General features: G+C 40.9%; 2 protein-coding genes across 8 annotated transcripts; both read right to left on the minus strand.

The window, feature by feature from the left end:
* Positions 1-8918: 8918 nt before the first annotated feature.
* Positions 8919-305241, minus strand: PHACTR1 (phosphatase and actin regulator 1). Of its 7 annotated transcripts, none has more exons than XM_071451966.1 (16): positions 304908-305241; positions 302707-302818; positions 291413-291559; positions 289656-289802; positions 124291-124455; positions 80084-80164; positions 73233-73412; positions 71996-72202; positions 61532-61862; positions 53796-54004; positions 51955-52111; positions 26087-26142; positions 21218-21279; positions 14600-14740; positions 11255-11331; positions 8919-9134 (listed from the first exon to the last, which is right to left on the minus strand). In XM_071451966.1, exons 2-16 carry the CDS (start codon positions 302765-302767, stop codon positions 9119-9121), a joined length of 2037 nt encoding a protein of 678 aa, XP_071308067.1. In that variant the 5' UTR covers positions 302768-302818; positions 304908-305241; the 3' UTR covers positions 8919-9118. The 7 variants fall into 7 exon arrangements, with proteins under 7 accessions (XP_071308067.1, XP_071308047.1, XP_071308038.1 ...); XM_071451946.1 differs by having other exon boundaries at positions 304895-305241; XM_071451937.1 differs by lacking the exon at positions 304908-305241 and adding an exon at positions 304018-304170.
* Positions 305242-437764: 132523 nt separating this feature from the next.
* On the minus strand, positions 437765-442024 carry EDN1 (endothelin 1). The gene is made up of 5 exons (XM_071452021.1): positions 441634-442024; positions 441322-441463; positions 440179-440337; positions 439802-439909; positions 437765-439047 (listed from the first exon to the last, which is right to left on the minus strand). The coding sequence occupies exons 1-5, from the start codon at positions 441695-441697 to the stop codon at positions 438909-438911; spliced, it is 612 nt and encodes a 203-aa protein (XP_071308122.1). The 5' UTR covers positions 441698-442024; the 3' UTR covers positions 437765-438908.
* Between the last annotated feature and the right edge of the window lie 28046 nt (positions 442025-470070).

Consider the following 470070-nt stretch of genomic DNA (forward strand, 5'->3'; position numbering starts at 1 on the left):
AATTGGTGCTTAGTTTGCTGAGTGCCAGGGATGCTCGCTGCACTTGAGAGAGTGTGTTTAGCTTGCACTCAGTGTTGTGCAGACTTGAAATGCTTTAGAAGCTTTTGTTTTAAACTGGGACAGGTTTACCTTGCAGCATATTAAGTGGGGAAGCCTGGGACTCGGCTGGGGTTACCCTAAAATCCTGGGGAGTTGATCTCTGCTGGATGCTGAGACCTTGCTGTTGGTGCTGCTGGAATGCCCCAGTTCAGGAAAAGCATGTTTGTGTCTGCTTTGGAATCCATTGCTGTGCCTGCACTGTAGTGTAATCCATGGAGTTCACTTTGGATGGGTGCTTGTTTTCTTAGTGCAGGCATGGGACCTGGGCAAGGTGCACAGGAAAGACACAAGTTGTGTTAACAGCCCTGCATCCTGTAACATGCAGTGCACAAGTGTTTCAAATAATGGCCACGGGTGCAGTCTGAGGGGTTGCTGGTGTGAAGGATCCCCCTGGCACACAGCCAGTTCACACCTCCCCAGAGGTGTGGGTGCATCACTGGGGCCTTCACACAGAGATTACTTGGTCATTTAAAAACAAGCAGCGATGACACTGAAGGTGTTCAGCTGTTTCAGTCCTGAAAGGGAATCAATAACTCATGTTCTGTGAAAAGAGGCACGCTGCATCAGGATTAGAAATGCCAGTCAGTGTAACTGCTTCCAAGCTTGCCACTGAGTGTTCCTCCAATTACTGTTTGGCTGAGGGCTCCAGAAGTCTTCTTTTTTTCATTTAAAGAAGCCTTTTCTCTATCAGTAGGCCGGCCTAGAGCTGCACAGAAGAGAGAGATCACAGAGCCTTAGAAAGGTTGAAGTTGGCAGGGACCTCCAGAGTCCACATGGTCTGACCCCCCTGCCCAAGCAGGGCCACCTAGAGCTGGTTGCCCAGGACCAAGTATGTCTGTGTGGCTTCTGACTGTCACCAAGGAGAGGGAGTCTAACACTTCTTTGGCAACCTGTACTTGGTCATCCTCACAGTAAAACACTTTGTGTTTCCACACAAACAATAGCAATTTTACTTAAGCATCCCATTTTATGTGGGATGGATCCCCAAATGCTGCTCCACTGTAATGTCCGGCTGAAGTTTGTATTTAGCTTTTTCAGTTGCGTGTACCAAGAAGGATCAGGAGTGTTTCTTTATTGCAGAGGTCATTATTTATTGTGGGCTATGCTGAAGAAGGTGCTATGCTCAAGAGAGTGCATGGTGGTTTAATGCCATGCTTCCTTCACCGCTGGTGAGAGGCATTTGTGTGTCTCATAATAGGTCCACTCACAAACTTAAGCTGTGGATTTAGAAGGAATCAGTTAATGCAGAAGATGCCCTGAATTCCTAATAGACTGGAAGTATGAGTCTGGCTCACTTAGGCTCAGTCAATTTTCAGTGATTGCTCAGTTGCTCGTACACTCAGTGGAACATAAACCTTTAGCTGACTGCTCTGCTTCCCAAGGGAGCAGAAGAGCACAACAGGAACTTCCACTGTCCCCAGCATGTGACAGTCAGGGGAAAGTTGAGGCAAGGTACCTCTAACATCCCAGCCTGGAGCAGAGTCCATTGTTAGGGAAGCCTGGGTCTGTCCCTCCAGACATTGTCACCAGCCTGGGGTTCGTGGTGACCATTCTTGGACCTCTTGAACTAAACCAGTGCAGTAGTTGTGGTGTCCAACTTGGCACTTCTAATGAGAAGTCCAAGTTTGGTCATTTATCTGCTATGGACTCATGGTGGCTAACACAGATGTTTTGATGTTGCACATAGTTGAATGTGCACTGAAATCTTTGGCTAAGTAAGGTGAGGAAGGGGTTATCTTTGTTATTTGTTTTCAGTTAACCTCTATGTCATCCAGCGGGAACATAAGAAGTTACCTGATGTTCATTTTTCCTGAGAAGCTTGAAAATGAGGTATTTTTTCTATTTTTACATGATTTCTCCTTGACTGGCTGAGTATGTAACTGCTTGCTGCATACTTGCTTGTTCATTTAGAACCCAAAAAGTGTTAGGTTGTTGTTTTTGTTTTTCCTTTATGCTTTTTCCCCCCCAGAGACAGCAGTGAAGCATTGATTTTGGAGAGTGAAAGCTGTCCTCCCCAAGCTTCACCCTGCCAAATATCTTCATGGGCTTTGCAGACAAGAAAATTAAGCTTAATTTGATCCATTTGTCCCCTCAAGCCATGCTTTCTCTCCAGAGAGGTTTAGCGTGGTGCCACATGTCAGTGCTGTCCCGTGCTGCACGCACCAATTCTTTTCCAGCTGATGTCCAAATGTTATGGAAACTCCAGATAAGCAAAGTAAAGGCAGATGTCAGAGGATGATGCTTTAAAAGTGATGAGGGGTTTGGATTTTATTAAGGGGCCTGACTGCATGGAAAGGAAAGCAGGAGAGCATGGAGACAAAAGTAACTGAAATACAGTCATTCAAAGGCTCCAAAAGTAACAGTGATCCAGAGCAGTGTTCTGTGGACAGGAGATCAGCTGTCATCTCCAAATGGGACAGCTTCAGCCAAAGATCTCCTTCTGAACACCACAGCTCCAGTGGCACAAATTTACCTAAAAGCCAAGCTTTTGTTCATTCTGCCACTCAGGGAAGAATTCTGAAGGCAGCTTTGTACCATTTGAAGGCACTGCTGGTCCGTGTGGCCTGAGGGTGCTGTTGCACCTCCTGCACCTTGCGCTGACAGCTGCACCAGAAGCTCCCACTGCTCAGGAGCAGGGCAGCTGCTTTGTCCCACACACACCAGCTCGACTGTGTGACCAGGGCATGGCCACGCCGCTGTTTTTGGGCTTGGTTGTCTGGGAAGCTTGATTTGAGGAGCAGAGGGGAGAAATGGAGGTGAGGGAGATGATGGCAAAGCAATCCAGCCCTACACCTGTGCTAAGGGCACTGAGCTCTTAGCCAGGCACTGCCAAGCAGCAGAGTGTGTTTGTGCAGGTGTGTATGTTAAATGGAGAATTGTTTTCCAGCCTCCTCTGTCTCCTGCCTACAGATGGCATTGGATTGCAATTTGATTGTCAGTAATTACATGGACTTCACTGAAGACACACACATCCCTTCACTCAGACTGCTTTTATGAAATTGAAACAAAACCCATCCCTTTTGTAGAGGTCTCAGTGTAAGAGATTGGACTGTGTTCTTACATTCCCTGTACAATGTATTCTCAGCAATAATTTTCTTGTTAAAGCACAGGAATTACTGTATGTAACCCAACAACTATATACTGCTGCTATGGAAACCATAGCTTGATGTGAAGGAAGGGGATCTTTAGTCACAACCTACAATTTTGTTTATTTATCCACATCTCACAGGATAGCCACAAAACTCGTTGGCTGTCAGAATGGAAATACATACAAACACACAAAAACAAGGTTTGTGAGGTAGGTGAAAAGTTGCCCAGATGGAAGCAAACCAAAAAAAGCCCAATACCAGAGCTTTGATCAATGTTTTTTTTCCTACAAGGGAAAGGAATAGAATTTGTTCAGTTAAAGTAGATGGCTCTTTAATTTTTGTGTAATTAGAAGCATCTAATTGCTTCTAATTAGGGGGAGGGGAGGGGAGGGGAGCTGCTTCTAGCTGCCACTTACAGTGAGGATGCTGAGTGTCACTCATCTCCTCAGGGTCAGAATGTTTGCACCATCAGTTCCAAACACTGAAGAGCCTCAGCAGAGCTGTCACCCTTGCAGGGGGCCAGTGAGCCTGTTTGAAGGTATGTACTTACTCTTGTGAAAGCTTTTCACTACACAGGGGCTTTGACTTGTCACCCACTGAAGCTACTCAGGGAAGAAGGGTAACAAAAAATAGGAATACATGATATGGATGTGCAGGAATCTGCTGAACAGCAGCAGCACTTACTGGTGCTGCACATTGACTCTGGCAGCTGGCCCGGCAGGGCACAGCCTGCACCAGCAGCATTGTGGTGACAGATGGGGTTTGGTTGTGGGGTTTTTGGATGCCTGTGCGTGTCTAGTGCAGACTGTTGGAGTTGTTCTTCACTGGGGGGGTGCCAGGTACCCCTTCAGCAGCTGAGGTACCACTTGTCCTTCTTTGCTGAGCTGCACCAGCCCAGCCATGGTGCTTGGGGCTCATCTGATCTGTCCCATCCATCCACTCTGGGAAGTCTCCCTTTCCTGTTTTGCTCCCATGGAGGTGTGGGAGAGCCTGGCTGGTATCCTTGAGTGCCGCTGTGTGTTACATTGTCAGTCACTGGGACAGAGGGTGATAAAATACACAGGCACCAGAAAGCTTTTTTTAAATGAATTTTTTTAAGAAACTGCATACATCAGAGACAAACAATAATTTAAATACCATGCAGTTTCAGTATGTACAAAAACTAGGACATAGAGATCCAGTTTAATTTTTTCTAGTTATTTACATCATTTTCATACAGCCATAATCTGTTAAATTACAATACTGGAAGATCACGATTGACAGCCACCACACTCACTCCTATACAAAGACAATCTATATACATACACTTGGATATCAACTGGAAAATGCAACTGGTGCAGGAGTAACTGGGACACACAGGAACACAGGGTATGTGCCCGTCACCTCCTCTTTGTTTACAGAAGTTGTTCCAAGCTCAAGCAGACTGAACACCTGGGAAAAATAATTTGTCCTCCCTTCTTTCCTGATTTTTTTATTAGCCTAGTCATCTCCCATGGCTATTTATACAAAGTTATTTTATTTGCAGGCACGTTAGGGAGCCCCCAGTCGTGTATAACTATGGGTTTCCACCTTGCCTATCTATTTTTATGAGTGCAAGCTTCACTAGGCATGTTGGAAGTGCTCCCCCCTCTCTTGGTTTATAGTGTTTGCATTGCACAGGTGGTGCTGTAGAAATAAGGAAGGGTGAATTTGGTGAGTACTTGCAGTGATGACAGAATTCAGTGGTTACACATGGATTAGGATGAGATTTGTGTAATGGCCTCACTAAATGGTTTCAGTTAACATAAAATAGCTAAAAGTCTATTATGTTCTTTTCCCTGCCTCTTCCTTCTCTTCTGATAATGCCCAGTGTGTTCACTAGGAATTGCCTAGACCCAAAAGTTGGCCTGAGCTCCTTCGCAGCAAACTGCAGCCTGAAACTTCTTCAGACTGCAAGTACCCACCCAGTGGGATGTAGGGTGGGCAAAAGCCACAAAGCCCACATTCCCTCTGAGTCAGAATGGTGTCACCAGGTCCCTGCAACCCTCTGCTGGTGAAGGTGTGCCACTGTTGGGCTTCCTCACCATCACTTTTCCCAAACAACCAAATTTTTTTGTCTAGATCTTTTGGAACTGCTTTTTCAATCCCCACCACCTCCCCAGCCACCCCTTAGTCCCCATTTCTACTTCATTATTATGCAGGCTGCCAAATACAGCAGATGTCAAAATACTTGCACACTTTAAGTATTCAGAATTTGGTAGATATAATCAAAATGCTTCTATTCCTTGATTATTACCTCTGGAGATGGATTACCTCTGGAATAGTAATTTTTATTCTGTGTTGACTTTCCCATTCTCTAAACCTGGTGTAATTTCTTTATTACCACTAATAATCTCCTTCCAATCAGAATGGGGATGACTGTGCTAATACAGTCTTGGCAGGAATGCCATCATTATGTCCTACACATAATCCAGGTCAAAAGAGAAATCATTGACTGTTGTTTGGTTTTTTCCCTTTACTGCCAACAGAATCACAGCTCCTTTGCCATGATGGAGATGGCTTTCACAGATCAGAAAACAATTCTTAAGAAACCAGATTTATAAAAAAAGGGACCAGCAGTTTCCCAGTCTGTGTGCAACTTCCCAGGGATGCCAGCGGTGGGTGTGCACACCAAGAATACAGTGCTGTGTTCAGGCCCTGAAAGGAACATTCCTGCTGTGGAATGCTTTGGCAAGGGTTAACTTTGCAAACTACCCAGACCCACTGAAGCTGAAAGCAGATGAAGTGTCAATTTGGTGATACTGCAGTGCCAAACACCTTGTATGGCTTCTTTTTCTTCACCTTCACCCTTTTCAGGAATAAGCTCTATTTCCATCTGGGGAGAAATATGGAAATTCTTCCACTTCTGTATGGTGTCTGCTCAGCTAGGAGTTAAGTAAAAAAAAAAAACCAAAAGAAATAAGGAAAAAAAATAAAAAAGCATTGCTGCATGGAGCTGCCCTGGGGACAGCACAAAATCATGGGCAAGGCTGAGTGTGGCAACTTGCTGAGTGGTCAGAAGGGACCTGCCATGGGCTCACTGGGATGAAGGTGCTGGGGAATGTTTGGCCATCACCCAGAATTGGCTGTTATGTATCTCAGACGGTGCACAAGGGTTTATTTTGGGTGTCAGACTGGCAGTGTGGGCACTGCTTGGGGCTGTGTGCCTGTGGGGGACAGTGGCAGTGCCCAGAGTGATCATTGCCCTGGGGACTCCAGCACTAACAATGGACAGACAGCAGCAGCCTGTGACTTCCACCTCCTTCCTCTTAATTTTGTTAATAAAAATGAAACAAACCCTTGCCTTTCCCTCCCACTAGCCTACCAAGTCCTGTGCTTCCTGTCACCACTGCTCCTTAAACAGTGTCCCTTCCATTTCACAGTGATCCTCTACACTAGAGATGCCAGGGCAGGTGTGAGATCCATGCTGGGAACACAAGGATTTGTTGTTCTTCAGAACAGCTCTGTTCCGGAGCTCTTTGCTAATGCAGTGCAGTCTGTGCAGTTAAAAGCATAAAGACTTCCTTTCCTTGTTTTAAAGCTCTGATGCAGTTATTTAACTTGTGTGCATATGTATGTGAATAAATTTATAAACAAGAACTGAGGTTTTCATGACAATAACCCCAAAGCAGTGTATTCCTGGCTGGTAGAGGCTCTGCTTCTGCTGCACTGAGCTGATAACACTGCACACTGAAGGTTTTCACTACTGATGAATTTCTATCTAAAGCAAGTGTGAGCTGGTGATACAGGGATCACGGTGCATTTCCTCAGGAATCATCACCCAGGGAAGCACCAGAAACCACCTGTTTTTTACTTTCATTTGATGTTCCATCCTACAACAGCCAATCTTCATTTAATAACTAATAATCCACAGTATTGCAAGGATGGCCATGGATGAGAATGAAAAGTTTTTGCTTCTCTCTGCTGGAGGGCCAATCTGCAAGGTGCTGAGTGCCACCACCAATAGCAGATGGAGGGCTGCCCCCTCACTGCCAGGGTTGTTGGGGCAGGCTGGGTGCTAGAGCCACTCCATGGGCTCTGTGCAGATCCTTTGGCCATACTCCTGCATCCAGAGGAGTGAGGTGAGGCCTGAGAAGAGGCAGGAGTTTTGGCACTACACTGCACTGCACTTGAGCATTAAATGCTCAAGGGTGAGAGATGTCTTGGCCTGCAATCAGTGAAGGGCAATGTTAGCATGGAACAGGGGGACCTGGAAAGGGAGTACAGAAGAGAGGATAGATACATGGAAGACAGTGAGAAAGGAAAAATTAGTAAAAGAATAACAGAAATAACTATTCTGTAGTAAAAAACTTTGGCCTCTCTGTTCAAACTGTCAAAGGAAAATAGCTATTGTGGAAGAAAAGATGTCCTGGAATAATAATCTGGAACTTCTTACAGTCATGTTGCTACAGTGCTTTCAGCCACTGTCCCAAAACATGGCATAGTAGTATCCTGTAAGAGCTTGAAAGGAGTCCTGACAATGTCTGCCCCAGTTTGCTGGCATTATACTAGTTAAGGACTTAATTCTGGAAGGTGATGGCCTAAGTTCAGAAAAGCACTTAATTGTGTCCAGGTTCAATTAAGCCTCTTAGACATATTCTTGAAAGCAGTGAGGCTGTGTGTGCTTCCTCACTGTAGAGCACACACTTAAGTTGGCAAGTAAGCCAGACCCAGAGTGACCAGCTCTCCGAGCTCTGCTTGGTCAGTTTGTGTGTTAAACCACTATAATAAAAATAAATTAAAACCAAAGTTAGAACCAATAAATTCAGAACACCTCTGAATTGCTGTCCTTATGCCTCAGCTGTGGGTACCAGTGACAAGTCCCACCATCCATAAGAATGCCCCAGACTCCATTTGTTAGGCCAGGTAACACACCTTGTCATGCTTTGCTCAGTGTGAGTTTGGGATCAGTTCTTGAGACACCTGATAGAGAGACAATAGATATCCTCCGTCCATGGAACCTCCCACCCCTCCTATTGCATGTCCCTCTGCAGAGCCGGAGGGCAGTCCCAGCCTTTCCTGCTGCCAGGGGCACGCTGGCTCTCACACAGTCACAAGGTTTGGGTGTAAGACAAACTACAAGCAGAGCAGATGCCATGCAGTGACCATGAAGAGATGGGCTTTTGCTTGCTGGTTCTCAGTGTTCTTGTCACTTACTGCTAATGGGCTCACAACCGGGTTTAGAAAATTATACTTCAAAGAGATGGAAAACAAACAGTTGCTAGAAGTGAAGCAGCCTTCAGTAGGGAGTCCTGTTCTTCAGAGGATTTTTCTGCTTGGAAGCTGAATAATGTCTACTGACTGGCTGAAAACTTCTCCAGGGAAAGAAATACCTTTCTATCTCAGATGATATTCACAGATGGGCTGGCCCATGGAGAGTTTCGCTCCTTCACTGTCCTCATAAGGTGCTCTCAGCTTGAAAGGAGTGTTTGGTGTAAGTGCTTTAGTGCCATAGGGGCTCGTCTTTTGGAGACTTCACCCAGGCCAAGTGATTCCCTGAACACGTCTCAGGGCTCTCTAGGCTTGATGACAGAGGCTTGTCAGGATGAGGGGCGCCTGAAGACAACAATGGTTGCACCACCAGCTGGGTTTGAACACATATGGCAAATCCACATGCCGGGAAAGTCCTATACATAGAGGCCAACTCTTGGCACAATTTCCCACCAGGGGTATTTTCTGTTACTGAAGCTTGAACCAGCAGGTCTGATGATGCTGCAGTACTCATCACATGTAAATACAATTCTCCTTTTTTTTAATATTTATTTTTCTACCTTTTTTTTTTTTTTTTTTTTTTAAAAAGGCAGTTCGGAAGATTTACATTGTACGTAACAGGGAAGTGAATAATACCAGCACTTATGGTTCCTTTTAGTTATGTTTTGAAGATGGCATAGTAGTCAGGTAGAATTGATCTGCTACGGTCTATGAAACCTAAAACCCAAGGGGGAAAAAAAAGAGAAACAGTAAGATAATATCTTCACATGTATATTGCACATAAAAAAGTAGGAGAACTAATTGCTACAGTGACACCATTAGGCAGTTCAATTCCTGCAGCATTGACATCAGCCATGCTAGCAAGAGGACCCAAAACAGACAGACACTCACACTTTCTTGGCCCTTGCCAGACTCACAGTTCATAGGTGTAAGCTGTTTGCACCAAAATCTACCAGAGACATTCATACACTTGGGTCCATCCTATCCTTGGATCCCTCAGTGGGCAATAGCAGATCAGCTCGCCCTCTTCCAGGCCATACAACGCCTGACTCCACAAAAATTGTCTGGTTTAGACAAACCTTATGCTATTTTGCCAGAAAGATTTACATACAATTTAACCATGATTATTCTTTAATGTTGGAGGCTAAAGAGATAAATGGAGCTAAAACGGCGGCCACCCTTCCTGCAAGGCACCTTGTGTCAGAAGGCCTTGGTTTGTCAGATCTGCAAATACACATTTTTTAAGCTTTGAGTTTTCACTCTATTATGAATTAATTAATGTCCCACTAGTAAAGTGATGCTCACATTCTTTGCTCTTGCCACTGCTTAATGACATGAAGAGCTCATTACCTTGCTAATGACTTTATAATGGTGATTTATCTAAGTTTATTTAAGGGAAATACTCTCTTTTGTTTAAGCATGCTTCCTTCAAGTGCGTTTTCCCAAAGCCACTTGTTGAACCAGTAAGTCCTGCTATTCTTCAGGCAAAGCCTTATTCCAGGGTCTGTTATGTGAGCTGTGGCTCTCTGCCTGGCCCAGAATTACTGAGTCCAAGCTGCTCAGCGGTTTTCAGATACAAACTTTAAAGGGTCACTGCTTACTCCAACACTAGAAGAGAAGGAAATACTGTGCAGAAACCTGTGAAAGCCAAGCAGCCAGAGAGATTTCTGGAAAACTAAACCAGTCTGTATGTTGTGGGATGCTAAAGGCTTCATGGAATTCAAAGGAGCTCTCAGTGGAGCTTGACTACTTGTAGCAACACCCCCTTTAAAACAGCCTCATCCTTTCTACATTTGTCACCTTGCCCTGGAGGAGCCAAATGTCCCTCAAAGGTTCAGTCACTGGGGTCGACAGATCTAGGTCAACTGTACATCCTAAGGCTTCTCCCAGACCTTGTGGCTCAGAGACAGCTGTCTTGTCTCTAGCAGCACTCCATCACTACAAACCCCAGTGCAACCAGCCTAGCACATGCTAGGATGGAAAAGGGAGATCATTTCTGCAAGGTAATATATGCATAATACATGTGGTGAATTTTAATATAATTATTAATTTATACACATAAAAATCTTCTAATACAAAATTAATTTTGCCTTAAGCTTTTCTGTATTTTTCCTAAAAGTACCACCTGCATTTTTCATGAGCACAGAACTGATGAACACATTAATACAAGGGCAGCTCCCGTTTCACACCAGATCTCACTGTCACTTGTCTTCAGTACCCAACACTTGTCTTTAAAGTCTAAAGTGTTGATTTGTAAAGACCTGACTTCAGCCCTAGCCCATCAGAGAGGAAAGTGGCTGGTTTGGGCTCATGGATAATTTGTTCAGTCTCTACTTTTAAAACTAAAAAGAAGCCCAAGGTGTAAATAACAGTGCTTCTCTTACAGTGTGGATCTTGCCATGCCCCACTGCATCAATGGCCAGGTGTGGAGGACGAGACTGAGAGATCTGTGGGTGGGATCTGTGTGGTGTGGAACAGCTGCACACACAGCAGGGCTCAGTGTGCACTCACCCAGACTTTGCTATGTGCTCTACAAGGGTTCCTTGTCCTCCTTCTGACACCAGCTCTTTTTTTAAATTTTTCAACTCAGAAGAACAGATATGCAGCATGATGATTTAAAAAAACCCCAGGTTATACTTCATTAAATGGCACGTGCCTGCATAACTCCACATAATGGGGCAGCACGTGTGAGTTGCTTTTACAGCCTGTAATTCTAAATGTTGTCTAGACCTCATGGTGTGTTCAGTGCATGTTGGAGAAACAGCTGCTGGCTTTGATTTTCTTTTGAAAACAACAGTATTCATTTATAGTCTTAAAAAATTAATCTCTCAGCTTACCTTGTTAGATGCCTACTTAATTCATGAACTTCCATTTCAGAGCTTTTAAATTCATTAAGCTCTTTTCGAATGGCTGCCTGCAAAGGACAAAGAAACTCATAAATGTATAAATGAGAGAAATCAAAATAAGGTCACTTTGTTCTCAAAACAGTATATTAAAAGTAAAGCAGAGAGATAACATTATCAGAGAGACAAAGACAAACATAAAGACTTTAAAATGTGAAAAGGAACAGAGATAAGCATGTTCTAAATCACATAAAGGGAAGAGAGAAATGCTTTGGTGGAATGGCTCAATTTGAAAACATATCACAGACAGTGCAGGTACAGAACCCAATTCTGGCTTATTATGTGAACATTAACATGTACAAAATCCAAATTAGCACAAGCATGAGAAAAAAAATGTGACTGCAGTTTGTGAAACACTGTGATCTGTTCCAGACTGGACTGTGACTAGACCAGGCCCAGATCCTGACAGACTTGTGTTTGAGATGTCTTCTGCCTTTATTGGTCCTGGATTTCCTCAGGTGATGTTACATAAAGCGACTGATCTTATTTGGGAAGGAGAGAGGCTCCCTGCCCTCTACTCTGCCTTGGGCTGTGCCCCTCTGCCCTGCTTCTCTCTTCTGACCCAGCTGTGCTATTTATTGAAGTGATTTGACAAATTAATCCAGCAGAAAACCTGCCAAGGAGTGGTGGTATTCAGCCTCTGTGCCTTGTTTGTGAGGGCAAATAAAACCAGGGGGCACTGGCAGGAAAAGAAATACTGAAGAATAAAAAACCAGAGGGGGTGACTTGGAGGGACTCAGCTGCATGGTAGAGATGGTGCTCAGCAGAAATGGCTCAAGTCCCAAGCTCAGAGTCAAAACCTCTGACAGCTCTGTGCTATTTGTTGCTCACGAGTGGTTTCACTGTGAGCATTTGGAGGCGATGGACAAGGTGTGGCCAAACGCTCCCATGGGTCTGAGGTGTGTGCACTGCCTTTCTGTGTGATGCTGAAAACATTAGGATCAGAGGTGGAAAGGGGGTGCTCCAGTAAGTGGTACTCGTGTCTGTCAGGAATTTTTCTCAGTGAAGGAAATCTAAACCAGGATGAGTAGCACAAGCCCAAAACAGGACTTTTGCAACAGTTGCTGCTGCATTCAGCAACTACCTTTGCTTTGACAAACCCTAAGTGATGGATTTTGCAAGTGTTTTTGTACAGAAAAGGCCCTTCCTGCTCCTTCTCCACAGCTTTTGTTTCTTATTTCCCTTAGAAGTGCCTGTCAGGTGCTGCCTCATCCATCAGGACAGAGTGATGGCTATGCAGCAGCTCCTGGGCTGCCTTCAGCAGAGCAATCTGCTACTGAAGGGACTGTGAAGGAGGCCACAGGGGTGGTTGACTCCCACAGTCACAGGGGAGATCTATTCCCCCCTCCATCCCTCATCTGTTGGAGAGATGCAAAAATGCCCTTTTCCTTGTCCTAAGGGTCAGACCTGCTAAAGACAAACTCTGACTGAAGGCAGTTCCCTCCACACAGCACTCAGAGCAAGATTTACTGGCAAACAGAAAAACCCATTCCTAAAATCTGTTTTTGCAGTAAATCTAGTTTGTGTTGACCAATGAAGACAGCTACTGAATCTCAGCATCCTATCTAAGATGATGCAGCTTTGTTACAATTTGTCTGGCTATTTTTTCCAATAGTGGACATAGTGTTGAGGAAAAGTAGGTCACCTGTATGACAGAAATCAAAATACTGCCCACAAAACCCAAAAAACCCCAATCTATTTGCTTCCTCATGCTATAAGAGGCATTAATATTAGAATGACAAACATCTCTTCTTCTGATGGTGCTTTGCTGAGAAAAGGTTAATTTGAAGGGCTTAACCCTTTTCTCTGACTACTGAACTTGCACATGCATTATAAAAAAAGAAGTGACAAATACTCTGCCTTAATACTAATTTCCTTATTAGGTTACATTTAATAATGGTATTTAATGCTTGTTGTTTTCAGAGACATAGGATGAGAGATCAAATCTCCATGCCCAGCTGAGGTTTCTCCATGCCTTTCCAACCAGACAGGGATCTCTTAAAGGCTGTAGAACCAGTTGGGAGATTTATTCCCTCCCTCATCTAATAATTAAAAGAATAAAGCTAAGTCAGTTGACTAATATCTTGTCAAACATGGTGAGGTTAAAAAAAATAAAAAGCTAATTTAACCCAGTATATTATGGTCTATGGACAGTCCTGAGGAAGTTTTTATTTTTTTTTCAGATCAGTTTATGCTACATTAACTTAACCAAAGCCAAACTGAAAAAATCCCTCTATCAAGGGGGAGAACAATGTCAAAAAACTGTACAAATCCTTTGGTTGAATTATACTAGTAAAACAGGCTGTCCTTTGTGAATAAAACCAAGAGCACCACAGATGAGTGGTGTAGCTGGAAACTCTGCTAAAGCTCTAAACATTGGACATCATGCTCTCCATTGCTAAATGACTGAGTTCCATGGCAAAGTAGTAGTCAAGGCCTGAATTCAGGTATCTGAAAGTCTTTGAAATTAAAAGGGCATCACAGAGTGACTATAAGATTCATGAGTGAATCACTGAGCCTCATAGTCCTCGCTTCTTGCAATGTCCATAAAATCTTTTACATATTTTTCCTGAGGTCCCATTAAGATCCTCAGAATGTGACTGATATAATTTGCCAGCAGCTTCATAGGTATTAATGCCATTAATGTCAACACCAGAGACACTATATAGGGAAGTTCCACCAGTGCTCAGAGGGCAGTTCCATCAATACCAAAGTATTCCTTTTTTTTCATCTGCAGGTCTTCTGTGATTTCAGTTCAGTGCTTAAAATACTCTGTGGCAGAAGTCCTGAGCAAATATCCCTGTTGTAACACTCTAGAGAGAAGTGATTCTGGCTTTGGAGGGATGGAGGTACCTTTGCCAAATTGACCTGCTGGCATTTTCACACCCAAGTCTGTCCTGTCATGGCAGAGCCATTCTGGCACACATTCCTGTCTCACTGCTCTGCTAAGTCTTTCCAGAGCTCTCAGCTGGCAGCATAATGTGATAAGACCAAAATCAACAAACAACAGGGCTGTCATCAAGACCTCTCCTCAAGGGGCTTGGGATTCCTTCCCTCCTGGTTTCTATGCATATAGAAACCTTCTTGCCAAAGATTTATGTTTCAAACAAACAAACAAACCGCGTGAATGGGAAAAAACCACAGGTGTGTTGGAAAGGGATGTCAGGTAGATGTTTATTCCTTGACAGCCATGGGACCTGTGGGACCCAAGGGATGCTGTTTGCCATGACATGCTCTGGCTGTTTAGGCCATGGCTCTCCCAGAGTTGCCCCCCCTTACTTTGTCGGCAGCTGTGAGTCGTGTCCAGGGTTTGTCTGCCCTCCTGTCATAGTCCTGTGCGTCTGCCACCTCCACGTAGTCACTGAAGCGGATGAGGATCTTCCTCTCACGTAGCTCTTCTACTGTGGGCCTTTGACTCAGCTGCAGGTTTGAGGAAGGAGTGGAAAAAGACATCAGGACTTTGCTTTTTCCCTGCAGAATGCTGCTTGGGGATTTATTTTACTGCAACCGCTGTTATGGTAATAAGAGGGTTTGGAGTGCTTTCTTTTTATCTGCCTTTCACAAAATTTCTACCTGGGAAATGTCCTTTGTTATAACACCTTGAATATGATCCCACCTTCTGCCAGAGCAGCCCACTGTTCTTTGGGAAGCTGCTGTGGCTGGAGACCACAATTCCCAGCTGAGGTTGATCACCCTTAGCAGAAATGAGATGTAAGGCAAGAAAGACTCCTAGTGCACTGCTGTCCCAGGAAGAGACAAAGATCACAACACTACTCTAAAATGACCTGCACAGGCTGTGCACTTTCAGCCTTCTGCTGCTGTTGTCTGTACTTTTGTACTGCCTAGGAAGAGTCAGGCCAAGGCACAGAGTGGTTCCTGCCCTGAATTACATGCAAAAGGTGAAAACCAACTTTCTTTAGCATTCTGATGTTCTGCAGTCCTTACCTCCAGAAAAGGCAGGCAGGATGATTAGTGCTCATTGAACTTTTAACTGTATCTATTGACAGTTGTGGTTTGTATCACACCATATTTGAGTATTAAAATTTTATGTTGCATACTACAAGCCAAAAGAAATGGCAGTGGTGGATTGTATCATGTCAGGAAAGCATCTTCATTGTTTCAAGTATTTCTTTCAAATTCCACAGTAGAATAGGCAGCCACAGTGAAAAACTCCTCTTAAATTAGTGTCCTGATAGCACACGTGTCACACAGCCAGTTACATGGGCAGGGACAGCAGTTGGCTTTCAGGGATCAATTCTCCTTGGATGCACAGCATGCTGGTGAATGTCAAAAGCAATTACACAATCGTTTCTGAAGGTGCTACATAAATGTGTGCATGGGGCTGTAGATGAGCTGAAAAGTTTCACTGTTAGAGTAGAATATTTGTAACCAGGATACTTCAGGAAAAAAACCATCCTGATAACAATTTCCTACAGTGCATCATGCTCTTCCCACTCACTAAAAATAGATGTGTTTGAAATACTTTACCCTTGTGAAGGGTGAAGGGTCTAAATATTTAATAAAATGCTTGAGATTCTATTCTGCAACATTATTTATGCCCCTGAATCCACCTTTTTTCCAAATTAAGTTTCTCAGTTTCCTGCATTTCATCTTCCAAGGAGAATTAAGATTTAAAACAGCCAGGTTACTAAGTGAAGGGTTAAAAATCCCTCCTTTCTTCAGCACTTGGGTGGAGCTCCACTACCCTATTCAGCATCTGGCTGTAAGCCTGTGTGCTTGTTCTTGGCACAGTTGGTTTTCTTCCTCTTCTCAGTTTAGAAAAGATGATTGTGATGGGAGGCAGCAGTGGGGCTGCTCTCCTTACACCAGCATCCCTGAGCATGCACACACAAACTGGGCTCAAACACCTCATGTGGAGAGTCTGCAGAGCTGCACTAATGTCCTGCCTGTGAGATGCTCAGGAGAAAGGGAATGAGGATGGAAAAAAGATGCACTGGCTCTTGTGCCAGTGCTCCTGCTGTGCAAGTGTCCTGAAATCCATGGCTGGTATCACATACTTCATGTGTAGCCATAAATCTACATATATTTCCATATATAAATACATGCACACAAAATATATTCAGTACATTAAACCAAAGTGCCAATCTGATCATGCTAAGTGTAACGAGAGAGACAACCATGCTAAGTAATTTTCTAAAAGCCATTAATTAAGGGCTACATTATTGGAATGGTTAACAACTTTCTCTGCCTTCTTCTCATAGCATTGCAGAGATTTCTTGTAACCTTCTAGGTGTGAGAGTCTTGCAGTATGTTTGGGCTGCCCAGAGCTCCCTTAACTCTTGAATAGCTGGGGAACCAGCTTTTCAGGACTGACTGTAAGCAGCCCCACTGCAGGCGTCAGTTCAATATGTGTCCACGCTGAGGGCACAGCTCATCTGAGATCTCACCTTGCAGTTTATTTTTATGACCTGTGAGCTTTGGTCTCTTGGGTCTAAACTGCTTAATGCTGCAGAGTCCTTATCAAGGAGCACCTGAGAACAAGCTCTTCTAACAGGCAGAAAGAATAGGGCACATTCAAAAATTACAGGACAAGGACATGGCCAAGGGCACCATGCAATTGTCTGCACAAGGTGTGGTGCTCCAAGCAGGGAGAGGGGTTCTTACTGACCCTTTTTAATTTGCTTCAGTTAATGTCAAAGGGATGCACGTGCATGACTGTGTCTGGACTTTTTCTGTGTGCAATACCTCGGCATTTACATTTCTATTTACCTATTTGCAAAGATCTGGGAGCTGAGGGAGCAGGGTAATTCTATGGTGAGTGACTAATTATAGGAGTGTGAACCAGGGTAAAATTCCCTTTCAAAATAAATGGATTTGTATTAATGCAAGAGCAGTAAATGAGGACAGGACCTCTCATGCCTGGTCAAATTTTCTTCTGTATATTTTGGAGCACTAGTACATACAAACGGGCATGTTACAGACTTTGATACTAAGGCAATTTGAAAGGGAAGGTTTAACATTCCCCCTTTGTCCGTGGCATGTGAAATGAAGCAAACCCAAGCACTCCCACCAGGTAAGGTGGAGGGGGACTTACTGTTGCCAGTCTGGTCTTGGGATTTGGTCAAATGCAAAAAGCTGAGTTTGCCCCCACTTCAGTCACATGCTTATCTTAGCATGTCATCATTGCCTGCTCTGTTTCCTCACTAAAATGTTACAGTTGGTATTTAAAGAAGAAAACAAACTGAAAAATTACAAACCCTAACCAGCAGCACCCCTCCCCCTCCTTTGCTCCCCACCTTCTGCAGTAAAAACTTAGGAGCAGGATGTGATGAAAATGCCCTGAAGACCTTTCCTTCTGACTATAAATGCAGTTTATCCAAATTAGCCACTAACCTTTTCCTCCTCTCTGACCTTTCTGCTCCCTGCCGCCTTTCTCTCACCTCTCTCTGATGAGTCCCACCTCTCTCAAGAGTTCATTATTTTCAAGAGCCTTTGCTGATGCAAGCCAGTGAAGGTCAGTTAAAGAAAAGCTTGAACATCTTCAAGCAGGGGAGACATTTCCCAGAGAGGCACCAGTGAACAGAGCATTTAAACTAAACTGGGGCAAAAATTTAACAGAAGCAAAGATTTCAGATTATGGCACAGATTTTAAGAAACAGCCACACCTCTTCAATTTGATAGTCAGTATTACAGCTCTGAGGGATTTCCTTTTGGAGCTAGACCTCTGAGAAAAATAAGCTATTGGCAGTGGGGGAATAGGAAGCAGTAACCAGCTCTGGGGATTGGGAAGTATGGTGCCATTTAAGAGAAGAGAAGGTAGGAAAAAAAAGAGTTCTATTCCACCTTGCAAGTGATTTGTAACATGTTCTGTTAATCCAGGCTACGATTCTCTCTCTGTAATGGAAGTCCTCAGGGGACATTCAGGCTTGTGTTAATTGCCTTGGTCCTTGGCCAAGTTTGTCATGGTTCAGAGAAGATACGCTCTTGGTAGTAATTCACGGGGGCCCACATCTCCCTGTGGACGTGACCCATCTGCAACACTTCCAGAGGGCTTCTGCACATTAATATTCTTTGAATGGGCTGGAAGTCAAGACCAGTGCTCTGAGAAAAAAAACCTTCCTAATCCATGTGTCCCTCCATTCAAATGACGCAAGTCTGTGTGCCCAAAGGCGCTTGGTGGGCCTGAGGGGCAGGGAGAGAGAGGACAGGGGGGCTGGGCATCCCAGGTGACAGGCAAACATGCTTCCACTCTCCTTCCTCGGGCAGGAGGACATGAACTGCTGAGAAACTTAGCCAACAGCATGTCCTTCACTTTGTTATTTGAATGGTAGCTGTTCCTCACCCCAGTTAATGTGGAACTAGATGAGTCGGAGAGGATGGAAAATGCTAAAAGGGGCAGCTCGCTATAGGTCACCTGATTTCTTTATAATGTTGGGTTTTTTTTAAGAAATTGCCTGTCCAGATGATGAATTCAACTGGATATTTATTGCTGACTTTAATAAGGCATCTAGACCTAGCAAGGTAATCTTACTTATTACAGCATGTCATGTTACAACTTATCATCATAACACTGTAACAAAATGTCAGTGCTGACGGAATTTTAAGAATAGCTTTTTTATGGATGGAGTGGGTTCTTCCCTTGGAATTGGAATGTTGCCACCAAAAAAAACTGGGGACAGTAGCAGTTTCTGTAGTGCAAGGTCAAAAGTCTCATCAGTGGCTTCTACAGAACCCGCTTCCCTTCTTATATCCCAACTACGCACCTTTCCAAAAGAGGCAACATGGCAGTTTCCTCAAGCTGAATTTACCCTGCAGGCACATGTGTGCTTGACAATTCCATGCAAACAGAAAGGGCTGCTGGGCAACACACTTGCTGTGCTCAATTAAACTTCTGCTTGATCTGGGGTTCAAAATCCTTTGGTAGTAAGACTTCAGTACAAACTGACAGAAGGAGCTTGCCACTCTGCTGTAAAAACAACGACACATCTGGGACAGGCTCATGAAAGAAATAGCTGGGGAATAACAACTATTTTTGCAGGATTCACTCAGTGGTTGGCATTTCTAGTTGTTACCTAAAACACTTGCACACTTTATTCACTTCTTTTCTCTAGTGATTTCTGAGCTTTTATGATGATATGTTTGGTAGGTGAGAACAAAATCTGTTGTTAGATCAGCCCTGCAGTTCTTTCATTAAAGTTACATGTGTCACTAGAACAATTTACAACAGTTTAAAAAGGTGATCCAAAGCAAACAATGTTAAGTTGTGTTGCTATCAACCTCAGAAATGTGGGGGAGAAAAATCTTTACTAGAGAGGAAGACCAAAAAAAAGGCTAAAAGGTACATGACCAGGAACAGGGGGATTATAGAGTCAAATGCCAGGGCCTTGGACTGATACTGCTTTCCCTGTTGTGCCTACATAAAAGGGCAAAGAAGACAAAGCAAGAAATCTCCCAGATAACTGCTGAGGTTTTAGGGAGCAGACACTGCTGTGAAGCAGTGGGAGCCTGGATGCTTCAGTTGAGCTGTGGCCTCTACCTGTGACAGATGATTCCTTTGCAGAGGTGCTCTGCACCTTTCCTACAGGATAGTGAAGGATGGGAAGGATGGGAACTATGTGGTGATGGTGCCAGCTCAGTCAGCAAGCCCTCACTTCTTAGGCAGCACATTGGGTGTGGGGAGCTTTGCTCTGTATCTATTACAGCTGCTCCTCAAATGGCATCGAGCTCTGCACTGGATTCCTGCACGTGTTTACCCTTCAATGTACAGGGAAATTGAAAGCCTGGCAAAATGGCATTTCCAGCCTTTGCGCAGAGCCTCAATCCCATGAAACATCTGCAATGCAGTTAGGATCTTTTCTTTCAGGCAGTGCTAAGAGGGAATGCAAAATTATCCCTGTCATCGTGGTGAGGAATAGAAGTGTTTTACAAACAATATTATGGCTCTCTAGCTCCTGCAGACAACAGCAGCATCCTTCCACTGGTCACCAAGAATGCTACTTATTTACATGAACTGAGAGTTAAGGCATGAGATTTTTAACCGTGGTAGAAAGCAATTCAGTTCTCAGAATGTAACCTTTCCGCATATATTTAGAGACCTTTCCTTGTTAATATTTATACCATGAAAGCTGTGATCACATAGGTCAAAAAAATGAAGCCATCTAAAATTGCACAGAAAGGGAATGGTGCTGCTTCACAAGTATGTGAGTTTTTAGAGGGCTTTCTTTACCCTTGGAGATAGGAAATATGTCAGTGCTGAAAGAAAGTTAATCTGCAATAGCAGGATGGATTGTTCACTGTGTATGTTTGGGCATCCGTAGACATTTATGCCAGCTGCAAAACTGAATGGGTACATCTGAAATGACTGTTCTTCAGTTTTAAGAGTAAATTACTTTTGAATCAAGCGATGCTGTTTTGTTTGTCCTTCCTTGCCAATACAAGATTGTTTTCTGCACTATATACTTTTTCATAAATGCTTGTCTCTATTTAGTTTAAATGCCTCAGTTGACAACTTCCCTTTCAAGAAAATGTTTAGCTTCCAGTTTTATGAGGGTTTTTTTTTTGTGGAATTTTCAAATCAGCATTGCTTTAACTTTGCTCTCTGTAATGGCTACAGAAGCCATTGCACTTACAAGAACCACTGGTGCTTGTAAATGCTGATCTTTATCCTTCACTGTTCAAAACTCCTTCAGTTATGAAGACTAGATCTTCTTTTTTCCTGTTTGAAATGTTACCAGCAGTAGCCTGCAAAGCGGTTTCCTTTGCTCTCCATGGACTTACACCCTGCAACATTGCTGATTTCTTTTAAAGATTTTTTTGTTAGACTTGTTTCACACTCTACTTTTGAAAATGGTGCTGAAGAAAAGGAAAAAGGAAAACAACTGTGCAGTAGGGAGAAAGTTAGAGTAGTGTCATAATAGGATCAAAGTTGTTTCTCACCTTACGTGTTAATCTTCTCTTAATCTCTCGTTTTTCCTCCTGCTCCTCTTGCTCATTCCGGGCTGTAAAAGATTTACAAGGATCTCAGACTGTGGACTCATCAGGCATGCACCGTTTGCAACAAAATAAGCCTTTCCATCAGTAAGTGTATTAATGTTTCAGGACCTCTCTGATGCACAGTATGTCCCTCTGGGGCTGGTGAACGTCCTCGATCTGTAGCTACTGCGCTTCTTCATACGCCTCATAAAACATCTACAGCTTCCTTCCTTTCCCTGTGTTGGCACCTCTTCATGTGTGTCACTTTCTAGAAGGGCTGGGCAGCAAGCCAGCTCTTCAAAAAAATGTTATCTCCCTGCTCACAGGCCTGGTGGCCTCAGGGGGCTCAGCTACGATGGGGTTGGATTCTGCGAGGTCAATGGTTGGAAAAGAATGCATTTTTTTTCCATCTGCAGAATAATTTATTGCAGCTAACAGAAAAAAAACCCTTTGGAATAGAGGTGCCAAGCAAATTGTGCAACTTCCCATGGCATGAGCAGAGTTAAGGAGTGTGTCCTTCCATCACGAGCCTTCAAAGTATCACACTGGAGCATAAAAGTTCATCCTAGGTCATTTAACTTTCAACATTAAGCCAAAAGATCATGTGCTACAAGTTCTTAGCAGGGCACGCCTCAACTCTTCTCCCTCAGGAGCTCAATCACATTTGAGTACACTAACTCTTCAACTTAGGAGCAGGCTGACATGCATTGTCTTTGCATTGACCTTTACCAAAAGTCACTAAAATCCCAGGCTTCCAGGTACTCAGCTTCTCGATCAGTTAGGATCTGTCTCCACTGCTTCACTGATGGCTGAAATGCTTTTTTACTCCAATCATGCCAGCACAAAACAGGTGAGAGCAAACATAACTCATCAGCTTTTCCAGTAGGTACTTTGTGCCCCTGCTGGGATCCAGTTTTTGCTCAGCTAGGACTAGCTCAGGCAGGAATAACTCTCTGCAGGGGACATTATGGACCTCAAAGGCCAGCTGAGGAGAGGTGCTTTGATTTAAATTGTTTAACTTTGGACTGCACTAAACTCAAGGGGGCATCCCACGATCCTCTCTGCTGATCCAGCAGACGGAGCAGGCACCTCCTGCAGAGCAGCAGGAACAACCCACCAGCTGTAGCTTCTTCAGCTGTGAGAGCGCAAGCCAGCACTCTCACTGGAAAACTGGGGCTTTCCCCACACAGAAATGAGACCTAAGGTTTAGAGCCCACAGAAGCCTCTGAGCAGGTGAGGAGGGCTAGGCTGCAAACCAGGTTTCTTGCTGCCCACGACATACAGTGCTATCACAACTGCTCACTGACTTCAGTAGGACTGAGAAATCTCCACCATAGTGGACAAAGAACCTGCTGATGTTATGATGTTTCACACTACACTTCTGATCTTTAAGTGCCATTTTACCAAAAATACCGCTTATATTTTCAGAAGGAAGGAAACCAGTAGGGACTAAAAAGAACACAAGACAGCAGGGAGTTACAACTATCTTTTTAAGCAATCACCGGAGTACCTACACTGATAAATATGATTTTCCTCTTTCAGTGGTTTCTGTCCCTACTGGACTGGATACTCCTCCAGCAATTGATCCTCTAGCCATTTTTTTCTTCCCTTTGTGTCTCAAATTTGGAGGAGCTGGTCCTGCAAATGCTTGCTTTCAGACACAGCACTAACTAAAGAGAATCCACAGAGAGTCAGGGTAAAACTGCAAGCAGCCAAGGAGTTTTATATAAAACTTAGTAATGGCTATTCATTTTTGTCCTTGGCATCTATGTTTTTCTCTTCTCCTCACTCTCAGCCCAGCCACCCACTTTCAGAGACAGCCAGGCTTAAGACTTCAGGCAGGTAAAAGCTGGAAAATAGGAATACATTCTCCTTCAAAACTAGAAAGTGACTTTGTTTTAGCCTATTTCTTTGAAGTTAAGTCATGCCAATCTTGTGAAGCTACAGAACTGATGCTTTATTTCATCTTAGGTGTTCAGGAGATTCTCTGTTTCTCTAAACCTGTGTGTCAGGGTGATGTTGGTGCAATTTTCACTCCTGATCTCATGCCAGTGTGAAATGTCCCCCAGTACTGTTTGAGGCATTCAGAACCCACCTAACCATAATTTTTGTGAGGAATTTATGCAACCCTGAATGTGCCAGGTTGACAACTGGATTACTTTCATCCACCTGTGAAGTGGCACAGGGGTGGTGCATGACAGGGGATTGAGGCATCTTTCCCTATACCCTTTGACAGCAAGTACAGCTGCAAAGTGTTCTTTAGTCTTCAAAATAACCCTGCAGGCCTGGACTCCTCCCACTCCATGCCCTTGACCTAAATATGAGTCAGCGAATGGGGTATACTTCAGTGAAGGAGACCCTACAAGGACCAGTTGTCTGTCTCTGCTGTTTCCTTGCTGCGGCTGCTGTGATTTCACTGTTGCCATCAGCAAGTAGCAGAACTTGGGAAATGGATGCTTTGCCCTTGCAAAGATAACTCATAATTATTGCAGTAGCACAGACCTAGAAAGCATTCAATTCATGTATAAAGATTGGCTATCCAACCACACTTTGCCTCATTTTTCCCCATCAGCATGGGCAGTAATGCAGTTACACGTGTAGTAGGAACATCGTGGTGCCAGACATGACATTTTCATCAGGGAGATTTCAGCTTTAACTGCAGAGAAAGTCCTGTTTAGTCTACTTGAGAGCTTGGTAGGTTTTCTTTTGTGTTTGTGCATGCTCTGGGCTGGGCTTTTGCAAATTACTTGACCTGCTTATGCAGAGAATTTACACTCTTTTTATTAGCACTTCCTGATTTTCTCTTTCCCTAAACTCCATTATATTTATTATAATGCTCCTTCTTGGAAGTCTAGAGAAATGACACGAAATAACACAAAATGACATACAAATCAGAAAATATTTATATTTACTTGTTTAAGTGCAGACTATGTTTATGCTTTCTTTTTAAAATTATGTAACAAATTTATTTTTTTCTTTCCTGCTGTGGTTCATCAAAAGTTGAAATGCCTTGGAAATACCACATTACACTTTCTTGTAATTATGAAGCTGTTAGTTTACCAAGACACACATGTTTGGGGCTGATCTGTGCTAAAGCAAATTATAAAAAAATCCATTTAGGAAATACATTGTGGTTCTGGAATCAGGGTAATATTTCAAACATCCATGTCATTTAAAAGCCTTTATTCAATTAAAAAAGAAACTGGTCCTACTCAAGGGGTAACTCCTCTGAAATGTAAGACACCTTTAGGGTGCTCTGTGACTGCTGTGCTCAGCAACGTGACCTTTAGGAATGTCTGCAGTGCACCCAGCATTGGAGATGCTGCTCTCTGCTGATGCTGGTTCAAAGTAGGTGCCCAAAATGCCACCTCCACCAGTACCAGGGCAGTGTTTGCTGGTCATGCACCAGTGCCAGGTGGTGCCTGACATGTTTTTCAGGGGTTCCAGGATGACAAAATGAGCTGCCAGAAAATTGGCCTCTGTCTCTCTGTGCATGAGTCTGACATCAGTCACGTCGCAGGTCCCCCCTTCTCCAGATGTTCTGCTACACCCCTGGGAGACAATCACAGCTGGATGTGCCAAATATTTCCCTAGGTTCGTCTTCCAGCAGCCAGTCACCAGAGTTAAGAGCAGACAGGAGGAGGACAGTTACTAAGAGAGGGCTGGTCCCAAACAAATGGCTTTTCCAGGCTTGCCCATGCTGCTCTGCTGTCTGGTCTTTTCTCCTCTTTGCATTCACAGTGGTGCCTCTCTCTCTCTCTGACTGCCATGTGTAATAACATCAACAGATGAAAAGACCCTGCTGGGCACTAACACTATCATTAATCTGCTAAGATTTTGAAGTATTTGAAAAATGAATTCTGCTGATTTTCAGAGAATTAATCTTCTGCTACCACATTTTTATGATTCTATACAATGCAGCTATTTGACCAAGAGAAAGTGAATTATGGACCTACCTAAGGAGACATTATGTATAAGGTACCATTTTGGAATACTTTTTTCTGTAGTTATTTTTAAAAATTTTCCTGAAAATATGCATTTACTAACTTAAAAGGGGAACTTGTTTACGTTTAAAACTTGTTTACGTTTGTTGTTGTTTTTCTGCTTCCAAAGTAACAACAATAATTAGATAAACAGCTTTTTTTGTTTTTAATATTCAAAACACTTTCATGCAAGTAAAGAAACTGTAATTTTCTTCCTGTTCATTCTTGAGGTTATGAAAGTTGGACTTGGTCCAGCTTCCCTTCAAGTCAGTGGCAATGTATCTACTAACTTGGTTCAGGATTTCTGAGTGGTATTTTGTCCCTTTAAAATAACATGGGCTGAGGATCTACCAGCAAATTTTTGGCTGATTTAAAGGGAGAGTTTCATGGGAATAACCCTGAGTTACACTGGATTATTTTTTAAATTGAATAAAGGCTCCAGCTAGCATAGATTGCTGTGAACATTTTTAGGAAAGCTAATCGAGCTATGCCCTAATGTCCTTACTAACTTAAAATGGGATGTTCATCTATATAAGTGCTGCACAAAGGAGGCTTTTCAGGATGTCTGACCCCCTGTCTGGAATGTCATTCAAAACCTAGGATTTTTTCCCCTTAGGTTGTTTATTCTTGTAAATTTACTGACTCTGATTTGAAAGAACTGTTTCTGCAGATTCAGATGTTATTACAGACTTTCATGCTTATTTGCACTTACGATGCCCTTTATTATTTTTAATTATTATCAGTGATGCTTACAGAGAAAATCTGATGTTTATAAAAAACACCAAATGTATATGAAACCTAACCCAAATTATCTGGCTTCAGGTTAAATGTCAGCAGCATCAGGACTTACGTTTCAGTATGTTCCTCTGCTCCAATTCTTCAGCAGTCGGCCTCTGGCTCAGTCGTCTGCGAAAAAAGTCCAAGATCAGTTTTTGGACCATATCATATTCTCCTCAGTTCTCTGCCTTGAAGAGTCACTTTGGGGTGTGAAAGGCAGAACAGAAAGCACTGACACTGCTCCATTATGTACTTGGTATGCCTGGACCATGCGTGACACACACCATGCTTCGCTTTCGCAGTTTCCTCTGTTTCCAACCCACGAAAGACAAAATATGTTATGTCATCTTAGGCATGACTCTCCCACCCCTACCCCAGGCAGAGCTGCTGAAAGCTAAGCCACACAGATGTCTCCACTTAATTTCCTTCCCTCCATGCCTTCTTCCTGACTTGCACAAGTATTTCTAGCTAGGATCCAGCTGACCCTCTCGCTGCCCCCTCGCCAGCCTCCTGACTGCGCCCCGTTGGTTCACACAGCGTTTGAACACACAGACACAGAAAAACAAGGGACTGTTTGGCAGCACTGAGGGCAGAACAATAGCAACCCTCCTCCTCCTCTTGTGGCTTTTATTAAATCCTATATTGAAGGATCAGTGTGACTTGCTAGTCAATCTGTCTGTAATAGGGTCAACAAACCCCACAATCTAATTACAAATGGGGGCTCTGTATGTAGGAATGACCTGAATATTCAGAATACAGAGCAAGCACAAAAGGGTCTTTGCAAAACAAAGTAAACCAGAGAGATGACATCAGAAGTCAGCACTGTTGGGCATCCTCATACTTTTATCCAAGTCAATGGGTGTTTTGTCAATGATACCAGTGACATGACAGAGCCTTCTCTTCCTTCAGACTTGGTCACTAAGAGACATTTCCAACTTGAGGACCCCAGTCTCTGTCAACTGGACCAGCTTCCCTGTGAGTTACTGGTTACTGGGCACTGATAGGAAATGATAAGAATGCTGCATGGCTTCATCTTCTGCAAGGAATGTTCCCCTGACCCTGGGCACAGCAGCTCCCTGAAATGGAGCCAGCCCTGCAAGGCTGGATAAGAGATGTCTGAAAATGGCTCCTCACCACACAGGGACTAAGCTGCTGGTGCACGTGCATCCCCAGCCTTCTCCAGGGCCAGGAGCTCATGTGTGTGCCAGTTCAAGACCCCTGCCCCTCACACTGTTTGCAGAGCACAGGGCTGAACAAGCACTGGGTAGGAGCCCACCTCCCACACCAGCTGTTTGAAGGCCGAAGCTTTACAGGCACCTGATTTTACAGTCTGAAGATCTCCAGCAGCAGAGGTGATGCCAGCTGCATGTCCTTTGGGAGCACTTTACGCCATGAAAACAAACCAGCACAACACAGCCCTATTTCAGTGTAGAATTTGGAGTCAGGAGCTTTATCCCTTTCTCAAAGCAGATTGAACATTTATCTCATTAGAAAAGTGTTAAAAGGGACAGAAACTGACCCTTAATTCAGAAGTAAAGAATGTCTGCAAAGTACTTTGAAGACAGAAAGTGCTATTCAAGTGCTTGCCATTACATCTTTAATATACAGTAGCTGTTGCTAATGGGAGACTTTGCCTTAGGACTGTGAAGCAATTAGAACTACTTCATTTCTAGCATCACATGAGAACCAAAAAAGAAGAAGTTGCCTCTTTTAGCCCCACCACACATGTCTGCAGGAACTGTATTATAAATGTTTTCAATCCCTCATGCCATGATGCTTTTCAAAAGGATGCATCAGAGGGGTGTCCAGGATGAACTCCAGCCATCCAGCATGTGGATGGCTTCTACAGAAACAGACATCATAGTAAAAAGAGAAAGGAAAAAACCCTCCCCAAAAGTCCTCCAGATTCCAAGAAAACAGGGATTGAAGGACTCAGATAACTGTTCTGTCAGAAACAGTTCCCACTAGGACATTTCTAACAGAAGGCAGAAGTTTTATCTACCTACAGAAGAGATTTACAACAGGGACCACATCTTCCATGTGTTCAGTGAGGTACCTGCCATGAAGTAGATGCATTTAAACTAAGCTTTCACTGCATGTTTCTGTGGCATTTCTTCCACACAAGAGGACACACATTTCCTCCAAGAATACCCTTGTTGTTATCTGCACCCTCTACTCCTGTGCTGCTCAGGACCTAGAGACCATGGGATTCTTCCCCACACTGTCTGGTAGAGCCCCAAGTGAAAGCCAGCCAATGATACCCATGTTCCTCATCAAGAGTCAAATTACTTTGTGGATCCCATTATCCACCCTTTTCAGTCTGCAGAGTGCTCCTGCCTAAATGGTGACTGCCACTTTTAAGTAATGCACAGCAGAAAAAGCCATGCCACTTTGGATAGATTCATTTGTGGATTAGCAAACACTTCTAGAGTTTTATAATCCCAAGTTTCTAATAATGTGAGTTAGGCAGTAGGAAAAGCTAAGGTATTATTGTAGTGGAACAAAATCTTAATTAGTCCTTACAGTGCAAGTAGTAAAGCATCACTGAAGGATGAAGAAGGTCATGAATAGAAGCCATAGAGGTTTCTGGCCTCCAGTACCAGTGTCTGCTTTCATCTCCATGAACTGCTGTTAAATGCCCATTTCCATCATCCCTTGGGACTGACTGAGTCTGCTCCTGCTCCTTCATTGTAAATCCCTCCTTGATGAGCTCTTCAAATAAACCCAGCCCCTTCCACAGCCCTTCCCTTCCAAGCTCTCCCAATTATCTCTTTTCATGGTCTCTTGCTCATTTAATTTAATTCCTTCTATGCTGATACAGTGACTTCTGCCCCCAAACTATTGGGGCACACAAACACCTCCACCAGCTCCTCAGAACAGCACCATTTAAGCTCTTGTTTCTTGCCACCTAATTTCTAGGCTTTCCAGATGCTGAACAGCTGTTAACATCTCTGTTAATCTTTGAAAATCTTGATACTAGTTACAGATAATGTAAATCAAGAAACACAAGCAGATCTTGCTTTATTACTATGGCTGCAAAGACATTTTTCCACACTCACTTTCAGTACACCATCTCTAGCATAGAGCTCTGACCTTGGCAAACATCAGTGGTGATAGCTCCCCTCTTCTGCCTTCCTTCCTGTCCTGCCCAGAATGAAAAGTTGTTAATGAAGCCCACCTAGCTTGCACAGGTTGATTTCAGTAGTTTGATTGCTGGCTTGCTGCTATGCCTTATTTAATTTAACATCACAGGGGCTGCATGAGGCAGTCAGGAGGCCATGGGTCAGGAAAAAGGTGTCTCATTAGCAGCACAATCAGAATAAATGGGAGAAAATGGAGGTGAGGAAGGAACCTGGTGCCACAGCAAAGAACAGATCTGCTTGTGCAAACTGTAAGGATGGAGGGAGATGTGTGGTGCTGCTGTTGATCAGAAAGGTAACTCTGGCTGTTTCATCAAACAAAGTAAGTGCAGGTGTCTGGCCAAGGAACAGGGGAGACAGACCTCAACAAGTAACCACCTCTAACAGCACTTTCTATATTTAAAATGTTCATGTGTCAACATGCCTGACCTTCACTGTGCCATCCATACAGTTTTGCAATGTGCTTCAGGCATTCAAGAGGATAGGAAAGTGTTTTGTAATTGGTGCTTTACAATGTATTGCTTGGTTTATACTTCATATATTTCTGCAATATCGATTACAACAGTTTTGCAAATATACTGTGACAAAGGTTTTACTACAAAGGAAAGCTTCCTAAGATTTATGGTGACATAAGGAAAGCCTTGCTGGGATTTCACTGAAAAAATAATATCCAAATGAGTTTGTCAGTAAAAATTGCTCACATTTACAAAGATAAACTTGACAGCAAACCAATTTTCTGAATTAATTCTCTGCATGTTCAAATGCATCACACTCCATGTACTAGACAATAAGAGCAGTTCTTCATAAGGACAGTGTAGTGAGGATTATTTTGTTGGGTGGTTTTTTTTTTTTTGCTTATTTGCTTGCTTTGAATTTGCTCTGGGCTGGTCACATTATGGCAGGTAAGTAGGAGTTTGGGGCCAGAAGGGACAATCATGCAAAATCAGTTGCTGTAGATCTAAAATATTGGCTGGTGCAGGGACCAACAGGAAAGAAAAGCAGCATTTTCACTGATGGATGCTACTGTTTGGACCCTCCCCAGCAAACTGGGAACTCAGAATGAAAAGCTTCTGCTCTATGTGTCAGTGTTCTGCAGGAGCAATAAAAGGAAAAACATGTCCTTGGGTATGACAAAACACTTAAATGAAGTACACAGTGCTGCTTACCCTGCTCTGCAGTGTGACCACTCCCCGAGGGCTCTCAGGCCAGCAGCCAACCCCTTGTGGGGCCTTGGCTCAGATTTTTGCAGCCCTTTTGTCTGGCAGCACCTTTGAGGTGAGATGCTCCTGGCTGTCTTGGCCGTCTCCTACCAGGAGTCATGGGTTTTCTCTCCTTGATCTCTTGTTTTGCTGTGGATGGGCTCCAAGAAAAAGCTGGTTTATGCCATCCAGTTTGTTGTTGTGTGAACAGGATGATGTGGGATATGTGTTTTCTGTGTGTCAGGAATTCATCTTTGCCTCAGTCCAGAGGACAAGAGAATTTAAGAGCCTAGTGTAGGGTCACATGCAAGTATAATAGCTGGATACAATACAGAGCTTGCTGGAAATTGCTTCCCCACCCACTTGCCAGGCTTATTAACTGTGAGTGTTTGCAGACACAAAAGGCAGAACTCAGCAGCTCTCCAGTGCTTGAATGGTAACATTTGGTGTGTGGGACCCATGAACAGGACTAGTGGACATGACAGGGACACAGCAGGACGGTGAGACGTCCAGAATATTCCAAAGGCATCTTTGAGCCAAGTTGTGCTCACACAGTTGCTCCTCATGACTTAAGTCACCCTGATGTAAAATAACTTCTGAGCACAATGGGGCATAACCTCTGGAGCAACTCCTGAATTTATTCTGTACGTGCAAATATCCTTAATCAGCAGCAACTGGGCTCATACTACCCTAGACACTGCTCTAACAGAGCAGCAAATCTGAGCTGGGCACATGAGAAGCCAGCTGCTACAAAGAACTACTTGTCACATTGCTCTTTCATTGACATAAATAAGCATGACTGAAGCCAGTAGAACTACACTGATTTACATCAGCAAAATAATTCCACATGAGGAAAATTCAATGGGAGTAAAGAGTGTTAATTTACCTTGCCTTTCCCAATAATAATAATGCTGATAACAAAGCAGAATTTACCAAGTAAAGGCTGTCAGAGGCTCTTCGCACTCCCATGCCATGTACAGAAAATTCAGAGAAAAACAGAAAAGAAGAAAATCTTGTATTTGTTTCTAGCAGTTAACTGTTAGCAGAGGGCAAGAATGAACTACCTCCTTTCCTTACATCACTGCACAATGAGCAAAAAATCATTGTAAGCCTGGAGGTTCACTTTCTTTGCAGTGACAGCCCAGATTTTGCCAGCCAGACTGTAGAGTCTACAGAGGACTATCATTCTCCTAAACAGGATTTATAAAATGGGATTAAATGTAGTTTTATCAATGAATGAATAAACGGAGGGCATATTAAATAGAAAATCCCTACCCAAAGAAGCAAGTGTAACAGTTATATACCAATAAAATTCTTGTACTAGACTCCATTAGATGTTTGCTAATCTGTAGGATTATTACTTTCTTTAAGCTCACTCACAGGTCAGTGTGACAAGTCTCCTGGTATCAGTCATGATAATACACTTTATAAGTCCTTTTCCTGAGAAATTAGGGCAATAAAATCATAAGGAGTGTTTGCCATGACTCAGTTATCATGTAATGACTGCTCTCCACTTCCCTGTTGATTTAAAATATTCAGCCTCTGGGAGATGGTGATACTTCTGCAGCTATAAAGAAGCCTGTGGCAATGACTAAAGCAGACCAACGTGGGCAGAGATGCCTGTTCATCCCTAGGAAAATGGGTGAAGCACCACTGGGATGGTTTAGCAGAGAACCAGTTAGACAATTTTGGTAGGAAGTATTTGCTTTTTGTGAAAGTCTAAAAAACTGCTAAGTATCAGTTGCAGATAAAAGTATTTTCTGACAGTCCCTTACTGGCAAGGTACTACTTCTGCCTTAGTATCCCAGAGTGCTTCCTAGACTTTTGATTGTGTTCCCTTGACATTTGATCCAGGATAGCTACAACAGTCCCATAACCCTGAGGAGGGAGGCAATGCTTTTGCTCAGCATTAGTGCACTGCAAGAAGTACAGAACAATCTGGAATGTGAGCCAAAGTAATTTTATTTCCCGTAACACATCTGCAGTTGTGTTTCCAGCTGGGCTCTACAGGAAAATCAGATTTACAACTGAAATTATTCAGACTTTAATTCAGGCTCTAAGCAGTCATTTACTACCCCCCAAAATTATCCTTATCCCAGACTTGATTTTGTGTTGAGAAACAGCTTCAATATAGACTTTAAAGCTCCGATTAGTCTAGATTGCAGTGAGGATTTTTGGGAAAACTAATCAGCAAATTTTCTGCTTGCTCAAGCATCTGTGTATAGTGAGAAATATAACCAAGCTGGCTCTTTGTTTAAAACTCTTACAACTGACCAATTTGTTTTCCCATTCTTTAGATCATGTGAATCTATTCTTGAGTCATGGCTCAAATGATGCCATTTTTTCTGGTTCAGCTCACTGAGGGATTGAATTATTATGATTTTGATTTATTCTTTGGAAAGTTACAAGCTTCCTGAGAAAGAACTGCCAGCCCAGAGCAAGTCTCCCGGGAAAAGAATATCATCTTCAAAATGTAGATTTTAAAAATTCATTATGTTTGCATAAGGTTACATCTTTCATCATATATGGAACAAATTTCTTTAAAATACCCAAATAAAGCAGAAATATTTTGGACCATGAACTCTGTATTTATTAAAAGAAATGAAACAATGACTAGATAGCCCTATAACTCTGACTAGAAACACTGTAGATAATGACATACATAGGTCATCACTCTTCCATTAGACGACTATAATAATGCAGACAATTGCATTTTCCCAAGGAATGACTTCATTTCTTTTCTAAAGATAATGCCAACCAGTGATAGACACACAAATCTAGATTTTGTCCCCATGTTCAATAATACTAACTGGGAGATGCCTACTGGTTTGTGGAACATTGCAAGACCATGCCTCACACCTCAACCTCTAAAATGGAGCCTCCTCCATTTAATTACTGTGCTGTTCCATTAACATCAAAGCTGTCAGCCAAATGCTGGCTCTTCACATAAAATAAGATCATGTAAGTTTAAATGATTAAAAAAAAAGAGGCACAGCTTAATTAAGATAGTTATACCACACAAGTTTTGCGGCATTACTTCTCAAATCTCTTATCCCTAGTCCCAAGAACAAAATATCCAACAACTGCAGTAGGAAACAAAGAACAATCTTTTTTAGAAGAGGGAATTTATTATGTATCTAATTCAAGAATGTATTTTCGGAACAATAAAAATGGGATATTTTTGAGTACTAGAAATCCAGAGTGTAAAATGTACTAAATGCTGGTTGAAAATCCAAAGCATGCCAGAAAAAACAGATGGATGTTAGGACCCATTGTAATAGAGAAAAAAATGTTCTAAAATGTTAGCAATTGTCCTTCTGTTGTCTATACAGCATTGTGAGAAGACACTTTCTTCACCAAATGTGATAATATTGAATTAAAAGCCGAATTTATAAATCTACAGATGTCATAATTCACAGTTCAAGGTCAATCTGTAAATGACTTGAATAAAATGGCACAAAAAAATAATCAATCTGACCTGAACAGATATGCTTGCTGTCTATAGGCATTACTGAATGGCTTGTTTTAAAATCTCTGTACAGTAATATTGCTTTGTCTCAGTGAACAAATATACTTAAAGCAGTAAATAAAAGTTAGTTACACTCTTAAAAGCAAAGCCATCTCCAAGTATGAGCCAGAAGAGCAGAATCTCCTTCTCTATTGGAATTTTCCCCACCCTGGCTTCTGATGCTCAGGGAAGCTTGGATGTTGGAACATATTTGATATAGGAATAAAGCAGTTACCTCTGTGTTTCTGGCATGACCTTGGGATGGAGACAAAAAGCAATGCTTTAGGTGGGAAAATGTTCTGTGGGACCAGGGAAGAAAACACGGAGGGAGGCTGGGGGTGACAATGTAAGTACAGCCCCATTCCCCCAAGCTCTTCACCTTTTAAAGCCCCAGTGAACTTTCCCAGCAACACAATCTTCTAAGGATCCTCTTCTGAGAAATCTGCTGCCAGAAACTTAAATGCAACCTACCCTGAGAAGCAGCTGCTGGCTCTGAGGAAGGGCTGAGGGCTGAAACACCTCATGGAGGAAACATCTTCCCTATGTTTAGTTTAGCTTGGAGATCAGACCTCCTGATAGGCCTCTGTGACATCACCTGTGCATTAGCAGGTATGTTGCACTTCTAGCACTGCCAATATGGAATTTGTTTAATGAAAAAAGCAGCAGCACCTTATCTTCTTATTCACATATGCACTAACACAACTGTAACCCTAAAATATCAAGCCAGGGACATTTTAAACATGTAAACAAATAAACCAACTTTGCTTGGCAGTCCAAGTAGTCTGTGACCATCATGGAAAATCTCTATCCAAAATGTAAAAAAAGCAGTTCATTTTAAGGAAGGAAATCTGGATGGGGAGCTTCACCAGCAAGCTGATGTCAATCTCAACATATACACAGCCAACTTAATAAAGTCTCCTCTGTTACTACAGCAGCTGCAGACCACTCAAAGTACAGAGAGAGAAATTACCATAGAATGGTTTGGGTTGGAAAGGACCTCAATGATTACCTAGTTCCAACCCCCCTGCCATAGGCAGGAACACCTTCCACTAGACTAGGTTGCTCAAAGCCCCATCCAACCTGGCCTTGAACACTTCCTAGGATGAGGGTACCCTAGGTTCTCTGGACAACCTGTTCCAGTGTCTCACTAGCCTCACAGAAAAGAATTTCTTACTAATATTTAATCCAAACCCACTATCTTTCAGTGTAAAGCCATTCCTCCTTGTCCCCCCTTTTTACGTGCCCTTGTAGAAAGTCCCTGTCCATCTTTCTTGAGAAGCCCATTTAGGCAATGGAAGGCTGCTCTAAGGTCTTCCTGGGGCCTTCTCTTCTCCAGGCTGAACAACCCCAGCTCTCTCAGCCTGTATCACATATACCCCCTCACCATATTAGTTTGTTGTAGACCATTTTACCAGTGCCAGCATGAAGAAAGGCAAATGAACAATAGTGCAAGAACAAAATTCATCTCCAAAAAGGCACTTTACACTGGTAAATGTCAAAAAAAAACCCCAACTCACACCCTTTCTGCTAAATGAATCAAAAGTTAAAATACTCAGTAACTTGGAACAACCGCAATATAGGAACTCTAAATATAGGCTTTTATAACAGAAGTTGGGAGTGTTAGCAATTCAAAACCACAACAATTCAGTTTTTAGTAGAAAAGATGCATAGGAAATAGCATGGTGCCCATACTTTGTCTTGTTACTGAAGTGGAAAATTCCTGGAAGTAAACAAATTTGAGAGCTCTAACAGCAATTAACTATTTTGTGACAGAGGGATTTCAGTTCCCCAGATTGTGGGATTTCAGATCCCCAGACTTCATGAAAGGCAGATGATAAATAGTAGTAACTTTTTGCAAAGGGCTGTGCCTAAAATTTTCACTTGATGATTAAGAACTGGGACTGGCTGAAATGTTTGTGACAAACTAAAATTGCAAGAAAATTGAGTTCTAGAAGGTCAGAAACTATCTGCAAGGTGAGGTCAAACTTAGTGAGTAGTTTCAGCTGAAAAAAACCAACTCACTAGACACACTTTTCTCAAAAACAATAAAATTTAAAAAGCATTAAAAACGCACTAGACAATATTTAATTCTGACCTGAAATGCTAGTTTTCAGTGTGTAATAAAAAAATTAATGATGCCTGTACTTGCTATTTTTAGTCAGTTTTCCCTATTCCACTTGTTAATTATTTTGTTCCATTTGAATACCAAATGCAAAAAAATCCATTATTCAGCCAAGTCCAGTAGGCACAATTCTCCTTCCAATAACTGCTACAGTGATTCCAAGCACAAATCTACTGAGGTGGATTACAAGGAGAACTCTCCCCAGCATCTGCATTGCAAACTGCAAAGTGCAGGTGCCTTGGTCATTCCTCAGCATTTAAGGGGATATCTGCTGGTCAGACTGGGTCTTTGCATGTATGTATCTGCATCAACAACTGCATAATAATTTCTTCTCTTTCTAGAGAATGTCATGTTTCACCACCCTATCCAGAGATTTGCCCATTGTACAAATTCCCAGCTGGTGTGTATTTAACACCTTCACTGCCAGAGCCTACTTCTGCCTCTGTGCATTAGCAAAGGTCAGAAAGATTTTTTAAGAAATCCTAGCATCTCATGGAATGTCAATGAAAACATGCAGCACCAGAGACAGAAAATAGCAAAAATGTCTAGCTCTAAAAAGAAACACCGATGAAATTATTTTACCTGGTTAAAATAAAAAACCCCATGCCTTAGGAAACTGCATATTTGCATTTTGAAAAGATATTAGATACAATTATTCCACAGTTATATTATCACCTTTAGGTTCAAATCTAGTGGCCTAAAAGCATGACAAAATATTTTTTACCCAGGAGAATTCTTGTCCCATCTGCCTTTTCTTCTCTTGAATTTACTGAGATACACATAATTACCTAGAGGCTAAATTTGGACTACAAAGTGATAAGCTTTTTTTCTGTTGTTGCTTTGTACATATTTCCACAGCAAAACAAATGGAATGCTATAAAGAGGCTTATCACATCAACTAGGGAATTAGCAGCGGGAATCAATAATCTCCAAAGTAACAAAGATCCTATTTCCAGGCAAATACACTTAACTTCAAAATAAACAACCCCCCCTTGTGAAACAAAAGACCTCCAGAGGGACATTCAAACCCTCTGGGCTATGTTGAGCAGGCTGCAGCCTTTCTCTTTGTCCCCTGCATAGTGTGGCATCAGCTTTTTACATTTTCTCCCTCAAGTTTTGAGAGCTCAATTCAGCCCCTACTGAAGTTTCTCCACACTCAGATTTCCGACTGCTATCAGGTGCCTGTACATCCCCCTGTTCCACCTGGCACTTCATTAATGTGAAAACCTGCTTCATTACACATTCTAGCTGCTGGCATGAGTATTGGTACCAGTATTCTTTACATTGTTTTTTTTTCACTAAGTAGAGTTGATGTTGTACTATGGAGGGGGAGGGAATGCCCAATGATATCTTCCTTATGCAAAATGGGAGAGAAAACTACTCCTGGCTCTGTTGATCTAAAGAATAATTTTTCCTTTACACTTCAGACACTTCAATTCTTAAATCTCATTTAGGGAAGGTGTTGTAGATATCTTTCCTGTGATATTTCAAATGAGGGTGCTATCAAAGTCCACATTTTTTCCAATTGTTTGCCCTCTAAAGAAAGACTGCCTTACATTATTGACTGGTTTTTGAGCTCCTTACTGAATAGCTTTGCAGCTGGCATTCAGGCAGAAAGGCTGAAGAGAATTAATATTTAAAATACTTTGTACTCAAGCTGAGCACAGTATGTTTGTTTGTGGCTGCTGACATGCCATAGAAGAGGCCTGGATTTCCCTGCAGGGCACACTCAAATGCCAAGACTGAAATACTTCTGTCCTGGGCGTTCAGTGCCCTGGTTTTGTGGCATACACTTGTTTTCTGCATATCTGGCTGCAGTGATGGCAAGGACAGGGGGCTTGGAAGAAGGCAGCAAAGGAAATCATCGCTGTCACCCTGACAAAAATCCCTTCTGAGTATTTACTGATGATGCACAAAGTGTTTGTAAACCTGGAAACTGCATCTACTGCTATGAGAGGCTGCAGACTGGACTAAAATATGCTGGCTAGCATGGCCTGGGCAAACAGTCACAGTGCCTCCTTCCCAGTTCTGCTCACCTTCTTTATTAATTTAAAACATGCAATTTCTCATTCATCCACATTGAGCAGAAATAAAAGGATACACCCTCTCAGGCCCTCCTTCCAGCCCCAATGGCCACAGCCATGTGGACTTGTGTTTTGCTTTACAGGCAGATTGAATTTACATCTGTAGCCTATAGTTTATTGGGTGGTAAGCCTACTCTTATGACTAGAGATTATTTAATGCTAATAACAACTTTGCTCTGCTGAGCCCAGCTAATGAACACCAGCTGCTAAGGAGAAAGAGTGGGGGGGAATATCTCACAACTACTACACTCTGTCAGCTTTTCAAACTCCTCTGAGCAGTGTTTTTAGCAAAATGTACATTAAATACATGCTTCCACTCTGTTTTCTTCTTTAGAGACATCAGAGCACTCCTGTACAATGCATTACTGGAGATCCCTGCTGCTGTCTAGATACCAGGCAGCACCACTGCAGGCCCTCTGGAATGTTTGTGAGAGACCAAGCTCCCAATTCTCCAAAGTGAGCAAGAACAATAATTTGGTGATTACTGTCTCTGGATTCACCCACAGACAGAAAATGTAGAAGGCCAATCTTAAGGTTTTGCTTCTGCTTAGAAAAGCAGAAAAGAGCTATACAAGGGTCGAGGGACACTGAAAACTCTTGGAAGGGAAACTGGGACTCTGGGGTTTTTGTGGTGTGTTTTTGTTTTGGTGGTTTTGTTTTTTTTTTTCTTTTTTTTTTTTTGCTATAGGAGAGATGGACTGAGGGGAGGAGGAAGTTCAAGGCTGAGAGAAATGCTTGTTGAAGGAAGTTGGGTGTCTGGAGTTGATTTCCTTGCGAATGCAGCATGTCTGTGAGATGTTCTTGTTTAAAAACTGAGTCCTGGTAACTTTTTCCGTAGAGCATAACACAAGGAGTTTGGTTACAAGAGCTAATCCCACGCTCTCTTGGGACTGGAGTAAGCTAGAGACTTCTACAGTCTACATGCCATAGACAGGCATTTGTCAAAGCTTGTGACCTGGCTAAATTGTCTGTGCTGGCACAGCCATTGTGCAATAACCCAAATCAGAAGACATTAGTCAAGCATTGCAGAGGAATAGCTTTATGAAACATATTCATTGAAACCTTAGGCTGCAGAGAGTGAAGGGAAGCAGAATTTGGGGAAGTCTGAGACAGAATTTGGCCAAAGGCACACAAAAAATCAGCCAACAATGCCACACATTTCAAAACCTAAAGATGTTGCTAATAAACATTGACATTGTCTGTTCTTTTCATACCTGTGTTATTGCAGAATGGCGGGTCTGGCAGGGATCTCTGAAGCTCATCTGATCCAACCCCTCTGCCTAGAGCTGGGACTGTGTCCAAATGACTTTTGAATATCTCCACAGAGAGAAATTTCACAATCCCCCTGGCCAACCTGTGGCAGTGTTTGGTCACTCTCAGAGTAGAAATAATGTTACTGATGTTTAGAGAGAACCTCGTTGTTTTGTTTGTGCCTGTTGCCTCTGGTCCTGTCACTGGGCCCCACTGAGGAGTGCCTGGCTCTGTCCCCACTGGACCCTTCCTTTAGGTATTTATACACATTGATAAGATCTCCTGAGCCTTTTATCAAGGCTCAACAGTCCCAGCTCTCTCAGGTGCTCTCCACAGGGAGGATGCTCCAGTTCATCATCTCCATCATCATTGTGGCCCTTCGTTGGACTGTCTCTCATATGCCCATATCTCTTTTCTACAGAGGAGTCTTGATGATCCTTGCAGATCCCTTCCAACTCAATATTCTGTGATTCTGAGCCAGAAGTTGACACAGCACTCCAGATATGGCCTCACCAGTGCTCAGTAGAGGGGAAAGATCACATCCCTTGGTCTGCTGGCAATACTTTTTCTGATGCAGCCCAGAACACGATTAGCCATTTCCCCCCCTCCACCCACCAAGTTGCTGGCTGATGTCCAACTTCATGTCCATCAGGATCCCCAGATCCTTTTCTGCCAAGCTGCTCTCCAGCTGGGTGGCTCCCAACATATACTGGTCCATGGGGTCATTCCTTCCTAGGTGCAGCAATTAGCACTTGCCTTTGATGAACTTCATGAGATTTTTGCCAGCTCATTTCTCCAGCTTGTCAAGGTCCCTCTGGATGGCAGCACTATCCTGCAGTGCATCACCCACTACTCCCAGCTGGGTGTCACCAGCAAGTTTGCTGAGGATCCTCTCTGCCCGTCATCCAGATCATTAATGAAGGTTGTTAAAGAGGACTGGACTCAGCACTGACCCCTTGGGGTATGCTGCGGGGTACTGGAGTCCAGCTGGACTCTGTGCCACTAAACAGCAGCCTCTGGACTGGATGGGCAAATGGATTGAAAAGTCTGAGTGCCTGGGGCCATTCTTGGACACCTGAGGAATTTTACACTTACTGAAAATCTACACTTACTGAAATCTACACAGACATATCTACTGCTCCCTGGTTGTCCACCAGGTCAGTAATTTCACAAGTTCATCACATTAATCAAGCATGACTTGCCCTTGTGAATCCACGTTGACTGTTGCTGACTTTTTTTTTTCCTTTACATGCCTGAATATGGTTTCCAGGATTAGCTTCTCCATCACCTTCCTAGTGATGAATGTGAGGTCAACGGGCCTATAATTCCCTGACTCCTCTTTGAATATAGGAGTGACATTTGCTTTCCTTCTTGTCTTTGAGCACTTCTCCCAGCTGACAAGATCAGTCAAAGAAATATTAAAGAAAATAAGGATGGCACTGAATCTTCAGTAATGCTGGGTCAACTTCATCCTTCCATGTATACTTTTATGCTGAATAGTGAGGCAGCACTGCTCTCTGGAAGATTTTAACACATGCCCTAATTGTTAAAACATGACATGACTAGTGACAAGTGCACAGAACTGAGGGAAAGACAAGGTACAGTGATGGGCAAGTGGGAAAATCAAATCTGAGGCAGCCAAGTGTGCAACCATCAGGAAGGATGCTGAGACAAGTGAATTGTCATGCCTGGTATTCCTCTACTGATGCTTTGCATTTCCCCATCACTGTTTTGATATCTGCTCCAAAATCCTTCAGACTCAGGCCAAGTGCTGCACGGAATCTTGAACCAAGGTGGGGTGGCAGGGGCTACAAGCATTACTGAAATTACAAGCATTACTGAAATACAGTGAGAAATAAGACAGAATAAAGACTCTGAAGAGAAGAATTAGGGACAAAGCAAAGGGAAATAAAGACAAAGGGAAATAAAAAGCCCTCCCAAAAAAGTGTCCTATATGATGGCTTTCAGAGGCAAAAATCATCTTTCCACCACTGAGCCTTTTTTAATCTGTCATGTCACATTAGAAAACATGATGGAGCCCTTTTTTGGCATTAAACAGCGCAAAATATTGGCAGCTCTTTTAACTGCAGTAGAGTATTAGATTTTCTTTGCTAGTCTAGTCCGAAGGGGAAGATGAAATGGATGGTGGAATATCACATGGTTCTATAATGCTTGGAATTGCCCAGGTCTGCCTATCTTATCTTTTATGTCTGCTCAAACAAGGGAAGGGTGAATGGTTCTGGCACAACCTGAAGGTGAAGGACACCAGGCATTTACACTCAGTTGTTAACCAGAAAAAGGTAGAGTCTCAGGGGATCTTCTGGCTTTGGAACATCAGCCACTCCTTTTCCTGAAACTAGCAGAGCGGGGTTTTGGGATCAGCTGGGGAATCCCATGATGGGGAGATGTAAAGGCACCAAACTCTTGTCAGAGAAGTTGCTCCCTGCTTGGAGACTGATGCAGCTCCAAACAAGCCACTTCCTGTCAGAGGGGCTGCCTGCTCTCTTTCTTTTATAGCTGAATCTTGGATATTAAAGCTTCCCCAGGCCAGGGAAGTCCTCATATATGGGCACAAGGTGCTCTGGGAAAGCCAGAATTGGAGCATGGTTTGGGTAATCCAACTTCCCAGTGCAGCCAGAGGCTGAAGAAGCTTGTTTCCCACGCTGCCTGCAGGTTTAAGTGGAGGTGGGCCAGCTGATGGGGCTATGAAAACACCTTCATGGAAGATGAGCAGAGATCTTTCTCTGTACCTTCTGTGAGGGGCTCCCAAGGAGGGAGTTTACACACACTTTACACAGAGCAGCCTTCCAGTACCTTAAGGGGGCCCACAAGAGAGATGGAGAGGGACTTTTCACAAGGGCATTGTCACATGGACAATGGGGAATGGCTTTAAACTGACAGAGGGAAGGTTTAGATAAGGTATTAGGAAAAAATTATTTGCTGTGGGGATCGTGAGGCACTGAGACAAATTCTCCAGAAAAGTGGTGAATGCCCCATGCCTGGAAGTGTTCAAGGTCAGGTTGGATGGGGCTTTGAGCTCCCTGGTCTGGTGGGAGGCGTCTCTGCCTATGGCAGGAAAGTTAAAATCAGGTAGTCTTCAAGGTTCCTTCCAACCCAAACCATTCCATGGTGACGTGAATCTGTGACCTCCCTGCATGCTCCCCTAAGGGGTCTGGGTGCACCCAAGGTGCCATCTGCCAGCCCACCAGGTAAATGATGTCCCTGAGCTTGTAGAGAGACAGGGCCCTGGTCCAGGAGCCATGCCTGCTCCCAGTGAAGAAGCAGGCTGGCTCCTCTGCAGCCCCTGATGTTTGAGATCAGGGTCCCTGCTTGCAAGGCTTTTAAATCAAAGCCAGCTGATTGCAGGGAGGCAGGAAGAGCATTTCTGTCTTGATTACTGCAATAAAGGAAATCTTGAAGACTTTTCCAGCATGCTGAAAAACTCCAATATTCTGCAGGATAAATAGTCTAGCCTGACATTATAGATGCTTGCTCATTGAGCAAGTACAATATATTGAACGCTTATTTTATTAATTATTCATTAACCAGTAATGTTGCTACCTCCTGAATTCAGGGATGTCAGTGAAGAACCAGGTTACTGAATTAATCTGGGTGCTAATGTGCTTTCCCTGTAGTTTGCTGGTTTGTTATTTATTATTAGAAAGGCAAGTAATGAATATTACTGGCTGCACACTTAGAGACACATTGATGTGATCTACCACACATTTCTCACACTCACACTTCCTCTTTCTCACACACTTCTCATAGCTCACACTTCCTCTTCACTAAAGTTGTTAACACAAATGGTAATTTCACATGGTCAGGTCTGAGGCTAAGGACTTAGTTTAATTCCAACATATGGTCTGTGCAGTGCTTGTGAATCCAAATGCATTGAAACAGGAACATAATTCTTATCCAAACCTGCCTCTAAAAGACTAGTTGTAGTTTTTTCTGCGCATATGCAAAAAAGGACCCCATTCGTCTCTAAGCAATCCTTTTGTTAACACTATGTCTTAGAGACAACATTAACATTACTTAATTATACCAGGTGTAATGGTAAGGATATTGCTTTTTTGATACATTTGTCCAAAAGACACTTAGTCCTACACAAAACACACACAAACATTAAATCTTACTGACTCCTCTTCAGAAAGTCACCTCTGTTTACTCACATACAATAGCCTGCATGTGAAACTCCAGAGTTTCTGGATATAGATGGATGACCACGCACACAACTCAGACTTCCTTCTCTAGCAGTTCTCCTTGTACTCACCGTAATAGCCATAGGGAACGTATATGAGCATTTATATAAACACAATTTTTAAAACCTGACTTGGATCAGCTTTTAAATACGTGTTTGACTGTTTTACAAGGATTGCCTCCATTAAATCTCCTGCTTATGTGTTGCTAAATAGGCCATAATACACTGAAGTGGAGGGGAAATGCAAACTGTAACTTCTGAGAGAGGTTAAATATTTTGCTCAGAGCAATTTCTCCATTTTACAATCAGCCAACTATAAAGAGAAATTTATTCCCGCCAGTCTGCTTTTATCTTGTACTCCCACCTGATTTGTTTCCTTTACAGAAATTACAAGGTCATCCAAGCTAAGCAACTGTTGTGCTTGTGATTAACTACCTACAATCAGGAGGTACAAAATATAAAGATTTATGGTTGGATTTTTTAGAGGTGGAAATCTATGAGCTAGTTCTTAGTGGAGCTGCCCTAAATTTGTCAGTATTAACCAGCAAAAAACAAACCAGGCAAATAAACCACCTTTGTTTTTAAAGCCAGAATATAACATTTTGAAGCAGCTACTTCCCTGCTTGAGTTTGTTTCACCTGTTTTTATTAATGCCATTCTTTTACCCCAAAGAGAGTGCTGCACAGACTCCATGTGGTCTCTTGTTTACTGGAGAAATAAGACTATTTCTATTACCAAAATATGTTATTCTCTTACTGCCACAAGCTTCATTTATATCACCATGAATTATTTTGCCCAGCAGAGAAATGTGGCTTCCTCTTATATAAAAGCTGCCAGTAGTTTGACAACTAAAAGCAAAACTGCAATCATCTCAGGGCAGAAAATGAATGATATCACACCCCACTGAAACTGCAAAGGAAATTAAGGTAGATTTAATATATTTGTCTCAGCTGTGTTGACAACCTGAATTAGACCTCAAATACAGACTTTGTCAGGGGGCTGAAGGGTATGGGATGCATGAAGGGGAAATTGTAACCCCTTTAATGCATTTTGCCTCAACTTCCTTAGAGAAAGGATGGGAGAAACAGATGTTGCAATGACAGGGAAGTGTGACTTGCCCTGCTTCCACGAGAGCAGAAACAGGAACCGTAACAGACCCCAGCAATAAGAAATTCCATTCTGGGGTGGTGACAATTCTGATTGAAATGAACTTCGGACATGATGAAAACACTTTTCATTTCATCAGTGGTCACACAGGTGCCTCTGGAGAGACCTTGCCCTCAAATGCCACTCCCTGCTGCCTACCATTAAAATCATCCCTCTCCTCAGAACAATGTTTCTCCTCCTTTATAGTAGCATAAATAAAATGTCTCTGTACATTTGGAGCTCCATTGTCTAACATGGAGAGACACATCTGCCCAAGGACAGACTATATCTACTCTGCAAGACTTTGCTTCCATAAATAACAAAACATCTGCTGGCCCTAGCTGAGCAAAATTGATGGGGGCAGGGTTTCCTCCCATCCCAAGGTGGAGCTGGAAAGGTTAAGGACACTGTTCATTCTCTAAACCAAGGAGTGTGTAGAGGTGATGTGTTTTGTGGTGACACTGCCATCCCTTGATTGCTCCACTGACCTTTTGTCATAGCAAATTACTCAGACAAAGGAAACTCATGCTGCTACCTATGAAATACAAAACAACCATCAACTATCAAAACAATAGCAATACCATCATGATGTTAGACATGCCTTTTGCTGTGATGAATGATGATGTTAGCCATGGAAATTCCTCATACAAAGAGGTAAATGCAAACCATGCTCTGAAATGAGGATCCCTGTCCTACTGAAAGACAGAGTTGGATGTCGAAAGAGATCTTGGCATTCGCGTGGCTTTTTGAAAGCACACAAATGTTGCTGTCAATGAGAGTTTGTCAACTAATGCAATGTTCCAAAGTTCATAGGCATGGATGTACTTTTTGAGACCCCAACACACCTTAATTAAATAGACAAACAAGCAAACAAATAAATAATTATGTGTGTGGATCTCTTTCAGTGGCTTGTCTGAGGCTGGAAAGCTGGTGGAAGATGCAGCCTTCTCGGAATATTGTAACTACAAAGCCACCTTTCCTTTCAGCAGACCAGAGCCCACCAGGACATTGATCACAGAAGAGAGGACTGACAAGGGCCATGATCACCCATCTCCCTTCTGCACCCATGCACAGAATCCAAACCAGTTCTGCTCAGAATATTTATTCCCAGCAGTTGAGCCCAGATGTGTATTGGTAGCTCAGTTTCAGCTCATCACCCATAAATAATCACCTGCTTCTCCTGCCTTCCTCCTGATGCTAAGGACAATTTCCATAGCTCCCTTGGGGTTTCAGCAAATGAATAGCTAAACTAAAAGGGGAAAACTGCCAATCTCCCTAGGTACCATTGCAGCTAAAACTGAGCCTCAGCCCTTTGCAGATTTTCTCTGTCACCCCCATTCATGTATCTAGTGCTGTCGCATCATCCCTAATCCAGGATTTCGATGAGCTTGTTTAGCACAATCCCATTTTCCGTGTGATTTATCCCCAGCATCCTGCATGCAGAGAGGCGAGCTCCACGCACACCCGCGCATGCGTGCTGCCCTCAGGGATGAGCTCTTGCTTTAGGCACTTGCTTTGCTCTCATTAGTGGAAGCTAACAATAAGTGTGAGAATTGCAGACGTCAAACGTAATTAGGAAGAAATTATTTCACGTTACCCAACAAAATGCGGTCTTTGAATAAAGCCTAATCCTGCTGTCTGCCCATTCTTTTTATCCCTAAATGACTTGGAGATAGGGAGGGTGCAAAATGCCCTCCACATGATGGGGAGCAGCCATGAGGAGATTCAGCCATACTCAACAGGATCCATCATGCTGCCATCCTCTGGCTGAATAAACCCTTCCCTAGTGGGACTGCAGCACTGCTTAAAGAATTAACCATTTCAAAAAGCTGAATCTCTTCACAGCCTTAATTGTAGTAAATAAAAGTGATTGCTTCAAACTATTCAGTCCCCTCAGACCTCTGAAGGAACTGCTGTGTGTTTCAATGACTGTGCAAGCCTTGCAGACTGACCCTTCCTCAGTTCTGGTAGCATTTGTCACCTTCATGGTGATGCTGACAGTCCAAAATCCTCTTCCCAAACTGTCCAATTTTTCTGCTCTTCTTTCTAGCATCTGATATGAATGAGTCCAAAAACCTCACAGCAGCCTCATGACATTTTAAAAATCAATGACAATTTTTTATACTTGTGGGAATTCACCAACTTCATTCAATCACAGGATTTCTGTTGTAAGCAGCATTTTTCAGAACAGCTGAGGAATATGTGGTATTGACCAGGGAATGTGTAGATTACCTTTCTCAACAAGATAGTAGGTGACCAGCATCTGTCAAACCTGCCATTCCATAAAGTTTAATGACTTCTCATGCTGCGTTTCTCAGTCACAGACATCCCAGTACTATTTCCAAAACATCAATGGGACTATAAAAACACATCTAGCAGGTGTGCACATCCAAATCTCAAGTGTACTTATTTACAGCCATATGCACAGAGTCTCTGTGATCTACTGTCTCATGATCCTTGCAATATGCTATTTATATTGCTTCAGATCACGATTTTCCACTTGCTGGTGTAAGGACAGTACCCCTTAAGGTATTGTAGTGAATAAATCTAGGGCTACACAAAAAACAATGCAGAGCACTACTGTATATCTGGCAGAGGAACTTTAAAGCTTTAAAGCCAGCAGAACATATATATAGTGACACACCCAGGATTTAGTCAAGCAAATGGTAGAGCATCTCTCAAAGTCAGGAAAGAGGCAATAGGTAGTTTGTTACTTTCTTCTTCATTTGTTTCTCATTTTACTAATTAGCTAATGTGCAGAAAGCTGCTCCCCCACCTCATCTCTCTGCTTTCACACGGGGCATTATAAATATGACCCCTACAACTAACAGCTTTTGGCAGCAGCACAGCTGCTTATTGGATTGCAAAATCTTACTGGTGTGCCTGTGGCACCTTCCAGTGAAGGGCAGCAGTCCCCTGACAAGCACCACTGCCAGTGAACAGCCTTTGTGTGTCTCCTCTGCCTCCAGATCTTAGACAGTGGGTAGGAGTGTGCTGATCAGACTGACATTATGCTGACCAGTAATAATACTGTGAATACCCAGAAGTTCCCTTGACACTGATTATTAACAACATGATGATAGCACATTGGATTACCAGACATTTTGTGCTATTAGATCATCCAATTCCAGCAGGTGGGAGAAGCCAGGATGGAAACAATCAGGGGAAACAAATAAATACACCATGTTCTTGAAAAGCAGTGGACTAAAATCTCAGCTTTAATACTCCTGTATCTAATTGCTAGTGAGCACCTTCTCCAGAGTTGGTGGGTTATGAGACTAAAAAATACTTGAATGCTTTAGAAAGCCTCCCTTGTAGGATGTGTGGCAGATCAGTCAGTCTGAAGACACACATTTTCTCAGAGTATGGGGGAAGATTTTGTGAAAGAAACACAAAGAAACCAGGTCTTCCCATTCCAAGAAAGTGCAAAGTCTGGTGTTGGTAACAGATTACAGAGATGCTGTGACAGGAGCCCTGTAAAGGGCTCTTGTGCTTACAAAATGTGTTGATTGAGAAAGTCTGTGGGGTCTCTTATGACCACCATTATGATTCTGTGGTCAAAGAGAAGTGCAAGGACTAGCACTGAAGCACCTGCCTCAGAATAATGGGATATTCCTGCAGTCTCTGGGAGATGTGCAGTTCTACTGTCCATCACCCAACAGTGCTGGCCCTCCTTTTCACCTGAAAAGGCTTTCTGACAGGCCTTTACCATTGCCCCAGGAAAACCTCCAAGCTCACTGTCACAGCCTGGATATATCCCATTCCTCTCACCCTGACAGCCACTGAAAGCTAAATCCAAATCTTCCTGGCTGCTTCTTTAACTGGAATAACAGGGAACCTGTGCTTCCCAGCAGGTCCAACACAGCCAGTGAGACAGGCAGAACAGAGATGTCTGTCTTTTCCTTCCCTCTCCCTGTAAACTTTCAGAGTGCTGTTTTTCCTCCTGTGTTCTCCTTTCTGTCTTACAGTCACACATGCACACTTGAGCAGCTGTGAAGCTGCACAGGCACCAGAGGGATAAAATAGAGGAGAAGTTGAAAAAAAAAAAAAAAGGAACAGCATACTCACTTAAAGATTTACTCAGCACAGAAGGTTTGCATTTCAGAGTAGAATATAATGGAGGTGTAAGGGTTTTTAGCAGCCAAGAACATGGTCCCAGCATCCATTTCCTACCCTCATGCCACATGTGGTTTTGAGCTGAGAGTTTTGCATCTTAATTCACTATTTTTGCTCCTTGTTTCATAGGAGATGTCACATTTTGGAGCAATCCATTCTGGTTTGGTTAGAGGAAGAGGGCTTCTAATTAATTGCTGTAATCAATTGCCATAATTGCTATGTCAGGACTCCTCAGAAATGATTTACGGTGCACTGGCCTGTTCATGTGGCTGGAATTCATATGATGTAGAATCTCCTGCCTTTGCTATGACATATTTTGCCACCTTGGGCAAGAAGCTCTATTTTTGCTGGGGTCTGCATGTGCTGAGCCACGATACAGGGTAAAGACCAGGGAAGCACAACATTTATGTGAAGTGTTTTATGACAAGCACAAAGAATTTCTCTCATGGCTTAGAGAACACCGAGGTGTGTAGTGGGCAAGTCCTGCTATAAGATACAGTCCCTGCAGCCTCACCCTTACAGCTGGCCTGGTGTAAGTCAAGGCACTATTCTCCCAGCATGGGAAACAGTGAATTCTGCTCTGGAGTCTCTCTTCCAGTTGGCTGATGTAACACTGAAGTCATAACAATTTTCTGGGAATAACAGGAGGTTCAGAGGTTCCAAGCTAGACTTAAACAGGATCTGAGCAGACCTTTCTGAGCCAAACTGATTCCCAGTGCAACTCTAATAAGGCTGGAGGAACTGCACCTGGGATGATTTTGGTCCCACACAATATGTCAGTGGCCAATCTCAATATGCCTGGATAGAGGCATCTTTGAAAAAGACATTCTCTTTATAGTACTAAATTCTTATCTGCCAAATGTGGCAGCCAATGAGCTCTTCCAAACTAAATACTGTGAGGATTATGCATAAATACTGAAGTATCCTAATCAGCCTCTTGGTGAAAATTAATTGATCCATTACAGACAATAACTATATGCTGAAGTTTTTATTCTGCATTTTTTACTTCTGTAAGTAGCATATGTGATTTGATTGGCTGGATATTTTAAACCCTAGGGGACCATTGGTGGAGCAGTACAAATCCCTCTGAAATCCAAAATTGCCAGCTGCAATTATAGTCTGCATCTAGCATCTTCTCTAAGGACTATAAATGCTTCACTACTTTAATTTTGCTTGACATTTGCATCACTGTGTGACAATTTCCAAGCAACAGCAAAGGATGGATTCAGTAATAAAGTCTGGACAGTAAGGAAATACTGTCCAAATTGAAATATTCTCTCTATTTTAATCTCATATTCATTAGTTTATGCACATGGATATATCACTTTTATATACAGAGCACTGGTAAGACAAGCACTTTTTGCTGCTGAAATGCCTGTGGCTTCTTACATATTAGATATGAGCAAAATAGTTTTCTCCTCATATCTCTTTATTGTTTTCAACTACTCAAAAGGATGAGATACTAAGTTGTAAATAGTAGTAATTAAAAGGTCAGACTGGCAACTATATCACTCTAGTTAAGGCTTGTAAAATTCTACCATTTTCAATGATGTTCCACTGATATAAAGCAGGAATGAAACAGCAATTTCATTCAGCTCAGCTATTTTTAAACTCATATATTATACAGTTTTAGTTATTTGAACTATTTGTGATTGCCCCTAACTCCTAGCTATATTAGAAGACAAGATCAGGCATTTGCTGAAAAAATACTGTTTAGTGAGGAAAAAAGCAGGTTTTGGATAGGTGAAAAATAAAATACTTATAAAGAAAAAGATCTGGTGCACAGTGAGCTGTGCAGAATCAGTGTTTATAAATGACACTACTTTCCTTCATCAGCCATAGCTGGAAAACTTCAGAAAGACCTAAGTAATTTAGGCAAAACGGCAAGATAGTGGAAACGCTGTTCAATGTCATTGCAAGGTCAAGCAGTGAGAGACAAACATTTAAATTCTTCAGATGCTTCAAAAGGGTTCAAATTTAACCATATAAGCACTGGGACCTTGCTATCCTGTGCTGTTCTTTGGGACCCAGAGCTCAGTGCAGCTGCAGTCTAACAAGGTTGGAATAAAGCTGAATAAAGACTGAACTGAAAAATCACAGTACCAGCAACAGTGCAGCATCATCTTACATATTTTGGGCAAGTTTGCAGAAGCCCCTTAACAAGATACTGAAAAATTAAACAGGTTTTGGAGTAGGCTGAACATGATCCAGCACAAAAACTTTCAAAGACAGTTTGGAAAGGTGTGGTTACTTTATTCCAAGAAGGTGATAAACAAGGCCATGAAAGAAAAGTAAATAAAATGCTGAAAGTGGTATTTACCTGGAGCTCCTATTCTTCCTGTCTCTACAACATGGTAGCAGTGTTTTCACCTTATCCACCCACCCCCAAAATAAAAAAATTAAAACATGCAAGAAAATTCCTAATAACTGGTTGGTCATTTCCTTGTGGTTTCCTCACTGGAGAGCAACTAACAGCATTCACCAGCTCTGCATACTACCAAGCTGACAATGTAAGAGGATTCAACTGACTACAGAAATCATGGCATGCACATAGAAGGTTCTCAGACAGTTCTGTCTGACCTCAGTTTAGTAATTCTTGTCGGAAATCCTCCACATTTAATGGCCACCCCTTTACATCCTATTCAATACAGAAAACCAGAGCAGCTGGTGAGTAACCCTGTTATGAAGAAGAAAGTGTCTAGACAGGGTAAATCTGTCCAACCTGACCCAATGAAGGCAAGTACTGAAGGACTTAAACTATTTTGCACCAGGAAAGGTCTCAGCTACTCACAGGTGATGCTGTCAAAAGAGAAAGTTATACCTGTGACCTTTGGCCAAACTAATAGCATATAAAAAGGCACCTACAGCTACAGTCTGAAATGTTACCAAAGCTGAACATTTTCCAGTGATGTGCCAACAAGAACCAAATTCACGTAGCTCATGCTGATACTTAACCAAAGTTCCCATAGCATATGCCAGGAAAATGAAATAGGGAGTTATATGGGAAGCTTTATTGGACCAGAAATAACGTATAGAACCATATCTTTTCTCTCGATGGCTTTTCCTCTTGAACATTGTAACCAAACAGATCTCAAATGTTTAAAGACTAAGGAAAAAAACTACATGCCACCATATATTTCCAAAAGCAACAGTTAAAAAATGTTTGTCTCTTACCTTGTTAGCTTTGTCCCAATCTGCTGCCTAAGTTCAAGCCTCTCTTCATCAGTCTGCATGGGGAGAATGTTCTTTTCCTCTAGCTCTCGCTTGGAAGGCCTGTTGCTTAGTTTGATTGCTAAAGAGTCCTTCCTGCAGAGTTTCCTTGCCAGGGGGCCTGTGGGAGAGAGGAGAGGTTCTGCCAAAAGAGGTGTCATCATTTCATTACAGCATGCACCTGGCAAAGAAGTACTAGCCAAGGGAGGATATGAGGCTCTCCTTTATACTGGTTGGACTACGGGAAAAGGGGTGTCATTAACTTCATGTGCTCAATTAACCTCAATTCCTATCATAATAAGGAAAAGCTGAAATTGGTAGGTATAGAGGAAATAGAAATTAATATATTGCTCCATAGAGGGGAATGGAGAAGAAGGGCTTGTTTCAGAATTGCTAGTAGCATCTGCAGCTTTCCCTAGCACAGTATTTCCAAATAATGGAATGAAAAATTCAACCTCAGAATCTGGGCAGGCAACAGAGCTATAGCATGTGAAAAGAGAGGGTTATCTGAATGTCTCTTGCAATGTAATATCAAGACATCCAAGCCAGCATTAGAAGGAATCAGAAGTCAATCAGAAGCAGCACAAATCTCTATGCACATGAACTAACTGCTTCCAGGGCAGTGGCAAAGACATTAAAAACCAATAGCTCAAATTTGCTTTCTTAGGCTTGTGTCCAAAGCCGTTTGAGCAAGAAAGACAGACACAGAGAGACACAAACACATGAGAGTTTGTCAGGAGAGTGTGAGATAGTGCAGTTCTGTTCTGCTTTTGGTATAAGAGCAAACACTGCTTAATTTCACCTACAGGGTAAGGTGGGGTGATGAGGAGATGAAATATGCCTGTTTTAGAATCTTATTTCTGTGTGTTTTAAAAGGGATGTTGTTTGACTGTACTGCTTCCAGTTTTCAGAAGAAAAGAAAGGCAAGGGCCTGGAACTTCAATGTCTAATATGACAAGCAGTTGTCACACATGAAGCACTGTATCTTTTCTTCATGGGACAGTCCTACGATGGCACACTGAGGCAGGAATTGAATTTCCTTACAGAGGTCAGGAAGGCCACAAGGTCCTTTCGCAGTCTGTAATTGTGTCCTGGTGTCCTGGGTTGGCTATGTGATGCTTGTATTCCCAATCATCTGTTCTGTTTAACTGGATAATAAGTTTTGCACCTTTAAGACTTGTTCTGAGAGCAAGGGGGGGAGAGAAGAGGCGTGGAGTTTGCTGGGGGAGGGGCCACTTGAATTTTCTAGAGGAAACTCCTTCAGAGGTTTTTCTCCCAAAATTGCCCTAAACCAGGACATATGGTTATCAATTAACCTCTTCTTATCTGAGCCCAATCCTCTGATTGTGACCCCTTTCAAAACATGTGCACATATATGATTCCAAAATGATTTACTATTGACTGTATATAAAAGCTCTGATTCTCTATGTGTGGCACTTATTTCATCCTCCTGAAGCAACTATTGAGATGATCTTGACTTAAGCCAAAAGCAGGGCTTCTCTTCACAAAGGGCATTTGGGAAAGTGAATCCAAAAGCCAATTTGTAACTGAACCAAATAAGCCCAAACCTGTCATTTGAGTTTAATCTGAGCACTAACGAGACAGGGATTCATGAATATTAGTGAAATCACTATAAATTCATACTGTTTGTTATTTTGGATTAGCATCTCCATGTAGTCAAACCCTGAGAGATTAAAAAGCCACACCCAAGAAAGAAAATACACAGGCCTTGTGTTTCCTCTGTGTATTGTGAGCTCAAGATACAAATTAAATAAGTGAGAAAGGAAAAATGGAATGAGTCTTACTTGTAAATAATGAGTTATCCTCCTCTTCATCTTCCTCTTCTTCCTCTTCCTGCCTTGGATAAAGGCAGGAAGAATCTTCATAGTCAGTTTCATGAGGCACATTTTCTTTATTGTCATCGCATTCGATCACAACAGTTGGCACTTGTCTCATGTCTGGAAGGCCTGAAGGTCCTGCTTTTGTAACACTGTCACTTGTGTGTAAACCAGAGCTGTTGGGAAAGAAAAGCAAATAAATAAACTAAAGGAAACAGCTCAATGAAGGGCAGAGTTGCTTCTCTCACTGTATATAGCAAAGTCGTGGTGTTTCATCCCTTTCTGAGAAGAAATGAGAACAGAAAGATTTTCAAGATCAGCAAGACATCTAAAGGGTTTAAACTGAGTACTTATTAGATTTAGGGTATAATACTTAAAAGGGAGAGTTAGGATAGCATGCAAGCAGAAATACTGTCATCCAGGACGAAGCACTAAAGATCTGAGACAAATTCTTAGGGACCAGCTACTCAGAGTGGTAAGCAGCAGCTACTCAGTGGTAAGCACGCCTTCAGCCTGGTGTCTGTGTGACCTTTCCACTGGTGTGCAGGCAGCAAGGAGAAAAATGTCTCACCTGAGTGCAACAGGTGGAGTAAGAGTGGGAGGAGGGAAGGATGGACTGTAGGGGAAAATTGTAGAAAGGCAGAGGGAAAACTAGTGGCTTGCACTAGTGATGAGTAACTTGAGGGGATGGCAAGTGCACAACTCTCTGATGTGCAGGGGAGCAAGCCTGTGAAACTGGGCTTGGAGAAAAGAGACTTTGGGAGCAGGTGAGAGTAACCAGGGAAGAAGCTAAAACCTGGGGAGTTTGTTTGCTAATGGCGCAGTTATATACTGGGGGGTGGACATGATGATATCTCTTTTCCTGCCTCAGCTTTTTATCCAGCCAGGTGCTGAAGATCAGTCAGAATTGGTGCTAACATCATATTTCATTTGTCACAGGAGGGATTGATTATTTTCAGTATCTTATGAGATGAAGACCCGTGGTGAGGACTGCTACTATCTAGCCCTGTTTATGTGTTGAATTCAAAGCCCTTTACCAAATAACATATCAAGTAGGGAAACAGGAACATGAGGAGGTGAAGATCAAAGTCAAACAAAAAGTGAAAAGAAAAGTCAGGAACAGAAGTTGGGAAACCCAATCAGTTTTTATTGAAATAGCTCATGCTGCTTTTCCAGTATGAAATCGGAATGAAAGACGGGCAGGCAAAAATGGTGGCAGCTCAGGATTAATTGTGAGGCAGCAGAAACTGCCCTCTCTCTGAAGTCCTGGCTGATGCAACAGCTCTATGAAAAATGGGCAACATTTGCCTGTGGGACACCCTCTCTATGTCAAACTCCCATTTTACTTTTACTGTTCTTCTTACTTTTCAGAAGAACATAGGTGTGAAAGCAGATGTTCTGGCCAAGTTGACCTTGAGGCACACCAACTTGGATCTGACAAGTATTGAGTGCCATCAATTCCCTTGAATATTTTAGCCTGAATACCACAGGTGTTCTGCATCTTGAATAAAATGTATTCTTCTCTTTAAAAGACTTTCTACAGAAATCTAGTGAATCTACTATCTTCAACTTGAAACATTTTGCTTTCTTCTAACCCAAAAGTTAGAATGGACTCTTTAATGGCTTCCAGATAACATTTCAGAGAGTCTTTTAAAAATGTAGTTCTAGGGATATAATGCTACTCCAAATATGCTTAGGGATTAAAGAAGAAAAGGCTTCAGATCCTGCGAACAAACCATACCAACAAGCTGTTATCATCATCTTCAGCTTCAAAGAAATAATTTTTTTTAAATTCCAACGTATATTATTGCAGACTAACCAATAATGAGATACAAAGCTTTACTAGATTCCTTGAAGAGAGAAACTCAATTTTCTTCGTGATAGCCCATGTTTTGTATCACAAAGAGAGATTCATGAAGAACTGGCTTGCAAATTTTTGTATCGGACTTCAATGATTTTGACACAAAAAAAACTTTATCCCAAATGCAGTTTTAGAATCCATCAACTGAATTCTCATAGTGACATATCAACACACTACAATCTTTAAAAAGTTTGAACTAACTTTTAATTTACTGAAATGCTTTTAGAAGTTTTATATTATGAACTTCATTAAATCTATTTTCTCAGTAAGCTAATTTTTGAGTAAGTCTTTTAAAGAGGAAAGGAAGGAAATTCAAAAGCCTGGAATCAAATTTCTGAGAAAAACCATAATATTGTGAAATTCTGTTAACATTGCTAAAAGAACACCCAAAACCTTCCAATTGCACCATGCAACCACTGGATCATTAATTTAATTTTAAAACAATAGATACACAGAGAGTAAGTACAAATGAAAGGAGCAAGAAGCAATTCAGCATCCAGGATTATTTGGTGCTTCCCTGTTCTGCGAAGGATGGATGTAGCTTACAGATGCATCCTTATGGGTGTGTCCCCTTATGGGTAGCAGATATCAAAGTGATCCATCAATTTAGGTTATTGAGCAGATATAGGATGGCAACAAGATTTACAAGTTACCACAGAGGATTTTTATTTGAACTAGTGATCTAGAAATAGGCAGCTTCTCATCTCATTGTAAGCTTTCTGAATCATCCACTTTCTTGATAATACTACTTTCTATTTTAAGCCCCTCATTTTTCCTAGTGTTTTGTGTTGTTCTTGATTAAAATCAGCCCTTTCCACAGCAATTTGCCTAAGTCAGCTGTCTAAGCAAAGTGCTTATGAAATACATGCAGTACTGCAGTATACTTAAAAAAGACAAATCAAGGTCACAGGATATGTCCATTGTGTATAAATGACTCTGGGTCATTAGCAAAACTCCCACATTGTCAGGTGACTAAACGACAAAGTTTTGTAGCTTTATTCACCAAAAAGCACACTATTGTTTCAAAAAGCCCATTTTAAACCAGTTTGTTGTTTTGCAACAAAACCAGAGAAAAAAGCTACAGTTAAGCAAGTACTTGTTTTAAGAAGATCTTAACGCATGGATGTGAACAATTCATAGCTCCCTAGTACAAGAACTTGCAATAACTGCTGCATCATCTGTACATGATCAAAACAGAAAAAAAAGTTACACCACTATAGATTACAATGGTTTTTGTGAGAAAATACTTCAATGAAGAATCACAATTTAAGCATATGAGTGACTCACGGTACAGAAAAAAATTTAAGAAAGAAAAAAGTTAAATACTTCCTGTAAAATCTAGTGGGAAAAACCTGCACACTTCTTGTCTGTCATGCCAGGCCCTTTGATTTTGGAAGAGAAGATTACATTTTTATCAGAATGTTTTCAGATCCACAGTACTTTTATGTACTTAGCAGTTAAAACAAAAGGTCTGAAAGAACTTCAAACCACTGTATATACATTTCCACTACAGGAATGTGTGTCAGAGAGAAGGCAGAGCTATAAATATTAAGTATTTCTATCCTTAGGCAATGCTAAAGTTTAGACAAGATGCAATTCTCTTGACAAGTTTTATGGAAGATAAATGTTTTCTGACTCAAATATGTTTCATAAGATTTACAAGACACTGGTGGTAATGTCTAATGCATTTCATTTCATAAATCTACAGTCTGAGGCTGAGCTGGGTGTCCCAGAGGAACTGGTGGCACACACAGTCTTTTTGGACACAGTGATTTTTCACTGCTCTGCCACAGAGGCAATTCTAGCCTGGAGTGAGATAATGCCACTTAACAGCTCTTTAGTACGAACATTGAACAAACTGAGCCCTGGATTCATCTGTGCCTGCTCCTGTACACGAGCCCACGAAGTAAATGAAATTAATTGTCACCTTTCCAGACAGGCTGAGAATTATACAGGCAAGGCAGAAAATCAGGCTGTTTCAGATGAAGAAACTGCCTCACTAAGTCAAAATTAAAGACACATTTCGGTGTCACAAGAGAGTCTCTAAGGCTTCCTCAGCCACTGTTCGTGATGCACAGCTTTGAGGCATGATCTTTCTTCTCAAATTCATTTTGGTTAGGAGGATGAAATCTGCGTATTTTGGTGGCAGGGCTTACCAGATTTTCATCAACTCCTACAATGCAATGGTAAAAAATTATGTCCAAATCTAGAGTTTTTACTTATGCTTGACAAACACCCTTTGGACGGAAGGGGAAAGTCATTTGCAGTAAGACACAAATTAGCAACAAAGGTTGCAGAAAAAAGGTTACATGGAAATTACACATATCTCTGTTTCAACTTTATCTACCATAAAACTGGTAATTTATCAGGGAAAATAGAGGCAAACTGGCAGCACAAATGACATGTCATAATAGTCATACTATGACAAGGGGCAGATTGCCCTTCTGAGAATAGGTTATGAATAGACATTATGAGTACCAGAAAATGTTTGCAATCAAAAGTGTTAAGTGCACAAATGAACTTAATGTTCTATAATGTCTGTAATAAAATTTAATAAAAAAATCCAGGAATTAGCTCCCATTTAAAGTCATAGGAACAACTGGGACTTGAATAGCTATTGCATGCCTTTTAATGTACTTTAAGACATTAACTTATTAATATGCACTAGATCTAGGTGAGGTAGTTACATGCAATCACTCCTGCAGAGGGGAAAATAGAGACAGAGAGACTCAGTAACTTTCTCAAGGTCAAAGACAGAAAAATCTGGCTTCCAGGTCTGTACAGAGGGAAAGCTCATTTTTCTCTGGCAAGCCTGTGGCTCATTGGCAAAGCACTGATTTCAACTATCATTCTTCAGATGTTGTTAGACTACCTGAATTCCAGAGATCTTATCTGTGTAAGCAAAGAGTCCAGATTGCTAGAGGAAGGGAAGGTTTTAGCCTTTCATTTTTTGTTCATGTCCACACTCAGCCACCTGGTGAATAGGAGAGTTGTAAGGTATAAGAAAAATTTACTGGACAAGATGTGAATTTGATACAAACTGATTCACCAAATATCATTAGAGCTTCAATGACCTTGAGGAGCTTCCACTGCACCAGGACCAAAGAAACTAGATACAAGGAAGAAAAGGAAAAATTCCGGAAGGAAAAGAAAAAAATTAGAGCTGAAAGCTGATCTGTGCTTGTCTATATGATCATCTCTTATTAAAATCAAAACACTATTCTAAAAAATCCCCCAAATTACCAGACTTGGCAGCATTATTACTGCAGCACCATGGCAATTCTTCTGTAAAGCTGTAGGATGCTTTTGAGATAATGTCTGAGATCAGAAGGAAAAACCCCTTATTATTCACCAGAAGCTGCCTCAGAGACTTAGCAGGCTCTCTCATCTCCTCAGATTTATTGACCCAACAGTAGTGGCCCAGTACTTTGCTAACTTGCAAGGAACAGCAAAGTGCAGGATGTCACTCCATATCCTTTGCAGGCTACAGATGTGAGCACACTACCAAGCTCCAAACAGAGGAAAGAGATCTAGGATCTTCGGAGTTTTAACAAGCCCTCAAGAATTTTGGGCTGAAGTGTGCAATTACAAATACTGAGGTATTATTTCTCTGGAGTTTAATGCAGATTTTTACAATAAGGGAAAGTAAGTGGTATCAAAAATAGTAGAAAACAGGGGCATTCAGTGCAAATAATTGTCTCCCAAGTTAAATAAATATATTTAAAAAATCTGCACAAATCTTCAAGAAAACTCAGCAAGTTTATCTAGATCACAGTTTGGCTTGGAAAAAGCAAATAAAGAATTTAAGGGCAAGATCAGCTCCACAGAACTGTAAATGGTTTGAAATATTTTTACCTCTATATACTATAAAAATAACAATTGCTGTTGCAGAGGAAATGATCATGACCTATTTTCTCCCTTGTGAATGCAGAAGTTATTGATTTGCTTTGACAAGGAGCACAAACAAAGTACTCAATACATTAATCTATGGTTTAACTAACAGTTAATCAACATAAAAAGGCTATGAAAAATCTGCCTGCAATATCCTGAACAAGGATTTATATTCATTTTAAATGTGAAATATCAGTACCCAACCTTTTCTTGTTTTCTTCTTATTAATTGCAAAGGGAAACAATTGCTTCACACTGGGACATGATTGCTTGCTTATTCAGTTTTTAACAAGCAGCAGAGCTTCAGCTTCAAATTAATAGTTAAACCCAAACAGCATCACCATCTTTAAATCAGTTAAGCATATTTGTAGACATAAACATGATGGATGACTAGAAACTGGAGCATTCATTGCTGTGGGGCAACAGATGCCACAGTGAAGTCATACTCTGAGAGATGTCACTGGGCTCAGGATAACAAAGGGCCTTCTGCACACAGTGTGAGCCAGACATTAAGATGTCCAACCTAAGCTGGGGACAGCATGGGCAGTGCAGTCCCAAAGGAGCCTTTGGGAGACACCAGCTATGCACTGTGCTTGGTGCATTGAATTTTGGGATGGTGGAGAGGCACCAGACCAGCCATGCTGGCAATGTGAGAGGTAAACGGGTAATCACTGGGTATGGCAGTAGGAGACAATGTGGATACTTTTTCTATCCTACCTCTACAGCTGTTTCACAGACAGGAATAAGAATCTTCTTCATAGCCCTAGTAGTTTGTTCCCAGCTGAGAACTCCCCCATACTGTAGAAATATTAGCCCCATGATGTAATCACAGATGTGTCACTATTCTGCTACTAAAATAAGCTGGCAGTGTGAGACAGCCTCTGGTCTCCTGACTCTTTTTCAGGGAGTAAGGAGAAAGTGCCATCAATAATCCAGTTGTTTCCAACTATGGAATATAATGAAGGTAGTTATCAGTTATCAGACAGAAATACTGGGGTAAATCATTAAGCATTTTGTCTGTTAGATCAAATATTTTGCCTTCCTGTATAACAGGATGATCTGATGCTCCTAGAACAAGGTGGCTACAAAGCTGTCTTTGGTACTAAATAAAACATGTGATTTTTCATCCATCTTCCCTGTTCTGGGACTTTTTCAGTTTTGCTCTGCAAGGTGAAATACATTTTCCAAAGCTTGCTGATGTTGCAGTCTATGAGGGCAGCTTGCATTTATACAACATGCTTCACTTACTCAGACTACTTGGAGAAACATTCAGAGATACTCATAAGTGACAATAACAAAAAACAGCCCCAAGGTGGGTAAGGCATTTCTGATCAAATGTTCTACCTCTTGCCAGATGCAAATGGCCAAGAAGGTAGCTGCTGTGGAATGAGTTAAATACTTACTTTAAGATCAAACACATGATTTAATTTAAATTAATTTAAGTAATCTAAATACTGTATTAAAACCCCTCTAAGTAACTTGTAGGAAGTCCACATAGATTGTTTTGAGCTAATTGGTAATACTAATCAGACGCCCTGCTGGAAGTGGCACACTAGATTCTAATTGCTCTTTTATGAATCCTCCTCTCCTTGTATTTAGTAATCCTCCACACAACTGGAGCTCTCCAGTTATGCCTCAGCAGTACCTACTGCAAGCCAGGCATGTCCTATTAAAATCTCCATTGGCTGTAATATCTACTTCCTTGAATGGGACAATGGTGTTCAGGAAATTTGGTCTTTATTTCCTTTCAGCCACAAACTTGTCTAACAAGTCTGGAAAGGCTCTTCCTCTGCCTCTGTTTCTCCAGAAATGACTCTGCCCTGAAGCTGTTAGACCCCAGAGGAGACACCTCATTCAAGTCCTACAAATGTAACTCAAGCGATGCCTTCAATGTTGAGTTAGCAGGAATCAGTCCACAGCACTATGGAATGCTAAAAATGTTGGTCCATTACCTTTCTAGCCTGTGCATGGTCATGGCTAGTGTTTTGTTCAGTTCCTCGATCATCCGGCACCCTGAAGGGTGAATGGGCAACGTGCTGGACCCAGAAGGAAGGTGCTGGCTGTGGCTGCCGTACTGGAGCTGGTGCTGGTGAGCTGCTAACTGGGATGGCAGGACAGTGTGATGCTGCTGGGTCAAAGGCTGCTGGGAGCTCTTCTGCGTGGAATAGGATGAGAGAGAGAGGTCTGGCCCCCCTAAAGGCATGCAAATCATGACTTTCTTTGGAGGTAGTGGAGGTGACAGTTTAACTGGCATACAAGGCAGTTTCACAGGAGCGCCAGGATCTAAAAAAAAAGAAAGAAAGCACAGGTGTTAATTTTCATGTCAGTAAGAAGGAGATGAGAGTATCTGCCTGGGTGAGCAGGTACAGAGGTTGCCACTCAACATAGGAGAGTGCACACCTGTTGTGACAGACAACTCCTATTGTATGCTCAGCATGGTCCCAGAAAAAACACTGTTGTTTTGCAGCACTCCCGAGTCTCACAAAAAAACATCCCAGGGCTGTGCATGCCCCTAATAAACACATTAAGCAATACTTAACAAGGCTTATGGCACACTTTAAAGCCCTAATCCTCCAAAATAGCCCTGTGAGGTAGATGTCACTTCTTCCACTCAACAGGCACACAAATAGGGGGAGAGCAATTAGGATGAGAGCAATTCAGTGTCTGAAGTTACAGGATGACTCACCACCATCACTGGCAGAGCAAAAACTCAGGGATTTCTGATCCACCTCAGCCACCGCAGTACAATTACTACAAGTCACACTTCTTACAGCTTTGACATGTGCAAAACATCTGGTGTAAAAAATTACATTATAGGGCAAAAGAGAAAAGAAATAAGGTTTGAATACTAAACAGGATGGGTTTGGAAAAATGGAGGGTACACGAGGAGAAAAGTTAAAGGGCACTAGGTTGTTAGGACTAATACATTCTTTTACAGAAGCGGCAGACATTTTTCTCTGGACTCAAGCACTGAATTTTAGCTTTTAAACTCTATTTAAAATATTCACTGAAACCCATAGTTGATCAGACAGGAAAAGACTTCACTGACTTCAATGAGAAATCAGTGAGACTTCCACAAGCAAAGCTCTCTTCCAGAACTCAACTGCAGAATGGAGATTTTTGGAGTTGCATTGTGAAATATTTTCAGAAGGGAAAAGAAGTAACATGAGGGCTAGTAGTTGCCAAGATGGATGGAGGAAATGGTCACAAACCATGCTAAGAGTGAAAGAAAGAGAAAATATATACACTGTGAGCAACAACTCTAAGTTTGTATCTAGGAGGAAGGCCAGGCCCTTTACAGCCTTAAATACTGCACATATTTGTCTCCGCACTGTAGCTCTGTGGGTGAGGCTTGCATGACCTTTGGTCTCTTGCTGCTTCTGTCCACTCTTGCTACAACATGGTAAGAGAATTGCAGGGCCAGAATCTTTTGACCTGAAGAAGCTTGGGAGTTAGATGCTGCTCTCCAAAGTTCATCACTTTTCTGAACACTATCAGATTTCCATAGTCCTTTTCCAGACTATACAAACTGGTTCTTTTGGATTTAAACTATCCTTCCCCCCATTCCCTTCATTCTTTCCTTCTTCCTGGCTTGTTCTGGGTATTGCCTGGACTTCTATCCATATCTAATAGCCAGGGTACACAAGTTTGATATTAGGACTAGCAAGCAGTAACACTTTTTGAAAATTATTATGGATTGTAAGGTGAAAAAAGACCATGAGCTAAGTTCAGATATGTCTCTTGAGTTATTTTAGTGCTAGTCACATCTTCCACAGCATCCACTTGATATTAGTGGTTTTGCTATTCCAGGGACAACACATTGACAGTGTAAGCCTTCCCCCTTCTCCAGAGTGTTTATAGGCTGCTACACAGAGGGGTTCAAGGGAGTGCAAAGATGAAATGCTGCGTGCTGGTTTTGGAGGGGATAGAGTTAATTTTCTTCACAGTGTCTGGTATAGGGCTGTTTTGTATTTGTGCTGAACAAAGTTTGAGTTGATAATATAGAGATGTTTTTGTTATTGCTGAGCAGGGCTTGCACAGAGCCAAGGCCTTTTCTGCCTTTAGAACTGCAACACAGTGGAGGGAAACCTGGGATCCATGGCAAGCCAGGACAGGCAATCCCAAGTGACCAAAGGAATATTCCAGACCATATGATATCATGCTCAGCATGTATAGTGAAGGTAAGAAGGAGGAAGGGGGGGGATGTTTGGACGGGTGGTGTTTGTCTTCCCAAGTAGCCATTGCATGTGATGGGGCCCTGCCCTCCTGGAGACGGCTGAACACCTGGCTGCCCATAGGAAGCAGTGAACACATTCCTTGTTTCACTTTGCTTATGTGCATGGCTTTTGCTTTCCCTATTGAACTGTCTTTATCTCAACTCATTCATTTTCTCAGCTTGTCTGAATATGGTCCTAATACTTTTACCCTTCTGATTCTTTCCCTGACCCCACTGGTGGGGGAGTGAGTGAGGGGCTAAGTGGGGCTTGGCTGCTGGCTGGGGTTACACCATGATGTAGGGGTATGGAGAAAAAGTGGCCTTTCCACATTGCAGAGTGGAAGGGCTATAGAGAGTAGAATGCAAGTCTTTTGCCTTTCAATGTAATATTAAATCCACTTAACATGTTGTCTCTTCTGATGGCTCTACGAAGGCTGAAATTTAACTCATGGGTTTGCCAAAGCAGTAAAAGAAAAAAAAAACCAAACCACATTCAGGATTTTCTATTCAAGCACACAAAGGTCTTCAAGTCACCTTGTTTTTCTTACAAATATGTTATTTGCATACATTTCCTCTGTGTATCCTGCATAAAAGAACACACTCTTCAATTAAAGGTAAATAACAGAAAGAGTAAGGAGTAAATTGTATAGAGCCCTGAGAATAAAACTCCTATGGGATTTGTAGTAAAAAAAGTGGGTTTTTTCACAAATTTATGCTCCAGGCAATTTTACTTCTAGAGCTTGTCCTGAATTACAAAGACTACACTAAGATCTGCACTTCCATTTTGACAAATACAGGTTGGTTTAAGATGCTTTTCTGCAGTATGTCAATTAAAGTCTGCACCTGACAGTGCCTGTGCCCGGATGCCCCATTACTCTGTGGCAGCCCTCCTTAATGGTGAATTCAAAAAGATCCCAACTGCAAGCATCTCTGTCTTTTGACAAAAGAATAACTGGAAGTATCACTTGGGTTTTCTGCTTTTTGTGATCCTGAAGATCAGAGCAATATAGTTAAGGTATAAAGCAAACAGGAATCCTTCCTTCTTTCTTCTAAATACAGTGAAAATTTCTTTTCTCATGCAAGTATTCATGCAGTAGAGTTGTGGCACAGGCACTGCAGCTCTGGAATTGTACAGGAGCACAAGTCTAGCTTAATTATCCTGAGTAGCCACATATTCATTCTATCATGAATCAGATGCACACACTTTGGTTTGACTCTGCGCAAGAAAGGTATGGACCTTCAGTTTCCACTTAAATTTAAACAAATGCTTCACATCAACATGTTTTCAATGGTAACAATGCTGGGTGACTCCGCTGGACACCTGCCAAAAATTGTCCCCATTATTTTTAATGTCCTTATTCAGGCTGTGTTATACCCAGGTTCTTGAGCTTGTCTGAATATGGTCCTAATACCAAAACAGACTCTTAGAAATGACCAGAGGCATTAAATCTGCTTGTCTGTCCTCCACCTGCAGGAGAATTCTACTTTGTTTAAATAAAATGGTTAAAAGGAGAATGAGTACAATTTGCTGGGAAATGTAATGGTGTATCTTCACTGACACCAGTAATGGAGACCTCGGTATTGCAAGTTTTAATGTATGGTCTGATCAGTGACTATGCTGAAGAAGTGGGTCCTTGCCCAAATCCATGGGCTCTGGGCATGCTGTTGGGAACTGTGCTACCATCATCTACACTAAATGACAGAACAACTTCTCCCTGCATGTAAGAGTGAGGTGACTGAGTTTTACAGTTCTTTCCTCTGTTTAATTTCACAATGTACATGATTTATGAACCAGGGCTAGTAACAATTACTGTCTCCCCCATGGAATATACATCAGACATAGGCATCAGTAGATGAGTAAGAAGCTGGACAGGGGAAATAAGAACAAGGAATCTATGATGTGTCTTCTCAGTGAAACATTACTAGAGTATTAAATCATTGCACAAAGCACTCATAACTGAAAAGAAGCAAACTGTGTGAAGCCAGGTGTGCAAGGCTGATTAATCTCTTCTGGCTGAGGTTTTTCATGCTCAAGAGAATAATGAGCAATTTTGCAAGATGTTGGTTCCCAGTGGGGATGTGACCACTCAGCACTGTGTAATAACTTGCATGCTAGACTTGATGAAAAAGACATCAACCTCGCCACTCTTGATGATAATCAATTACTTAAAAGACAGTTGTGGATACCACAATATTTACTACACATCAGAATTTTGACAAGCAGGCCATCCTTACTCTTTCCATACAGATCATTTTGCTAACATCTGTAGTTACTGTATTTCTTTTGGGGTGTTCATGAGATAAATATATGTTTATTTGTTGCACAGGTTTGCTGCTATATGGTTCTTCTGAAGTGTTAGTAGTACACTGAACCATATACACCAAGTCCGATGCTTAGTCACTGAACATGGCTGGAGAATTGCTCAGCACACATTGAAGACACAACTGCTGCAGATGGGGTGCAAGGAACTTCTGGATGTATGGCAGCAAAGGTTGCTGCAGCAGGGGTTGTAGAAAGGCTCATTAAAATCTTCAAATTCTGCCCCAGCTCAACTACTTCATGGAGAAAGAGGACATGCCTGGGGATCCTGGGCTTGTGGCAGAGCTGGCTGTGTTGCTCTTTCTGGACTCCTTGCCAAGTGTAAGGCAGTGCTGTACCCTGACAGCAAGGGAAGGACAACAGACTCCTGGGTGGTACAAGAAGAAACAGAGCCAGGAGATTCTGCTACTGATAGAAGGATTCCCTTCTATTTACCAGTCCTCAGACTGTATCTAGACTACAGTGCAAGCTTAGTATCCACCAGGAAAGATATCAAAAAACCAGAATGAGTTGAGCACTGGGTCACTGCAGTGGCTGAGGGCTAGAGCACCGGAGGTACTGAGGTATGTTCAGCTTGGAGCAAAGACAGCTTGTGAGGGGAGCACTCAAGAGCAGCCTCCCAGTACCTACAAGTTATCAATAAGGTGATACTCTTCAGTAGTGTGTGGTGGGAGAAGGAAAGACAGTGGAGAAAAGTGAAAAGAAAGAGGTTCAAGACTGGATTATAAGGAAAGTCTCTTCCCTGCCATGAGAAGAGGCAGTTAGTGGAGCAGGTTTATCCAGACAGGTTGTACAGCTGGCATCCTCTGATGTTTTCAACACCCAGCTAGTCAAAAGCCTAAGCAATCTGGTCTGATCCCATACCTGGCTCTGCTTTGAGCAGGAGGTTGGATTTAAGACCTGCTGAGGTCTTTTTCCTCACCTGAATGACTTATACTGTGACTTTTGATGTACTGTATACAGCTAGTAAGTAATACAAGTAATACAGCTTGTCATAAAGTTAATGAGAAACTCTTTAAATTCCTTCTAAGTAATTAATTATGTAAAATAATGTGCAAAAAACTCCCTCAAACCAACAAACAGTGCAAAAAACAGTGGGGCCTGTTGAGGGAGCTCCATGGGGTGATGTGCCTGATATTTACTGGCACCATTTGGACAAGTAACTTTTCAGGTCTACTTTCCTGTAATCACTTCTGCCTAAATGGTGAGAATCTCTTTTCTTGTTTCAATGAGTTTTTGAGAAGTCAAAAACTGTTCTCAAAGGTTTGCCATGCATCTCCTGCTGACTATAGCAAGATCTGCAGTCAGGTCTTTTGGGAAAGATTTGAGATGGAATTCTTTGCTGTTCTTCTGTACCACATATGCATTCAAGATTCAGGTTGAATATGGAGAACAAAAGCAAGGCATGATTAGCCCTAAAGGTTGAAAAGTATAGCTCTGCATGAATTCCTGTGCAGGGCCCTGGAAAGGGTTTCAAAGATGAGAAAATCTCCTGATGCCTGTATGTGATAGGCACTCCCCTCCAGGAAGAAGCACAGAAAGGAATTATAGAGGGAGAAACTGCACCAGGGTCCAGTTTCCATGAGAACCTGGTGAAGGAGAACTGCTTTTGTTCTGCTGCTTCTCCCTTGACACGCAGTGAGAGAACTGTCCATTGTCTTCATGTGAACGTAACCTCCCTTCAGGAATGTAGTCTGCCAGAGCAGACAGCTGGAGGTAACATCACTGTGGAGGAAGCTTCTGGATTATGCCTTGGGCTCATCTACAGGGAGTCTTCTGATATATATGTGACTACTGCATTATAAAATATTCCAGAGTATTTATTGGACAAATTGTAGTTGCAAAAACTTTTACAAAGTTGTCACTCATAACCAACTGTGTGTTGGCAAGGCACCAGGACCCCAGGCATTCATGCTCTCAAACCTCATTCTTGTCTTGTCTGCATTGTAAGAAGCAAATTTCGAGGATTTTTAATATTTTGTACCCTATTAAATGTTTGCCTCTAATTATAAATTAGTTCTGAGTCTACACAGACATAACTAGAAAGCCCAATATCAGAACTAAAAACGTGCTATGTGTCTCTTCAAAATATTGAATGAAAAAAAGCAAAAGAATGCAAAAGCTTAAATGGAATAGATAATGGCCAGATATAACCAAAGCTACATCCTATTCAGCCTAATATTAGGCTGAATTTTGGCTGTAGACTCAAGTGCTCCTGAAATCCCATCTTAATGGCACATATTTTGTTCTCTGGTGTTTTAGGAGCTTTATGGGTTATTGGTGATTCAGTTGAAAAATATCTAATTAATTCCAGAAAGTATTATCTGCTCTGGTGAAAATTAACAGCTTAATGAATCAAGATCAAAGGGAACTTTACAACAGGGGGGTCTATCAATTCAGACATGCCTAGCAGTCCTCTCACTTGACCATTGAAGATTTTTTGATAAACTGGGGACTTGAACACCAGAACCCCAATTAAATTTGGTCTCAGGTAATTATTTCAACTCTTCCTAAATTTTCAGTGAAGGAAGCTAGAAGTGTCCTAAATGCCTGAGTTCTGCATGTGAATATCAGAGAAATAAAACAACAAAAGAAATTCTATCTTGTGAACATTGTATCATACTAATCAGTCTAATGCTAATCATGTTTGAAAACCAGTACAAGGCTCACCAGGAGGTGACTAGCCAACAGGACATGCAGAGCAGTGAAACAGTGGTAACAAAATAGTTAAGGCTCATGTTTTTCTCCTGCAGTTTCCTGTCTTCTAGGGCTTATGTGAGCACTTCCACACCCAGTGCTGTGACAGGGATGTTCCCTCTGGAGGCAGCACCATCAAGACCACAGGACATGGCGTGAGGAAAAGCATGGAGCATCTTCTGCAGCAGTGTTGGTACCACTCCCAGTGGCTGCCCTGCAGTCTGCTCTTGGCTCTGGCACTGTTTCTATACTGTCCCATCCCTACAGAGCCTCAGCCTTGAGAAGAAGCATGCCAAGGCTGTGTGATTTATATTTGCTAGAGGCAATTTTTTCTTCCTTCCACCTTTAAATGGATTTTTTTTTTTATTTCCATTCACCACAAAATTAAATGTGCTCTTATGTGTTTATTTAGGTCTGCTCTTTTATGTGCATTTCTTATCAATCGAAAGGCCAATCTTTGTCTTGGCACAGGCAGATAGATATTTGAGATGGCTCAAAATGCTTTCAGAGGAAAGGAATGTTTCTTTTCCATTTCTAAAACCTGTAATAAATTCTTTGTCAAGCCCTGCAAGTCAGTCTGCATAACTTTTTGAAGAACTTTGGAATATTTTCACAGCAAGACGTGGTCTGACTTTTTTCCCTCAAGGTTTGTTTTTTAAATATTTTTCCTTTTTTTTTTCTCTGTAGTCTGTAGTCTGTAGTGATTTTTTAATATGTGTTTGTAGAAAACATCTTTCTATTAAATAGATACACATATACATGCATATATATATATATGTATATACATATATGTAGACAGAAGTTGAGTTGCTTCTGCCTTTTCACATGTATACCTGAACCCTTCACAGGATCACATCTCCTCTCATAGTCTTTTGAACAGAGCTACCAGACCATTAAACCTCTGTCACTCTCCACTAGCCATGCCTGATATGTTTTAATTTGTCCTTCAACCTTCTCAAAAATTCTTCAGTAGAAAAATGTGTATCCAGCAAGAAATGAAAAGTTTTCATTTTGAATGCCAGAGTTCAGATTTTGCTTGTTTTCTCACTCCCAAGCAGATGATGTCTCTGGAGTAATTAGAAAAAGAATAGCATTAATTCGGCTTCTCACTGAGGAGGATGCTTCATTAGGATTGATTGCTCATTTCCAAAGACTGTACATGGCTAATATAATTACCACTGGAGAACACAAGGCACTGAGCAACACTTATATCCTTTGGACCACCAAAGTAAATGGACCCTTTAGAACAAGCTGAATACTTTTATTTATAAGGAATGTATACTGAGGATTCCAGTACCAGCAGGAATACTGTCAATTAAATTATGGCTCTATGACTAAATTTGAGTCTCCTTTCCTTTACCCTGAAGGTTTTGTACACACATGTGCAAGAGTCTATCTATACATACAAGACTTTATATAGGACTAGATGAGACATCAGTGAAGGCCACCACAAGAGGCCACACCAGAGGAGTCACAGTTCTGTTTCGCTTTCATTGGAAAGTCATCACCATCAAGCAATTCACTTATGCTGATAACTTGAGTCTGATTCTACTTCACACAAAATTTCCAACTGCAGAAAAAACAAAACTACTCCAGAAGCCCTCATCCTTTGATTCTTCTGGTATCTCTTACAAAAGAATGGCTTATGAACCAAAGACCTGAGTTTTTTCCTATGCTATTCCTATATTTTTATTTCTTCCATGTTGGCCTCATTTCTGAACAACTTCTTGTAATTGGGACAGAGTTTTATGGGAGATCACAGGAAGCTGGTTTTGTCCTTAGGTGAAGCCATGAATACTGCTACCTGGCCTTGCAGGCTGCAGGACCACCCATTCAGTTTGTAGCAAAGGGCAAGATATTAACTATAATGTGCAGATTTTGGCAGGTAAGAAAGTAAAGAGGTTTCACATAAAATGTACAAAACTATACAGGACAAAAAAGTGTGGTCATCCAAACAGAAACATGAAGAGACTACGTAGAGATGAGAGAAAACCAGAACATGTTCTTTCCTAATGAGCACTTTCCTGATATAGATATTAAACCTGAATAAAATGGGTATTAACTGTCTGAAAAAAAAATCTACAATACATAAATGTGGGCAGAGCATTTCTCACATCAGTTCTGAAAATATCAGGGCAGGATTAAGACAAGATCAACCCAGGGGAAGACTGGTAGCTGTCCCACTACAAAGATGAACCACACCTCATATTCAACTCAGGATTTTGAGGTGCTGCCTGCTGTGCAGCAGCTGCAATTATGAGCACACTGTTCAAAAGGTGCAGGCAAACATTTAGGGAAGTTATTTTGGTCAGCATAAATATAGCCATCCTTTGCTTCAGCAGTTGAAATGAGAGACAGGGAGGAGGAGACACACCCACCCTCCTTCCACATCCACCTAGAACTTTGAATCCCAAAGAACCTGGACACTTGTGAAAACATGTGGAACACAAAACAGAGCCTGTGTTGTTTACTGTTGCTACCTTCCATGCAGTGAGAGATAAACTGCAGCATAAAGCACAGGACATCAAAATCCTGGTCATTGGGAATTGGAGCTGGACTCACCAGTGGGAGGGGACTAGTCAGAGCAGGGGTGGAAAGGGGGAGCAGTTTGGAAGATAATGTAAATACTGAGGCAAAATGGCAAGAAGTCGTGGGACAGAAGTACCTGTATAAGGATCAGGGGCAAGTCAAAGACAAACATATGGAAAGATACAGGGTGTGTGGAGGGGGACCTGCCCATATGGCAGTCGAGGGGACAAGCAACAAATGGCAAAAGGAGAAATCAAAACTCTTCCTTTCCCCTCAACTCTCACGCCTTTCCTCATCAAGGGCATTTAAAGATATCCTAGTATTTTTCTGATACTTCCTTTCCCATCAAAGCACATCCTGCAATTTCAGTGGTGAAGGTAATTCTTGATGAATAAGGGTGAGGAGGGTTAGGAAATGCCACAGCGGTCTTAAGCAATTAGAGCTGAGAGGGGAAGTGCCCCTGGAGCAACCTTGATGAAGGTGCAGTCTGAAGATTTCACGATCCCTGCCCTAGGTACAGCACGTACATCACCAGCACACACAAGCGTGCAAACAGAGTTACAGAAAGAGGAAGAACATTGAGAACCTTGCTACAAAGGCAGCTTTTCCTATAAGGGAAATGGTGGGGCTGGGAGTCCAGGAATGCCTACTTACCAGTTAAGTGGCTGGCAATCCTGGCAATAGGTTTAGGAGGCAGGGCAGGGGGCTGTTTGAGGAGGGACAACTGTTTCACTGGGGTGTCCTCATGGTCTCCAGGGAAAGCGGCAGATTTTTTGGGGGGAAGTAGCAGGACTGGCTTAGCTGTAGGATCTTGGGACAGGAGGACGCCGGATTCATTGGATGTGGGGCTCTCTTCAGACACTGGAGGACACAACCACATCATAGACGCAACAACGTTACGAGCAAAGCAGCAGCAGATACAGCCGAAGTCAGACAAGAAAAGCAGCACAGCAATGCAGATTAGGAATGACTCATAGATTTCACTCAAACATCGTATAACGTAGAAAGGAGGAAAGAAGGAAAGAAAGAAAGTAAAAGAGAAAGAGTAACACACATCTACACAACAGCCAAATTTCTCATTACTTCTGACAGAAGCCAGCTCCCATCCAGGCTGGGTTGTACTTCCACATCAGGAACACAAATCAGGTTTTATAATGTCACATCTCTGATGGTCTGTCACCACAGCTTGCCTAGGACCAGATATATTAGCAGGTGGTCTCTAAACTTGCCCTGTTAAATGTAAAAAGCACCTCACAGGGCCTACTCTCTTTTGAAAAGGCTGCATAGCTGCGCAAGATCACGGATGACAACTTCTACTGCTCACTTTTCCTCACTTGACCTTTGTCCACAACTCTCAGCAGCACAACCTGATGCAGAAAGAGGAGCTAACCTAGATGTAGAGCATTGCTGTCTCCCTGCACAGGCTGGGGAAGAAGAGCAGCCAGCCTCACCAAGGGCAGGGCAGCTGACTGTGTTAGTTACTGACAGATGTGTGGTGGGAACTACAGACAGCACCATGTGGCAGGTAGAGGGCACAATGTTGTACCCCAGGGCTCAAAAGTGTTGTAAGCTCTCTGCTCTAGAGCTCATTGGTACATCTGAGATGTAGACAGAGAGCTGGAAACCTGCTTTTACATGTTCACAAAGTGCAGGGGTTTTGCCTCACTCCGAGAGAGGTTACTTGCCTAGAGGTAGAGGTTAATTCTACATCCTGTCAGTCAAAATTTCTTGTGGAGCATTCAGTGACAATCTCTACACTGTCACCTCCTTCTACACCAGAAGACCTTCATTTTGACAAGGATTTCTCAGGGCTAAACACCAAATGTTAGAAGTCAAAAACTTGTTTCAAACAGCTTAGAGTATCTACACCATAACATAAATGAGACGTTACCTGTCCCATCCATGATCTCTGTGGTTGGGAGCACCTCATATGAGCAGGGTTCCACAGATGCTGGGACTGACTCCAGTTCTGCTAGGGCTGGCAGGGACACCTGGCTGGAGCTCAGCCCAGAGCCCAGCGGCTGTCCATTCTCCAAAGCTCCTTCTTCATTTGGTATGGAAAGTTCCCCATCTGTTAATAGTTGGAGGAAAGAAGAATGGCAAAAAAAGAGACATAAATAAAATGCAGACAGAATTTTAAATTAAATCTATTTCCATTTAGATTATTTTCAAATGAGGAACTTGGACTGAGATCTTCTATATACACATGCACTGGGTTTACATGGAAAAGTTTTGATAGCAGGGGGTCTACATGGGTGACTTCTGTGAGTAGCTGCCAGAAGTTTCTCCCATGTCTGATGGAACCAGTTCCAAGCTGGACCCACTGCTGGCCAAGGCTGAGCCTATCAGTGATGGTGGTAGCACTCTGGGGTAACATATAATTTAAGTCAAATATTCATCTTTTGCTCTACCCTGGAATGGTCATTATGAACCGTGGTCTAAGTTGGTTGATTCCTGACCATCCTTGACCCACATAGACATGCAGTCTCATCCAATGCCAAAAAAAATCTGTTTTCCCTCTCTTTGTTGAATCTGGGAAGTCAGGAAAGACAGTAGGCTGGAACGAAAGAATATTAATACATACTATATATAATATTTTAATATTAATAACAATAATTATTAGCTTTCCCCATGCCAACTTTTATGCTATAAGGACACAAAATCACAGGGATATGTCCCTATTTTACATACAAATAACCACATTTTATGTAAGGAAGAGAATATTTTTTATATTTGCCTGATGTAAAGCCTTGATACTGGGGTATATCAGATTCCATTTAGAAAGCCTGTTTTTATAGTTACTAATAATATCTCCTCTATCTGAGCAAAATTTCTGTGACAGCAGCTGGCATTTTCTTTCCTATCAAATATCACTTCACATTAGAAATAATAAAGAGCAGAAGAAAGGATTCAGATTATTCTCCATAGTGTCAACCTGTATGATTTTTATCTCTGAACTTGTTAAGCACAGCACTCTGGTACCTGGAGGCAGTGACTACATGGACATCACAATTAGAGTTTTATAAAGCAAAGTGTTCAGCCCCTATGGTTACAAATAGAAGCCTGAAAATATAACTGAAATGTGACCGTAAAATTAAAAACTAGCAGGCAAATATACAGAACTTGATTTTACTAACTATTTAAATTACTTCTAAAAATGAAACTCAGGATTTCAGAATATGCTTTTAGATTTTTGGGCACCACTGATTAGCTATATGTAGCTCAATGTATTGAGTGGAGATGTACATCAGTCAAATAAGTGCACATTTTCCCCTCATAGGGCTAACAAATCACTTTGGAAAACAATACTGAAAAGATAAAAAACTCTCATTTTGGTGCTAGTATACGGCAATTAACAAGTCTGAAAATACATTAGCTGATAACTATTCAGAATAATGTTTCTGCCATTTAAAGCTTCTCTACAGCAAGTGAAGATGGTCTCCTGTTTATTTTGGAATTATTATGAATACCGAGGTCTTGACTTTCTTGGTTTTGTTGGAGGCTTTTTGGAGACCCAGAGAGCTATTATGGTAGTGCAGTCACATCATACTAGACTGAAACCTGACCCATGACTTTGAGAGATCAACTGAGCTGGCTAAAAGGTGGCAATATGAATTAAAGCTATAGGCTTGGGCCAAGTGTTTGTAGCACAAGCTCCTTTCTAACTGCTGTGCCCATTCTATTCAAAGCTGTTTACTTTCCTAGGCAGCAAAAATTAAAAAAAATTCAGCCAGTATTTAAGCTGAACATTTTTTGACTTAGCTATTTGGGTAGAAATGCTATGTACTCTGTGCTGGATCTGTCTCCCTTTTATAAAGACACACATGTTTACATGTTTGGGATAAGGATTAATGTTCTCTCAGTCACCTGGTTTCATGAAAGAGTGTAACTGTTTCTTATGTAGAGCATCTGCTTCTTGAATGAAAGGCAGCGACTGTGTCCAGCAATATATTAATTAATTCAGTGCATTAATTCAAACTAAATTTGACTGTAACTATGAGAAAAATATGCATGACAAACCCAGTAATGTTTGCATTTTGGAGGGATGACTACACATTCTTCATGAAGTGAGATGCCTATTGTAATATGCTAAGCATCTTGAAATCCTACTGTCTTAAGTGTGCTATGTACTTCTCAAGGTATATTAGCATGATTTGGAAAAACATCATTTGAATGACCCATAAAGACTTACAACTGCAAAAAAAGTAAAATGTAAGATAAAATTTTGGTTTTTACCTTTTGTCATAATACTAAAGCATGGCATCTTTCTGTACTGACAGCATAACCTTTTTTAATCCTACATCTGAATAGCTTTAATCTTGATTTAGAGTCTAAAGCTTGTCCTTGGATTTGAATGAAATCATCAGACATGGCACAGAATCATGATTGAAATATACACCCTAAATCAGGTATTGCTTAAAGAAGAGCTACCTGGAGAGTTGCTCAAGTACAGCAAACAGATCAAAGATGCGGAAAAAAAAAATTGTAGAGGAAAGAGTATCTCAGTGTGAATTAATCCTGCATCAGAGATATGCTTGACAACCAGATACAAAAGGCAAATTACTTATTATTTTTAGAGTATTAAAGCTATTCAAGCTGGATATACATATGAAAAGAATCCTGGTAATGCAATTATTACATATACATGGATGAACTTATCTGTTTTCAGGACCTGGCTATGAGTTTAAAGTTAACATTGCACAGTGATAACATATGTAATCTTTTGTTCTCAGACTTGCTAAATCCTTTGCTGTTTTCACAGTGTCTGGTGCTACTTAGTGGAAAATGACTAAGTCCAGGAGCTTTAACAACATCGGCTGTGCATGAAACTGGACGGGTCCATGAGGGAGTAGCTTGACCTCTGCAGCAAGAGAGCACATGAAGGCTGCTCTTCTCTTACTCAGGAGACTCTGCACACCTGAAGTCACTGAAAAAACAGGACCTCAGAGGAAACTCTCTTATGCAAAGGACTCTGCCCAGACACTTTGATTCATCTCAGCATGTGAAAGCACAGCATGGGACGAAGGCCCAGAGATACACAGATGATGTCTTCAAAACCTGTGGCTTCTAAGCGTGGTTTGTACTCCTGAACACACTTGCATTTTCCACTCTCAGGTACTTCTAAAACATTGCCTGGTGTGAAGCAGCCCACAGTGCATCACACTGACTGGCACAAACCAGTCCTGTGGTGTTCCCCCTTTTGTAGCTCTGCCTACCCTCTCACTGTGTCTTTTAATCTGAACTACCTTGGACTACAGAACTTTTTGCAGATCTGAAAAGTGCCATGCTCATGCATTCCTTCTACAGAAGACTGGCTATGGAAGTCAAAATGGACAAGTTGAAGTCCTGGATTAATTTTTTGATTGGGTTATCTCCTTCAGTACTTGTCTGCTCTCCAGTAGACTGTCCAAGCAAGAAATTCTTGATGACAAAGACTAGGAAGGGCCGAGTAAAATTCATTGTCATTCTCTGCCATGACCCCAAGGGTGGGAAATGGAAAATTGGGTGTTCTTGCATGTCGTCAAGACCTGCCCTTGGAACTGTTTCCTAGCCTTGCTGGCTACCTTAGAACAGTAGCTGGGATCCTGCACAACTTCAGCGCCTAAGCAGACCCCTGATTTTGTGGGATCCCATGGAGTTTGAGACAGGCTACTTCTGGAGGAGTTCAAAACTTTTCAATTTCACTGCAGCACAACTGGCTCTCCAGTGGCTGCCATGCCTTCCTGCTGCTTTACCAAAGCCACTTCTTCAAGTTTGTTCTCACATATTGTCACAAAATCTGCTTTAGTGCATAAGTACAACATGTCCAAATCCTGTCAGGACTTAGGCTACCTGAAATTTAAGTCTAAATCCATAATTTCAATTAGATAGGGCATATTAAAATACAAGAATATAAAAGATGAAGACTGCCCATGTTTCCTTGGAAAACCATTGCACCATTGCCTTTGGTGTAAGTAATTGGTGCATATTCATATTCAGAAATTTCTCACTACAGGCAATCTCATCTACATTCAGAAAGAAGAAGAGGTATCAAAATACTAGAAGTAGATTTAGTTCTTTGACCAGCAGTATGAAACAGTGGGCAATTCTAATGACAGATGTTTTTGGGACAGTTACATCTTCATGTGGAAATCAAGGTCTGCTCCTATGTGTAGGAGCGATGGCAAAAATATGAGTTCTTCTAAATGTTGAGGTATGTTCTGTGATGCAGGTGGAAGAGGTGTTTTTAACCTCTCAGGACTATGTGCCCACAAATTATAAGAACAACAAGAGCTTAATCAGATACTTCTTCAACTTACTATTTTCCGAAAGTACAGAGTATTTGAAAAAATTATAGCCTTTGCCTACATTTTCAGAATACTCAAGTCACAGAGCCCTGTGGACATGGAAGATAACAGATACTGATTCTGTCATGGGTTTGGTCCTTAGCAAGGAAAGAGCTCTCTGCAGTTCAGTCAGGAGCAGCTTCAGGTGACTAATTTAAGCGTGGGGGGTCACTGAAATGATAACAGCATTTCTTGTTTTCCAAATGTAGCAGCTGAACTGCAGTGACTCTCCTATGTGTGACTACTGTGACTTACTGCACTCTGATAATTTTCACCTGCTGGGTGATATGAAGTCCTCTGAAAAGCTAGCAAATCCTGAAGCAAACAGGTCAGAGTGTCACTTTAAACAGCAGGCAAACAAACCAGCTAATTATGCTTTTCTTCAAGGTAGAAGATATGACAAAACCAACACTAAACACAAGGCAAAAATTCTTGGTTTTGGGTCAGTCTGCACTGTTTCCTTTCATCAGTATGGGTTTTTAAAGAAAGGAAAAGACAAAGTTACTGACAGACCTGCTTTGCCCACCTCTTAGGAAAGGGAGACAAAGAGATTTACACCCATTGTCTGTGCGAGATGCCTCTTGGCATGGAAGGTGCTACCACAATCAAATAAAGCATTCTGCTAGGAAATGCTAAAGGTCTGTTGTTTTCTTGAAGGATTAGAGGTTACCTAAAAAGAATTACAAAGAAAATGTAACTTTCACTTAAGGTTGTCAATGAAATAAATCCTTCATTAGAATTACTCTCAGATTATTACACCACCGAAGGAAATAATGCTTTTGCTCTACACATCTTGCCTTGTTCACATCCTTGTATCATCATAGCTGTTTGAGTACTACTGCTATTCTTGTGTATTACCACTTTCTTCTCTGCCCTACCTCTTTCTTTTCATATCAGCTTTGTAAAGGTGAAAAATTACTATAAAGAGGAAATAATTTCTTTCTCTCAAATACCTACAGACAACTTAGAATCTGCTTCACAAGATGACACAGAAGTTTACAACCTACATCATTATTTGATCAATAGGAAAAAAACCTGTAGTGCTTTGGTAGCAATAGAAGAGGAATCTCCCCAAGTTTCAACATGGAAGGTGGAGTCAGACTTCACAGAAAAGGTTTTCCCTGGGGAGGCCTTTCAGTTAATGTAGGGATGGTTCAGAGGGTGGCTACATGTGGGATGTGAGGCAGGGATGAAGGAGGTCACACCTGGGACAGAAGTGTGACTGAAGGCTGCCTTCTGAGCTGGCTAAAGCACTGATCCCTTGGTGTGACAGCCTGGACCATGCCTCACTGGCTGCGGTCTGATCTGAGTCACACTAAAAAACATGGACAGCACAAAGCAGTGAGAAGGGCAAATCTATTGACAGGACTTGTTTTTACTCTCAAGTTGCATCTAGGATGGTATATAAGCCAGCAGGTCATAGAGAGATACTACTACATATAACTGGTAGAAACTGTAAAATTTAATGATAAGCCCATTTTTGCTGCTGATTGTTTTTAACTTAAAAAAATTAGCAGCCTTGGTTACTAAATTTTTAAATTCCTAATAAGCTAGAGTAAAAGAAGGTAGCAGATTTAAATAGTCCTGAATTTATGGAGTAGGCTATACTTCTAATATCTATGAAAACTTCTAATTTCTATTGATTTCTACAAGATTTTGTACTGCTCTTGTCAAAAACCTTTAGACTTCGAATTAATGAGGCTTTAAAGCATAGGCATAAATTCTATTGTGATTAAGAAGTAACTTTATTATGTTTTTATATCATTTGTTGAATTAATTACCTTAGTAATTGACAAGGGAAGCAGCAAAACAAATAGAAGAGGCACTCAAATACTGACATGTATGTAACAGATGCCAACTATGTATTGTGTTACCAGTGTAAAACAATGATGTTTGTAAAACAATGGCATTTTGCAGAAACAAGGCACTCAACAAATTAATTATCCTGAGCAAGGAATTATTATCTCTTCTGAGCTGTTTCAAGGGAAAGTATATTGTTCTGTGCTCATCAGAATCCAAGACCTTTAAATGTTTCCCTTTTCCACAACAGTTAATCCCAAAGTGACTCAACCAGACATTGGCAACACACAGAGACATGAACCCACTACATCTCTCCACAGCCTGGATGCTTTGCTCTTTTGCAGTCAGTGACTACTGCCTATTGCTGTGATTTTTATTTCTATTGCTTTACATTTCTGATTAGTTTTAATTTTTATTTGCTAACTAACTACCACACGTATTCAACAGAGAGAGCCAGACCACGGCAAAGTCAAGAGAAGTGTTTAGAGATCTTATTTTGCACAGTCTTGCAATTCAGAACTCTCTATTCCCGGTTCCTAGTGTTACAATTATGCAATGTCTGGCCACAAAGCTATATGGGGTGTCAGTTTACTGTTGTGAAAAAAAGAACACTTACCTTTATCAAAAATTTCTTTCAGCACTCCTCGTTTTATAAGCTCCTCTCTGCTTTGCCTCATTGACATTTTTCTTTCCAAAGCTGTAACAAAGGATAAGGGTCAATATAAATAGAAAAGAAGGGAAATTATTGTTTTAAAAGGCTCTATGCTCTTTCTCCTCTTCAAGTCAGCGCAGTTTAACATCCCGAAATAAAGGCTACTGGTAGTCCAGAGAATCTGTCTGCTACTGCAGTGTGGCTGGTATTGAGAGAAATGGTGGTAGACTGACTGATTTGAGGGCAAGTCTGCACAGCCATTGCTTGGTTTTGACACATAAGCCAAACATTTCTGATTTCTGTGGAGAATTAGAGACAGCAAAGGGAGAAAAGGGAGATTATTGCAGGAGCTGGAGAGGGAAAGGTAAGAAAGAAGGTGTTATAAATGATCAAATCGGTAGCCAAATTCATAAAAAAATTTAACAAAGATTTATTAGATTGATAACAAAAAAATAGAATTTCGAAAGACCACCACAGCCAGGACAGCGTCAGCCCTGCGTGCAGGTGCTGGGTGAACCGAGATCTGACTGACACACACAGGCAAAGAGCTGAAAGCCAGCAAGCTGGGGGCTCAAGAAGTTATGTGAAGGAGTGGCTGCGACTGAACCCGCTCTGTGAGAAACAAGCCTGTGCCTGCCAAAAAAGAGGCACAGTCAAGGGCAAATGGCTTCTGCCATATGCTCCTCTAGCAGACCCAGCACTGATGCACACACACACAAATGAACTGGGACTTAGCATCCTCAGCCTGCCCAAGGCAGATTTAAAGCAAAAGAGGCTTGGAAACCCCCTCTTCTCCCCTGAAAACAGGAGGGTGCAACCTTTCTTGGTACTGCTGTGTGTTGACTCTTCCCACAGGGACCCATATATCTGGTGAATTAGCTATGCTTATACTGGCACACAGTGCTTATTGCAACTTATTTGCTGCCAGATACTTAGGGCTAATATGAACAAGGCCAGCTCTGCTTCACTTTTCTCCATAGGATAAATACAGGCTTCCCTGTTTTTTAAATCAGTTTTGAGCATGTATTCTTCAGGACAAAGATGACCAATATATACAGTCAGAAGCTAGTTAAAAACCCTGGTCTCCCCAGGGAGAGACACACTCTCTGAACTTCAGCATGGATGAGAATTAAAGGCAGGTCCTTTTGCTGAAGCACCAGACCCCATACCCATTACTCAGCCACATGGTGCAGTTTGATTTTGGAGGTTGTTAACCTAACAGCCACAGCATTTTCTAGAGTGCTTTACACCCATTTGAAGAAGTGCTTTAGGCACCTCAACTGACTTGCAATGAAACACTGGTTTCTAAGTTTTTAATATGCTTTTGAAAAGAAAGGCTCAACTATAAAACTCTGGAGTCATCCTGCAGACTGCTCTCCAAGCTGCCTTTTCCCTGTGCTGAAAGGGTCTTGTTCTGGTGCAGCATTTAAAGCTTTTTTCTCTTCCTCCTTAAGAATAGCTGCTCTCAGACCTTCCAAGAAGAGCCAGAACAAGCTGCAACTAACTCCTGAGCCTTCTCCCACCAAAGAAATTGTTAAAACTGACTGAGTTTAAAGAGCAATTTAGTGGCACCCAGCACCTTTTCCAATAGGTCTCAAAAAGTGTAATTTTCTGTTAGAATAAGCAGCAAACTGAACTTGCTCTTCAGTGGGAAGCCAAGCTGGGTGAATCAGCAGCAAAGCATCAGTTTCTGCATATAGACAGGAGTACCGCACACAGAACAAAGACACAGGCAAATGCTATTTCTGTACTCTATCTGACCACAGATAGCTAAGTAACAGATCCACATTTTTCACACAAATTCACTGGCATCCACCTGGGTGCCCTGTCTCACCCTCCTCCCCAGCCAAGAGCTGGTTATGCAAGGCAGCAGCATAGGACTTCATGGCTAGGAGGTCCCACCTCACTATCATAGTACTGGTAAGAAACACAGTCATTTTGCATTCAAAGACAGAATATATATATATTTTGAAGACTATATATATAAATTTCTGAATAATAATAAATATATAAATTTCTCAGATATTCCCTATTGTAATCTGCTTGTTTTCAAGAATGAAAAAACCTACAACCCTCAAGCTGAAGCTCAGACAAAACCAATTTTTTCAGTTTCTAAATCCTTTCTAAGTAGGTACAGGACTTATAGTATTAATTATTTTCCTACTAAGCCAGTTTAATTAATAAGATATTTAGAGAAAGGGCATGCTGGGCTAAGACCAGCACTGAATGATAACAGATGTTATACTAAAACTGTGGAACATGCTGCCTTTCTTCAATTCAAATCTTCCTCACAAACAAGTGTTGTACATTTAAGTGCATAACCTGCTATGCTATTGCTGATCAGATGGGAAAAAAATATAAGCATTTAGACGCAGAACTCATTAGGGTCTAACACCCTGAACAATGAAATGCTTTACTTGGTCTGGATTTCTCTGACTAAGATTGCCAGTTCTTTTATGAAGGATTTTCTTTTCAAGCAGAAAGTACAAAATAAATTCATTCACTCTCCACTGAGAAGGAATCCATTCACAGCAGAGGATAAATGTAAACCTTTCAATTAATCCTTGATTCATGAAAACCGTGTAAATTCTGTGATGGGAAAAAATGAATAATAATTAATATTTAAGAAAAGATGCATTACTTCATTAGTGTTTTTCCTTGGTGATTAACCTCATTTTTTTTCATTTGTACAACCTTCCAGGAGATTAGAAATAAGCATTAAGCCCTCTTTATGGGATCTACTTATTCCAGAAACTATTACTGTAACAAATTCGTCCACTCTACAAGAAACTCTCAGTTACTAGTTTAGAGAAACGAGCCTATGTGTACTTAATGGTAGAAGCGTACAGATTTTGCCAGTGTGCTCTGCAGTATGCTGTTTCTTTTATGCTTTGATGAAGAAACAGTGGGAAATGTTTTTATTAATGTTTCTGAGCTGGTATTTTTGAACTCGTCCCTCAGGAGCAGCACCCCTCTGCTGTTCAAGCAGAGTTTTTCTCTGTGGCAGACCCATTAAGATCAGTAAAGCCTTGACAGGGTCAGGAGAAGTTCCTGCCCCTCCATTTTGAAAATCAAACACAGTTTTGTCTTCATCCCTTTAACGGGATGCTGTGCTCTGTGGTGGCAGTGCTTGTGAGCTGCTCCTCCAGCTGAGCAGGCGAAGCTCCGCGCTGCCGCTGAGCCAGGCGCTCCTGCTGCTCCATTAACCAGCCAGAGCGGCATTTATGCTGCCAGGACACACAGACTTCCTGTCCTCCCAGCCTTCCCTCCAAGGCTAAAACATCTCAGATGAACTATTCCAACCTGCATCTATATGACACAATAATGAATTAATAATAAATATTATTATACAAGATAATGATAAAGTGTCCTCCTTTGCAGCAATTGTCATGTTGCTGCTTAAACAAAGGGTGGACTAAATAAACAAGGCCTGCCCATCTGACAACTGAAACAAAATCCCAGTCTGTGCTGGCCAGTTGGATCTTAACCTTGCTTTTTTCGGAGGTTGTCCTTGGCTTTTGTTTTAAAAAGCATTGGGGGATGCTTTGCATGAATTCTTCCTTTCAAAGGCCACTATAATTTTCATGATGATTTTAGAAAGCAAAGGTTGTTATAGTATGAAGCTGAGAGCAGAAGCTTTCTGGTGCATCAATTATACTTGCCTTCAATAGGAATCTGCTTTGCTAATAATTCAGATCTGAATAATTAGAAACAAGCAAACCAATTGCTTTGCACAATGTTTAGGTAAACAACCATCACTGTTTTCTTTAGATTTATAAGGAAGAAGAGATTTTCAAATGTGATGGATTATGTATTTAAAAATGTTATACCATCTTGAAATTTTCACAACTATGTAGACTTGGCAATCAAATGGAGCAGGATTCAGCTGATACAAATTTTTATAGGGTGGGCTTCTGCCTCTGACTTGGTCTCCTCATATATTAAGAGCAAGTCTTGGGCATGATTAACCTCAGACTAATGTAAGAATCTAAACAAGATTGAGCTGCACCTTGGAAGTGCCTGTTAGGCTTCACTGACTGTAAAGGAAGCTAAGGGTGAGTAACTGAGATAAAGATGCATAAAAATACGGCTGAATATACTCCTGAAATCAAAATTGACTGAAGAGAGTAGTTTTAAGAAAAGAAAAAAATAGCTTGGTTGAAACAAACTGTATTGCTCTGCTCATTGCTAAATATTAATTTTCCTTGGCTTCAAACATGCATAGGTCTCTTAAAGCCTGAGGAAAGTAAAACTATTCCAACAGATTTCTGAATCTTTGAGATTTAAAGTTCCTTACAGAAGTTTTGAGCATCTCTAATATCAGCCTAGGTTTTCCTGCAACAGCTACAAAACCTAATTCAGACAGATTACTACCAAGAAAAGATTGTGAGCTTCTTTTTGTTTGTGTGTCTGCCCATGACATTCCTTGTTGTGACTGTAGCCTAGCACTCCCATTCTATGAAATAAGTGAACATTTGAAGGAGAAAAATAGGCTGGTATAAAAGGTTAAGCTTGATTTTGAAAAGTGTATAGAAGTACCTTTCCAAATCAGCTGACCAACTAAACCCCCTTCAGGATGTGAATCACTTGGAAAACTTCTGTGGCATGTGCTACGAGACAAACTAATAACACAGAAAAACCCCACAGCATTGATGCCACACTAAAGAGTAACTCAAAACATTCTTCAAGCAAACCCGGATCATCATTACAGGAGTGGAAAAGTGAGGTACAGACAAGCTGCAGCAACTTGGCACACCACCTGCTATATCAGTAGCAAAGCATTAACAGCACCTGCTCTGTGACCATGGGCCAACACTCTAGGCTAGGAAATGACCCTTCTAGACTTAAAATTTGCTACTGTCATCAAGGCAAATAAAATAACAGAAAAAAGAGGAAAAAATAAAATTAACATCCCACCCACAATTAATTTTATTTTATTTCATTTCCAGTCTTGCAAATACAACTGGACTTATTTTAGATTGTGACTATGTAAAAGCATAGAGAAAATATCAGGGCATCTTGCTTCCACTCCAATTCAGACCAGCTCAAGACAATGGTCCATTTCCAGTTAGAAGCACTGGACTGAGAGCATGATAAATCTTCATTTGTGACAGGTAAGCCTTTGAAATTACACAGTAAAAATATACCCATTCCTTTGAGAGCGCAGGATTAAATCTAAAATTCCTGGTTACTCACTGGAAGACTTTAGGAGGTGAAACAGTTGGCACACCTGGTAACTACAGATAAAAATTCAATCTTTTCTTCCTTACTGATTGAGAAAGAAAGTAAAACTGGGGAAGAAATGAAAGCAACCTTAAGAAAATTCTAGACTTGCACTGACCATTACTCATGTAAACTGCCGGAGGACAGACTCGGGAGGAAAGTGGATGGAAAGTCAAATCTGCAAATACAGAACTGCAGAAGCTAATTAAAATACTACAAACCACACTAAGTGAGATCACAATACAGTAACACAATTCAGAAATAGAGCATACAACCAGAAATTCAGCAAACACAAGGAAAGGCAGAGAAATTATATCTGAACAACTCTACCACAATAGTTCTTAATTCTTTCTGAACCAAAGAAATCAGAAACCTAATCCAAGAACAGATGGACTGTATTTTTTTCATACAGAAGGACTTAAAAAAATCAATCAAAGAAGGTGTCTTCGTAGGGAAAGAACTACACTTCAAGTTAGATCCAAAGAAACTCAACATAATGGATTTCACAGGCCAAGCTGAGCAAGCCTGGCAGAAGATGAATGCATGAAAGCAGGAGATAAAACAAGAAATCCTGACAAACATAAAAAAAGCTGTGTGTTCGGGGAAAAAAAAAAAAAAAACAACCCTAAGAAAGCAGGTTTGAAAAGAAAACAAGATTGTAGGCACCTTAAGAAAAATGTTACCACCCTCAGCTGCCTAGCTAATAAAGAGCAAAACAGAACTCCACTGTGTCAGCAAACTGTGATAATCTATCAAAAGGATTTTTGAAAGACTTGCATTTTTATACCTTTTGTACATAATTGCTTTTCTAGTCACACTTGAGAAGTTAGGGAGAAATTCAGAAAGTAGATCAGAATATTGAAAAAATGAAGAAAATACATTTCTTCTGTTCTTCCCTCTGAATTGCTGTACAGTGTTTTCATGAGTTCCTAGGCAGTACTAGGTCAAGAACTGGAAAGCTGGGCCAGCAACACGTATTGCTTTCCACAGCTTAATGAAAAAGGAGATTCTGTATCTTAATTAAAGGAATTTGCAACAAGGTAACATAGCATATCTTAACATACACCTGCTCTGCAAATACAGTGTGAGTGCAGAGTGGAAAGCCATAACCTGGCACTCAGAGACTTCTTAATTTAGGCATCAAAAACATTAGTGAGGGGGTGGTACTGGCTGATTAGAAGGCTTTTGTCCAAGCAAGAAACCTGGCAGACTAGAACAGCCCCTGCTTATGTCCATGCTGCTACTAGCACCCTATGTAGCTATAGCTGTGCTAAAGCTAAATTGATTATAGTGATCACCACCACAGTTCTTACTGCACTGAGGTTATCTCCTAAGCACCAGCAAAAGGTAGGAGATCCATTTACATTTTCACAAATGATGGTTTCCCCTACAGGCTTCCGTGTAACAACATGCAGAGGTTGTAGTATCAAAGAAAAACAAAGAATATGGATTCTACATGTCAAACTTTTGCAACTGGACAAGATGAGTGATGCCATCTGAAAAAGATACATGGCAGCATCAGAAGCAGTTGTACATCCCAAGGAATGGCTGCTTTTTACAAGTGACTCAACTTGGTTTACGTACCTTGCAGTCTCAGATTTCTCTATGTACAACAGACAAAAACTATGCTAAAAGCAAGTGGGTGAAGAGCTGGGTGAGATATCTGCAAGGTGTTTCCTTTACCCTGAGAAGGTGGTTCTCAGAATGATGATACAGCAGAAGGGATCTGCAGTGCCATCTGTAACAGCAGAAATATCTATTTGCAATATTGCAATATTCTGCAGCATAATAGTTCAAGGGACCTTCCTCAAAGCAAAAACCACAGTGGACATTGCTTCAATAAGATAATGACTCCTGTGACTCTCTGGAGAGTTCTCTCCATGACAGAGTTTACACATGGCATGTAACTACCCGAGCAAGCTGCTGCTTTTGGATTTGCTTCTGATCAGACAACACTTCCAGATGGCAAAATACAGAGCACAGTTTACATAAAGAAGTCTAGCAGATGTCAGGAAACTGGATTTTCCAGAGTAACTTTTAAAGGTGAAGGAGTCAGCTTTTCTGGGATGGAAAAACAGGGAAAAATTTAGAGATAAAACCAAAACAATGGTAGACTGATGATAAGAAGGCAGAAAGAATGCTTGGACAGACCCTGGAGATGACAACCAAGCTACTGGCCTGTATTTGGTCCCCTCATTTGCCAGCTGGGAGGATCACCTTGCTAAAAAAAGAGAGAACTGTAGTCAGTAAGACAAGAAGCACAACTGTCTATAGCAACAGCCAACTGCTGTGTAGTTTTACAGCTTGAGTTCACCTTACAGCTGTAACTCTACAAACATATATTGCCTGGTACCCACTGCCAGACAGATGTGTAAATCCAGTGTTTTACTCCCTAACAACATTCTACTTTGGCTACAATGAAAAAGCCTGCTCTGCTGGATGCTCCTATTTCACCAGAAGGGGATTTGAGATAATTTAAAATATATTCACACATGACTCAAACACTGTTGAAGTAAATTACAGTTTTCCACTTAGACTAGAATAATTAGTACACCGTAGCCTCCCAAACTGACATGCAAAATAGATGGGGACTTGTTTATCTGTATCCACATGTACCCCTACTAAAAATAAATACAAAGCACAGCTTGTGACTAAGAAATACCTACTTAAATCTGAAGTTGGCTTAGCACCGTTTTGAGAGAAATGTTATGAATATTTCATATACTTCTCAGAATCCATCACTACTGTTGTACACCCAAAAAATCTTGACTAAGCACACACAAATTAAAAATGCATTTGTTATTGAAATGAACCGGCATCAACCCTTCAACACAGACCTCTGTTAGGAGCCAAAAAGGAAATCATTCATTTAATGCTTGATTATAGGAATGACTGAATCACAAAGCAACAAACACTTCCTCCAAAATAAGAAGATTCTTGAATTGCAGCTGTCACACCATCCAGCAATTATATTTGGATGATATTTCTAGCTTGTGCAATGGCGCTAGCTGGCTGGTACATAATGCTGAAAAAACCCCAAAGTGTCTTTAACGACAGCGTCTTATCTCCCAAAATAGTGCAGTCTGCTTTCTGGCTTGGTAGCTGATAGCAGTTCAAGGTACAATAAAGGCCCAGCATGCAATTTCAGAATGTTTTCCACATTCAGAGTCTTGGTCTGACTTTTTTTGCTTCTTTGGGGTGAAAAGATAACATTCCTAGATGGAGAGAAACTTTCCATTATACATGGCAGTCCTCTGGAATCAACAGACTGAAAAGCGACCAGACTGTGATTTCAGTTGCAGTAACATGAATGCAGAACAGATTCATGAGAATTTGGCATGCACCATCCTGCTTTTAATACTAATTATTCCATTATTTTAATAGGAGATTTTTTTTATAAGGCCACCAATGATGAAATTGTTTTATGCTCCTCTCCAGAAAATGTTGAAGTTATCTGAGAAAATAACATATTTTTTCCTCTTATTTTACCTTAATGCTTTTTGTGTGTGTGTGCAAAAACATAGTTCTGATGCTTGTCTGGGATGGGGAGACAGTGATGAAGATACGAAATATGTTTATGTTTATGTTTAGGTGGTAACAGTTTTGAACTGAAGTACTGATATGAGAACCAAATTTCAAAAATAATAGGCAAGAAGGACAGTGAACTGAAGGAGATGATATTAATACTCTAGACATTTCTTACAGTGTAATCACGTTATAAATGTAGATAATATTGTCAGTCTCATATCTTAGTACGCCTGTGAAAGTGTCCCTGCTTTCAATAACCTAATACAGTTTTTCTGTTCATTGTGTAGAAAACCAAACAGAAAATTGGTAGAATTATAGATGATCTAAGGTAAAAAGCAATGGTACTGAAGAGTAAAGGCCATGGTAAACAAGCCAAATATTTTTCACAGCAGTGCTAAGAAGAGCTTCAGAAGAATTGCACAGTGCAACTCTTCTTTACAAGCAGCTGTGGAAGTCTTTCTAAGTGAAGTGTCACTTGGAGAACTTTTGAAAGAAATCAATAAAATCAGAGCAGCAAACTGCCAAGACCAGACAGTTTTCTTCCTTGAGTTCATCAGGAAATCAAATATGAACAGAGTAAGTGTGATATGTAATCTAGATAAGATAGAAAAGTGGGAGATGGCAAATAGAAGGTTGCTATTCTCTAGAGTCTGAAAGTCATCTTGGAATTACAGACCAGTAAGCCTTGTTCCCATCCACCAGTCTAGGAACAGTTATATAGAATAAAGCTAGACATTGGAGACCTAGAACAGAAGGGATATGAGAGAAGAATTCTCCTGGGTTTGAAGTCAATGAATTAAGATGTTTGTTCCAAGTTGACCTCTTCAAAGTTCCAAACCTTCTATGCTAAGTTCATTGGAAGAATTAAAATTGCATTAGATAATTAGATGTGATTATCCTCTAATGGAATAGCAACATGTAGAAATCAAAAAGGAATGTCCCATACATAAACAGAGGGATGTCTTACAAAAACACAGTTAAGAAAGGTTGACCATAGGGAGATTACAAAATTTGTTGACTGCAGTCAAAACTAAGGCTGACTGCAAAGAGCTACAAGAATTCATATGATACTAAATGACATGTGACAAAATTCAACATTGATAAGAGCAAAAAATACATTTGAAAAAAGGCAGCCCTAACTGTACACACTTAACAGCTGTATTAGTCATTCCCACTCAGAAGATAGTGCTTGGACAACTCCACAGAGAATAATCTGAAAACATCATACCAGTGCTTGGGGCAGTAAAAAAAGGCAACAGAAATCTGAAATTACTAGGAAATATATACAGCCCCTTTGTGCTAGTGTAATAGTCTACAGCTAACACAGTTTGGGTATCCATCTTCAGAGAGATACATCAGGACTAAAAAAGTTATGAAAAAATGAAAAAAGAATGGGGTTTGCAGAGAAATAAAGAATAATAGCAAAACCACTTTTTCGTTGGTCATCTCTTCTTTTACAGCAAGGTCCTGGCTCCCCTGATATTCACAAAAATACACAGTAGGTGTCATCTAGGCTGAGCACTGTGTAAACCAGACTGTTCTCTTGGAGGAAAATCAAGCACAAAACAGGACAGACAACATTGGTACACATCCTCTGCTGGGAGCTACACCAGACAGGGGTTCCTTGGCCTGGCATAGCCCCTCAAAGCATCCCCACAGCCCTGGCATGCTTCCAGAGCCAGAGACGAGAGGAAACCCACAGCACAATGGCTTTTGCCCTCTGAATGCATGAGGTGGCCATTGGCAGCGCTGTGAGCTCCTGCTCTCCTGCAGTGTGGTCACGACCCTTTGCTCCAGGTGGGGGCCATTACCAGCACGGAGAGATGCTACAGCAAGGACAGACGTCAACAGGGAACACAAGAGGTCTGCAACACCATGAACAGTCATTGACTTGTTCATGAAATGCCAGAGATAAAGAGCACCCAACAAAATGGTCAGGGTGCAACTGAAAGAAAGGTGCTTTTGTGCACAATGCCTTTTTTCATTGTGGAATTGTCTGCATGAGATATCCATTAAAGCTAAATTTGGTTCCAACAACACAAAGGATAAATCCACATGGCTTGATTTGGATATTTCTGAGTGCTTCAATGTGATTTCTTAAGTCAGAAGTTAGATAAATAGTTGCTTACGCTGCTTCTTGCTTGTAACACAACTGTTGAGTACAAGAAAAGATACTGGACTACCATGGACTTTGGTTTTATCTACTATGTCTGCCCTGGAGTATATTTATTTTTAAAACATGTGTTTAATGAGTCAGCAGAAAACACCCTTGATCCCAACACACAAAACTATACCATCATCTAATTGTCAGGAAATGTGCAAAGACAGCTGATTTGCCTTTGAAAGAAACTTGAATTTTATCTCCTTATCATGCAAGTCAGGGGATTTTTCTTGCATGATTAAATCAGACCTCTTAAGTAATACAGAGTTCAACATACTGACATCTAAAATTACAAAAATTGATTCAGGTTTCATTGCTTGTGTAGTGCTGGTTGCAAAAGCAGCTTACTAGCTAGCATGGCATCCAGGCTTAGAATCCTTTGTCAACACAGGCTTCAGGAATTTTTACTCATTAATTTCAAAGAATACTAAGACTTCTTTTACTTTTTTTCTTTCAGTTCTAGGAAGTACAAGAGCGTGTGCTGTATTTCATATTGGACAAATCTTAATTATTATTAATTGCTTTTTGGCAATACAGTATGTGAAGTGACAGTGGAATGTAGACCTGAAATCTGAAATTCTGCCCAGTGTTGGGTTATGACCTGACTGTAGATGTTTTTTCTAACAGAGAATAAAGTCAACTTGTTCTTCAGATTTTGACAAATACTTCACAAAAGAACCAGAGATAATGCAAATCACTGCTCTCTGGCAATTACAAGTCTATTCAAAGATGACAGTACCTTGAAATATTTTTCTGAACATAATCAAAATGCTGCGATGTTGTTATAAATACATTAATTAAAATATTACTGCTGTAGCTTCAAATTTCAGATATAAGTCAGGGAAAAAAACCAACCCAATTTCGTGGATAACTCTACCTAAATATTCTTCTGTACTAACTTTATCCTGGCCTTTTTTTACATCAGTAAGATTTGTATGATTTTTTTGGTGAACTTTCACTTATTTCTGTTGCATAATAGCAATAGATGTCAGTCTATTTCTACCATCATAATTAGTTGCTGTGGAGATGACTGAAATATCATGAATTATTATAATTGCAAATCAGGAATAAGCAGTAGGAAAAGATGACATTGATAATGTGCAAATATTGCAAGGTTCCTTGAAACTAGTTGACTACAAGGTATTTGAATTTGCCATAACGAGGAGGCTTACAGAAGAAGGGGGTGGTGTACATTTCAGGAGAATACACTATGAAGAAACAGGACAGTTACGTATGATGGCATCTTAAATTTAGCTTAACATTAAAGCAAAATTATCATACAACCCACACATCTTCTGATTTTGTTACATATAATTTTGCTGAAGGCTTAAAGAAAAGCCATTTGTGGTATTCACCTTTATTACTATGAGGCAAAAACAACACAGCAGTAATCTATAAAATCAGTGGGTGTTATCCTGAACTAATCTTTGGCAGATAAATGAAGGAGAAACAGGTGTTCAAGTATCTGCATGAAAAGCAGCTAGAATGATTCCTTTGACATCGTTCTTTAAAAGGCAGGAATCATACTCTATCTTCCACTGGAGACTAATGAACCTCTCGGAGGGAGAAAGGACTAAGTAGACAAAAATAAAATTCCTGATGTAGTTTTTTATAGCAGAAGTCCTTTACATTGTGTTGTCTTTTGTTGCAGGGCTGTCTGGCTGTCCAATCTGACCTCAGAGCTGCATTAAGTGACTGCAAAGTGCAATGATGCTGCCTTCATACAGACACTGTGTGCACTCCCAAAATGACAGCATTATTAAATCTTCGCCTTTTCTGCCTCAGTAACATGAAGCAATTGTCCTAAATTGAAAAAAAATCCCAAAGTGATGCTTTTATGAAGAAACAAACTTTTAAAAGCTTGGCTGAGCTAAATACTGAGTTAAACACTCTCTTATGTGTTTCTGTTCAGAGCTAAGTTGTTGCATTCTGAAATATGAAGGGAAAGTGAGAAGCATTAAGGGAAATTGAGAAGCAGCTCTCTGTAAAACAAGATTTCTTACCCTTTCTGAGCACAGCAAAGTTTCTGATATCAGAACTGTATTCCCAAGATTTCCATGCCATTATTTGGATAGCTTTTTAAACACCAAATTAGTCTCCTGGCATCTTATGAAAATGATATGCATTGACCTATAGATAGTTGAGCTCCAGAATATCAATGTATTTTTACTGATTGAGCAACCAAACATCAAGTGGTTTTGGTATCAACAAAACTCCTCAGTTCAAAGACACTGGAACAGATTCTGTGAGGGTGAACAAGCATATTCCATTCTGACCCTCCCTGTGTTCAGAGAGGAGTTCTGATCAGCCTCTTAACAAGGCAAAATCTGAAACACACTCCACTGCTATCTTATCTATCTATTACACCTTTTCAAGACACTGTTGCTGATGCAATAGTCTGATAATTAGGCTAATTTGATGTGAAACCTCTTGCTTTTAAACTCAGCAGTTAATCAAACAAATTAATATAAAACTGAAAATGCATCTGGTTTGGAAATTTTCTTCTCTGTGTTGGTCAAAGTAAAGACTGCACATCTCCCATCCTCTCATAAAGGCTGGGTAGGATGTGCAGTGTCTATTTTTACTTCTACATGGCAAATAAAACCATAACACACAGCTGCACACTGCAGTATTACGCATTTATAGAGCTCTGAGGGATTATCTTAAATATTTTGGAGCTCAAATACCCCTTTTTATGTTGTTCGTTAGACCTCAAGGAGGAGTCAGGAAAGTGTGTCTGCTAATCACACAACTGTAGAATGGTTTGGGTTGGAAGGGATCTTAAAGATCATCTAGTTTCAGCTCCCTTGCCATGGGCAGGGACGCCTTCCACTACATCAGGTTACTTAGAGCCCCTTCAGGTACCACTGAAGGAAAATATTCAGTCAGCATTATATATGGAGTGGAATTGGACATATTTAGAACAGTCCCCTGCCTTGGCAAGGGACAGAAGAGAAATAAATAATTATGATTTTATATTTAATGACTCTGCATTTATTTAGTCAATTGATAGATAGGGATATGCCAGCTGGCTTCCCCCATCTCAACATATTATAGTGAGTTCTGACTTTGTTTCAAGAAAAAAAATAAAGGCCTGACTTAGGTAATTAATTACTACAATCACAGAACCAAATCCTGCTCTCATTACCTTTTTAAATCTTAGATGAAATTATTCACTAGAGTTCATGTGCTTACTGCAGATTTAAATTGATGCAGCAGGGTGCCCATATTTTTGCATTACTTAATTTACTCAAAACAATAGTGTAAGTTGACAGTTTAAAAATAATTTAAAGAACAAGAGGCTCTTCTTTTTCTTTTAAAAAACATCAATTTCAGTTGCTTATCCTATTTGAATTTTTTCTTAGTACGTAAAAAGGTCTGAGAAGAGATAGAGGCAATCAATAGTTTCATACTGTTGTTTTCATTCCATCTCAGAAATATCAGCTAAAAAGTGCTTGTTTACCTCTGGTTTTATTAATGAACTTTTTAAGAGATTGAAATTATATTTGTTGTGTAATGCAACTGGACTTTGTAAATTTGTTCTCTTCCCCCAAAGAGTCAATCATATGTGTTTATGTGATTGACGCTATGAAAACCAAACTTTTGCACAGATTGGGTAACATTTTTTGCCACTCTTTTCTGGAGAGGACATAAGTTGAGCTGCTCAGAATAATTGTCTTCCAGAGCAGATAAAAATTGGTAGTTTTTATATGCATGAGAAAATGCAAACATAAATACATAATAACATCCATCTTCCTTGTAAATGTAAGAAAAAGGAAACAGAAGTCCTCTTCCCATTGAAGGTCACTTTTACCAAAGATCAGACACCAGAGCTCAAAGAAAAATCTATGATACATTTGATTTCCCACAATTTATAAATAAGAGGCTTTTTTTTTTTTCAAGTGACTTTTTGATTGTGTTCTGCTCTATCCCCTTCTTTGGGCCTAACACATTGCAAGAAGAACAATCACAGTAACATAAGCAGTAGGTACAGTCTCTGACAACCAAATCAAACTTAAAAAAAAAAAAATCAATTGACACATTAAAATTGCTTTTGGTATTATCTTTCATCAGAAGGACAGTAATACGTCCTGAGCCTATATAAACAGATTACTCAACCACCCCTGAAGTGCAGCCAGTACTGCGGTGGGAAGCAATAATTGTGATGTGCTAGCAAACACAGCACTGCGATTCTTGAGGGAGGGAAAAAAACCATAATCAGTTGAAATTTCAGGAGCAAAGTACAAATGGGGAAGGCTGAAATAATTGCCCCAGGTGGAACTTGATTGAAAGGCTAAGTTAGTGTTCTTATTTTTGAGGAAATTTCAAAGTTATCTTCATTGACTCAAGTAGTTCTTGAAGCCTGCCTTCCTCTAAAACATAAACCTTAGGAGAATGATTTTCCTTACTTCATGGTTTAACTTAGATTGTACACTGGAACCTGTAGCTAGTCACTAACACTTTCCAGAGCTCTGATGGTTTCCCTAGAAAGAATGTAAATCCCAAGGGAGAAAGAAACATGAAGAACCTAGCCTTCACTATGCAGTAAGAGTAAAACCTTTTGGGGAAGCACAGACAGTGCATTATAGTATCCCTGTGCTGAAGTAGGAGACCATGCTCCTCCTCCCTATGGCTTGGATCTGAACAAAACCAGTCTAGGACTGGACATGTACACTGGTAGCAGCTGCAAAGGAAGTCTTTACTTTCATGATGTGCAAAGGTAAGTGCACAGAACAGGTACCCAAAGTTGGAAGAAAAAAAGGACCAGCTTAGTTCTACTTTTAAGAACTTCCTAAAAGAAAAGCTGTATATGAATTTTGATGGAGAAAGGAGATGAGGAAAGCCTGTCTGGTGAAATCTTGATTATTTATCAATTTGCCCTTGATAGAATTCATCAGCTTGCCATGCTTGGAAAACAAGCGTCTTGATAATGCAAGAAAGATTTTCGAGCTTTTCCCAAAGTGTGTGTGTAGAAAAATATCTTAAGAGTTCAGCTTTCTAGAAACTATGAATAAATAAATATATAAATATGGGAATTTTCCTTCTGGCCAATTTTGCTAATAGACTATTTTTGCTTTGCATACTGCTATAGTCCTTTAAACGTATCCTCATATTCACATGGAACCATGTACTGTAGCTTTACTCAAAGTGAGTAATGAAGAGCACCAGCATCAGTGGGAGTTCACTGACTGTGCACTAATTTTTTATAGGAGAAACATGAGTCTCCTTATATTGCAAGGTGCAAAATGAATATGAAAGAGCTGCTCATTAACTTAATGACAAAGGTATGGCATAGGGCCAGCCTTTCCTACACCACCACCACTGGCAGACTTTTAACCACACTTCCTAGAGTGATCACAGGTGATGTTTTTCACATTATCACAATGGTTATTATGGCCTTAAAAAAAACTAAATTATTTCAACATTTTGCTGAAGAATAGTTCCTCAAGCCAGTTTTTATGAATATAATACAATACAATACAATACATCCTTTAAACTGTAAAATCCTGAAGCTTTGGAACCTGAGAAGAGGATGAGTCTGTCTTAAAGGCTGATTGTATCCAAACAAAATTTTTGAATCCCAGGTGAGCTAGGATCTTTTTACCAGGAAGGCCACACCCAAGAGGAATCATTACTTCTTTTTTTGCTGATGTTTTTTCTTTTTTTTCAGAAAGGTGCTCCTTTCTCTTTCTTTGATTCTCTTCCTCTCCTTCAGTTCCTGAAAACATGCAGTAACTACATACAGGCTGACTGGAGGAAAGGGGAGGAAATTGCCTCACTAGGCTGATAAAAGTAGTTGCTTATTAGCTTTCTTAAATCTGGGTTTGAGTACTCTTTTTTTTTTTTCCCCAGACTCCCCAGTTTTTGTAAAGTTCCATGGGGTTGTTTTGCTGGACTCATAAATTACAGCACAACCCAATTCTCCTACTCTGTGAGGTGCTGCACTGTAATTAATAAATCATTTGAATTTCAACAGCAGCTTCTGTCAAGGAAGATCAAAGAGCCCAAATATTAGAGTAGTGTGTTAACATCCTCTCTCTCACATACAATTCCTATGGGAAATCTAAGGCAAACTCCACATCTGTGCTTGATCCACAGAGGAAGCTCCCTCACCACTCTTGAGCAGCTAATGCCATAGGATGGAGAAACCTGCCCTCCTGCCCCACAGGTCTTGTAGGATGGAGCATCATTGCACTGTGCCCCATAGATCTCGTAGCAATAAGCACCAGGATGACAACACAATAAGTCTGCCCCCCCACAAAGGCCTCTGTCCCTTACAAAGTGGGAATCAACTCATATTTTTACTACTTCTCCCAGTTGATAATCTGATTGTGACTCCCATAATTTCTTGTGGAGGAAGGAACTACTTGTACTGGTGGAGTGGTTACCATCATTATCTGATCATTGTGTTGGTTGGATCCATAAAGCCAATAACTAAAAAAAACAAAGGACCTACATCTCCAACTAAACTAGTTTCATACACACCCTGGAAACTATGGGTTTGCAAGAGTTACTCTTTTGCACTGAAAGCACTGTTTCATTTGAAATTAATTTAACTTGGGTAAGTAAAAATATCAGGCTCACTCTGAAAATATTACAAATGCCATCACCAAATATACAAGTAAACCACAAATCTTGCTGGGAAAACTGAAACACGATGTTTTTCACATGAGTACTCATTTAAGGGAGGAAAATAAGCCTTTAGCCTTAATAAGTTCTGTTGCAGCTAGTTGAAAACTATCATCTTCTCTACAGATTTTAACATTTGTGATGACTTTGCTTTCTCCAGTAGAATTTAAATGAGGAAGAAATGGCTTCAACATAAATAAATAAAAAGTTTAAAATGTCTAAGAAGCTCTTATCATCAAAGAGTTGATTTAAGAAATACCTTAGCAAGCCTCTTTTTAATTAGAAATATTAACCTTTCTTCTTGGAAATAAGCAAGCATATTACAGTGATACCCTCAGATAGGTTTGTGATGAGAAGTTCACTTAAGAGGAACCCAGTTTAAATGAGACAAGAGATAAGGTATTGTCATAATATGAATTGCTTTCCTTTTAGATTACATTGCCTTCATCTAACATTTTTATTTAAAAAGACCCTGTCACGTATCCCTGTCTGAGTATGAATGCTCAGGGCAAATGCTCCCACAGTGTAATTTACTATTGAATTTAAGGAACCGAATAATGGCAGATTTTATTAGTCCAGCTGAACAACCTTTAGACAGGTTTAGTTAGCTGAACTCTGTTCATCAAGGACATTTTGTAAAGTGGTAGAAGGTCAAACTCCTTAAAGGCAACCTCCTTTCACTGGGAAGAAAGCACTGATTATTCCTGTCTGTAGCACTATTATTGGGGTGGTTAACAGAAATACTCTGAAGCATTATAGCCATGTTCAAATGGACCAGGATCCAAGTCCACAAAGATAAAAATAATAAAGCCCAGCTGTCACCTGATGTCACCTATGATTTTTTTTCACTTAGAAACAGCAGATCTTGCTGATTATTAGCTACAGCCCCTTGCCTTGCTGTAGTACCTATTAGTAAAAATATCTTTAACTTATTATAAACTTAAACCCATGCTATTTTGAATAAATTTATTATTATTCTTCCTGATAGAATGAAGCCAAACAGTTCACATCAACACAATTGTTGCAATCCCTTTTTCTGTTGAAATAAAAGAGTTCAGGAAAACAGAATGTTTTGAAATCCAGAGAGAATGTTTCCCAAAATTCTTACCAAAACATCTCTGGGATAAAGGCATTTAACGGCTTGGGAACTTGTTTTCATATTTTAAATATAAATGGTATCTTTTAGTTAAACACCATAGCATTTATCTTCTGGACTGATGTGTGTATATCTGCACTAAACTTGGACAACAGGGAAAGAACACTGAAGAGAACAAAAAGAACCTGAAACTTCATCAGCCACATTGAGCCTAGCTGAAGTTTTTGACTACTTTTATACAAAGGTGCTCCTTTTGCTTTTTCAGTGCTGGCTGGTTGCCTGCTGTTGCCTGCATCCTCTTCTCTAGTCTTTTATGCTTTCTGGGTGAGGATGAAAAAAATAATGTGTGTTCATTGCCTGCAGGAGGTCACAGACCTGATTTGGCTCCAGGACATTGTTGGGGTACAGGCACAGAGACGACAGAAGTGACTAAATCTTACATGGTTGTGTTGGTGAAGCAAATAAACCCTAATAATCTGCTCCATGCCCCATATTGGGAATCTGCTGCTAAGAGAGTGGAGATAACCTCTTGAGGGTCTCAGAGAAGTAGCTGGAAGATGAACAGTGCTGATTACAACAAAGCTTGGTAAAATACTGTTGTCTCTGCAACTGGATCATGATGGCCTGTAAGTTTGAATCTCCAATCCTTGCACTGGGAATTTGCATTCTCTAGCCCTGAAAAAGCTAGTAAAATTATTTGTTAGCAAACTAACATCATATTCTGAGGAAAAACGTATTCCACCATAAAGCACAATGCACTGGTGATCCACCCATTGGGATGATAGATCATGGATTTGATGATTTACTAGAAATACTACTAGACTTACACTTTTTCAAATGTTTTCCATGGGTTTTGAGGAAAACAGGATTAAATAGGGATGAAAGGGGGTAGCTACTTACAAAGCTGCTTTAGAGGCAATCTGTACTCTTATGAGACTGTACAGACATGTGAGACCCTCCCCTTCCATCTTGGTACACCTTCCTGAAACAATCTGTCTTTAAAATGTGACAAACAGCAAAGCAAGCATTACATAAAAAGATGTTGGCAGGCTGCTTTTCTTTATGCCTGTAAACTTCTGCCACATAATATTAAATACAATTATAAAGCATTCTCCAGACTAAATGTTAAAGAGGTCTAATGCTCCATCTCTTACTTCTGGCAATGAAGAGTTTAATCTAATTAAAGCCTTGAGCTGAATGTGTCTGCTGGTTCTAATCCTCAGCAGTTTTATTGTTAGGTTATGCAATCCTAATTAAAGACAATTTTAGACAACAGGAAATTTTAATGAGAGAAAAATATACACAGTGTCCTTGTGGATCTGTTTAAGAATTATTTTTAAGGTTTATTTTTAGCCAATAGATTTCCATATATAAGATAGAACTACATTCCCTCAGAGAAATCTCATTTTAATGTTTGCTATTGTAGTGCTGTCACTGTGTGTTTGCAGTTTGAATGCTACTACCTAAAATCAAGACTTACTTCAGTGCTGTTCAGTACACTAAAATACAGTGATATGACACACAGCCTGTGCTTCTTGATTCTAGAGCTCAACTTAAAAGGTCTTAATTTTCAAAAGGTATTAAATATCTACAGTCTTATTCTCTGATAAGCCATCTTACAAAATATAAGTGTTGAAAAACACTGTTTCAGAAAACCTACACAACAACACTCCAGAGAAAATACATTTCAGTTTTATTTTTAGGAAGTGAAGAAAAATGTCATGGAATTTCATCCAAAGCTAGCTCTCAACACCCTGCTCTCCCCGTGGGATGCTGCAGAAACAGTAATTTTGGTAAGAGTGACAGAATTATTGTAACTGTCAGGGAAACACTTTAGTCCTCTACAGATGCCTTAGGGCACTCAGGAAGACCTAGCTCTTTGCCTGCAACAATCTAAGACCACAGCCAGAACAGAACCAGAGGAAATGAAGCAGTAGATGTATAATTTCTCTTCCAGTACGCCAGCTTTTTATTTATAAACTAAACAGGAGTTCAAAAAAAAGTATTGACAAAAGTTGAGCTTGATGTTATTATTCTGTGAATGACAATCACAGTTGGAGATATGGATCTTCCAAAAGAGATTCTAGGTGGCTGCAGCAGGGAGTAAGGGGCAAATATTTGCCTAGTTTTGTTGTCTATTGTGGTGAGTGCATTATTGCCCAGAAAAGTAGCTGCAGGGGCTGTGTCCAGCACTTTGAATTCAAAATATAAGCATTACTGGCCTTAAGGGGGTGAAAGTGCTGTAAAAGGACAAAACTGTCCTCTTGAATTCACTTTGTCCTTCTATGGATGCATGGCAAAAACTGTCTGCTAAGAGCATGCCCAGAGCAGTTAAGTTTGCTGCTCTCTAAACTTAGCTTGTGTGAAGAATATCATATTCCTATTAGCCTACACCTCTGAGTATGGGGGCTCAGCTGTGAGAGACACCAACTCAGGATGTGCCTCCAGGGCACAGGCACACAGGGATGACCCAGCTGCATGCCCTGGTCCAGTCTGGCACTCCCCTGCTGCTGCTGGTTTCATGCCATTGACAGCACAGGAGTGGTGAGGGTTGCAGGCATTTTTGTGGACAAAGGACGAAAGGGAGGGAGAAACTGCTTGAGGAAGCAAAAACAAGAAAGAGCAAGAGCCAAAGGGAAATTCATGGTGCAGTTTGAAATGATGAGGTAATATGCAGTTAACTCACTCACCCGCACAAGATCCTGTCCAAAACATTATTCTGCTCTAAGCTCACACAAAGGTTCCACAGGAAACCTCTAGCTTTGCACAGACTTTAAATGTAGTTTTTTAAGGACAGCTAGGTTTTATATGAAATGAAGGAAAAGCTTTCTCAGGTTAGATTTGGTAACATGAACATGAATTTTTGTGTACAAATTTCTAATCCTATGATGTCTGCATTTTACATTAAGGAAGAGCACACATCACTCCCATGCTGTGGATTCCCTGAAGAGATGATGAATAAAGCAACAGAAATTGGTGAGATGCCTACAGTAAATCAGTTGTGTGCCTTCCTGGTTCTCCAGTCAGGCAGATAAGAAATCTGAGCTACAGTGAAGAAGTAAGGCATTTCAAAATATTATTTTTTTCCCCATGTATTTCTAAAGTAACATCCTTGTAGGTGTTCTGTCACAGGCAATGCCAATATTATTAATGTTCTTTTTAGAGAAAGGAAAGCCTCAAGTCATAGTAAACACAACTTAGCTATTTAAGATTAATACTCTAAAAAAAGAAGTTCCAATTTATTTTTCTGCTTTTCATCTTTGACCTGGTCATCTTCTTTATAACCATGCCTTGCTGCCAACCTCAGGATGGGGGAGGCAATTGCCTGGCTTGAATTTGAAGTCAAAATAAAATTGTAGGCTAATTCTTGTCAGATGCTAGACAAGAGTTGAATCTAAAAATCTGAATTTGAAAGTCAAGTCTGTTTTACATGTTGAACACATTGAACAGTGGGCTTTATCACAGGTTTTAATTTATCTTTTGTGTCATCTTTTGTGACTAGCAGTTTATTATTCTCTTATGGGAACATAGCAAATGAAAGTTCTCTCTTGTAAGACTTAGCAGACATATGACAAGATAGAGGTGGGTTACAGATAATTGTCTGTCTGCATTTAATCACACTACAGCTACTTTAATGATAGAGAACAGACTCCTAAGATAAATAACATAGCTAGGCTGTTGTGAGAAATCTGCTTGACTTTCCATATGCCTTACTAATAAAACTAGGCTGGGGGAAGTTAACCAAGGTTTTTGCTGTCAGGGTTCCCAGAGCCTGCGTGCTTCTCTCTCTTTCTGTCTAGGGCTCAAGCACTGAACATCGTCATGTCAAATATTTTAGCCTTAACTCATTTTATACTCATATTTTGATATAAATTTTCAGTTCAAAAATCTCCATTTAAATTAGTTACTAATGGGACCAGGTAGAAATAGCTTTGGATTAAACAGGCATGTTCTTCATATTTCTTATAGCCAGCTGCTAGTTTTTTGCCAATAATAATTCCATCACAGAGAGGACCTTGGGCCTTCAAAGACTTGTTCAGTGACTGAGCAACTTAACCAGCTTCAACAGAGGCTGACCAGGTTTTGCCTTTTTGACAGAGGAGGTCACATGGCTATTTTCAGTTCTAGGCATGCTGAAATGGGTGAAGGCTTACATTAATGTTCGGGCAGCAAGGCTGAGGAGCAAGGTTTACTGAACAAGTCCTGAAAGGATGGAAAGGCTAAGGTGAATGCTGGGGTGAAGGTCTTGCTCTGCATGGTGCACACAAGCACACACAGAACATGTCACTGGCAGCAGCAAGTGAGCATTCCCAGGATAACAGCCCACTGAACACCACTATGGCAAAGGCCCTGCCTGCCTTGGCAGGCTGCACATGTGGAGGTCTGCAGAAATGAAGAGCTGCTCTGCACTGCATGGGAGGTTGGCAGCAGAGCTCACAGCATAACATGGTTTTCTGATTCCCAGCCCAGCTGCTTAGTCATCACTCTGACTTTAATCAACTTCAAAGTACAATGGTGAACAAAATTCAGAAATAAGTCCCACCCTTGCTGCAATTTCTGCCAAAAATGACCTTCTGCTACAAATTTAAGCAGTTGTGTAAGTGTGGTAAAAAGCCTTTGGAGTAGACAGTGCAAACTCTGCAGAAAGAGGAGGGAATGACTGGTGAAAGAACTCTCTTAATGATTTGTGTGGGTGTATGTAGCACCTACTGACCAGAGACCAGACTGGGAGCAAACAAATATGCTTTAGATCATCACCTTAAACTTAGGCATGAGAATAACCGAGCTCAGCTGAAGAGGAAGGAGACCTCAGACAATACAGGAGGAGTCTTGAATACTCTCCATTTGCCACTAGCAGGATTCCAACATTGGTTTTGACTGCTCTTCTTGTCTACTGCTCTCCTGGGCTCCTTTAGAACTAGCAGTATTAATGACTAGTGTAGCCACCTGAGGAAAATTTCCTTGCTGAATTTAATCTACATGAAATTTGTCTGGTTAAGATGAATGGTTTCTCAAGAGTTATATTCTGTATTGAGCACTTCTTAAATACAGAAAGCGGTACACTTATCATGCACTGCCTCGGTAAAACCTGCAAAAGAAAATGAATCTTGGAAATGGAAATAAAAATACCTCCAGTGATTTAGAAAGTCTTGCCTGTCACTATTATTTCTACAGCTTACATATATTTCCTATATATTCCAACAGAGCAAACAAAATAAGCACACAGATTTTTAAATACATTTATTGAAGCAGTCTAACATCCTTGAACTAGAGTGACTGAAGCTCTACAAATCATTCTCCTGTCCCCACTGTCTTCAATCTCCATTGGTGTAAATTATGGAGGAGTTCACCCAGAGCAGTGCACATGTGTATGTTGAAGAGTCTGTGCTGGGTAGTAGCCAGCTGTGATTGATCACATCACCCAAAAGCTGGTGAGTCACACAATCATTAGCAAAGGGGCTGTTACAAAAATGAGGCTGAGATACAAATTAGGTCAGTAACAGTTTTGACTTAATTTTGTTTCAAATGGCCTGCATTATATTAGGTGCAAATCAGACCCATGTGAAATGAGGCTAAGGCTCTGGTGTCAGGATTTGGTAAATCCTGTCCATTTATGTTATATCAAATATCCCTTCTCATATAAAGTATGGACACATTATCCAGCCAGCTAACTGCTTTTTTATAGATAATCATGTGAGTGAAACTTGACTGTCCAAATATTTATGTAAAGAAAATGCCAGTAGTCAGATATGCATGACTGAAATATAAGAAAATTCAAAGAAAGAGATGTTTTTCCAGACTAATAGTTATGAAAGCCAGGTATGCAAAGCTTTATTGCTAAAGTAACATATCTATGCTTCTGCTATGGGAAAATATGATAGTAGGAAAATATGCTGAAGCATGGGGATCTCAAGTCTATGACATGGGGTACTCTAATTTTCTGTTAATTATAAATTCCTTAAAGATACAGGGGAGTATTGCCATTTGTAACTCCAAAATAATGTCAAAGCTTCTTGATAAGTTTGGATCAAAAATTTTTCCCAGTGCAGAAATGCTTCTCCCCTCACCCTCCAACTTTACTCCACTTATGTCTCTGAAATCTCCCAAAAGCTTTGCTCTAAAGTATGTGGTTTGAGAAATGTCTAATACTTTGAAAATATTACATGAAAAAGATTAACCCATACCCAAACAGAGCACATTTTAACATCCCTCTTTATGGCTTCAGCCATAGCAGCTGTGTGTGGGACAAGCTGCTACAGAACATGGCTTGTCCAAGCTCCCACCAGGAGTCTCTGAAAAAAGCAGTGAGCCAAGCTGCCCATGTCATACCAACAACTTATATGGAGAAACGACATCTAAAGCATGAGACTTCAGTAATGAAAAGTCCTTGCAGAGGACTTACAGTTGAAAGTGAAAAGCAAGAGGGAGCAGTGTCCACTGATTGTAACCTTTTTTCTCCGTTTATTCTTTGAGAAAGGCAAGTTCTGCAGGGCAGGTTCTCCTGGCTCTGAATTTCATGCAGATTTCTCCATACAAGATTCAGAGCAGTTTTAATATGCAAATGCACATTAGCTTCCAGAAGCTTAGATGAAGATATTATAAAGTCCAATTATGGTATTGCTGCTAGGTTTTCAGTCCCCAGATTATAACACTTTTATCTGAGAATGTGCTTAAATGGATAATGCTCAGTATATGAATTTATGATTATTTGTTTTCCAGGTCTGTTCAATACCAATTCTGCACTGTCATGAGCTACACATCAAAGAAGAGCAATAGGTCTACAGTTTTCTTTGCAGTATCTGCATTATTCTGACTATATATCAAAATAAATGAGCGATGGGCATAGTTGTAACACAAACATGAGACTTTCCAGTAATATTCAATCAGGTATGAAAACTTAATGGTAGCATTTTTGTACATACCTAGTTAAAATGTTGTATGTATTTCATTGCTATGGACTTAGATGTGAACTGCACCAGAGTTCAAGGAATATTTGTACCCAAACACGTGACCTAGGCACATTTGCAGCTAACAACATTATTAAAAATTAATCTTTATAAATACATAATCATATTTGTGGCAGGGCAACTTAAGTGGTTTCTGATCTTCTGCTGTTCTTCATAAAATGCTGCAATATATTTTGTCCTTTTCTCAAATAACCTTATTGCTGGTGCTGTGGATAACTATTGACTAGTATTAAAATAATACAGTTAACAGGCAAGAGTTATGAAGTGTGTGCATACACAGATGGGTAGAGAGAAAGAGGTGGAGAGAAACATGTTTTGTAGGTGAGAAGTGCTGCATTTTTTTGCTTTTAAAGAATGGTGTTTTTTGTCTTTGCAGTGCCAGTCTATTTTGTTACTAAGTGGTTATTTGCCTGTCCTGATGCAAGCACTCTATGTATCGCCCAAGATGAAGAAGCACAGATTCTATTGAGTATTTTTCTAATTTAAGTAGAAAATTGCAATTATTTTGCCAAATCTTTTAATTAGCAGATGGTATTACAGCCATTGTCAGTCAGATACTGCTCTCAGTACACCAGAGCAATCCCTTGATTCCCAAGCGGGTCATGGAGATGTAATCAATGACAGTATTTCCTCTTTACTCTCCTTTAATTAAGTAGAACAGAGTGGGGAAACCACATGACAACTATAAGACCACTGTTAAAATGTTTGAAACCCTGAAACTATTTTGCTAGCATTGTAATAAAATCAACTCAGAAAGAGCATTATGGATTTTTTGATGGAGCACCCAATTTACCTATTCTCATCTCACATACATTTGCCTGAGGTTTGGGTACACCTGGAACGTGGCTTTGATGACAACTGTCATACATAAAGCTCTCCAAGAATCTCAAAAGTACTTCATTAACACCAAAGATCTAATTAACTATATCTACATTATATACCTCTAAAAACTGAAGCCACAAAACAACACCCATGGTATATTTTTAAAGACCTGCTATTCTCAAACAGGAAGGCAGTCCAAATATTAATATTGCCAAAGGGTTATTAGCCCCTTAAATCCTACTATTGCGCTCACTGAGGCAAAAGAATACTGTTATTTATTCCCCTTCTTTGGAATCACCAGGAACAATAGGTCCAGATAGCCATACCTTTACTACAAAAAGAATTTCTTCAAACTGGCCCATAGCTGTAAGCAGCACACAGCAGACAGCAGAAGTGGGATAGGCAAACACACACATCAACAAGACATCTGAGGTGCTCTAAAAGAGTTTTATCTGGATGTACATTTCCCAGGAATTCACTATTTAAGAGTTTCTTTACTGTGTCTTTTACTGTGTAAAATAGATTGGTGCCTGACTGTTTTTTTATATTGACTCTTCTCAAAGAATTTACTCCATTTCCACCATGCTGCTCCACATTTTGTAGCCTCCTTGAGCTTAATGCACTCTGTGCAAGGCTAACAAGCTATTCTGTCAGATCCAGTTTGTGCAGTTTCACCTGGCGGAATGTTCCCACCAAGGACTGGACTCGTTCACAACCCAATTCATTTGCATTGCCCTGGCACTTCACTCAGCAATGCTCAAGAATGCCCAAGAGTGTCCTGAGCCTCTCTGAACACTGTGGTGTGAAGCAACATCCAGGCATACAAAACGCTGGGAATTGGGGTGAAAATTTCCACTTCTCCTAAGCTTCCTGGCCACTAAGCTTTTCAGTTTTCAACTAAATCCAGAAGGAACTGTTCATCTGAAACTCCTGATGGGCTTTGACAATCCTAGAGTGGGGGAAAGAGCATATGCCTGTGCGTGTTAATGTACTGCTGAAGGAAACATGGTATCCCTCCTGAATCTCTCACACTGAAATGAGTGGAGATGGAAAAATTAGGCACCTTCTTATACAGGTCCAGACACTACACACTCACTTTGCATCTTACTGGTATTATCACAACTATATCACTGAGAGCCCTGCAAATCTAGTAAAATATTTTACTTTTAGAGACCTCTCAGTGTCTGTGTTTTTGAGAAGTATTAATCACATAAGAAAAAAGAGCCTAAATTACTCATATCTCATTTCAAAGCTAGAAGAAACTTAAAACAGAAACCTACTATTTAAATGTGTTCCACTGCTTTTCCTTCTGCTCAGGGTCATCCAATCCATAAATTCAATTCAAAAGTAAGATAAAATATGCATATGTTTACATAAAGGCTAAATATGTTATACAAATGGCAAGAATGGGAATGGCTTTAAATTATATAGCAAAAGTAACAAAATAAAACATGAATAATAAGAACTAGAATATACACCGCTTTATGCCTCTCCAACTCATTCCAGCTTACTGACTTATTCAATATCTTTTATTTATATATCTCCATATATCTATATATACTGCACTTGAATAAGCTGCTCTGGAAGGTTCAGTCCCTAAGTTGAGTTATTGCATGTTTCTTAATACACTTAATCTCACAGAATAGTTGCTCACATCAATCCACACCTAGCACATGCTGCGAAAACATAATTTATGAGCTACATCTCTTCAGTATCTGGATTTTGACTAGGTTTTTAAGACTAGCAGGAGGAAAGTAAGAAAGAATGCATGCAAGCATGTGTAAAGGTGCAATAATCACAGCAACTCATGCTTGTTTGTCTTCCCGCCACCTAGATTCATCCTCTACTTTGTACCTCAGCTGCCTCATACCTTTTATCTTCAAGCACTGAGCAGAAGTTAATTCCAAATTAGGAATCAGCTAAATAATTAAAAGACCTGTACCTACACAGAATAAAATGGACTGGTAGAACAATGCACTTTAGGGCAAAATTTATGCTTTTCTTTACAATGCCAGTGTTACCTAACCTGATGGATTTAATAGGAAATACCTAGATGTAACTGAAAGCAAAATTTGACCTGAAATATCTGAAACAGAGGTGTAAAGCAAAGTACAACTTGATCTTATGTAAGCAAAAGTCAATTGTTATTTGCTGCTTTGTGTTATCCAAGTGACATTGGTGGTAACTAATAAAAAAAATCGGGAAATATCACAGTCCAAATACAAAATAAAGTGAAATCTTAGCCTAGCACTGATCTGTGGCTAGCATGACTTTAAGGCAATCTGTGCTTTGTTTATCCTCTCCTTGCCTGCCCACTGGGCTGCAGGACAGAAGACAAGCGGAGAAAATACTGTGAGCCAAGGAGCTGGCCTAGATGGCTGCCTGAGATACCTGAAGGCAAGCTTAGCTTTGGCTGAGGTCCTGCTGGTTGTCTCTTGCAGTTTCTCTGTGTGAGTTGTTGTCTGGGCAGAGCCAGGGCTTCCGCAGGCATTTCACCTGATGGAAAAGGGCTGAAATGGGAGGGGTGAGTCACAGCACGTCTCTTGGGCATGCTCTGCTCCTACCATGGGTAAGGTCTGCTGCTGTCAATTCCTCCCAAATATCCTGTGAACGTGATACTGTCAACATCTGTTTGGGACACTTCTGGAAGAAAGAACTGGAGTCCAAACTTACATCGTATTGAGGAAGCTGCTATCTCATTTAAGGATTCTCCCATGATATGCAGCATGGAAAAATGAGACAAAATTCTCCAGAGGTGCATTCTGAGCAATCTCAAAGCAGACAGTATTAAAAGGGTAAAAAATAGCTCAGGTTTCAGTAAAATGCAGTGGCCCACTGGCTGCAGAAGATATCCTGTGGCACAAAAATGATTGCAGGCAGTTGGCAAGAAGAGACAGGTCAGTGTGCTCATGTTTGCTCAGGGCTGATTCAAGTTTTTTAAAATCTTATCAATTTCCTAGCCTAATACTGAGTGAAATTTAATTAAAGTGGTGTTTGAATTTAAGTATTTCACCATAACATCGGCTACCCACTCAGTACAACACTGCTCTCATCACAGACATACTGATTGTAGTTTACACAGCACTTGCTGCTTCTCCACAGAGGGCTGATTGGTCCCATGATGATCATGCTTCTCCTGATTTCCAGCTGGTACATTTCATTAAGAGACAGCTAAAACTGCCTCAGTGGTTTCCTCATATTACTTTTCCACATAAGCAGTTGGTTTGACTACCAAGGGGAAGCCAAGGAGTCAGGAACAGGATCAGATGGTGGCTTTTGAGAGTCTCTACCTAGACAGAGGTAGTGCCACTTCAAAAGGCTTTGGGAAACATTCTCATGAGCAACTGAAAATGCCTAAAGATCTCCTGGAGGCTAATGGGACAAATGCATTTACATTACTCAAACAAAATGAAACAGGAAAAATTAAGTAAACAATGAGCCAGAAATCAGCATTTTGTAAACAATCTCCTATTTGTTATTCATCAACATAATTTTGTTCCACAGTTATCTCCTCTAATAAATGTGTGTGCATTTTTTGTGCTATTCTTTCCTTGAGAGCATTACTTAAAATAGTGTTCTCACTATTTGGAGTGCCTTAGATGCACAGCAAAAAGCCTCCTGCAGAAAGCCTTCACTACATTTTTACAGAGGGTCAGGCCTGCTGTCACTGAAGGTGATGAGATTTTACAACCAAGTTTAACAGACAAATGGATGGCCTATATATTCTGCTGCAGGCAGGCAATGTAGTGAGCTCAAACATGTGTATAGATTCCAGGAGAAAAAAGTAGGACATAAGCATATATACATAAAGGTTTTACAGAAATAGCAGGTGTTAGATGAAGAGGGAGACTCTGCCCTACCAGCTGCAAACCATATATAATATGGATCTAGGGCTCCTGAATATTAGCTCTCTTTTTATCCAACTTCTCTGCAGCACAAGAGGCATCATTAGACCAGCAGCACAAATACTTGCTTAGCCCATACCGTGCCACATATGCTTCTAAAAGCTATTGCTTTACTCACCTTAACCTACAGGGAGTTTCAGACCAAGGACACACACCAATTTATTCACAATATGCATACTGGTACCATGTTTGCTCTGACAGTGGCTAAGAGAGCTCTGCTCTTCTGGAGATACTGCTGGGTTTATTAGATAATGCAATCCTCAAAGCTCCTCTTCTGTTTCTCTCATTTATCTGTGCAGTGAACTATGATTTGGCCTACTTTCAATTAGCACAGAAGAGGAGTGTCTCAGCTCTCTTCCCCTGTGGCTTTTCTATCCTGTGTATTTGCAATGTTCACTTTTATAAGCCTTTCCTTCTAGGGATGCAGGAAAGAAAATAGACTAATATAACTCATTTTGAAGCATGGGGCAACAAGGTTACTCCAATATACACGGTATTTCCTGGATGAAACAATGTTACCAAGACAACAGATATAACAGGTAAAAGCCACTCTTCCTCAGGGCACATAATTCCACAGATAAATTCTGAAGATCGTGGTCAAATACAAGTTCTTTCTCTCAGTGGTCATTTTGCTGATAAGAACAATAGGAGAAAGATGTCATGACTATGCTGAAGAGCTCACAGCCAGCTCAATTCAATAAATGAACCAGTGCCAGAAGACAACTAAATTGTGAAACAGTTATGTCTTCACTAGAAACAGGGGCTCCAGGCCTCTGGAAACCAATGTTCAGGTGTCAGCACATGGGCTCGCCAATGGCCTTCTACAAGAGCAGCTCAGGTAATGCCTTCTCAACAGATAAAAGAATACTACAAATAATGCTCTGACCAAAATGTGAATTAGCATTAATTTTGTTAACTCAGTTGCCCCAGTTCAAGCCTCAGCTGCCTGCATTCAGAAGGTGTAACAGTATGAATGACACAGCTGAGACTTGGCTTGATCTAAGTGCAGTCACTCAAATGAGGGCAGCTGAGTTAAGCCAGTCTCACAATCCTTGCAGTGAAATCAGAAAATGGACTAATCTGCTAGACTAACAAATGGGGGGATTTTGATTGGTTTTGTCAGCTTCTTGCGGTGCATTTTAGCCTGCAGGAATGTTGTCTGCACATTAATGCCAGAAATACCACAGCGTCACTGGCCTCTCGTTTCAGCACAATGCCTTTGCAGATTCAGATGCAAAAAACGAACATCAATATTTAGAGGTAGCCATTCCAAACTGGAAGTTTTCTGGGGCGTAAACATCACATCTAAATAAAAGATAGTGCATGGACTCTGTTACTAGCAGGGAGAAATACATGTGCCAGGGCTCCTGCATCGCTGCTGCCAGCATGAGAGTTCTGTGTTATGGAGATCAACAATGGATGCCTGGCTGACTGTGTGGTCAGTTTAGATCCATCACTAATTAAGAGCAGCTGTTGCTGATTTGATTATTTTAATTTATAAACCAATACACATGGATTTTCTGTAATAATCTTCCCACGACAGTTGTGCATTTGTCTGCCTGCAGAGTAACCTCCTGATCTCTCCCAGGGGTCTGATCAAAACCCTGCAAATACCTTCACACCCTGGCTCTTTCCAAAGCAAATAGAAGCATGAAGACACACAAGGATTCTTCACATAGCATAAAATCCAAAATAATTTCTATAAACAATTTCGCAGAAGATTCTTATTCTGATGCTTATCTTCCTTACAGAAGTACATTTGATGAAAGATATTGCAGATATTTTGAAGTTAATACTGAGGTTGTAAAAGGATGCCATATGTGCTGCCACTCTTCTAAACTCATTGGCCAGCCTAAAACAAGAAGAGCCAAAGCATACTTTTCTATAGCACTCAGCCAATGCCTTGTTTTCTCCCATCCCTTCCTGCATATTTTTAGCAGCAGCAGTGGCTTCCTTGTCTTTATATGCCTTCATTGGTAATTCCACTATCTCTTTCCAATTTTGGCATACTTTGGTCAGGACAAAAGATCATAAATCTGTAGTGTTTCTAAAGTTCTGAAAGGCTGGTTAGGGGAAACTTGACCCAAATTGCCATTCCTAGGCTTGTGATCAGACAGCAAAAGATTCAGAAAGGAGCAACCCATACAAAATTGTGTTTCAAAAGTTCTGTTTCTCATGGAATTACTGAGTTGGATTTTTTTCACAACTATAAATTAGAATGCTTCAGATTGAGGATTGGGATGGTGTACAGGAAGCTACTAGCTGGTGAGAAAAAACACTACCACTCAGGTATGCAAACTGTAGCTCAAATGTCATCTAATATTTCACTCACAGTCAACTACATAATTTTTTTAAACGGATGTTTTATCTATCTGTAGGCTATTTTCTTATTAGATGGGAAACTGGTAGGAATGCTACTATGACTACTTAATACAGACTTGATCCTATGCCCACAAAAACCAGAGAGAATCAAATGATCACTTTTATGGGGCTTTTGATGAAGTCCATAAAGCACACAGGCCATTAGATGTACATATACAGTTCTGAAAATGTAAGTGCCAGTACAGAAGTGTAAATGCAGTAAATGCAGAATCATCAAATGATTCTTGATGATAATGATAGAAATTCATGGGCTTCAAATGGTCTTGAGGCAGAACTTGAATATAAAAGGTTGCAAGGTTTCTAAATATATGTGCATACCCTGGAAACATTCTGCCCGCAGTTATTGTTTATTACTGCAAAGATCTGAGCACCCACCAAGTCCCACAGTCTTTGGGAACAGAGTACCTCAGAAAGGTGATTGTGCAGCTGGCAGAAGCCTTCCTGGCCAGTCCATATGAACAAAGGCTTTTGGTATTCAGCAACTGCCTGCCAGGCACCCTCTGCTCAGGGAGGACAGTGGCAGAATTCATCAGCTTCAGCAGGAAGAAAATCAGACTCATTGCCAACCATTTGCAGCACAAATATATGTCACTGCCTTCAGGTAGAAGCATGTCTGGACCTTTGGTCCTTCCTCAGACTACTGCTTATCTGTGCATGTTCAGCTGTCAGCCCCATGCTACTTTTAACTAAAGAATTAATGAAGAGCACATGGGGACCAAGAGCTTCCTGCAAGACACAGGGAAATGAGCAACTGATGTTTTCAGATTCAAGTGCTAGCTAGTAGCAATCAAACTCCCTGTAACTTTTCTTTTAGAATAGGCAAACAATGATGTTGGGTAAATTTAAAACATGTGGTTTACCACAGCAAAAGGATGATTTTTACTGCCTGTTTTGATAAAGAGAATTGTTTGGGATTGCCAGATTACCTTGAAGAGATGTAAATAGAACTCTGAGGATATAAAGGACCAATACTGTTAATTACCAAATTAAAACCTTTTAAAGAGGAACCTGTCCTTCCAAAATGCATACACATACTCATCTGCAAAATAAGAGACTGAGAAACTCCATTTTTCAACCTAGAAACATATACCTGCTACCCCAGTAAGAACAAAAGGAATAGTGAGTCATGTTCAGCATCATGGATCTATTCTACCACTACTTTTATCTAAAAGTGTGGAATATCCTGTAGATAATAAGCAATTCAGATGCAGTTAACAACAGATAGTATTATGTCTTCAGCCCACACAAACAAATAGTAACCAAATTAAATCTTATTTTTAACTACTTCTTTATACAGACATCATACTGTGGAACTGAAACATTCATCTGAAAGTGTATCAATAAAGCAAATTTTAGGATTCACAAAATCTGTATGTTTCTCCAAATAGGGAGTTTAACTTCTAAAAGGAATGAGTACTTTTTCCCCAAGCTCTTGGTTTCCAAGATTTTCTCCTACATTTTAGAAATCCTTTTTATTACTGTAATCCCAAAGTCTCTCTGAATTACGTGACTTTGAGAGCTGCAGGTCTGAAGAAACCCTACATATGGAGAGACTGACCCCCCAAAGAAAGAGACCTGGTCAAATTGCAGTCAAGTCCTGCAATGCTTAGCAGTCCAGTACCTACAGGTGTTGTTTGCAACAAGACTGGGATGGGTTAGCAGCAGAATTTGGAAGAGAACACAACAGCTTACTCTCTTCATTAAATGTTCTAATCACCACCTTGGACTTCCTTTGCCCAGTCCCTCAGGCAGTCCAGTAGCCAGGTGCAGCTTTCACCAAACAGAGCCTCTAAGACCCATCTCTTGTGACACCTCAGGTTGTCTGATCTACTCTTTCCTGCACATTAGTTCCTGTGATTGCTTATATGGGTGCTCAGGAAGAGCAATCTGAATTGGAGATTCAAGGAGGATCACCAGTGCCACATTAAACACTTACGTGGACACTTTAATTCAGAACTAAATTTGCCTTAATGAATTAAAATAAAATGAATGAGTTTATGAACTGCATAAACATTCACCCAAGGGTTTATGATATTGTAACTAATCTGTTTCATATTTATGGTTTAAATAATTCAAGTTACAATGTATAAACAAGCCCTAGAATAAAAAAGACTTAGACCAAGGTTTCTATGAAACTGTTCCTCATCAAGCTATCTTTGATTTCCAATTCATAATCTGTGTTTTTCTATTAAACCTCTGTATATAGGGCAATTCAGTTTCTCTTTCTAGCAACTATTTATTATTCCTCAACATACTAGCCCCAGCATCCCTGGAAAGGGCTCATGAAGTTAATGGTTTTGTCTGGGTGATTGCCATCCATATTTCAGATCCCCGTGGACCTGGAATTCTCATCTCTGCTGCCAATACCCTATACATCTAACTGTATGTGCCTTTTAATGCAGCTCATGGACATGGAAATAAAGGGCAACTACCGTGATTAAAAAGTCCCATCAGATTAGACCCACTGGGCTGCATGCTCACATGACCAAACCAACCCATTTCCCAATCACAACACGGGTCACATGGCACAGCAGGACTCGCTCGAGGTACTGCCATGCTGGCCTCGGGGATTGCTGCTTCATTTCCCCCCTGCGGGAAACACCGAGAGAGAGCAAAACAGTATTCTAGGAATAAAGCTTCCTCAACAGCACTTCTCAGTGAAAGCACCATTGTGAAGACACATTTCCTCATGGCTTCATGTCACTGTGAAATGTTGTGATTTTTTCCTGTGCCTTTATAAAGGCAGTGAAAACCAAAGAACAAAAGCAAGCAGTCTGAGAAATACTAATTAATATCCATGCTTCCACATACAATCTAAACATAAAACGCAGCTTCAACACATTTTGTTGTTAAATGAAATCATTCTAGAATAACCTGTAAGGACACAGTCTGATGAAGACCCTCCATTCATGAGTCATGGCAATAGAAGCTGAGGATGTACAACAACTTTTTACACAAGAATGAACTTATTCCAAACACATATTCTCTCTCCCCACAGCCAGATATTCCATATTGCTGATTTGTTGCTAAAACACTTAAAACATTTCCAATGGACGTTGTTCTCTAATCCATATGCCGTGAAGAAGCTTATGTTATGAACAGCATCTATTTTCAATCATCACAATTTGTACTTTTTCTAATGGATTAATTGCATTATATAATTTTAACATGAATGCACTGTTGTAGAATTATGTTGCAGCATTACACTTTGGGTGGCCTCATATAATCTTCACACAGCAGCTGGAATTGTAATTAGCATAAAAACCAAACAGCCTCATTAAACATCTCTTTCCTGTAAGACGGGACACATTTAGAGGCCTCGTTTCACACATTCCATTACAGCTGGCACGGGGGTAGAACAATCCCTAAACACATTTTTCAGCCCAGCTAAGCAAAGCCCACTTCTTAAACGCTGGAAATGTTCTGCAGCACATCTCAGGAAGACACAGTGATACTGCTCTGTAGTGGAATACATGCTCCCAGGGGAGTGATTGTTTCCTCCATTTTTGAACTAGGAGCATCCAGTTGGCAATTCAAGTATAAAAATAGCCAACTGCTTTCACTGCCTTCCTTGTACAAATCAGATCTGCAACTTTCGAATGCATTTCCATTCTTTTAATCTCCTTAAAATGACAAATCTGAAAATGCTGACAATTTAAAATATCAGCAATTGAGACAAACATCAACCATCACTTTCCCTTGCTATTAAGTTTCTTCTGCCACCCTAGCTTTGGGCTATTTATCTAATTGTGAGGCTGAAAATGACCACTGGCTTTAAAAATCTCCGTGAATCTTTGCTTCCACAGCAGTAAGCAGATACACAAGATAGTTTTGCTCCCTCTATAGAATGGCAAAAGATGAAATGTTTTAAAAGTTGTCTACAGTTTTGCATGAATTCTGGTATATTTTTCTGCCAGTTTCTCAAAAGGCATTAAGAAAATGTCAGTGCATACAAAAAGAGGTTAAATGCAATCCTCGTATTTTTTTTTCACTTTCAAAATTCAGAATACATCAAGAGTGTAGTTTTGGATCAATGCAAAAATTAGAACTGCGTATGGATTTCAATTTTTATTCAGTCCTTGAATGCAAGCAGTGTAATACTTCAACAGACCTAAGATACAAATTGTTTCCTGTCTACCAGGAAACCATTTTTTATTTGAAATTCATGTTTTTAACTATACTAAATAATAACTGGTTCCAATTTCAAACAGAAATGTAAATTTTCATAAAAACTCTTCTAAGATTAATCTAGAAAACACTGAAATATAATGATCTTATTGTTTTGATTTTTCTTCATGCAAAAATATTTACTTCATTCAATGTGGATTCAGGAACTGCCCAAGTTCCTGCAAAATGCTGCTTTTCTTCAGACAATGACAGCTTGTGCTTACCTCAAATAATCACAACAAAGTGAACATAGCAGCCCTTTCTAACTCTGAAAAGCAGTTGTACTGCTGCTTTTTAATAAAACCAGAGCTTTTTTTTTTTTTTTTGCAGATTTGGACTTAGTTTTATAAAAGTGCCATTTTCCTCTCTTCTCCCAAAATCTTGGAAACGATCAGTGATTTTTAGCAATGCCTTAATGCTGTATGAGCTGCTCCAGCACAGCAAAAATACCTGGCTTGGACCAGCATCTGTATCACCTGCTCACTGCCTTCAAAAGGGCCCCTAGGGGTTTTACACAGAAAAATTAACAGGCTTTGTCATGGAGGAGAACAGGAGGTCTGAGTTATTTCAGGCTTCAGGGTGGCTTCAGACCCAGCTAGCCTGGAGGGGACACTGTGCTCTCTCTCTGAGCACTGATTCAGAATTCAGAATTATATCTCCAAGTCATCAGAATATGAACATCAGGGAAGAAAAAAACATAATTACTTCTGTTCTCCATATCTAAACCTACAGACAGTCTGGCTTGAAAGTATAAGAGGAGTTTTAACTGAAATATTTATACTTTTCACATGGGATCACAGCAGATATTAAATAAAATTCAGAAGAACAGAATGAGACCATAAAGTGCTATAAAACAGTTATCCTTGTTAGAAAATAATCCAAACAAAACCACTCTTTTCAACAAAAATAGAACCTCTGCAGATAGATGTCAATAACCTGGCACTTGGGAAAACCACACTGAGTCTCTCACCCCACAGACCACCACCCTAGAAGTACAGGCAGGGCTGAGGCAGGCATGTCTGCAGCCTGTGCTTCTCCTTCCTTTCCCCAGGCAAAGGTCTTACCTAAATTGCATGACCAGTTTAATACCCTAAGGGTTTTATATGAAAAAACACAAAAAGCAATTATGGGCAAAGCAGAAGGTTTAAGAGAAGCACTGGCAACATATAATTGAATGTCTCCCATCCGGAATATTCTGGAAAGAAAAGTTTAAAATATTAACCTGTTGTAGTTAGAAATAATCAGCAGTAGGAATCAAATGATCTGGGCATGGTGTATGAATAACAGTTTCTTTAATTGAACAGCTTTATCACATTTTGGTTTTTTCTTGTTATTTATCAGAAACACTGAAAAATCCTTGCCCATAAGTGTTGCCAATTTAAGCAATCTCCCCTGCGAACTGGGAGACCTAACTTACATAAACACACTGACATACTATTTTTTAAATAGAGTATCTTTAAAAAAAAATCTGGTTGGAAAAACCAAAGCACCAAGGATTAACAAGTGGAAAAAAAAAAGATTCAGGCACAAAATTATTATCTGTTTTAAAGCAGATTTTGGGAGTGAGGCAGCTAAAGTTTGGATGAGTCAGCTTTGTTGAGGCTCACTTAGTATCTTTAGATGGCTTGAGTGAGAGTGAAAGCAAATGGAAGAGCACGTTACGCCGTCCCCAAAAAGTAAACTGAAAAAATCCACATGCTCCCTTTTGTTGCATTGTCTACACTATTTGGCTTAAATCTTTAGATCGAGAGTGCAGACCTCCTCTATTCCTACTTAAGAGAGTAACTGCTAGCAAGAGAAGATTGTCATTCTCTGTACAGATAACTATTAAAAGAGTCTTAAGGCCCTTAGGCAGTAGATCAATCCAGAGACCTGCCCTGAATGACCTTTTTCCCCAAGCCAACTGATGATGCTTGGCTCACAATGGTTTGCCTTTTGGCTCTTCTGATATTCTGGTCTACTTCAGTCCCGGTGTTCATCCTTTCCAACTCCCTAGTCCTACACCTCGAGACAGGCTCTTGAATACCAATCTCTACAATGTAACCTAAGCCAATGAAGCCTTAAATGAAACAGGAGCAGATCTTCCCTATTCTCAGGAAGGTACCCCAAGCATGAGGCTAGAAAGTCACAGTTGTGTCTTCCCCGGTCACAGACCAGGATGTGGCTCACTAGCTCACCCATGGGTTTTGGGATGGGAACTATGGCACCAGAGGACTGATATGTGATTACTGCCCTGTGGAGGACGATTGCAAGTATTTCTAGGAAGGGAAACTGGGACACAAATAAAAGGAGCTTTCAATGTACCTAAGAGGAAAGGCTGAGTTCAAAAGATTTCCTTTTCTGCTTTTCTCTTGTCATTTAACTAGTGTCCTTCAAGTACGAGTTACATGCTTCCTTCTCCATTTTGCCTGAGCACTGTGATTCAGGAAGCAAGGATGGTGGAAGACAGATGCACTAATTCTTTAAACTGAAGGTCACCAGAAATGGGAAATGACAAAACAAGACATTTTTCTCTACTCAAAATCCTCCAAGCAGCTGAAACACTTTTTTTCTGAAAGGTTGCAAACAGTTGGCTTTTGACGAAAGTAGCGATAAAAAACCTTCAATAATATTTCAAGTAAGTGCAGAATCTATTTCCCCTCAAGCTTCTTTCTGTCAGAAGCAGTTCCTTCTCCAAAACATCTCCAGGAAATGACATTTCAGCATGTGTACAGCACTGCAATAAAACAGCAACACACCCAGGAATATTTTTCAAGTTCACAGCAAGGCGAGCAGAAGATCAAGGTATTAAAAAAAATTACAAAGGTCTAGCAGAGGAGACAGTCAGCTTGCTCTCCTGCTATCTGCTTTGCTGATTCTCAGAGAGCCCCGTTTGGCTTTTAAAATCTTGACCAGTCTTCTAGAGCCATCCCACCTGCATGCAGCCAAGGAAATGTGCTTGAGTATAGAAAACTATGTTTCTTTCTGGCTTCTTCGGCCATGAGACTGTTCTTTGTCAGCTGTAAGAAATCATGCTCTTAACAGACACAATCTTGCCATTTAGAAGTTTGCCCGTTCTTACCAGCTTTATAATACCTCATATTTTTGTTGAGGGGGCCTTGGCCCTGCATGGAAATAAAGGTTTCCACACTTCATGTAAAAATCTTAGCTAACTTTAAAAACATACAGCATATCTTTGATTGTACCATGAATAACAGTGTGGCAGAATTTGGTTTCTTTGTTTAAGTCCCCGTATATAGAACTTCAGTGTCCAGAGAGTTTATGCTGTACTGTGGGGGTCTCATCACCCATCAAGGAACTTCCAATAGATGTTCTGTGATAAAATGATTTGCAGACCTGATGCTGAAAACCACATTCTGCTGGTGGGAACTTCACTTCTGTCCAGGAGGAGAATTTCTGTGATGTGGCATTCACATTCTCTGAAAAAATTCCTTCACCCAGGGGTTTTCTCCTGGGAAGCTGAGAAGCCTCAGAGAAAAGGAAAACAATTCTTATCTTATTTGCTTCTCCTGTGTTTTGCTCATGTAGAATGTGTCAAGAAATTGTTTACCCAAAGGTGATTGCCTGATTAGATTCTGGTGTGAATTGTTTTGACTCATTGGCCAACCAGGGCCAAGCTGTGTCAGAGCTCTGGAAAGAGTCACAAGTTTTCATTATTATCTTTTTAGCATTCAGTAAGTATCTTTTCTGTATTCTTCAGTTTAGTATAGTATAGTATTCTTTAATATAATGTAGTATTATAAAGTAATAAATTAGCCTTCTGAGAACATGGAGACAGATGCATCATTCCTACCTTTGTTGGGGCTTCCCTACGAATACAAGAGTGTGAGAATTAACTTGTTTCTGTTCTTGCTGTGGTACACTGGTGTCCCTCACAGACTCCCTGTTTTCTGAGATTATGCCTAGACAAAGCCCATCTTTCTTTCACAGTGCATATGCCTTACACCTCCTTAACACACCGCCTTCCAGCAGAAGAGGTCACTCGGATCAAACCCAATGGCTCATCTGGTGCTTCCCATCTGCACACAGATCACCCTACCCATGATTTTCTCTACCTGCTCTGGCTGCTTTACAAAATACCTAATGATGATCTCACAGAGACCAGCTGCAAGGCAAAGGCATGAGATGTCTGCATCAAACCCTTGACTCTTACCTTTGTTACCAAGTCAGCACCAAGGCAATGTCAGACTTTGGACCCTTCTGCAACATCACTACACGGACACCAAAAACAGCGTAACCCATAAACATATAAACTCTACAAAACATGAACATCCTTTTGACCCTCTGCTTGTCAGTGACAATACAATAACAAAGATGGAGAAAGGGGGACTTATGCTCAAACACCACAATTTGAGTATTGATGTGCTGAGAGGAGTCATATATAGTAAGCCTAACACTGAGGTCCTCCATCAATCACATTATGTACTGTCTCACCTCATGCAATTACCAGGTGTCAGAAAATAGCTTTTCCTATCACCTAAAAGGTTTTTTTGCTCATTGACTGCTGAATTGAATTTTAAAACATTCATCTCTGAATAACTAAGCAGAGCTTTCAGTCTGATAAAGATATGGATACAAAATGTTAGCACTTGGAAATACCAAGAAAAAGGCAACCTTTCAACCTTACATATCAGCTTGACTCTCTCTTTCTTTCTGTCCTCTCCCAGAGAAGAATCTCCCATTAATTTCAGTGGAAATTTCATCAGATTAGGCCATGTGTTTTGACCCTTACCACTTTTGACATTAAAAATAATTGAATCCATTGTTGCAGCAAATAAGGGCCTAATAAAATACTTGTATTAGTATCTATTTTTTGATAATTACTGATGTTCTGTGCAGGTGGGAAAGCTTGGGTGCGTGCCTGTAGGACACTAATGGGAATGCTTTTTTTCCAAGTGTCACATTTATCAGTGCACTAGAAGAAAATAAGCCTGTATTATGAAGTTTCATGCTGGCTCTCATTATGCCATCTCACAAGCTTGTCCTTTGATTCATTATAAAGATTAAATATATTTTCTCAGTGAGATCAGAGGTACTAGACAAGAGGTCATGCAAATGCTGGCAGAAAAATGCTAGTTTTCCATGTGTCAAATCTTTTGTACTACACATCCAAGGTTCAACCAATGCTTCTAATTGTTGGGGGGGGGTGGGTCTTGTAGGGTGCTGGTGGATTTCTGTTCCCCAGGGATGGGGATGATGGAAACTGTGAGGTCCCAGCTCTCGCACAGTCCAGAAGCAAGTCTCTATCCCTGCCTTCTACAGGGTGCTCAGCAAATTTGACATCCTTGTCAATTTTGCTGCAGTTAGTAGCAGAGGAGCTGACAGGAATACCAATTTTGCAGAGCAGCTGCAGGATACTGTTAACTTACTAGAAATAAAAATTTTTCTATAAAAAAAGGAGAAAGGTTTTGGATTCAACTGAGATCAAACCCAGTACTGTGACTGACAAATGCTCCTGGAGACCCAGCTCTTAAATTGTTTTTTCAGACACTGAACTCACTCTTACTAGGGGAGAAGATACGCTGGCATGTCTGGTAAAACTTCCTATTCCTCTGAGAAGAGAAAATACATGTGTTCAGTCTGGTTTTAATCACTGTGTACTTTCCAAATATTTTGGTAATGAGGCAAATCTTAGCAGTACTTCTTGTAATGCCCAGAGTGGACTATGGAGCCATATTCCATCCAGCTTCAAACCAGTCAGTCTAAACACAGCAGCATGCAGCTCAGCCTCATCAGCTGGAGCTACAGAAACCATAAAAATCAACAGTAGGCAAGCTTTGGCAACCCATGGTACTGCCTGAACAAATCAACAGTAGGCAAGCTTTGGCAACCCATGGTACCGCCTGAACAGCCATGCTTATTCTCCTAGTTGTAACCAACCAAGGCAGCATACTCAAACTAGATTCAAAGCAGTTGTTACCACAGTGTCCACATATCCCTAAGAGCTATATGGTTTTCATGGAAATCCTACTACAATACACTATGGTTATGACTGATGCAGAATACGAAAGACAAGTCCTTTTTTTTTTGCAGAAAGATGTCATTTTTGGTGACAATAGCTTCTAGCTGTCAAGTCAAAAAATATGATCATCACTCGGAGTAATATAGCCATCTATTCCAGCTCATTAGTTTTTGGCTGATAAATCAGAAAGCAGCCTAAACAGCACACAGTAAAGGTACACTCATTCAGGTACAAACCCTGAAAATACTTATTCTGCATTTAAACTCATTCAAGAATTCACACTTAGTTAAATGAGACGTCTCACCCCATTGTGGGCCACTTTCAGGAGTACAGGATTTGGGGTGCCACAGGTACACCCAAGTAGTGCCTAAAACATTCCACTGTGCAAAACACAGGGCAGAAAAGCAACTTATTGTAGCTCAAGCCTCTTCTGACACTTGAAGGAGCAAGATACTCACTGCTTTCTTTCTAGTTCTAGAGAAAACAATTAGAAATCTGGAGAAACTCCATGTTTTCTCACAGATAATCCAGGGTAAAGACTTGCAGAACCAAATGTAGTAATTATTGGCCATCATGAAAGAACAAAGAAAATAAACCTTCTAAATAAATTGCAGAGCTTTCATCACATGGATCAACGCCTGCATCTGGGATTCTTGCTCAGACCAATTTACATTATAAACCCACATTTTTTTCAGTTCCCTTTTTTTTTTAAATAAAAAAGGGTCTTGGACTAGAAGTGCAAGAAAGCAATGGCAAAAGGAGGGGCGTGGCAGGAACTGAGATTTGCTTTTCTCAAAAAAACAAGGGACACATCATTCCTGCCCAATGGAATGAATAATTTCTGGTTATGCAAGTTACTCAACACAATGTCAACTTCTTTATCCTGTCACTCCTTTTTTTCTCACTCCTTTATTAGCACTCACAGGAGCTTAAATGTGGCTAAATCGACCTCTAGTATTATCTTTTCATACTGCCTTTTCCTTTATTCATAATCTGTGGAATCAATATTCAAAGATTTCTTCTGAGTTAGGCTCTAGATCTAGTAGCAGAACCTGAAAATACAGCTTTGGTGAGCTGCTGATTTAATTGCAGTGCACCCAATCACCCAATGTGTCACTTTAGGGCTTTTAAAGAAAAAGTTTGTAACAAAGTTAGAGATCTTCTCAGAATCTGATGAATCTCTCCAAGCCAAGCTTCAAGAGTTGAAATCTCCCCAAGCCAAGCTTCAAGACTTGAAATACATGCAAACTGAGGCTGTATTACAAATTTTCAGCCTTGATGAGCAAAAAGTTCCAGATTAATAAACCGACCCCAACGTGACTGTTACCTGCTGAAGTGTGCTTAAATTTTTCACTCTTCTTCTTCCTCCATTTCCATGGCTTAAAAATTCTCCCGAGAGTGGCAAATTTGCTCCTTCTTCTGATTGGAGGCGTGTGAGTCCCAGGTACTAGAGAATCTGAACGCATTGCAGCCAGTCTTTCCACCTCTTCAGCTGTAATTTCAGCAAGAAAAAGAGAAAAACACAAGGAAGGTGGGAAGTGAAATAAATGCTTTAATAAGTTATCAGAAAACCACACAGATGGCAAAAATTTTTCATGGACACAAAGAAGAATAACAAAGGGAAAAAATATTTTAACGTTCTTTTCTTTTAGTGAAATTGTTAATCTACGGTAAAGAACAGTAGTAACAACAAGATTCAACAGAAAATTATTATGTTATAAAAGTTATGGCTTTTAACAAATTGTTCTACATTGCTCTAGACAGCTGGCAGTTCAGCCATCAGCCATTCCTGGGGAAGTGTGACAGAGAATGGGGAAGAGAAAGCCAAAAAAAAAAGGATTCAATATAATTTACAAGAAATATTACAAAGGTTTTTTTCTTTAATTGCAATGGAAAGAAACATTTCATTTTACTAATATTTATTAAGAGCAAGGACCCTCATAAATAATGACTTTTTGGTACCATTACTGTGTCCATTAAAATTGCTTGGCTTACAAAAAGGGGCTACATTAGAATTTCCTAGTGAGACAGAGGGTGCTAAAAAAATCATAGAATCATAAAATTGTTTGGGATGAAAAAGACCTCTAAGATGGGATCCAGCTGTTAACCCAGCACTGCCAAGTCCATCCCTAAACCACATCCCCAAGTGCCATTTACACATCTTTTAAATTCTTCCAAAGATGGTGACTGCATCATCATCACCATCTTCGAAAGATGGTGACTGCCACTTCCCTGGCAGCCTGTTCCAATGGTTTACAACTGTTTCCATAAAAAAATTTGTCCTAATATGCAATCTAAAAACTCCCTGGTGTCACTTGAGGCCATTTCCTCTAGTCATACCACTGGTTACCTGGGAGAAGAGGCTGACCCCCACCTGGCTGCACCCTCCTTTTAGGTAGTACTAGAGACCTATAAGGTCCCCCTGAGCCTCCTTTTCTCCTCAGAATCTCTCCTGCCTCAGATACTCATGATAAGACCTGTGCTCCAGAACCTTTACCAGCCTTTCTCTAGTACTCCAGAGTCTTTCTTGTAGTGCAGGGCCCAAGTCTAGTCCCATTTTTCTGCCCACTCACTGCCCTCCAATTCTTATGCTTAGCTTTTAACATTTAAACTTTTAATTTTAGATTTTAATACAGTTCCCACTTAGGTCTGAATTCCCTTGAAGAGGATAGAGGTTTTCACTGAGCATCTGTTCTTAAGAGCTCAGTTATCTGCTACCTTGCTACCTTTACTCTGTAATACATCATGATAGTTTCAATACTGAAAACAAAAAAACCTCTGAAGAACTTAAATTACCCTTCCTACTTGATGAGAACAAGAGAAGTCTGGGGATTGTCCCTTGATGTAGTTAAATTGCATGGTCCCCCTGTCTCACATTTGCAAGGCAAAATTAATGCTGATAGTTTTGGGAAATAATATCTCTGACATTAGAGGCACAGAGAATGGAAACCCAGGACCACAAAGAAAGCACCAACAGAGGGAAGGTATCAGCAGCACGAGAGGTTGTCTCTGTGCCACAGCTGCATAGTTCAGTCAGCATACAAGCAGGGGCTTTGCGTGGTTTGTTGTTGTTATTTTTGTTTGTTCATTTTTTAAGTTGTTGTTGGTTTTCTTTTTTTTTTTTTTTTTTTTTTTTAAGAGATACCATTTCCCAGACTTGTGTTGTAATGTGACACTGCCACTAACACTGATTTGAGTGGATTGCACACACAGTCCAGATGCATAAAGACAGGATGCAGATTGTCACCTCTCCTGCTCTGAAGACAACAGCCCAGTGTTTCTATTCACCTTTCATATTTTAAATATTAACCTCAGGCATGAGCTTGAGCTCAGGAACCTCAGCAAGAACATTGCTTTGAAGGGATGAGCACGCCCACTCCACACTGGCAGAATCACCAGAGATTTTGGCTGGCAAATTCTTATGTATCTCAATGGAAATTTTTTCAAGGCTTTAAGTGAGCCAAATTTAGTTTGGTTTTCATGGGAACAGCCAGAGACGCATTTCTAACACAAAGGAGGTTTCATTATCAGAACTCCAACTGAACTACTATTTGAGTCCCTCAGGTCTTTGCAAGAAGTCTGGTTATTTTGTTATTGCTCTTTTGTTTGTTTTTAATGTTAATATGCAACATAATCCTTTTTCCTGTAAAATATCAATGCCAGATACAGCTGCCTGTAATTTTCCAAGGAAGAAAAAGCTACCCTGCAAGATAGACAGATATATAGATAGACATATATCTGAGCCTAGATATTTCAGTGGAAATGGTTAAAAACTGCTATTCTTTGGGGTAACAAAGAGAAAGACAGACCTTTCTGAGAACATCTCTTTTCAATTTAAAACAGAGGGAATAAAAGATAATCCGGCCAAAGCATTTCATTCTGTTCCAGCTCTTTGTGCCTGACTGCCTGGAGAAATACCTTCTTATCCAAAGAACCCATTACAAGGCTCTGTCCTGTACAGGGGCTGGGACATGCTGTATCAAGGCTGGGAATTGCCTGGTTATGCTGAATAAACCACATGGATAAAAAGAAGAGGAAATCAGAAATTTCCTTATACTTTCTAATTTCACTGGAACCTGCTGGGCCTTGAAGACCAGCACAGGGTACAGAACACTGCCCTCTATATGCAGATCCAAAGGGACCACTCCTTTTCCCCTTCCTCCATTTTTGAGATGCCTCTAGTTCAAGCAAGTAGGATCCCACTGTGTTCCACTGCTGTGATTTTTTAGAGATGCTGCTAAAAGCAATGGGCTGGTATCGTCTTTGGTGTCTTATTTAGGGGACACAGGAAGTAGCCCACTAAGCAAACTGGAAATGACACACTACTGCTGCTGCTGCTGAATTAGGTTTCCTGCTAACAAACCTACAGCTGAAACACTGAAATTCCTCTTGCTGCTCACCCTCTCTCCTTTTCACCATCACTGAGCCAAGATCTCTGCTACACAAGTGCCTTTATTATGAAATCTCAGAGCTGCAACAACTTCTCTTTGCTAGCTGGTCCTAACTGGTATTGCTGAGGCCATTTCTTGGAGAACTAACACCCCTCAAAGACACTCTCCTTTCACAACACAACTCTGTCTCACACCAGCTGCGCTCTCACTGCCCCTAGGGAAGTTTTTCCCACTCAGGGTAAATGAGTATGGATTTACACTCAGGCAAAACTAACACTGGAGTAAAAAATAATTTACCCAGAGGGTGGGTTCACGGAAAGCCAAACACAGTGTCAAAACCATTTCCACATTTTGACTGCTCTTCCCTGAATTTCAGTACTGTCTTACACACAAATCTGTGGCCTCAGAGTCCTGCAGTGCCTGGCATCAGTCATGAAAGTGTTCCTTCTCCTGCATCCTCTCCAAACATACACACAGCTCCAAGCTAATGCAAGTAACCGCTCTTTTTCCTTCTCATTCACATTTCTCAGAAGGACATGATTTTTTTTTCATGAGAAATGCTCTCAAGAGCACTGCTAATTCAAAGCATAATAATCACTGGCTAGGAATAAACCACATTAGCATAAAGCCATGACAGTTTTAATACAGCAAGAATAAAAGCAGACCACGATGCAAGAAGCAAATGCCAGAATTCTGTGCTCTCCTCTGCTGCTGCATCTTTTGCTCAAGTTGGCTGGATTTCTCTGCCTTTTTGGCTCATAATAGCTATTGACTGGCTGTGGGCTGCAACACCCACTGCTGACAGCAGGCTCCGTAGGCTGATTTCACACCTTTGCTGTTCCCAAAAAAGCTGGTACTTGCAGGAATGGAAAGTAACCCAGACCTTGCACTCTTTTTCTATTTTTTTTTTTGTCTTCAAAGAGGAAAGCAGTCTCAGCCTGATCAATCTGCTGAACTGGGAGAGGGAACTGCTGTGTGCATTAGTACCTGTAGTCACATTGTGGAGATCTCATCTTGACACTGGTGCCACAAATGTGATCTTTACGGGTCACAGGCACTGCTGATACTCAGTGCTTTTGGGAACTTGTTCTGATTTTTTTCCAGGATATGAGAGATCTTTCTGAGACACAAAGAAATACTGGGACCTGCTCTTATGGCAAGAGGGTGATGCACTCCCCTCCCACTTTCTTATGTCCAAGCTGTCATTTCAGAGCTAGCAATGGGGAAACTAAACCTGAGAGTTTTTCATAGGCTGTTTGGCTGTGAGATAGCTCTCAATATTTTACTGTAGTTCTTAATAATTCTGAAGTTCATATAGACTTTATATAGAGCTTAAGCAAGACATGGGGTTTTAATGAAAAAACCCCACCACAAACTGAAGTACTTTGCATCCAAGTAATATAAAAAAAAGTACATAGTTGAAATAAATTACAAAGAAAAGAAGAGGCCAGGCCATCTTGAACCTGTTCTGTATGTTCTTATGATTTTCCCACATCTTTCAGTAGGGTGTTGATTTCCAGAAAGTCCAGTAAGAGACAACATAGCAGTTGCCTACTTTTTGGATTTGAGAAGGACAACATGCAGATCAAAAGACCTCCCACAGATGAGATAACTTATGAAGTTTTCCTAGAGAATGACAGCCAGTTTTGTCATTCCCACACACTGTCTGGGAATCACTTCATCTATTAATGTTGCTGATATGTAATACCATAATATCCAGCTTCCATTTTAGAGAAAAAAACACTATTACAGCATTTGGGTACAAAGACCAATTTCATTGCTGAAGGCTGAAGCCCACCTATCCCACCGGTGGTCTTTAATATTACCTTCCTCACTGGTAATCACACCAAGTTTTCTCTTAGACCTTTTCTTAACACTCATTTTTCCTAGTCAGACACATGATTATCTTAATCAAAAGGAAATTTACTTCACAAAGTTAGGTTTTAATTCTTCCTAGGAAGTTCCAGTGGCTGCTTTTTGCTTTCTGTTACATTTACACAAATCTGTAGTAACAGGCTGAAAATTATCTTGGCCCTAAAGATGCAATTAACTAAATGTGTCATACTATTCAATGACAAGAACTCTATATAAATAAAACCCCTAACATAATACTACTCATTTCCAATCCACATCCAACCAACCTTTATTCTGCAGATTAAGTTTCCAACAAGCTCCTGTTGCAAGGTTTCTTTTAAACTTGCACCTCAAATATCCTTCACTTCAGACTGCATGGACCTTATTCTAGCAGTTTTGCTCAACACAAGATGCAGATACACCATATGTCTTTTTGAAATGACAGGAAACCTGAAAAACTCCTCTAATTGCTGAGCACTTATGTCTACTCTTTACCCAAATGGGAACACTTTCAATTAAAAAAACACCTTGTTTTTGTTTCAGGAAAATAGTTTATTTTCTGCTCTTCCATTATCTTATGTTCAGTTGTTTCCCTTTAATTTCCTTTTGCACCTGGAATTAATTTCCATCAGCCTTGCCTTTACTATGTGAATTACCCATTTAAACTTTTCCTAACTCCACAAAGGTCTGTTTTCCAATGAAAGACAAGGCATGCCATGCTGCAGTCTAAGCACAGTCTTGCCAAATGAGGATGATTACCTGTCTGGTGGAGAACAGCTCCCACTGGACATATGCATTTGCAGTGGCAGTGAGCTGGCATAGTGATTTTATGAGCCATGAAGAGCCTGTCAGCAGCTTTCCTCTGCATGCTAAGCAGCACTCACATTCCAAACCCCTGCCAATTATTCCTGGTCCTCAGGTGCAGCACTTCACACTGTGTCCATGAATGGAGTCTCTCATCTCTTAACCTTGCCTGTTTCAGCACAGGTACCACGCCATGGTACAGCTCTACTCTCAGCTACAGTCTCTCTATCACAGTCTATTTATTTCTCTTGTTGGCACAGAAGTGCAGAGAATAGTTTTGGAAGTCTAATCCCTCTAGGACCCTGCTTTTGACTCATCCCCATTTTGACGTAAAATGTAAATTATTCATGCTGATTGCAATCTGAAAGCCACTTTTTTAACCTCTGCAAACTACACTGCACTGAATGCATCACTCTAAACATGTCTTTATAGATATGAATTCTCTCAAAACACCAGGTATTTTCTGTATCATAAGAGAGTACATAAGATTTTCACTTGCAACAAAAGCACTTTATCATGTTATGTCACCAATAGCTATATAATCTCTTCCTAAAAACCTGTAACTATAGAAAATAAGGATTTTTAGATTTCTTTGATATCAACTGTTTTCTGTATCCTTTATTTCTTTTACTACTCACTAGGTTTTCTGTCTTTTATGCATTTATTTCATATAGATTAAAGATTAAATAAAATAATCAGTACTGTAGCTCTTCACTGTCATGTTCCCAGACACTGGAGCTGACACCAAAGGTCTATCCTGGGCATCACACACAATGTCTGGAGGAGACTCAGCAGCTCCAAAATAAGACTCAGAGCAGTCACTATAAGTGGAACACATCCAAAAGCCAGCCAAGAGAAAAACAGGGCCAGCAAAAGCAGAAGAGACCTCACACTGTTCTTGGGGCTACAGTTCCACAGGTACCAGGAACTGCTCCAGTAAAAAACTTTAGCTTGAAAGGAAGGGATATTTTACCCTTCCTAATTGACAAGCAGGGAGGAGATGCACAGTTTGCACTTTTAAGAAAGCAGAGGAAGTAAGATGAGATGGAAGGACTTTTCTTTTAGAGCAGGCAGAGAACTTGGGAGAAAGGAGAATCATGGGGTCACTTTCATCTTCCCCTTGAAAAGGCTTAAGCCCACATCTCTGATTTTCCCAGGGAACATTACTACTACAGTCATACTACTACACTACTACAGTCATACCCAAACTTATCAATTAGAGTTAAGTCTCATCCATCACAGCTCAAGTTCTTCCTGAAAGCCAAAGCTAAGGGCAACAGAGAAGATGTCTTCCTTCCAGCAAATCTTTAACCCATTCAACAAGAAAAAAAGAAATAGAAGCCCAGGTACCTTCAACTCATAAATATATCCTGATGAAGAAACAGTGCACAAAATTTTTTCCTATGCTTGTTTCAGCTTGCTAGTGATTGAAACTCTCTTGAAGGAGCTGGTAATGATTACATTTTCATGGTTGGATTTCTCTCTTAAACCAGCCTGAATTACAAATTCTACTCAGCGGCAAAACACAAAGCAATCCAAGAAAAGGACTGAGTCCACAAAAGCCCATGGATTTGTTGCTCACATTTTGCTAGGTTTCTCTTAGTGGGTGATAATTTTCCTAATTGCCATGTGGACAGAGGAAGACACAGTTGCTTACATAGCAGAGCACCTTGGCTCTACCAGTCTTCACTAGGAATCAGGGAAGTTCTCCACCCTTTTAAAAATAAACCACTAGTGCTGAAGGTTAGCTGTTTATTTTGAGAAATCCCAGAAAAAATATTTGAATCCTTCTAAATTTCTTAGGGGATTTCTGATGGACTAAACAATTTCTGATCTTTTTCTTTTGACGTTACTGGAAGTAGCCATATCCAATATTTTATTTTACTAGAAATGTGTGCTATAGAAGGCATATATTTATATTTTTCAGAAACTTGAGAGAGGCATGTCCTCTTTTTAAAAGTAATCCTACTCAGAAAATGGCATTGCAAACATTAAACTTCCTAAATACAATGATACCATCTCACCACTATCACCATAAAGATAAAAATTTGAGTTTTTAATTACAGCAATGGCTGGGAGAAGAGAAAAAAAATGCCTTATTAAGAGCTAGAAAGTTCAAACCGTTCCCTGTAAACTCTGCATTCCTTCCCTTAGGAAAAAGAAACTCTGTTTCTGTTTAAAGAAGTTGATATGAAGTTGGCCAAGAGGAAAGGAGTAATTATACCAAATGGCACATTGATAATGAACCTAAATATGAGTTTTAAAACCTCCCTCAGTAACAGCCTAGCAAAAAAAAAAAAACGGTTTCATATGTTCTCTGAAAGGAGACAGTCTGTATCCATGTTCAGGAATTTACAATAAGTACTAAATACTTTTGCTTTGAGGGCAGCAGTACTGCTGAGTGCAGCAGTACCTATGGTTATAATGAGAACTTTTTGTTTATTCAAATGACAGTTTAGTTTAGGCCCTTACAGTAGAGGCTTGAGTTTCAAAGATGAATACTCAAAGGGGACAAAAACATCCACAATTCCTTTAAGGTCATGAATAAAGCATGGTAATTTGTTGGCTAAAACAGACTGACTTTTTCTGTGTGTTTTTCATAGCTATGATTTCACTTTTTTTCTACCATCTTTTTTAGCATAAAGTTCTAGGGTGTCTCATGGTTGCTGAGCTCTGCAGGATATTGCTCTTGCTCAATAGATTTATTGGAAAATCTCTGGTTCCTAAAAAGCTGCTGCTGCCTTGAAAAAAAAGGGTGGCGCCCATCAAGTAATCAAATTGGTATATCTGTCTAAGAAATGTTACAGTCAAAGGAAGGACCTATGTATATAGCTTCAAGTTCATGAATTATTCCAAATCTAGCACCCAGAAATAGCTCAAAAAATGAGAATGGGTTTAGATCAGAGCTAAGGAAAAAGATACTACAGGGAACCAAGAAAACACAACCACAGAAAAAGATCTGAAATAAACCTAGCAGAAAGAAATTAATGAAATCCTGATTGTAGCACAGTGAACGACAAAGGTCACAAGGAGTCAAATTACTTTACCCAAACCATCTAGTAACTGGTCAAAGCTGCTAAAGGGTCCTTTCCAGAATGCTAAAATTTACCTTAAAGAAATTGGCAGAGAAGACATTAGGGCATGGTGTGTGACTGAGTGCTTTCCACTGTATTGATGGGAATGATGCCTTTCTGTGGTGTTTGAGAGAGGAACCAGCGGCATGTTGTGAGCGCAAATGGAAGCAGAGCATTCAGCAGCACACTGGCCAAGAAATTGGCAGCAAAGTTCATTTTCAACATCCTGAAGGTAAGTGTGATAGGCATCTGCACAATGGTTCATTTCAGCCCAGAAGAAGGATGAAATTAAACCAAACCCTGACATTTCTTACAATTAAAACAAAGGGATCTCTTTTCACTCCTTCACTGATGGTACTGGACAAAGCAACAAACTGATGAAATCTCTTTTGCCTTCATGCTGAAAGTTTCTTTTCAAAATCATCAAGATTCTGCTACCAAGCAGATGATTTAAAAAAAAAAACCCAAAAACCACCAAACCAAAAAAACAAACCACAATAAGTACAACATAAGCCTTTCTGAGCATTTCTTGGCAATATAAACTGCCTTTTTCTATATAAGCTATGGGGAACAGGTTCTCAATTTTAAGTACTGATCTCTTTTAGGAGAAGTATCTATATGACATCCTACAAGTATCACAAATCCCTTTCTGTCAAGTCAAATGTTATATGCTCTTCCAACTGAATTGGAGTATTTGCCCCACAAACCTAATGTTCAAAAATCTCTTTAGCTAAACAGCATTTTGTTTGAATTCACAAGTTAGAGACTATCTTGAACCATGACATCTGGCTGAGCATACCAAGTTTTAGAAGGCTTATGGTGGTGTTCAGATTGAAAAATTTCTCAAGCATTTAGTTAAAGAGGGAGGAAACAAGAAACAAAACAGGTATGTGAATGCATAGGTACTAACACACAAACATATAAAAATGGAACCCGGTCTACATGCCATAATAATGCAAAAATCTGAACTAAATTAATCATAGCAAGTGAAGAACACCATTTGCTTGGTAAGCACAGAGAACAGGTGCACTAGCTCAGAGCTGCTGAACTCTACAAGTAATGCCCATCTTTATATAGGTCTGTATTTTTTAAAAAAATCATTTATCTCACTGGGCCCAATGGCCAGAGAAAGCTGACAAAATTAAAAACAAATGAAAACAACCCCAAAGAAAAATTCCATAAAAAGTTTCCTTCTTGAGCCTCTATGCAATGCTAGCAGATGTATTAATGAACTGATGCCTGTCTTGCTGTTTAGTGAACTGCCTGTTCTGCCAACTTGAGATGAATAAGAGAAAGAAGCATCAGTTCACTGGAACTACATGATCTCCCTATTTTCTTTTAGGTTCATGGATTTCTATGCTCAGCACGAGCACATTGAGTTCACAAGGAAAATGGCATTTGACTCAGATGACAAAAACGCATAGAAAAGCAAACGCACATCAGTAACTAGAGTCAAATAATGCAGGGAAAATGCTGTCCTTATTTAAATGAGACGCACAAGAAAGAAAGAAGGAAACACCTCCCGAGTTCTAGCTTGCTAATGCATATGACTTAGGGGGTGGACTTTGAAGGAGAGGAAGCTACACAGCTGAGCCTCATGAGTCCCTCCTTTCTTTACCATTTGGGTATCATGTCTAATTCTCTTCAAACACTACTAGAGGAGCTCAAATTTGCCAACTACAGAGAGCAGTCAGTCAGAAACTGCTCTTCTCTATTCAAAAGCTGGAGCAGGCAGCACATTCTGTCTTAAGTGCCACAGCAGATCACTGGAAGGCAACATCTCACTCTCATGACCATAAACCCACAGACAATTATTTTGGGGCTGTGAATATTAATGAAAGCTTTACTCATCTCACTCTTGTACTTTTCAACAGGGTGCAATTCAGATTCAAATAGTCAAAGTTCCACACAAGCCTTCACACCTGGCTTTCCCTTCAGGGCGAACCCAAATTTCAAAACTATTCATCCAATAAAACCCATGTGCTAGCATAAGGAAAGCATCCTGTTTTGCTGGTGTATGGGAGGAGAGGGACGAGATCTTTCAAATTCTGGTTTCACTTCTGGTTCAAATAGTTTCCACCGTCTGTCTGTCCGTCCGTCCATGCACCTACACCCACATGTCTGTGCACCTACACTGCTGTTCTGTTCAGTCTGTGCATCAGAATTTTTATCAGTCTTGACATTTTTAGCAGCTTGGAAAGTAAAATGGGAAAGATAAGATTCTATAAAGCACTACAGCAGCATGACACACATACCCTTTATATGAGTTCAATTTCAGATGATACAGAAGAAATAACATTTCTGTTTATTTTATTTATTTACTTATTTTACCAGAATTAAGGTTGATAGAATCACCATGTTAAAAATAACATTGGAGCTGCACACATACAGTTTCAGATGGCATCAGAAACACCAAAGTAACTGCAGCCAATGCATGGGGTAAAGAGAGATAAAGCTGGTGACATAATCCTTATGACATGGACTGCTGAGATTAGGAACCATGTCTACAGTCCGTATGGATGTGAATATATGGATCATCAATACTTTAGAGAAACTTGCTAATACATAGACTGTGGATGCAATAGACCACAGTGACATTTCCAAGCCTGGCTCATTTGTCAGAATGTAGTTAATGAGTATTCTAATTATTTATCCTAAGATCTCCAATGCATTCAAGTCTGCTTACCAACATTTCCATCTGTTTATTCTTGAATCTGTACTAAAAGGAACAACGAACACCAAGATAACACTAATTGTGTTGCAGCTGAACACCCCTTAGCCTACAATTGAAGATAAAAAATAGCTATCAAAATTTCTAACAAAACTTAGATGTGGCAGCAGCTCTCTGACCACAGAGAGAAACAGACAACTTTTCCAGGCATTGTTCTGGGAAAGGCTGTGAGAAGATCAGAGAAAAGAATGAGAAACAATTCTTATCTTAACTTGCTGCACCAGGAATTGTGAACATGTTGAATGTGTTATGGAGATTTGTTTACCAAAGGGTGGTTTCTTAATTAGCCAGTGGTGATGGTGTTTTGATTTGAGGACCAATTAGGTCCACCTGTAGTGAACTACGGTATAAAAGTATGGGTTTCTTAATAAAAATGATCAGCCTTCTGTAAATGTCGTGAGAGTTTATATAACTTATTACCTGGCTGGGGACCCATTGTGCTGACACTTAGATTCCTGTTTCTTGCCATGTATTTCCATGATTACACTTCTGTGCTTCCAGAAGATTTAAAATATCAGTAGTCTCTGTTTTTTTTGAACAGATGATCAACTTCTCTTAGGAGGTGAAATAAAAATCATTCTCTGCTACCTAAATCTCCCAAGATAAATTAAAAAATTGGATCCATTTTAATTTTATTCCCTGCAATTCTATAGCATGAAGCCATTAGACTAATGCCCTGAAAGATGTCATGCAAAAGATGACAGAGGGCAAGATCTCTCTCCTAAGTAGTGACAGGGGAGGGTGTCTACTGAACTGCAGCACTAAACCTGTCATCCTAGCCTTGGGCTGCACAGCTCAGGGCAGGAGGAAGGAAAAGGAAGATTTGAAGTACATCTTACATCCTTTTCAAAATGACCCAATCAATACATACGCTGGGCTCTCCCTGCACAAGAGGCTGTACATCCTAAATTGCAACCCTTGGGATTTGGAGATTCAGTAAGTCATGGACACTGAACATTTCTGGTTAGGGCAAAGAAATAGGCACAGTAATAACAAACAAAGTTACACAAACCAAGGGTTTGGAGCTTGCAGGTCTCACCCCAGTTTACGTCCTGACTAGCACACTCTAAATCATAAATATACAGAAACCTGCCCTCCTCTTCTCCTTGGACATTTTGGATACAAGTTTATTTTTGGGGAAGGGCGGGGAGTGTCGGGGAAAGCTGGGGACATGTTTGTCTTTTATTCCTGAGTCATATCTTCAGACCTTAAAAATTTCCACTGTCTATGCAGAGGAAATATACAGAGGCTGTCAGTCAGGTCTGGCCATCTCTCCTTTGTGGTTTCTCTCACTTGGGATGCAGAGCTTCCTTTCAGGGAGGAACACTGCTTGTCCATGACAGCTCTTTCAACAGCACAGCTTAATGTTGGCTACGGGCACTGTGATTTTGGGCATGTTTCAGGCAGGGTAGCCTGCACATTACCAAGCTAAAATGCTATGTCTAGTGGTTCCAAAGAAGCTGCAGCAGGTGATTTTATGGTGGCCGAATTTATCTTTGATTTATATGACACCAAGTGCTCATTGTTTCTCAGAGCAACAGAAATAACTCATCATTTGAATCTAAGAGTCTCATCCAAAGGCAAAGGCTCTGCTAGATTTGCCTCATATTCAGTAAGTTCGACCCAAAGCCAGAAAAGTCAGCAAGAGATGACAGTGACATGATCAAACATTATCTTATTCCTCTCCACCCAATCCTTTCTGAGACAAGGAGACTAGAAGCAACAGACCAGTGAAGATTCATGTCACTTCACAAAAGCAAAAAACCAGCAAGAGGACAGTTTTCCACCTCACAGGGATGGCAAGAACATCATTATTTTCTGAGAAGTGTGCAAATCAAAGTCACAAAGGAGAAACAGGGCCTCCAAGTGTGTCCCAACTTCACCCCTTTGCAGCTTTGCTGCATTCATTTAGATAATGGCAAACATCACAGTACCCTCCAGTTTTTAAGAAAGCCACTGAAACACGCAGACAAAGCTGGCTTAACCACTGCACACTCTGGTGCTGCCCTTCAGTTATATCAGTCCCCTGATGCTGGGGTTTGGCTAATGGATTTGGGATGGTGTGTGAGACCTGGTGTGATCCACTAAAGAGACTACAAATATATCCAATTAATCTTAGACATCCTGGCAGACTATTAGCAAGATGGTACTGCAGATACTTATACTGTGCTCTTGGAATTAGATTCTGGCTAATTGTGGGCTGAGTAAGGTGTCAACAACAGGAAGTCAAATTTGGTATTGTCTGATTACAAACAAGAAGATCTTAGAGGATACAAAGGAATAGCTATGCATTTACTACCAGTCACTGAAATAGATCAAGAAACAAAATCATACAATACAAAACTGATGTAGAAAGCCTACCTCCTCTGCTGAGGGAGCAGAAATGAATAAAATGTCATAAATACAACAGTATACTCAAAGGATAGATTTTGCTCATCAGTCAAGGAGCCCATAAATGAACTCTTCTGCTTTTAATGATATGATATATAAAGAAAAGCCAAAAAAAACCAAAAAAGAGAAGAAAGGAAGGGACATCACATGGCAGAATACTGAGTCTTCTGATCTCTTCTCCCCATACCCAGTATTTCTCTGCTGTTTAGCTTTGACAGGCAGTGACAATATTAATGAATAAAATTTCAATAATGGTTGGAAAGTGAAGTACTTCCATCTATCTCATTTTCTTCTAAAGAATTGCAAGTTTCAAAAAACTAAGAAGCCAAATGAGCAAATCACTCTGTAATAGAAACATCTTTAAGCAAGTAAGAGAATAAGAAAAGAAAAACACAGAAATGGAATCCATCTGCCCACCTGGGCAGGGACCAAAGAATAGAATAGGACATAGGGGTGGTGGAACTAAAAAAAAGGCACAGAAAGCCAAACTTATTCAGCCAGGTTGATACTAGGTTTGAAGTGCTCTGGTAATTACAGCATGCAACAAGAACATGCCCCTCCATGATTTATGCCACATCCACATCTTGCCCCTTTTTTACAAATTGCTCCATACTGTACACATGGAAAATCTGTGGCCTTTTATGGTTTATCAAATAGTTCTGTATTACATTTCTGATGTACGTAACCTGATACAGAAGAATCAAAACCAGGCATATTAATTAGGATGGCAACAAATACTCTGAGCATATCATTACTGGTAAATACAGGAAAACCACTGTATTGCTCTCATCATACTTGATGGCATTTTTAATTGCTTTTTTGAAATTCCCACAAGAAAATGATTTCTTTGTGTGTGTGTTTGGTGTTGCCCCAATATTTGCATTTAAGAAGCTTACATATACCAAGACTACAAACTTGGTTCTCAGACAGAAAGCAGGATGGTAAAATGCTATCAAAAGATGACAACTTACAGCATTGGAAAGGGGAGAAAACAACAAAAGGAGACAGAAGTGAAACAGACAAGCTATCTGCTCTCTGAAGACCCAAAGAATCGAGGTATCCTCTTATCCATGTCATTATGTCAGCAATGTGCAATAAAAATGAGGGGGTGCTGAGCCATCGTGACCAATTCCAGCATCTTTGTTGGTTTTGTTCCTAAAAGTCCTCAAATCAATGACAAAGACATACAGAGTTCTCAGAAAAGGTGGCAAACATTTCCCCCATAAGGACACAGGAGTTTTCACTGGAAAACAAAGAACTTAGTCATCTGGTTGCATAAGCTTGACCCAATCTTGTGTACACTTTTTCTCCTCATACTATCTAATTTACCAAAGTGAAGAACTTGCTTACTAACTATATTTTTCTTACAGTTTCTGTTAATAATGTAAATTATATTGCAATTTTGGACAAGACATCTTTCAGGGCACTTCAAAGTAAGCCTGGAGCTCTGCTGGGTGACAGCCCATGCAAACTTGGGCCGTGAATTTGCTATTGCCAGGACAGTGTCACCTGGAATGGTACACAGCTGGCTTGTTTTGTGGCCAGCAGCTTTTGCTACAGGCAGTTTAACAGGATGAAAGTTAGTCACTACAGAGATGCATGTGAGCAGTTAATGACCTGCTCCAGGCTTCATGATATTTCTTCAGGTTTATTTTGGGACATAAATGTCACTTCCTCTCTTCCCCCATCTCTTTTCTTCAGCTGCAGACTAGCCAACTGAAAGAACTGCCAGTGTTTAAGGAAAATCTCACATTTCACGGGTCAGCCACTCACATTTGCTAGTCTTGGCAAATGTGTAAGCCCAGGGTACAGCCTCTTACAGCCTAAATGGACCTTTTTGTTCCTCTTCTCTTCCTCCCACTGTTCTCCCTGCTTGCAGGCCATGCCTATCTGCAGCAGCACTAACTTAGCCTCCCTGTTAGCCTCTGATTTCAGGTCAAACCTACAGGTTACTGATGAGTTTTTGTTAGTCCCCAAAGTGAAAAACAAAGTGACGGAAGCAGAGCACTGGGACTTTGCCCCCTCCACTCCTTGGTAAAGGAAAGTTAAAGCATCATGTCCTGGCAGCCATGGGCTTTTGCTGTCTGGAAGTTACAATCAGTAGGCATCATACCTTCCTCCTAGAAGGCACATTTATTCCCATCCTGCCAAACACCCAGGGCTTGTATCTTCCAGAGCAGAAAGTAATGCTGGTGGAAACAAAGTGGGCCACCCAGCTTACCAGCAACCTGTTGGGATGTGGACCATCTCTGCTTGATCTCATCAACTTTCTCTAACATAGCACCATATTCGCCCAAATCAAATACTACAGAGTTCAACTGACAAAAATAAACTGATTTGGTTCTATGATCTGTTTGAAACATATTTCACTCAGCAATGAAGCCCATGCCTTTCCCTCTCTGCCTCTTTCTTTAGGGTAACTATCCCTCAGGGACTAAAGACACACATTGCATAATTGTATTAGCTGTCCAAACCTCAAACATGTTTTTCAGCTTCCCACGCTTCACAACAGGACCAGGTACACTGTTTTTTTACCTACTTTTCTATTCTATGAAGTCTAATTTTTTCAATCCAAAATATTTTATGATTTTTGACAGGTACCACTGTAAAAGACTGCGATGCCTCATAGCAACATACTTTGATCACTCTGCAGATGGTAATGGAAAATCAGTTACTGTCTGAAATTATGTGAGAATTAGTGAAGTAAAACTTATTTCTATACATAGCTCTTGCATGGCTTACAGTTTGTGTGGAAGCTAACTATTTAATTTAGTAATTACTTTTGTGGGAAGCAATACAATCACCTCAGAGACAATCTCTTAAGTGATGCTAAAGTAAATGTTCTAAAAGTTCCCTGTTAAAAGAAATAAGTCTTCAGTTCCAGGTGGGAATCACACATGCATACACACACACGCACATGCACAAGCCCCCATACAAAACCCTCCCCTTTCTATTTGGAAAAGATATTTATGTGGAAGCTCTAGAGGATGGGCAGTGTCAGAAAAACAAGTGTCAGAATTCCTATAGCAACAGTATCTCAGTCCACCCTGATTTTCATGCATATATAAGATTTTAGAATAATTTCTGCTTAAATAGCAAAACCATGAAGTATAGGAGCACATAATAAATAGACTGACCATCAGCTCTGAATGAAACCTTTTGGGTATGTTCATTCTTAGTATTATTTGTACTTCCACTACACTTGAACCCAAAGACCCTAAAAAGCTTGAACCCCACAGTTCTTGGAACTAGGAATGCAAATGGCAAGAGATGGTCCTTTCCTCCCTCTCCCCACTAAAGGACTCATAATCTATTTATAGACCAGCAGCAAGTGGAAGGAAATCCCACTATCTCCATTTTACAGACAAGGAGCTTGGGTACATAGTGATATATGATGGACATGCCTGAAGTTGCCCAGAGATACTCTACAAAGAACCCTTGAGCTGAGAACCCTAATTTGTCAGTGATAAAAAAACACTTTGCTCTGTGAATTCCTTCTCTTCCAATGTGCTCTTAAGTTAACTTCTTCCAACTTATGTTTTCATGTCAGATCCTCTGCATAAAAACTGAAAGTATCTCACTTCAATTGTTCCACTCACTCGGTTAGGTAATCTCTGGGTGTCATTGAAGTCTTTACAGTTCTTTCTAGCCATACTGAAGTAGAGATCTGTCTAAAGCATGTTCCAGAGCCAGGCTCAGAACTCAGTAGGACACTGAGATTTGCAGTCAGTTTTCAGTATAAAATAAATAAAAACCAGCCAAGCCTCTTCCTTTACTTGTTTCTCTGACTTCTGTTGTTCATCAATGTCATCTGCTATGACCCAGCACTATCACAGCCCTCACAGAGACCACCAAAATCAGCACACTGAGAAGTGCTCTGTACATATCAGATGCTTAACATTGTGGCACGCCTTGATCTCTTGTATTTCTAGCTCCTTCTACCCTACGAGATTATCAGTCACTTCTCCATATTTACATTCGGAAAACATTTTCATTCCTCTTCATGGTTCTGGAGCAACCTGTGTTGTCTCCTCAATTCTTGCTTGTTTTTTCTTGGGACTTTTGCACCTCTTCTCCATTCTGCTTCTCCCAACATCTCCCTCACAGCCCTTAGCATTCAGAGCTCAGCCCTGATTGCTCCTGTATTCCTGGAGGTGACTCATATCTCTCTTCACTTGACCTCTCCCTCTCTGTTCAGTCCACCATGTCTGATTGCCTCTCTGGCATACTGTCCTGAATATCTCATTCTTCACTCACGTACAGTTTCACCACTCCATTTTCAACACCCTTTCTGTTATTCTATCACCCAACCTTTCAGTATTGCTGCTTTTATAGACCTCTGTCATTGTTTTCTATTTTGCAACTAAATTAGCATTAAATATATCCATTCTTTTCGGTCCAATGGTTAAAACATCTCCCATGTTCATCTTATTACTGTAGCCTCCTGCTTCTCTTTGAGCTCCTCACTTCTTATTTTTTACCTCATCAAAATGCTGCATCCACACCAACTCCTTTTACCTCTATGTCAGTGTGCCCATCTGCATTGCCAAATTCCTTCACCAGCTTCTCTCCAAATTACATGACCTCCCTTCCAAGATATCATACGACTCAGTACCTGCTTCCATATTTTCCTTCACTTTCATTGCTATCTCTTTTAGTATTCTCCTGGTCATGACTTTTGCTAGATTAGCTGGTGGTATCTGAAGGATTTCCCTCAGTTTCAGCATAAATTTTCCTTCTAGAGTAGTAGAACAATGAAAATATAGAGTAAGACAATGACTAGAATCCAGGACTCATAACTGGATTTGGAGGATCTTTCAGCATTAAATCAGTGTGTCCAACAGTGTCTATGCCATAGGGACTGAATACTGGTCTTTGTACACGGTTCAAACAAATACAATAGCTGCTCAGATCACAGGATTCACACAGGACATTTGGGTACACTAGAGCAGCTACAGACCTGCAAGACATTGTATAAACTATACATAATTTGAATAGGAGGATGAGGGTGCTCACATTGCAAAGTGCTGTGCATTTCCCTTACAAAAGGTAGTAAGTGGTCCCCTTTCTAAGTGCTCTTTAGACTGTGCAACTGTGAGGATGCATGGACATCTTAAGATCCCGACAGGTTTCTCTGTATCTGAGCTAGTCACAGATTTTTACTTGATCTGTCTGAAATGATCATTGTGTAATTTCAATTCATTTAATCATCCTTTCCCTCCAAACACCAAAAGGTCCGGAGTCGGTATTCACCAGAAAAACAAAAAAACAACAAAACCCTGGTAGTTTTCAATGATAAAAAATGTGTCAGAGTCAAATCAGTGAGTGTCCCCAGGCAACATAGCTGGGACTACAGTTTCTTTACTTTCTGAAAGAAACTTATAGCTGTGCATGCTGTGGGAAAGAAAAGATTAAGGCTGTACTGGTATTAGTTACTTTTTAAACTATGATCTTAAAAGTAATTTACATGGTGCAGAATGAAATCCTACCCCACAGAAAGAGGGGGCAAAACCAGACTGATGACATGCTCTGGAAGCCTGCTGGCTGCGAGCCTCTCTGCTCTATTCTTTGCCTCTCTAGGGCTACTAGATTATCTCCTGCCAAGAGGCATAGCCTGCCCTCGGAGTATGTAATGGTTTGAAGCTAAATAACAAAACATAGAAAAGGAAGAAAACCCCTAAAATACAAACCTATTAGTCTGCTAAGAGGTACAAGTAACTGGAGTTATACATTCATAGGCATCCGTGTGTACATGTGTGCCTGAAAAGGGAGGAACGCATATTCTTTTCTTACTGTGCTAAGATTTCAAGAACAGGGTTTCAAAAAAACCTCAGCAAAAAATGTTGATGCAATTGAGTTTTAGGTCAATTCAATTAAACTAGGAAAGCATATTTTTATAAATGGCTTCATTTGCTTTTAAGGATAAATAAACTACACTAGTAGTGTAAAGTAAATACTACTGCTGGACAAAGCCCTTTCTTTAATATCTGTGGGACTTGCTGTCAGTAGCAGCACATAACAGGAAAGGAAACACTCAACAATTTACATAGCATTCATCAGATTCTTCCCTCAGCTGTAGTGGCATAAGCAGAAAGAGTGCTTAACCCACTGTGGGTTTCCAGGCTTCTCAGGCTATCTTCTCCCTATTCACCAAAAGCAATTCTGTTCAGCTTTAGCTGCTTTTTAATCAAAGAAATTATAATCACATTAGCAGGATGCTTATTCTGGAGAGACATTAGCAAATGCACGGTTACTTTGTTAAACTGCAGACCTGTGGTTGAAAAAGAACCACGAGTTCCCAAATAATATTTTGTTCTTTTGTACAGAGCAAATGAAAGCAGAGTTGGTTAATTAAAATATTATTAATAATAGTAATAATACTAACCTTAATGTCAAAAGCTGAAAAATGGAGTGCCAACGACTACTAAGAACCTCAGCTCAGAAAATGCTAACAATTTCAAATTCATATTTATCATCAAAAAAAGTCTTTCCCTGACCTTCAGAAAATGAGATCTGTATACCACATCAGTTAATAGGGTGCTTTCAGTTAAGTCGAGTGCCTTCAGTCCTAAGTAACACGCAAATCCACACAGCAAAGCAAAGTAATACAACACTGAACAAGAATGTGGGGTAACATCTGTGAGGCTATTTTTTGCCTGAATGCTTGTATGCTGCTCCTAGTTCTCAGCTTCTTCTAATAGCTTACTTCGGCAAAATCCAGAGAATTTGTCATTGTTGCCTTCAAATATTTGCATTCCTAGAAACATAAAAAGCATATACTTACCTGTAGCAACACCTGTGATTGATTACACCGTCACTCTCTGAATACCCTCTAGAGGTTTTGTTCAGTCCCAAAAGGAGAGGGGGAAGGGATAAGAACAGTTGTCTGAAGAGCACTGTATTAATTCCAATAAAAATACAATTTCCCCCATGCATTTGACAGCACGATGAAAATCACACTAGTGGTATTCCTGATAAACCAGATCTTCCAGATACTCAGTTGAGTCAAGCAAACTCTATTGCAGCACGACAAGGAAAAAGTTGATATATCAAGGCAAAAAACCCCCTGATCTAAAATTCATAGGAATGGGAACAAAACACAATCAATACAAACAGCAATTTCTATAGCAACTGGGGAGAAAAGGGAATGGGAAGAAAGGAGAAGAGTTGGTGCCTTAACTGTTAGCACAAAGCTTCTGTGGCAAATGAAGGGACCCGTCCCTTTTGGCATCTCCCTGATCGACAGGCTGAATCAATGCCCAGCGTATTCCTCCCGCGCCTCCTTTCCTCTTTCCCTGGGATCTGTGGAGGAGCAAGCCGAGCATCCCAGGCTCCGACGGGAGCGCACACATGTCCGCGCACCCCCAAGCAAGCACAGGCGCTCCCTGCCTCGCTCCTACACCCACAGGATCTCGGCACTCACCGTCACGGGCTTCCTCCCCGCGACTGCAGTTGCTGCAAATGTGTTTGATCTCCTTGCCTATGTGATACTGTATCACAAACGAGACGTTGTTAGTGGTGCTGGTGGGCTCCTTCAGGGGCTTCATCCTCACTAGATAGAAAGCTTTCTTTTTAGGTTTCTCTCCACTCATGTCCGAAACCGAGCCCTGCCTGCAGGCAGCAGAAGGAAAAGCCAGCATCCCAGGCTGCCTGGCGTGCGTGCAATCCGCCATCCGCTCCCGCTCGCCTCGGTGTTTAGCAGCCACACACAACAGGGATGACGGGGAGGGCTGGGGGAGAGGGGGAGGCGGGAGGCAGAGCAGGCAGAAGCGCTGCCTGAGCCTTGCTGCCTGCCCTCCGCGACCCCGCTCCTTAACCAATCCCCCGGGCAGGGCTGGAGGATGCTCAGCGCGTCCCCGCTCCGAGCCTTTCCCTAAGCCGCGGGAGCCGGACACATTTGGCGGCACGGCGGAGCCTGGCACACCTTTGGCTACCTTGCTGCCTGCGAACACCCAGGAGGCAGAGCCTCCCTTGGCTTTCCGCTCCTGCTGCATCCCCTTCGCCCACGCCTTCCCCCATCCCCGAGCGCCCCGGGCCGCGGCCCTGCGGGATGGCGGGCACAGCCCGGCTCTGCCAGCGCCGCCGTCCTCCGGCCTGGAGAACACGGCAAGAGGGCCGGCAGCGCAGCCCGTCCCACGGAATTAACGATGTACACACAAAGAACTGTCCGGCAGCGGACTGCAAACCTTCCTCCCCGGCTTTCCATCATCTCCGGCTGCAGCTCAAGGGGGCACAGGGGCACTCCGCTTCAGCTGCCCCAGCAAAACCAAACCACACCCGCTTTTCATTCCTGATTTTTTTCCCCCTTTGCTTCTTATAAAAGCCAGATAAGGTGCTTGGTCCGGCTCATGCAGGGCTTAAGAGGGCGGCCACAGACAATGGCTGGCACTGCCTGGTGACTTCGGCCCAAGAGCCCCTGCAGGGGCATTGCTCCTCAGCCACAAAGGCTGAGCCACACTTTGTGACTGCTTATCTAGGCGGTGAACTTCTTTGTCTCCCTTGCCTCCTGCCCATAGTTGCAGCTGCTCCAGAGAACAGCCTAATCATTCCAGGCTGCCTGCATTTCCAAAACTCCCCCTGCCTGAAAGGGATTATAATCCCTGGCGAGACACGTCAATCCCTTACTGTCCAGCTGCCCCCAAAATGCTGTGTGTTTTCATGGCCTGGTAAACAACCCAAGCTGCCCAACCTGCCAAAGCAGCAGCTCAGGACAGTGCCTGTGATATACAGAATTAGAGGAGTGGCGGTGAAGATGCTTGCTTCTTGCAGGTTCTGGGAAGGAAAGACTGAAGAAGAGATGATAACCTCAGCTATTCTGGCTGCTAGTACAGGAATATGAGTGCTGGTTCTTTAAATGTTCAGCAAGCTATCAGTTTGGCAGGCACTAAGCAGAGAGAGTGCAATTGGGGCAGATGAAATATGGCAAAGAATTCTCCTTATTTTTAGCCAAAGCCCTCGCTCACTGTTAGAAGAAATCCACTCATTCTGCAATTCTTTATCATTTCCACATATTGTTGCCCCATGTTTTACTGCAACATGAGGAAAAAACAACCTTGATACTCTTAAACTACATATGAAACAGTCAGTGAGACGTTTGCCTAAAGAAAACAGAGCAAAAACTCAATTCAGTGCCATGGTTTTCCATTTTCTCAAGTTCATGCACATGCACGCACACACACACACACAGAGGCACACAGAAGATGCATACAATGAAACTGCTGACCTACTTGCTCTGCATCATTCTGATGCAGGTCTGACTTCTCACCTGGCACTCCTGGGAGTTGAAACCAAATGCAAGGCTTTACTTTTCTCAGCAGAGTTTACAAATCAGCCTAGGTGCTATCAGATCTCCCAGAAATACAGACTGAAGCAGGCATTCAGCAGAATTATGCTGGTCATCAAGCCACATAAGGATCCTACACAGTGGGCTACGTATGTGGGTTTATGCTGAATAGAGTTGGCCACCTCAGGTGATGTATTGCCCCAAAGGACTTGATTTTGCATGTGTTGCTCATCTAAAATTCCTGCCCACTTCCTATAAGTGGTAGGAGAACAAGGAATGCACAATTATTCAGGAATAAGCAGGTGAATTCACCAAATGTGTGTAGTGTGTAGTTCTGAGTTAATGCACTGAAAAGCCATCCCTTTGAAGGCCTGATGCTGAGATGCTGTTTGCTATGATACACATTTGGAAAGTAAAGGCTGAGAAGAGTTTGATTCCCCCAGCAGTCAGACAGCAGTTCAGACACTCGCAGTGGAATTCCCTCTAACTTATTCACTGCCTTTGAGAACACCTTCAGTTTGGTTGTGATTCAGAAAATAATTAGGTGAGTGGAAGACATGATCATAATTCACCTTCTGAACTTGCTTAGAGTTCACACTGTCACTGGTACTCAGTACTGCTGCACTATGGAAATGGGTCAGGAGAGGATAGCACATTCAAATGCCAGCTTCCCTGAATCTGGAAGATATGAGTGTTAATGAAATGCAGGGTGGACTCAAAACTGGAATATCATATCTGTTGTCTCGGGGCAGTTTTGGGGTGTTGTGCCTCACCTCTCTTAAGAAAGAAAATTAAGAGTCATACATTCAGCAGAGCTGGTCTTGTAAGGCAAAAGGTCTTGTAGTTCAGGAATTGGGGAAGACTTAGAACATGAAAAACTGGGTCAAATCATCAGTCTTTTGCAACCTCCCACTATGACCTCAGACAATTTATTTACAACCTCTTGGTATCTCAGCTCCTTGCCTAAAGAATAGTGATGTTGATGTTTCTGTTTTTCAGACAAATTTTATGAAATTATAATCTAAAGTTCTCAGAAGGTGTTTGTATATCACAGAGGGAACATCAACAGACTTTTCAAATTTACTGAGAGAGAGAGGTTTACTGTTTATAGCAAAATGAGAGGGGGAACAGGAAAAACATGTTGCATCAGGCTTAGCCCAAACAATTCACTCACTCCAGACTTAATTTATTTTGTTTCACTTGATTTTATTTCGACAGTATTTATCCCTCCTCTTGCTACTCATTTGATTCTAAAGTTATGAAATTCACCTTGGATCTGAACATAGATTTCATATCTAAACACTGCCTTTTTACTGACTCTGATATTATCTTCCCAACACAAAAAACTTTTAGAGAGGGACAGAAGCAACTTCTTTCTCAGGCAGAGACTAAAAGATTGTCACCTACATTCTAGTCCAGCCTCACACGCACTCCATTCTGTGAAAGAACCAGCAAATACTACCAGAGCGGACTGAGTTTTACAAGCAGATCCCAGGAGACTGCAGAAGCCCAGCTGCTCTGACATGTTTGTGGACAACTGGGAATTAAATAACTGGTGAATAAGAGCCCCAAATTATCATGGAGAAAGCCTAGTAAATTTTTGCTTCCAGGTGCTATGTATTTTGAATGCAAACAAACCCTGAAGCTATCTGCTAGTATGTCTCCTGTAACATGCTCTTTGCTATAACATGCAAATTGCCTTCATTCCTAAGAGCTGTCTTACAGAGAATCTGAATTTGCCACAGCTCATAAAACAAAAATAAGTTTGATTATGATCTCTTTAATTATGGTGAAAGCTACCGCTGCTAATCAGTTCCAGGACAAATAATGTAAAATGAATGTACTACAGTAGTCCTGCAGAAAAGGACTTGCTTTGCCTTTGTAAAGATAAGTGAAAAAGGTCTAATAACTCTTTCACTGCCTCAGTACACAGCTACAAACCTTGGCATTATTTGATTGCACAGTGGACAACAAAAATCAATGAACAGGATGTCAGATAATTCGTTATTTGACAGTGAATCAACAAACTTGCATTCTATTCCCAGGCCACATTTGCTTCTTCTATAAGCTTGAGAAACCACTTGTACCTTCAGTTCTTTTTCCCCTTCAGCCTTTGCCATTAAGGAGGATGCCAGTTCCATTGTCCATAAAGAAGAAATGGAAGCAGCATCCCCTTTAAAGAGATGACTACTGAGATATTGGCTCTTACCTGCACCAAAATCTCTGAGGCTTGACACTGTCATGCCTTTATTTTTCCCCATTTCACCATGTCTTCCCATGTCAGAGATCACTTGGCTAAGAGTCTTTTTTGGGACACTGCCCTCAAAGAGCAGGCAAGTTCTCAGCTGCATTCTCCACTCTACAGAAAAGAATATTCCCTCTTACTTCTTTCTCTAAGCTGTGGCACTGTGCAAAATGCCAGTCAGGACACCCCTGAAATGTGCCTTACAGCCCTCAGCTGAACAACAGGGAGGTTTCTGCGTGGGCTGGACAGGCTCTCTCTTCCAGCACAAATAGGTGCACAAGAGAAACTGTGTGGAAGCCTCTGATCCTTGTTTCTTCAGTACAAATGTTGTCTTGGAGATCTGTTGTTCCCCTGAACAAGCTATGGCACTGTTCTTATAAAAATGCTAGACAAATGCAAGGCAGCACCACTTCTTCTCAGCAGTTTAGTCTTTCTAACCAAAACACCATGATTCATGTTTTACAGTCTATTTAGGCAGTGATGTTTTCACAGGGATGCCCCGGTACTAGGCAATTTTTTAAAATATTTTACTTTCCTTCTTATTTCCTCTGCTCATGGTAATAAACATCCCAGTGAGAATAAAAAAGAGATAAAAGATAAATAAATTAATTACCAGCTGCTCTGGTGATTAATGCATACATCAATGTTGTGCTACACATAGTGATACAAACTGATCAGCTTGGAGTAAAGAGGGAAATAAGTACAATTTGATCACTGACTACAACACAGGAATCAGCCCCTAGCACAATACTTCCTTTGGTAAAATCTTCAATTTACTATCAAAAAATGCCCTCAAAACCACCTCAGGATGGCTGACATTTTTCAAAGGAGTTTATCACCAGGTGGAGAATCTTTCTAGTTGCAGTGCACAATTCAAACCTGGCTATCCAAATATTTTTTGTTTGCCAGGCAGTTACTGCATCTGGAGGACTCTGGTCCATGGCAGGGGCTCCAGGGTGCTAGGCTGACAGTATTTCTGCTTACTACGTGGCACATCAGCAAAAATGGGAGGGCAAGGAGGAGGGAGAATCAGCCTGAGACTCCAGCAGGCCAAAATAGAATATGACCTTTTTAGTTTTGCAGCTGTAAACACATTCTTAAGCAACAATCCCAGCTAGTCCTGGCAGTCTTCGGCCCAAGAGAGACAAAGACTGCCATCACCCAGGTGATGAGTACTGCACAAACAAGTGCAAACTGAAGGAAGAAGAAAGAAAAGAAAATGCCCCTTCCTGATTTTCCTACATTCAGCAATACTGCCAAAGCATCACACATCTCATTCTTGTTCTACCTGCAGGGCTCTCCACATCCTGTGCATATGCTTTGCCATGATGGAGTCCTCTCCTTATTTAGGAGAAGCCCTGCTTTATTTCAACGTGATGCCATATGGTGTGATGAAAGTGAACAGAAAAGGTTACACATAAAAAACACATAAGCTTAGGAACACCTGTTTGCTGCAAAAGTGAAGAACTACTGATGGCAAAGGCCTCCTAAGGATAAAAAGGAAGATGTCATCCTACCTAGCAGGACAGATGGAAAGTTGCTGAGCTGCCATTTGAATGCCCAAACACCTATATGCAATTGATGTCCAAAGGCCTGATGAAGCTAAGGGTAAACATCAGCAATGAAAAAATGTGGGGTCTGGAGTTCTAAAACAGCTGAGCAAGCAACCATTAGCATTAGATGATGCTGAAAGGAAGACAATCTTTATGCTGAAATCACAGCTGAAGCTCTTGCTATAGCAGAGCTTACTGCAAGTCCTTGCACCAGAGCCATTAGTCACTACAGTCCTAACAAGGTCATTACCTCCCATCTTAGAAAATCCACTCTCAGTTTTCATATCTAATTTTGATGTGGCATGCCCTGAAGTTTTATGATCAGTTTGGAGCACTTTGCATATCCTACATAACTTTCAGAGGTGTGGAAACCTTTTTTGCCTTGACAACAGAAAAAGGATAGAGCAGAGGCATGATTTGGGACTTGGTAGTACCCCTGCATGATCTAAACTGTGCATTTAGCTGCCATCTTAAAGTTAACAAAACGTAGTTCCAAAAACCTCACTGCAATTACAAGATTGAAACCAAGGAGGAATCTGAATTAAGTCCTGTGTGGCCAATTTAATAATTCCATTTAGGAAGGATCATATTTAGCGTTGATGTGAGCATATAGACAGCAGTCTGACACTGGTAATTGCTTTGCCCCATGTGTTTGGAACTGTGGGAATAGATTCTACTAGTAAGACTCACTACAAAATATGGGCCTGACCCAGTGCTTATTCAAGTTAATTGGAATTTTTCCATGACATTAGCTGCACACTTTACCATATACCAAAATGCAACAGCACCAGTGACTTGAAGATCCATATCATTGCAGCAGCCTCCTAGCTAGTTACTCCCTGCTTGACACTGAGAGAATAAAGTATGATATACCATGGATTTTCACACACCACACCACCCCAAAATACCTTTTTCTTTCTGTGCATAAATTAAGAAATAGCTCTCCACCCTCTGCTTTCCTTCCATCAAACCCAGAGCTGTCTTACATATACATGCAGAAAAATATTTTTAAAAACCTCACAAAACTAAACCCACAGTCAGGTATCAGGCTGCATCTATAATTCCTCACAAGGTTCTGTTCCCCCACAGCCTGCTAAAAAAAAACGCAGTAGGGGGAGAAGTCAGTGTGCCTGTGTGTACCTGTGTGTCTAGCAAGCCCTTGGGGGAAAAAAATCTGAATATGGCTTATTCTTGTCACAATAGCTCCTAGAAAGCAAAAAGGGCGGGGGAAGGTCCAGAGGAGGAGTCCGAGCCTATAGAATAAATAAAGTCAAGCACTGGTCACCTCTGGCTGACAAACTGGCAGTACTGCTACCGACATCATGGGTTCGTTTTATACTGTGTCCTACAGAGATAGAAAACCAGGCACTTATGGTTTTGTTGGCTCCGAGTAAAACTACATGTTTGAAAAGTAAAGCAAAGAAGGCAATAGGAGGGTTTCAGAGCTGTGCATTACAATTGTTTCATAAAAAGAACCTTAATTTGGACAAAATCAAGTGTTTCATTTAAAGTAACAAAGAAAATACATCAGAAGCCCTGGATTTACAACATGCAATAGAGAAACTTGAAACTTGGTGGAACCTAGCAAGATTTACTGTGATAAACTTATGACTTTGAACAGCCTATTCTGGACACTCTTGAATGCAAAGAAAACTCAGTAAAGTAGGTCATAGTCATCATCTTTCAGGATGCCACAATGGTTTTCTCCATGTTTTCTCAAGAATTACATGCCTCAAGACAAGAATTAAAAAAAAAAAAAACAATGCTGAGAAAAAAAATCTATTTTTCATTGCTAGTGCCTGGAAGTCCTGGGTGATCAACTTCAGACACCTGAGAAAACATCAGTCTTTCTAGAACTGCCACTTGGGCTATCCTGAATCTCTATACCTTTGAGAGTGTGTGGGACAGACATGAATATCACAAAATCACAGAAGTCTAGGGCTTCCTGTCACAACCCCTCAAGGACTGAGCCATACACAGTGCTCTGTCTGCCCTGGCTGCAGAAAGGTCTGAGTCATCTGGCTTTAAGGAAAATATAAGAAAATAGGTCAAACTGAACTTCCCATCACAGGCAATTTCAGTGAAGTCAATCAGCTTGCAAAAGCATTGCTCTCAGCACAAATTGCCCTCATATTTCTGTCTACATAACTAATTAAATTAATTCCTAATCATATCAAATAGCATTACTTCCCCAAGAATGAACAGACTAACACTCCCTGCTGGTAATCCTTACTTATAAAAGTTGCTTCTCAGGTAAAGCTATGGAGAAGGATCCCACTGCACGAATCTTTGTTGAAGTAATACATCCAAAATATGAGCGTGGCTTGAAATTGGTAGACAGACCAAAAGATTTATTTCCAAGCAATAAAATAGATAGTTATTATCTCAGAAACTCTCTATTGGCTACTGAGATCACCAGCCTACAGCAGACAAAGTTACAATCAGCACATAATAGGGATGACTGGATTTTTTGCCTTTATAAATGACTCATATTAAGTCTGTTGCTTGCAGTTCAGAACAGTTTACTTGAAGGTCAGGGATATGACTGTGCATGAAGCACATTCATTTAGGGAACACTTTCACACACAAAAGGAAACAGCAAATGAAGAAGGATACGTTTGACAGACTTGGCCCCAAAGAGCTCATTTGCAGTAACACAGTTATAGACTCTTAACCAAAGTTTCCAGGTCAATGGCCTGGGACTTGCCATATCTCCTGTGTGCCACTGGGGCAGCCACACAAAACTAACAGGTTTTCATTTCAGTTTTTCATCTCACTGTAGTTTCTGTGATTTCCAATACCAGTGTGTTTAAAGCAATCTGAGAAAGTCACAAATAGCAAAAGCTTTGGAGGCCAGAGACATGGGAAAAGCCACACAGCAAGTCCAGTAAAGTCAAACTCTGACCAAGTTCAGACAGAGGATGAGAGGCTGAGCTGTGAGAACAAGCTAAAGGTTCATGAGGTCTACAGAAGTACAAATGAACAGGCAAGCAGGCAGAATCAAGTGGGAACATGAGATGAAGGGAAGCAACATTCAGCCATAACAGAAAGAAGATAAAGGGAAGGAAAAGAAAAAGAGAGAAGATCAGGAAACCTATGAACTCCTCCCTAAACTTCCTGGGTGCCTTTGAAACAACAGACCCTCCCAACCTTCAAAGGCTTCTCCCATCACTGAAAAACACTTTGCAATAACACATGAACAGTGCAGGAACCAAGAGTACTGAGGCAGCTGCAAAGGCAGATTTAGGTACAAACACTGGCAAAGCTGTAGGGGGAAGCTTTCATAAGCATCTGCCTCCACTGGGCCTGACAGCAGCACACACTGTCAATCACCTCACCTCAATAAGTGCTCACAGTTTTCTCAAATTAGAAATTTAGACAACACAAATCCCTAGGAATAGCATACAGTTTCTATACATATCACCCAGTGAGTTAGCAGCACTGAAGTGAAGCAAGAAGCTTCTGACATTATCACGTGCATCTTTTTCAGTCTTTCCTCCTTCAGCACAAACATGGGGTCCTCCAAATAGTACAGAAATCTGCATGAGGAACTTTTTATTTTCTCCAAAAAGAAGCAGAAAAAAAAAAGTTCTTACTCTCCTCTTTTTAGCCCCTGCTTACTACAGGCCAGTAATTTTTCATCATCAGGCCCCTATCCCTCAGTCACTGCTTGTACTTTCACTGTGGACTGGTGTGAAGCACAAGCACAGAGGGAGAAATTTGGCTTTGCATCAGTTCCATGTCATCATTCTCCTAGTGTCCCCAGAGTTTAACACAACCAGGCTTTACAACACCAACAGACAATATATGCACCATCAACAGGTCTTACTGACAAAAAGCCATATTAAGCATTTTTTACCTCTTTAAAACCTTGAATAGCAGTCAACACAAAGAAGCTGCAGTGTGCTGAAGGATCTTAAGAAATAGCTGTATAATCAGTTTTTGCTGAAATTCTGGAACATATTTTAATGTGAATCTTGCCAAGCTCTTTAATGTCTGCCCATTGGTTAAGCCTCAATATCCAGGCTAGATTTTAGTAATTTCTTAGGGCGTTTTATAAAAGTAGGAAATATTAACTGCTAAAATCTAATTCAGCTTTTTCAGTGATGCATTGCCATTACATATAACAACATACCTGTAATACTTTTCACAATCTTAGCCATCATGTACATAAATTATTCACTAGAAATAAAAACTTACTCCTAATATATGCTAATTTTTAGAGGTTTTATAGAGTCAGCTGCTTCACCTGTGTGATCCATGATGTGTATCTGTCAAAACCTTAGTCTCCAGAGAACATCAAAGCACAAAGGGCAGGATTTCACTTTCCCAGGGGTTTAAACCAGAGAAGAATGTGACTGAAGGCTGAACTAGAAGGACTGCAGTACAATACACATTTCATTCACAGTGGAGTGAATGCAGCAAAATAGTGGTAAAACCCACTGCAGATCTTTTTTATTACTTTGTATTACAAAAATTCCAAGGGGCCCCAGCAGAGCTTAGGACTGCAGTATACAATGTACTCTGACATTTTAACAGACTTTTTGTCCTAATGATCTTCAAGTTTCCTCTAGAGCAGTCATCCTCTGGGCTTAAAGCATCCCGGCTTCAAGACTTTGTTGGTTCAAGACTTTGGGAAAGCTCTAACTGCATCATGAGGCCAAAAGCAGATGGAAATTTTCAATCACTTTATGGGTTATTGCTGGAAATCACCAAAATGTATACTAAGAGGTCAAACACATCTATGTTCCTTACATCACCATGAACAACTAAGAACTTAGTGTTCATAGGCAGTACTTGAAGAGCATGCTGAGAAAAGATTCACGAGAGAACAGTTTGCATACTTGTGATGCAAGAATGCAAACTGAAGCACATGTTTCTGCAAAAAAAAAGTATTTTCCCCTTCCCACTACAGTTTAAAGTTTAAAGGTGAGACTACTAATTACTTACAGCCAAGCATAAGACCAAGTTGCCCAGGAAGGTTGTCTATCTCTGCTGGCTTTCAAGCCTGGAAGGGGTTAAGTCCCCAGGCAATCTGATCTAATTAGATCTGCTTTGAGCTCTGGATGTCCCATCCAACCGAAGTTATTTTATGATTCTAAAACATTCAATCAATAGTATCTTCCTCTGACTTGTACACCTTTGAGGTAACAACCAAAGGCAGTCTCAGTGGTGTGTGAGTGCACTTCTGCACACTGCAACTGCAACTGTGCACTGCAACTTACCCTGACAAGCTTTCTTGTCAGAGTAACAGTTTTCAGCCACTCAGACAAGATATTTGAGTGGGATGTGACCATGCCACAGCCCTTTGGTAAGAAGCTGGTAAATTGTGCTCATGGGAATATACACAGCTTTTCAGTTTTCTCCAGAAAAGCCATTTGGCCTTCTTCCTCAGGGAACCTGCATCTTTCTTGAGAGATCTAATGCACTATAAGCTGCAAATAAGCTTTTCATACCAAGGCACTATTCCCCTCCCGCCCCGCCCCCGGCCATACTTTGTCATTTTTCTAGATGTTTCGGGAAATCCAGAATTATGCATATTTTGTAATTTTGCCTTGTAATCTTTGTGATAAAGGTTCCTCCACAACTTCCTAGCCACCTCCATCTGAGGGAATGCCACCTCCACAAGCTGGTTGCCAGAAAACAGCTATCCTGGGAAATGCAATGTGTTAAATGACAAAGGACTGCTCTGCCTGCCCGAGGCATCACTCTTTTGATGTCTGCACAGAAACATGCTGAGGGGGAAATGAAAAGGCTACCAGCCCTGACAATGTAGGGCACTGGTTGCAGCGGCACATGGGAGAGGAATAGGAATTCTGTGAGGGCAATCTGGCCTTCAAGTGGAAATGCAGGGACTGTTAATAGGGAACAAGTGCATGCTTTGCTCTTTCTCTTGTTCTTCTGACCAAAGCAGAAGGGAGACAAGGTGAGAAAACAAAGAATATAGGATCTAGAATGAAGCAGCTTATTATAAAGCTATTATGAATAGTTGGCATGATGCTTAGCTAGGGGATAATAAAGTTAGCAATTAGACATGATGAATGGTTGAAGGGGCTTTATAATGATATGGAATGATTTTCATCTTTATATCAGACAGGTTGAATTCAGGTCAAGTCAGTACCAACACAACATGAATGCCATCTAATTTATTTCATCAGGTTTTGTGGAATGAGCTTGGTCCCTTGTAAGCTGTTTGGGACAAAGGCTTATTCATAAGTAATTATCTGCAATAAGCACCTCCACTTGCATGAGGCAGGGCTTTAAACAAGGTGCTGTTCAAACAGCCAGGCTTTGAAAAGGTTACAATTCAAGTAGATAAAACTGTAAAAGTATTACTTAAATATGACAAAGAGAGAGACGGCATTGTTTGTCCAATGCTTTACGGAAATGATGGGCTAAAGCTTTATTTGAATCTGTATTCAATTATGAGCCAGTTCTTCCTGCCTGGGCATTTAGAAATTGCACAGTGCCTGCTGGGCAAAACTGCCGTCTATATAAAGAAGCAAAGAACATAAGGTGTCCTTTACTAGCCACCATGTTCATCAGCATCTTTCAAAGTCTGCTTCTGCTCTCACAAATCTCACCGGTGAGAAAGAGAAGACATGTTAATTAGTACCAAGGAATGGTGTCAGCTTCTAGCTTGCTAGCAAGGGCTATAAACAACATTATATTTACAGAATGCACAAGTCCTCTTCTACTGGGTCACTGTCAGAGCAGCACTGGGGTTTGCAGGTCACAACTTGTAGCTCAGATGCTCTCCTGAAATTTTTGGCAGTTCAGAATTATGAATCCTCTATTTTTTTACATTTGGGAATAGTAAATAAATACATGAGATGAGATTAGAGGTATTGGCCAATGGAGACTTAGTTAAAGGACAGAAAGAAGTAAGAGAGCTGGAGAAGAGAAGGAATCCAGGAAATTTAGTTGATCCTGGAAGAAGAAAAAAATAAAACAAGTACAAAATAAAAAGAGCTAATACACAGAGACCCCAGAGAAACTGCAGTGACCTGACCCATCAATGGGGTTATTCTGATGTAGTCCATTGTCATTGTCACTGATTTAGCATGGATTTAAAATCCCATGCACTACAGGGCTTCATCTAGCACACTGCTAAGCAGTGCTACTCTGCTGCATGTTCTACTTTGAATCTGTGCAATGGGACCACATTTGGCATTTGCAGCAGTATAATCACATTGAATAATTGGACTGTGCAAACTTTTGAAACATCAGTTTCCTCAAGCCCACAGAAGGATAGTACAAAACTAATGGTGTGGAGGAGAGTGAACGGGAGGTTAACCAGTCATCAGCTTCCCACTCTAGGCTGCACTGTTCATACAATTAGATTTTGTATTTTGACAATTGTACCAGAGTTAAAGTAATTACAGTTATATGAAGTTTGAAGCGCAGAGTTTAGGACTAGGACTCCTGGAGCTGTGAATGCCTCCAAGGCAGGGATGTGATTATTGAGGTAAAATCAAGTAATATTAAATTGAGGCATCTTGAAGAGGAGGTGGAAGGCAGTGCCTTCATGACCAGGAAGAAAAAAGTACAGCTTTGTAAGGAGAGACAAAGGGGTTCTAGCTTTCGGTGGAACAGGAGGTAATCTCTTTCCTTCGTTTCTTTCTGTGCCTTCTCCCCATCCTCTGAGAACAGATAGAAGCAGGCATTTTGGACAATAAAGGAAGGAAGAAGGACTGCAGATTGATTCAGGAGAAAAAAATTAGGAGCTAGCTGAGGACCTAGATCAGTCAAGAAAATTCTTTACTCTCACTTAAACTACTGTGTACTATTACTTATTCTTCTGATGTTTTCTTTAATCTATTGTCCTTATATGCTGTCTCCTGGCACATTTGACTCTGAACATGTAACACAGCATTTTTGCCGCACAGTAATGGTAACATTGGGACGATTTTACAGACATTGAGATTTCCAGTGCATAGCCCCAGATATCCAAAGGCTTACAGCTGTCCAGTGTCAGAGCTGGTCATGCTAGGTTTGACAAAATGACATAATTCAGAGACACTTACCAAAGGAATGCTAGCTTTTAGGAAAGTACTATGGAATACTCATGGTCCTGAGGCATGGAGGACAACACCCATAACCTTTGGTTTTTGCTCACATGTTTTAAAATTGATGGTGGTTATTCAGATATAGAACACAGATGTCAACTGCATCACAGAAGCAATTTAGAAAATACACTTTGCCTCTGCATAATAGATACTTGTAAAGATTAGGGTGGTTCTTCCATGTCTCAGTAGACACAGAAGGTGCTGCAAGCTTGACTCATTCACCTCCATTGACATGAAGCATGGTGCTGTTTGAGATGAGAGACACTAATATCAGTGTCTTTTAGTTCTAAGGTCTAAAACTGTATGCTGACATTCTGTAAAGTAATACCTTCCAATGGTCTACTGCTTGGGAGGATGGTTAGTTGTCTAACTATAAATTCAATGAAGATTACAGACGTTTTTTGTAATTTTTCAGTTGTTTTGGCCATCACTTGCTGGTATCTTTGGCTATAAAAGGTGCCTGGAATGACAGGTCAGATAAGACACAGGCCTTTTAAAAATATGAAAACATATTTTAAACACAGTTGTGCTGATTAAGATTTTTGATAATGCAAGCCTTGCAAAAATAGCTTTCCAGTGAACAATGGATCTACACACTTGGGATAACTTAGTTAAAACCAAAATAGAATAGAGAGATGTCACAATGCAAAGCTTTGTGTTTGGATGGTTGGTATCCCTTTATAAATTTAATCTCTGTGGATTAATCATTCTCTGTAGTTCACTGTGCTCGCAAAATTAAATACACTGAAATTCAAACCAAGGATCCTGAAACAAACCCAGCCAGAGGCATTAACAATGCTTCAGTGAGTACGCTGGCACACTTTGATATTCCAGGTCAATGAAGCTTGTTCTAAGAAAGCATCTGGAGCACTCTAAATCCAGCACGCTTTAAAATCTAAATCTATGCTGAGCTTCTCTTCATTTCTTTAAGATGCCTTTTAATTACAGTCCTGATCAATGCCATTCTGCAAAAATCATTTCCTGTGCTACTTTCCCCATTAACAATTAAAATTACTATTTTCTCTCATTCTATTCTGGATAGCTTCTCAGAGCAGAGCATTAAAATCTTAATTTCTGTTCATTAGCACTAATTTTTCATCTAAATACAGAATTCTAATGTTGGTATATGGTCTGAAGGTTTTATAATTCAGTCATACCTTCCCCTGCCTTTTTTTTCTTAGAGCTGGATTGAAAGAAACACTTAGGTTATTTAAGGGTAGATACAGATCTAAGCTAAGAAAGTCAATCTTCATTGCTTCTTGAGACTTTTTAAAGGGAGTCATTGATATCACAATTGAAATGCAAGTACTTCCAACCCACCAAACTGATAAAGAGTTATTTAAATAAGCATTCAACAGATTTTGTCTTTTATATATATGTAATCAACCAAGTGAAATGGGGCATCTTTGAAGAAAGCGCTTTCCTGGTAAAAACCTTGTGCTACCTGATTCTGGCCACAGTAATTGTAAAAAGATTCCATACCCTCCCCCTTCGCCCCTTTTTTCTCATGGAAAAAATGCAACCAAATAATATTTCTCCTGGGACAAATAGGTCCCACCTGCAGCTGCATTCTCAGCCTAAAGGAACATCTATGTCTCTGAGGCTACACTGTGAGCCCATTCACTCTGAAAAGCAGACAAACAAGCTGAGCACCTTCATTTCTCAGAAATGTGATTTTAGGTTTTTTTTTATTAACCACAATACTTCAAGACCTTTCCTAAAACAGAAATTCCTGACCAATTTCTGTTTGATAACTCTCCTCCTGTATACACTGAAATTTCATTTTTGCCTTGTCTTATGGGAAGAACATCCCACTGAATCTGTGTCAACTCTTCAGCGGCTTTATCTTCCCCCATAAAGCTATGAAAAACTCCTATAAAATCAATGCACAGATTAATGTGGAATTAAACTCCCCCGCCATGCTAAACTGAATGCAAATTCATGCAAATATTGCTGTAAAATGTCTTTTGCATTGCTCAATATAAGGCAAGTGAACCCATGACTACAGATGTAATTTTCAAAGGAAAAAACACACTTAGAGCCTCTCTGGCCACACTATGGAAAGTTCTCTTCAAAGAGAATGATTTCCTTGCAGTCTATATTGCAAAAAGGCCTCTTATATGTCTTACTTTAGATATTAATGTTGTTTTATGGATGCAGAGTAAGGAAAATCTACTACTCAGTACTAGTAAATCTAGCAGAATTCAGTCCTTATGTAGCATGAGCCCATTGCAGTGGTGATTATTAGGGCATCACTGACGTAGAAAGATCTTCCCAGATATACCAATAACTAAAGCAGAGCTAAACTGCATAAACAAACACAGAGCACCAGAAGAAAATCCTAGTTTGTAATTGTACCACACTGAATTCTGGAAGCCTCTGTAAAGATATGAGGCTTAGTCACTAAAGAAAAGACTCGGAAGGAGCTCCTGTTTCATTACATGCAAATGTACTTATCCTGTAGATAAGTAACTGAGATACAGCAATGTCTTGCACAAATACACTGCATGTCTGAAGCAGGGCTGCAAGATACACATCAGAAGAGAGGAGCTTACTTTTAATAATGGCTCCAGTCAGTCCTTGTCGACACATTCGCTTAAAAATCTCCCAATATCTTGGAAAGAAGTGGCTGCAAGTTACTGCAACACCTAGGCCTGGGACTGGCATTTGCTTCAGAAGAGATATATCCACAGAGAGCAATGCATTGCTGCAAAAGGACACATGGAGCATGACATGTTATCTGCAAGAAGCACTGTGCCAACACATTGTGCCATATAAATACTCTGTTAACTGGCTGTGAGAAGAAGAACAGGGAAGAGCTGGCATTTTTCAGTTTCCCCAGGATTTGTGGTAAAAGCTAGCAACCACACTGCTCATTGAAAAGAAATATCGAATGTGTGTGGGCAGTGTACACGCTCTTATGCCAAGATGCAGAAGCAGCATCTCAGAGGTGGCTTTCCAAGCTATTTGCTTTCCTTTTTTGTTTCCTCTTCTAAAAGAAGAACTACTGAACTATATTCTGGCAGTTAGAAGCCTCCCAAAGGTAATGCTTCCAGTGGTATATAGACTTTTTTGCTATTGCACAGATCTTTGTTTTTACGTGCTTACAGTAGCATACATGCATTACATAAAAGAATGAATACTTTGTTTACCTAGAGTGTCCCTAAGGGGGCTGAATTATTGAGGTCTGAAATATCTCCATCCTTTTTCCTGCCCTGGGGCTGATTGATAGCCTGCATCTGTCAGTCATGGGAACTGAAAGTTAGGTGGCCAAAAATAAAAGCTACTGCAAAGAAAACATGTTTTACAGAAAAAAAAGTGAAAAGAAAAATCTATAATTATCCAGTCACATTAGTGACAGTGAGATCCTCCCAGCTTTCCAACCACGTACAATTAGCAATTGTTTTAAACAATCAATGAGTTAATTACAGCAGTAACTTCCCATTAGATTTCACAGGGAATGTATTATTTGGTGGGGTGCATAAGAAACTATAAAGCAGTACTTTCATTTAAAAGACAAGCAGAAAGAATACCAGGGTAAGCAGTGTATGCCTGAGTCCTACACGACTTCCCAGCAGCATTCCTCTCTGCAGTGCCAGTGGTTCTTTCCTTTTGGAGTACACTTTTTCTTCACCAAATGAGACCTGAAGCCCCAGTCAGGCTCAAAATGCATCTCTTCCTGCATGCAGAATCTCACCTATCCACCCAAAAAAGCATACTTAGTGGCACAGCACACACAATCTAGCAGTGAAACTGCCATCTACCACCCTCTTACTCTAGGTGACACATTCAGATGTGGCTTAAATAAGACAGGACTCCTGTCAGTAACCACTTTTCTCTTTGAACACTAAACTTTTGATATGTTCCTAAGCCTTTTTCTCTCTCTTTTAAAAAGCTTCTTACTAGCAAAGATTAATGACTTTACTGTCCCTGTGAAAAATGGTGAGGGAAGCACTGCTAAGCACAGCTACGATTTATCTATCTATATATAAATCCTACTGCTTAGCTTTGATTTGCTGCAGAAACACAATTTTAGCTTGGTATGAGATACTCATTTGCATCAAAGCAATTGATAAATTGATGCTTACCATAAGGGCTGGCATCATAATCTAGTACCTCGTGCTTCTGTGGTTCATTATCATCTCAAGAGTGCCCAGGTCTGCATTTCATGTTTCCAGAATGCAGTTTCAGTTTCATGTAGTGATTGTAGACTTCTAGATTCTGCCCAATAAAGCCAAAAAAAAATTCCTGTTGAGTTTCAACTGGTGCCCGGCTCCTTGTCCTGCTGGCAATTGGGCATTTCATTACAAGTGGCAGAAATCTGCATTGCTGGGACACATGTGGAAGGATCCACTTGCTGCTTTCAGAAAATCACTGCTGCTTTGATAAAAAAGCAACTGCTTACATGCATTCTGGACTCTTAGTTTCCAGGCTGGATGGAGCAAGGGCCTTCACCAAGGGAAGAGCCACCTCATTCAGATGCAGGGAATGCATTCTATTTTAGAACTCCAAATGGGAAACCTGTTGCTCAGAGAACATATATTCTCTAAGTCTCTCAAGAACAGTCAAGCCAGCACAGGAAACAGCTAGGGCATGCACTAGGAAAGTTATAACTGTAGTGTTTCTCTCTTCCTAGCCCTCAACAAGGCTGAGTAATGGCATGTCATTGCTCTGCTTTGGAGGTGGACTTAAGGTATGCTACTACTTGCTTGGAGGGAATGAGATGAAAACAAGCCAGCAGCAACCTGTCCCCTCCCTTCAAACTCACTGAGCATCAGCCACACTCACTCCATCTTTGCCAACCATCAGTGCTAAACTTGGTATCCCATTCCCCTGAGCTACTGCTTCAGTTTCCAAGATTAGTTGGAATGAGTTATCTTCCCCAGTGCTTTGCCAACCATAACCTACAGATGCTGGAAGGTAAGGAAGGCACTGAGACTATGATCTTGAGCAAACATGGACATTGACCTAATGCACAAAGTTGGCCTGAGAAACAAAGACACACACCTGACACAGTACTCCATTCTAGATCATTTGCCTCTCTTTTAAGGATGATAAAGTACATCACAAACTAGTTCACAGAACAAATCTAATATTTTGTTGCATTCTTGAAATGGGTATTGTTTTTCATTGTCTTATCACATTTAATCTCTGAGGTTATGGCACAATGAAAGTTTCCTTGTAATAATTGCACAGAGACTTCAAAAAGAATTTTGTTTTCATAATGGAGTGTCACTCCGATGGTGATTAATTTGTCTCTCCCTTGAGGTCTCAAAGAAAGAAGATTTAAAAATAACCCCAACCAAATAAAAAAGGCCAATCTGAAGGTTCATGTTTTCAAATATGACTGGTGACTACATGGGCCTAGCTTAATATGCACTGAAGACTTTCAAAAGCAAGGAGTGAGAATGTTCTAAAAGGCAGTCCCTTTTAAAATGTGTCCAGCCAGCCGCATTTGCAAACAAACAAAAGCACAATTGTTTGGGGAATGTAAGCCTAAACACCACCAATTTTAATACCATCTTTAAATACAATTTCTGAAATGACAGCATGGACTTTACAAGCAGAGAGCAGAGAAACAGCAGAGAACGACTCCTGCAGACACAGTCATACGTGTGACAAAAGCAGTGTTCCAAGTGCAGCAATTGTAACAGCACTTCTTCAGGGAAAACCAGCTTGTAAGCAAGAAAACTCAGGCACAAAACAGGTCAAAACCACTCCAAAATGACTCAGAGGTCTCAAAGGCTGAAAACAACAGGTCAATTTTTATGGCTGCAAAAAAATACAGTGCTGTTCTTCTGAGAAGTTATGCATCAGAAACAAGAGGATGAACACAAGCAGGGCTGATTTCCAATTAATCACTGCTACAAAAAAATCCCTGGGTAACCTACACTGTGGATGGACACAAGCCTGATCTAACAAGAAGAGAGTGTGGCATCCAGCACAGATTGTGTCCCATTTAAACCTGAATTTGCAGCTTCTGATTTGCAGTCCATCCCTTAGGACATTTTGGGTTGGTCTCTGGACTTGATAATTAGTGTTGGTGCCTACAGTGAAAGCCATCAGAGACTCAACCATGGTTTCTTCATTTTGGTTTAGTCCCTGCAAGAAATGTCTGTGTTCAGTCACTGCTGATTTGATTTTTTTATCAGATGGCTTCCCCTTACCCTCCTCAACCTGCCAGCCTTCCAAGACCAGATGTTTTAGTGGCCATTATAGATTGGTGGTGCTGGGTTCATTTTGTTAATGCCCTTTTTCTTTGACCAAAAATCCATCAAATCACAGTTCAATACCATGGCATCCAGACTAAAGCCTCTACTTGCTTCTGCTGTTTAAGGCATCTGTAAATAACTGATAAGGATTACTTATCTCTTCAGATGGCTTATGTTTTGGCAGAAGGAAGAAAACCCATCAACTCCAGCCTGAAGGAGGATTCTTAAGTGGAGGTTAGTCACTCCTGCTGCTCATGACTATGCTCAAGCCTTGGAGCTACTGCATTTCCATGGTTTGTGAATGAGCCAAAGCTTCTTTCTCACTGTGATAAATATGCAGAGCACTGCATTAATTAGCTCAGGACACTGCTAATGTCAGATAGCATAAGTCTATCAAGTTCAACATGGCTAAATCTTTTACTCTCATTTGTGATGTGACTTACAAATAGGAGTAATAAATAACAGTCACCTGAATACTAAATCTGTCTCTCCCCTCAAAGAACTACACTTGCTCCACATCCTGTGCAGATTAAACATCCCCGGATCATCTCCTCCATGTGAGGTAAACACTGAATCATAGAAGCATTAAGGTTTGAAAAGACCTCCAAGATCAAGTCTGACCTTTGACCAACACCACCACAGCAATTAATCCATACCACTCAGTGTCATGTCCAGTAATTTCTCAAACACTTCCACCACTTCCCTGGGCAGTGAAGTGATTCCACCACTTCCCTGGGCAGTCTGCTCCAATGCTTTACCACCATTTCAGTGAAGATACTCTTCTTGATGTCCAACCTAAACCTCCCCCAGCACAAGGCCGAATCTTCTTGTCCTGTTGCTGGCTGACTGGGAGAAGAGACTGACCCCCACCTGGCCACACCATCCTTTCAGGCAGTTGTAGAGAGTGATCAAGTCTTCTTCAAGAGTCTTCTTTTCTTGAAGCCAAACACCAGCTCCCTCAGCTGCTCCGCATATGACTCACTCGCCAGACCCTCCAACCAGCTTGCGCTGTTACACAGTATCAGCAGTTATGCCATGTCCATGAAGAACTAGAGCAAAACAGGTAAATTTAAAGTATGTGTGGTCACAGCTTGGGCACAGCAGCAGAGCAGACTGGCCTCTCAATGCTAACAATCCCACCAACTTTCTTTCAATGCTCATTTCAAGAACCAAAGTTTTCCCCAGGAGATATAATTCTCATCTGGGTCAGGTCTCCAATGAGTAGATTTGCTTTGCCTTTGGGAAACAGAAAAAGTACGTTTGGCTAGTTACATCATTTAGATCTTTTCACTCTACTCGGTAACTGCTTAGAGTTGCAGAAATGAAAGGAGAAAAGCCATTGCTTCTTTATTTAATTCCTTCCTCCCTCCACTTCCCATGCTTATTCTCTATTGGTAATTTTTTATTTTGGATATTTTACAAAGATACAGTACTATTTTCAGGTTCTGTTTGGTTTTTAAAAACTAAAATAAAGATGGCTCAGAAGCCTCATATGCTCAAGCACACACCTATTCACTTCTTTCAGATAGAGACAAAATACTTAGCAGAGAAGTAACCTACCATTCCCTCTGCACACACCCCCCAGCTGGGGAAAAAAAAGGCAAAAAAGCCAGTAAGGCATAGGTGAGCATAAAACAATACAAAATCCTTAGCTGTCTAGATCAGCAGCATGTAGGCAGTAAAACTAAAAGAAATCTCATTAGCATGACATAACAGTCAATTATAGTAAGCAAGATTTAATGTTAAGTACTGCAGCCTGATTAATCAGCAGACATTCCTATCAGTGAAAATGGTGCTCTACAAGTTTCAAGTTTTAGTTCACTGCACCACATTAAGCAAAAGGTGGGAAAGGTACAAAGGGAGACAGATTCATCTTTTGTGTAATTGCACTGACTCCAAAAGCAGACTCCTTTCATTCTTGAAAAGGCTCTGACTTGATATCAAATCCATGCACACTCAGAGGGATTCTCCTGATCATCACTTCCTGGTAGGAAATTGAAGCATTTTTGTTTTCCCAATCAATTTCTAAATGTATATAAATTGACAAAATGAAAAAGACAAATGCTTCAAAATATTTTGGTTAGGTTCACATCTGAAGAGTCATACCTGAGGGCAAAATATAGCACAGAAAGTATGTGGTGGGCTTGAAGCCCAGACCACCATCACATCTGGAAAAGGTGCAGTATTTGGGGGGTTGTTTTCAGGAATGCCTGGCTTTGCTGTTCTCAGCAAAACTGAATTTCCCGTTGCATAATTTTAAGAAAACTACCTCCAACCACAAACCCAAAGCTTTTACATAAAGTTCTTACTCGCACAGAATCTCCCAAATCTCTTCTACAGCTTAAAATACTCACAATATGAATCTTTCAAAGTTTTGCCTACTCTTATACTGAACTACTATAGAATGAAGGACCATTTTAACATTATACCACTGAATTGACTGCCCTGACATCCTGAAATCCCTTCTGATCTAAACTATCCTCTGATGCTAAGTAGCATCGGTATATTCAAAACTGAATTTAGGTAAACTGGAAAACAATTTGGGAAAAAGTTGTCTTGCTCAAATTCAGATCCCTAAAAAACTAAACTTTGAAAAAAATAGCATGAAAAGTTGAGAATATATTTTGGTAGTGATTAAATTCTGAGCAATCACATGTGACTTTTTTTTTTCCATTTCACTGCTCTGAAACAACTCAAACTGTGGCAAAAATTATTTTCAAGAAAGAATATTGTTTACTCCATGTGGGTGTCCTTTCTTGTTCTTTACATCTGTCACGAGGAAGAGGAAACAACTCTTAAACAACTCCTAAACTCCTTTAGAGAGTCTTTAGACTCTCTAAAAAACGCTCTCTCTTTCTGTAAACAGAACCGTTTTTTCACTACAGCTGCACTTCCAAAAGCTTCCAGCATTTTCTTAGTTTGCCTACACTGTGAATCTATGTGGATCTGACCACTGATTAAGAGAACTAGAAAACCAAGTACATTTTGCCATTTCTTACAGACATTTTCCATGGGTCTATTGTGTGAAACAAGAATTACTTAGAGGCAGAAATACTGCAATGGTGGTCTAAGTCACAGCTGCAGTTTCAGTTTGCTCTGCACTTCACTTGTAAGTGGATTCTGTGTTTCCCCTAGTCGTTGTATTTCAGAAATAAAACCTTGCACAGATTTTTCCAGGTTGGTTTTGGGGTCTTTTTGTTTGTTTGTGATTTGGGTTTGTTTGTGGTGGTTCTTTCTGGTTGTCTTTTGGGTTTGTTTGTGGATTTTTGTTGGGTTTTTTTTGTTTGTTTGTTTGGTTTTGTTTTCTTTGGGTTTTTGTTTGTTTGGGTTTTATTTGGTTTTTTGCTTGTTTTACCCTCTCAGGTTAATAAACCGCAGAATTTCCAACAGACACATTTGCTCCTTTATCAGCCTGATAGGCTGTTAAAAATGCCAGACACCTTCTGTTCTACTGTCTGAGAGTGGTAGGCTTAGAAAGTTTGAGGCATCTGGACTTTACTCACATACCTATTGCAGTCTATTGCTTGAAAATCAAGGCAAAAATAACAAAGTTTGAGACTGTTTCTCAGTTTGATAAATCAAATCCTAGCTTCCCCGTAAGCTAGAATTTTTCTTCTAAGCAACATATGAAAGATTGTATTAGGCCATTTTATTTCTTTGTCACCCATCACATAGAGTTTTCTCAGAGAAGTTCTCATTGGCAGATCCTTTATCCAATAAAGCATGATGACTCCTTCAGAGATTAAAAGTCTAATCTTCAGTAAGACTGACCACTCCTTACAAATTAATAGGTCTGTGCTTTCCTACCTATCTAATCCCCACTCTTACTGCCCTCATGAAGGTAATGCATAGAAATAAGTGACTATGCTGAAAGAAGTTTCAGTTCATTCAACCTCTGATCTCCTGAGATTGCGGAGCACAGAGAAAGATTTTGTAAGAAGACATCTGAATTATATTTTTTTTTCTTCAATATCTTTGAAGGATACAGTAGTGATATGCTGTGATAGAGGATTATCTAGTGAGCTTTCTTGATAGCTGTGAACATATTTGACTACACAGATGTCCCCTATAATATCATGGAGCAATGGCATTACAGAAATGATGACTATAACCTTTTAGTGCCACCTGGGGAGATTGCCCTGCAGAGAGATGACATTCAGTGGTCTAGGTCCCAGGAGAAGAGACATTCTCCTGTAGCTGCACCCCAAGACAAGATAAACTGCTTCTTAACTTCAACTGGCCATGGATCTGTATTTGGGAGCAGAACAAGCAGGACTGCAAGTCTCAATAACAGAAATGAGTTACAAGGACCCAGCTCTACTTCTTAGGAAGGCCAGTGCAGGAAGTGTAGCTCTGCTAACACAGAGGGCAGATTGCTGATAGTTAAAGTCACAATACGGTATCTGTTGTATGATTCCTGTGAAAACTACAGACATGACATTCCTTATACTTATCAATGTTTTACCTGAAGTCTTTTTACCGTTGTTGCTTCCACTGAGAAATAAATTCAGGAAAAAGATTAGACAAATGCTGTTAGCACTGACAAACCTCTGAAGGTGCAGCACAGTTAGCAATACTACTATTAGGGAGGACCAATAATCATGTACCATATTTTACAAACTTATAACAAAGATGAGATTACCCACCACTAAAATCTTCCCCTCTTAGATGTAAATTTCACACAAAAAACATCATAAAATAAACACTATAACCATTTTTAAATAGAAACTAGAACAGCAGAGGACAGTGCAACTATCTAGGCTAACCTAAGATCAAGGTCATGCCCTGCCAGGAAAAAAAAAGAAACAATAGAAAGAGAAAAGCTGTTATTTTGCTTTACTGGAATGTTTAGTGGATAAAATGCTGGGGGTTTGGTTTGCATTTCCAGTTCTTTCCCAAACATCCACAACATCAGCAGAGTAATTCAGCCTTTGTAGTCTCCACATGTTACTATTTTCCTACTTAGATGTCTTTAGATGTTTAGTTTCATCATGGATGGCTGATTTTCCACATCTGTTTGTGTCCCCTTTAAAAGACAGCAGAGAAGTATGCAGAGCAGAATACCCATTCTGCTCCATGCCATGAACATAGTAATTCACCTGACTGTGACACAGGTCTATAATCACAGCACCCCATGCCAGCAAACAGCTTCTTTCTCCCAGGCCGTGTTTTAGAACAGCTTAACCAGGAGCCCACAGGACACTTCCCATACTTCAATTTCTTTGTGCTAAGTAAGTCAGGCAGATATCCTTGCTAATCAATGGAAGACCAATTCCATACTTAAAATTCATGCTGAAAGGTACTAGAAAAATGCATTCTTCACCTATAGTAGAAGTGGTTTCTGTACATTTTCTTTCCACTCTCAGGCCTCAGTTTTTCCCTAGCTCCTCTTTGCAGCCTGACAGCTGCTGTAGCTCTGCATAACCACAGAGCGCAGAATAGTGCATCCTCTGGCACTTTTCTGAACGAGCCTTTTCTTTTGTCTCCACCTTTTTCTCCCCCTCTCCCACTTGCTTATAGGCTTATCCTGTTTTCATGCAGATGTACAGGCACTGATTTTGGTAGCCATCAGATATTGGTAAAATATAGCTGCATTTTCTAACATCTTGCAGTACCTTCAAAATCACAGTGTAAAAAATAAAAAAATAGCAGCAGAACATATTTTCCCCCCTACCTTAGCATCTTCTCACACTTTCCTGAGCTTCTTTGTGACCAAGGGCTGAGAAAAGTACCACTAGACCATTTCAGGTCTTCTAGATAACTTTCTATGCCACCTCCACTGCTTGTGCTGTTCTTCAGCAGTTACTGCAGATCTCCGTTTCAGGAGGATTTGCAAGTCAAACCTCTATCTGTAAATCCCAGATGGCTCAGTGATTTTTAGCACAGCTATTGATCTCTTCATTCACAGATACGGCTTCTGGGCAAACACACCCAGCTGCTCCCACCAGCCCCGCCTGACTGCCACCGGCAGAAAAGAGGACTTGGTGAACCCAGACACTACCCGCTAATAATACTGCCACTTTGAGCAATAAAATTAGGCAGGAATAAGCATATGGTTTGCACGTTTGCCTACCTGATTACAAGGCTGCTGCCAGGCTCCCTCACTTGCTCTGTAACAGCTGTGCTTTTGGCAGCTGAGCAGCAGCCTTCCTAAGTGTCATGCTCTGAAAACGCTCACGCTCTACACACACCCATCCAGCCTTGCCGTGCCAGACAGCCCCTTCTCCACCGTCAGCCAGCCAAAAAACAAGTTGCAATTCAGTGACCAGCTCCCATATGAAAGGAAGATACAGAGGTCAGAACAATCAATGCAATTAGCTGTTCTGAAAACAGCACAAGGCTTTTTGTAAAATGGGAACAATTGGGTTTTATCTGCCCTTTCCCCTCCACTCATATATTACCTATAAATCAAGAAGGTCTTCAGCAGATTGCTGCATGTTTGATGCCAACTGCTCTGTCTTTCTCATTTTATCTTATACCACTGCAGAACAGCCAGAATGCATTTGGGCTCCCTGGTGGTGCAGAAGGAAACTGCTCCTTACCTCCACGAGGTAGGGAATCCTGCCTCCTCAGAGATCTTTGAGGAAGGTGATAAGGAAACAAGCCAAAGGTCTAGCTAGCCTTCCCTCCCCAGTCATGCTCTTCCCTGCAGATCAGTAAGCTACCATACATCCAGTCTCCACACGGCTGTGGCACCAGTAGGAGATTTCAGGCAAAGTGGCATGGTATTTTATACTACTGTGACTCGTCCATATTTTGAATGCTGTTTGTTGAGCTTTGTTACATGCAGTTTTGTCTCCTTCTGCAGGGAATTACTCAGCCAGGCAGTCACATGGCTGCAGCAGCATAATTAGAGGATTCAAAGTGTGCTAAGCTCGTCTGGAAATCATATGAGGTGGGGAGATAAACAAACCCAAATGATGACAAGGAATTACTATCTCTGTGCAAAGAGCAGCTTGTGACTTCCCCAGTGTGCATTCTCCCAGGGCTTTCCATCACAGAAAAACTCTTATGAGTTACGGAGTAGTGTAAACCCCACCTAAATTTGAGAGGAAGCCATCAGTACATGGAGTTCAAAACAAGCAGGCAAACAGGCTACAACATGCCCTCAAGAAGGAAATGGGTAGAGGGAAGAGCAGGATATGTATGAATGTGACTGTATCAGATTTGGGGGTGCCAACAGTTTAAATAGTAACAAAATAGTGGAAAATATAAAATTCAAATTCAGGTCCAATACAAGTCTTCTCCTAGGGTCAAAGGAGAACATTTCAGAGTTTCATAAAGTTTAATGGAATCTGATACAAATATTTGTATATGAGATTTTGGGTTAGACCTGCTCCATCATAATGTTTGGGAAAGTATCATGCAGGACACAAGAAAATTAGAATGGTGTTATTTATAAATGCAAGTGAAGCACAGAGAGCTCTCAGATTTTGTCATGGTGGGATCAACAATGGAATTTAGACTTGATTTAAAACCTAGCCCAAGATGGTTCTTTGTCTGCCCTGACTAAGCTTAAGGAGCATTTCATTCTTTGCTGTGGTGCATATGAGTGGTGCATAATGAGAGACTCTGCAGATAATGGCTTGGATGTCCCACCTGCATGGCCAGATGTGGTGCTAGGATGTGAGGCCCAACAAAAAGATCCCCATTTTTGGTGGATGCTGCCCATGGGGTCAGGCATATTCCTTAGGGCCCCTTAAATCCTCAGGAACAGAACTATTCACTTGACTGCTTTCTTGCTTCAGTTGATAAACTGCTTCTAGACTACTTTCAACTTTCACAAATTGCTTGTCATATTTCTTTCCTGATCACACTTTTGCTTATTTTTTTCTTTCTATTTAAGTTGTGTAGTGAGGCAGCCAGTTTCATTTTTACCACTTCACTGATTTTACAGTGTAACGTAACTGATTTGTGTAATTGTTACTTCTTTTTTCCCAGCATTTCCCTTCCCTCATGCCCCCAACCAAGTATGTATAGCTACCAGCAGCCTTGTCTCTGCAGTCAAGTTCCTGCATTGCACAGCTCTTGTTTGTAATTCTCCTTATGGTCAGGGCTATCACTGATGCTTCCAAAATGCATGCAAAGAGCCAGCCAAAAACCAGAATCTTGATGGAAGAGGCACTGACAGAGGTGTGCAGACCCATAGTGGGAATGGGCAGCTCCTCAGATCTGTGGTATGTGTCCTTCTGAAACTTTCCTTCTGATCCAATCCAGCCTGAAGCACTTCCAAATATAAATATTTCAGCTTTCCACAGTGCTTCCCCAATCACTATGTACTGCCACCCTCACTGAGGAGCGGCTGACAGGTGTGAGAATCACAGAATATGCTGGGCAGGAAGGGATCCACAAGGATCATCAACTCCAATTCCTGGCTTTGCACAAGATACCCCAAGAATCACACCATGTGCCCGAGGGCACTGTCCAAAAGATTCTTGAACTCTGTCAGGCTTGGTGCTGGGGCCACTTTCCCTGGGGAGCCTGTTCCAGTGCTCAACCACCCTCTGTGTGAAGAACCTTTTCCTGATATTCAACCTAAACCTATGTGACATAACTTCAGGCCATTCCCTTGGGTCCTGTCACTGGGCACCACAGGGAAGAGCTCAGTGTCTGTCCCTCCTCTTCCCCTCACGAGATTTCCCCTTTTCCAGGCTGAACAGACCAAGTAGCCTCAGCTGCTCCTCATATGGCTTCTCCTCAAGGCCCTTCACCCTCCTTGTTGCCCTCCTTTGGATGCTCTCTGAGTTTCATATCATGCACTGGAAAATAAGCTCAGGAGAAAGAGCTACAAGAAGGATAGGTGCATACCTGGCCCTGTCATTTATGTGAGCTTTTTGCTCATTCTGAGCTGGTGATCTTTGTGGACACAGTGATACAAATGTAGGCTGATCTCCCAGCACACAGCAATTAAGCAGGGGCCTGGCTGTCTCTTGAGATTGCTGCATCTTTTTTTCCCTCTGAAAATCTTCCCACTTTGGCTATGACACCATGCTGTCACACTTGTCTCTCCAGCAAGTTGCCCTTTCCTTACCCATTCCACTTATTCCCTGCAAAGCACATTCAGGGGCCCCTACAGGAAATTAATATTCACAACAAAAACAGAGAAAAGAAAATGCTGTTGAAGTCCAATTGGGTTGCTGAATATTTTAATGTGTGAGTCCCAAAGCTCAGGAGATATTCAGTGATGGGATGGATTTGGTATTGGACTCTCATCTGAATGAAAACTGACATGTATGAAAAGACATAAAGCAGAAAGCTGACAGAATATACTGATTTCTGTGATTTTACTGTCCTAAAACTATTAGCCTCTGGAAGGGACATATAGTACTTGTTTAACTTTGTATCTCATTTTTCAACAGAAATCTTTACCATAAAGAGAAAAAGAGGAGCTTAAAACCACAGTCCATCCAGTAGAGACCTGGATCAAAATCTGTTACCTGTCCTGTGAAAAAGACAGCGGTGTGTGCTACAGTTACCCCTTATAAATCACTAGCTGAATGGGAAGCAGCAAGTCAAGCAGACTGCTAATACTGAGTGCTCTCTGAACAGTTTAGGAAAGCAACACCTCATGGTCATCTCATGAACATCCTTGGTAACCTGACACAAAGCATCTCACAGTTTCATCTTGAACTGTCCGCGCTTGTCTGCTCCAGTAATGAGTTCTCCCCTCAACTGAATTTTTCAGTCTCCGGCCTCATCTAGGTTGTGACCCAGGTTAGTTGCTTGTAACAACAGCTTAGAAATGCATGGTGGACTCTCATTAAGAGGATTGATACTTATTGAAGAATCAGGTGCTTTCTCTTGCTAGTTTCATCACATGCACTGTAAAAAAAAAACCTCGCAGATTTAGATTATAATATTTTAAACCCAGTAATAAATATGGAAGAACATTCTGTACAACTGTTCTTTGATTTGCTGTGTGTGGTTAGTCTATTTCTTTACTTTCTGTGCTTTAAAAGTAAACCTCACCAAACAGCTGTGATTCTAGCATGTTCACATGATGTGGGGAACTGGGATTCCATGAGAAACCATGAAGTTGTGGTTCTGTGCTCCACACCGAAAGTCTGAATATTTTGGGTAGCCATCAATCCTTGGTGCAGCTCCACCAGGTTCACTGAACTCAGTACAGTGTGTCCAAACCAACTGCCTTTTGTTTCTACATGGTAGAGATAATTATGAAAAAAAATCTCATTTCATCAAAAATGTAAAAAAGCTTTAAGACCTATCAAAGTGGGAAATGGGCAAAGCTATCCTGTGTCAAGCACAATCTAAATGTGAAACAGAGACAGCAATAGACTATTACAGTTTTGCTAGACAGACTTATTTTTAAATGGTGTATCTCTGTGAAAAATGCCTATTGAATTATTTTTTCTTTCCTCAGTATAACACATTAAAAATGCCAAAACACCAACAAATCCAAAATCTTGTCTACTTCAAAGTCCGTAGAAATAAAGTGAATGCCTAGCAGAATTTTAATGACAGAGAGAGAGTGTCTGCAGATTAGTTTAAGTATCACTAAATAATGAGGCATTTCAGGGGCTGTAAGATACTGAGGGTTTCTGAATTCAGTCTTTTGTCTGTAGTACTTTGAGCAATTTATTAATGCAGTTCATATTATGTAGGGTTTCACAGAGGCAAATTAAATGCATGTTGTTTTTAAAAAATATCCACATATATAGGAATATAAATATTCCTAGCATAAAAATAGGGTATTTTAGAGAAAATTCACAAAACAAAAATGCTTTTGAAGCATAAAAATAGGGTATTTTTGAGAAAATTCACAAAACAAAAATGCTTTTGAAACAATAATAATACTTTCTTAGCATCTATCTTTTTGCAAAACATTCAACAGGAAGCATAGCAAATTAATCCTTCCAACACTCCTTTGAAATTCAGAGATAACTAATTCTTCTTTTACAGATAAGGCCCACTGAGGTAGGATAGTAAAATTGTTTGGCTAAAGACATTTGGAAAGCTAAGGCTAACAGTTAAAGGAATATTGACAGATAACCTCATCTTATATTACATCTTACATAATCCAGACCCACATCTTACATTCTTCTTAATGAATACCCCATCATTTTAAAAAATAAGGAGGGTAGTATCTCTCCCTATATTGAAAGGCCGCATAATTCTGGGAGAAGCAAAACAACTCTGTGCCTATGTGAAGAATAAGTACATAGTTCAACCATAAATGTGCATAACATCCTTTTTAATACACAGACAGCTGTACTAGGGGAAAAATACAGTCAGAAAAGCTTGGCTTGACAATGTATCAGTCTCCCCCATCCAATCAATCTGGATGCTGTAGCCAGAGCTATAAAAAAAGCTGGAGAATGAAAATTGCTGTTCTTCAGTACCCTTTCAGACAAGGGCAACAAATGTAACCAACAGCTCTGTCTACCACTGTAAAAAGACAGGCTGTAGACTCACAAGGGCCAAGCAAGTGGCATTCATTAAAACCAGGAGGAAGAAGAAAACATGATGAGATTTGGCTTTAAAGTCAAATCTAAACGCAGCGGTAGAAAAGCAGTTCAAGCCACAGAGACAATTCATTACTCCATGGGTATCTCCATAACTTTGAAAGGAATTCTGGCCAGCATCTGAAGTCAAATTTAACCCTTTGTAGATCTACTGACTTCTGTGGAATCTTCACTGAACAAATTTCTTAAAAAGCTCTGGCTACCTAAAGCTCTTTGTAGTGAGAGGAATTTCAAGAAAATCCACATTACCCTAACAGTGAATCTAAATATAGACTAGGTTAATTTCTTATCTCATTGAAGGTCAGGAACTGCCTGTGCAAAAACCCTTATTAAACTTTCTTGCCTTAGCTGGCAAGTAGTTCCACAGGATTTTGGGCTGTCAAGGTAGTGAATGAGTGAGAGAATAGCTAAGCAGGATTACCATGACACAGTAACATGAAGGTTAATGTAGTGGTCATCTGAAGCACCTTAAATGACAGTACTGGTGGTTTTCATATCCTTATCTCCCACATCCTTTCAAAGTATACATATTTTTAAAACTTGCTGCATGTCACAGAGGGAAGGTTTTAAATGGGATCAAGGGTAAAACAAAGCAGCTGAAGAGAGGTGCTCATACTTTTGAATTGTGGCAGTCCAACCCCGTGAAAATGATCTACTTCAAAAGGCAGAGGTGAGAACGGGAAATGAAATGTCAATACAGCCTAGAGATCGTACCATGAAGGGCTCACATTTTGTCTAATACAGCTTCCCTGAAGTCAAACAGAATAGAATTTCATGCTATTCCTAGGAAAAGAATGGAACAGACTATTTTAGTTGGAAGGGACCTAAAATGATCATCTATAATCCAGCTGCCTGACCATTTGAGGGCTGACCAAAAATTAAAGTTGTTGTTAAGGGCACTGACCAAATACCTCTTAAACACTGACAGGCTGGGAGCATCGGCCACTTTAGGAAGCTTCTTCCAGGGTTTCACCACCCTCTCAGTAAGAAATTGCTTCCTAATACCTAGTCTAAATCTCTTGGTGCAGCTTAGAACATCCTATTGTTGCATCCCAGGGAGTAGAGCTCAGCACCTCCCTCCACCCTTCCCCTCCTCAGGAAGCTGTAAAGAACAATGAGGTCACCTCTCAGCCTCCTTCTCTCCAAGTCAGACAAGCCCAAAGTCCTCAGTTGCTCCTCACAGGACCTGCTTCCAGCCCTGTCACTACCTTTGTTACCCTCCTGGTACGTTCAAGGATCTCCACAACCTTCTTAAATGGTGCGTCCAGACGTGCACAGAGTGCTCAGGGTGAGGCTAATGCAGTGGGATAATCTCCTCTCCTGGCTGGCTGGCTGGCTATGCTGTGCTCAATGCACCCCAGGATGAGGTTTGCCCTTGGGGCTGCCAGGGCACACTACGGCTCACAGGGAGCTGCTGCCGACCTGCACTCCCAGATCCCCTTCCACAGGGCTGCTCTCCAGCCATTCCTCCCCCAGTTCATACTTGTGCCCATGATACTCCATCCCAGGACTGGGATCCAGCATTTGGATTTGTTAAATTTCATCCCACTGATGACTGCCCACTGCTCCACTCTACCTCTCTGCAAGGACTCTTATCCCTCAAGAGAGTCGGTAGCACCTCCCTGTTTCATGCCATCAGCAAACCTGCTATGGGGGCATTCAATTTGTGCCTCCAGATCACTGAGAGGTATTTGAACAGCACTGGCCCTAGAACTGATCCTGAGGAACACCCCTGGTGACTGCTCACCAGCCAGATGTAGCCTCATTTGCACCCTGCTGCTCAGCCCGTTCTTCAGTGTATACCCACATCCCAGAGATGGGCAACTTGTGCAAAAGGATGCTGTAAGGGATGGTATCAAAAGCCTTACAACAATCCAGAAAACTACATCTGACACCTTCCTTCCACACACCAGGCAGGTGACCTTATTGTAGAAGGATATCAAGCTAGTGAAATGGGACTTTCCTTTTGTGAACTCTTGGTGTGTCTGATTACTGCATTGGTCTTTAAATGTCCTTCAGTACAATCCAGTTTAATCTTCTCCATAGTTCTTCCAGAAACCGAGGTTAGACTAGCAGGTTTGTAGTTGCCTGGGTCTTCCCTCACACCCTCATTGCATATAGGGCAACTTCTATTCTAGGCAAGATCGAGAAGAGGAGCTGCATAATGCACATGTCTGCAAAGCACACAGCTTCATGTGTTAGGGAAAGCTCTGTCCTGAGGGCTTAGCAAGCCACAGAGACAAGTAAGACTCCAATACAGGTTTTAGGTTCTGTGCTCAGTGTGGCACCCAGGCAACCTTAATATTCAGTATCTGCATACATCTGATGCCCCTGGGGAGAACTGCTTGTGAACTGTGGCGTAAGCAACCTGACAAAGAGCTGCTGGCATTGAAAGGATCAGTGTTTCACAGAGCTGGAATCTCTGGTGAGGGCACAGCAAAATTACTGTTCTCTAAGGTTTTTTTAAAAGAACTGACAGAGACCAAAGGAATAATTTTTTTAGCCACACATTTAAGAAGATTGTCAGAAGACATATGCAGAAGATGCCTCACTTGAACCATTCTGAGCTTCTTAAACATATAAAGTACCTGGGGACATCTAGGTTGTTCATGAAAAATGTTTGTGCAAACAATTTTTTTATTCCTTCTAACAAATTCATGAACAGAAGCTACCAAAAGTAAAAACCCAATCATTAATTGGACAAAAATAGGTATCTGAGCATAGAATGGGAGATTTTGGAGAGCCAGTCTGTGTTCCTGCTTTTGGAACAGATAGAACCAATGGAAATGTATTTGAGCATTTGAGTGTTGTACTGGCTGAGTCTGTTGTCACAAACAAACCCAAAGAGCTGGATCTAAACTCCTGTTCCAGAAGGTGTGGATTTCACTAATACATGAGAGTATTATATCCAGAGCCTGCATCTTATCCTATAAATCTGTATGCAGAGGGGGAAGCATAAGCATGTAGGTGGGGTTTTGAATAAAGCCTGCAGGCTGCTCTACCATTTTGCTCAGTTGGAGTCAACTCCCTAGAGCTAAATCTATCTTCTAGTACACTTACTATTTCTATTGTATGTACAACTTAAACTGTGTTAAACTATCTTAAATGGTCATAAGTAATTTCCACTATAGTCAGGGTAACATGAAGCAGACACTTTTCATCATCCTACCAAAGAGCCATCTGAAAGACTCATCTCTGAAATGAATAACCACATTGCGACTTAAAATAATTTACCATATCAGCCAAGAAGTGTGAAGCTACCAAGATTAATAATCATTACAAAAATCCTGTCCAGCTATGTGCTGTGGATTGTGAAAAAGATCTAAAAATGTTAAAAAAAAGAGTAAACCTTGAGACACTAGGTGGAAGAAGCTGAACTACCAATTGGCATTACCAAGCAGAAAATGAAAATTTTGATCTTTTAGAACCAAGATCTAAACTGAATTCTTATTGCAGCATTTTTAATACATCTTTGCTTTCTAAGTTTTCAGAGAAATGCTTTTATTCTCTTATTCAACATGTGAGAGAGCACAGACTCAGTACTTGCAAAGGGTTAATGAAAAAACCCTCACCCTTTGTACATTTCAAAAATGATGCTTAAAAGAACCCAAACAGGTTTTTTCCACAGTAAATACAAAAACCTCTCACAATAGCAATAGCTCACCTAAGATAAATACAATATATAGGATCCAATTCATGTTGGAGGGATCAACTTTATAAGTATCTTCCTCTTAGGTGTTTATAGAGCACCTCAAGGAGACAAATACTGCTTTTAGGTCTGAACAGGGGGAGATGAGGTTCCTCTTTTGTCCTGCTCTACCATGTTCTTTGGTGCATACACCTTTGACATGCAGTCACAGGGTTTAAGTTGCATGAAGCCACACTATCAATACAGGCTAGGGGATAAATGGACTGAGAGCAGCTCTGCAGACTTAGAGATGCTGGTAACTAAAATACTGGATATGAACTGGCAATATGTGCTCGCAGCCCAGAAAGCATTAATGCTGTCATCCTGGGCTGCATCAAAAGCAGCGTGGCCAGAAGGTCAAAGGAGAGGATTCTGTCCCTCCACCCTGCTTTGGTGAGACTTGGAGTACTGCATTCAGCTCTGGTGCTGCCAACACAAGAAAATCCTGGATCTGCTGGAGCAAACCCAGAGACCACAAAGATGATCAGAGGGCTCAAGCACATCTCCTGTAAAGACAGGCTGAGAGAGCTGGGTTTGTTCAGCCTGGAGAAGAGAAGGCCTTGGGGAGACCTAAAAGGGGCTTATAAGAAAGATGGGGGCAGACATTTTGGTAGGGCCTGTAGTGATAGGACAATGGTTTTAAACTGAACAAGGGTAGATTCAGGCTACATAAAAGGAAGAAATTTTTATAACAATGGTGGTGAAGCACTCAGACAGGTTGTCTAGAGAGGTTGTAGATACCACATCCCTGAAAAGATTCAGGGTTTAATGGTAGACCTGTACTATCAGGTTGAATAGCTGGACTTGATGATCTTAGAGGCCTTTTCGCAACCTTAAATCCAATGTAATTCCCATCTTGAAAAAGGACAAGAAGGAAGACTTAGTCAGCCTCACCTCTATCCCTGAAAAGGTGATGGAACAGCTCATTCTGAAGGTCATCACCATGCATATAAAACAAAAGAAGGTCATTTGGAATAGTCAGCGTGGGTTCACGAAGGAGCTGGGGGCCTCGATGGGTGACAAGTTGACCATGAGCTGACAGTGTGCCACTGTGGCCAGGAGGGCCAATGGTATCCTGGGGTGCATCAGGAAAAGTGTGGACAGCAGGTTGAGGGAGCTGATCCTCCTCTGCTCAGCTAGTGAGGTCACATCTGGAGTGCTGTGTCTGCTTCTGGGGTCCTCCATGCAAGAGAGACAAAGAGCTACTGGAGACAGTCCAGTGGAGGGACACAAAGATGTTTTGGGGTCTGGAGCATCTCTCTTATAGGAGAGACTGAGGGAACTGGGGATTTTAGTTAGATCTTCTCTGGAGAAGAGAAGTCTGAGAGGGGATCTCATTAATGCATGCAAGTATCTTGAAGGCAGATGCCATGAGGATGGTGCCAGACTCTTTTTGGTGGTGCCTAGTGACAGGATGAGGTGCAATGGTCATAAACTGAAACACAGCAAGTTCCAGCTCAACATGAGGAAGAATTTTTTTACATTGAGAGTGGCAGAACACAGGAACAAGCTGCCCAGGGAAGTTGTGGAGTCCCCCTCTCTGTGATTCATGATTTTAAAGATTTTAGCTGAGGGTTAGAACCAATTTATATTGAAGTTAGATACACCAACAATAGGTTAATGATGCTTAAGCTAAAGCTATCTGTTATCTTATGAGCTCATTTGTAGAAAGAAGTGGAGCAAGTGAACCATTATAGGAACATATTGAAACCAGCAGAACAATGCCAAGCACCTGGACTCTGTGTTAATCCATCACAAAGCAGAAGGCCTTGGATCGTGACAGAGGGTCATAGAGATCTGATGAAGACCTTCCTGACTTCATCCCTGGGACCACTGATCCAATTTGAGACCACCAACCCAATGCAAGAGAAGAACTGCACATGTGTGAAGGACTAATAATCTCATTTTAATACAAAGGGGCATAGGAGGTGCTGGGCTTATGCATATGTATTATTTTGGGAAATAAACAGAAGGCAAAGATCCTTGTGTGGTGCTGCCTGCCGGTGTAATAACCACATTACTTTCTAACTTTGACTAGTTAGAGAGTCTTTGTCTGTGATTTTAGTTTTAATGATTCATCTGGAGATTCAAACCCCACCTTGATGTGTTCCTGTGTCATCCCAACCATTCTGTGATTCTATGAATCTATGGACAGGCTTGATGGCAATCTGAGTACCTAATCTAGTTGAAGATGTCCCTGCTTATTGCAGGGTGGTTGTACTAGATGAGCTTTAGAGGTTCCTTCCAACCCAAAGCATTCTATGACTCTATGGACCCTTGTTTAGGTGTTGAAAGCCATCCAGCCTTCCTTATCTGCTACGTACAATCAGACAGAGCACAATCCAGAAACTAGTACTGTAATTCTTTTGAAATACTGTGTCAAAAAGCATTTATTGCTCCAGTGTCAATGGGACTGTACTCATCACAGCAAGGATCCCTCTTAGGAATGGTACAGCACTTTGGAAAATGTCAAAGCTAACTAGCTTGACCTATACTCAGACATCATAAATTTGTCCATAAAGCTACCTTTGCAATGCAATGAGACTGTCTTGTCTTCTGCATCCTAGCAATTAGCAGCCTTTTTGCTTTTGGTTTCTTAAGCTTATTCAAAGAAATCAAATAAAAAAATCCAAAACTAAATTGAACTCACATAAAAAAGGCCAGTCAGCTAAATTCAGCTTCAGAGCTTATGAATAATATGTCACAATTCAATGACAATACATATGAACAATTCCCAAAGTGTCAATGAAAAGAAGTCACATCTCTACAGGAGGTGCAAGAAGGTGCTCTAGAAATCTCCCTGCAGAGATTTCCATAGGATTTTATTCTGCTTTGAAGGAGGATTTCACATGATGCAGAACTGTGTGATCCAACAGTAGCTGCTATGGACCAAACCAAAGCTCCTTGTGCACCAACCCTCCCAAGTTACATCCCAGTCTGGAACCAAAGAAAGAAGTCACAATTATTAAGGACAAGAGAGAATTCAAATGAAAACAACCAGCCAACCAGATAAATCAAACAAAATAAGAATTTAAGATGTACCTTACAAAATAAGAATTTGAAATTGTAAAAAAATTCTGTTTTTAAAAAAAACAGTAACAGTAAGGATTTTGGCCTTTGAAGCCTTGTCTTAAAGAAATTTCTTGCCTGGCAACCTTGCCATACATTTGCACATCCAGACATAGGAGGAATATGGACTCTCAAATCCTTTAGAGAAGTCCGTAGGAACACTTAAGTCAAGGGGGTCTTTTGGCAAAGCCTGAATCAGTTTATAACCTCAGCTCCCAGCCTCCATTCTCTTGTAAATATTCATGACTGAGAGCTCTGTACTCAATGAGATTGGTTCTATAGCCATGTCAACCCAAAGAATCCCCTTCCTTCCCTCTCAGCAAAACTTCAGCTTTAAGAATTCCTGTACTCATTGCCACAGGATCCCTTTGTTTCTCATAAAACAGAATTGGGTTTTTTTTTAGCAGCAGAAGTGACGCACAATCCAAGGTGGTTGCCAAAACTGGGTAATAGAAAATTATCACACCACAGTACCTGGAGGAAGAAAAAAACATCAAGAAAAGAAAAGCCTCTCCTTTCCCATTCAGGGAGAAATAAAATTAAGTGATTACAAAGGAAACCACATCAAAAAGCATCAAAAAGGTTTCAGGTTCTTCACTGTGCTATAAAGGGGCATAGAATGGATTGTGCAGTTAAGACAGGGAGAAGTTAAAGTACCTCCATAGCAGTGGGTGGAGAGCTCACAGCAACAAACACATGATTTTTTAAATCTTGAAATCTCTGTAGCACTGCAAGCTGTAGCCTTGGCCTCAGCAATCCTTTGTGCTCTTTTGGTCAGCACTTCAGACAGCCTCATGAGGACATAATTATCTACATCTGTGCTCCATAGTGCCTGCATTTCAGGAAAGCCTCTTTCTGCAGCTAGCATGAAACATCTACGCCCTGTCCTGAAGACTCTGGGTTTTTTGGAAGTCTGCATTGTTCTGTGGTTGACAGCAAGTCCCAGACCTTTCTGCTGTGGAGCATCTTTTACAGTGAAAGGCTTCCCCTAGCTAGCACTTAGCAGAACTGCATCTGAGTGAAGAATATTGGAGCAGCACTTCTTCTCCATTTCTCATGTGTAACTGTATCACTGAGCAGAGCCAGGGGATATGGAGAGAGAGCTAATTTCACCCTGTGGAGTTTTCTCATTAATGCTTTTGTTGTCCCACAGAAGACAAAAAACAGTATTCCATTTCCCAAACTGCAATTCTCTGTTAAAAAAGGTGTTTTGCATTAGTGAATGCAGGCAATTCAGGAAAAAAACCAAAAGAATTGTGGGCCAGAATTTTGCTGTGCACATCTGTATCTCCTTGTTTACAGACACATGTTTAAGGCAAGTGATGCCCTTCTTCCCCCAGTCAGGAGGGCCAGGGGGTCCATTCTTCTCCTGTGTGCTCTTCATCCTCACCCTCAGCTGAAAGGATAAATTGTTGCCCAAACAAGAGGTACTCACTGAGGATGTGCCTGCCTGAGAGCTGGGAAACCAGCACTGCCAGTGCTCCACACTCTCAGCTCCTTTAAAAGGCAGACCACAGGATGCTGATAAACCAGGCAAAGGGAGTTTGAGAGATTTCCAACAAAAGTTCACTTGCTTTCTGTTTTGAATTCTGTCCAAAGAACATTGTAATTTCTTGTATGCTTTGAATTCTTTCCAAAGAACATTGCAATCATTGTCATTCTGATGCATCAGCATTTGCAGGTAGGAAAAAAGAAACCATTTTGCTGGAGAGCTTCTCACTAGTCCATCATGAGGTCATGAACTTGGGATGCATCCAGTTGCTACTACTTTTAACAAAAGTCAGTAAAACATTTTGCCCTCGGGCTAAATTGTGTATTGGATATTTCACATATACAAAAAACCCAGAGTGGTGTAAGCTTTTTTGGGGGAATTACTCATCCTATTTTATGTACAAGGTAAAAGATTGACTGATGCAATTTTAGAGGCACGTAAAAGTGATCCGGTACAACTTTCCCATATATAAGACTCCTGCAGTTATCAAATCTGATACCCCACATTTTGCTATAAATTTTACTGTGGTGTTGTAAATCCTGGGACTAGATCAGAATGACTGTGAGACAGCAAACCTTAAATGTGTCACCAGCAAGAAAAACTGCCACCTAAGTTCTAAGGACACGGAGAAGTACATTTTTAGCTCTCTTATAAATTAATTGGGTGACTTTGTGCAAGTCACTTTACCCTTCTCTCAGCAAGAACATCTCTTCATCTCCTTGGCAATCTTGTCTATTTAGATTGCAAACTTTTTAGGGGATGGACTGTGCTTGCACTAGGGATACTTAAAGAGGCTCCAGTTTGCCAGAACCTCTATGTTTTATTGTAATATTACCAGTGCACTTAATGAAGACTGGAGTATCATAACTGTACGCTATTCTAAAGCGCTACGGCAGTGGTGCCATCTATCAGGTAAAGAAAAACACTTGTCTCTTGTTTTCTCTAAAAGACAGTGCAGACTCTTAGAACCTAATTCTCTCTTGACAATTGTAATAAACATCAGGGATAAAAAATTTTAGGACCATAAGAGTCCATGCTTCAAAATCTCATGGCAGTCATTGTTTAACAGGGAGAAATTTCCCTGAAAGACCTTTTCTGGAATCCACTATACAAACCTTTTGTGAAAAATGCAAATTAAGTTATTTTTAATATTACCTCTACACTGTTCAAAAAGTATGCAGTTTCATAGAAAAATATCAAAACCACCCTCAACTGCCCAACACATTTTTTCAAGCCTGTGAACAGCACAAAAGTGACACTAAGACATGTGACATGTCCAGATCATATCAATAAAAGAGATTATTTCCAGGACCCAGCTGGAAATCCCCCAATGGGGATGCTGCACAGAAGGGCTGAAGAACAGGCACACATCTAAGAAAGGAAGCTGGCAAGGCTGCAGGAGCAATGGGCTACCTTTCCTCACATAGCTGCAACCTAATCTTGGGCACAGAATCTGCTACTGATCCTCTCAACATCTAGTGGGGAGCTTCTAGCAGAGTCTGTGCCCAAGTAAGAATAGGACTTTGTCCCACTGGTTTTGTTGCATCAGCAAAGCTCAAACCTGCTTAAACACAGCAAAAAAAAAAAAAAAAAAAAAAAAAAAAAAAAAAAAAAAAAAAAAAAAAAAGAAACAAAACAAAAAAACCCACCAAAACCAAAAACCAAAAAACAACAAACCAACAAAAAAATAAAAAAAACAAAACAAAACAAAACCCAAAAAAACGTGGGTAATAGAAAATTATCATACTACAGTACCTGGAGGAAGAAAAACATATCAAGAAAAGAAAAGCCTCTCCTTTTCCATTCAGAAAAAAAACCCCAGCCCAAAACCAAAAAAAAACCCACTGTGCAATCCAGCTTCTTTCTTTGCAAGCATATTTCCACACATAGAGTTAATAAAGCTGTAATTTCCATACTTTCCTTTGAATCCAATCAAAAAATCACAAAAAGAGCCTTTATCCTCCTTTTTTCCTTCACTTAAATCAACTAAAGCTTATTTAGTACAGTGAGAGGTTAAGATATCATTATCTTGCTTTGATATTTATTTGATGAGTGAAGCTTATAAAAATGCAAACCAAACATTTCAGTTGTCCCACAGCAGCTCTGACTGAAAAATTTGTTCAGCAAAATGAAATTAATTGTTTTAGGTATATTCCCTTTTTTTTGGTCCACTGTCCTGTCATGTATGCCTTCTGGAGTGTCTTATCATGGAGATAAATAGAATGAACTCTGGCTACTTTGCTGATGAATGATATCCCAATTAAAATTTTAGCTTAGAAATGTCTAATGGCTCTTCCTTCTTGTAACCTGAGAGCAAGTTTAAGGTTTCACTTTGAGGATAATCATTCAGTTTTACAGCATAGTGATGTCAATTAAAGAGATTTGCTTCACACTGAATATAGAGCTCCAGAGTCCCATAAACAACAAATGATAAAAAGATCTCTAAGTCTTCCTAGAAGTGGAATGAATGTAGCCTTTTGAAAATGCACAGTGCTTGATTAAATATGATGGTTTAAAATTAATTAAACCACTCATCACACTCCCGAGGGCCTGTATGTCCTGTAAAGAATTCAACTGGACTACTTGGGTAAGAAAAAGAACTCACTTTGTTATGCCTCTGCCTGTTTTATATTTTACCAAATTCATGCTTTGCTAAATGCACTCACCCTTGTATATTAGTTTTAAAAGGATTCAGGGGTTTTTAATAAAAATCAACTGAATTATTCCTACCATTTCTCTCTTGAATTACTTCTCTCTTGAATTATTTCCATGATGAATTTCTTTCTTTCTTGCAAATCCAGTTTAGTGCTCATAAAATATATGTCCCCAGTGGGTATATTAACTGTCTGCCAGCATGTAGGCCTGTCCTTGAACAAATACATGACTATGTGCTCCTGAATTTCCCCAACAATCAAATAATATCGAAGCAGTGCTATCTGCCCATCTAACCACCCCAAAAAACCTTCCCATCTATGAGTTTTTCCTGAGTGATGTGCACCAGAGTTCAGCATGAGCAGGAATGTAATACAGTAACTGCTGCCATCACCCAAACATGAGGATAGGCTTGGCATTAGAAAATGGTCAAAGATGCTAATAAACATTGAAAAGATGTACACTACCTAACATGCATTGGTTGCATAAAGTTTATCAATTGAGAAGACTTGCAATCTTTTTTTTTTTTATCTTGAATTTGTGATCAGACCTATATTTGTGTTAAACTTGGGTACAAATCCTCTTTCTCTCTCTGTCTTGGTCAATTAACATGAAACACCTTTGTACCTGCAGTGTTTTCAGGTGTCAAACTGAAATCCTTAGAACCATTTAATATGAATTATTTTATGCTTTCAAATGAGTACAATACAGAGTGCAAAGAGACTAAATTTCTGCAAAAGCCTTGGCTAGTCCCCAGACTTCCCCGAGCAGTACGGCAGTGTTGACAGCAGTGCCTGTGGTGTGGGAACTACATTTGTGCAGAATGTGACTTACCTGCTTGGGCCATTCACAGCCTGTATGAGGAAGTTAAATACTTGTCTGTAATTGTACCTACCAGGGCAATACTTGTCTACATGAACCTGTAAGCTAGAGTCTTCTCATTTAAGTACAATCAGGATCTCTGGCCAATGCTGTTCTTTTGCTTTCTTTGCATCTCAGTATTATTTATTATTTAACACTTCCAAGCACAGAAATTCTGCATGTAATTATTATGTGTACCCTCTTCACTGTGATGCTGTTATAGATCTTTGCATTAATCACACAGAACAGGAAAACATTACTTAACAGATGTTGCCCCCTAGCAAATAACAAAGAATTACAAGTGCTGCCTGTCAGGAAACAGCTTTTGTCTTATAAAAATCCAGTGAGTTAACTGAGAATTTCAGCTATTGCTTATTGATACTACTAATAAAAAGCATTATCCTGAGAATGATTTCTCTACAGATCTGAATGCATATGCTCAATAAAAGAGAGATGCTATTAATGGTCACTGTTACCTTGGGCTACAAGGGATGTGACTCTCTCCTGGGGGAATCCAAGGTCTGGTTAAGTACAGAGATACAGACATGGGCAGGCTGTGTGCAGACTTACAGTTCCACAGATGCTTACTGCAGCCAAGCTGCAGCTCTCCTGTGACTCTCCCAGGAGCTGGGAGTTCTCCAGAGGTCCGAGCTCATGGAAACAGGACCAGATTTTATTGAGGGGAAAAAAAAATGTAGACAAGACAAAGCCTCAGTCCTAAGAATTGTAAGGATAGTCCAGAAAATGTGACCCCTTATATTTAAAGCTGCAGAACACAAGTACAAAGGACTGCAAATTTAATTTAAAAATACCTCATGAACTTCTATTGTCTTTTGGGGCATGTCTCATGACTTTGAGCTCCTGCTTCTGGCACTGCTATTGGAATCATCAGAGTGCTCTGATGACAGCCAGATGCAAGCCTGAGAGGCAATGCAGCAGAAAAGAGGAGGGGAAAAACATAGATGGAAAAGAAAAATGATGACCTCCTTAACACTTTTGAATCCCAACAAGAAAGAAAGAATTCTCCTTTGCAGCCTTCCCGAAATTTGTATCAGCGAGTATTTAATAACTTTATTAGGCCACACAAAACATTTTTTTTCTCGAAATGAAAGGAATACCTTGAATTTGCATCTTCATCTTTTTGTTTTTCCATCTCTTCAACTTTAATTGCCACATAACGGCTGCTAGTTGATTTTTGTTACCAAGTTTTCATTATTAGTTAATATTATACTGTAGCAGCATTAGTAATACCCAAATCTTCCATAATCATTTAGTTTAACCGAGTACAGCACTTACTGGAAAATACATGAAAACAATAGGGATGAAAAGAGTGTGTGGACTATTGGAGCACTGTTTGCCAGACTGTCACTTGGTGTTCACGTTGCCTCCTGCCACCAGGTGTCAGTGCTGTAAAATCTATGTATGTGTGGCACACGTGGTGGCACTTCCAAACCACGCAGAGCTGGGCATTGACATATCTAGGGTTGAAATCTCAGCATTGACAAAAATCAGCCATGGATTGCACTGCAAGCAAATTTCCTTTCATGTGCTGAGGTGGTGGTGCAATGCTTGCCCATGTTCTAGGGGTTTCGTTGGCTCATTTTGCTCCTTTCAACTTTCAGTTCAGAGTCAGTCAATAGAAAATGCTATTGATCCAAGAAATTTGCTTATTTTTAAAAACTTATTGCTTTTATGTTGAGATAAGAGAAATAAAACATAAGCAAAATAAAGCTGATGTAAGATTATAGAAGATGGTTTCTTTTGGGGGAAGAATGACAAGAAATTCTATGAAGTACTTTGTTCTGAGCTACTACCCCCTGGAAGTGGCAATTACAGAAACCACCATTTTTTCAAACAGTTTTGTAACCTGGTCCCAGATATCCATGTCCTGTTATCAGAGACATTTGTGAGATCCCCAGAATAAGCAGCTGACTTGAGTTTTAATGAGGGAGAGAGACAAAAGTGCTCCAAGCACTACCCTTAGGTGGGGAAACACTGTGAAGACCCAACTACCACATCTGTCAGCCACAGCCAAGATGATCTGTCCCTGAATGTTGAACTTATTTTCCCTTCAGGGCCCAGAGAATCTAGGCAGGTCTCTTTCCTCTGATCCCCATCAGGAGAAATGAGCTGATCACCCTCTACCATAAGGGAAAAAATACCTTTTGGAGAGATGCATGAAAACATCTGAACACACACACAACTCACTTGGGGTGGCACTGGCAGAGTTCCTACCTGCCTTTCACAGCTCAGCAGAGGACACCACCTCTCCCTTCATCCCTGCCCCCAGCATTGGGGAAGGTGAAGTCAGCCCTGGGTGAAATTCCTTTCTGCAGCCAAAATTAGCACCAGTGGCTGGCAGCTGTGGGACCCTGGAGCTTACACTGTGGAAGTCCTGTGGGGAGCAAGACCCTCCAGCACAGCTTTCTGACACACTCAGCTATACCACTGCCAACCCTTCTGGCCCTGCTCAAAGTTCAGAGCATTTGCCCTCTTGGGAGACAGAAAACCAATCCCAGCAGCCTCATCTGAGACCATTTAAGTGTCTGTACTCTCACACACCTGTATTTTTTGATACACCTGTGAAAAATGTTTGTTTCCCTTTGCACACAGCTTTTCAGCAATTTGCAATCTCTAAAAATCTCTATTCTATCCACAGTGAACACTGAGAAATGACATATGCTTACTTTATATTTAATAGGCCTCTCATTTGTTTAAAAATAAAATGTATTGTCACTAAATTTAATGATGCTATTTATAATGTCTGTATTCCCAACAATGAATACAGTCCATAAATATTAGTGGGCAAATTTACTGTGCTAATTTAGTAACACATTAGACCAACCCAAAATCATTCTGAATGTGCACATATCTGAGTAACTTTGAAAATCTGACTATCCCTGATTGTAAGCAAGGAAAGCTGCTGCTGAACTTGTGAAGTGGGGTTTTTTTATTTATATTCAAATTACTGTGAAATTATAAAGCTCTTTCTTAACTGATGATCATCCCTCTAATCTACTAATTATTCCAATTCCACAATAGACAGAGTACTTTATAGACATTTCTAAATTGCTTTCATGTTCAATTACTTATAATTATACAAACAAGTCTGAAATTCATGATCCGTGCATATAATTATAGATTCTGCAACTCAGCATAAGCAAATAAAGGAAACTACCCTTATTATGACAACACAGTTTCTAGTAGTCAGCCACTGCAAATTTAATTGCAGTAAAGGGTGGATAGTATTATTATGTAATTAGTAACAAAATTGTTATTTCAAGACAATTAAATGATAATGTGGGCACTGGAGCTCAGACTTAGAGGAATATTCTAAGTTTAAGGTGAAGGAGTCCTACCAGATTCAAAAGCTGAGTTAAGTTGAACAGTGTTTTCTTCTGTAAGTATTGTTAAAAATATCATGATGAAATGATGCACAAAACAGTACTGATAAAGTGATTACCTGTGGCCTCTGCACTACACATCATAAGTTTCAGAGACTCCTTTTGGTTTCATTGCTCTTAGTTTGTCCATTTTACCACACTAATAGAGAAAGGCAACAGAGTATGTGGTTAATTCTTCGATACATTAATACAAGCCTGGCCTTTCTCAGACACAGAAAGGCCACTTAGAAGGGAAACAATCACCTCAAATTTGTGAAAAACAAGAATAAAGCAACTTAAATCCTGACTAGTCAAAGCATAGAACAGGTACTGCAGAAGGCACATGCAGGTGATACAAGAAGGATAAGTCACTTGTAATGAGGACATAAATCTAAGTTCAATATAACCACCTATACACTGTTTCTCTTAACAGAGTTTATTTTCTAGGATATAAACTGAGCTATTAGGCCATGGCTTGCAATCCCCCATTTAAGAAAACAGTCAAAATAGAAAAGCTTAACAATGGTGACTTGACTTGGTGTGAGTTGTCCACAAATTTAATATCTGTTTATAAGGCATCCTTTCATATTTACATTTTAAGTTGCACATCTTTAAGTCAATAACAAGACTCACTTGCTTTAATGGTGCAGGATTAGGAGAAGATAAACTGATATGATTAAATTTTATATTCTGGATCATTAAAGCATCAGGAAATGAATTGATGTTTTCTTTTCCTACATTATCAAGCCTTCTGATGAGAAATAAAACTTTCTTAAACTTAAGTCACAAATTACTGATTACACCATCTTACTATAGGGAAAGGCACACTTTTATTTTAATTAAACAGAAAGGTAGCAGAAATTGGATTCTCATTGACACTAACTCATCTCTTAATGGAAAAAAGATGTCTCTTTGTAGATTTTCATGACTGCCATGCAGGTAGTTCTTCAGTATGAAGGCTCTCTAGTCACAAAAGTATTTAATTTTTTACTCCCTTTTTCCCCCCTGCATTATTTCTTAACCCATGAATGAATTATTGTAGAACAGGAGTAGATATTTTTAAGTCTGTTAAAGTGAGTTTCCCTCTGCCTTCAGAAACCCTTAGCAGGCTGATAGGCCTTAAGAAGAGGAGAGCTGTGCTGGAGAAAGCAAACACTGGACAGTGGCAACCTAAGGGGATATGGTTTGAAAAGGAGATCTCATTTAATAGTTGAATTAGTACAATGTCTTTCTACTACCTAAGAAGGCATCCATCTCTTCCCTCCTCCCTGTCTCTCGTGGCAGCTCACTTGTGCTGCTTCCCTTGCACGGGTCATTAATCTGGAAAAAAATTACTGCTACAGTCGCAAAAATTAATAACTTACAAAAATAGCCAAGGTATCACAAATGAAGAGGGCAGGGCTTTCTGTCATAAAGCTGGAAATAAGAAAGATTGCGAGTGCTGCTTAGGTGTGATAGAATCATTAGGTTAGCTGTGCTGCACCACAAGATCTCCCCCTGCCGTGTAATGGTTTGCTTCATTTTATCTGAAAAAAAAGCCAACAAAACAAATCCCCAAAAATAAGCAAACAAAAAAAACAACCCTCAAAATCCATAAAACAACCAACCAACAAACAAACAAACAACCCCCCCCACAATACAGAACAAAACAACAAAAAAACAGATATGCTGAAAGATGCTGTATCACCCTGGGACAATCTTAGTCTAAAATAGTCTCATACAGCCACCTCTAGGAAAAGAAGGAAAAACCCAAACCCAGTGATATGCATCTACAATAGATACAGTTACACAAGCTGCCTTATGAGAAGACCTGAAAAATTAGGGCTTAAAAAGTGCAGAGATAGCGAGCAATCCCTCTTGCATGCAATGCCTGACTTGACCACGAGGTGGAAGTGAAGTTTAAAAATTAAAACTAAAATCTGACCAGAGCAGAATTGTGCAGCTGTGCAGTCACCGCTAGTGCCATCGAATAGACAAGTGTGGGTTATTATCAGCATGGGGATTTCTTAGCTCCTTGCTCTCTGCTCGGCAGCCTGGGATGCAATCAGTACAAAGTAAATATTGTGCTGACTTGTCTCAGTGGGATTTCATTTGGGGTAGAATAAAACACAGCTTTTGATTCTTGCCTTGGATTCTTGACCGATACAGCACCTCAAGCTGTGATCAGTTGTTTTCCCCCTCCCAGCTCCAGGGGATGATTATGCCTGAAATAATTAATTGGTAGACAAGAAAAGCAAAGATCTCCTTATTCCTGAATGTTTTAAATTGTGCACTAGAAATGTCAAACTAGTTCAGGAGTAATTAGTCAACAAGTTGCTGTGCACAGAACTGGAGTTGAACACAATGAAGACTATGGCTGTGCAAAACCCCGCAGAGCTGCAGATGCTGATGCACCTTTATCAAACAGAAAGGAACTGCAAGGGAAATAGGTTTCCCCTATTTTGTATCCTTTCTGTGAAAGACAAAAGCGTAGTGTTAGAGCAGAAAGGGCCCACAGTGCTGTGGGTAGTTCTTTTAGAAACATTGCAAGATTTTCTTCTTAGATGGAGAACTAAGGACTCCACAATCTAAATAGTTTCCTCCACACACAGGAAAGATGCGGTAGGGCACATACTGAACAGGTAGGAAAACTGAGACATAGAAGGGTTAAGACTCAGGTCCTCCAATGCATTAAGGTGATTTTCCAAGATGTACAGGCTGTGTCTAAAATCCCACACCCTGAAAGTGGTTCCTTGGTGTCAGGTTTACACTTGCACATACCCTAGTTCCATGGTGGAATTTCATGCCTGCAGAAGAGATAATTGCAAGTACTGATACGGTATTTTGAATCTGAAAATAACCCCAAAACAACAACAGCAAGCCCTCTGTTTTTTTTCCTATAGTATCCTTTATATTCAGCTCAGAAGTGAGGCTGAATCATATTCATTACATGCAGTAAAGACTGAGGCTATGAGACCAGAAAACATAGGCATAAACAGGCAGAGGTATGAAAGGTATTAAACTGTCTTAGGCTGTTTACAGGGTATTCAAACAGAAGAAAAATGTAACTGCAAGTTTTTGCAGATGGAGGACCACATACTGATTCATCATGTGCCTGAGCTCAAACTACTTTTCAGAGGAATCCTTCTAGGTATTTCCATTGACGTGTTCTCATGTTTGCCTTCCTGCTAACCACCATTGAGATGTACAAGAACTAGGATGCATGAATGGAAATGTGGACTCAGTAATGGAGAAAGGTCTGAAATAGGGAATTTCTTGAGGATATGGCAAATCCTCTTCTAGTATAGGAAGGCAGGGAACAAACTGGAAACTCTCCCTGCACAATACATAAGGGCTGTCTTTCACAGGTACATGCTTAAAATCACCTTCTAAGACCAAGATTAATTTGGTTCACGATGTGTAAATAAACGAGGCTGGACAAAACCCAGAGCAGGGACTCATAAGAAGCCTGCTGCTCATACTTTAAAAACTTTGTACACAATAAACTGGTTACATTTATCAAAACTCTTACCAGAATTGCAATATGCTTTGGAAACCACGCAGAGAATTATTTTCCTCATTGTAGGTGAAACTGGGTGGAACAATGATCAGATAAAGTTGCTTTTGGACCCACATAATTTTCCCTCTCAGAACTGCTGAGTTGTTGTGCTCTAAACATTTCTCTAAGCTGGCAGGTGATAAAAATGCTAACAGAAAGTTGGTAAATAATTTCCTCATATAATTTCATTCCTGCTCTAGCTGGAAATAAACATAATGAGCAAATAGCTGGCAAGTCATAAAGGTGGACAATCCTTTTTTATATGAAACACTCAGTCTGCCTTTTTTTCCCCTAATAAATATGGGCTGAGATAGCTACTAGCACAATAAATAGAGCAAATCCAGAATGCTCCGGAATAGTTTTAGTTCCTGAAGGCAGAGAGGGAGTGCCATTTTATGCTATCACTGATCAAGTGTGCATGTCATGAGTAGTTCTAAGTAAGAAACAGAGGTCCCAACACTGGAAAACAGATATCAAACCCTCAGGTGGCTTAGACAAATACACTCAGAGAGCAAAGGGTGCTCATTTTTACTGGTGAGAGATGACTACAGCTCCCTGGTTACTTTCATAACAGATATGTCCTGGCTCAATGTTGAGGATCACTTTTGAACTCAGAACTGGTCCTGGATCCTCCCTAGTGCTTTCTGCTGCCCCACCTCCAGCCAGGGATGCTGATTCTTCTGCAAACTTTTGGCAAACACCAAAGTTTTTAAAGTTTTTAAAACCTACTGCTGCCCATGTGCAGAGCTACGCTCAACTTGTTTGCAAGCTTATTTGTCTTGTGTCCTTCCTTATGAGAAGAAGGACACCACAGCACTGCCACCAACTGAAGTTCTTGCTAAAGAAATCTCTTGGCTGCTATATGACATTAAAACACTAAATGCATGCTCCCTTTTCTGAGAGAAAAATTACTATGAAAGCTCATACAGCTGCATAATTTGATTAAAATCATGCTTCCTGTGAAAATGCAGGCTGTCCTTTGCTATTTAAAGCAAAACACATGTTTCCGCATATAGGTGCAGATAATCACAGCGACCGACACACATCAATCATACTTCACAATAACCACCTCACTTGACATGTCTGAATCAGCCACCACAGTGGGGGGAAAAAAGGTGCCATCTTTCCCTCCATCCCAGACCCTAACTGAATGCCTAATTAATGCATTTCAGTCACTTGAACACATAAGTATGCCTTGACAGAAGGCTTTAAATCTCAAGGTGTCTCAGGTAATAAAACACAAAGCTCTGAAATGTTCCATGGTGAGCAAGTACCTGAAAGCCTGGGCCTGAACCAGCTGAACCTCAAGTGTGCAAAAAATAGACCACAGGCTGTTTCCTTCTTCTTTTACTTTCTTTTTTTTTTTTTTCTTTTAACCAAAATCACAGTCTTCAAATCTTGGCTAAAGCTTTGAGTCTTCTGTAACTCATTTTCCTACTCATTATGCAGGAACTAAGACTTGATCATCATTATGGCTGTTCTAATTGTACCTTACAATCTTCAATCTCTGAGCCCTTCAAAAGATGTTTGATATAGTGCATTTAAGAGCCAGGTGCTGAAACAGACAACAGGCGAGGCGGAGGGGCAGGGGGAAATGGGGGCGGAGGAGAGAAGGGAAGAAGATAAATTTAACCTTTTTTAACCAAAAGATGAGTCTGAAAATCAGGACTATGAAAATCATGCTGGATTTGATCTACAAGTTTTATGTAGAATCAAAATCATCAGAATTCTCTTTGCATTCAGTTTATCTACCTGTCAGATCACAGTTCATATTTTGCACAGAAGTTGTGTTTCTCTATGAGAGATGAGGCCAGCTCACACTCACACAACAGGGATACTTTTATGGATGAAAAAGAGATGTTAAATGCAGCCATTACTGAATCAAAAATCTAGAGAAAAAAGCACATGAGGTTTGCACTAAGGCAAGCCAGGCATATGCGCAATTCATAAAATTGTTTGCATGAAGACTTTTGTGAATTTTTATAAGTAGTTAATGAGAAAAAGTTGAATTCCCTAAATACAGTAGTCCAGGTTTTGCAAACAACATGAAAGTACAGAAGCTTTTCAGAACTAAAAGGTGTTGTATATCTTCAAAGCTAACATGAGATCTAATTTGGTGGCAATGAGTCTGAGCTAGAAGGCTCCTATTCAGCTGTGAATGTCTTCAAATTTCAAGAATTTTCAAATGCAGTTTCTTATGCTGAATCTAGAAATACATCTTTAACTTCGCAGGAGAGATCATTGAAAAAAATCCCAACCAACAAACTCCCCAACCAACAAAACACTTCAAAGAAAAATACTTAATTCAAAGTGTTATAGTTTAGGAATAGTGTTCTCCAATTTAGTGTTCCCACTGGAGCCAGTTCAAATCATGCCCATCCCTCCCTCCTTCCCCTCCCACTTCCCTGTGGTGGGCTGGAGAAGAGAACTGGAGGTACAAAAGGTAGAGATAATAAGTTGAGATAAGAATGATTTACTGGAAACAGTGAAGGGATAAGCAAATGAACAGTAAGAGCCAAAATTTTAATAACAAAAGTGTATGAGGGGGGAATGATTCACCTGCAGAGAGCATTTACTGTGAGCCTGACAAGACCCAGCTACTCCCACTGCCACACCATCCCAGCATCCTGAAGAGAGGCCTTTCCCTATCCCTGGAAAATGAGCTGATAGAATAAATAGCCAAGCCCCCTCCTGGCTACTGCAAAATATAAGCCTGTCCTGGTCAGAACCAGGACACAAAGTTAATCTAATCAAGATGTACTGTATACTGTTAAATATGTAAATTTAAGTGCTATGTAGTGTAAGCTAAGACTCCTTTTATTTATCACAATCCCATAGAAATATTTATCATAACTCAGTAACAGGATGAACAGTGTGGCTTGATGTGACCTCTCACTGACTACATATGAGTACTTAAGAAATGCATATAAATCAAGTTTTGATAATTTAGACCTGACTTTCTTTCTATTTCTTTCAATGTATAACAAATATACAGCACTTACTAGATACAGATATGATAGTTCATTACAGACAGCTTAGTGCCCTGGGTCTGCTCCCTGTCCCTGGAGCTTCAATTTCAGTCCTTGTGTCAGAAAGGGCTCTTTTTTTTTTAAATTTTTGCTTTCCTTTGTTTTTGGTAAAGCTATCTGAAGCTAGAGACACAATTTGTACAGGGGAGATTCAATGCTGAATCTGTCCATTTTGATGGACTGTTCCACCTGGCTTTATATCCCGGTAAAAAAAACCCAACACAGAATTGCTGTACACTGCATTCAAAATAAAATAAAGCTGTCTTCAAATCCCATATTAAAGCAACCTAATCATCAAGAATAGATTCACTTGGTCACCTGAAATTTCTGGTTCATTTCGCATGGTTAAGAATACAAGCTAATTGATGCAGTTATTTATCCCCTTCACCCATAAAATGGGTCACATCCTGTGAAAGCAGCAGAATTATGGTGGTATGAAATTGCAGTGGGGGAAAATCTGGCTTTGTGTGGGAGTAATGAAGAATAGAGAACTCAGGCACATACAAGGCTTGCAGTACATACTGTCCACCTGTTTTGTGCACTTCCACTCTCGACTCACGGTTCAATGGGGATGAAATTAAAGGAGAGCCTGAACCAGGGGAATTCTGAGTAGTCTCTGATTTTCCTTTCTTCTTGCCATAAGCAGGGAGGGCTTGTTTACTTAATTTTTGCAAGATGTGAGTGACATCTGCTAACCAGTGAGGAAAGATTTATAGAAACAACTTTTGAATGGCAAGATTTCATATATTGCAGGTTCTTTTATCATGGAGAGATACATGGACTAATGCTGAGGAATGCACCTAGTTAAAATCAAAGCAGAATGGACTGATGGCCTAAGCAAATAACATTAATTAGCAATTAAGGAATTTGAAAGAGATTTTCATAGAGAGGAAAAAATTCACAGGGGAATTCTCATATAAAGCCCTTAAAACCCAACACATACATCTGAAAGGCTTCACTAGTGTGGGGTGAGCAGATTATTCAGTTATCTTCCTCCTCTGGATGTGAGAGATGCTATGGAAGGTACTCCCTGTTTAATGAGTGCAGGCTGAAGACAGCACTACACCCAACACTGTAGCATCAGTTATACAGAGGGACCACCAAGATGGGCCTCAATGTGATGATGGAGCACTGTGACACTGCAGGCAGGGGGGCTGGTGTGAATAGAAGAGTTAAAATGAAGACAAACACGACAGATTTATCACAGAAGAGCCCTAAAAAAAATCTCTTGCGAAACCCAGAAGGTTGCAGTGATGGAAAAGAGGATAAAGACATGAAATGGGAGAAGTATTAGAGACAAAAAGGAGAAGGAAAGACAGAAAAAGCTGTGTAGTAAAATCAGGAAAGTGAGGGATTACTTGGTCACCTGTTTTATTGTATTCTGCATAGAATAAAAAAGGAGCTCAATCCACATCATGCAGGGATTAGCTGCCCTGTGTAATACATTAGAACTATAAAAGCATTGGAGATCTTTCTTAGTTACTTTACTGGAGACAAAACCCATTGTAATTATTAGCCTTTAAAGGTACAGCAGGATGTTGGTGCCTAGAGAGACATATTGAAAAGTGCTGCAGAGGAGCTTTATAGCACTGTCCATGCACACAGGTGTTCACAGTGCAACTGCAAAGCTCAGACAACACACAGATACACAAAGCAATTGCAAATAATGTGCCTAAAATAAACACCATAAATTTCATGCCAAGAAGAGACCCTGTTACTTCAATGCACACACGTGGGCACACACATGCCACCCCCAAAGGCCTGATGATCAGCAAGAATTTTGTAGGCCCCAAGCAAAAACTAAGTTTGAGAGAGAAATCTGAAAGAGAGCACTAATAGTTTTGCAAAGCTGTGTGGAAAGTATTCCTTAGCACAAAGAAGAGAGGAGAGAGGAGAAAGAAAGGAAGAGGAGGAAAGATAGGAGAGAGAAGAGATGAGAGAGGAAGTCTGGCTGCAGATGACAGCTAAGGGGAGCACAGTTGCAAAAGCAGCCAGGAAGGGAGGGTGAAAATTCCAAGTGCTCCATTAGTGCCATCACATTGTTCACTACACTTACCCACTCCTCCTCTCAGCATCCATATTACCATTCACCTCAGATGCTCCTTGGGTTATTCTGTGTTGCAAGTCCTGACCATACTTAAGACTACATGTCCATGGCTTTTGGACTAATGTAATAAGCATGGCTAATCCCACATATTCTGAGAGGTCTGTTACGTTCTTAATAAAACATAAAAAGTAGCTCCAAAAATAATATTAAACTTGCTGAGCAGAAAGGATCCAAAGAGTGCAGTGGCAGCACTGAAAACCTCATCTAGAAAAAAAGCTTTGTTTCTTTGTTATAAGAAAGAAGTGTGGATGGTCAAGACAGTATTTTAAAGGATAAAGGTGGAGTAGCAAAGATGGGAGAGAACACAAAATAGAATTTTATGCAAAAATTAAAAGCCCCATAGAAGAAGTATTCTTAGGTAATTTTCATCATGATATAGACAAAGAAATTAATAATTAAATTTTTCTGTGCATGTCTGTAAAAAAAGATTTTCTGGGATGAATTTACTAGCTGATTTTTCCTATTTTCTCTTTCAAGAAGAGACAATTTTCTGTATACTACATCATATGAAAATTTGCAGGTTTGTTCCCTATCTCCAGACTGGGGAGAAAATAACAGACGAGAAGGAATTAATCAGAGACTTGAGCAGAGACAGACAAGTTTAAGTCATTTTAAACTTGTGACATAAAACCACAGTGACCTGTCAGGGTATTTGTTATGATGAGTGCTTGGCAGGCTTCCCAGGCTCACAAGGAGCCATCACATCTGTCACAAGGCAACTTAATCCTTTAAATACTTTTTTAAAGATTTTTTTTTGCCAACACTGCAGAATTTATGTATGATTATTGCAATTTTGTCTGAACTGAACTCTATTACTAAACACGCTCTGTCAGGTCTAAAGAATTAAACATACATAAAAACAAAATAACCACAACAAAACACCAAGTAGAGGAAACATCTGATTAAATTAACCAGAAAAAGCAGTGGATACTCTGTCTTCTGAGTCACTTTGATGATTATTGTGTTATGGAAGGACAGCAGGGTGGACAAGTGAGTGCTGTCATTGAAGAAAAAGAATTGATCAGACAGAGTTCTGCAATTATTCCTGCTTTAAACCAGACACTGTGCTTCAGCATCTTCTGTAAACTGGAATTTCTAAAAACATGTTATGTTTAGAGAGGAAAAAACTCAATTTTAATGACTGTGCATAAGCCCAAAATGTTTATGCCTGTACCCAGAGTGTCCCAGCCTTCCTGTATGGCTGATCTCCATGCAGGGCATGGCAGGGGAGAAAACTAAACAGGCTTTGAATGCCATGCATGGGAGGTAAAAATAGCAGCCTTTCACACTTTAAGATATGACTGATTTTTACACACTTCCAGCTCTCATCAATAGCTACTCTGCCATATAGGCTTCCTAAGAAAACAAATAAGATCCAATCATTAAATTTTTCAGCTTTGGAATTTCATTTTTTGCACACACAATACACTTGATAGTCTTGTTAGTCATGTTAGACATTAAACTGAGAAATTCCATGGTTGGAAAGGCATTATTTTAACAGGAAAATTTATAAGATGCTATCATTTGCTAGGTGATGGTGTGCTCTGAACCATAGAAGCATGGTTAATGTGTAGTTATGGGGTTTTTTATTAGTTTTAACTATGCCTTTGTATTTCTTTCCTTGCCTGTAATTTTCAACTCTCTATTTACTCTCTGTTACTATTTCATTTCTGATTTTCACATCATCCTTATTTATAAATACAAATTACAAATATGCACTTATCTAAATCACTCATGTACTCAATAGCTGTAGAAATGCCAGACCTCTCATACCCCTCTTTCCTCTTCTTATGGATGAAAAGCCCCAAACCACCATGAAAATGGGCTGTTTATCATGATTTAGTAGCAGTTTCAGTACAAGCTAAAACTCAGAACCAGGAAGAATTAACTTTTAACTTCAGGAAATCCTTCATTTGAGCACCTCAGAAAACAGCCAAAGTCTCTGTTCCTGTTTCCCAGAGAGGCTTTTAATTTCCAGAGCTGGGACACCATTAACTTTTCCACAGGCTACATTCACTCAAAATTATTAACGATTTTGATAAAAACATTTTCCATTGTTAACACAATGGAAAGTTGAAAGGAGAAAGTTCCACAGCTTTCAACACATTTTGAAGATTCTGTACAGGCTATATGCATTTTCTTTTTAGAAATAAACACATCTATATTGTTTGTCAAGGCTCAGTGCAAGCCCTACTTTTATTTAACCAGGTATCCTCAAATTTGCACTGTATTTGCAGTAAGTTACAGAACAGAATGGTTGAGGCCCCCATGACTGATGAAGAGTGGGCGTAATAAGGAAGATGAAGTGAAACCTCAGATGTTACAGGTATCATACGAATTAGACTTCAGACTGAAAAATAGCAGCAAGTAGGAGGAAACCTCAGAAACACTACCAGTGTTTTTCAGAGCTAGGAGGCCACAGAAGTCTAACAATTATGCTTTCTGTGAAAATATTGCCTTCTAGGCTGTTTATGTACGTACAGACTGCTCATTCATGCTTTCCTTTGGTTGGCACAAGACTTGACAGCCAAATATATGTTGAGTTGATTTAACTCTCTAGTAAAGGGATACCTACATTTACAGAAGTTGCCTAAGATTGCCAGGCAAACATGCTGAGGGTAAGCAGCAAGTTCTGGTTAAGACAAGCAGTATGTCAGGTACTTGCACACAGTGGAAGAATGAGCAGCTTCTCTGTTAGGAGGCTACAGCAAGGTGGTCTATTCTTCTCATAGTCTTCTTTCAAAGACTATGAGAAGAATAAATTTCTGATTACACATCCTGAAGTGCTCTGGGCATTTCCTTACACCTGTCAATGTTGGCCACAGCCCTGCACTGGATTAGATAGAGAGCAAGGGACTGCTGGAGATGTAATAAGATATTTAGGACATGTATCTGGTAATCCATCCCTGAGAAGGAAATTCTCAAAATTCTGCAAAAGCAACTGTCATGCAGAATGCTAGTTTTGATGCCCCACATCATCCAGTTGCTGTGTTCCTTGTGATGGCATCAGAGACAACAGTGCTAGTGAAGAATTAAGCCCTCTGCTGATGGTCTTAAATAGGCCCATATTACTAAGTGCTGAAAAGTTCTGATAAGGTAAGAGAGAACTCTCACCTTGCTGTATTTCAAACTTTAAGATAACTGCTAAGCCTGCATTACCTGAGAGAAAACATACTAAGCAGAGCGAGAAAATCTTCATACCTCAGCAGTTTTGAGAGGAATTTGAAAGGCTCCATAATACAAAGAAAACAGATCAGTGTTATTTCAGAAGGATTATTGCATTCCTTTACCAGATAAGGCTTGATTATTTGATGAATCCATTCAGAAAAGGACAGTTTGAAAAAAACAGATGTGTACACGATCACATGCTGTACAGACAATGGTGAAGTGATTAAGCAGTGGGGAAGCAAACTCTTGAAAGATTCAGCTCTTTAGGCCAGATGAGCATCAAGCAGTTCATTTCAGCCCACCCACTCTTCTTGGTGCAAGAGCATTATGCAAGAATGAAGGAGGAGTGTGCGCACAAGGCATGAGAGGGAAAGCATGGATGTGGGTGTGTGCATGCGAGAGATTTGCTAGTTCTTCCTAGTTTTACTTAGGTGTGAAGTTACACAAAAATAGTTTTTTTCTCTTGACATGTTCACACATTTGCACTCTAGCTCTAAACTTGAAAGCAAAGAGAAGAAATTAAGTACTTGGAGAACTTCAGCAAACAGTGGCTGGTTGAGAGCCTGGACTTCTCATCATATGGTGAACAGGAAAGGAACTTTGCACTACCAGCCATGGCACAGAGACCATGCAGAATGCAGGTATGGAAAGTGAAATGTAACTAATGCAACATCTGGTGCAGTTCACAACTACCTAAGGAGTCATGAGAAAACATCCAATTATGCAGAAGTACGGTGTGCGCTATATGCACCAAATCCTTCACAAGGAAACATCTGTCCAGCTTGTGACCACATCTTAACACAAAATTTAAAGCTCTCTTATGACCAAAATATGAGTAAATGTTCCCAGAAGAAAAGGAGAGTGAAGAGTTGTTGTCCATGTTCACTCAGTTTGGCTTCTCTGGTAAAACTACCAGCAAGAGTGACAATTAAAATATAAAATTGTAAGGAGCTAACATAGGTGTGTTGAAAGGGACCATAAATTAACTTTTGAGTGTAGCCTTGTGCCACACTGACAAATGACAACTACCCTTCTCAGTAACCACTAGAGCTACTGAGGCAGGGAGAAAGACCCTTAAACTACAGCAACATCAGCTGCTGGTGAGGGGTTTTTTCAGGTGAATTCTTTATCCCTGCAATCTGCTTGGCTTCTCTCTGGTTCTGCTATATCCACAGTTGCTTGAGTTTTACAGTGGTCTAATTTCCCTCCTTAGCTGTATGAGAAATGCACACCTTGGGGGGAAAAATAATACACAAGCCTATGGAAGTACTTTTTTAGGATGGGAAATTGTACTTATCTTCTGACTTGACTTTACAAGTTTATTGCCTCTCTGTCGTATTGCTCTTTTAAGACTATGCACAAGATTCAGGAAGACTGCAGTTTGAACTGAACCTGAAATATAACCTTGTAACTATTTCACTAAATCTCCCTCTTGTAGCCAAGAAGCTGCTAGCTGGTAACCGGTATCCTTAGGCCTCCAGCGGCTCCTTTTCTTCACACACTCTCACAAACAGGATATGAAAAACTTCACATTTTAATCTCCCTTTTGCAGTGGGCCCCTGCAACCTGGTGTTACTGCCTGTGTCACAGGTTAATACTGCTCAGCTGGACAAAAAAAAAAAAAAAAAAGAAAGAGAGGCAAAATTTAGATTCATGTAGAAATGTAGAATACCTTGTGGAACAGGAAACACAGATTTTCTATCCTGAATTTAATATAACTGCACTGAGATGAGCAGATTGACAGTTTTCCTGTCCAACTGATATGAACTGTGTGAAGTCACCTGGAACATGATATCATACTCATTATGGTCTGAAAACCAGAGTAAAAGCACCTATTAGTTAAATAGTATAAAGTACTAAATTATTTTTTTTTTTAATAGGAAGAATGATAAAGCAACATTTCAAATGAACATTTAGCAGATAGAAACAGTAGGAAATAATAGCACATGATCTGTCTTGGACAAAGAGCACACTATATTCTGCAATAGCACTACTGAACTGCAATTCATACTGTTTTACTTCAATGGCATCATTAGATATCTATTGAGGAAATAGAAGAATTAGCAGATTACCTCACTGCCACAGCACTCACTTAGCTAAGCTTTAAGCATATTATGTGAAATATATAATAAAACAAGAACTTTGGTGCATCTCATTTGCAGGTGCCAAGAAGCTCCTGGTAACAGAGCAGATGGAAAAGAGACACCTAAGCTGGGGCTGTGATTTCTGCCTGGCAGCATAACACATGCACGATGCAGTAGCAAGTCCAGACTCCTATTACATATTTTCCCTAAAAAACTTGACTGAGAGTGAACTCCATCTTCAAAGACCCGCATTCACACTGAGATCTGTTATTACAACACAACTTTTATATTTTGTACATACAAACTCAACACAATTCCTTTACATACCTTAAATTGTACCCTGTGACAGTCCCTCTCATTTAGCACCATCACTTTGTTTTGAAAGCCTTGAAGGTGCTAGCCAAAACGATAAATCCTCAGTACTCAACTTTCTGACAACAGTGATTGTTCAGGTACTTAATTAATGTGGTACTTCCCTCTTATTTTTCTTTTCACTTTAAAGGCACAAGGTTGTTAATTACTGGCATCCTTTGTATGGGCAAGAGGACCAGGCTGTCTCTCAGTATGTACTAATGAATCTTTGACTGATGTAAGGGGAAGAAAATACCACTGAAATGGCTAGGAGTAGTTTGCAGCCCCTGAGCAACAGCTGATGACTTTAAATGCAAGCAAAGGGCTGAATTCATTCCCCCTGAGCCCAGAGGAACAGCTGGGATCAATCTGACCCACTGAGCAGCTTAAAACATGTCACCACTCACTTATTTCCCATATTGTGCGACACATGAATTAACCTCTCTGGCTAAAACAACAGAGGTTGTTGACAGGATCCCAAAGTGGCCAGAGGTGCCCCTTCTTGGGAAACAGTGTTCAAAGTGTGAGTGGGAAGGTGCAGGTATGACGATGGAAAACAGTCTCACTGATCTTAAATACTCATCCATTCTCTCCATCCTGCTGACTATGCTCCCTAGGCTATGAAGAAGAATGGTAAAAATCTAAGGAGGAAGAACAGCCAAAAGGGAGAATTATATTTCAGGCAGTTTTAGACAATACCATAAGACCTATTTGTACCACTAAGATTCATGTAACTCTCTCTAATGATCAGACCCTTATTTCAACAGAGTAGTCTTGAAATGTGGTTCATTACAGCAAGTTTGACAAATCTGAGATGTTTCTGCAAGATTCTTCAAAGCAGATGTCTACAGATCTCAGAATAGAGTGGTTATAGCTTTTTTTACTTAGCTTTGCCTGCCATTCTTGACAATTTTAAGCAGTCATACTGTTCTACCTCTATATTATTATTAATATCCATCTCTCATGCCATACCAAGTTTCACTGTTATGCTTAAAAAGATGCATCAGCTTGTCCTGAAAATGGGCAGATTCTCTACACAAAGCCCAGGGCTGTAATCACAAAGTCCAGAACAAGAAAGGACTGAAACAAAATCAGGTATTTCTTCCATTATTGCATCAGCAGTCTTTGTCTTTAAAACCTTTTCATCGGGATATAGAACACTTCATGTTCTTACAACAACATTTCTTAAGAAAACAACTGCAAACATTTGATATTTATTTGCCATCTGATTCAATAGGTTAGTGAAGCTGCTTTCCATTGTTCACCTTGTCTATTCACCCTCCAGCTAAATGCCCTCATTACACAGGGCGACCTAGAGTTGATGAAATGTAGATCCAGCTCACTCCACAGTTACAATCAAAGCTCAAATCCCCAGCTGAGGCTAACATCCACAACACAGCCTAAATAGGAAGAAAGGCCAGCATTCAAAGAGAAACTATTAGTTAAATACAGCACAGTGAAGGTCTGCCACAGGGATGAAAATTCATCAGACTTTACAAAGTTTTTGCCTTGGAAAGGAAATGCATCACTAAAATTTTCTTTCAGAAAACATGAAATATTGTTTGTTTTTCATTTTAACATGCTGAACAGCTTGTAATATGTCTTTCTTGATGAAGCTTTTGGAGCAATAGGTCCCTATATTGAAAAAGGAGATGAGAAGACTGTGGGCCTGAGAGATTTCCTGTTTCTTCCAGCTATTTCTATTCAACTAATAAAACCATTTTCCCTCTATGAAGATATTACCTTGCATATAGTCAAAATTGAGTGTTGATTTTATGCTTTCTACCATCTGACTGTAGCAAGTTCATATTTGAATTGTTGAATTGTTGTTTTTAAAGGAATGGATATACTCCTAAAAAACAGGTATCTGGGCTGTTAACTGTGCATGATGGAACACTGCACAATGCAGAAGTCCAGAAACTATGTAAATTACACAGTTTCACAGAAATAAACTATTATAGCTTTAACTTAGGTGTCAGTTAAGCCTTAGGCTGCTATCAGCACTGCAAACCCTTAATTGGAATGTTATGGCACAAAAAAATTTGTATCCTTATCCTAGCTTTATCATGGCTATCATTACTAAACCACAGCAATAACTTGAAAAACAATACATCTGGCACTCATTTCCCTAGATGAAGAGACTGTCACACCATCCCCGATTACACCACTTTGAGCCATGGCTGCCTTAAGGAAACAAAGCAGAAAGTGTCAGATCCATAAGTACTGCACCATTCAGCATGCAAGAGATCGGTTCCTCTTAGTGACAGATCATACACAGGCCTTAGCTCTGTCAGTCCAAAGTCCTGCCAAAACTAATGTCACTGCTAAGCCAAAAACATTAAGAAAACAAGATGACTGAACCTCTTGTGAGCCCCTGCAAAATATTTTATGGCAGTACAGATGAATCACACTTCTTTGCCAAGGGGAAACATTGTTATGCCACTTCCCCCCCTCCCACTTTAGTAAGACTGACTATTAAAGCAAAAAATTATTTCATGTATCTACTGTTCTATTTAAACAGTGTCCAGGCAATGGTGACTTCTGTAATGAAAAAAGTAAAAAGTAATGATGTGGGACATTATGACATGTGTATCAAACTTTAATGGTTTGAAGAAGCTAAATTATAAGAAAATATGTTAAGAATGTTCTGTTAAGAAAGTCTATAGAGACTTATCAGGGTTAAGCTAGAGTAAATTGTCACACTATTAACCTTTATGAAAAATGTATCCAAATAGGCCTGTAAGAAAAGTGCCATTTTATTTTATAGTAAGATTCTTACTACCCCAGCATCTTCTCTCCAATGGTACTTGCCATCATTTGTTTCCCAGAAAGATCAAGGAGGAAAACAGTTCATTCTGACAAATCCAACACAAATCTTGACACAAATAAAATCATATGTACCTTTACTGGTGTCAAGCTAAGTCATTCTGCCTTGAACAAAATCAACCAGGATTTGAGGAAATTAAAACCCCCTAACCATATAAAAACAACATAGCAGAAATTTAATTTCTAGAACTTTTAGTTTTAAAAATATGAACAGTGCATGGCCTAAACCTGTTCACTAACTACAAGAACTCACTGAGTTCTTCAATGGATCAGTTAGTTTTGAACATAAAATGTGCTTTGGCAAACTTATTTTTCTCCTCTGTCTGTAAAGCACTGCAATAATTCTAGCACTCTAATATTAAACAAAGCTATCTTTAGCAAGGAAGAGACAACTAGAGAGAATGCTTTCTATATGAATGCATGCTACACTTGAACAGGGGCCAAACTGTTTCCCTCTACACGTTAACAGATTCAGGACAACCAGAATGATCCCATAGAGAAAAAGACAGATACAATCAAAGACACAGAGCAGATTGCACATAAAGAGCATTTAAACAGAGCAAGACCCTTCAGAATCTAGAGAAATGAGTGATGACTAAAATCCTCATTAGCTTGCAGAAAGTGAGTAGGAAATTATTCACTGTTTCTCCTAATAGAAATAAAATGAAATCAATAAGATCAGCATGTGGCAGGATAAAAACAGCAAAAGGAGGCTTTTTTTTAATGCAACACACAGTTCAGCAGTGGAACCACATGCTGTGGGAAGACATACTAAAAATCCTACCAGCTTCATAAAGCATTCAGGCAAATAAATATAAGGAGAGAAAAAAAAGTATCTATCAGGGGCTTATAAACAGGGAGAAGCTTATTTGGCTCACATAGACTACAAGCTACAGATCTCCAGAGACCACTAGAGTGCACTGGGGAAGTATTATTTTATACTTACCTCACTGTGCTCTTTCCTAGGTATCAGCTATCAGGTGGTATTAAAAACTAGGCTAAATGGACTTTGTAGCAGAATGCATTTTATTAAGTTTATAAAACAAAACCAATTCAAAATGCTGACATGAATCTCAACTGCACTCTAATTAGTTCCCATTCACAGATTGCCTGACATGAGAAGGTTAAAAAATACAAAAAAGTTGCAGAATGCAACTATGAAAAATACTAAAAGCTAAGAATACTTAGTATGCATTCATTTGGAAATAAAGCATGTAGACAATTATATATTGTGCCTTTGCCAGTTTAGCAAAGTAACACTGGCTTTTAGTACAAAAGCTTTATCATGTTGTAAATCAGCATGTTTTGAATGGTCGTGCGTGCCCTAAGAATGCATACTGCTTCTGGAAAATAACTAGCAAGTACAAATGAAATAGAAAACAAAAATGAACGATCTATGTAAAAGATTTCTGCTGGCTGATTAAAAAATCTATTTTAATCATGATTTCAAATCCATCAACTCTGGCTGTAAATACATTCCTTCAGCTTGGAAACTATTTGCAAGAAATATCAATTAGAGAACTTCATCAGACTGTCAAAAATAATACAACGTTCTTAGGTACTAATCAATTATAGACAAAAAACCACGAGTTGTCAGCACATTTTCACCAGCAACTGTTATTGGAGCTTCTAAAAGATAAATCAGCAGAATCAGCTGGTTTTACCAGTGGTCTGAGAAAATGAAGTTTACTTAATATACTCTCTACGTGTTTCCTTCTCCCTATCCTTCCCAGTAACTTAAAAATCTGGTGGCGAAAGCTGCCACTGCCTAACAATCTTGGTAGCAGTAGTGCTTCTAGAGGGAAGGAAAAAAATACTAGGATAATTTGTTTGGCTTCAGCTTTTGACTGGCCTTGAGGCACCCCTATGAGCAGCAGCTGTCATACCTGTCCTACTGGACAACACAAACCCTGTGGCTGAAGCTTATCTAACCTGGCCAGACCCCTTCCCTTCCTGCAACATTGCTGAAAGGAGAAAGGCTTTGGCTCTAGCACAGAGGCACATTGAATGGGCTCTCCAGAGAAAGAGGCAGGCTGCCCTGCACAGCCACCATTGGCAAGAAATGCCTTGGTCCCTTCTCCAACCTTGTGGGCATGGGACAGCCTTCATTTGATCTGTTTAGCTGCCTTAAGCTCATAAAGGGTACCCACAAGTGAACAGCCCAGTGGGAACAATCGCTGTACTGCATTCTAAATAAAGTCCAGAGGCTGTCTGGGAGAGCTTCTGTTGGCCATAGTCATGAACAAAAAAGGGAATTCCTTCAAGGACCATTGGGATCAAGTGCTCAGAAACAAGTCCTTTTCAAGCTACCTCTATAGATCCAGCCACAGAAAGCACAAGGAGTGAGAGAACTGTGAGGAAAGATTCCACTCTATATTCCTCCTACAACAGTGAAGACTTCAGTGACAGGGAGAAAGTCTACAGAAAACTTAACTTCTCAGTTTTTCTGCTGTGGGACCACACAAAATGATTAACACAGGATCCATTCTGCCCCTATTCCCTGCCCTGCTCCATTGCTATCACCTTTAGGAAAATCCAGTACAAATTACAACCTACCAAAAAGAATAAAGAGGAGAGATAATAAGATGGAATATTACAATGAAAAAAAGAAGCAAATGGGTGTCCAGCTCTCTCTAGTGCTCAGTAAGAGCTGAGAAACTAAATCTCACTTAAGACTGTGATCCAGCTATTAGCTACCAAGCATTGGCACCCCAGTGCAGACAGCAATAAATTCCTCTCTGAAGAATATTTGTTGAAGAAAATAGGCAAACACTGACACTCCTGCTAGATGAAGACTTGATCATGATAAACTGCTGGTGTTTTCTTGCAGCAAAGGGCTATGAGGCTGCTGCTCTGAAGGGACAGTATCGTAATGAGACTGACTAATACTAGGAGTGTTACAAAGAGTGTTACTCTGGGAGCACACAAGGGACTGGCCTTGTATTTTCAGTCATTACCATTATTTTTCTCCTAGTCTCATTAGCACCATTATTTAGAACAGCATCTGCACACAATCACAAAAATAGAGTCAAGTGTGCTGCCTTCTTTTCCCATGTGTGCTGTTAACTCCAATATTTCAAACAAGCATTCCGTGTGCACATGGCTCCACCAGCATGAAGAAATCTATTTTGGGACTGCTCTAATCACTGGGCACAAACAGGGAGGCAGTCAATGGCCTATGCACTTGCAAGCAGTAACATTTGCACAAAGTGGAATACAGAGAAACAAGCAAAAATATAGTCACAAAGATTTCTAACTCAAAAGAAAAGAAGAGAAGAAAAGCTACTCTTCCACCGTGGGAGTTTTTTCAAATCAGAGAGAGGTGTGAGGAAGAAGGTTCAGAGTGGTGTTAGCCAGGTGTTAAGTAATATGGATGTGGAAAGGAGAAAGGGACATGTAAGTGCAATGAGCCATTTTCTTGAACACTAAGTGACAAAGCAACCAGAGAGAACATTAAAATATAGATGAATGGTTGCATTTTTCAGTACCTTGGAGAAGCAAACAAAACATTTGGTCAAAAGGAACCCAGAAGACAAAAGGTCTCTAAAAGCATTATCTATTTTTCTTAGCCACTCTGCAAAGTGTAAAGACTATACTTTAATCTGGAAGGAGCTTCCTCCAAGCTATCAGGGAGCTGTGCCAGTGTGCTTTGACCACATCAGGAAATGCATTTTGCAATAAAATACTGTGAAAAAAAGCACCTGATTGAGCTTTGGTGGTGCCCTGAGGGGCAGTTTCCCTCTTACAGTGATGGGACATCAGTACAGCCCCATCCACTCCAGTGCAAGTGTAGAATTTGAGATCAGCACAGATCTTGTTTACTCAAACTGTTCTTTATTTTCTCTCACGTCTGGCTGCCCAGCTGAGCTGTATCACCTACGAACAAAGCTGGGCTCTCCTTTGGTGATGTCTTTGCTTGAGCAACAGAAGGACTGTTCAGGGACTGGACTTAGAGTAAATTTCAGCTGGCTGCACACCATAGACTTGTGTAATTTATGCTAGCTTTTATTTTCAATAGGGTGCCCATCAACCTTTCAAATCAAGTTGATACAAAACCCGAGGTAACTCTATTTGAGTAAATCTATTTGAAATTAACTGTTTCCTGTAACAGCAAAAAGTCAGAAGATGAGAACCAAAACAAGTAGCAATGAATATATCTTCAGCATCTCCTCCATCTCTACATTTTCTACTGAAATGACATCAGAAGAACATAAAGTTTCCCTGGCTATCATGATCCAGTTTCGTGACTGTGTATCCGTCCCTGGTGACCCTCTGTTGTACCTCCAAATAACTATGAGATCTACAAAGCTTATGGAGGGAGGATGCTGGAGTGAGGGGGAGGAAATCATGCCTTGTTGGTAAATCAGTAACCACACATTTAATGAAGCAAGCTGTCAGACCGACATAAACTGTGTCTGTGACTGAGACAGAAGTTCCTGAAGGATGAGCTATTCACCCCTGGCATCAGAGGACTTCAGACCAAAGTTTCCCCTGACCAGAGTGCCTCAGGAGATAATTAGCTAGCAAATAATGCCTGCTCATGTCTTCACCTTGGTCATTATTGTGACCAACTGTTTGGATTTACAGTTCAGGGCCATTCTAGCCAGCCACTTCTACTGTTGGCTAATACAGAATGCAGAAGAACATGGAATATTTGTGTGTGTGTGTGTTCGTAATCAAAAAAGTATCAAAAAGGAACTTATTTGTGGGTGTTTCAATGAAAAAAGTGTCACTTGGCAAGAAAATGCTTCAGTTGTACCTTCAGCTTATGCAGATTGGGTTGATACAACTGTGCTGATCTCAATTAGTGTTGCACCTAATCTTTTATCTTCAGCAGATCATAGTACACCCAATTTCACATCAAACAGCAGCAACACGTCTCATTGGATAACAGAAATCATCAGATAATGCATATTTAAATATAAATGTGCCACAAAAGAAAATCCCAAATTACCGTCCCTGACTAGTACTGTTAAAAACTTCTAGAGAGATTTCAACAGAGGAAATAATTCTGCTGAAAAACTGTCCTAAACTGACATAAGATTTCTCAATGAGATGAATAAAGGTTGCTTTATCATTGGAAGTTTTTTGATTGACCCCTCTTGTTATCCTGGGTTTGGAATCAGCTTAAGTAAAGACAAGTGACAGTTTAAATACTGCTTTAAAACTGCAGCTTGGTGTGCAGTTTGGTCAACTGCATATCCTTTCATATGAACTTCAGGAGAAAAAAAATAGAGTGTGGAAAAAACAGTGGAATATGTTGCAGCCATCCATTATGCTAAAGTCATGGAAAAGCAAGAAATTTGCCTACCATAAGTGACACAGCTGAATCTCAGAACTCCTTACAGTCTTCTGATCAAGCAAGACCACTAGTAACTTCCAAAGTACAAGCAATAATTTCATATTCTCCCTTCCTTGAAGAAAGTAGGAAAATAAATAATCAAGCTGGTTTTGAGTTACAGCTGAGTAATGAATACAGTACAATACTGCACTACTCCATCATTCATTCATTCAGACACTTCAGGATTTCTCAGTGCTCTTAAGAACCACAGAAGCTAATCATCTTCCATTTAAAAATCAGAATAATAGCAGCTTCTCAGCATATGAACTAGGATTCATGATCTGAAACTTACTTCACAACAAATTATTCCAGCCATTTATTCTTTAAATATTTTATTAACTTCTATTACATGCTTTCTTTGGCTGGGGAAAGGAGTTGGTTGGGCTGAAGAACTCAGAAGGAAATCTTAACATCAGGTGTTTAAATGTCACTGGTATCATGTACCTAAAAAAAGCGTTCTCTTAAGAACACACAGGGATAAAAATCTGGCCCTACAGAAGTTAGTAGAAGAAACTTAGCCTTTGGTTTCAGGATGTCTAGAAATTCATCCAAAATTTGTGGATTGGTCTGGCACATTCAAGATGAACTGATTTGTTTGCCAAAGAAAGGGTGTGAATTAATGGCTCACCACAGATGCACGCTCTGAGGAGTGTGACTTCTCACAGGACTCCCCCTGACTGCATAAGGTTTATGGTAAGGGTCCTCTCCAAGTAAAGGTCATGCAGATTTTCACAGGAATAAACAGAGACAGCTTAAAATAGCCCTCCAAGACAGCAGTTTGCTTATAAGAATGGTACTTAACTGAAGTTTCATTACAGTGAATTATGGTTTGCAGGCACCTTGTTATTTAATAATGTAGACAAAACAATTCAGATGAAAATGCTATAGATTCTCACTAGATTTTTGTATGCAGGACAGGGACTCAAGACATGCTGAACAGGCAGAGACGCTGAAGAAATGACTACTTGAGATATCATTACCTGGGTGTATTGATGAAGTAGAAAATAGAGCATGAGGAAAAGATGCATGGGAGGTGTAATTACTATTTACAGTGTCTGACTTTAATGCTACACCATAGTAATGTGAATAAATCCACATCTTAGCACTCAGGTGGCTACAGTGAAGAGGCTCTCCTGAAACTATTGTGCACATACCCAATACACACACGTCTGCAAGGATCTACCTACAGATAACTGAATCTACTGATTGCCAGATCATTGCAGCACCTCTTCTGTGCTAGTCCACATAGCTTAAAGATGATTATACATTGGAACAATTTTAATCCACCTTCAAGTATCACCATCTGCTCACCTCACTAGGACATCAGGTTAAATATGTGTATAACACCCAACAAATCCTTACCCAGCATAACCCACAAGCAAGTGAAACTGAGAAAAAGAGGTACAACAGTTTCTAACTGAGTTGACCCTTGATGTACATCTTTGTCCCTAACACACACAGCTGGGCATGCATTCAATTCTCACACTCTGTGTACACCGATAAAAGCCATCTCTTCATACATAAACTGCTGCAGGGCTGTGCTTTAGCACTGCTGTTTCTATGTATTTCCTCAAATTTTAGTCAAGTACTCATTGAATGAGAATGTCTTCTGATATTCAGAAAGACTAAAATTTACTTTTGCCTTCTCATTTCTCCAGGTCTTGAACTAGACTATTGTCCAGTTGGTAGAACAAAAGATGCAGTCACATAGTGTGTTTAGCCACTCAGAATCTGGATCTTCTTCTACTCCTGCATCAACCACTGAAGACCTAAAAACTTTTTACCCATTTCCTCAGGAAAGCTTTGACTTACAAGAATTTGCAGTGGTATTTCATAGGCTCCCCTCCTGGAGTATTTAAAATGTGCATCTTCACAACTGTCAGAGCAGAACAACACTTAATTCTGGGAACACATTTTAAAGAATAAAATGAAACTGCATTTTATTTCCAACGTTGAAACAAGAGAATTGTTTTAAAACATCAAGTATCAAGTAAACAAAGACATTTTGCTTCATTAAAACCAGCAAAATCACAGCGCTCACTAGGGAACACAAGGAAAACATAGTATCTAATAATTCATTCATCAGTACAAGCACTGAAGAAAAGTGCAAAGTCCACAAGAAAAACAAAACCATGATAAAACCTCTCTTTTTTGTTCTCCATCCTCACATTTTGACAGTTACAAGGTGGAGAAGCACCCTGCAATTCAGCTGAGGGCTGATAGTCTCTCTTTTCATCCCAGGGACATATGCAGCTGCTTGGGTGTCAGACTGAAGTAAAAATAGGACTTTAATCAATCACTTCGTTAGCAGCCTGAACTCTGACAGCCACATTTTTTTCCTTGTATTACCTTTAAAATAAAAGTTTATCATTTGATTCAAAACAAAGAGCTAAGAAAACCAAGACAGACATCCTCAAAAGCTTCTTGTTGGAACTTAGAAAGAAAAAAAGTAATTTAATTCTGTAGTCTCTTACTCTAAGTATTATTTAAAAAACAACCTAAAGTTTTCTTTTTCTTTCCAAAAAATTACAAACCCCAAAGCATTGAAGATATTTCATATAATGCTAGTCAGATTTTTTGAAAGCTTTTTGTTATCGCATGGTTGTAAGACCACTGAAGAATCAAGGTCTCAAGCCACAGGTTGGGATTGGGTTTGGTAAGTGGAGTAAGGACAGAGAATTCTTTAACTAAGAATTGAGCTCGAAAGCCACATTATACTCTCATTTAAAGTGCTATGAATCCCAAATAACACAATAGCAGTAGGGTTACCAAGATTTAAAAAAAAAATTTCTTTTGCATGTATTCATGTCACCCCATGAACCCACTGTAGAGTATAAGCATCTACATCTGAGGTACTTGCTCTAAATTCTCTTCAAAGTCAGTGTGGAAAAGAGATAACAGTAGCTCATCCACCCTTACAGTACCCATCATAATATGAAAATTGTATTTCTCCTTTAAAGTCTTGAAGTGTCTCTTTAGTTCTTTTGTCTGAATATGGGGCCTAAGAGGATTAGGTCAGATTTAGATACTTCCCTTTAAAATACTCCTTGTTAAGGGATATGAATCCTACCCAAACTGTCTTTTTGTTATGCATCCAGATCTGCCAGGCCTTCCTTCCCATGTCATCCCATGAGCTGCTGCAAAACAAATACAAATCCTGATAAGCAGAACCAAGAGCTCTGCACTTCTGCTAGGCTATTTAACAGAAATACTGGATCTGGAGGATTTAATCCTATTCCCTGTTACAGAAATATTAAATCAGGAGTAAATCCTGGGTCTGCAAACACAATGTATTAAAGAAAGAAAGAAAGAGGACAAAGATTCAAGCTGTAGAGTAAAAACAATTTGAGCTAAACCAATGGTGGTTTAGATCATTTGGTCTTAATTTTTCTGGCTGTTAGTCTGAGGGAAAGAGGAGTCTTTTCAAGCTGTTCTCAGCAATGAGAAAGCCTTGCTGCATTTTTTTCAGGTGCTTTGGGGGACAGAAAAATTCAGCCCTTAGGGTTCATTCCCTCAAGCCTGTTTTGTTTCAGACATTGCAGCACAGGTCCTGCTGTACACAATTGCCTCAAGGGCAGAACTAGAAAATTCCTCCCAAGTGTACAGAAGACCTCTCAGCAGTCCCCACTGAAGTGGGAAATCTACTTAACTTGTGTATTTCTTGTCTGGGACAAACTATGCAAAATAATGTAGAGAAAGAGTCACTGCGAAGATGTTCACATCGTTAAAAAGAGAATGAAATTTTAAGAACTGTAGAGTTTGTATCAGTGAGAGACTTCAGCAAGTGCCAAACATTTTCAGAGCAGGAAACAAATATTTCCTATTAGCTTTCTTTGCCTAAAACATGCAGCAGAAAGACAATCAAGTATCCTGTGTGTTGATGGGCTGTCTCAAAAATTCATAATAACAAGAAAGCAATTGAACCTCCCCCTGATCTGTCTGCCTGTTGCTGCAAACCTCTTTTCACCCTCCCTAGTTTACACAGTCAAAATAGCCACACAGAGCAAAACCCCCTGAAGTCCACCCTGTGACTGTGGTCACAAGGGTTTTCAGGATGAAGAAGAGACGAGAATGTTGACTCTATGATCAGAAGGCTTGATTTATTATTTTATGATATATGTTACATTAGACTATACTAAAAAGCAATAGAAAGGAAAAGGTTTCTTGAGAAGCTAGCTAAGCTAAGAATAGAAAAGAATGAATAACAAAGATCTGTGTCTCAGACAGAGCAAGAGCCAGCTCTGCTATGAGTGGTCAAGAAATCTCAACATCTACAGGAGACCAATCATGGGTCTACCTGTTGCATTCCACAGCAGCAGATAACCATTGTTTACTTTGGTTGCTGAAACTGCAGCTTCTCACAAGGAAAAATCTTAAGAAAGGATTTTTCATGAAAGATGTCTGCGACACCACCCAAAGATTCTGGCCATGTGCCAGGCATTGCAAGAACCACACAAATGTGGTTTTGGGGAGGAAGGGAAGCCTGGCACTGTTTTCTTTTGTTGTTTTGTTTTTCCATTCTGTTGATCCTTTAGGATTACCATCCTAATGTAAGCAGTGGCTCAGACTGTCATGATTTCTCTGTGATACTCTTCAACAGGCACAAACCTGGAGCACTCATTGCCTGCTGTATTTTCCACTGCAATTCATGGTACCTTCAAGTCATTGAAGGCAATCAGCTACTCTGCAAAGACTGAAGTTCAAGGATGCAACCTCTGCTGAGGATGCTCCAGCACTCTACAGCTAAGATGTAAGCAAAGTCCATCCACACCTCAGGGAAAGAAATACTTGATATATTTATTTTAAAAATTGATGGTATTTTATGAGTGTCTCACAGGAGCCCTCCAGAGTTCATTCCAACCCATTATTACTGGCCTGGCGAGAATTTGTAAAACCTGTCTCAGCAAACCATTCATCCCAACGCCACATCCCCACAGGGAGGAATCTTTTCAACTTCAAAAAATAGAATTAAGCACAGTATTACAACAGCATCCTTCACATTTCAAAAAGAAACTGCTAGTGACTTTGATTCATAATACAGTTAATGTGCATGGTACTACTGAGGCCAATTTCCTGTGACTGGTTTCTGCCATAAATTTAAGAGGCCAATTTCTCCAGAAAGTGTTCTAGGTTTTACCTAGAAGGATTTGACAAAAGTGAGGGTTTAATAGATTTTGCTATTTCACAAGTGCACCACTGAATAACTAAGTCCTGTTCTCTGTGAGAATGACTGAAATGCTAATAACACCACTAGATTTATATTTCACCAATTTTGCAGCTCTGTGGTAACTACCACAGGTGATTCTCAATAACTCATTAAACTTGTGCCAATCCGTCATGCTGTTTTCTTCTTTAGGTCAGACTGATACATCCCCGCTCTTTTATTGCTTTTATTTTTTACCACTTAAGATGAATTTCTGCAGAATCACTGAAATGCAGACAGCATGCTCACCACACATGCTTGGAAGACTTATAGGAGCTTTGTGTCCATCCCTTTTGCTCCCAAAATTCACATATCTGGTTGTTTGGGTAGTGCTACTCTAGGGCCCACCTGTCAACTTATTTCTATAATAAAATGAGACTATTTTTATTCTCCACAATTAACCATTTCCTGTCAGTTTCCCGCAACCTCCAAGTAATTTCTAATCATGTTTTAAACTTCCTTTTTCCTTTTTAAACCAAGAGCACATGAAACATCCTTACCTTCTATTACTTGTGACAGTCATTACATTACTCTTTTACAGAGATGGAGCCAGGATGCTGGGCACCTGGATATTTTAAGAAAGCAAAGGGTAAACTCCTGTTTTCCTTCACCACCTGCAGTGAATTCACGTGACAGAGGACAGAGGACAAACCCCAAGTAATCTGCTCACCAAAGACCTTATGGGTCTGCTGATAGAAATAAGGTTTTTAAAGATAATATCCTTTGCATGTTTGGACTCTGTTTTTAGCAGCCAGATTGGGGTGAACTACTTGTCAGCAAATGCAATGGTGAAGATGAAAAACACCCAAACAGTTCTGCTAAAAGCAATCAGAACTGTGAAACAGCAGAACCCCTGCTACAGACTTCCTTTGTGAGTTATTTTTACAGAGGAGCAGGATGGAAGGGGATGGCTGTGGGAATTGTTTGCGTGGAGTGATGCCCCACTCAGGACTTGACTGATATTCACCACTCTACAGTATAAGAAGGAGCACCAGGACTCTGGCCTGGACTGCTGGATCCAGCATTCCCAGGTAGGAGAGACTGAGGTCTAAACTTGACCTATAATCATTCTAGGGGTTTACATAATGACAGAAAGGCTAAAAACGCACCAAAAGGAAAGCAGTAAGAGTAATTTAAACTATTTCTTCAAGTGTGACTGGGACATTTTCTAATGGTCTCACCTGACCTGATATTCATAGTTACAATCAGAAAACAAGGCCCTACTGCCCCTATTCCTTTTTTACCCAGGAGAGTATTTTTTTCTCCCCTTCTTCAAAAGGTAAATTATCACTCAGCTTCTCCTCAGTCTTTGAAAAACAGCTCATAACTGATGAAGAATGCATAACAGCTTTTTTATTCTCACTTTGGTATTCCTCTAGGAGCAAAAGAAAACACTTGCATTCATAAAGACCACCTTTCAAGGTTTTGGCAGCTCTGGAATCAACACAGCACAATCAAGGAGAATTGATTTTTATTAGTTTTACTGCAGACTCAGTTCCCTCGTGCTCAGAGAGCATAAGCATATGTACAGCTGGGAAGGCTGAGTAGAAAGCTTGTCTCCATGGGTCCATGTTAAAATTAGGTCTTACATATTCAAGCATCTGTATTGCTCTTTTTGCACAGTTATTTTTTAAGGCTGTGCTAAGGTACAACAGTTTTCCCTGAATGCAGGAAGGGGTGGAATTTAGCCTTGTACTTTCTTCCACAGGATGGGAAAATCTTTGCTTTGGGGTTCATGATGCTAAAACTATTTTATGCCCAACAAGTACAATATGCTGTTGGTTCTCATTTTATCTACAGAAAAGAAGCAACAATGTTCTTTTCTTGAACATGTGCATTTTTCGCTGTTACATGAAAACAACTCATCTCACTTCACCAAATGTGAACCTATGTGAGTAAAGGTAAAAACAAAAATCTATACAGAAAACAAAAATTGATGTTTTCTTATAAACAGCAATACTATAAAATGATTTCATATTTAGACTCAGAAATGAACCCGGCAAAGTAGGCTCACGCTACAATACAGATTTGTAAATTCTTTGACATGATTAGCTTTTAATTAGTTTAGAGGAAACTCAGTGAACTTTTCCTAAATTAGGGTACAACATGAAGGAAACACCACCAAGGCTTCTATTATTGCAATACTGCAGGAAATTAGCTCTGTCCAGTACATTTCATTAGCATTAAGAGACAGTTCCTTGCTAAATGTCACACTGAGACCAATACTTCTAGTAAGATTATGCTATTTCCTTCAGTCTGAAAAACAAATACACTTACTTTCTCAGTAAAATGTCCAGTTTATCCTAAACTTATTCCTCTCTGGGATCTGTCACTCTTCAGGACATCCCTTAGATATATGCTAGGGAAGGAGAACTCTAGAAAACCTTCATGAAACACGTGATAGAGACACTGCCAGGCAGAACAGTGGATGAGGTGGACCTCTGGTGCAAAGCAAGTTTAATCCCACTTTAAATATGAAAATTTCCTAAAGAAGTAAGAAGAAAAAGGTAGACTAAATGCTTCAGGGGGGGGCAGTTTAAATCACAAGCTCTTTTCAGAGACTGAGACTTCAAGTGCATCTCAACAAAACAACTGGTTTTAAAACAGTTTTTTCACTTCTGTAAAAAAAGGCAATAAATGCCAAAGCTAACTGAAGTGAATTTCAGCTTTCTTAAGCCGTGTGAGCGGAAGAACACATTTGCATTAAACAATTATTTCCTACCAATAGAAGAATGGGAAGTTAGGGCAGATAATTTATCAAACAAAACACCAGTGCAAACCAGAAATGTTTCTGTTGACATTTGGACGCATTCCAGATAAATTTGTTTCTTTCCCACCCCAAGGTAGCATTCAATGACTTACTGCCCTGGATATCAAAATCTCCAAAGGATATAGTGTGTCCAAATAGGTTGGGGTTTTTTTGTTGTTCTGTTTTTCAAGGGTTTTGGGTTGTGTGGTTGGGTTTTTTTTTAAATGGGAAACCAAAGGCTCAATTATCTAAGTTGTATTAACTTACATTAAAGTGATTTATTTGAATCAGTGCATCACCTCTGAGTAAATAGTTTCCTTGCAGTTTTGAATCATTCCCCATCCATTGAGCTTAAGTGGTGAGGAACAACCTGGAGCAAAACTCTGCAAAAGCTGCATTCCCACCTGAACAACCCTTCTGCTAAGACAGCTACACCCACTGAATTATTCTGTACCTACACAGTAGCAAGCTCAAACAGGCCCTGGTTTGAGACCATAGATCTGTGCAAACAAATAATAATAGAGTAGCTATTACATATTTTGAACCAGCAAACAGAAGACTCTCCTTTAATCTCATGCTTTTCTGGGCCAGGTTTTACCAGGCCCATACAAACAAGCCTGACCTCCCTGCCCACCATCAAACAGAAGCTTACAGAAGACACAAAAGCAACACAGGAGGCAGGACCAAGATTTGGAAGACCACAGAGGGCACTTAAGAGATTAGGATTTACAGGTGTAGAATTTGTTCTAGTTATGCAGACAAGCACAGAATCTGATTTCAGTTTTTAGACTTTCTCTCTGTATACATTTTTGGTGTGAGTGCTGCAGATTGATGCAACACTTTTGGGCTCTGCCCTGTACTCAGTGTAAATCCATTCCCTGAAAGGAACTAAAAGCTGACAGCAATAGTTAGTGAATGCAGCATTATCCAGAAAGAATTTAAAACACAAGCCTTGCTGCTTCAATATTACATTATTCTCAGATACTTTGCATCTCTAAGCCTTAATTGAGGTTAGAATTGTTCAAATGAAGATACCAGAACTCCCTAATTAACCATACCTTTTGATCAAGTGTTTTATTTGACTCAGCTCTGATTACTACAGAAAATTTTCCAGAAATCTGTAAACAGGAATGAAAAGTGAAGCACAATTAAAAAATGGTGTGTCTTTCAAGGTAAATTTATGACTGAGCAAAGGCTATACAGCAATATTTGTTTTATTTGGCATCTTATTATTTGTTTAATCATGGGTCTACTTAGAAAGAAAAATAATATTAAATTTCAAGGACAGCATATATGCAACCATTGGTTCTGAAGGTTCCCATAGAATAATTAAAATAGATGTATGAGAAACAGAACCAGTAGTTTCTAAATATGTCTAGCAGATTCTTATGCTATTTTTCCTCCTCAATAATGTATACCTGCAAGCTACATTCTAGTGTTTCTTCAAATCAAGTTCTCAGTAAAGTAAGTTTTGAGTGGAACAGAATGCTGAAATTGTACATTTGACCAATCTGATGAGAGTTGCAGAGCTCAGAACTTCCAGAAAGCAGCCCACAAGATATGGCTCTTAAACTTAACTTCAGACAACATAAATGGAAAATATTTACAGGATTGGCCACTGTCTTGGGTATAAAATTTGGGCTTAATGAAAATATCACTGATTTATTTGTAAAGACAGACTTAATATTTGAAAGTAATTCTAGGTATAAAGATGCTTTGTATGTTGATTATCGTTCTTGTCAGCTTATTGCTCAATAGGCAATCCAAACAAGAGGAAGTAGGACATTCACTTCTGCTCATGGTAAGTAATGGCTAAAAAAGAATTCTGCCCTGCAGTTCAGAAAATACTGCAATCATTACAATTCCTGTATTGTTTGAGACAACACTGTCTTCAATGATGGTAGGCAACCATGAGCCTTACATGATATTCTTGGGAGTAGAATACTTTCTTGGGCGGTAGAATTGTTCAGCTGCAACACCATTAATCTTCAACTCTACGCTGAATATGCATCTTACCTCATTCTCATGCCATAATTTAACTCTGAAGAAACTTTTGATAAGAGCAAAGGCAGTGAAGCAACACATGAAACATCTTGTTTGATCTTCTGAATTTTTATGGGTTATCTACTAAATTGGAAAATTGTTGTTTTCATTGCAGTGATGCGATGAAATTACAGTATGATTATGAATGAAATTCACTGCAAAGATGATGCATTAACTCTTTTCTACTGTATGAGTATGTAACTATTTCTTCCAGTGGAACCTCAACTCTTCTCAGGTTCTAGCTGTGATCCTCAATACGGAATAGGGATTTAGAGTAAAAAGGAGACAGTTGGGTATAAATTTTGAATATACACGTTCAAAATGTCACTTGGTTCTTATGTCACTTGGTTATCATTAATAATATCAGAGAAATTTCTGGCAGAATGACAAATCAAGCACTAGCTAGTTGAGTAGATATGTTTTACTACACTTACCAACATTCCAGTTGGTTTCTTCTGCCACATCTTGGTTTGATTTTGAACTTGAAAAATAAGTTATGGGCATTTTGCAAATGTACGACTTGGAATTAATTCAACGCTAAGGAAAAAGGCATAGATTTCCAGATATTTCTAATGGAAATTATTTGGCTTTAGACAAGTCTTTTACTTGGACAAAGTAATTTACTGAGCAACATGCATACACATATTACTTTTTACCTTCTGTGCTTCTAGAGCTTTTATTTTAACAACACTAGGCAGAAGGAAAGGAGTGTATCAGCAAGTTTGGTATGAGAGAGCAGTATAAAAGAGGCCAATTATTTCCAGAAGGAAACTTGCAACTAAGGTTTCAAAATACCTAAGTTACAATCTGCCATGACACTCTTAGGCTTGATTCCAGCAATTTAAGTTATGTCTATTTTGGATAGTACTGCAGAAATAAAGGAATTCAATATTCATCATCATAATAGTTCAACTTGGCAATTTTGCATCACAATTGTTCAATACTTTGAGTAAAAAGAGTAAAAATTCCCCATTTGCATGACAAACTTTTGTGCCCTCAGCTTTAGTATGACTAGAAAGGATGTAATAGTAGAGATCTTAAGAAATCACATAAGTGACTAGAATTCTCTGCAATAGAGTCTGTATTTTTCATCATAGTGCAATTTCATATCTATGGGATTTTAATATGGAATGACAGCTGTACCACTCCATCTTTTCTACAGATGCACATCTTTATTTTCCAGAGTAATTATGCAGTCATCTTGAAAATTTATTTTAAAAAAAGCCTCCCAGTGAGCGATGGATTACAGTGACTAAAGTCAATGAGGTATTTAATGAAATACACATTAAAAGAAGGAAAATGTGCCTAGTTTAGTGGGGTCATAATAAAAACAGTAGACAAACTTCACCTCTTTCCATTCCTTCTTATGTGTATTTCCTTTTCTTCACATGCAAGGGTTTTAGAAATATAGACCAGAGACCATCAGAAACTATAGATGAAATGATTCTGTCTTTGGACCATATAGTGAAGATACAGCACCATTAAAACTTGATAGTTCAAATTCTCCTGCTAATTTTCTGGAAGAGGGAGAAGTGTATGACATACTCCAAGGCATGAATGCTTCAATTGGGTTTCTCATTGCAGAAAAAAAGTAAAATTCCTAAGTCTTATAATAGCTGCTGTCTTATAGTCTATATAGTCTTTTATATAGTCTTATAAAAACCAAATCTCACAAAAACCCCCAAACTAACAAGAAAACCCCAACCAACCAAAAAATCCCCAACAAAAACACACCAAAAAACACCAAGCCCCCCCAAGACCCCCTCAAACCATCTCTTTTGAAGATGCTGCTTAAGTCAATATAATCTATTTCACTAGTGCCAAAAAGAAGCAATTTTCACCCTTTCAACTGATAAATTCAGATTGTAAGTCAGTAAGTTTTCCATCTAATTTAAAAACATACTGATTCCTGTTGGCAAGTACCTGACCTCAGAAACTGTGTATTAATCTATCAGTACTGTTTAAGAGACAGAAATTGCAGTATCAGTGGAGCAACAGAGATTCTGCAAAACCAGGTAGCTTTACAGACACCACAAGGAAGGGAACAAAAGAGGGATTCAGTAAGCCTTGGGTTTAATCCTAGTATAATGACAAGCTTTTTAAGGCATTTAGATGATAAAAATAGTTGTATTTTTTACTTTTAATTTTTTTGTTTGTTTGTTTTGAGGCACAGCTTGTTTCCTGTCTTTTAGGCTTATCTGGAAGCAAACACAACACCCTGCAATTTGCTTAGCACCTATGACACAGTGGCAGGCCAATGACTCCTTACAACTGTGCCAGGTGAAATTTGTGGAGGCAGGATTCCTGACTGACATCATGTTGCAAGCTATATCATGAACAGGTTATGATATATACATAAATGACCTCTGCAGTCCTTTTCTGTGCCTGCCGTTTTTAAATGCCAAGACACAGAAGAGCATATTCATATGAAGTGCATAAATGGATATGCCATATTAAAACCTCAGCTGTTATTACTGTTCAAGAAAGTATTTTAGAAGAGCACTCCGAATTTGACTGAAGAATTTAAATATCCTAAATGAGAATAATCTCCCAAGATATTTATGAATGATTATAACTTCCATGATATATATAAAAAAATTACTCCACAATATAATTTGGCAACTGCCATGTAAAAAGCCATTTATTGTAAAAGAGCTTGCTTCAAATTTCAATCCTTTGACATTTTCTAAAATTAAGTATTTCTTTATGGCAGGAAGTTCTAGATTATTAATGAACCGTTAAATAGCTAGCAATAAAATAATAATTTGAGATAACTCTAATGGTTTCTCTAACTTGTCATAAAGAAACACTGCAAAATGACAAGTAGTATGTTAACATTAGTTCCATCACCTGAAATTGATTTTAAGTGAATATAATCTACACCAAAGTATTTTTAAGCATAAATGGTTCACATTTGTCTCACAGAACACCTTTTTCCTGGTTTTTATTTTTCCTCTATATTTAGCACATATTGACTTCTTCGGCTAGCAGGACAGTGGCTGATATTCAAAAGTAACATCATAACTTATACAACCAACTGAAAAAATATGTTCTGAACACAAGTAGAAAACTTCCATCAGATAGCAGAAAATTTCCATCAGATTTCAAAGTAGTTTTACAAACACTGCAAAACTGAAATGGAGCTAAAATAATTGTACAAAATATGTATAAGAGTACAGGTAAAAATGAGAAATGCTAGACAAAATTTAACTAAATGCAAGTTAAGTATGGACATGGACCAATTATGTTAATGGAATATGAAGAAAGTAAAAAGTGAGAGTAGATTCAGCTGTCAGTGGAACTAAACAAGAACTGACACCTGTTTTTGAACCTTAACCTGCTGGTGTGAACTGCACACCCAGACGTACCACAGCCCTCCACTCTTACTGAATGGACACTTGATCATAAGCATCTTTCCCCCAAAGCTTCCCATCTGGCAGGTTCTTCTTGAACAAGCTAGTCAAATATTGAATTATTTAACCTCTTTAGAAAAAAAAAAAAAAAAAAAGGAGGTGGTGCTGCCCACCTTTCAAATAGCAGAGAAATGGGAGGAATGAGAGATTTGGGTTTGCTCCCCTTGCTAGTGTGAAGGATTTCACGTCTATCAGGACAACACTCAACCCAGTGGGCTTTTATTTGAGATACTGAAACACAGTAATACTATAAAATTAACTATACCACCCGTGCATTTGCCATGATCCTATAGAAAGATACCACAATTATTTTCTCTGTTTTATATCCCTGAATATCATTGCTGAGATGCTTTAGAAAACAGAAGTGCAACAGGACAAAACTAAGAGCAATCTCACACAATATCCTGGCTTTACTGACAAAAATAGAAGCCTAGAGGACAGCTCAAGAATAGAGCAAGCAAGAAATTACTCTTTTCCAGTGTATTCTTCAAGGCTTGAATACACGGAGGCAAGGGACTACCCAATCCAAAAGGAAATGTTTTTGTGGTTATAGCCTTTGCCAGATTTTTTTCTCCATTAATGTCTCCAATCTCACTTAGAAACACTTAACAGTTTTAGCATCAACATCTTAAGGAATTCACAACTTGACAGCACACTGTGTGAAGAACCATCTCCCTTTTTGTTTGCTTTAACTCAGCACCACGTGAACTTCCCTTAAATCCCCAGCCCTCATACTGGAAATGGTGCTGGACAACTGATCACTAATTCTGCTTTGCACCCAACCCCTTTTATATGCCTGAATTGTACCTCTTAGCTGCATCATTTTCAGGCTGAAAACTCCTAGTGTAAGCAGTTCTTTCTCAAAATTATTTCCCTCATTTTGATCACCCTTACCACCCCTGTGACATTTTCATTGTACTGTATTTCTTCCAATATAGGCCCAGCAGAACCACAAAGAGCATTTATAAGGCAAGGACAACATACATCAGAGGCACACTGATGTCCTCAGCATCCTCAAAAAGATGGGAGGTTTGGCTTCAGAAGGAGGAGGAGAGGAGTGGTACAGTGTCAGAATCTGGCTTTGGAAAACAGTCACGTGAGAGGAAAGTCTTCAATCTTGCAAACAGGCAACTTAAAGAGATTCCAGCCAGCAAGTAATTTCATCACTATATTATGAACCACCTTCAAAGGATGAAGAGTCAAGAAAACATGAGTAAAACAAAGATGTGCGTAAGGTCAAAACCAGTTAAGCAAAGTGTCAAAGCAGTAATGAAAAGAAACAAAAGAGGTCTCCCTGATAGGCTTTTCCTATCTAGCCTAAACCTAGATGGATCACAAGGTTACTTTTTTGGCAAAGCGAGACTGCTGTCTTAAAAAGTGTTACCTGATTGGTGCCACTTCTGGTTTGTGGCTATAAGCTCAGATACCAGTCTAAGCTGTCAGAGGAACTGCAGCCGGATATATCAATAAAGAACAGATTCTGAAAGCAACGGAGCACTTCCTGCAGGGAGAACAATCACTCCTGCCCAGAGGAACAACTGTCATACAGTAGGTGAATTTTACTGAACAGTATTAGGACCTTTAAAGCAAATACTCGCTTCCTTAAGAGAAAGAGACTGTACAATTTCAAGGCTATGAGAATGCCTTTAAAACCCAGTGACGACCATTTGTTGACAAAAGGCAGGCACTGATGAAAAAATAATTATTACCCCTCCAAACAAAAATATTTTATTTTGCTTTGCCATTACACAAATGAAAAAGGGACAGATGCCAGGCGCAGACTGACAGGTCCCAGGAGAAAGGGACACTGAAGGGGACTGGAAACAAGCCAGAGAAAGCAACACTAAGTCAGCAGATATTTTGAAGCAGGAAGGACGGTGGACATCAGCAGGTGTTGGGCAGGACTTGTCTCAGACTTCAGAGGTCACAGGGTAGAGAAACCTTGGCCTAGCACAGTTAAACCTTGCTGAAAAACAAAGCATCTAACAGAAAGAAGCAAGTTGCTCCGTATCTCCCTGAACTTCAAGGGATTTCTGCCAATAATAGGTTTGAAAGTTACAGATGTCATGGCTAATTTATTGGCATGCTATTAATTGACTTTATTCCAAGATGCTTCATGATAAAGTACAAAGATAAACTGAATTGAGTGGAGAGAGGAAAGCAGCACATGATTTTATAAACTAGTATCAAAACAGAAAGCAACGGAAGTGGTGAAATGCAAGGCACTATTTCTTTTGATAAAGTGCCTTCTGATGAGTGGGTTTGAAGAGAAAAATTTTAGAAAGCAAATAAACTCTCAGGTTCAGCACATTTCTGAAAAGAATGAACTTCGCTTATTCTCACACCTGCTTGTTTTTTGGGAAACTATTGAGCAGGTTTAAGGAGGCCAAAAGCAAAGTAAACTAGGAAAACAACAGTATTACCACCTGGTGGCCAGAGCTGTTACTGTGATTTTGGTTCGCTGTTGACTATTCCTAAAATTCTCAATTTTCTAATTAAAAAATTAGGTTAGTAATCCCACCGATGGTGTTATTTGGTTCAGATAGCTATCTAATATTTTTAATTAATAGAGATATGTGATAAATTCAAGTGAAGGGGAAAAAAAGTGTGAAATATTAATTAGTTATCACTATATAAGGAAGAACGTTCTATCTGGTTTTGGAGAGTACCTTGATTTTCTGATTCGAATAAACTGATTTGTCTTCATTGATTCAGGCTACCCACTTGGGAACCAGAGTCTCTGAGGCAGACTGTTTTCTAATTGTGTGTTAAATATTGAGAGCAAAAATCGATTTTTCATGGTTACATAGCTGCTACACATATTTTCTTACATCGTAAGAATTCCCTTCTCTCATCTCTGAGCCCATAAAAGTCAAGAGTCAAATCCCATCCCTCTGTAAAATCAAACCTCCAGGGACAAAAACTTTCACTACAAAGAAAGAACTGTGGCAAAGGATTGTGTCAACCCAAGTTAACTTCTATTTCTCTTAAGAGCTTTGAACATGTATAAGCAAATGCTCTGCCATACCATCTTCTCTTCCTCATGCTGATCAAGCAGAATTCAGGTTGTTTAAGAGATGAAATCATCAGGTGACATGAATTTTCATGACATGGTAGACAAATACTGCCTCTTGCAAAACTCAGGAGGGAGGAGAACGCTGCCAAGAAACATTTTAGCTACGCTGTTGATCATTTTTCCTGCTTTTACTTTTCCATATGGATAAGATCCACAAAGAAAAATGAAAGAAAAGGACAGAGTGAAACTACTATAGTGGAAGTGAAAAATTACTCTAAAAATTCACTTGTTTGAATGATAAATGATGGTCTAATAGTATAGCTGAACATAAGTTCAGCTTATACCTTGAAAAAACCCAAGTAAATAAAACACAACATCTGACCAAAAAACTCCAAACCCGATTAAAAAAATAGTTATCTATTCAGATAATTTAACACAAAAGACTAATTAAATTCTCAACTTCCCACATTTATTAGAAGGATGACTATTCTGCACTCAACTGTACTGGATGGTTTAAACAACAAAAACCACAACAGCATAACCCAATAGAAATGTTTCCCCTCTCCTGAATGCTCCAAGAGTTTTATTAGGAAAAAATGCCACATATTTCAATTTTCCTGTAGTCTCCCCTGTCACTGCTCATACTGATTGGTGGATGCACACTTGGCCTCCAGACAGCACCTAAATCCCGCTGAAGCCCACATTTATCTTCATCTGTGTCCCATCCAAAATAAGTTCATACCCAGAGTTGAACTCCATATGTAAAGACATGCGGTCATGTTGCCTACTTGAAATATAATTGCATTTTCCATTTGAACTCTGAAAGTCAAGCACAGCATTGAAATCTCTCTTCACCAGCCACTGACAAATAAAGTTCTCCTGTGCCTCTGCCACAGTTCTGTCACGTCTGGTTGCAGGTGCCAGGGAGCTGCCTCGGCACCCACAGCCCACTCAGCCCACCGCGATTGGAGAGGTTTGGTTAAGTAACCCCAACCCACAGCTCCCTCTTTGTACAGATAATTCTAGCTCTGAATAAACTGTCAATCACATCCGGCAATTGTTCCCGTTTCAAAAGGAGAGGAAAATTAATGGCTGCTGAATCAAGAGAGGTGAATAACATTAACTGATGCATGTGAGGTACTTGAATGCTGAAAAGCATAGCAAAAGTGCCAACGATTGTTCCCGCTGGTGATGGCTTGTCAATGCCCTGATGCCATCAAAAAGCATCCCTTCTTCCCTTTCCAGGTGTGAAGGACTACAAAAAAATAATAAGTCACCAAATCCTACACCATCATTCTTTAGGATAAAATTATTTTCACTTGTAAGTTGACATATCTTTACAGAGCTCAGGCAAGCTGTGGCAGGATATAATACTGGATGATGCTTGGACTCAGACAAGCAGCAGCTAATAGCTGTCTCCTGGCCTTTAATTCCAAAGGCCTTGTGATAAAATTAAATAGCTTTAGAGGTGTCTCAGCAGTGAGTGTGCTTGTTCAACAGCCCTTCTGCTAAGGGTATCAAGTTGGATCAGCCATTGCATGGAGGATTTATTTCACGTGAATGAAAAAAATCCCCTTTAAGCCTTTCTTCCCCGATATTAATTCTCAATTTAACGTCCTTAAGTCTAGAGCTGGATTTGCATTTGCAGCTTCCACATGGGGGATTAGGTGCATTGCAACAGCCCATCCAGGAGGGAAAGACTTCCACTCACACTGATATGTAGCCTGATCCAGGCAACCCACTCCAGCTTCCCAATACCTCGTTTTATGAGGCCCAAGTGGTTATAGCACTCACTAACTGCACTGGGATACCAGTTCTTTTACAAAAGCTTAAAAGCCCTGGATGAATAGTGAGAACAATTTATACATTATTGTTATCTTATTGCCCTTAAAGGCAGGCCAGTGCCACAAAGCTTTTAAAAAGAAATTGGTTGTGATTGGAAAATGGGAAGATAACATATCAATGCTCATAAGATATAAAAACATGTTGGTAACAGACATGGCTATGGATTAAAAAATGCAAGGTATTCTTGCAGTGTTTAGATTCCTGGATTTAGTTCCCAAACCTATTGGCTTTATTATACAACTTGAAATTACATAGCACTTGGAGAGCTATCAGTTTCACTGTGGTTACCTAAAAACATGTTATTAAGAAACATGCCTATCACAAAAGTTCTATTATGCAAAGTGACATCCAATTTTGAAAAAAATGCGGAAACTTGAATATTCACTCTCCAACAGAAGCATTAATCTAAGGAAAATAATCTTCTACACTGGGAACCCAATAGACAAGTTCATTTATAATTCTTTATATTAATGCAAATTCTAGGACATTGACACAAATGCTACGCAAGACAAAATATTAATTTACTGTACCATTTGCAGCTCTTTCTAAATGGAATAATTATCTGTATCTTGCTTGAACAAAGCCATTTATAAACCAAATCCAAACATCAGTCTCCAGATTAAGCCAATTGGTTTTTTTTGTTTTGGTATTATGGGAGTCAGTGTGGCTTGACTACAAAGAAGTAAAACGGAATTAAAAGCACCTAAGTAAACCAGTCTCTTGTCACATCAAGAAGGGACACTCAAGTGAGAATGTGCCAATACAGAGTAGGCTGAAGCTACATCTCTTTGAAAAGGGGAAAGAGCTGTTTAATATTGATGTAGAGAGTAGTCTGGTGTTTCAAAGGAGTTTTTTAAGGTCCCTTCAGCCTTAAAACACTCACTTAAGACATCAGGTGAGCCATATAGTTAGCAACAGGACTGACTAATATGATCAGGATATCAGATGGTATCCATCAGGTCAGAGTGAAGGATTTATATTACATTGCTGCTTTTTTCAAATTTTACTGAAAAATTATAAGTATTGGATGCAAGTTTGCAGTCTGTAGGGTAAAAAAACCAAAATTCAATATCATAACTGTCACAGGTACAAAAGCACAGGGAATATTCAGAAAATAAAAGATGATGGGGTAGCAATAGCTGTTCTGTATCTATAATGGATCCTGAAACTGCACCAAGATAGCAGTTTCAGGATCCATTATAGATCCAGGTCAAGTCAGTAATGTCACTGGGAAGAGAAGCACTACTGCCTTCAGAGTAACAGGAGAAAATTCTGTGGGCTTTCTAAGAATTTGCTAGCAGAAGGGAAGAGACAACTGCTCCTAGTTAATATTTTTCTTCATCAACTTGAGTTATTAATATTGTATTTTAAAAATGTAAATGATTTTTCATTTGGAAGAGAGAAGTGCACTAAAAATGCAATCGTTCAATTTGTTCCTTCCTAAGTGATTTCTGTCTGTCAGAGAGTCCACAAAAAAGAGTCAGCCTGACAGCACTGGCAAAAAAGAGGAAGAATGAGCAACAGAGCTCCCTCTGTGGCAGAGAAATTCTCTCAAGCATCAGTGTTTCAGCTAAATTACAAAGTTCCTGCTGGAAGGAAGCCCAAATTTTTTATGCCCCTGCAGGGTGTCCCACAAAATTGGTAGCTTCTGGGCTTGACCTTACTATATAGTACTTACATCATTTTACTATTCTGAAAATGGAAGTTGAAAACCATAAAGGTTGGCTGTTGCCATCTTATTGCAGGGGTTCCATACTGTTGTCTCCTTATCACAAAAGTTTCACAGCTTCTTGGTGTTTTTCGTGGGCAGCTCCTCAGAGCACTGACTCTTTCTTCTTCACAAAGCAGCCAACTGACTCTAGTTCCTCTCTCAACCAGCCATCCCACTCTTTTATAGCACTCTTCTTCTCATGGGTTACAGCTGTGGCCTGTTAAAGTCAGGCCTGTTCCTAATCTTTGATAGCTGGCCCAGCTGCAACTCCTTAGGGGTAAGACTACTTTCTACACTATCTTTATTTTCTTATGTTCTATCCCCCTACAGCTGGCACTCACATTCTCTGTTTTATAATTTGCACAGCAAAATCATCTCTTGTTCATCACTTTATCCAATGAAGAGTTTTGGTCTAAATAGCAAATTCAAAGAGAGAAACTCCTTGATTCCTCATTCTTTTGTTTGAGAATATACCTACTCTCAGTGATTTAGGTCTGCCTCAGACCAGGAAAACCATGTGCACAGAGGTCTATGACAAAATATGGAGAGTACATGACAATTGTAGACACGAATGGGAACAAGATATTGGCCCATTGAGGAGCTGTTAAGCAGTTCCCACATGCTGTTGTACAAGGTATTAAGATCTGATGGCCAATAATCACTTGGACTGTATGTGCTCAGACTCAAAATTTCTTCTTATAACACTTTAAATTCAACTATTTTTATATCAGAAAAAAGGAACAGCTGACAGTTTTAATTGGTTGTCTTTCCTGTGGCTGTTTCATTTTCTTTTCTTAGAACTTTTGCTATTCACAAAGTTCTGTTTGTGACTGTATTAATCATTTATCAGATTAAATAATTCTCTGCCACTGGACAAATGTCAGAGCACTGCAAGTTCCCTTAAGTGCCTGATAAACTAGAAGTCTAGGTCTCCTTCACACAAGACAGAAGTCAAGAAAGCATTTATTTCATATACAAAAGATTCCCTCCTACCCCTTCTGAAATTTCCTAATACAAATTGTAGGCATGGATAGAAATACATGTGAAACTTGAAGTGACCATTTCACAGCTCAGAGTTCACTGCTCATGCTTAGGTCAAAACCTTCTGGAAGGGCTTGAACACTTTACTCAACCTGTCATTGCCATCCAGCTCCTGCAAACCCAAACCAGAATGTGCTTTACCTACTACACTGCGCAAACAGTGCCAACCCTCCAACAGCCACAAGCTGTAGGACAACTTTACACAGGAAGTTCCTGAGTGCCCCAGATTAAGTCGGGTGTGTTTTAAGCTCTGCTTGTTTACAAGGCCAGTTTCTCATAGAGCATTTCAAGCTTTCCATTTTATTAAATTAAAACCAAAAAATTACAGGGACACTGATAATAAAGCTTCAGAATACTAAGAACTCTAACAGCAAAGACGCGCATTTTTCATTCCTTTATATGAAGCATTTGCTCACCATGAAAACCCCAGTGGCTGTCTTAAACTTGTTTTCATAACAGACTAAATTTGAACAACCTCACAGAGAGACAGGATAACACCTTTTCTGTTACAGAGCCAAGGAGGGTGTAAATAGATGTATCTAACATAGAAGAAACTTTTTTAACATCTCCTTACTTGTATAACATGAATGACTGGGGATATTAATAGATACACCAGGGAATTTGACACATGAAACATTATTTTTACTCACACATAAATCTGAGACACCACAGAACAGAGAGTCAATTCTATTAATACTGACCACAGATAAGAATCTGAACACTGTCAAGGAGCCAAGTAAAAACCAACCTACACCTGGGGTTGTTGTTTTTTTTTTTAAACATAAAAACATCACTACAGAGGATACAGGTATATCCACTGGATTGATGAAAATGATCTGTTCTCTACATCAAGCCTTAGGCTTAATAAATCTTTCATTATGAACCTGAAGGAGCCCTCTCCCATTGCACAAATTGTGCTAATAAACCTAGAAGAGTAACTTGGCATCTCATCAGTTTGCAGATTTAATAAGCAAGAAAAGTAAGGCTACTTTTACTCCAATTAATTTTTTTTCAGGTAAAGAAGGAAAAGAAGAAGAAAAAAAATCTACTGTCAAAAACATCAGCTGGCAAAGACAGCAGCCAAACACATGATTCAAGGAAAAGATTAAGCTCATTAGAACCAGTGGAAAACAAATGAGACTATAGAATAAGAGAGGATAAGAAAACACTCCTTAGGAAATGATCTTAGAAATATGCATAAATGGGAGCTATTTCTTGCTCTGCAAAATACTTCCTCAATGGCCTCCAAGAAGTCACTCAAGACAATAGGGTTCAAAATATCAAATAGCCATGCTGTGAGTCAGAAACTTGGTTTTACTTTTTGCCCTGCCATTAACCCACTCTATCAGCTTGGTAACCCATGCTGCTTCTCTAAACCTTAGTCATCTTAGCACTGAAACAAGGAGAGTGATATTTTTTTCATTAAATATTTAGATGAAAAGTCCATCATTCTCTTAAAATAGGGATTTCTTCTATTAGCTTTGACAGAGGTTTCACTCATTTAATAGCAGATTTTGTTTCAGTGCCCCTCTAGAGTGGAGACAATCTCATTTGGCCAATACAGTGTGAGAGAAAATAGTAACAACAGTCTATTGCATAGAAATTCTTCAAGGAGCTAAAAAGCAGAATTATAGAGGCCACTTATTGTGATTCAATCAATCAATTGCTTCTTGAATCACCAGCTCACAATTGTTAAAGCCCTTTCAAAAAGTATCTGCTCCTGTACAGGCATTTTCTCTCAGTTTTCAAACTTTTCAGGATAGATGGCTGAGAAATGAGAAGTTTTAGGCTTGCTTACTCTTCAATACACCCTCAAGCAGTTCCATGCAGTTCAGGCTAATGTGATATGCTGCTGGTCCAGAACACCTACCATGGCAAGCAGTGTGGGCTGTTCACCCATGCAACAACAGCTAGAGCTGTAGACCTCGTTAGTTAAACTTTAAAAGTAAGAAAAAAAATTAAATAGAGATTAAAAACTAAAATAAGCTCTTTCTGAGCAAAAAGATTGACCTAAAACTTTACTGCAATGTAGTCCCTGAAGTCCCTAGCTGGGGTCATTTGTTCTGCATGCTTGGAACCACCTGAAGATATGACTCAACAAATATCTCTCAGTGGAAAAGAAAGCCACTCATATTTGCACAAAATACATTAACTCCAACATGCAAATTTAATTCTAAAATAAGCCAGCAAGTCTGTTTATTAGTGCAGCCCAGTGGGAGGCCTGGAGCCAGATCAGCAGGCAGCTTGTTTCCATCCAGTCCATTGCCTTTGTCCCAGAAGCAGGCAACCATGCCTGAGGAGGAAACAGCCCAAATGGCTGAATGCCTCCTCCTTTCTAATCTGGCCTGGAGCATCTGCAGCTGAGCTGAAAATGGTCCTGTCTTGATGATAGGCAAGGAGCTTATTCCTCATCCCTCTCCTGCAGAAACCTGGATCCCATCCCAAACTGCAGCAGATGAGATGTCCATCCCTCTCCACAGAGCCGGCAGGGTCTGCCCTACTCTGTGTCAAACTACAACAAGGGCCTTCAGCAGTGCACACAGTGATGGAAAGAGGAAAGAGACAAAACTAATTGCTACATTAGGGCTAAAGTGGGGAATGCCCTTCCTGGGAAGGTGGCAGTGTGGGGCCTTTGGTGTGGCTCTCCCACTGTAGCTATCAATGTTTGGACATCTTGGGCAAGTAATACAGCAGCAACACACACCTTACAGCAGTATTGAGCACAAAACCACTTGCACTGTTCAACTTAAGTTGAGTAAAATCTGGGTGAGTGATAACTTTCTCTTTCTAGCCATCTTAAAATCTTTTTACTGTGCTACAGCTGAGCAATAATACTACTGTTTACTCAGATTTTCCTTTAAGAGAGGTAGTCTTCCAGGTCTATTCAGTGATCCTTGAAATGTCTGAGGTATGCAGGTTCACCCTCCCCTCAACAGATGCATTATTTCCTTTATTTAATAAAGGAACAGGTAAAGTTTATACACACACAATAGAAATATTTCAACAATTTTTGCAGTATAGAAGACGTTCTGCCCTAAGTATTGAACAACTTAATCTACAAAAATAAGAAAAGCTAAATATTCATTAAGAAATTGTAACCTGTTTATATTACAGTAGACAAAGTAGTCCTATTTCACATCCAATGTTGTCAAAACACCTCCATAATGGGAAGCTTTGCATTTCCTAAACTTGTGTTTTATGACAGGCTAGAGTAATGTTACATTAAGGAGATATTTCTCACTCTCTCCTTGCACTCTTCCACACATGGAACAAAAAAATGAAATAAAAAAAAATAAATCCTTTAAAGTCTGTAGAAGGAAAAGAGCTGATGACAGAATTAAAAAGGTAGCAAGCGTGGGCTTTGGTGTTCACACCAAAGAGAATCCTAAAGTTGAAAGAGTGGAGAAGAGCACAGATATACTGAGGCCATGACAGCAAAAACCTTCTCACATGCTGATCCAAGGCACTGCAGTGCAATCACGAGAAGGTAGATGACACATGAGCATAGGTGTCCTTCAGGTGCTTGACCAAGGAGGTCTCACCCAGTAATTCACTGCTTCATCCAAAACAATGCAAAGATAATGGTAAATACACCTTGGGGCCTCTTGAAATGCCACCAGGCATAGCTTCCCCTGTCACGATGTCCTGCATTTTCAAGGATATTATGAGAATATCCTAAGAGAACACTCATAGGATTAAAGGGAGAATGAAATACAAGTTGTTTGAAGTCTATATGAGTTTGTTTCTACAAACACAGGAACAGAACTATAAAATCATGTCTGCTAGATGGGTGCTCTGAAAACCACAACAGGCCATGTAAGCTACCTACAAAACCCCATGTTTTGAGTGTGTATGATTAGTCTCTAAATCAATTCAGTAGAAACAGAATTACAAAGGAAGAAACTACTGATCTAATGTCAGCCTTCCAAGTGGACTTGTTGCCAGTTCATCAGAAAACAGAAAATACCTGTTTCCTGAGCAACTTTAGCCTAAAGTCCTGAAAAGCAAGAGATTTCTGGGAGTTACAATGAAGTTTCTGTGATTGACTGTCAATTGGATAAACCAAAAAAGATAAACCAAATGAATCCTAGGACCCCTGAGATAAGAGATGGACGCTTACCTGATAATGCACTACAGTTACAAGGGAGATCAGCAAAAAGCATCATTACACATTGGGATGCTGCACATAGCAAGTAAAAGAGGAAAGAAAATAGGTCTTGGAACGGCGCTACCCAAAAATTCTCACTAATGACAGTCGTGTTTAATGCGACTCCAAGTGACTAATTTTGATCTTCCATAAATAACTGAAGTTAGAGTAAACCAGGAACACTGTTTTTGTCACTAACAGTTGTCAGTGAAACAGTTGCCTGCTGCTTCTCTCTCCAATTGAAAGGATATGGTGGGAAGATGATCGCTTATTAGGAGAGATCTTGGATAGTGGTTGGACTTAATGAACAAAAGCTCCCTTTTAAGCCCTTGTATTCTTGACACAAGTCAGAACCAGTGTGCTGAGCTTAGACCCAAACCATGCAGTGCAGGTATTTTTTTGTGACAATTAAAAAAAAAACCTCAAATGAACAAAGAAAAACACATAAACACCAAGAAACAAAACAATGAAAATTCAACAAGATGCTCTAAAGGAAAAAAAGTGCAAACATAGTCCTTTAAGTAGCAGTATCAGTGCATCCCATCATCTTATCTCTACCCAAAACATACCTGTTAATCTCCAAAATTACTGTAGTTTAATAATTTATTAGCCTCTGAAGTATTATACTAAGCTGTAGTTCACTAACACTTCAGAAGTGTTTGCAGTGACAGCCACAGCCTTAAGAGAACAAGAACACGCCACAATCTTGATGTGTCAAGCCATCACATCACATCACAAACATTGCAGAAGGACTGAGGTTAGAAAGGACCTCTGGAGTCCTTCTGGTTCAACACCCCAGTACAAACAGTGTCACCTAGAGCTGCTTGTCTAGGACCATGTTCTGCTGAGTTTTGAACATCTCCATGGATGGAGACGTCACAACCCTTCTGGTCATTCTCACAGTGAAAAAATTGTTTCCTGATGTTCAGAGGGAACCTCCTATGTTTCAGTCTGCAATTGCCTTGGAATTGCCCCTGGTCCTGCCCCTGGGAACCACAGAAAACAGCCAGGCACCATCTTCTTTGCACCTTTACCCCTATATTCAGGTATTTATAGACATTGATAAGATTCCCCCTGAGCCCTCATCTTCTAGCTCAAGAGAGCTTTCCCAGCTGTTTCAGCCTTTCCTCACAGGAGGGATGCTCTAGGCTTTTAACCATTTGCAAGGCCCTTCATTGGCTGGCCTCCAGTATGTCCATGTCTCTTCCATAGTAATTAATCTTTAATGCACTTCGATGTCTTTAATGCATTGTCCAGCAGGATAACATCTGTAAAGCTAGAAACCAAGTATCATCCTAAAAGGAAGCATAAGCAGGATTTATCAACAAGAAAACAAATACAAAATAGAGACAAATATATTTTATTCTTTTAAAAGCTGTAGCAAATTGACAATTACACTAATTAAGAGCAATGAGACACTTCAAAGACTTAGAGAGCAGGAGGAACTAATAGAAAACATGGAGTAAAAACCCATATAGCTCACCATCCATATGAAGGAAAAAAAAATCAGGTAAAATCAGAAGGTAAAGAGGCAAAACAGTTTACAAGTAATGAAGATTCTCTAAGTACACCAGGAACAAAAGGAAGTCTATTATTTCAGTTAATTAACAAGGCCATTAATCAAAGGGGAAGGAGAGCCTACAATGAGACTAAAGTATTAAAGCCTCCTCATCATAAAAAGGTTAGTTATAATTAAGTACTTAAATTAGCTTTAACAATGAAGGAGGAATACAGGTCAAAATACAGAAAGAACAGGTCAAGAAAAATTTAGTTAAGTTAGTTTTATTCCCATCACTGAGATGATATATTTACCCCAGTATTATTTAGGAACAAGATGGAAAAAAGTTGTGGAAAAAAGGCAAGTGTTATTTCTGGGTAAAAACCAAATACTGTTTAGTGTTCAAAAAAAGGGGGGAAGAAAAAGAATTACAGGCAAGTCAGCTTGATTGTCTTCAGGAATGATATTAAATCATTAAACAAACAGCTGTAAGATACCTTCCTTTACCCCATCCCCAAAAGGCCACAGACTTTTCAAGCACAAGGTTAAGCCTAATCAATTTAATTTCCTTCTTTACCTCATGGGTTGGAGGGAATGGCAGAATGAAAGGAGAATGGAAGCAGAAGACGTGATTGTCAAGTGTCGTATTTCATTAAGCCTGTTGACTTTGTTCCCTTAAATCACTGTTGGATAGACCAATTTATTGGGAAAATCTCTCTACATAAGTAACTACTAATCATGCAGCACAGACCAATAACATGTAGTAGGATCCCTGGGGAGAAGTGTTTCCTGGGCTTGGGTGCATTAGATATTTTCAGCAGTTAGTCTGATTTCAGAATTGGAGAAGTCACCTAAAAATTTGTGGATTGCTTTGGATTGAAAGAGAAGCAAGCAGTTTACAGAACAAGATTAGAATTAGAAATAAGTCTGATAAGTTTATGGCACAGCCTCATATCAATAACACAAAATTAAGAAAACCAAAAGCACTACACTGCAGAAAGAGACACCCAGAAAATGAACACTGGAGTAACTGGCTAAATTGCAAAAAATAAAAACCTAATAGACAACTGGAATAATATTTATATTTGAATATGTTATATACTTGTGAGCATGAGCTACAAAAAAATGCATGAGAAATCCAGGACAGTGTTTTTCAACAGATTCTTTTAATGAAAGGAACAAGCTCCTGATAAAAGAAAGATTCCACCCTGATCACTATTTCTGTAAGGTCCCACTGAAATCTAACACATGGCCATTAATAAACAATATGTAGGTATTGAATATATAAAAAAAGTTTAGCATTTAATTTAAAAATATTAAAACCACATATTCAAATGATAAACAAGTCTCAGAGACTGTTTTCATTTTCCTTTGTGTTTTCAATGCTCCAGCACCATCAAAACTGTTTATCGTTACTGAAATGACGAAGCTTTACTATATATTGGGGAAGTAAATAATTCCTGTGCATAAATTATTAAATCTATCTCTGCTGCAGCTCCTTAGCAATACTCATGCATATTCCAAATAGTTTACCATCAATAAACTTAATGGTGAAGAGACATGGGAGATGGGGGTGGGGGGTGTTAGAAAGAGGTTTTTTTCTCCTCACAGCAATTCTCAGCATATATATTGCTTTTCTTATAAAGTGGAAATAATTTAAAACAGAACAGCAAACGTAAGAGAAGTCCCTTGGTTTTATCTCTTTATCCTAATGTTTTATGTAAATAACTGCTGTGCTTTCTTGTAGAACAAGTTGCAGTGCCTATTAATATTATGTGAAAGATTCACATTGCAATGATATAAAAATAAACCACATAATTTGAAGCTTATTTTAAACTAACTTGATCAAATTAAAAGCTTGCAAAATTCTACATCTTCTCTCTAAACACTGATAGTTGAATCAAAGGAGCTCCTTTTATATGAATATCGTCATGTTTTAAATTGAAATAATCATTGAACATACACTGATGCCAACATTACAAAAACCTACTGAATAACATTACTGATTTCACTTTCAATTCATAGAAATACAACATCTTTGCATAGCTACAGCAATGTGTACTGGCTTGGGTCTTCGCCTTTATCTTTGGACAAATACTCCTGTATTATACCAGAACAAAGCAATCTAGTTTGTTAAGAAAATATATAACTGATATAAATCAGTCTGTGTAACTAAATATTCAAGTGGTGAGTTAGATGTAAATAAAACAACTAAATCAAAATGACCAAAAAAAGGTCAATGACATTAAATCAACTTTGTGTGCAACATTGACTCCAGGTGCTGACAATGTAATCAATGATGTACCACAAAAACTCTTAAACACAAACCCAAAAAGCTGAGTTTTTTATCAACCAAATATTCTCACTCAGCTTGGAGTGTACTAAAAAAAATGCACAATCCCCTCAAACCCTCTAATCCTCCAACCCAAAGCCAATTGAACAGAAATCTTCAGGCTGCTTTGATAAAACTTGTAAGAAAACAAACCAGTGCTGTACAAATACTTGGAGGTAGGGTGGAAAATTTTCTTATGCCACACAAAGGCAAAGTAAAACTTTTAAAATGCTTTAATAGAGAAAAAGAATAATAACTTAAAAATATAGACTGTTCTCACCATATAATGATATATACTTCAGGATAGAGATCATTACTTTAAAATTTGTTACTGTGCACTCAGGACCAACTTGAATGTTCATCTCCCTATCTCAGGAATGGTTCTGCCAGTTGTGTGGAGTTGACCCACACGATGAAAAAAAAGTCAATATCAATTTCCTGTCTCCAGATAATCCCCTTCTCTTGCACATGCTCCCCCATCCCATCCCCTGAATTTTTTCCTTCTCCACATATCCAAACAGGTATTTCCAAACAGGCCCCAAATTTTGCTTCAAGCTTTTTTTTTTCTTTAAGCGTTTTCCTACAGATCTGTGAAAGAAAAATTGCCACTCATGCCTCAATGTAAATGACGCACTGCACCTTAGTTTCAGATGTTTTCTTCTCTTTACATTTCAGCATTATGGCTAAACCTGACACAGAGAAAAGTCAATTAAGCATCCTAATAACATTAGCTAAAGCCACTGCATAAGAAATTGCTCACAATTTATTTGAAGTATTTGTACAGCAATTACTCACGAGACACTGCATTTAGTTGGGATTTCCTGTTCAACTTGATCTGATTACAAGAAGTATTTTGTAATCAAGGCAATTCAAAAGCATTTCATAAATGTAATGATGTGTGTACATGTAAAATCTAATTTGGAAACCTGAAAAAGCTAGATTTTGTTAACTGTCTCTTGGACTAGAAATCTTGTATATAGGGCAGCGTTTTTGAGAAAAGGAGAGCTCCCACCATGTTCTTCCCAAAACACTAGCACTGTAGTTGCAAAATTTAATTATGATACTCCATGAAGAACAGTAATTATTTTTTTTAGCCTTCAATATTTATCTGCTACAGAAAATGTTGAAGTGTGGGTATACTATGGGGGAAAACCCATGAAGGACACTATTGGTCAGTGAAATGGAAAAAGTACATGGCTAGAAATTCAGGTAGCTGTTTTAGGAACAAGCTTGATAATACCAGATGAGATACCTCACCCCATATTGGAAGTTTTTCTGTAAAATGAATGACTTGTGCTAAATGTCATTCAGATGCCAGAGTCAGCATGTTTTGCACAGATGTTCTGCACTCTAAATCTTCACAATGAGACTACAAAAGGTACCAATGCAAAACTCTCAGAGGAGCACCACAAAAGTCTGTACCACAGAAGTATATATACTAGCTCTTTCTCTAACCATTCACACTAATCCAAGACAGGACCACGAACAGAGGTAGCATGTGCTCCTGAAAGCAAACAGAAATTCCATGTCTATCAGCACCCAGAAGGGAAAGGCCAGATGAATCCGAGTAAACACACTTATATTGTGAAGAACTGCTTGCCAAGAAAGTATTTTGCACACCCTAGTGTTTCCCTTTAAGTAAGGCTGATCATAAAAGATGATGACTTTTCTAATTTTGGAGACAGGTGCCCAACACAATTAAGTGGCATGAGAAGGTGATGAAGGAACGATTTTCTATTATTGTGTTCTATTATTGTGTTTGAATACAAATGCTCAGTTTAGCAAAGCAGTATACCCTGTTATACCCTGGTGATCAAATAGTGTCACAGGCATGAAGCGTAAAGTGTCCTTCACTGTGTTACCCTTCAGTGATCTCCATGTCTGCCCTTCACAAATAAGTCAGCACTCTCTCCTGTTCTGCTCTCCATACCCAGACAACTTTCAACGCCTCAATACTCCATCCATGCTCCTCTGATCTCTTTCAAGTCTCCTCTAAAGACCCCAATAAGAGGAGCCCCGAGTGGGTCATGTGTGTTAGTTACTCCTAGACTACACTATTTGATATAATTTAATCTGAGATGAGGCCAGGACCCAGGATCACAGACTGGAGTGCTCAGAGTTTTGTACAACTGGTATTGAAAGGTATTGAAAGTCTCCAACAGTGGAGGCTGCACAGCTTTTCTAGGCAGGTTGGTCCAGGCCTTATTGCTGTCATGGTGACAGCAATTTATTTATTTTTCTTAACTTCCCTTTGGCAAATCAGGCCCTTCCCTGCTCATTTCAAGACCATTGTCACTTGTCCTGCTTCTGTGCTCCTTCACACAAAGTCTGGCTGTGCCTTCTCAAGAACCTCCCCTCCGGATTTTCCAAGGCTCCCACACGACACCACCATGGGAAACATGGACCAGAAGATCTGTTTCAAAACTGCCTGATTTATCTACACCAACATTGGAACACCTGCTAATTACAGCCTAATTATGGGTGTGATTTTACACCTGTGTAGACATTTACACTGGAGGAATTAAATGGTATAATTTTGTATCAATAGAATTAAACTAGTTCTAAATCCTGCTAGGATACCCAGTTGAGTTCAGATGGATACATTTTTCAAATTGGCTTATGCTTGCTAGTTTACAGGACACACGGTTCTAAAATGAGATGATATATCCATGCAGGAAGCTTTACACAGGTTTAAATATCATCACTTTTGTGTGACCTAAAGGGCACTTCAGAAAAAAGAGGTTATGCTTTGAGGGAAATATGGGAAAAATCAGCAGGTGTGGCTGGCTCTGTACACCTCCCACCTGAGGCTGAAGAATGCCCTGAGACCCTGTGCTTGTAAATGCTTGCCCTGGTGAGTTTCCAAGAAAACGAAGTCCCCTGCTTCACATAAACCATAGGTATGCACTGGAGAAAGGAATAGGAAACATTGATTGAATTATGAAAGGTACAAAATTCAAGCTAGACAGGGAGTACCAGTTAGAAGGTGAAATACAACAGCATGAGCCATGTGCTTCCACTGAGTTTATCCCTTTGCTTCACATCATACTGCTTTAAAACAGGCCTTCTACAATTAAAACTGGCAAAATTTGAGCAATACAGCTTCCAGACACAATTTTTCTTTACTTTTTGGAGAATTCAACTGAAAAAAAAAATCTGTTTTCTTTGTGTTTAGATGGATTGAACACAGGTCAGGGAAATCCTGTAATTTTTTTTTTTACTTCCAAGGGACTATCCTTAAACTGAACAAGAAACAAAAGACTGATATCTTGCCTACTTGCCCCAATTTAGCTACTGCTGATTCTGATACTTCTGGAAAGTCTCCAGTGTTCAATGTCACCTCAGATCCTGAGCATTCAATATGATATGATTTATTATGTGGAATGAATGCACAGTACTGTGATTTCTTGTTTTTCCAGTTTAAAGGAAATTGCTTTTATATCTCATGCTGACTTAAATACTTTTTTTTTAAAGTTCCCCAATAGTTTAATTTACAAAATAAACCCTAGCAATTCTTGTGTAATTAGATCACAAAGGACCATATTACATTAAATTCAGTATCTGTATCTAATTTCTATGGCATCTTTTCACAGCAGTATCTAAGAATCAGGCAGCTTTTTTTTTTCCCTTTTTTTTTTTTGAGTTAATTTTGCTTTCTACTTATTTAATAAAACAAATTGCATGTTTGAATTAGTAACGCTCTGGGAAATGCATCTTATTTAATTTCTGATATTACCAGTGCATATGTGGCTTATCACAAAATCTAAACACAGTCTACTTGCTTCTAGTCAGATTACAGAGCCATGCAGTTCTGGAGGCCCCCCTGACTGCAGCCAAATTTCAGCTGTATCTAGATCTCATTTCTGCACAAGAGCAGCCAGGCGGAGCATCAACAGCTATCTGAGATGTGGACCAACATATTCGGGTCTCATTGCAAAGAAACATGGGTGGAGGCATCAATGGTAAGCTGCTCTGTACACAGCTCTTGCACTTCCGTTTCATTTATGGTATATCAGGGAGCAGGAAAAGAAACAAAAAGAGAAGCTGATATGGTATTTTAAGTTTATGTGCTCAAAATGGGAACAGTTGTTTTACAGCTAATGGCAAATTTTTTGAGCTACAGACCAAGCGTCTGTTCCCAGGCCATGCCCACTGTGACAGCAGCGTAAGGAAGGCTTTTCAAAGTGTTGTATTAAACCAGAAACAACTGTACCTGAACACTGGAAAACAAGCTTAAAAATCTGCTCAGATTTCTCACATTTAAGGTTACTCATGAGTTGGAGAGTTGTGGGAGGTGGTATTAAGACACCAGAATGTTTATTACTTGTTAAACAAAAAAGGTATTTCCATCCAGCAAGAAGAAGCTTTCAGAAGTCAAAGTCCAGAGAAATCAACTTTTGTGAATGCATAGCACAACCCCAACTCTATACCAAGCCAGTCTGTGTGTGACTTACAAGGCAGTTTTTCACCACTGAAAATAAGCTTTAGCACATTTTGGTTATCCATATTGGCAAAAACCCAACTAAACTAGCAAACTAAAAGTGAACATAAAGTACATGTTCCCAAAGAAGGAGTATGTAGGGAGACAAGATTTTTTAATTGAAATAGAACATACATTACAGCTCACTTGAGCAGGCTGAGAATGAACCCGAAGCAGTAGCTGCTCACAAAATTACTGGAAGAATCCAAATAACAGAAAATAGAATTTTCCTCAAACTAAAATATATTAATTACTTTTTTTCCATAAAGAAAAATATTCCATTCATTGACAACGAGAAAAATTAGCAGAAGCAGCTATCAGATACCAAACTGTACCTTCTGAACCTGCCTACCTGCCACCACATGCAAGTGACCTTGCTAGGCTGACCTAGAAGACATCTGTAGAATGTTTCTAGAAAAAAGAAAAAAATTACTAATACACAAATTATTCCTTTTTATCTAATCTAGTGGTAACTTGATTGCTGTGATGGGGAATTACACAGCTAAATGACACCTTGTTCTTACTTTGACTGGAAAAAGAGGAGGCTGGTACACCTTACTAGCTACATGGGCAGGATCATGGGAACAAGCTCAGGAGAGTGTTTTTTCTTTTTCCCCTTTTTCACGTATCAGGCAAAATAGAGGGCACATACTTACTCATTAAAAAAATATGTCATGCTCTCTGCTCAGAGCGTGCCACTTCCTCCACACGGCCCTAGTTTGGCTCTCTCCCACACAGACATGCTGCACCTTCACAGTTTTCTCCCACTCTGACTATGCCACTCTGTGGCATGGGGTCCCCCCCAGCAAAAGCAACAAGAGCACCATCATAATGGAACTTCCTGCCAGAAGGTACATTTTTAGAGACACAGGAACTACAGCACACCTAAGGGTCCTTCTGGCATATGACCTTGAGCACAAGACAATTTGCTTCTCGCTGTGCATCACCTCAGGCAGTAGCACTGAAATGAACTCTAGTGTAAATATCACCTCCCACTGCCCTACTCAGAGGGATTGTGGTCAAATGGCAATATGATCTTGGGAAAGGTAAGTAGATACATTAAAATCTTACGGTAAGTTAAATTGTGTATTGTGTTTCTGGAAAACATTTCATGCCAATCTCATAGAATCAGTTATTTCAACTGAGCCCGCTGATCTCAGCCTTGGCTCAGCTGGGTCTGTGCACATCAATAGTGGTGGCACACAAGAACACAATTATGTGACTGACAATCACACACCTCAATCAACAGCTATTATACCACTGCTATCAAGAAACCTAGAGTTCCTCAAACTGTTCAAGAATGGGTTTTATGATAAGGACACTTGAAAGTTTTCTAACACTAGTGGAATTACTATGCGACATTTATTAAACTAGGGTGCAGGTATACTTCACCATTAATTTCAGACTTGGATGCAAATTGCTGTCACTAAAAAGACCTACACTGAATTCAGTTGCTATGTAATCAAATTAAAGTTCCAAATTATTCACATTATTATTCTGATTACCATTTCATCCACATTCTTATCGTTCCCAGCAGGACTACTGTTTTTTTAGGAGAGGAGAAATATTGTAAACTATATCAGCAGAGACAACCATTCAACTCGCTCCAACCCTTTCTTCAGCATCTCCTGCAGCTTTGCTTAGGTTGCCTGCAGGCCAGTTAGTAGCTCTATGTGAATAATATTCTTGTCCATTCCACTATACAACAAGTGCATGCAATGAGATTCAAGTATTAGGACTCCTGTTCAAAGCAGATTGCACAAAACATGCATTTGGAAAGCAAGAGCTCCAACACCTATGCAGTACTAAATGGCTTTATCAATATATAATTCCACTCTTATTTCTGTGAACTTTCCCCTACATATTGTTGAAGTCTAAAACTTTTTGCCTTTCATACTAAAGGCCTCAAAGTTTATCTGGGAGCATGCTGTAATTCTTTGTCGATCTGAACTAGATGTTTTCCATTTCACTCTGAATTAAATTTTTAAAGGAAGTTATCATGGAACTTGAAAACTGTGAACTGCTTCAGGAATTGAGTCAGTTGTCCTTCCCTATACTCCAAGGTAGTGGCAAAATACTTAGGATAAAGAAGAGAAACAAACTTCAAAGATAAATGTCAAGTCTTATGGATGCAGGATACACTCACTGTAGCAGTACAGTTATTAAAAATAAAGTTTTCCTGAGTACGTTTAAAGATACCTAAAAAACACTACTAAGTCCTGCCACAGGGCAATTTACCTAAAAGTTTACTCTAAATGCACTGTTAAGCCTCTCTCTCAACAAACAAGATTTACTCAAACACAATGTCTTCACAGCATTGAGAACTCACTTGTTTTTGTTTTTTTTTTGCTTGCTTTATGTGGAGCTAGCACTTATTTTATTTGGTCTCCCCCCAGTCTTGCTAAGTGCAGGTAGGGTATTGACATCAGAAATACACTGTCCTCCTGGGTAGGGCCCCCCAGTATCACATCCAAAATGCACTGCTCACATCCAAAATGCACTGCTCGGCACCTTACTCTCCATTTCCATACATAACATCAAATTAGAGGGAAGGAAAAAAATAAAAGAAGAAAAATCAACCAACCAAATGCCCCACACAACTTCAAGACAAGGAAAAAACCCCCAAATAACTGACAAAGTAATAGGAATAAATGCATAAATGAAGACAACTGCCAGCTATTGAAATAGTTAGTCAAAAGACTGCAGTTATGCTTTACAGTACCTCTGAAGGCTTAGTGTGCCATTATGTCTCTGCAGAGGCTGTGTCAGAGCAACAGCTGTGGAGATTAAAATGCATGTTCTCTCTCTCTCTCTTCCCCCTCCCAAAATACTGTAGAGGGGTAAGCCCAAAATCAGAGCAACAGGCCCTCCTGGTGCCCCCTAAAGAGAAGCAGTATTAGGAAGGAGCATTAGAATCCCCATCTCACTTGATGGCTTGCAGCATTAGCTATACACCCTGCACCTAGCAATGATTGCTTCCTGAGCAGATGCAGTTAAGAGGAAAAAGGCTTTTCCCTGCCCTCCTACACCTGCCTACAAACCTGAGTGACCTGCCACTTGGCCTCTCTCTCTTGGCTGAATGATCCTAGCCTCTTTATCTATTTGTAACCAACATTTTTACCATTTGTGTGGTGTTAAAGAAAATAAGAGGTGGTCTCCCTGTACAAAAAACCAAAAAAAGAAACAAACAAAAACCTACCAAAAAACCCCAGGCGAGAAATATTTATTTTCATAAATTACCATATCCTTATGAAAACCTGAAATTAATATTAATGGAGGGGAGGAGTACTTGTGCTAACAGCTTGAGGATGATTTTTTACTTTCACTTGAAAGCACTCTTCTAAATCTAACACAAATTCAGAAAAAGGGGAAAAAAGTTAGTGATTGGTTCTTCTCTATGAGACTTTAAATGAAGTTTATCTGTGCAATTATAAATGGCATAAATTACAAGTTTTCCTCAGTGAAGGTTCATTTTCCAAGATGCACCCTGTCAAAATTAAATGTAATAAACAGCATTTTTTTCAATTCCAGAGAGAAATAAATTAGAATTTGGCATGAAATTACAACTTTCCATGTGAAAAAAATGACAGTGTTTGAGCCTCTAACCTTTCCCTAATGAAAGCTGTATTACATCATCCTTAAATCTATATAGAGGCAATAACATATTTCCCTGGCATTTTTAATGACATTCACATGATGTTTCAGTTCCCCCGTATTATTTAAGATACGCAGAGAACGCTTCAGTCTCTGAGAAGGGCCAGGCTGGCATTTCTGCTCTGGTATTTTGGTTCAAGTGATCATTTTCGTTTTGATAAAACACATATTGATGATGATCCCTTCCATACTTCACAGAATATGCTCAGTTGGAAGGGACCCACAGGAATCACTGAGTCCAACCCTTAGCCCTGAACAGCACCATCCCCAAGAATCACACCATGTGATTCTCACATGTGGACAATGTGAAAGCATTGTCCAAAAGCTTCTTGAACTCTGTCAGGCTTGGTGCTGTGACCACTTCCCTGGGGAGCCTGTTCCAATGCCCATCCACCTTCTGGGTGAAAAACTTTTCCTAATGCCCAACCCAAACCTTCCCTGACACAACTTGTAGCAGACTTCACAGCAGTAAAGGACTGGTCTCAGCAGAAATAGGTTGGTGTCCAAATGTAGTTAGTTCTTTTTAAAGAATTCAAACTTCCTCTTCAAGGACAGCCCTTGGGGCAGCTCTTGAGCTCTTCAGAAAAGGCAGCACAGGTAATTGTTATGACATCCAGAGAGAATTTCCCAATTCCTGGACAAGGAGTGCATGGAAATGTCCTCTCAACTACTCATCTGTGTGTAACACTCATCAAAAAACACGCTAATGAGGAGTCAGAGACCATCAGTATTTCTCAAGTGACAGTGGCAACAGGTACAAAATTGAGTGACAGAAACAACAGCTGTGCGAGAGGATGTCCTCCTAGAGGGCAGCACATACACACACTCCTAAAAGCTGCCAAGAAAATGACATGGAAAAGGTAAAACACCTTGGTTATTAAATATAATCTGGGCTTTATTTAGTTTATAATCACCTTTGCTGGAGATTGCACCCGGAATATGAACGATTTCTTCATGGTACACCATATGTTCCCGGACTGTACTAAGACCCTGATATGGTGGATCAGGATGAGAATCCAAGATGAGCAGATGAATGCTGAAAGGAAGACAGATTATAGCAGCCCGCTCTCTCAGAACATGACATTATGAGAAGCAAGTAATTTTTGTCACAGGTAGCAAAAACATTAACTCTCAGGGGTAGAGGAATGAAGATCGAAATATTAAGATCCAAAAATAAACCCAGCATGAACTAAACCACAGAGATATTGCCAAGAAGTTAGTTCTACTTTACACTGATATTTCTTAATTTGCTTAAGTTTATCCAATGTCCTGAGTAAACAACTTTGATCATATACATTGTGCAAAAGCTGCTTACCCATGTGATTAAGTTTTTTGTAGTATTTCTCTGCTTCCCTGCTGAAACTTTTTATAAAACCAGATGGAAAATCTAAAGATTTATTTATATTATAAATTGTTATTACATTGAAAAGATTATTGAAGAATTGCCAGAGAAGGTGGAATTCTTGCTAAGAAAACATTGCTTCTGTCACTGCTCATGAAAAATGACTGAAAGAGTTCATGAATACATCAAAGTGTTCTGGCTCCTGTTTTCTTGATGATTTTTTGCATGTTCCATTCCAGACTCAACTTCATTTCCCCAAATCTTTTTTGACTGATAGCAGTCTGTACAGTTTAATAGATATAAGTTTTTTTCCTCAAAGAAAGTGAGTATATGTAGACAGCTCTGCTGGAAAACAAATCTTACATATCCAGAACATTCAGGTTATTCAAGCCAATAATCAATGATGCAATATCATACTTCAAGTTATTTACTTGACATAATTAGAACTATTAGTATAGTCTGCTCGATCTTTTAAGAAAAGTCACAGAACAGATATTTTGAAGCTGTGAAATATCAAGGAAACACAGTTTCTGAAATAGACTTTTATCTTTTTTTTGGTGGGCAACTAGTGTGAATAACTAGAACAAGAATAACTACAGAGCTTTGAGGGAAAAAGCAGAAAACATGAGAGCCCAGGGGATGACCTCATTGATGGGAAAAGCCTGGATAGGTGTGGATGCACATTGAGAATGAACAACAAGCTCTGCAGCCAGTGTTACAAGCTGTGCTTTGGCTTTCACAGCCCAGGATCCCTCTTTAAGGAAGAAGAGCTGAAAGACAGAATCCATTTGACAAAGTAGGGTAAAAGGACCTTTGCCAAAAGGCTTGCAGATCGAGTGCAGAGGATTTTAAGCTGGATACATGTGGGACACTGAGAATAGCCTGCAGGTCAGTGAAAGACTGGAAGTAAAGGGGAGTTAAGTTACATAGGGCAGGGTGATGGGAGCCAAAGAGCCCTCAGTTGGGGTAAAACATGTTGAAAGGGGGCCATCTCATATGCTGGTACACAACTGCACAGTGCCTGTGTGCCACAGCTCTGCAAAGGATGGGTGTAGGCAAATGAATACAGCAAATGAATCTGAACCTCCTGCAGTTTGATTGCATATTCAAAGAGAAAAACTCAATTTTTAAGTATAAAAATGCATAAAGTAGAAAGTGCACCTAGGTTGAACTTTTGCAGTATATTCAAGTTTGCATTTGTCTATCTTGATATGGGCTCTCCTTTATGATGCAAATGTTTGCAGCCAAATATTCTTCAAATATTTCCCCCTTTCTTATTCACCTTAGCAGTCATGAGATCTCATCCCTAAGCTTGACTTCATGATGAACTGTTATCTTTTCTTCACTACTCAGTAGATTTTTGCCTTTAAGAGTGGGCTAACGTACATGAATTTGCAAAGGCGTGCTATCCCCAGCCTCTGATTCAGACTAAGGAGGTGTTACTTTTGTGTTCATTAAACCACTTTTTTTAAAATTAATTTTAATTTATGTACACATGGTCTTCTGCTGTGGATTCCAACTGCCAGAACATAAATTTACCAAAATTTTGTTACAAGTTCTTCTGGTAATGAAACACAAACAAAATCAAATGCACAAGAAAAGAAAAATCTGACATTTTACCATGAAGGGATCCAAGCAAAGTAAGAGAGAATTATTTAATGAGAGAACTCTGTATTCTTTCTTCTTGGAGAATACAATTCTCTGCACACTTTGATGAATTAGTGAGAGTTTATGCATGGTGAATGGACAGAGATGAACGTGCAAACAGGATTAATGAATCTTCCGCAAAGGGAAAGCACAGAGATCCCGAAAGCTTTACCATGTCAGTTAGGGAAGACACACATTATCACATTGTACTTATAATTCATACTCTCTATGCTCAAACCCATCTTGGCAGTCACAGCAGGAAGCTTGCCTGGCAGGTAATATATGAGCTCTGAGATGGCACCTGAGACTCTCTGGAGACTTTTGCTCTCCTTAAAGGAAATGCAAGCCTTTTTTTTTTCCCCCCAAAAGAATACTGGAAGCATGAGAGCAGGGATCACTCAAAATGAGCAGAGATTGCTCCCCATGACCACAGAAGATAATGCCAAAGCATTTAAGCATTAGAGATGTTTAACTTTGCAAGGTGCTTTCTGGGGGTGTAGAGGGTGGAGCAGGAGAAGAAAGGGAATGAGGAATATGCTTACGTTTCAAGCTTAAAAATTACTGATTCAATCAAATATCTAAATTTGGGGATTCTGAAGCATACTGTATGGACATATGTGCTGTCAGCTGCAAACTACTCCTACAGCACTAGGAGTTGAGCGCAGCACCATATGTTATGCCAAGATTACTGATCTTCATTAAATATGAAAGAAGATTTCCAATTTTAATCTTAATTTTCAATCATTATTTTATTTGGCAGTCTAAACACAATGATGACAGCCAGTATCTTGATTCTATCTCTGCACCTGCTGCAGGTACATTCACTCTCACATCCTCCCTCTTCCTTTCAAAACTAAAGGGGAAAAAAAGAGAAACCTTGAGACTGAGCAAGCCCTAAGGATTTTGCTAGGCACGAACACTGAGGTCATAAATCCCTCTGCTTCCCTACAAGAAGCTATGATGGATAGTAGGCTGCGACTTGAGGACTTTAAAGAAAGAAGTCAGTCTTTAAAGTGAAAGTCGTGAGTAAAGTCGTGACTGCGTTAGCAGAGGTTATTTATTACCTGTATCAAGCAGGGCAATCCTATGAAAGAGCTGGCTAACCCACCTCTTCTCACATTCTGACTAGCAAAAGGATGAGAGAGGAATGGGAAATCTGTGAACATTCATTGGCCTTCTTGTATCTCCCCAGGGATGGGTAAACAGGCAAGGTGAAACATGTAAAAGAAGATTGCAGTGTCTCAGCTCCAGGTCCATGTGTGCCAACACCACAAAACATGATGGAAATTACTTAATCCCATCCCTGAACAAATAGTAGATGTGAAACAATGGTGTGAAAAAGAGGAGAGTTTCCTCTGCTCCCTATGTAGCATGGTGGGATTGCTATCTTTGGTTGGAGCAATGTGAGAAGTTGCAATTCCAGTTAATTTTAAGAGACCAGACTAGTGCTACCAGTCATATTTTATATTTTATTACTTACAGGAGACTGAATTTTCTAAATTGTTAAAATGAGGAACAAAAAATGATTGCAGCAGATAAAGCCTTTACAAGGACACACAAGTAAGTATTTACAATAGGGATTTACAATGAAAAAAGCAAACACACAAGAGAGAAGCACCTAAGGCCGCAGTAAATGGTTACCCCTTCAAAATGAGTCATCTGTAGAGAGACTAAGAAGCAATGAAGTTTCAATGGAAGCAATGCAAGTCATGTTCCACTAAGAAACAAATATGAAACTCAGCTGTAAAAGTGAACATGACTTTTCCTGTGAGGTGGAGACTGATGCTTGTCTCCTGGTTGCTTTCACCTGTATAAACAAAGAGGGTATCATTCTCTGGGGGTGCCTGTACAGCAGCTCCATGGCCACTGCAACTTCTCCCACAGCAAAATCCCAAGCCACTCATTACTTGTCCACATGTACATGTTCCGTACTTGCATGAATCCTTTTGGATCTATTTCCACATCTTCTGTGAGTGTCACACTATTTTCTTTTCCTAAGAGAAAGAGCCCAAAACCTTTTAGTCTTTATTACAAATAACAACTCCTAGGTGCGCAGGAAACAGTGGGAATGTGTATGTACATAGCAGAGCAGCTGGCAGTACAGTGCACAGAATGCCAAGGTAATGCTCATGTAGTCACTGGATCTGAGGAAGGGCTTCTGCACCCCTACTTCAGTAACCACTCTGCCCTTCCCATTTCCCTTGTCTCTGATGTCTAAAGTAACCCCAAGCAATCAACCATATCTAATTATGTTTTGGTTTGTAACCAGCCTAGATAATTCATGTAGTCTACCAGATTAATGGCTTTCATTCTCTTTCACTCTGAGGTGCATAGTTTCTGCAGTTGTATGATCTGTCTCCCTAACATAATTTTTACTTCATTTAGCAGAAGATTTAAGACATCTTCCATCTTCCATTTCTTATGAAACCTCCTCTCAATTTACATGTAATAGCCTGCATTTCAGAATGTCAAGATCAGCAGCAAAAGAGTACATTTTTCTATTGGAAATTATGTAACACCTGCTAGTAACAGTGAAGGCAAAGGGATGTATACATCCACAAACTTCTTGTTTATTTTCTTACCAGCTCCTCAGGATTCTTCAGGTAATAATACCCAGACAGAGCAGCACCAGGTTATGAAACATCACTGTGCGTCCCAGCCTTCCATTCAAAACAAAACTCACTTTTTAATACAGCTGGGTCATTAGCCTACTGTAACTGGAGTCACTATCAGGGTCCTGTTAACAGTATAGCCAGGGCACTGCTAGCCAACATACAACAGCTGGCAGTGCAAGGTCAAATACAGTAAGCACTGAGCTGTGAAGAACCATTTATTCTATTTGCTTAATGACATGCTGAGCTTCTGGTACCTCCTGGAAAGTGGCATCCCCTTTTCAGTCAGTTTGTGCTAGCTCTACCACTGTGCAACTTAATTAGAGAGCAATTTTGCATGAAATAGCTCTTGCAGCTTAGGCAGGGCTGGAGTGCAGGTAGGTCAGTAGCTGCTGTGCCACTTGGAAAACCAGCCATGACAGCTACCATCAACCCAAAAATAGCGCTGCTGGGCCAGCACCATGCCTTCTTGGTGGCAGTTGAATTATTCCACACTCTTATTTTACTTGTCATAAAGCAAAGCAGGCAAATATTTCTATCCAATATATCTCAGACTGTCAGACCATTAAGGTGCCTGCACACACCTGACATCTCAGACAGATGTAATTTCTAAGAAAGCTGCCATTTTGCACATGAATTTAGGACATTTGTGTGTGTTTGTACACAGGCAAAATGCAACTTAAGATGTACATGGCCAACTCCTCCTGCTTTTTTAGTGCAGTGAGAAAACTCAATGTTTTAGCAAAGCCTGACTAGACCAGAGCAAGGAGCCAGTTCAGTTCTAAAAGTGAAAATCTAGCTGAACTTTTATGTTGGATTCTTGATGGCAAGCTTGTGTGAAGAGATGAACATCTTGTTCAGTGAACACTGATTGGAGCTTTTGAGCTCTGCATGTCCAAATCACATACAGGGCACTCTGGTGGTGGTGACTAACAGGTATTACATTGCCTGAGGGATGCTGCATCATGAAATCCACAAGAGAGATGCCACAAACTGAACAGGCAAAGACATAAAATAACACTACAGGCAATTTCTTCTGGTTGGAACTGAAGCATCACACCACTAAGGAATCAGACCATCACTTCTCTGGTCTGTTGAGAAAGAAAAGTCTCCTTTTCTAGGTCTGTGTTTTTGAGCAACCACACTGGTTTGAGTTGGGGTTTTTCTTTCGTTTTAAATCAAGCACATGCTGTATGCTGCTTCCTGATGTCTTCCAGGCATAAAAGTTGCCCAGTGGGATCAGACGCAGCAATTCTAAGTATAAGAAAATTTTCCGGGAAGAACATGACAGGAATATTAATTTTAAGTAACAATTATATGCACATTTTCTAGCAGAGGTGACTGTGGGAACAGACAACAAAAGCATTCCTGATTCTCTAAAGTCTGTTTGTTGAGTCACACATGGAGGGGGAAGGCTCTCAGATGTGTTTTTAAGTAAACTATCACTGTCATATTCCCTGTGAGAAGACTAAAAATATGATTATATTAATAATGAGGATGATAGCAAAGACAACAAAAACAATGGTCTGACCCACAGCTTTTGATGCCTGGCTGTAGTCATAGAGGCTCGAGCTCTGAAGGGTCTGGTGGGTGATATGGCAAATATTTGTGCAGTACAGATGTGATCATTTGGTTTCTATACCGGAGCACTGACTCCTTTGATTTTAGCAGCTGGAGACAAATCGCTAAGCACATTGACACGCACTGTATCTTTGTAGTAAGATCTTCAAAGGACTCCTGCAGGTTAGTCTGGCTTTTCTCCTCTCAGCTTAATTCTAGCATTTTTGTAATCAGTCTGTGTTTTTCCACATGGCTTCCCAGCAGATCAGCTGAAGACAGATGCAAAGATAATTCTCAAACAGGCTGACCGACATGCAGTATGCAGGCTATGGCTCTAGATAGGGCTCCTCAAGTAAGCTTTTTAACACTTTGAGAAGAACAGAGACTTATCCCAAATTTTCAATTCTCCTTCAAAACTACAGAAGTATGTTGAATAAATCCAAAGGATGAATCTACTCTCTCTCCACCACTGCCTTTCCTTCATTTTCTATTGACAGTCTCAGATGATGGTTATCCAGTTGAAAGGCTTCTGCTCCCTACTGAAACTTTTAATCATCAGCTGGAGTATTGTCCTACCAGACAACTCATTTTCACAGAATGTGTTTACTCTGTAGCATCAGATGGATGACACCCACATTTCCTCATTCCTATTTTTAAACATATTTACTAACACTTCAAGGTAAAACAGCAATCCAGGAGGACACACTTAGACTGTCAGAATCACAGCAGATATTATGCTTGTACCTGGTGTTTCCTGTGTAACACTTTGCAAAAAGTCAAAATTCATAGAATCATAAAATATCCTGAGTTGAAAGGGACCCAGTCAACTCCACAGCAACCATTTTTTCTGTGGCATCCCCATTATCATGGCAATCTGCTGGTTCTTGCTAATTAACTTTTTAATTAAAGTAGATGATTTTCACTTAGCCTTCTTCCTCCACTTTGAGTTCCAAGATGATTGTTCCCCCCTTGGTTCAAGCAAAAGCAGCCTCAGGACTACCTGCCTTGGTCTGCTGGTAGTTATGTGTGATCAGGGATGCAGCCTCCATCGGAAAGTCACTTTAGCAATCTTTGTTTTGCTCCTGCAGGGAGAGCATCAGCATAAATACCTTGAAACCTTGCACTAACTGGGACTTGGCACAGCAAAATCATGTCTTCTATAGGTGAAAGTCTCTGCACTATTCCAGCAGCACCGAATCACAATAGTTTGAGTTGGAAGGGACCTTTAAAGGTCAAGAAGGATCCTTTAAAGGTGCTGAGGTCAACACATATTTCTAAACTGATCCTTTAATATATAATAGCTTTACCACTATTTCTTAGTGGGAAGGAAGAAGGAAAAAAGAGAACAAGGGACTCTGTCTTCGGGAAATAGTCAGCTCCTTGACAAACATGATGCATTGAACTACCACCATTGCTGTCCCCATACAAAAGCTCCTCTCTGATTCATCTTTCTGAGTAACCATTACTACTTCTCAAGAGTTCAAAAAATATTCTGCTGCTGCAAAAACTAAAACACAAGCATATTAAGTGATTCCTTCCTCAGGGTCTGTGGTATTCTCTAGCTACTATTCCAATCACAAGCTCTTTATACCTTGTACAGTAATGGCCACACACTAACCAATAATAAATGTCATTGTACTCTCTTCAGACCTGCTCTGGATGCTGAGGAAAGGGAACTTGGCAGCCAACAGCACTTTTTTTATTCAGGCAGGATCAAGTTCCCTGGGGTTCCCTTGTTCAACTCTCTGCCTCTTTCATCTTCTGCTCATACATGCAGTTCTTTTTCTGTCCTACAGAGGATCACTCTATGCTAGTACTTTACATGAGTATCATCACAAGTTATAACAAAAAACAAACAGCATTTATTAAATGAGCAAAGTTAATTTCCTTATTTCCTTAAACAGCATGTTTTGACTCTGCAATTTGCTGTGTTTATTCACACGTCCAATGATGAATATTTCATTACTTCAGAACAGGCTTCCTAGTCATTGTATCAAACTAATCTCCAGGCCATTAAAACATTCAAGCAAGTGCAGGACATAATTTTAGGAGTGTGGATGATTCTATTGAAAGAACTGAAGCAGAATCAGCTGCACTATCAACATCTGCCCACAATGCAGAATACGAATGTAAGAAAAAGTTAATTTCTACCCTTGAACATCCGCAAAACACGGTCTGTTTTCACAGTACTTAACAAACACATTCCTCCCCAGGAAAGGAGGTTGCACATTAATTGCCAGGAACTGTATGCCTAAAAATAAAGACACAAAAAAGGAGTCTTACGATACTGATGAAGTGAGAAGAATCTCAGAGCTTTGAGCTAGATTCTTGACGGCAATAGAGAGTGCACTAAGAATAGCAAAAGAGTAGGAGTAGTCAAGGCTGAAAAGTTTCTAAAGTGTTTTGATTGCCAATTTCTTCATGAAGCTCTTAATCAGGCTACCTCTTATGGGAGAAGGTTAAATCTTCTGTGGAGCTTCAGTGCGTTGAAAGGTAGTTAGGAAACATCTAGTTCTGGCTTGAATGTCATTCAATGGAGAGCCAAAACATCAGTAAGAACAGTAAGTGTCCTGGACTGGTCAACAGAGAGTTGCTCTAGCTACAGAAATTAGAAATTATTTTAACAAATAACATGGTGAAATGTTAGAGCCAAGGCCAAAAGACACCTGTGAAGTGTCCCTCTCCCCAGGCACAGCACTGCACAGTTCAAGAGATGTATAACAGAAGAGTTATAGAAATTCCAATCCCACAAAAAACTCAATCTTTGCTAGGCAGGTAAAAACCAGAATGCTTGGTTAGATGAGTCAAAACCTATTCTGACACAGCTCAACCAGAATCTCTGTTCTCCAGAAGAATATACATATTATTTCAGAAACTGCATTTCATAGTCAGTCAAATCCTTGACATAAGAAAGTCACAATAAAACTTTTGATGAAACTCTGGAGTGCACAAATCTAGAACTGGCCCCAAGAACTTACTAGGTCAGAAAGAACTACAGCAGAGCTTCAAGCTCTGAGCCTTTTCAAAGACAAGCCAACACTAACACCATGGGCACCAGGACTCTGACACTACCTAAAGACCAGTGCCTAACTCTCTTTTTGAGAAGGCACATTATTACCTGACCTGTGCATAAGACTTGTTTTTGGATGGATAAAAGGTAGGTGGGATTCTATGTTGACAGAAGGTTTAGAGGGAAAGCGAACAAAGTGGACTTGACATAAGGACCACAGCAACGGAACAGGTAAGAATACTAGGGATCATGTGCTCTTTGGAAAAAAAAGGGTGTTCGTATTTCCAAGTATTGCAAAAATAAGCTCACAAGGACAGTTTATGTAGCTGTATTAACACTGTGGTCTTGAACAGCTCTTAGATCACAGAGTAATCACTTGATAGACATTAACTTTAGAAAAGCAGAAAAATTGTTTTATTTTAAGACTATTACCCTTGTTCTCAACACCACTGATTTCCATCTGGAATAGATATCCTCCCCTTATATCCTTTCTGTAGCAAAAATTTGCACTTGGAGCTAAATATATTATAACATTATGGCTGCAACTTGAAGACCTCTGTGAAGCTGCAGCATCCTAGGACTGTCACACATCACCACCACCCTGAAGACAAGCAAATAGATTTTCTACATAATCCTGTTTCACAAAATCCAGGAATGAAGGCACCCACAATATCACATGAATGGACCCTGAGCCGGCATGCCATACAGCTGACTGCTGAATAGAACCTGCTCACCTGTTTAGAAATGTCAATAGAACCATAAGAAAGGTAATTTTGTGAGGATTATTATTTTAGACCGGCAATAATAAAAGCTGGAGTAGACGGGGATTTCACTTTCTTTTCATTCTGGGTCACTAGTTTACAGCTTTCTGCAGCTTTGCTTTTGTGCACTAGACCAAATTGCCTTCTGGTATTACATTAAAAATGTTATGTCAGAAGGGCTGGTTTTTTTCCTTTTCATGCCCTCACCTTTCCTTTATTTAAACAACTGATTCCACTGTCCACAATAAATGAAATACTGCAACATCTCAACAGGTTAGTAGACTTTCCAGCTGTATTTCTGCTCTGAATTGTAGTTACTTGAAAGCATGATGGTACCATGGATAATGCTCAGATCTTCACCTCCCAATACATAAAAGGATTTTTAGGTGCAGGAACCATGATGCTCCACTGAGCAGCTCTCATTTCATGCCCTCAATAACCTGACTTCCAGGCCAGTTTTCTAGTATATTCATAAAAATCTTTATTGTAGAAAGGCTGATGTTTAAAGAGAGTTAAATCATTTATATAAACAACTTACTACAATCAAAAGTACTGCATTAAACATCACTCTCCTTACTCTTATTCTCACTGACAGCATTACATGAGAAGATATAGTAACATTCCTAGTTGATGTTCCAAGGCAATGAAACTGGACAAATGGCAAAGGTCTTATTGTTTTCAGCGTATCACAATGTAATTTTAAATTTAATTTTGTCTTACTGCTAATATTTAAACTCCTTTCTTGTCATCTAGAGACTTAAGCACTGCCACTGTGGGAGCTCATCATTTAACATTCCTCACAGAATTCATAGCAACAGCTTGAGTCATCGCCATTCCGGTGACTCACTCCTGCCACTCAATATGCATCACATTAATTTTAAGTCACACAAAACCATCTGAGTGACAGCCAGCAGCAGCCCTATGATTTTCTGGCTTCTGCATCATTAAATTTCTCTTCTTAGCACTTTTTAGTGCTCACATGTCTTCGCTATACAAAAAAAAAGTAATTAAAAGAAGTAATTTCTATTAACACAACAAAAAAATCCAGATCCTTTACACACACATAGAAAAAAAAGAAGCGTCTTTCCACCTGATTGTTTAAAAGCACTGCAGAAATGGTCATGAGAAGTTCTCATTGCCACCATAAGGGATTTAAAGCTGATGTTTGCAAACCATTTTCAGAGACTGACAATAACCTAAGCCCTAGAGGGGCACCTCAAAACATTGTAGAGAGCACTGTAAGCCCCCCACTTACAATAAGACCTACCGCCTCATTGTTTCATATCTTCAGGGCAAAAGAGGGAAAGAAGTAAATATGTAGAAATGACATCTAAGTTCCTTTGCTTTCACACCAGGGATATGGTAGTCTCCTCCCAAATTTAAGCACATATCAATGGTTTGTCTATGGTGACACTGAGACCAAGATAAGCACATTAATTGATCCTTCTCTGATGATAGAGACATTCTTTAAACTGTAGAGGCTGAAAGTTGCATCAAAGTAGCTGGAAAGTGGAGCCAGGCATCCATCTGCTTCCATCTATCTCTTTTTGAGGAAAGCATTGAGTACACATGCCTGGTGTAATGGCAGCAGTGGAGGTTTAGGTCAGCCCAGATGGGCTTGTTTGGGGAGCCACCTGCCAGGCTTGAGATGGCCACCTGGAAACAAGAAGTGAAGTAGGTGGAGGGGCAGCTATAAATGTTCAGGAGATGCATGTGCTTTAGCACTTTGAAACCTACTGCTATGCATCTTTGTGGTTACTTGATAATTCATCCAACAAGAGGCTGTGGAATTTCCATGCACAGAGCAGTTCAAACCCCAACTTGACAAAGCCCTGAGCAACCTGCTGCAGTTGGCTGTCATTTGAACAAGGTGAGATGATCTCCAGAGGACCCTTCCCACCTCAACTCTTCTCTGAGAATAACTTACATAGTGCACACAAGTAGACCATTGCCCCCTGCATACAATGCCTCGAGAATACAACATGCAAATGCATTTCATACTCTTCAGGAGTGGTACTTAATTGTCAAAGGTATCAGTAACTGCTGTCAGCAACTCAGCAGGAGTCTTCCAGCTCCTAACAAATGGCCAGTGTCACTCCCCAGTTACATATTCTCTGCTAAATCAAAATTTTCAGCTTCTACAATCTCTTGGTTTGACTCAGGATTTCTTGAATTTCAAAAAAACACACAAATACTTAAATGAAACACTGAGGAACCACTTGGTTTGGTTTGGCAGCTGACACTACAGACTATATTTCAATCCTATTGGGCATATTTTGTGACATATTTCAAAACAGGATAGCAAGATGAGACTTTTAGTAGATGAAGGATGTGTCTGCTTTTTGTCCTGTGGTCTTTCCCCTAGACAAAAATGAACAAGCACTGATTTTAACAGACAGTTTATCCTTTCCAGGGATAAACTGGATAAATTTAACCTAGCTAAAGATTGTCCTAAGAACACAGTAACCCTAATTCTTTCCTTTGTCTTGCTGCTCAAATCTAAATAGTGATGGTCATATTTAGGGAGTGGAGAGCTAGCTAATGGTTCCTATTTTTAAGTTATTAACCTTATTAAACAGTGAAAACGTCCCCAAAATTTCCTATAATCCTCTCATGTTTGTTTTCAGTATGGTATTAAAAGAAAAATTTAAGTGCAAGGCTAACATTTGCTTGCATTTTTCATTTGCAAGCAATGAAAAACATGCAAACAGTGCTTGGCTTTATAACCAAAAAGAGACTTGGCAGGATATTATCCCTCTGAAATACTGGCAAGGGTCAGGATGTACCGGTGGGCATGTGTTAGAATGAAGAAATAGCTCCAGAGAAAGAAAAAGGGAGGTGTGGAAGGAGGAGAGAGGGATAATTTATAGAAACAATTATCAAAACAACAGTTCTCATATCATTAACAGAGCACTAATTATTTCACAGGACTACTTCAGTGGCTGTAAAACTGCAGAATATTGCTATATTGTGTGGAAAGTCAGAAGCCATTGCTCTCATCACTGGCAATAACTGGGCAAGCTGAGTTCAGGGAACTCTTCCAAGAGTGAAGGGAGCAGATCTCTCTTTTCCTTTCCTTTGCAAGAATGATTTGTGTTGTAACAGACTTTAAAGATCATTCAGTTCCAACCCTCCTTCACTGCAGGGGCAATTTGCACTAGACCAAGTTGCTAAACTCTCATCCAACCCAGCCTTGAACACTTCCAGGGATGGGGCACCCACAGCTTCTCTATTCCAGTGCCTGCCACACAGCAAAGAATTTCTTCCTTATATCTCATCTAAACCCACTCTCTGACAGTTTTAAGCTGTTCCCCCATGTCTTATCACTATATACCCTCAAAAAATGTCCCTCTCTAGCTATCCTGAAGGATCCCTTTTGGTTGGACTCAATCTAACAGGTCCATGTCCTTATTATGTTTGGGATCCTAGAATTGAACACAGTAGTCTAGATGGGGTCCGATGAGAACGGAGAAGAGAGGGAGAGTCACCTGTATCCCTTTGTTGTACAAAGCATTGTAGGAGGCCCCTTTGTACACACAGGCACAATCCTTGGTCTTCAGCTTAGTCTCCACACCACAATAGCTAGAAAAAACACCACATCATCTTTTCAGTACCAAAGCTTCACTACCAGCTGAATTCTCCATGCTGAGCCACATAGGAAGACAAAGCAGCAAAACCTCTTTGTCTTCAGCTTCCTGAAGTTGAAACCTAAGTAAAGTCTGGCTTGTTAATGATTATTAAAAATTGTTAGAAAAGTTTATACCATGATATTTTTCTCTACAGGTTTTCCAGTGAAATAACTTTGCAGGTCAGGGAATGCATAGAGACAAAAACAATGTTAAAGTTCACTCAGGCAAGTGACCTGTCTTCAGGAGGCACCTTGTCCAGGTGAAGCAAAACAACAGTGCTCACAGTGACAGTTTTTAGAAGCACCAGGAGCACACAAAAATGAGCCAAGCTGAACAATTACTTCTATTCTGAACAGCATTTCTGCAGCATATTTTCTAAACAACATCAAGTCAACTTTGCCAATTATACAAGTCCAAACAAACATGAATGAAAAGACTACTTTTATGAAAACTTAATTGGAAATTCTTTTTAAATCCTCTATCCTTACAACTCTGACATACTGAGAAATAGCTCCTATTACAGCTTCTTTTGAAGATTTTCTAAAGCACTAATCATAGACCTAGCTGATACTACTTAAGTGAATAGACATTTTATTTGTCAGGCTCATCCCTATTATTGAAAACCACAAATTTGAAAATCCATCCCTTAAGTAATAACTAAAAAGTAACAGTATACATTCAACAGCAAATTGCTACAATAAAGAATTCCCAGAAGAAAAAAAATATGGCTGAATAGATACTGTTAAAAAAAAAAAAAAGGGAAGTGACAGTTTAGAAAGCAAATTAAATGCTCAGTGCCTGAAGAGCTGATCTTCAGGATTTCCATAGCATGGTTACTGTTCTAACTTGTACAAGAGAAATTGCTATGGTTGAAATCCAGCTGCTGAAATCTTAAACCAAGTTGCTTTCACAGGTGAGAACCGTCACAATTAACTGAAGCAGGGACTGCTCCAAGAGCATTCCTTAGGTCACAGTTCAATGAAATACGAAAGTACGGACAAGCTTTTAAGCTTACATTTATGACTTCAGTTGCTCTAGCTGGGACAGAGTCAATGGATAAAAGCAACAAAATTCTTGAGTGGGGATATGGATGTACAAAAAAAGTGTAAAAGCTGCAAGTACAGCTTGTTTCAGTTTTGGGAAACAATGTTTGTACATCAATAACAGTGTCCCACCATATGAGTCATGTTTTCACATATGTTTGGGAAAACAAATGCAATACAAACAAAAAAACTCATACACCTTTATCCAATATAATGCTGCCAGTAACACTACTGAAGTATAGAAGAGCTCAATGTTCTTGAACTAAGCAGACAATAGATCAAACATCAGACAGGCTACATGAGCAGAGAATTGGGCACTTTGGCTCTCAAAGCCCCTCCTGGTCCTGAATAATGATCCTTTGTTGAAGAACACAAGTACAAACTTGATTGATGCTGACAACTCTTGGAAATTGGATGTCAGAGCAGCCATCCTCAAGTTGCTCTTGCTGTGGCTTTAGGTGTGGTTCCACAGTAAGATAATCCAATTTGAATACAAGATGATACAGGATTTTTCCCTCCTAGCTCTAAACACATGTACGCTCCCTAGATGGTCCAGAAAACTGATGTAACAAAACCAGTTGGGACCTATTATTTTACTAGATGGTTTTCTATGGAAGCCCTAGCTCCAGCTAGAGTGAGGAAATAGGTGGACTTCACGCCTGAAACAAATGATGTCACACCATATAAGGCAATCATATTCCTGAAACCTCCTTTCCACATTCTGTAAGGGTCTTTTCCACAGCCATCACCCTCTCTCAAATAAGAGCCTTTATCAGATACAAGTTTTTGTCAGAATACAAACAGCATCTATTTTCAGTTCATCACCACTCTAACTCAAAAGCTTTTCATTACAGCCTCCTCCCATTTTGGCCGTTCTGCTTTTCCCCCGTGTTCTGGAAGGTCTTACAGTTCTAAAATTTTCATACATGTTGCATCATGTATGAAATTTTCATACATGTTGCATCACTTTCGCATCTAGAAATGTCCTGTTTGACAGATAAGACATAAATCATAAAGACATAGTGATAAATCCAGATTTGTACAAAAAAAAAAAAAAAGAAAAAAGAAAGTAAAAAAGAGATGTTTGTGAATCAGTTCAGATTTCCTGCCTGACAATTCTACTAATTCTTGTTCAAAGGTTGTTTCTCTGGCTTGTTGTGAAACGTGTAGAAATCACAACTGTCTGCTGCATTTGCTAGCAAATGCAAATAAACCTACTTGGTTTGCTCAGAAAATAAAATTTTGCTAAAAAAAAAAGAAAGGCAAACTGGTTAAATGAAAAGTTTCAGCACAGTCTATAAAATAATTTCAAAACATATTGTTTCAGAAAGAAAGGTACAGATTTAAGTTTAGATTTAAGAGTGTTCTCTCAGGCAAGAGGGAACCCATCTGATAGGATGACACACAAGTATAAATAAAGCACAGCTGATTTGTAGTCACTGAAATATTAGGAAAAATGCAAGCTCTAGTCAGCATTTGAATAATTTTTATTTGCACTTCCATATGGCAAGGATTTGAATTGACAAGGTGGTCACCATTTCTTGGAGTTTTGTTTTGGTGATGGTGGACTTTTTCATTTTATGCATTGGTTGGTATCATCTCCTTTCCCCTCTATCAATCTCTACTCATCCCTGGTAAGGCCACATCTTGAGTGTTGTGTCCAGTCTGGGCTCCTCAGTACAAGAGAGACCAGCAGCTCCTGGAGAGGGTCCAGTGGATGGTCACAAGGATAATTAGAGGCAGCATCTCTTATGAGGAGAGACTGAGGGAGCTGGGCCTGTTTAGTCTGGAGAAGAGAAGACTAGAAGGGATCTCATTAAAGCATACAAATATCTCAGAGGCAGGTGCCAAGAGGATGGTGCCAAACTCTTTTCAGTGGTGCCCAGTGACAGGATGAGGAGCAATGGCCATAAACTGAAACACAGGAATTCCAGCTCAACATGAGGAAGAACTTTGAGGGTGGCAGAGCACTAGAACAGGCTGACCAGGGAGGTCGTGGAGTCTCCCTCTCTGGAGACCTTCAAAACCACCTGGATGTGTTCCTATGTCACTCTGCCTTAAAAGAGGGGTTGAACTGGATGATCTCCAGAGGTCCCTTCCAACCCCAACCACTCTGTGATTCTGCAGTCCACCTCAAGATTACTCGTATACAGAATTACCTTGAAAATTAAACTCTAAAAGCCACTAGAAAGGAAAAAAAAGTGAGGGATGCATGGAAACCAGCTGTATTCTGTTTTTTTAGATTAAGAAAAAAAATAATGAAACTATTCAAAGATACCCTTGGAGGTTCAACAAACACTAAAAAAGTATATACATAGAAATGTAAGTATATGGAAGGTATTCAGCACTCATTTCACATGAGATGCATCTATTTTTTCTTTAGATGACTAGCTCATAAATCAGCACTATGCTTCAGGAAACCACTCAAGGACACCACATCAATTTTTAAATGACTACAGGCAAATGTATGCTTTGCCACATGGAAAGTTTTGTCAGAAAATATTCAGGTTGATATTTTCAGAGCTTACTGTCAATATGAATTATCAGCAACATACATTACCACAGAAGTTCAATTACACTAAATATATTACTAATTTTTTATTTGAAGGAATGGCCACAGAGGCATTCCTTAATATGGGATCTGCTACACTGACAGCAGATGGTGGTACCTAACTTGTTTGCATTTGGTAACAGGAAAGTATTTCTTTTCTAAAAAGAGGCTTTGTGAAGAGAATTATGTTTCCTTTTTCCATCTCTAGAATGGTTCTCCAAACCATTCCAGTGCTTCTTCCACTGCAGTCACATCCAGTGACTAAAGCTGGTTAAATCCACACAACCGAAATAATGAGAGTATCCATCTGAGAACTAATTTCCAAAATCTCTCCCTCAGAAAGAAAAAGAATTTCCTGGAATTTCATGTTCTTATTACACTCTGATGAACCAAAAAACCCAGAATAACAAAAAGGGAGGAAACTGCACACTCCCCTTCCCACCACACACAGGTACTTGAGTTTCAGATGCAATGCAAGGTTGAAACACTACAGCAAGCTGAAATGAATCCTTAGCTAGCAAGGGCTTTTCAGCAGACATTGCTGGAGCAATATCTCAAAGACTCTATCTCTTTTAAAAATGACAATTAAGGCTAGAAATGGCATTTCAAGAACAGGGTCATAGATTGGGAAGGATTTGGGGATGTGTGTGAATGCATGAATGAGAGTGTTTTTTCACATATTCAAGATATACTTGTACAGCAAATCAGCAGATTAAATCCAGGTCTAAGAGATTCTTTCTGTGTTTCTCTTGTCTGGTTGAATATGACTTTTCCATGGCAATGGAGTGGAATCTGGCATTAGCTACCTTATGAAGCAGCATCAAAAGAAAAGCATGAAATTAATAAAGGACAAGGATAATTAGATGATACTTTACCAAGTTGTAAAGACCCATAGGAAACAGCACAATGTTTCTGTTTTAGCTGAACCATACACCAAGACCAAAGGAAACCCTAAAAGCCAACATTGCTTTACCTACAAATGAAATATCACAAGCCTAATCCGTTGAGTATTTTAAGCTTATCCTTAGGGTAAATACTCATATTTCATTCACAAGGCTGTTGAAATATAAATAAAGCTACCTCTCTTAACTGACAACCCTACTGGCCTGAGAGATGGTGAACTATGACTGGCCCCAAACTCCATCTTCTCTCTCCTCACCTCAGATTACCCTTGACTAAATCATCGAAACTTAATTCTGTGTGTGCACACTAGGGCTCTCCTAGGAGGTCACTTATTTCTGCACTAAGAAGAATAAACATGTTCTGACTCTTTGGTTTACATGACCTCTTCCAGCAGAGCAGCAGCTGAGTAGCTGTGATTGGGGTCTTCATCACTTCAGCTTTCAGCCTCCAGCCAAAAGAGTTGAAAGGGGGCAGAGCAACATGAAACTATGAATGCACTAGCTGAGAACTAGGAAGTAGACAGAACAGTATAGGCCTGGCCAGGGATTAGTATTCAGATACAATAGGGAGAATTTAAATGATGCTCATAAAGATCACATACTGGATTTTCAGTCACTTTACTTGCCAAGACTAAACAACTCCCTGGAGACAGCTTAAAAACTGCACTCAGAAGAAAGCCAGAGCAGGCTCCTGCTGATGCCAAAGTCTGTGGGGTTCAGGACCACAGATATTTACTAGACAGTATTTACAGCAAGCTGAAAAATGCATGAACTTTATTCTCTTTCAGCTTTGAGTAGAACTGATGTATTGCTATCCCCCATTCTGGATTACTCAGTGAAAGACCAACCGGATCTATCAATCACCTCACCCACAGACCAGCAAGGCAAAGGGTGGAAAAAACCAGATAATTTTAACATAAGGACTTGCATTATTTACATCTCCTTCACACTGGGTTTACAATCACTTAGCTCACAGGCATTCCTTTTCACTGACACAGACCTAAACAGGAAAGGAAGTATCAGTGCTTTTCAGACAAATATTGAGGGACACATTCTCCTGTCTTCAAGGGATAGCTCCACATTGGCAGCAGTACAGAATGGCATCACAGCATGGAAGCCCTGAAGGGCAGATATCTTCCCTGACACATGAGTAGAACATGACTGGCACAGAGACATATAAATGTTCCTTGGACTAAACATCTATCCCAGCTGGACACATCCCAGCAGGAGCACAACTGCTCAGCAAGGTCAGGACTGACCACATGGGCAAAATAGGTCTTCTCATCCTGTGAAGCAGGAAGATGAAACAGTGACCCTCTGCTCTGGGAGGCATGCTGCAGAGTGCCTCTCCCTCCCACCTTCCCCAAGACAGAACAGCAGCACAACAGAGCTGGGTTTTGATGCAGAGTTCGGTTCTGCAGCCCTTCCTCATTTTGTCTCAATGCCATAAACAGGGCTGCTCCAGCCACTACCTGCTACTTGAAGTGTGCTACCTTTGGACTCAGCATAAAGCCTCAGATTTTGAGGATTAGCAGTTTTGTGATGATTCATATAATAACCAGTCCGTGCAGTAGCAATACAAAAATTCTGCTTTAGCTTTTTTTTTTTTAAGCAGTATTAAAGCAAAAAGCCAAACGTCCTCAGCACACTTTCTCAGCTTTAGATGAGAGTTTTCCTCCCTCTCTTTCTCCCCACAAATGGTTTTGGGTGTTTTTTTAATGTTTACATTGCATTAAATGAAGATAACTGTAAATAAAAATTTGATTATTAGAGGTGATTATTATTTTCTTCTTCTCAGTACTGTTCTGGGTCTTTAGATCCTAAGTTGTTTTATGAACACCAGAGCAGGAGCATATTAAAAATTTTAAAAGTAGACAAGAAGAAACCATGAATTAAAATAAATCTTGTAATTTATTTATTACTCATAATTACTTAAGTTTAGTATCTGTCATTCTTCTTTAGATAGAACATTACCTTACCTTTCACATTCCACCACTAACTCATCTCTCTGTGAAAAAGGAGATTCTGAGTACAAAGGCAAAGCTTGGATCTCCAGTTTCAGCTTCATCTCTTACCAACATGCAGAGTATTTATGACAACATTTGGCTTTTTCATTTCTTGGCATTTAAGATTCTAGTACTAGGCCCCCTGCTACTCTGTTAACTGCCAGATAATGCATCATCTGACAGTCATTACTATTTCAAAGGAACCCTGCTAGTATTCTGACCTCCACTATTATTTTCTTCATAATAAATATAGTTTTGGATGTGCATTAATATTTGGGGCTTAAAAGCTTTTAGAATGTGTCTTTAAAAGTGAATGGAGCTTAAGACAGAAGATATTCCATATTTCATAAACTGGCTTTTCCATTCAATACTTCAGTAACAAACCATTTGTGCTAGATTCCTCCCTCATCCCTCCAAGTCCTTCTACCCACAAAGTCCACTTCCCAGTAGCCATCCCAGTTCAGATCCATGGCACCAAGCAGAAAAAAGCAAATGTGAACATGACTGTCATACTTTCTACTGATTTTCTATCAAATTCTGCCAAGCAAACCAACAGTAGCCATGCCAAAACCCCCAAGACATTAGTCTGCTTCCATGAAAGCATGCAATTAATAAAACTACAAGCAGGTAACCCAGTGAAGAGCAGTGTTGAATTAGGGAGCAGGATACACTCTTTCATAATATTGTGAAAAGCTAGCATACACCAAAGTAAGCTCTCTGCCACACTAAGGCTACAATGGAGTGTCTAAGTATTCAGTACCAAGCCCAAATTGAAGCAACCAACCATCTATCAGGAGAAAAATCCACCTTTGTGTGTATTTCAAATAAGCTTCTTGCTAGGAGCTTTTGGATTTTTTGACATCAAGTGGGCCACATTATTCTAAAAAAATACAGAAGCAGTGAAAACTGAATCCATCACTACCACCACTCACCGGTAAGCCTGATCTAGGAGAACCCAAATCCAGTTTTCACTGCTATACAAGTTTAAGCCTACAGGCTCTTGATTTGCCCAATGAAACAGAATCACCACTAGCTGTTACATCCATTTCTTTTGATCCCCTCCATAAATTCATAAGACCTAATGTTTTAAAGATGTTGTTCAGCAATGAAATAATCACTCTGAATTCCAAAAGACCACAAGGAACTGTTTCAATGACCCAAAGAGATCATGTTGTTCTATTATTCTGCTGACCTTCTAATGAGTATGAATATTTTCTGCAACAATTAAGAACTGCAACAGTAACAACACTCTGTCCCTAAGAGACTGACACTACAAAAGAACAAGAGCTCAATGCTTCAAAACAATACCTCAGAACTCATTCAGTGCATAATTTGCCAGTATCAACAGAGGATCCATCTAATGCTGCAGCATCAACTAATGTTTCAATATAGTAAATTATTATTAGCTAGCACTTCTAAGATGAGAAACACTAAAAAGCAATTTTTTCACCTTACTAGTACACCAGTGGGAAAACACAATGAAGTATATAGCACATCAGCACCCTTTCCAGGCCAGGAAATTCTTCTAGTGTTGCCATCTCATTGCAAAAGTGCCATACCTTCTTGGTGACTTCTCATAGGTCACCCCCTCATAACACCACCAACCAACTCCCACTACACCCAGCTAACCCACTCTTTTATATCACTCATCCTTATTAGACACAGCTGTGGCCTGTTAAGGGCAGGCTGTTCCTAATCTTTGATAATTAGTGCAGCTGCAACTCCTCAGGAGTGAGATTACCTCTGCATTACCTTTATTTTCTTACATTCTATTCCCTCACACTTCTAGTGCGTGCACCCTGAGGTCATCTGCAAATTGCTTCCCAGAGAGCATCCCAAGCACAATAGTAATGTGGGATGTGTCGCTTTCCTTGGGGTATAGTTTTTCTTAGATAGAAATACACATATTTCTAGGATGTGCCAGATGGGCCACGCATGTTCTGTGGAGATGCTCTCTGAATGCCAATAAAAGTACAGAGACTTACAGATATCCAGGGACAGGCTTATACTACTGCTCTGACTGGGTTGCTTCAGATCTGGAATGATCTGGCAAATGTTTGGCAGATTTGGCTTTCATGCCCATAGAGAAACTGTGTATGGGCAGAAATCACAAGCAGCCCAGCGCATCTGGCAACCACAAGTCTCTCTAACTTAAGAGCTGTTATGAGGCTGTGTCGATCAGCAGTCCAAGGCAGGTGGAAGACACCAGCAAAATCAGTGACTTTCCATGATGAGGGACCTGGGAAACACTCCTGCACTCCTAAAACTGGTGCAACCCAGCCAAATATTAGGGTACACATCCAACACACATATCAGTGACCCTAGTTTCCAAAAAGTTGGTTTAGTAAACCAAATTTGACCCACCTGTAACTAATTGTGCAAGCAGGGAAAGCATGAGGTTCTGAAGAATATCTGTGAGTAAGAGCAGGAAGCCCTATTTGAGTTGATGTGATGAAATCTTCCCCTTTCTCTCCAATGTCTGATCCCTACAGGCTTCTGTGCATGGACACAGCATGGCCCTAACCATGATACTTTGCAGAACCACAAACAGCTCTGAAGAGGTGTGCCAGCACTTCAGGGTCTGTGCCTCCCAAGGCAACACAGAAGTCCTAACAGCAAGGTATGAGAAGAACCTCATCTACTCCACATCCTGCCAACACTTTTGCTGAGATTGGTGCTGGTTTACTGTTTTCTGAAACATACAGACAAAGCAAGAAGGTGCTGAAAATATTAGGCACCTGGACAAGCTTGTAAAGTGGATTCATGGGAACCTCATGAGGCCCAACAAGGCCCAGTGAAAAGTGCTGCACCTGGGTCAGGGCAACCCCAAATATCAATACAGGCTGGGGGAGGCAGGGAGAAGGACTAGGGGTATAGGTGGGTGAAAAACTACACATGACCCAGCAATGTGCACTCACAGCTGAGAAAGCTAACTGCATCCTGAGCTGCATCAAAGCAACGTGGCCAGCAGGTCAAGGAAGGTGATTCTGCCTCTCTACTCCACTCTCACGAGACTCCACCTGGAATACTGCATCTAGCTCTGGGGTCCTCAATACAAGACAGACACAGACCTTTTAGAGCGTGTCCAGAGGTGGCCCACAAAACTAGTCAGAGGGATGGAACAGCTCTCCTATGAAGAAAGGCAGAGACAGGTGGGGTTGTTCAGCTTGGGGAAGAGAAGGCTATGGGGAGATCTAATGGCAGCCTTTTGGTACCTAAAGAGAGCTTACAAGAAAGGTAGGGACAGACTTTTTAGCAGGGCCTGTTGTGGTAGGACAAGAAGCAATGGTTTTATAGTAAAAGATGGTTGATTTAGACTACGTAAAAGGAAGAAATTCTTTACAATAAGGGTGGTGAAACACTGGAACAGGTTGACCAGAAAAGTGGTAGATGGGTGCCCTGTCCCTCGAAACATTCAAGGTAAGACTGGATAGGGCTCTGAGCAACTTGATCTAGTTTAAGATTTCCCTGTTCTTTGTGGAGGCGTTAGACTAATTGATATTTAAAGGTCCCTTCCAACAGAAACAATTCTATGATTCTATGCTGGTCTCCAGAGAGCAGAATTTCCTCTGCAACTTAGAGAAGAATTCAGAACATATTTCTAATGTTTATTAATGACAAATCTTGATGCATCAGTGTTTTCCTGAACTGGGTCCTTCCAGAGTCACAGTAAGCCATTTGTGAGGCAGCAGTTCTTTTCCATGGCTACAGAACTGTAATAGAGTATGTATCTATTTGAACAAGGATGCTGTAATGTTGATCTATCAGAAGCTAGATTATCTGTGCAATAGAAGCTCAATTTGCAGAAAATTTAAATAATAACCACACTGATCATCAAGTTCCTGTAAGACATTTCATTAATATCATCAAAGAGTATTTCAAATATGATGCAGCAACTCTACTTTACAGAGAGACTAATTAAATATAAAATCTAGTTACTGTTGTACCAATGAACCCTAATTACCCTACAACCATTTAAGGGTCGTTTTGGGAGACTCATTCTGAAAGAGTGTAAAAAGCAAGCAGAGCTGCAGATAACTATTCCCTACCCATCTGGGACTAAAAATCTTACATAAGAGGGCCATAGGATAGACACATTATTTAAAAGAACAGGAAGACAGACAGACATACTTTTCAGAACACTTTTCATTTGTCTTCAAGCCACTGTGAGCTACTCGAGAACTTCTTTAAAAGGAAACTTACCTCTCATATTTTCTATTCTTTTCCTGAGGGGAGAGAGAGGAAAAAGAAGCCTGAAAAATTTTCAAATACATAATTTTTCCTTAATTTTGAAGATGCCACAAAAGGTTTCTAAGACAAGGTGCATGTAATAGCAAACACAACACAAATCCTCACAGGATATATCATGTAAGTGCAGCAACAAGATATGGCAATGACATAAGAAACTTCTGTGCACAAAATGTATGCATTTTCCTTTGCTCTGGGCCCAATGTAGTTTCAGGGTACTGTTGAGCCAGTACACACAGGGTTGAAAAGGAACTTTTTACTGGATTTTGAAGTCACTTCTCTATCCAGTATGAATACCAATACAGAGAAATCTGTTACAAACATGTTAGTTTTCCAATCTCAAAAGAAAGATGACTGTGACACAGACTTCAGAAGGGAGGATAAACCCTTCAGAGTCAGCATCCCCCTTACCACACAGAATGGCACAGAATTAAGGAAGGGGATTCCTAGGGGAAAAGCATCAGAGGATTTTGTCAGAAGAAAGGGATTAGCACTCAAGGTTTTCAGCCGCAGATGAGAATAAAAATTTCTAAGGATATATATAAATACCCATGCAGCTGGACAGCAAGGTGCAAAAAATATATCAAGAAAAAATATCTTTGTCTCACATAAAACACTCTGTGCACAGAGATTTATAGAAACTGGTTTGGTAATGTCCTATGGGAAGCACTGTGAAATATTACATTTAAAAAATACAGTCCTCTAGGCAGAAAAACCAAAAAACATCACATTGGATTCTAGCACAGAGAAACGTCTTTCTTCAGTCCAAAAATCCTTTGCAGGGAAAAAAGTGTATCTGAATGGTCAAAACCACTTTGGCCATCCTCCCCCTTACACTGTAAATACCTGTTCTTCCCAGAAAATGTCTCAATCAAAATTTGGAAAGGAAAAATCATTAGCAAATACAATTATTAAACTTACTTATTAAAGCCCCTGTGATTGAAGACACAATACAGGTCCTCCTCACCACCCTAATCCTTTCCTTCTGTATCCTTTCTAGGTCTTCTGAGCTTCTTCCCCATGGAAAGGATGTACATGGAGATTGGAAATTACTCATCCTGGAGTCTTCAGGGCACGTTTGAAGGCAGGGAAAAGACAACAAACATGCTCTTGCATTCACTGAATGATGGGGTCATGCTAAGTGTTAATACTGTGAGTAGCAGGAATATTATACCTCCCACCTAATAAAACAAACAGATGAGAGCCACCTTTATATACAGTCCTAGATCTTTTTCTAAGGCAGCAAACCAGCTAAACCAAAACATGAAAGTTGGTCTAAACTACTAAGAACACCTTCTTCAAGAGCCAACCTACATTTCCTTGATTAATCCACTTTCAAATTCTGCCTTAAATTCAGTGTAAAATCCTTGAAGGGGTAAAACAGCCAGTTCCCACAGGCAAACCACCCACAACATACCATTCAACAAGGGAAATTGGCCATACTTGAGTGACTGCAGTACACTAAAGCTCGCTGCACGCATACACATAATCTCATAGTCCCATGTAAGTGAACCAACGGGACCAAACGTTTTCTAACACAGTAACAGAAAGTTGCATGGAAGTCAAATGCTTTGGATGATGTTCTGCTAGAACAGCTCTGGATTTTATGTATGGCTAATACTGTCACCACATTCACTTCCTCAGTATATCCCTCTACCCCTTGCTGATAACAGTCTTTTTCTTTCTATTGGGAGGTAATGAAAGCAAAGTGCTGCCTTATTAAACACATTGATATATAGCAGATACAATGTTTTATTTTAGCCACAGAGGGAAGAATGAGATTTAAAAGCAGAATTTATCTCCAAAATGATAAAGAAGCAGGCCCTACATTTTCCTCCCTCTCAACACTAGGTGCTTCTTTAAATCACAATTGGCTACAAATGTCAGTAAGCCTTGCCAAAACCCATGGAAGAAACATCCCCTGAAACAGCTACAATGCAGGAAGGAACACCAATCACTGCTTGGGACCTGTCTACTTGCCACTGACTTGCATAACTGGGAGAGTAAGTTGCACAACTTGTAGAGTCATCCCTCTGCTGCCCACTTTAAGCCTTTTAGACTCCTGCTGATTAACAGATGGTCCCTGCATGCTCCTCAGGCTGCTGGCCACTCTGGTGAGTACCTGCTAACATCATGTTTCTGCTGCCTAGGGCAGCACTAACCACGAGCAGTTAAGTTCAGTAAGCCCTGACATGTGTTAATGACATGTCCTGCGTTGCCATAATTCTAGTGATTCTTTCCCCTGGTTTCCTACTATTATGTCATGAAGCATGTTAACAAAAAGCTGTATTCCATCTGTGTAATGATACTTCCCAACCAAATATTTTTACCACTCTCCCCTAGGGTCTCCTTTAATATTGACAAAGTTGTTAGATCAACTGCTTCCAGAGGGGAAAGCTTGCAAGGTCAAACCCCAAGGTTATTCAATGATGCCTATCTTGTTTTCTTTAAAAAGCAAATAAAACTTATCAACTAATTAGCTCAAAAAAAATATTATTTGAAGCAATCTTGCAAAATTTATCTCACATAATGGTTTGTTCTTCTGAGCCTTGAGATAAGACTAAATTACAAATTGAGCTTTATATTGATTTCTTCTTGCCTTATAATTATAGGCTATCATTTTACATGTAATTAGTTAGCCCCAGCTAATTTTTTATTATTAGCTTTCAAAGATTTTGCTGTTCTTCCACACAGAGAAAATTAAAATGATGATTTACTTTTCATTTTTTTATTTGCTATTTCAACCTGGTAAGTCATTGTGAAAAAAAATAATATTGAAAAAAGTAATTTTTGAAGAAATCTTTTAACAATTTTTGGAAAAATATTCAGAAAATCTAAAAAGAGCCTCAATGTGTAGTGTAAGTAATAAAGGATGATGAACAAAGAAAGTGTTAAGACAAAATTAGATTTTTCATGAATGGATGAACATGCTAAACTGCTTTAAATATAAACAGTGACTACTCATTAGCAGCTTAATGCAATTTATTCCTAACTCTCCACCTCTACCCACAACCAGAAGAGCAGTCTCTATGCAGAGAGCAGGAGTGATCATTGCTCTGGGGAATGATTGCCTTAAGCGGGTTCACGGAAGCACCATGCAGATTAATAGCTCTTTATCAGAGCTCCTAAAGATGCAAGGTGACCTTTTAAAGTCATAGTTCCCAACGTACCAAATGCTGGTATGGCATCTCTGCCAAGACAGCAGGCACAGCCCTCAAGAAGCTGCCGGCCAACATATTGCTGCTCCCCACATACATGGCCCTGATAAACACCAGAGAATGGAAAAGGCAACAGGAAAAGAGAGATGCCAACAACAACACAACCCCACAGAAGCCAGGAGCTGAGAGCTCACATGGGACAGTCAGCTACACACCTCTTCACCAGCACACTGCACAACATGACCTTTACACCCTGTGCTCCTGCAACTGAGGCTGGGCATGGGGAAGAGCCATTCTCCTCCAAACCTTACAGATGCCTCATGCATCAAACACAGCCTTGTCAAGGTCTCCACATTTGTTTCTAGCATTTCTCTAGTGCAAGAAAGCAAAGAAAACAGAAGAAAAAATGATGTATGAAAACTGCACTATCAGTGATCTCAGCAAGGAAAACAAAAGACCATTACAGATGTCAGATGGGAGTAATCTCTTTCTCAAGGAATATTGCAATATAACTAATAATTTCCCATTTCTTCTTAAGTGGGAGGGATATTTTCTGTTCTGAGAGAGATTCCTATTACTTATTGCAAAGCTATAGCAAAATGGGACTAGCTTAAAGGGAGTCTTTTAATACTGTTTCTGATGGCTTAACATCATTTCAACACTTGACTGACTGAGGGAACCTAGGAACATTCTTCCCAATGACATGCACCCCAGTCAGTCATCAAATCTGTCAGTAGACTCCTTGTCCTTTTACCCATAGAACAGAAATAAGCACACACTGGTAGGTAGACAAGTGCCACAGTCAAAACAGGTCCTCCCAAATTTGGGGCATCAAGCTTGAATCAGGCTTTAAACAACTTTCCAACATTCTAGCATAGAATTAGATTTAGCCCTGATGAAATTTCTCTTTCATTTTAATAATACATCAAGTATTTAATTTGCTTATAAACTATTAACCAGATGTCTGTCTGTCCAAGTACTGTATTCACTAACCATAAAAATGATATTGCAACATAAATTATGCATAGCAAGAATGTTCTGATTAACCAAAATATGCACTGCAGTTCTTATCAATCACTTAAAATGGCATGTGTTCACAGGGTATATAAAAACATAAGTATATGCAAACTCTTGTCACATGTTCCCCCAGTCTTATGTACTTCATAACCAGAATGAAACCACAGTGAATCTGGAATGCAGAAGAAACATGAGCACTTAACTTTTCAACTCTGCCTCCCTATTTTCTTGCTGAATTTGCTACTCATTAAATTCTTGTTTGGATGTCATCTTCACATTCTTATACACTGAACTGGAATTTCAAGATAAGAAAATTATAATAGAGTTTGCAGTAAAGGCGCTAATTATTTTATTTTAAATATTGAGGAACATTGTCTCTACAAATGAAAGGGAAGCTAGGGACAGTGACCAGGGTCTAGCTATGGCTTCAGCATATCAATATAAAATGAGACCACCAATGCATTATAAATGAAGGCAACAGAATTGCATGATTAAAAACGGTTATTGCATGATTACAAATAATCATGCAATACCTAACAGTATTTACCCTAATAGTATTCTGAATGAAGAAAACATTTTAGTGGACTACGTCAAGAAGTTCTATTACTATGTAAAATACATCACATTAATATGATTAAAATGTTAAAAGTGACATTTTTTGCACCTTATCCAGAAGAGATACATTGTCACAAATATTCATCCCCAAGAAAGCATGAAGGCAGCCAAGTTTTATTTCACTATGGAAATACAACATTTCATACTGACTCTATGGTCTAAAGCAGAAGCACAAGAAATAACTTCTAATAACACAATATTTCATTAACATTGACATTTTATATTTGAAAACAGACAGCCCAAGACATTCTTTCTGGACTAATGACTTCAGTCACATTGCAAAAACTTACAAACAACTTTAAGATTGATTCTGAAGACACTTACATGCCTAGCTCTGAGAATTACTCTGAGTAGTCCCAATGAAACCAAAGTTGACTCAGAGTAATTAAGTATTAAAGCTAATTATACCTGTTACTGAGGATTAGGCCTTTTCTTTTTACTAGATTTTACAACTAATAATTCTGAACAGGGCTGTCAGTTTTGAAGTTTTGGAAAAATGCAATTTCCTTGAACATCTAGTTCCAAGAAGAAAATTACGGTTCCTGATGAAACAAAAAAATAAAATTATTTTGCATCATCCCAGCTTGCAGGAATATACTTGGTTGTGTTAACCTAAAAAGCTCATCAAGCAAAACACAAATATAGAGTTAACTTCTTATCCAGGCAAATTCTGCAACATCAATTTTCCTGAAGGACCAGATTAATAACAAAGCACTACAGCAGCCTTAAAGTCACACAAACTGCAGAGAGTTTTGCAAGGCATCAGCTCTGCATATTCTGATCCCAAAGTAAGCACATACTTTCCTTCCTTCCATCTCCTGTCACAGCTGTTTCACAGCAATGTTGATGCCATTGACTGCACGTGTATCAGCTACCCCAACACAGAAAAGTGATGCATATGTGCAATGCCACAAGAACATCATAACATGAGAACATCTCCGGCATTCAGAGAAATGCATCTTCTATCATTTTACTCTTGCCAGCTCCATCACTTAGACTGACTTCGCCCTTCCCTTCAAACTGTCCTCAGTCATATTTGTTCATTCAAGTCTGCATCAAAAATTCCTATTAGATGACAGCTGGTGAAGCAAGGACATCTCTCCCGTTTAACAAGACTTGGGGAACATATAAACTCATTCCTATCTGGCACACAGTGAAGGTCACAGTGTGACTTAAGTCTCCAAAGTCAAGTACAAGAGTTAAAATCTCAGTTGCTGATAAGACCTCTTCCCCTCCAAACTGCCTGTTGATACAGAGGTGCTTTCAGCCACTGCACTTAGCCCTGGGAAGGGCAGGCTATCTCAAATGGCCTATCCTTGCCACATGAAGGGTGGCTTTCAGCTTGGATGTTCATTCTTCTCACTATGTGTACTCATGCTCTCAGGGCTGGAAAACAGCCAGGAAGTGAATGACGGGCACACATCTGATCTCCAGCTATACTCCAAATTAAGCAGCATTAAGACTATCAGTCATCAGTCAGTTAAAGTGCAGGCACAAGGCTTTTTAAGGCAACATCTGATGGCAAAGGAGGCCATTTCTCCAGGCCCCTTTATAAAGGTATTAAGAAATGCTTTGCCAAAACCTGTGATTTTGGTTCCTAAGTATGACAGGATCTCCATGACAATAATCTGAGGGAGTGATTAGAGCAGAGCAAAAAGTGGAAATTTTCCAGGCAGGCATTTTTACTAATCTTTCTCCAAAAAGAAATAAAACCTCCCACACATATTAGAAAGCCTACTACTGCCTATTTCTCTCTCCCCTGTTCTGCTGAGATCAATCTTTTCTACCTGAAATCCTAAAGCCACCATAATTTAAAAATATTTTTTACAACACTATTATGTCCTTCCAATTAACCTTTCCACATTGTTTCTAATCTATGAGGTCCATAAATCCAAAGTCGTTGAAATTTGTATATAGTTTTAGGGAGCATTTATTCATATATCATGAAACCATGCAGAGTATTTTATTACAAATATATTGAAACATATACTGAATAAACAGGGAAGAAATAACTCAACTCCAAATGTGATAGCATTTCAAATGACTGCAGAGATGATTAACTGTGTTAAATCATTTGTAAGGATGACCAGGGGCAAACTCAGAAACTTCAAAACAGACTTTAAAATAAAATTATGGGATTTAGAGAAAATTAGACATTAATGGGATGGAGATTTCCTGCAGAAAATCCAGTCAAGTAATTTCACTTTATTTTCACCTATTTACAATTTACCCACCTCAGTGAGCTATATAAATATTCTTTCTTATTTTACAAAGTAACAAAATTAAGTTCATAAGCTCCTCCTTGTTCACTGCAGCAAAATATATCATATCCTTCCAGACAAATCAACATGTATGAGGCTAATACACAAATAACATTATCTTTCCATTAGAAAGCAAAATCATACATCATTTTGATCCCTGAAAAGTATTCTGCATAGCTCCAGAGCTGTATAACGCAGCAAACACAGCAGTACAAACAGGAACAGTGAGGCAGCCTACCATGAAGGCTGTAAGAAACCCTAGGGCCCAAACAGAGCGTGGAAGGTGCCAGGACACTGAAAATATAAGACACTTTTGATTTCAACTTTGTGCCTGGTCCAGAACAAATAAATTCCCACATGTAAAACTAACAGTCACCCTTTGTGTCCTGGCTTTTCCCCACCAGCTCTGCATGACAGAAACCGCCGACCATGAACATTTCCCAGCTTGCGAACATTTGTCTCAGCCATTCAGCAGTTTCTGCCAGGATCCTCCTCCCTCTTTACACCCTGTGAATTAATTCTGCTTGCAGCAGCACTAACACAGGCTGACGTAGATTTTTTCCTCTCCCCAGTGTGATTTATTCGTCACTGCTTAAGAACAGTAAATGGTACCAAATTCATTTGCCTTTCCAGACACGAGGACCCTTCTTCTGTACCCATGGCAAAATTATTCACAGCTATTAAGTCCTTTCCCTCTCAGCTTTGCTTTCCCAGAACACATTCCAAGACAACATGTGGCTCCACACCACAAAGAGATAAAACAGGTCTTTCATCATTGAAGGGGAGCAGAGATGTATATTTCTACAGTCTGGCTGAGATCCCTGGCTGAAGTCAACAAATGACTTAAATCACTTGAGGATCCAGCTACTTCAGTGAGATTACTCAGTGACTTCAGTGCACTAAAAATCTGTGCTACACTCCAGGGCTGAGTGAGCCAGCTGGGCTCCATAGCTTGCACCATCTCTATTGAGTTCTTTCTGTCACCACCTCTTTCCCCCTTCTCTCCTCTCTCATCAGAGGCCAGCTCTTGCACTCCTCCTGCTGCTCCTCTGGCTTCTGTTTGGTTGCACCGCTGGTACACACTTTGAAATCAGGGTGGGAGGAATATATTCACATTCAAAATCTCCCCTCTCCCCATTTCACAGCATGGAAGCTAATTCTTTCTGAAGGAACATCCCCTCTTTGCTGACCCCTAGTACAGCTACTCTAGTCATTCTGGCCTTACACCTTCTCCAAGGCATTGGCTTGCTTTCTCCCTGAGTCTCCATTCCCTTGCTCAAACAAAAGCTGACATCTGGTGACTTCCCTGAATGACTGAGGAGCTGAAACAAAGACAGCTTCTTGCACCACTTAACAAGAAGTCAGTCTGTTAGAATCAGCTTTGCAGAGGATTGCAGTACCAAGCTTACTCTTTTTTGGCTAGGGACGAGTAAGAGTACCTGTATATAGAAATAGCTTCAATAACAACTAACACTTGAAAGGCTAAAAGAACCTGACCAGATCAATTCAGTGCAGTAGCCCCCCTTTCCCTAATAAACACCAATAAAATTCTGACAGGGATTCCCCAAGCAGCTTCATGAAGGGGGAAGGAGAAGAAAAGCTCATACATCTTGGATCACTTAGTAACTTTTAAGCAATCTATTTCCTTATCAGTCATCACCTCTGCCAATTTATCAAGCTTGAAAGCTACCTACCATGCATTGCTATTTAAAAAGTACAGTATTTTGCAACAGGAAGAATAGAAATCAGCCAAAACCTGTAATAGGTCAAAACTGACAAAAACCACTTGAACTTATCAGCTGGCACAGGACCAGGAAAGTGATTATGCTATTGTCACAGATGAACAAGTTTTCAGAAGTAATTTGGGATTAGCCTTTAGATGCCTGAATCAGAAAGTCAGAAAGACAATCTGAAAACTGCTTTTAAGAAGATGTGTATGAAAAGCCAAAGATGGATGTTAAGAGATGGAAACATGCCAGATTGCTAATCATAATAAAGAAAACAAAAGACCACCACCCAAAAGTGAGAGCACATTCCACATTCCTCTAGTGTTGCACTGGAGGAAGTTGTTGAGAAAATAAAAAATTAATTTCTGTAAGGAACTGATTTAGTATCAAATATGGAAAAAGAATTTATAGCTGCCTATAGCTTTACAATATTATGTAGGTACATTAATTTTGGCAGAAGAGGTAATTTTAATCCTTTGGGAAGTATTATCCTCTTGATATGAGCACATAACTTCAATTAATAGGATTTGCATATGTATAATAATAGAGAGAATAACCCTGGGTTTGGAAAACAACGGGGTATTTTAATCAGTTTGGGAACACCAGACAAAAAACCATACCAGGCACAACTAATCGAACAGCATTTGTCAACTCATGCTAGGTAATAATTGTGAGTTAATTGATCAATATTTAGAAGCAAACATAATAAACTGGTATGTTTTAGAAAATCAAACAATGCAAAGCTGTTAATATAATCGAAAGACAAGGGGAGATAGAAGCTGCGCTGTTAATCACTTGCAAATTGTATTTTTTAAAGACCCAGACCAAATACATGCTACACCCAAACTGTATAATTGACTCTGTGTTTGCAATCTCAGTTGTTCAACAATATAGATAACAGCAGTAATGGTATAATTATAACTCACAGCTGAAGTAGATAAAAACCTGATAGTTCTTAACTAATGGTTGCAATTAAGGGTGGAGAAGAGCAGTATTCACTGTATCTGGTTATGGTTCTTTAATAAAAGTGGATTTGAAGTTCCAATGCTGCAAAGCAGATCCTGCATGCTGCAGCGAACTTTGACCGTGTCCTGACAGAAGACAGTGACTGGGGAATGCAGCTTGACTTGTAACAGCTGTAGCAAAAATAGCTCTGTAAGCAATGGTTGAGCAGCAAGTGCAGATATGGCATGCACTAAATGGAAAGCAAGCAATGAGCACACAAGGAAGAGGTTCCTTCCTGAGCCCCGAGCATCACTTTAGCTTCAAGTGCGTCCGTGGGCTGAAGAAACAGCTTTACTTCCTTCCTACCACCTTACTCCTGCACAGGCAAAGAGATACACACACCCCTGTGCACACACATGCGCTGCCAGCCCACGGACAGACAGGGAGAACAAGGCAAGGCGGGACAGGCGCTCTCCACCCCTGGCGGAGCGGCTTCAGCACCGGGGGCAGCGGACAGCGCCCTGGGCAGGAGGTCGGGCCCCTCCGCCCGCAGGGCACGGCGACACCAAGGGCGACCCGGACCCCCTGTGGCACAGGGCAGAGACACCAGCAACGAGACTGGAAATGGAAACCTGGTCGGCTTAGAAACAGGGTGCTTCGCCCCCCTCCCCACACACAGAGCCATAAAAATAAGGGCAAGAACACTGCACCCCACAAGCAAAGTAAGTTTCAAAGGAAAGCCCGAGCTGCACGGCATTATTAAGTATGAGCAAAAGTGGCCAAACACATTTTCTAGTGGCTTTTTCCTCAGACTAGAGAGTTCCCATACCCAGGCAGCTTGGTTTGTGCTTTCTGAGCAAACAGAAGAGTAAACCAAACAGCTCAGAAATGAAGCGGGTATCAGCGGCATGTTTCACTTGCTTTTTGGCTCTCTCACTCAATACTGGTTGCTTAGCAATTTTATTTTTTTTACTACTCACTGCCAGATGGATTAATGAAAACACATACTTGCATTACTTACAACATTTTTCCTTTATATTTCTTGATACACCAGTACAGTTTCTTTTAATTATTTCTTTTTTAAGGAATTCCATTCCCAGGTTTGCAAGTAAAGACCCAAATTATAGAGAGCCAGGGGGAGGGAAGGAACAGAAAGAAGCTAAGTGTAATTACCAAATTATTTGGTGGATTGCAGGAAAGAGGTACCTTGAGACTTGCACATCCTCTGGGACTTGTAGCAAAGACAGCATGTCTAGCTCAGCATAGAGATGTGAGGCACCAGGTGACCTGAAGGTGCCTTGCTCTTAGCTGGTTTATCTATTTATAACTACATGTCATAACATTACCTGAGAGAACACAAGTCAGCACAGTGTTATTTCAGCAGTCAAATAACCATACACAGCCTTTTTTTATTTACACCTTACAGCGATGCTCTTTCTATTTTCACTTCCAGTTCTTTATAGAGCTGAAACCTGGCACTTGGCACAGTCTTCCAGCCTGTGCCCTGCAATGCCACCCAACTTACCCATGGTTTGGCAATTTTTTAGAAGCTGTGATCAGAAAGAAATAATGACACGCCATACAATGTAACCAACCGTTCTGCCAGTGGCAAAACCAAACTGCGCATCAGCCATTACCAAGGGTGTAATTGCAGCAGGGATAACAGGAGGGGGGAGGGGAATCTGTTCCATCCCCAAATGGAGAAGAAAATGCATCTCTGCCATCTCCAACTTTCTGCCAGCTGAAAGGGGGAGGAGGGATGGGAGAGACTGCAGCAGGGCAAGCAGCAACTCCAAGGCAGTTCTTTTCCCTTTACAGCTGGCAGTGAGCTCACAGGCTCAGCATCAAAGATGTTACACAGTTGGGTCATTTTGTGTGCTACTGCTGGGACATGAAGGGAGGCTGCAGTACCGCTGGCTACAGATCCTCCCTCATGCTGTTCCCCTTCCCAAATAGAGGAAGTCTGGTTTGGTGCAGAGAACCAGCAGAAAGAACTTTCTTTTGTTTTTGAGAGCAAGTAAGATCTGGTGTGGTTAGTTTGCTGTTGATAGAGCTCATTAGGAAAGGTCAAAAAAGGAGGGAAAACAGAGGCCTAGTAGAAAAGAAACAGGATAGTTTCATCATGTACAGGATGAACTGAAGGGGACAGCTTAAATCTCAAGGGAGTCATGAGGAAGAGGTGGCAGAGAGGAAGGCACAGGAGTGGAGAAAGGGGAAGGAAAGGTCAGGTGGAGAACTGCAGGATGTTCATCCCAGTAACAGGCAGAAGGAGGTGAATGCAGGGAGCTGGAGGGGTGTTGGTAGGAACCATCAGGCTGTAAACCCATCAAGAGTCCCAAAAGGCAATGCTGAGACAATCGGGGACCTCATGAAACTAAGCGGACAACGTAGGAGCAAGTTTCCTTGCACTTCTGAGGCACAAACCCATCAGGGGAAGAAGGCAAAGAGCAAGCCAGGGAGAGACTTGCAGAACACCAAGGGCAGCATCGCCATGAGGGATGCCAGCACCTGGCGAGGGGGGACAGTGCAGAAGCCTTGAGGGGATGCGCCACAACGCTGTGCAGGGCGAGAGGGCGGCGCTCTGGGACAGGGGAAGCTTCGAGGGGCTGAACGGAGAAGGGCAGCCGGTCCCGGCTCACCCAGGTGGGAGGCGCGGGGCAGGGGGAGCCGGTCTGCGGTCTGCGGGCCAGGGGAGGCCGGCGAGGTGCGAAGGCGCGGGCAGCGGGGCAGGGCCGGGCGGCGGCGCCCGGGGAGCCCGCGGGCGCAGGCAGGGGCGGAGGGCGGGGGCGGCCCCTTCCCTCCCTGCTTCCCCCGCCGCCGGTCGCGCCGGGCCGGGCCGCCTCTCACCTGTGTCGAGGTTTAAGGAGATGCGGGCCTCGGCGAGGTAGGGGGTGTCGCTCTTGGAGCGGACGCGGCGGATGGGTCTGCGGTCGATGTCCTCCTCGGAAGATGCCGCCATTAATGTGGGCACGGTGAGCAGCGTGGCCCGGCGAGCTGGCGAGGGCGAGCGGCGGCGCGGGGCGGCCGGGCGAGGAGGGGGCGGAGGGGGAGACAGGGGAAGGGAGGAGGGAGAGAGCCGCGGGAGGGGGAGGGGAGGACGGGGAAGGAGAGAGGGAAAGGGAGACAGGAGCGCAGGGAGGGAGGGGGAGAGACAGGGAAAACCCGTCAAGGATCTGCGGACGGGAGCGGCCGCTGCGGCCCTGCCCGCTGCCCCTGCCGAGTCCCGCCCGCCACCGCTGCGGGGCACGGAGCGCTGTCCCCGGCCCCGGCGCTGCCGGCCCCCGCCCCGGGCAGGGTCCGGCCGAGCGCCTTTCCCACCCCCAGGGGAGGTCCCGGCTCAGGTGCCGAACGCCGCCGATGGGCCTGGCCGGCAGAGGTACCACCCCGCAGCAAGCCCGGAGCCCCGAATGCTCACTTCTAGCCCAGGGCCTCCGGAACTCACAGCACCGCTTCATTGGGACTTGGTGGGATGTCTAACGGTGCATGCCTTCACCTCCTTACCCTCGCTCCTTGGGCAAACCCATGGCGTAAAGTGGGATGGTGTGCCACACCTTGGCAGTTTAAAATGCCAAGGGGACTGAGGAGCCTGCATTGAACGTTTGAAACTGACCAGCCCTCAAAGCCCGGGGCTCACCTTCCTAAGGGCTTCGGCAGGTCTTTGAGAAAAATGTGACCATCTGCAAAAACCAGAGACTCCATTCTCCAGCTGCAAACTGGGCTTGGTGTTTTGTGGAATCTCTGTTTCTCTCTTTAGTAATCAGCTCTTTATGTAGACGTTGTTACCCTGTGGTTTATAGGCTGCCTGCCACATTAGGGCTCCAATTTCGGTTGGTGTAATATAAATAATTAAAAATGTTATTAAAAAGTGGGTAGCACAAAAGTACTGCATTACTAAAAGTAAAGTTAGACAGTTAAAATATGCACCTAAGAGTGTACTAGCTCATGTAATTTAATTCAGGGCTTTTTAGAAAAAATACCAAAACCCACTCTGCTTAAAGTCACTAAGCTGTCAGTACTTCTAAAATCTCTTGTGTTGGTCAGCCTCAATGAGAAAGAAAGACCAAGGAAGGAATGTTGGATCTCACAACTCTGAAGGCAGTGATAATAACACTAGTTGGTCTGTATTTTGAAGGACAGCTCTCTTATTCATTCCTGCAGCCAAGAATTTTCTATTACATGTTTGCCAATTAGTCCTATTGAGGTTTTGGGTTGTGCTGCATTGGCTGTAACATTGGGTTTAGCTCAAGTCTGCTGTTAGCTGTAATCCTTCCATAAATGTTCTCAAGAACTTTCATGCTTCTGGATGCCTGGAATGGATAAGATATATTTTGTTTGCAAATCAATTCTATTTTGGTGTGATCTCACTAGCTCACCCTGGCTAAACCAGAAAAAAAAGTTTTAGTTAGCACTTGCAGGAGAATTTTGAAAACAATCCCTGTTCATACATATGCAGGTGCTTGTAGTTAGACAGCCATGGCATCTTTGGATGTCTGGTGAACCACCACATCGCTTGTGAACGAGGAGGTACCATCTGGTCCATCTGCATCTCAAAAAAGAAGTCTTTAATTAACATCATATGCTGTTTAGGGAAGGTGTGGTCTTACCATTATCAAGGTTGAAGCAGATCCGAGCTTCTTCCAAGTAAGGGGTGTCACTCTTAGACCGGAGCCTTCTGATGGGTCTCCGGTCTATGTCATCCTCAGAAGTTGCTGTCACCAGAGTGGGCACAGTGAGGAGAGTTGCCCGACGAGCTGGTAAGAAGAAATAAATGAAGATAAGAATAGGAGGAGAATAGAGAAATAGAAAGGGGAAGAAGGAAGTAGAAAAAGAAAAATAATAATAATAAAAATTACTAGAAAAGAGAAAGAAAATCACTCAATAGAAGAGATGATCTGAACAGGCTGTTTGCTGTAAGGTCATTGCCTTGTATTACACATGCTGCAGAATTTATGGGCTGGACTAAATGATACCAAGAAAAGATTGCTGCCTTTTGTGTCCCAAAGACACAGCTTATAGCTCTGTTGCTGCTGCAGATTGCTTGTTCTAAGTTCCTACTTACACCACTAAAACAATCCTTTTCTCAACTTCTCAATAGCTCAATAGCTGCAGTCTCTCTTTTTCTGAATGCAGTTTTTGAGGCTGTGATACCTGAGGAGTGGAAATATTTAAGTGGTCAATTAATTTGCAGATATCAGTGAAAGCCGATATTTGCAGATATCAGTGGAACACATGATGTGATTATTATTCTTGACAAGATGCAAACTATTCCAAAACTCAGTTTCTTGTTATCTCATCTTGAGCATTTAAAATTAACAGCTACTTTTTTTTGCTCTTGATCACTTTATGTCTTAATTTCTTAGTTGTGGAGCAGGGAGAAACATAATTTTCATTTCAGTAGGAATTTTGTGAACATATAATTCCATTAATATTGTAAAGTATTCATATACTTTAGTGAAGCACCAATGAAAAACCCATAAGGAAAGTATCTTCTGAGCAGGATTTAAATGGCTTGGGGCCATGCATTCAAGGAGGAGAAAGCAAAATATTTAATACTGGCTCATTAAGTGAGCATTGCCTACTCCATGCACTGATGAAGCAAATTGTAGGATAGTAAAAAATTGTTGTCATCATGCAATTAGAAACCCTACTATAATCCATACATATAAGGAGACAATTAATGTTGGAGAGGCAACCTTCATTTGGGCCTTGCCTAGGTATTTAGCTCCCTTAAATGTAGGTGTTTTATATGTGAAATGTAATTATGAGTGGCTGTTGATTACTTTGGGCACTGAGCCTATAAATTACAAATCACAAAGAGAAGACCCTCTATAAATATATCCACCTAAACTCTCTGTCTCTGAGTAGATAAAGATTATCACAAATGCTAGTTGGGATGTGGCTGATCACTGAAATCATGAGGACCATCCACAAGTACTTTCTCCTCCACCTGATATGTACTCAGAAAGAGAATTTCTGCTTGAAAGCCCATCCTTACCCAGAATGTGGACCTATAAACATTAACTACCATGTGGGACCCTGTAAGAGCCTAGGAGCCTAAACCCTAAATGTTTCTTGCTGTTGAGACATTATCTAGCATAAGAGACTTTATCTCAGGGCTTTTGTAAAGCATCACACTTCAAATAACTAACAATGAACTATATTCTCCCATTGGGACTAGAGAACATGACTGATAGTGACTAAGAGCATATTCTGCAACCTACTAACTAAGATTCTTAATTTTAAAAGTTTTTTAGAGTTTCAAATGAGACTTGTCAATCAGTAGCTTTCAGATGCCTAAGATCTGACTAAGGTGTTAGGTATGATAGCATATAATTAGTATGAGTTAACAAAAGCTGTCATGCTCTATTTTTCAATCTGCAGTATTATGTAGTTTACTAAACAAGTAAATCTGTGCTGCTGAAGGTAGAGGTTATTTCTGGTCTAACTTACGTTTTTTCTGTTTTTAAATAGATTTTTTTTTGGTGTTTTTCCTCATTTCTAACCTAGCCTTTGAATTTGAAGTAAAAACAAAGGGCAGGAATTAAAATTGATTTAATGGGGTCAACTATTTAGATTAAGCTAAAGTAAACACTGCAAGTAGGCTGTAAACCATTCCTCCCTTGTAATAGGGAATAGTAATGAAGATAAAAGAGAACAGAAAATTTCTGCTATGTAAATTTTGCATCTTCAAATTTACACTTAAGGAAGATTTCTCTATACAGGAAGTTATTATTGTAAAAGTCATCTCATAAAACAACCATGTAAAAGATTTGTCTTTTAAAACTGGCATGACCTAGCTGTAGTTAAAGTCAGAGAAAGGGCACCCATGCATTTCAGCTGGATCACAGCACAGAAATATATCTGAAAAAAATCCCAACACCAAACTACATTTACATTTTTGTAAACAGGGAATCAGAGTTAGCTTTTCTATATAATTGTTTATAAATAATTTTTACCTTTTGGGTCAAAATATTGGGATCTGGCATGTATTCATTTTGACTGCAGGTAGGTGGATGCTAGAAAATGTTTCTTGGAGTAATCATTATGTATTACTTTGACAACCATCATTATCTACCCTTTGTGTATATTACCAAAAGGAGTTTTCAAGAATGACTGGAAATTTTAAGTAAACACTGAAAACATTTCAGAGTAGGCTAATAAGTACTAAAACATTTTGCAATAAAAACCTAAGATCAATTCTAGAACTGAAAAATATAGCTGATGACATTCTGGTATCCACAGAGTGACAGTGAATGTTTAATGCTTACCATGAATATAACTGTACACACTCTTTTCCTAATCCACAGCAGTCTTTATTTCAAGAATTACTCGCCATACATTTTTTAGTAAAGCTGTCAATGTATGCCCATTGTGAGTCTTGGGTCCATCACAGATAACCCACCAGTATCCCTAGCTTCAGCTGCTCTCCACAAACCAGCTGAGTCTCTGGGACACACTTTTAGGAGGTAGTTTTTCAGGAAAATTAGGAGGTATCCTCTTGAAGGTCTTGGAGCAATGGAATGACATTACACTACACATCAAGGGACCTGCTTACTTTGCAAATAGATTTGAGACCAGTGTTAAAAAGCTCAATTTAAGGAGCCATTTTAACAGCATGTGGAAGGGCAATAAGTAATTTTGTTAAATTCTTTCATTCTATTTTCATTGTTCCTTATAGGCTTACACTTCAATTAGCTCATTGTGGCAATGTCTCATCTGGTGTTTGTTAGAAAGGGAAAAAGTTGCTTATGAAGAAAAAAATACTTCAAAACTATAAATGCTGTAAAGTACATCATGTGACATGTTATAATTGATTATATATAATCTCCCATTTGTTTGTCTTAAAATATCATATATTACTGAAGTGCAACATAAGTATGTCTTTGGGAGAAGGGAAAGTAAAATATGTAAATTTTTGTATTACAAGTTCAGAGGCATTTTTAACATATAATTTCAACATGTTTAGTTAGATCTATAGCTGGTCCCAATTTTTGAATACTCCTTAAAATCACTGAAAATATGAAGGGTGGTTTGCAAAGAATTTTTGATGCCTTCCATTTTTTCCTTTAAGATACTGTTCCACATATTTTAATAAAAATATTAGTAGTAATTTTTGTTCGCCAAGAACTACCTTCATGTTTTGAAGAGTTATAATATTGATTTTTTTAAGAGTTGTGTTACTTAGAAAAAAAAATTAATTGGAAAAATTTCAGAGGTGAAATGGCATCTTCCTAAAAATTAATTGGAGAAAACATGTAATATTCATTTCGATTTTTCCACCCACTTTTACCAATCAGCCTTTACTAAAATAACTCATTGGTGACACAAGTACCTTGGTAATTTTTGACTCAATAGGGTCTTCACCAAGAAACCCTAATTTGCAGAGTACATTTTGACCTCAAAATGGCAAATCTTTGAAATATGATGATTTTTATCTTAGTACAAGTGAAGTGCTGAAATGTTTCTTGCAGATGTCTAGATGTAGAAAGGCTGTGTTCCTGATGCATAGAATCATCAAGCAGCTTCAAATAATACTGATATAGCCACAAGGGGGATGCTGGTTTACATCAGAAATCTCAAAGGCTTTTCTGAGGAAAACCTTGTTTCTCAGGGCAAATTTTTAACAATTTTTGTAAAATCCCTATAAAAATATTTTAATTGCAGTCCTTCTATTGCTGATTGAATAGGATTCTTCTTCCTTGCTACATTTTTCCGCTAGAGAAACATATGGGATCTTACTCAGTTCTCCTTCATTGGAGAGGGCTCACCATGGCATAAAATATCTGCATGTGAATAATGCATGCAGAAATATATTTTTGGCTAAATGGAAGCTTTAAAAATATGAGTTCGGGTACATTTTGATTCATCTAGCACATGATACTCCTTTTGTGCTAAAGGAACATTATTCGGCTGTGAATATTCTTCCTTAAAGACAAACCAGGCAGTGGGTTCAATTGAATGTTTACCAGGAAAAAAATCTTTTGGTCTGGTTTAATGCCACTTCACTTTATCAGCTGCATTTAAAAGAAGGTGAAAGGACAACATTTGGAGGATTAGATTTGGGAAATGGAGTATGAGTTGCAGGAGAGGCAGAGAGTGGAACATGTGGAGAGGACATAATTTGTCATTTATGAAGAAAGATTTATAGGCTTGTGTCTCCCACATAAACACAGAAGCACATGCATATGGATTGCTCCATGTCTCTAAAGCAAAGCTGTTGAAATCTGTCTTGATGGACTTCAGTAATCTGAAACAAAGTACATGGATACATCGTATTCGACCACAGTCCCAAGGATTGCAAACAACTGTACCCATGTGAAAGGATATCCACATTTATGTGCATGTTCGTTCTGCTGGTTTGTGGAATTTGGTTAAAAAGTATGCACAATACACCTAACTAGCATTTTTTGTACATTTTAGGTGAAGCTTGCTTATTTCTCTATGTCCAAAGGCATAGGCTGTTCTGAAATTCTCAATAGTGGGGATATGCCAGAATAGCAAGTAGGAAAAGAATTCTAAAAAGGATGAGGAAAAGGTTGATGTTGATCAGTTTCTTAATGTTATTTAAAGGTAGGGACATTTTATTAAGAATGCACATTTGATATTACTAATTCTTCTGATATTGATGTCAGTCTAAAAACTAGTGATATCACATAGATAAAAGAGACCTGGAAGCTATCATAACTTTGAAAATACATTAACATATTGGATGGATTAATCATAACATTTTGGTGGATAGAGGATATCCAGAGTAGAATAATTCTGGATTAGGATCTGAGGATTCTGCAGCAATATGTTTTTATAAAACACTGGACCCAATTTAATATGAAAAAGCAGAAGGAAAGTAGCAATGAAGAGTCAGCAGTGATTAAATCAAACATCTAGAATGAATCAGCACTAACTGAATTAAAATAAATGAGCAAAAAATAAAGCACAGTGAAATAAATATTGTGGAAACATAGAGTAACAGAAAAATGTGGAATTAAAACTATACCTGAGAGTACTTTATTAAACCTTAACAAGAAGAATGATTTCCTGAAATCTTTTAAGTAGTCATGGCCTAGGTGTCTATACAAACTTGTTACCCTTGGCGGTATGTACTAGATTTTTATTTCTATATTTTTTTTACTTTCCATTTTTTATTCATTCATGCTCCTGATGAATGTAAATTAAATTAAGTAAATTACATGAATGTTGCAACCAATAAAAGCATACCTAATGTAAGTCTGTCTGTAACTTATTTATAGGTACAATGGATAGCTTGAGATAAACCTGCAAGAGAGTTTTGTTCAGTTATTTAAATAGGTGCAGTGTATCGTACTGAATGGCCGAGCAAGAAACTTCAAGGAATGTAGCAGAATCTTCAAAATAATTAACATAGTTAATTTTAATTAAATAGTTAATTTTAAGTTGGTGTGCCCTGCTGGTATGAAAGGATATAAGATATAAGGTTATAGGATATAAAGGGATGCACAGCTTTCTCACAGGAAATTAGAAAGTATTTTATTGAGTCAGAAGTCACGTGAGAGCTGAACCCAAACTCCCAGCAGGGACCTGAGAGTCACACTGTGGTGCAAAGATGGATGCCTGCATCCCAGAGTGGCACCCTGACACTGCACTGTCAGCCCATGCTGTCAGACTGGCATGCTGTTGCTAGAGGCACTAAGAGAGGGTGAGTCTTGGGCCCCATTCCATCAGATCATGCCTGCGGAAAAGTGCTATGTGCTGTCTGTGATGGGCAAATCCCCTTTTACGGCAGTACCTAAAGCCTTCACTTGCAATGTACATGGGCAGGAATTATTCTTCTCTCTTAGAGTTCATCCAGGTGCTCAGCTCCCCTGGTATACAATGGTGGGGAGGGAGGGGTTTCTCAGTTCTTAATCCTAGGTGATGGAGCCTAGGTGAAAGCCAGGTACCAACAGCTCTGTGTGCACTCCTTGCACAGAGTTTAGTTGGCTGTGGCTCAAGGCAGGCTCTTTGACATAGTACAGCTGTTGGAAAGAGTGGTTTAAGAGGCCCTGACCAGCTTTGGAGCTTCTTGAGAGAGAAGCAAGAAGCCTCAACATCTGCTTTCTCCCTGATTTTGGAGTTACACTTACATTGTGGCCACTGCCCATTTGCTGAGCAAGGCTTCAGCTATGCCTGTGGCTGGCTACATTCCTCACTGATCCACATCCAGACTGCTGACTTCATGTCCTGCTTAGTCTCATGCCTGCTTCATCATCCATGGACTTGTCTGATGGTCTGGACTCCTGACTAAACCTGATGACTGTCACCAGACCTGCTTGGCTCGCGTGCTGCCATGCTTTACCTCTCATAGGTGAGGCTGCTGCCTCTGCCTGTTTCAGTGACTCTGGGTTTATTTTCCCTTACAGAGCTGCTCACTTCTGCTGCTCCTCAGTGCCTGCCTGCTCAGCTCTGTCAAATGTGAAGTCTTTCTTTTCAGGCCCAAAGGCATAATTTTTATATAGAACTTCAAGATCAATGATGCCTCTCCAAAGCAGGCTACAGCCAAGATGAAATCTTCACATTTACAGCTTTGGATTACAGCTTTACCCATTTTGGGGAAGTTACTCCCTTTTCTGAATTAGATTCTATCTTGCCATTCCTCTATGCAAACAAATGCCATTAGCACAGGCATCTTTCACTCAAGTTCACTGTCTAGGCTTTCATAATCAGTATAGAGGCAAGACTTACCTTAATCCAAGGAAGATATCTAAGATTAGGTGAATCCTGCTTTTAAAATGACATTTTTTCTGATACATGCTAAGCTAGTTAGAACTCTTAGGTAAAAACATCTTCACTGAGGCCACCTAAGGAATAAGTGAACCAAATCCTATTCCAGGTCACATTACATATTTTCAGCCCTTGCAGCTGAAAGCCATGATAGATTTGCATTTAGAATACATTTGCAGCCAAGAATAACCGGTATCATCCAGACACTTCAGAAGGAGAAGGCTTTTTTGAAAATGAAAGTCCAGCTTCATGCTTAGATTTCAGATTCAGGCTTTCCAAGGGCAAGAGGCTGGATCCAAAGGATCACAGTCCTTTCTTTCCTGTTTCTGATTTGCAGATGCGTCACCAGGCATTACGCACTTGGCAAGGACATCCCACCAGCTCCTAGATTCCAACATACAGTACAGAAGAGACAGTCAGGAGGGCTGCATAGCTTAGGATATTTCTGGCTTGTGTTTGAAGACTACAGCCAGCTGGCTTCATTTACCAAGTTTTCTAAATCTAGCTAATCCTACTGGCAGATCCAGTTTTTGTGACTTTTCCATCCCTCCTGCTTCACTTTCCTTGAAGGAAACAGGGAACAGCTGTTTGAACAGCAGAACAGCCTGAACGGGCAAGCATTTCTCTGCTCTGTGCTCAGCACATGAAAGTGAGGTGATAGCTGCTCCTGCAGAGGAGAGGATGGGAGAGGTGGCAACTCATGAAGTAACACCTCTCTCCTCCTACCCTAAAACAGCAAAGGCAGTTTGCATCTTTCTGCAGGAGCAGGGACAAGGTGTGGATGTTAGTGCAGGCAGTAAGGTGCAGAGAACCGGTGGGTTAGTTGCTGGAGGACAAAACCCTGTCTCAGTCTATTTGTTGAGGTCAGAGTATCACACATTCAACTACTTAAGACCCCAGGCCAGGTAGAATTTTATGTCATCAGTTGTCAATGACATCATAGCTCTTTAAGTTCCTTCCCAACATTTTGCATCCTATTCCTTCCCTTCTCTTCCACCCACAAGGAATGACTAGAAATGAGAATGAGTGCTTTACAGCTGCCATTTGTAACATTGTCATGTCATTAATGTGAAAACAGTGGAAAGACTTTTTTCTTGATCTGGAGTACTAAAGGGCAGAGACCTTCAAATCTCATGAAAGAGTTGAGTGGGTCATAAACCCCCATTCTACATTTTGTAAACAGAGCGCTTTGTAATGCAATAACTAACAATATAACTACACTACTAATACATATACTGTTTTCTGATGTTGTTTCTAATTAAATGGCAGAATACTGTAGTCTTCTTTCACTCAGTTCTTATTGCAGTTTTAATGCATATACACATGCTGTTTGATAGTGTGATTTGCTAATAGTGTCATGCTATAATATCAACATCAAATAGTTACTTGCAATCCCATTAGGCAGATCTGTTGGCAATGCTTTCTTGCAGACCTTTTGTTCAGTTCCATCCTAGCTACTTGAGCTATGCTATTTATTGTGGATGAGTGCCTCACATTCAGTGTGTTTTGGGGGCGGTTTCAGAAAGTTAAAGCTTAATGCAGTTAGCCTGTTTCTCAGAAGGTGGAGAAGGAAAGAAATATGATGATTTTGCCCATGTTTGGAGATATCATGCCATTACCTCATATGAAAGGGCTTGTTTTTTGGAAGACAGCCTTAAAATTTGGCATAAGGCAAAAGGGCAACAGGAGTTAGCAGAGTTGTATAGGCAGCATGAATACACACTCAATAGGTTTGAGTTGCTTGTTCTGTTCTGGGGGTAAAGCAGCTGAGAGGAAGGGGTTATTTAGAAGTTTGGGGCTAAAGGTAGTCATAAAGGCATTTACTGCAGAAAAGCTTGATGACCATAATTCTTCCAGAGGCTTATTGTTCGGCCTGCTAAAGTAGTCTGTGCACCTCAGAGAGGCTCAGTGAAAGCCTCCTGAAACTCCTGTCTGCACAGGCCACATTTCATCTCACATCCTATTGCCACTGCAATTGCTCATCTGTTCTTCCCCTCAAGCACCTCTCCTGTTGCCAGGGGGCTGCTGTGTTGCAGCATTTGAGAATGTAAAGCAGAAGCATTGTCTCTTCCGTGCTCAGAGCAATTTCCCTGCTGGCACTCAGCTTGTTGGAGAGCAGCTGACCTCAAGCACAGAAATAGGAAGAGATGGGGAGGTTACTAGAGTTTGGGGAAGAGGCCTCACCTCAAGCATGTAGAGGCAAGAGATGCAAAGGGCAGGAGCTGCGAGAAATGCAGTAAAAAGAGCAATGAGAAAGATGAAAAGTGGAAGGGGACAGAGCCTAAGTGCAGCATGGTTTTTCTGTCAATGTTTCCAGTTGTGGAGGTAGTTAGGGTGTGAGACACTGGCGCACAGGGGAAGCATGTAATTGGTAACTTTCATAAAACATTCCTAAGCAGGGCAACAAAAAATCTCCAAGTCTCAGTGCTAGCTCCTACTTGTTTTGGCCAAGGGATAGAAGTCCACATGACAGACCTAGAGGTCAGTCCCCTGCTGATGACATTTGTATCAAAGAATACAGTTCTGCATAATGAATTTTTTTCCTTGTTTTGGATTTAATAACTGATCAGCACAAGCATTTCTATATCTGCTAACAATATAATTTCTCCAAGTATGGGTCAGATAATAATGTTTTTTCAACCTTGCTTGCTTGGATATAGTTATAGCGAAGTTGGCCTGAACAACCCTTACGAGTCACCCTGTGCACATGAGTGTAATAGACTTTCATTGCATGATCACATGTTCTTTCTTTGAAGTTGCCTCTGTATGTTGCAGTGCACAGGGCATTGGGATGCTGTTGATAATTTGCTATAGTTTGTAAAGCAGTGAGATGTATATTCCTGAATTTTAGTTTCGATGGAATAGAAATGATTTGTTCCCATAGAGATATCACAAAATTGTTATGGTTGGAACTGGTAACAGGAGGTCATCTAGTCCAACCTCTCTGCTCAAAGAGGGTTGAATAACATATTTCAAAATTACTTCTTAGCAACACCCAGGTGTTTGTTGTATTTTAGAGATGGAGGGAAAAAACCCATCAAAATCACTCATTGCCCTCAGTGGTTTTTCCCCGATTTTGTGGTGCTTAGTATTTGCTTCTCTAGTTCAATGCAGGAAGCTGTGTTGTGACAAGAGAGGCTTTCTACAACTGGTACAGATGAAATTGTATCACAACAACTGAGACAGCAGCTAAGCAACACAGCATGTGTTAGGCAGCAGCACCTCAGCTGAGCCAGAGGTCAGAGGTGGTACTGCTCCCCATTATCCTGGGATGGTGGTATCCTGTGGGTGGATTATATCTTGCTCTGGGAGAATAGCCTCCAGAGGGAAGTCCAAACTCTATTGTCCAGACTTTGCATTTGATTAGCAACCAGTGAAATTAATAGTGGAAGAAAAATGGATCCCATTTTCAAAAAACAGGCAGTGTGTAGAAACAAAAATGGCTGAAGAGCTACTTGGCTCTTACAATTTTCTTGAATTTAATATGGTGTTTAAAGTTTAAGGAAAAAAAACCCTTCTCTCTGAAATTGCAAGTTTTCTCCAAATATAGAGCTGGTGAGAAAAATGTGAACTGACTTTACCAAAAATATCATCTATGTTGTGAACAAGTCTCAACTACATTAAAGCAGTGGATCTTGGTTACCCTTCCCCTCTCACCCTGCTGCTGCTCTGTGAGGGCCAGTATTTCACAGGGGATGATGAAGACCAGTGAGAGCTGCTCTGTGCAAACCGGGTGGGGGACTGCCTCAGGGCCTTCCCAAACCAGTTTTTCCTGAAAAACATCACCTTATTATCCTGTCAGCACTGAGAAGAAAGAGGAGGAAGGGAAAAGACACCACAGGCTTACTCAGCAAGCTGCAGGCCATTGCTGTCTCCTCTGTCGTGTCCATTTAGGTTCTGCAACACCAGAACCTGTGTCTTGGCAGCTCTTTTTGCTCCCGCAGCACATGCAACAGCTCTCACACCTCCTCCTTATCCTCTGAGAGGGCAGATCAACCCCACCATTACTCTTCTTGTAGTCCCTTTTAAAGCCCATGCATTTTGAAGGCCCTGTGCCCTCTCAACACTTAAGTATGTTGGTCACTGGCCCCTATCTGGCCATATACATTTTAACTGTACAGTTATACTAGTAATTTTCTGAGTCAGTGCCAGAGTTTCTTACCTTGGGCTCCTTGACTGTAAAACAGTCTGTGAGCAGACTCGACATCCAAAAAGTAGTCCATTTTGAAGGTGCTTTGTGTACAATACTCCGGTATGAACGATCAGTCAGATTCCTAGAAAAGATTACAGAGATGTCAGAGAAAAAAGCTGGTGGAAAGTATTGTGTACGCAGTCACTAAAGTACTTCATCTGGCATATTAGGGTCAAAGTGTTTTCAAGTCACTATTCATAGAACTTCATAAGCATCCTTTTCTATTTTAGAATGTTTGGTTCAAAACCTTGTTTTGAAAACAGAAAAGTGCTACTGCAGTATTAACAAGATTCCTTGTATCTTCCTAGTACAATCACCTGTATTCTAGTCACAGTCTCCATTTCTTAAGACACATATTTGGATTCATCTGCCTGTTACATTTGCCCTTAAAAAGAAAATCAGAAAAGCTCAGGACAGGGACCTCCTTTAGCCAGATTCACAGCCAGTGCCTCTGAGTAGGCACTACTATAACAGTCTACATTAAAGATTACATTCTTGCCACTTATGCCAAAATGCTGCACTAGAAAGGAAGAGACAATATTCTGGATACTTCACTCCACCTAAATAGACCAGAAGCCAACCTTGCCTTTCCTCTCTCCTCTTGCTGACCAGAAGTAGCAACAGAACATTCCACCATCAGTTTTAAAATATGTGGTAAGAGCAATCATTAAGAAATGGTAGGATACTCCTAGCACTGTTTTGTAGCAAAGGTTCATATTTTTGGCATCCTTTTGAATCGTAGATCTGCTGTGATCCTGGATTACAACTCTCCAAGCTGTACACTGAATTATGTTTGCCTGTGCCTGGCAGAGTTCCTGGAAAGATATTGTGACCCTTCTCCAGCTTCATTAGTACCTTCTGCATTTTATTTTACTTTTAAAAACTCACATTAAAAAATCGGGATTTGCCGAGAACACACAACCCTGTTCTCTCACCCACATCACAGTTCACCACAGCATGTAATCATAAGCATGCAAACAACTCTGAACAACATGTATTTTAAGACAGACAGACAAAAATACCTCTAGTCCTTTTCCGTGCAAACCTAACAAAAAGGTTTGAGACGGGGAGTCTGATTCTTGCTTCAAGTAATTCCTTCAATTTTGTTGTGAAAAGTCACGAAACTAGGTTTCCAAAGCTTTACCTTTTTCCTTTGATTCAGTTCTCATCAATCAACATGCAGTCCTTTTAAAATTCAGAAGTCTGTCCTGATGAGAAAACTTTTACATTCCACAGCAATTCACTTTACTGTAGCATTCCCAAACCAGAAATGATACTTACTGCAGAGTATCAAGGGCTGTCTGGCAGTGGTGTAAGCTCCAGTAGTTTCAAGGAGGGTTTCTTTGATCTTACTAAATGTCCCCAGTGTAAGCAAACAATTTTGATTGTTTGATTGGAACTCTGATGAATAATGCATAACGTCAACTGGACTTCCTTTATCAGATAAAAATGGCCAGGAGATGTTGTTACTTAGCAACAGGAGGTGACACTATGTTCATCTCCCCCACTCCCCCTCGCCCTTCGTACTAAAAAATTAAGCCCCTGGTTTTGATTTGATAAAAACTTTCCCAAGGAAAAAAAAAAATCTGTATCAAGTTTCCTTAAGAATTTGTTTTACATGTCGATCTTCCTTGTTGCATCTCAGATTCTGAGATATTTTTAATGTTTCATAATGGTTAAATTTAAACATAACATTATGTTTTATCTAATAGTTTGCTTTCACTAACGAAAATATCTGCTTATTCCATCATTAACCATAAGGGTAATGAGATTGTTTTGCTATGAATATAATGCAAATAACATCTTGAGAAGAGATTCATTTCTTATCTGGTACTGCTTGTTGGACAAGGCAGACAGAAAAAGCAACATACAAAATGTTCCAGTAATGAAATATGAAACATATAGAAAAATGAAATATATAGAATATTGAGAAACCTTTCCTATTACAGAATTCCTACTGTAAGGAATTCGTTCATTCTTGAAGGAGCTCTAACATCTGATATAAGCATTCTAAAGGAATCATTGCATTTTTGCTTAAGATACAGCCTTTTACAAAATACACAATGTAGCTTTTTTTAGGAAATGCACATTGACAAAAAGCCAAAGCACTGAAAGATTTTAAAAATAAATAAATAAAATCAGATGCAGAAGTACTTACCAGTGTTACTGACCTCTTTCCATCCTACTGTCATGGAATAAGACTAAGCAAATGCAACCCAGTCTGTGAGCCAGAAAGAACAGCTTCTAATTTTCACTTCAACCTCGAAATCAAGAGTACTGAATAGAGAAAGGTGACGGATCTGCTGTTTTATATTATGATGAAATGAAAGCTCTTAGCACAGATCTGAGTAGAACTGATTTTTTTTTATACTACATTAGCCTGCTAATTTGAGGAAAGTGAAAGGCTTTGTTTTACTGTCTTTTATCTGTTCTCTTTGCTACCCCCACAATTTAATTTGCATTTAAAATTATTCTTATGTCTCCACTGCACTCCAAGGTATGGAGCATTTTCTAATCACGATGAATGTTCAGTGTGGTTTTTTTGTGCAATGCCACTTTTATTCTGAGCCAGAAACATGGTGAGTAATTATAATTGCCAGCTATTTTCTAGAATGAAATACAGAGTGGTTGTCTGATGCAGTTTTTGATTTTTCCTTCATTTAGCAGTACATTGCAACAAACTACTCAGTCAAAGCATCAGTAAAAATATAAATCAAAGAGCACAGTGTCATGGCATGATAGCTTAAACATGCATATCCATAGACCATGAAAGCAGAATATGTTTCTACCGAGATCTTTTAAATTATAATTTGCCTTTTAAAAGTTTAAAAGTGAGCTTGAATAGCTAATAAACTGAAATATAGCAGTTATCTCTTTGTGGCTTACAGCTGATCTAGTTTAGTATTACTGAAGCTGCAAATAGTTTGGAATCCTGATCAAGCCAGGCACTAGGGGCTAAGAAGGGCCATGCTATTAAGTTGCATGGGCATCCCTCACAAGAGAATCATGACCCTGCTTCTTCCAGCAGGTCTCTGAGAAGTTCCCCAAAGCCTTTTTGGAAGTGAGTAAGAAATTGAAGAAGCTAGTGATAAAATGATCCTTTGATAAATTTAAACTCAGGAGTGCTGGTCAAGAGAAGTGACAATAAGCAGACAGACCTAGTCTTCTCATTTTTGCAGATATTTTGCTCAAAAGGTCAGATATAAATATCTTCTAAAATCCATTGCCACCAAACATTACTGGTGCTCAAATCTGGGGCTTTTCAGTATCAGAAAACTCTATATCAAGTAGCACAGGATTTTTTGTTTGTTTTTAAGAAGAAACCCAAGAAGATGAATAAACCCTCAGAGTACAGGGATTTTTTTGGAGCAAGTTAGAAAATAAGAATCCCCATGATGAGATTACTACACGGCTTCCCATTCCTAAGACTTCTTATATTCTTTTCCAGAGCACCCAGACAGCATCAAAGATAAGGAAAAGCTACATGAACTCCGAGTCTGGTATGGCTGTTCCTATACTGGTACTCCACTAAATATAGTTGGATTGAGTAGGTGTCTCCCTGTGCCACCTTAGTGGTAGATGAGGTTTACCAAACTGTGTTTCTGTTTTCAGAGATGTGACAAACATTTTCATTCCTTAAGACAAATTAAAGCAAAAGCAATCCACGAGAACACTGCAAGCTGCTTTATTTGCATTTTGGAGAGTTGCTAGCACCTTCATCTTTGCATTTTGGAGGGTTTGTATTTGCCATGGTGACTATTGAACAGTAGCTGTATAGCTATGGAGTTGTATAGCTGTACCTCCAAGCTGGCCTCTAATAATAGTTGGATCCATTATCTTATGGAACAGGGGCCAATTGCCTGTTTAGGCAAGCTGGCTTTCTTTAACATAAAACCAGGAAAAATAAGAAAGACTGGCAGCACAGAGATTCAGAAGAAAAATGGAAGACAGGAACATCACTCACTCCAAGGATTATGCCTGTTTGCAAGCAATATGGAATACTTTTGGTTTTTCCTCGGGACACAATCTCTCAGTCAGAAGGAAATTGAAAAAAAACTACAGGCTTGCAGGCTGGAGAATGTTTAATAGCACCTATCTTTTAGCCTTTGACGTATCCTCCTGATCCTCTTTGCTGTGTCCCTTTCAATATGCATGGTCATCCTCAATCATGACTGGCAAGAAAAGTCATTGAAATCACCAGCAGCCTCTCTACTGACCATTGCAAGATCATCCATCTTGATACTTTCATCCATCTCAGGGATTTACAGTTTATTTTAAATTATAGTGCAGCATTTCTGACAACTGTTAAGAGCTCTTTCTGACTAGGGAGCACTTAGCAACAAGAAAGGTAACAGTGCCTATGTATTTATATGCTTCTGTAGCATTCATCATCATGAGGGAAATCCTTGCCTGCTTGATTAGAAAATATCTAGGATTGTGGTGTGGGCTCAGATTTGACCCACAGGCCAGGAAGGGCTCAGCCCTCAGAAACAGAAATCCAGTACATCCAGTTCAGTTGAAAAGCTTACATGTCTAGATCTGTTTTAAGGATGATCCCCAGATCAGTCTTCACATGCCCCTGAGGCTCAGTGGGAAAGTTCTGCACAACTCTTGTGCTAAAGCACAGTCCACTGAGATGTGTACTCTGACTTGGTTTCCAAAGAACAGCAGAGCATCTCAGAGGACAGGACAAGGAAGGGCAGCAGTAGCCAGAACCAGAAACTGTACTCTCTAGCTCTCTGTTTTTCCTCTGCTCTGTCAAGGCCCAAAGCCAAACTTGCAAAACTTCTGCTACTGACTGAATTATCAGCATAGATCCCTCTTTAGGATAACGGGTGAAGTGATTTTGTAACATACACAGGTATCTATATAGGACTAGACAGAGACTGAATGCCTTGTGAGCTAGACCATAATACCAACCAATCAAACTCTGCTAAAGAAATACTTGGAAAAAACCTATCACACTTAGGAAAAATCTGAAGCCAAAATTCCTCATAGTGAGCTTTAGTAACCTACTACATCACATTTGACTTTTTCCCAAATTAAAAAAAGAAAGCCAACAAAAAACCCTCCCAAATCTCAAGAGGAACGTAATTGAACACTTGGCATTTAAAAGGAGTGAGAAAGGAGTGAGTAGCCTTCTGGTTCTCTAACAGTCAGATACTTGTAGGCATTGGGCTGAGGTTTTTTCCTACCCTGAACTCTCTATTGAGAACATAACTGTTACTGTAATGACTCAGAGCCTTGAAAAAAGAGTCTGCTGCTGACAAACACTAATATTAACCTGAAAGAAAGTGGGAGAGAGAATGTAATGTGTGACTGAAGAAGTGTAGGCAAGGTGATTATTACAGAGAGTTGTTTCCTGAGGGATACATTCAGAATAAAGGAAGAATATAAAAGTTTAAGCCCCTAAGCTGTGAAGAATGGTTTTTTTTTAATTATAATGATTAGTCTTGTGCTTAGATATGTTAAAAAGAGAGGATTGCTACCAAAATTAGGACACAAATGTGTTCTCTATTTCTTATTTGTAATGCAAGACAGATATTATGATGCACATAACAAACAGCAAAAGACAAAAATATTCAAATGAGGTTTGCAGATTCTTTACGGAGATAGAGACTAACATTGATGCTTTCAGAACTTCCTACAAATTTTGTACAACTCCATTTTGGGATCCTTAGGCTGAAATCACATAGGAATTTAATGGGAGATGCCCAGAAGAAGGTGCTTCCAGTGCCAGTATTTACTTTTAATGCTTCTGCCATAAAAGTTACCAATATCCAGAAACATTAAAGACAATGTAAAGCTAGCTCTGGCTCTTGAGATCAGTGGAAGGTTTGGGCAGTGCTTTCATAGCATCAAGGTCACATTCTTGTTATTTAGGTGCAAAGCAAGAACTGCATGGATTCCATTGCAGAAGAGATGAGCTTGAAAGGAGGCAGCTCCAGCATCACATGTCATGAACAAGAAGTTCAAGAAGTGGCAAGTTGAGAAAATCTTTAAAGTGCTGTCATTGAGAACAAAGGTTAGCTATCCTGCATAGTAAAAGCTTATTCTAAGATGATGTATGGCAGTTTGATACGCCTTCATTTGAGGGAGGAGAAGTTGAAGTCATAATTATATGATAAACAGAGAAGTGTGAATTTGGGAGAGCACGTATGTTAAAGCCTATTTCCTCTAAACCTTATACAGGCAGAAATTCTTCTACTTTAATAGACCCTCATCATTTTCCTCAATTACATGACTGGATTTTTTTTTTCCTGTAACAAACTACACAGGAATGGAAGAAAAGGAACTTTCTCTAGTTCTCTCCCACGGGCAACTTAGTGGAAGTAGTGAAACAGAGAGCTATCTACAGCAAGGAAAGTGGAGGAAACTAGTAAAATAGATGATTTGGATAAGCCTGCCTTCACTGCCCCACCAGCATTCAGCAGTTAAGAAGGTGAAGGCTTTTGACTTCCTCCTCACTTTCCAAGGAGTTCTGGCAAAGGAACTTCAAAAGGATCTAAATCAGCTGCTGGAAACAAAGACAACAAAATCATCCATCCTGCTAGGACTCAGCAGTCACAAAAGCTTGAGCTATCCCCCTGCACAAGATAGTGTGGCTGGTCAAATATGTAAGAGGAAATGCCTTTATTTTGCACTAATACAGGTACTATCTCAGTCTTAACCTTCCTTGGAATAAAGGGAAAACTAGCACTGGGAAACTAGAAACAACTGTATGCTTAGAGTCTCCTGGTGGCATTTGAGAAATGGCACCAAAAGCAGATTGTTCATAAGCCTGGTTTTAGTTGGTCAGTGGTTTAAATGGGATCAAGAATTCCAAAGTAACTGAGCAGCTGGACATAAATACAGTAACATGATTATATTAAATAAAAATTTGAGACTTGCATTCTGGCTAGAACAAAATCAAGCAACTTTTTGCCAACTGCCTTTATGTAAGGCAAAGACATAATTATGAAGTATTAATGAATCTACAAGGTAGTAGTTCTAAATAACATGATTTGATTTAATATTCATAGGGAACTGTGCATACATAGAGAGATGATACATATCAATGCCAGTCTCTGAATAATTTACTGTAAAATCATAAAATGGTTTGGTTGGAAGGGACCTTAAAGATCATTTAGATCCAAGCCCCCTGCCATGGGCAGGGCACCTTCCAATAAATCGGTTTGCTCAGAGTTGCATCCAACCTGGCTTTGAACTTTCCCAGAGATAGGTCATCCACATCCAGTGCCTCATCAACCTCACAGTAAAGATTTTTTTCCCAGTATCTAATCTAAACCTTCCCTCTTTAACTTAAAGCCAATTCCCCCATCCTATCACTACATGCCCTTGTAAAAAGTCCCTTTCCATCTGTCCCACATGCACCCTTTAGGTACTGGAATGTTCAGAATTCTCCATGGACCCTTCTCTTGTCCAGGCTGAACAATCCCAACTCTCTCCACCTGTCTTCACAGCATAGGTGCACCAGCCCTCTCAGTATCTTTGTGGCTGTCCTCTAGACTTGCCCCAACAACTGTGTCCTTCTTATGTGGGATGCTCCTAACCTCCTTTCCTGTTTTTATACTGTATTATCCTCCAAAAAATCGCACCATTTCCTCTTATGGTTTGGTCTCCTGTTTTTAAGATTAACCTCCCTGGTAAGACAGATCAACAATGAGAGCTTCAGGGAAAACAGCCTTCTGTCTTATATTTCCTACCTTATGTTGCTCTGGAGCTACTGTGGAGCTGTGTCTTTCACAGTGGGAATATTTACAGGAATTGTAATGAAACAGGTGAATATAACTGAAAAAATTGTCCAGATATCTTGAGAAGTCTGGACGAATTTTACTGTACCTCACTATTAAAGTTATTCCAAAGCTTACCTGTACCTGTAACTTAGTTTGCATGCAATTTTTTTAATGTGCACGAGTATTTTATATATGTAAGTATGTCCAACTACATATTGCTGTGTTCTCTGTGCTTTTTTGAAGAACTTGATCCTGCATAATGCAGGTCAAAAATGAAAGTCTGAAAACAGGCCAGAGGAACCTAATACTTTCTTTATTGTAGTGAAACTGTAGTGCTGTCAAGTTAGTTCTGTCTGATATCAAAAGTATGGCTCAAAAGAAGAATATGTATTGCAGCTACATATTCCATTAGCATGATGGGGGCTACATGACTTCTCCTGTCTCTTCAGACATGCCTTTCTGCCCACATCCTCCTCCTCCTTAACCATACATGGCAGGCTCAGGAGAGTACTTAAAACTTTGTGTTGTTCATTTTAAAGAATTTCTTCTTTCCTTTGAGCAATCCTTCTTTGCACCTTCAGCAGGAATTTGTAGGACTAATACCAAATTTGCATTGTATTGTGGAACAGCTAATGCAGATCCTCTTCTCCAGCTTCTTCAGCTTGACAAAAGAGGAGATCTTTTAATGGAACACAAACCTGGAGATTGTTTCTAAAACACTACAGGCAAGGACAGTCCAGCGTTTCATGTTTGTTGTACTTGTTTTCTGTCAACTCTGTTGCGAAGAAAAATTGAGCATTTTTTTCTGTTGCCCAAGTTTTACTAATTATTAGAGACACTAGAGCCACATCAGTGAGGTGTATCCCCATGAACTGACACAGCAGTGTGTCAGGCAGACTACAAACAACAGCCCTGACAAATGACATTTCACCATCTATGAGTGGTCTCCTCAAAATAGCATTCAGTGTCTGCTCAGTGCTCCACAGGGTGATGAGTAATAGCAATAAAACATTGCCCTTGAGAGAATTAAGAACAAAGGTACTTTTAACACAGTGTAGAAGTCAGATTAAAAAATAATTTCATGGTGCTTCTTTAAAAACTTACCAAAAATCAATGGAAAGTGAACTTAGATTATAGACAGTAAGACGCTTCCTCAGTTTCAATCCTTATAAAGCAGGTTCTTCTCTTGTAGACTACCTTCTGAAACACAAAGTTGTATTATTTAGCCACTTGGTTGACTCTCATCTGCATATTGTGTAGTAGTAATTTATAAAGCATTTTCATTTTTCAGTTAGTGAAGCCAGCAAGTGTCCCTTGTATGGCACACACACCATCCACACAAATTTCCAGGGACCTGAATGCCAGCTAACTGCACAGCTGGCATCCTGCTTCTGGTCATGCTTGGCATGAACAAAGCTTTAACATCAAATGGCTGCAGGCTTAAAACACACGCTGAGATATGTGACTCGCACCTCTGAGCTTTTTGTCACAATCATGTGGAAGTTCAAATGGTAACTGTAAACCCAGGGTTTGCTTGCAGTTGATTTCCAGTAGTTGAGCCAAGTGGATGTTAGAGTGAGCAAATCAAAAAGCTTGGTCTGACGAGCAGATCTCACTCTGGTCCTGTGTTAATGGGAGTGTGCGCAGCAGTAATTGTGGGACGGGTTACAATTGCAGCAGATTTACAGACACTGCTCAGGAGGAGGGGTTGTGGTTATAGCTGCTGTGTTGCAAAAGGAAATGAGAAGCTCTGAGCAGCTGTGGAATTACAGCCCTGAAGCTACAAAGATGCATGTTTTGTAGAGGTCAGTGTCTCTGCAGAGGTGAAGGTGATGCCTGGTCTGTTTATGTAGACACCAAGCATCTTTTTTGAGAAATACGACTTTAATATTTCCCCTTCCCCTATAAAAGTATCCCAGGGTAACAATAACAATAAAACCCCCTCCCCCCAGTGTTTTCCTTTTAAACACATCAAGAATCAGAAAAGCTGTCATTTCAGACCAACTTCTGCCCATCCCTATGGCAACTAATGGAAGCATTTAATACTATATATACAAAATGTAATTTGCTCCCCCGCCATCTCTAGTTATACCCTTCTTTTTATGCTAAAATTGCTCCATGACGCCTACAATGTTTAGAAAATGCTTTTGAAGTGACATGCATCAGAGGTTCAACGTCACTGAAAAAAGCTCAAGTGACCAATTAAAAAAATATTGATTTTGAAAAAGCAATTGTGGAAATTAGCAAAGGCCAAAAATATCTTGTCTGAACAGTAGTATTTGTAGTCTTGGAATGCCCAGTATTAAAACTTACAGTGTCTTTGGAAAAGAAGGAGGGAGAGGAGAAATCAAGCATTGATTATCAAACCAGAAAAAGTGACAGCATTTAATATTTTTGCAGGCTCCAATCCCTGTCATAGAAATAGCTTTTAAAGTTAGGAAGCAGTCTCTGGAAATCCTCCCTCTGCCTAGCCCCTTCCATCTTTAGAAGTTACTTAAAGTCAGCTTGAACTTGGGGCTGAAAATATTGAAATAAAAATAATTCAAACATAGAAGTAATATGGATTTCTTTAATCTCCTTTTCAGAAGGTAGTAATGTATCCATTGATTACAGCTCTGTGTTATGAACAATTCTCTATTCTGTAATAGAGAACGTGCTTACAGTTATTTGGTTGTCCAGATCATCTGACTCGTTCTCTATTCCTTACAGCTTTTATCTATACCTGTTTCAGAGCTGAACACCGTACAGTAAAATCACTATTAAATGCAGGGATACTAGGTAATAACTTAATGCTGTTACCTCCTTTGAAATGGTCAGACATGCAAAAAAAAAAATCTCAATTTCAAGTTGGCCAGTTTTAAAGAAATATATAAAGCTATTTTTGAAATATGTAAACATAGATCCACATATAAATTTATAAATACTTAGATAAATAAGTCAGGCAAGAAGAGAGCTATTGTGTGCTAATACACTGTCTCTGTCATTGTTACAAAAAATAACAAAAACACTTAAGTTATCAAAATGTCTCCCAGGTATCTCAAGTAGTGATTTCAAGTGTGTAAGGGATCCACTTCATTAAACTCAAGAGATAAGGTAGCTCTGCTGTGGCCTGAGTTCTTATATCCTTTCTCATAGTTCTCTGCAAGCAATAAGTCTTGCAACAATCACCAGTTGGCAAGGACAGGTATCACCTGCAGGCTACGCTGACTATCTTCATAGAAAATAGTAGATTTAGAGAAAACATTAAAAGTTACGCAGAATTTTATGCTTCTTAAAGATGCCCAGCATGAAGAAGAAAGTGAGAGCAATTTACTTAGGATAATGCTTTTTACAGTATTTCTTTTAGAATTATAGAATCATCACAGTTGAAAAAGACCTCCAAGGTCATTGAGTCCAACCTCTGATTGAACACCACCACTTGAACTAAACCATAGCACTAAGATCCATGTCCAGATGTTTCTTGAACATCTCCAGGAATGGTGACCCTACCACCTCCCTGGGCAGTTTCTTCCAATGCTTTGCCACCACTTTAGTGAAGAAATTGTTCCTCATGTCCAACCTGAACCTCCTCTGGTGGAGCTTAAGGCCATTTCATCTTCTCCTGTTGCTATATGCCTGGGAGAAGATACTGACACTCACCTTGCTACAACTTCCTTTCAGGCAGTTGTAGAAAGCAATAAGGTGTCCTCAAGCCTCCATTTCTCCAGGCTAAACAACCCAAGCTCCCTCAAAAAGAATGTGCAAAGGAAACAACTTCAGCAGAGGAAGTAAGTGGGCACAGCAGCATTACAATGGTGACTAAAGCCAGACAGTGCCAGCTGCTTCCTCTAAATCATCTCTCTTTCACTCCTTGTCCTAGTCCTTTGGCAGGCATAGACCATTGACAAATACCTGTAGCCTTCTAATATGGTTTAATTGGATGAAGGTCTAACCAGAAACTTTTCCAGTAAAGGAGCTGCTTAGACAATGATTCAGGGATTGGGCCTTGCAAAGGCACAGTCAATTCCTTTTAACTTTAGTTTTCTATCTGGAACTACCAGTGGTGGGTAGGTAGAAAGAGCAATGTGCCAAAAAGGAATAGGATAGAGTTTAGAGAAAGGAGGAGACACTTGGTATATGGAGTGAATATTGTAGCATGCTATAAAACCCTGCCTGTAACCCTGTGATATAGATTTTTCCATGTAATTCTTATTTGGCTTATATTTTTCACCTGTGTAGGTACAGGAATATAAGAAGTTCAGTCCAAGATGTAAAATGCACAGATAAAACCAATCTCTGTTTTGAAACAGATCCTAAACTGAAATTCACCAACTGTGGAAAGTATTTGGTATTCACATTGTTCTAGTATTAGGATAAAAAGGGCTTCTGCCCATGAACCATGTAAGGAACACACTTTGTCACAGAGTTCTATAAAAACTTTCCACAAAATCATCCAACAATAAATAATTTCTTATCAGGACTTGACCAGGGACATAAGCGCAGTTTGAATTGAGCCACCACCACTCCTCCTCCTGCTCCAGTTTCTCACCTGTGGAGATACTTCAGCTGGGAAGCTATTCTCCCTCAGCTCTGTACATAGTCAATGGCCAACAAACAACAATTACTCCAGAGGTTACTTCAGAGTAATCCTGTCTTCCATTCCTCACTTCTCTTACTAAGAGCCCACAGGACCAAAGTCTTTATTGAGAATCTTCTTTGTGGTAGTTCAACATCTGCAGCTCACAGGGAGGCTTCAGTGGGTCTCATAACAAACGAGAAGAGTTGTCTGGTGTAGAAATAACAGAGACTCAATCCTAGCATGGTTTGGGCTGGAAGGGACATTAAAATCATCTAGTTCCAATTCCCCTGCCATGGGAAGGACACCTTCCTGTAGACCAGGGTGTTCAAAGTCCCATCCAATCTGTCCTCGAATACTTCCAGGGATGGAGCATACACAGCTTCTCTGGGCAACCTGTACCAGTGCTTCACCTCCCTAAAAGCATAGCATTTCTTCCTACTATCATGTCTAAATCCACACTCTTTTGATTTGTAGTTCTCCTTTGTCCTACAACTACATGCCCTTGTAAAAATGCTCTGTACATGGTTTAGCATGAAAATAAGATATGGAGTGACTGAAGATATGGATAACTGAATTAGAGCATCTCTAATGAAAGGGACTATTTGAATGGTATCTATAGCATATAACATCTCTAATGTGTATGATGGGCTCCTCTAGGCAAATGCTGGCACTACTGAAATCAGTCTGGGTTTTATGCCCATCTTCTGCAAGCCCCATGTGAATACTGCATATTGGGAGACATTAACATTTTTTTAGTTATGCAAACTTTTGCTTCTAGGCTGTAATTTTTCTCTCAATGCTGGGAGCCTATGAGAAAACACAACTTGCTGGAAACAACTCTAAAATCCTGAGAAAGTGAGGACTGGAACATACAGATAGTGTGTGTTTAATAAAAGAGAGATGTAGTGTACTCTTCAGGAAAAAGATTACTGAAAATGGAAAAGGTTTTTGAAGGCAGTACTTAATGCAGAATTGCAGTTTAAATGGGAAAGAGTATACTGGGATAGATCAATAAACACACAGCAAACAACAACAAAAGCCCAGGTTCATAGAAATGCAAGGCAGAAGGAGACTCAAGTAATTGTCTAATCCCTGTGCACCACAGCAGAAATAACTTTACCAAGCTCATTCTTCACTGGTGTTTCTCTAACCTACAGTTTAAATCTTCCCTTGAAGGACAGCACAACCTCCTTGGTAGGTCTTCCTAGTGTTACAAGACCTTTATGATAAGAATTTCTTTTCTTAATAGCTCCCAATTGTTCTGATGCAAGTTGTAATTTTCTCCCCTTTTTTCCTCTCATGCATATCATGAATAATTGAGGAAGATGGTGTAAATAGAATGTCACATAGAAATAATGTATTCAGTTACTTCGCCAAAGGGAGAATTCTAGTCCTCTGTAGGTGACTAGAAAGCCACCATGAGACTCTGAAATATGAGTACACTTGAAGAACATGGTTGATCATCATCTTTATAATGAAGAAATACATTTAGAAGCTTAAAATAACTATTTGTCTGGCCCCTCAAGCACCTGCTATTCAAGTCCTGTCTGTCTTCTGCAAAGATTTTTTACTAAGTAATAATCCACTGGATTTCCCAATCCTCTGGAGGATTGTGATAAAGCCATATATTGTCATTATTGGTATAAAAAGAAAAGCCTACTTGTGTCACAAAAATCTGGTCCAAACTCCTGGCTGGAGCAGGTTGCACAGGATCATGTCCAGGTAGGTTCTGAATATCTCCAGAGACTGAGATTCAACAGCCACTCTGGGAAGCCTGTTCCAGTGCTCTATCACCTTCAAAGTAAAGAAGTTTTTTTCTCATATTGAAGTGAAACTTCCCATGTTTCTATCTGGAGTCATCTCTTCTCCCAGATAAACAGGGCCCAGCTTTCCCAGTGTTTCTTCATAGAAGAGGTGCTCCAGACCCCTAAACAGCTTTACAGCTGTCCACTGGATTCACTCCAGGAGTTCCATGTCTTTCTTGTCTTGAGGACCCCAGAACTGGACACAGTACTCCAGGTGTGGCCTCACTAGGGCTGAGTAAGGTGGGAGGATCACCTCTGTTGACCTGCTGGCAATGCTTTTCCTAATATATCCCAGGATACCAATGGTAGTCTTGGGCACAAGGACAGACTGCTGGCTCATGGACAGCTTGTTGTTGTCCACCAGGTTCTTCTCTGCAGAGCTGCTTTCCAGTAGATCAATCCTTAACCTGTATTGATGCATGGGGTTATTCCTCCTTAGGTGCATGACAGGACTATTGCAATTATTATTCCAAAAAGGTGTCCTTCCATTTTCATATTCATGATTTTTTTGCTCTTACAGCTCATGTGTGTTTCTGTAATAAATAAATTCCCATCATCTAGTCACAGACTTCTTGTCATCTTTTTTCTCTGAAAAAAAAAAACCCACTTAAATTTGTTCCTTTAAATCACGTTCACCTGATGAAGTTGGTGAATGGTGGAAGAAATGGTGAGTCCAAGATCCAGCAGTAGACTCCAAAGAGATAAGATAGGACTGAAAGAGGACAGGCAATCACAGTGGAAAGATCCACCCTTCCCCCTTAGAAAAAGATTATTTACTCAAGAGTAACCAGAGAAATATCTGTTCATATTGGAGTGACTAATAAATACTATGAGCCTGTTAAAAGCTAAAACTTGGCTAGTGAAATAGTGTGGCTTGAGATTCCCCCAGAAGGTGCTGCTGCTCCCAAAAGTGGCAGCCAAAAGCCACTTCTGAGGCACTGGGTTTTCTTCTGCCACAGAAGCTGAACTTGTGTCTCCACTGTTTCTGGGGCAATTAGAGGGGCAGAAGCTGCTGCTTCTGGAAGGAACTGAAACTCCCTGGCAGCAGCAGCTCGGCAAAGCAAACAACTGAAATGGCTCTGGCAGAGAGTTCTGTATCCACTGCTGTTTTACAGGCTCTCTTCCTCCCCAGCAGTTTGCTATGCTGTGAAACTCTGCCCTGTCTAAAGCTAGAGCTGGCTGGGAGAAGGAGCCCAGTCATGACCTGGGATTGAGAAGATCATATATCCAAGATGTAATTAATTGAATGTATTCCTTCCACTGTGGTTAGAAGGGACAGCTCCATCCCAGCTGCATTTCATTCCTCTATTCATTGCAGATCTGGATTTTGCTGAGAGATTCAACTAAGCATTGTGTACATCTGCTTTAAACAATCTTCAGGAAATAAATCATTTACAATTTGCGCTATTCCATTACTATTCTTCCTCATAATTTGCCTGATTCCCTAATGTCTGCAGTCATGACTCAAAAGTCCCACTGTGTCAGGCAATGAAGAAACAATCCCTGCCTGAAAGAATTTACCATCTAATATTTTCTCATTGAAATCAGTAGCAAAAGCTGATAGAAGAGGAGCTTCCTTGCTCCATGGAAGCAAACAGGGGAATAAGAGAGAGAATGATGAAAGGACAGACCATTACCATTAGTGGGGCAGTAGGGCACTCTTTCTGTGCCTTGCCATTGTTTCAACTCACTGGCACAATATCTAAGTGCGCCATACATTTTAGTAAGATATATCCACACCAACTCTCACCCTCTTGTCAAGACTGTCTTCATTATCAGTGTTCTTCTGAGATTAATTTTCTTACATTTCATCCTTTCTGCAATTTTTCAGATTCTGTTGTTCCTTCATGCACAAAGACCTAATAACATGAGATTCAGGACACTAGCTTGTGATAAGGGAAAAAACAAGCAAAAAAAAAAACCCCATCAAGCTAAAGGCCAGCAGCATAAATGCACAGAGAGCTATTTCCTCAGGACATAGCTGTTCTGGCTCCAGCACACAGAATGAAACCCAAGTTACAGGTAGGACAATATGTTTGAAGTCTTGATCTCTGCCACACACCCACCTCTGCTTTACAGCAGGGGTTAGCAGCTATGACATAAGTGCAATGGCACATTAGGAGGAAGCCAATGTCAGCATCTGGCTCCCAAACCAGATTCTGTTGATGTGCTGCACAGCATTTAAATTTCTTGGAATTCCACTAGAAAATACACAATCAATTTGGAAAAGAAAAACAGAAATGAGACATTTCTTTGTCTGATCTATGTCTTACATAGTGGCAAGCCTAGGAAATACTGGGAGAGATCCTGAAATACAGAGAGCTCATCCATGAAATAGATAAAGTGGAACAGTCCCTATCTGAAATACTTATAGCATAAAACTTCTTCAGGGAGAAGATACATACCTACATAGAGATGCACACACAAGAGAGGTATTAAAATAAAATTCAGTGATAGGAGAAACATTTTTAACCTATCTGCACAGTTTATTCCTCTCCAGTGTGTTAGGGTGCAATAGCTGCCCTGACACACATGGTCTTGCTAAGGATGCAGAAGTGGTTTTTTAAACTTGGCTAGGTTTGCAAAAAAGTACTCCATCTCTAGTCATTCTCTGGCAAAGTGCAGTATATCTAATTTTGTTAAATTCCAAAACATACTGTACACCAAAGTACTTGTAGGTGTGAAGGAGAATGTCAGGGATGAGTCAAAGATTAATACCTAAATTATAAAATGTGAAATGGGAATTGCAGTCTTAAATATCACGTTAAGAACCAGGAAGTATTTACCTAGTCTAAAGCACCACTTGCATTGTAATAGGCAAAATGCTGCTTCTTTTAGTTACAAAGGAGTCTTTAATAGTCCCAGGCTTAAGCGGGAAGATGCATAGGGTGGAGTGGCAATTTGATGAGACCTTTCCAAACTTCAGCAGACCTCTTATTCATTGCAGCAATCACTTCAGTCATACCTAACAGATCCACTGTTCTGCAGAAAAATGATGAGCTTAGGACGGTATGTAGAAAAATGGATGTTTGACTAGTTTATTTCCTTCAAGCATACCACTTCTTCCACTATTGCACTGCAAGACTGTCAGATAAAGTTTTCCACTTTCACCAATCTGCCCCTTCAGTTACTTCATTGTTCTGGTTTTCATCTATTGTTACAAAATTTCCTTTTGCTTTCTTAAACAAACAGACAGGCATGTCTACCTTAGCACTAATCTGAACAAACCAAAAAAAACCTCTCTATGTGATGCTGTCAATGCTTCCTTCTTTCTCATTTTTACATTTTGCCTCTTACATTCAATTGTCAACTCTGTGTCAGGATTGCTTCTTTCCTGTGTGCATGGAGTCCTAAAATCATACATGGAGCTTTTAAATGCTAGGTTAAAACCCCCCAATAAATAGAGCATAAAAGACTAGAGTTTTAATCAGCTTGTTATTTTCTCAGTATCACTAAGCACAACCCCTGGCAAAGGCCCAAGGGTATTTTTTTAAAAACATATTTGAAGGGACAGTAATGATGTCTCCTTTGATTCATAGGCAAACGTGTGGAAGTGGTTCTAACAATACTCAAAACCAAGTTTCAGCTGATTCTTGGAGCTTTACCAACTAACTTCTGTTTCAATAATCAGTGCCCAGTGAGTCCAGTGCCGCTCAAATCACATGCTTCAGCAACTAATACTTTGCACTGCTCATTAGCTGGTGACAAATAGGATACAAAAATAAAACTTTGGGAAGCAGACTTAAATAGACTTGTCAATTGGTTATCGAGAACCCTGCCAAAAAGTGACTTTATTTTTATTAAAAGAAAAATAGATTCATCGAAGAAATAGTTCCAGAGATCAGACTTCTAACCAGTTTTTAATCAGTTAAAAATACTGAATAGCTACACACATATTTTTAGTAGAATCTACTAAATGTCACTCCTTGACATCAGCCAGCTCAGACTCACTGTACCCCAAGGTAACCATTTCTTGTTTTAGCATCTTCAACAAGTCTTAAGATGACTTTAGCTCTGTTGACTGTTTAGTCCTCTGCTTATCAGAACAAAATTACTAAACAAGGTAACCAGAAACAACAAGCATGAGAAACCTGCAGGTAAGTTACTGCCCTTGTGATTCCCCTAAATCCTTGATACTGTCAGAATATGTTTATGGCCAAAAGCTCAAGGTTTCCTTCGTGCAGCTTTTCCTCTGTAGTTTGTTGTGTTTTCCTTCTAGCTATTTCTTATATTATGGAGGCTCAGGCCCTTATTTTGCCATCTCTTGATGCAACTTGCTTCATCTAATATGTGGTTGGGCCAGATAAATAGTCCTCTAGATACAACTCTATTTACCAAATCTCTGCTATAAAGAAAATATAGAGAATTTCTTTCCATAAAGAAAAGTGACTAAACAAATTGAATTGATACTCAGAACATGTAAATTAAACTCAGAAAGTAAATCTAACCGAATGCCTGTAAGGATGCAGACTGCTGCACTTTGAATATACTAAAGTACAGAATATTTACAAGAGCCCTGGCAGAGGAAGTTGTTGCAACTCTATAAACTTCAACACCTAAAAGCTTACATAATCAGTCTGAATGTTTTGCGATGGTTTTACTGAGCAATCTAGCACATCTATCCATCACTGCACTTGGTGTTGAATATGAAAGTCAGTCCTATAAAACCTGGTAGAACAAGCATTGCATTATAGAACAGAATAACTGTGGCTGAGTAACCTAATGGCAGCAACAGAGTTGCTAAGGTCATTAAATTAATTTTTGGGATTCTGCTTTAAGCCTATGCCATAGTTATTGTTAAGCATCTCGCAAACAAGGCAGTTCACAGTACAATTAATACAGCAATTAATGAGTAAGCACCTATATAATTACAAGAGCTCAAATTTCCTTTTTTTTTGCAACTGTGCCAACTACAAGCTCATAAATACCGTCAAAGCCTGTCAGCCACCTACTGAGTGGGCAATCCACAGTGAGAACTAAAGAAAATCAAGGTATTCAAAGTTTGTTCAGGTATTACAATAAATGGTGGCCACCAATATGAACAATCATGTTAAAGGAAAATTTTTCAAAATCTCTATGGCCAATATCAATCTTCCTGTTTTCAGATACAGGAAGAGGCTTGAAACCCCAAGTAGTTAGAAAGGACTGGAATGTATCGTTAGTAGTGACATTTCTACAGCAGTGTCAAGGGAATCTTGCATCTCTGAAAGAGGTCAAAGTCACTAAGATAAAAATTCCAGCCTGTGAGAAATTCTTGCACAAAGAGTAATAGAAATGACTCCTGGAGAAATTTTCTGAAATAGGAAGGCATGGTGTGAAACAATTTAGTTGATAAACTTTATGTGAAGTGTGGCTTCTAGTAAGATTTGGTGACAACAATGTGTACCTGTATCATAAAAAATGCCCATAATAAAGAACCAGAGAGAAAACCTTTAACACTCTCTGTCTGCTAGTAGGAAATTCAAGAGATCTCCATGTAGAGAACTGCAAGAGAAACTACAGGGCATTTCAGGTATAGGCTCTCACAAATATATAATTATTAGCCAGACCCATAGTGAAGTAGGGACAGACCCACTCCAGCAAAGTAACAATTCACTCTACTTTTCTTCTTTAGCTATGACTTCTAAGAAAATTTGTTGTTCATCTACAGCAAGCACATTTGTAAATGGATCCTGTAATTTTTAGGAAAAGTGGGGGGGAAAGCAAACTGGGATTTTATACCTTTGAATTTTGTGTGATTGTGTATGCCTCCTTCCTTCTCACCCCCAAAATACCAAGACTGGCAAACTGGGACAAGAATTCAGACAAGTATTCAGAGTGTCATGTGAAAACCCATTTTAGCATTAAAAAAATATGCCTTACAGCCACTAGCAAAAGGTTTGCTCTGCTGGCAACTCTCAATAGGAGTAGTTAAATTAACCATCAGGACAGGACTTCTGGACCTAACAACTGAATATCTAATTTTCCCTGCCTCTTCTTTTTGCCCTTCTACTTCCTTTTTAGCATGGTCTCATCAAGTCTTCTGCTTCCTGTCAGAAATAAAAGAGTTCCAGAGGAGCAAGGGTTTGCTTCAAATGATTTGCCATGTTGAAAAAAAGAAGCAAGTGCTACTAAACTATTTCTAGGAATGGAAAAATTGATTTTTTGTTCACAAATAAAAACAAAAGAAAGTATTAAAAGAGAAGAAACAAAATTTCCAGTATCACATACTCTGATGAAACAAAGAAGTTCAGAAAATGCTAGATATGGTCAACCTTAAAAAAAAAAAGGCGATGAGAAATAAAAATTACAGTGAATAGATTTCCTATTAGTCACATTAGAAACTTGAAAAAAATCATAGTCTAGGTGCACCTTAGATTTTGTATTTAGTTATAGAACCTGAGTGATTTCTGGAATACCACTCTTTACTTGCTTCAAAATAACAGGAGGAACGGAAACAGAGAGAACTAAATGCATTTCCCTCCCCTGATTCTGAGCTTGGACTGCATGCTTCATAATTTTATTTTGGCCTGAAAAATATATTAATATCTGGAAACATATGCCTTCTTTGCTTTTATCATCAGCAAAGTAGGTTATCGCTAGTTTTTAGCTAACAAGTATTTTTATTGCATGAAGTGTGCTGAGACTTTATGTAAAACTTGTTCTCTTTTCCATTCCATTATCCTGGCCTGTGACAGCTCTCTACTAAGTGTCCCTGTTTCATAAGCTTCATCTTGATAACACCAACATGCAAGGTAGATTTAGATAGCCAGTGGATTCATTGACTTATTATTAAAACAGCCTATAACAACTGAAGTTTTAGATAATTATTTAAATATTTGCCTCATTATTGTTATGGTAACAGCTAAGAACACATTCAACCACTGCACTGTTTGACAAATACAGCACTTTAAATTGAATGTTTCTTTTCTTTAAAAAGTTGCCATAAAATATGCATATGTTGTCTCTATTAACAGTATTACTCTAGCACATCTCTTCTGGTTCTCCCTTTCTTATTCTAAATTCTTGCTTGATATTACTGCAAAGCATCAATACTTTTGCAAAGGCTGATTAGCATGCAGGGACTTGATAGACATGTTGGAAGGCAGAACTAACAAATTTCCAGCATACTACTAGATTATACATTTCTCTCTGTGCATGCAAAAAGACACGGTTGTTCACGTACCTCTGATACTTCTGTTGATACTTCTGTCAACATCTGTTCACAGAAGTGGCTATTGGCATGCACTTATCTGAGAATCACTATGCAAATATATGCAACTGCAGTGAAAGAAGTCCCTAGAAGATTTGAACAAAGTCATTTTACCAGAATAAAAATGTTGAGGTGACTGACAGGTCTATTGTCACAGCCTTTAAGGAAACTTGCTGCCTGCTTTTTCCACTGTTAAAGCAGAATATTATTTGAGTACAAGAAGCATTACTGTGAACATAGCAATTCCCAATTCTGGTAACATTTTGCTTGATCCTGTTTCATTGTAGAGCAGTGATGTATGTCCTCAGGGGAATCAGGCTTGGACAATGAAGGTGATATGAAGCTAAAGTGATAATGCCATTCACCAGAAAGGACAGGCCCATTATGGGACACCAAAGAAGAACCCTAAAACAACACACTTAATCAAAATTGGCTCTCCACTTATACTCATGATTGTATGCAAAAGACAAATGGGTGTGATCTAACTGATGCTTTCTTGGCTACTTGTTAAGGGTGCTGGTTCAGATGTTTGTGATGAAGGCCCGACCAGGATAGCTGAGGAAATGCATTACTCTCCACTCTCCGATCAGCCTGAGCTAGACTGCTTAGAGCAAGAGGCAATGCCAAAAGTGTTGGTTGCAACAATGACCACCTCAGTTATTATCCTCTTCCTGCAACTGTTCCAAGAGCCACGCTTTAGCACATGAACTTGAGGCTGGACTGAAGGCTTTATTTGCTATTCTATATCATCACTTGACTTTGGAGGAGAAAGAACTGGTATTCTATATTCTACAAGTGTTTACCTCCAAGGTTTTGGTAGCTCATACAGGTACAAAGGCAAAAGGTTGACAGACAAAAGGTTTTTAGGTCTTCCTCCCTCTTAACAGTGCATGCAACATAAAATACAGTTTTCCCCAGCACTTCATCTTTACCATGGCTGCAGAAGACAAAGTAAAGAGGGAAATTGTACTGTTTACTTTGAGGAGAAGGGACATGTACTGAGTCCAGCAACACAGAGAATTCTGTATCCTAAAATGCTATATGACAATTGCAGACCAAAGAGTGAGCAATTCCTTAATCCTCACCTCTGCTCTATCCTTAAAAATGTGAAGGGCTGCTACTGTGGATCGTAGTTTTTCAGTTCCAACACTAAAACAACTTGTTTAGAGATCTTGCTTGATAGTGAGTCAGCTGCTTCTACACTGCATATTGTACATACAAGCATAAGTAATCTTGCCTTCCTATCACACACTGTCAAACAACCAGGGACTAAAGCAGTAGCTTAAGACACAAGCTTAAGCAAAGGCAGCCCCCCACTTTAAAAAGCAGATTAAGCATGTGACAGATGCTTTGTGATAATTTATGAATAGCATACGTTGACCTCATTTTTGTGATGTTGATTGTATGACTATGTTTGCTTGATTTAATTAGAAGGCACAGACAAAGCCTGAAATGCTTAATAAACACAAGCTACCCACTGATAAACATCCTCAGGTCAGTTTGTGATAAAATCTGAATTCTCAGCTGTGGAGAGCCTATTTCTGGGCGCCAGGCAAGGTGCTGGAATATCTTTGGTCAGTTTGAATGCTGAGATTAAAACAACTGCAGTGACTATGCAAAGGATCCATAAAATAATATGCTGTAAAGTCAAGTGGGTTACACAGAGGGTCAGCTGTTGAAGAGAACTTATATCACCCTGCCCCTTTGACACCTTGGAGAAAAAAAACCCCAAAAACTGTTAGGGCAAAACACCTAAAGTCAATTTCCCTACTTGTTTTTGTCTCTACCACTGATATTGTTTTAGGATGTCTGCATGCTCAGAATAAATCTGCCGGTGCCTGCAGTCTGAGAGACTCATGAAGTACCACAGCCTTTGGCTCACAGGGTATGGAAATACTAATATGCTGCAGCAAGTAGACATGAACCCTTGCATGAAGGGACTGAGCTCAGAGGCACCAGATGTAGCTAGTTCTAGTTGTTATAAAAAGCAGCTTAAAGTTTCATGATTAAAATAATCTACCCCTCACATATGGAAACTTTGAATGCATTCATAAATGTGAGATAATCAACAGGAGTTCAGCTCCTCGCTGTTGACCTGGTATTGTAGAAGATTTGCCTACAGGGCAAGACCACCTGGAGAATCCTGCCCAGGGGCAGGAAGGAGAGACTCATGTTCCACAGTTCCTAACCACTAGGGAGACGACATTCTACTATAGTATCTCAGAATATTTTATCTCTTTGTGACCCAGACAGGGAGCTCTTATGATATGATGAGGTTTGACATCCCTCATAGCTGAGCTTCTGTGTGAAAAAGCCTTTGCTTGGGCAGGGGAGTGAACTCGGGCAAATAGGAAAACAGAATACATGCCCAGGTAAGTTCCTATTCAGTTTACAACTGTGAGGCACACTTTAACATGGAAACCCTGAGGTACCCTGGATCTTATAACACAGAGAAAGGAGTGGAGTACATCATATGGCAAAGGTCCTGGCTGGTTTAACAGGGTCAGTAGCTCCCCTGAGAACTTTTCATATTTCTGTCACTGCTTTTTCTAACTTAACTCATCACAAGACCCTTTTGCCTGAATAGTGATGTTGAATCTCCCACAGCCAGTGAACTTGTACCCCTTGCACATATCAGAAATTTGACCTTCAGCCTTATCCAGACTTCTGTGTTCATCACCACACTAGTACATGACAAACAGCTCCATTCAACATTCCCATGCTCCACCATTACAGACTGATGCCTTACTGCTGACACTGACATGCTGCCTCTCCTGCTACTCTGCTGCTCACTCACAGTGATCCATTTGCTGGAATAACCTTTCTAAGCCAGCATATACCCTGACATTTGAAGGAATGTGCAGGGCAGTAGGTTATGGAGGTAAAGTGCTCCTACACTATCCAGATCGTAGCTGGACAAAATTTTTTCTTTGAAATGAGAAAGATTCTATATGGAGTTAGAGAAATTTTTTTTTGGCATTTGGGTCAATTTTACCAAAATGCTTATTCTTAAAAATAGCTGTCACTGGATCAGGAGTGTATGACATATATGCAAAAAAGGTAAAAACATAGTACTTTGATATTTTTGATAGTGGGGTTATTTTGCTTTTCAATCACAAAATAACTTATCCATTTAAAATTACTATCAAAATGTATTTAAAAATTATTCTGAAAACTCAAATGGAAAATATCCCCTTATTTCAGACCAATCAAGACAACTCTTAACCACAAGTGGTTTTTTTTAGTCCTTAAATTCTATGATTTTCTGTTTAAATATTCATCATGTCAAATTAAAATTACTTCTTCTTCTTCCTATGCCTGTCAGAAAACCTTCTTCACATTTAGCTGTAATCCTGGACCCAGTTTAAGAGATTATTTAAACATGCCTTTAATTCTGAGGCTAAGTTAAATACCTGCTCAGATACTCCACGGAATAACTATGGATGCCAGGTATGCTGAACTGCTAAACCTCTCCAACCCTTTCTTCTCTTCAACTTTTCTACATGAGACTTGTCTTCACTGCTCAATGGGAAAAAGAATGACATCGTGTTAGAAACTGAGAAGAAGCTTCATACATTCAAAGATGCTGCTCCCAATCTTTTGTTCAGCAAAGAGAGAAAATAAAGCAACATCTACCAAACTTTGGTGTTTGGAAGCAACATAAATTCTCTTAAGACACCTGCAAGGTTCTTCCCCTGCCATCTTCTTAAACAGGTATTATTTTTCATCTAAAGACACAGAAACAAGGACTGCATAAAAAACAATAGAACAAACACTTAGAAATGTTTGTTCTATCGGCTATCATCCTTAGAGAAAGCATCTGATCAATTAAATTACCATTATTTCCCCATCCCCCTCCAGCCTTACTGTGTACAAATAGAATAAACAATCAAATTCACACTGAAGTCCAGGGCTTCATTTTTCTCTAGCTCAAACACATTTCAGAACAGACTAGGCTCCATTTGTATACACATATATTAACGAAAGAACACATTTCAATTAAAAACCCTCTCCATGTTTCAAGCTGCTTATGTCTTATACATACAAATACATTTCACACATCGGGGGAACAAGCACACACAACCAAGCCCAAGCAGTTAACTCCTAGCACCCTTCCTTTGTTCAGCTCCCACAAATTTCTGCTGCTGGTGGGTGTAAGTCTTTTGAACTTCTTGAAAGAAAGGGAAAACTGTAGCTCAGTGTGTTTAACCATGTGCTTTCCAAGGCTGCAGGCAAAACTTGAGAAGGAGCAATATGAATGTGTGGTGAGCAGCTCACAGCATTCCTTGGGGCTTTCTGTTGTTTCCGCAACTGTTCATCAATTTCAATAGGACACACAATGGAATCACAAGTATCCATGTGCCTCAGACATCACTCAGTTTACTTTAAATAGCAACAGGAGGAACAGGAGTACTTTGAGTTTTGCTCTCTGGGTCAAAAATTGAAATGAGCTGGTTTAAACAAAATGCTGAAGAATGTGCCCACTGTCCTGCATGAAGGGAAATGTCTCCCTGTTAGAGGTGCTGGTTGTACTCCTTATACCTACCCTAGCTTTTAAACACAATTAAATATTCCTCTTTTGTTAGCCTGGAAGGGCATGCCTTCTACAGCTAATGCCTTGTAACAATATTGACGGACACAGTCATAACAACTATTGCATAGCCAGAGAAAGAAACTACTGCTGACCTGACTGCAGTATAGAAGTTTTCAAATATGTTATGTAGCTAGAAGTAAAAAAATAGTTTGAAGAATAAATTAAATTTAAGAAATGGGGTAGGAAAATCTACGGAGGCCAGAGCCAAGAATCTCTAAACAGGAAAAGCTCTATAGAAAAGAATACAGAAACAGATGACTACCCAGCAAAGTAGAAGAGAGCTTTAACTCATAATAACACCCAGATATAACAATAAAATAAATGCCTACCTCATTAAATCAGAGTCATAATGCACCCAAGAAATTGTACTCCTACTTGGTCAGAAAGGAACACATGAAATCTCTGTCACATATTTGCCTAACCCAGGATCAAGCTACCAAACTGATGAGCAAACAGAAGAAGCAAAATCTTCAAAAACCCTGCCCACGCTGCTCCTGTAACAAGCTAGGTAAGGACAATCCACTCTGACCAGGTGAAAACCATTACCCCTTTCCTTTGGAAATTAGCACCTGGGCCACCTCCTTTAAGCTGAGGTTGTGCTGCTTCGTGGCAGATGAGAGCCTGCGAAAGGTCAGGGATTGCTGAGAGGTCAACTAAGGGAGAAAGAAAAAAACTCGTGCAATTAGCATCTTCCCATTATATCCCAAGGTTGCACATCTGGTTTTCTCAAGTTGGGAAAAGAAGGGAGGTTGGGGCCTGCACTGCTCCCCGGGGAAAGGCTGCTCTGCCAGCCTGCCTCTGACTCACTGTTGTGACATCTGGTATTAAAGCTTAGGCAGTTTGAAGATCTGGAAAAGAGCATTTAAAAACCCGTTATTTCACCTGTTCATTTGATTTTTAAATAACTGTGTTAATTCTTATTTACCACATCAGGCCCCTGAATATACTGAGCATTGTTCCAAGTTATTGTAACCTTCCCTCTCCAAGTGGATTTAAGCCATTACGGTCTATCACATAAATCCTTCTTAGTTTGTGATTATTGACCTGATAGGCCCAAACAGCTCCATCTGTCCTTTTAAATGGGCACGAGTGCTGTGAGTGTTTATTGCTTTCAATCCTATTATTTGCAAAATGCTTTCTTTCTCTGTCTCCATGTATGCGTTTGCTTGTGCTTAGTATTCAGGGACAACATATTGTCAAATTTTTGTCTACACCCTTTTAAATATAGGGCTTTACAAACTGCCCCCATACAGTAGCATAAGTGAATGCACTGCTACTTGAAATGGAAAATTAAGCTGTTGACTTAGAGCCAGCCTTTGAGAGTGATGTAAAAGTTGATAGACTGGAAGAACATTTGAAAGTGAAAAGGGACTCCCTTTTGAAATGCTGATGTGAATCAAGTCTGAGTTAATGAAGCTTTTATAGTCATAAAGTTACACTCAGATATCTACTCTAAGTGGTTCTTTTGAAAGAGCTAAAACGATGCTCTAAGGGACATTTGTTGAAGTGAAAACAGGAGTAAAATAGTTTATTACCTGTTGATATATGTCAGGATGAGACTACATGGAGACAACCAGGCATTTTTCATTGGTCGGTATTTGTGTCAATTGGGTCAAATAATTTACCAATACTCAGTTAATAATTTTGATGTGTTGAGTCAAATATTTCTGATGGATGTTTTAAAGTGATGGACGTTGAAAAGGTTCCCTGTGCAATCATGCCTGTTCTTTCCTGTCCCAAAGGCATTCTATACACAGAGTTATTCCTGTTAGGCAATGCACCAAAAAGCCTGGAGACCAAATATGAAGACAAAAATCTGCAATATGCATCTGCTGCCCTGGCCTGATGGATTTCATTGCTGCACTTTTGTCCTCTTCCTATGGGTGAGCCACTCCACTGGCACCAGGAGGCCAGGCCATTCAGAACACGTGGTTGTGGCTTCCCAGTATGCAGAATGCTTTGCCTCTGACTTGATTCTCTTTGCAACAAAGATTAGTGGGAAAGAGACAGTATAGCAAGTCTGCTCAGAATAATACTTAAAAATTGTTGTCAACTTATTGCAAAAGTTCCATACCTTCTTGGTGATTTCTCATAGGCATTTCTTCACAGCACAGCCAACAAACCCCAACTCTCTTCTCCAACAGCTAACCCACTCTTTTTGCAGCACTCATCTTCTTATTGGAGACAGCTGTGGCCTATTAAGGGCAGGCCTGTTCCTAATCTTTGGTGATTAGTACAGCTGCAACTCCTCAGGTGTGAGACTACCTTCTACACTATCTTTATTTTCTTACATTCTATCCCTCCACAAAAATCTTACAGAAGCAAAAAAAACCACTTTGCAGATGGTCTGTAATAGCTTTTGTATACAAAAATAGAGATGTCTTAGGTCTGACACTTGGTAGAGAGTGGTTTGTAACTGGCTTATACTCTTTTACAACATATGTATGCAAGGGACACACAGTTGTTTTTTCAGGGATGGGGAAACTCAGCAAAGTGGGAGGATATTTTTGGCAAGCAATTTTTGCAGAAAAAATGCCAGGTGCCTGCACCTTCTCAAATACAGAGAAATTGAGAAGGTGCCTGCACCTTCTCAAATACAGAGAAATCTATGCCCAAAATTTGAGTGAAGTTGTGAAACACCTTTGATCGTACTGTTTTGTATAAGATGGTGTTATTTTAAGTATACTTGTGTTAATACTCAGAACTCAGTCCATTTACTGGCTTCCCCCCCCCCCCCCCCTTTTTTTTAATCTAAGTGATTTATTACTGTTTTTTAAGGCATCTGGACCCTCTGACCCATCTGTTACTGGACCATTGACTCACTGTAGGGTTTACCAGTGACTAAATGTTGTTCTAAGCAGAGAGCTTGCATAAAACACTTCTTCCTTGAAGTGGAAATAACTGTATCCTAGGTGCTCACACTTTGTTTTGGCAAGGAGAAAAGTGGTTGCCTCTGGAGACAGTCCACCAAGCAGTTTTTGGGAGAGGGCATCAGGTTCTCTGGCTAAAGCAACTGGAAATTCTACCCTGTTATACAAATTCAAAGCAAAATTTTGAAGTGTTTAGGAAACTTTCACTTCCCTTTTAGCACCAAATGGAACTTTTATTTTTGGGGATGAGCACATTTAATCCTGCCATGATGGATACTTACCCAAATGGAAAAAGAGAGCGATCCAGATGTTCAGCAGCACCTTGGGCAACTGTTTCAGCAACATGCATGAAATGCTGATATGCTTGAAGATATGGAAGACAGTGATAAAGAGCACTTCTGCAGCATTAAAAATTAAAGCTTTGCTCTCTGAAATGTAAGCAGAACACTACCTAGCATTTTGCATTTATCATATCCATAAGCTTTAGGATGATGTCTAGAATTCCAAGTGAATATGGTTTCCTTATTGTATAGTATTAACTAGCATTGTTATCCTACAGAAATGGTAGCTGAGCATCTGATAGAAGAGCAGCTAAGAAATAAATTTGTTCATATATGTTTTATTTCCATATATAAAATATATACATATAAACACACAAACTATATGTAGCAAATTTTACCCACAGTCACACTAGGTACCAACAGATATATTCAACACTGAGACATTTCTAGGAAAAATCAGTACATGTATGTTTTTCCCAACTTAGGCTCATTGAAATACTGAGATGAAATTACCCGAACCCTTTTTTTTCAAGTGGTTTCTCTGCACCAAACTCAGGATTTCCATCAGGGAAAGGGAACTGGGTGTGCTACAGAAAGCTTAACTCCATCACCCTGAGTGAATGTGGGGCCAGAAGGGAACCTTTTCAATGCTCACTATTTCTGTTTTAACATTTCAGTCACCAGGAGGAAGGAGAAGGCTTTGGTGTATTACTGGAAGATATTTATTTTATGAACTGTACCAATAACGTGGCTTATATTCTACTTGGCAACTAAATTGGTTTCTGAGTTTATATTTACAGTAATGAAGTTTACTAGTTAGGCTATAAAACTGAATTTACTAATCAGGCATGTGAGGATTGGTTTAGAAGAAGGTTTTTTTAGCTATTTTAGTAGCTAGAACACTGTTTTGGTGGTGACTTTAATACAGTCTTAAAAGCTGATCCAAAGAATTATGAAGGCTAAGGAACAAAATCACTGCGGTAGTATTTTATTAAAGCAGCTCACATTATACTGAAAGCTCGTAAACTGACCTGTTTCTGTGAAAGCCACTCTTCTGCATCTTATTTTGATAGGCTAATAAAAAAGAAGGGACATTCTGTAGACACTTGCAAGCTTTGGGACCAGGAGATTGAAATGTAAGAGGTAAGACAGTACATATTTTTTGACAGGAAACTGGTCCATACATGAGTTCATGCATTCTTCTTACAATAAAGGGTATGCCACAAAACAAATTGTTATCCATAGGTCTTTGATCTTGGAACAGAGCAATGAAAACTAAGCTGGTGGTCATAATCTCAAAGCCCACCACTAGTGGGAACACAACATAGTACAGGTCTCATTACTGCCTGGAATTCTTTTAAGCTATACTGTATTGATGTCATTTAAAGGGGAAAGAATGATGAATGCTCAATTAATTGTAAAATCAAAAACACACTGAGAAAATATCTGACTATTTTGGTATGTATATATGAATTATCTTCTTGGCTGCATAATTCATTTTAACATGAAATAGCCAGTTTTGCAATAAACTGGTTCTGCAGGATGGGCCAATTCTACTAAGACTTCATTAAAAAATTCATCCTGAGCCAAGTAGGAAGACTGAGCCCAGTGAAATCCTTTGAAAGCTGTGGGATGTGATAACAGCATTTGACTCTTAAAGCAATTCAAAGTGGAAGTGACTGTGAATAAGCACTGGGGTACTTGGGTAACCCTAAGCCAAGCTGGTAAGGGGTTTCATATATTGGAATGAAGTCTGTAGCACCTAGCTCCAGAAACCTTGAGCTCAGTGAATCCTGATGGGCTGCTGGCTAGGCAGGTTTGGCAGCCTGGGATGTGCACACTTTCTCAGATCAGGGCTCTCTCCCCTCTTTTCTGTTGAATTTGGCTTTCATTACAGAGTAAGGCAACTTCTAGGGTAGCTGAAGTATGCAGCCCACCTCTGGTCCTCCATGCACCACTGGAAAGGTGCAAAAACTCTGCATGGTCAGAGCTGACCCCAAATCACAGACACAAAGCTATGCCCTGGCCAGATCTCTTCTTGTACTCTGCAGGCAGAATGTGATGGAGAACGAAGCAGGCAGACGAGTTTTAGCAAGAACTTTGTTCTTCTTTTTTTTTTCCTCCAATCAGTAGAGCCTCTGCAAGAAAACTTACCACAACTGAGTAGAGCTTTCTTTTCAAGTACTGAAAGTCAACACAATGTTCTGAAATCACAGCGAATATCACATTCCTGACAGCTTGATGGCATCTCCAGATGCTGAGATGAAATGATGCAGAGAAGCATAGATAAATGCTCATAAATATCTACACCGATCCCAAATGGTCCCAAAGGAAAAAGGTGTTCTATCTTATGAAGACTTTACAGTGTTGCTCTCTACTCCCTCAAGAGATGTGTCTGCCTATGAGCACTGGGCAAATAAAAAGCACCATTTACAGAAAGGATCCTTCTTTTAGCTCTGCAGCAGCTGAAACTCCTGAGTGATCTTGTTCACCTCTTAGACACCAAAAAAACCTTTGTGGCATAAAGTTTCATGTTCATATAGCACCTCTAGGACAGCTTTTCAGGAGAGGCCTGTGTGTGGTTCCCTAATAAAATGAGTGAATAATCATTTCAGTATACATGCAAATTGGCTTTCCAAAGCATGGAGCCACAAGACAAAGTTTATCAATCAAGGGCATCAAAGCAATTGTGAGCAGTCCCCAGAGAATTAATCCTTCAGGAATGCATGAAATCAATCTGGCAGCCTCTGAAATACACAGTCTAGTTGCTTATGTCCATACAAATATTCACCTTCTCACCATGGAGGCATTGAGGAGTGCAGATTAAAAGGACTGTTTCAGGACTGAAACAGTCATTCTGCAGAAAGAAGCCAAGTAAAGACTGATAATTATTTTATCTGTGCTGAACAACATTGTAAGCAAATTGCACATAATTATGACAAAATACCACCAACAACATGACAGTCTCCTGTTGTTTGCTGGGGCATTTGGCACACAGCACTGCCGAGTCAAATGTTTGTTCCCTTTCTGATGATTGGTGTTTGTTTTTTTTTGTCTGTTGCTTTGATTCACACTCTTGCTTCAATAAAGACTTTCTGTACTGTCATTGTGTACAGTGTTCACTGATTTACACCAGACAATTGAACTTCAGCAGCCACAGTCTCCTTCATTCCTCACTGCAGGGACTGTTCCCTGTCAGAAGCTCTTCCCATTCCTTGGAAAGAGGAGACAAATGAGCCCAACCAGTAATATCCCTGAGGGAATGGGGTATACACCCTGGGATGAAGGACAGGTGGAGATCAATCCTTACAGGAGCGGAAGATCAGTTTGCTGTAAGGACATGCTGGCAAACTTGTGCTATCAGACTCAGCTTTCGACAATCATGGCCTGGACTTGCTTGGGATTTTTGCACCACTGCTAAACCACATGGCCTTCTGGGGGACTGATGGCCTGTCCGTTTCAACCTTGCCAAGAAGACCCCTTTTGTTGCCTCTGGCAGCAGATGGCAAAAGCTCCTTGTAAGGAGGTGCCGGAGAGTGAGATGATCTCATCTCGTTTGACTAGTCTAAACCAAATGCAGATGAACTCCAGAGGCTTTTGAAGGTTATAAAATTTAGGCAAAACACAGGGCTTCAGATTTTAAGTTGCTTGCTTTGCAAAGTTATCCTGCAGTAAAATAAAGCTAAAAAAATGGACAACACAACTGTAGATGAAATCCAAAACTGACAAATGCGGTATAGTTCACAAAGAAAGTCACAAGAATGACTAAACAGAGCTAGCAGTGTTAAAGCAGCATGTTCACAATTTCCCTTGCAGGTGTAGCTCCTGCCCACAGGAGAAAAAAAAAGCTTTAAAAATATGCTGTATATACTTAGCAACTGATCCTTGAGAAGCAAGCCAGTCCTTAATGTCTCCCACATGTTTGGAAATAGAGGTCTTTCAATCAAGAAAGCCATCAGAAAGCAGGAGATTCATTAAATACAAATTCTGTCTGGGCTTCTCCTTTTTCTGATCAGAAATGTTGTTCGGATGTGAGACCTGGTTGTGCCACTGGTCTTGGAACCCTACACTTTCGTGTCAGCCCATCTTGAGGAGCAGAACAAAGAATCACAGCACACACTTGCCTTAGCTCTGCAGAAGAAGTGCTGGTATGAGCAGATGTTCGGCAGGCTTCGAGTGCACTGGAGTGCAGCATTTAAGGCCTTAAACTTCTGGAGAGCTGAAGGATGAAAAAGGGAGGCAGGAGGTGGACAGGGAGCACATCTCTACTGCCTCCCTGGTGGGAGTGCCTGCTGTACGCCGGTGATGGCAGTGCGGGCATACAGACCCCTCACACACCACGCCTCTGCTTTTGAGGTCAAGCCACCGGAGATCTGAGTGGAAATAAAGGGCAACTTAAAAAACAAAGCGATGCATGGAGTATTTTTCAGAGGCGGGAACAAAGGCTGCTGTTTCTCCGACAAGGCAATGAGCCCTCTAGAGGCAGCTGCAACCAGAGCACCCCTACCATGATGGTGTGCCATGGAGGAGGAGCCCACCTAGAGTCCCATGCCTTTGCACCCTCTCCAAGCCCTGCTCCCTCTCCCACAGCCCTTCCCTCTACCCCAGTCCGCCGGCGCCCACCCCTGTCTCCTGGTAGTTACTCCCACTTTAGTCAGTCGGCTGGAGAAGTCCTGGGGAAAGGAGCTGCAGCTGGGCACAGAGCCAGCAACATTTAAGGCACTATAAAAAGTTTGCAAAAAAGTTTGTCTGCTAGTACATTATGTATAGACCATTGACCAGTCCTCATCCTACATGGCACTTCTGTAAAGATGTGACAGGAATCGAGGAAAACATCTTCTCAGCTACACAGTAATCCTTTCAGAGTCAAACTGTGCTCAGAATGATCTAATCACAGCCCAGCCAGTCTTTGGTAAGAGTTGTTGATTGCAGCAAGCACATTCACCCCTCCACGCCTACAGGAATGGCCAGGGCATTGTCTCCCCCTTAGTGCTTCCCCCTGAAGAGTGAGAAGGGAATGAATAACAGCAGAAAATTACTGGGGAACAGTAGTGAGGGTACAGGATGTCAAGCAGGCTACAGGGTAGCTTCAAACATGAAAGGTGATTAATTCCTTACTGTCAACGGTTTAACTGAAATCACAGACTCCTGCATGTTCTGTCCTGGAAAGGAAAGTGGATACTGTGGGAATGCAGTGAGTTTAACCAGGCTGGTTTTCCAAGGGCTTCTGAAGCTGTGAAGCTGACTCATCTCTGGCTCCTCTGTGCTGTGTGTGAAGCAGTAGGCGGGAGGCTCGATGTGCAGCCTCCCTGGAGCAGGGGCTGTGACTGGGGTCGTGACCGTATACGGGTTGTGTTTTATCACTCTTGCTTCATTTTCAACGATTTGGAACTTGTCAAAAGTAGCAGTTTAGTATATAAGAGAAGTTGTTCAGGCTTTGAAAAAACCCTCCAGGCACTTTTGTACACCTGTCTTTACAAGACAGCATAAAACCTTCCTGCAATCCCCCTGAGGATGTGTTATGTACCAGTTGTGGGCATTCAGCTTGGTCTGGAGAAGTGCCCTGCATCTTTTCTCTGCTTTCTCTTCAAAGCTCTGAGTGATACCTATCTATCCAGCTATCAAACCACAATTTCTCCAAAAGGAGAAGCTTTCTTTTTTTTCATCCCTGTTTCCTCAAAAAAACTTACAGATTTTGCAAAACAGTTTGTCTGCTAGTACATTATGTATAAATCATTGTAAGATCAGCATAAAGGGCTTAACACCTTAAGCCCCTCATGACTATGTTTGTGGTATTAATTGCTGGATGATCTTGTTCCAGCAAGACACAACAGCAAAATGGTTTAGGTGATTTCTCTTCTGAAATATCTAAGTCTACTATTAGGATTTCTTTTCTTGACTAGATCTTAATTAAAAACTTAATAAAATGTCATAATTTGATTAAGAGACAGTGATAATTTAAAACACGCCATTAATTTCTTTGCACCACTCTCAGGTTCATCCGTCCCTCTCAGGCAGAGGAAAAAAGCAAATAAGAAGCTCCAATGTTATACAGAATTACCCCTTATTATATAAACCTCTCACAAGATATTTGTGGGATAATATGAAAAATAGCATGTATAAATCTCTTATTTACAGTTTAATTTATTGTGCACGTTATTTTTGAAGGTGTGATAGCTGGTTTAATTCAACTAAGAATATATGTTAGCGAGCCTTTACCTGGCTGCTTTTGGAGGGAATTCAAGGGAGGTGTTCTTGATTTATTTTTTTTTCCCTTTTCCAAGTGGAGGCAAGAATTAGATGCATATGTTCTCAAAAAGAATGCAAACATATAGTTTAATTTAATCTCTTTGTTAATTTTTTCCCCTAAACTAATAAGCCTTTTGGAATCAGCATTTTTAAGTGACTTAAGCCTACAGATTGATGCTTGGGCTGACATGTTAGCAAGGCAGGGGAGGGACGATTTATTCTTGGAAGTCTGTGACAGAACTGATGTAAAGCCTAAAAAAGATGTTTCTTTTATAAAGATGTTGGTGCTCTATAGGCAACAGTCCACACATTTCATCTGCTTGTTATGTTGTTGGTCTCTCACAAGCTCCAAACCCCCACTGCTGTAAGCAGTAGTAACAGCAATCCCTAGCCCACTTAGCATCAGTTGCCTAAACACTTGTAATGTAGCCTAGTCCTAGACTGGAAAGCAAATAGCTGGCTGATTTTTTCCCCTTGACTTTGAACTTTTGGCTAACAAAAACCATGGTTTTCTGCATGCATTTTTTGGTGGTGGGGGGGACAAAGTTCCAGTTTAGCCAATGCCATCTTGAAAGAACAAAAAATTTACTTTTTACTCTTGACTTTGTCTTTCAGGCTACAGAACTCTGAAGATCACGATGAAATTTTGTCTCAGCAATGAGTAGAAAATAATAACTTATGTCTTGTCAAGCCGTTCTCCTGTCTCCTTTGACAGCTCAGCCTTTGGTGGCTGCTGTGGGTCGGCCATGTAGCTGTGTCATACACCTTTTGGAACAGCCCACCAGGAGGAAAGGAACACAGACTTGGAAGCAACTCCTGTCTTACTCTGAAAGCATCTGGGCACTTTAACCTGTCTTTGGGTACCATTTTGCAGTCAGATGAAGAGTTCTTGCCCTTCCTTTTTGTAATTAGGGAGACATTAGGTCTGATGCCTTTCTGGTAGTTGTTTGGGATTCAGGGAAGGAATTTTGTTCTTGTCATGGCTGTCTGGTCAGTGCTGAAGTTTGGTTGGTTTTCTCCTGAATCCAGATATTACGTAAGTAAATTTATAATTCATGTTTTTACAGCTGGCTGGTGCCTAGGAGAAGGGACTGGTTTCCCGGCAGGCTGGCTGGGGAAAGAGGAAGAGTTGTACAGTCACAAAATGTTTTCCTTAAATGAGTTAAAATTTCCCACGTTTCAGCTTGTGTCGGCTGCCTCCTTACAGCATAGAGTTCCAAGAGCCTTGTTCTGTATTTGCAGACAGCAGGTCTCCCCCTTACCCTCTCCCCTTTTGGCTGAATGTCCCCAGTTCTCTCAGCTTCTCCTCCTACACCATGTCCTCCAGCCTCGTGGTGGCTCTCTGCTAGACTGGCTCCAGGTTGTCAATGTTCTTCCTGCACTGCAGAGGCCAAAAATGGATGTAACACTTCAGTTGTGGTCTCCCAATTGCAGAGGACAGGGAAATAATCATGTCATCATTCTTGCTAATGCAGCCTGCCATGCAGTTGGCCTTCCTTGCTGCAAAGATGCATTGCTGGTTCGTGTTCAGCTTGATGTTCACCAGGACCTCCAGGTCTTACCTGCAAAACTGCTTTCCTGTCAGAGCTCAGCCTGTCCTTTGCATGGGGGTACTTCTCACCAGGGCAGGGCTTGGTGCTTCCCTTGGTTGAACTTCACAAAGTTCACCTTGGCCCACTTCTCCAGCCTGATCTCCAGCATATTGACTGCCCTCCTGTTTGACATTGCCTGGAAACCTCAGAGAGAACACTCGTTCCCCTTAGCCAGTTCCTTATACAGACAATTCACAATACTGGTGCTGGGAGGGATCTCTGAGGTACTCTCCAAGGAAGTGGCTGCCATTTGCACTTCAGACCTATAATCACCACCCTTGGAGCCTGAGGGTTCAGAAGATTTTCCACCCAGCTTATTGTTCCCTCATTCAGTCCACCTCTCACCAATTTCCATACAAATTTGATTTCTAGAAGAAGGTGTGGACTAAGTTAGCATTTAAAATAACCCTTTGGATTCATACAAAACAATTCTATTGGCTTGAGCAATAAATAAATAAATTGTGGTGCCAACTTATGCGAAAATCTTATTTTGTGGACTGTAAAATTGCTGCCATTTCCCACAGAGATCTGCCAAATAACCCATGGGAAAAAATATGGGGAAATAGAAAGCATTTCATATAGGCTGGCTGTTGAAAGAAGACTTACATAACTCCTATGTCAGACTGAGACTCGACCTAGTAATTTTAAAAACATTAGATTCATTCAAAGGATAATGAATCCATGAGCTAATCTCTGGATGTCAAGCTATCACTATTATTTGATATACACCTGCCAAATGTGTATAAACAGAGTTGTTATTGTCTTTAGTTACTGTTTGTGGAATATTCCCTGCAGCGTATGTGCATTATTTCTTAATTTTTGGAAATACAACATCTTGTTCTTTCGATGTCATTTGTAATAATTAGTTTCATTGTTCCTTTTCTAAGAATACCTGCTGTAATTATCTCTCCACGGTAAGGTGGGGGAAAGGATGACCACAGAAATCAAGTGATATTAAGGAAAGATATAAACACTAAAAATTACAAAACCATAAAGAACAGTTCCTCATAACTAATTTCTTCCAGAATATTTCAGAATTATTTTTAGCTCCCTTAAGTATTACTCTTTTTGATGTCACTGTGTTATGTATAAAATCAACATTTTCAGAAAAGGGACTTGTGAATTTAGATGGCATTATTTCAGGTGCTGAAACTGAATCATTTTGCTGGAAGCTGGATTTGAAAAGGTAATGATCATTATCACTCTCTAGCAACTGTTTGCACTCCCAGATTCCAGAGACATTTTGAAAACAGTGGTTACAGATCCCTTGTGGTTCATGGAGTCCAAGCTACCAAGGTCATAAATAGAGCTGTTACCCTTTCTCCACATATTAAGCATCTACAGTGGAGCTGGGCATGTTCAGTAAACACACTTTTAAAAAGACTTTCACTCTTTGGCTGAAGTGTTTCCAGACACTGAAGGCTCTGAATTTCAGAGATCACTGAGTGGGAATCAGAAGGTGTCCTTTTTGTGCTTGGGCTCATGGGCTATGAATAGAACAGTTCCAGATCCTCTAAGGCTTACTGTGCATTACAAGGGCCACATGGTGGAAGTCTCCAAACTGCTCAGCTTGTAATGACCACTGTGGCACACTGCATCTTCCAGGTCAGGCTGCATGAGGCTCTGAGCAACCTGATCTGGTGAAAAGTGTTCCTGCTCACAGCAGGCAGGTGGAACAAGATGATCATTAAGGTTCCTTCCAACCCAAACCATTCGGTGATCTCTGCTTGCCCACCTGATCTTCAGGCAGAGGGCATCTGTAGCCCAGTGAAGACACAGCTGAAAAAAAATAAATTGTCAAGTCTGGAGAAGGCCAAAAACATATGAAGAACTGGAAATGCACTAAAATCCAAACATAAAAAGGGAAGGAAAATTAGTTTAGTCATGGAGTTTCAAATTTCAAAGCCATCACCTCTACCTCACCAGCAGTGGATGGGTGAATTCCCCCCAAACTAGATGCAGAGATATGTGCTGATTTTCTACAGCAAAAAAGATAGGTGAATAGCAGACCCAGAACCTAAATATAGATGCTTCTACACTTAGTTACTATGTAATGCAGCTTGTGATGGTTGCCAGAGAAACCCATTTATGCTCTTGAATAAGGTTGTGCTCTCCCTGCTTTATCCTCTCCCACATAATGAACATTTTAAAGTGGTTTAGTACAGAATTGAACTATGGTGAATGCACTGCATACAGAGGCAGTAAGTGTTTAGATGTCAGCTGTGTATGTGTATTTTTCTATTTTGGGACACAGTAAAACAGCTCAAGGTATCTCTCTATAGTGCTGGAGAACAGCCGTGTTCCTAGCTCGGTCTGAGTTCTTCCGACTCAGATCTGGGGGTGGGTGAGGAGAGGCACTTTCACAAGACACTCAGCAAAACTTTTGCCCATCTTTTAGTTTCAGCAAGGACCAAACTTTTTAACAGCTATGAGGTGTTGGATTCCTTCATGACTACAAATCTTTTCATAGTCGCGGGTTCTTCCCTGTTGAGGACTAAAAGCAGACAAGCCAGTGATCCACATGAACTGACAGCACCACCTATGGCCTTGGACTGTCCCCTCCTTCCAGAAGCTCAACCTAGACTGACCAGGTTGAAAGCCAGACAGCAATGTCTGTATTAAACAGTGGCACATATGCATTATGATACAGTAAGACTGCCAAGGGCATGAGGGAAATAGGCTAGTACTAGCCTATGGATGGACAGGGCCTCTGCAGCCTGAGAGGCACCATGTGACTTTGGTAGATATAACTTCAGGACTAAAAAAATCATGAGCCTAGGAGAGTAGTCACAGAGGGGTTGAATAACTTTTGTGTCTCCTCGTGTGAGAAGTAGCAATCATGAATAATTCTGTTTTCCTGGTCTCGGCTAGGTCTCCTCCTCTGTACCATATATTGTCCAAAGGAACGTAACATCAGTCAACTGAATCTTCATGATCTTTTTCTGATGATTGATTTTCTTGATTTCTGCAAAGGTTGTGCTTCACCTGTGCAGTTATTTGGCCACAGGACCCAGCCTCCTCTACCTCATAGCCTTGTCTGCAAGGGATGGATTTTCATGTCGGGTCGTGAACTGAGTAACATCTGTTACTCATGATCAGGACGAAGAGCAAAAATGCATTCCTCTGACACTTGCTGTTTGGAGAGTCCTTTAATTACCCCTGTGCACTTTTATGAGGCTGAGGCCCTTAGAGACTTTTAAAAAGAAGCATGCTGAATATTTCCCTTGGGATTTCCCCCATATCTCTGGAAGCAGCTCAGTCTTATTACTTACAGATGAATCAGGGCATTAGTTTTGTGACAAAGGTTTCAGCAAAGCACTGAGCAGGAAAGGAACGACACTGAAAGGCAACAAGACTGAAAATATGACCACAAAAAATAAAAATTATTGATCTCCGGAAATATTTGCCCCAGCTGGGGAACAGCAGAGTCATGGAAAAAATGATGTAGCTTCAGCTCACCTACTGAAGTTTCTCTTTGGTAAGATGGGAAAAGTAAGTCAGAGGGGTGAGTGATGGTGAACCACTGAGAGCACTAGGGAAAAAAAAAATAAAATTTGGAAATATCCTGAAGCCAAACAAACATTGCAAAGTCCCCTAGATGATTTGTGTGCTGGGCTTAGTAACCACTCACTGCTAGGCAGGAGATCAATAGTATAGTGACAATTAGATATTAAGTAGAAGGAAAATGGCATGGATACACCATGTCCAGATAGCTAGAAATATATGAACATGAGGAATGGAGGTGGAAATAATATTTTCAGTGCTTGATACTAGGATTTTCTCCCCCCAGTAAAATTTGCCTTAATTCTTCTAAAAGGTGTCTTCAAGGATTTTTAAAATAGCCTCAGACATTTCCCTTGCTGCTGGTCTAATGCTTCCTAATTTCTTTTTCCTTGCTTAGGATCTCCTCATGACTCCTCTTATTAGTTAAATATATGAAAACCAACCTTTGGTTTTCACATATTTTATTTCTCACAGGACTCATATTTTAAAACTTGCTGACACACTGCCAATCTGGGTGCTCATTTCATACTGTTTCCTGCCTGAAATGCCTAAGACAGTAATTTTTTTTTTTATTCTTCCTTCACACAATAACTTCTGCAATAAGACCCTGATACTTTGTTAGAGTTGCTAGGCACTGCTGTAGCACCATTAATTATAATAAAGAACAATGCATAATCCCAGAACAGTTTCAAAATCCTTCTCACCTCAGCAAACACATACAGAAATATGTGAAGAGGTTTATCCCTACCCAGTGCAGTTCCCTTGCTTAGGAAAATCATGCATTCAGCCTCCTTGATTACCTTGGCACTTATTGTCCAATTTCTTTCTTCAGGGTTTCAGAAGTCAGAGTCAATACTTTTCTCATAACTTTCTGACTCTCTGTGTTGTTCTCTTTCAATGTACAAAAGGTTTCCACATGCTTGCTGCTCTGCCTACATACCTGGGAAACATAGCAAGGAGAGAGATGCTGCTAAAGCACAAGATCCATTAGCAAGTGTTTCCCTTGCAAGGGCACGAGAAAATGTGATTCTCTGCATGATGTTGATCACAGATTCCCAAGTCTGCCTTTGGCAAAGAGGAGAGAAATTGTATGACTCTCAGCTTTGCAGCCATAGTTTTTCTTGCTGTCACTGCAACTGGATTTAACTACTGCCAAGTTTTACACAAATCTTTTAGCAAGTGCCAGCAAAGGGTATCGGTTGCAACAGGGGCCCTAATTCTGTTTTCACAATTATGTGAAATTAAAGAGGAGCATGTCTTAGCCTGGGAAGCCTCTAAGAGCAATACCCATGGCTTTACCCTAAGCTCCAGGCAAGGAGTTCTGCAGTTTTGGGTCAGCCAATATTTGACTGTGGCATGACAGAGGGGTTATGGTCCCTGTCTCCTCTAGAAAATAAATGGGGCACTTGTCCTGTGCCCGTTAAATAACAAGCAGATATTTCTTCCCCTCTGTGTCAGCACAACCCCATGGACTGTTTCATGGACAGGGTTGGAGTACATCTGTATGATCAGCTGGAATCGGTCCAGAGTTGCTGGTGCTGGCACTGCAGGGGATGTTGCAAGGACTCTCTCTAATGCCCAGGGAGCCACAGGGCATGTGCAGTGAGCCATGCACCCCCAGAACAGGAACAGCTCACCTTTCCCTGGCCTGTGCTGAGGTAGAGTGGCCATAGGCCCCTTGGTATGGAATGTGCTAGATGCAGCTGCAGGTTTATGCCCACAAGACGTGGGTGTACGCTTGTGATAGTGTGAAGAAGGGCTGGGAAACACAACCCCGCTGCCATCAGTGCAATTACTTCAAGTTATTCTGCAAACTTTAATGACTGAAGTGGGGAAAATGAGAGAAAGAGAAGAAGGTAATAGACTTTGTCACAAGAGCAGCCATGTCCCTGCAATTCTTGGGGTTCAAACAATAGATGAGACAGAAGAAAGAAAGTGTGATGCCAATCACTGTTTTCAATATCCTCCCACGTAGCAACTGCTTCTATTGAGCCTTTCTATTGTGAAAGCCCTTCTTTCACTGCAAACAGAGTGGGAGCTCTCAGTAAGCCTTGGCTCCCAGTGGAGAAAAATACTGTGCTTTGGTCAATAACAGTGAAAACTTGTTTATACCTTGAATTTGCTGGAGTGCTGCACTGGTTGGGGGCTTGGCCCTGCAGAGAGAGAGCGCTGCAGCTTGGATCCTTGCCATAAGAGAGATCCCATTCTTCCTCTGAACTTAATCAGCAAGTCCTTACCAGCCCTTCAGTCTTGCTGCCTGCAGGGCTGGAGGTCTCAGAGCAGATAGGCTGGTGGAGAAAAAGTGGCCACAGACCACGAGGGCCAAACACTCTTCCCTGTCACCTCAACACGAGTGAGATCCTGACTGGTTGGTTGCAGCTACCTTGTAATTTCCAAGTGACATCTGGTTGTCTCTGCCACCAAAGCTATTGGAATGAGCCTGCAACTGCACCACATCTGGACTTTGACAAAGTTTGTTCCTATAGCTGAACTTGGCTTCTTGAACTCACTTTTCAAATGAATTTTTGTTGACTTCCAAGTAGAACAAAAGAGAATTTACATTCTCTAGGAAATGTGATGAGAATGACATTACAGAAACCTGAATTTAACTTGAAAAATATGATGACAGTGTATGAGCAATTTCCAAGGGAATCCCTGTGAAAAACATGTTGCTAAAACTGACTTTTTAAAAAAATGAATTCATTAAAAGCAGAGCTAAGCAGGTCCAAAGAATATGTATTGCAGATCCTTAATAGAATTTTCCAATTTTCCATAGTACTTTGGAAAGGTCTTCAGTGCAGAAGAAAAGAGAGAAGCAGAAGACCTGCTAACACTCCAGCAGAAATCTTTCCTGACAAATTGACAAATTACTACACATACTTTCAAATGAGGAATAAAACAACAGAACAAATGTTAGCATCAGTAAAGCAACTGGAATATTAGAGACTAAAGTAATGCTTGAAGGTATACCCTTCCTCCAGCTAAATGGTTGACAAAGGATTTTGAAAGATTGACGCATGTATACACATGTATAGATCAACAGCAACAACAGCTGTGCTGTAGTATCACTGCTTTGGTATTTCTTTGTGAGAATATTGGTTATAAAGCAAAATTACAAAAAAAGTAGTGCAACTGCAAATTGGATTGCTTCTGCAGTTTTCATTATTGGTCAGGAAGCTGGTAATTGAAGGATCATTAAGATGTGAAAACGTGTCTTAAAATAACTTGTTCAGCAAAGAGGCCCTTTTATTGGATTTCTTGCTCTGAGGACCATCTCCAATATTTCTCAGAGCTGCAATATGCTGTAATGTGCAAGTCCTTCTGGCTCAGCTAGAATTTACTGAGCGAGCAAAACAGCTTCTTGATAGATTGAATTTAATGAACTTGCATGGAAAGACCTAATCACAGGGCTAAAACAGAGATCTGTGTGGCCAAAACCACCTCCGTACAGCTGCTGAAGGAATGACAGCTTGGTGGAGACACTGCAAAAATAGGATTCTCACGGTTTTTTCAGAAGAATGAAAAGCTGCAAATAGGTGGCTTAGGGATTTGAAGGAAGGTCATTAGAGCTACCCTTTAAACTTAGTGGCAAATCCAAACAAAATCCCCTAAAAGAGAAAGCTGGAAATTTGCACCTGTCCTTATTTAAAATCAGCTTTCCAGCTTCTCTCTTCTCCCTTGGCAGGAAGTGGGGTTGAGGTGTTACTGTAGATTATTTTTTTTTGTTGTTTTACCCTACTCTCCAGCAACTTCAGAGCTGTGAGACATCCATGAAGTCCTTATCCCATTTGCCTCTCTGTACAAGGGTCAGAGAGGCAAACCCTCTTCCAGGCCAGTTTGGGGCCATGTGGGGGAAGCACAGCATGGCACAGAGCAGCCCCACAGTGATTTGCTGCGCCCCTCTTGGGCAGGTGTGGTACCCTCCTTGAACACCAATGCACCCAGAGATGTGGTGCAATGATGCTGACCACTCATGGTCTCTGGATAAACAGTGTGGTGTTATACTGTGGCTGCAGTGGGATTTCACAAAGCCCTCATGCTGTGGGGTGGATGCCTCTGGGAGCAGAAGAGCACATAAAGAGGGAAGTCTGCTCTCTCTATAGACCTTCATGTCAGCAACGTGAGCTCAAATCTTTCCCATCCTCAGCCCAGGTAATTATGCCCTCCCACTGCTTTAAACAAAAATACATTCTTCTCTTTCAAACAGTCAGGTTTTGATAACTTTTTTTCTGCCCACCTTAGCTCATATCAATCAGGCTTTACGTAACTGTGGTATTTTAAGAAGTAACACCTACTCTGCAAAAAGAGCTATTGGCAAAGGCCAACTAGAAAGGAAAAAGGGAACATGGAATGTTACGTTCTGTCTAAGGGAAATGTTTTCACAAATAGAAATCAGAAGGAAAATCTGACCTGGAGGGAAAAAATGCCAGAGAAGGAACCTTTGTACTAAGTAAGATTTAGTTTCATAGAGCCATTCCTGGCCTTAATTCTGTTTTCACTTTCAATGTACTACAGAAGAGGGCAGTATAAACCCAGAGTTTGCATGTAGTAACAAGAATACTTCTGTGGTCACATAAACAGCATTGAACCTTAAATTAATGTTTGTCCTAATACACTGGGGAAGAATTAATTCAAGAACAGAACTAGATAGTTCTGTTCTCCTGTGGTTCACTCTAGCCTGAGTCTTAAGAAAGACAGAATGGGGAGTCTTTCACTCTGCGCTTTCTGTACATATGATCTATAAATCCAGCATATAATACTGCATATGAAGTATGCACATCATAAACACCAAACAAGCAAAATCAGGGTCAGACTTCAGCAAAGACTAAGGCAGGCAATTTCAGCGTAAGTGCTTTTACTAACTTCCATGGAGATAGATAGGAAGGCTGTGTGTAAGGAAGAGAATGATTCTCCAGGAGTCCTGTTTCAGTTGGTTTTGACCAAGTGGAACATCCAGCTGCAGGGGTGGGTAGAGCAGCTGGGGGACTCCCAGTGACAGAGCTCCAGATACTGCTTTCAGATGGCAAGAGAATTTCTGCAAGTTATCACACTAACACCAGCTTGAAAGGACTGTATGAACAGAGAAGAATACAGGTCAGTATCGATCTGGCTTGTTGTTTAAAAATATAAGGGTGCCTAACCTTGTCTGCTAAAATTACCTCACCACCACAGCACCACAGAGCTGTAACACCTTCCACCCACAAGACAAATCATGGCTGCAGTGGCAGCATTGCCGTGTCTCACCAGTGTCTGAGGAAACAAGTGCAGGCAAAGATGATACTTTTAATCAACTTGGTACTCTTAGAAAAAACAGACAAGGTCAAGGATATAATCATCTGTCAGGCCTTTGAGGAGTTAAGTTTGCAGAACACTTTGCACTTCTTCCTTTCCACAGCACTCTTTCTCTTACATAATAGTTCAGTTTCTCTTATATAATAGTAACTTTCTAAAATCTCCTTTTATTGCTGATTTTTTTAAAATGGTTTGCATCTCTCAAAAGGAAAATTTTGCTGTGAACTATGACAGGAAACATCAGACAGCTTGTGGAGGTTGTGTGTGCAGAAGGAAGGAAAAGTTTCCTCCAAAAGCTGGAAGGAAGGGGATGAAATTACTATTTATACTATCACAGGCTTGAAGTTATAATTTGACATTTAAAATGTACTTACTAAGAAACTTGTATAAAATCAACTTTAAAAATCTAACAGGATACCACAGGGACTGTAGGTGGTTACAATCTAATAGACAATTTCATAGAAGCGCTTAGCAGGGACAGTGCTCTAATAAAGAGAGTCTATAAAAAGAAGTTTCTGTGAAAATCTATAGGATTTAGCAGCAGAAGCGGGGAGAAGGGGGGGAGGCAGGGGAACAGAGAGAGAGAAGATGTGACTTAAGTAACGTCTGCTGAAAATTGCATGTTTTACAATTTTGTGTAGGTGGACTCTAAACATTCTAATGATGCAAACGTCAGACTTGGATGTCAAGTGTCCCAAAGCATGAAATGTGGAGTTGAAGGGCTGGAGTTTCTGCCCATCTGCAGCAAAATTGTTGCTATTTATAGGCGTGCTTTTCTCAAATATCTAAAATGCTTTCATTGCTTTGCACAAACAGGCATGCCTATAGCTGAATGCAACTGAGTCATCTGAGTACTGCAGTTTTCCTTACATTGACAAGATTTAAAAATCCTACCTTTTCACTATGAAAGAAGCTAGCTAGGTAGATATCTACCTTGCCTTTTAAAAAATATTGCAACTTCTGTACAAAAGGTGTTTTTTTAATTCTTGAACTTGAAGATTTTGCCAGTTTAGTGTTGGGTTTGAAATTTTTCCAAACTGCCAAAATTCTCCTCCTCCTCCACTTGCAGACTCCGCTTGCTTGTGTTTTGACAGGGAGGATCATGACTGGATTTGCTGAGGAGATCCATATTCAGAAGAGGCAGTTTTTAACCCAACCACGCAGTTAACCTGAGTGCATTGTAGAAAACATGCTAGTTTAAATGCATTATGTACATTTACTTTGTCAGCTTTTTTTCATGGATGTCACTTCAACAGGCACTGCATAAGCAGTCTCCCATTGATTTAGGTTTGTTCTAGTTTGAAATCCCTGTCAAAACCAAACAGTGTCTATAAGTAAGTAAATATGACCATCAGCCAGGCTCATTGTAGAACAAAACATCCTGACATTGCAGTAATTACAGTACAGAGAGAATATAATAATCTGGAATAGCTGGAATTGTGTATTATTCTCATCTTCTTAGACAAATAGGTCATAAAATTATTCAGAAGGCAGATTTGTATTATGCTTGTTACTTTTGCTGTCCCAGGAATTTTTCAGGGTGTCTAAGAATTAAAGTTATATTATGTCACAAGATTGAGACTAAAGCGTTTAGGCACTAGGAAGTGCTGATTAAAAACGAACAAGGAACACAGGAGCAAATCTCTCTCTCTGCCTTGTCAATGCCACTTTCTATGTGCAGTATAGACTGTCACTAGGAGGCAGCTGTGCCTCAGATTACACCGTCCTTCTCATTTCTCTGCTGATTTTTCTCACAAACCTCATATCCTGGAGCCTGGGAGCTGTGAGACCAGCTTCACCAGTCTCAGAGTGACCTGTAAACATGACTTGTCCAGATGATACACAAGATGTCTAATCTTAGCCTTGTCTGGTAGCATCTTGGCCAATTTGAGGTTAAACAGCTCCTGCCCCTTGTGCAATATTCCGCTCACATGGACCAGCAGTTCTCTGGGGAACCTCACCATGCCATGCACAGTATCCACAGCACCACTCTTAATCCAAAACTGCAGCAAACTGCTTCTCTAACCTACTTCTATCAGTCTTTCCTTGCCTGTGTTTGGCAGGGCAGTGAAGCCATTGGGTGTGTTTTATACTTTACCCTGCATGATGCAGCATGAAGACCAAATTCCTCAGAGTCCTGACAGACCCCAGCCACAACAACCTCAACTAGAAACAAACTGGTCAACTTTTTCCTGCCTAAATGCTCACCGTGCTTGCCATTAATTCAAATGATTGCAAATATAAGTGGCTTAAGCTCTCCAGGAAGAACTCTCAGAAAACAAGCCAGTCCTTCAGGAAAACACAGCAGACATCCATCTCGTAGCTGGTAGATTTCCCATAGAGGCTTAAAATTGTGATGTACTGGTCATAAAGGTGACATTTTTCTAACAAGTAAGTGGAAAAACCTTACACCATGACTTAGTTTACCAATAACTATTAACCAGCTGATGCAATTGTAAATACCCAGTATCACAGTTCACCTTCATACTACTCTCTACATGATGATAGAGAGCGCCAAGGATCAAAGCCTGGTTGGCTGTACATATCCAGACCTCAATGTACTTAAAGGTTTTGGTGAGGTCTCTAAGAAAAGGGGCCTGGCTAGGGTGATGCTGCTGAAAGAGGAAGCACAGACACACTGAAGTTTGCACACACAGTGAGACAAGGTAGGGAAAGAGGGCAAGGCAGGGAAAGAGTATCTGCTGGGCAGTAGGTGAGCCCACAGCACCTGGTGACACTACTAATGCAAGTAAGCACTGCACATAAAAGCAATGCAAGCAACTTGCACTTAGGTAATGCGAGTTTAGAATATATACCCAACTATGGTCCTAAAAAATACATTGTGAATTGGCAGCTCTGCTTCACTGACAGTGGTCCTGGGTGAGTCAGAGGTGCAGGCCCCTGTTTCGTAATTCTTCAGATTTGATAGAAATGTGAAAAGAGAGTGCAAGCTCGAGAGGGTGATGGTAACAGCAGCAATGAACTGCTGCAACACACACTTTTTTCTTGAAATTCAGCATCGCTCAGTAGAGGGCACCAGCACCTCAGTTTAGTGCCAGACTGCCCAGCAAAGCAAGAATTCCTGGGAAAAAAGTCCCCCTGTTCATTGCTGGGAACTAGTATATAAGAAAATATAAAATTTGAATAATAACAGCAAAGTTGCTCTGGTGAAAAGAAAAAAGTTCAGGTCAAAGCTTAGGTTTCCAAGTTTGTGCACAACAAGAAAAACTGGACACTTTCTTAGCTTCAACTGCAAATGCACTCTGCTGGAAAAATAAATTGAAGCACATAAAATAAACAAACCAAATAGATCTTTAAAAATAGATAGATTATCTAATTATAATTCAGTATACATATCTTGATGCAACAGAAAAAGTGAAGTCACTACTGAGCAATAAGTTAACAAAATATTGCTGTTGTTCAGGGCACTTTAGAAGTGAAGCAGCTCAAATTGCCTGGCCTGAACCTACAAGAATATTGCAGATCCTTGTTTCTTACAGTTATGAGACTTGCTTCCCTTAATGTCTAGAAAAAACACCTTCACGCTTTTCATCAATGTCAGGGAAGTCCACCCCACAGCCCCATCCCCACGAATGTGGAGTTGCACACCATGGTGTGACTGGCAAGTCACGCAGGTACCCTGGTGCCTCCTGGTTTGGTATTTAGCACTGTGGGGATATGGGTTGTGGCATCCTATGCCACCAGGATGCCCCTTCCTGGCATGCTGCAGGAATCTCTGCCAGGCCTCAAGACAGCCTGGCCCATTCAATCCAGGACTCCCTGTTGGCCCAGCTTCCTAACAATGACCTCGACTTCAAGTCCTAAAAAGTCTGCACCACCCTCAAAAACCACTCAAAACGGAGTGCCCAAGAACAGGCTTTCCTGAAGTCAACAAGATAACAAGGCCATTTAATCATCCAAAACTATGTGGCCTCAGCTTTGTCCCTCAGGGATATAAACATCTCTTTTTAACCACACTTGGCAGCAATAGTCTCTCTCCTGGATTTCAGCTTTGTAAAACATTCACAGGAAAGCTGATCCTTGCATGACTTGACTGAAGACTGGATGGTACATGGGGAGCTAACATCTTGTAGTGACAGAGATTAAACCCGTGTCTGGGGCAATGTAGTTCAGTACACTTTACACTACTGTGTCCTTTTTTGTCAAAAGGTACATTTTGGAGAGAGGAATCTCTCTATGCTCACATGTCTTGACAATAAATGATTGAGAAATAAGGAAAAAAGACAAAAAGTTTAGGGAAAAAAGATACAATTCGAAGGACACCTGAAAACAGCCTTTCAGCTTGTAAAATGAGACAGGGCAGTGCTTGTTCTACAAGTCTTGGCATGGCTGAGGTGCAAGACCTGCTTGGAGGAGACCTGTGTTGTCAGGCCCAGGTGGATGTGAACAAAACCCAGACTTCTCCGACGGAAGCTCAAGCATAAAACCCCCAAACTAACTAGATTCTTATGAGGTTAGCTGGCATTTTATGAGTACCAGTGATTGGTCATAGCCTTCTAGACAAGCATCCTGAAGCCTATATCTCTGCATGTTTAATAAGCCTGGAGGATTTTTCTCCAAAGTATGAGTACCAAGGGGGAAAGGGGCAGTAACAGCATCCCAGGGGATCCCTTGGATCCAGCTTCCCATGGCACTCATATTAATGTCCTCAAACCTAACCCCCATCAAATGCTGCTGAGATCTCAGCCTGGACATTAGGTCTGGTCCTGGAAGCTGTACTTCAGGAAGGATAGAGATGAGGTGGTCTGGAAGCAGAGCTGAGCAAGAAGAATGACAAAAGGCTGGGAAATATAGTCTGTGAGGAGCAACCTCAGCATTGTTTACTGAATAAAAACCACTGAAGAGTACTGAAAACAGACCTAGAAACTCTGTGAAATGTGTAGAAAAATACCCATTTCAGAGGGATGCTGTAGAAGATCTCCCAAGACCCTTTTCCATGGTAACATTATACAATTCTATGACATATCAGGTTTAGAGATCAGTCTAGAGTAACAAGTGCAGCAAAGAAAACAGTCTAACAGTTTTATCTGGTTTTTACAGTCAAGGAAATTGGAAGCAAGGACCTAATCCCTTGACTATGAGGTATTGCAGTTTTCAGATGGAAAATTCTCAAAAAACCCCCTGCAACAAAACAAAGGCACGTTGTGTTTTAGCCTGGGTACCAGTAAATACATGTAAGTTGCCACTCTTATGTTTCTCAATGCATGGGATGCAATTTTCTCTGCCTCCCTCCAATGCCATCCCTGTGTCACCCAGCTAGATCCCTTGCTCTGTTTGCACAGCGCAAACCCAGGCTCTAGCAGCAGGACACTTTAACAACTGACATGGGAAAATATGCCAAAGTAAGACCAAAGGCCCAGGGTAAGAAAAATCATCAGCCTGGTCTTCAGCTTGCCTTGTAACCCTTTAAAAGTGTTAGCAAAACTAACCTGGGAATCAACATGCACAGGCCAGTCCTCAGGTTATCAGGATGTTCTTGGTTTGTATTAGTCCTATCACAGGACTGAGTCACACTGGGATGTTAAAAAGAAAGAATTCAGTCAGTAAACTTCAGGAAAGAGGGAATTCATCCCACCAAAAATCAAGGCTCCATACTCCAGCAAGACAAGCAAGCCTAGACCACGAAGAGGACAAATGCTCTGCTTCTGCCCCACAGTTGAGTAGCAATGCCTAGAAGGAAGGAAAACATCAGCAAAGCCAAGGAAAACGGGCACGCTGTGGGCACACAATGCAAAAGCACAAAGTCACTCCCTTTCTCTGTGTGCCTGTTTGTTTCTGTTGTGCAGTTAATTCTTCACACTGACCTTCTAAGGACAGGCACATTAGGGAATTTCAGATGGTGCTGTAATGTCTTGGCCATTGAAAACTCTTCCTTATTTTGTCTGAAATGTTCTGTGGGTGCTTTCTTTAGCAGCTTTATTGGCTCTACTGCAGATTGTTTTTGTGCTGGCTTGCGGGAACATCAGGTAGTTTTGGGGGGAAACAATTATTTTTGGTTTTTTTTTTCTTTAAGAATCACTAATTTAATAATAGAAACTAATTTGTCATTTTTTATATTCCTAGTGATTCCCCATTCTCTTATTTTCTCAGTCCCACTGTTCATACTGAGTCATGGTGAGCACTATACAATGGTGGAGGGAGAACACACGCTGAGAAATAGGTGAGGTGAGAGTTTTGCCACTCCTAAAACCTTTGCCAGTCACTGAAAAGAGGAAAATAACCTTCCAGGGATGTTGCAGAACTCTCCAAAAGATCCATGTGGTGCTGGTGAGAAACTGCATGCGAACCCAGCTCCAAGGGTGAACAGCTCCCAGAGTACTGGAGGGAGGAAAATTTCCACTACTAGAGGGAGGAAAATTGCCCTCTTCCCTTGCTCTGAAAGGTTCTGCAGCATTAGTGTCCTTCCTGGGGCTTCCTTCCCCTAACTGAACAGCTGCCATGACTATCCCAGACACTTGACACTGGACATTAGGTCTGTGTTTGAGCATAAATCTGTGACCTCTAATGCCCATCTCTCAGCCTTGTGTGCAAATCATAGCACCAATTTTTCATTCAGGTGAAGGAGACCCAGGAGGATGCTAAGGACACTCTAACCCAGGAGTACTGATGTGTGCTAGCCACGACTATCACCTCTTCAGGGTCTTCTTTTCCAGTTAAATGATCTTGCTGCTCCAGCACCTAGGTCTGCTTTAGCACATATGGAGGAAATGTCATGTGTTGTGTCAGGTGGGAGCTCATTAGCCCTCCTGGTGTGTCTCCTCTTCTCTGTTGTGGTTTGCCAACCTTTTTTCCATGAGGCTTTGCTCTCCAAGGAAGTCTGAACCCTCCTGTGGTGGAGTTGCTGGCTGCTGTCTGACCTCTGAGCCTCTGCTTTATATACTTCATATGTCGCTTAACCTTTCCACCTCCAGTTTTCAGAACTGTTGGAATTGCTCTACGATTTGCACTGCATTTTGTTCTTAAAAGTGGCCATTTAAGACCAGGCTTGTCCTCCTTGAAAAACAGCCAGAGTCCATACTGTTCTTGCCTGCCAGCATTCCCCAAATCTGCTGCTTATTCTTCCACCCAGACCTCATTTTTATTTCTCTTCCGTTTTAAAACTTTGTAAAACTTAAAAATAGCTCCCTGCAAGTTCAGAGAAAAAGCTCAAGCCAAAAAAAAAAAAAAAAAAAATTTGCAACAACAAATCAGATAAGATGAAAACAGAAAGGGAAAGGGGGGAGGGCATGCCACAAATTATATCACTGTCAACATGGAAATGCTTAAAGAATGCATATTGAGAAACAACAGGAATTAAGAGGCCACAGCTGTGTGATGAGAAGTGATAAGAAACTGCCATCCTTTAATAAGGAGTCCTAGGAGACATGCTTCAAATGCCCCTTTTCCCCAGGCCCCCCAATCTCCAAACAAACAGTACCTGCAAAAAAAAACCCAAAAAAACCCCAACAAACCAAAAAAACAACAAAACCAAACCAAACCAAACAAACCTCCCCAAAAATAACAAAAATCAAAAAAACACCCCACGCCATCATAATGAAAAAGAAACCCTTCATTTACCCTTGTTTGGGATTGAACAAGAGTTGGGGTGAATCAATGAGCAAATAAAATACATATAGTAAAGGCTTTTAAGACCATCAATGGAAAAAGGAGGAAGAAAAGAAAAGGGGGGAGGGTGCTGGTAGCAAATAACAGTATAAACTCTGCAATTGTTACTAGTCTGTCAACAAACATACTTTAGGGATTTTCTTGTTAAGCCAGAGGGATAGATACTTGCAGTAGAGGATTTCAACCTTTCAAGTTTATTTAAAGCCATCCACACACTTTGATTAAAAACACACACAAACTTTCATGTTGGAGGAATCTTAGGTAAATGTCTGTTTTAGCAGCCATTTCTTTACTTGATTTTTTTTTCTTTAGGTTTTTTTTTGGTTTGGTTTCTGTTTTTTTGGTGGGTTTTTCTTTTTTTGTCTGCTGTGCAAACTTTTCACATAAAAGACAGAGAAAAACACTTTCACTCCTGCTGGGTCTTAAAAATACCACCCTTCTGGTTATTTATTTATTTTAAGCACTGTGCTGGGGACCTGAGCACTTTGCAGAGCAGTTTAAGTGCAAATACATCTCAACTCTACAGGATGTTTTTTCAATTGTACCTTGGTCTGATCTCTTCTGGATTGTCTACAATGTTGCCAGCTTTTACTGTGAATGGGGAAATAGTTCATGGCCTAATTAAAACCCCAGCCTCTGGGCTCTTGGGACTGTGGGTTATTTAGCTTCCCTTTAGAGAAAGGATGCCTGCACAGATATAGGGAAAAGCCTGGAAGTACCACATGAATGTACCCAAGAGCCTGGAAAGTCAGATCATTAAAAAGTATCTCAAATTCTTTATAATATTTAAAATAACACCATGGAAGAGTTATTAAATGCAGGGTTGGCAGGAATGACATTGCATAACACCCTAGAGGTTTAAGCGTTGATTGAAATCAAACAATTAACAATAAGAAACAATAATAAAAATTAAAAACAGTAGAAAAGAAATATTTGGCAAGAGATTGAAACTGTAAACATAGTAATCTGAATTTTGCATTTTAAAATTAAAATTGCTTGAATTACTCTAAATACTGTAAGAAAAGAAAACCAGAGCTTTGAAAGAATGAAGCTATTGAATTAGGTATCTCATTAGCACAGGGTGATTTTCAGAGGCAACCAGCTCTATCTGTGACAGTAACAAAGTGCATTGCACTGGAAAACTGAGACTTGTAGTTAGGGATGTTGGCACAGGCTCTGGTACCACTGTTAGCCACTTGTTATAAACAAACAAACAAACAAACAAACAAACTTCCCCAGTCACACAAGCTGTGCTCAGGTTATGTAGGCAAATATTTATAATTTGATAAAGGGTTATGATCTGCTGACCTTGGTATTACTCTTGATTGCCAGTAAAGCAAAGTTCTTAAAAGCTGTTGTTATAAGCAGGGAGCCAAACTAGTCAAAAGTTTCCTGTGTAATTTATGTCAGGTTGCTCTGAGGTTGGCTTTTATTTTTTTTTTTTTTTTTTTAACTTTATGTTCTCCAGAGAGCCATGCTCTGGTGGCTGGTAGGAACTACAGATCAGCCAGCAAGATCTACTTATCAGCTACAGCTTCACATGTCCCTGCACTCACTGCCTGGGAGGGTGATGGGGAAGTGTGGTGAAAAGGGTGCCCTGCAATTTTCTCACCCTGTGGACAGGACAAAGGGGATGAGCAGAGCAAAAGATCAGGCCTTTGTATGAACAGATAACCAGAAGGCAATTATGATGTTTGTCATGATTGTTTGCTCCTAGTCTGCATCCACTACTATGCTCCTGAATTTATGACTTAAGATTTATCATAACAACACTGGTGCACCTACTGTAGGTCAGAGTTTGCAAGCTCCTGCACAGGATCAAGCCATTAAACACTGACTGCAGAATGCTCTTAGGGCAGGAGTGTACCATGTTTTAGCACATATATGTCCTATGTGTGTGACCTAAAATACAGGCAAAAGCAATCAAGTGAAAAAGAGAATGTCTGAGACCCAAGTTTCAAATAAAGACAGTTGCTCTGCTGCTTTCTGGAAATTACTCTCCTCATTACTCACATGTACAGAGTGCTCAGTGCTCAGAAGCATTTCTCAACCTCAGAAGTTTTGTATACTCACTCTAGGAATGCAGTCATCATCTTCCTGGGCACATGCTTCGAGTTTTGCAGGAAGAAAACCAATAGGAAATGGAGCAAGTGATCATATCTGATAAACCTGGAATCTGCTGTAATGAACAATGCTGGGGTGTCAAAATTCTTCAGTGCCTGCCAAAAGATGGCCAATGGCTAAGTAGAAATGGAGCTCTACCAGCAAGGAGATGAGCATTTCTCCTTCATACAGCAGAGCTCACTCATGACTAAACCTATACATGTGAGTGAACCCAGAAAAGTAGATTCTTTTTTTCTTTTCGAAGATTTGCTTTGTCCACCTCTTCATTGTCTGTTTTACATAGCCTGGAGGGCATGATGTGCTGTGTCCAAACTGCATGTAATGCTTTAACCACAACTAGCTGTTAAAAAATAAAAATAAGCTCAAATCCCTGCGCTTGCTCACACTAGATGTATGCATGCCAAGATTTTTTTAAAGTGAGTAATGCTTCTTTGAAGAACCTTTGGTTTCCAGTTGTTTTAATGTGTCCCACCACTCTCTAATCCCCTTCCCAAACTGCGAGGTATCCATCCCTTAGATTTCTTAGAAGATCATATCTCCCAGCACTTGGGGGTTATCATAGTCCAGTGGTGTCCAGATCTGTAGCACCTTCTCCTCAATATATACCGACTGCTGGTGAGGCTCCTTTAAAGTGTCAGTGCCACAAAGTACTAGAATTGGGAAGGAGACAAAAGTGAAAGAATCAAATAAATTCTTCTGGACATGAAGAGCTATACAGAAGGTCTTGGAGAGGGTGGATGCGATGAGATATGCAAAGAGTGCAGCAGATGCCAAGATCTTTCTCTCCTTAGGGAATACTGCCTGCACCAAAGGATTTTGCCAAACCGGTATGTGAAGTGCTGGTGCCTGGGATAGGTGCCTTCCTCTGCCCACCTCTTTCTTGGGCGCAGGAGCTATTAGTGATCTTGCAATGATGGCAGTGAGGCCCATCTAGAGCCCTCCAAACACACTCCTGTCCAAACCAAGCTTCTGCTCTGGATGGCGTTAATTCATGTCGAGATTCAATAGGTGGAGAAAATGAGTGAAAGTGCTCATGAGAGCAGTAGGAGGGGATGTGAAAGATGTCTATCAAAGACAAGCATTTTATCCCTCAGCATCTTCTTCAAATGTTAATTTTGTGTTCCCTTAACTTCTTGAGTTTTATTTATTTAAAAACAACACTGTACTTCAGGATAGCTGACTGGCTCCTTACTGCTTGGAGGGAGAGTAGATTTTGCCTACCTGAGCAAAGTATTTTCCTTTTTCTGAGGCCAGGAGATCTTCCCCCGGGAGGCAGAAACAACAAATTGAACTGGACCAAGAGCAGACAATTTAGTTTAGGACACCAAACATTTCAAGCAATTTACCTACTCTAGAGCTCAGCCATATCTTGGGAAGGGGATAAATTCTTTCTGATGATCATGATCATAGGGAAGGAAGGGGTGAACAAGAGAAAGAGCATGCTAAGGCTTTTCATCAGCTCCTGCAGGGGTTGGTTTCGTGCCCACCATGCAGTGTGCTGGGATTCTCTACACCTCCAGCCCAGACTCCTGCCAGCAAAACACCAACCCCTTGAAGGATTTCAGCAGTGTCTCCCATCTTCCTCTTCCAACACCTGCTGGATGGTCCCTCCCTCCCTCTCATGAGCATATCACATCTTGACTGCAAAGTCCTCCAAGACCTCTCCTTACTGATAAAGTCAAACCTGAATTTAAGGCACACTTTGCAGAATGACATTGTTTGCAGCCCTGTTGCATGGACCTGCACAGGCCAGCATTCATGCAATTTAAAGGGTCAGGGAGTTAGGACAGAACAGACCCTGAATTAATGGCTGCTTCACAGAACTTTCCCCTTAGCTGGCAGGGGTGGTGATTGCCCTGTATCACTGCTCTGTTCTTCTGTACAGGTTGAGCACATTCATTGTGTAGCTCGTGCCACTCCTCGCTTCAAGGGGGCAGCTGGGCTGCTGTGGGAAGTGCCCAGAGCCATGTCCCAGGTCCCTGACAGCCCCTCCTAGTTTCCCCCCGGCTCTTTTGTTGGCTTTGCATGGCGGCAGGCGGCCGCGCGTGCTGCGTGACTTTCTACATGCCGGGGGATACTTCAGATGACATGATAGACATTCCTCCTTTGAACCCTGCCCAAGCCCATGCCAGAAAGGTCCATGATAGATTCGTCGTGCCATCCTGCAAAACAGGCTGAATTATAGCACCTTTTAACCACGGCCCAGGGTAAACAATACAGCCTGTACCACGGCTCATAAACAGTCCTCATTATTACAAAGGGCATTTCAAACGCGCTGTGCTACGGCTTGACCTTAAAAGCTATAGACAATCTAGCGGAGCACAGACGGTTTCATAAAGTACAATCACTTCCTGCAATTCTTGGGGCAGTGCAGCCGGAGCCGTGCAAATCCTGTTTTCCCTGCATTGTTTCCTGCATGTGAATATCATCAGTCTAATGGTGCTCGTAACCATGGCACTTGTTAAACAGGAGCAGGGAGACTTCTGATAAAGCCATCCAGGACTCCAAGGATTTGCATGGGGCCAGCAACATTGGCTGGACAAGGCAGAGTTGCTAGTATTCATTTCAGAAGATCAAATAAGAAAAGTATGCAAAAGAGAAATGCTTTAAGAACAGCTACTGGGTAAAACTGCAGTCAGACCCAGGTTTAGGTCAGCCAGGACAGTGGGAGCTCAGCGATCCCCTCCCTGCTCAGGGGGAGCACTGCCTGTCTTTGGAGAAAGCCTTTGCTCCTGCCTGAGGATCCACATGCCTGCAAGAACACAGAGACACAGCAACATCTGCACAAGGCAAGAGCAGATCTGTGGGAGATACAGAGGTCAGGGAGGATCACACCTTTCTCCACCTTACTCACCTCTCCATTTCCCTGCATATAGGGGGAAAAAAAAAAGCATTGGACAGAGGTACGACAGCAGAAGATGTAACTGAAGGTAGTTGGCAGTTTAATCAGTTTATGCTCTGGATGAGATTATTAATGACTCTCTGATTTATTTAATATCCGTGGAGGGGTTTCATGTTTCCAGACAACACCAAGACAGTACCTGCCTGGTGTATTCAGGACTGCCAAACATTTCAAACATTATGTTTTTACAGAGAAGTATATGTAAGTGAGTGCACACAATTACACATTTGACAAACAAAAAGCTGATGGGCTGCTCAGCAGGCATCTGGCCATCATCAGACGCCTCAGTGCTTTGCAGTCTTTGCCACAACTGGGAACTAAAGCATCAGCAATACCCTGCTTCATACTTGAAGGTACCTGATCAACAAGATGTTGGAGGTGTAATTGCCCCATAAAAGGTTTAATTTACAGACTCCTGCATCCCATAATGAAACCAATAGCGCCAAGCCTGACCTCGGTGTACAAGGCAGCACCCGCAGAGACAGAACCAGGCAGAGGTTACTGCAAATCTCAAGGCAAGTAAAGGCTTGATGATGGGGAAATTTTAGATGAGTAATTAATCAAAGAGTGCTGGACATAGTTCATTGTGTTCTTTAAATACTATAGAAAAAGGTCTGTTTCCAAGTAAGGAAGGTACTTGTCTGGGGCAGCAGTACATACTTTAGTCTTGGTGCCACTGAGCAGGCAGGAATTGAATTCAAGCTTTAAAATGTAAGGCCAGGGGGATGATGATGGTCACAAAATACTTACATTCTTGAAAAGAGTAAAAACCACTAAATGGACACCCATAGAAATGGTAAGTCAGGTCTCACAGGAAGAAATTCTGGGGGACAGTACTCAAGCCTACATTTGGACAGCCACAAAGCAGTGTGAGTTGCAGAGGAGAAGAGCACGTATAGTTGAAGAGAACGGGACAGCACCAACACCTTGTGGAAGATTACCACAAGAAGGAAAGGTTTTCAAGAAAGTTAATGCAGAAGTGGAAGCACAGACTTTTGCTGGTGAATGAACATAGAGGAATAGCACAAGCATGTAAATACAAAATGAACAGCAACCAGGAGGTGGTATGAAAGCCTCCCAGATACCCAGAAGCAACCAGACAATGCAGGAAAACTCATCACTTCTTGGATAAAGAGGAGAAATTACAGCTAAATGAAAGAAGACTGTTTAAATCTTTGTAAAAAGTTAACCGTGAAATTGATTTAGCAGATAATAAAGGCCAAAGCTGAAAAAAGAAAAAAAGAAAAAAAAAATTGCCCAAACAAGTTTTAGAAAGATAATGTTTTGAAGTCTAAGAGGTCTGATGAAAGTCACACTAGTGCAATTAAGGAACTCACCAGAGCAGAGCTATTAGTGATTATGTACAAGAACTCTAGGTTTAAGGGGGATGTCCCAGAGGGCTGGAAGATGGCAGACAGAGGACCTGTCTCTATAGAAAGGAAAAAGGAGGAGCCAGGGAATTCAAAACTAATCTGCCTAACTTTGATAAATGGAAAGATAATAGAATGAATAATTAAATAACTGAGTTATAACCCCAAGAGAACAATATGTTGACAAATATCAGCCAGTGCAGAGTTTTTGACTATTTTTTTATTTTTAATAACATGGCATGTCAGACCAATTTACTTGGTAAGTAGCCCAGTAATTAAAAAAAAGGCAGGATGCCATTTTTCAACACAATGTTCTGAGAAGTAAAAGAGGAAAATATGATCTTGGTGAAATCACATTCACTTGAACATGCTACTGTGTCAAAAACTGCACTTGGAGACTAGGTGTCAATCATTCATTCTCAGGGCAGGATGACATTTAAGGAAGTCCTTCCTGCACTTATCCTAGTCTCTTCTCTCTTCACCTTATTCATCAGAGTCTGGTACTGACAGTGAGCTCTGCTCTTGCAGAACTAGCTGTAAAGCCAGTAGATGATCCAAACTGAGGAGGGAGCTCAAATCTGCAGCATGAAATTCAGCAAAAGTGAGGTATTTTTGAACGCCAAATAAAGCAGACCAAATAAGCAAAGAAGTGGAAGCCCACCAAGAAGTGATCTTGGGGACACAGAGGACCAGAAGCTCAATGTGCACGTAGAAAACAAGGTGAATCTTTTTTTCAAGGTGTATCAGTAAGAGGGCTTGATGTGAAGCACGAGGAAACTGGCTTGCTCTGTGTGTATAAAAAATTTAAAAGAGAAAATTTAAAGACAGTGGTAGGACATCAGCTTGTCTCCCTGCTTGAAATGAGATCAATTCCCCAGTGAGTTCAGAAAGGAGCAATGGTGATGATATGTGATGTGAAAAACCCATTATCCAAGCAAAGGTTGGAGAAACCATCTTTGTTCAGAAACAGGATTGGGGGAGAACAAGAGAGATGCTGTCAGCCCTGCAGCATGCAAGAAGGGAGTTACAGAAAGAAAAAAGCTGAGTTGTTCTCTGTGTTGAGGAGAGTTTTGTTTATTTTACACAAAGATATTTTGAGCTAGCAGCCTGGGGGGAATAGGAGGGAAAAAAAAGGATCAAAACCAAAACCTAAACCCCAAAATAAAACTCAAAGCTTTCTCATTTGAAAGATAGTTGGAACAAGGTAGCAGAGGAGGCTGTACAAACTGTGTCATTGGAGGACTGCTAGTGAAACAGCTGTCAGGGCCGCTGTAGATCATCTCTTGAGGTCCTTTGCAGCTCTGCTTTTGTATGATCTTGCAGAGTAATTAAGCTTCTGTTTAACATTATGCACATAAGTGACTTGCAAAATAGGCAGTGTTCCAACCTGAGCACATGTTTAATTGCTTTGCTGGTCTGAGGCCCAAGGTATTTCTGGAAGGTGTTAATTTATTCCAAAAATTCTTGCTAACAACTATTCCCCTATGCACACTGACACCTGCAAAAAAATAAAAGCAGCATTCTTCTGTTTCCAAGCTGCTGCATTCCTTTCAAACCATCCTGCCCTCCTCTGATAATACTAAGAAAATAAAAGATTCTCTGTTTGGGACCTTATTTACCAGGCAAAATTATTTCCTCATGTGGTGTAGTTACAAGAAAAACATTAAGTCACTGAAACAATAAGATGAATTATCTCAATAAAGCATTAGGGATGCAAAATATGAACATGAATGTATCTAGAATTCACTCAAAACCATACATAATACATACAGACATCACACACACTAACAGACTCCCCTGAGCCTTGAATGGATGGAAAAATCTCATCTTACAGCAGCAGGACCATTGCATTTAGTTCCTAGTATATATCTATGTTTAACCTCACTGTGCCTTGTCTCTGAGGCAGCTGGCACACAGTGCCTCCACTGCCACAAACAGGAAAACAGTTCATAAAGCACAGTTTAAAGATCTTTGGGGAGCTGAGGCATTCTGAGATTTAACTGACTTTCCCAAAGCTAGACAACCTCTTCCCAGGCCTATAGAACCAAACCCCATCAGCACACAGCTGGTGACTGCATGGGGAGGTTGGGGATGCCAGGGGCAGCTCAAATACCAACAAATCCTCATTTTTCCGTTGGTGGGGATTTGTGTGTGTGCGTGTGCGCGCATAATGAATTGTTGTTCAGGAGTATCAAAGCATCAGTCATGATTCTGGTCTTCCCAGTCTGTGTGAGGTGTGCAAACACACAACAAAGGAAGGAGCCCTGCCTGAAGCTTTCCAATACCAGAGTCGGATGAAAGGAAGGCAGGGAGGAACAAAAGGAAACTGTAAGCCTGGTTGCACTATTATCTCAGAATTGCTGTTGCTTATAGGGCTAAATTTTAGCTCTTGAGAGTTTGCTTGTGGAAGGGGATGAGAATGGCCATCCATGCCTAAAGATTTTGATGGGAAAGGGAACTGCCAGGAGAAGCTCTCATACCCAGAAAGTAAATCAATGGAGTGTTTATATTGCAGGCAAAAAGCCTTGTTCCACCCCTTCACTGCAAAGCTGGCAGTGAAGGAACTTAAATCTGGTGCTAAAACAGACCACAAGATTTAACTGGATCTGGCAGAGCTTGGACATTCCAGAAAGCCCCAACAAACAAGGTGGACGTGATAGACTGGCGGGAGATCTTCAGCCACCATCACTACTGCTGAGGTTCTTCCAGACACAGATCTGTCAGAGGCTCCTGCCCTGTGTGACTTTGGCACCAGAGATGATGGTGGATGCCAACAGCCCCACGCTGGGCTACGTCCTCTCCTTGGTTCTCCATCTTTCACTGGAAAATTGGGAAAAGGGAAGGGAAAGATTTACTGTAGAGAGGGTCCTTTTCCAACTGCAAGCTGGCTCCTGTGATGGCGATGAGTGGGACTCTTCACTTTATTTCCTTGGTAGAACCAAAACTGACCAATTTTCTTGAGAACATTTTAACAGCACAACTAAAATATTGTATTTGAGTTCAATTCCTAAGAAACTTTAAACTGAATTTTAAAGATTTTTTTTTCTGGCTTCTTGCTGATATGACGAAATATAAGGGTTTTTTTTAGCAGTTGCCCTTTCACTGTGAACTTTCAGATATGCAGCTTCACTAACGAGATTTCTCTTTGTGAAGCTGTAGTGTTTTAATTCTGATAAAATGAAAATCCCATCATTAATTTTAAATCTGCAGAGCATATGAATGACTGTTTTCCTAAAAATACACATTTCTGTCAAGTCATTCATTTTTTATTTTGAGATACTTATGTTTTCCAGCTTTCCTGCTGACATGTAAATTGGTATTTTCCCAGCAGCTCCCCTCTGAACAAAATTTCTCATGCACCATTCAGTCAGGCAGTTTCAGTTCATAAGGTCTAATCCTTTAATTGTTTCATGGGTGAAAATTCCAATAACATGCGATTAAATCTCTGGCACATATTAGTTATTATTTCCTTATCAGTAATATTTACTATTTATTCTAGAGCAAATACACTCCCAGAGCACCTAGACTACAATACATGAACCCATTGAAGGTTGTCTTGTAGACCACTTGCTAACTTTGACTTTCGAAAAGGCCACCAAAACCTTAAAATTATCTCCCTGATGAATCCTGGTTGTCCATGAGCTCTCCAGAAAATGTCATTTGCTTGAAGCTCATTACTAATCCACTGCAGGATTAGGAGAAATTTAACATTCACAGGCACTGCTTACAGGGAAGCTGAACACCAAAATATTCTTAGAATACTTTTGAAATTCTGATTATTTTTTTCCCTACTGGGGGGAAAAAAAAAAAAAGGAATTTTAAGAGCACCAGATCTGCCGTGATTCTTTGCGTGGTGGAGAACAGGCAAAAAGAATGTTATAACTGGAGATGGCAAGGGAGATTAAGGAAAGGAGGGGGAGTTTTCTTGGAAAAGGCAGTAGATTAAAACCAAGGCTTTCCTTAGGGACCTATTGTTTTTTGCTTGCTTTTGATGCAGAACACAGAAAGCATTTTTTTTCCTTGGGTGCAGTAAAGAACCTCTAGCCTAGGGAGGCACACCCTAGGATGGTGAGTGGGCTGGGGGAAGGAGTGCTCTTCCTCTTCCAGATTAATGACCACTTCTCAAGTGAAGTCTGAGCTGTTGGCTATTGTGCAGTGTGTACTTTTCATTTTTTTCCTTTCTTTTCCCATACTATTATTTTTATTTTATTTTTGGCAAAAGCTATTGAGAGAGTCTTGGTTTTATTGCACTTTGACTCGAGTGTCAACACCTTGAAATATTTCAAAAAATTGAATTCTTGCTGCCTGCCCAGTCCTATAATCAACATACATCCAGGGATGGTGATTCCCTCACTTCATCAGGCAGTTTGGTCCAATGTTGGACTATGCTTTCCATTAAAAGATTTTTCCTAATATTGAATCTAAACCTCCCAGGCATAACTTGAAGCCATTTCTGGTCCTTTAATTTGTTACCTGAGAGAAGACACCAACCTCCACCTGGCTACAACCTCCTTTCAGGCAATTGTAGAGAGTGATCAGGTCCCCCCTGAGCCTCCTTTTCTCCAAGTTAAACATCCCCAGCTCCCACAGCTACTCCTTATAGGACTTGTCCTCCAGATCCCTCCCTAGTTTTGTTGCCCTTCTCTGGACATGCCCCAGCACCTCAATGCTGCTTGTAGTGAGGGGCCCAAAACTGAACATAGCAGTTTGAGGTGTGGCCTTACCAGGGCTGAGCACTAGTGAGAAGGATGATCACTGTCCTGGTCCTGCTGGCCACACTGGTCCTGATCCAGGCCAGGATGCCATTGGCCTTCCTGGCCACCTGGGCACATGTTGGCTCCTGTTTGTCTACTGTTGACCTGCATCCCCGGGTCCTTTTCCTCCTGGCAGCTTTCCAGACACTCTGCCCAAGATTCAAGTGCAGGGGGTTGTTGTGACCTTACTGAACCTCACACCACTGGCCTTAGCCCATCAATGCAGCCTGTCCAGATCCTTCCATAGAGCCTTCCTGCCCTCCAGCAGATCAACACTCCTGCCTGACTTGGTGTCATCTGTGAAGTGACTGAGGGTGCACTTGATCCCCTCATCCAGATCATTGTTAAATTGTTAAACAAGGCTGACCCCCACACTGAGTCTTGGGGAATACCACTTGTGACAGCCACCAGCTGGATGCAATTCCATTCACCACCACCCTCTCAGCCCAACCATCCAGCCAGTCTTTTACCCAGCCAACAGTACATTCATCTAAGCCATGAACATCCAGAGTCTCCAGAAGAATCTTGTGAGTAACTTTGTGTCAGAGAATAACTTCCAGGTAGACAAATTCCACAGCTCTTCATTCATCTGCTAAGGGTAATGGTTGTTCTCCAGCATAAGCCATGATGAGCTGCAAGCCACCTGTTTGCAGATAGAGCCTTTCTGCCTTGCCTCCAGGACGTTTTTAGGGGAAGGGCACAGTTATCTACATACACAACTCTTCATCAAAAGCTGCATCTATTCATTTTTTTGGGTTCTGAATGCCTGAATAGGAGCCCTCACCTCTGCCCCTTGCTGTGATGATGGGCTTTCATTCCTGGTATTGGGATACAGCCCCATCCAGCGAGGCTGATGGACACCCAGGGACACATGCACTCTCCTCTGAAGGATTTCTTTTTTTGCTGTTCGCCCCTTTTTTTTCCTAGTTTTGTTATTCTTACCACATAAAGGAGAAGTCCTTCAGAGAGAGCCTGCCGGAAGAGCCAAGACACATTCAAATGCTCTCTTTTCATTGTTCCCAGAAGATTAATGACACGTAGGCCAATGGGCCCATAGCCCTGTTCCCGTAGCCTGCATGCCAAGGGGGAACAAATGAAAGCATGTAACTGGAATTTCCACTCAGCTTGTCTCAACAGCACACGAAAAGCTAGGACAAATCAAATTACAGCAACAGAATACAACAAAGAAGTTGCCCTCTCAAAATAAACAAACAAGCAAATGAATAGGAGAGTGGCCCCAATTTAATTGGTGAAGTCAGGCAATGATAGCTGTTTCACATCTGGGCTGTACTTTCATTTGGCTGGAGGCCTTTTCATGCCTATGCTGAACTCCAGCCGCCAATGAGGATCTGGTGGACTTTGAATGTTTTTTCAAGTTGGGCAGCCTGCTGCTGGCTTCCCTTGGCCAGCTCCCCATGGCTGCTCGCTGCTTCCATAACCCAGTCACATGAGGCCCCCACTGTCCCATCCCTGTTAAGAGCAGGTGTGCCTTGTGTTTGTCCCAAATTCCAGTGCAGTGTCCAAGGCTGGCTGGCAGATAAACTGCTGTGTGGAGGCCTGTCAGTCAGAGCCATGTGTGTCCCCCCAGGCAAGGTGGCTTCTTCATTCCAGGCTGCCAGCCAGCACAGGAGAAAGGCACTCACTCACTCTGAAGGGTATCAGCAGGTTGCATGCCTCAAAAGCAAGTGTTAAATAAATGTGCAGGTCTGGGGGTCAATGTTTTATTGTCCAACTCTTTCTCCCAAAACTCTCACTGTGGTTTGTCAAGTCGCTGGTTTTGGGAGTTTGGAAAAAGAAGGATCAACAGAGACATGAAGTAGAACTAGCAGAGTAAGATGAAACTCCAAAGAACCTGGGGAATGAAGGAAGGCAGGGTGCAGTCCCTGGTGAGAACCAGGGAGCCTGACTACCCTTGTCAATGCAGCTGTGCTGGTGCCAAAGCAGATCCTCTCCTTACCAACTGCTGAGAGGGCCCCACTAAGCCCCTGCTCCCTCCACGGCCACAGGTGAGAAGCCAGAAACGAAAAAGCAGATTTCTGTCTGGAGCTGGCAGATACTTATCACTTTGCTTCTAAAAGGATGAAATTTTGAATGCTATTTCCTCATGTTTTCTGACTAGCCCAACTCATCTTTTTCCTGGCATGCAATTCAACCTCCAGTTGGGAAACAACAAAAACAACCCCAAAACCACCAAAAACAAACTCCCCCACAGCTGAGCTCTGCTTCAGCCAAGCAGACTCAGGTAGTCCTCGGTAAGAAAAACAGTTGCTGGCACCTAAGGTGTGCCGCAGAAATCCCTCCTACGTACTGTTCCTAGGCTTTGTAACCTGACCCGATGCACCAGGAGCAGTGTTTTTTGCTCATTTTTACATTAAATAACGCTTACTAGATACAGTGAGTGAAATACACCAATCTTGGGCACAGTTAATAATTCTCCTTTCACTCCCTGCCCAAATCCAGCCAACCAGCCAGAGGTTCAGCATGCAGAAGGATGTGTTCATCCCTGGTTCCAGATAATACAGCAGTACAAGTTATAAGTAAATCTAGTAACAAGTCATCTTTGTCTGTATTCCAGTCTATTTTTTCAATTATTTTTTTCTTCCTTTAAACGTAACTTTTCAAACTTGCCATTTAGAACAAGCCTCTGCATTGCTAGCTGTCTTTTAAATCAAATGTAAACTAAATGATACAACAATCTTTGGGTCATATGAAAAAGTGGTAGTTAAGATGTACACTGGAAAATGGCTTTATTCACACTGCATTTGCTTAAATCTGACATACAGACCCAGAGCTACAGGAAACCAGTTTAGTTGCTTCCACTCAATTTTCTCCAGGGGAAACTGGAGAAAAAAAACAAAGCAATGTCTGTTTGTCATGGCTGAGTGACATCTGTCAAAAGCCAAATGTTTTTCAGGCATGGGTGCCCACAGGCAAACATTATCAACAGCTCAATAACTGCACTGATTTTTCCAAGGTTGCATCATTGGCAGTCACTGCAGTCAGGCAGTGTCCAATGCCTGAAAATATCAAACCCACTACTTGTGTCCATTACCAAGCAGTGACGTGAGGCCCAAGAGTCAGGCAAACCATGCTTAAAATAACAGTTAGCATCATTGCCCAACTCCTACACCAACAGATCCTTTCTGGTGACCTATTTTCCCTCCTCTCTATTGCCTCTGATAAGATCGCATGGATCAAACGAGGTGCTGTTTCCCCTGTCACTGCAGTCCTGGCTATCAGAGCACACTGTCCATACCCAGCAGCTGTGCCACATGGAACACAGCACTGGCTCAATCACCACAGATGCCCAAGGTTGGGTTAGTGCAGTGGTCCCTCTGCTAGGGCTGCCTGACCCTGAATTAGTGTTTTTTAAGAGGAGGAAGGCCTATGTGTTAAGAAAACATCCAGTCTTGTGTTACTCAAGAAGCTATGGCTTCTTGAGGAGGTGTTTGTTCCAAAACACAGCACGGGGAACACACGCACACCTCCCTGTGTGGGGGGTGCACACATACCACACACAGCAGGGAAACGCGCCACAGCACTTAATTGCTTTGGTACACGTGAAGTCTGAGCAAGAGGGCCAGCAAAACAGAGACACAGCAGCAAGCATATGGATATTTTGAGATGTTATTGAGCTTCAGTTCCACTGCTGATTTCTCAGTCCCTCCACCACATGCTCCCTAAAAAAAGCTGTGTTTCCAGCCCTCCACTTTCTCACAGCTCAGGGAGCTGACCCCACCAAGACAGGTCAGAGGAAGGACAATTCACCCTCGGCAGGCATCTGAATCACCATGATTTCTGTGATTTAAGATCTCTCTGCCTGCTGCAGCCAGAGTCCAGAGCAAGTGAGAGAACGTCGCGCCCGTGTCCCTGTCCCCACGTGCCTTTGTTCTCCAGAAATAGCACCGAACAACGCATTGGAAGACTGCAGTCTGTGCTAAGATTTATTTAACTTTTTTCCCCTCTTCTTTCTCCTTTTTTTCCTCCTCAAAGGAGGTCTCTCGGCATGTTCCGGTGGTTATTGTTCTCGGGCCCTGCAAGGGCAATGCCCCAGAGGGGCTGGGCCGGAGCCTGACATGTTCCATCCACACCCACATTCCCTGCTGGGGGGAGACGGATGTCTCCTCATGGCCTGTATTTGCACAACTTACTGTACATTTCCATAGAAGGACAATGAGCATCTACCTAAGCATAAGAAGCCTCCCAGATGACAAACATGTTACATTAGCACCCAAAACAAGGGATTTGTGAAATACAGAAATTCCCTTCATGCTTCTCCTCTGAGGTTTTGCTGGGATTTTTCCCCCTGCTTTAAGCAACAAAGTCATTGTATGAGTAATATTGTCCCATACTTTTTTTTTTGTTGTCTTTCATTTGTGCTTCCTATGATTTTCTTATCAGACAAGTTTCCAGAGTTCTGGAAAAGGATTTGCATACAAATTGCCTCTTCCACATGTGCATAACCTCTTTAGTTTTCAAATGAAAAAGCCACAAAAGTTTTCATTTTCAGATGAAATGGAAGGCTACTATTAGATGCTTAAGCACATTCTAATTTTACAAGATATGAACAGTCCTACGGGCTTGAGGGGCCAGTAGACAAGCGTCTGTGTTAAAAACACAAGTTTATCTCATTATAGGCCTAGCATGAATTCTTCACCCAGGATCATCGGGGAGCAAGGTAACAGTGTCTTCATAGCTACCTCAATGGTTTGAAGATAAGAAGCAGGGAAAGTTTCTAGGCAGACCCAATCTCTTTTATTTGGCTAACAGATACAGCAGGAAAAAAAAAAAATCAAGAGAAAACTTTGGGGCACACTCTGTCTGATGCTACTTGCTTTTCTAAAGAGAGAAGTAGACAACGTCTTCATAGGTACAGGTTGAAGTCTGAGAGCTGAAATTGAGAGGAATACAGCTGTAGGACCTTGCTGACTTCAGCTGAGTACCTTTGAAGGCAACCTCCTCCCTTTGGTACACAAGCCATTTATTTTGTTGATTAAAGCCAGGTTTATTTAGGCTTTTGTTGTTGCTAGCATGAGTACAGCTACCCAGGGAGGGAGATTTATCTCACTTTACAGGAGCTATGTCAGCATTAGGCAACTGGCATGATCTGGTATGTCTGGGCTCCCACTGCAGTCAGTGGAAAAGGATGAGCTCTTCTGGGGATGATTCAATCCATTTTATGACAGATATCAGAGACAAGAGGGATGAATCGTCCTATAGACAGACTTCGCTCTGTCAGCTGAGAATATAGGGGCTCTGGATGACTAGACCTAGACTTAAACAGCTAAAATTAGATGAGATGAATCATACCTAAAGGTGATATTTTTTTTTTTTTAATGCTAGAAGAACAGATACTACCCACACAGCAAAATTAGCAAGGCAGCAGTATCTGTCAGCATAAAACCCAGACCATGTCTTTGCAGTTCAGGAATTTGAAGAGTCATCTCCCAAACATCCAGCTCTTCCTACAGACTCCCTTCCCTTCCTGGGACCTACTGTACCCACAAATGCCCTATGGAGATCTGACACCCCAAAAACCTTTCCTGACCATTCCCCATCTCCTTTGTGCCAACAAAATGGGCCCAAACCACTACAAAGGAAATGATCCTTGCTTCCTACACATTTCCAATGGGAGCCAAGGCAACTTGGAACATCAAGAAAGTAAGCTCTAATATTTAATACCTTCAGTGATTCAAAGATGAAGCTTAACATTTTATAAGGAGGCTTAATTTAAACCTCTCCCATCAAATCAGGATGAGATTCCAGTAAAATTGTATAGTTTCACTTGTAATAACCAGCACCAAAACTTGTTGGATGTGTGTGTGGGGGACCCTTGAGAAATTGCCTCTGCGGTACATACCTGTATGTTACACAATTACACTTCTTCCCAATGTAAGATGAGATATCAATAAAGGTCTCATCCTAAGCAGCCCTTCCCACACCTACTTTTGTAGGATTACATAAGAGAATTACAAATATGCTCAGCAGCAGTATGCATTCCCAGCCCTTTCTGAATCTTGATAAACTCCCGACCTCCGTGAGAGCCCGCAGGAATGAGACCCATAGTTGAATTATATCACGCAGGCAAAAATAGTCCCTTTTTCAGCTTTGAACTTGCTACCTTTTAGTTTCTTCCAGTGTCCTTGGACAGCAGCTAGGGCACGTTAGGAATTTTCCAGTGAAACAAATTGGAAAAGAGCAATTCAGAGTGAAAACGTCTTCAGGAAATGGTTCTGTTTGACAAACTTCTGATAAAGCACAGGCAGGATTGGGTCCCAGAGGTGTTTCCTGCTGGGTGAGCAACATAACACAAGGGAGCTGAAGGCTGCAGGGATCCCTGCTCCAGGGCAGATCATTACTGGGCTGGCCACTACTAGGAGAGCAGAGACCCTAGGAACCCTGACTATACTGCATGTCTTGGAGTTTAGATAGCACTGCTCAAAGGAGGTTTAAAATTTCCTTGCATATCCTGTTTCAGTTCTGAAATTTTTGTGGAATTTTCATTTTCCAGGAATTTGCAAAATTTGTTTCCCAGTGCCTGGCTCTCAAACAAAGACTGCAGCATTTCCTCCCTCATTACCCAAACCCAGCAACTTTTGACCTACTGTCATGACATTCAGTCTTTTTAATTTCTAATTTTAAGGAAGCATTTATCACCTTTTCAACTTCTTCCCTCTTCAGGGTTTGCAGACAGCCCTCAGTTATTTTGTTTTGGTATTTTTTGCTGTCCTGAAAAATTTCTCCAAATCTACAGTGTCTATATGTGAGTAAACCAGAAACTCTCAATGCCTTTATTAGGGGGACAGGGTCAATGTTTCCAAGCATGCAAATACAAGGTGGTCACCACCTGAACGTTTGCACACCAATATCCACCACCCAAGGCGTGGGCAGGGAGCGCCTTGGTGCGTAACAATGCGCAGTATTTGGCAGGACTTCAAAATCTTCCTTCCTCCCTTTTGGCATGCCTCTGGCATGTAACTGCAGCTCTCCCAAGCGCTCACCGAACGCCAAGTAAGGAAAAAGTGACTTGCTGGTTTGGAAATGCAGACCCCTTTCTTTGCAAGAAGGAGAATTTCAGGATCTGTCTTCCTGTCTGGGCTGAGAGAACAGACCTGAAGGCATATTTAGGGACACTTCCTTTAAAGGTTTGTTCCAGCCAAGTATGGGCCTATCACTACTAAATTAAACAAAAAATTCCCATGCAGAACAAACAGAAAGGGCCAATAGGTCTTGTAATGGACATTTTCCTTTGATGTCCTTTTTCTGAAACAGATTGAGATTGCATTGATGCATATTTCAGGGTAAAAAAAATAGAAAAACAATTCCCAAACACTGACATCATGAGCAAACCAGAAAAAGAAGCATGGCAAATTCATGCTTCTCATAACCTTCATTTTCTCATATTATTCTTTCTCATTCCACTGTAGGGAGTATAAAACAAAACAGAAGGTGCAGATGTGATTTTTTTTGTGTGAAAATTATACTAGTGAGCCTGAAGCTGCTGCATTAGTATCACACGCTGAGGTGCACAATCCATGTTATCACCCTGGAGATAGAAAGAGATGAAAAGATTTGAAAGGCATGAGACAAACAAATAATGAACTTGGTCCAAGGGTGATGAACCTGTGAATAACAGATTTGGGCAGTTCAAGGCAACCTAGGCCTCCAAGACAGCTCTTCCAGTTGTGGCTCAAACCTTCCAAAAGCCTGGGAGATTTGAGAGCCACAGCTTTGGTTGATAGCTCACATCTTTTCCATTTCACTGAACTTTGTGCAGCCTGACCCCTCTGGCAAGCCAAATAGGGTGGCTCCCTCACAGCCATGTCTCCATGAAACTCCTCTCCAGGTAGAGGCATGGGAAGCTTAACTTTGTGTGCCATTGTAGCACCCACCACTGACCAGTGCACAAGCTTTGTTTACTGCCTCCCTTCAACTATATATAGCCAGCCAGACCTGGAAAAACACAAATTGGGTCATCCACTCCAGTTGCTCACACCAAAAAGGTTGTTTCCTTGCTTTATTATTCCTATTGTCTTATCCTATCTGGTCTCACCCACCCATGTCATTGCCTCTGCTGGTCTGACAATCTATTCTAGGCATGCTCAAGGTTGTGAATTTTTTCCTTCTGTCTAGCCTCATTCTTTTTCCATTTTTAATTTTAGACTAAAATCTGTGCAGCCACTTTCTAGATAATCCAGATAACCCTCTTCCTTTCTTTCATGCAATTTCCTTTCACTTATTTATATTGCTATCATCATGTCATCACTCCCTAGCCTAACTTTTTCCAAGAGTTTTTGGCTGATGCACTCTCTCTTCCAGCACATTCATGTGCTCTTCTCCAAGGCTTTCCAATCTACTTTGCTACCATTACAATCGTTTTCGGCTGTTGTGCAGCATTTGGGAAGCAGAGTTTTCTGCTCCCACCCAGCACGTCAATACTGAAGGCTAGTAACTTTACACACTATGTTAGCATCATGGTACTCTATTAGGCCTTTAAAGCATTTTGCCCTCAGCTCAAGCCTTTTAGGCCTTTAAAGCATTTCTTTGCCCTTGTCATCTCCGTTGTGAGATCACAAAACATACAGGTCAAGACTACATTGGATACTTGCACACATCTAGGAGCTTGAAGGGCCCATGGCCTTGCTTTGTGTCAGGTCTCATCTATGGTCTGTTGTCACCACGGGGCTGAAGACCCTGTGTGATGAGAGAAATATCAAATTCTGGGAATAGAAGCAGAATAGAGGCACAAGGTCCACTTTTAAATAAAAACATCATCATACAGAAGCTTATTCGAGTAGTAAAAGACAGTCAGTAGGGTTTAGATTATTTCACATGTAACCAAAAGTACTGTTTGGGTGCAGACAGTTAAAAATTCACTGTTGCAAGAGGGACTATCATCTTTACAGCACATTCTATTGGAGCTTAACTCTGCCTCTTACTAGCTGGTTTACAACTGACTTACTACTAGTTCTTTGCCAGTCAGCTTCACACAATTGTATCTTAGAGTCTTTAGAGATAATGCACTATATTTTTTAAGGGGAAAACCAGTAAGTGATTCTTGCCTAAAGGCCTGTTTTAAAAATTGTTACTTCCACAGTGTTTCCTTTTTCTAATCTTCAAATACATAATTCACATCTTTGCAAATAGTAATTTCCCTTCTTCCCCCCTGCCATTTGAATGTTGCCTGCCAGTGATTGGAATTTGAGCCTCGATTTTAAGGCACTACATGTTGTAGTTATTAAAATACTGAGCTTGCTGCCACCACTGAGGCCCCACAATAAAGGTTTAAAAAATCATAAGTGCCAGTCAGACCATGATTTTATTGAATATCACAGGAAGGCAAGATATGTAATTGTGATTTTATTTTTGACAGCCTACCCTCTCACCTATCCTTGCATCAAGCTACTGGAACCTGATGGGCAGGTTGTAGATGTCTCCACACTTTTCAACATCCAATATGACAAATGAGAAGAAAATCCTTTTATGTTAAAGAACAGGATTTTCTAGTGACATAGGTGAAGGTATCACTGTGCTCCTGAAAATGCTTATTTATGGAGTTTCTGAATTTAGAGAGATGCTTTAGATGGTCTTGACTGTAATCTGGTGGTATGTCACCCCCTCAAACCAAGGGGAGCAGGCTCATCCCCTGGCTAGGTCATTCCAGCTCACTCAATGCCTTGGAGCTGACTGAAAACTGCACTTCTTTCACTACTTTGGAACTGGCTTCACAGCCACTAGAGCTGGTGCAAAGGATGGAACAAAAGTGCAGCAAGGCACTGGAAGGGGAGAGCAAGCAGGAGCCTCGTACCATATGGAAGCACTGGGGACAACCCTAGGTGAGATTACAGCATCAAAAAGCAGGATTACCATAGGTGTCAAAATAAAATTGAAGAAATCAGATGCAGATCTAATTTCTCTCTCTCTACCACTTTTGCAGTGTTTAAGCAGACAGCCTCTGAATGCAATCACTCTATCAGTTTATACAATGCTAAAGTGTGGCTACTAATTACCTTATTAAAAAACAGTGGCTATTGTAGGACTAAGTCAGAACAGCAAAATTAAAGAAACCAGGCTGCTGAGAATATAATTAAAGAGTGTTTGCTAAACACTGTGACTATTAGAAAAATGGCAGGCTTGGGGACACTAATTACTACAGTAAAACTGCTTTTGGTGGTGTTTTATATAGATAATTAGCGTGATGATCCTTGAGATAGGAATTGGATATTCTGTCACCCCTATGGTCCCTAAGACTTCAGCAAAATTAAGTAATATCTCCATAAGTATGTTTTAGTTCTTCTAGCAGCTGTGACAACTAAAGAATAAAAGTCAGTAAAAAACAAAGATTGGGACATGGTTTCCAAACATTTAGGAAGGAAAGATTTTGTCTAGTTACAGAAAGAAGCATCTTGGAAGGGTTAGCCAGCAAACAGAACTGAAAAACTTCAGCCCAGGGATACAGACACCAGGATAAGAAACATGAGGCTTTCCATGTAACTATTATTTAAGGAAAGTGGGTCAGAGAGTCAAGAAACCGATTAATGAATGGGGAATAGTATGCAAGGCAAAAAACAAATATCAGCATTTTTCTCCCTCGAAGCTGTTGATAACTTGAAGCTGTTTCAATAATGATATCCCAAACTGATGGCAATGTTTCCTCCCACCATCCAGCACTATCCTGTTGCTTTGTGTTTTGAAGGGCTGTCAGTCACATGGAAAACATGGAAGAAAGGTCAAGCAGAGAGTACAGGATACGAAGGAATGTCGCACAATCAAGTCCTGGTTTTCAAGTGCACAGAAGCCCTGCACAGGCATTTGCAGCTTGATCCTGCAAGCCTTTCCTGACAGCAGCTGCCAGTGTTTGTGCAGGCACCTGATGGAAGCCACAAGGCTGATGTGCATCACTGGTGTTCCTGCAGACAGGAGCACAGCAGTGTCCATATGTGATTCCAGTGCAGTACATGACCAAGAGCTAACGCCTTGGTCCCCACTTTAGGAGTCTAGATAACATAAGGAAACATTTTACTATGTGATCCTCTCTTTTCCCTCTTCCCCGCCCCCCCTTATTTTTCTGTGTTTATGTGTTTGGGTTTTTCTTTGTTTGTTGTTTTTAAGTGGTTTTGTAAGCTGACATCTTAGCCACTTGTCCAGAGAACGATGAGAGTGAACATTCTTGTGTTGCCTGATGGTTGTTGTTGAAGTGGAAAAGAGCAACAAAACCTCTAGGAAAGCTGAAGTTTATGTTTTAAGCCCAGTTTTCAGCCCAGGGTGAAAAGTATTCTGTGGTATTGAGCTCTCAGACACAGCAGGCCAGAACAATCTTTGTATGCCACAGGAATTCTCACATGCACCTTATAGCCATAGGAAAGGGTCACATTCAGAACCCTTAAATATCAGTATTGTGCACGTTCTTTGAATCAGCCCAGGTTCATAACCATGCCAAAAATTCTCAGTGCTTAAAGCCCAGAGAACAGTGCTCCACAGAAATAGGGAACAGTGCCCATGTGAAACTGTGACAGAACACTACAATCCCTGGGGAAGTAAAACCAAAACCCAAGAGAGAGCACCAGCTCAACTGCTCTTTCTTGCTGAAAATTACTAGTTTTGCTACAAAACAAGCTTTCTCTGGGTCCAGTCTTGACATCTGTGCAGATTACAGAAAGACAGTCCCTGAAGCCACACATCAAGACATGGTTTCCTCACATCACTTGCTTTTCCTCAGTTCAGAGTAAAGACACAAGAGACATTCTCTTGAGCCAGAGCACTCCTTGGCCAGCATATTTAGTCTGGGCTGCACATCCAAGGATCCTGAACATTTTGTCCCTTAGGTAGCTATCTGCTATTAACATGCTGTTTGAGAGAACCCACGCCAAGAGGAGAGCAAAGCATCCAGGAGCAATGAAAGCCCCTGGATGAGTCTAACAATTTATATTAATTTTACTGTTGTTATCACCTAGGTAAAAGAATGGAACTGACCAGCTAACAAAGGTGGGCTTCTAAAATTCAGGGAAAGCCACATTCAAAGGGCCACATTCTGCAGCAGCTCTGGCTCCTTTGAAGACAGGAGATTAGGACTGAGCCTCTTAAAGTTCATAGCTACTAAACTGTTAAGGGTCAGTGAAGAGAGTAGCTCTGTAAGTAATGTGGACTATTTAACAGACTAAAGCTGTCCAGCTGCCTCTTTTTTTTTATTTTTTGGCTAAAGGAGTCAGAACAAAAGGGCAACCTCAGAAAGGGAAGAGACCACACACACCTGATAGATCAGAGTAACTGCCAGGAAGAAGCAAATTCCTTCTTAACAACTACAAGAAGTATCTTTTAGAATTCCAGAAGTGTAAAAACTAAAGGCTTAATGAAACCCACAAATCTGCCTGTCCTACATTTCCTACAAACCTTCAGAACTGGTATGTTAGTCAGCATATTTAATCTTCTATTTGGTCTCATTTTTATATGTATGGCCCAGATACATATGACAAAGGGTTGGACTATTTTGAGCAACAACAACAAAAAGCTTTTCATTTTTATTTCTTAATGGTTTGCAGATTTCTCAGTGGTAACAAGGTCCAACCCTTAACAACAACAACAACAATAAAGCACAAAAAATATGAAATCATTAATACATTTTCAAGCCACTCTAACTAGAAAGGAGATCTTGACATGACCATAGAGCAAATCTAAATTATTGCAAATTTTTGGCAAATTTAAATTCAAGAACTTGCTTCCTTCTGCTGTGACAATATTTCATAATGGTAGAGATTAGTTTGTCTAGAGGACAAGTGGGAAAAAATTTCTCTGCCTGAAAATTAAATATCCAACTCTTCTCCTTCAGAAGGAGATCTGACCACATTGATACCACTTTCTGCTGACTGAGACTTAATGAAACACAGTGTTGTCCTGTCAGTTAAATCAACCTTTTCAAGCCAGCAATATTTCCATTTACTAACAGTAGACATAGAGTGATCAAAACTAGATGCACATATTTCGTTGCACTGAAATGACACTCAAAGTATCCTCCTCCTGCCTCTAATAGCATTTTAACCTTTGGTTTGTTTTCACGGGGATGATGCAAGAATTGCAGAATTACACTATAAGGTACAACCTGCCCCACACAATGAGAGTATCCCACAATTGCAATAACAAGCAGGAGTCACTCTGGGTGCTAGTAACAGTCTCAAAGATGACAAAAAAAAAAAGAGAGTAAAGCCCTAGGGAAAGATAGAGACTGGTATTGCCCCATACCAAACTCTACCATTATTAGACCCTTACTAAACTTCCAAGATCACCCTCACCCTGTCTCCTTCCAAAAATTTCTCAAATAACAATTGCCTGCCCTTATATTCTGTAATAATTACCTTCACAACTGAAGTATGGCAATGCTATCTCACTTCTTTATTCTTTTGCATAACCATGAAATTCAGTGGCATTAATGCATGAAAAATAAATTAGAAGAAAATGTAACCAAAAGGACACCTGAGTGCAGCAACACTTCTCCCTTGCTCCTAAACAGAAAGTCTTTGATACAAGGCCAGTATATAACTGTGCTGCTGCAAGTCAGCCACTTGACACCTTTCTACCTCCCTTAATCTTGAAAAACAATAAACCAAACTTTGATTTTTTCATACTCACATAACCCCAAAGGAAGTAATTCTGGCTGCAAGCTAGGACAGAGGAATAGTCACCTGTAGCTCTTGTTGCTAACTACACGGTAAGCGGAAGCAAAGGAACAAGAGGAAGGGGAGTAAACCATGCTCACCTGACAGGAAATGGCACGGGCTGCTCCCATTGAATCCAGTACCGAAGAGTTACCAGGTGTGAAAAGTTTCAGCAAGCACCCCCTAGTTCCAGCATTAAGGAATTTGTTAAATAACCCTTCTACCTTTGCCCAAACCACCACCTTTGAGATTGTGTAAGTTTTTACCATCTCCTCTCTCACACCCTGACCTTTCTTCTCTCTGGATTGAAGAATTTCCATCTTTTTAGTCTGGCTTCATAATCTGTCATTCAATCAACAGTATCTGAACTTGTTTTCCTTGCCTTTCTCTGGATCTTATCTAGCTCTGCCATATCCTTCTTGAGATGCAGAGCTCCACAAGGTACTCCAGGTAATGTCACCACAGCAGTTTTCTGTAGCAGGAAAATAACACTCCTTCTCTCATTATCCATACCCTTCCTTGTGATGGCCAGTGCTTTCTTTGCTGGCTCTTCTGGACCCCCCCCTGCACACCGAGCAGATGATCTCCAAGAGCTGTCACTGATGATGTTGAGGTCTCTTTCCTGCAGTGGAACTACAAGAGTTTAGCCTCATAGTTTAGATTATTTCTCCAAAGGTGCATCACATTTCATTTACCTATCTAGACTTCTCCTGCCCTTTTTTTTGTACACTTATGTGGTCTTTTCAAACCTGGCATGGCATTTGTTTGTTGAGAAATGCTTACTATTGCCTGAAAACTTGCACATTTTATTGCTCACTCCCTTGTCTCCTCTTTATTCGCAATGAAGACAGCGCCCATTCCTGGGGACTGCTCACTGCTGACTGTGATCCTCTGGCCAGTGAATTTCTTCAGTGGCCTTCAGGGTGGCATCTTGTAAAAGGCTTTTGAAAATTCTGATGATTTGAAAATTACATAAATAGGATTCCTTTCACCCTTCTGTTACCAGCACTCTCCTAAAGATTCAGAGACGGGTTCCCTTCACTAAAGGTGACTTTCCCTTTGTGGGTGTGGGGCCATCTATCACCCTCCTAGGACTGGAAGTCAGACCTCCCTGGTTTACCAGTTCTAGTCTGTAGTTCCCAATTCTAAAGACAAATTAAATTAAAGGAAACATTTTAAGTCAAGAGCATTTCCTTATCCACTTAAGAATAAAGCAGGTCTGTCCTCTATCCAATTAATATAACGCTGCCATTAAGGCCTAGCTCAGTATATATAAAAACAGCATTTTGTCTGTTTATTCAGTAGGCTTTAGCTTGTCATAGACTGTAGAAAAAAGTGCAATGAAGTAATTTTGGAGACTTGAAAAAAAAAATTCAGACAATCCCATGGGTCCTTGGTCTTGCACTCCAAATTCTTCAGTTGTAAGGCCATTTTCTAATTCAGAACAACTTCCTTAGAGGCCATTCTTTCACTCCTTTCTGCAAGAGGGCACAAGCATCCTGCATGTTTAATTGCAAGCATACAATGTTATCTGCTCCTTCTCTCTTATGTAAGTTTGCAGGAATGCTGAGAGACTTTCCGGGCTCTGAGAGGTTAGGGGTTGGAATCAGGTCCCTTGTATATCACTGAATTGACTTTTTGGGACGTGGAGTTATTGCAATTAAGATACTGGCCGGATGTGTGGGCTAAAGAGCCCGACTGATATCACAGGCATTTATTGATAATGCAACTTCTGAGGAAGAAATCTGGGGAATTGTTGTTCTTCATGTTTTCCTCTGCAAGCAAGCAAACCATATGGATTTATCAGAAACACACAATGCTTTATCTAGCAGAAGAGAAAAAAAGAATAGTGTTTATTTTACTGTGGAGGAATGTTCTCTTTCAGTTTGGAGAGCCAGTTGCCTGAGCTGGCACTGTGTACCTTTTGGCCTTCAGCAGGAGTATTGCTCTGGTTTAATTCAGTGCTATCTTTAACCTGATTACTATTTACTATTTGTGTTGTGATAATATTTCCAAGCTGCAGTCAAGGAGAAGGGCTTCATTGTGTTAGGTGCTGTACAAACACGCAACTGAAAGATAACTCTTGCCTTCAGCCATGCAACTAAGAAGCTCCTAAGCTGAGTGCTGGCACACAGGGAGGAAAACATCAGCAGCAGGCTGGGCTGAGGGCTTGGGTTTGCTTCTCTTTCCCAACTGTGCAATCTCAAGCAATTGGCTTTCCCCCATCTCATTTAACTTGTGCACTGCTGTACAGAAAGCCCGGCTGAAGGACAGTGAAGGGTGGTGGGAAGAGCTTTTTATCTCCCACTGCTATCCTCTTGTGGCACCTGATATTTAAGCAGATCATCTGCATCTGCCTTCTCCATGTGCCAGTGGGCACACAGGAAGGAAATGGCGAAATACCTGAAAATTAAAGCAGAGCCCTGTCTGACAGTAACTTTGCAAAGTGTTAAGAAGACATTTCTGTAATGAGAAAATCCTTTCCCAGAAATCTTACCAGAGTCCTAAGAACATTTTGTTTGGCAACAATAGAGTAGCCTCCTGCTCCAACAATGTTTTGGGCCCTTTCTTACTGGTAAAGGGCAGCGTTGAAAAGGCATTCAAAAGTGTTTGGTTTAGTCTCACCATTTACCTCATCAAAGCCTGAGGTCTCAGTGGTCTTGGAGGATGGAGCTTTTCGCCAGAAGAGGTTTGGTTGGGTCAATGTCCACCTGTCTGGGTCTGGCAGGAGGGATCCAAGTCTTTCCTCCAAGATGTTGATTGCATGACCACCCTCAAGAAATGGACTTTGAGTGAGGCCAGAGGTCTGGTAAAAGTGTTACTTTCTCCTGTGCATTGGAATGAGTCATGGCTCCATAAAGCCATTCTCACTTTCCAGTGCATGAACTTAAATTCCAGGAGTCTAAAATAAGTGAACAACCATGCTCAGTGTGGGTTTCAAGCAAGCCAGGGGAGGGCAAAGGAGAAGGAAGAAGGCAGATATACTCTTTTCCAGCACTGGATTAATTTTCCAGATTTTATGTTAACACCCTCTCTCTCTCTCAGCAGTATTTCAACTCTGTCTGGATTTTGATATTCCTCAAGTAGAAATTTGCTGAGTTATCCCCAGCTGCATAGCAAGGATGCACATTAGATGGTGCTGCCAAGGAAATAGGAGTGAAATAACAAACAAGGGAGAGCACAGTTCTGTGGGCTCTCCAAAGAGAGTTTGGACTCTTTCATCAAAATGCAGCAGCACCTTGCACTTCTTAAACTATTTGCCTCTCTTATGCTAAAACCTTCTACTGCAAATATCCTTACAAACAATCCTGTGGAAAAAAATAGCTACGTGACTTAGTACCTTTGATAACTAAAAAAAAAATCTGTAATGTAGCACATGAAGTCCATCTTCGCAGGGGCTGTGAAGGGTGTGGTGCAGGCACAGCCCACACCACCACTACATGTAAAACTCAAGAAAGACTCTGTAAGAGCTTCTTTCTCTAGAAAGAAATAGAAATAGCTGTAAAGCTATTTCTGTTGTTTAGGGGAATATGTCAAAGTGACACCAGTTCTGGAAGACGAGGTGACAAACCAGCAATTAACGTTTGCCTTTTCACTTACATTAATGTCATTTAAGAACAGAATACATGCAGTAGACAGGATAATTCTATAATTTCTTTATATAGACCCTAATAAATTGTATTCAAGGCTGTATCTGTGTTTTCTCAAAGCCCCAGTGGACTCCCAGCTCCTGCATGTTTCTTCAACTCCCTGCTGCTGCTGGCTTTGTCTCTGGACTGTAAGCTCTCTTGCCAGAACTGGGTGTAGGATGGAGAGGTCTTTCTTTTGTACTTCTGAAGTGGATAGCATGTTTTTAACAGTATTCTAATCTTAATATATATATAAAAAAATGAAAATTATTGTCTCCTAATAGGACTTTCATAAGTAGCTTATGGCACATTGCCCTTATTGTAGAAAAGTATGTCCTTGTAGATAAGAAATGTCAATTAAAATGTAACCTTTGTGGAGGACAGTTTTATATGCAAATTAAAAAAAATATAATCAGTACATTTTTGGGTTTTGTTGTTTGGGTGTTTTTTATGCACGGACATAAGTGGTAAAGGAAAAGTAATGTGCAGGAAGCTGAACCAGCATATTGTATCAGCACAGTAAAAAACATCATAATGACTATGTTATCTTATCGCAGTGGTGCATAGTTTTGTATGCAAATGTTACCTCAAATAGAGTCAACTACCTGCAATAAAGAGCATTTATTGTTGGAAATGCAAGAATAATTTCATATTATTTTATTATTACAATTGATTTTCAAAAGAACATCATAGATTTGCACAGATCTATGTTAATGGACAGCTTATTCCTTGCTGCTTGTATATTGGATGTCACACAAGGCTTTCTGAAATATGACACGGAACATGGGTGAATGAGATGGAGACACAGTCACACACTTCGTCATGCCAATGTCACGGGCCAGTAACAGAGGGCAAGAGGGAGCTCCTGCAGCTGACCTGGTGACATATTTCACAGCTGGATAGCTTTACAATAATTTGATTTCTGGGCTAGCCAGGGAAACACCTTCCTAAGATTGCCACTGTCTTGGGCACTCTGGGAAATTAAACTCTGAATCTATATAGACACAGGAGAACAGAACTGAAAATTATTTTCACAGCCTTTAAACTCTAAAAGAAGTAGTATTTGCTCTTAATGTAATCTACAAAACTATAATTGAATAGCTTGTCTGGTAACAGCATGATAGTATGGCTGAAAATGAGCCCTCTATTTGTATTGGCCATATACAAGTAAAATACTTAAAGCAAGGAAAATTTTGCTCTTCCCATCACAATTCCACTTGAAAAAATTACTTCTTTAAACTCCTTCATTTATCAGAACTTCTGCCTGAGATGTGCTGCTTTTCCCCTTTCTGAATTCCTGACACAATATAAATCAAACAAATTCAAGATAGCAAAGCCGGGAAAATCATTATAATCGCAAAACCATCAAAAAGGTCAACCAGAAGGAGAACAACAATAGGATTCTGGTAACTGTTTGGAAAGAAACTATTCTTGCTGCAGTGAAACTCACTGTTTTCATAACAACAAATTAAATACCAAGGTAATTCCCTGGAGCCTTCAGCAGCATGGCTGTGTGGCAGCAGCAGCAGCCACTTCAGCACAATGCAGAGTGTCATTAGGAAAACCCGCTGGCTGCTGGGCCATTGGGGCAGCTCCGTGGTGTTTGAAGTTACTCTGGAGTCCAGCCTACCTTTTCAAAGCTCTGCATTGTTACTCTTCTCTTCCTCCCATTCCTGTCCATTTCCTTATTCTCCTCTCTTCCTGTCCCCTGTCAGGCAGACGTGTTTTGGAATTCATTCATAGTATGAGGCACTGAGTGTTGTCAGACTGGTGCAGGTGGCTGGTGTGCTAGCTTCAATAGCTGGAAATGAGAGAGTTACAGCTGCACCTCTTTTTCGAGATTTTATTGGCTTCTTGTTGCCTTATAAACACCCTAAAAATGTGTAATTGGTCAAGTGTAAGCTGTTCTCTTACACTCAAATGGCACAGGAGACGGGTCAGCAAGGTAAGTGTGCTGCAAACCTCCATTCTGAAAAAAGAGTGGCATTTGTATTTGTTTTGTCTGTTCAGCCTTGGAGAATGAAAAATCAAGACTGGCCTTTCTGAGACTCCTGCTACTCATCTACAAAATGTGATGTTCTATATATCAAAACATTTCAATGATGGTTGCCAAGGAACTGCAGGTATCAAAGCAACTTTCTTAATACTTTGCACTGGGAAGCTTAGATTTTCCTGACTAGTGTGCAAAAATGATTATCATTTATCAATTATGGGTGAATAGAACGCGTCATTTACATTACTATGTCTGTCCTTGTCTGAGCAACAGGCAGTAACATAATTTATAAACAGCCAGACTGAAACAAACAAACAAAAAAATAATCACGTTTACAAAAAAATCCCCTCAATTAAATGTCAGGTAAAAAACATGCTGCAGCAATGCAATCATTGGGGTGCTTGGTCACTGCCAACTGACAGGTTTAAAATAACCATTCTTATGCAATGAACAGCTATAGAAGTTTCACTGGGTAATAAATACCCATGTGACAACAATAGTCAACTTTATCCTCCAAACCTGTTCACCACATAGCCTGAGGCTTGGTTTGTCAGGTCTAAAATATGTTTGCTGTGTTGATTCATGGCATTTTCAGGTAAATTCCTGCTACCTTACCTTTCAGACCAGGCCCAGTATCTCCAGTCCTTTCACTGAGGCACCTGGCTGATGTAACTTCATGATTTCATGAGATTCAAGGCACAGTGAAATGAGGAGTCAGAGAGGTGGTAAGGGAGAAGTTGTTCCTCCTCCTTCTCTGGACTCATTGGTTTCTTTCTTCCTTGCTTTTCCATACTGTAATCTCAGGCTGACTGCCCTTGTCCTGGAGTCAGGCACTGCAGGGGCACCCTGACCCACAGGTAACTCTTCTGCTAATGAAAATAAATGGAATTGAGGGGAATTTTATAAAGATTCTTGTCTTCAAAATAAGTTGTCATGCCAACATCAAAATTAGAAGTCAAGAACCCAAAAAGAAGAAACTATTCTGAAAAACAGAACTTAATCTACATTAAATTTTAAACCCAGATATCTGATCTGTCTCCTACATACTCAAGCTCTTCCCTCAGATCAGGTAGCTTCTGCATCTAGTCCAGAACTTCTGAGTTAAAGAAACTTTTAAACTTTTCTCTGGATTTCCCTAGAGATATCAAGTGATGTATCAAATGCATAAATAATTGTTCAGTGAATTTACTGTTAATAACACTTTCAACTTCAAACTGGATTTGAAAAGAAGTGCTAAAAAACTTGTATTAAATTTCCTACCAGTGCTTTGCCATTGGAGACCACTATCATGGTCCAATGATAATTTTCTGAGACTGCATATTTTATTCCTTTCAGTAGTAAAAGAAAATGTTGCAGACTTAAATATCTGTCAGGTTCAAGGACGCCTGTTCTGGCTCCATGTGTGTCCTATTTTGTAGCATAGCCTCTAAAATCTACTTTAGAACAGTTGTCTTTTTTCTCATGATCCTTTCAGCTACAGTTGCAAACAGAAATAAGCATGAGGCAAGACTTCACTCAGTTTCACAAAGGAGAGCTGTGAGTAGCTGAATATTGAATTCTCTGGACATGTGCATGCTTCAAATGGCACACACTGGATTTTACTTCACTTGACATGAAATTGTAGGGTGGAAAAAGCTGGTGAGAATGTCACTGAGATATGGAATGCATTCACTGAAGAAGCTGAAAAAACTGCTGGGAACCCTTATCTACATTTTGGTTGCCTAGAATGCAATATAATGAAAGCAACGTTCCTGTTCATGAAGCAACTTCTGCCCTTACATTTGCTAAATTCCTACCAGAAGGAAGTTTTCTTGGAATGGTGGGGAAATAAACAATGAAGCAGAGATGCAAACAGTTGGTATTCTGTGATGTCAACAATAATGTGGATGAAAACAATCCACAGACCATTATCTTTACATAAATGAGATGTTAGCCTTTTGGTGCAAGGCATCTTAATTTTTCCTAAGTTCTAACACATACATTTGCAGAGGTCTGCTTGCCAGTGGCCAGATCTACATAGTTACAAAAGAATGGTTTTATTTAAAAGGAAAAACAAGCTTGTTCTCTCCAGGAAAACATCCTCCTCCACTTCCAGGGATTTACAACACATTAAGGAGACCATAATCACCAGAACTCTGTTAAAAACATTTGTCTGAAATTACCAAACAGTAGGATGCACAACAGGACAGAGAGAAGCTTCTATTCCAGGCTGATCCAGATAGGGGTGGCAGAGGAAAGCAAACTAAATCTGTTCTTGTTTTCATTATTGATAAAGTGCTCTGAAACTCACCTCACCATGATTGCCAAATGAAATCTGTGGAGAAGACCCAGTATGAAAATGGAGGGTTGAAAGTCTAGCCCTGTTGAATGCAACCACAAGATCACAACAGGCTTTTCTTTTGTCCTTTGTCTTTGCATATTACGTAGGACGTTGTTAATTCATCTTTCAAATGTTCCTTTATGGAAAACATTTACACCTGATACTAGTTTTGCTTTGTTAAAGTGAAATGCTAAACTTAGAATCACCATTTAATCATATGTTTCCTGTGCATTCCACCTGAGCACTGTTGAGGCAAGCTTTCCTTCTAATTACAGAGGTGAGCTGAAGAACCAGTGATTAAAATAAGATCAGCTTTTCCTTAAATACCGTTTTACTTCAGGAGAGTGATCAAAGTCAGTAGTTGCTTTCAGAGGTATGCTAATTTACAGCACACAAACTTCTTAAATGAAGAAGAGTGGCCCTCTTTTTCTTGCTTAGATTTAGAAAAAAAAAAGAAAAACCCAAACCAAACTGTGCAGAGTACTGAGCAATCCTTCTATTAAAAAGCTCTGTCTTCCTGTCAGGTTAACAGGGGACTCAGCCTGAATAAGGCTAAAGCTTTTGCCAAAAAGCCACAGGGAAGATTGTGTTCTGTCTATAATTTTGTTGTCACAATAACACCCATTGTTTTTTTTCTTTAATTTTTTTAAAATTTGCTTTTCATTAAGGAGAAGGAGATTTTTGTGGCATTGTCAGTGCTTGCAAAGCACTTTTAGATCCATGGTGCAGTAATGTGTAACATCCATGTATACGTGGTGCATATGCATGGGTACATATAAAGTGTTACCCATAATTATTTGTGTTTCCTCCCTGTTCCTGATGCCTTGTGAAGCATGTTTACAGCATCTGAAACCAAAACCAAGCCCAGAATAATTTGTCAGATTTACAGAGTTCTAGTAACTCTCTGATAAGAGTTATGTGTCATCTAGGAGAAGCCTGAATGAAGCACAAAGTCCAATTTCTCCTCAGGACACCTGGGCAAGCTGATGCCTGGGAAGGAGAGGAGTGCACAGCTTATCCTGCTGTGTTGTCTGCTCTGTGTGAATGCTGGAACTGGATCAAAAAGGCTCCCTCTAAGTATGTCCAACACACTTGTGGTAGCAGTGGGAAATGGGCACTCGTGAGATACCTTGTTCTTTATCTGGGAACAGGTATATCTCTGTTCAGGTATATCTCTGTGTCTGCAGAACCAGTCACACTAACCTACAGTGGAGCTTTGCTCTCTGCCAACTTGAGCACATTTCCACCATAACTGCAAGAGAGGGCAGCAGAGCCCTCCTCCAAAGCAGAATGCTGACAGAAAAGCATTCTAAAAGCATTCTAAAAGTGTTTAGGCTTCTGATTAAATGTAAAAATATTCAGGGCATATCTGCTCTGTAGGCCACAGAAGGAGGGTGTCACCAGTTGTTTTTCTTTGATAATAAGTGATCCTATTGATGACTATTTGGAGGTATCCTGTCATTTAAAATCACAGCACCCAACAATTGTGTTCAGATCCGAAACAGACTGTTTCAGCTATCCAAAATAAATAGTAGGATGGTGGCTTGAACCATTTCTTGTTGCCAGGACCAGGACACCCTGAACACACTTTGACTCAGTACAGGTGTTGAAATCACTACAGGATTATCCCTGGAGGTGGGTAATCCTTTAAAGGTTCAGAGCTTTGGGTTAGATAAAAATCTAAACATTTGGATGTTTATCTGAAACCTTATCCCAGTCATCTAAACTCCTGGAGGCTGAACACCCATCAGTTGCAGATCTACAAGTAAAAAAGTAGTAGGGTCTTGTGTTTCTACAGACTTATAGCCTGATCCTGACATCTCTGAATAAACAAAACCTCACATTGATATCAACTTGCCTTTGAGCTGGGGTATGGGGAATTGGAAGTTCCCTTCAGCTAAAAGTGATCAAAAACATTATCTGATGGGGGTAGAGGAGGAAGTTTTGGTTACAAAATATAGGATTTTTTTTTCCTTATGAAAGTCACTCATAGCAATTTTTTTTTTTTCACTGAAAATCTGTATACTTGAAAATTGTTAGAAAAGCTTTGGCAATTTTCCTTTATTTTCTCACAAAAAAAAAAGAAAAAAAAAAGAAAAAAAAAGAAAATAATGAAGGATTTTAAGTCCCTACTGGCATTTTGACTAAGGTCACCTTAACTGAGGCTGTGGGCTGTGGTGCCTCACAAGAAGCATAAGAAAGACTGTGAGTGTGAAACATGGACACTGCAGTTCAAAACAGTGGATTATATCAGTGCAGAGATATTTTGCTTCTCTACTACAGTACCTCAAATTTTTCCATTTTGCACCAAATGTTTTGCTCCTTTCTAGCATTTCAATCAACAAAACAATTTTGGTAGGTGGAGAAAAATTAACTTATGTCTATTAAAATGTGTGAGAGCATATTTCTGAAGAGGGGGGAGGGTAAGGGCAGAGTTTGAGTAATTACTCCTATCCTTTGCTGCCATTCCCATGTTATTTTTTTGTGCCATGCATCCCAGGCTGTATGAGAGGTATATGTGTGAGGAAACTGGGCACATCCTGGATATGTAATGTGCCCAGACCCATTTCACAGAGTTATGACCATTGCTTTCTCCTCAAGGCTTCCTGAAACCAGCAGCGCTGCTAGCTCCCAGTTCCCACCACTACACGGAAAGAAAAGCTGCTGAAAGAAGGCAAGAAATGGAGAAAGGAGAGGAAATTCATCAGGTGAGACAGGTTCATGGCTGGAAACATGGTAGATACAGGTTCAGTTTTCTACTCCAGCACAACTTCTCTCCTTCACCTTAGAGGACTCCTTTTGTCTGTGTTTTCCCTGTTGACTGTAGAGGCTAACACATCTATCTTAAGGGGCATTTCAAAGATAAACACTAAAAAACCCCACAAAATCACTGTTTAACAGAGTAACAGGAGCTACAGGTGCTCAGGGAACAGACAAGAAACTGGAGTTCACTACTTTTTGGCAAACACAGGCACTTTATCAAGGTCTGGCCCACTTGTCTATGCTGCTGTTCTTTAACTGAACCTTTTCCATGCCCCTAACACATTAGTATAGTAGAGAATTAACATTGTTTTCCAGTATTTTAGTGGCTGGGAAGAGAATTCAAACACTTCCCCTTTCCTTTTCCTCCTGATATGCCAGTTACAGTCCCAAGTTCACAAGGGCAATTCTGCTCATTCCTGTACTTTTGGAACCATGTGTATAGCTGCCACACCACTTTTGTAACAACACTGTCAATTTGGGAATTAAAAAAATGCACTGATTTGTTTGTTTTGGGACTACAGTAGGGTGACAAGGTAATGGTCTTTAATTAGGAAGATGTTAGTATGACTCTTCTTTGATACAGCTATTTCAAGTTGATGTCTAGAGACAAAGTGATATTCAGAGTTTCACAGAATAATTATTTTCTCCTGTCCATGGCACAGTTGTCTCTTTTTGGCAGTGAAAAGAGCTTGCATGAAAAGGGAGGGAATGATTTACTTTGTATTATTACATTCTGGGGCTCAGGAGAATCGTAATTCCACTTCTGTTGAAGAAAACTATTTTCATTCTCCTGGCATTTTTCAAGCATCATTGTGCTTTGATAACGTATTCTCTGTCAAGCTTCCCTATTTAAGCAATACACTTGTTTTCCCTGGTTAACTACCTTTTATATGTACAGATGTTATTTCTCATCAATATTTATGCTTCAAATAAAAATGCTAATTTGGTTCATGCAGAAAGACACGACTTCCTTTTTTTTTTTTTCTGAGTAGCTGTGCTGTTACCAAGATGATTTCAAGTAGGTCAGTAAAATATTTTATTTTATAAAAGGTATTTCCTTCTCAGTTCTGTTGCTTCTGAGCATTACTCTGAAAATCCTACCCCTTGCAGGGGCTACCCAGAAATCAGGGCCTTTCTTTTGGAGTTGCAGAGGAGAGTTTTTTTGCAGGGGGTGGGAGGGGAAAGGAATGACATAAGAGAAAATGCATCTCAGTGACTCATGAATCCAAGGCAATCTGCCCACCTGCTCCTCAGTGTGCCCTGGGTTCTCCCAGCAGTGCTGGTGTGCATTGCAGGAGTGGGAGAGGGCTGGGGAGTGTGCACCACCCCTCAGAGGCACACATTCCACTACTGCAAACACATCTGGGCTCCCCTTCTCGCTTCATTCCCTCGCCCACATCGCTCTGGGGGAAATTCTTGCAGGATGCTTCCTGTTTTTCACTTAATCCTCTCTCATCTTTAAATTCTATTAAACTGGGCACTATGAAAGCTTCCAATGATTTGTTAATTGAGAATTGTTTTCATGGAACTACTCGATACTTGCAGTAAGCATTTTCTGGCCTTGTCAACACCTGAATTTTTTGGCTGCAGTTTCTCAGCACAGTGGTAAGCACCTCTGGGTCTTGCCCACCTTATGCATCACCACAGAAGCACTGACTCAGTTCCAGACAGGTTTTAGCCTCCCGGACCTGTAAAAGGCAGTTGCACTTTTCTCAGTGAAGGTGTCATTTGAAGCTTACAGTCACCTGCCACACAGCAAGGAGCATGTACCTTGTTACTCTGCCCAGCTCTGAGGCCCCCAGCATAAGGACTGGATCTGCTGGAACAAGCCCATGGGAGGGCCACAAAGATGCTGAGAGGGCTGGAGCATCTCTCTTACGAAGGCAGACTGAGAGAGCTGGCATTGTACGAGAGATTCAGTTTAGATGAGATATTCAAAAACTTCTTTACTTCTAGGATGGTGATGCACTGGAACAGGCTGCCCAGAGAAGCTGCATATGCCTCATCCCTGGAAGTTAAAGGCCAGGTTAGATAGAGCCCTGAGCAACCTGATCTAGTGGAAGGTGTCCCTTCCCATGGCAGGGGGGTAGGAATCTGTGAGGTCCCTTCCAGCCCAAATAATTCTGTCATTCTATGGGTAAAAACCGGTTACTCTAGAAGAACAATTCACTAGGTAGACAGGTATTGCTCTGAAATTTTGTGCTGAGCCCTGAGATGAGGATTTGTGTTCATTTCATATTTTTCTTGAGTTTTTGCAGGGGGTATCTAGAGAGCCAATTGTGTGAAAATCTATATAAACCCAGTATGTTCCCAGAAGCCATTAGGGGTACATATCACTGTGCCTCAATTTGCTATGGCAACTTGTACATGCACCTCTCACATTCCATGTACAAGCAATACAAATGAAAACTGGAAATGCCAAACATTTGCAGTGGCTGCCTTCCACAAACAATACTACCAACTCAGACACTTCCTAGAGATTATTTAAAGATGACATATTTTCCAGTTAACTCAAAAAGAAAGCAACAGCAATTAAATGTCCTGGCTGTAGATATTTCCCTGTAAGATGTGGTAAGAATTGCTCAGCCATGTGCCACAGCAACAAACAGCTTTCTGAGCTACAATCCACCCCACCTGATAGAAATTCAGATGACCCAGGTATTAAGCAGAGTATTGGCCATCATTTCACAAGTGGTCAAAGATGTACTGCACTCCTAACTTTAGGAGCAAAGCTGCTTGTGATATCATTGCTACATTTAAATGGAGCTTGTTTCTGTGGTCCATGAGGGAGAAAAAACATTTTATCCCTTGGTGGTGAATGAAGAGTAGGTAAAAGGTGCATTCCCAGGTAGAAAATGCATCAAACAGAAGACACTGCAGGGGAAACTGAAAATACAGGGGCCAAGTGGACAGAACAGAGAGTCAGGGCCAGTAACAGGGAGCTGCCAGTCTGTGTATATGCATATATATATATATATATATATATATATTTATATATATACACATACACACAGAGCCCATTCTAAATACAGACAAGTTTTCTACCCTGTGCAATTCACGTGGACAGGAATCCCAGCTCAATGGATGTTATTCAAAGTATTCCACCACCCCCTGAAAAAAACAGTAGGCTTTTTTTGCTGTGTCAAGACAGGCAAACTGGTTCAAAGCACTTAAGCCAGCAAACATGTCTGCAATGCAGCCCAGCCTAAAGGCAGCAACAGACTAATCATTTAATAAGGCTGCCCCATCAGGCTTAATTTCAGCCTTTAAAATGCCTTGTGTGATTGGACCTTTGGGTGAGACACATTCATTATAGAAGTACATTATTTCTTAAATGGTAAATTCTTTGGGGCAGGAACCCTGAGTTCCTACAGGTCTCTATTTGCAGAGGCCTCATTCAAGGATCCCTCCACTATTACAGCCTCAGAAGGCACAGTGGTCAGAGTGCATTTCAGTTGTTTAAAGTACTTTGGTTTTTACTGCTAAAGATGTAATCTTGCATTTCTTTCACTGACATGGTATCATACACATAGAGCAAATGGTACCAGCCAGCGAGCAAGCCCTGACTCAGACGTGTGTACTTCAGTGGTGCCAGCATCAGCCAACAATAACGTGCTGTCAGAAACCTGGATTAACCCTCAGACTAGGTGAAAAGAAAGGATTAAATGAAATCCACTGGTAATATTCCAGGCTCTGAGAATGGGAATGTGAAACAAAACATTGTATACAAACTTAAGAAATGAGATGGAATATGTAAGAAAGCGACAACACTGCAGCCTGAAGGAAAACTGCCAGGCATTGTGCAGTCCCTTACATTGAGAGTTGTGGGACAAAATATTGATGTACTGTAGAAATGTGGCTCTAACATCTTAAACTCTAATTTTTCTCATCCAAAATTTATGCATATAAACTACGAACAGAGCACTTGGTCCTAACTCTGCAGATAGCCTGAAACCACCTGAGAGGTGTGAGTCTCCTAACAGGGACAACATAGGCATGTAAGGGATCAAGTCTGTTAATTACTTTGCTGCTGACAGCATTGGTAGAACCATGCAGCTGCTGCATTTCTCCCAAAAACCCAAACTACAGCATTGCCCTCAGCTACTCCTTGCACTGCTCCTGCAAAAACCTTCATCTCTCAGCTGAGGTCAGCTGTGGGATGCCAGTTGCAGAGATGGAGGTGCTGCTGGGTTTTGCCACATGAGGGAAGAAGACCTTCTTGGCTGACCTTCCTGCCAAGGCAGCGAGCAGACAGGCTACTAGGATTGCAACTTTTCCTGCAGCCAGTCAGATAAAAAATTCCTCTCCTCTGATTTTGTGACATTATGTCAGAAAAGCAAGAGATAATAAGCTGGAGGAGCCCCTGGGTGAGGCACATGCAACTGCTATGAACCACTCTTGCCTTCCCTCTGTGAGTGCCTAGGCCACCCTATGTGGGTGTTGCTATCAGCTCAGATCATAAGCTGTTTGTCTCAGAGCTGTCTTGCCAGTTCAAAAGAGAAGTCTCCTGCAGCTCTCATCCCTAGGTAGATCCACCCTGCTGTCTGCACGAGTCCCAGAAGACTCAGAGCTCAGTTCACTGTGAATTAGAAGGGCAAGAGATTTGATTTTCTTTTGGATTCCTTGCCACCAGCTATAAAAAACAAGCTGCCATTCAGCTCTTATCTGCCAAGCTCTGTATATGTGAATTTTGCTTCCTGTTATTGCAGCAACGGCAGGGATGGAGAAATGCTCTTGATTTCCTTTTTGAGAAGAATTTTCTTTTCTAAACAATTGGTATTAACCAGAACAAAACAACCAAGAAACAGCATGCTCGTTTCACAGATTCCAGTAATGTTAGAGCTCTGTACATTGTTTCAGCTCTTGCTGAGATGAAGCCTGATTACCTTAATGTTAGCCAGCCATTTAATTTGTTTTACTCAGGGACACTTTCACTAGAGGCTTCCTGACCCCTGAGGAACTGGCTCTGCTTGCAATAGCATGGGTGGGCAAAGAATGACGACAGGGTTTTTGCCTGACTTCTAGGAAAATACCTGTCTGTGTTCACAATGTGCCTGTTCACCTGCATTTTCATATGGGTGTGTGAATGTATTTGCCAGCGGAGACTTAGGTGTGTCCTCCACTTGTGGCTTCTGACCAATCTCCACCAGAGGAGCATAGGTTACAAGACTAAGTAAGGTCCTGCAAGTCAAACAAAAGAGACACTTCAGAAAAGGGCCACTCAAGGGTAAAGCTGCTGGTTGAACTTCTCAGAGAAGGCACCTGACAGTGCAACAAAAACTTCATTTGGAGCCTGATGCAAAGTGGCCACAAACCCAGGAGCTTGCAGGTAGATCCCAACAACCCCAGCAGGTTTCCCAGTGTGCCTGTGCTCTGCTGCAGCCTGGTGGAGCTGAGCAAACTGATGGTACAATCATTACCACCTGCTTGCTCACTTGTCCCTGTGGTCAGGACCTGGCTTACCCAGGACACCACGTAACCATGCAGCCCATACAACATCTGATGTAGATCCATATGGAATATTGGTCAAAAAACGTAGGTCTGACTGAGAGAGTCACCCTAATTCAAAGGTTCTCAAAACTAGTACTTGTGAAGAAAGTCCCAATCCTGTCTTAGATTAATCTGTCAATGCAGGGCACTGATGGACCATGGGCTACTGGGTGAGGGAAACGCACTTGCTTAAACACAAAAGCTTGAGGGCTTTCCCTTGTCTCATGAGTCTATTTGTGACAAACGAGATGAGCAGAGCCAGTAAAGAAAATACTCCTTCCTTGCACACTAGACACACTTTGGGCAGGCCCGGTCTTACGTGTCTTCCAAGACCTTGGGAGGTAGGAGTACAACATCCATGCGTTTCCTATGGTATCCTTATTGCAACTCAGCTTCCTGGTGCACATACTGTTACAGGAGCAGAGGATAGAGAAATAGAGATAAGATAGACAGGACCATTGATATTACTCCCAAAAGACCAGATCCAGCCCTCTTGTTCCCTAAAGCAAACTGGATCAGGGTACATGAGTCACTTTCTGCAGCTACAGGTCAACGAGAGACACAGGCTCTAGAGCCAGGCTGCCCAGCAACAGGCCAGTCTTTACAGCAGGATGATGAATTATTAGAGACCTAAGTACATTGTGATGAGGTGGCATAACCATTATCTATTCTACAATGAAACAGCTTGCACTTCTCATGAGAGCTCATCAGAACTGTAACTTTTCAGTTTAAATCTTATCGTGCTGTATGAGCAGCTGGTTTACGTTTTGCATTGTCCATTTCAAGGAATTATTCTCCTCTGTTTGTTTCTTAAAAATTAATATCTTGCATCTTGCCTTACTTTGATGGTTTGTTTTACGTTTCAGGAATGCAAAACAATTGCACAATAAATCACTGGAGGAATGTACATGGGGGTTATTTGTCATGGTTATAAATAAATGAACTTTAGCAATAGTTGATAAACAGAAGATTATGGACAATTTGGGCAGGCTCTCAAAAAGATCAGATCATGACTTTAGCCTTTTAATAACAAGCTGTACTTTAATGTCCCATAACCCACTAGAAACACTGCATGCAGGGTGGCCAGGTGACTCTCCAAGCTGGCAGCTGATTGCCAGGAATAGGCTATAAAGCCCTATTATTCTTCTAAAGAGGGCCTGTGCCACACACTGTGCCAGGAGCAGACACCCAGCACTTGTGGAGACTTTACTGTCTGTGAAAATTGTGAAGGAAGTTCATCCCACGGCTGCTTAAGTTTTTGGAACTTAGCTTTAACTGTTAATATTAAATGAGAATCAAATTTGGACTTATGCCCCTTGGAATCAAGCATGAACTCAGCTCATTACAGAAGAGACTCCAAACTGCAAATCATAATGTTCTCAACCACCTTAGCACCCTTCAGTTCTAAGTTTTTTTTCATTTGGCGCTACTGAAAATAAATGTCCTGCTGAATAGAAATAAGATTACCCATTTATTATGTTCCTTGAAGAAGCAAGGACAGAGAGAGAGAAAGAGAGAATATCCAGCCTTGAACTTGCCAATGAAAGTATTGGATGCTCCAATTTTTATGGACTCTAAAAAAGTCACTGCAGTTTGTAGGAGCTGGCTACATCTGTGGCAATCTTTGTGCCCCCAAAAAACCCAGTCAGACTTAAGTTCTCTGTAAACCATAATCCCATTTACTGCTACATTCACTTAGAGAAGTTTAGTTGAATCTTGCTTAAACTTGTACCTTGGAAAGTCTAGACTCAGTCCAGCTCAGGGAGGAAAGATGAGAGCAAAAGGGTAAGCTGGGTTTTTACTAGGAAGGTTTTTTCCTTAAAAATACATCTCTGAGACATATGTATCTCTCTGAATAGAGGGCCAAGGCGCAAGAATACAGCAATTAATCTGATTTCAAACCCCAGTTTGAATATATACACATGTATTTTTGAAATGCAATGATGGAAGGAGCTGTAATTGTAACAGATGTGCCAATCTTTCAGAAGCATATTTCAAAAGGGTAATTACAGTAGTTACGAAGTAACCACCTTTATGATAATAGGATGCAATTAATTCAGACAGTTCCCTATCCATCAAGGTAAAGTGCAACAGAAAGCAAAGGGTGGGGGAAAAGGCACTTAGGTATGCATGCCTCTGTATCGGTGGGTTTGCAATTGCAATCAGACCTAGCACTGCTCTTCAGACACCAATATCCGAATTGCTGCTATCTGCCAAAAATGCTTGTGTGCAGTACACAGCTCTTATTGTCTATTGTTGTTATCTCTCCAGACATCTAGCTTGGGAATAGCTGAAGTGTCCTTTGCTTTTCTGTCTGAGGGTGTGGTGAGATGGCAAGGCTGGGCTGATACCGAGGCTTGCAGACGCCATGGGACTGGGGGGGGATGCACCCCAGCCCACCTCCCCTCCCTGCTACCTCCTGTTGGCACTGGTGTGCAGCTGGCAGGCCAATAAACCAATTCAAGCCAGGGAACCAGCAGGAAACTAACCCCAGGAGTGGGGGAAACAACCCACAGCCAGTCTAGCAGGCTGAGTGAGCCCGTGCAGACACACACGTGCTGAAGCTGGAGCTGAGAAGGAATGAAATAGCATTGCTGGGAGGGAGAGAGACAGGGACACAGCCCCTGCACTGATGTTGCATGATGTTTGCTTTGCCCTGCTGTCTGACCTCACCCTCAGCTTCTAGGAACAGTGACCTACAGTGTCCTAGGAATTACAGTTTCTTCTTCCAGTCTTTGGTAGACCAGCATGTATGGATGTCAGTGTGCTGGAATACAGGGGGTGTACTATGCTTGGGGAAAGCATCAGCCCTGGAGCAGGAGATTACATCTGAGGAAAGACAAGTTATGTAAGGAAATTTGCCAGAAGACAGGACTACTATAGCTATGCAATCAACCAAATCCAGACTCAGCCTCAGCTTCTTGCCTTACTCTTTCTTATCCATGCCTCAGCACCTTGGGGCAAACAGAGCTGAAGGGAAGTTTAACAGAAGCAGGGATAGAAGGGGGAAAACTCTATGAAAAGTGTCAAAAATGCTTAGAGTCTGGTAGGCAGAAACCAGTGCCAGAAAGAAAGGACTCTTGTGTATAATCAGAAAGATTAATTTTCTGAATATGAAGGACATTCGGAATACAAATATGCTCCTGAGACTGAAGCCACAGTCACTCCTAAAGACTAGCTGTAGCAGCAAGGCACTACTCCCACCACAGCCCCTCTGTGATTGAGGAGACCCCCAAACTGTATTCCTGTTCCCCTCAGAAGCTCAGCACACACACTGGCCTCAAAGAAAGAGTCACACTTTCCGTGGGAGAGCTTAGACCAGGCCAAGGTCCAGCAGGCACACACAGGTCTTTGGAGAGCTGGCCCAGATCCAGGTTTGCTGAGTCCTTGGTACAAGGGAGTGTGGGGTGGGCAGGGGGGACCCCCATGCAGATTCCTGCCCATGCACATCCTTTGCACAGCCCCAGATGTCCACCAGATCCCTGGTGAAAGCTGCCGAGGAGCACTCCCGCGCTTGTACAAACAGGAAAATATGACAACTATCTGCCCAAAGGGGTTTCTGCTTCCATGACAACATACCAAACATGAAATACTCCCACCTTTCTCAGAGGGAATTTTCAAGGCAGGAGGCAGGTTGGTAGGGAGGAGAGCACCTAGGTGCTACAGAAACAACATGGGCAGGTGCAGATCATACTACTGCAGAACACCTGGCAGTTGTCAAAACTGCAGAAATGAGTCAATTGGTGTTGATACTTCATTACAGAGCATATTTTCCTTTATGATTATTAAATCTTTAATCCTTTACTGGCACATTTTTTTCTCCTCTCACATAAACAGTTTTTGGTTTCCTGGAACAGAGTGAGGCTTCTTCACACAGTCAGCACAGCCCAGAAGAGCCACGGAGAGGAGAGTAAGCACTGAGGCATCCTCTTTGCTTTGTTGTTCTCATTATGACTTGATAGACCTTGAGTTTTCATTACTAGGAGGCTCCAACAGCCTCTGTGGACAGAAAGGGAAGAGCCCAGGAGGCAGGGGGAATTCTCAGGGTGGGGTATAGGCTACAGATGCCTTCACCCTCCAGCCATCATTAGAGACACGTCACGGTGGGTAACCAGAGCCTTCCCTGGAGAATCATTGCTCAGTGCAAACCAAGCCTCTTCCTCACACTGCCCTTCAGCCAGACTGCACAGGGTTGTTGGGCCCTGTGCATTTTCGTGCTCTCCTCCACACCTTCATCAGCCTTGGAACATGCTCTCTCATTGTCAGGGCTTGACTTGACCCGTGGGACAACTTGAAGTGATGAGGAAGTAACCCTGTACCTGCAGCACCACTGAGGTGGTTCTTCTGCTGAGGTTTGGTCGTTGTTCCCCATCACCTCACATCCAGCTTCCCCAGCCTGCTGTGCCTTCCCAGATAGCTTGGGCACCTGGAACAATTCCCATGCTGCAATTTCACTGTGTGTGTTCTGTTGTTGTACATATTGTTGCAGCACATAGATGACATTCAGTTGTACTTAAGAATAACCCTAAAAGCAGAGCTGTTTGCTCACCCACTCCTGTATCCAGCCACGAAGGGGCACCTGCACACCTGCAGTGTTTTCCCACAGTATCATTACCCATTTAGAGCTGTTCAGGTTGCTCAGGTCAGAATAATAGAAAAGACAGGAGGAAGGTAAATAGTTTGTACAAGAGGGAACAGTGAGGGGTTTCTGCGGCAGACTTGTATTATTGGATAAGAACAGGGCAACCATTTGTAGTGGAAACTGTGTCAGACTCTCTGGGTGCATATGAGGTACCTGCTTTGTATCATGCTGGAAACACAGTGGAGCTTCAAAATGGGACTAAATTATGTCGGTGTCCTACTGCTGCAGGTTTCAAAAATGCCAGTACAACCCCATACATAACATTCTTACTCATGTGCTCTGCCTTTAAATGGTCTGTTGGACTCTCCACAGCTCTTTGTGGCTGAAAATGCCAGAAACCAACCAGCTCATCAGTGCAGGTTTCTAGCCTCCTACGTTTCTGTATATCCAGTAAACACTGAGCAAAGACAAGCTGTGCTCTAGCCAAGCCCTTGTGGTTTCTCCATGGAGACTTTGTTGCCCTAAAGAGCAAAAGACTTGAAATATGTGACTAATTATGATGTCTTACCCTGTTTGCATGTGCAGGACTAGAAATGCTTTGCTGAACAGACAGGGATCCTCTTTCCTAGTCATGCAAAGCACAAAGCACAATGGGGAGCTGAGGCAACTCACAGGAGCTGTGCTCCAGGAAGGACAACAGCCACAGCTCATCAGAGGGGCGGTCTAACAAATACGGGCAAGCAAAGATTGCCCAGCTTTAATCTAGGAGAGGCTCTTGGGTTTTTTTCTGACTGGAAAGCTCACCAGATAAGTGACACTCCAGTTTGTTAGCTACTTCATCACTGTGTAAAGACCAATCTTCCTCTGCTCTGTCACGCTTTGCGTGATGTTGTTGCTGTTTTCTGGCCATGCAACACAGTCACCTCAGCTACTGGACTTAGAAAGCAAATGCTTGTAGAACTCAGACTCAAAATGTATACCCTGCAAACTTACCAATCAGCAAAAGTTTTGAAAGCAAGCTTGAAAGAAATACAAGTTGGCTAGAACAGCCTGTTTAAAGTCCAGATTCAAATGAGTACTCATAGAAAGTATGTTGTAGTATACACCCAGATTTTATGACACAACAATAATAATTGTAATACCACCTAACTTTCATCTGTAGATCTCGAAGGCAGTCCACAAGATATTAAGCATCCTTAGAGCAGCTACTTTGAATAGGCACTTTTTCAGCTGCTGACAATATTTGAATTACTGAAGCAGATTAAATGATATTATTAACTAATCACCTGCCAAGCCTTTTTACGTCAAATTGCTACCTGGAGCAAAGTATTATGCTTAATTTTGGAACAACCGACACCTATGGTTTATCAGGGCAACTGTAAGCATAAACAATAAACCCAACTGCACAAAGGTTCATTTGCATGGCCTAATTTAGTTTTTGCCAGTTGTACACAGCATTGTTTCAGCCATGCAGATGCTATTCTGCTGAAATCAGTTGACATCTAATGGAATACAAGTGACTTGGGAAAACAAAGCCTTAGCTTTCCAGAGATGATGCAAAGCATATCAGAGTGGATCAGTCCAGGAATCACAAGTATAAATCAACGAGAAGTGAACACCTCAAACCTGGCAGAGCAATGAGGGCTTAAGTGGATCTGCCTGACAGAGGGAGGGGAGAGACTGAGTCCTACTCATGAGATGAGAAGTTATTTTTCTTCTTCCAAACTGCTGTTAAATTTTGTTATTGTGCAATATCAGGCTCTGCTAAGTGGTAGATAGTGCATTAGATAGGCACAGTGGGTGGTAGATGTGTATTAAGATATTGCATGAAGCAATAACGTTTCCTAAACTTTCTCTGTCTTCTACCCAGCACACAATGCAAAAAGCATGAAAACTACTCACAGGTTAGTGGTGGTAGGTTTGAAGGGCCCATATTGCACTTGAAGGTATTTTGACTATGTTACAAGTAGCCAGTCTCACAGGCTGCAATGATCCTATGAAGTTGCACAATACCTGTGGAGCTATTTTTCATTAGAACTTGGGGTCAGTGTTGTTTGGACAATGCTCTCATACACATGCTGCAATTCTTGGGGTTGTCCACAGCAGGGCCAGGAGATGGAACCGATGATTCTGGTTCCCCCTTCCACCTCAGCTTATTCTATGATGCTATTTTCAAAGTGCTAATTGAACTTCAAAATGAAATTTGAGTGTTTTGCCCTCACAGTGAGGCTTAAAGCCTGAAAATGCAACCCAAAGGTGTTTTAATGGCTTAGATACTACAGCACAAATAATATGTCAAGCTGCACTAAAGAGACAAAATATCATTTTCTGTGCTTACTGTTTTCCATGCAACATACCTAGATTTTATTTATCACAATTTGGAACACGAGAGAAGAGAGATTTTTGGATTTTCAGAGAACCAGGAGAATGCCCTCCTAAGGTTCCAGGTATGATGAGGGGTTAGTCAAGATCCACTTTTTTTGTGGGTAGCAGGTAACACCTCAAGTATTGACCCAGAGAAGGAATACAGGTATTTACTAGAAGTAAAGGAAAAGACCCTGAAAATGGAGCCTCTAGGCTGCCTGTCTGCCACAAAATACACTCACAGTCAAAAGGCTACGTGAAGTCAAGTTGATTTATCACTTTTTAATTCATTTTGAGATTACTTTAGGCACCCCAACATGTGAATATATGTTTTTCCTTGTGAGTGATAAAAGAAACAGACGTTGTAATAGAGTATAGAGCTCTCCCTCTCTCTTTCTGAAGCCTTTCACTATATTATTCCAAAAAAAGAGGCAAAAGACAAGCCTTTCCTACTTATATAGCTCATGTTTTGCCAAAGCTTGCAAAAAGGCAGCAGTACCATTTTCACATGAGCCCATTGCAATGGAATTAGGAATTACTGTATTTTGTCTCATACCTCAGCCAGAGGTGGGGCCTTTGTGTCAGTGCCAGGACAAGTCTAGCAACAATTGTCAGGTAACCTCAGACTGCAATTAAAATGAACTCTGAAATAAAGGATTTCTGAACAGAAAGTTGTAAAAGAGAGACAGGCAGAGAAGAAATGTCTGAAGTTCAAAAAAGGCAGTGTCAGGCTCCTATATCTGGGGAGGAATAACCCTGGGTACCAGTGCAGGCTGGGGACAGGTGACCAAGCACTGGAACTGGCTGCCCAAGGGGGTTGTGGGGTGTCCCTTACTGGAGAGACTCCAGAACTGTCTGGATGCAATCCTGTGCCATGTGCTTTAGGATGACCCTGCTTGAGCAGGAAGGTTGGACCCAGATGACCCCTCTGAGATCCCTTCCACCCTGACCATTCTGTGATTCTGTGAAAAGTTAAACTGATGGCAGGTACTAGCAACTATATTTTAAAAAGAGAATCAAAATCTCACCATGATACTCAGTAAGACAATGAGATTCTAGAAGACAAATTTCAGATTAAGTCTGTGATGAAATATTGGGGGGATTCATTATTTTTCATAGTTGAATGAAATAATTTCACCTTGCAGTATACTTTAGTCAAACACATAAATGATAGGGATGGAAAAGAAAAAAATTCCTAATGTTAATTTGAATGAACCAGAGGAAATGCCTATAGAAACTAGGAAAGAATATAGTTTTTTATATAGTCTCTGTATCTTAGGGTTCTCTCACAGTCTTCACAGCACACAGAAATTACAGCTTTGCTCAGGCAAAACCTGCATTTTTAGCTTAGGAAGAGCCAAGTAACTGTATCAGTTCTCTGCAAATCAGAGCTGACTGTGGTCATTAGCTCCAACATGCAGATGCAGGCCTGCAGACATGCAGGTGAAACCACAAATTGAGCCATGCTATGTACAAGGCTTCCAGCCATCACTTCCATTATTGGAGCACCAGGATGACTCCCAACTTTACAACTCCCATTCTTGAGTACGTCCTCTCAAGCCTTGTGTTTCCATCCATAGCAGAAGAACAACCACCACCATCTCCTTCATCCCAGCCTATGTCAAGTAACACCCTCTGTCAATAGAAATGCACTTCCAAGCTTTTTGGTTCCTCAGAGACCATGGAAAAGCTTTTGTATACATGGGAACAGCAGTGCACAGCCCACCATGGTGCTGTGCAGGGCCAGGAGTTGGACTTAATGGTCATTGTGGGTCCCTCCCAACTCATCATATTCTGTGATCAGAGAGCTGAGGGAGCAGGAGCTGCCTCTAACAGGCTCCACTTTTTAGGCAAAGCTACCGTCTACAAACTTGACTGGTTGGTCTCCTACTAGCAGCCACACTTATCTAAGACCTACTGTGGCATGGTACAATGTGACTCACCTGGCCTGGGTGCTGCTCAGGGCCACACATGGACTATATTTACTGCTCCATCGTCATTATTTTGTATCTGGAGTTAAGCATGTACCTTGTAATTAACAGCCTACTGAATTGATTTTACCTTGCCCTCTCCAGAATAGTTTGACCAGATTGCTGGACTCTGTAATGTAGTCCTTCCTTGAATTTTACTGGGGTTGTTTGCTTTGTAACTTCTGAGATGGTAGCTTATTTGAAAGTACTTGTGGGCACTTGAAGTATTTGCTATTTAGCCATCCAAACATTTTGATCTGAAATATGGGACCAATCACATTTTTTGTTTCCCAGGGCATCGGCTCAAGTCCTGCCCTCAGATTGCTGTGTAATCATAATCTCCTTTAGCATTTAAATACTGTCCTCATCAGCAAATTTCCATGCGCTTTCCAGAAGGAGACAGTTTTGTTGTATACATTTTTAGAACAGCACCTGTTTGGTGCACAGAAGTAGAATGAGTCCCCTTTTTGTTAGGCCAAGAACAGAGAAAAAAGAACTTTGATTTCCTCTTGCCCAGTCAGTACCCCAGTTATAAGTGCCATCAATTTCTTATACCTTAAAATTTTGTGCATAGTTATGTTTACTGGTTCCACTTTTCCAGCAAAATCAAGATGGAGCTTTGATGGCTAGTGCATGGTACTCAGGATCCACTGATTTTGTGACCACATCTGCCTGTGAGCCCAGTCTCAGAATGATTACATACCCAGTCCAGATGCATGGAAACAACTGGCTTTAGTGGAAATTGTGACTTTTCTGGATTGATCAGCTTTGCTAAGGAGCAGGCAGGGCTGGGAAATGATCTGTCCTTCAAATTTGAATAGTTTGTATGGTACCTGAACGAAGAAAAAAAATTGAACCCTCAGCGAAGCTCTCCAGTGCACATGGCTTCAGTGCACATGCCTCACATGCCTTTCCTGCTGAGCTATTTCTGCCTCACTGGCTCCACAACTGGAGCTCCTGTGTGCAAAACAAACTAAGGGGGACAACTGGTGTTGATTGTGGCAGAAGTTTTTTCCTCAGGTCTGTTTCTGCATTAAGTCTTTTTTGGGGATTGCTTTAATGCTTCTGTTGATATTTCTATGTTTTGTTTTGCTTTTCTTAAAAAATATTAAAGTGACCTCCAAGAGCAGAAACTTCTCAGAAAATGTGAGATGGAAAAGAAGAAAACTCTCTGTGAAAGAAAAATCATCAGAGATTTCACTTTGATCTTACTCTATTGTTTTGGTTTTGCTTCTTTTCACAAAGTTCAAGTATTTTCTCGCCTGTAGCAATGCTAACAAATGTAACATGCAAACACACCCTCCTGCTTGTTGCTGATTACTATATTAAGATAGGTGTCAGATTAAAAAACAGATGGAACAACAGAGGTCTAGTTTACAAACTTTATTTAAGCAGCTACATTAACTGAGTACTACCTCGCAGACTTCTATCACTGCTGTTAATTGTTAAAATATACAGACTGATTTTGCATCTGCTGCTGGAAGGAGTCAATAGGGCCAGCTCTGAAAAGCTTTGAAGGCTATGCCTGTGTACAAGTTTTGAGCACATCTTCCCTGGATAATTTGGTTTCTTTATGCAGTAGAGATGCCTAGCGTGCAGCACCAAGCCAGGCTGGGTATGCCTTTGCACACAAGTGCAATCCAGAGAGGAGCAGATTTCACTGAGAATGTTTCTTGCCCCCAAAATACTGATTTTGCTGGCCTAAGCTTTAAATTGGAGCTGTATGAAATCCAAGGAGAATTGCTACAAGGTAAATGATACAAGGGTGTGTAGGAGTAAATATCATGGTGGACACATTCAAATGCAGCCCACAGCATTTTCCCCTCTTGCCCCTCCTCCTTCCAGTCACAGAGTTTAGCCCTCCTCTATGACAAATCACATTCCAAAAAATTTAATGACTGCAAGCATTTAGTGAATTATTAAAAATCACTGTAAGTCAGCAATAACTTCTTTAAGCAAGACTGAGCCCCACACCCTCTCTGTGGTGCCTTCAGTGAGGTGGCTGAGCTGGCACTGGCCTCTGGCTAACTCTCTCTCTCTTTGCTCCATGGGCCTCTGGGACCACAGAGGGTTCCCAAGGATGGGCTCCTGCAGCTGAAGGACCAGTAGAGGGCATTCAAAACACAGAGTTTCCCAAATGGTTGGGTGCCCATAGCACCCAATAAAATCAATGAACTGGTGCTATGTGGACACAGTAAGTTGGAGAACACCTACACTTCTCGATTCATGTTTGTTCAAGACCTAATGGAGGTAATATTTGTCCTGACGCTACCACAAGTGCTGTTCCTATGTAATTACTGCCAGAATTACACCACAGGAGGCTCAAATCATACAGTAACAGGTTACTTCGGGGTATGGAAATTCAGATTGGCATCTCTTGTTTGTTTTGCTTTTTGTTCAGGGTTCCAGTAGACATCAAAGTAAATGGCCCTTACCACTGTTCACATTACTCCTCCATATATGTGTGCAAACATGTTCATCCAATTCTCCTAACTCCAATGTACCACTCACAGGTCTCCTTCTTTGTTTGACAAGGTATTATTTAGCAGCCACCTTTTCTTCTGCTACCTTTACCCTGTTATCACTTCTTTCTGCAGTTTGATTACTCAGTTAAAGAGAAGGAGGTTTACTTGGTTTGCCTATTTGTTCAGATAAAGGTTTACATGGTCTATAATTTTCTTGCTCTTGAGTTACAGCTGGATTGTTGAGCCTAATTCTCCTAAAACACAGCTTTTATATAAAATAGAAGAGTATCTCACTAACTTAACAGATGTGAGGTTTAGCACACTGCCATCTTTAGATGAAAAGTAAGACTAACTAACAACTGGCTGGTAACACTAACTAACAACTGGCTGGTTCTGTGAGTAGAGCACACAGTATTTATTGACAGCCACATTAAATACAGCCCCCGTATTTAGTAAGGTCATTTGTGGCAGTGCAGTCATCATCAGGACAGCATTTAAAGTCTGTATCAGTGTTGGAACCATCAGTGGGATCTGCAGTGAGTTCTTTCAGCACAGGCTGCGTTTGCTGAAGGAAAGTCTGTGACTGTGCACTGTGCCTGTGCTTCCTGCTCACAGCAAGTGCTTATTGCCTCAGTCTTTTATTCATGAAGCAGTGATGTCCTGCCACAGATTTGTCAGCCAAAAATCTGAAGGGAAGAACACAATCATTGTTTGTAAAAATACAGTCTATGATCATATTCACAGATCTTAAAGCATTATAATCACACTTTTATTGTGGTGGGGTTTCAGCCACTCATTTCCCCATTAGTTGCCATCTTTGTCTGAGATGAATTATTTTTCCTGGATAGGACTTTTCTTCTCATGGATGAAGAGTTTTCTATTGAATGTGACAACTCAAATGGCTTAGTGGAAGTTTTTAGGGTTATCTGGCCCTCAGACTTAAGTTTTCCAGGAACAGCAAGGTATTTTGTTCTCTCTTGTTCTTCAGGATCATAACTGACTTGCATTATAAGTTTTCCACTTAGTTGGCATATTGAAATTTAATATGAGGGAGGGGAAACTAAGGGAAGAATTTCTATGCCCCTGCTTGCTCTTCAAATTGGAAACTCCCTAAATTCTGCAGCCTTATTCTGAAAAATAACAATCATTTTCCTGTTTCTTCTATCCAAACCTCCCTATAAGCATTAGCTGGGGAGAAGTAGAGCAAAAAGGAGAGGAAGGAGCAGAGGCTAGAGGAACAGGCAATGAAATTCTATTTGACAGTGCTCCTGTGAATTTGCGGGTCACCTGCTCTATAGGCCTGCTTAAGCCCCAAAAACATTTTCCTTGCTGATGTTCACACTTTTGTGATGGGATATTTCAAGAGGTATCATCTTGAGGGAAGATCTGTGACTGAGGAGGAGCTTTGTCCTGTGTACCACCTGCCCTCTCCAAGGGCAGATACTCCTTGAGTTACTCCCAGTGCAAGGCACAGAGCAAAGCTCTAGAGTCTGGGATTGCAGTGCACAAAGCTGTTTAATTCTTTGATTTTTGTAATCCATCACAAATTGCCCCTCAAGACACTAATCTCCATTTGTGCCTCATGTCCCCATCTATAAATGCCAATAACAAGTCCTTTCTCCTGTCTGTTATTTTTCTTATGGTCACACTATGAACTGTTTGGAGGACGGACTACCCACGATGGATCCACCAGCCTAAATTATAACCAATAGTAACATAGCACCAGGAAAAAGTGTGGTTAATCCAGTAAGTGAAGCTCGAGGATTTAGTTCTGAGAACATTTTTTTGGGGTCATTTCCACTGACTGATGCAAATGGACACTGATGGAATCTGCATTCCTTTCAGAGCAGCCTGAACAGCTCATCCTAGTTTTTTTTCTTTCCCCAAGCATTTGAAAATGTAATTTTGAAGGTCAAGGATTGCTCAGGGTGATATGGTTGGAGCTTTTTTAAGTTTCTGACTTGATTCAACAGAGCAAGATTATACTGCAGTGAAAAATCTGGTGCATGTGCCTAGTTATGTCAGGAACAGCTGGATTGTATAGTAAAATCTCTACTCTAGGCTTCCCATAATATACCCAGTTAAAAAATTAACTGACAAGGTTTTCCTATTTTATTTTTGGTTGTGAAGACTAATTTGAAGAAGATTGCATTGCTTTTGTGTCAGCTGTTTTACTTTTAATAGGGAACTGTCAGGATAGGAATTAGAATGAAGCAATGTATCTTAATCTTTTACCATAATTAAGATCAGTGAACTTTAGACAAAGCACATCTTCCCACTGACATCCCTGCCCAACCCTGTTTCTTTTAGTCTGCCCTCCTTATTTCCCCCTGCCCCTCACTTGGAACGACAAACCAAAGATATTGTCAACTTTAGCAGCATAAAAGGGGATGGATAACAGGGACAAATGAATTTCAACTATGTTAAAAACAAAGAATCACTGATTTTGCACAGGCTATTCTACTTCAGCTTCTCTTTTAATTTCTGTACTATTTAAGCCTTCAGATAGCACTGTTGACTGTTGGATTTATCTGCTTATTTGAATAACAGCTTCAGCAACTTGTTTGAGATAATTCGTATGTAATCTCAGGGACAAAAATTCTCTGGTCACTGCTGAGTCAAAACTTCACTGAAGATAATGTTCTTGCTGGGAGAATCTAAGAATACCAGCAAGATTTGCAGGAGGGGGTAATATTTGTTTCAGACTAGCTGATACATCTGAAAAAGCAAACAAGTGTCTGGGTACAAAATTCCTTCTTCAAGTCGAAAATAGAAGCTGAAAAGATAGATACAAATTTAGAACTCTTGTTCTAATTTTAACCTGTTTATTCTGTTCTCTTAGTCTATGAGAAAGAACCTACATTCCCAGCTGGTACCTACAAAGCAGAGAGATGAAGGTGCACAATTTGCTCTCAGACAATATTGATACTGAAAATATTAACTTTGAAACTGGGCCTGCTTTGATCAAGGGACAGGGCAGATGACCTTCAGAGGTCCCTTCCAGTCTCAATTATTCTTGGGGACCTGTGATTTTATGCTACCTCTTGCCCTAAATCTTTTAAATGACAAACTCTGAGTAAGAGTGGCACCCAGAGAGCAGGGGACTGGTCAGCTCCTTTCTCCCCTTGTGGCACAGGCCTGGGGGTGATATGGCCATTTTGCAAGTTTTCATTCAGATGCTGGCTGTTGCTGATGAATTCCTGTTGTGGAAAAGGCCAGACCCAAAATGGAAAAAGGAAAAAACCCAAACTACAAGGCAGACAGGAGCAGGGGTCAGCAAGCCACAGCGAGAGGGATGCGGGAGGGTGTTTTACATGTACCCACAAGAATGGTCCTGCACACATCCACTGACACATTTGACATTGAGGTCAATCATGTCTTTCAGCTATTTGGAGAGTGACATTGCTGCGGGTTTCGAAAGGATGATCTGCAAGTGCAGCCAAAACCATCTCATTAGAGCACCTGCCAGTCTTTATCAGTTGTCAAATAAAGCAGATGGATTTGGTCAGCAAACCTGCAGATAAAACATTAAAGGTTTTGTTGTGCTTTTCTTCTTTACTTTGGGCCCCACTTCAAAGCTAGTTTCTGCTTTAAAGTTCTGACTCAGTCCGATAAATAAAAGAAGTCTAAGTTTTCAGTTAACAATGTTTATTACAAAAAACCAACACAGCTGACCCTTGCAATTGTTAGCATAGGCAGACTTCATCTCCATTTTTTTGTTATTAAAGGAAGGGAAATGGTTTACCAGAAGTTACTACTAAATATTTCTATAAATAAAATAACAAGCATTAATGATAATCATTCAGTAACAAGAATTCTTTACCTCTTATCTTAGAAGTTTAAAACAATCATGCCTCACAGAACTAAAACAGGATGATACAAGAAAAAGGATGTAATTCCCATATGGCTGTAAAATTAGGCTGCTCCTTTTAGCATGAACTGTATGGACACAGTATACACACAGCAGTGGAAACAAGAGAGCTGCATCTCACCTGTTGGGGCAGTTGCCCAAGCCATTGCCCCCTGTACTTCAGAGCAGCCTCAAAGACTACAAGATTATACATAACTCACTGCTGTACCTTTTCCAGAGCTGGCACTGGCCACCAATGTGGCTGGAAGCCCAGTGCCCTCCAGCAGGACAGATCACTGAGGGGCAGATACTTTCCCTGTCTCCCCTTAAGCCTCTTTGGACAGGAGGAGCAATGCTGAAGCTGGTACACCAAACCTTGGATTGTGTGGGTACAAAAATCTTAATCACTCAGGTGTTTGTGCAACACAAACATTAGAAAGAAGCACAGATACCTTCAGATGGGATTCATTAAGAAAATGCAAATTTATCTCCTCAGCAAGCTATTCATACTTTCCTTTCAACTCTGATTATTGTTACAGAAAGCATCTCTACATATTCATTACTTTCCAGCAGCTACTTCCTAACTGATTTCACTGCTGATGGGATTGAATGTTGCTTCAGAAGTATTTCTGAAGCTGAGATTAAGAGGTGAGCATCTTTCTGAGATTATCGCCAAGGACATAAATCTCAGAGCGATGTGATGAATGGAGAGGCACTTGGGGAGCAGACCTTATCTTGCACCAATGATTTCAGGGAGGTAGGGGTCTCTGGGAGAAGTGAAGAAATAACAACACTTGTCAAAGAATATTTTAATAAGATAATTGGCATAATGTAGCAAATGCTTTCTTGTGATGAATTAGAAAACATTTTTTCCTTTCTGGCAAAGCCCTCACTTATCACCTGGAAGCAAAACTAATTGAGTAATTCAAATGAGAATTATGAAGCAATGCTGTTAATAATCTCTTCTGTGTAATAATTCTTTGTCATGCAGACATGCAAATGATTTGCAGCTCCCAAGAGAACATGTTTGTGACTAATGAGAAGAAAACAGGCCAGATTTTACCTTCAGCAGGAAAGCCTACATCCACTGTAAAATCATCAAAGGTGTTGAAATAACATATGATTTAATGTGTAATTGAGAGTAATTCTATTAATTCTTCAAATTATATTAGTTTATCACAATGTACTTTTCCTGATGCCTCATGAATGATATTCCTTAAATCTCACAAAGAGAAGTTCTCGTCCATTGAGGAGCTCCTGCAGCTGGTACAGTGGCAGACTGGCAACATTTTAATATTCCAAGCAAATCTGTATGGGTCAAAGCAAACCACAAAGCCTGAAATCTCTGCATCTGGCATTTCAGCTGGATTTACCTGGAAGGGAGGAGAAGGAATGGCAGGAGGGAGAGGGGAGAGGGAGGAGCAGCCCTGGCTTTCAGGTGGAATTGTAATAATTCCTTTATGGCAGGGCATTAACATAGAGCCCGTGCCAGTGAAATTAGCCCACCATTGTACTGGATAAACAGCGTCTCGTTGAGACAACAAACCTGTTGATCTTATCTGTCAAGACCTAGAGCATCATCTGGGTTTTGCTTTATCAGCTGCTCTGTCAACAGTTCCCCCATAAAGAAAAGAAATTGCAATAGCGAGAGTAAAAGCAGCCTCCAGCGCACAAGAAGCTTTTTGCTTTAGCAACCTGCCAGGCCACAAAAACGTGCCACTTTAAAGAAGAAGGCACATTGTTACTGGAGAAGATAGCCTCTGGGCAATGCTCAGCAATGGGATTACAGTGAATTCCATCTTGGACAACAACTTGATGATACAGATGGGGATGAGTTTAGTGTTTGCAACCAAAGTTTCTTACCAGAAACCTCAGAAGTTTAGTGAAACTTTGTCTTTAATTTTGCTTGGTTTTCCTTTATGCATTTGTGACTGTATCTAAATTTAATGGAGAAATATAACAAAGCAAACAAACAAAAAAACCTCAACTCACAATGCTTGGAATATTTTGCTTGAAAATTTTATCAGTGAAACCAGGGGACTTAACACTGTGTTTCCCTCCCTTGCAGCTCATTTTTCCTCTGGTGTTTCCCTTTCCTTTTCCATCAAGCTGACATGAGAAGATGGCCTTTCATTATGTGAGCAATGGAAAGTACCCCTGGATGAGCATTAGCTCCTTAGCCAACATCACCTGCCATTGTATAATATTAGCTTGGAGAACTTGATGAAGGAAAGATTTATCTGGGTGCCCAGGTGCTGATAGAAAGTGACCTAGTTTCTTCCCCTGTTTGTATTCCATTTACTGCTGAGCCAAGAGGGTGCACAGAAAGAGGCAAAGCAAGCCCAAGAATATGAGGAAAGCCATACCTTGGGGAAGGAAGATCCATTAGGGAGTGACTGCCTAGACATGCTCTGGTCTCTGAAAAATATTGTAAGCTTTCAAGCTCCTATTAAAAGGATCAGCCTGTCCCTTTCTAAAACAATTTCTGCAACTGTGAAGCCTGTAACATCCTCGTGTCTTTAACAAGGAAAAGAGAAAAACTACTTAAATTAAATGGCTTTGGTACAAAGAGGATCTGGCAGTGCCCAGCTTTATATTATTAACGTTTCCCAGGAGTGATGTTCCACAGTGGCAGGCTGATGTAATTACCAGAAGTAAAGTTGTAAGTACTATTGAAAAGACCAAGAGATTTGCTAGTGACTTCAAAGAGGTAAAGATTTGTGTGGATTTGCACAGGGATAGAAAATGCAATGGGTTAGAAAATCAGGTCCTCCAGTGTCTTTAATCTTTTGTGGGCTTTATCCAGACATTTTGGTTTACAGGGGATTTAAATTAAGTTGCAAGAGAGACTTCCTAAACTTTCTATCTGAATGTTATATTATGTGGGTTTTATACTATTAGCTTAAAAACTGACCTTTTCTAAGCTTTTTGGATTAATGGCTTGTGGACAACTAATGCTGGCATTGGCAAGGAATTTACTTTCATGATGTGGAGACAGATGATGATCTAATAGTGATTTGCCTTTATCCAGGAAATTCACATATGTATTAAAAGATGAAAGAAAGGTCTTAGAATGAACCAGTAAATTATCAAAAAATGACAAAGCACACTGGATAAAGTACAGTGGAAAATGCATTTGAGAGAACTTGTAGTACAAGATATGCTACAGAGAGTCATTGTGATAGAATATGATCAGACAGACCTTTTTTGATCCTATTTTTGTTTGAGGAGTAATGGTTTTAGTATAATTATGCAGATTTGTTCTGAATTATTTATAACAGATAGTGTGCCAGCTTTTGTGGTTTGACTTTTTAAAATTTTTCTTTCCTTAATGTAGGTCAGTCTTAAATTTAAAAAAGCAGTCAACTAAGGGATAAAAAATCACTTGTGCCTTAACATAACCTATTGTTCATATGGATATGGGGCAAAGGGATACCTTCTCTCAGACTGTGCACTGTGACAAGATGTCCCAGGGGATTCAGTGTTCTAAGGATCCTCTTTGTTGTTTTACAGCAAAGGTGGGAATGTCACTTCTGTAAGGTTGTAAGACATTTTCAAAAATGCTCAGCCCTGTGAAAATGCTATAAATTGCCTGAAACAAAGATTGCTGCAAAGATCCCTTCAAAGACAAAAAAGCATCTTTTAAGAGATTTCCAGCTTCCATTCTGACCTTGCCACTGGTCAGCTATTTTTTCCCTCTGGCCCCTAGATTCCAGCATACTTTGAAAGCCCACCATTATAAGAATTTTATTCAGGTCAAACCTGGAATAAGTTAAGGCATGCTTCACTAGGCAAACAGACATCCATTAAAAGAAATGTTTCCACTGTGCCTCAGTTTCCCTCTGTGTTCAATTGGAATAAAGATGCTTATTCCACAGCAACACTGCATGGTAAAAGCTCGCTTGCTTTTTAAAACCCCATGGTTTTAAAAACATGGTGGGCTGGGCATGGCTGACTACTCACCCTTGAGCAGAAGTGAAGTTGTTATAACTCCCAGTATCCTCAAAAAGGCAGGCAGAGGACTCAGTAGGAGCTGAATGAAGCAAATGTTAAGAACCAGCTATGGGAGGTGATGTCAGTCCCCTGCCTTCTGTCTCCAAGGCCTTTGCTGGACCATCTCTGTGGTCTGGAAGAGCTGTAGCCAAGGCTGAAGTTAACAGGCAGGGCCTACAGGATAATCCTACAAGATGGACTATGAATGCAGGAAAAAAGAGAATGCTTGCTCTCTCTCTCTTCACACCCAAAAAGATGAAAAGTACTACTTGCAACTTTCCCCCAGCTCAGGCATTTTGTAGATTACACTGTAAAATGCTTATTCTTTTTGATCATTCTTAAAAAGAAATGCATCAACTCTGTGGCTGTGTCTCTTTTCCTCATAGGTGTTGCATGAGTGAAAGGGGTTGGTGAGGGAGAGGGGTTGGGCATAGAGTGCCTCCCATTCCCTTGGTTAACTTAGGCCGTGGCTGGCTGAGAAAAAGACTGAGCACAGAAATGAGGCAGAGGGCACAGGAGTCAGGGGAAGAAGACCTTTCCCATTATTTGCTTGTTCCAACACAAGATTGCCCCTGCAGATGAGGGGAGCCTTGTAGGAATGCTGTTTTAGCTGACATGGGAGAGGTTCTTTATAAGCTGGGACCAGTCTGCTGGAGAGATGCCTGCTGCTGCACAGTGTGCAGGTCCCCAGCTGCTGCTCTGCAGTCAAGGTCCCGAGTGTGTAGGGAGGTGCTGAACCAAGTTCCAAAAAGAACCTTTGGGCAGTGCTTTGCTGCAAGTGCCACCTGTTGATTGACATTCTTTTGAAAGAAACATCAGTGTTTTGCATATTTTCATGATGTCTGGATTGAGCCAAATACTTTACTGGGGGCCAAGGAAGACCATGCTGGGAGAGGAATATTGATTTCTTCTGTAGTGTGTAAGCTATGACCTGCTACCTAGGGCCCTTTCAGACTTTTAAGTAACACTGTCCTACTGCATCATTATTTCTGGACATGGGATTCCCATGGGTCTCCTCCCTTCACATTGTTTTCACGGGCTCTCAGTCTTTTCTGTAGGTCTTAGTTTGTCAGAGGGTATTAGGAAACTATTTTGAAGCCTCTAACAGTCAGTGGCATGTGGAGGTGATGCTCTAGGGCCTTGTTGAAATTAAACATTTACTGCTTGACTTGTTTGTGATGACAGGGACCTGGCTGATCTTCTCTTCCTATGCAAACTGGCAAAGCTCTGCATTTCAGCAGCTGGGAAACCAGCCCAGTCGGCACCACTCCTCCTTTGTAGTGAGGAGCAGCTTAGCCTGAGAGCACAGAGTCTCAAAGCAGTGCTCCCTGTCCTCCAGAATAAAACTTTTTGATGAGCTCTGCTGCAGGAGATCATGGAAATACTAGTGAGGGGATTGCTGAGTACATGTGTTGTCCTTATGGGTTGTGGAATCAACATTTAATGAATGTATGCACTCCTTCCCTCTCTCCGGAGAGGTAAGTGTTGCATGGGCAGCACAACTAATAGATATAAATTTAGGCACTCAGAATAATATCTGACAAGATAGGAACATACAAATCAGCTGTTACTCACCACTCTTTCCCTAGCCCTGGTGCATGAGGCACTGGCAGTTTTCAAAGTAAGGACAGACACCCTGCAAGCCACAAGTGCCACTGCATTAATGTTAATGACAATATTTGTCTCTGCCTGGGCACAAGGGTCCCCTCCATCTGCTGCAAATATTTTTGCTGTGCTGGACTCCCTAACCTAGCTATTTTAACTTTCTGGTGCATAACAGTTAACGGAGCTGTCTCAGTTGCTTTTGTATTTTGTAGCTTTTCTAACCAACTGTGGTTGCACCTGTCTGGTATTTGACAAGCCATCAACCAGTGTGCTTAGTGCCAGTGATGTCCATGTACAAGGAATAACACTTTTTCAGAGCCTAGCACTCACTTCAGCAAAGTTGCCTTTTCCCACCTTTCCAAAACCTCTCAGATGTGGACTCTATCCTGTTGTCTGTCGGGAAAAGAAATTCATCTCAACATATCCAGGCTCCAAAGCACAGTGAAAGAGCAGCTCAGAGGAGGAATTCATGCAGGGAATTACTTTGGGCAAGGGACTGTCTCTGATCCCCTCTGCTTTATGCAACATTTACTATACAATGGGATTTGTTTGTTCTTTCACCTGTGAATGTAGCATGTATAGCTGTGTGTGTGCACACTAACAAATAGACTTCAAGCATTTCCCATGCACTCTGCTGATGACAAAACCACATTGGGAATTTGCAGATCTGAGAGAAGAACTTGGAAAAATGATATATGATGTTTCAACCACCATAAAAGACTTCCTGACAAGGTTGTATCTGACACACTACCATATATTAACCAATTTACCAAGCAGAAATTTTAAGACAAATAAAAGAATGTATTTCTCTTGCACAAGCATAATCAACCTCTAGAGCTCTTTACCACTCTAGAATTTGTGACAGACAAAGGGATAAAATAATTCACAAGTATTTTTTTTTTAAAAAACTGAAAATCAATCCTGCTATATCACTATAAGTGGAATTGATTAATTAAAAGTAGAAGTATCCCAGCATAGGAGGCAGACAGCTGTGTGCTTTTCTTGTTCTGCACACTTCCCCTGAACATTTGCTGCTGGCCACATGAGTGATTTAACTAACTGCACAAGACAAGTTCATGTCCTCATTTTATAGCCATCTTTCAGGTAAAATACAACCCAGAATGGATCCTCACTGCTTCTTGCTGTTGCTGATGTCTCACTACTTGCCTTGAGGGTGATCCATGAGTGAAGTCAGCAGAACTGCAGTGCTATTCAGGGATGCCTTAGGATTGTATTGGGGTTTAGGCTAAATATCAAATCAACTCAAGCAATCATGTTTTACCCATATATACCAAGTTTCCCCTAGAAAGTTCAGCTGGAAAAAGTCCTTCCTGTTACTCTGTTTAGCAGGTAGGCAGTTTAGCTACCACATCCTGTTCAGCATAAGTCACCATGTCCACTGACAGGCAGCCAGCCTGTACCCACGCGTAATCTGTGTCACTTTGGAAGCAGCACAGAAAAACCCAGGAAATCAGAGACTTTTTATCATGGGTGTAGGCAAAGAAGCTCACCTCAAATTCAGGCTGTCCCAGCTAATAACATTTGTTCCCATTGCTCTGAGGGTACCTGAGCGTCTTTCTGGATTCAGCTGTCCAAGTGGAACTCGATCTGGGTGACAGCAGGGAGGTGGAGGCAAGCAGGGTGCTTTCTGCTCCTCCTCAAGGCTATTGCATCACGATTTTGAGTCAACACATTTCAGACCTCCCACAGAGAGCAGAGCTGGCTCTTTACCTGTGCAAGACCCATCATAATAACTTCAGGTAGCTCTCCCCAAGGCAATTTGCTGAGATCATACATGACAGTCACAAATATTTCCCAGATTACCAAATCATGTGTGTCGGACAAAGAATTTGATTTTTATTTTTTATTTTAATTACTGTAAGGCAAAGGTTAGCTAAAAGACTAAAAATCATACAAATAAATATCATACAAGGTGATACAAATAAAAATTACAAATATAAATTTTAAAAAATCATACAAAGTGATGTCTGAATCATTGACTGTGACCTCTTGCATTAAAATCCAGAAACAGAGAAGAAGAATCCCACCTTTGCTTCTTCCCTTTTATTTTTGTACCACAAGGCTCTTCTTGCAACACTAGCTAAGAAAGCAGTTTTCTGTGAACCTTCTTGAAATGAGGGAATCCGCAAAGGAGTGGTAGAAATTTCTATGTTGTGAGCCTTATGCACCACAGGGAAGAAAGAGGTATTGTTGAAAATGTCAAAATACCTGGAAAAGTAGTAGCAGAGGGACTGGCTAACTGGTATAGTTTAGAATAGGCTTGAGGTTACTCAGGGGGTGAAACAGAGAACTAGAAAACTTTTACTAGTTCCCTGATTGTATGTATAAGGTATCCACAAGGAAATTGAGGCTGACATTTTTTGGGAGGGACTGTTAGCGGTGAAAAGTCTCAGTTTCTGGCAAAGTAGCAAAAAACCCCCTCAACACATGTTCTACTTTCTTGCAGAAAGAAAGAGCAGCGGTTTCAGCCACACAGGTGAGGCCAACAAGGTAGCTGAGGTACCTATTGACAGATAACACTTTTCTCAGAAGCAAGACAACAATTAGAATGACAGCATGACAGTGTGCGAGGCTCTCATATTTGTCATTCACATTGGATAATACTCCCACCTCCATTTGTTGAAACTTGTATCCTTGATCAAGAATGACTTTTTGTCATTTCTGCAAAAGAGCAAAATTCCTCTGGTGAAGAATTTAAAGTTCAATCAGAGCCAAAATTGCTCAATGTCATTAATAGGGCCCAGACTGAGCTTTTGTGCTGAAATAGCAAGAGTTTAGGGGGAAAAAATTAGGAGGTTAAAAAAGCAGTTATGAGGCCCCAGAAGGGTGCCAACTATGCAAATCCCCATTCTCCCAATTAACATCTTGTTTCAGTTCTTTCATATTTCTTCTCTGCCTCTGTTTTTCATGTGTGTATTTTCTGCAAGAATAAACCCAGCTTGGACACAGGAAGGTGAAAGCATTCTTACCATGTTTGTGGTGCAGAACACAAGCAGCCTCTTTGAGTGTGGGCCAGGTGTGAGCTTAGCTGATACTGAAATTCTGCCAGGTTTTCTATTTTCTACAGAGCAGAAACATACACACACACACTCATATATATATAAAAATGAATATATAAAAATATATATATGTATATATGCATGCAAATAAGTATCTATAAATGCATGCAAATGTATTTATGCATATGTTTGTGCTTAGGTACATGCTGTGTGCATCTTGACAGTGCTGGTTTCCATTTCACAGCAGCATTTCAACAAAGTAAAATTGGGGATTTTTTAGTGGAGAATCAGATCTCTGTTGCATAATAAAGGAAATAAAACCAAAAGCTATACCTCCTCACTTCCTAAACTAGAAGAGTTTTGGGTTTGAGGCTCCTGATTGGAGGAAGTTGTTAGGAGTTGTCTCCCAGCACATCCCAAACCTGTGCTTGGCTGTCCTGACAATAAGCAGCCTTCCAGCTCCCCTGGTTGGCACAGTGAATTTGTCAGCTTCACTTCAGACAGCAAGAGGCAAGGAAATAGCTGGGCCTTCAACTGGCCCCAGTGTTTCAGTGGAAACACATCTGGGACATGGTCATCAAACACATTCTGGAGAAGCAGTGAAGAGAAACACATCTGAGTCTCCCTTGCTGAAGCCCTTACATTTTTGTGGTACCATCCATCTGAGCCAGCTGTGTAGGAACTTGTGGCTGTGTAAGTAAAGCTTTATTTTTTCACCCTGCTCGTGCAGACCTCTGTCAGTACACAATGTGTAAAACTGGAGTGTCATGGCGGTCACAGTTCTGGCATATGCTCTTGAAAAAAGATTTTATCAATGTAAAAAACACTCACTGCTAGAAACAAAGCAGTAGACATCTTGGTTTGTTTTGCTCAGTAAGTAGAAGGATGCTGTTTTGCCTTGGTGATTCTCTGCACTCTGATTTTTTCCTACCAATTTCAGGTGCATCAAAACAGCATATTTCATTCTAGAAAAAGAGCTTCCTTCCTATTTTTTGAGGGTTTTGATTTTTTCTTGGTCAGTGCATGTCTTTCAGAAATGTAGTAAGTGGCATCAAGGAATCCTCCTGCCTGTGAAATTAGAGCCCTTGTTGAGCTGTAAACTTGCACTGCAATAAAGTGATTTTAGTTTTTTGTATCCTACAGTTTTGCATGTAGGCTCCCTGGATTTAGAGGCTTATAAAAGAGTCCATAGGCAAGCTCATATTTAAAGAGTCACGAAATGGGCAAGGTTGGAAGGGACCACTGGAAGTCACCTAGTCCAACCTCCCTGCTTTGGCAGAGTCTCCTAGAGCATGATATTAAGGCTTGTGTCCAGATAAATTTGTACTATGTCCAGGGAAGGAGACTAGGACTTTTCACCAGTGAAGAGTTGTGATGTTTTCCAAAAAACTGATGATCTTTACACAGCAATCTCTGCCTGTACATCCAGATGACCCCTCTTTTGGCAGGAAAGTGCAATGGAAACCCAAGAGTGGCATTAGAAATAATTACCTTACATGATACTATGTTGGGTCCCAGCTGAACTGAGAGAGTTAAACTGTTGCCCCAAGGGCTCTTTGTCAGACTGTGTTGATGATCTCAGGCAAGACAGATTTCCTACAGATTACAGAGGCATATCTGAACACTGAGTCAGTTCTTGTCCAAAAATTATGAGTAGCCTGAAGATAATGCCCTGCAGCAGCAGGCAACCTGCCACAGGCCTGCCAAAGACTGGCCAGATTTTGAGCAGCACCCAGCAGGCCCAGCATTATGTGAGTCCCAGTATTTTACAGCTGGTGTCCTTAAGAGATGGCAGCTTTTATTTCTGGTCAGCTTTGGGTTTGGTGGGAGCCAGGAGCTGCTGCACACAAGCAGATAGAGCACGGTAGCTGCTGTATCTCAACTTGTGCTGTGTTGGGTGGCATTTTTCCTCTGGGTAAGACAGCACCTCCTGCAGCACATGCAGTGTCACTTGGTATGCTGGACTTCTAGCTGGGAAGGACATCTACAGTCCTGAGTATCACTTTGCAGAAGCTGATGATTTGTGTTCTTATCTGTTATCTCTCTTCATCATTTCTAGATTAAGTCTTGCACAGGCAACATGATTTATATAGCTCAGTAGAATGAGTCATCGAAGTTAAATGCCCTTTTATCCTTATTTCTTAATGGGTAGTCTCATCCTGGTCATTCTTTAAAAGAACAAATCTTCTAACATATCTTCAATGATAAGAAATGGCTCCTTGGTCTCTGTTGCTGACATAGACACATTTATTTGCCTGTTGCACATTCACATGCTCATCTCCTCTTCTCTCTCTCTGTCTCTTTCTCTCTCTCTGTCTCTGTCTCTCTCTCTCTGTCTCATGTTCATGCATCCTCCTGGAGGTCCTGCTTTCTTATATGTACATTAGTACACAAAACACAACCAAGATAAAAGACTTGCACATCCTAATTAGCCTGGTTGATTTTTACTTGTTCTGGAGAGCCTTAAAACCTGAAAAGGCATTGAAAATCAACAGTGTGGCACTTTATCCAACAAGAGAATATCTGTTTTCATAGGTGAGCTACCCAGTACTAGCAGTCCTGACCTGCCTGGCTATGGGGTGAATTGAGATGGAAGAAAACACTCTACATTCCCAAGAATAGGCACAGATTATCTTTTCTTTAACCTTCCAGTTTGTTTCCCCTACTTGTTTGTTTGGGTTGTTTTACCCTCTACCCATTTGGTGTGTTTCTGGTTCAATGCCCCTGTAAAGGCCAGAGGAATTAGCACTGTTGAAAGAAATCCAGAATTGCTGAATTGCCCTTGTGTTGTCTGGACTTTGTTATGGCTTCAGTTCATTAAAACCAAGAGATGGATAGCTGGAAGAGAGAAAGAGAGAGAGAGAGAGAGAAAGAGAGAGAGACGAGCTAGAGGGGAGCACTTGTGGCTGGACTCTGGTAAGTCTACCTGAGGGGCCAGACCTGTTTTCTTTTGAAAAGAACACTGTGAAAAAGTCCCAACTGTGAAATGACAGGCTAAGTAGGAAATAGACATATTCCAGGCAAGCTGGAGAAAGATAGATGCTCTGTGCCCTAATTTTCCCAAGTTCCTCCTCTCTGGTTCCCATCAGTGCTGCAGCTGGATGTGTAAATGGGTGTGTTGCATCCCTGCCTCACTTCTCCAGTTCTCTGAGCTCTGTCAGTTTATTCCTCCACACACTTCCCATTCCTCTGATGTCCCCAAAGAGTGACCTGGGCAGGTCCCATTGCTGGTGTGGTGGGCTACCTGCAGCTCCTACTGATTGTTGGTGTCCCTGAGGACCTGAGGACAAGGAATTTCCCACTCTATGGAATCTCTGTGTGGAATCCAGCTGCCATGTATTTGTTGACTCTATCCCAAACAGGTGGACAAGGCACAAGATGAAGGATGCAGTAGGGGAGGAATTGTGCCTTCTTAAAGAAAGAGAGAGATGCAGCCAGCTGAGAAAAAGGGAGAGGCAAGACTGAATCCTTAGTTTGTCTAATTTTCTCTGAAAATTCAGTTCTTCAAAAAGCTGAATTTTACATAGCTATTTCAAATCAAGCTTACCTATTTAGGTAAAATTATCAAGGCAGCCTAGAATAGGAGTAGAGTCCTTGAGGCATGGCAGCAATACAGTGACTTTTCCCTATCAGTTCTCTAAAAACTTGCTGTTGCCACACCAGTAATTGCAACAAGGGAGATGATAATAGTAACGAGCTGTCCTATTTTTAACAAACCAGGAATGAAAATTTTCTTCTTTCTCTGTTCTCAACTTTTCTTCCTCTTTTCTTCTCTTCTCCCCACATTTAACCATTTAATGACTGGAAGCAAAGAGGAAAATAAGAACAAAAGAATGTACAGGAAACTAATGACATAGGAAGGGGTCTGGGTAGACAAAGGCCTGTTTTTTCCATTTCATTAAAAAATCAGAAAAATGTTTTGAAACCCAAATTCTGAGGCATCTTTTTTTTTTTTAATTAATTTCTTAGAAGATCAAATACCTAATACAAGTATTTTATTTGAAATCATGCACTGGTTCTGTTAAATAAACCACTGAAAATGAATTCTCTGCCTTGTAAATGTGTCAATATCTGCTAAACAACACACAATATGAATAAATCAATGTGGCTGAGTACTCCTGTATTTGGAGAGAAACATGCATCAATACTCTTTTGAAGTTATTTCTGTCTGATGTGTCAGAATTTGCTAATCTGTTTCATAGACCCATCAAAGGACAGCAGAAACCAAACAAAATACAATTTAAAAATAGCTACTTATTAGGAAGAACAGATGGTGCATTCATATACCACAAAATTGCAAAATTTTAGAAGCCTCCAATATCAAGTCCTTGAGCTGTAACTCATTTGCACTGGAAACTTAGTTAGCAAGTCAGAAAAAAACACACTCAGAATTCTGCAGAGCTGTAAAAGAAGCAAGAGCTGACACATTAAATAAAACGCGTCTATTTTTATGTCAAGTCCTGATAACAGTACATTTTTTCATTTTCAAACATAAAGAGAGAAAGAATTCAGTTCTTTCCAGGCTTGGCCAAGGCACCTGATTCACAACGGAAAATATTTTTATGTCTTATGTCAGCATTACTTTGTTCCAAAGTAAGGGCTGTGGTACTGAAATCTTTCTTTTATGATAGTGCCCATTTCTCACCAGTTCTCTCTTTCCCTTAACAGTGCTGCATGTTGGAGATGCAGCACAGAGGTGTTTCAGTTCACTCAACTTTGCACATCAGTTTTCACTTATGTCTGAATGCAAAATGACATAGTGAAGTGTGTCTTTTGAGACACAACCCAGGGAAACCATGTGGGAAGAATAAGAACTTGAAATCAGATTTTTCAAGCAAATTAGTCCAAGCCAGGCTTTTTGACTGAAATATTACCAGAAAAAAAAATGTTGATATGCATCTGAGGTGTTAGTGCAGACATTTAGGGGCCAAGGCTGAAGACTGAAATCTCCCTTTCAATTTAACTGACTATCCCTCTCTCTTGTTAGTACCTGGAATTAAATGGCAAAATGAATGTGTTTACAGAATTAGGTTCTTGAAAGATAAATCAATAAACTTTGAAACAGACATGTGACAACACTGGAAAAATGCTGGCATTACTCAGACAAGTATGCAAGGCTTGGTACAGCAGCTGGGAAAAAGTGACATAAATTCTTAGCAATTTTCATTTCACTGGGAGCATGAACGGTGGGACAGGGTCTATCTAGCTCTCCCCATGATTTTGTACCCTAGTTTAATGAATTCTTGAAGGCTATATGAAAAGCCATCTGTGGTATTATTTTGCACAGGCCTCAGTCCCACTGATGTCAATTGGGCTTGAAGAATCCAACAGGGGCAGCTGCTTTAGTTCCAGCATTTACTGCCAGCATGTACCTCAAGTACCTTGGACATCTCATAACACATCTGGAATCACAGTCTGTAGCTTCCGCACCATCCCTGTCTACTTTTTTCTTCTGCTCTTTCCCATGGTATCAAACATTGCAGAAGTGTCGGAGCCCAGGAAATTCCTCTGGCTGCCCTGGAGGACTCGAACCCCTGCCCAGGGGGTTCAGCGACCTTCACACAGAGCCCAAGACCCCTGTGCCTTTGATGTAGCCCTTGGAAAAAACAATTACCAACCTTATATGAAGAATTACAAGCCACAAAAGTTTAAGTAGAATGATAGTGTATTTATCACAGGGTGAAAAATAAATTTTTTTGAGGTTTTTAGAATGGGGGTTCAGGGGGCAAGATGGAGGGATTTGGGCATGTCCAGCCTTTCTCCTTCTTCTTCTTGGCCTCCATTTTCTGCTGTGATGGTGGCACTTTTAGATTGGCTTAGAATAGAAGCCCACTGTCTATCAAAGGTGATAGGTATTGGAAAGTAATTGTAACCATTGTATACATAGTTTTTAGTATAAAAAGATAATACCACCCTGGGGGCAGGCAGAGTGCCTCTGACTGTTGGCAGGACAGGAGAAAGAATTTTATAGATAAGATACAATAAACAACCTTGAGACCAAGAAATTAAGAGCTCTGACTCCTTCTTCGAGCGCTGGGCTGGGAAAAGAGACTTTCTAATGCATCTCGGGGTCACTCTGACCAGCGAGAGTGCCGAGACAGAAGCTGGGTTGGTTGGATGTGAATGCTGACCATGTCTTTTATCCCTCTAACCACCTTCTGTTGCTTTTAGTTGCCACCCCTTACGCAGGATGTGTTGGAAGCTGATGCTGGACCCGCAAAGTCACTTCTAGCCAGTGCCATCCTCACTGTCACTCTTCATTCAAGTCCACAGATGCTGCCTCAGCCTTTCCAACAAAAACTACCAACAAAGGAGTAGCAGAGTTCCCTGTACCTCAGCAGAGCTTTTTGTGCCATTTCAATGCTGTGAAACACAAACAGGAGCTAACTTGAGAGCAGCACCTCTACCAGGTAAATCTGCTCATTAATCAGGGAGGAGATAAGCTAAGCTGGCTCCATCTTTGCAGCTGGATACAGGTCTCTGGATTAGGAGACAAGTCAACAAAGTCTGTGTGTAGTTGTTCGTAAGAGTGCAAAAGAGAGATTATTTTCCTTTCCCTTGTTTTAATCTTCAGGGAAAGGTCAAAATCAATTTAGAAGACATCTATATCTTGTTCCAGTGAAGAGAAAAACAATATTTCAGCTTACCCAAAGGAACAGTTGACACACATCTCACATATGATTGGCTATGAATATTAGAGACCCAAGGAGAACACTTTTTTTTTGCCCTTATAGTAGGGGTTTTTTTGCATCAGGCAATACCCTCTGCTGTCAAACATTTCTGAGAAATCAGTGCAAGTCAGGGTAGCCCCATTTCACAACTTTGTTCTCTCTCTCCAATACAGAAATCCGCTTTATTAGGTTTGACTCAGTGCCCACCTGGCTCAAAGATGACATAGCTATTCACTGATGTCACCTATGGATTTCAGGGTAGAGCACTGTGGGCTGGGACCTGTTCCTTTCTATATGTTTGATATAACATAAAGAAACTTCAGCTGACCCCTCCTGACTTTCTCAACAGTCAAACTCAAACTGAGAAATAGTCTTAAACCAGCTCTGTCAAGGAATGCCAGTGCTGTCTAAATGATCCAGCTTTCTGATGGGAGTCACACATGGAATGCATTCACAAGGTTTCTTCAAACTGGGAGTGAGTACAGTGAGAACTGATCTACAGTGAGATCCTGGCATGCACTCCAAAACTATTGAAAGTAATAGCCTCAGTGCTGTTTCTACATCCTTTTAAACTACACTAAAATTCTCGTTTCTGGTAATTCAATTCTTGAAATTTTTCCTTGAGTTAGCCTACGCTTCCCCTTTCTTTTTTTTTCAGAGGAGATTTCCGAATGAAAAATTGTCCTGGAAGAGATATAAATAACATCTGGGTGTGAAAAGATTTTTCAACAGCTGACTAAGTCAGAAAAGAGCACGAAGAATTAATTTTTTTTTTTTTGTCAGTATAATAGTCGAAACTGGTAATCTTTTCCTCTTGAGTCAGCCCAGCTATGTGAGGGTAGTAGGCCAGGCTGCAGGAGCTAGCCTCATTCAACATTTCATGGGAATCAAATTCTCCTCAGCCTAGCTTCCATCCTTCTTCTTTCTTCCCTCTGATTTGCTACCTCCTCAGGATAACCTAGAGTTGATTCATGGTAATTAGGCTGTTCTAGAAACTCGGATTAAGATGATGAGCTTCTCCTCCCAAGAGCTTCCTTTATGCTATTTTCTTTACCACACCTTCAGTTTATTGTACAGCTCTCATACAGTGCATCTTTTTCCTGCTTGCCTCAAGGAACATATCAGAAGTCTGTTATGTATCTATGGGGAAACAATTGGTAAATAGCTGTCCTGCTATTCTTCTGTGAGAATTTCGTATTCTCTTAAGCAAATTCGATACTGAATACATTTCCCTCTGTTTAGTATGGTTTCATCCCTCAAATGCTACTCCATGAGGATTGTCAGTAGATGCTTCCTGCATATTTTTCCCACCATCCAATTTCTGGCCTCTCCATATCAACCTGTCCTCTGAGCTCACACCCACCTCTTTTATCATTTACACACGGCATAATGTCTTGGGAACAATCTCATTTCCTTAGAGAAAATCCCCGAGACTTTTGCACTTAACCATTTCTCATAAATTAGACTGCCTGTACCTGTCCTTTGCTGCACCCTCCTTTGCTCCACCCTCATTGCATCTTATTGGATGCTAATCTGAGAATACATCTGCTTCTAAACCCTTTACTCAGCTGGGAAGCATAATAGTACTTCAAGGTGAATAGCATCCTGAGAATAAATTGTTCACTATTGAACTGCCACTAAATTAAACTCTAGGCTGAGAACTTTGAACTGATCACCCTGCTCTGCTCATCTTGGTGCATTACTGTGGCCTTCCCCATTTTGGAAAGCAGTTCTTTGCTGGGAGCTTCTTGGTCTTTCCTTAGTGTCAGAAAGGCACTTGCCACAAGAGGCTGTACGGATTGAGCCTCTTCCCTCTTATTTCCCTCTGGCACCAGTCTCACCTCTGTCTTGTTGCCTCTTCCAGATGTAGTTCCCTAGAACACATGGTGATTAGAGACATCCTCCAGCCCAAGTTTTCTAGCCTTGAGGCTTTGTGGCCCGGAGAATGGACTCCCTATGGATCACCTGCATGATACTACAGGCTCAAGGTCTGGAGAACTTCCATGTTTGGTAAGACAGTGAAATATTTGCCTGGACAAGAGCAGGATTTCACTATATAAGTAATTTCATTCATTCAGTAACAGCTAGTTAAAGCTAATAATGTCTCAGTTATTCCTTTCCATAACTGATCCTGTGACCCAGTCCAAGGCTTCCTCAGCCTGGAGGACACCAGAGGGGAATTTCACTCTTGGGAAGCACCTCTTCTGCCTGTGGTGAGGACAAACCTTGGTGACCAGGCCACAGAGGGCTTTGGAGTAACCACAGAGAACCTCATAACAAAACCTCATATTTGTGTACAAGCTTCCAGGGAAGAATGGAAAATGAAACATCAGCCAACACTTCCTGTAGATCCACCCTTGTGCACATGCTTGGGTAGTGGTGTTTCATTTTTATGGTTAGTGGTTCTCATCAGAAATGAAAAAGAAGCTGTCCAATGGTTGCACAAGAGAAATATGAGCTCTGGAGTGTCCTGACTGCTCTGTAAAGAGGTCTGCTGTAAAAGCATCAGCAACCTGCTCTAATAGCCCCAGGATGAGATTTCATAGGATTCTCCATCATGTGGCGATCATGACAAGCTCTTGCAGAACAGGTCTGGGACCAAATGCTTTACATGAGATCCTGCCTATTGGGACACTCTATTTGGGTAAACACTGACTTGCTCCTTCAGATCAGCAGAGCCAGCTTTGCACTGAACAGAACCATAAAGTAAAATCATTGATGAGTACAGTAGACTCTAGCAACTTTTGGCCACAGGCAGCTGAGGCCATAGCAGAATTTTGTACCCCAGCTCTCTGCTGTGCTGTAACCAGATGGCAGCAGGTGAAGAACATGTGTGCTGGCAGTGGGGACCTCTGTCTCTGGCAGAGGCAGCAAATCCTCAGAAACAGACCAGCTGGGCTCCCTGTAGAGGTTGGATACTCAGAGCCATAACTGTGATTTCTATTCCACCGTCACCTTTAAGATGCTGCCATTTCCTACCATGCTGCTTACCATCCAGAAGTTCCCCACCTTGCCTTTCTGCCCTCATTTTTAACAGTTTTCTCTTCCTGGAGAGACTACCCCAAGGGGCTGAGAGTAAAATCTGGGGACTGTCCTGCTTCCTACTCAGTGTTCATCTAGACTGACCTGCTTCTCAGATGCTTTCCCTTTCCCAAGCCTCATTTCTGTAGCAATTCCTGATGTTGTCTGGGCAGGGTGCTCGGAAGAGACGGAAATGAGCATTTGCAGACACTTTGAACTGTCTCCTGAGAAAATGGAAGAAAACTAAAGGATAGCCAGACAGCAGGGATTATTGATTTTATAGCTATTTCAACAGCTTCATCAGTGGTGGCATGTAAAAAGAGCTCATCATTTATAAATTGACTCTTCCAGGGATCAAAGGCTTGTCAGGCAACAATTAGTTCTGGTAATTTATCAGATGTTTGAGCTTGTCAGGTGGAGAGAGAAGGCTAGTTCTGCATCAGCTCCCTTGCAAAGTTGTAGCTGTAGCCAGGGCCAGGTAGGATGTGCAGGTCACTCATTTGCTAAATATTTCATGTCCTTCAGTGTTCCATCAGTCTTTCTGATACCTGATCCAATTTGGTTGGGCTGTCAGCTGAAAAGGAGGCATCTCTTAGCACACTAATGTCACCCCAGCCACAGGTTCTTTGTCTCCTTAACAATGTCCCTGTCAAATCCCTGCTGAGCAACTAAATGAACTGGAATGCAGCAAAAAGAAGGAAAAAAGAAAAAAAAACCAAAAACCAACCAAAACCCTTGGTCTGTCTTTAATTAGCCCATAAACCATCCAGAGCTTTCCAACTGTGCTGTCCATCCAGAGAGGGAAAACTGAGGGCAAATATAATCTCTCCTTGCAGACCTCATGGTAAAAATAATTCCATGTTAACAGCAAGAGCTGATTTGAACAGATGAGAAGCTTGAGCAAAAGCAGCCATTCTGTGTAGCAGTGCCTGGTGCAGGTGTTAAGAGCAGCTGCACACTTTACAAAGCATCCTTTGCAAGGGCACCTACAGAATTTGGCTATACTGACGAGAACTCTGATAGTTTAAGTGGCAATAAAAAAGACAGATACCAAGGCAGAGAGCCCTTTGATTCTGGATTCTTCTGACAATGGGGAGTGGATCCAAAATGTGTTGTACAACATTGAAAAGACCTTCATTGCAATACCCTACATTGCATGTGCACACATTTGCTGCCTACAAGCACACATGCCAGGTTGATAAATGCCTTGAATTTCCCCTGATGTACCTGATCACGTACACCTGATAATGTATTTATACAATCACATTCTTTTAAGAACAGTACCTTTCGTATTTGCTATGTGGTGGGACTCAATCCTGAACTTTCCTATGCTGACAGCTTCATTTTGCAACTTTTTTTTCCAATCTACTTCTCTGTATAACCACCAGTTTAGTTAATTTATAATGTGGGCCACCAAAGAATATCCAGTAGAAGTGCAAACTGTTCCAGGAATTTCACATATGCAGGTTGTTTTAAAGTACATATGAACTTACATCCCTTAATCACATTTCATGGTTCTTCAGACATTCAGGGAACACAGGCTGAAAAAATAGCTACTATCAGAGCTTCATACAGAAGCAGCTCACAAAAGTTGTGTTTGGTAACAGGGACAGCACAGAAATACTTGTGTAAACAAAAATAAAGGAAAGACTGTAGCTTGCTTAGAAAGTTGAACCCTGTGCATGTATAGGCATTTATAGAAACATCTTTGGAGAAAAATAATTGCTGGGCAGAAAGTGGTTAGTTCAAAGAATACATTTTTTACTGTATAGTAATATCTAGCCAACTTTCTGACTTGCCTAAAGGGTCAACACCAGAACCAGCAATCTATAATCTATTGCCAATTCAGGGCAAAGGACGGCGCTCATGAACAATTTGCTTTTCAGCCAGGTGAAAGACGTCCTTGTGCTCATGACGAAGCAGACTAAGGGTGAAGTGAAATTAAATTAACAGCTTTAATGCACATTTGGAAGCCACTGGAAAGCACATAGCTGCAAAGTGTCCAGCTGGATGTGTACCGAGAATGACATAATGGTTAGCAGAGACCCAGAAGGAAAAACAGCAGGCCAAGTCCTCAGGAAAAGCCATAAGATTTTAGAAAGATAGTGGATTAAAATTTCTGGGAAAACTAAGAAAATGTTCTTCTTATGAAAACATGGAAGAAACATGGATGTCTGCTGCGGTGTCTGTGAATTTCATATCTGTAGGCTATTGCTGCATGACTGATACAATAAAACCTTTCAGCTGGTGAAATCAGGGCTGTTCCTCCAAACTCTCCTGAATAATGCCAGTTTAGTCCATCTACAGGGAAGCTGGGATGACTGGACAGCACTCCCAGCTGAGATGCTTTCTCAGAAAAATATGCTGTGAGGTACTGATAAGACCAGTGGAGTCATTTTGAGATGGTGCCTATGGAAAGAGCAGCTGGCACAGCAAAGCGGCCCCAATGTGGAACCTGCAGCCATGTGGGACGGGAGGTTTACATTTCCAGAGGACTGATCAGGGCTGCTGGTGTGGCTTGTGACATGCAGCCACCCTTCTCCTGTCCCCAAAAGGGCACACTGGCATCGTCATTGAGCATTGCAGGCTCTGATCAGCCCAGCATTGATCCCTCCTGCCAGCAGCATGGGTTCTTTCATTCCTGCTTGCCTGGCTGCATAATTAGGTTAACTGCCTGATGGATGTGCTGGGCAGCCCATGTGCAAGGAAAGAGAGTCTCCTTTGAGGTGACATAAGAGGTACAATCATAAGGGGAAAACCCACAGGGAACTCTCAAGGCACCTCTCCAGCACATATAATGTCATGGTTCTCGTTCTGTGCTTGTTTATGGAACTCGAGGGAAATCCTCCCACAGGCAAATCCACACCTTAAAGGCCTACACATTTCTGATAAGAATAAGGCACACACCATTTGTCCAACTTCTCTGTCTGCTTTAGTTTGCTGTCTAGTTTGTGAATATCACTGCTTTATACTCCTGCTAGAAATAAGGGAAGATTAAAATACGAAACAAAAGACAATCTCTTGCAACAATAGGATTGAAAGGAAGATATGATGACAAGAGGAGAAGCTCTTGCCCATCAAAACATTCAATACATGTGACTACCTCTGCACAAGAAGTCCTTAGAGCACTCCTTTTTTTTTCATGATGGATATTTCATCAAGTCCTGGGTTAAATTGTGTTTGTGAAAAGAGATGGAGAAAGCAGAGGAGGATGTAAATCAAACCTATACGACCAAAAATACAGTGCTGCTTTCTTCTTGCCAGATTAGAAGTTGGATTTGTCTCTGGTGACTGGCACAAATGTACATTTTTCCTTTAGCTAGGAAAAAAGTTCCTTTTAGGGTTGTTTTTTTTACTTTCTTTCCTTGGAGAGAAACACAACAACAACAACAGTGTGGGCTTGAATTACAGTTGATGTAAGCCCCCAAAATAGCTGGAGAAGTCAATGAAACCACAAGCTCCATGAGGCTCATCCATTTCTGAATGCAGCTTTTTTGAGCCAGAGGCAAACTGCCCTATCACTTACCAAAGTGATATTTATCTAATTTATTACTATCAAATGCTTTCAGGGAGGAAAAAAACCCATCCAAATAAAAACAAAACCCATCTAAACCCAGCCCAAGAAAACAAAGAGCCACTAAAGACCTGTGCTAGCATCAGCAAACCAGTGTCTGTCCCCAGCGTGGCAATACCAGACAGAAGGAAGCCCTTCTGGGTCAAATTCTGCTCTCATTTGCACTGCCAGAAGTGATGCCTCTAAAGCTGAGGGAATTGTTGGCTGGCTGGCTGGCTGGCCCAGTGGACTTCATGCAGAACTCAGGTCTCCTTGACCTGATCAGAGCAGAGGAGCCTGTCCCAGGCACTAAGACATACCAACTGATTGTTTAACCATATTGAGCAAAATAGGCTTCCCTACCATTTTTCACCTAGCTCAGATTTGATCAGAGATATAAAATAAAGAAAGACATGAACACTCATCCTGGCTACGGTTCTGCAATGTCGTTTGCACGATGTTTACCTCAGGAAAAACGATCTTGCCACTATCTTTGTACTTTATCTGCAGCTTTCTGTCTCTCTGCATACTTACACTTAGCACCACAGCTTCCCAGCATTCTCCTCTAATTAATCAAAAAGTCGGTCCTTTTGTCTCCTAGGTCACGAAGGAAGAACAGTACATTAAATAAAGATATTGGCTGAGGATGGAAGCTGGATTTCTACCCAAGGAGCCTAATAATAGTTCCTTGATGCAGGCCAAGTAAAAATTGATATGGTTTTATATACACAGAGGCAAACAGTTGAGTGTGAAAAGAGTAAACACCAGATAGCATTCAAACAGTGGTTTATCCAGTCATTCTGTGTTTGTAAATATAGAAATGTGTTTTGGTGGCTAAATTTATCCTAATGTAAGGAAACATGAACAAAGAGGTTGGTATTTGGTAACTTCTATAGGCAACATTAGGACATCCTGCATGATAATGTGGTACAGATTAGGGTTGCCATTTCTGGAAAAATTAGGTCAGAATTATGTAGATAAGATGGAAAGAATTTCAGTAGCATTGTAGTATTTTCCTGACTTGAAGCCTGACTCACACGTCAAAGCTTTGTTTTATTGTATACCTTGTTTTGATCTATAGTCAAAACAGCCTTTATCCAGAGAAAATGAAAATAAACCAGCTGAGAAAGAAAGAATTACAGTCAGAATTGAATAAAAATAAGTACAGCAAGCCTAATTTTGGAGAATAGTTGTCTTTTCCTGTGAAACTTTCCAATTCCAGAAATGGCCATCCTGAACCCAGGAAATATCAGAGGAGGGAGATATACTTTGAAAACAGGTCAGGAATGGAGCTTTTCCTTGCTCTCGGTGTGAGATGGAATTTCAGTCATATGTCAGGTGTATTTTGGGCCACACTGGAAAGTGGTGTCTCTCTTCCCTATACACTTCCCTTTATGCCTCTCAAATTTCATCCTGGATTAGAAGAACCTCTCACTTAAAAAGGAGATAGATCATGATCATGAAAGGTTCCCTTTTTCAGGGCACTAAGATTAGTGTTAGTTAGAAGACCAAGAGCTTTGACTCTGCAGCCTTGCCTCTGCAGTCAGCACAATGTTTCCTTTGGCTTCAGGTAGAATATTTTTTTACTCAGTTCGTTTATTATAAGTAAGAATGTACTTTTACACTGCTCTGTGTTCGGTGCCATAAATCCCAGCACATATTATGCCTCTCTTTTCTCACCAGGGGCTCTAGCCTAAGTTACTGAATCTCTCTCTCTCACAGAGCTTTGAGAAGGAGCAAACCTCTGGGACAGACCCTGGTACTTGTATGTGAGCCAGAGTTAAGATAAAATGTTTCATGTTCCCTGTTGCTTGTTCAATGAGACAAACAGACTGCTGAACTCTGCTTTTTCAGTCTAGATCATTAATGCAAACCACGGTAAGCTGCAGTTTATGCTCCAATGCCACAAGGCAAATGGGGGGCAGAGTGGCATGCAGAAGCAGCAACGCATCCCCTTCCACCCTTGCTGCACACCAGAAGGTCCCTGAAGCCAGCTGGGCAGCATGAAACAGCTCCTGCCACTCTTCCGAAAGCCTGCAAGCCCCTGCCATCAGGGCAACTTACCCCTTCGTGCTCTTTGCATTGAGGCTCAGGCTTTTTCTTTGCACGACCCTGGGGACCAAGCTGAACCCGTGGCATGCCAAAAGGCCAGAGTGCCCATCCCTACACAAAGCTGCAGCATGAGCAAGCAGCAGATGCAGCTTACTGGGAAGGAAAGGAGAATGGAAGCCAGCTTTTGACTCCAGGCATGAACAGAGTAAACCTTAGAAGGAACACATTTATTTTTAGGATGGTGTCCCAAGAATCTCTTAAGCAGATAGCCAGGAATTTGGGCTACTCAAGCCCATCCACAGCATCATTTAGGCCAGCCACATAGAAAATCCAAATAACAGCACAGACACTGCTGCAATGCTCCCCCACTCCCAGGATTGATCGTCTCCCCACAATCTTTCCTGGGAGAGAAAACAGGAGCTACTGGGATGGGGATGCTGATGTGCAGCCCCTTCACTATCAGGAGAGTCCCACACCAGCTGCTCATCTGCCACTTTGGCTGAGTGAGAGGCAGCATCTCAACTACTTGCTTGTTTATTTTCCCTGCCAAAGGCAACCACTGCTAGGGCAAGAAATGGAAAACCAGGGAGCATTAGTGAGGTCTCTTCATACCTGACAGAGGTCACTGATCCAGGCACATCCCAAGCAGTCAGTGCTGGTGATGCAGAGATCAAAGGATAGCTCTGGGGGCTGCAGCCTGCCCTGCAGAAGCAAAGGGGCTCCCAGTTCCTTCCCAATGCCTGGACCAGGCACTCCTGTCAGTACAAGACTGCCAGCAATGTCATTTCCCCACTGAATTACTGCTCTAAAACATAGCAGAGCAGTGCGAACAAAATATTATTTTAGCCTGTCAATATTATGAATATTGACAAGAAATCCAGAACAATTTCAGAAATTTTCAGTTGTGACTACTGCTGTGTTTGGGTCACACTCCTTGTATTGTACTTCTTTGTTAAGTTCTGTTTTTAAGAAAACCCAAACCACTCAGTTTTATCCTTGGATTAACTCCTGTGCTTTATTTTTTTCCCTACCAGATCAGAGTTTATTAAATCAATTTATTTGCTTTAAACATCTTTCTAGGTATAGCCATTTAAAGTCAATATTTTGAGACGTAAAAAGATAATTATTGATCTCAATTTTTCCTGGGCTTGGGCCCCACTGAGATCTCCATCTTTACCTTGCATGGAATGGGCTGAAATTTTTAGTATAGCAGGGTAATAAGTAACATTTCCTAGTTTGATACAGCCCACAAGTTTTCCAGTGTGCACATTTCCCCTTCTAGTTCATCCATATCCAAATCCTTATTGCCATATTTTAATGCTGTAGTACACCTACATCATACACGTGAGAAGACTGCTCCAGGATAAATTCATTTGACCAATTTAGAATTTGTCATGAAAATTTGATGAGCAGTCTTGCAGCTAGAACAAGTGTCATGTGCTGTCTCACATCTGGCACAAACTTTGCTGTGATCTGGCTTATCTGATAGAAAGGCAATTATGTGCACACACTTCACCTGGGTCAGCTTTGTACATGGGGCAATCTACCTCCATGACCACAGAGCCATAGACTAAGGAAAAACAAGCCAATACAGTAATTAAAAATATTTATTTCTGAAGATATTTACCTTGATAGGCATAAAGCATTTCCCAATTTCATACAGAAATACATAAAACATGCATAGACCAATATGGCCTACTTCAATGTGTATTCAACATGGTAAATATAATGAAGAACTTGTGTGAATATAAATACATGACACAAAAATAAGCACATAAGATTCAACTTGTCTGCAAATTCAACAATGTGAACAAATTCACTGCTATAAACATTCACCCAATATTAGCCTTTTGACTTAATTCAAAACAACCCTTTGTCTCAATGCATTTCCACCAAACAAGGCCCTGAATAAATCTTGCAAGAGGGTCTGGTACATCCCCACTTCAGTGCATTTTTGGTAGCATGCAAGACACAACAACCTCTATAATTAGAACTTCAGTTGACCAGATATCCTTGTTATGGGAAACTTAGTAGTGTCCTCGATAACTTTTATTTTATGTTGAAGGGTCCTTTGGTATCCAAAGCCAAAGGACTTTGACTATGCAAACAATCAGAGTGCCTAACCCACATTCAGATAACTCTGGTTGTACAAGTAAACTAGACTTCTGAAAAAAGGCAAAGGGTTGCAGCTGATTAGTAAAGGCAATAACAAGGTGTAAAAATACTCTAGCAGGAGTGCAACAAACAGTATGCGAGGTAGACATGTATATATGCAGTAAGTCCTGATTAAAGTAGAACTGTGGCTTTCATTTTTGCATTTTAATCATAAGGTAGAGTTCTTTGAAGTTTGTACACTCAGATCTTGCTTTCTGTCCTTGCTAAGCACATCTGTGAGGTCTTCCTTGTGAGATGCTTTTATTGTAGACCCCAAAAGCTGCTCAATTGATGGGTAACATTCCAGAAGGAGTATTCAAAGGTTTCTTCAGACAGATGGCTTTTCATGTATGTTACTGCAGATTTCCCTTCAGCCCTTCTACCCATCCACCTGAATTCCAAAATGACAAAATCCTTTGTCTTTATATCTCCCAATACAGGACTTCCTTAGCACTTTGCTCCGCTGTGCAAACACTGGGACAGAGGGGCCCTTGGCCATCGAGGAATGTTGGAGTCAAGGCAGTTTTTGCGATGCTTTGTCAGCAAGCGTTGCAGAGAAGGATTCTGGTGATCTCCCCACTAGGATGCTTTCAGGCTCTCCCGGATGCTTTGCCTTTTGCTTGCCCTGTTGTGTTTGAGCTTTCGCCCTTTCTGGAGCTCAGCCTTCAGCTTTGCGATACTGAAGGAGGCTTTGATGCTGTTACCAATGGCTTCCAGCCTGCAAAACCAAGAAATGTACATTTAGCGTTGCGATAATGGAGATGTATGTGTAGAGTGAAAAAACTTAGTTTTTGCTTAAATAAACCTCAGTCTAGATTTCTACCGTGGGTTCCTAATAAACTGCTGTTTGCTATACCTCAGAATGAGGATAACTTAAGATACTTGAAATGTTGTATTCATAATTTCAATGCAAACATTAAATTAAAATATTCACTCAAATATAGATGCCCTAGACTTCCTTAAGTAGCCAGTCAGGAGGTCTCCAGTGGTTTTTTATGTTTCTCCTGTGTTGTTTCTTTTAGGTAAACCTGATCCTACTTCCAATGAATAGGTGCATTTTTCAAGTAAGTAAGCAAGCCCTGCTTTCAAAAAAAATTATTTAAGGCTTCCAGGGCCTAAGTCTCATTCAATATCATCAGGTTGCCTGCTCCCATAAGTCCTCTTCTACTTGTGAAAGGAGCACTAAAGAGTCTTCTTTAGTACAGGCAAACTTCTGTATTCCATACTTTTCCATAGGATTATGGCTGAGCACTGAATGCAAGCAGAGGACAGACAGCGGGCTGAGCTCAGCACCCATATCCTCACAAGCTAAAAACCCAGAGCATGAAGAAAAGCCCTCAGAATATCCTCACTGATTCCTCCGTAACTCTCAGGCTGAAACCACCAGCTAAGCCCAGGATGACCCGAAGGCAGGTGAACTGTGCTCTCTATTGCCGCTCCGGGGAACTACAACGGGATGAGAAGAAACTCACCGCTTCATTTTCTTGCTGTCAACAAGCTGTCGGTTCATGCATTTGGGTCCAAAGCAACTGCCGGCTTTGATGCGGTGCCGTGAGGTTTTCTCCACGGTGGACTGAGCCCTGTTAAAAGGGAAAAGGTGCTGCTGTTAAAAAAAGCGCCAAGTCTGCAGTCCACAAGGTGAGGCATCTCATCAACCACTTCTCAAGGCATGTAATAAGCAATCTTTCTGGGCCAAGCCATAGTGTGTATCATAGAAGTGGGAGCACTCAGATAGGAGGCAAGGCTTTGGGGAGAGCATTCGCTCAGCAAGTGCCAAAATGAGTAAGTGCGCCACAATCCATCCCTTTCACATGCATTGCCTTTTAAAGAGTAGCAACAAGAGACGCACCAGAGATCTTTGCCTGCCTGGCAGAAGTTCAGACATTTCTTGTCCTTCTGGTTGGCACATTGGCATCTGCTGCTTGGTTCAGCGAGCATCTCCGGCACCACGTCCTTCAGTGATCTTCTGGGTCGAGCAGGGCCGCCGAGACCATATGGAACAGTCTTCCTATGATCAAAGAGACAACATGAAAGCCATTTAAATAATTCTGTGGCTTCAAAACACTATGGGGTATTTTGGGCAATCTTATCAACGGCATTGATTGCATGAGGAAAGGTTGTGGGATAGGGAAGGCCTTGTTAGTCACAGTTTCCATGCAAATGCTTCTGATGATCCTGCAACATATTCATTAGCATGGCTACTGACAAGGATAATGACCTTTTAATTGTGATTTCACAAGGCTGTTGTGCCTCCCTGTGCAATAGAAAGCAATAAAACCTCATCTCTTTGAACTTTGGCTACTGCCAACACTGAGAGAAGCAGTAAAAGTGAAGAACAGATTCTCTCTCAGAGGAAACCCAGCAGCAGAAGAAATGTCAATGTTGCAGTGTTTGCAGCCTTAGGTGAGCCTCCGGCTCACTACTTTTTGGTGAGGAGAGTATAGAAATGGATACTGTGCATAATCCTATTAACACGTGGGATGCATTAATTTGCAGCAGGGAGCAGTGAAAGGCAGCTAGAGCCACCCAGAGTCAAAGTATTCCTTCCAACCTCCTAACTTGTCAGAAAGAAAACCACTCAAATTCAGGCTGGCAAAATCATGCCTTTGGCATTTTGTCTAATTCTGATTCATAGTGAAAAGTATCCTGCAGCCTTTGCTGAGCAGCACCCAAAGGAAATTCTGCTGCTCAGATTTTAGGTAGGCAGGTGTGCTAGGGCTATTAGGAGCTATCTGCCCGATCTGGGTGGCCCAGTCCTGCTTGCCTTCTTCTGGTGAACAGTATTGTTGCTACATGTGCCAGAAAAGTAGGAGCAGGAAGGTAAAGCAGTAGGATAAACTGTGCAAACAACTATTCCTTCCTCCCCTTCCCATCTCTGCAGGGGGGTTGTGGCTCTTAATTTTCGCCTTCACACCTCCCTCCCTTTCTTCCTAACCACAGGAGAACCCGGGGCTGGGGAACTGCCGAAACCCCTCCATTCCACTCCACTCACTCGGGGGTGTTGATCCAGATGATGTCGAGGTGGCAGAAGTAGACGCACTCCTCGTCCATCAGCGAGGAGCAGGAGCAGCGCCGGGCGCGGCGGTGCGCGGCGGCGGCGGGGGGCGGCGCGGCGTCCACCTCGGCTCCGGGGGCTGCGGGAGGGAGGGAGCGGCAGAGCTCAGCACCCGCGGCAAGGCAAGGCACCCGCGCATCCCCTCCCGCTGCATCCCTCGGCCAGCCCTCCCCGGAGCCCCGCTGCGACCCCGCAGCCCCCGCGGGGTCGGTCCCGGGCGGAGGGGAGCGGCAGCGGACCGGCACCTACCTGCCGGCAGCAGCCCCGGGCAGAGCACGAAGAGCAGCGAGACGATCATGTGGCAGTAATCCATAGCAGGCGGCGGAGGGCGGATGGAAGAAGTGAGGGGAAACGGGGTAAAAATCAATAAAAGGCGAGGGAAAAGCGGAGAAAGTGTGTCCCGGCGTGAGCACGGAGCGCTGTGGCGGGTGCCCTGCGTGGCGCGGCTCGGTGCGCCCCGGCGCGTCTGGCTGGCGCGGCGGTCCCCGGCGCCCTTTTATAGCGAACCCCCATGGAGCGGGTAAACAGCCCCGGCGCTATTTTATCCCGAGACAATGTTATTCTCCTATTAGTCACCGCGCGGCAACGTGCGGGCCGAGATAAGGCCGGGGCTGGAAAGGAAATCGCCTGCAAACTTCAAGAGCGGGGGGCGGCGGCGGCGGCGGGAGGGGGGGCCGGGGGCGCCCCGGGGGCGGGAGGGGCGCGCCGTGAGCCGCCAGGGGGCGCCCTGCCCGCGCCTCGCGCCTGAGGGCGGCTCCGGGATTCGGGGATTTGGGAATTCAGGGATTCAGGTCTTCAGGGATTCAGGGATTCAAGGCTCAGGGCTTCAGGGCTGCGGGGCCTCAAGGTTCACCGCTTCAAGGCTTCAGGGCTCGGGGCTCTGGGCTCCACCTGCTGCTCTTGCTACTGCCCTGGGGAGAACCCAGCTGTGGGACAAAGGGGTTCCTTACGCGGGATGATGGATGCCTGACTGCGCTGGACCCTGCCCTGCTCCTCCCCTCAGACCCTGTCCGGTGGGCTCTGGAGTCTCAGGGGGTTTGGGTTTGGCAGCAGCGGTGAAGCATTGGGGTATTATCTCCCTTTTCTGCCATGGTAGGGCAAGGTGCTAAAACCAGGGTGTTTTAGGTGTGAGCAGGTGTTTAAAGCCAGGTAGGGAGGGAAGGAGGAAGATCTGTGCCTGGTCTTTGCCTATGGCTCTCACCGCTAATCCTAACAACGTCTTTTTTCTGGCATGTTTGTGTTTTCAGCCATCTGTCCAAGAGCAGAGTCAGTGTGGAAGCTGGACCCTTGAGGAGTGGGTGCAGCATTGCCATCACAGATATAGACATGCATGGAATCCACTGAGGTCCCAACTGAGGGAGCCAGCCCCTGTCTATAAACTTAATTAAGTGAACTCAAAGTGCCTGTGATCCACTGTGGAGCCGTCATGCTGCAAAGCGTGCCAGTTTCACCTATGATAAATAGATAAGACTCTCTTGGTATTTGTGGTATTTCCGTGCACTGTGCTGTAATAATAGAAATGACCTTGGCTATCACAAAGAGCGGGACTGTTAAGTGCAAGTTGCATTGTGGTCTGGCAGGTGAATGGCCAGTTTTTTTAAAGTATCAAATTATACTATGCCACTGTATCACAGCGGACAGACTGTCTGCAGCCGTGCTGAGTCAGAGTAAAGGTCCATTTAGCTGGTATCCTCTCTGCCACAATGAATGTTAGCAGATGGCATGAGAAGGAGTACAAGAAAGGAATGCAAGTGGAGACTAATCCTTTCCTCGGTGTAACCTCCCTGCTTCTAACAGGATGAAGTGTGGGGGCTTTCCGAGCAATAATGAACATTTAGACCATTATGCTGAATAAACACCAGTGGTCCCATCCTGAGATGGTCATATCTATTTATCAAAGGTATTCTAAAAACTGCCCTGTAAAATATCTGTGAGTGGAGAAAGCCGGGTTATACAATGGTTTTTGTTCACACCTCTCCAGCGTAGGAGTTTATTTTCCAGAGCAGGGATTATATCGTCTTGTGTGTTATGTCTCCTTGTGTATGTAGGGCAGGATTTACCGGAATGCCAAAGTATCTGTACATTTGTGTTTGAATTGCTGCAGTCATGATAAGAATCTGCCAGCAGGGGTCACACAGCTACATACAAAAAGTAATCACAGCCCTCCGAAGTAATGAACTTTATCGGAGTTCAAAAGTTAGGAAAGAAACTAGGTGACTTTTTTCTTTCTCGGCATTAAAAAAAAAATAAATAAGAAATTTTCAAAAAGCACAAAATGTGAAGCAGCTGTGTGGGTTGAAAGATAGCAATCGTTCTGTATTGAGTACAAATATGCGTAGCCTTTCCAGGCCTGTCACTTAAAGACTGGCTTTCATGCCAGTGCTTATTTAAATTTTTTTCCTGAGATTCCTTTTCCTAAGATGTGCACTTGGAGCCAAAATGACTCACATTGGTGTAAGATATTTTCAGCCTTGTCAGAATATCTTGTTAGAAAGTATTTTGTTAGCTGACAAAAACAGCATGCATGTTTCCTCTGAGTAACAAGGCACAAACATATCGCAGGCACTTCTGAAGATGGTGTTCTTTTTTACCTTTTTTTTTTTTTAATAACAAAAACATCTTCAGCAAATTTTCATAAGAATTCATAAATATTATTGTTGTCAGAGGTCCATTTCCTCTGATTCAGCGATTTTTGATAGCTCCACTTTCAGATCTTGAGACTAACCAGAATCGAGCTATTCTGGTTGCTATTCTCGTTGCTGAGTAATGCAAAAACAAACTTTTGTTCCATTTGTTACCAGTGGCCTGCATGGGTCACTTCAGGCCGCTGGAATTGCTGGGCCAGGAGGTGGGTTTCCCCAGGAAAGGGTAATCCTGACCCCTACTTGGACACTGAAAACAAGATCAGCTTTGTGCCATGCAGAAATACTGTTTGGGAATCAAAGAAGGAAAATTTGCTCACTTTAAAGCTGTTTAAAGTCCAACAGTAGGGGTCACAATAGGGGCCTTATAAAATCTGCTGGAGAGGACTAAACTTTGGGTAGCAGTCAGAGTTTGCAGGATGGAAGCACAAAGTCAGGTACTCCACGAGTCATCCCAGTGCACACCAAGGCAGATCACCCCAAGAGCTGGGAAGTTTGCACCGTATTTGCACTGCTGCCCATGGGGACAAGGGTGGAAGCAGGAGCTGAAGCTGGCTGCTCCAGGAGCAGTCCCTTTGTAGCTGGAGCACCTTGGGCAGCCACCCCTGAGACATTGTGTTACGGAGCAAAAACTCAGCTGGCCAGCCAGGCTGTGGTTGTAACGTTCCAGCTGGAAAAGGCCATGGCACTGACTTTTCTAAAGGACATTTTGTTTAGTGTCAGAAATGTGAAATGCCTGCTTATCAGCAAAACAATAAAAGGAGACTGTAGAACTCTGCCTTTCTGTCTAGGGAACAAGGGGAGCGACATGCTGTTTTCTGCTGATTTGAAACACTATTCTCAATTAAATGAAAGTTATATAACTTGTCCCCTTACTTCCCTCACTGCCCCTCTTGCACCTTACTTTCCTCTTAGGGGCTGTCCCATCTGCCCATGCCCCATTTTTATACAAAATGAAAATTTTTTACATAACATGCAAATCAAAGAGCTGACTATGCCATGCAGAGGGGACCTTGACAGGCTTGGGAGGTGGGTCCATGCAAACCTCAGGAAGTTCAGAAGGGCCAAGTGCAAGATCCTGAACAGGTGTCATGGCAATCCCAATCCCAAATACATGCTGAGAGATGAATGGATTGAGAGCAGCACCGAGGAGAAGGATTTGGGGTTTTTTTCACTTAGAGGGTGGTTTGGCCCTGGAACAGGTTCCCCAGGGAAGTGATCACAGCACCAAGTCTGACAGAGCTCAGGAAGCATTTGGACAATGCTCTCAGGTGTGATTCTTGGGGTGTCCCATGCAAGGGCCAGGAGTTGGACTCGATGATTCTGATGGGAGTCTTCCAGCTCAGCATATTCTGTGATTCTGTGATTCTATGACTGGGGGCATTGGTGGATAAGAAGCTTCATGTGACCTGGCAACATATGCTCCCAGCCCCTAAATTCAGCTGTATTCTGAGCTGCATCAAAAGCAGTGTGGGCAGCTGGTCAGGAGAGGTGATTCTGCCCCTCTACTCTGCTCTGGTGAGAGCTCTCCTGGAATGCTGCATCCAGCTCTGGGATTCCCAGCACAGGAAGGACATGGACCTGTTGGAGCAAATACAGAGGAGGCTATGAAAATGCTTGGAGAGCTGTAGCGCCTCTCCTATGAAGACAAACTGAGAGAGTTCTTCAGCCTGGAGAAGAGAAGGTTTCAGGGAGTCCTTAGAACAGCCCTTCAATATCTCAAGGGGGCCAAGAAAGCTGGAGAGAGACTTTTTAAAAAGGCATGTAGTGATAAAACAAGGGGAAATGGCTGTGCACTGAAAAGAGGGTGAGTTTAGAATAGGAAGAAGTTCTTTACTGTGAGGCTGGTAAGGCACTGAAACAGATTACCCAGGGAAGCTGTGGATGCTCAGTTTCTGGAGGTGTTGAAGGCCAGGTTGGATGGGGCTTTGAGCAACCTGGTCTAGTGGAAGGGGGCTTGGAATGAATGATCTTAAAGGTCTCTTCCAACCCAAACCATTCTAGGATTCCATGATAATTTGAGCTCTTGGAAATTACCTTATTCTCTCTATCACTACCCAGCCCTATAATGTATTTAATTCTCCTTACAGCTGCGAGAGTCCTTGGGCTGAAGTCTATTTTCTTGCAAACCAAATTTCTTCATTTCTCCCCATGCCCAATTAGTGAGGTTTAGCAAAGGACATGGGTGCCTGTCTCACAATACACTTGTGGACTTATTAAAGTGCTGAGGAGGGGAATGATGACAGCCAGTGATCCAGCAACCTCATGTTACATGTTTGTAATATGTGGCCCAAACAGATCCTGTCTAATATCACCAATGATCATTTTCTTTCCAAAATTCACTCCACATACAGAATTGCCTTTAATCAAGGGAGGAAAGTTGCAGCTATATGACCCTTGATGGAGGAAAGCCTCTATCAGAAAGCTCTTCCAGACCATGCACGTCCTGACACCATGTGGCAGTGACTAGATACCATTTAAAATACAAAAATCAAACTCTGCTTAGAGCTGAAATAGATGAGAAAACCAGCTTTACTGAGCAAGGTTCACAGTTTCTCCCAGGGCTAAAATCGTTACTGTCAGGAAAACAAGTAAGATGGTTTGCAGAGATTCAGGTTTCAGAGGATGAAACCTGTTGTGAAACCTTCCTCCCACTTATACTTTCCACAACAAAGAACTGCAAGCAACAGGAAAATATTTCCCTGGAAGTAAAGTCATCTTTAAAATGAGGGAAACATCAGGTGGGAAAAGGGAAAGGCTTAAATAGCCTGGGAACAAAGAATCCATATAACTTTTAGGTGAGACTTAACAGGAACTTCTCCCTTACATCAGTGTCCATCTCTGCTGTGATATTGTGGGAGAAAGAGTGTCCACTTCCCACTGAAGTGAACCACAGTGGCACTGGAGGCACTTGGCTGTCCCCTGTCCCAGCAAGTTGTAGCAGTTCCTCCTGTTTCCATCTTTTACCCTGCATCTGCTCTTGTGCAGGGGCAGCAAGCAAACAGAATACCAGGAGCAAGGGAAAAGGTTACGCTCCGTGGGTGGAATATGGGCAGGTGACCTAAGCCCTCCCACCCAGGCCTTGTGGAGGTGACAGAGGTGCCTGGTACTGCCGAGGGTGCGTCCTGTGAGGTGCCAGGGTGGCTCAGGTGGGTGATCATTTCTGCTCTGGTAGCTCAGGACCCTGCACACAGAGGCCCCAAAGGAATTCAATCCATTGCCCTTTGCGCTGCAAGCAATTTGTACGGTGGTGCTTAAGTTGAATATAATTTTTTAATTGACCCAATTCTCATGTGAGTGTCAGCATTAGTAGAAGTTAAAAGGCGAAGGCCTTACTTCTGACCCAGAAAATCTTAGAGAGCTTCTTCTCCAGAATATTCTCCAATCTGTCTTATGCCTGGTCTCTTGCAGACACATCTACCTTCAGCCATGTTAGACACAAAATGCTGGGTTGATCCCACAGGGCTGTGTTGTATTCTCATAGCTATGCTTGGACTCTTGAGTTTGCTTTAGAGAAAAAGAAATACGTCTGTGTGGTCTTCAGCTCCATTCCATCACTCAAGTTCAAAATACAGACAGCACGAACTATGTCTTCTAAAAGTGTGAAAAGATGGTAAAAGGTTACATGTATCAATAATCAGCCTCTTAAGAATGAGTTATGCAAGTAAGAGTTTAACTACATAAAGATTACCATCAATAAATACAAGAGATTAGTGCAAGGACTGCAACAGAAGGCTTTAGCAAAGAAAAGGAAATATTAAACAGAAAATGTTAGTTGTAGAAAACCAGATCTAGTTTTGTATACAACCTCTTCTGTGAATACAGCAGCATATGACAGAACACTTATTTGCAAATAACAGTTAGTGGAAAATGTGCTTTATCAGGTTTGTTTACTTACTTCTTGGCAAGTCTGGCTTGCAAGGAACTCAAACCCCATGCTTCCAATTAGAAAATCTTCTGAAGAAAATTACTAAGAGCAGTTGGTCTAACAGATACCTTGTCCCTATCAATAGGGCATTTCAGAGTTTCATGTTCTTTAATAATAGTCACTTTTCCATAACCTTGTCAAAAAATGAGTGATGCCATCCCAGTGTCCAAAGCTGGGAGTTGAAGCATGGAGGACAGTGCTTGTGCCACCAGACAGCAGATATGGTTTCTAAATTAGATTAACATTTTGGTTCACCTGGTGTCTGAATTGGCCTCTGGAGTATGGAAAAGGGCCTAAATTTACGACAGTGCTGACTGTCCTAAATTTAGGCACCATCTTCTTCTTAATGTCTAGAGATAGCTGGGGATGAATCCAAGTTGGTGACTTGTCCAGGATCCCCTCAGAAATTGATGAGGGAGTGGAGAAATGAGCTGAGTTCCTCGAACCCATGTCCTGTATCCTGCCCACTGCATTGTCAGCCTTTCTAGTACGTAGAGGTTTGTTTATCAAAACTGACTTTTTTTTCTATTTTGATTTCTCCATCACTTGGATTTTATGTTGCTTTGCTCAGAAAAGGTACTTGTGAGGTCTTCCTGTGGTTTGCTCAGAGGTGCTTCTTTGAATTAATTAATAAAATTGACTTTTGATGCCTAATTTTTCCACCTGTCACATGCCCTGCTCCACCTTTGAATGAGTCTCCAAAGACTCAAATCAGTAGATTTCTGAGAGCTGTCTGGCTCTACTCTTTCCTGAGTGCATAAAAGCCTTGCTGAAATGAAGGTGATTAGAGAAATTCATTTTTCCAAGAATGGTGTTGAACTTTCTTTACAGCACAGTCCTTTGGCCAAGAACATGGAGCCCCTCTATGACTGCTTTGTCCCCTCTGTTTTGAGCCTGGGGTTTGATGAGTGGGCTTGCTGGTTTCTGTCTTTTCTTTCTGAGAGAAATGAGTATGGGCTAGGAAACACCATGGGTTTAGATGTGGCCTGAGCCATGGGTGTGGGTTTGTTTTTCTCCTGTTCCAGGTACTTGCTTTGTTCCCAAACCCCTTGGTACTACACTTCTGTGCATGACTGCCTGGAAAATGGACAGGAAAGTAGTTTTATTACAAGCCAGTGCTTCTAGCACTAAATATCTGCTTGTCCATTTGGGCATATGCTTGTCTTTTTTTTTTGACCAAAGTATATTTTGCGTGTGGATGAAGTGTTGATTATCTCTCTCCAGCTGCAGTTCCTAGTCTTCATCTGTCCTTGTTTCTCCCAGGAGAAGGCTGCTTTGTGAGGAAACATTGCACTAAACATTTTCAGCTTGAACAAATTACACTGAAAGCTGACAGATGAGAGAAACTCAAGACTAACTACAGTTATTTAAAAAAAAAATTCAGAAACTCTCCTTATTTATAAAGGGACATTAAGAGGGACGCTCTCTTTTACATGGGACATGTACACATTAAAATGTCTACATCTGAGGCAAAATATGGACCACACAGGTCCAGGGTTTGTTATGGCAATTACTCATTGGTGACACTGACAAGGAGATTTTGTGACCTGTCAAGGCCAAGAAAACAGGAATAGCAGCTTGAGGATAGACGATGCCCCAGCACTGAGCTAGGGTTACCTTACAGACTCCACCCCTGCCTTTAGCTGCAAGAGCGAGCCTGTTCTGAAGTGAGCATGCCACCTGCGGCATCGGCACTCCCCAGCACAGCACCAAGTGCCTGGGAAATGGGTGGGGATGAGGCACCACCGCAAGGGAAGGGGCTCTAAATGTCTCCAGGCTCCCATGAACAGCTAAAAAACTAAGATGCCTGACAGGGCTGTATGTTGATATTTGACATATATGACAAATAGCATATAGGAATGAGGTCAGCATTTCTGGCTGCTTTCACTAAGTGTCCTTGAGGCATGTCTCTATTAGGAATTTTTCACCAGCCATTTCCATTTTGACTTGTCACAGCCTGAGCTTATGCCTCCGGTGACTCCACTGCAGTCTCTCAGTGCCTGCAGCCAGTCGTCTCTGTTCTTACTGTTTCAAGGAGGTTTACTTGCTATGTCAAAAAAAGTCACTGCAGTTTCCTCAGTTTTCTCTAAGCATTTAGCATTGTAGTTGCAGGCATTCAGCTGAAATGGAGGAAGCTTCTGTAGGAGAGGTATCCCCTGGGACTTGACTCTGATGGTGCAGTGCAGTGCAGAGCAAATGCCAGTCTGTGCTCTGACAAAGTTTATGGGTGGTGAAGACTTTTCTGCCATTGCTACCAGCCCTGTATATGCAACATCCTTTGACTAATCCAGTTTCAATTAGCTGAGCTGGAATTACTCTGTTACCATTGGCATAACTGCATGTGAGCCTTAAAAATTGCTTCCTAGTGTCAATTGACCCCAACAGTTACCATCTTTTCACTGTTTTAAATGAAGTCTTATTATTAAAGACAAACATAGTCCACCTTTCCTAACAGGATTATGATATAAAACTGTAGCATTGGTTTCAATTTTAACAGGAACAATCAGCTTCTTACAATGGGTCTAGGATGAATCTTTTGAAAATAGGAACTGTATATATCACACAATATAGGTCAAAGCATCAGCTGACAGAACAGCTCAGCTTTCTTCAAATTCTTGCAGACGTATTTCCTTTTTAAGTGAAAAGCATCTTTCTGCAAAGCTAAGTTGCTTTCACACCATCTGAGACAGTGAAAGCAGTTTCATTTTCTAACCCTCCTTAGAATAGTAAGGAGGGTTCAAACCTGACTGCAACAAAGTTTAGCATTGTGTTTTGAACACATTTCAGTGATTAGCTATCCATATAGTTTTATTCCTAGTTTTTAAAAGGGCTTTTAAATCACACTTTTCTCTAGGACAATGAAACTTAGTTGGGAAGATATCCAGGCCAAATGCAAAGAAGAGAAAGACCTCCTTTCTCAAGAATTTTGATCCTGACACCAAGTTTTTTAACTTCGATTCAGCCACTGGTTACCAGAACAGCCTCTTTTCCCAGAAGAAGTGGAGCTGGCAGTAAATTTTGAAAATGTGTTATATTGTACAATGGAAAGGAGAAGTAAAACCCATGCTTCCTTTGACGATTCAAAGAGTTTCCCTCTTTGTATTGGGCCACATGACACAGTTCAAATCTTTGTCTGTTTCCTTGCAGCTTTCTGGTTCCACTGGCAAAGTGGAAATCAAAAGCATCAAGACAAAGTGATCCTCTCAAAACCCACTTATCTTGACAGGAAAATGGTTTAAGATCAGGCAAATAAGGAATCCTCACTTCCCTTTTCTAGAGAAATTACGCCATGTTCATTAGCGGATCTGTGTCTCATTTCCATCCACTTACTGTTGTTATGAAAATAGGAAGAAGCAGGGCACCTGAGGGCACCTACCCTTTGCTTCCATTAGTATTCACAATTTTTCCACTCTTTCATTTAATAGAAATATCAGTTGTGATACTTGAATGAAATAGCATCCTGTTTTCCTTGAAGTTTGCTTGTGATTGTGTAAGATATTCCTTACAATGGGAAGGTGGGATTTCCAACACTGGTAGAAAAGAGGGACTTTTACTGGAAACAATCATCTTTGCATCTCTGGGGAAACCTTACCATGCATTTTCAGTACATAAGGAAGGCTTGCAAGAAAGATGGGGAGAGGCTTTTTATGAAGACCTGTAGTGACAGGAAAAGCACAACAATTACATGCTGCAAGGGTAGAATTAGATTGGAGATAAGGAAGAAATTAATTATGATGAAGGTGGTGAGACATTGGAATGGGTTGCCTGGAGAAATGGTGGATGTCCCAGATCTGGAAGTGACAGGGAAGTTGGAAATGGATGGTCTTAAAGGTCTCTTTAAACCCCAAACATTCTGTGTTTCTGTGTGTTTCTGTCTTCAGCCCAGACCTTGCTCGCTGTGTCCGTGCCACCATTGCTGTGTGTGCTGTACAGAACATAAATGGGTGAAAGCTCAGTTGCAGTAAAGGGCTGGTTCTTGGACCTTGCAAGTGGCTCTGTGGTGTGAGAAATGCTGGGAAATCAGCAATCAGGGCCAGCACTGCCCATCTCCAAAGCTGCAGCCAGGAGGGCAGGGAGCTTGGCCCTGTGGCAGGCTGCAGGGGCAGACCTTCCCAGAAGACTTCGCAGGGTCCATGGAACTGGAGCTCTGTCTCCTCATCCTCCTCCTGAGGAACACTTACAGCAGGTAAACTGCTGCCTTGAGATAGTGAACCTGCCAAGCATTTCCTTGTATCAAAGTACACTGTAGCCAAATGAGGCACTGATTAGTGCATGCAATAGAAACTGCTCTGCCAACCCCCCCCCCCCCCCCTTTTTTTTTTCCATTTTTCATTTCTTTGGTCTTATCAGCAAGGGCATGGTTTTCTCAAAGGTTATTTGACAGCCCAGAGTCATGGAGCAAACACATTGGCCCACAGCATGAGAAAGACAGCTAAGCAATGAAGGGATTACAGGGTGCTACATCCTCTTTGCAATGTAACATTAACACTTGAGTCAGTCCCAGAGCACCACAAACCAAAAAAGTGGTATGAAAGACAAAAACATTAGGGAGTCAAGCCCTAGAACCGGGCACAAGGAAGAAACACACATTCATGGAGGGCCACCCAAGAGAGACAGCTCCAACAGATGATCCATGTAGCTGCTGGAACTGCAAGGTCCCTGCTGCAGTGCTCATTGGAGCAGGTAGCCTGTGCTCAGAGATGCTGACTGCATGACCACCTCCACTGGCTTTGAGAATGTCTTTAAGCACATGCTCGGGTGTCTGCAGCATCAGGGTCGGATGTGTGTCCTTTCCTGGGGTGCCAGTACATGACAAAGTGCAGGTGACAGAAGGATTTCAAACACCTCCTGAGGTATTGCATTCTGGGGAATACTGAGAAAGGAAATTCATGTTTCTGAGCTCACAGGTACATATGGTCACCCTGCTGAGACCACTTATCTCTTGTGGAGTGTGCCCCTCTCATATAAAATCCAAACCTCAGGAGCTTCATTGAGCAGAGGACATTTCTCCTTTTTTAGGTTTGATCTTAGTCTAACGGGCTTCAGGAAATATTTTTTCTTCTCTCCATTCAGATCTGTCAGAGGTGAGGTTCTCTCACCACAAGGGTTTAATGATGTTTTTTCATGTCTGAGGATGTTAGAAATATTGAATAGGATACTGTTCTGTGTCTTAAAAGTGGCCATTGACATTTCTTAGAAAGTTTCTCCCTGGTCAGGGAGACCAAGTGTAGAAAAATAGCAACTTGGAGGGCCAAATAGATCCAGGGCTTGTCTCCAGTTCCTATTATGGAGAGGTACTTCATTATAATAACGACTTTCAGTGATGCAATAAACTTCATGTCACATATACCCTGTGGCACAAAACAAACAAAACCACCTCTGACTTTGTAGACCTAGCAATTATTTTTCAAGTTCCTACTTGGGAGGGGCCAGCAACAGGTTTATAGAGGAAAAAGATGTTGCAAAAAGAAAAAAAAAGAACACTCTGGAAAGAAGAAAATGAGAGGGTGTTAGGAAGTTAAGACATGTGAATGTTTTCTGAAAGCACTAGTTCACCAGGTTCTGGAGAGGTGATCTGAATGCAAGGAGATAGATGAGCCCAGGTGGTTCAGTGCAGGGAATCAATACCACATCTCAGTATCAAGTTCCCAAATGAAGTGACTTTGAAGGAAAAAGAGAAATAGATTTTCCCTGAGTAGTGACAAAATCCTAGTCTGTTCTGGCCTGAGAGGCTGCTTAGCTATTCAAGACTGAAAAGCTGTGTTGCTGTGGATGACCGCAACAAGCAATTACTGAAATCTGCTTTTGTTTAATAGCTAAAAATCGAGGCTGAGACTTTCACCAAAAAAAGGGCCTAAAACAAGTTGCTGGTAAACTGAGCACATCTTGCATGGATTATGGAGATACCCCAATTAAACTGTCCCACTGGATTCTTTTTGCTCTGGGCTGGATTTCCCCTCCCACAACTTTTGCCCACAGCTTTCTCTCCCTGAGGGCTTCCAGGCTTGCATTTATTGTTCAAAGTAATCAACTTGTTTTGATAAAATAAAGAACAGGAAGATGGGAATGCTGGCGCTCTTAACTGTAGTGATAGGCGTCATACTGCCGTGTTATCGCTGCGGAAAAGAGCCGGGGCTGGCCGCACTCGCCTCTCCAGCCTTGCGCAGCCCCAGTGCCTCTAGGTGGTGCCTGGATCTGCCGCCTGGCGCCAGGAGCCGGGAGCAGCAGCCTCGGGCTGGGCTTTGCTCAGCCGGACATGCCACCAGTCCCATCCCGCATCAGTGCCCTCCTGGTGCGGCAGAGGCAGCAAAGCAGGCCCCTCTCTCTGAGAGAGGGAGACTCAGCTAGAGGTGGAGAGATCCCTGCGCAGCAAATAGGAATGTCTGCAGTTCATCCAGACCTCATACACAGGCTTCATCCAGACCTGACTGAGACATGCTCTCTCAAAGCTGCATCTCAAAGAAAACCACGAGTAGTTTCGCTTTGAGGATGCTGAAGAGCCCTGTCTTCTAGAGAATTTGTGTCTGTAAGGAAATGTAACCAGGTCTATACCCTTCAGACTGAAGTGTTCGAAGAGAAAAGTGAAGTGCTTATGGGTCATCAGCAGGAGCAGGTGCCTATTTCTTTTCTGCTCTGCAGCCTATTTTGCTAACCTGAGCAGTGTGAAAAGTGTGGTGTGTTTGGCAGGAACAACTATAAGAGACACCTGTGGAGCAAAGGAGGCCATGGAGGGTATAGAGCTGTCTCCTACCCTTGACTATGAGGGCATTATGAAGGGCAATATTGTGTGAGGGCAGTACTAAGGATTGGAATTGAAAAGCCCCACTGAATTTGTTAGGTGTGGTTCTTGATGCTTCTCTTTATATCTTTGAGTTGAAGGACATTCACCAGGGAGGTTCACAGCTTTGGGGTGGTCACACAACTCTTCAAAATGCACTATGCAGCTAGGAAGCAGAACAAATTCTTAACTGGGCAAACAGGAGCTGCCTTGGAAGTCTTGCTATTTTCTTCAAAGATGCACCATCCTTTTGAGTGGAGCAACAGTGCTTCTATTTAGTATAGGGACAAAGAATTCACCCTTGGGCTTCCTGCTTGTCCCTACAGGTTTCCATTTGCTTGCATGTAAGGAGTGAGCAAAGCTGGGACAAAGGATGAGGTGGTGTCACAGAGGGCTGGGCATCCACAGATGAAGGGCCATCCCACGTGTTCAGCCAGAAGCAGGACGTGCCTAGCTGGAGGAGGGGGTACATCTTTGACATGCACTGCTCTCCCGAGCAGGCTGAGGGATTAGCCCCTGGATTTGTTTTTCAGATGATCCCATACTAACAGCTTTGGGTGGATTTGGTCTGGCTTCTCCACACTGAGTCCTTTGACCTTTTAATCCTCCTGAAATAACCTATTCCTTCCCTGCCGCTGTCAACTCCCAACCCCACCAGATTTCCTTTTGTTGTTTTTCTCCTTAGACATGTTTTAGGAGCTTGTTGCAGCTTTCCTAGTGGGCTGGGTAATTAGCTGGTGGCAGCTCTGGCTCCTTCCTCCCACTGGACTGTACCTGTGGCTGTGCTTATTTAAGAGTGCTGCTGGACAAGGGTGTTAGATTTCTAGGTTTTTCTGGGCTAAACCAGAAGTCTGACTTTTATGATAAATAAAAAAGCGTATCTCTGACTTCTTTTCCCTTATTTTAACCTCTTTGTCCCTCATTCCAATTGGCAGGCCCAAAGGGTTATGCAGTTCTAAAAGAGGAAGAAAACAAGCCTGTGGAAAAGAAAATTACAGCTAGTAAGTGAGGCCAGATATAGTTGTGGTGTGGATGGGAAAGGGAGGAAAAGAAGAAAGCTGGAGAGAGCTCTGGGAGGAGAGGGCTGCAGAGCTGGTCACATAGCTGAGGTGAAATGTTTTAAGGACCTGGAATGTGGGGGAGGTGCAGAACCACCTAAAGCCACTGCACACATGGTCACTAAAAGCTGTGTGAGAATGGCTTTTACAGGCCCAGATTCAGCTCACATTGTTTTGAGGCTTTGAAAGAAGCAACCCAGCTAATGGCATCTCCATAGGGAGGTTCAGTCAGCTTTAGACAGAGGAGGGGTGCTTGGGGTGTTTTTTCCCTCAGATGGATAAGACACCGTCTCCAGCCTTGTCCTGCTGTCTCCTTGGCTTCCTCTGCCATCAGTGGCTTAAATAAGAGGATCACAAGTGGCTCTTTAAAAGCATTTCACACTGGTGCAGGAGAGGAATAATTAGTCCATAGTTATTCTTCTGGGCTTAGGTCTTTAGGCAGACAGGTCAATACACTTCTTCTGCTGTTCATCTTCAAACTGGTGTGTAGAGGAAATGCAGGAACTGCTGAGAAAATTGTGCAGTGCCCTGCAAGGCTTATCAGTATCTGAGACCTGTGGGAATTTACATTGCCTTTAAAATTATATATACACTCGAGATTTTCTCTGAAGAAAGATGCTTAAGCCTGTTGGAATTGGAAAAGTCCTTTACCCTCATCACTCATGATTGCCTTGTACAAAACTGAGTGAGCCCATGGTAGGCTGGCTACTAGGTGGCAAAATATGCAGATGTTTCCTTGGCTCTGGACAAGAAAAGGCAGCATTTTGAGGACTCAGCTTTCTCCCCTTCTCTTGCAGGGAGAGTTTATTGGAGAGGGAATGCACAGAAGGGAAATTGGAAAGTTGAGGACAGCAGCTGCTGTCAGTGTCTGATGCTGAAGAGCTGAATGCAGAGGAGGAGGGCAGCAATGCCTGATCCAACCCAATCCAGGGACATTCACCCGAGGGATCAGAGAGGAGCAGAGCTATCTTAGTAGCTCATCCCACACCTCTGCACAAGGACAGCACTGCCAGACTTGAAAATAGGTGTGGATGTTTCCCCACACAGCCCAGCAAGTTTGTTCACTTTCCTTCTACAAATAAAACTCTGTCAGGGTCACAGTTTCTGAACAGTTTACACTCACTTTCCATGTGAGCAAAGCAAGTAACTAGTTCTCACACTCCTTTGCACACCTGTGAAGGATGATGGCATAGATCTATAGGCATTATACTGCAGACCTGCTGTAAGACCAAGGTTTTGGGCTTAATCAGGTGTGATTCAAAGGGAAATAAATTCCATCTGAATGTACAAGATAAAGGAAGCAGCCTTTTCTCATCTGTCATGGTGTCATGTTTCATGTTTAATTGAAAAACAAAACAAAGCACAACATGGAAAAATCTTTACAAAAATGTCCTAAGACAGGATGGTTTTTGCTTCCAGGCAGTAGCATAAATCGTCTGATTCTTAAGGGGCATCTGTGTATGGAAAAAAACCAGAAACTTCTACAGACTCTGTGCCAAATGCTGTTAAAGTAAGCATGGTAAATATAACCCTGAGCAATGATTGTATTTAAAAAAAAAAACCAACAAATCCAAACCACTGAAATTTTTGCAAGTCTTTAAAGGCAAAACCCAAGAATGGCTGAGCTGCCGCAAGGGTCTTCAGTGGGATCCTGGAGAGTTTTTGTCAACTAATGGTTGGAAAACCAAAAAAATAGATAAGATTTTGAGTCTATTCCTTCTCCTAGGATTGTCTCACCTAGCTCACCCTCCTCCAGAGCCCAGGTGCTACACTGCATCCCCTTCAAATCCCTTGTGCATTCTGCATGCCTTGCTATGGGAAGGATGTCATCCTGCCAAAATTCCTTTCCACATGCATGGACACCTGTGCTGTGTCAGACCAAAAGCCACCAACATCAGTCCAAGGCAGATTCCTAGGAAGGAGTAGGAGAATGGAGAAGGAAATAACGTGAGTCACCCCTATGAGTCACAGAAGACGTCCTGAGCCAGGGGTGGTGCTTTTGAATGTAGTAGCTCTCCATGGATTCCTATTCCACTGAGTTACCTAGTTTTCAGAAAACAGATGAGCCTTATTGTTCACAGCATCTCACAGCCAGTTGCTATGGCTCACTTGTATTTCCTGTGAAGAAAAAACATCCTTTATTTCATTTTCATTCTGCTTTATGATCATTAGTTCCTGTCATGGAGGATCCTTACATCCCTCCCTCCAAACCACGCAAGGTTTTGCAGATTCCTGTCATCACCCTGCACTCCTTCCTGCCGTACTGGGACTGGTTTCCCATTCTCCTGTGCTGGTGTAAGTCAGAAGTAGCACAGTGAAGTCTGCAGAGGCTGTACAGGAAGAGAGTATGTGTGTGTGGTTTTCTTAATGCAAGCTCTGGTGTACCCTTGCAATTTGGCCCTAAGTCTAACACAAGAGATTTCCTTATGTTACATCTAAAGCTGTTTGGTGCCTTTAGTAACAGAGTAATAAACCAGGGATCTTTTCTCTCATGTCCAGAGGGGAAAGAAAACAGGGACTTGAATGCTAAATTCAGTTTTCAGCTTTGTCAAGATATTGTTTCTGGTTTGAAAGTTTTCTGAGCTTTGGTTTTAGAAGCGTTCAAATTTATATCCCATAAGTCCATGCTCACCCAGAAATTCAGTGAATTCAGGGGAAACAACTGGTCTCTGAACAGCTGTTGGTTTGGTTTTGAGTGCTTCAGAGGATCTTATTAAAATAATAAATTTCCATAGGAACTGCTACTGCAGCGTTTTGGTTTTTTTTCTTCCCCAAGAGGAAAGTTATGCAAGGGCCTGGATGATATCAGCACATCTGGACAGCTCAGAGGCTGGGGGGGTTTAGTGGAAAGAGGAGGTAGATGATAAACAGCAAAGAAACTCACAGTTTTCTCAGCCTGGGGCAAGTGGTGGGATCCTGGAGAGAGACCTATAAACTCTGCCAGCACCAGGAGGGCCCTGCAAGGCTCTTTGCTCTCCAAAAGGGCGCTGTGTTTGGCAGCCACCACAGACAGCAAACAGCTGCTGATTGCTGCAGTGGGAAGTGCAAGGCCAAGCAAATTTGTTCACGATTCCAGCACTAAACACTCACCAATAGCTACAGTTTGTATTTTTACTCTTGGGGATCTCTGCAGGGAAGGTTTGTTCTCCCTCTTGCCTAAGTAAGAAATATTGCACAACAGGCAGGTGCTGGATGCCTTGGAGCAAGTTCAGCTCAGTCCTGCCGATAGGAAAACCATGGGATGTGCATGCAGGTGGAGGGGAGCCTGCAGCAGCTCTTGCACCTCACAGCTACCACAGTTAGATCCTTTCAGTGCCCTCAGATGCAAGCCAGGGCAGCAGCTACTTGCATTTTAGCATAGACACTTGCAGCTCATAACCACAACTCCCATATCAGGTTCACAAGCCTTCAGGACACGACTGATGGTGCAGGGAGGGCCCCTCTGGCCTGTTGCTAAAAACAGACCTGCTCATTCAAGAGAAAGTGTTGCACAGTTTAAAAAAATTGCTTTCATTTAAGTTTCTGCACATATCTTCACGATATAACTGTTTTTCAATAGAGCCACCTCTTAAAAACATAATTAGAGGTCAAATATTAATGGACAATCCATGTCTTCAAATGTAATTAGAAGCACTGATACAAAACTGCCTCTGTCCAGAAAGTTCCTGTGCTTGGCTAAACTTTCAGGGGCTGGTCATTACTCTCAGGAGTAGAGTTGTTTAAATCACGTTGATTCATAATCCTCAGCAAGAGAAAAATCAATGCTGGAGTGCTTTGCTTGTGTAACAACATGTTTTAGTGAGGCTGGAGTGTCTCTTCAATGAGATAATATCAGGCAGTTAAAATATGTAGAGAGAGCCTCCTGAATTCATTATGAATCAATTTTTATCCTTTTAATATTCTTGATTGCAAAGGAGTTCCTGTATAACATATGGGTCTTTTTCTCTGGCAGTTCACCTCTTTTTTGTTCCTTGGTGCTCTCCCAGAGCAGGCTGGTGGTGGGAATTACAGCAGGAACAGGCTCTTGATGAGCTCTGCATAAACTGAGCCACATAAGCTCAACATTAAAGGATCTAAACAGATAGATAGAAGAAGAGAGCAGAAGGAAATGCCTAGTAGCCCTTGCAATGACAAAAATAAGGACTTGCTATCAGTCTTTGTCAGGTGTCCTGGCCTGAGTGAATGGGAGCTGGCTTCTCCCATGCCTGTGGACATGCCTGTTACAGCTTCTCTGTGGTTTTCCAGACAGCTTTCCAGGAAATAAAGTGACTTGACAGGATTTGGTTAAACAAACAATTTCATTTACTACCTTGCAAGACATGAAGAGTTTGTACTGAGTGATGATAAATCATGGTCTCTCTTCAAAAGGTTAACCACATGGGCTCTGGCAGCATGTGTTAGGTCTCCTCAGTCTGGACTGTCTCTGGAAAAGCAAAGGTTTGGGGGTTTTTGCCTTTTCCCAGCAGGATAACCTGTACCTGTAGGTTGAGCCCACACTCTACAGCTGTGCCTACCCCAGGTCATTTTCCCAGTGCAGTGGCATCATTCACCAGCCACATCTTCTTGCAAACTCTATCCTTCACAAATCCACCAGGAAAAGGACATAAATAGGCCTGACCTCCTGTTCTGCTTTTCATAGGCCACTGTAACTGTACTCTGCCTCAGCCCAATGAACTAACCAGGGCTTAGGAGGCTTATTCTGCTCATTTTTTTTTTGGACAAATTGAGTAGATGCTGAAAATTAGTACCTGATGCACGCATGGCTTGCATGTGCAGTATTTGACTATGTCTTAGTTTGCTTATTTATAGATCATTAAATACAAAAATAGATTAAAGCATTTGTATGCCAGAAAATATGTTTTGGATGGGCTGATAAGCATCTTTTCATATGCTATTTTAATAGCAGTAAATATGTAGACATATGCAAAAACCAAGGGTTCCAATGGAAAATGTTTCAACAACAGATGCTGAACACTACTAAAGCAGGTTTCATGCTCAGAATCATAATTAAAATTATTTAAAGTTCCTAATATACTGATAATACCATTATTCTTCTCTGAGACTTCTAGATATTTTAGTGTCACTTGAACTGCAAAACTATCTGTTTATTTGATAATTTGTTGTATTTTCTTCTCTTCTCCCAGCTGCCCCTTTTTACACCCAGCCATATCCTCCCTCTCCTTGACCTGGGCTCTATCATCCTGTAGCTTTGCATTTGCTGCACAGAAACCCCCCTTGCCCTGAGCTCTCAGTGTGGCTGAGAATCCTACCAAAGGCTCTGCTTCTCCTCAGGAGGTGAGCTGCCACAGAGACATGCATCCATCAGTGTGCTGTCATAAGCAATGGTGTTAGATAAAGTGTCCAGCTGGAAGGGGAGGAATGCTGCTTTTCCCATCATAAAATGCCGCCCACTCCAGGGGCTAAATTGTGTCTAAGGCCCATTTGTGCTGATGTTTTCTATCATAGCAGTGCTCTCACAGGATGCAGGTGGAGGAAGCATTTTGAGGCTTGGGGCTGTCCTACACTCACAGGCAATTCTCAGAAAAGACCCCAAACCTGGGAAATTATACACATGCTCCTCAAAACATGATGTCTGATCCAGGATCAGTTCTTTGCACAGGAAGCAGTGTTCTTCTCTGCAGTTATCTCTAAGTGAAAGTTGTTACTCATGCAAAGCTGTCATTTCCTCAGTCAGTTTAATGCAGCAGAAGTGATGACAACTCATGCAAGCAGTCTTCCTGGCACAGAGAATTTTTTCTGAGTAAGAAATAGAGAGGCATCATTTTGGGGCTCTGACCTTTGGAAACTGCTCATGTACTCCATTCTTAATGAGCAGGCTAGGGAGGTTTTCCTCACCTCTATCTTAACATAAAGAAAGTGTTTAAAACAGCCTTTTTGTTCTCAGCGATACATAAAGAAGCATATTTTCAAATTTGTGCCCATGTTAGATTATTTATATCATTCCAATTGGTCTCCCCATGGAATTTGTTAACATGTTGTTGGCTATTTTCATCCTCCACATGAAAATGAATCTACTGGGTATCGCAGTGCTCAGATATTATGAGATTTTTTTGATGAAAGACTTAAATTGCATCTGAGAAATACGAATTAGAGGGTCTAATGTCCCCCCAGAGGTTTAATTTAATACACAAAAGGAGCTGATCACTCCCTGCTGAGGTCATTACATGGGAATATTTTTTCTAGCGAACAGAGTAATTGGGACCAGTGGAGATTGTTTCCCCTGCCCCTCTCAAGAAAAAAGGATGGGTCAATTTTGGCTGCCTTCAAAGGTTCATAAGTTTTGTGAATGATCATGCCTGAGATGAATTTTGTTGTTGTTGTTGTTTCTATAAGGAACAAAGAACTCATGAGAACCCGTATTCATGCACAGGTATTTCTTGACATGGTGGCCTCTCCTTTCCCCAATACAACATGGCACTGCAGGAAACCTCTGAGATCCAGGGCCCCAGAAACCTAGGTACCCAAACCTGAGTGCCAACGCCACCTCCTTACACTATGAAACACTTTGGAACGCAAAAACCCTCACAACATGTCATGGGACAGTGAGAAGGAGGGTGCCCCTCCCAGAGGTTGCCCATGTCCTGGGTGCCTGAAGGAGTTCATGGCCAGGGTAGCTGGCTGCCACTGGACAACATCATGGAGCTGATCCCACCCCATCTGCTGTCCCCTTGTGACTGCTCTGTGGATATCTGAACTTAAGGGCTGGGCAGTGTAAGGCAGATCCAGTAAAGTCCCCACATACCCATTTAATTCCAGGATAAACAAACATGTGCTGAGGTCACCCCCAAGTTATGGCAGCGTGGGAGCCAGAGGGATGTCAGCAGGTCAGGCCGCAGGGTCAGGGAAGATGATCCCCCTGAAGTCCCTGGTACAGTACCATTAACCTCAGCAGCTTCTGGGCAGTTAAAATTTAAACCCTTGCATAAGTGGTTTGCTGAACTGGTGCCAGAAGGATCAGTGTCTTGCAGGACTGAGCCCATTAATTCTCACTCTCTGAGAAGTAGCGGGGGGAACAGATGAGCCAGAAAACTGAACAGCTTTGGACTGTTTGATCCAACTAGAAGGGAAAATTCCAAAGTCGAGGAAACCTCATAGGCTTTGTATAAAAAGACAAAGGAACTTCAGGGTTTTCATGCCACAACCATGCCTGGGGCTGTGGCAATCACAACTTTGCATGGATGCAGGATATTTTTGCACAGCAAAATAAGCCAAGACATTTTTCATCATGCCAATTTGTAGGCACAAATTAAATTAAGTGTATCACTGGTGTGAAATTCATCCTCTTATTTCTAACTTGAGAAAAACTTTCCTAACACTAATTTTTTTTTTTCTCAATCTCCTACTGAAGAACAAAGCACTCAGGAGAACAGGCATCCAGGAGACACACTCACTCCCTGAGTGCCACTAAACTTCTTTAATGGATACAGATGATAACAAGTATACTAAAAACAGTAATAAAATTATGACTCAAACAGAAGTAATGTACTTGCAAAACAAGGCTCTCCACCACACGGGTTTCTCCCTGTGGGGAGAGGCTGTGAGAACAAACAGGTGACACTTTTTAGTCACATCACTTAACTGCACGCCTGGAAAGCTCTCAGAGCTGCTGCTGATGGGGATGATGCCGTGAGACCCTCTGCAGAACATAAACACTGTGCATCAGTAAAGGCTTTCACTATTTTTCCCCAGGGTTTTAGGCAGTAGATTCTTTCAGGAGCCATTTAATTATTTCATTTTATTTCTGCTCAATCTGTATAGGAAAGCTTAGTAAAAGGACTGTTCATTTTGACAAGATTCCTCAGGGAAACCTCAAGACAAAATAGCAGTAATTTCTTCCACATATAAATAAGTCACCAAGAAAAGTAGCAGTGGAAATAAAGGGGTAATAACAGAAAGAGGAAGATTATCTTTTAAAAGCAATTGCTTAATACCAATGCAGAGTGAATATATTTAATGTCATAAATATTGGTTTACTTGGGGAAGATATGAGGAAATGTCAGGAGCAAAGAGACTCTTAGAGCTAAAATGAAATTAAAATTGGCAAGTGTAAGAGGAGAGGGGAGGGAGGGGCAAAGAGAATCCCACTGGTGGGAGTCCCATGGTCCTGATGAAGACTTGAAAGCTGTATCCCAGCTGTGTGTTTCCTGCTGCTCAGGCTGCCAAAGCACCTGCTAACCTGCTGGCCTTACTGGCTTCCTTTCTCCTTAGAGGGAGACAGCTGAGGCAGAGACCTACAGATAAATACACACGTCTGTCCCTGGTGTGAACTTGCTTGCAGAGAGGAGACAAGTCATGAAGTTCTGATCCCCCCAACATGTGAGGGCTTTATTTCCTCTGCTCTGAAATGTCCAGCATTGCTGATCCCCAGGCTCTTGACCCACCCCTACCTTTCTTCCCATCCTCTGGCTCTGCTCCTGACTGATGACACCTTCTTTCTTCCAAGCACAAGGACACAGGCATTTCAGGGCTCTGCCTGCCACTGGCAGTGCCTTCCTTGCAGGAGTGTCCCCATGCCCCTGCTGAGAGCTTGCTGTTTCTGCCTGGGGAACTTCTACTGCCAAGCCTGGGAGATGCTACCTTCCAGAAGGAAGAGGAAACCCAATTCAGCAGCTATCAGTATCTTTTCTGATTATAGATCTTTCCTCATGCCTCCACAACCAAGGTATAATCTATGTCCTTAAATTGATTAGGAGACCACAGTGTCCAGGCCTGCAAAACAGCACAATATTTTCTCACCTATACTTGTTCTGAACCTTCTGAGCCCTGAAACTTCAAACACACACTCAACTCTGCAGAATTTTAGTTTAGTAGCAATAAGTTGCCCCTTGGACTTCATATACACCAGGCTTTATGGTTTGTGATTGATGTGGTAACATCATTCCCCCAGTCAATTACACTGCTTGCAGTGGGTCAAGCACATAAATCATGGCAGGTTTCAGGCTTGGACTTTAGGATAGAAGCTCTGCCCTAGAAAATGTGTTGAAAATACTCAGTTGGATCCAGCTCTAAGCTGAGGATATTGGTGACACTGAGTGCCTCGAGGGCAAGCATGGCTCGGTGTCCAGCACATATCCCTGCAGGTAGATTCATCCTTCCCTCACACCAGGCAACCAACCAGACACTGGGATCTTAAAAGCAAACTCCCTTCCCATAAATTCATATGTCTATAAATTTTACAGCCATGGGGAGCATTAGTACTCTTCTGCTCTATCTTTTGTTTAATTGGAGCCAAAGAGGCTCATTCAATAAATTCTGTGTCAGCTCAGAAGTTGTGATTGAGCCATGGAGAAAGTTATCCAAATATTGACATAGGACTGAAAGGAATGGGGAACATTCCATATTAAACTCTTCTCATATTGGCTATGTATCCTTATTTGCCTTCTATCTTTGTAACAACTCACATGTCTCACTTAAGCTTCTAGCTTCAGGTCTTTGCTGCTTCTTTATTCTTTGCCAGATCGAATAATTTTTTCCTCTGCCCCTCCCTAAAAAAAAAAAAACAAAAAAAAAGAAAAAAACCCACACCCTTGTTTGAGATTTAATAGCTTGGTTTTCCAAGCTACCATCACTTATACTTCTCTCTGCTGTTCCATGAGCAGGGTACTATTTTGTTGCTAAAAGCTGATTTATTTCCTATTACCTACTCTTTTATTTTAGTGTAACAAGCCCTGAAGAGCTTAAAGAGAGCCTCTTGAAGGAGAGACAGCAGCCATTTAGACTGTATGGCAATTTTTGTGATGGTTGCTCCTACAGATGACCCTGGCACAAGAGATAGACATGTAGATGTTTACCTCAGCTGATGCTCTTGGTGCTTGGCCAGCAAGGCCATGTTTTTGCCATAATAACAGTGCCTTTGAAGAATTAAATTGCAGAGTTGGAATGACTTAGAGCAAATTCTGATCCCAGAGTTATAATATACTGACTGACTGGACTATTGAAGCTGTGTTTGGGCATTCAGGCATTAGGTCTTCCATATTTGATACTAATTCTCTTCATAGGGTTGCTCTCTCTAATTTTTTACAAGGCAGAACTCTTGGGAAAGGCAAAAATGAAAGCAATTATGAGAGAAACACATATTATAGAGAAATAAAAGCCTGAGGCATGATTGCTTTTACAGCAGGCAGCTGCAGGATCCCATACATAACCAATAGCCATACAAAGCTGCCTTCCTTGTGGTGCAGCAGATGTGGTCAGCAAAGACTTGGAGGGACACTCAGGAATTTGGTGGTATCAAACAGACCTGGGGATGTTCTTTTACAGTTGTTGTGGCCACATCCCTCAGGCTCACACTGGGTCAAGAATGCACAAATTTCTGCTGAACAGACGAGAGAAAAGCAGGTGGAAATAGAGATGCCAGAGCTTGTCTTCCTCGCCTTATACAAACACTGTCTGAGAAAGATCCACTTCAAAATTATAGGAAAATTGGTGGGGAATGGGAACAAGGAGGTAGGAAATAGTACTCTTAGCTGGAGAGAGTCCTTGACAAAGAAAATTCAAGGCAGGTTACTTCCATATCCCAAAGCAGCTTCAATCCTGGGCCTGCCCATCATTGCTTTTCCCAAAATCTTGCCCCATGCGCAGACGACTTAGCTCTCTGGGAACCCAAACTGAACTGGATTGATGCACTTCTAGTGCTCAAATCACTACCACAAGAATTAGAGGTCTGACTTGATGTTTATCACAAATAGATATTAAATATGAGACAGTGTAAAGTAAGCAGTCTGAGTCTAAAGCAGTCTAAAATCAGTCTCAGCACAAGAGTGATTCTTGCTACACATTGTGGCAGAAAGATCTGTTCATGTGAGCCTCTGTCCTGCTCCTTCCTCTGCGAGGCCACTGTGCTAATGAAACATTCATCCACCCAGAGGCAGCAGCTTTCTTGCTGCCCTCTCCCCCTCCAATGGTCTGCCTCTCTCCTTAAGAGCTCCTCTCACAACCCACATGAATTTCTGGCTGCTAAGCCCAGTTTATATCCCATTTCCAATCTATGAGTGTTTTCACACTGATGGGCATCTGCTCCAGGCTTCTTGCCTTACCCAGACCCTCAACCCATCAGCTCTGGGGCAATTCCTCACCTAGCTGTTCACATCTTCCGTGTGACCAGGTAACAATGGTGTTCTCCTTCCCTTATTCTTTATCCTTCCCCTCCCCTTGCATCTTTCCTGACATAGCTGACTCCATATGGTGCTTCTCAAACTGAAAATCTGGTCTCTTTAGTGTCTGGATTATCCCTGAAATGACTGGAGAAGAGGAGGCTCTACAGACTCCTTTTGGCTCGCATAGAACTAAAGGACAACTTTCTCCTTTTCCTCCTGCCGATTTTTAAAATAGAGCTATTAGTTTTCTGCATTGTTATTCTGCCCGACTTAATGAGCCATTCCCCTCAAACACTTCACATTAACGTGTTTATGTATTTGCTTGCCTGGCTGGGATCTTTAATAGCATGCCTTTGGTTCAGGTGCTCCCAGCAGAGGCTGCTCTGCCAGGCTGCAGGAGCTCTCCATTCACTGCAGCTGTGGCTCCAAATTATGCTCTGTGACTGACTGACTGCTTTTGGGGCAATTGCTCAACACTAATAAGGAATTTGATAAATTTGATCTTTTTAAACGGAACCTATTCACACTGTGCCTTAGAGAGATGAATCAGTCTCATTCTTAGCATGTGTTTTTCTGCAGTTTTAGCTGAAGGTCCTAGCAGGAGGATTATTTAAGAATAGAGTCTAGATTAAGATATCCTGCTAACTTGAATGTGGCTAGGAAGGCTGATGCAGGGAGTATCAATAGGTTTGGGGGATTACCCTAAAAGTAAACCCATTTTAATTTTAAACAAGTTTGGCAAGCCAGTGCAATCCTTGCCAGAAAAGGGATGTCTGATCTGGCTGATTGACTCTGGTGAAGCCAGTGTCCAATGTCAGGCTCATTTCTTTGACAGCTGTTAGAAGATCTACACCTGCAGGGCTTTTCTTCTCTCTTTTGCCCTTGTGCTGGGTAAACTTGAGTTCTGACTGATGCAGCAGCCACAAGAAGACAGGCAGTGAGAGCAAGCCTATCTACCATTCCTACGTTGTGGAAAGCTTCCTGTGAAATTGGATTAGCACTTAAATGTTGTGTGACAGAGCTTTATGTTCTAGGTTTTGTAAATGTTCTCAAGGAAAAAGGAAAAAAAAAATCCCTCCTCAACCTCTCTATCGTTTGGGGACAATTATAGTATTGCCAGATTAATTACAGTGTTTCTACAATGCTCTCCTCTGATTCTACTGTTATAACACAGCAGAAATCAGAGTCTGTTTTGACCTTTATTCAGAGCCTCCTGTTAAAGTGACTTTCACAACAGAGCTCAATTTGTCACATTTTATTTGTACTTTAATTTTATTATTAACAGATTAATGAAGCTGGTAATGGGTTTCCCAATGCTCCCTTTGGAAACGTGAACTGTGTCCCTTCCTTACATCAATCTGCTGTCAGCAGATGAAGTGCCTTTGCAAAATGCTATTAACTGTTACCAGAAGCAATTAGTCAAAATAGCAAGTCAGCTTCAAAAGGAGAGACTTCAGATTCCCTCAGTGTGTTAGGAAAAGCACGTTAGTAGGATTTAATCTCTCCAGCAGCCACAAGCTTTAGGCCCTGCAGTAGGTGTCTGGGTAAATGACACATAGAAATGTGAACGTATCAGACTTTAATTTGCTCCAAGGAGCAATGCCAGGTTAAAAAAAACAAAAAAAACAAAAAAAAACAACCACTTTCTGGTGTCATTAACAGCAATCCCCACAGTGCCAGAAATGCCCATGCTCTGTTGTAAGATATTGTCTCTGTGCCAGCGTTAAAAGTCCACAAGTGAAATCCTGGCCTTCCCAAAGGCAGCAGGGCACTGCTTGTGACAATGCTGAGGCCAGGCTTTGTCTTCTTTGTCTTAATTTTCTGGCCCAAACAAATATTTGAAAAGTATTTCCCATCACCTTCCCAAGCATCAAATTCCAACCCCTTCTCAGAGAGCTCTCTTTTTTTATGCTGGGCCAGAAAGTCACAAGACAATTGCTGGTGAGACACACATAACCTCCAGCTCCACTTCCCCCCTGGGAAGTGATGGCTTGGCATCATCATTACTCCAACATCTTTATTTTCTGGTCAGTATTCCACAAGGGGGGCAGCCCTGCACATGGCAGGGGGGTTGGAATGAGATGGCCTCTAAAGTCCAAAACAACAACTAAATAAACTATTTAGTGCAATACAGCACATTCCAACCCAAGGCATGGCATGACTTGCTGGGCCTGAAAAAACTGTGTTACCATGCACGTACAGAATATGAGTGTGCTCAGTAGATGGTCCCTAGCAGGAGGAGGTAAGAGGCTGAGCCCTTTTGAGGAGCAGGGTAGCACTGGATAAAAAGGCAGCAGTCCCCAGCTCCCTCCTGCCCTGGCAGGGAGGAATGTGGGGGAGGTGAAGCATCTGGTTTAATGTCCTACATGCCTAGCAAAGTCTCGAGCATGTGCTGTGGTATTCCTACTGCTTCCCAGATTGGACATACCAACAATTGCCCCCCTCCTCTTTCAAATGTTGGAAAACAATGTTATCCATCACTATTTCCAGTGCATTTCTACATGTGTATTGCATACATGGGTTCAATTAAAAGGAGAAGGTCACAAAAACAACAGAAATTCCACTGATACTGAAAATAAAAGAGAATATCCATTTGTTCTCAGGAATGGGCAGTGAGGTTTCTGTTCCTATGGAGAAGGTTAATATTTTTCATGTCATTTGACCCTAGTTCCTTCAAACCAAGTCCCACCTCCTTTAGGTGGTTGCAGCGGCCCTGATGGCTGCCTGAGCTGCATCAGGGGCAAACTCTGGGCTCAGTTCACATGCCTCTCACAGCCCTGCCATATGCCAGTACTCCCACACTGGGGGTTTTTCTTGGAGGCAAAGAACAACTCAGCACCGGACCTTGAGGACATTTTTCCTCAAAGAAAACATAAACAGCTGAACCCCACCCAGGGACTTGGACGAACTACAGTCTGGATAAAAACCACCACCCTTTATTTTGCCAAGACCTCATTGATTAAAAATATGCAGATCCAATGATTTTGCTGAGTGTTTGCAGAGTGTGTTCCTGATGGGTATTCTTTCCTCCACTGCCTTCAAGTGAGTAGTCACAGTGCATAAGGTTAAAAGGGTTTCTTTTCCCCTCCAAGTGCAGAAGAATACAAGAAGAGTTAGAAGTCTAGGACAAAAAAAAAGCCTGGCACAGTCCACTCTAAGATGT

This window comes from Agelaius tricolor, unplaced genomic scaffold (genome assembly GCF_023055355.1).
Source record: "Agelaius tricolor isolate 1412-34295 unplaced genomic scaffold, bAgeTri1.0.p SCAF_2, whole genome shotgun sequence".
NCBI lineage: Eukaryota > Metazoa > Chordata > Aves > Passeriformes > Icteridae > Agelaius > Agelaius tricolor.

Bases quoted from the DNA above. Each gene is read 5' to 3' on its own strand.
- EDN1 (XM_071452021.1), bottom strand. From the start codon at position 441,697: ATGGATTACTGCCACATGATCGTCTCGCTGCTCTTCGTGCTCTGCCCG. The intron at 439,910-440,178 runs GTGCGTCTCTTG...CCCTTTTAACAG, and splicing joins CAGGCAGGCAAAGATCTCTG to GGCTCAGTCCACCGTGGAGA. The intron at 439,048-439,801 runs GTGAGTTTCTTC...TTGGTTTTGCAG, and splicing joins GACAGCAAGAAAATGAAGCG to GCTGGAAGCCATTGGTAACA.
- PHACTR1 (XM_071451966.1), bottom strand. From the start codon at position 302,767: ATGGACTACTTTTTGGATGTCGAGTCTGCTCACAGACTGTTTTACAGT. The intron at 291,560-302,706 runs GTAAGAAACTCT...TCTTCTTACCAG, and splicing joins TTACAGTCAAGGAGCCCAAG to CTCGTCGGGCAACTCTCCTC. The intron at 26,143-51,954 runs GTAAGAGACAAA...CTTTTTTCGCAG, and splicing joins ATTGGGACAAAGCTAACAAG to ACGACTGAGCCAGAGGCCGA.